The sequence below is a fragment of the Argiope bruennichi genome, chromosome X2 (assembly GCF_947563725.1).
Source record: "Argiope bruennichi chromosome X2, qqArgBrue1.1, whole genome shotgun sequence".
Classification (NCBI taxonomy): domain Eukaryota; kingdom Metazoa; phylum Arthropoda; class Arachnida; order Araneae; family Araneidae; genus Argiope; species Argiope bruennichi.
Window position 1 is genome coordinate 119,175,523 of NC_079163.1, and position 576,716 is coordinate 119,752,238.

General features: G+C 28.2%; 1 protein-coding gene across 2 annotated transcripts; it reads right to left on the reverse strand.

The window, feature by feature from the left end:
* Window positions 1-31,448: 31,448 nt before the first annotated feature.
* Window positions 31,449-320,584, reverse strand: LOC129960940 (uncharacterized). Of its 2 annotated transcripts, none has more exons than XM_056074692.1 (14): window positions 319,341-320,584; window positions 164,349-164,493; window positions 120,556-120,623; window positions 118,485-118,565; window positions 112,383-112,553; window positions 106,438-106,559; window positions 102,964-103,072; window positions 101,201-101,423; window positions 95,161-95,225; window positions 70,786-70,866; window positions 63,392-63,577; window positions 52,789-52,874; window positions 50,075-50,186; window positions 31,449-34,195 (listed from the first exon to the last, which is right to left on the reverse strand). In XM_056074692.1, the coding sequence occupies exons 1-14, from the start codon at window positions 319,444-319,446 to the stop codon at window positions 34,164-34,166; spliced, it is 1,587 nt and encodes a 528-aa protein (XP_055930667.1). In that variant the 5' UTR covers window positions 319,447-320,584; the 3' UTR covers window positions 31,449-34,163. The 2 variants fall into 2 exon arrangements, with proteins under 2 accessions (XP_055930667.1, XP_055930666.1); XM_056074691.1 differs by having other exon boundaries at window positions 31,449-35,929.
* Window positions 320,585-576,716: the final 256,132 nt, after the last annotated feature.

Below are 576,716 nucleotides of genomic sequence, written 5' to 3' on the forward strand. Positions count from 1 at the left end.
AACGTTAATCTTACAAGTTTGATGATGACATAACAAGATAGTCTGACTTTGAGTTTAAAAAATTAAGAAAAAACATTCATTTCTTCCTGGATCAAAATCTAATGATACCTTCTTCAAGCTGTCAGTTGATATGAACTTCATTTTTTATGCGATGAAAAGTCAATTTTTTTTTTCTTTTACAAAAATATAAAATCTTTTTTCATTCAATATTCTTAAATTCCAAGCAATCTTCTTCGTAAAACTGTTTTAGTCTTTAAAAGTTTATTTTCCGGGAATTCACATTAATTTTTATATTTATATAATATATGGTTTAATGCTATTTTATATCTTTAAATGATTATGCATATGTTCAATATGTTGTGCACTTCCTGAACTAGATAATAAGCTACCTGTCCGGTTAAAAATATTCTACAGTTGTTTTAATGCTTCACAATGCGAAAATAAAATAAAATTTCATGTTATTTATCAGTCGAAACTCAATATTTAAAGACTGAATAAAAAGAGAGTTTCGTTTTTCTTTCTAGAACTAGGAACGTTTTCATAAAACTATCTGCAAGAGTTTGAGCAAATTATTTGATAATTTTTTATATAGAAGTTTATTGCTTTATACCTCGTTTTAGAAAAAAAAATCAATTTTTAAAAGGTTTTTGGCATTTAATTGGTATATTTTGGTTTGCATCATTTTTCAAAATGTTCATCCCGAACTAGTCACATATTTTAACACGGCTTTGCTTTAGTGTGGAGAATTTAGTTTTCACGAATATGTCTAAAAATATTGAATTCTAACGTTTTCTGGCAAGTACTGGACATAAAACATTTTGTAATCGTCAAAAAAAAATCTTGTGATTTTCAAGATCATCTTGCATATTAGCTCAAGACATTTTACGATGTTTCCTCCAGACTGTTCAATATTCTGAATGCCAAACAACATCATGAAGACGTCATAACAGTATTGATCGTCATTTGCGCTATTAAAATAACCTTTTTTAAATGTTTTAAATAGTTGTGAAAATGAAATTAATTTTCTTCTGGTAATTATTGTTTTATTAGCATATTTTCAGATAAATTAAGGTACACTAAACTTGGAATTTACAGATTTGGATTCTTAAAACAGAACTACAACACAGAAAGATTTTTTAAGAAAAAATACTTTCAAATTTCCTTTTCTGGGAGAATAAGCATCAAAACGGCGATATTACATATTAGAGTGATAACACTTGAGCTGAAAATAAAAAAGGCACTCATTTTCTACCTTCTTCCCTAAAGAAAATAACCAAATTCTAAAAATAGATTTTTTTAAAAATCCGTTATCGTAATTTTTCTTTAAGATTAAATAAAAAGAATATCTTAAGCTATCATGTTTGAACATGGACAGTTTAATCATTTGAATAAATGTCGTAAGTTTGAGCTTATTATCTCTTCCAGCAAGAAATACCCTCAAGCATTAATGATGGAATCTTTCCTACCACGCTGTAATCTTTTGGGGAAAAACAGAACTGTTTCAAATATTAGAAAAAAAAATTGTATGCTGAAACAGCATAAACGTACTTATTAACTTTGCTTAACGCCATAAATAATAAATTTATTATATTTACTATTCAAGATGTTTTCTTTGATATTTTAATAAGAATCACCTCAATAAATATGTAAATGTATAATCTGCTTTGAAATTCTGGTATTAAAATTTTGGAAATCATCTGCTATAGCAAAACATAAGATACATCTGTTTTCATTATCAAGAATTTGAGATTTCCAATAATTGTTTTGTCACCAATAGACATATTTGAGTATAATTTAGTTTCCGCTCAAAGTATAGATTAAAAAAAGAGATTGTTTCAAAAATTATAAGAAAATATGTATGCTAAGGTGAAGATATTTTCTTTGTTAAATGTCACTGTCAACTTAATTTTTAATATTTCTATTCAAGCTGTTTTCCCCGTTATAATAATGAATTTAACTTCAATAAATGTATAAATATATAATCTGCTTTGAAATTCTATCATTAAAAGCATGAAAATAATCTTTTTTAGTAAAGTACTTAAGCATTCAATACTATATTAAATATACTTGCTTTCAAAATCAAAAAAATCTGAGCTGTTTAAGGATTTTTTTTTAAATAATAGACAATATTTTGATAACATTTAGTTTCAATGCAAAATATAGATTATAAAAAATATTTCATGTTAAAATCATGATTTGTAATTAAAACTCTAAAAATGCTTCAAAATTGTTTGCTTATAAAGCTAATTAGTACAAAATCCCACATTGCGCCACATTCTCCCACATTCATAATCTTTCAAATGCGAATTTTCATGCTGTTGTTTCCAACAAGTGGGAATCAGTCTTACTACTAAAGCAACGTAGTTCACGATTCCTGGATAATTCTTTGAGGAAAATTAGAAGCAATAGGTGAACATCTAAGAAATCCCAGATGTATTCAATAAACCTCTAGAATTGGAGATCTGTCCGCGAAAACAATCTAGTGAACGTTTTCACTTGAAAGATGATCTTCGACTATGAGGGACAATATGGACCCATGTTGTCGTCTATCTGAAAATATTTAATATCCAGTGACACTCTTGAAGACAATAGACAGCAAGATTCCTCACTCCTATATAACTCAGATATAAAACTTTTATCAGGCATATTTTAACATTTTGATATAATACAAACTAAAAAGCGCTAGATCAGACTTTAGAAGAGTAGCATAGTCAACACACATGAGCCAAAGGATCTTCATGGATATTGATTCTAAACATATATTCTCCTTGGAATCAGATGCATATCTTCAGTCTTTCGCGATAGATAGCGCTATGGTACAGAAGGTGTTTGCACTTGGTAGGATCATGTTTGCCATAACCCTCTATATGTGTTGGAAAGAAATAACTTGAAATGCAGAATTATTCAAATATGCCGATGGGGTTTCAGGAACATGACAAATTTCCTATATTCTCTTAGTATTGTACATTAGTTATTCCTGAATTCAAGATTTGAAAACAACTCCTCGCTTTTTAAAGTACTCATTATGTTCGTGAAATTCCTTTAAGTCTTTAATTGTGGAGAATATGAAAATTATTTATAAGGCATAATTTGTCTTTCTATCATTTCATTATAAGCTGCTCTTTTCAATAAATAATGCAGCATCACTTTTAATTAATGCATCATTTTTGAACAATCAACTAAATGAAATTTAACTACAATGAAATCTAAAATCATGGAAACATACCGAAATTTAGAAAATTACTCATTTCTTAATTTCATTGAAAAAGTATTATCATGGGTACAACCATTATAATTTCAAATACAGAAAAAAGTATTTTGTATTACCTTATTGATTTAAAGAAAAAAAGAATTCATAAACTTTGCATATATTTATGATGTTGATTCTGTGCGATATTTAAGTTGCACATCTATGGTGTTAAAGACAAAATGATTTTATAAGAATACCAAACAGTCATCTTTATTAATATCATTTAAGGGGTTAAATTAAATATGAAGCATTCGGCTATTTTGAGCATCATAATATCGCAATCTAAGAGGTGACTTCATTATTTAAAAGAAACATTATATAAAAAAATCATTTAGAAACATGTGTTTAATATATGCGTGGATAATATTATCGTATTTTCGACATTGGACTTATAGGTATGCCACTAATGCAACAAAAAAAGATATATCTGACGACATTTTAAAGTAAATTCATATGATTACAGAACTACAATACAATTTCCGATGAGTAATAAGTATTTGTAAAAACAAAAATGATGTTGTTGGTATTAAGCTGGTATTTAATTAATCATACACTGCAGCCACAGCATACTTGAACTGAAATTTATGTTTGTTTCGTTTATTTTAGCATAAACATGTATTTAATATAAAACAGTAATATTGCAGTCATCGTAATTTATCATCTGTATATGTTTGATAGTATTTTGTAATTGAACATCTGCGAGCCATTTTGAAACAAGTTCTGAAAGAATAAACAACATGAAAAAATAAATATAAAAAAAAGTGTAAATTTGATAATCAAAAATAATAAAACGTTACTTTGTATCTTTCTTTGATTCGTTTGATGCAAAAATTTCGGCAAAGTATTGATTTATAAGAGCTCTCGGTTAAATTCGAAGTAATTGCATAGGAAGTATCTGGTGTTTTTTTGTTTAATAAAACAAGAAAAGCGAAAAATAGTAAAGATGCAGAAAAGGAAAAAAAATATCCATTATTAATTTTATTAAAAATCAAGCACAGAAATAATTAAATTTCTTCTGTTCTTGAAGGAATAATTAAATCAACTTTCAACCTCCAACATGAGGCCTTTTTCTTGTTATTTTGGATGTTCTGTAAGATGCGAATAAAAGTACCTTTAGCTACCGTTAAGTAAAAAGCTTATTTTTTGTTTTACTTTTGAATCATTCGCTAACTTTAAAAAGGAAAGATTCTTATTTATTATTACATATTTGCAAAGTGCGCTATGTAAGTTATTAAACTATGGCTCTTTTATCAGCGCAAACTGAATTAAGCCTCATATGTAAAAGATCAATTTTAAAGACGACTGCATCACGTTATTGCGTCTGATGCTGATATGTTCCTAGAGCTATAAACACACAAAATTTCCGTAATAAAATGGGAGGTTCCACCCAAAACATTTTAACCCCGCTAACGGAGCATAATAACCAACTGTTTCCCTCTTCCAGCGCAGCGAAATTAAAAAATAAAAACTCAACTGAAAGATGAAGCAGTACGAAAATAATTTAATCATCGCGGTTGTTCCTATGCCTGGCCGTCTGGTTGGTACGTAATAAACGGCTCTGTCATCCCATGAAAAATCGCCCCTGTCAAATTCCAACTCTGAATGAAGGTGGGTTAGACTATAATGGTAATGTATAGAACAAACAGAGTTTTGTCACTCAGACAGTTTCCCGGCACTAAAACAGGCCTCTTACGCCTACGCTTAGCCGCTCTCTCACTGTTGATTACAGAATTAAAGTTTCATGTCCCACGATACATGACACCTAGTTGGAGGTCTGGTAGATGGATCCTTCAGCTAAATGAACAGATCGCTCTTTTCATAGCCAACGCTCAAAAGCTGCAGCTTCTTTGTCTTCATTTTGAAAGCGCATTTGCTGACACTAGCTCTTTTACCAATTCGCGTGGCTCAACTTTCATAAACGTAATAGGCGTGAAACATTTACCTCGAAAAGAGGGTTGGTATAATCATTTTCCCACCGCAAAACGTGAACTGAGCAAGTCTAAGAGAGCAAATTACAGGGGGTTGCTGGCGAGTCCAGGAATGAAATTGAAATTCCTTCCTCATTTCATGTTTATCGATCGTTATGTGTGTACTTTTCAAAACTTAAAGCGGAGAGGGAGTGGTGTGGGAGTGTTGAGGTCCCCGCCAAGTGTACAATTATGGGATAAACGTTTGGATATTTTGAAGGGATGCACTTTGAAGAAGACTGTGCATTTTTGGTTTAATAACAGACGTACGATTTGCGAATTAATTTTCTAAAACAGGTGTTGTAACTTCACTGCAGAATATTTAAAAGTAATTGAGGGTTGATCCCGTTGTTTTAAATAACTTAATTGCTATGAGTGTCAATCAATGTAGATTTCAAAAATAGGAATTTACTACAAAGTTAGAGTTTGATGTTTTCAGTATTTAAGAAAATTAAGTATTCCGGATTCATACTATTTAATTATATTGTGGAAGTTTGGGAATGTTTTCCTTTCCAATGATTTGCTAAATAAATTTATTGCAAGTTGTATGTATTATTAATGTAGTAAAAATATATATATATTTTTTTAATTCTTGGACTCTTTAGCCTTTAACTTATATTTTGGCATTAAAAACAATTGGGGATCTTCAAATTGTTTTTTTAAAATAATAAGCAGGGACTCCTAGTATGAAATTAAATTGAACGAAATGAATTAAATAATCGATGCGTGAAAAACGTTTTCTCGTCAAGAGGACAAAAGTATAGATAATTTCAAAACTCTTACACAACAAGAAAATAGTGAAAACTTGATTTTTAAAATTACATCTTTATGAGCATTAAATGAATCTAGTGAAATTAAAAGAAGTGCAAAAATTAACTGAACAACATTCGATGACAAGAAATATCCTTAATAAGTTATTCCAAATATCAACTTTTTTCTACGTAACGAACTCCTATCTTTCACGAACTAATCGCTGATCCTGAAAATAAAAACAAGAAACTCGTTTTATCCATTTTTCTTCCTTTAAATAATCGGTTTATTTTATTTTGGAAGGGCTTGATTGCTTTTATTTATTTGATTAACGTCTCATATGGAATGCCCTAGAATTTTAAAAAACGCATTAATTCGAAAAGAAATAACTTATTTATTCGGAATTATAATAACATTTTAAATCGGCATTTAAATCTTTGAAGTTCCATACTACGCACACTTCAAGATGTGCGTGATATGGAACTTGGATGATTAATCCTTGATTTATGTTCCTTGTTTATTTAATCCCTGATCCTAATATGAACCAGGTGCGTATACACTATGGATATTAAGAAAGTTTAATTACAAACTAAAGATTCTAATTACTAACGCGACTCCCTGGTATAAAGAAAAAAATATTTAATGTAATGAAGTAACATTTTAAATTTAAGAAGAATTAGACGATGAAAATTCACAATCTGTGTAAGTACATTTTCAGAAACTATCAATTTGCTATCAGGGTTTTTTTTTTTTTTTCATTTTCTAAACTGTGACGTACCAGATTTATTTTAAAATAATAGATAGGAATATTTACTATACTATTACAGTGACAACCTTCTTGCAATCAATGTAAACAATAAGGAAATATATCATATTGCTAGTTAACCGATCAAACACACAGAATATCTTAAAATTGCAGGTTATCTATACTTATCATCAATCGCTTATTCTTTATGATCTTCAAAGAATTGTTCAAATACTAGTCAGCTATGTTGTAGGCATTTCAGAAACAACTTTAGATAACTTGGGAACAATTTAAGATGAATATATTGATTGGAATTAGGTATTCTATTTTATTTGTTTGAGATGCGATGTTTACAAGTTTTACAGGATTTCTGTAAATTTCTGTGATTTCTTTGTACAAAACAATCTAAGAATTAATTAGGATATGTAGAATTATTAATATAATAACAATGCTCTGTACATAATATATAATACAAATAAGCAACACCAAAACATCGAAATTGTTAGAAAACCTGGAATTCAACCTACCGAAAGGGCAAGTTTCTATGCCATATTATATTTCATAGAGTTGTGTGGTCAGAAATTCTTCTGAAGTCTTGACCTTTTTATACTAAAAAGACGCCGCGCCTTTTTAAAAATTTACGGCTGATTTTTTTCCCTTTCAAAACTCCCTGTCGGTGGAGAAGAAATGTTTCTGTGCCCCTCGGTGTGAATTTTTATTCAAACCGTTGCAGCCGTTTTTGAAGCATGATCTACTCCGCATTGAAGAACAGCTTGTGGAGAATCGCATTTTAGATTTTTCGAGCAGTTTGGCTTGACCAAAACTATGTCTCTGTCACCTTCCTTTTTCTTTACAGTTTTGGTCGCCATATTGGAAATTTTTCTGTTTTCTAAAGCAGTTCGAAATATATTGAAATATCCGCTTATGTTTAAGATAAAGAACATAGCGGATGAGACAAAAGTGATTTAAATGTTTTGTTTGTAGAATTTAACTCAGAATAAGTTATATTAGTGCTGAGAATCAAAGCAAATGGATTTTCGATGAAACTTCATTACTTTCGAGGTGCACTTTCGAGGATTAAGTGCACAATGCTTTGAAATATATGAATCCAGCCCCTCTTGCATCATGAATGTTAGGAATGGTGCGTCTGAATTATTGAAAGCAATTTTGCAATTCACGTTATTATATAATGCAGTAAAGGAGTTTTACTTTTATATTTAAGTGTTCAATTATATTATTCTATCATATTGCTGAAAGTAGAAGGCAATTATCTTCATTGCAAAAGTATATGAACGTATTCTCAATCTAATTAGTACACTATTGGATCTGTAATGAGGTCTACACAAAGCCCATCTTAATTATCTAAGTGATTCGGTCATTCTGATTACTCAGATTGCTAAGGCAGGGCGAGGATAGCGCTTGGTTTTGGGATTAACCTATTCAGCTTAGGGTAAATATACTTGAGGATTATGGATAGGAGGAGGAAGATAATGGTTCTTTTTTATTGTCTTTATAATCAACATTATTCAAAAACTTGTCGAAACAAAAACAGTACTCTCGAACAATAAAATGCACTACAATCTACTTTACTATTAAAAGTTTTCTTAGGTTTTTTTCCTTTCTTTTTTTCCTATTATAACTCAAGTACGGGCCAGTTCGTATTACATATAATCTAGGAAAATAAAACTGCCTCCATATTTCGATGGAAATTTCCATAATCCGAGATTGAAATCGTCCGGTGTTGTGGGCGTACAGTGAAGCAATCCAACATATTCAATGCAGTACTTAATACAAATACATATCGTAGCAGTAGCGTACACAAGAACATCACTTATATTAAACAGTAGTACTTAAGTAGCAAATCTGTAATAAGCATAAAAGCTAAAACGCTCAGAGGGAACTCAACTATTCTCTTTCATCTTCTCTATTCCTGAATACACGACACGTTGACTAACTCAGTACATACTGGCAACTCAATACACGATGTAATGCTGCTTCAAGACTCGAATTACAATTCAGCTGTCTCCCGGCATTTTATAGTTTCCATGAAAGGGCAAAGAAGGATTTAGAAAGATCGGTTTAACTCTCGTCCTAATTGATACCTAGCCAAAATTCCTACAGATTTTGGAATCTTCTACTTTGCCAACATAGCCGTCTAATTTGTCGCCAAGTCCCCAAATGGTCCTCAAATTTGTCACCAAGGGCAGAGGTCATTGATTCGGTATATGTTTAGCATCCATCAGAGATATGTATAAAACTATTTTTCTTAAGTTGGAACTAACTAAGCTGGGAAGCAGCATTATAAATTCATAACAAATATGGGAGTTGAATCAAGATTCTATCTAAAGTTCTTGAGAAAATTTCATCAACCGAAAATATTATAATTTAATTTTACCATGAGCTTTTAATTTACGGATTTGCTTGTTAATGATAAAATCAACACCACCCAATCGCAAACGTAGCATATAGATAGAAATGGAATAACCTGGAATTAAAGATGCTCTTTTCTAATTTGCTCTATAATTTTCTTTTCTTAAACAAATACAAGAATTTATTACTGTTTTAAAATAACTCTCTGTTTAATAGATCTTACTACACTTTAGAAACGAGTTTCTTTTTTTAATTAAATAGAAAAAAAAATCTGAAAGAAAAAAAAATGAACAGAAAAAATCTTTTCATTTCTCCAATATAAAAATTAAAAAATATATATTTAATTGAAATAAAATGAATATTAAACTTTCAAAAAGAGATAAAAGGTTCTAAAATCTTCTTTTATTCATACAGCGATAAAAATATATTTACCGCCATTTAGTTACAAGATTTTTATTGCTTCTTGTTGGATAAAAATAAATTTTAAACTTACAGATTTTTAAGAAATAAAATAATTTTTTATTGGAATTTTTAGTAATTATCGCTATATAGCGATTTTTCATGCAAGGAAAAAACGTTCGAAAAAAATTAATCCAACTTTATAAAAAAAAGTGTGAAGCAAAAATTATAAGAGTAAGCACAAGAAGATTGAAAACATTTTATCATTCATGAAAAAACTGCATTTTTGGTGTTCAGTACTTCGGAAACATATAGAATTGGATTTTTTAAAAAAATATATATCTTTTATAACATGAGAAAACTTTGAAAAGTATTGAAAAAAATTAAATAACACAAGCAATATATTATCTGAATCAAAATTTTTACCTCTTAAAAAATTAATTACTTGCGATGGAATAAAAAATCTTGAAAGAAACAATTCTATATCGGTATGTTTTATGGTTATTTGAAACGAAATATTTTTCTTTGTCTTAGTTATCTGAATGAAAATTTGAATATATATAATGAAATTTAACATATTTCATTCATATAAAAAAATATTTCAACAGAATACGAATTGAAACAAAACCATCACCATAATCGAATGTGTGAAACAAAATAAGATGTTTTAAAATAGCTGTGCGACCAAGAAATGTAGAACTGTAATCGAAAAATTCTGCGCTTATTTTTATTTGAAATTTAAAACAGAAATACACGTTCGAAATCAATTTCACACAACTCAACGAAACGAATAAAACATAAATGAAAACAATCTGTTCCAGGGACTAAAATTTTGTTTAGTTTCAACAAAAAGTACCGAAATTGGGTGACTTTTCATCAGGTTTTCTATTCTGATGAAGTATTCTGGATGTCATTATACTATTTATAATGTTTATCAATTTTATTCGAAGAATGTTTAATTTCATTAAGTACCAATTATTTATAAATATATGTTGGATATAAAATTGGATAGCTGCAATGAAACATTCGAAATGTTTTTTTTTTCTATTGGGTTTCTTTAACTTAATTATCATTTTAAAAAGGTTTCACTTGAAATTTGGTTTTTAGTAATTTCAAGGAGTTTATAATTTTTTTCATATATATATATATATATATATATGTGTGTGTGTGTGTGTGTGTGTGTGTGTGCGTGTAAGCAATATTTTTGAAGCAGAAAGCAGTTTCGAAGACAGTGAAGAGACAGCACAACATAGAACGACACAAAACAAAATGAGGAAAAGCTGATGAAAATTTTATCCATGTGAATATATACTGTGAGATTTTAATAGGGATTTTCGACACGTGTCAATCACAAGTAAGGGAATCATAAGGATCTTTTAAAAGAATTTGGGTAAGTCAGTAATTTTTTATTCCTTCATTAGGAGTGTGGGTCAAGAATTTCACATATCTTTTGTTGCATTAATTAAATAGAAAAAGTGGAATGGGATCAGGAAATAAGAGAATATTTTAGAATGAAGTTAATAGGAGCTAATTTAAGACAAAACTTTGGACATTAATTAAATTTCAATTAGATTTTAAAATATATATATATATAAAGAGAGAGAGAGAGAGAGAAATAATTATACTTTGTTCTATCACAAGTTTACTATTGATGTCATGTATAAATTTTATTTGAAAAAACTAATCAATTATATATTAGACTAATAGGAATGCTATTATTAGAACTTATTCTTTCGTTTGCCTTGAGAACTCAATTAAAATTAAAATAAAGGTTATAAGCTGAATCCATGAAATAATTAAAATGAAGTCTTATCTAACTGGTAATTAATTTCTTCATATAATCAAAATAATGTTCATTCGTCTTTTCTTAATCATCTACAGACTTATTCACAGCTGCACTCAAGCGCAAGTTTCACCTTCAGCTAAGGACATTTTCTTCATTAGGAATAGACTCCAAGTTTTGTGCTTGCTGCTATTGATTCAATTATACTTTATACCATTTCTCTCTCGCTGTGCCCAAACAGAGGAAATTAATTTCATATTGCCTAAATAAGTCTTCATTATACAATCGTGAACAAACCGGTAAAAAGGCAAAAATAACGAACTGAATGAAGTTGCTTTTAATCACCCAGTTTTATTACACTCATTACAGAAAATACTTTTGCCATTTCACCTGAAGACAATTCCCTTCATTTTCCAACATTCCGCTCCTCGTTTGTTTTTACCGATGTATTCCGAAAATAAAGTGTCTCATAAATGTAAGAAATGGTGAATGGTGAAGAAAGATGGATAAAAAGGACAAAATGAATCCATTTATGCATGCTGGAGAATCCCTAACTGCAGATAGGGTTGTTATTCATGGGAAGTCTTTGAGCTGCTTTATTGGCCTCATTATGACGAATACTCCAGCGTAAGAATGGATAAAACTATGTATCAAAAGAAATTCCTCCTAGGTGCTGTTCTTTCCATTTTAACTAGATCTAGACTCAAAATATTTAAATTATATAATTGTGTAACATTCAGAGAGCAGAAAGAATTAATTTGTCTGGTAAGTTTTATCTGGGGGAGACTTAGAAATGAAATACATATATTTATTTGTTAGATATAATTAATAAAAGTAAAAGAGGAACAACTGAATTTTTATGTTCCTTACAACATATTAAGTAGTGCATAAAATAAAGTTTAAATGAAAATTTCTTCATACAAGAGGTGCTATATTTTTTCTGTTTAAAAAGGTTTTATGTAGATTGAGCAAATTATAATTTATTCACAGCTACATTAAGGCTTCTAAAATAATATAATGATTATTAAATGGTTGCATGATTGCACTTTATAGCGTTGAAATAAAAACAGTCAGAAAAAGGACGTTCTGTAAGAGAATTTTAATTTAATAAATTCAAATGTTTAACAAGAAGAAAAAATATGTAACAGTTCCATGTATTTAGTTATCATATTTTGAATTATAAAACGTTAAAAAAATTTTTATAATAAATAGAGATAATATTAAAAAAAATCCTTCCTTCCTGGAGATTCAATCATAAAATATCAAATGAAAATTTCATTCAGCGCTTAAAACGGTTTGATAAAAATTGACGATATTATTCATATATATTTTTCAAAGAATTTTTAGGTAATTGAAAAACTAGATAATCAGATTATATTTTATAATCCATTTAATAAAGATAAATCATTTATGAAGCTTTTAATATCCATTTGATTACCATATAAGCCTATCTACTTATAATTTGTAGGTTGATCTGTACATTTGCTTACATAGCAAGTTTGATATATCTGAAAATTATTTTTGCAAGCAATAACAAATGTTTTTAACCAGTATTTATTAACTTCATTAACTAACTTAAAAAACAAGAATCATAATTGTAATTATTACATACATATGCCAAATTTATTTGATATGAAATATGTAAATATCTCGATTCTAAATAATTAAATTGCTACTTAAACTCTTCATGCTTTCGTGATGTGAAGAAAATTTTTCTTCTTTAGCTTATGAAGGTATTCATAAACGTCATTATCATCAAATCAATTTTTACAAATATAATATTATAGATAATCAATACATTCATAAAATATGATATAGTGATTAATTTTAGGAATATATTGAATAAGATTATAGAGACAACGAGCATGCTATAATCTTATTGATTTAAAAGCTCATTTAGAAATTCATTGTTGCGATATATGTTTTATTTATTACCTAATTTCACATTCAAAATATTATCTTAGTTAAGGGCATTTTCTTTCCTAAACAGTTTCAAAAAATTTGAGACGACTCTTGAAAAAAAATAAAAAAAAAAATAACTGCATATTTAAATAATTAATGAGAAACGGAAATTCGAAATCTGCTCAGTTTTAATTTGTTATTTTTTAATATTCTAACCTAATCGATTATATGCTATATTTCAATTTGAAAATCATTAAAGTAAAAATATAATAATTAATATAAGTATAATATACCAATTTTAATATAAAATAGAAATGCAGTTTATTAATTCTTTAAATATTTCATTATGAATACATCATTTTAACTATATTCTGAAACAGATCTTTAAAACTGAAGTATTCTTAAACGATAGGTCACGAAAGATAGTTTAAATATTTGTTCAACTTAAAGATCTCCGAATAATTTAAATTTTGCAAAACTTGGGATTGTTGAATAATCTAGATTTACATTTAAAATTAGGCACGGCTTCCCGTTAAAGCTAATTTTATTATTTACTATATTTTTAATTAAATGCATAATTTATCGTAATTAATAACCAATAAAACAAACAAAATGGACTCAAGAGTGTTTCTAAAATCTTGCTATAAATTATTATTAGGATTTTGCTTACACAACAGTAACTAATCCTGAATGCATCCACCTTCTTTTTGATTTCATGTATCATTCCAAAATTTCGACTCATATTTCAAATGAGGGGAAAAACAAAGGATAACAACCTTAGATAAATAAATAAAGAATAATTTAAAAAAAAAACAATCCAAAATGACGCGTAGCTCATTGTTATTTTTTTTAAATGCTCATGATAATAAGTTTTCTCGGAAAATTGTAATATATAAAAATGTGTAAACATATTTCTAATTCTGTCTTTTCATAGAAAGTATGGATTATAAATTTGTTCTGATTTTTAATAATATATTGAACAATACTATCATGTCAAATAAAATGTCTCTATTCAACTTTAAAGCTCTTCGAAAGTGAGAAATTATCCACAAAGATAAAAGCAATCTGAACTTGTTACTCACATCAAAGATTTGAAAAAATAAAAATAAATCGTTTCTCATAAAATGAAATTTTTAATTCCTTCCCTTATTTACCAAAGCACAAATGCTTGTTCTTATAAATAACAATCCGGTAGAAAATAGTATCGTAACTTTTAAATATGATTTTTTTCTTTCATAAAGGATTTAAAGATGAAAAAGAATAAATGTATATGAAAAAGTCACCATATCCACCGAACAACAAAGCATCATAGAAATAGGGTGACATAAAAGTATTGCAATATATATTGCTGTCCGAGGAGTGAGCCTATGTTTATGCGTAGTAAATGTTTCACTGCTTATTGATTTTGACAGGGTGACGTTTGCATGTTAGAATGTTAGGTCTTATTCAAGCAAGGATTTCAGATTTTAAAAAATGCACCCACAGTTGCCCCGGTTTTTGCAATCTTTCTATCTTCATGTTAAGGACGGATTTTTTTTTGTTATATAAATGTCGAAATTAAGCCATGTATTTATATATTAAATTTTTAATAATTGGGAGAATGGTCCTGTTTATCATTTGGTCATTTAATTATCAAGTACTTTCAATACCCTTGAAGAAAAATGTGTAAGTTTTATTATTTGCATGTGATGGCTATAATGTTCAGAAGTTAATAAAAAAAAAAGATTTTTTACGAATTAACACTCGTGGTTTTATTTTAAACAAGATATTTAACAAAATAATGGACGATTTTTTTATTTGACTTTTTTGTTTAGTTTTATTTGTTTCATTATATAAAAGAATGCTGCATTCACATTTTCATCATTGTTTATATGCAATGTGTTAAAACCACTCATATTTCATTAATGTAAATCGATTCTTTAAAACATTTAGGTAGATCCTTAAAATTTAAAATAGATGAATAGATTATGTTTTGATGACTAATAATAAGTCGTTATGATTGATAATATATTATTCCTTGAGCATTCAGTTCCATATTTTTCAGAAGTTATCATCATCGTATACAAATGATTTTTTCCTTTCTATTGTAGTTTGTGGTAAAAATCTGCATAGTAATTTAAAGTATAATTCAAAAGCGAGACGCCAGTCTAATTGATCAATCTATCAATTTTATCATCATTCGATAATTTTATGCTTCAGCAATAATTTATATAAATAAAAATTAATCAATTAATATCCTCGTTTTTAACCTGAACAATTCTCGGTATCAATAAATCTTTGTATTAAATCTTAAGAAAGGCATAATATTCTCTTATCATTTAGAAATTGCATCTTAAAACATCGTAAAATGCATAATTAATGCTTATGAAAATCAATAAATTTTATTTGTGACTATTTTTTATCAATCTGGAACGATTCTGCAAAATACTTCATTTTTGAGTGTGTAAAATTTTTATGTTCTGGAAAATAAAGGAAACAAAAATATATTGAAGTAAATATTTAATAACTTATAGTGTCACAATTGCTTTCAATGAACTCAGATACGTATATAATATTTCCTGATTAGTGAAATTTTCCCCCTCAGTTCTGGACTGTATATGTATCGTCCATTATTAATTGTGTATCTCTGTTCTACAGGAGAGGAAATATGCTTCACATTTACATAAACTCAACTTATTAGATCATTCCCTCACTTTTGAATAGGATTTAGATTAGGGTATCCAGTTGGAAGTTGCAAATCTTCAGCATCATTAATTTTTCATCATTAATTCAGTTCTATTAAACTTTTATTGATGCCTTCCAGATCCCTGCGGTAAAGTAATTCGAATGAGCAAATAAGAGATTGTCAAATAAATAAGTGTATCCCTAATCGGTACAATAAAAGTGTTGCATTGAATTACCTTCACTCCAATAACGAAATGATGAAACGTACCTTCTGTTGAGGGAGGAGATCTGAGCCGTCACCGATGATGTTTATTTTTGAAAGCATCTTTGATAATAATCATTCAATTAAACCCAAAATATATGGTCAGGACAGGAATAACTATTTTACGATTATAGTTATCCATTACTAGTTGAAATTCAAAAGTCAGAAATTAACATTAAGAATACCTAAATATCTCTATTTGAGAAACAAATATATTCAAGTCCAAGCAGCTAAACGAAAAACACAAGAGAAAGCTAAACCCCATTCCATAACGTATAACGTATCCACTTCCTATTAATGTTTTGAGAAATGTTCGCTTTCTCGTCTCAAATTTTGCCAACTATATTCGTACCCTCAGGACTAGATAATTTATATATATATATATATATATTTTTGTCATGGGAGAAAATACCTGCGGAACCATTAGTCATCCCAAGCCAACACTCAGCTTAAAAACTGTAAATACTGTATTTAGTACCTGATCAATAAAAAAGGCTATCAGAAAGCATAGGGCAGAAAGTTTCCATATCGAGTAAATTGCACTGAAAGTGCTTTTCTTGGAAACATTTATGCTAGTCATTCAAATAATATCTGCACTTGTATGGTACAGACTGAAAACTGCATTTCAGTTCTGAATGATAGGGCTTTAGATTTGCAGCTAATGATTTTACTTTCCTATTCTCTTTTAATTTCAGAATGTTGTTGATAAGTCATTTCGATCATACACTATATGATGGAGTTTCTATATAAAGTAAAATAGAGTATTGTTATGTAATAATTAAATTTTCAAAAATACATTTTAAATTTTTTTCTGTCATTTAAACTTTATTGTAAACATTAAGATAAAAATTTCTGTCTTCTATGTTGTTTTTTTATCAATAATAACAGCAATTTTTTACAAGTGATGTATGCTCTATTTTTTTCAAAACCGATAATAATGTTGATTTAGAGCACATATGATAACTATTTAATTTGCGAATATTAATAAACAAAAATTCATAAATACTTAAGTTTCTCGTTTAAATTTATTTGCTGTCGACATCTCTTTACACTTTTCCTAATTCTTTGAATCTTTTCAGAAAAACTTGACATGAAAAAATTCTGCAAAGTATCTAGACAAAAATTATTATCAATCAAACTAATAATTTTTAGATACTAATAATGAATAATAAAATGAAATATCAGACATTTATTATTATACCTATAATAATAAATAAGAATATTCAGCAATTTCTACTTTCAATTTTGATATTGATGCTCTAGTTTCATAATCTAGTATCAGCAATCTTTTTTCATACGAGCTATTTAAAAACGTTTCGGAAAATTAATGCATTTATCAAGTTCAGGAATTCCACTGGCGATCAAAATTCTTAAATATCGTTAGTGATTTAAAAAACAACAACTCTTTCTTTTCTAAAAACTCATTTTTCTTATTCTCTAATGAATTCTATTATTGAAAAGCAGTCATTTTATTATGAATATAAATACAGAGCAGTGCAAAGTAGTTTAAGAAAACAAGAGATCTTTTTACTTGAGAAGTTTTCAGAGTCAGCATTCAAAATGCGAGCAGGTTTTAATCTTGAAACAATTTCTTTGGTATTCAAAGATCCCATCTAAGTGTAAATAAATGGAAATTTAATCATTTCCTCCTGTTGCTCGAGATATTAATCTAAAAGAGTTTTTATGGCTGTTGCTGATATCATCGTGATTGCGCAACATTTTTTCTTTCTTTTTCTGCATTAAGATAGCTGCTCCCAAGAGCTTAGAATTCGCCGTCAAGAGTTTAACCTAGTTTTTCTTCTGTAAAATCTTCATAAAAGTCAGGAAATTGTTACTCTAATCATTTTGTTGCTTACGACCTTTTGTCATTTTAACGTTTGCAGTAGAATATCCTGATATTTACATATGCAAATGTATCATACTCCATTCCTTAAGCGTCTCTAAATCTTATCGATTCTTTTTCTTGTCCAATTTCTTTTGTATTTCTTCGGATATTTTTCTTCTTATCCTTTTTGGTGGCTCTCATCTTCAGTCATAGAATGCCCGACAAAGAAATGAATTTCAAAGCAAACATAGATTTTTCGTGCACGTCTTCCTTCTTAAATCGATTATGATAAGAGCTGGTGTTAGTTGGGTACATTGTTGTTTCTGAAAGGCCATGTCAAGATTGGAATAATGCATATCATTCCTAATCTGAAACGTAAGAAAGCGGATTTCTTCTATGTCCTGCCTGCGCCATATCTTTCGCCTTTTCTTCTATAGCCTACCTGATGGGTTTCCCAACTTACGTAAAAGAGATTAGCATAGTCATTTACATATTCATTTGGCATTCTGACTTCCCGAGGCCAAATGCAAGGAACGAGTCTAATTTGGATCGCGTATTCAAGTAAATGCATATCCTTGAAGATTCTCGCCTCTTACTTTACTGAGAAGTCGAGTGATATTTTGCTGCTCAATCGACAAATTTATTTAGTAAATATGTCAAGTATTATAAAGATAGACTTTGACAGAATTCTGCAAACTGCCCACTTTAGCTAAAGTGAAATGCCGATATAGGATTTAAATACCGAAGATTTGCACATGAAAGAAAATATAAACTTATAAGGAATATAAATAGGTATCTCTCAATTAGGCGCGGCGATCTCTTAGATGACATTCTCGTTTTTCATTTACTACAAAGTTTTATTCTTTAATTTTTTAATCAAATACCTACGAAATATTTTTTTTCGTATAAATTATAAATAATATATTACTATTAAAAAATTTAATGAATAAAAAACCCAGAATTAAGATATATAAATTAACTTTATTTATTATATTACTAAAATTGCGGGTTCATCATGAATACCTAAATAAGTATTAATTAATAAGAAATGACTTTGATACTTAGAAAATAAGCTCACATATAAATGTCGAATATGGAAGAAAAAATTAGAAACATCATAGAAATAAGGAATTAAATAAGAAAATTCTATCTCAGATTCCTTATTTTTACAAGTTATTGCGTTTTAACAACTAGTTTTACGTTTTATATTACTACGTTCTAAACATAAAGAAGAGCCATGGACGAAATATTCGTCAGTACTCTTTTCTTGGTGTTTTGACAGAGATGACATCTCTTTCATTGCACTGAGTTCTTACATGAACAAAGGAGGCCTCTTTCCCGTAATGACTTTTCCAAGCTTGAAGTGATCGAAAATGGCAAGTCAGTGTTCTGGTTTAGACGTTTTTGTCGGTGTTCTATAAGCAAGAAGTGAGTCAATTTACGAAGAAAATATCAAAGGCTTGTTATTGGATTTTTATTACCAGTAAATACAATTTGACTATTTATTTCTATAATGTTGATTATTTTGTAAAAACTATCGTCATGGGTGACTTTCTTTTTTTTCTTGTAATTCAATGTAGAATGCACACATTTTGTCTATGCAATAGACTACTTTATTGATCATATAATAAAATGATATCATTTCAAATTTCTTGTGTTGTATCCGGTCTACTAGTATCATTCTCTGCGAGTGTTGGAGTCAGATTTTAGACAAATATTCCTCATTTCGAAAAAATTAATTGCACTTCCAAAACATATTATTTTTATATTAAATACAGTATAACGTTTTAAATGTATGAACATAATAAAGGACTCTACTACTAATAAAGGAGAATTGGTTTGCGAAAATGTTGCTACACTACTGGACACACCTTTAAATCTTGAACAACGAAATTTCGCACAGATATTCTATGTCGGGTGAAACTGAGTATCGCGATGCTTTTTTTTTCAAAAATTTATTTAATTAAAAACTAAGTGAGATTTCGGTAGTTTTCCGCAAGAACTTTCGAAAATATATATCACAAAAATGAATTGTAATTCATCTTAAAATTCATTAAGTTTTCTTTTCTAATACTTATTTAATTGTCTTGATACTAATTTAGTTTTAAATTAGTGTTGTAGAAATATATTTAGCTTTTAAAGAATTCTAAGTACATTTTAAATTAATACTTTAATTGCCATAAATGAAATCGAAACCATTTTTATGATTGCTTCTAATATTTTACCCAGTTTTATCTTCAATTTTATTTGAAGATTTTCATAATTGAATAGCTTGCTGCTTAAAGCCTGCTTTTAGTAAAATAAGTGAATAATGTAGCAAAAGCAGCCAACGTCTAACTTCAGAAATAAGCAATAAGGATCAATATGTCCGTTTATTTTTTAACACACACACACACATATATATATATATTTCTTTTTATTGAATCAAAGAAACTTTCTTCGATAATCCTCTGACATATTACTTAAATCATGAAATAATTTCTATAATACATACAAAAATTCTCATTTGATTGATTTTTCTTTCGTTCTTCATACTTTTTACGAACTTGCTCCAATCAACAAGAATTTTACTGGATGAGATGAAGTTTAACCTCTTCCAATTTAGAATTAAACTTCAAATTTTAATTAAAATGGCAGGAAATAAAAAAGACATATGCACAATTAACATATTTATGTAAGATTTCTAATACATTACTGGTTACGGGGCTGGCAAAATGTGAAATTTAAAAATACTTCTGAGAAAATAGAAAATCGCATGAAAAGTTTAAAATTAAATTCACTCTTTTGCATATAAAATATTGAATTTAAAATTTACGAAACCAATAATTACACCAAAACAGATGGTTAATAAAGGCGGTTAATAAGAAATAAAATTAGAAAACTCAGTAATGCGATCTTTCAAATTGAATTACTTTTTCAAGCAGGAATGAGAGATTTTATACCGAAAGTTCATTAACCTCACTTCTTAAAAGTAGTACGTAAAGGAAACTAAAAATGTACACAATTGGAGTTGATAATCCAAAAATATACCCAAACTATCTGATTAAACTGAGAGAATTATCCATCTAACAGAGATTTCATTGAATATCCTACTAAAAAATTACCGACACTCTAAAAATTAGAGCATTAAAAAATTTGAATAATGCAATAAAAATTTTAAAAAGTGAAAAATCAATCTAAATTGTAAATTTTTAAATTAATTTTTTTTTTATTATCCAATCTGAAATCTTTTGAAAAATAATCTGTTGGAAATTGTTTGGATTAATGATATTATGTACTGCTCGATGGACGTTGTTTTATACATATGGACAGATAGATTTATAGCGTTTATCAAAGATGATTTTTACTGTTATCCATATCTAAACTAGTCCGTGCAAATCGTAATCTTATCTACAAATTTGAAACTATTTCTCCCTGCTAATTAAGCATAAAGTGATAAATTTGTGCATAAATAAATCAATTGAGTACAGTTTTTTTTAATATTGAAAGCATAATTATTCGAAGGATTAATGTAATTTTTTAAAGATAATATTGCTTCTAGATAGGGAAAAAATTTTGTGTCACTAAAGATGAAAATATTATGTAGAACTAGAATTTCTACATCTAAAAATTCTAGAAAAACAGTCTTTACACAATATTGTGTGCTTCAAATATGCATTTGAAGTTTTACACTTTTTAGCAAATCTTGCATATTTCTTAACGTAATAAATAAATCTAAAATTAGACATGCATATTGAAGATTATTTGAATAGCCTAAAAGTTATATAATAAAATTACTGTCAAAATTTCGGAACAATATCTCAAAAAGAAAAAAAAAATAATTAAACTTAATTTTTAAATTTAGAAGCAGATATTCATTATTTATATGATTTGTGAAGTATTATGCGCATGTCCATCAAAAATTTATAATACTGATAATTGTGGATTTTAAATTAAAGATAAATTTTAAAATGTAGCTTCTTTTCATCTGAAACTGAGACCATTCAGTTTGAATCAAATACACTTTTATGTTCTTTTAAATAGACCACAGTATTTTATTGTTATTTCTTATGAATTAAGAACTGTAATTCTACAGTTTTTTTTTTACTTCCTTTTCTCTTTTACCTTATTTATACAGTAATCGTATTAGGAGCTAACATGTAATTCGAATACAAATACGCATGATGATTTGAATTCGTTGTAAAACAAAGATAATTTATCTAGTTGCATGCCATGAAATTCCGTTTAAAAGAAATTCTTTGATCTTATATTTCATTTTGCTAATATGGAAAAGATATAAAAACTGTTTTATATTAGATTAATAGAAATATTAATCTTTTATAAAAAAGTTCCAAAAATCTGAATGAATACGTCATTATCAAGAACTAGTAACATGTATGAGTTTATAATAAAATCATACTATGTCAGATTTATACTTTGACTAAGATTCCAATGTGATACTCTGTCTTGTACTTATTATACAAAACAAAACATAAATGCTTTTCTCAATTCCTCAAAAAGAACTTTCTTTTAATAATCTTTGGTATCCATTCCTTATTAGCTTTCCATAAAATATTTATCTATCTGTAGTATTTTCATAATCAAATGTGTATTGTTAAAAATAGTAACATTTTATTAATAAGTAACTCAATTAGTTTTTTTTTAGTTTTTTTAATCATTCGTTTGCAATTCATGAATCCCAAATTAATTTGATATTTTCTCACGCATATATTAATTAATCGAGAAAATATATTTATCTAAATGCATGCAATAAATGCCATTTATTTTACCATTAGAACTAATTAGCCTTTTTAGAGAATTCCTCTTAAGTCCCAAGATACGCCTCGTTTCTAACTGAATGCGGATACAAAAGCAATTTATTTTATCCTGATGAATTGAAGCGAAAATAAATAAGACCATATCTATTTCAAGACACTTATAACGATCTAGGCGATCTTTGTTCTGCTATGATAAATTATTCGGTAAATGCAAATTTGCGCATCTTTCCTTTTATCTGAAAGTTGGTGCATTTGAAATTGGATGCCCATATGCGCTCTTTCAGACGCAAATTTACTTTAAAATCATTAGGAAGCCCCGAACGCTTTGCTAGAGTGAGGCTGTCACAGATCAGAATGCTGTTTTGTAATTAATGTAGCACAAAAATACGCGATTACTCGAATTGGAATTTGAGATAAACCTTTTAAATGGAGGATTAAATAAGATCACTATAGACGTAATGAAACCAATGACCCTTAAGTATTCAATTACAGTAGATGCTTAGTTTCATTTTGTTCCAATGCTTAATGTCAGTTAACTGGTTTTGGTTGGATAGTAATTTACAGAAACGTGTTCTCAGAAAGTTTTAACTCAGTCCTTAAGGAATTATTTGAAAATAACACTGTGTTAAAAGAATAGTCTTTATTTGGAACTTACACATATTTCCTTTTAAATTTTATTTGTATATTGAAAGATCAAAAATTCTTTGTTTTATTTTGAATCGTAGAATTTCGACTTGATTAATGCGTGACAAGCATTCATTTCAATTAAAATAATTGAGATAATATATTTAGATGAATCAAAATTAAATGCGCTAACCAACAGGGTAAACAAGAAGCCTGAAATCAATCCAAAATTACATAGGACAGCATAGTTGGAAAATTTAGCCGAATGATCCAGAGGGCGCCTTTCTTCATTTTATTATAGGATTTCAGAGATTTTTATTTTAAAGTTCCGAGTTCAAAAGAAGTTGCAATAGTTTAAAAATGCTAAAACCTTAACCCCGACTCAAAAATCTCCATCGCTGTTGGAGATGTCCACCTAAATGTTCCGTATTTTCAAAAGACATGACCAGTCCCTTCTCTGGCGCTATGAAATCTGCATAGCAGTGAATACCAAAAATTGTCCTCAGTTCTTGTAAAACTGGGTATGTGAATTTAAAGACCAAGAGTAAAGCATCATCAAATAAGGAGTTTCCATCCCCATTAATTAGCCATTCTTACATTTTACCGGACATGGATTCCTATATGATTCTGATTTTTCTTTGTGTTGTTTACCACATCAGATAGATTATATGATGTATTTCTATCTCTGTATATTTTTAAGGAATTAGTAAAGATCGGTTTAAAAGAAAGATCATACACCACACGTAAAAAATTGCTGACAAGCATAAATGTTGTGATTGTTGATAAAGTTATTCTCAGAAGAACATAAATTTTTATCTTGATGTTTACCATAAAGTTTAAATAACAGAAAAAAATTTAAAATAAATTTTTGAAAAAAATTGTTTTGGAAATTTAATTATTACATAACAACACTCTATTCTACCTTACATAGAAACTTTTAAGCTACAAATAATTATTTAAAGTGATTATGTTTATAAGTATCTTTGACTCCAGCAGGTTCAGTTCTTCAAAGGTCGGAAATTTATTTAAATATTACTGTTTTGATTTTAGTTAAATCTATATTGATGATCAAAATGAGCAAATTCATAGTATTTGTAAAATGTTTCCTTTTAAGAAGAACAAGCAGCCAATTGTTTACAACATCTCTAATGTTGCTATGTCAATCAGGACATATACAGTCATTTCGAATATACATTGTATGATCGGAATGACTTATCAACAGTTCTGAAATTAAAAGATGAGTATGAAAGGAAAGCCATCAGCTGCCAAAACTCCTATCTTCAGAACTGAAAGTAAAGTGTTCAGACTGAAACACTAAAGTGCTGATATTATTGAATGATTAGCATAAATGTTTGCAAGAAAAGCATATGCAGTGCGATTTACTCGTTATGGGAATATATCTGCTTATAATAAGTTCTGATAGCCTCTTTTGTTGATCAGGTGCTAAATACAGTGTTTACAGTTTTCAAGGAGAGGGTTGACTTTGGATGAATAATGGTTCTGCAAATAATATTTTCTACCATGAGTAGAAAAAATATAAATTTTTAATGTCGCTGTATTTTTCATACCATAACACGATTTGAGGTTTCTTTCAAAATGGTCTATTATAATATGTATTTAAAAAATTATTTTTATTTCAAAATTAATAATAACATTTTTTCGAATAATATAGCATTTATTAAATTATATTACGAATGCTTTTGAAAAACATGACAGTGGAAACCTTTTTATTGTCATATAGAAATGCAAACAAGCCCAGGCACCATATTATTAAATTAGATGGATAGCGGAGATTAAATCATGTTTTTTTTTGTCCCGGTGAACTAGTAGGGGGAGTTCCACTGAGAATATTCAAGAAAAAGAGACAGAAAGAGAGAGGGAGAGATGAGTGATGTCATGAATAAATCATCTGGAGTGATCTACAGCAGAAAAGGCACTGCTCACAGAAGTAAGCAAATGATTTCTATCGTCCGATTCAAGGAACGAGTGGATTTGCATGAATCTGAAATTGCCTATTTTTTCACCAACATGTGGTTTTATGGTCTACAAAAGCTTATGGGTTAGTGTGATTTTACGTCATGGAAAGTGGTAGTATGCATATGCAGACTTATTATCAGAACGTTATAATGTCTCATATTTTGTGGTGCTATTGAAAATTGTTTCATACCCATAGAGATAGTGCCTAATATATCGAAGATGTTTTTAGAAATTTGCGAAACACTTAGATTACAATGGGTTTGTTCTCGCCACACTTTAATCTCTAAAAATTAAATTCATAAAAGAAATTGAAATAATTCTTATGGGAATTTTGTTTAACCCTTAAAAAATCATAAATTTACATGTTTTATGTTTGTATTCAGTGTTTCGTATTTATATTTATAAATTTGCTGCTTTTCGCGTTCTATTTTTGTAAGTTTTTTACAATTATGTCTTTAATAATAGAAAATCATTGGCTCATATATATTATTTAAAAATTGTTGTCCTTAATTTATAGTACCAGTGCATTTATGAAAAATATATATCAAAATCAAGTATAAAGCTTTAAACAAGACTGTTAAAACGACTCATCTCATTTTATCTGTGATACTAAAATGTCTTTATTGTTGCTGAAATGTTCAAGAATCTATATGAAATAGCAGTTTATAAGGACAATTTACACATATGTTTTAATTATAATTTTCTCGATTAAGTTGAATTAAAAAAAAAGATTGTCCATTTTCACCATTCATGTTACTTAAATACTAAAGATACAATTTTTGAAACTTTAAAACTAAACATGATCTCATCATTTCTTATTTACTTATTGTTATCCTACTCTGAAATATTCGTAAAATCTACACTAATATCCTAATAAATTTGCTGCATCCTTTCGGGATAACAGAGCTTCTTCTAAATAAAAGCAAAGCGTCGGCTCTTTCTATAGAATTGATTCAACAGCTAAAGTTATCTTTGCGTTATAAAGTAAGGAACCCAAAAGCACACTGCATTCTTTACTCAGCTTCGAGCCTTTTTCTCTCTCCGTTTTTTCCCGAAGCAAAATATGCTGAATCTGAGGCTTGGATACATATAATAAGACAGATACAGACAAATCAATGCCTTGATTGACACTACAATTAGAAAGGAATTAGGAGATGATCAGGAAAGATACGGTGATTGAAAAGGGCAAGTTACTGGATTTCATTGCCGGCAGAGAGCAGATACAGTGTCAGCAATTTTTACTGAACAGTAGTAACTGAATCGTTTGGCATAAAGGAATGAAACAAGCAACAGTATTCTGTGACGGAAAGAGCGAACAGATATTTCGAGGACAATTTTATTTGATTTAACATGATTTGATTTTTTTTTTGTATGAACTGTGTTTTTTATTTCAATTAGTTAATTTAAAACATTTAGAACTTAATATTTTGGATTTTGTTTAAAGATAAATGTATTCACAATTTAAGAAACGTTATTTAAAATATATTATATATGAACAATTACAAAAACGAAAATTTAAGGAATATTTCATAATAATTTATTGTTAACTGTTTATTTCACATGTACAATGATTGCTTATTGGAATTCTTACAAAATGAAATAAAATAAGTTTTATAAAATTAAAGATATTCTTGTTAATTAAAAATATATTCAATAAAAATATATTTTATATATCTCGTGTATTTATGTAATTCTAATGATAAATTTATAAGACTGAACTGCCACTCGATAAAATTTATAGTATAAGTAGATAACAGATACAGATAGATAACAGCTTTCATGTGTATTTTACAAGAAAACAAAATATTTATTGATTTATTTTGTGATTGTAATCTTCTTTATTTTTATACATGACTGGAGATAAATAATGGAAACTTTTCATGAGTTATGGTTGCAGTTTAAAGGATTTGAATAATTAGAATCAACGCATCGTCAGAATGCAAATAATCCGAAAATCTTTGAACTATGCTTCAATGATCTTCATAAATGCATTTAATTCAGTTCTTAGTTCATAGTAAACAATTTTGATTATAATAAGTTTAAATACAGGAAAATAATTATAGTATTAGGAATTGAATAAACTTAATTATAATTATAAAACTTAAAATATAATAATTTAACTCTCATAAAGTTTCTTAGCCATAAATATGCTTTCCATGCTGTATAATGCCATAGTAATTTTAATGCGGTTTGAAATTCTTTTCCTTCTTGTGTTTTAGATAAAATTTTTAAAGTATACATGTTTAAACCCTAGATAAATTTTTCGAAAAGATATTACTAATGCATCATAAAATAAAAGTTTGTAAATTATGTTAGAAAGACTAGAATTCATATTTTTAAGATAAGATAAGAAACCACAGAAATACAGGCCTACTTATGTACATAAGTACATGTATTTGTTCTATCCAATTATTAACGATTGAAGAACGGTCTAATAAGTAAATTATTACCTAACCTGGAAACAGAAACAATGAAATGGAAAAAAAAATCAGAACCATTTACGATTAATTATTTATTTTTGCACACAATTATGGTAGTATCTGAATACGTCATTTAAAACTTAAAATTTTAAATTAATTTTTTTCTCTCATTAATTTATTTAATTTTCTTCATATAGAAACAATGAAAAGCAAAACTTTTTTTACGCTTTTATCGACTCTTCTATAACATTTCCGCATAAATAAAAAAATGTATCGTTAATTTATTATTCTTAACACAAGACAAATCAAACTCGGGCATTTTATTTCCTAGCATTCGACAGATTTTATTGTTTAAATAAAATTGATACTAAACCCAACAACAAGCATTCTTTGAAATGACAACCGCCAATTAGAATCCTATGAAAAGAACTTCTTTTCCAGAATTTTTAAACAAATATTTTCGTTGAATCAATTAATAATGAGCTGTCAAAGAGAAGTATTCTTTTAATTGAAGGAATCACTTTGTTGTCAGATTTAGTAGAAATAATATGACAGTTAATTGGAAGCATAATGAGTTTCAAATTTCTTTGGTGATTTCATTTCAAACATAAAAGAATATTCGAACATCAAACATTTTTGAAATTCATTTGTAAAAATTCTCTCGAAAGCTTCCAGAAAGTATTCCCTGGAGCCTTCAAATGAGCGAATGCTTTCATATTTAGTCGAAAATAATATAAAAAATATCCAAAATGGTAACCTTTTAAATTTTTATAGAATAAAAGCAATAAATGCCAGATGGCATTGTAATAAATAAAAGCAGAAATCCCTGAGGATATTTTGAACTGAAAGTGAAGTCAGTGGCAAAAATACTATTCTAAAGCTTTTGATAGAGGCCGTTATGGACTTAAAAAAGAAAGTTTTATTTATTGGAATAGCAGACTGTTTTTTTATTCTTCAGAAAACAATATTCGTGTTGTAAAATGTTGGTTAATATCACGTCCTGAACTAACAGACAATCCCAGGAGTCGTGTTGCTTTTATACTTTATCCAGAAGTGGGATATTTATCTTTCGGAAACTAATTTAAATTTTAAATGCACATTTTATCGAACGTTGGGCTTTTCTTTGGTAATCTTGAATGAAGTAATTGCACACATATTTTATGTATCTCTATGTTCTGTAAGATAGCTGTTTGAAGATTTAAAACGGCTTTTAAGTTATGCAGCTGTAAAGGTTTTTATGTACTTTCTAAATACTAACATCTCTTTCAAGGCAAAGTATTGGATGAATTCAGTCAAAATTAAAAAGAATTTTATACATGAAACATTCCTTTAAAGAAAATAATTGCAAGAAACAGGTTTTCTTTCAATTGCACCGAAAATTGAAACTTTGGAAAACTGCTCTTAGTATATCATATTATATTCTCTATGTAGTACGGTGGCGAACCTTTTGTGTGATATATTATTTTTGAAGAATTTCAGCAATAGAATTTTATTTTATTTATCCATTTTTGAAAACTTGAGAAGAAGTGTTCCAAGTGAAGAAGTGAAGAGAATTTTTCTCAATTTGAAAATATTTCAACATCTATAAGAAATGCGTTTTTCAGCAGTTTCAAAATATCATATTATATATATCTTAAGTATTGTTGCTGATCATGACGGGTTTTATTTATATTAGAAGGTCAGTTGTTTTGGATAAGACAATCATTGATTGTTAAGCTCTGAAAATTAAAATTCTATTCACTTGGTTGTAAATTAATTTCATAAATATTATCGTTAATGCAATTTGGCAACAGAAAAAAATTATTTTCACTTAAATGAAGAAGCGAAAGCTATTAAAAGATGAGGATCAAATCTGATAAACCGACAATAATTTTCAGAACCTTTGGGATGTAATTTTTGGTTCTTTTGTTACTTGAAAGCTCTCATTTTCTTGTATGCACAGTTTATTAGGAAACAAAGGACATTGTATTTAATATGAACAGCTCCTAGTCGTTCAAAAATTTTCATCTATATTTTTATTAGCATGTCTCTTTTCTAAGTTACATAAAATGATATAGAACTAAATAAAAAAAAATTATTCATTTATAAAGGAAGAAAAGCATAATATTCAAAAAAAAATTAATTCTATGTATCTTCGATTTTGGAAATTGCATTTACTAAACATCAAAAGTTTTCTCAAAAACATAAAAATGCTTTAAAAAACAAAATATTATTCCTGATCAAGGATTTGCTAAATGATCTTGCAATATTTTACTGAGAATTCGCTATCTATTTTTTTTTCGCCATAATTCATAAAAAAAAAGAAGTTTCCCATTAGATTTTCAGAGATAGCTTATTAAAAAATGAAATACACTTCTGTGCAGAAACTGATAGTTGAATTTAGATTCTCTTAATTATTAGAGATAACTGTTAGCTTTGGATAAAACATGTTGTTTAATTGAAAACACATCTATAATTTGCATCATAAAGTAATGTTGCAGAAAAGTAAAAACACAAAAGAGTAATGAATCACCTCTCACATTTATTTACAATATTAGATCACCATCTTCCTTCTATAATACGAGTATTTTGATTTTCTTCTAAGAATTCCAGGTAAAAAAAATATTTCATGTGCTTTAAAATTTCAGTATGGATATTATTATGAAACACGATATATATTCAGAAACTTCAGAATTATGAGATACAAAACAATTCTTTCAGAAATGCAGAACTCCAACAGTCTTATTGGAGTATTTTAAACTGTTCACACATGAGTAATTCTATTTTAAAAATAATGATGACTTTGTGATCTACTTCTTTTAAACATAAATATTAGGAGAGGATCTGTAATTTTGTTCAGACTTATTTATTTTTAAATCTAAATTATGAACTTGCACTCGCAGTTTCGGATGGCAATTTTTATATGAAATCTATTGATACAGAATTTGTTCTGACAAACAATTATTCAGAAAATTTTAAAATGTTAATTATTTATTTATAGTACCTTTTCTTGCATTTCATTGATATAGTCTTAGGTTTATTAGGTATTGTTTTAAATATCTAGAATTTCGAGTCTTATCTTTTGCATACCTCTTTTGAGTTTGAGGACAAGGTTGCTTATTACTATGATTAAAACTTAAAATTTCGCATTGATTTCTCTAAAAACAGTAACAATGTTCCCAAGAGCTGTTCAAGCTCTTATTCCAAACTTTTTGCTTTTGGTATCATTCAGCTTTCGTTGGAGAAATGATGTTATAATTAGAATAATCAATTAAAAAATTTAAATACTTAACATAGCGTTTCTTCATACATTACCGAGATAATCGCTTTAGTATTTTAAAAAATATTTGTCTGAATTTCAATATTTGAAAGGTTTCGAGTTCAAAATCTTAACTGCCTGAAGCAATTTAAACATTTCTGTTTGATATAAATCTTCCCACTAATTTCCTGAACTGTCACACATTATGTATTTATTAGAAAAACTTGTTCTTGAATACTTCAACTTCTTTTCTAAATTTACCTAGATCTTGCTCTTGAAAAATACTTCACTCAGTATGCCACATTTATTTAGGTATTTGCTTTTGATTCATGTTTATAAAGGATGTTTTGATGTAAATTCAGAATATTTTTTTGTTTCAATCATATTAAGAAACTGAGAATGGATATAGTTTATAAATTTATATCTAAAAAGTGGAAAGTCTTGTGAAAAAAATAATAAATGACAATAAAACGACAATCAAGTTCATTTTTATTTTTTTATTTCCATTGCAGAAAGTTTCGGGAAACAAAGATACAGAAAACAGTGGATAAACCGAAAAATGTCATATAAGCTATCATAAAGCTAGAAAGAAACCGCCGACATGTACAAGAAAAAATTTGCAGTCATATATATATATTACAGGAAATAATCATCATTAATACACCTAAAGTGTACATTAAACAGTCAGTGCGAAACATGGTAATAACTTTATTACCAATGGACACCTTTGATTATCTTCATGATTTGAGGCATCAGTGGGGTAAAACATCTCACAATATTCAACATCAGTTCTCAAAAACTGCATTCATCATTTTACGATTAAATATGCCTGATTTTTGTTAGAGTTTGCAATGCATTTTAATACCGTTGAAGAAAAAGCATTCAATCATTTACTTTAAAGTAATCCATTTATACAATATTTTCAGTGATTAAAACCCACACTGAAAATTAAAATATCATAAATAAATGTTAAAGTATGTCAGTGGAAACCAAATTAATTGTAACTATGAATTTCAACCAAATTGTATTCTGAATAATGTTTGTGTGGACCCTCTCATTCCTAAGAATATTCGAGTTCAGGTATCTTAGAATACTGAAACGTACGACTTTCTCTATCAAACATAAGAAAAATTCTCTAACGCCTCAAAAATTTCAATGACGAATGGTGTTTTTAAGGGATTCATATACAAAAGATGAACATGTGGCTATTAAGCAAATGTATGTTCGGGTGTTCTTTCAAAATTTTCAGATATTTCCTTGTCCTCCCTAACACATCTGGGCGAGACTCTCTAATGAAGAAAGCACGCATTATGGGTAATTAACTAATCACACTTAACGAAAGGGGGAAGAAATTTCGCAGTGATTTTGTTAAACTTACTGTGATTTGTCGCAGTTTTGTTAAACTGGTGTTTGGGTCTTTTCAGTATTAATATACAGAGAAGTATTAAAAAACCTTAAAAGTAAGTGATATCGCAAGTTTAGAAAAGATAATGAGCCTTTCTTACAATTTGAGATTTGAGCTTTTCTTATTCATTTCTTTATAAAATCTTTTTTATAAAGAAATAAATAAGTAGCAAAACTTAAAAAAAAAAAAAAAAAAAAAAAAAAAAAAAAAGACATGTACCGCTGGAGTTTGGAAAGATATTTCTTTAAGGGCATACTGTTAATTGCTCCCTCATTTTTTTATTTTATAGTTTTATTTATGGTTTTACAATTTACCTCATAATCAGGCATGGATAATAAGATTCCATAGATACCTTATTTATAATGAAATACAAGCATTCGGAATTTCTGAAAGTGTTTTAAAATTTTCCAGGAAATAAGCATACAGCGAAGTGGAAAATTTCAAACATGAAACACAAACTGTTCTATTATTTGATCAGACTAAAATAAGAATATTAATTACGTGTTTAGTATTCTTCCAACTTGGCACTACATATATTTTAATGTGTTAATATAATATAAAAGATACAGTTCAGATAATGTAAAATAGCAGAAAATTGCCATTTTTGGGAACTGATCAATTGAATATTGAAAAGTCGAAGGTAAACCATAACCTATAAACTCCAATACAGGAGTTTCTACTTCAGTTCAAGTCCATCACCATTGGCATGGCAGGTTTTTGAACCTCCTGCCTCTTATGAATCAAATTCTTTCCATAATTTACTTTAAATACAAAAAGCACAGGTCAACACATATAAGGTGAAAACTACAAATATTTTCACATCTAATACATCAATTGAAAATGTTAAATTCTTTGGTAAATAAAGAATAATTTAATTCAAAAAATAATAAAAAATAAGGAATAAATAAATAACTGCATGCCCCTTTTTTCAGAAAAAAAATGTGACATGACATAAATTAATACAAACATTCTAAGTTGATACATTAAATAATTATTGCTTTACAAATGAATTGCGCATGCATTTACACAGCTTAATACGATAATTAAGAATACTGCACTTTGAAATCAAGGTATAAATTAATAATTTAAACTTTATTCTTCGATAGGAAAGAAATACCTAAAAGGTTTTGTGAACAGTGAGATGGACATACTGTACAAAAAAATAAGAAATTAGACATATAAAAGTATACTAGGTACAACTATCTAACATTTTGCTTGGAATTGTTCATTTGTTCTGAGAATATTTGCAGAGGAATATTTACTGTTTTAAATTCACAATGATTATAAAATGTTTAGTTATTCATATATTAATCTTTCTATGAATAAAATTATTATGTGTCTTCGCCTTAAAATAATCATAACTACTGATGCTGCTATTTCAACATGGGGGGGGGCAGGGGGTCTTTATTTTAATGGAAATGAAATATAAATTACTGGAACGACGATAACTTAGCCGTATTTTGCATTAATATATGTAAATTGAGTTCCAGTCGCTTTTTTTTAAAAAACAAAAATCAATTTGTTGCACTTCTTAATGTTTTTTCATTAAGTCTAGGGGAGCAAAACCCTTATATTTTTAACAGTTCATCTTACAAAGTTATCAGAATGAAATACAGCCTTACCATCAGTGAAAACTTAAAAAAATTATTCTAAGGGAAAATGGAAAGTACTTGTTTCATTTATTGAAAATTAACAGCATTGACGAAATAACTGTCATCTACATCTTTTTAATTCACAAAACATTTTAAGCAGGATTAATTGAAAAACCACAGTAAAATTATTTTAACTCACCTAACACAACTTACCAACAGTCAGTTTTGATGACTCAAATAGGCATTTTCAGCATTTTGACCCTGTCTTAAAAACAAAGGTCTATGTTATTCATTTGTTAAAATATTTACCTGACAGTAAGTGACTCGAAGAAAATATTAAATACTTCAAATATATTAAAAATGAATTCATCCTCTAAAAATTATGTATTCATACCAAGCTTCACATTTAGTTCATTTGGCATTTGCAAAAATAACAGAAGATAAAAAAAGAAAAATGCACGACAAATAACCTAATGATTCATAAAAATTATTAAACATCTTGTATTGACTCTCCACAACTGAAATTTTAATTTTTTCATTATTTGAATGAGATTTAATATGCCTAAATCACATTTGCTAATTAATGACTTTTAGTTATGCAGCTAAAAATAATTGCTTTTATATACCTTTGTACATGTGATTAAGATTCATGGTTTTATATATTTCATTCAAGGTTTAAATGCTTGTAAGATATAGTTTATATAGGATATAAATATTTAGAATTATCAAAATATGTCTATTTAACCTGAACTGAAAAGATAAGTTATATTATAAAACATGCAGAAAACACATTCATTTAATCAATTTTTCTTGGAAAATAATGCACCTCAGAGTTTAGCAAAATTCTTTATCAAATTATTTTTGTGTCCCTACTCAAAAACCAAAACGGACTTGTAACAGTTTAGTAGGTTTTGTATCAAAGATATTTTATAGAATTCGATCAGTATTTAAATTACAGGGATTGCATTAGAGAAAGTGAATTTCGGTCTACCATTTGCTGAAATATTTTAGTATCACTTACCTCAAACCATCTGAAGTCGAAAATGAGCAGCAACGGTTATCTGATTTAAATTAAAAAACAAAGAAGATGAACTTACCTTCAGAATTAAAATTCAGTTCGAAGACTTTACTGACTTATAAATGAATAAAATTTGTGCAGTATTCTTAACCAGACATAAATTATTTCAAATTATAAACCTGAATCTATAAATTATTCATTAAAAAGGATCAAATTCATGCACCTTCTAACTATGAATTATTTCCTCATGCGAAATATGTTTTATGACAGAGAAATTAGAATGAGACTGTAACGCAATTACCATAACAATTATAAGACACATAAGTATGACAATTTACAGTTACACTTGAAAATATTGCTGAATAATCATTTCCATAGTTTTCTTAAAAGTTAAATATTCACTTCAAGCTGTAAACAAATTAACACTTCCTCGAGTTTACTTTTGACAATATACTCTGCATTTATATGCATATCTTTGCAAATTTTAACCTGTGCTTTTTGCCTCTTGTCTGCGCTCAGTATCTCTGAGCAGAACATTCAGTTCGAATTAACCGAACGACAAAACTTTTTAAACTTCATTGAAGTTCACAATCAGTAGTAGTATGAAGTCCTGTTCCGATAGTGCTTACAGATGCCTATATATGTCGTGAAAGTTGCACGTGGCTCATAGAGTGCTTATGCGTTGTTAAGCAGTTGTCCTCTTCGGTCTTGCAAGTCCATTAATGGTAGAGCACACGAGTGGGTCTCCACAACGACCCTTTAGAAGAGGTACTAAACACCCCAATTTCGACCCACCCTCTTTACCCCTAAAAGGGGCAGATTTGATGCGCTGATTGGACGACGTAGTGTCACATGACCAGGACAGGCTTGTGGCCGGTCACCGGACTAATAGGATGCTTAGAATTAGGACCGCGGCAGTCAGAAGTAGATCCAGAGTGTGTTTTAGTCTTGACGAACTGTTCAGCAAGTTGTCGCATTCACCTAAAATAAGGATACAGAAAAAGGCCTGCATGAAAACCTATACCTGGTACCTCTTCAGTTTTCCTCTAGATATTTTATGAAATATAACAGTAAGATGTAAAAGAATTAATTTCGAATGTAATCAAAGTATTTTATTTCAAAGTAAATTCGTCAAGTAGTATCAACGAGCCTTCTATTTGCTGATTTTCCCCCCTTCTTTCTTGTTTGAATTAACCCAAATTAACTGAGATTATAATCAAATATTTTCCTTCGTACATGGATAAAACGTATCTTGACTGAAGATCTTTAATGAAAGCACACACTAAAATAAAGAATATATGAAAGATGACAACTATAATTATTATGATTTATTTCTCTTACTAAAACAACTTTAAAATGTACTTAGCTTTTCCCATGACTAATACATGGAAAAATTTTCAAAATAAATAAAATTCTATTTTTTATTTTTATATGAAATGAGAAAAAGATCGACAATGGATGCATTTAAGAAAATAAAGCACTTAAGCAAATAAAGGAATACGAAACGAACGATTTTTATAATTTTTATTAGCCTCCTCAACATCCTCATTAGAATGCAGAGAGAAGACCATACACTCGAATTGTTTATTTTTGTATATCGAACTAAATATTTTGATGCAAATGAGATTAATACGATCAGAAGATAAAAGCTTAATTTAAATATTTTTGCTTAATTTATTAATTTAATTTGTTTTGCTTAGTTAAAGCTCACGTTCCCTCCCCACCCCATTTTTTATTAAGTTTTGAAAAATATATATTCTTCCACCTTATTAAAATTATCTTTTATTTTATTACTGCATTCTTCCGCTGTTTATAACTATACTCATTTGATTGCTTCTTTATTTGTTCTTGAAATACGAAAAAGCCATTTTTCACTTTCAAACGTTTCGAAAAGCAGGATAGAAAAAAAAATGGATAACTTTGGTCTGCCACAAGCCTTGTTACAAGTTCATTTATCTGCACTACCTAAGATACGTTTTTTTAAAGATTCAGAAAGATGAAAATGATCCAGTTAACATGCTACTTACCTTTGAATCATCAATATCAATTTCGAAAAAGAAAATCAATAAACCACAAATACTAATATTTCAACGCATTAGCCGCTCTGCTATTTGATATATTTTCTAGGCACTACCGACTATTTGTTCTTGGCGCTTTCATTTTTCAACTGAGCTGCACTTCAACACATGTGATTAATACCCCAGCTGCAGTTACTGTAAGCAAGTCATTTACTTCCTTGGAACTTGATATGTTTGAAAGTATTTTTCTCTTCTTTAAGTCTGATCAAAAGATAATCTGTTTAGGAGATTATCTAGAAATTAAAATGTGTAAACATTTAAGGATGTCTTAATGTTTTGTAGAATTAAAAATTTACTGCATTATTTAGTGCAAATTACGCAAATAATTCTCCTAATTGAGTGAAATTTTTTTTTAGGAATTTCAATTATTTTCTTCGGTCTTGGTAATAAATTTAATTAGCCTGGTTAGAGACAAATAATGAAAAAATAAAGATGAAAGAAAGAAATAAAAAAGCTTTATAAGATTAAAGCTGTTAATAAATTTAATTATTAGGAATGGGGAGTGTTGATTTTTTTTCAAAATTTTACTGATAATAATGATTACTACAGAAAACACGGGTTCCCCTAAAACGTATTTTTCTGACCAAAAAAAGTATACAAAAAAAAGGGACTCACCTTTTAAAATAAAAGTTAAAGCTCATATAATATGATATAATTATGATGTAATATAATATGGATGTATATATTTATATGCTGCGGTAAATGTGATCAATCTTGTGATTATATATAATTATCGGTGATTTGACATAATCACTAGTTTATTAAATTTACTGAAACATATATATGTTATGAATCGTCGCTGAATTCAAGTATTCTTATTCTTTACTGTCATTAACCTTGTACTGAAAGTAGGTCTCATTCAACACTATTAGTTAAGGATGTGTTTAAAATTTAAGATCTTTCTTTTATTTAAAAGCAAACCTTTTCAGAAAGGAAAGCTGAAACGAGAATCATTATAATAAAGATAAAGTATTAAAATAAATATAAATTATAAATAATAATAACTAAATTAATAATAGTAAAAATAATTATAATAATAAAATTATCCAAATTTCGCTCCATTCTCGAATTCCAAAAATTATTAAAAATGCATTATGCTGGAATTTATGCGTGTATTTACAAGGTGTCTTTTCCAGTCGTAGCCCAATAACAAATTTCTTAATCACTAGATATAGGCATATAGTTTCAATCGAAAAAATTGTTTTAAAAATTATATTTCCTGCTATTTGATTCAATAAAAATACTTTCTTTAAAAAATGACAAAATTTTCCTTTTGGTAGTATTCTCCTCATCTATTAGTTATATTTCTAAAATATTTGAGATACTCCATGTATTTTAAACAGAAAAAAGTATTACACCCTTCTATTATGAAATCTAAATGAGTTACAAAGCTCTTAAACATCACTATTTGAAACGCGAAAAAGAACCGTCAATAAATGAGCGTTACTTCCTCAAGTGGCGTTTAATTGTCCTAAAATATTGAAATTCAAATCGTCATAATTCTGTTAATAGTTTAAGGGTAGAATTTTTGTTGTTTAAAATGCTAAATAAGTCCATTGTATTTTAGCAAATATAACTAATAAATTAAAAAAACAAAAATAACGATAATAAATATATATAAATAAAAATTAAGGCAACGCAACTATTTTCAGAGGTACTTTCACTGGCTCAAATAACTTAAAAATATTTTTTTACGTAATTTAAAGCATTTTTTCGTTTGGAGATATATGTCTATCTCTAATGGTTCAGAAATTAGCTATTGACACAGGATTGGAGTGGACATACTAATAAGATAAAAAAAATTATAAATATTTTCTTTTCAATTTCTGTAGTACATTTAATATTATAAGCATAAAATAAGGAAAAAGTATAACAGAGGAACGTAAAAAATTGCATGATTTTAATAGTAAATTAATCGTATTCTAAATAAAGAGAAGATTGAAGAACAAACATTTATTTTTACTTTTCAGTAATTTATTAATCCTTAGAAAGAGAAACATCCAAATTAATTTTATTAACATTTTTACGTAAGCATAATAGGAATTTAATTATATGCATAGGTAATTTTCTTATAAAGGAAATATTATTTTAAACATTACTTTGATCTTTTTCATTGAAATTACTTAGCTGCAAACTGAATGCTACCTTTTTTATTTTTAATTAACCTTAGAAAAGGAATTTTCTACGATTTATATATTATGAAAGGCATGTTTTGACTTTTACGCAGCTCAACTTATTATAAAATACTTTTTAAAAAAAATAATATTAAATTTAGGACATTTAAAGGACAAAGGGAAATATTCAGATAGAGGAAAATAAATTTTCTAGGAGTCAGTTATTTTGATGAAAAAGAATTTCAAATCCCAGAGCCTGTAAAAAACGCTTACTAAATTTATTTAACTGGAATATTCATATATGCTTGAATGGTAAAGATAATTACTTGCTTATAACTCTTGTTGCACATGATTTCATTTTCTTTTTTAACACTTCTTTCGAATGTCTAATGCTATAAGTAGTTTCATATTTCTTTGCCGCATGGATAAATTCCTATCCTTTCAGCGGAATAAAAATCAAACATAAATAAATTTTCATTTAAGAGAATATATTTTATTTCTTTTTGCAACACTTCATTAATGAAAGTGCGTAAATTTGACAGCAAACATCCATTTCACTCCACACATCTGTGTTGTTTACAGAAGGAAATACTTCTCGCATTGCATCATCGATTAAAGCACAAAATTTTCTTTCTTGCATACTACTAACAAGACAGTAAACATTTATGCGAATGGCTATAAAACAACCGTTTACAAAAGAAGAACAAAACTTAGTTATTTTGTCTCCTTTTCTTTACTTTTTTCGTTTGAAAGCGACATAGATAAAGTGGGGCTATAAGACAGATGTTGCTTTCAGCATATTCTAGAGCTTGCGGAGAGATCCCCCCAAAAAAGAAATAACAGTCGAAAAATGCGATTTTTCATCGTCTTCCTCTAACGCATTCAGTATTCCGTTTTCTTGTCTTGGCATGTTCACCTCAGGAATCGATGGTTTCGGTTCTCCTAGAAGCGTAGAACCCTTGTTTCCCGTTGGAAGAATTCGGAATTACGGCTATTGAGCTGTTTTATTCGCTCTCCCTGAATAGTTCTGGATCGAATATGCTTACCATTAGCTCAAGTCAGGAGATGTGACTGTCACTCAAGTCTTCTTTCAGCGATCTTTCCTGTCTGAAATTACGATAAAGGAAAGGACAAGACTAAGCTCTTATATTTGAATGCTAGTACCACGGAAAGCAGTCTGATGGCTACAGCAGTACTCGGAGTACTAGCGAAGCAACAAAGGAAGATCATGAAAGGCATTACCTTTGATCGAATGGTTTGCTCCCTGTTTATGGCGAGGAATTCTTATTTTTATTTTTAACAATACTCCTTACGTCTTCATAAACGTACCTTTTCCATTTTTGGAGAACATACTTCAAGTAATACTAAAACATCATTATAGATCTTCGATGCACGGACGAGCGTAATACTTAGTAATTTCAAAATGCCTTGGTATTTTTCTTCTTGACTCATATATGCATTTACTTGACATGGAGCGTTTGTAGTTTTCTGATGATACGACTGGATTGGTTTTTGCATTATATTCCATTATTCAAACTAAAACATGTAGTACGTCATCTGACCAAGATGAATGAAGCAGGTTCCTTTCATAATAGTTTTAATCTTCATATTTAAGAAATGCTTGTTTTTATTCAAAATAAATTCGAAAGATGATTAGATAAATTTTATTTTTAAATAATTCTGACATTAAATTGGTGCAATTTGTTTTCAGAAAAAAATAATAGTTCATTGGTTTAAACCTAGGAAAAAATGATTGAAAAGAGCCATATAAACTTATTTGTTTTAATAAACATGTGCCTATAAAAATAAATGATAGATACCCAAAATGTTAAAATAAAATAGAAAAGATTAATCCCCAATTATTCATAAATAATATTAATCAGCTTTATCTGTAAAATAAGCATATTTCAGTGAAAAGAATTAAATGATTTTAAAATAATGAAACCAAAAAAAAAACCGATTCATTGTTATACATTATTCTCAAATAAAAATAATTTCAACCTAATATGTAAAACTGATAAATTTCAACGAAATAGTTTAAATAAATTTTAGCAAGAATTATTGAAATTCCAACAGAAAATGATCCCAAAGATTATAAAGTCTTGGTGCAATCCTGAGCACATTTATTCGAAATAATTTCCCATAGTTCATTCGATTCCTTGATATAATACCTGTAATTAAGATCATTGAAACCCATAGTTATTTCATTTGAATTAATATTAAATAAATTACTTTCATGCAAATACATGCAATTAACTAAATTCCTCCTCAATACTAAACTGTACACATTAAACCAAATAACGAAGTTGTTAATAATCAGTACTTGCACTCATTCAGACAACCCTACTATTCAGCATTAAATTAGAAGCTAAATTGAACTACGATAATGTGTATATTGTTAGCAAAAAAGCCGACGTTTGTTATAAAATTACACTATTTACCAATAAGTTATTGGACAACTATTATAGTAGAGATAAACACCCTTTATTCATATTCAACATTTGGTAGCCTCCATCAGAAGCAATTGCAGCTTTAACCCTGCACGGCATGCTTTCCATAAGTGTTTGAATGATGGACAGTGGTATTTTCTTCCACTGGGCTAGGAGAAGGCATGAAAGTTATTTCACGAATTTTGGACTGTTGCTGCATCCCTTAATTCGGCGATGCAACTCGTTCCAAAGTTTTTTTATAAGATTCAAGTCTGGACTCTAGGCAGGTCAGTCCAATCGGTTCACTCCATTGTCAATCATACCAATCCCTGGTCATCCTGGAAATAATAATGACCAACCCTTAAAATGGCCATAGCGTAGGAAGCACATCGTTGTTTAGAATAGTGGAGTAGGCGTTGGCGTTGATGTTACCATGAATTGGGATCAAGGGACATAGTACATACCACGAGAAACCTCCCCAGACCATAATTCTACCCCGCCAAACATTACTGCAGGCACAATGCATTCTGGCAAAAGGCGTTCTCCATGCATACGTCACATTTAGACTCTGCAATCCGACTGTTAGAGAATGAACCTTGACTCATCACTCCAGATAACCAGTTTCCACTTTTCTATGGTCCAATTTCGACACGCCTTGGACCACCTCAACCTAGCAACGAGGTTGGATTTTGTAATCAAGGTTTTGGGGAGGCAGCACCACCAGGGAAACTAAGCAAATGTGCTTCCTTGCGGATGGTATTTATGGATGGTTGTTGGAATTCCTGGAGTGTGTGGGCTATCGGTTTGGTGCTTTGGACATCTCTTGTCTATCTCTATTTCTTAGTTTCGAGGGTCTGCCGGGTCGAAGCCCATTCCGACAATCACCATTCACCTTCCACTTCTTAATCACAAAAGCTACTGTCAATTTTGGAATGTTTAACTCATTAGATGTGTCCCTTAATAATCAGCCATTTCTATGATATATGACAATCAAGCCTTTCTCGCAGTCAGATAGCTCTGAATTTCATGGCATCCTGCATGCGACTAATTCCAATGCTGTTTCCTACACGTTATTTAAGTACAGAAGTCGTGACGTAGATCACGTCCGCATATATTCTCATTTGAAAGGGTGCCTAATAACGTATTGTTAGATAGTGTATTGATTCCCCACAGTATTTGAATCCTTTTGAAGAAAAACAATTTAATGCTTTCAGGTTTTAAAGTATTTAAATTGAAGTTCATTAAAGATGATTCAACTATCATAAACATACTTTAGTGGACTTTTGTTACTTTTTCTTTTACATGAATTTAATAGAATAGCAGTGTAAGTTTCGTTTCAAAGTTCCAATGATATCTATTCAAGAAACTAATTTTTGCTCTGTTTTCTGGAAAATAACATTTTAATGTTTTCAACTTTCTTTCAGGATCAATCATTGCAAGAAAAGTCTAATTAAATAAAAGTAATGAAAACCCCCAAAAAACAGGTGAAGGCAGAGAAATTTTAATTTCTTGATTTCTAAGAAGCGTAATTGAATTATAAATGGAGAAAGTTGTTTTGTTTAATCGTGTAAACTTCTTATTCCACAGTCTCATTTTCTGAATTCCTGGAGTAAAATATATTTTCTTCTCGTTTCACTGCTCTTGGCTTGCCACAGACAGCACTCTACTAAGATTTTCTAAAGTCTTGACTTTTAAAATGAGTAAAACATGGAAAAGCAGCAAATTGAATTTTTGCATAGAATCGATCTTGTAGATCGAATTTTCCCTAAGGAAGAATCTGGAATGAAAAATGGTCTTATGAACAGTTCAGCGACATTTCTTTGAGCTCGCTTCAGGGCAGAAAACGTTCTGGAACAACGCTGATTAAGAAGTGCGGGGGCAAGTTCTGGAACAACGCTGATTAGCGAGTCTTGGTAGTTTAGAGGAATTTCAGACAACGAGGGGAAAAAAATTCACGCTAACTTCACAAATTATCTCTTCACTTTGAATAATCAGAAAAAAGTTCAGAATTAGGAAGTGTAAAATCGTATTTTTTTCTGCTTCAAGTTTTATAATCGAACATGTATTTAACGGTAAAGTTAATATAAATCGTATTGATCTTTTCCGTCTCTGGCACTTCTTTTTAGATCCTGCTTTCGGAGATTATTAAAAGTTTAGAATAATACTTCGTCCTTCAATTTTTCATCTCTGTTCAGTTTTTTTTAATCTCTGTTTTGTAATTTTTATTTGTGCTTTGGTTCAAATATTCTCAATAAATTATGAAAAAAAAATTATTTCGCTCTAGTAAAATGTTCGAATAATATCGTATGGAATGAATGTAAATACAAGCACACATTTTAAATGGTGAATCCTATAGTAAATACATACCATGAAAAATATTTTTAAATCTTTAATTTTCAAGTATTTCTGCATAATTTTGTAAGCGAAAGATGAGGAGGAAGTAAGAATTTTATTAAAATAATTTACTCTATTATTAAAAAAAATTGTATATCAAGAACTGTATTAATAGTAATAAGATATATATAAAAAAAGAAAAAATGCACAAGTATAGTAAATTTAAGCTCTGCGCATCTGTACTTTACATGTAATACGTATAAATAAATATCACGTATAAGTTGTGTAAATCTTATTTCTTCTAAGTACGAGGTAAGCAGATGTTATAAAATATATACAGTGCAGACAGTACAAAATTGTATTTTATTAAATTATCAAAATAAACCTGAATAGTGAAATTATTCAGATGGGTGTATGTTATATTTGGGATGAGTAAATTAATGCTTTGTATTAGTTTACTGCATTGCTTATACTGCATTGCTTCATTCCATCTGAAGATTAAAATTTAGCTCCGATCAGCAAATATGAGAGTTTCATTCATAAATAATAATTTAAAATAAGATTTATACCATGTTTTTGCATCTAGGTTTCCTTAGTACAAAATCTTCTTGCGAAAACCTGTTTTTTTGTTAAAATATCACTTAGCTAACTGTAATTTTAATTACTGAAAATAAAGTATACAATATATTTCTATTTAAAGAATCACGCAATACCATTCTTTTGCTTAACATTTGCAAATTTACTGGTATGATAATCTAAAAAATAATTCAAATAATTGATAGGGCATTTCAAAAACATGGAAACCTTTAAACATTTTTTTCTAGCGGAAATCATGCTAAATTTTAGATATTAAAATATTTTCTTATTTAAAATATAGTAATTAACTGTTGTATTTTTAAGTATTCAAATATTAAAACATCTCTGAATAATTTGCTTACATATTTAAATATCTAAGCAACTTATTCATAAATTTTAATTTCTTCAAAGATTTTTAGAGTTAAAACAAATTGCTCAAAATCCCAAATAAATTTGGAAATTACACTGTCAAAGGAATTATCTATGTTTAACACTCGGAGGATTACGAACTGAAAATGATTTTGGATAAATTTATATCCTGGATCTTTCAAAGGCAAATTTGTTGAGTTGTGCTTAATTATCTGATATCTTATTTTAAATCCTTAGAATGAGCTATTATTGCAAGGACTTTATAAAAACTATAAACTATATTTCTACATCGTTCTGCTCTAAACATAGAATACTAAATTGATTTAAATTAAACTGCACATCGAAGTTTAAAATGCTAAAAGATTTAAACATGTTGCATGAACAGGCAAAAGCATTGCATAGTAATTTGAAGTAACCACATTTTGCAAATGATTCTAAGTTACTCCGATAAAACTCCCATTTAATAGTTGAACTTGTAATCAGACTACTTAAGCATTTAAAGTATAAAAGGATGAAAGACACGAGATTAAGATAACGAGATTACGTAAATAGGTGTAAAATTAATTCAACTTGAAATCTGCTTCAGCAGTTTCGTTTATCTCGAAAAGCTGTATTTTCGTACAATTAAGTTAATTATATTCCAATTTATCTCAAAGGATTAATAGTAGTAATTACATTTTAATGGTTGTAAAGGTATTCCTGTAATGTAACAACTTAGATTAAAGGCTATTAAATTAAATATATTTAGTTTGAGAAGTTACTTTTAAAATTTCAGTCAGAGCTTAAATTTCAAATCTAAGCGAGCCTCATTCATAGAATATTCAGAGTAAACAATATTATATTGTGAAGTTTAAATTTTTCGCATAATTTATTTGTTACTGGCACGTTTAAAAAATTATAGATTTATTTTTCAACTTAAAAAAAAAATTTAAATATCTCTAAGCATTTTATCGAAAACAAATTCTACTTACTTTTTCCTTAAGGTATATTGATAAATAACAATATTGAGAAATATTTTAAAATTGAAAGATAATATATCGAAATCAATTTTAATTCCCGCATCATTTCTGTAATCGAGGCTCTGTATTTTTGCAAAATTATCACAATTGAATGGCACGGATAAGATAAAATAAAATGGTAAAATAAATATTAGATTGTTAGGAAATAAATATTAAATACTGTTAGAATTATATCAATATATTATATTAACTAATATGATTTTATTAGATATTATTAGTTATTTTAGCATAGAAACTTAATTAACTCTTGTCAAATAAGGTAATTTTCCAGTATATGTTTATCATTGGAGAAGAGGGAAGTTATTTGTTTTGACTGAATTTCTTACGTGAAATCATAGAAAAATAAATGATTAATTAGATGCGCTACAAAATTCAAGGTAGAACTGGAACAAACACTACGAATAATTATGATGAAATAGCAAAATTTTTGTTTATGCTGAGCTGCAGTAGCCTATTACTTTATTTTATAGAAATAAAGAAAAATATTTAATCATAATTTTAATTAATATTTAAATTGTTCAATAGAATTTTTGCTTATCCTACTGAAATTCATATTAATCATCTGAGATTTAACCATTGCCATAAAATAGAGAAACATATTCCTTAGAAAAAGGGAATTTACTGACACTGAAAATCGTAGATCAATGGTAATCCGAATATAAATTAAATCAATAAGAAAAATATAAAAAGAATTATACATCACAATTACTCTTATAAAATTTCCCACACAGAATATCACATCTAGTTTCTGTCATGTACAGAAAATAAAAATATAATTTTTTTAGAGTGATGTATTAGCTTACGCATTTGACAAATTATAAAAACATAAGCATTCTATGCATAATTTTCTTCATTAGAATTTTTTTTAATTTCAAAAATTTACATCTATGAAATGTAATGCATTCAAATTAAAGTAATATGCGTTGAAGACTTTCCCCGAAATTGAATATCGCTGGCAGTTTCTGTATATCAATAAATGTCCAATAACTGATTTACCTAATAATTACTTCAGGACATATAGAATATCATTTAAACAACTTACTTTGATTTGTTTCCCGAAGCACGTATAATTATAATAACCACTTACCTTGATTCCATTGCCGAAATAAAATGTCTTATGGCAGACCGAAGTGATTGATTTAACACTGATTACAATATAGATTAAAATTTAGCGAACGGGGATTTTTGAGTTAAAAAGTCGTAATTAATTTCATTAAAACTTTCAGCTGAACTAACAAAAGACTTTGTCCTCATTTTATTTCCTACTTCCATTAAATTTAAATATCGTTGTATCTAATTTAAATATCGGTACTACGTAGGATTGTTAATAATATCTTATAATTATACAAAAATTATAAGATCACCAAAAGATGACTATAGTTTTAAATAAAAAGTCAATTGTGAAAGTATTTTCCATCAAGTTAAAGTAAACCATTTAATTTAAAGATTATATGAAGAAACAATATCCTGTAAAGCGGAAAAGAAAAATGTATTCTGTCAAAGAAGTAAATACATCATGTTACCATTCACAAGAACATATGAAATAATTTGTTAGTGCTTAGAATTAGCTTTCTCACAGACGATATATCGTGTACATTAAAATAATGAGCATATCTTCTTTAGGCCAAATGGCTTGATCTTAGATTTTGAGATTCCTTTTATCAGTATATATAATTGGAAAATAAATGTGAAATTTAAAGTTTGCTTCCATTAAAAAATGAAATAATCACAAATGTTCATATTTTTATTTATTTATTTATTTTGCTGCTTGAAGCATCAATCGAAGATTTTTTTTTTCAGAATAAAAGAATATAAATTTGCTATTTTAACACGTCTTGCTCCGCACCGTATAATTACCAAATGTTTAAAGTTTTGAAAGTAATTACTTGCTAATGAAGAAAGGGGTTAATTATTAGTTTTATCATGCCTTTTTCTTCAAAAAAAAAAGGAACTCTTATTTTCTTTCGGAGTTCCTTATTTAATACAGATATGAGCAAGTGTAAATGGGAAAGTTTTTGTCAGATAGTAATTCTCCTCCAAAGCGTAGTAATTTTTTTCAACCAAAAAAAAAAGCGATGTTTATACGGATGTCAAAAGTTTGTCAGATTTGGAGAATGCCCCATTTAGTAGAAATAATTAGTTGCATTTTCCTTAAAAGTTAAGGAGAACTAAATCTCACATAAAAGGCCTAGGAATAGAACAACTGTATCTTTACTTGCTTAAATAGAATTAAATGGAACAGAACATAGTTTAATGAGTATGCATTATCCTTTCTGTTTCATATAATGGACTGCTAATTACTTATAAGAATTTATGTAAGAATTTTATATAAAGAAGCAAATTTAATTAATTTTATATAATAGAAATATTAAAATAAATTTAACAAAGCTAATAGTATTAGTTTAAAAACTCCTTAAAATATTTTCAAATTTGTTTACTTAATTCAATAAATGTTATTAATAGATTTTGGTAGCTTCAAGTTAAATACAAATTTAATTTATAATAGTTAAGACACTTCCGTGTTTTATGATAATATGCATATTATGAATTATATTAAAGGCTGCTATTCTCTTAAAGGAATTTTATTAAGGAATCTAATTATAAGACTGTTACACATTTACTTCAATATTTCACTAATTTTATCAACAGCTAAGATTTTATGCAATGTTATAATTGTGGCGTGCCTAATTGTTAATAAGTCAGAGAGAAAAAAATTCAGAATAAATTAGTTTTTAAACATCTATATGGCTTGACGTATTTCAAAACCTTTTTGAAATTTAATTTTAAATTTAAAAAAAAAAATCTTGAATTCATAACAGGAAATTGTGTTTTTTTACTCATTTCGACCTTCCTTGCTTACGCTAATAATGAGCTGTGGGTATACAGCACGTATATCAGGTAATACTCCCAGTGACATTATTAAATAAAGCAATTGTTAAAAGTAGTATTAGCTGCTAAATGCATTTACTGAATTTTTTATGGTTATATATATAAGCTTCACATTTTAAAAACTCATTATAGAACTTAACAACTTTATGAGTTTTCTTTTTACAGAACGAAATTCGATGTCAATATACAGGCTGGAAAGCGAATAAGTTATGCCATCAATTAAATTGCGAACCGTTATAGCAGCAGAGTATTCTTAACAAGAGAAAGCAGATATGCGCTACTCAGTGAATAATTTGCAGCGTCCCTAACGCCAAAATGTAGAATTAAGCTAAATTATTTTGAGACCTATTGGAAATATGGGATTTTTTTTAGAAAACTGTTCAACTTCGCGCATTAAGAAATAACACTTATATGTGCAGGAATAGCATAAATTTATATTTGCAAGATCAAATTAAAATTTGTTCCATTTTCTTCGATTAATATTGATTTCATATCTGAGATTATGTGTGACGTTGCATGATATCCCATGATCAGCATTTTTTTTTTTTTCTGTTAAGAGTGAATTTACTATTATCACTGTGTTGCGAGGTTTTTTTTTTTTTTTTTTTTGCTTATAATTGTAGCTTCATCCGTTTACAAATCAAAATCAAAAGACAATATAATTCAAACACTTACAAAATTTGTATGATTTATCCCTCAGAAAATGAAAGAATTTCATTTTTATGATTATAATAAAAAGAACAATTAGAGAATGTGAAGATAATATTTAATTGAAATTAATTCTCTAGAATATACTATTAAATAAACCCACTTAAAATCATTATGCAAAAAGTTTATAATGTTAAGCATTTAAAAAGATACGAATTAAAAATGCAAGAGCTATAAGAATATAAATTTTTTAATAAAGAATTTATTTTATAATTTACAGAAACCTTATTCTTCAATCCAAGATTTTATCTTTTGTTTAAATTTATTTTGAATTGAAATTGAATAAGCGATAAGATTAAAAAAGAATAAAAACAGAACATCTCTAACCATCATGCTATTTGTTTTAATTGTACTGAAATGATGGATTTCAAACTGCATAATATATAAAAAAAAATAATATAAAGAAAAATAATAAAAGTTGAAAAATTTATCATTATGACCCATATTACATTTAATTTAGTGTTTTAATGATAGACCCTCAAAATGGCTATGGCGAGTTTAAATCATGATTACCTTCACCGTTTAACAACATAAAATTATATATAATTAAGCATTCATAATTATTATAAAAAATATTTTGAAAAATTATAAAGTAAATGCTTTTTTATACCTGCTGATGTAATATTAAAAGTGAGATTCCCAGTAACTCCAGGAACAATTGTCCTCCTGCAAGTGTCAGGAAGGCCTGAAAATTGAGTCATCTTTGGATTCGAATAATATACCTAAAAATAAAGAAAGGAAAAAGAAACGAAATAAGAAAGAATATTAATCTTTTTTTATATTATTTCTGCTCGATGTTGCTCCCGGATGAAAACAATTTATCCATAACATTTGAAAATTGTCATCCTTTGTCCTGCTCTAAAATATGTCTATCAAAAGAATTTATCTAAAAAGTACAGAAATTGTGCTTATTCCGGGTGTTTGATTTATATCTTCTATTTTCTTTATTTTCGTTCTTTTGAAATTTATTTACTAACTATTTAAAACAGATTATAGGGCATTGTTTCGATTTAATTATAGGTTATTGAGATTTTTAAGCATAAAAAAAAACCGTCAAAATAATTCTGAGATGAATATGATAGATTGCACGTTAGTTTATATATATACAAATATAATTTATTGGAATATTTTGCGCATATATATTAAAATAACGAATTCTCCTCTTCTCAAATTGAATTTGAGTAAAAGCAAATCAAATTTTCATTCAATTAATCATGAAATTGTCAAATAAAATTTAATTTTTAAGCGGGGGATAATGTTAAAAAGTTAATGTTAAAATTAAACAACATATAAAGCGCAGAAGGTATAGAATTGAGTATAATAATTATATTAAATCAATAGCATCCAAACATTTCAAAAGTCAGACTAAGTGCAAAAGCTACCAATTTGAAATAAAATAAATAAAGAAATTGCATTGAAATCTCTGTATTAGGATAAGTAATAATCATAAATTCTAAAGCAGTGTTTTAAAATGCAGTTCTAAAGCAAAATATCGATGATTTTTTCGACTGATTTGTCAACATATCAAACTATAACAATAATGAACCATGAGAATTTAGGACACTTATATCCTCCTTTTCTCAAGTACGAAACTTTTGAAATATATAAATAAGTAACATGCATTGATTGATTTTATATTTGATAGATACGATAGCATATTAAATCTTTGAAAAACATTTAATCAAATATTAATTTTTTAGAACTGTACTGTAGCAAAATTAGACCAGGATGGAAATGAATATTTAAATAACACGATTGCACATATTAGGAAAATAAACACGGGAAAATAACAATCTAAAATCGAATAAATAAATAATTTCAATGTTTTCCGAAACTGACTTTTAGATTCTCTCTTTCAAAAAATTCCTCAATCAATAAGAACGTTGCAGTAATTGTTTTGTCTAAACCTCACTTGTTACCATGAAATGCTCTAACATATCCATAAAAAGTATTTTAACTGAAAGCTTCTTTGCGTGTGGTTAGATACTTAGCGATTTCGAAGAGTCAAACCATAACAAACTTTTCGAAAACATCAACAAAATCCCGACAGAGCAGCTGCAGCTGCTTTGGCAGAGTCGTCATACGATCCTTTCGCCTGCAAATGAGTTTATTTAACGCCATTTCTAAGCAAATGTACTGCTAATTCAACACTGCATTTGCATACATCACATAACACGTTCGTTTACAAACATTATCGGAAGAATCTAAGGAAATATGATAGTAAAATACTACGGCAGAAAAGCGCATATCACGCAATTAGAAACTTTCTAACTCTAAATGAATTTCGCGAAGGGTTAGTTTTTTCGTGTTAGGTTCTCAATTTGCATTTTCTTGAGATTCAAAGTTTCTCATTAATGTGCACAATTTCGTTTAATAGGTTATGCTTCCATTTTTTCTCTCTTGGTTGCATATTAATGAGTCATTCAAGATATCTCGAGAGATTCTTCGTCGCTTATTATTTACACAAACCAAGTGATTAGTGCTACTTTTCAAATAAGGTACTCTTGAAATCTAGAATAAATTCCACTGCGATTCTTTGATGGCTGGATCTAATTCTACTTTGAAAATCGTTAACTTTTATTATAAAAATATAAGTTCTCTAGAGAAATTTTGTGCTTAATTTAGTTTATTTTTACTCACTGCTCATCAAAGTTATTTACAAATACATGAGCTTGATGATTTAACATTGCACTTGTTTTAGCGTTTACATATTTATTGCGAATGTTCTTTAGCTTATTCAGCTTATTTCAGTTAAATAATCAAAATAAAATTAAAAGATTTCGATAGATAATATAACAGATTTAAGTTTTAAATTTATAGAATTAATAATAATTAAAAATTTTGTAAAATGAAAAACTATATTTCATAACTGCCTTTAAACAATTCAGATTCTATAATTTACATAAAATGATTTTAAAAAAGAATATATAAGTTATAAAGTTAAAAATAACTGGTGAATAAAAAAAACAGTATTCTGATTTTGAAGCACAGTTGTTTAAAAAAATTATTTGGTAGTATAAAAAAGCCATTCCTTAAAAGGAATAATATTTACCGTTATCTTACAAATTATCAAGATTTTATTCATAGCATACATACTTCAAAAATTTTATTCTGAACATTATATTTAAAAAAATTCTAGCATATTAAGTTTAATATGCCTGTACCTGTGAATTTAAAAGACATTCTTAAATGAATGAATTTAAGAATTTACAATGTAATTTTCTTTCTTAATTTTACGTTTCTTCTTTAAATCTATACGGAATTAGAAACTATATACAAAACAAAATGTGCAAGTTTCACTTTACTATAAAGTAAATTACTTACAAAACAGTATCGAACTTTCGAACCCTTGAGTCCTGCAATGAGGTAGTTCCTGCCGTTTTCTTCCCAAGTTCCTTGACATTGGAAGGCTGAAAAATATACAAATAAAACAGAGAGGACGAGCAATTATTCATTTGTGTTAATAACTTTAAACACGAGATTTTGCATTACCTGAATGTGAAAACTTTTTTCAAAAATTTTATATTTAAACCAGAGAGTAAAATAAATCACGATATTTACTTTTGTGATACATTAAGGAAGCTAACATTTTGATTGTAATATCAACAGGGCAGAAAGCGCAATGAAAATTATAATACTAAAACTTAAAGATTGTTTTCTTCGCAACCTTAGCATATCCTTCAGCAATACGGGACTTTTTTATTTATTACATTTTTTTAACTTCGGATTGTAATTAATTAACAAATTTAGGCTTTTTCCCTGATTTGAAGAGGCGTTTCTATCTCGATTGAGTCTAAATTTAAAAAAAAAAAATTACAACTCTAATAACAGACTGCACAAAGTCATATGCTTAACTGAGGAAACCCATATACACACACTTAGACAAACCGATAGACCGTTAATCTTTTGAAGGATATAATGCTGAATTTGAGATAGAACTTCGATACATGAAATAAAATCATGTAATCTGGCTTTTTGGGTCATCATATGCAAAAAGGACAAACATAATTAAAAAAAAAAAAAATGGACTTTGAGGTTTAAGTATTTTTTTTTTTTTTTTTTTTTTTTTCAGAATCTGAAGTGAAATTTTTTGACGATTGCTGAAAATTCTGTTTGTGCTCATTGTACACAAGAAATTAAAAAAGAAATAATTTCAAAATGAAGACATGTAAAAGAAATCTTTAAATATCTTTTAAAAAATGACAAATTAAAGTTAATTTTTATCAACGTTTACAAAAAAAAATGGAGTAAATAAAATAAGTATACAATTAAGTATGTATTCTAAGCACAGAATTTGTAAAGAGTTGAAAAGTATTTACTAAGTTTAGAGTCCCCCACACGATATTTCGTGTTTAGGAGTCATTTTTTAGATACTGACCGCAATGTTTTACAAGATAAACGGAATGCAATCATACTATTGCCACTCAACAGATGAAAAAATAATTCATCGACTACACATCGATCTCAAAAGATCGAAAATGTAAACAAGTAAAAGACCCTTACCTAATACCTATCATCATGAATGATTATGATTCTACAGCATTGCATATCATAATTTCAGCGGTTCAGAGTAGATTGCAAACAAGCCCATGTTTGCTGATATGGTCAACTGCTGCTTTCAACTGCATGACATATTGGTAGAGTTTCCCATGTTTCTCCTAACATAAGCTTCACAGCACAAGGACAAAGTTGCAAAATACGTCACGGAATGAATGAGCGAATGACATCAATCAGACTAGTCCCATTTCAGCATACAGCATTATTATACTCGGAATAACAATATTTAGATGAATAGCGACAATATGTTCAGTGTAACTAGAGTAATGGAACAGCATTTACTTATTCCGTATATGTAAATATTAGATTTAACATCCACTGATGTAAAAAAAAATAATGCATTTGTTTGCAGTGGTAAGTAGAGTCTTCGTGATATTTTATTTGGGCATGTGCATTAATATTCCTATATTTTACAATTGCATTTTTTACGATGTATTGATTAAGTAAAAAATTATAATCAAAGCGGTAAATTTCCTTTCAAATATAATAACTTGATAGTTTCTAAAATATTATCACATGAATTTATTTCATTCCATTTTCAGGAATTTAATATATTATTTCAAAACTACCCAAATGGTTTAAATAATAGAATAAACGTATTTTGATATTTAATTTAATAGCTGAAATTTGCTTATGCTTCATGAACTTAATGGAGTAGAAATGAACTCATTTATCTGTGTATTTTTACCTTGAATATTATCTGAATCTAATTGAATTGGCGAGTTTTGAGATATACACATAAACAAACAGCATTTCTAAATCAAATTATTAAACTCGTTTGGCAATTACAACATGGTAAGGAAAATTAAACTTTAAAAAATGTAATTTCTGCATTGATTCCCAAAAATAAAATAAATGAAAAGAATATTTTTGAAATTCAGTTGAATGTCAAACATGATCAAAAACAAAGATGCTGCCATTTCTTTCAATATTAATAATTTTTCAATAACCCAAATCGATATGATGTAGAGATAAGGCTCATTTCTATGAATCTTCAGCTCTTTGTTAATCAACACTATAGAAGTGGGAAATCTTAATTTCTGTACTACTCTTTCTAGTTTTATAACTATTTTTGTGTCAGTTTCGGGACTTAAAATATTTCTAGAATACACTGCAAGATTTGAATTTTTTTTATATCTATAGTTTTTTTAACTGATTATTTTTTTACAGAATTAAATTTATATTCTTAATTTAATTCAAAACCTAATTTACCCCATCAAAGAGTGACTTCATGGATGTTAGTTTCATTATTTTTCTTCTATGTCTATTTTCAATGACAAAAAAATTGAGCGATATCAAATGAATTCATGAGCTAAATCTATATTTAATTTACAACAGATGAGTGATTTATTACCTCTTGCCGAATACTGTGTTTAGAACGTTAATACTCAATAGTTGAAAAGATGTAGAAACTATAATCTTTAAAAAGCTACTATTGTGTTTGATATTTAGACATTTTTCTTTTAGATTTTCGTCTTATTAAATCTTTGAAAGTATTCAAAATACGAGGGTGCTCCAAAAGTCTTCGATACATTTAAAAAATAAAATGAAATAATTGGCGCAGTTCATTGCGATCGGCACTTCACTTCTCATTTAGAAACCTCCTGCAAAAGAAACAATGCGTTTTCAAATTTTGTACATAGATGACGTTTTTTAAAATGGATAAAACAGCATAAAAATTCCAATTAAGCTTCCAAAAGCAGCTAAAGGTATTTTATCTTAATCAATCCTTTACCATACTTCAACGAATGCATCTTTGTAGTTCTGACTATAGCGAAACAGCTCTAAATTAATCAACGTGCTCGCTACCGCTGACCGCGCAAGAAACTGGATTATGTGGATTCGCGTCATCATGTCTTGAATGGAGAGGAAGTGTGCATTTTGTATTTGATATAGCTCCACAAGAAAAGTTGAATCTAGAATACGAGGTGGCTATCACAATCTACCATTACCAGCCTTATAGTTTTTAACTATATTTTTTTCTCTGAGTGGAGCGACAATTGGATCCGAGGATGATGACTTCAAGAAGTTACCTGGAATTCTCATTTTTGCGTAACATAAATCATCTAATTATTCTCATAAACCGCATATGTAAACTAAGAATTTAAACAATTAAACTGATATGTGAGATTTTTTTTTGTTACTTTTGTCTTATCGAGGTTCAAAACAACTTTTGGTTAAAACTGTGAACTAATTTTTTTTTATTAAGAGAAAAAGTTTTCAAGAGAAGGAAAACTTTAGGGCACACCACTACTTTTTACACCAATTACATTTTGAAATATGCAAATGATTTTAGGAACACCTTGTACCTCAGTACCATTTACCTCATATTATAAGACTCAAGAGGCTGTACCTTTTAAAAATTGGAAATTTCAATCTCCATCAGATGTTAAATAACAGTCTTTGGGAACAGCAAAAATAAATCAAAGCTTTTAGTTGTTGAATAGTAAAATTAAAGTATTTTTGAAATGAAGGTAAGTTTTTTTGCAACAAGAAATAGCATGCTTTAAAAATAAACTCATGAGCAGTCAAAATTAGTAGGTAATTAAAAGTTTAAGAAGATTAAAAGTTAATTAATTTGTAAGTTATTAAAAGTTAAATTAATAACAAACTATATCTCAAAACATACTATGTATATGCTAAACATGGTTCATATATAATTGCCGTTTAAAGAAATTTCCAGATATTTGTAAATATCCAATATAATGAGTCATATATTTATCTATGTAATTTGCATGATCTTAATTTAATTTCATATGCAAAATAAAACACATATAAGTTCTTCTTAAAGGGCTTGTGAAAAACAGAAGTGATACCAGAAAGCTATCTAATTTTTATTTTTTCTTTATATCTTTCTATTGTAAAAATCTATTATAAGCTTTTGTTTTCTATCATAAAAGCAATGCTAATAAAAACCTGGTATTCTCCATTTCTCTGTTCTGAAAAATCTGATATTTCTTTCTTAAATAACCATTGACAAATACAATAATTTGCTGCAAAAAATATCCATTTGTTTAATTTATTGTTAGATAGATGAAACGTAATTAATTTTCTCAAAATGTTGGTATGTATAAGATCATTTTTTGATAGGTATTTATTAGATTTTCAGAAGAAAAAATTAATAAGTGAGTTAAAATTATTTTGCTCTTAAATTTTTACACTGATTTTTATATTATTTTGTGAAATTGCATTTCTTCTGCTTGTTGATAAAATTGAATCATAATAATGTCAAATGAAAATTAAATATATTTCATGAAGTCTTATTAAATTTAAACTAACATTAAGATAAAGCAGTGCTAAGAAATTTTAGAAAGGTTTTAACGAAAACGAAGCGAAACGTGAAGACTAAATTGAAATCATATTGATAATATTTGTGTAGAAAAGATTTTTTATATCTTTTCACTTTGAGGGATTGCTTGTTACATAATTAGATTAATTTACGACCTTAAATCTTTCGATGTATATAAATTTGTCGAGTTTTCTACAGTCAAATAGCATGCACCGTAAGCTCTGGCTCTAATCAAATAATTTCATTTACTGATATAATAGTGTGAGAAAATTTTACTTAAATTCATTAATATGAAATTAAAATAAAGAACAAGTGTAGAACAAAATTAATTCATTTATTGATTCATTTTCTTGATAATATCAATATAAAAAATAACTTATGCATTCCTTGCAATTTAGATATTTTTTATATAGAATTTAAAAGAACAATCTATACTTATAATAAAGCTCAATGTGTGTGTGTGTGTGTATTGGCCAAATGAGTAAGGCTTGTTTTTCCCCCCATGATAATGAGGCTAGGCTTAACATTTTTCGGCCAATTATTTCAAACGATTCTGTTTATTTTCTTAATGTGTGAAGCATTTAAAATTAAACATTGTTAATTAATCGATCTTTCATATTCATTCTCAAGAACTTTTGAATTAAAATAAAACAGAACAAACGGAATAAAAATTTTCTAATCTGCATAGCGTTATCCCAACTAGCGTAGAAAAATTCGCGCATTTGCGTTACCATAACTGGAGTTGAAAATTCACGCATGCTCATTGTGTTCTGATTGTTGACAACTTTTATCAACGGATGCGGACTTGATTTAAATTATTTTTAGATAAGTTGTATGTTTTTGTAATTAAATTGTATTTATGTTAGTCATATATTTTTTTGTATATGCTTATAGTTTTTACATGGTTTTTTAAGTAGTTTTTTTAAACCTGTTTTCGACTGATTGTTTTAAACGATTCTGTTTATTTTCTTAGTGCTTGATTCATTTAAACTTAAACATTGTTAATTAATCGACCTGTTCATGATAAATCTGAGAAAATTTTGTTGACAAATTCTTGAGATAATACATATATTAAGAAAAATATTCTTTAGTGCCCATAAGGTTTAAATGCTCAGTGTCTCTGTTGTCAGTAATCATATTATAAAAAAGTACTTTGTTTCAGTAAAAAATATTATTATATTAATTGCAGATTAATCATTTCCATTTTAATCTAAAGCATAAATTCTACAGGAGCTAACAGAAAATTAGAGAGATTCATATTATGTTATGACTGAAGACCTTTATAATATTATGAGTGAATTATATGACTATCAAAATTTGAAGTTCTAAAATATTTTGAAGAAGAAGTTATTAAAATAGGAATTACATAAAATATTTAATTATTAAAATTTTAATGAGCATTAAGATTGGCGAACCGGCTGGTCGCCAAAGGCGGCTAATTATTCCATATATGCGTAGCTTTTAATAAGGTAAAAGGGCTTTGATATCGCGAATTAATTTTTCAATCGACCATCTCGATATGTTGAGGTTTACACTAAGTTCTTAATTTGCAATTTTTTTTTTTATCGTAAAAGCCATCACAAAATTTTGCTTTTTACATTCGACAGTATAAAATTGGCTTTAATAAGACAAATAAACTACAATATTGTAAATTAAATGTATACATAGACATCCTCTAGACAAATTTAGCCAGTCAGAAAGCTTTAATTTTTTATGCAATCACATCATAACAAATAACCACCAAAAAATTTGTTATATATCATAAAAATATAAAATCCATTATAATATTTACATCAAAACCCTTTTTGCCTATTTAGGGCTTATTCGCGGCAACGGCGCACATTTTTAAGTATTTGTGTGTGTGTGTGTGTGTGTGTGTGTGTTCAGACAGCCATTTTGATTTCTAAAAATTAAATTACAAAATAAATGCATACAAGTAATTTTTCCAAAAAACATTCTAACAAATTCATGCATATATGATTTATTTTCTTTCATTTAACTGTAATTTAACCGTTTCAAATATTTATGTTAAAATATTTCTTTTAAAAATTGTATAATGAAATGCAGATGAGTTTTTCTAATCACATGATCTTTCTAAAATCCATTTTATAAAATGCCTATCTATTTGTATGCATGATTGTTTTAGTATAAGCGCCACCTGCGAGACCGCATAAAATGAAACTGAGAACAGCATGCTTCCCGCTGCTCGCTTAGGCAAAACACTTTTACCTCTATCTATTAAAGCTTTACTTAGGAGCATTTGGGAGTTTTTAGACACACGCTTTTGCATTTTTGATCTATAAATTTCCACTACAAATTTGTATATGATCCCTATTTTCATCAAAGAAACAGTGTTTTACGTGTTGTAAAAAATAGCATAAGTCAATTTTATTTTTTGTATCATAATTTATTTGGCATTAAAGATATAGTTATGCAGTTTTATTCTAATGATCTTATTGGATGAAAAAAAAATTTCTTATTGACCAAATTTTCTACAGAAATTGCATAAAAATTTAAAAAGTGTCACTTTTTGAAAATCAATTGCAAATTTTTTTTTTATTAACGTAGTTTTATTCTGTTCATTATTTGGAACTATTTTGTAATTTACATAATCCACTTATCTCTAATGGGTAAAGAATTAAACCACACTTCCATCTTTTTGGGACACCCTGTATATATATTAATACTAATATAAGGTGAAAAAGCAAGCATGTGTTAATTAAAGAAAGTTTTTCGGATATAAAGTGTAGGGGCCTACGTTCCTAATAGTTAATACCATTCCTAATACAAGCGTTCAAGAATGTCACATAACGAAGCATGTTCTCAGAGTTTCTATTCTAATGAAAGAAATTGCTGCAGGCATAGTTTAGAAGTCTACAGAGATCCTTTCAAACTAAACTATTCGGTCCTTTCTAGAAGGAATAATCGTAACGGTTTTCTGGATGGAATGATCTGAATGTTGTTCAGGTTTATGAAGAAGTTTTAAGTCTTGTTTTTACAGATTTATTTATTTTAAAAATAATTCTAACATTTGAATGTTTACAGCAGATGGTACAAAATTTTATACAAAAAGATGGAATAATAATTTACAATGGAATTAACATTTTGCAAGAGGACTGATTCATGCCCTGCTGTCATGGATTTTATTGATTATATTAGTACAAAATTTTGTATAATCGGTAAAATAAAAAAAAGTAAAAAAAAAAATAGCATAAGGAATGATATTGAATAATTTTGAATTTAATATTTATTTGCATTTCTAAATTGATTTTAATATAAATTCAAACTATTTTAATCATTTATTTAATTGAATTTAACTTACTTTGAAATTTATTAATAACAAAAATATGAATTTATTTTACTTATGGCATGAATCAAAATCTTTATTGTAAATTAATGTGCATTTTCAATGAAATATTATTCATTTTTCATTTCTTTGTATACTTTTGAAGATTTTTTGATTATATATTTTCATTGTTGCATATTTCGTATACAATAACGTCATAAAATGGTGTAGTAAAATTACAATTTCATTCAAAATGCTAAAATTTCTAAGAATAAAGAGAAAATTGAAAATGACTTATTATTAGAAAAATCATTATTATAAAGTCGACATAACGCTTGTCATCATTATTTGATTTTTGCCGATTAACATTTAAATGCACGTGATGCCACACCCTTTTTTGTAGTATAAAAGGTGAAACAAATTCCAAAATTGAATTGAAGCTCAGAATTTAATGTGCATTATGGAAATGTTTTGGTTAAACAAAACTACATTATGCTTAAACCAAAAGCTCAGTTTCACTAGAATCGTACAAGCGTATCTGACTTAGACGAAACAGCCGATATAAAAATTGATGCTGGAACAAACACAAGAATTTCTGAAATGTACTGTTGATCCAAGTCCCATACTTTCTGACTTTCAAAAATATTTCACGGCTACCATCTTTCAAACAATAGTGCTAAGAAAATCGACTGAAGTTTATGAAAGAGCCATATTTTACTCTCGTAAATAGAAAACAGATATCGTCACAGATGAAAATAAATTCAATCTTGATGCTCTAGTCGATATTCACGCTCTCTTTAAAGAACTTCTCTAACCAAAAAAGGCTCCAGGGAAGTAGTTTCTTCAAAATTCAGTTTACTATGGAATTCGTGAAGAACTGCAATTTGGAAATTTTTCATCTGAGAAATCACGCGCTGTAAGCATATTCAATAAAATAAAAAAGGAAAGATTTTAGCTAGATTTTGTAGTATACTTTCTAACTTTTATAACTAGACTGATAAAAACTAGATATTGTAGCACTATATTGGACTAATAACATATTTCGATAAAAAAAATTATATAAATATATATGACATTATATGTTTTTATTTCTTATCAAAAAGTTTTACTCCATTGAAAATATGTAGAGAATATTAGCAAATGATGCTTCTTGAATTTTTTCTTCATACAAAAATACTAATATTCAAAATTTCTCATCACTGATTAAGAAAATATAATTATTCCACTATGCGTCGAATTTTATTTTGTTATCTTATAACTTTAAATGAGCAATTCTTGTATATATATAAATTTATTTCGTGTATCTCAAAAACGGTTCTAATGATTTGCATAAAATTTTATATTTAGATAAGGTTTTGCTTTTTACGTTTATCTATGTGGGTGTCTTTCCTGAAAAAAAATGCTATTTTACGCAACAAAAGAAAAACATTTTTTTCATAACTAAATTTTCACATGTGGCTATACATGACTCGTGTAAGCGTATTAGAGATGGAACTGTGTTTAGGGCTTCGGACTCTCTTGTGTTTTCCTTATGTTTCATCCCGCATTTGTAATTCAGTTCTATTTCGCTTATAACTTTAAAGGAATCATAAAATAGGATTTTATTTGCAATTTTACAAAAAAAAAAAAAAAAAAAAGAGAGAAAGAGAGAGAGAGAGAGAGAACTGCAGAGCGAAGCTTAGTCTTCCAGGTACTAAGCTATAAAAACCAGACAACCCATAAAAATAAGAGAATATTAAGCCATTGTGCTGCAGTTAATCTGCTAAATTAGAAAACTAACTTTACATAATGTTTTAAAGAAATTGAAAAGCTAATAAACAATTTTTGATTTACAATTGCTTTCTTATGTATATTCAAGCACTGATAAGTTTAATACTTTGGCCTGTTTGTTAAAATTTATGTCTGATAAGCTATGTAAAATATATGTCTGATAATAACCATAAAATTTAGACATAAAGTAATACTAGTTAGCCATTCAAAATATTTATGAAGCTCAAGTTCTTTCTTATTTATATTTAAATGTTCTGCACATTTATTTTAAAATAAAAATTAGTGTTTCATTAAAATAGGTTTTCTCATGTCCCGCAGTATTAGAAATTTAGATGTGTTGTACATTTATGTATTAGTAAATTTCTCAATTTATATTTTTAATACAATAATAAAATAAATTTGACTCTAGCAATAAAATGCTGAATGTTGCTGAAATATTTGAATTTCTAATTGAATAGCCTAGTTTTCCTAACAGATTTTAAGTATTTGAAGAGTAAAATTGCACTTCTTTGCACACTCTTTTGAACTACTTAGAAGACTACTGTGAACATTTCATATTTACTACATTATGAAGTGTTATTCATTTGGTACTTTAACTTGAAAAAAGGTGTTTGAATTTTTAACCTTTATATTTTGTATAATTTTTAGTCTTTATTTAATAGACATTCATATTTTTCATTGAAATCCAATTATTTAAATTATTATTAACACCAAATCATTTTTAAGTTAATAGAATAATTTAATAATTTCAATTTTTTTTAAAAAAAAATACTAAATTTTGTGACCTTTAATGTATCGTTTAACACTGACATATGGAGAAAATTTTTATTTTTTCTCTTTTAGCAGAAATTTTTTTTAAGTAAATGTTTAAATAAAATAGATTTTCTGAAAAATATCCTTATTATATGGCACCATCTATTATAATGCGATGAATAATTTTAAGTATTTCTGAAATATAAACAGAAATATGATGAAAAATATCAAAATATAAAATAAATTTTGAACATTTTTTAATGACTACTTACTCATATGCTCTCGAACAGTTTCACAAGTCGACAAAAATTCCAAAGAATCATGACTTCTGCATCCTACAACTTTGACGGCAGAATCTTGACATTGATCCGATCGAATGTGATTTTTGTTTGACGCTATTCTCAATCCATTGGTTTCAGCCAGTTGTGGACACAGCGCAATCACAGAAGCAGAATGAGCTGCAAAATTCAAAGAGCCGCTGTTAAACTTATTTTAAAATATATATAAACATTGGTTGCTTGCATCGACATTCGTTTGTGTATCATTAGTGTGTAATGGCATTTCGTTACTTTTAACTTGAATAATATTGCGGTTTGCCCTTTCATTTTTAATAAACCCTCTGTCCCCTAATAAGAGTAGCAAATGGTTATTTAAGCGAAAATTATTGGCGAATGCAGCTGTAAGTCTCAAAATTGTGAAGCTTTCGATCAAAATCAATGCTGCATGACATACCTCGTTTTATGAATGAGTATTGAATTTTGAACCTTATTATTGCGAATTATAATTTTCTTTCAATTTCATCCACTCTTCGAAATAACTTTAAAAAAATTTTAGTTTAATATCAACCCATTGCAAAAGTAAGATGAAAAAAAAAAGAGTTTTCAAGAAAAGATAGAGTTACAATTGTCCAGATTTTGATGCATCAGAAGTAAAACAAACAAAAAAAAAGTTGAGAAAAGGGTCAATTACTTTAGCTTCAAAACTATTCAAGTGTAATAAAATGGCCATATCAAGAATATAGAAACTTGCTTACGAAAACGAATGCGTTAAAGTGAATGGTATGCCAATGTTGATTGTTTGAACATACAAATAAATGCTAATAATGTGGATAAAAAACGTGGACAATTTAGATGCATTCCTCTCCATTTTTAAGCATATCTAATCTTGACAGTAAGAATTTTTCATTAATACAATCGAATATAATTATTGTCTGCTGTTATCTTTGTATGATGGCAGCATGAAATACAAAGTAGCGGTTTAATACTTTTAAAAAAATCCTATTAGTAACAACCTTTAATAGTTGAATTCATTGCCTTAGAAAAAGATCATGTATTTTAATAAAATATCTAGACTTGGCGATTGCTAAAATTATATTTTCATTGCTTGCTTGGTTCAAACTCTTTTTTTATGAATAAAGGATAACTAGTTCTAATTATATATAATTGACACATCAATATAATTGACAATCTGACAGTTCTTCATCTGTTCTATGGCATTTGTTATCTTATCTCATCACTAGTCATTTAGCCATTTCAGCAAATCTTCTAATAAAGTCTTCTTAAAATATTTAAGGAGCCAATGAAGCCAATTCATTCATTTAAAAGTTAAAATTAACATCATTCTTTGAATCTAAGAAACATTTCAACTAGGTACTCAAATTGTGTGCTTGGAGACATTTGAATATTAAAGCAAGTGGTGGTAAAAATTATGATTATAAGCTTTCTTGTGGTCATATGAATCCTCCAGTCTATTGAAATATTTATAAATATAAGACAAATCAAAGAAAGAGAAGTTTTATAATACGTTCCTATGAAATTTGTGCATAAATAATAGAAAATATTTTTTAAATAACGGTCTAGGGAAACCTTAATCTTTAACGACGTGGTACAGAAATAGATTTTATTTCTATAGTTTCAGACTGTCTCTCCCATCTTATTTGTAGTATATTCAAAGCAAGTATGTCTGGATAAAGATTTTATTCCAATAGTTGCAAACTGTCTCTTTCGGCTTATACATAAATATTCAAAATAGCATAACTGGATGAGAAAGTTTAGTTACTATTGTTATTTTACGATGAATAATATGAACAAAGATAGTTATTTTCTTCAATATATAGAGGCAGGAATATTGTTATTTGAAATACTTATTTACCAAGACAAAAAATAAGAGCAGTGAAATTTAACACTTTCAACGCTACCGACAAGATATCTCGTCTTTCAGATACTTCCAATTACAGGTTTCTGTCGGTTAAAATTTGTCTCTTATTCCAGTTTAGATAGGTTGAGCTTTCTAATACATATCTGAAGAATACCTTTACTTTTTTCATCACAAATTTAAGCTCCACAGAAACCTGTAATTGGAAATATCTGAAAGACGAGATATCTCGTCGGTAGCGTTGAAAGTGTTAACAAAACTTAATACTTATTAAAATAGGAAAAATATGACACACTGGATCCCACATGCAAAAACAAGTATTTGACTAAGTTTTCATATTATATATTTATTCAGCACAATACTCATATAGTGCATTTATAATAAATGCTTAAAATAATTAATCCGAAAGTTTGACTTAATTGGCGGAAAATTTCCAAGTAACTCAATTATTATAGACATACATAGCAATTACATTATTCCTTCAGTTAATTATAAGTAAAGCTCTAATCAATAACGACGGCAATTTCAGAAGATAAATATATTTTGTAATATTTCTAATTGCAGCCTCAAATAACACTAAAATATAATTAATTAATGCGATTATATTTCAGAAATTGTATATTTTTCTGAAATTGTTGTATAAAAAATAAAACTAGTGTTCAATGAGAGAATTTAGCTTAAAAAACTTTCTGTTTTCCTAATAGTTTAATATGATTCGAATATGACTTCATTCAATATCTAGTTTAGCAAATAAAGTTTTTATGCATTAGTAACTTAAACTATAAAATGAAAGATATATTATGTAGTTTTCATCATATTCAAAGGACGATTGCTAAGCTGTTTTTTTTTTTCACTATTTATACAAGCAACAAAAACAAAAGAGATGGGCCTAACTTCTGGAGATGTGGAACCATATTCCTTAAAGCCCTATCGGAATTTTAAGTTTGACTTTGATCGAAATCATTTCTAGACTGATCTTTTGACTAAGGTAAGCAAAAAGTCAGAGTTACTTGAACTTATTAGACAAATGGCTCTAGAAACAATTTATAGCATTCCATATCCGGCTCTGAAAATGTGCACTGATGGCAGTAAAGGAGATAGTGGCGTTTCTGGTAGTGGCGTACACATAGAGAGTCCTGAAGTAGCTACTGCTGTTTTGATTAGAAATCCTGACAACTGCTCTGTTTTCAGGTCCGAATTTATTACAAGGCTCTTCAATGTATCGACACGTCCAATGAACATGTCTTCAGGGACATTTGGATTTTAACAGACAGTCGTACAGCGCCTTTCTCTTTGGACGAAAGTGGGGCACAAGACTAGCATGAATATCTTAGACCTTATTACCAGGCTCTCTGCAAAGCACTCCGTACACTTTCAGTGGGTCCCGCACATGCTGATTTAAATAGTAATGAAATAGCCGATAACAGCTAAGACAGCTTCAGCTGACATTTTTCATGGTGACCCAACACTAACCTATTTTGAAATCTCCTCTATCAAAAAGATGGAGTCGGTTGCACTTTGGAGATTCCCACCTGCTCACCCTTGGTACTTTGGTAAAAGTCCTGGTTGGTATCACCGTCTGGATATGTCTAGAAAACAGCAAACGGCTCTCTCTCGTTTTTTGAGTAGACACTTTCTAACATGGCCAGATGATCTTTGCTGGATGGCCTTGGTCCAATGCAGATCAAGTCTCCCCTAATCATGTTTAAAGTTTACTAGTTTTGAGATTTTAAGGCATCCGCTTTTGTTTTTAGACTTTTTAAATATTTAGTTTCATGGAGGTGGTATAGCACCTGGTGCAGCTATAGCACCTGGTGCAGCTATACCACCTGGGTTTAGAAACAACAATACAAGCATCAAGGTGACCATGACCCGATAACAGTAGAGTTGATGTTACTGTTGATTTCAAATCGATAAGATTATTGTGGTAATGAAATCTATTCCTACTATTTCGATAATTTTTTAGCATATTACCTTGTTTTAATACGTCAGTGGGTTATTTTTTTTCACAATATTTTATTATGGGTATTAAACGGAAAAATAGATTAAAGCAATAAAAGGGACAAGCATCAGGAATATGTGATGACATGACACAGCACCTAATAAAATCCAATTTATAAAACAATTATTGCTGTCATAAAATTAAAAAAATAACTGTGTTGTTAACTGTTACAAAATAATTGTGTGCCTTTATAGCATGTTTATAAAGATAGGTAAGATGATTTTGTTTAGTAATAACTTCTTTTCTCTATTTGAAATAGATAAAAATGAATGCTATTAATTATAATGCATGGCTCAGTTTATTTTTCATAAACATTGTACCTCCATTTTCTTGACCTTGTTTTCTCGGTAATTTGCTTACCCGATATGGGCAGTCGTATTTATGTTCAATAACTGAAATTCTATTATACGTGATTTGCTAATATATAATTTGCTTTTTAATTCGATTTTAAATAAATTGCTTTTGATTACTTCTGATTTTAACCCTCGTATAAAATTATATAGCTGAATGAAAGAAAATTCATATGAGATAAAAGTATTGAGTTAATTTTATAAACATGCTTAATATAACAATATTTTTAAAAAGAGATATTCACCACTTACTAAATAAGGATAATACAAGAAGAAAACAATAATCATATCGCATATTATTTTTAACACCAATTCATAACACAGAATTTCGCAGGATTAAATCATTCTTTGAGCAACCGTTAAACAAAGCAGCAGAATAAAATAAATAAATATTTCTAATGCCCCATAATTTAGAAATATTAGGAGTTAAGTAGCATGATAAGAGTAAATACGCTTATTAACGCCCAAGAGAATTGACTTTTAGAAACTGAGCGTAACTTAATTAAAACTTCTAATAACTTTCATGTTATTTGAAACCCAGAAATGAACAAACATTCACTCAGGAAAATATATAGTCATAGAATTTACATAACTTAAATAATAGAAACTCGTGTGTTCTTTATTTGACACTGAATGCATTTATTAGCAGAAAACTGAAGAATGCGTACAAATCAAAAGACTAGACATGTGATGAGACGAGAATATCAACAAATAAACGTTGTCTGGGTACACAATAATTGAGCATTAGAAAAGACACTACCAACCGTATATGAGAGAATTTCTTCCGATTTTCAACCTTGGCTATTGAGTCCCGTCATTATGTTAAATTAAATAAATTCAATTCATCTGAAATTAGGATAAATTCCATAAGTATCCTTGCTACAGAGATTTATCAGCCTTCAAGAGATAAGGATATAAAATCATACATTAAAACGTTATTCAAAGCTTCAGTTTCAGTAAAACCATCTCAACCATATAAATATATAAATGTACTGAAGTTATATATATATCATAAATGTTTTATATCTGCGATAATAGTATACTTTGCATTTCAAATTAGATATTGAGAAACTAGTAGATTTAAAGAAATTGAATAATAGTCATAAAATATATGAATACGATTCACATAAACAGAGGTTTTTTTTTTTTTTATTTTTTTATTTTACTTATCAGTTAAGGGCTGTGTTACAAATTTAAAATATAAGGCTTTGAAAGTAATTCGTAGAATGCGAGATTTTAAAAATAAAGAACGCACTATTTCCATTCTGTTTTTAACAAATATCGGATTTCAAACGAATGAATGAGCTTTGAGAATAATATATCATTTTATATTTTATATCATGAATCTTTTCTACGCTAGTTTAAATAATTTACTCATTTATGCACGCTGTATTTTCTTTAAGATAAGTGTGAAAGCCAAAAATTCTCATATAATTCTTTAAATAATTTCTTCTTAATTGCAAAATTAAAAAAAAAATCTTAAATTGATGTTAAAACTTAAGATTTATGGAATTAGTAAAACACTAGTTGTATGAAGAATGCTCGAGTGTTTATTTTTTGGTAATATTTGTACGCATATTTTTAAATTACGCAGAATATTACAAATTGAAATTGCGATGTAAGGAATTGATATATATATAATTTATATCATGCATGAATTATAAGTTTCACACATTGTGCGCGGTGTAACAATTAATTAGAGATGTTTAGAGGTTATTTGAAATGGATATACAGGAAGGAATGTAGCACCATATGCATTTTAACTCAAAAATTATATTTTAACAATAGCATTTCATTTTTAATATTTAATTGAAATTTTAAACTTTTTGCTTTCTACTTGTTGAATTTTCAATTCAGAATTTATGTCTTTCTTTCTTTTCTCAATTTAATTTTAAAAATATGTGTTCAACACTCTTTCTTTGGTAGTTTTGTACCATAGTTATTCTGAAAATGATCGCATATCGCAGCATGTCAATATCGATCTGTCTAATATGTCATCTTATACTGTCCCTTAAATCCGTTAAATTATCCACATCTAGTGAATGCACAAACCGTTAAAAATTTCCTTTCAACCAAAATTTTAAATGAGTAAGATCAAAGGTACTAAATTTGGACAGTTCCCCTTCAAACAACTTTTTTTTTTCTAAAACGCATATTTTGCCGTTTAAAAACAAATGTAAACATTAAAAAGTCCATTAAATGTTAGCTAATCAAGCAAAACATACTTCTTTTTTTTCAGTTCTATGCTTATTTTACTGCACACAGCTAGCAGCACCGACTTTGTTCTTGCCTTAAAAAATGGTAGCAATATTTTTTCATTTGCTTTCTTTTTAAAATTTTTTCCATGGATTAAATACACTATATAAGATATGATATCTTGTGTGCAGTGGTACACTTTTCGAAGCTAACATCTGAATATTTGTTATTTAGTTATGCCCATCCTGTAAATAAAAATTAAAAAAATTCCTTCAGGAACTTTCTCTAATATTATTTATTGATAAGGTAAAATTTTGTATTTATATATTTAAATAGAAATAGTTCACATACTTTTTTATGATGAATAATCACGGAACTTTAACATGCGTTATTCTATTATCTTTCTGGCATTTTTTTTTATTATAACATAACTGTTAAATAATGTTATTAATAAATGGTTACACTTTAATTTATAACTATTTAAAATACGTCTTCATTGAATAGGAATTAGCAATTTAGAGTTTTAGGAAACTTACAGAGTTGAAAATCCAATTTTTTGGTATTAATATTTTCATGTTAAAAATAACTAAAAAAAAAGACACGATTTAAAATCCAGAGAGTAACAATTCTATGTTGGTAATATAGATATTAGATTGTTTTTTTCTCATTTGCAATATCCATTCTCTTGTGGCACTGAACAAATTTCTCTCCAGTTCACAAAAAAGTTTTTCCTTCTTATTTTGAAGCAAAAAATTGTAATATAAAGGAAAAAAGAAATATGAGTATAAGAGTTAACATTCATAAAAGGCGTTTTATCAGTACTTGCCAATGTTTAAGAATAAAGGATGATTGTCTTAGGGAGAAATCCTCATCAATAGAATTTTGACAATGAATAATTATTTTACTAGAATTAATTTACTAGAATGGCTTCAACAGGTTGTTAAAAGTAGTTGAAAATACTTGCCTACTAAAGTGATGTAATCCATTCCACCTGAATCGTACCTTGGGGAAGAGCAGGCATCGTGTGGCCTCCGAGCAAATTCTCCTAAAAAAAAAGGAAATATCAAAATTTTTATTAAGAATGTATAATTAAACATAATTAAAAAAATACAGCATAAAGGTAAGAATTAAGCATATCTACTGCTTAACAGTTAACTGTGGTGACTGTATGTCATTTTGCATATATATATATATATATATATATATATATATATATATATATATATATAAACCAAATAATGAACTAAAATTAAGTGAGTCATATTATAACTCGAAATGAGGTGGAATCCACAGGCATCTCAAATGCTCTTATGAGACGTTGCTTGAATCAAAACTAGAATCAACTTAGCTAGAGTATGTAGCGTCAATAAATTGAGTCGAAAGTTCACTGTTAGATATATATTATCATTCAAATATTTTTAATACAGTTTGTTTCTTTTTTTAAACAAATAGATATAGGTATGTAGCTAAAATAGTTAACAAATTTTGTTTAGTTGATTCAATATTTCTCTCATTTCTAAGAATACGTCGGTTATATATCGGTGATTACATCAGTAATTTTACAAACAAAATTTAAGTTTAAATTAAATAGTTTATTTACTTCCGGTGGATATGCAGAATAATAAAAAATATAAAATATTTTAAATTCTGAAAAGAAGAAATATAATTTTCCTTCTAACTCATGGATTACGGTAAACTTCCTTGCTTGACTGTCACGTAAAAAGTAGCTAAAAGTTTGGTATTAATAAATGAGTATTAATAAATAAAATCAACATATAAGTTTTAAACCCTTTTAGAATGTATGAAAAGATTCTTATGTGTATTCCATTTCACAGTAGATTTCTCAAAAGAATCAAAATATGATTCTAGTTTTTTAAAAAAAGCTTTTCGCTGAAATATGAATAAACAAAGGGGTTAGAGAATATGAGGAACTGAAATGCTTTGTTTCGACCAGACTATTGTAGTTAAATTCCCGAGGCAGATGTTGATTTTAAGAAATTCTTTCGTCAGTGTTCTGTGAATTAATTGAATATTTCTCCTCGGAAACTGGATATCAGAAAATATATCTGATTACATTTATATTCGGTTGCAAAATTTTAATTAATGAAGCTTTACCTTAAAAGCAATTATTTTGGCCTGCAACTATACATGCCGACTTTTCCCTATTTAAAATTTAGAATTGATCAAACATTCACAACTTGGTATGGAGTATATTTAGTACCATATTAGTACCTAAAGAATTATTTGATTATTATTCAGAATCGATAAATTATCAATTTTGTATATTTTTGTAACTTTGAAATAAAACTTTAATGTATAGTCAGATTGACCAGAAAAACATGATTCTTAACGATTATCAGTCGATTGTAAAAAAATAAGATCTAGCCTTTTGTGAAAACTATCGTCACAGAATCTTCACACTGCATATATACACCAATAGATCTAGAAAAACTCTTCCTTATAAATTTTTCAAAACTAACTATCACAGATGGGTAATAACTTTTTTCATGCACGATTTAAAATTTTTTTAAGCCTTCATATATAGTTATGAGAACTCGTCACTTCCTGGATAGTATAGTAATGGTACTGAAGTTGTATTGACGTTTCATCAATGATGAGACAAAACTATTTCGGGAAGGATTGACGCAGAAGCCGGTGACGATCATATTGTAATTGTCACAGTATTCATGATACTATTCGATCCGATCTTCCGATACACTGGATGAGTCAGGCCAGATAAGGCATACTGCTTTATGAATACATGCTGAGAAATTAAAATATGTATTTATTAAGTGCGAAATGTACAGAACATTTCAGATACAGGAATGTTCAAATAAAACTTCATAAAGGTTTGCGACAGAAATTCTATTAATAAAAATAATATGAAATTTTGGCAATAAATATTTCAGATGGTCTATTTTATCAAATAAAAAATGGAACAAGAATTTGGAAATAAACATTAAAATATAATATATAATTACAGAGACACGATTTTTGAGAGAAGTTTGATGATTTAAGAAACACAAGAATAAAATGTTACATGGAATGAGTTCATGTTACATAAAAGGCTAAACACTGTTGCGAAATAATAGCTGATCACCAATTTTTCGTTGAAAAGTTTTTGTACCAAATGTGTAATAACCTGAGTTATGTGAGTTAGTACAACATTTTGAATGATTTTTTTATCCTAAACGTATCGATGTTTTTAAAGTTTTGAGTTCACTTAACTTAACAACGTGCCATAATATAGTTGTCCAATGACGACGTTTAGACTAATTGTTTAAAAGAAACTTTTGCGGAGTTTTCCATTCTTTTCCACTTTCAAGTATATGAAATGTAGAGAAAGTATTGTAATCTCGATTAAAAAATCGAACTCGAGATTTTGACAAATCTCCGTGTTTCAGATCTCCCAGAATTAGAAAACACATTTTTGGCATTATGTCTGTCCGTCTGCGTATGAACACGGTAACTCAAACCCTCTTTCAATTAGAAGGATGAAATTTAGAATATGACCTTTGCACATAATTTGTCAAATTTCCGCGAAATTCATTTAGAGGAAATTTGTATTTCCGGCTGTCTAAATATAAATTATACAAAAGGAAGAGAGCTAGAGGGATAAGATTTGGCACATCTAAATTGTAGAAATCTAAAGTATAGATACCTCTGAAATGTGGAATCACATTCGTCAAGAGGTTGACCATCTATCAGTCTGCAATTTCGCAACCCACGTAAATGCTATAACTTGAAAAAGCAATGACTTAAATATATGAAATTTGATTTGTTATTTTATAACTGCGATTACAATTTTGAATCAAATCTTGATTTCAGTCGTTTGGAAAATGCGCGTCTAAGACACAAATTCAATTATAGGTATTATTAATTATATTTGCTAACATTTATCTGTTGTCCGCCAAGAATTAATCACCTAACAAAAGGGCAAAGATCGTACGGTAGATTCAGTGGAAACGCTTTCACACCAATCGTCAATGTTTCGCAGTTATTGTTTGCCAATACGGTGCAAGGCATTAAAGGACCCTAGGTCCGCAATTTTATGCGGTGAGGAAAGGGATAAATCTTTATTAGTGAGTAGACAGATTGTTTTGGGGAGACACCCCCGCTGCTTAATGGCACGAGTTGTTTTGATACTTTGATCAAGATTGCTGCTGTTGTGTAAAAATAGTTTGAATTTAATGCAAACTTTTGGCCTTGTGATGCTATGTACTGTCGAATATTTGTATTATCTTTTTCTTATTAATTGAGCAGCAAGCACATCATTTGAAATACTTTGTATTCATATTTTTTGTGCCATTTGCCTTAATAGAAATCCTTCCATATACATCTGAGATGGTGCAATTTAATTTTAATAAACCTGTATTCAAGCGTATCTAAGTATATTTTATCTTTTAAATTGGATTAATTGTTGATTATTGATTTAGTTTCAAATTTATTATGCGGCGATTCCCTACACATGTTCCGCATATCAATGTATGGAAATTAGTTTAAAGTACTGAAATGAAGCTAGTCGTTTTTACGAATTAAATTCCGGCAATTTGTAAATTTAGTCATCAAATTTTACTGATTTTTGTTATTTTTCAAGGAACTTAAAGCATTTCGTTAAAAAAAAAAACAATCCAGGATTTTATCATGCTATCATAAATCCATTTTACCATTTTCTGGATTTTCGATTTTAGTAAATTAGTCAGGAAAAAAAGATCCCTGGTATTCCATTACTACAATATAAGAAAGCCATAAATGGTTCAAAATCGACAATACAGGACATAATAAAATACTGGAAAGAAAAGAAGTCAGATAGTAAGAATTACGATTGGTATTGAGCAAATTTGTCTTTTACGAAGTTAAAGAAACTGAACTGCGGTGAAAAACATTCCTAAACGAAAATAAAAATATATCTATTGATCGACACCAAAAGCAAAAACTTTGAACTGTCTTAGAGACGTCTTTGTGTTTTTGTGAAGAAAATAAGACGATAGCAGAAGAAGGAAAAAAAGAGACGAAAAAAACTCGAAACTCGCCCAAATTTTATCTTCCGCAATCTTCCAAACTAGCCAAGTAATTGCATTAGATTATTTCTTAGTACCACGGCGTCCATACATGTGTAAAATCGAATTTCTAATTAGCTTAATGTATTACGTTTGGGAGCGCAAATGTGAAACGACAACCCATAATCGAGATGCGAAACTAAAGATAATCAATGCTTACATGAATTCGCGGTGCTTTGAAACTTCATCATATTTCATTGCCTTTTCTACATTTTAATTTCGCTGTTATTTGCTTTTCATCTTTTTTCACCTTTTGTTTCGCTTTTTCGTTAAAGGACGAGTAACTACGGCGTTCAGATCAAGCGAAGGATTTTTGTTCGTTTTAATTGAATTTCCTTCAAAATACGGGAAATTATTACAGGGATCTCATTATTGATTCTTCCTATAATGAGTAAAAGTAAGGATACCACTGATGATCAAAGTAAGAGTTTGTTTGAACATTTTCCAGACCGACCTTTTGAGATCAAAAAACAAAGTTTTTTCTTTCCTCCTCATTTAGCTCCGGAAGAAATAAAAGATTTTGTGAGGTTTTCGACTTTTCGCTAAGAAGTAAATATTAGAATTTAATGAATACGTACCCATCAAAACAGTGCAAATACTTAATGACATGTGTAAAAAAAGAACTTGTTAGGGGAAATTTCAGATTCGCATAATTAATGGAAATGCTAGGAGTGATTGATAATGCTGTGAATTATTCGACTTGGCATGAAAGTTAACTCCAATTTTCATTAAAAACCGCATGGTATTTTATTCCCTACAAACCACTGACTCAGAATTAATTTAGAAAGGCGGAAGCTTCTGAATGGGAACATTTCCCTTAAAATAAGAAAAGTAAATACAATGAATAATAATAATACGGAATTATTTATAATTTCGGAATTTTCTGGAAATTGCTTTTCTAGACCGTTGGGGAAAATTTCAGTGATATACCTTTCAAAATTTCTTAAAGGAATTTAAATGCTCTTGTTTCTAATTTTACTAATTTATGTACTGAATCAAATTAATATTTTTAATGTATTATTTTTGTCATTTTCCTTTTCCTTAATAAATATTTCAATACATTTCAGGTTGAATATAATATTTCTTAGGTTACATTAAAGATTTTTTAGCATTTTAAAATAAAATATTATTTCATAATTTAAAATATTTTTAAGGGTATAGGATAAAACAATATGCACTTATTCGACCTCTGAGATTTGTTTTCAAAACCAATGTTTTGGTCTATTCATTTGCTTAGACGCTAATTCAATCAGATTTGTCTACCTGATATGTATAAAAATCAAAAAAAAGTCATTATAAAGAGTTAATTTCAAGAAAAAAATGACAACAAATAGTTAACATATTTAAATACTCTTATATTTTAACTGTATTTTGATTTGACTTTTACTCAGTCAAATGTAATCTTTAATTGATAACAAAATAACTTAAAATTAGTTTGGTAATAACTTATGTAAGCTGAAATAATAAAAATATAAAAACATAATATAAATTAGGTACTTACAGTTATTGTAAACATTTCAAAGATATACAATTTATCGTAATTATGACTTTGATCTTGTTTCTCTTGTTCTGCTTTAACCCTTTAAAGGGCCATTTTTTTCTAGTCATATTATGTTAAAATATTTTTAGGCTTGAAATTCGAATAAGAAAAGGGATTCATTTAGCTTATTAGATAAATTTAATTTGATTAATTAATCAATTTGGTTAATTAATAATTAAGTAACAAATCAAGACACATCATTTTGTGTCAGATAAAGAACTGAAGCATCTAAGTTTCTGTCTTTCTAAAAAAAATTGTCTGAACTTATGCCAACCTACATAAATTCATACAAAGATTGATAAATTTGGTGGGAAGCATACTTCCCACATCCCTAGAAAGGGTTAAATATATTAATTCATATTTAGATTATAAAATTCAGCATTAAATTTATTTAAATGATTCATAAAAATTTGTTTCCGCTACAGAATGCTTTATAAAAGAAAGTAATTTAAGGAATTTAAGGAAATTAAGGAATTTAAGGAATTAATTAACCATCTATTCTAGAATTTCAGCCACTACCGCAAAAGCAATCTTTTTATAATTTTTATCCCGACTCTTGTTTAATCACTTCATGACTCATTTCATTAGAAATTACTCTGAAAGTCATACATTGTCCTTTTGTTTGAAAAGTAATACATCTGGATATTTTGATTTAAATTCATGAAATGTCCAAAAGACACGGACTGTCATTATTGACTCGGTTCAACTTACACCACTTTCCAACTTAACATAGCAAAACACCCCAAATATGGAGATGTAAGTTCAGACTTAATTTAGCTGGGTTTCTGAGACTGCTGCACAAATATTCAGACAATAAAATTGAATGTGCCTCGGTATAGAGAGAAAGGGGAAAAACTTTTCAGAATAAAGCAATCTCCTGTAAAGAAAGAAATTGAAAGACTCGATTGAGTATGTGGGCAATTCAGAAAGGGCAATTTCTTTCTTCAAACACAGAAAAAATATTTCATATCAAACCTTTCTTTACCAATAGTTTCAGTAGTGGACCTTACTTTGATAGAATTGGTGGGAACGCGAATTGTGGTGCACCTGTTTCACCTTTCTGCCCCTATAAAGTCACCAATCACAGAAGTTTGACGAATAAAATATCTACGATTGGAATTATTAAATGTAAACATTTTCCGGTGAATATTTTTGATCTTTTATGAAAATGCTTTTGTTCAATGAAACAATAGACGGCGTAATGTATGGATGTAAGAATGTATACGGAAATGTTTATATCGATTGTCTTTGCGTCTGTAAGTATAATTTATTTTCTCGTTTCATTTCTAATAATAGAAAAATCGTATAATAGGAAATAGGTAAATAACTTATGAGTCAGGAATTCAATTGATATTCCAAAAGTTGATTTTTTTTTTTATTGATCCTATTCAAGAATTTTGCACATGACGGACTGAGAGGCAAAGAAATTAATTAGTGCTGTAAACTAATAAAATAAGACAAATATTTATTTAAAAAATCAACTGCCGTCTATTGAATCCCATACGATTCTGTTTTCACTACAGTATCTATTTTGTGTTGGTTACGCTCATAAGGAAGAGTGATTCTATTTATTTTTTATAATGCATATTTAATGATAATATTTCTCTTTGCATTTCATTATGAATATAGGACCGGATTGGACAAATTACAGTTTTGCCATAATTTTCGTTCTTTTCATGAAAAGCTGAATAATAAATATATGCAAAATCTCAAGGACAACTGGACAAGAAAAAAACCAGCCTTATCCTAATTTTGTGCTGCCTTATTCATGGATTCTATATACAACGCAATTAGAAACAAAATATTTCGATAGTAATATTACTGATATTAGGTAGCAAATATTTATTAAAAAAAAACAATTTAATTATTTTTAAATTTATTATGCATAATTATAAACATGATGGAGGCGATTTTGGAGTCAGCAAGCCATGAAGTTATTATATTTGTTTTACTTCTAAAAATTTAACTGATGTTTATATCTAAATGAAATAACATATTTTGATTAGAAATTTATTACAAATTGATAGGAAGAAATTATTTTAACGCTCTTGCATCAAATACCTTCTAATAATTTTGCTTCACGTCGTAAATTTTAAGAGAATACTTACAAATAATTTTATGTTGGCTTCGGAAGAACGAGTGAATAAAAAAAGGGTGTTTTTTTTAATCAGTTACATTAAAATTAATCATTAAATAATTCATTTGAGTAAGGTTACTATAAGCCAATAAATCTCGTGATAATAAGTAGAGTGTAATAAGTTAATTTTAAACTGCAAATGATGCTTCTACCATTTATATGATTACATTTAAGTATCATAAAGGTAGTAGCTTTGACTGTCAGTATTGATATTGATGCACTATTGATAGTGACCTGTTTTTAAATTGAAATCTGTGAATGAATTATAATTTTGGACAGTCATTCCTGTTGAAATCGAATAATTTATTAATAGATTTCAGCTGGGGGATTACGCTAACACTTTTATCATTATTTACATGGCTCTCGTGAAAAATTGAAAAGTAATTATCTCGCAAATTAACTTTTAAAGAGAATACAAATGATCTGTTTGACTAGCTAAACATTGTTTTCAGTAAAACTAAGTGTTTCCTTCAAAAAGTCAGCGCATATCATACATAGAAGGTAGCGACAGACCTTATCTGTTAAAAAACAAGTTTTCGATAGCACTACATTAGTTTTTAGCACGAAGTTGCGATTTTGAGTTGGAAACCGATCAATTTTACACGCAGAAAGCACGTCATGCTCAATTTTTCAGTGGCACACATTCGCCTACCAGCGCCAGGCAACATTTCTTCGTTCAGGCACATTAGAGATAGTCAAATTACGTGATAACACGCAACTCGTATACACGCAAGAAATTCAATTTAGAACTTGAGCATATCGCCTGGTATGCATGGCTATGTAGTTTTTTTTCCCCTTCTTTTTTTCCCTTCTCTTGTTCTTCCTATTTTTATTCTATTCTTCGTCACGGTAGAACGTTAAGTCCTTAATAATGTGCTCTGAAAACCGATGATTCTCCGAAATGGTTTTTTCAAGGGGCGGAGTCTTGTGCCTTTTACGACAAGTTTGGATTTCGGTGAATAAACAGCGTAGGTTCAAGGAACTAATCAATCAATTACCAGATGTGCTAATCAATCAATTACCCTATGTCATGTAGTAAAAGATACGGTTAGTATTTTTCTTCTAGTAAGGAGGGAAGATGAAAAATGATGTAAAAAAAGTAGTTAGGGAAAAATCTATTTAATTTCAGGCCTGTAATACACGATATCGGCAATACTACGGTAGTTATTGCAATCTCGGGCCAGCGAATAAAAAAGAAATACTTTTTTAAACTTCAAAATAACGATTTGTGGTTGTATATTTTAAAAAACAGGCTTCGTGGTAATTAATTATCGTAAATATATGTTTGTACCCCGTCAACGAATTTGATTTAAGAGTTTTCGGTGAAGAAAATTAGTAAATATCTTATCACTTTTAAGTTTTCTTTTTAAAAAAATGCAAATTTATTAAACTTTGCTAACACTGGAAGTAGCATAGACTGGAAAAGGGTTTTTTCTTAAATATTAATGGAAAGCTATATTTAAAAATCCTTTTTTTGCAATTTAAATGAATTATGGATTACCAATAATTATGACTGGATACATAAATTGAAATCCAGATTTAATTTGTATATTGAAAAGTCAAAAATTGCTACAGTATTCTAAGATGAATTATCCTGATTTAATTGCAAAATTTTACCAATATATATTCAAAATTGAAAAGAAGCGCTTTGATCATGAATTTAAAATTGATATTTTGCAAATCACAATAAATAAAAAAAAGTCATTTATTACTGAACAAAAAGTGATTTCTCATGGTTTTGAAAAAGTAATTACCAAATATTCCCTTTCATGGAAGATTTTAATTTTAGAGATTATGATGGCGGTTTTTAATCTTCAGTTTATGGCATAAATTTGTGATGTTTTTAAAAATTTTCTTTTATTGTATATTTTTTATTTATTTCTTTTATTGTGTAAAAGAAAGGTAGAAAGCGTAAACTTATATATATATATTATTTTTTTACGAATATACTGTATTAATACGGTCATTTAAATTATTTTCTAAAAAGCAAGTTCTTTGAAATCCTAAAAGAAGATGCTTTGAAAGTCTAAATTCCATTTTTTTTTTTTTTTGGATTGATATTCTTTTTAAATGTATTTACGGAAACATCTGATAATACCCATTGAAGTTCCATTCTTTTTTTTCCAAAAGACGAAACATTTTCTGTCTCGTGTGGAATATAATTATTTTGAAATCTAGAAAAATAAATCACCTTTAATATTTATCTAATTGTAAATTTTTTATGATTATCCTTCTTATCTTACTGTTTTCTTAGAAACTTTAAGATTACTGCTAATCATAAAAAGCTTTTCGAATAATTATCAGTTTTCTACAGTTTTAATCTTTAAGATAGTCAAACTGTCATCAAGTAGGGTTGAGTATTCCACTTATATTTTTGTGCGAAAGGAATAAATAGTCAGCTTGTAAATATTAAAAAGTAACTGACCAATAAGTACTACTTTCACGATCAGAACTTTTCAACGATATTCAGCATTTAAATCAAATAAAGGTGTAGTTACGAGGAAAATTAGAGGGCTTAGATTACTTTAGAATTGTTTGGCATAATATTTTCTTTTACTGAAAAATAACTCAATAAGGTAAATATATTGTATATAATTATTGTATATTTTAATAAAATATGTAAGAGGAATTATATACAATAAAAAATCTTTTTGTTGATCATATATTGGTGATTTAATTTTTTAAAAATATGCGAATTTTATAGAGGTTATCCTGTTCCCAATATTATTGTTTTAAATAATATATGAATATTAATTTTTAGTAGTAAAATTAATAATAAATAATAAATTTTATAATTCTATTTTTAAATCATGTTGTTTTATGTCATTAATATGTACTTAATTTTCAGTTTTAAATAAAATTATTTTTTTTTACTATCACATGTTTTTTCGCAAATAAAAAGTGCAGACTTTTCCATAGTTAACTACATTATTCTAAGACAATGCCATTCTGATAATTTTAATAAAATGAAGAGTCAAAATCATATGAAAAAAATCTACTTTTAATATACTAACTTTAATTTGAAATCATTTGAACTTACCAAATTATAATTTCCCATTTGTTGATTACATAATAGCATTGAATTCAGCTAATAGCACTGTTTTTAAAATGCAGTAAATTCACAATGTTTATAAGATATCAAATGGACAGACAAAATTAAAAATTAGATTTAAAAATATATGTTATGAATAAAACACCATAGCAAAAATAAATGATACCACTTCACTGATTTATTGAAAATATAACATGCAATACTGAGTGACATTTGTGTAGAAATAACATTGTTATCGCAACCCAAACACCATACAAATAATTCTGTATGAAAATGTAGCGTGTTATTAATGGAGACAGCAAAAAGAAAAGTTCAGGTGGATGAAGATTCTTATCTGGCTAGTAGTTTAGCTCACAATGCGAGCGGCAGAATCAATAAATACATCCAAAACAAAGAATGTCATAGGTATGTATTTAAACTGACAAAGCGGAACCGCATGACAGGTTTTGTCCACTTGCAAAGGTTCACATACATAATTAATAAAACGTCTTGCATAATCATAAGTAGCTGGGGAACAGAGTTCTGAATGTTAAAGTAGAGGGATGATTTGGATAATGCATACTTTTCACATAAAAAGTCATTTCAAAACGTGATAGGTGGAACGAAAGGAATTTTAAATGACGGATAATCAATAAAATTAAACAAATATCTTTGTATCTTATCTAGGTGGGATCAAAGGCCAGACGTGAATGGGGGAAGTAGATTGACTAGAAGAGAATGGTAAATTTTTTCATAGAAAAGGAGAATGGCCATAGCATGTAGCTTCAAATAAAAATAAGAATAAAAAAAGAATAAAATAAGAATTAAAATAGTGAAATGTGATCACATAATAAGACATAGATTTGAACATGGTAAATATTTGCTTTACAAATAAATATAAGATTTACAAGATCTAGAGTTAATAGCAAATTTAATGGTTGGAACACTGCCTAGTGAGTTTTGATTTCGAGAGAGATGGCCAAAAAACTTAAGCTTTCCAAGAAAAAAAAATTACCACCATATAAGAGTTACAAATGTCGAGTTCATTTTCAAATTTACTAGCTTTTAGAGGAGAAAAATAGTAAGTGTTTCCTACAATAAATAGCCAAATTTCATTAAACCCTGTTCCATTGTAAGTATTGAATAATTCTGCAACGAATTCTTTGAATCTATTTAACATATACATTCAATGATACTGAAAACCATTTATAACGCCTTGATATACCAATTGTTATTGAGTACTGGAACTAAATGGCTAGAAACTAAGTAAAGATAAACCGATTTAAATTTTGAAAATAAATGTCGCTTGAGTAGAGTAGATATTTGCACGTGTTTACGATTTTTGAAATTATTTGTTAAACCTTTTTTTATTAAAAAAAATTATATTATTTTTATAATATAGCCTATTTTCATATGTTTATGATTTTTGAAAATAATTATTCCATCTTATTATTTTGTCGTTTCAAAGCATTCAACTTATATTTCAATAAAATTATTTTTAAACTGAACAGCAAAATATTCTGCTCCATGTAAAATTAAAATGCTCCATTAAATTAACATTAAATGCTCTGCTCCATTAAATTAAATCAAGTACAATTGTTTTACTTTGGTTGTTCTATTCTGTGTTTGTGTATCTTATTAAATTATAATTTACAAGCATAGTATCTGGATTCATGATTGTTATGTGGATGCATTAATTGAGGATATAGTTTCAGAAATGAGACACAATACCATTTCATCTAAATTAATATTTAAATCGCAGAGGAATTAAACTAATGTTTGTACTTTACTCATTCAAGTTTTAAAAGCTTATTATATTTAAGAAGTATAAAAATTTCAAATGATTAAGCTTGAATTAAAATGCAAGACAAATAAATTATTTCTATGTTTTCTGAAATGCCAATTTTATCAAGAAGTCCTTCACTTTTTGCTCATTTTTCACGACTCTTCTGTAACACGTAAGATACTTTCTTTGATCATTTTAAAACTTAAGTCTTTACATCATTATCATGTATTAAATGAAAAATTAGGGTTCTCTTTGTTAAATTACTTTGGAAGCATGAACCATTCACTAATTTCAGGACGAATATCGATGATTTTTTATACAATAGAAATATGCACATCATTCTAACAATCCTTCAATAAAGCTTTCTTCTCTTATTTTCCTTAAATCCTCAAATGTAATTTGTTTACGAAATATTTTTTACTTGATGCTCAAACAATGTTTTATTATTCATCAACCTAGTCCTTTTGAAGTGATGCTAAGTAAAATTAGCTTTATCTTTTCATTTGTAAATATAGCTTGATTTAATTAAGTTCAGTGCAAACATTCTTTTCGTAGCTAACCAGGATTATCTCCAAATTAAATCAAAATTACTGGCTTCAGATGATATTTTCATTCAAGTGAAATGAAAATGTAACTATTTTATATTATGGACATTATGCTATTTGGACAACAGTAAATACGATTACAAATATCTCATTTTCTTCTACTAATGCAATATATAACAAAAAATATAAAATAATTCAAGGTAAGAAAAATTCTGTTTTTCCGCTAAAAAAGGAGTTACAGATTTATCGATAAATTAAAAAAATAACAATACTTATTAAAATTATTTTTAAAAACATCACCCTTGTCAAATGAAAAAATAAAATACATAATATGCTAATTTGGATATCACATAAGAATATTGTAAATAATAAAACATAATTTCTCGGTTTTGCAAGTTAAGTAGATGCAAAACAAAACTAAGGCTTTTGAATTTATTTATCTACCAATCGAAGTTTTCTTAGTAGCAAAATTATTCAAAATAATTTATATAGTAATATTTGAAAATCATTTAAAGCGTATCGAAGCAATTTTCAAAAATATATATTTAATCAAAAGAAGAAATAAAGGAAAGTTTTGCAAGAACCTTTTGAATAAAACTAATTTTACATTTCTATAAAACTGAATTTTTTTTTATTATTTAAATTTCAAGAATAAGGTAATAAAATATGGAAAATTTTATTTGTCATTTATGAAACTATTTCATATTTTTTAAGGAAAGCATTGTAAACAGTGATTTAAATCTTAATGAATTTATTTCAGGAAAGCTTTTATTTACATCCTTATGAACTTGTATCAGAAATACATTCGTATATCTTTTTTAATAATATTTAAAATGCTCAAAAATATATTTCCTTCCCTGAAATTTTTTTTTCTGAAATTTATGCAAACTGAAAGAAAAAATGAGGAAAATCAATTCATTCTTCCAAAAATCAAATGAATTGTGATGATAGATCCTTGGATAAATACAGTTCACAGACATCAACAAAGAAAATTTTTAATTATTTTTTGTTGGATTTTGTTACTATTAAATTGTAAATAACCTATACTATTGGATTTTGTTACCATTAAATTGTAAATAACCTATACTGTTGGATTTTTACTACACAGATATTTAAAAAATTATTACGAAAGGAAGTGTCCTTTGATTTATTTACAAGTTTCAAAATAATGAAATATTCTAAACTTACTTATATCCTTGTAATTTTCAGGTTAAATTTACTAATAACATTTAAATATTATTATTTCATTCAACACTTTTGGGAGAACAATAATTTAGACTATCGATAATAGATTTACAACTTCAAAAAGGACATGTAAATGATTGAAAGTTTAAAATTCCCCATCAATTAAAATACGAATCAATCACGATTATAAAGTATATTCTATGTGCTCGATGTAGAAAAGAATGAAAAACAAAATATATAATTGAAAAAAAATTATGAGATACATTGAATGAGCTATTATTTAAACTTTTATTATAGTTTTATAATCGCTACCTTTATTTTATTTTAAATGGTTAATATCAAGATGCCTTTATTATACATAACAATTGATAATTAACAATTTCCATAATTTGTTCCAGGTCGTGAATATCATCATAGTGACTTTTTAATTTACCGTATAATTTATTATTATAAATATTAGGGAATCAGAGAATCAGGTTTTTCTTAAAGGAACTACTGCGTTTTCCTTCTCATAAAATTTCCTAAACAAAATTTAAATAAATAAATCGATTTGCGGAAAAGTGAGTTCTGCAAATATTTAAAATAGTTTATTGTTGTTGAAAATGCATAAGGCTGCCAAATTCCCAAACTCTAACACATTAAGAAATGAATATAATATCAATTGCAAGGGCTCATCTTTATAAACATAAAGAGAATGAAGTTAAAAACTGTGCTCACATTGTTAATGCCTGTAAAATAATACAAATAAAATGTCTTAATTCAAGTATTTTTTAATTGATTAGCTAAAATGCGATATGAAATATAACCCTTTAATTTAATGCGTTTATTTTAAAATTAGTACGTATAGCTTTAATATTCTGTTCATTAATTTCTCCAGAGAAGTTAGTTACCCCAAATGAAAGTAAGTTGGAAGCATTTGGACCGTATTTGCCTCAAGTACTTTAATTACGAAACAAATTAATATTTCTCTTAAGTCTGGTTTTTGGGCCTAATGTAATAGGGGTATTTTATATATATATTACAAAACAAATTAAATCAAATAAATCATAAGGGAATGTAGAATTTTACAATTCTGATTGAACAAGCATAAATTTTCAAAATTAACTTAAGAGTGGAAAAATATAAATGCTGAGCACGTAAACACTAAAGCTGACACATAATGGCAATGATTTTTATTTAATAAATACTTTAAACCAGATTGAATGAAAAAAAAGGCTTTATCTAAAAGAAATTTTAAGCCCTGAAATGAAAATAAAATAACAAAATTTCAAAAGAGTTTAATATTCTAAAAGAGTGCAATTTATTCATAGCAATGCAAGCAGTTTCGAAATGACTCGTTTTGCAATAAACTTGTACTTATTATACTCCATGATTAATTTTTACATATTAATCTAAGTAGATTATTTATAAAATTTCTCTAAAATAAACGATCTTAAGTTTACTCTTATTTTATGTAAATATTATGTACAAAATATAATTAGAATTCATTTATCTTTCAACAATGCATTCTCTATAACAATAATCATAAAACGTTCTTTGAGACTTAATGTAATTAATTTAATTGCTAATATACTTTCATTTAAAAAGAAATACTTTTTATGTTACAGTTTACATTTGATAATTAAGCCCTCAAGATTATAAAAATCATACCATTGTTATATTATTTACTTTAAAATAAATACAGACAACGTAAATATTAATAAAGAGTACATTATATAAGGAATTTAGTGAGTAAAAATTGGACGAGCTAAAATTACTGTTGTTTAAGTAATTTTTTTTTGAAAAACTGTTAAATTTGAAATTACAGTCAGTTCAAAAATCCAGTTCAATTCGACCCATGTATTGAATCTGGTTCCAAGTACCCCTCCTTCCCTACATTAAAGTGATAACTACAGAATTTTTATTCCTGAATAATACAGTACTTATTTTCAATATGCTAATTTTTGGAGAAAAAAAATAAAAAAAGACCGTAATTTTAATATTGACTTTTGCTGTACGACAATTTAAATTCGATGCATTCCATATCATAATTACAACCTACTGCGCATTATAAATAATAGAAAATCAAACAGGAATTTCATAGAGTCTGTGACTTTGGGAAATGTTCATTTCTTTGTTTTTGGAGTGTTAATGTCTTTTTTTTGCAAGTATACCTCCTTAATAGCGTTCATACATATCTTAATATCGCTATATATTTAAAAAACGATTATATAATTACTTTATTTTTTAAAAGAATTGTATTCAGATTCAAGTTTTTTACTGTCCTTGGCTTATGAAACTCTTAATTGGAAAGTGATGTATGAAGATTAAAAACATTAAAGAATGATATGTTAGTTTTGGCAAGAATTGCTCTTGAATAAAGCAGAATTTATTAGTTTTGGAATTTATAAAAACTCATTATATTCAACCTAGAGAATATTAAGTTAAAAAATATTTTATAAATATTATAATTTTGCACGAATTCCATGTCTTAATCTATAATAATTCTTTAATAAAAATTTCAAAGCTAGCCGCCTTTGACTATCAATTAGTTGTTGATTACGATTAATTTCAATTAATTATCCTATGCATAACTTGAAGCGTATGTTTCCTTAGAAATTAGTCTTAATCATCAAACTGTGATAAGGAATAAAGCCAGTTGGCTTTAATAAACTTGTAGCTGTTATGCTTATTATGCACCGAAACCCTCTTCATGGAGTCCAGTTTCGTAATACCACAGTGCCATGAAAAGTAGTAATCTCTCTTCTAATTGTACGTTATCTTTCCCGATGCTATAACTCTATATTTTAATTCCTCATGTAAACTGTACAAATCTTAAACATAATCTTTTCTCTTTAGATATCAAGATTGGAAGAAAATCGCTCTGGTATGCGAAACAATGAAATAGGTTTGAGTTTCATGACAACAATGAAAATATTGTTTAAAATTATGCATAAAAATAACTGAAAGTCAAAATACAGAAAAAAATAACGGGACAATCAATGGCATCGATATTAGGATTTTTTTTAAAATTTAAATCAGTGTGAAATTATTTTTGTGCAATAATGTTTTCTACAATAATTGCGAAAGGAACTCTAAAATATTGTCTGTTTTATTAATCAAAATTCTGAAATAATTTCCAAAAAAATTGCTCTAAGATGAAAATGCTGATTTCTGCAAGATATATTTTTGCAAAATTCGATGCTTCTAGGTCAACTGGTTTGTTCTATAGTGTGGAGACACATATTCTCCTTTATCATTTATTTCCATTTGTATTATCACTTTTGATGTGATAGATATTTGGTATATTATATTTCAAGAGTTTTCACATCGTGAAAGTCCTGCAGTACAGGTTTCGATATTCTCTTAAGTATATCTAAATGATGCTAAAACATGACAGCACAAAAAATAGTTTTAGGAAATTTTCATAAAAAAAATTTCAACTTGAAGACAATTTAAATTTGATGGTCAAAGTTTATGATGATAAACTTGGAGTAATGGTCTAGTCAAACGTATAAATAGCCGTAGGGAAACAGTTAAAGGACGTTATTATGCACAATCAAAAACAATAAGACATTTGAAAAGAGATGCAAGTCTTGCGATAGGAGTATAGGTCCCACATGAGCTCTCAGAACCAAATCGTTAAGTCCAAGTATTTTTGGAAATGTTCTTATCATACAAAACAAGCGAAATCTTATTATTAAGATGAATTGTGATGCTATAGTAGGTGAATTTCTTATGCTAGTATAATATAAAAAATATGAGCGAAAACAAATTATATTTGTATTCAAAAATTAGAAATAAATAAAAAGATATTTCTTTGGACATGGAGAGAAGATGAGTAATATAATATATTTTAAGCGCTTAGAGAATAACCAACCTATCTAACCACAAAAATAGTCATTAAAGACCGCCGACATTACATCCACACTATATATATGCTCATATTACATGAAAAAATGAATGAGAACATAAGGAGAGATGATTTGTATGGAAAAATTTGTGTAGCTGAAAAGATGCTTTTTTGCATACTATGTGAAAATCTGGAACACATTGAGTTATGATGAATTTTTCTAAAGAAATGAAATATTTAATTGTGCAAGTAGGAATTAAAGATGGCTTCCATTACACTGGTAAAAAAATCAATTGATTATCACATGCTGAGATAAATTTCAAACCTTTTTAGAACTCTACAGATTATCCTTTGCTTTATTATTAGATTGTAAAAAAATAAAATGGAACCAAATTTCATAAAGCAATTCATATGAATTATTCATTTCGATTTTTTTAACCTTTATTCGAGTACATACACCATTTGCATATAAACAACAAACATAAAAAAAACACCTGAATTTTGTTAAATTTTAAATGCTAAGAAAACGCGATCAATTAAAGAATATCCCATGAACTAAACGATAATGCAATTATACGTTCATGTTGCAAATGAACCGTAATCACCTATTTTAGAGCACTATCATTTATTCACTGTAAATTTAAAATGCTATATTCATAAAAAAAAAAAAAAAAAAAAAAAATAGCGGCGCGTTTCCATCGCCAGTACAATATAGTAGAGCAATTTAATCATAGTTTTCAGTTATTAAAACGCGACACATATGGGGAATATACGTATGAAACATTGCGTTAATATCCTCTCTTTACGATTTTCTGTTGATATGCAATTCACAAATAGATTCTAGTTGCTCTGCAAATGACCCTGTTCCAGAATATTAGTCGCTGGTAAAGAACCGTGTGTAACGCGTAGCTTCATGAGATCAGATTACGCTAAATCTCTCACCACACTAAATAGATTGATATGGATATTTTCTTTGAAGTGTAAAATTTCTGTAAGGTATTGATTTTCATCTCATAGTAGCTTTATTATTCGGAAAATTATCTTCAACAATTCCCTGTATGACCTCTTAGCAACCAATATACCAATAGCAGAGCTACCAACCAACACCAACAGAAGATGTATTGTTTAAAGAAATAATTAATTTGCATCTTATAAATGCGTAGTAAGTAGTAAACGCGAAAGAAAATTTTCAGAATATATCAATAAAAATGAATACATAGTTAATATATAAATGTTACAAAAGTAAAATGTACTAAAGCACCAATGTTTCGTTGGACCGTTAATCTTTATCAAATGAGTATCAGAATGCAATATTAAGCAAATATTAAAAAAATCGCTTGTTTTGAACTGTTTCTCGTAATAAATTAAAATAATTTTGCACAGACCCTTCACTAGGATCTCTCTTTGTACAGACAATAGTGTGATTTCATTATTGCTCTTGATCATGAATGCTATATCCTCATTTTAACATGATAATGATTCTGGTCTAGTATACTTTCGACTAACAAATTTAACACACTGCTTAGTTGTTATATGCTCGCTTAGAAAGAGTTTTTCAAAATTTTAATTATTAGTAAAAATTTAACTAAAAATTAATCAAAATTTGAGCACTAATAATCACAAAAACAATCTTTATATAACTTTAAATTTAAATAATAGCTTCTGAGTGATATCAATTTTATCTCCGTGTAATTTTGTGTTAATATATGTTCAGAATTAATTTGAAATGTATCTTATAATAAAGGCTTTTTGTTGTTGTGATGGAATTAAAATAAATTTTATAGTTCTTCATCAAATCTTTCACTCTTTTGTTTTCGTTAATGCCAGCGTTGTGATAAAAAAAAAAAAAGTACTTTGGCTATAAATTTTGCACCAGAAATATTACTTTTGGTTTTATTAGCATGGTTATGTTAATGAAGCTGGTATTTTTCCTGTCAATTGCATTAGTTAAAAATAATTACTCGCAAAATATAATGAACGATTCATATAACTCTACAGTGAGGATTCGATAATTTCCATTTCATGTTATTTCACATACTTCCAGGAAAACCGTTTTGTTGTTAAAGAGTTAAGATAAATGAATACAAGACAAATGAATTAAGCTAAAACATTATCATGCTACTTTTTTCGACCTAGAAAATGAAAGCTCTATATTTTGCTTGTTGGTTGCAATGGTCGGATGCTAGAGTCTAAATTTCTTGGCCAGACAGTACGGAAATACAGATCGATTATCAAAAATACGGCGTGAAGGGAGACCTGATACATATTATCTCCTTCGTGAATCCGGTGGGAGTATGAGTGTCTTCTTCATTTTCCACTTCGCAAAATTACGGTGTCTGATCCAAAATAGCTCTCGAAAAGCTTCAAAAAATAATTACTCTGTCTGTTACATGTACTTTAAAGTTAGAGCCGGTTGTATCAAAAATAATGAAGATAAATACTTCTATTTGGTGGTTTAGTTTTACGAGCCCAAAAAAGCTGGGACATATAACACTTTTTAAATGTTTCTAGTTATTTGAGAAACTTGATGGAACAGCCACCATTATCAAGATGGAGTTAAAACCGCTAGCAGATTTTGTGAAATTATTTTTAACACATGATTTGTTTTAACATAGTTTATAAGCATGATTCAGTTTCTTTTAATTAGTTATTCGGTTATTTTTAATATTGCTTTTCGTTGTTATGCAATTTCAATGTCGAAAAGGATTTAATATTCTTTAGTAATAGATTCATTGTACTATTAAGCAGAAAATCGTAAAAGTATTATTACAAAAATATTCTATGCTTTGTTATTTAATTTCGTCTCTATATACGTTTTTTTCAAAGATAGTTAAATATAAATAGCTGCAAATATAATTATATGAATATACTAGCATTCCTTTTTACGTAGGCATCATTGAGGCCATATATTTAGTCCACATTATTTATTATTAGTAATTCACCACTAAAAGTTTTGTTTCTATTTTCATATGTTTGTGTTATTTAAGGTACATTTAAGTTTTTTTATTATTATTTTTTATTTCTCTCTGCTTTCAAAATGGGAATGTTTTAACAGATCCTTTCATAGTAAAAATATCAGGGGATAGATTCGATTTATACTAATAATTCCTTCATGTCATGAGGTTATGCTCATTGGTTTGATTATAGAATTAATTTAATGTAATACTAGAAGCGAGGTAATTTATAAATGGAAGGGAAAATTTAAAAAGGATACAATATGATGTAAAAAAAAGGATAGATGCTCAATGTGAGGCATAACATATGGATATGGATTTGAGTCATAAATCGGTCATCTTTTTAATTATAAATATAAACTGTGAAAGACATTTTTCATGCCATGTTTGAAGTTGATTTTTTTTACTCAAATCTCACTCATTTAAAGAGAACATAAAATTAGGGCTGCAGCCAATTTCTTATTCTGGTTGCAAATCATTCTTGATGTTATATGGCAATTAGAAGGAATATTTATTACCAAATAGGACTGAAAGAAAATTTAAATCATAGATTTAATTATCTATTCGCTAAATAAAATATAACTGAAATTAGCCTTTCATTGAGCTTATTGATACATAAAATTACCAGGAGAAAACTACTATATTAATTCTAGAAATTCATTAAATACGCGTTGAAAATTACTTTATACTCGAACGCATCCCGGATTAGGAATGGTTTTTAAGTATGTAAATTCAGTGCCCATCGGTATAGGTATCATTAGTCAACCATAATGAGCATAAACCACTTTCCGCACCATTAATGCGTTATTTTTCATAAAATATTTCACCCGAGTGTATTGAAGAACATTGTAGCCCATGCCAGAAGAAAATAAGCAGAGTTTCTTTAAAATTGAAATCGATGCCATACATTTTCGTTTTTACTCAGATTAGCGAGACAGCTCCCATATTTCAAAATGCCAGATAGTACCATCGAATGGACCAGTTGACGATCAACGGACGGTTAATCTAAGTATCCTCCTAAATGCTCTAATGATGCTGCAAAATGGCACGCATTAGGCAAATTTTCGAATCAACCAGGAAACTGCTTACACTAACGTGGCAGGGAGTTTATCGACGTCTAGACCGGCTGAAAGTAATTAAGGCCGTTTTGGTAGGTATATATGCATTAGATGAAACTTACCTGTCTGGATTTCAATAATATGGCTCCCTTGCTGAAGAAAAGAATTTTTGGGAAAGAAACCATAAATGGGTTGTAACTCACTTCAAAGCTTTGACTGCTTGTTTTTTTTACTGAATTAGCACACAGCAAAAATTGATAAAACAATAAAAATGCCATTTTTAGGTTTTATGGTATTAATATGCATTATTCTAGAAAAATTTAAAATTGACTGATTAATACCGTTATTTTTATTTTCTCATAAACGGTGTATATAGAAAGTATTGAAATCGTTAAACAATTTTCAGGCATTCCTGAGTTCGACTTTTTTTTTTTTTGACATTTTGTCTCTTTGTTTATCCACTTGTCTGTCATTCTTTCTGTTTGTGAATCGCTTCAAAATCGCTTTCAACTAGATGAATTAAAATTTAGTATAGAGTCTTTATGCTAAATTTGTAGAGTTCCATCATATTTTGAGTGAAATTCATTCAGAGGGAATCTGTTTATCCGGCTGTATCTGACTGTATAAGCTAGCAAGATACTTATAAAATGAGGAGACCCATATAAATCAAATTTAGTACACAGATTACACATCTAATATGTAGATTTCTATCAAATTTGGAACCACATCCGTTAAAGTGTTATCCGTCTGTCTTTCTTTACTTTCACTTTCATGTAAACGTGATAACTCTTAAATGCAATAATTTAAATATATGAAATTTAGTATGTGATTTTGTGACTACAATTGTGGCTGTGAGTCAGTCAAATTTTCGTTTCAATCGGTTGAAAAGAATGATCATTTAAAATACAAATTCTAATGCTAGATTCAAGCATTAGAATTAGTATTTTAATAGATACAAATCTATATTTCGTATCTAAAGATCTATATTTCGTATCTACGGTTTGCTAATGCTATGAAAGGGATTCACGGCCTTTCTTAAGGTCCGGAATTTTACGCGAGAATGGGGAAGTGGATAACACATTTATAGAAAGTATGCAAGAAAGATTTTAGGAGACCGCAACCGCTGGTTTCAAATGGATACTGGATAAATGCATTTTTTCATGTGCAGACTTCTTAAGAAGGCTACACATTACTTAAGACAGGGTTTTGCATAAGAGTATATATTTGCAATAGATAAAAATATTTAAAAGATAAAATCTGGCTTGCAATTTGGAAATTCGAATATGATTTAGATAAAATTGTGAACAATGTCCTTGATCCAAAACACTGTTCACAGTTAGAAATGAATGTGAGGCATCGGCAATAAACAGCGAAGTTCGAGCTTTCAAAAAAACAATGCAAGGGTTCATTATTGGTATATTATACTGCAATAATTTCGAAAAGAAAATACAATAAGAAAATGAGCAGATTTTCTTAAAAATTGATACTATTAGTATTGCTTTGATTTTTTAGAGCGTTTCCATATTTCATAATACAAGATACTGATCCCTCAAAATGGACCAACTGATGATTACCGTATTTAATTGTCTTTTCTAAAAGCTCTAATGATGTATTAAAACAGCAACATTAGGCAAATTTCCGATTCAACCAAAGCAACTGCTTACCGTAAAGAGGTAGGGAGTTAGGGTCATTTTGGTTGTTTCGTATGCATTAGATGGAACTTTATTTTCTGTCGATGAAAAGAGAAAGTTAAGTTAAAATAGATAAAGAAAACCATTTGTTAAATTGTTGCTTCTATGACGCATGCTACGTGAGGAGACTAAAGTGAGTAATTGCTTTTTTATCGTATGAGTAATGGAATGATTAATCAGCGTAATGCTCCACTGTTCTACAATTATTATCTTCCATTCAGTTAATTATTTATAAGTTAAAATAAGTTAAATTGCAATCCGTTTTGTACTTTTCGGTTTCACTAAAAACTACCATATTTCAATTCTGAATCTTAGTACTATTCGAATGGACCAGTTGACTTTCAACGGATTGTTAATCTAAGCATCTTCCTGAATGTTCTAATGATGCTTTAAACGCATTAGGCAAATTTTCGAATCAACTAGTACACTGCTTTCACTAACATAGCAGGGAGTTTATCGATGTCTAGACAGGCTGAAAGTAATTAAAGCCATTTTGGTAGGTATATTAGATATAACTTACCTGTCTGAATTTCAATTATATGCTTCTCTCGCTGATGAAATGTCAAGCAAACAAAGCCGTTTGAGCTGTGAAAAAAAAAGAAGAGCTTATTCAGCTGCTCAATATACATAAAACAAATTCAATTAAACTAGTAATTACAGAAACCATTTTTATCGCTTGTGTGCCATATGTAATTTGATATTAATGAAGTGAGAAGTTGTTGTTTTATTGGACAGATTATCAAAATATGTATTTATTATGATTTTGTCAATTTAAAAAATTTAATATTTCTTAATTATTTAATCATTCTTTCGAAAGGAAAATGAAATTTATTGTTAATAGTTTTATAAGATTGATACAATTATATAAGATTCTAAGCATGAATCAACTGCCATTTGTCCTAAAAAGGAAGAATTTATTCATGTTTGCAATAAGAAAAATACAAAATTAGTTACTTTTGCAATAAAGCAAGCTTTCAGTTCCAATATCACTATGACACCGTGTGTTAGATGAAAAGATTAACATTAATAATTTTTTTATGAAATAGATTATCTAAGAAATTCATTCATTTTAGCCTACCCCTAGTAAATTACGTTATTTCATCCTGTTTAACATTTCTTATTCTGTAGATTAATGTGTATTTTTTGTGCAAAAATAATATAAGAAATAGAAATAAAAATCTTTTAAATATGAATCAACACTAAACACATATTTTTTTAGTGATATGAATGATTTATTTTCTTTAAATTCAAACTGAATTAAAATGACAATAATTAAATCATTTCATTTAATGTTTAAATTGCGTGTACCCTTCTTTATTATTTAGGTATTGAGAATTCAGCAAATAACTCTCTATTTAATGAGCTAATAGGAAGGAAAATGTATCTGCAAAGTTCTGAAACTCTGTAAATCGTGTGATATATTTTGAGAAATTTTGAAAAAAAGGTTATTAAACTAGAAATTCTATTATTTAATGTAAATGTCAAAATTTTATTGCACATTCAATATCAGTAATAAAAGAACTTCTTTCTGCTAGATATTAGAATGTCAAAAAAACGGTCAATAGCTTCATTGAATCGGAGTCCACTCTATCGAGTATTTACTGTATTTATACCCAATTACCTTTCACTTCTATATGTTTATTATCTATTGACCGGCAATCACTTGTTTCTTTATGGGGAAAAAATGCGAAAACTGTTGAAACAATATTAAGTATGAATAAACCTTGACCACAAATGAATTTCATTTTACAACGATTAGAATCTTTAAATACATACAAACTATCGATTTCTGACTCAGGGTGAGAGTAGCTGAAATAAATGGCAGCACTTTTAAATGCAAATTAATTAAAATTCGTGATAATTAAAAGTATCCATTCAAATGTCGAATACTATGCGATGCGTAAAAAGATATGCAATTGTTTCTATATCTAATGCATAACGTGTAATAATATATTTTAGGATTTTGCTATTGTCGCAAATTTGATACCTTTATCCTCTTACTAAGTTGAATTTTTAAGAACTTTAATATGAAAGTAATGTAAGATTTATTAAAATATTTTAAGTACGAAGCGTCGTTGATCACGATGATTGTTCTGTTTCTATAGATACTTAATCGCCTATTACACGACAAACACTGTGCTGAATGACATCACATCTAATTATAATCTGCAAGTCTTGTTGATAAATTCTCGGATTTTCTAACTTAGGAAATTGTTCTTAAAAAATAATATATTCAGAATGTTTCATATATTATCTAAATACAAAAATCAGGAACAATATGTAAAGATTAATGGCTTAAATGTATAGTCAGTATAGTCTAGTTTATTTGAATAACTTCCCTTTAAATCTTTATTTTAGCGGATAAATGCCAGTATGCTGGTGATTACTGTTATTTTTATTGCAAAGCTAGCAAACAAATAAATGTGTTATATAATGACTTTTGAAGTTTCGCACTTCAAATTGCTACTTTTAATTATATATATTCTTAAAATGTTCAAAATAACTGCTCACATAATTCCAATTTTCTTTTACTCTAAATTGGGATAAATCCTTATAAATAATCTACTTTATTGGAAATCCAATTATTTCAATAGAAATTCTTACTTTCGAGAGCATTAAATATTTATCAAATGCTGAAACTAATATCGAGCAAGTATACATATACAATTTCTAGGATTTTAATCATTTTAAAAGGTATTTACATTCAATTGAATTTTCGGGAATGATGCGATTAGAAATCTTTTCTAACTGTCTAACTAAAATATATTTATTTATTTTACTTATTATAAAAAGTTTATATATTTATTATAAAAAGCAATAAGGCTTGGTTTTTAAAAACATCTGATTTCATCAAGAGTTGTATCTTTATTTTACAATCTTAATTTAATTGATATCCAGAAAAAAAAATGAAATACTTTATTGTATTTTTAATTCCAGTGAAAGAGGATTAAAAATGAGAATAAATAATAGTTTTTAAATTGAAAATTATATTACTTAAATTCAAAGAGATGAGCTGAAAATGTTCTTCGTAAAATATTAATTCACATTTTCTATAAACTAGTTGATACGCATATACTCTAAAATTATGAATGCTTCAAATATGATATGATGATAGTCCGATGTGAATGGGTTATTATTTTATACACAAACTTGGCTGACTGTATTTGGTTCAATTGGTTTTGAATTAATGTTGTCTGAATATTCAGGATGTAGGTATTAATATTATACTGTAGGCATAGAACTATTTATATTTCTTTTATTTTGCAATTGAATATCGTGATTAAGATGTTGAACGAAATAAACACTATTGAGAATTAAAGTAACTCGTTTTTTCAAAATTCCAAATTTTACAAGAATTTTAAAAGATTAATTAATTACATAAAGCTTGAGAATTATTTTAATTTAAAATTTGAGAGACAAGTTATGTAATGTGAAATACAGTAAATCGGAAATTGCATTAAAATTGTAGTCATTGGAAAAAAATTTTAAAAGTAAAAAAAAAAAAAAAAAAGTAAAAATGTTTGCCAAATAACTGTTTAGAAAAAACATATTCTTTCGATATTTAATTTTTTGTCACTGTTAAAGCTACAATGCTTTTGCCAGTTCTTAAATGCTTCGCATTTGTCCATTTGGAACCTACTCGTTCTAAAATGTGCGAAAACGATATCGGCCTAAGATATAGCTTCAAAACCAATACTTTATGTTGCTTTTGTAAACTTCTTGCTCGGTAACGAACTAAAAAACATCTTTCTTCAGTTGAGCAATTCAACCATAGTTTTTTTTTTCTTTTCTTTTCTTTTTTTTTTATTTTACTTTAAGTTTCTCCTGAGGCAAAAGATGACAAAGGAGGTATTGTTCTTAGTCCAATTTACAGCGACCCATTCTGTCGAGATAAGACTTGTGTAACAAATCGATCTGTTGCTGTGTAGTTATTTGGGAACTGGAACTGTAATTGATACGTTCAACTACAAGAAATCGATCTCCTTTTCACTTTTCTTTCTTTTCAACTTTGCAGCTGTTTCCAAGGCTAGTGACAGTTGCCCTGAATGGACACTTGTCCTACAAAGCTTGACAATTGGACAGAAGACTTGGGAAATTTCCATTCTTTACCACCCTTTACAAAATTCATTATTAGTCTTCGTCTGACATTTCCACACAGTTTATTTTTCGTATGCTGGTTTTGAAGACAAATGTTTGGAAAACAGGTTGTTCTGTATTATGACAAAAGGTATTCACGTATTCAGAACGGCAATTTGCAATTCGAGACGACAAAAGGGACAATCTATCTTTGGAAAGTAATTCTACTCAGACGAAGACAGTCCAAAGAAATAAAAAGTAAGAAACTTTCGGATTGTATGTGGAAAAAAAAAGGAAAAATGTGTATACAATTTAAGATCTAAATTTCAGTTTGAGAGAAATAGATTTCACTAGATGCAGTGTTTTGTATGATTTGGTTTTTACTTTCCTTGAAGGCCAGAAAAGTAATATTTTTCATTTCAAAATCATAACTTATCTCTCTAATGATAAAATAACAGTTGTTTCAAATCATATCTTATATTCAAAACCTATAAAAGAATAAAATACAATACAGTGTGATATAAACTTTTTCAAGTTAGTATCGCGCAATCGTTTCCAGAGTTGAATAAAATTTAGGTTTGTTTCGAATACTCTAACTGAAAGTTGGAATTTAAAACGCCCATCTCCAAAGCACATCGAGAAATTCCGGACATAGAATACAATACCAACTTAATTCAATTTTACCTTTAACAATTTAATCTGATTTATGAAGGCAATATTTATCCCTACGATACATTTAACAATATAACAACTACTAATATATAGACTGATGTGCAATATTTATATCAAACCACAATTTTTATGAGGACGTGTGTGTTATCGTTTTGGAAGATGTTATAAAAAAATTGCTCTTGTATATTATTGTAATTCCTTGAGATCATATAACGATTCTTAAGCATGTTTTAATCTACGATTTAAAATGGAAAAAAGTGTTATTCTTCTGAACTCGAATGGCAATTCCAGTCTCATCAATTAAATAACTATTTTAACCCTTTAAATTTACTCTTTAAAATTTAACAGACGTCTTTTTTCCTCCTCATTAAATAAAACAGAGAATAAATTTGTTCCAGAAACAAACAAAAAAATAGAAATTATAATAATTATTTTTAAAACAATAATGCAATATAACAGAAATCAACAAAGCAAATTTCTTAAAAAAATAATGAATTTGGTCCATTTAGTTTAAAACATTCGTAATTTTTAGTTTCAGACAGCAGTCAAATTTTTCTATAAAAAAAGTTTTCAATATCGTAAAATTGTTTAATTGCGATTGCACGTTCTGTTTAATTCTATGTGCAGTAAAGAATAAAAATAAATTGTTCCGTTCAAAAAAATCCATTACATTTTGATATATACAGAAAAAAAAATTATCGTTCCAGATTATTTTATCATGTATCGTATAATTTTTCGGTAGATACTGATTATATTTCAAATGAACCTTCGAGGCTGTGGTGACCTATTAATGTCTTGGTTCCTAGACTGGAGGGTTCGAGTATCGAAATCCACCGTCACCAAAGACCCAACATGTATGTGGGGCATGCAGATGATCGTTCACTATGATCGTTACCCAGTAGCTAATTAATGAATCGTTAAAGATATAAAAATACTTACAATTGAAAAATTTTCTAAATGATATAAAGATTTATATTTTATGCTATGAGTGTACGTTGAGTAAGTTAATGAGTATACGACTGAAAAAATTAGAATACGAAACAGTATAATGATTTTATCCAATTCTTCGATTCTAATTATACTTAAAACACAGTCTTACACTTCTTCGTCAAAAATTGATCTAGTTATGAAGATTTGAATTTCGCCAATTAAGGACAATCAACTGTCACCTCAGGCAAGAGCTAATCAATAAACTGCAATTCTTCCCCAAGGTGGGTATTGAACTGATTGGATATCGCCTAAAACAATGATATCCAAAGATTTGTAAATTGGTCGATTTTAATCGCAGAAGTATGGACCATTTCCTCCCTAAATATTCGTGTATCAAAAATATTTTACTAAATTTAATTAATAGGAAAGGGAGATTTTATAAAAACTTATCGATCATAATTGTCGGCATTGTACCAACAATATAAGCTATATAACAATATAAAATATAATTCTTTGTGACATTTAGAGCATTTTTTCCAATTGATATATGATTGTCACCAACATTTTAAAAATTAAGTATTGCGTCATGATTAGAACGAAACCTGTATAAGTGAATCTTTTAATTTTAAAAAAAAAATTTCACATTATAATTTGAATTTGGAAATTACAGAAGTAATATTAAAAAATTGTTTAACAGCGATTATTATTTTGATAAACTTGCATATTTCTGTAATTATTTGTTAAAGTTTTGCTCCAAAAAGATAATAATGCACCTCGCTTCATAAAGTATACCAAATGTTTTATATTGATAAATTTCTGTACAATCTATCTAAGAAGTGAAGACAGTAAGCAAATACATTAATAAAAGTTAATGTACATACCAGCCTTGCATACTGTACGCAACGACTGTCGTAGAATTTGGAGTTGATGAAACTTCATCAGTACAAGTGACCTTTGTCTCCGCATGGCCTGAATGCTGATGAACAATCCTGTAGCTGGTGTTTCGGTGGCTGAAATAGTAGCTCATGCGCCCATCGAGCGTATGCCAATGATGCGTCGAAGTTACCCATGATGGGAACTGGCAGCCAGATGTCGGATGTTTAGCTAATTTTTAAAGAAAATAGTGGCGTTAATTTTACTACATAAATTGTTAATATTCTTTTAATTCTTTAAGAAAGATTTATTATTTTGGTATTCTAAACTGTATAAAATGGAAACAAGGCATAGAGTGATAAAATTTAAATAATCGAAGTGAGTTTTTATTTCACTTGAGGCCCCATTTATAATTAATTTAAAGCTTAATTCAACGCCTGATACAGCTCTTAGTAAGTTTTTCAAAGTTTTATATATAATTAAAATGTAGCTTACTAAACAGTTTCACACTGAATAGTTGATGAATGAAGATAACAATATCAATCTACGTTTTAATCGTTTTTGCATTATTTTATAAAGTGACACCAGAAGGCCAAAATATTTACGAGATTTCTGATAAATAGGAAATTAAATACACTAATTAATCCTAATTAAGCCACCTTTGCACATTTTCAGTCGAAGAAAGTTACATAGGCATTTATAATTAATTTAAACCTAAATACAACGTAAATCATTTTCTTTCGAGGATATTTCTCCAGCATAGGTTCGCATATTTTTAAATCAGAAAAATGATGCTTCCAAATTAAATTTAATTCCTGATGGGATATAACAACTAATCTTTATTTATTTCGTTATAAAATTGCCGTATTTAAAAGGACACAGTTAATAATTTGTAACTGAATAATCTGAAAGACAAAACACCAATTTCTGTTTAATTTTTATTTGATATATATAAAAGATGTCTTTAAATTAATCGGAAACGTATAATTTTAAGAAAAAAAGTATTTTATCCTTTAATTATCTTTACTTCGCTTTGTTTCAATGAAAAACAATTCAGTAACTTAAAATAAATCAAATGGAAGACATTTGCGATTTAAAGCAACGTTCAGATCTTACAAATTAAAAGTGGTGAGAAAGAGAGTTATCATTTCATCTCAAGACTCACTTCTGACTGAAAATTTCATCGTGATGTACTCTTAAAGTTCTTTTATCCAATAAAATTATGCTTATCTTTTCACTAATAAATTGTTGAAAGGGATGGGGAAAGAACGAAAGAGAAGTTGATAAAGGCTTTTCTCTCTCTTTGCTTTTGCTTAACGGTGCAAAGTAGACACGATTTAAATGAATTTTTCTCATTGTTTCTGTTAGATAATTAGGTTGAAAGAGCAACCATTCGATACCTTAAGGCATATTTCATTGTCGTAAATATGAACTTACGCAACCAAACTCAAATCTCTTTTTGGAATCTGCTGATATACTTATTTCTACGTAATAATAACAAAAAATCAAAAGTTCGTACTTATAACCTTTTCTGATACCTTTTTTATAACTGAATAAATCCTGAGTAATGGTTCTGCAAGCAAGTTTTTGTTACTATGTGGCGTTTAGGTATCACTGAATTATCGATATTTCTCTAACCTGATTTTTGTGAGAAGTTATTCATTATGTGACGCTTTTTAATTAATTTTTATAACCCATTTACTGACGATTATCTGTATTAAAATGAAAGAAAATGTTTGAAGGAGAAAGAATTGAGAAAAAAAAATCTTACTTTTTGTTAGCTTCATAATTCTGGAGCCATCTCGAGGAGAAACTAGTCCATCGCATGTTGGATCAGCTGATTGTGAAATGTCGAAAGTGTCCTTATCCTTTTCATATACCTAGAGATAAAAGAAGCAGAAAAAAAATTAATCGAATGAGATGTTGAAAAGGTAATTTCTTATGTGAATCTCGCTTCATTGAAACAAAGAGATTCTGAACTTTTTGTGTAAGCTTTAAAAATGCTTTGAACTTTTTTCCAAATTTGGTATTCATAAGGAAAAAAAATATATTTTTCAGATTTCTAAATACTGATACATGAAAAAATTGTATTGAATAAATTTTAAGATACCGTTATTTGCTTGTATAAAGGAATAATGAATAATAAGGAATAATGAATGAATAATAATGAAAATCCTTTTTGTTTAATTTTCTTAGTGATTTTCTTTTCTAATTTAAATGAATAATATAAGAATAAAAATCTTGTCAGTAATAATGAAGCAGTTATCAAGCAAATTTAAAAGCTCCGATAAGGGTTAGGTCTAATTAATTATCTTTATGAGTTTTCTTTAAAATGCAACTATATTCATAATTAAATGAAATATCCATTTTAAAAGTCGCGAATTATTCGAATAAATGAATTTTAAAGCAATAAACGGTATTTGATAGTGGAAAAAGACTTTAAAAAGTATTCAGAAATAAAATGAGTTTCAAATTATTAAATGGATTAATTCGCTATCAGCAGTTAGAAATTATTTTCTATCCCATAATTTAAAAGAAATAAACGTAAAATAAATTCTCTTCCTAATTCATTTATATCATTTGAATTTTCAATTTAAGATTTGGAATTAAATATCAAATAGCTATTATAAATTGAAAAGTTATAACGCTAGAAAATTCATATCACTTTCAGAAATCTGAAATTCATTTCTGTTGCCAATCTCTCTTTTTTTACAAACTGTTTGTTAAGAAAGAAAGCGACCCAAAATTTGATAGAAATGAATATTATTCGAGCCGAATTTTTCGACATTTTGGTTTACCATTAAATTTTCGAATACATTTTGAATATTGCAACAATAATATTAAACATTTAAGTAAAGTACTATGAAGGAATTGTTTTATTTAAAAAAAAGAGTTTCTTTCTAATTTTTCTAATTCTGCATGTGAACAACGCAGTCAACAGTATGATCAAAGGCAAAATTGAATATAAAAACACAGTTAATTTTTTTAGATATGTTGCTAATTTTTCCTCAATAATATATGCATATCTTTCGGTCTAGGAAAATAATTATTACCCTTTCTAAAGATAGTTAAATGCACTAAGAAGAAATTAATTGCATTCAAAAAATATTTGTTGTGAAACTAATTAAAGCTTAAAATTACTGCACATATTATATCGAACTGAAAAAGAAGCCCATAGAATTTTGTGCAAAATAGGATAATCTGAGACAAAGGTTTTTTTATTCGAGATTTTCTTATTTTAGCCCGAAAATAACACTGGAGAGAAATTGCAAAATCATTCAACGTCGCTGTACAATAAGATCTCTGTTAAAAACTTAAAGAATATTTTAAGCTCTTCCAAAATATATATACAGTTTCTGTTTTGTTTTTAAATGCTTTATTGCTGCAAAGTATTATTTCCTTCTTTTCAATATTTGTTACGAAAACAACAATTCCTTTATTTTCATTTAAGCAATTGGAATTTACGAGGAATGACAAGTACCTCATTCTTTAATATTCGAAAACTATATTGACCGTAACTGCATATTCTTTACATGGCAATGGCGTGTTTGCCTGCCTTCTTACTTCCAGAAGATCGAGGGGTTGGATGATGTCTCAAAGAATAAGTTGAAGCATCTGATATATTCAAGGAAGTAATTGAATGCTGAGGGTGCTCAAGCTGTAAAGATGTTCTTAGACGGCCTGCGGTTGAGTTTTATGACTTCCGGAACTTAAGTACCGGCGTTTAAACCCCTTGTTCACCGTCAACAGCGGTATATAAAATGTAATGTGAATCCTACCAGCATCTTCAGCAGAACATTTTTTTATTCCTCAACCTCTTTTAGGATGAAGTTCAAGTCTTATGTATTCAGAAATTTTGTTATCAAAATTTTCATTGCGCAGTAAGATGCAAGGCGTTTTGTTTCAGGGTTAAGAGTCCCTATAGAGGCAACTTAAAGAGGTACACGCCAGAAAATGTTTGTAGTAGAGACATTTTCAAATGTCTATGAAACAAAATGTTTATTGACAAAATCTAGAAATAGCTCTTGCACTGCAAGTTAAGATATCTCTGCAAAAAAATTGGCAATATTAGTCTGATTAGGAGTATAAAATTCAGTGTTTTTGAATGTATATAATATAAACTACCCTGCCTGATATTTTTAGACATTTGAAACAATTCAATCAATTATTTAAAAACTCCTTAAATTACCGTTTTCCAAAAAATGGACCTTTTGAGCGAATTGATTCATTAGAGGCAGACATATACTATGAGACAGAAAAACTATTGAAGTCAGATTAGTGAGTGTTACCTAAATTGATCATAGAAGACTCTATTTACTGTTTATGGTATCAACGAAAGCGTCCAGGTTGAAAAACAATACAAGGGAATTTATTGAGTTCGCTAGTGCATCGGGCTGCACAAAGTGTGCTTTTTGAAGTAAACAACAACAAAAAAAATAATAAATGACGTCCAGACAATATTTGTTTATATTCCTGACGAACTTTAAAAATGTAATTTACGAGATTTCTGAAATAACATATTCAAATTTTGCATAAAAAGAATGGAAACATTCCGTTTAAGAATTGATGAGAAGTTTAAAATTTTTATAAATTTAAAGCGAAAGTTAAATGCAGAAAATTTGCATCGTTTTTTCAGACTAAAAGAGGTAGTTTCTTGATTCTGTAGAATAATATATTTATTATTATAATTCTAAATGCTTCGACACTGAATAGCTATGATATTTTCTTCAATAACAAGAAAAAAATTTTTTTTGATATGTTAATATCCAGATACGGGTGTTTTGCAAACATTTAACAATATACTATATTTAAAGTTATTTTTTCATTCATTTGTGCGTAGTTATTGCACAAAGTTACGAACTATTTGCATTAGGTACTAAGAATTTTTCTAGAAATAATAAATTGGAAAAACTTAATAAAAATTTTGTATGAGACAAATTTGTGTATGTCAATAAAAGAAATTTTAATGAAAAAAATTTAGCTCTTTCCCAGAATCGCCAAAATAGCGACTACACCGAAAACTTAGTAAGATTAAAAATATTAGGGCAGATAATAAAAAAAAAATCTAATGTAGTGGTTCTGTTGAAATCTGTTATTCTCTATGTTTAATGATATTTTTTACGTAATCCCTTTTAAGTTAATGGTACATAATTGCTACAAAAATGCAAATATTTAGCTCTACACAAAGAACAGTGACTCTTAAACCATTTATAGAGACAGTAATAAAAATTAAGTAGGAACTTACGAAACATCTGTAGTAATTTTCGTCTCCATGTGGAACGGCGTAACTTTTTCTCGGTTTCATTTTGCCTACTAAGTAATGGGCGGAACCTTCTTTCCATGTAGCGAGGCATGTCAATTCTTCCTCTGCAAAAGAATTATTTGGCAATGAAAGTATTGTCTTCTGTGTATATTGCTACTAAAGAAATGAAATCTACGAGCAGGCTAATATATCATCATTTGCATAAATTAACTAAGCAGAAAGGGAGCCAAATGATATCTTTTTAAACACACATATTCCATCTTAAAGCTGTTGGTGATAATGAATACATAGACTATGTCAGATAATTGAGTGTATATATGAAATAGGATGTATATATTGAAAAAAAATACACATAAAATCTGTAACTTCTTTAAAAATTCATTAAATTATGTCCCGTAATCTAGAATCAGACATACTTAGCAATAGGCAGCGTTTCCACAATTTTTAGTTAAATACAGTTAAGTAAGTTTTTTAACTGACTTGAAGGTGAATTTTGTCACTACGATGAGAAATTTGACAAATTATAAGTGCTCACAAAAAACTGTATTTCTTCTGTTTTTTGTTTTTTCTAAAATTTAAATTGAACAATAGAAACCACTGAAAAACATAGACATCATATGACTGTGTTGCATTAAGTGCAAAAACAAAATCTGTGAGATGGTATTAAGAACTAGATTAATTATTTAAAATAATTTGCTGATGAATTTTTCGTCGATCATTTAAATATTAGATTTGCATGAATATTTCGTAAGTATATATAGATGAAAGCTACGCAAATCATTTCGAAAGCAGAACAGAAAAATGATTTTTAATAAGGATTACTCGAAGCCACATACTAATTCTTTTTCCTTTTTTAAGATTCCTATAAAAATTCACTTTCCATTCAAGGAAGTTATTATATATTTGTCAATTTTGTCGTCAAATTTTGAAAGCATTCAAATATATTAGAATAAGGATTAAATAAATTCTTTTGACAATATTCCAAATAAAATTATTCAAATAAATTTCCATTTTAATCATATGACGCAGTGAATAATAATTTGAAATGATAATGCAATTTATTTTTCCCATATAACAAAGCAATAGATACTAAAAGAAGAATATGAAAATGTATGTAGAATAGTAACAATATGTTTTGCATTATTTGAAATTAGTTATACAGATGCTAATAAGATTTAAAAGAAATGACCTGCTGACTTAATGATGAATTACTTTGATTAACGAACAATTCAATAACGAATGAGGTCTTTCTTTCTTTCGCCACAGAATATCCCCGAACTTGGAATCTCTAGGATTCCCTGTCGGTTGAAAGGATATACGTGGGAGTATTTATTAAGATAAAAGAAATACACATAAAAAGACAAAAAAATCGAAATACACAAAAAAAGACATAAATATCAATATACACATAAAAAGGCATAAAATATCGTCAATACACATAAAAAGTAACTATATACAATATTATAATGATGAGGGAGGTGTTCGGTGGGGAGTATGAGCAGATGAAATCTATTGAAGGTAATATATTCTGGAGGTGTTCGGTGGGGAGTATGAGCAGAAGAAATCTATTGAAGGTAATATATTCTGGAGAAGAGCTTGGTTGAGAAATGAAACGAAGATTTTATACTGGGCTTGGGTCTGGAGAAATCAATTCCTCGTTCTCTTGTAGGAACCGCACAAGATTTCTAATTTTAACCTTGGACATCTTGTTTCTCATAACGTTGGTCCACCAGATATTTTCTAGGTCGTGGATGGGTTTTTTGAGATGAAAAGATGTGGTGAGAGGGCAACTAGTGGCATAATGAAGGGGATCGCCTACTTCGCCGCAGCCACATTGATCAGATCCTTTAATATGGAATCTCTTGAAATATGAAGGGAAAGGGCCATGGCCAGTTGCAAAGATAATATCAAGCCTATTCCAAGATGATGGGTTAAAGGACACTTTTGAGATGATTTGATGTATGTTTCTGACAGTTGAGCCATTATCCCATTCTTCTTGCCATCGCTGTAGGCTCAATTCATTTACAATACTTTTCAGATGGCTTCTAGGAGCTGGGTATTGAACGGGCGTACCTGCAGAAATGGCCTGTTTGGCTAAGGAATCTGCAACCTCGTTTCCGTTGTGGCCTACATGTGCTTTAACCCATCCTAACTTAATAGAAGGTTGGGGGAGCAGAATGGCTTGAATTTCCTGAACAATTGGGCTTGAGGTGGAGAATGAACTGATCGCTTTTAAGCTGGACTCGCTATCACTCCATATTTTAGCGTTATGATCGTATTTGCTAGCCCATTTACATGCTTCCTTAATGGCCAGCAGCTCTGCCTGAAAGACAGAATTATTTTCGTTCAGTTTGCCGAGCCACTGATGAGTAATTTGTCCGTTTTGGAATACGCAGTAGGCAAAGCCGGTTTTCCCTTCGATTTTGGACCCATCTGTAAAAATATCCGTCTTGTTTGTAGGTTGGAATTCTTGTTTGAGGGAAATTATGTCCTCAAGAAGAAAGTTTGAGGGGAAGATTTTTGTGTGAGAGCATTTCATCTCGAAGTTCTCAGGATGGAATGTTATGTTCTGAAAATGGCTAGGTAATTGAAGACGACTTACTCTTACATAGGTTGCTTCTGCTTGCGCTTTGATGTGAAGTGGAAGAATTCCTTCTATAACTTGCAGTGCTGCCGTGGATGTTGTTCGGAATGCTCCAGAAATACTCAGGAGAAATTTTCTGTGTATTGAGATTAGGATTCTTTGTTGTCGGGATAAGAGAGGATAGGCCCAAGTTGATGCTCCATGTAGGATCATTCTCTCGGCAACGGTGAAGTAGAGATGACGCCTGAATTCTTTTTTCAGACCCCATGTGGAACCAGCAATTCTGCAGAAATTTTGGTATAAGAGAATCGCCTTCGTTTTGGTGTTAAGGAGGTGAGGAATCCAGTTTAGCTTATTGTCGATAGTAACACCGAGATATTTTAAACATTGTTGCCTTTTTATTGTTACGTTATTCCATTTAATTGTTGGGCCATTGACTAATTTGCTTATCAAGATATTACATGATTTTTCTACGGAGATTTGAAGGTGATGCTTGTCGGTCCAGCGCTTGAAGATTAAGAGAGCATCCTGGGCGGCTGATTTCAATTTTGCTCTTGTTGATTCGGCTACTACAAAAACAAAGTCGTCTGCAAATGCCTGGAGGTGAATGTTAGGTGGCCATTTTTCAGAAAGAATTTCGTTTGCTACAAGATTCCAAAAAACTGGTCCAGAACAGGATCCTTGCGCGCAGCCTTTCTGCTGTGACCAGGCGACAGTATCTTGAGATGTTTGAAGAAGGACTTCTCTATTTTCTAGGACATCTTTAAGTGTTTCTGTAGTTTTTGAATTGAATTTAAGTTTATCGAGGCTATTGCGGATGGAAGAGAATTGCAGATTATCGAAAACTCTTTGGATGTCTAAAGAAATTACCAGAATGTGTTCGTTTTGCTGTTTGAAATTATGGATTTTTTCTGTTAATTGCTGTATTGCGTGGTCTGTGGATTTTCCATCCCTAAAACCAAATTGGTTTGGGTGGAACAAGTCATTTACTCTGAGGTGATGATTAAGTCTCTGCAAAAGGAGTTTCTCAAGGGTTTTGCCAATGGTGGGAAGAAGAGAGATGGGGCGATAAGAACTGATGTCTGTTTTGTTCTTACCCTTCTTGTGAAACAGTATTATCATTCCTTTTTTGAGTGGAGTAGGGAAGCATTGCAGTTGGAGGCACTTATTGAAGAAGGCGTGGAGAATATCCGGGAAGTTCTTGTTAATTTCTTTCAATATTATATTGTCTATGGAGTCAAAACCTGGTGCTTTTTTAGGCGGAGCTTTACGAAGGATTTGTTTTATTTCGTGTTTTGAAAATGGTGGTTCCGGAATGAAAGGTGAGGTCGAGAAACGAATGAGGTCGAGAAAGATCTTATTTTGCTGTGGCGGGCAAATTTTTGAATAATGAACGGAGAGCAACAAGCAGAGCAAACATGGAAAAAAATATGCCGTTCATCAAATACTGAGTTTAATATTTTTAGACCTACATGTTACTATTATCTTTTATAGCCTTGGAGAATAATGAAACAAGCAAAATTAGAATTTCAAAAGACGAAGCACAGCTGCAAACTCTCGAAGCGACCAAATGATATAACAGAAAACGACAAACAAACGGAACAATATCAAAAATGAGAAGTACGAACTTTTACGTAAGTACTTTTACTTTCAGGAAAAAGTGATCACTGTTGTGAACATTTTGCCCGATACATACTTCATCTCTGTTCTTTGTATTTTCTTAATGTCTTCCTTAATGTAATTTTAAAAAAAATTTAAAAAATGGATATATAAAAAAATTAAATGTATAGAACTGAGTACAGAAAAAGAAAACAAAGCAATGTATTTTTGTATCATTTTGATTATATATGAATAAAAAATGTAAGAAATTACATGAAGTTTTTAATATTTTTAAGATTCTAGAAAGGATTAATTGACTTTCTGTAAAACGATGAAGATATATCGATATTTTGGTTGATGAATATCAGAAATACATTCTTTAACTGACTATGAACTGTATCTGTAACAATTTGCAGTTCTTATGAAGGAATAACAAATTTATTAAAAAAAGATCAATCGAAATATCAAAGATTTAGGTAAAAAATAAAAATAAAACGCTTTGCGTACAAAAGTCATTTCACAATATATGGTTGGACATTTTTAGCAAAAGAATCTTTTTATTACGTTATAATTGTTTTATTACAGCTAACAAGCTCGATACATAAAGAAGACAGCGATATGTGTTGCTACTTTAAATAATTTTACTTTACTGAACATACCTTCTCTCTATTTTTGCATACATTTTTACCATCACATACAGTTAACTTTTCTAAACTTTCTCTCAATAGAACACCTCTTTTGGTGTGAATTGATTTGCCTTTTAATCAATAATTTTTTTTCTACCAAAAGTGTTCATATAGCAATGGAAATATAAAATAAAGTATCTGATATTTTTTATGTTAATAATTTTTTAATGCCATTAATTAAATTTCATAACTTAAACAGTCCAGATATAGAGTAATACTTGACTAAAATTGAATAGAGTAAATAAAATTTCTTACAGCTGCAAATACAATGAAGTCAATTCGCTTAGCTTCCTAGTCATATTATATTTCAGAAGAATTACATTGATGAGCTTGATATAATTTGCTATTTCTTTTAGCAACAATAGTAACAGATAATTATATTCTTCTGTTATGCTAAATCTGTATCACATGGATTTCATTTCTTTATTGGGCAAAAATAAAATTGTATAATATAATAATTTTTATAAGTTGTCATACTGCTTGTAAATTGCATCATACATGTTGAAAAAATCATTCAAAAATCTCAACGTATAAGACTCATGTATCTATAATACCAAGAAAGTTGCCAAATTTATCAGGTAGTTACTTTTTGGACAGCAAATACTTACCATGAAAGAATGTTTTTAAATTTTAATTATATTATTATATTAGTTAAAAATTAATCAAAATTTTAGATATTCGGATTATATTGTTACATAATTTTATTTCCACGCCATTTACAATATGAACAATTAGAGTTGCAATCAGATTCATAGTGTTGAAATTGAAGTTTCGTAATTTTTTTTTCTCCTGAACTCAATAAATTTTTTAAACTACTTTAAGTAGAATTTAGAACGCTATTTTCCATTGTTTTAATAAATAGATTTAGATCTACGCATTAACGTTATATAATGGATACGTCTGAAAGTCATATCTCGTCTTCATACTGTCTTTAATTTAGAAATCCTGACTTATTGGTCAGGCATATGATCTTTACTCATAACTCACATATAAATACAAAAATGTCATCCATGGCTTTTGAATTCACAATCCGTTTAATAATGACATTCTGTACTCACCGCTGCTTTCTGTGCCAATAACATCCGCACAAGCTTGGAATCTGAAGAGCAGTTGGGAGTCATCAGTGCATGTGTCGATGGTTGATGGAGGGTGCCTGCATTCCCCTTGACCACGACTGTAATTGAAGGTGAAAGGTCCTTTGAAAGGGCAGGGCACAGGCGACGAATGCACTGAAATAATTGATACGTACGGAATGAGAGCGTGAAATTCAATGGAGCATACCCTCTCTCCTTTACTCATTGCATCCAACTCCTCTCCAAAGGGACAGAAATTCAAGAATTACACATATGTTACGAGGAGGGCTGGAATCATTCTAAGCAAATATTGGAATGTTATAATCGATATCGACAGTTACAACTGATAATATGACCTTTGAGATTCTTTCTTTTCTATAAATCAAAATGAGTTATGTGACTATCTATACTGAAAAGGAAATAAAACATGGCCAGTAAATCAAAGATATTACTTTTGTTGATGCAGCATCTGTATGTGAGAATTTAAATTTGCTGAAATATAAAATATTTCTAGTTTCATAATACACTGACTTTAAAATGCTTAACAGCAACCTGGAATTCTTTCAAGCAAGCATTTCTCCGATTTGTATTATGTTAGAAAAGGTGTGAAATAAACAGCATATGAGATAATTTTATAGATACAATCTTATCTCGATTATTTTTCATACCACCATGTAAAGAATTATTCGTCAAAACAAATCAATAATCAATTTATAAAGCTTTATGTTGAGAAGGGAATATATATTAAATTATAAGCAATATTTGGCACTAGAGAAGCATATTAAAGCTAGAAACTCCATACATAATGATTCGCATAGTATTTGTTCACAAATAGTGATGAGGGAATAAGCAACAAATATATAACAAAGGCAACGTTAAACAATAAATATAGAACAAAATCATATTATATATTGGTAATATTTTCATTTCAAATAATTTCGAAATATCTCATTCGTAAAAATTAATAAATAAAACGCAGTATAGTATTTTACATAAATAACTAAGTTGAATAAATAATGACTTAGTAAAAAACCCCACCAAAATATAATAAAAAAATAAATATATTATAGTATATGAGATATAATCTATGTTTTAAAAAATCCTTAAAAAATTGGTAATGATTAAAATTAAATTTTAATTATTAACAATTGTTTAAATTCAATGATAAAATATGTCACATAAGAATTTTAGAGAAAAAAAATATTTAATTCGTTCTACTAAATATTTTTATTTAACCACGTCTGAATGAAGGGTTTATGCAGATACTTTGACCTTCATACTAAAATACAAATAAATGCATTACATAATAAATTTGTTCGTTATATTGATACGTCCGTTATAGTGATATTTATATATTTAGATGTATAATGTAAAATAAATTAATGAAATGTCATATACTATATTATTTTACATCAAATTCTGATATGGAATAAGTAATCCCATTTGTGCTTATTTATTAATTAAAAATATTAAATATTAGCATTAAGATTATAAGATTTAATGGATACATTTATTCTAGAAAATTCATTCATCATCTATTCAAATTGAAAAAGAAAAAAAAATGTTTTATCAAAATTATTAGCAAGCAATCTATGAATTGTTGTATTGAGACACGACTGACTGAAAGTCTTTTAAAGGATATTTTGACCTTCGCGTGCGTGAATCGAACCAATATTTGGCCTCTTTCATATACCATGAAATCTTTAACCCGCACATTTAGAGACATCTTATAAAAAATGCTCACTTATGCATCAATCTTTCTAAACTACGTGAAATATCCTTCAAAATCGACCCCCCCCCCAAATAAAAAAGAAGCAAACAAGAAAATGTGTCCTTTTTATTATTTCCCCATTTGATTGACATCCGCCACACTGACAGCTTTTGCAGTCAGGACATGAGTAACAGGGCCATGTGTCATAAAATTGTTCTGCAAACATTCTTCATCCTAAAACCTTGGTAATGGGCGTTTCTCGTGCAAAGTTATCATTAATATCGACCACGAGGATATTTCGATTTTTCTCTGAGTAATTTCCCTAGAGATCTGCTATACCTATTTCATATCAAAAGTTATGCGCGCTACTGTGCTTGCATATCATATTTTTCGCCCTATCATACATTCTTAGAACGATACTCCTTTCTCCCAGCTTTATCCTAATAATTATGCAGCAAGGAACAGTTCCATTCCCTTTTTTAACAATATTTCCCAACATCACTATTTGATCCTTTTTTTTTTGTAACTATTATTATTACTGCCTTTCAACGCACATACTGTGCACTACCTTCTAACGGTAATGTTACCCAGTGGTGACATAACAGAGGGTTTAGAAAATTGGAACACAAATGTTAATAAAATAAAGAAAAGCATCTCAAAAAAATAATCGTCCCCAGATGGCTGTTTCAAAATTTCTAACGAATTAAGCTTCTCTCTAGTCCCCTTTTTTTCTTTACATTCTTTTTATCATCTAGTTGTTAGCTTCAATTTCCTGGCCACATATGTTTATTTCATGTAGGAAAAGTTATGGGGAATTTTTTTTCAATAGAATTTTATGACTTTTAAGTGAATCGCATTTTAAAAACTATCGCTGAATTAAAATGACTTCCTGGAAATTCAAAGAATAAATCTTTTTGTTTGAAATGTGCATCGAAACAGTCTGTTATGATATTGCTCATAGGGTTTTTTTAAGGAGGATTACATTTCTTTTTATTGTTGCAAAGCACGAAGTGGAATCATATATTATGCGGAGTAAGTAATTGAAATGAACATAATCTTTTCAGTAGAGATTTTTCTGAAATTGAGAATGATCTCATAGAGTGGATTTGGTTAAATTAAATACAGTTTCGAATGCAAAATAAATCCGGCCATGCATTCTAATTACCATTTCGAATCAAAGCAAGTTTTTGAGGTAATAATCTTGATTAAATTACAACTTCGTGAAATGAAAATTTATTTTTCATTCTTGCAAAATTTTAATCAAAATTATATGAACTCTACGTGTTTTTAGTTTCAAGTAGCATTTCAGAAAAAAAGCAAATGAAAGGAATCCTTTTTTTATTTAATTTGCATCCCTTGAAAACCAATTTTACCTTATGTGGAATAATTTAAATAAAATTCCTTCAATAATTATTGGATTGGAAAAGAAATCCAAATAGAGAGAAGAATTCATTTCATTAAGTTTTAATTTTTTAGATAGTTATTCATTGTTTTTCCAAAATAAAATTCGAATTATACGAAGTAGTTTCGTTTTAAAACATCTAAAGAACGATGGTCTTTGTAAGGAATGCATACGTTTTCTTTTACTTAATGAAAGAATAAATATCTTCACACATTTTAATAATTGAAAAATTGAGTTTAATTTTTTTTTCATTTCAAATTATTAAACTTTATAGTTTTCATTCACAAATACTTTACAGATTAATCCTTAAACATCTGGTATTGTGTAAAAATATTACTTTATTTGTTTTTTTTTAATTCATTCGTCTTCCAATATAATTGTTTTGAATTAAATTTTAAGTCTTTTTAATCATATCATGTTGCTCTATTTAATAGAAAAGAAATTTTCTAAGAAAGAAAATTCAATATTGCTATTGTAGATATTTATTAAATATTTGCCAAAGGCGATGGAGAATTACATGTTAAACTGTTTTTCATAAAGTTTTTATTTTTTTAGACAATTCTCTATTATTTCTCTAAAATAAAATTCAAATTACACTTAGTTGTTCCATTTACAAATATTTTATAAAAATTCGAAAGAATGTTGCTCTATGTGAGAAATAAATACCTTTCATTTTATTTGGTAAAAGAATATTTTCTTTCACGCATTTCAGTAATTGGGAAACATAGCTTAAATGATTTTTTTTTAAATTCAATTTACATACAGTTTTCAGTTTTTTATTAATAACTAGTTTGAAAACAAATTCTTGAAACACATGCCTTTGTGCAAAAATATTTACTGCGATGCAAAAATTATTTTATTATTTTTTTCCTCTATTTTCAATTAATCTCTCTTTTAATATGATTGTTTTGAATTAAAGTTTAAATCTTTTTAATTATATGCTGCTGGTCTGTTTCACAGTAAAGGGATTTTTCTAAAAATATAATTATACCATTTTTAATATTATATCTTTTCATTTAATAATTGCTAAAAACAAAGGAGATATATATATATTTAAAATTATCTTGGTATCTCTAATAGTATTGTGATTAACTGTTTAAACAGGTAAAAAATGAAAACAATTCAGATACCATAAGAATTTTTAAACTGTAAGATAATTTTTAAGCTTTCTTAAATTCTTTGAAGATATCCGTGTAAAATTTGAATATTTTTTATTCAAATATTTTCAAAGCAGCGCTCAAGAATTGCTGAAAATTTATCCATGAATGAATTCCAGGTTTCTGAAAAATCTGGCTTACTTATATTAGACAAAAATTAATTTAAATAATTGTTCCGAAGAAATTACATTTTTAGTCTGAAGTATCTTACACACATATATATATATATAATATGTAATATTAACTGTTTTCCCCAGAAAATTTAATCTTGAAATTAAAAAAAAAAGAGAATTTTTTATATATATTTTTAAATGTAATTATTTTTTGTAAAAGAAATTAATGTATTTTTCTCCTTATAAAGTGTAATTTATTTATTTTTCTGTAGATTTGTTAACAGAACATTTCAAATTAAAGCATTATTTAGGAGTAAAGGGAACTGAGCAAATAAAATAGGAAAATTATGGTTCATTCAGAAACAAAGAATGTAAAAAAAAATTAAAGTAAACAAATTTATTATCTTGAAAGGATTGCTTATTTGTATAGAAAAATTTATTGATGCGATCAGATATAATTCTACTGCTCCTCAAATACCGTTCAACTATTTGTACTTTGATTTTCATGGTTAGAAAATAAACGTTATTGTGATACGTAAAATAACATTATTATACATTGAATTCACTCAATATTAATTCATTAATAATTCTATAGAATACCTCATATTATTAGTAAGAAACCGTTCAAATTAAGGCTTAATTTGTCACAGATAAATATAACATTTTTCTACGAATCTAGCATCCCTTTATATTCTCTAATATTTTTATTTGAATATTAAGTTATACCGAAAGTTCAGGCTTTAGCATGTTTTAATTATCTTGACCTTGGCTTCTTGAATAGTTTCCAGCAGAAATGTCATTTGAATCCCAATTACGATATCATTTTTTTATATTTTGCCTATCCTATTAAGATATCATTTTTTTTATATTTTGCAACAGGTTTTTTTTTTTTTTTTTTTTTTCACTTTCAATCACTTCTAGTTTGTAAAAAAAATTGTAGTCTTAAAATGTCTAAATAATTTTAGGTGGTAACATTTAAGTTTACCACTTACTAATCATAAATATCTTTAAAAAATAACATTTTAGATTTTTTCAAAGCCTCTTGGATCCATTTCAAATTGATCAGGAATCGGAAAAAATAAATTAAATATTATAAAATATAGTAATATAATTTTATGATCCTAGTGAATGCTATTCAATTAGGATTATATGCGTGATGTTATCAAGCTGAATAAACTTAAAAAACTTTAGACATTAATCTGAATTTCTTGATTATATATATACATTACATACAATTATCGTCGTCGAAATATCATCAGTTACATTTTTAAATTGAGATTTCGTAACTACTGCTCTCTAAACGAATCAGCCAAGTGGAAGATAATGTATTTTGTTAGAAAATAATCACTGGCAACAGTTTTATGCAAATATTAGTATGTAGTATAATGTTTCTAAAATGCTAATCAAAACTGAACCAATGTTTATAATTGAATACTTTATTAATTATAAATGCTTAATTTATAATGGATATTTTAATAATTAATTGAAAGATACGTAATGATCAATGATAGTTGATGTCATTCATTTATGTGTAACCGGGGCTTATTCACTTATTGATAAAGAGAGTAAAAATTTGAAAAACAAGTAGAATTCAATCAAAATAATGAAATACTCGCCAAGAAAGGATTTATAGTATACACGTATATGTAAGTTACTGATAATCAAATATTTAAAAATGTAGCTGTCTGTCATAAAGAAACCTACCTTTAAACATTGTGTGCAGATGGTTATCGACTGTTAAACTACTGCATGCTTCTTCCAAAGTCCGGTGTTCATCACAGTAAGCTGAAAGAAACACATATTCAAAAACGTTCCATGACTTTTCAATCATAAATAAAAATGACTTATTTGGTTTAATTAAAATTCATATTTTGTATAAAATAATCGGGGATTATTATATTTAAGATGAAAGTGCACGTAGATAATCTCGAAATCATGGTACAAACTTTAAGAGCTGGTTTAGTGCAGAACACTATAACAATCATTTATTGTATGGGAATTTATGGTGACAAGTGACACGGGGAAGGGTTAATACAGGAAATAAGATATGAAAGAAAAGACGAAACATTCATGGACTGCATTTTTCACAAATGCAATGTCTACAATTACTGTTTAAGATTGCGTCCGCCAACAGCGACACACGCTTGATAGCGCAAACTAATTTGCGTATATATTCAAAGATGTCAGGTATTTCACATACACATGAAGAAATTGCGAATATTCGAGCAATGAGATTCTCACTTGAGTCATATGGATTCGCATACTCAAGACTATTTGGATGTGCCCTTAAAAAGAATTTGAGGTTGTGTAAATCGAGAGATCGTGGTGGCGAATTTACTCTTTCACCACGCTCAATTTATTGCCCCAAGACTATCTATTCTCTTTTCATTCCATTAACTCCATGTATTTTTCCTTTCATCTCTTATTTCCTGTATTTGAGCCTCACTGCATCACTTGCACCCATATATTCCTTTTCAATAAATGACAGTTTCGTTCACCAGCCCTTAAAGTTCGCACCATGAATTCGGGGTCATCCTCTCTATATATAGATTCAAATATTTAAAATAATTTTGAATTATTATGTTTTAATTAGAGTCTCCTAAAAACAGAGGACAAAAGCAATCAATTTTGTCCTTAAATCAAATCATTTTTAATATAGAAAAAAATTGAAAAATAAAATCTGATAAAAGCATTTCTATTACAATGGCATACTCCACTTTTCCTAAAATGTTGCCAACGTCTTAAGTTTATGTTATAAATATGTTGTAAAGAAGCTGGATGACTAAGCGACAAAATGAATTCATCAAAAATCAAAATAATAAGTAAGGATGGGACAAAACATGCTTTGAAATCTTCTTCAGGAACAAAGCTATTCAAATTCCTTGGCACGTACTAGCACGGACATGAAATGAATAATTTAAGGCATCCATACGTGTGTGATGCAAAGTTTCGACATAATATTTTATAAATTTAGCTGTTACTCTAAGGTGTGATGCCTTATCAAATTTTTTGAAGAAGTCTGATAAAAGTGACGTAACTCAATATCAGCGCGTGCTGTTTGTATGTAAAAGTAACGTCGTTGTTGAATTTTTGAACATGAATTTCTGATTAGGGTTTGTTTTTGAGATAAAAAGAAATCTATAGAGGTTATTATCCATTTCTTGGCACGTAAAATTTTCCTACCAAAAAGTAATGTTTCAATGAACTTTGTTTAATTGATAAATATGAAATAAGTTAAATTGAGTTCAGTAAGACAAGGTAAATTCCTTTTTAAATAATTCTCTGACAGAAATCAACAAAGTATAATTTTTAATACTTGAGTTATCATGTATATAGTGTATGGAAAATTATTGACATTCGCTGTATAAGGCAAAATACATTCTAGTTTAAATAATTCGCTGATATGATTTAATAAAACAAATTTTTTGTGTAATGTACTTGACGTTAAATTGTTCGTTAGTTGTTCAGAAAAATAACTTAACTAATTTGCATTTATTAATCCATAAAATAAAGCAGTTGAAATTTGTATTAAATATATTGTTATTAATTATTTGTCACTTAATGATTACATTAATATTCCAATACTTTCTTAGTAATATTTGAATTGGATTTAATTTGTTTTAAAATAAAGTCAATTTTTCTATTCTTTTAGTACATCTAAGATAAAAGTTTTAAAGAAATGCGTGAACACTTTCTCGAAAATGACCCTAAAGCAAAAAAATCAATTTTAAATATATTCATATTCCAAATGAAAGAAAAATCTTTTCAAACTTACTTTCTCTATATTGCAGCACATTTGGATGCTTCTCATGTATTATAATACAGCGGAAACATTTCTCTTTGCTGAAATGAAACAAATAGTTTTGTAAGAAATTTTTAAGAAGTACATTAATACACAATTTTAAAATTTTGCATGGATTTGCAAAGTCAGCTATATTGCAACTCATTTAACGAAAAAAGCTTTTTTTTGGTGATAGATTTTGAGAAAAAAATAAATAATTTATTTAATTATATTCTTCAATGTTTTTCAGAAAATTTAAGCACACTGTTGAATTTTAAATGTGTTTATTTTAAATAAATTGAGCTACTATTGAGATTTTTTCAATTAGTTTTGTCGATATATCCTTACAGAGGTAAAATCTAAAGGCAAGAGAAAACGTTTATGTTAACAATTAGCATCGGCATTTATATAAAATAAGTAATATCAATATTTCTCATCATACCAATTATTTAAGACTCCATATTTAGTAACGGATATTTTTACTCATGACAGATGATCTTTATCTGATTTTTGAATGACATACATTTTACAATGAAAGGTTGGTGTGTCGCTACAAATCTATTCCATAAACTTTTAATTTAATTTAATGTGTGTTTATGCATTCTTTAAAAAATTCCCAAAAACATTTGATCATTTAACAATTTCTTTATTTACACTTCTTTAATAAAATCTGGGCTGGAATTTTCATCCAAGATCTTCCGTTAAATTTTAAATAATATTAAGCAAAAGTTTTAATATTGCATTTTCAGCAAAATTCTAAGTTCGTTTCCCCTTTTTAAAAGAATTTTAATTTTGATCCAGTTTATAATTAGAATAATATAGATAACTTTAAAAGCAAAATATTTCATGCCATTAACAGAGAAAATAGATTCCTAATTTCGGGGAATAATTGGATATTTTTTTCCGCCATTGGCAAAATTTAATTTTAATTAGAACTAGTTATAATTATAAGTATAATAGTTTTATTACTTTAGTTTCTCCAATCAACTTATATTCTCATATTTTGGTGTTAAAAAACTAATAGTTTTTAAAAGATTTTGTTAAAATGGCTTATATTTTAAATTTATTTTTTAAATAGCAAACACAATATTTTAGATGAAAATGGATTACAACTAAAATTTAATATTCTCATTAATTTAATATTTTAAATTAAAGATGATGAGACTTAATTCTATGCTCAATTATCAATTTTATTTCTTACTCAGAAAAATCCTCAATATCTGAAAATTAGATAAACTCTTTCATAATTAAGAAACAAAATTTAAATGTGAATTTTTTTCTGAATAATAGAAATCAGATATTTTCTGCAGATGCAGCTTTCCCAAAGTATTTTTTTTTACTTTGAGATCAGATAAACTAGGTGCATGTGTTACAAAGTAAGTTCTAATTTTTTAAAATTAAATCTAACTGAAGATGTTCTTAATATATAAATTTCTTTCCTGTTATGCTTCAAGAAAAACTTTTATGAGATTGAATAATTAGGATAACTGCTTATTTTTTTCTATAATAAATTATATTCACCTGGGAGAGAATTAATGAAAAAATTTTAGATTTATATTTTATTCATTCGTTACTTATTTTTTAAAAAAAGAACATTTCCAAAATCGAGGTTGGCAGAAACAATTTTATTTTCAATACTTAGACTTATTTCACAGAAAATGTCGATTAAATTATATTAGAAAAGAATAATTTTTCTTGAATTTGAAAGCCTCTCCAAATATGTTAATAAATCTGATGAATTCTTTTTTATTTAAAATTCATTACTTAATTTTTAAAATTATTATTTTAACTAACATTTTTCAAACATTCTTCTTCATAAATCATAGAACTTCTTGAAATAGTATCTGTCATGATATATGAATCAAGTTTTACTTATATTTCTAAAAGAAGCGGCAGCTTTTTCAGCTTATTGAATAATTGCAAGATTTATTCGGTTTAACTTAGTTCATTTTAATCACTCCCATTTCATGTAGAAATCCTTAGATACAATATTTTAACGTTGTTTTTATTTCCCGATCGTCAATAATCTAACCATACGACTGGCGCAGTTTAGCCAAGGTTGGCTCTTGCGCCACTAAAACTCACAACCACCACCACCCATTTCATGTAGAGATTAAATATATTTAAATATTTTCATAAAATTAATATTTTTGTTACGCCACAACAGCCTGTCTCATTCAGTTTTTCCTAATTGAAAAACTGCATATAATATATCTAAAAAATTAAAAATGTGTAGGAGAAATTTTTTCCTAATTCAAAAAACTAACAAACTGGGTAACCATTTTTCCTTTCTGAGAAGATTAAGAAAGATCTCTGTAAGTGTAAGTATTAAAAATTAATTAAAATCAGAATCTTCCTTGCTTCATTGAAACCACAAGGTCTTAAGGAAATTTGATTAATTTTACAAGATTTCTATGATATATAAAAACTATAAACTATATACTTTTGCATTATTAAATATCAGCTGAATTATTATTGAATTTCTAAATTACAAATATTGTGCATTATATTTTTGCTTTTAATGATTTTATTTAATAACTTGACAGTTCATTTCAATAAATATACATTGAAGTTTTTGCTATCTTTATTTTAGCATCACGGAAATGAAAAAGAAATACGAATTTATTTATATCGTTTAGAATACATCTTAGAATTGAACTTAAATAGTGATTTTAATCTGCCAAAAGTTAATTAAATTTTAGCCAACGCTTCACATTTGAAGAAAATATATGTTTGCACAAGAATCTGGTAGACATTTCTGGTTACTAAAAGTTTACCCTTTTTCTTATATTTACGACTCTTGAGATTTAAATTCTTATAAAGAAAAATAAATTGTAACCTTTATAAAAAACTATGATACTTAAATAAGGTTACGATAAGTATTCTTAAACGAAACTAAAATTTCTATTAAAAATAGGAAGTTTATTGCTTTAGATTATAGAAGATGCCCATTTTAATCGGAAAAATGTTTAAATAGTCTTAAATATTTAAATGCTTTTAAATTTATTTAATTTTGCTTGAATCAATAAAGATACTGCTGCAAAATTATAGTCTAAATGTATGCATTCCACCTAGTTTATTTTTCATATTTAATATAAAAATCTTGGCATACTAACATTTTAAATAAAAAAAGTCCCATTCCTTTGAGGCTAAGACTAGTCGAATCATAAACTTTTATTTCAAAAGTTTAAACAAATTAACGGTAATCCTTCTCGATGTGGCCATTGAAATTTTATAAAATAATGATAACCAGATTTTCATGCTTTAGTCAAATTTAGCCGCGAAAGAGTGGTATTTAATTGTTTAAAATTTTAGAATCTCAAAAGTTTTTACTATGCATGACCAAATTAGACCGAAGTTTAAACAACGCTATTTTTTCAACAGTACTTCTATTTACTCAAATTATATAAAATGCAATATTTTGCATCATTAAACACAATTTTCCACTCGGATGCACGAAATTATTTCTAATAAATTACAAAACAACTGTTGGGACATGATTCAATTAAATAACTTGATTACAAATATTGAAATTACATAATGCTTTCTAGGTTTAATTTAGCATTAGTTTGCATGATGTGTTAATTGCTTTTAAAATGATAAATAAACCAACAATTTGTAGTTATACTAGATTATCTAATGCTTTTAAATTTCTTATGAAATCACAAATTTTCTCAAACGCTTTAGCTTTATCTTGATCTAAAACAAAGTTTTCCTTATTTTAAAATACAGATTATAATGTTGATGTATTTAGTTGGTGTTAAACTTTTTTCTTCGGCCAATTTTATTTGATCACAAATAATTAGGAATGATTCCTACAAATGAAGGAAAGAAAAATGCAGTTTGGTAATGTTTGAGTACTTCCTTTCCAGGTTTAAATTCACAGGTTTATAGCATTTTTTAAAATTTAATTTGCTCTTTATAACAAGAAGAGTTGTTTTAAATATGTTGCATAATATTAATAATAAATTGCATTATTTTAATATCTTCGAGATATCGTCAAAATAACATTATTTGACAAAGAATTTTCTGTAATTATTGAGAATTAAATGTTTTGTTTATTATTATTCACTTATTTAATATTTCCCAATCGATAATTTTAAATATTTTATAATGAAAAATATTTCTGACTATTTTAATGCAATGTCATGCGACTATTTTAAATAATAGATTCAATCCAATGAGTTATCAGTTAAAACGGCTTCCTTGTAAGCTGTTTCTTTTGTTCAAAATTTGTTAGTTTATATCTTCAGCTATGTTTCATACATTTTGCCAAAAATCTCTTAATAACTTGAAAGCATAAAGGGCAGAAAAAAAAACTTCCGTTTTCAGGAAATTGTTAATGAGTCGCTAACAATATGTTAAATAGCCTTTTAACCTAAAATTCTTTATACGAATTTTTTAAAAAATTGCCATTTCTACGAATAAAATATGAAAAATTAGAGACAAATGAAAAATGTATAATTTTTCAATCTCTTGTTTTATAGACCATGGATCTGTAAAATATTCTTTATTGTGCATCTTATATTGATATAAAAATTTTTGAATATACACATTATCAATGTTTTATTTTTCAAATTTAGAACATATGCTGGATTTTCATTCCAGTTATGATTTCATAAAAACTAGCCTTATATCTTCTAAAATTACAGAGGAGGAAATGCTTAATTTCTCTGAGTAAACGCAGGTCTTTTTAAATTCCCGTTTCATTATATCTTGAATGTTCGAAAGTGTTTCCCATTAAGCAGTTAATATTTGTAAACAAATTGTTAACATGAGGACTTTACAATCCTTCTCTGTTATTTTTTTTATTGGCAGTTTAAGACAGAAGTATCAGGAGATATAAAACCCCTTGAGAATACTTTTGAAACATAAACCAAAACAGTGAAAAAATATTTTTAAACAACATGCTATCTCTTTAACTTTATATATTTCAGCAGTATTTAAAATAAATGTACAAATTAAGACAAACTGTGCTGAATCAAGTATTGTAATAATCCAAAAATAAGTAGTCAGGCATTTATACAATCGCATCTCTTTGTTTAATTCTGAATTTCTAACAATTTTAGATTGTGTTAGATTTTTTCCTGGAAGCCTGAATTTTAAAATCTTTGTTTTTTATTTTTAAGAAGTGTTTGGTTTCAAGTGTCAATATATGCACTGACTTTGTAGAAAACTGAAACTGCAACTAGTTATCAGTTTTTGTATCCCATTGACCTGAGACACTTGTCTTGGTTAATTCTAAGTAATTTAAATTCTATTCAGAATAATCCGTACCTTATTCGCAGTTATTTAGCAGAACTTCAATGGAAGGGACTCTCGAAATCCCTTATTCCCTATATAAAATAACAGTATAATCCCAAGAGATCCATTTGGTTTCAAAAGCTTTCTAAAAATGCTATTCCCTATTCATGCACTAAAGGAAATTTTGATTTAAATCTATGCTAAATTTCAATAATAATTAGGTTGATTTAAGTTATGTGTTCTAGGTAAATATTACATTGAATAGCTTTGAATGGAATGAAAGTTATGATGGGAATGTTAAGAATTTAATATTTCAAATCAAATTTAAAAAATCATGGAAAATGCTAGAAAATATTATTATTCATGGAAAATGCTAGAAAATATTATCATTCATGGAAAATATTATTATTTTATAAAACTTATACAGCATGTCAAAATCATCTTTTACAAATATTTCTTTAAATATTTGTTGCTTCATAACTTAAAACCAGTCAGATTATTATTTAGATGTCTTCTGCCGAAGAATATTAAAAATTTTACTTTCAGTCGAATGATAGCCATTTACCTCGAAAGACTTGAAGCACATCCCTGTTTTCATATGTTCCAAAGAAAAGATCATGAAATATACTGAATTGATGTACATTAATTACCGAATGGCTGGGTTCGGTATATTATACGAGAAATTGAAGGTGCCGAGGACGATTAGCTTCTAGCACATTTTGGAAGGTCAGACATTGCCAGCTTTTACGTTATGAATCGAGAAAATTTCTCGGAGAAAGAATTTAAAAAGAAACGTTAATGCAAGGAGAGAGCGTGATATTCAGAAACGGGTGAATGGGGTAGGGGAAACCCCATCTCTGTCTATTGCACCGTGAAATGAAAAATTTCAGCTCCCCTTCCCACGTTTCATCTTTAACGCTCAGCGCTCTGCTAACGGATTACTTGGATAATTCCTGTTTGTGTATCACTGAAGAATCTCAGCTATTGAAAAATACAGCCTTGCAATCCGTATGAAGTTGTTATCTCACCCCTTAGGCAAACAGAATAAGTAGAAGAGTACTTCAGTATGAAGGGAAATAAAAGATGAAGCGTTTCTGCTCTTTTTTTAATTTCTCTTCGGGCGAAATTGAGACACAAGCTTTCATACAGGAAGTAAACCGCCATCTGGAGTCCGGTGTTCTCGAAAATCCTGCAATACGTTCTCGCAGTGGAAGAGAAAGGAACATGTTTCATAAAAACGAGTGAAAAGTCGATATTAAGACAAAAGAATTGGAGCTTTTTTTTCATATTTTTGATAAAAAGAGGAGTGACATTTTTTTTCCAAAAATTTGTCATATAATTTATTCCCTGAAGGAAAATATTCAGTTATAAATAAAATAAAATAAACTTGTCTACAATCCATTATTATGATGAAAATCGAAACTGCACCAATCTTGACAGAAGCCTTTTGTAAACTCTGGTAATAAAATTCTGCACCTGTTGTTAAATAGAAGATATATATCACTTCAGATAAAAATATATCACAAATGCTGTGACAGAATTTCATTAAATACCGATTGATTGTAATTCGTCGCAAAAAGAAAAATCTTGCATTCATAAAGAAAAATTTAATGATTTCAATGAGATAAAAAAAATTGTCAATTACTTCACCCCAATTTTTTCTTCTTAACAGAATGGAATGTTGCATGCATTCCCTTTTAAAAAGAAATTATATTATTGCTTTGTTCATTTTAAGATGATAAAGAATTATATGATATTTATTAATCAAAGTCTCTGTAGCTTCTGAAAGCACGAAATTAAAATTTGTTTTCCCGTACATACAAGTAAATTATAACTTATTTAAATATGCATATTATATATTTACAAAACAACAGACTTGTTTTTTTGTATATATTTTAAGCACTTGGAAATTCATTCGAACTTGTATCAGACAATGTTTATTTAGCAATAGAATCATGAATAATAGACGAGCTTTGCATTGTACCTCTGCTGTGTTCCATTTGCCAGTCTGAATATGTTTCCAATAAGTGATTAATTTTTATTTTATTTTATTTATTTATTTTTTTACTTGAGGAAAGATATTGTCTAATTACAAATTAAATAAACATTATGTAAAAAATAGTCAGATTAATTAAAGCTGATTAGAGTTTGAGTTTTTCGAATTCTTTGTTTATTTCTCAAATGTCAAAGGCATTGTCTTTTTTGTAGAATTTTGTAGAGCAGAACTCAAAAAAGTACTTTAATGTGCTTGGCTGTACGCATACAATCTCTCATTATTTTTAGCTATAAGAATGCAGTGAAATATGAATACAAATTCATACAAATTTATCATTGTAATGAACAATTAATTTTAGGCATACGATAAAATTTTGCTACGCGTCTAATTGGTAAGTAAATATTTATTAGAAGCTAAAATTAATTTTGAAATAAATTAATTATTAAAACTACTTAAAATGAATTTTAATAACAAATAAAATTTTCTTTATTAAAGAAATGTATCTTAATTTAAGCAGTAAATCTAATTTTTATAATAGGATTACGAATTTTTTAGATACAGTAGCAGATATATTTTATTATCTCGCTACTAATCTATACTCTATTCTTGCATGTAGATTTGCAAGACTTTGTTGTTCAAACAAGATACATTTCATTTTATACAGTTATTTTTCGAAAATTCGAAATTTGCTCATCATTCGGAATTGAAGAGCTTACTGTTCTTCTGATAGTTTCAATTATATATATATATATATATATATAATGTTTGTTTGTTTCTTATGGCACTTGCCACGGACAAGCCCGCTGTTACGAAGACAGCAATTTAAGCCTGAGGGGGACGTCTCTTATTTTTTATAGCAGCGCCAACTAGGGCCAAGAGTACGACTTTGCCACTCACGCATCATTCATTCGCTTGCACAACAGGAGGGCACATTCACACATCTCACAGATAGAACAACAGAAGAACAACCATGCCCAAACCGGGACTCGAACCCGGGACGCCCAGATCACGGGGAAAACGCGCTACCCCTATGCCAGGACGCCGGCATATATTATGTATATGTGTGAGTCATTAATTATTATACATGAAGTATTTATATCCATTTATTCTTAAACATTCGAAATAATTTATATTTAGAGGGAAATGGCCATATAAATTGAAAAAAAAGTGAAATTTAATTACAATTAATGCCAAATTTTAAGCGTTTTTATTTTTTCTTGAGCATTTTGATCGAAAGAACTTATTTCAGAAATTATTAAACTTTGTTTTTAGAGATGAAAACTTGTTGCTTCTAAAGAATCACACCAAGAAATTCCATTCATTTGAGTAAAATTATAGTAGGAAATTAATTATGTTACTAAATAATTCATAAAGTGGCTTTGTAAAAAAATTGCAACTATCTCTATTTTAGAATAAGAATGAAGAATTTACTCAATAATACAAAAATGATAAAGGTTCTTTTAAAAAATTAACATTTAGAAGTAGAGCAAAGCATAGGAATTAATTCATCAATTATCTAAATGTTCTCTTTTGAAGCAGCTGTTCGGATATTATTTCAGAGGGAATGTAGTGAATCACACATAGAATCACATTTAGACAATAAGAACAGCTGTTAAAATGACAAGCATTTCTTAAAATTCCACCCGCACTAACAACAAGATGTTAAACAATCATTGCTTCCCAAATCTACTATTCTCTTTGACAAGCCATTGACCACTGTGACTAGAATAATGTTTATGAAAAAACGAAAGAAATGTTGCATTCTGATTCTTTTGCTACTTATTAAATACATTAAAGAAATTCCTTTAAAACAATGAATCATAAAGTTGTATTGATTACTTGCAACTTTGATTCAACGAAAACAATATTTTCATCCTTGAAGGTAAATTCCTTTCAAATATTCCATTTGAATGAATCGGTTATTTCGTTTACGTTTGCTTGACCCTTATCTTTCAAATCAACCTTAAAGAACAAAAGTAATCGAACAAACGCGTATCTACCTTTAGTCTCGTCTTTCTCGTCCTTAACACCATTTGAATTTTCCAACAAGGGCAGACAAGCATCATAATAAATACTATCGTCGCATGGGCGATAACAACGACCTACCGTTAATGAGGAAATGCGAAAGTCACACAAATGCGACAGTCATCACGATCCGCTAAGTCACGAATTCTGATATTTCACCTGTCGCAGTCGCATATTATTGGTAAATCAATACTAGTAACAGTTGTGACCCGTTCCATCGTGATAGGTACCGTCAGCAATCGCTAAGCCTTTTTGTAGTTGGAATCATCAATTTAATCCTCATTACCCATACTCGCAGACTCTCAGTTTGGATTCAGGAGAAATGGCGAGCACCATTAAAATGTAGCCTTCCTATTAATGATTACTCATTTCTCGTTCAAAGTCGCTTCTTTCCTATTTGCCTTCCGGTATCGGCCTCTGCGTAATGATGCGGGTGTTCACGCGAGAATCTGTTTATTTCGGGAAGATGGATACTGTATGTGTTTAGAGTTAATGACCACCGATATCACTCTCCCCCTCTGAATGTAAAATGAGTGACTTCGCCGTAAGTTGGAGTTTATAAGAGATATTTCTACAGGAAGACATCAAATATGCTGGACCTAGTAATTGGGTAAAGGGTAACGAATATGCGTTTGAATAGTAACGAATATGCGAGAGTGTGAATATTTGTTGCGAATTATGAGCTTAATTGTTAAAAAAAATCATAGAGATGACTCAATCTCTATGCTGTCAGATTTCACCAAATTGAGAATTTGTTATTCATTTTTTATTCTTAGTAGAAGCTATGTCAGATTCATTCTACACTGTATATTGTTTTAAAGAAATGACAAGACAAAAATATGCTGGATTTTAAAAAAAATGACGATGGAAACTTTTCAATTTTTTTAAATACATTTCCATTCCATTCTCGACCCATTGACTCGGATTGAAAGCGATGAAATTCATATTCTACTTCAATTACCTAACAAATAAATATTGGTTAATATAAGATGAATATACTTAAAAATTAATTTTATCGAGAATTAAATATGACTATTTTTAAAAATTAAATATTTTACCCCTACTTAAATACATTTAGAATGCAATGCTTATTTTACAACTTAATGCATTTTGCTTCATTATGCTTAAATTAATCCCAGTACTGTAAAAAAATAGCTTAAACTGTAGGCTCAAAACAAGTTTCTATTACATTTGATAAAAAATAATGTTTCTCATATTAATAATTTGAATCTTAAATAACCCAAAAAATTAGGATTCAACTAAAATTTTCAGGAAATCGTTTAAGTAGAAACTATCGAGAATTGAAGATAACATTTTGAAATCAATTCAAAAATCAGAATTTTTTTCGCTGTAATGAACTTATGTAATTGCATATCAATAAATATATTTTTTAGAGCCTAAATTACCCCAAATGCCTACTTTTAAGAATTCAATATCCTGTATGAAATGGACATTCTATTTCACAATCATAGAATGTAAGAAATACAAAACTGCCGGCCATGGTTTTGTATATTAAGAAGTCTCTTATATGCTTAAATTTGATAAACTAGTGCATATTCCAGCATTTGTGTTATTATTAAGTTAGGGTAGTTTGAATTTTCTCTTCCACCTAGCGATACAGAGGATTATTGGCTGAAGTCCAGAACCAAACCAGATGGAAAGACAAGCAGACATTTCATTGTAGAGGAAAACTGCTATCCCTGGAGTCCTCTCCAAGGAAAACTGTCTAACATTGCTGAGACACGGGGGAGAGAATATTTGAACATATCCGATCTGCCTATTGCGCACAACGGCGGTTGCTAAGGCATTTGTCAGCCTACTATTTTAAATGCCAATGGAATCTTAATGGTAGAAAAAAAGTGTTTTCTCTAACATTGATATCTATCTGCGAGATTAAACAAAAATTACAGAATATGTGCGACAGAAATAACTGAAACGAAAATGTGGGGCGTTCCCATCAAGAAAATGATTATAAATGTATTTTATTGCTACAATACCTTAGGGACTGCATGCTGTGATCTGAAATTTCTTCCCATTTAATACATCTACCGATCAATCAAAAGTATTTTAAATGCGCGTACTTGAAAATACCGTAATATTAAATCAGAAATATTCATTGTTTATTCAGACACGGTATTCTGTAAATGTAGGAAGATTTGAAATATAAGATTCTAATTAAAAATATGAGCAAATAATTGAAAAACAAATTTCTTTAAGCCAAAAGATTTGTATTCTATTACAATAAATATCTTTAGCAAAAGAAGTGGACAATTAGCATTAACGAATTAAAATTATTTGATTAAATAATTGAATGCTTTCAAAAGTTTAGAAAATTCATTTTAAGATTACTTAGTGGCTGCATGTTTTGAATCCTATTTTTTCTATATGATGAATCATCACAAAATCAAAAGTATTTCAAATATAAAGAGATTGAATCTGGGTAAGCATAAAATCAAAAATATTCATTATTTATTTACACTCCTCATATGTAAACATAAAAATTATCGAACATTTTCGAAATGTTTGAAAATTTATTTAAAGAGAAATGAAAGCAGAAACAATAAATCAGCTTGTGAGTGATGAAACTAAATCAATATTTAGTTCGATTAAAATTATTTTTATTTACTGTGGTTAAAAATAATTAATGAGAACTCTTACTTATTTTGAAGGAATTAAATGTATTTGAAAAAAAAACAAAAACAAGCTAAGCGTATAATTAATTATAGAGCAAAATGGGAAAGCTAAATTTGCTTATCTTCTAAAATTATACTAAATAATGTTTACAATAATGATAAAGCGTAAAATAGTTCTAATTTTTGTTAAAATTATATTTCTTAAATATGTGAATTTTTTTTTTTCATTTCAGAAAATGTTATTTAAGCGATTAAGAAAGAAATTATAAATACTTCATCAACTTAAAATGTTACAACTCTAATACAAATTTTTCATAAAAGGATTTTAAAAGAGACAATATATATTCTTATTTTATCTTTTTGCGAAGAATGTTTTCTCAAACAGTTTTCTATAAAAAGTAAAATATGTTTCGAGAAATTCAATCGCTAACTTTTATTTTGTACAACCCTGTTAAATCCTTTTTTCAACTTTTCAACTGAAACGACGATCAACTTGAATACGCTTGTTTTATCAAAAAAAAAAAACTTCTGTGTATTAAAATTGCTAAAAACAGATTGAGATTACAATTTAAATAGAAGCGGAGAACTGTTAGTAAAAATTAACAAGACGGGTATCACAATAACTATATATTTACTTTTCTGACCTTAACAGTTCACTCTTACGTAATTTATTTTTTATTACCAATAAAGCTGTCTATTTATAATCATACCGCTAACAAATTAAAAAAAAAAGAAAACCGAACTTTTTTTACTAAACTTTTATCGAATATTTCATTAACCCCTTTTTATTTGCTAGAATTAAAGGATAATAAAAACAATCATGAAATTATCAAATATTTATATAGAAAAATCAAAACAGATTTTAAGCTGTTTTCTCAGTGCTGCTAATGCATGCTAAATACAACCGAAGCAAACTTTTCTTTTTCTAAATAATAAATAAAAAGCTATCAGTAATTTGAACATTTTTATTGCTGATTTGTTTTTAGTCCTCTGTAATTAAATAGGAGTCATATATAATGACATAGCTCGAGTCGTTTTGAAAGAAGGCAGGCGTACGACATTTTTAAACACTTCCGTATCACTTTAAATGCGTTTTTCTCCTATGAACGTTCATGCGCTTAAAAAGGACGTAATTGCTTACCTTTGAGTCGGAGAAATAGTTTGAGCAATTAAATTCATGTTTTTATGTTGAGGAATTAGAATACTTTTATGTCTGAGCAATGAAACGGAAATGTCACTAAAATGGAATTACTTCCTAAAGATGGAACTTTTTGTTCTGTCGTCCTAAATTTTTGTCGGTGTAAGCTTTTTAATTAAGACTTCCGAAAAGAGAGCGCCGTGTTATGAGAGGTATCGAATCGAAATCTCTTTTATTCTGAGACGCCGAGGTAATTAAAATCGTTAAGCAAACGAAATTAGCTTATTTTTACTATTGTTAATTTATTCTTGGTGCTTGGAAACTGTTTAGAAAACTAGTTCAGAAAAAAACAGCAAGCAGTTTGATTCTATTAGTTAAAGAGTTTACTTTCTAACTTTAATTCATTTTTTTACTGATATATGCAAATGCATTAATTCAAATCATCGGGACAAAAAAGCTTCATCAAAACTTAAGAGATTTTCCTTTGAGAAGAAAACAATATTTGAATCTCACAGTCCTTAATAAATTTAAATTATGTTTCTCTAAGACTGTAAAGGCTTCATTTTTGAACAATCCATCAATTAACTTGATTACTTTTATGCAGTATTTTTGTTTATATTTAAGTTATTTGGTTAATGGCAGTGAAGAGTTTGAAATCTTTGTATCTTTTCATTTCAAAGGTTTGGTTATTTAAAATCAAGTTAGCTTAGAAACTATAATCCAAGATAATATATTATTGAATATGAATTAAAAAAAGCATTTATTTAGATGGGTGTAATTCTTAAAGTCACTATAATTGAAATTATTAACACATCTACATGAGTTGCAAATTTGTAGCAATTAATTGCGGCAACATTTTCTATTATATTATACCACAACAGGGATATCACAGTTTTAATTAAAATATGTATCCTCATTTAATATAAAAATGTCATTTATTCTTATATTGTAGAATTTTTAAATTTAACACTATACCCCATATTATTTTTCTACTATGCATGTAATAGCCTTCATTCAGATTTCATAGTAACGATACTCCTATTTTCAAGCATGCCGGCATAAGTCAATGAAATCATTTCATATGAAGAAATCAAATTATCCTTTTTTTATCGCTTGAACAAAATATAAACAATATTTAAAATGTAGAACTGTTATTACATTACTGAATTCTGAAATTGCTTAGATACTAAAGATCTTGAAGTAAATAAGTGACACTCTAACTTGAAGAATAATTTCAAGGTAATTTTATTTAAAATCATAGCTTCTAAGTATGTTTTATTGTGCTATAATGCTGATTCTTTATTGTAAATATTTGCATCTTATTTAATATCATTTTAAGATCAATATTTTTTAAAGATGTATGAATCATTTAAAAAGGTTTTTAATAGCGAACACTTTTAATTTCATGTAAATGATTTTACCTGCCAGAGACTTTAAAGATCAATACAAAATAGCTTGATAAATATTTGTTAAATCTAAGAATATGATTTTAAAAAACATGATTAAAGCCACTAGAGCAATATCGACCTCTTTTCTTAAGAGCCTTTGCTTTACTAAGGGGGCGTACCTTTGTGCACTGGTTGGAGTATAGAGAGTATCAGTAGGTAGGTATTGTTAAGCCAAATAAACATAGGCGAAGATTAAAAAAAAACACACACACACACAAAAAAAAAAAGACTACATATTCACAGATATCTAATACACATTTTCCCCTAATTGCTTTAACTCTCTTACTTTTTTCTAACCCAACCCGGCCATCACAAGTTATATACTTTTGGGCCGCTTTCTTTTCCAAATGAGGAATTCAGAATGTAAAGCGAGAAAACTCTTAGTGAGTTTTACATCTTACACCCCTCCTTTGAAATAAAAGCGCCCCCAAAGCAACCCATTAATATAGATTTTTCATGACCGTGTTAGTAGAGAAAGGACTAATAGTTCCCACTGGCATTGAAAGAAATAGTTTTTATCAAGTCGCACATGCAAATGCATGGAACGCTGTGTGGCGCATTCTGTATAACAATCTGGCTATTATGAGCAGTCATAAAATTATCCCTCCTGCTCTGTAATCCGCTATACTGGAAGAATTAGCCCTTAAAATTGTCATTTTTTAAATAACGGTATATTAAAATATTTTTGGGATTGAAATTAATGTCAGAAAAAGGATTTACTAAAAACTTATTAAGTTATTATTATTTTACTCGAAGAAAACGGTGTCATGCTCTTGAGCCTCAGCCAGCGCAACAGTAAAATCAATGTACAATTCAAAAACTTGACTTTAATGTGGACTTAAATATAAATACGGTATAATTTGATCTGCATTAGTAAAACAACTGAATGCAGGTTTTCGAAGCCTTAATGTAGCATATATAAATGACCAATGGGGAAATATTATGCTCTACCGAATACTGGGGCTATATTTGTTCAACATCCGCTGTATTTGAAGGAAACAATTTTCTTTCCAGATCATAGATGATTTTACGAAAGATACAGCCTTAGATTAAGCCTCATATTTGATTTTGACATATTTGACCTTTTGCAACTGTGGCATTTTCATATTGTCGTGAAAGCTTGTATATCATAACAGTTGTATCCAAAATTAAGAAATAAACAAGGTATTCCCAGGTTTGAGAATAATGCTGTTTATTTCTTAAATTTTGAACAAAAATTTTACTATTCACCAATTTTTAAGAGAATATGAAAATGCAGCCACTGCGGCAGAGCCGATTTCAAAAGGTTAAGCATTATTTCATGAGTTTATTTAAATGTTTTGTGCGTTATTAAAAATAAAAATGTGTTACTCGTTTTACTTTTCGTTAGTATCATTTATCTATGTAATGTCTAATATTATTACAGCATAGACAATAAAGTTTTGCGTCGTTAAATAAGGGCAGAGTTGGATTAAATAGGATGACGCATGGAGTACCCAACCTCTCCCGAATGATCCACAAAAGTAACTTCTGCGCAGGGGTTTAAGTAGCGTATTAATATTCTGTCAGTGAGGCCAATTTTACTAGAGACTGCTAATATTAAAACTCGAGTTTGACAAGATTTCAATGATGCATACTCTAGTTGAATAATCAAGCACTTGAACGATGCGCAGTAAGTTTTACTCTCTAATTGAAATTAAACTTAAGACTGCAGAGCCATGGGGATTTAGAAAACGTGTACAGATTTGTAGCTGGAATAAGGGAGGATATTAAAACGAAACGAGTAATGAGTGCTACACTTGATACAATGGAAAAACATAAATGTACATGCATTTTCCAATGCAAATTTTAGTATTTGATGTCAAATAAACTTTTTTTTTGGGGGGGGGGGTAAAATTAAAATAATTGTCAGTCAATAATTTATAGTTTTCATATAATTTATTATAAAATGACTTATATATGATCTTTATAAATAATTATTCTTAAAGTTCAATACAATCAGCACACCTAAAGATGCGGCATTCTTTATAAATGCAAAATTATCATTCTAAAAATTAAAAAGAATTCACGTGCTTAATTTCGGCTTATATCTACTACTATATTGAAAAAATGCCAAAGATAAATAAATAATTAATTTTCTGTCATTTATTATACTAACACAATTTAAAATAGCATTAGAAATAAATAGAAAGAGCTGTGAAAATATTAAAACCCTTTATTTTTTTTATTTCTTTAATTGGAAGCTAATTTTATTCAATCAGTTTTACCATAATTTTCGGCAAAGAAATAGAAATAATCGTTTATGAAACTTACATCTCATCAATATAGTTATTATAAAATAGATGAAATATATTTTGCTTGAAATATAACTCACCGGAGTGGGTTTAAAGATTAGGTTTTAAGAAATTTTAATGGTCCTTTTTTAATAGATTGAATATATTGTACGCAACCTTTTAAAACAGTAACTTATTTAAGATGTTCAAGATTTTATAAAATCTATTTATTAAAATAAATTTCACATTTTATTGTCTAAAATTTTTTTTAAAAAAATTAGAAATTGCATCATTTTATTGTTATTGGAACAAGTCATGATATATTTTAATATGCTTAACTATTTCTATTGCTTCAAGTTTTCTAGTATCTATCTATACGTTAATCTAACAATTTCATAATCGTCACTGTTGTAATTTTTCATTTAAAAATATCTTTTTAAGTGAATATTTATTCGGTTATTCAAGATTTGAAATCTTCTCTTTGTTTTGTGAGTCTTTGTAAAATGCAGTTATTTATAAAGAAACAAATTTTAGATAGGTAGCATCTGTGTGTGCATATATTATACAAATGTAATAGTTATTCAAACTTTCTCTAACTATACGCTTTAAAGCAAAATCTTTCATAAATGATTTATCTCATGTAGGTCTTTATGATAACCGATGACATTTGTACAAATGATCAGTCAAGCAATTCATCAATTATGTCATGAAGACAAAGATAAATTACTACCTCCATTAATTTTTCGTTTTATTATCAGCTTTACAACATTCATTCTACAAGTTTTTAAATTAATTCACTACTCAAACGTCATTTTTCGTGAATTTTTACGAATCCCTCTTTTCCACCATTAAAATCGTTTTAAACAGGAAAAATAAAAAGAGCAAAAATTATCGTTTTAAATAAATGAATGTAAGATAATAAATTATGTGTTTGCCTAATACTAATTAAAAAACTTTTAACGACGAATTTTTTTCTTAAAGATTTTCTTTCTTTTTTTTTGAAACCGGGGTAATTAAACTACTTAATAAATTTACTGAAAATTAAATGGTCCTCTATATTCTAAATTCAGTGTTTCATAAAATTTAACACTACGACTTCAATAAGTCTTCTATTTCCATTAATTAAACTTACTTATTTTACTAAGTGCTGAGTGCGACGGCAAATGGTCCTTTCATTTATTATGCAAATGCTACACTTTGTGGGTAGCTGACTCTTTAAAAAGATAATGCGCTGTTACAATGTATTTTAATGCATTAAAATTCATTCCACTTATGATGTATATTTAATGCATTACATTTCTAAAAGTAAAAATAAAAGAAATCGTAAGTTGAGGCATTTCTGAGTGAGAGAAATATTTCATTAATATAACAAGATAACCTTTCATGTTAGTTTCTGCAATCAAACCATTTTGCACGTATTTGTTGATCATTCATTCACTTGGTAAACCGCATTTAGCAGCAAAGTTTAAAAAAAAATCCACTGATCTAAATAATTTATCTTCCCCCTAAAGGAGATAGATAATGCAAAAATATAAAATTCTTTACTTCTTCTGATCTATCCGAAGCTGCATTACTTCTTTATGGTGTTCAGGAAATAAACGAACGCAACCTCAAAAGGGTTTGCTTATATATAATGAGTCTGTTGTTATAACGTTGTGTTTCTAACATAGTCTAGTTTTCTTCTCTGAATCATTTAAACATTCCTTTTCAAAAATACCATTTATCATGGAAGTGGTTTATGAATTTTTGCTTTTATTTTGCAAGTTCCTTTGAGCATTCTGTTCTAATAGTTTGCGTTTTAAGTAATGTTATGTATTCATAAATGCATGACTCTCTTTAATGTTTCGAAACAAATTTCGTAAGATACTCTAAGTTTTCGGCTCCATTTAAAGTACTTTAAAATTCTTAGTTTACATTTTTTTCTTTGGTCGAATGCATCCGGTTTTAGAGCATTCATCTGCATGCACAATGAAATCATACATTGTGCTTTTGGGTACCCTGAATACATAAATTATGAGATAAAGAAGTAAAGAGGTTGTTCTAATTCATACTCGTGAATTGATTCCCACTCAGTATGCATTATGGATCTGTTTTTATTTTACTTAATTATTCCTTCTCACACAAATCTAAGTGAAAGTCTGTATAATGAAAAATAAAGATCATCTAAATAAGAAAATGAACAGTCAGATTGAAAATGAGAATTATGCCTTGGGAAAGAAATTTATTTTATACTAAATTCAATCAAGAATGAATTTGATAAAGAAATATTCAAGTAATAAAATGTGTTATTCTTGATATATAATTGCACATATATTTACTCTCTATTGGTTGAATTTCTTTATCATGGATTCGATGAATAATCTTATTATTTATTAACATAAGCATAAAAGAAAATTGCTCCGTGTTTTGACAAAAATAAACTATTGAACTCAGTATGAAGAAAATTTCAGCACTTTTTCCCAGATATTTCGTCTAATTCAAAAATATGCTCAGAATTAATTTAAAATCTGAATTAAACTCACTTCATTTAGAAAGAAAATGTGCTTTCATTAGAAATATGTATTTTTTAAAAATCCGTGAGTTTTCAAAGACTGTTTATCAGTATCACAGAAAAAATAAAGTTAGATAATTTCATAAGATTTTTGCCTCTTCGAAAAGTATGTTATTTTCAAAATAAGGGTCACCATTTTGTTTAACATCCATCTAAGCAATTATTCATTTCCTCATTTTCAAGTACGTCATATTTGACTCGTCATTTCATTGAATGTCCCGACTTTCCTATGCTTTTCTGAGTTGAAGTAAATTAAAAATTTCATATGAAGGCAATCCATTTCTGATTGCACAAAAACAATAATAATAGATCTTACACTTAGTATTAGGCTATGGTATCTGACAAGCAATGCAACTGGCTGAAACTATTATTATTGCAAATCAATAAGAAATAATTCGGCTGATAATACTTACCTTTTTTTTCATTTGATTTTTAATAGAATAGATAAAGAGATAAAGGTCATTCACTTAATTAACATAGTGACTGTAGTATAATACCATATTTCTTACCTTAATCATATTTGCTAATAGATATAGAATGTCCCATGAAACATTCAAAGATTGTATAGTAAAAATATTGAATAATTAATTGCGGAAATAATGGCTTATACATAAATGTAGATAGGAGAGAGTTTTAAAAAATCTTAACTAGATCTTCTTGTCAACGTCAAGAAGAATTGACTTTAACAATATTTCTAAATTAATCTTGCTTCTAAGTTAAAGAAATCTAAATACTCTAACATATATCAGATATAAATTTTTAAGGAAAAATATGGAAGATTAATTTAATTATTTTTGTGAAGTGTTACGATATGCTGTTTGATCTAACAAGGAGGTAAAATTGGATTTTTTCCAGATTTTTTGCCATTACTATAGCATAAGTATGTTACATTTATTGGTCTTGGGTGAGGAAAGCGAAAACAGAAAACACAAGAAATTCATCAATATATTACATTTGATCAAATGAAGAATAATGTAGAAAAGTTTCTTTTTTGAACAGAAATGGTCTTTAAAAGTTTTCTTCGCATGAATTAAAACTACTTTCATAGTATGTAATTTGGGATGATGTTAAAAGTCAAAAATATGAAAAGTATGATTAAAAATATGATAGTATGCATTTTTTTAGAAACTCATGGTAGTTTTATTAAAAACTAATACTAGTAAAATGCGAAAATCTTCACATTTATGCAATATGTTTTATTCTTTTAAGTAATATAGGGAACACTTCTATTCTTTTGATATGCAACAAATTTACTAGACAATCTAGAGAACTCCAAAAGGCAAATATTATTTGACACAATATACAATGCCCTGTTTTTTATAGAAACTTTTAGTAATGAGTTGTTTTCCGGTTCACTGTACAGAAATCTATGAAAAAAGTAGGCTCATATAAAATACAATTTTGAGTACCTGCCTCCCCCCCCCCTTTTTTTTTCATAGCGTATTTAGACATCCGATCCGTTACTTTATAGAAATTTTATAAAATGCACAGCATTTTTTAATTTTTTTCTCTATGTTAATTTTTTATATTAACGCTTTATATTATTAATTATATTATATTAATTTTTATATTATTATGGTTTTTATATTAATATTAATATAAAAACCATGGTGAGGTATGCTTCCAAAAGTATTTGCTTTATTTCTAAGAATAATGTTTCTTCAAATGGCAGTTTTAAGCTTTGAATGCAGGAGTGAAAATACTAAGCAATAAGTTAATTGCTTAGTTTCCTTCAATTAAGTTCCAGAATAAAGTCGCATATTTAATTCGGCTTATTCATACTTGAATTTCCTCTAGAGTTAGTCTTTGTATTTCCTTTGATTTGATTAAATTGCATAAATCCTAAACACTTGGCAATACATGATTCGTAGTTAAAAGTATCAAAGATATGAGTACATGAAGCATGGTTGAATAATCAACTTTAAGAGATATATATTATTAAATGAATAAACAGAAGCTTAGTCCAAACATATATTAAATGTTTAAGTAAAGCATTTGTTCCTGATAATCAATCGAACATCACGAACAGTATTCTTTATATTGAACTCTAAAGCGCAAGATATCCATTGTTAGGTTATCGAGATTTATATATGCCTGAAAATTTATCTCCAAAATCATTTGTAATTAATCTTCAAACTTATTTACCTTTACATTTAAAAGAGTAAAATATTTATAAACTCTTATAATTTACTCTGTGTTAATATGTTTTGGGAAGTTTAATTCTGCAGATAGAGTTAATATGTATCAATATGTAATAGCACACATTAAATATGTAACAACTTAATCGAAATCAACCAGTTGAAGGCTGTTTAAAGTCAGATAATCAAAATGCATTGTATTGATTGCATCGAGCGAGTTTCTTATTTAATTGATTCTGCTCTCTTTGTGATTGTTTAAGCATGAGAACGACTGAAATTTTCATATTCTGGAAGTTTATGCAATTTCTCATGATTGGAATTTTTAACTCATATTTAGCGTTTCAAAGTTACAAAGTCAGCTCAAATAAAACCTTCGCCTTAACTTAGCTAAATTAGATAGATAAAATTAAATTTCCTCGATTAAAATTTAAGAACAAAATACTTTTACAAGTTGTCAATCTGCTTATTAAAATAATTTTAATTAGAATTAAGATTCTTCTACATTTGTATTAAATTGTATCTGCTATTTTTTTAAACTATTTTTCAGTTTATTCACTCACCTATAAACATACATTATATTAAATTGTATCTGCTATTTTTTAAAACTATTTTTCCGTTTATTCACTCACCTATAAACCTATTTAAAGTTTTCTTTTGTTTAATTTTATTAAAGCTTTGTTTTATAGTTAAATGAAATTCTCCAACAATAAATGAAATGTAATGAAAGGATTCCGAATGACTAAAGTCTGTGTAACCTTTGTCTAATGTTTGTATTCTTCAATTCAGTTTCGAAAATTTATTTCAATTTTCTGAGATTTAATTATACGTTATCCTAAATATAACAAAGTCTTATATTCCTTTTATATGGTTTGAAGTAAATTTAAAGGAAAGGTTCAACTAATAAAATAATAAAAATTACAAAAATTATTCAAAAATTATGTGACAAAATGTTGCTGTATTTATGCACTGTCTTTTCCAAAAACTATAACTATAAAAACAGAATGAAATTATATAAAGCATTTCACGGAATGCTTTTCTTTTCTTTTCTAAATGTAATATATATTTTTCAATTCTGTTCCAAAATAGAACAGGAATTTCAACTATATATATATTGAGCCGAAAAAATAGTATATATATATATATATATATATATATATATATATATATATATATATAGTAAAATGGTGAGAAGAAATATCTTACAAATAAAAAAATTAACCAATGGATTTCTCTGTGGGCTGGAATTTTCTTTTATGATTGTGGATTGGAAAAGCGATGTTTCACCCTGAAGACTGAAGTGATTTCATACAGAAAGAACACCAGACAAAGCGGCAATATCGCAACAAATAACGACATTTCTGGCATCTCTAACCCATAAAAGCGAATCTGATGTTATCCCTGCTTACCTCACGTACAGAATCCAGCTCGAAAAAAATTTGTCAACGTCAATTTTAAAACAAAAGTATGAGGAAGAGACGAATAGCACAGAGAAAAAAAATGTACCAGAGACAGCAAACAAAAACATGTCGTAAAAAAGAGGGCGGGCACCTGTAACGACATTGTCATGTTTTTTATTGTCTCTAATGGCCATAAAGATACGATTCCTAAGTCCAAGTAATTCTTAAACTCCTTTGAGTTTTTATTGCGGGACATTGGGGGCAAGTTCTTCCGCTATCTTAATGGTTACATCGAGTAAATATGGAACTTAGGGAGGGAGCCCTTTTTGAATGAGAGAATACATTCGAAGCCACATGTCAAAAAAATTGGACGCATTCCAAGCCAGTGGGAAGCAATTCCATCGATTGCATATTCCTTACCCAAAAACGAGATCTGCCACAGAATTTGGGATTCCACTCGTGTCTTGTGGCCTGTTCTCCTTCAGGAAGAAGCCTTATCAACATTTTCCCTTGCTCTTTTGGCCCAACTTTATTTTTTTTTTCTTTTGGGGGAAACCTCTTCCCGTCCTTCAAAACGGTTCAATTACATTTCCCTTCACACCAAAGTCATAAACTGACACATTTTTGGCAACACTCGAACCTTGCTTCTCGTTTTCATCCGAAAGAAAATAAAACGAGGAAGAGAAAAAATGAGAGGAGCCCCCGTGTGTTAAGAACTTCAAGCTTAAGTGTATTTCTAGCTATTTTATTTATTTATTCATTCTGGAGTTACTCTTCAGCGAGCGCCGGGGTTGTCAGATTTTTATTGACGCCTCCCTTTTGTGCAAAAAATCCATCCAACAGTTGTGGTTGCAAATGGCGAACAAGACCTACAAAAGTTCGACTAGAGACTTTCCCAAGAAAGCCAATATTTTTGTATACCGGAAAAGAGAAACATTTTAGTCTCGACAAACAACTACAATAAAAAAACAAGCCAGAAGAAATAGAGTGAATCTTTACTGACGTTATTTCTTGAGCTGTAAAGTCGAATTTCCAACCGCAGTGAATGTTTTACAAACACTTTAATGTGTCAGAAATTTCGACTATTCAGTCCGTTGTAAGGAACAAAAGAAATGGAATATCGCGGATTGGTGTGCAAATAAAATACACTGTATATAATTTAAGCTTAGTTAAAAACAAAAATTGTTGTTTTGTTCTGAAAAATGTTTATTTAATTATCATGATGCTTCGGATAAATCTTTTTATGGAAAAAAAATGTTAATTGCTTTTATATCTTTTTATTTGAATTATATACCTATCTGACAGGTATTTCAAGCGTAAGAATTATTCTGTAAAATTTTTTGTAGAAAGAAATTCAATATGCTTTATAATATTTCGGGTTTTTTTTCCTACATTGATTAAAAAAGTTTCCTTCGAGGCATATGTTTAGATTTTTGTTTGCCAGTGAATCTGCTGATTGTGATAAAATTAACTTCCAAATGAAAATAAAAATAATATGACCCTTTTTAAAAATTCACTGAAATCGCAAGCATTTAGGAAATATTATAGCGTAATTGTTTTAAACATATTGATTGTTCGAGCGCAAAATATGAGGAAAATTTATTTATTCACACTTTGATTCATTATTCGCAATTTTAAAAAAAAATGTTTTTTTTATAAATCTGTCTAATTGAATCAGACAGAATTAACTGGCAATCGAAATGAGTTTAATTTTGTATTCTAAATGAAAAGATACATATTTAATTTCTTTATAAGATACTGGATATTAAAGAATAAATTTTTGATAAAAACATTTAAATAAAGGAAATTTCGGCAGTCGCGAAAAATTATTTGTAAATATAGTCAAATATAATCTTTTATCATTGATTAGACTCTTATGATTATTTGTTTATTTAAAGCTCCTCTGACTCAGATTCTTATTTTATAATGCAGCCGAACAGCTGATGCCCAATTGAAAATTTTAATTTATTCCGAATTAATAAATCTCCATCTGTACCATTTTAAAAGCTAAAAAATAATTAATGACCCAAAAGCTGTTATTTTTTGTTACCCTTAATTCATTTGAATTAAATATTAATTCTTCCTCATTATTAAAAGAAAGGAAGCGTCATCACTTTAGACAGACGAAATAAAAAGGGCCATTTTTCTGCTGATTGTGCGCCCAGTAACTATACCAGCCTTGTCTTTTGATTAAATTTTCTTTTCCAAAGCAGATGAAATTCATTTTCATATGCCAGATGGATCTCGGTCTCTTTTAATTTCTTTAAAAATAATATTGCTCAATAATGTCATCTGCTGTCACGTTCAATTTGATATAAGCCGGAGTTAATAAAAAAGAACCGAAACTGCTTCCAAAACAAATATAAATTACTTTTTTAATAGGATGAGTTTCACCTTCAGATGAATCTCAAATTTTCTATACAATGAATATCAAAGCCACACAGGCATCTGAAATTCTTAATTAACATGCGAAGAATGGAGTAGTATAGAACGCAAATTCTCTCATATGCAGATGGAATCAAATAAAGGAATGTGAAACTAGATTCCATTTCATTTACTGTAACAGGAAATTATTTGGTAAAATAATCATAGATAATACAGAATATCTTTGCATTTTCATAAAAAACGTTTTCATTTTTATAGCATCTAATGCAATGCATTATTGTACTTAATTAGTAATTTTACTGAACATTTAAAGAAATAATTGTCGAAGTATTATAAAATTCAAATGTCATTCATTTGCCTTATTAAAGTATGTATCAAAAGATGAAACATTTAAAAAAAAATTAACATTATAAGCATTTTCCCTACAGTGCTAATTATATAATACTTAAAAGCATATTATATTATTAATAATACATAATTCTTAAAAACTACATATCTCTGGATTTAAGCAACATGTTTGGCATATTTATTTTCATTTAGATATATTGGTGAGCAACAAATTCACGTCTAATACAGCTCTTTGACAAACTTTTAGAACATGAAAGAATTATGATAATACAAAATTGCTCTGTATTCCAAATACTAACATAATAAAGAAGATAAACAGTTCTAATAAACTGTTCACACCAATTATTTGCTGCCTTTTTTTCTCATCTTAGTAACTTTGGAAAAGTTATATTATAAATGTCTTGACACAAATTTTGAATTCGACTATAGTATAATTAATTTTGCAGAAGGGGATTAATTCTTTGCTGTATATAGATATAATTTAGCAGAATAGTAGATTTATCATTTATAAATACTGGCAAGAGAGGCTCGAATATAGCTGGTGAAATATAGTAATTCTATCATTTTTAGTTTATTAATTGAATCAAGGTATTTTTAATTTCGTGCCTAATATTTAAATCCATATACAGCATTCTAATGTAACTAATAAAAATGTTTTCGAAATACTGTTTGAGAAATAAATATTTCTTCACGGGGGGCGGAGGGGGTCGTCGCATAACTCTTTTTGCAGAAACAATATTTTATTTCCTCGTTTTAAGAATGCAGTAGGTTGAGTGATCTTCCCACTAGAGCGGAAATTAATTAGATTTCTTAGTGCATTCTTTATTTTGAAATTATGTGCATTTAAATTACATAATTTAAATTTCAAGGTGATGCGTTTATCTTTAAATGCAAATTCAAAAAATCTTTAAAAAACGCTATTCGAATCCAAGATAAATATTCCATTACAATCTCATCAATGCTAGTTTTATTTCTTATGGTTGAATAGAGGTAAAAATTTAATCACCAATCTTTTTTTTTTAAATATATATTTTAAAATTTCTATCATATAAATAAAATTATATTAAATTTGCCCCTTCTTTAAGCAAGAGCAAATCTTAAAATAATGTTCATACGCTTTCCACATTTCAGTCCCTCATATTTTTGTAGAAGATTTAATGTCCCGATTTACATCGCATTAGCGTTGAATAAACAAACAAAAAAATATATGATGAAAATGTATCTAGTTGTGATTAGTGTTTTATCATTGTGGTTATGACTTTTCAATAGGTTTACTCGAAAAAATACAAAACTAAAAATAAAAAAATAAAGTATTTTTTGTATTTATATTGTAAAATTGAATTAATTTTAATCATGAAAGCCAAAGCATCCCCGGAGTCTATGCATTTCAATCTGTCATCATAAAAGATATCATCAACAGAGAATGCCATTGCTTTCCAGAAGAATAGAGTGTATGTATATCATTTTTACGAGTAATAATAATCTAAAAATAAAAATCTCTTACAAGAAATAATAACGCTTTTAGTTATAAAAAAAGTCAATTTAGAAGCAGTTACTTTACGAAATACTGTAAGTTGGTTAAGAGAAATAAAACTCAATCGAGCCCGCCTCGTGGAGTGACATCATTGGCAAAGAGCAATATCTCCTGGCGAGTTGGCAGAGAAGGCGTCGTCTAGTAGACTGTAAATGTCGCTTTCTCATAATGCACTCATGACGTGTGACCCCTAGACGGCGAAACCAGCTCCTTAACGACTTGCCGTAAACTTCCTGGAGATCGAGGGAATTCAAGGAGAGAAAGAAAAAAACTCGAGCATCCGGTGATAAGAGTGGAAGATGAAACTTGAGGAGTGAACCTGGAGATATGATCCGAGTCCCATCAAAGCTACTGAAACAACCTTCTATCCGGGATCATCTATAAAGGGAGTACTTTTCAGTTTCCCTCTCCCACTTTTTCGAGGTTCTAAGATCACCGAAACCAGGAATTATCTAGCGTAGTGGGAACGTTTCCCCGAACGCGTGTTTCGAGAAGGCTGGCAAGACTCCCGATTTTTTATGGTTTTTTTAAGCGTTTTATCGGTTTGATTTTTGTATTCTTGGCTTATGGGTACAGTAAAAATCATTTATGGCTCACAAGGAGATGAATAATTCATTTTTTTAAAGGATCTAAGCGAGACTTTATAAGGTCCAGCCAAGAAAAAATGTAGTAAAGAAGAAGCGACGAAGAAGTGTGAAAATGTTGTGCAAGGGATTAATAAAGATTTCACGTCTTTCTTTTTCGCATGTATTGCAAATTCAATCAAAGTCCACTTAAACTTAACTTAAAGAGTAGTTAAATTACGAACAAGCTGATGTAAGTTTCTGTCATCAAATCATTGATATGCACGCACAATCTAATTTTGAAATTGATAAAAATCATTTTGATTAGAAGCTTTTTGCAAAGTAAATGCTGAAATTAAACTATGTTTCCAAATTTTATTTTTCATCAAAGTTTTCAAACATTTTAAATAAAGTTAAAAAATGAGTGCATTTTATATTGATTAAAATGCATCTTGTTTCTAACTCAAATGCATGAAAGATTGAAAATTGCCCTTGAAATTTTTCTTTGGTAATTAATTTAACTATCGATTTTCCCCATGAAGTAACTGAGAGAATCAGCGTTTCACATGATTTAGGATTTTATTCTATAATATTTATTAACAAGTTATAAAAAATACAGAATTATATTATAATATATCCCTGCCTGCAAAAATACCTGGGGTGGATTGAAAGATCAGGCTGCCACAACAATAAATCAAGCGCTGAGAAAACCTCAAAACAGCCTTTATTACCGTGCATACGGCATCCGTGAAGGGGTAGGCCTCAACATCGACATGGATGTAACTCACCCCAACTACATTATCATTCCGCCCGAGGAAGCGAGAACCTGTTTATTTATACAGAAAATTCTCATACTCATATATAAAGTGCCCAGAAAGTGAGATTCTCTTAAGGATAATCACAAAAGGTTGCACTGTCCGCCTGTCGATATTCGGAAAAATTGAATGAATGGAACGCCGCGACAACTAAGGAGGGAGGACTATGGTTGAGTACTATGTGTCCTTACCGGTCATGGAAAAATCCCTCCCGAAGGAGGTATATCTCGTTCATTCGTAGGAAGCAAGCCCTACACCATTTCTGTATTATTCACGAGGGTGACCAGAACTAACCATCATGTTGGGAGCTTCTCAGTTCCATTCTTAAGGCACCCTCGGGGGGGGGGGTGAAGACTCCTCTTAATATTAAATAAAACGGAAGAAACTCACTTCAAGCGGTAATGGAACGATAGTCTTGGTTGATAATAAAAAAAACCCAAGATATTTATATTTTAAAATCAAAGATAAAGCTTCTGAGATTATGAAACTGATAATCGTGGGACATTTTTTCGAAATACAGTCACTTCTATATTATAAAAAAGAAGAGAAAGACCCATATTTTGAAATTTAATTCATATTTTAAGATCTATGATACATATTAGAAAAATGAGTCCTATTTTCTTCCCTTAATCGCTTTTGAATATTACTATTTTTAATACTGGAGCGTCCTTTATTTTATAAGATTCTATACATTTTAAATTAATTTAATTTACTCTGAGTCACAGCGATTAGATAACTCAGATATGGAGTTGTTGCCTTATAAGTAAACATGTTTTCGTTTTCCTGGTGGGCATAACAAATGATGAGTTTGATTGTCAACGGTCTAATTAAGTTAGAATTAAACATATGGGCCATGCTGTAATGAGGCTGTTTTGCGTCTCTCCGAGAGACAGATTAGTTGTTGCGGCGGCCGATCTTTCACTTACCCATTAGCAGCTATAGGTAATTTGTTTGTCGTAGTCTCTATTCTACAGTCATCTTAGAATAATTGAAGAAAATGATAAGAATTTTAAGCCATAATATCCTGTTAAATTCCTTTTGGAATAATCTAATTATACTTAAAAATGAAATTGCACATTTAGTTTAGAGATTAATTATTAAAGGAACAATGCCCATCATCAATAAAAATTATTTGTTCTTTGGTAATTTATTTAAATAATGAGTATATCGGACATTTTAGAAAAAAAAAGTATATCTGATACATCATCTTTTAAAAAATAGTCTAATACTTAACACTGCAAAATAAAGACTATTTCGTAAACAAGTGGAACTTGTTATCTCATCCGATTCTTTTTCAGCAAAATATACGAAAAATACGACAGCCAAAAAACATCCTTTACAAATATTAGTCTTCTACTCCGTCAAGTAACATGAAGTACTTTAAATAACAGTTTTACAACACACTGAAGTAGTCGACAACAAAATCAAATTCCGACGCTTAAATTTCGCCATTTATCAATAATGTTTTCATAAAATGCGTTCTTGCAGTCGATATTGTGCCATTTTTCACCCACAACACCAGCGGTAGAAGTGCTGACATGCCTAAGTTTCTTTTTCTTCCTTTTTTCTTCCTCTTACTTCTTCTGATATCGGCACTTCGATATTAGGGTAGAACGTCGGAAACTTGTCCGATGTGTTGTTAAGCGTGATCTAAAGGCAAAAAGGGTAAAGAAAAGAGTAAAGAAGAACCAATAGCAGCCAAGAGAATAATGACTATGCGGAGAGAATAAGAAAATTTTCTCTTCCTGGATCGTTCAATATCTGGATTTTGTTGAAAATGTTTTATGGATCGAAATCCGAATTATGTCCTAACCTGTCAGCTACTACGATTATTGTTACGGTACCAGCATCTCCCCCCTCTTTTCTTCCGTAAAATCGTAAAATATGAGTCGATGGATTTTTATATTCAGCCACGATGTCTCGAGAATTGTGTTCCAAAAACAAATTTTAGCAGTTTGCTAGAAACATCGAATTAGCTGCAAGATAAAAACAAGGTTTACAAAATATTTCCAACCTCGTGACTTTTGTTCATTTAAAAAATTGTTCTGACCACTGTTTTGAGTGATTCCTTTTTATTATAACTGTTAGGTTTTTACGCAGAGTTACCGATAATTTATTTAAACTTTAGAGTTCACGGTCATTTCGGGGCAACGCTATAGCTATTTTTGTCCACACCTCGTAATTTTGAATCATGGTCATATGAAGATGATACCCGAGCTGATAACAGAATATTTTAACTAAGGCCTCAGGTGTCCCTATTTATGATTATTCTTTCTGAACATTAAGCAATTGATTTTAAAAAATTGAGTCTACTGAAAAGTATTTTCTTTAAAAACTTAGGTGACTTTTTATAAATTCTTTCTACTTGTATTTGATAGCCACTTTGGTGTCATGGCAGTTCTAATAATGAAGCAAAAAGTTTCTTGTTTCAAAATTCAGTTCCTTAGAAGATGTCCATATACAGACTTGATGAAAATTATATCTGTGTAGAATCAAACGTCATAGAGATGGTGTGGCAAGTACATTTGGAGGCTACAGGCTGACTAACGGTTCTTCCCTGTCTCGCGGCAACTGTTCCAAAATTTCAAGATCTAACCCAAAATGGCCTTTGTGTAGTTTCTGAATGTTTTTAATCTAAATTACTTCAACTAATACAGATAAAAAAATCATAAAAAATAGGCGATACTAATAAAGAGCATAGTATAACTCAATTTATAATTAAAATTGAACATAAAATCCTATAAATTAATAAACATTAGAGAGTGTTAAAAACTTGTTTCAATAATCGGAATACTTATGAAAATAATAAATATTTTTAAATGATCTTGCTCTCACATGTACTCTTCCAAAATATTAATATAAAGGAGCTAATAAAACACAAACATTCAGAAAAATCTCTATTTAAATAAAGTTTGAACAAAAGTAACAGTTTTAAATCGAAACGCAAGTAAAAAAATAATGTTTGTCAACTCCCATTTAAAAGATTATGCAATTTGATGAATGCTTTTTCTTCAAATGTTTCTTCTCCAACAATTTTTTTCTTATAGAGAGCTTTTAACATTTGTTATGAAGAAAATTTGATAATGATTGTTTTCTGAAAAAGTAATTACTTTTCCTTAGCTAATTTATTTTCTTAAAAAATAGAATTGTATTTATTTCATTTCACTCAACGTTCAAAGATGTTTTTCCTTTGCTTTTAGGGATACTTTTTTTACTAGTACGCTTTAAAAGTAATTAATGAGATTTAAAAAAATAGAAGGTTAAAAAAATATCATAAGAAATCCGTGTTATGTGCCTTTAATATGAAAATAAGATTTTTCTGAAAAGCAAAATATTCGTGAAAAAAATCCTTTTTCCGCATGAAAGGCTGCAATCCAGGATAATGTCTTTATTCATGGTAGTAAGATATCGCATTCCTAGTAAAATGACTAATCCAAGGTTTTATTTATGTTTGAAAAACATTGATAACAGTTTTCATTTAATCACCATGTACTATGTTGTTTTGGGGTCTGCTCTCTGGAATTATTTCTGCAATCCCCAGAAGCGTTTTGTTTATTGGTTTGTTTTCATTCGACGAAGTTTTCTTGTAATGAAAGAGATTGTATTTTTCTTCCCCGCAAATTTTAATAAAAATATTTTTCAAAACTTGCCTAGCGGCATAATGGCAAAGAAATGGTAGGTTCTACAACGATAAATCCTCCTTTCGCGAAAATATATTTATTGCGACCATAATATATTAGATTTTCTATTAAATTTTCGAGATTTCTTTTCCAGGAAAGAAAAAATAAGAGCAACCTTTTTGCATTTCATGCTCCAGTTTTTATATTTTTAAAACAGAAATATGCATCGCACCCATCAGCAAAAAGTATTTCTTTCTCCGTCAGAGAACACCAAAAGATACTTGAAAAATGGTTCCGGAATTCTTTGATTTATAAAAGTCGGGTCAATTCCTCACAGTAATCTTCAATAAATGTTATTGTCTTACATTCCCAAGAAATATCCTGAATTATATTTGAAATTAAACTTGAGGATCTCTTAAATTATGATGTTGTCCTTTTTCAGGCAAGTATGATATCTTTCATACCGATGCAAATGAGTTTAAAGGAAGGGTTTTTTAGATGCGAGTCATTACTCATAATGTCTCTTATCATTAAGCCTCAACCGGTAAAATGTATTTCAGAAGATTAGCTTTACTTTTCCATTCCAATAAAAATTAGAAACCCAAATAGCAAAATTTAAAATTAATTTTTATCAACGCATGATTATTTTCAGAAACATATGAAATTCTAAAACATTTTATTCAAAAACTATGTTTCTAACATATAAAAATAAATCTGAAAACTTTTTTTCGATATCATGGGTATTTGTTCTTATTATTATTATGAAATGAAGCTATACAGTTTTGGTGAATTTTGTTTTGTTGTTTAAATTATGTTTACGTCATTAGAATGAATGTATTTAAAATATTTCTTCCTTTAAATATAAACCATTAATATGCGATATTTTCATCCCTATCATTAGCATTATTACTATTAGTAACAAGAAGTACTAATAGTACTAATTTGCTCTGTTTTTCCACTTTGATGTAATGCAAATTAAAGAATGATGTTGCGGTGAGTTCTGCTTGTAAGCTCTTGGTTTAGAAAATAGATTATTTCGAATTTAAAAGAATATTTCACATAAAACTAATGTGTGTGATCTGATGTACAGTAAATCTACCTATATATCAAGCACCTTCCGGCTGATATGGCTTCGTATATTTGAAGATTAGATGTCATTTCAAAGGTCGTCCTCTCCATCTGACCGCCGCTCACCTCAAAATTATCAAATCTGTCATTTAATTGTCCTCGTATTAATTCTAACAGGATTTTAATCTAACTAAGCAAAATCATATTAAAAGTACAAATTTGCATATATATATATATATATATATATATATATATATATATATATATATATTATAAATTTAAAGAACTCAAAATGCCCAAGTATCTAAAATATACCCGATAGATTATTTGAAATTATCTTTAAGAAATACTTATATACTTAATCCTTAAAAATGACATGAATGAAAATTAGCTTTGCAAAAGGAAATCAAATACTGAGATATCCGTAAAGGTAATTTAATGAGATAGCTCAGCTTTAAAAATCCTGAAACTAATGAAAATAAAGGAAGTTCTTCCTATTTAGATAAAAATAAATGTTGATAGATATTTCATAGTTTAGAGAGCGAGTTATTAATATATACTAATTCAGTTTCAAAAACAGAATACTGATATGACATTTAACATTTATATTTTCAATTAAATAAATTAATTAAACAAGCCCTAACACTGTTGTGATATGAAATTTGCAAAATTTTTTTAAGTGTATAGTAACACGGGAAACAGAGAACAAAATTTAAAAATATTCACAAATTTTCATTATGATCCTTGAAATAATTTTGATCAAACTTTAAAACAAATATTTTTAATCCCTTTCGATTCCTTTGGAAATCCCTGAAGCTACTTCTCAAAACCATTAATTAGTGGCAGATAGAGGAATGCTAATAAATGTAAGTCTAGAAAAATGAATGAAACTATCGCAATCTGAAATGTTATAACTTACAATTGAGATATATTTACAGCAATATTGGAAATAAGAAGAATGAGAAACAGTAATTGCATTATCTTTCTCGAAGAACTTTTAGGAAAATACTGTAAAGAAACAAAAAGTTATCCATGTTGTCTTTCATTTATCTGTCTAAAGCAGGTCCCAAAGAAAACGTCCTACTGTTAGGTATAATTAACAAATGTTAGATAAATGAATGTTAATAAATACGGTAATCTAGCAAAGCAAGTAGAATTTATATGACCTAATTACTTCGACTTTCACCTGTAGTAAGTTTTACGGTAATACTGGAATACAAAAAAACCAGGAAAGAATCATTGTCTATACCAGAATTATCTTCCTTGAAATGCTTTTAGGAAATTATTATTACCAAACCAAATTTACTCAATCTGTTTTTATCCCCTTTATCAAAAGCAGGTCCCAACTAAAATGTCCCGTGCACCTATTCGGGATAAAGTTCTTGGAAAGTTTAATTAAAATCCGCCAAATCTCCAGGTATTCCTTGGGGATTAACGCAATTTATGCGATTCATCTGCAAAGAAAGTTGGAAGGTAATCAGTTTACTGATTTTGACGTTTTCTTCCGACCGAGGTCTCCCATTCCGAACAAACTGAAATATTTTCATCAAAGTCTTACATTCGCATTAGTATCGATTTAAAGGTAAGCCTAGCATAATAATTTCGTTTTCTGTTGTCATCCGAACTGAACGTCGCATTCTTTCCACTGTAATAGAGACGTTCTTCTGCTGAAATATTTTAGCCGGGATGTCCTTTTTGCTTCTTTCAATGCGTATTTACGCAGCATTAAACAAGAGAGATATTTTTAAGGCGGCTCTTTGAAGCGTTATTGATAAGAAAGAATTACATATTGCTGTAGGTGACCTCGCAGGCATTAGTTGCTTTCTTTAAGTAAAAATGAGAGCTTTTCTTTTTTTTGGTATGGTTGGTTTCCTCCGATACAAGAGCTAACTCATTTCTCCGAGATGAATAATTTCTACAGCGATGATGCATATTTGGCAAGAGTTTTACCAGGGGGAAAAAAGAGGATATAAATTTGGATGAATTTCGCATGACTGCTGGTCTGGCTGCGATGTCAGAATACGGGTTTAATCTAGCGAGAAGACGAAGGCAATTGTAGATGCAATTAGCTGTTTCCCTTTATTGACCATCTAACGGAATCAAGCTACAAATGAAATTTCCCTTTATTGCCCAAAAGCATTTGCTCGTTTAAGTTTAATTATAATGTAATAATCATGTATGAAAAGGAAATGTTCACAATTATTTATGAAGAAGTTAATTAGTTTTTTCATAATGGAAGTAATAAAGCACATGCTGACTCGCAAGCATGTAGTCTCGTTGCTGCTACAAACATGAATTTTATTAATAAATTAGCTGCACGTTATTAGTAGATGAGTTCCAAACAGAGCATTTTCTATCATTATTTGCATTTATTTATAAGAAAAAATAAATTTATATTAAATATAATATATGTCAATATTACTTTCAGTTCTTTGAAACATGAAGCGAAATGCTTCCTAAATATTTTTTTCTTTATTACTTATTTACGACTTTTACAAAATTTAATATATTTTAGTTCTACGCAAGATATTTTTTAAGTACTAACCATAATTTTGCCCTTGCATAACTTTAAATTTTACGAGAATAAATAACTAAATGAATCATCTATTTGACTTTTCCAGATGATTTTTATTACATTTTAGTGAACAAATATTCAAAGAAGCAAAAATGTGTGAAAACTCTTGAAATTTTGTAGTAAATACATTATAGATAGGACAAATTTTCCCTTTCAATATTTTTTCTTTTGGATTTTAATTTTTATATTAAGAAACATTTTCTATTTATAACAGACAGTATACTTCATTTTCCAACATACTCTTATAAAGTTAATTAAATACAAGCAACTTCTAACTTATGAACATATGCTATAGTAGTGTCAAGGCTATCATGATGTGCTGAGAACATATTATCAGAAAAGTCATTATCAAAAAAAATCGAATAACCAAACGAAAAACTGTCATACTACTCATAATAATTTCGATAATTGAACGGTTGATGAACATGAAGTGGGAATTTTATTTATTGAAATATTTGCAGATGCTTCATTTATATCCGACAGCTTTACATATTTTTTATGGTAAATACATCTTAAAAATATTTCCTTTTACCCATACGAGTAAACATCAGTAATTTAATAAATAACACGGATCATAAGGATGTGTTTATTTTGCATATTACTTGTTCTGATATTTTTCTGATACCTTTTAAATACCTTGTATAATAAATTCTAAAATCTTGAGAATAAAATCTATACTTGGTATTCGGTTTCTATTACGGAAAAGTAACTTCTAATTCTAATTTCAGCTTGTTAAGCCTAGTAAGGACTAATCATATGGATGTGGAGTGAGCCTCCCGCCAAAAGAAAGCTCCGGTCAAATATTATTTCTGTTACTTCTCGATCATTTATTAATTAATGCTGCTATTATAATTGTCTGAGACTTTTGTAAAAATATTATTGAAACTGGAATCAATTAACATAATTGATTGAATATTAAAAGGTGAAAAGTGATTGCAATTTACAATAATGCACCGTAATAATTTTTGAGCCGACGTCTTGGCATAGGGGTAGCGCGTCTTCCCCTTGATCTGGGCGTCCTGGGTTCGAATCCCGGTTCGGGCATGGTTGTTCTTCATCTATTCTATCTGTGAGATGTGTGAATGTGCCCCCCCCCGCTCTAAAACGGGGCTGTGCAAGCAAATGTGATGCGTGAGTACCTAAGATGTACTCTTGGCCCTAGTTGGAGCCACTGAAAAAACAAGAGACGCACCCTCGGCTTAAAATCACTGATTTCGTCAGAGAGCTTGTCCATAGCAAGAGCCATTAGGAAAAAAAAAAAAACCAATAATTTTTGATCAAAAAACAAATTTGTATTATTCATTTTGTATTTCGCAGAAGAAATGATATGGAAAAACAGTTATATTTTTGTAACACATTAATATACTTCTTGGAGAGAAAAAGGCATTTTTTTTCACTAAAATGAATGGTATTAAATCTGCGCTAACATTCCTAATAACGAAATTAACATATTTGTACAACACTTGAAATGAATGTAACATTCCCTATTATGTAACCTCATTTCATTTCTTTTAAACGTGGTGGATAACATTTTTCATTATTTGCTTTGACGTAAAATAATGAAAAAGCCAGTGGTCACGCAGACGGGCAAAGTTATCGATTAATAGCTAAATGACTGTTTTAATCGAAACTCTTTCTTTGTACTCCTTGAAGAAATTCTTAGTCAAAAAAGTAAAATTTTCTGAGAAATCCAGTTTGAGGGGGAAAAAACGTAGTTAGGAAGCAAAAGAAAATCAAATTAAAAACTGTTCTTTATAAAGAAAACAAGCGATCCAGTTAATGTAAAGACCAAAAATAAAGACAAATACTGGAAGATTGCTTATTTAATTACAGTAAAATGCTCAATTTAATTGAATAAGTTTTAAAACTAGGAAAAGCGATGACAGTTTTTGGTAAATGCACGTTTCGCGCAGAATGTATAACTCTCCACTGAAAGCTGCGGGAAAAAAAAAAAAAAAAGAATATGGAACGTCGAAACGAAAATAGCAAGCTCTGCTGATGAAATTTAATCTGGCAGATTTTTAATTAAAATTCTACTCGGAAGAAATAAAATACCTGGTGCGATGAAATTTTTATGAACTAGAATAAAGAAATGTTAAATGAATTATGATTACAGAAAAAAAGATCACTTTCAAAAACTGATTTTATTTTTCACTTTATCAAAATCAGCATTTCACAAGGCTCACGATTACAATTTTTTAAATCTGAAAATGCGGAATATTAAACTTTGAGAGAGAAATAACTAATTTTTTAGGTTGCATTAACAATATGCACTTATAAGCCGAGACGTGTTTCTCACATATCTTATAATAATTTCGTTAATTTTTAACGTAGTTAGGAAACTTTTTTTTTTTTGCTGCTCATCTTTTGAATCGAAATGTATGATTCGTAAGAAATTGCTGGATTTATATATTGGTGTAATTGGCCAAAAAGTAATTTTTAATGAAAAATTATAAAAGAGAGGAATGGAAATTACAATGTAAAAAATGCCAATTCATTATAGATATATTAAAGAACTATTCAAGTGTTTGTTGGGAATATTTACTCAGCAATATTTAAGAATTTAGTTTATTAATTAGACCAAATTGATTTATCTGCGTAATAAAAACTTTTAATTTAGTATTTCAAGTATCTGAAAGAAAAAAGAGTGAGTATAAATTGTTTTCCACAATACAAAATGATAATTCATTTCCGATTAACCGCATTTTATATTTCATAAATCAGCTTAGAAATGTTTCCTTTGGCTTCATATTGCTTCCATGACTTCCTGTTATTCGTGATTTTAAAGCAGCTAGTTAAAAGAAAGAACTTTAATTTTTGATGCTTATTCATCAAGTTTTAGATAATAATCACAACTGCGTCAGTGAATTTATTTCTAATCTCTTAAAAATACAGAAACTAAATGTTATTGTATTTTTCTCCACTCTATGTACACTAACTGCAAATGTTTACGATATTTTACGCTCCCAAATAATGTTCCTAAATATATTTGAAGAAATAGTTAGATCCATTGACGGATATTGGAAATCGAATATTTCTTGAAAATCATGAAGACCCAATTTTTCTATTCTAACTATAATAAATCGCCAAAAGTTTTCGCTTAGTTGATATATTCTTTAAACCAATAAAAATGGGTTCTTTCTTGAAAATTAAGGCATTTCTATGAAACAGAAATATTTAAAAACATAATTTTTCAAAGGTATTTCCGTTTAAGGAAAGCCGCTATTAGAGTACATTGCATTGTTAACCCTTATTCATATCGACCCAAAAAGTAATTCAGATGAAATAAAAATTTTACTAGCAAAATCTTAACATTAAAATATTGATTCAACCTGTTCCGTTTTATATATATATATATATATATATATATATATATATATATATATATATATATATATATATATATATATATATATATATATATATATATATATATATATATATATATATATATTCATAACATGAAATCCACGATCGTTTTAGCAAGTTTTTTCTAATGTTTCACCATATTTACACCGAATTGAAATTTCTGAGTTATGAGATTTTCTGTATTAAATAAAAATAATTTATTCACAAACCGAAATTCTTTCAAGGTGTTAAAATTTTCGGAAATTGTTTGTGGACCGCAAGCTGAAATATCACAATAGAACGCTCAACAAACATGAAGTTACGCAGAAACCAAGTACGAAGGAGATTTAATAATTTCAGGCGAGGATGCATATTGAGCAACCAATTTAAAGTAGTGCCATAAGATAAGGCCTTAGCTAAATAATAGATTTTCTTAAAGTTTTGCATAGATTATTTTGTTCATACATTTCTAATATATCAACAGTGTAATACCATATGTTGATTAATAAAATAACTAAGCTAAATGGGCAAAGTATTATTTCATTAAAATCTACATATTGCAACAATTCATTTTTTTCCCACTGCCTTGCCAGTTGCCACTAAATAATTGAAATTTTAAATTTTATGAAGAATGTAAAAGATCATCTGACCACTGAAAGCGTTAAATCTTGCAATGGGCTGAGCATAACTATTGTTATCTCACAGGTAATGTTTATCATCTAAAATGTTCAAACTATGCATTTTTATATAGCAGGAATAAGTTCAAGTCATTCAATCTAAACTCACTAAAACGCAAAAAAACATTGAAATGATTTTTATATAACTAAAAGCTATGATGTAATCCTCAGAAACATGAAATTCAATATCTTAGAAATCTAATGAAAATGAAAACATTATTTCATTTCTTTACGTTCATTTTACGTTAGATTAAACTCACATAAATCAGCATGATATACATGTCATTTTTGTATAATTCATAATTCATCAGAAAATATGTGCAATACTGTAATTCTATAGGACTAAATAAAATGAAACATTTACGTTTAAAATCTTTCATTTTGTTAGATTTTAAATCTAAATTTGGCTTATTTAAAGACAATAGGAATAGCATCCATTGAGCTCTATTTCCAAAATAAGGGCTAAAGGAAAAAATGTTGTTATTAAAAATTAAATATATTCATTACTTACTAAAAACATAGATTTTATACTTGCCGTTTGTAAAGAAAAGTCATAGGACAGAAGATAACAAATGTAATGTGATTCATAAGCATTATATATTCAATTCCGGCAGTTCATAAGTTAATTAATATTTAAAACATAATAATCTACAGAAAATTACAATAAATAGATCTACAAAATTGAAGAAATTATATGAATTATTTTGTATTAATGATTAATTGTAATAACTTCTTATTTGTCTTAAAACTCAATCGTAATTACATTAAATATAAAGTAATAACTGTTTTCTTTCACAATACAATAATTATTAATTAATAGCAACAAAAAATTAATTGAAGCGCAATATTATAAATTACAATTGAATGTAACCTCTTGAGTTAATTGATGAATAAGAAAAGGGTATTTTTTCACTTAATTGAAAAGTAGAAGAATACTTAAAACATATATGTTTTTCTGAACCTCCATTTTGGAAACCCATATGTGTTCCCCTTTTTATGATAATGAAATTCATATTTCTGAGCAATAATTATATATTAATCATATTAGTTTGGCTATTATTTATTAAATTATTTTAATACGTATTATAAAAATAAATAATTTCGAAAGTGAAATAATTAATTAAGTATAAAAACAATTCCAATTGAATTAGATCTTCTATGTTACTCAGAATTTGCAGAATACGGTTTATAATATTCATGAAATCTATGTTTCTTTAAATTAAAAATTAAAACTCCAGAAACTTATTTCTTCAATCTAAAATTCTTAAAAACTCGTAATACAGCATTTCATTCCTAGAAAATATGAATCATATCAATGAAAGTATAGAAATTCGAAAATGAGTCGAATTAAGCAGACTCAAGCTAGATTATAAATTGATTAACTTCAATCAAATGAAAATAAAAACGAATAAATAACTGAACTTCATATCAATGATCCCAAAATCTACGGTAAAGAATTTTCCTTTCCTCCTGCAAAAGATATGACTCAAATTAGGAAACTGAAAAGTGGAATGAATTTGAAGAAAGGAAAAGAGGGAATGCAAGTGAGTTTAAGGAAAAAGAGTCGCAGTTGAAGCACATTATGAAAGAAAGACATGAACCTCTGAATGGAAATTGAATAATCAATGAAAGTAGAGCATGAGGGATAAATTAGTGGCTTAGAAGTTCCACATGCGGGGTGTATCGCAGTTTAAGAAAATGGAAGGGGGTGCAGCAGAGTTTTCTAAATGATGCCAAGCGGGGAAAAAATCATAAGAATATCTAAGTGGGGAATTTGGGGATAAAATAAATTCTCGTTTTGGGAGAGGGGGAGGCCTGAGAAGTATGTCTCGATCTACTTATTTGTATTGGGGGATATTCCTCGCCTGAATGTAGGATACTTAAGTAGTGCATAGACATTTTTGGAAAAATGTGCTTCGATTTGTGAGGATAGGATATCCTTAGAAGAGGTTATGCAGAAAATGAATTTCTTAGTAGATGATCATATTATAGGAGTGTTTGCATTTGGTAATCTTTTTAAGCAAGGTTTATAGGTTTGGACAGACAGAAAGAAGAAACTTTTCACAGTTATCTTCGAAGGCTCCATTTACTTAGCTGGCTAAGTGGCACACTTTTATGTGTATCGAGAACATGACTGTTTTAGAGATTTCGCTATAATTTATACTAAAGATCCAAAATTCTGACAAAACGATATAGTATATAAAAAATATCCCAAAAGCTGAAATTATTATTATTTTTAAATAAGTTGTAGTAGGGAAATATTTCTTATAGAAATTATTTATTCTTATAAAAGCAGCCCTACTGTTAATTTCTGAAAAGCTGTTTTTAAATATATTGATAAATACACATTTTTACAAAGGTTTACATTTTTTCAATTAAAAAACGACATATCTCATTTGACAAGCAGAGAAAATTTATGCATGTATTCTCAATCAGGCAAGATTTGCAAGACATTGCTTCATTCCTTTTGTATGCAGTATTTGAGATACCTTTATTAGTACATTCATAGATGGTTCTCATTTTTAATTAAGCATTACTCAATGCATTTTAAAGGTGCTGGTATATAGTTTTCAATAATGAAGTAGTTGCAGAAAAACTTTGTTTGCACAAGGGAACTGTATAAAAATTTTTAAAAATAAATATTAGGACTATTTTTTTTAACATTAGTTAAACTTATTTAGATCACTTTCATTTACATTGCGTATTTATCACCAATATGCATATAGTTAAAGGGTGTTTCATCTGTTTGGAATATTTTTTAAAGAGTGAATGCACTAAATACATTTTTGAATAGCATGATTTTAGGAACCATTAAAATGAAAAAATTTTGCACATGCATGATCTTTATGCTCAACGATTCTTAGTGTTTTAAAAATATCATTCATGAAATAGATGACAGAATTTATTTGAGTATATTCGAAAACACTCTTTCCACAGATTAGTTTAATAATGAATTGGGCAAAAATATAAATTAGTCTGAATGCCATATAATCAGTGTAATTTTAGGTCTTCCATAAAAAAAAGATAATCAACTGTTCGATTATAATTCTTAAATTCCAAAGATATTGGAGAATCAATAGAGAATTAACAAATATGCGGCTTAGAATAATTAAAAGTAAATATTGTTAAGTTTTAAATATAAATTAATGTTTGTTTTTATATTTAAAAAAAAACAACGGTAAACTGGTTTTATTTTGAGAATAATAAGTTTATCAATTATTTATTAAGTAAAATCCCAAGCATATTGCAGTGCACTATGCATTAAAAATGTTGCAGAGCAGAAAATTTGTTATCAACCGAAACAATTTAAGCAAAGTAAAAATGTAAATCCTTATCGTTAAGGTGCAAAAGATTATATGTAGGCGGTATTGAGAAAAATGAATATTTTTGTTTCTGTAAATCCAATTATCATCACATACCGTGCAGATATCTACCCACAGGTTTCATTGTTAAGAATATAGAAAAATAAATCATGAAGAAATATTTGGAAATAATTAGTTGGAGTTAGTTTATAGATTAACAGGTATTACTTTAAGCTAAATGTTTTCGGCTTTGTATGAAAATTAGAAGAACCATGCATCTAAAACAAAAGAACTATCTATCTAGAATAGAAGAAACTTTATCATAATATAAATCCAATTTATTTCTTATTTGCAGTAAATTTAATTGCAAAATGAAATGAAATCATTCTAAACTAATAGAGATAACATATATACAAATATAAAGAAAAGTGAAGTGTTAAGGGGAATATATATATATATATATATATATATATATATATATATATATATATATATATATATATATATACAGGGTAGTTATAGTTAAAGTTCCATTTTGAAATGGTCATAGAGGCAAAAATATCGGCGGATCAATTGTTATCAAACTTTATTGCATACATTCATTTTCATAAATTGTATTTTATGAGCAAAGTTTATTTCTTCTATCAAATTTGTCGCCCTATCTAGAGCATAGAGGCTAATATCCATGCAATCAATTCTAGCTAATTGAATGAAAATTAGATTCGCTTACCTATCTTCGATAAGAAACATATTTTGATTAGAATCTATACACGTCCCTTTAATGGAGAATGTGCTGCCATCTATACGGATGGCGGATTGCCAACCTTTCTGGAACCAGAGTCCGGTTAATTTGCTGGGGAAATGGCAAACTGGAGCTGCAAATAAAAGATACATAAACCATTATCGTCTTTTCAATTGGCTCCCCACATATCTTAATCAGCACAATAAACTACAAAAGATCATACTTTATCTGCACTTTATAAATGGACCATCTCGAACATTAGAAGCATACGAATGATTTCTCTAATAAATCAACACGCTAAATTCATAATGAACATTAATTGCGAGTTGCAAACTAGACATAAATCTTTCTTACTCAGGCTTAATGGAACAAAGTGATGTTGATACTTATTGAAAACACCCTTATGACACTACTTAAATAATGGCGTTCAAATTATTTTTGGCAACAAGGACATCTTACAAAATCTTTGGAAAAAGTTTATTCAATTCAATCTATGATAATATTTACTCGTTCCTTTTTTTAGTTTCTGTTAATTTAGAAATGATTATTCTTTATCGTTAATAATAGAAGATGATAATTAATGTTAAATATAACTGAATTAATTTTAGGTTTAAATATAACTGAAAATTATTACATATAACATGTTCACATCTGAATTTTTTATGTCTGTTTTATATTCAGTTTTTTTATTGTTTTGTTAAGAACTAAATATTTATATTTGTCTTCATAACTTATGGCATAAAAAGCTATTTTGGTAAGTATACTTACTTAAATTATTCATTTCATAAATTTCTTTCATCACAAAAAAATTGGAACAGTTCCATAGTTTTTCCACAATAGACCTCTTCTTGTCTTTATATCAAAGTTTTAATATTCATGACTCAGAAAGCACCTTGTTTGACTCTTTTTCCTCAGAAGATTAACTTTTATGCTGTTCTAAGGATTATAGTAGATTTCAAGCTCAGCGGTAATTTATTAAAAGTTCAGTTGCCAACGCTCACCATTCCTTTGTTCACAAAAAAGAAATTACATGAAGCATCGAAATTCATTTGGCAACATCTTGTTATGAAATGTTATAAATTTGCCCATTTATGACTTCTAGGAAATTAGCACAGAAAATAAATGGAATTACATTGTTAAATAAATGAATCAGTCAAAATAGAGGCCTGTATAGTATATGGTGTTAAATTTCAAATGATGTGGTTTTATATTTTAAAAATTATTATTTTCATCTCTTATTTAACACACAATATAACTTAGGACTATGTGCCAAAATGTTTTAGCCACAAATTATTTAATATCTCCTATACAATTATAAAGACTATCATTCCTAGCCGATTGCAGAAAATTTCTATTATAATTCAATTTGTTGAAGCTTTTTGCTTGGGAATATAATTATGAAAGCCAGAATTGGCAATAAAAATATTACTCATAACACTGCTTGTGAACTGGAAATTTTAAATACATAGTTGAAAAGATATTTAAAAGTCCATTTTATGGATTTCTTTAAAATTCTTATTTTCCTTATTTTCTCCATCTATTAGGAAGACATATTATTAAAAAAAATTCATCGACATATTATTAAAAAAAAAACTTAAAGGCAATGATTTAATGCTACGAAATAAATAACACAAATAATACAAGTGTCTATTATATAAATGTCTAAATTTTACTAAACACACTAGCAATACTGGAATTTAATCTTTTAATAGCTTCAATAATCTTCATCCTGATATAGGTAAGGAATTTATTCATTTTCTACCTCTTAAAAACCAATTCAAAAGTTATTTCAAAATTAATTTTTGTTTTAAAATGAGAGAGAGATAAACTCTATGCAGACTCATTTTAAGACAGGTTAATCTTTATTCGGTTGATAATAAGATGATAACCAGTTGGGATGTTGGGAATCAACAATTTCAATTTAAAGACAAGGAACACGCGAAACATAAATATCACATATCCTTTCAGAACGTTCAATTTTCATAATAAAAATGGCATTACAATACTATTTCGGTATCTACTGTAAAACCGGCAATGAAAAATAAAGATTTTTTTTTTTTTTTTTTTTTTTTTTTTTTTAATATTCCTTAGACAAAAGTTGGGAAAGGGCAATAAAAGCACCGATCAGTTAAATGTAAGAAGGTAGGGAGCAACCACTACAGCTTCATTGGATTCGCTTTCGAGGCAACGTCGAGGATGTTCTTAAATTACCCTCATAAATTACATTTACCTTAAGTCGTTGCTTGATTTTCCATTTTTTCGGTTTCTTTACTACCCTCTCGTGAGCCATTTATGCTCCTTTTGCGAATGATTTCGACTGGAAATTAATCTGAACATCGCTTATCACGTGTCGCCACTACTTCTTTGTCTTACAGCGATAAGTGTGGGTAGAGAGGGTAAATTAAACCAACCGACCAGACAAACGGTATTTGCGAAGTTTCTGCGACTCGTAAAGGGACACGGGTCTTAAAGAAGCAGATGGTATCGCAAACATCTACCAAAAGCAACGATTTTTATTGTTTTCTTCAAGTAGCCCTTCGCTTGTGCACGAATTCTCACTCAAGAAGTGTTTCCTTCATAGGTGGCCGGAAATATCCCTATTACATTTTTTATGGGCAGTTTGATAAATATTTAGCACAATTAGAGTAAATAAAACCAAAATAACTTCGAGTTGATCGATATCTCACAATCAACTGCCAAGTATGAAAAAGTAAATGACTAGCTAAGATTTACTTTTCAAAAATAACTTATATTTTCATGCTGCCAGTATGTAATGAATCATGGTGTATTTTCTGAACTACTACAAAAATGTCAGCAGGACACTACATATCAACAATTCAATTTTTTGCTATACATTAGGACGAAGCATCTAATCAATATGACATTTTTTTCGGGATTCTTTTTAATAAAGCTATTCCTTTGTAAAGCTGAATCTCATTGTTTGTTTCAAATTTGATTTTTACAAAATCAAGCAACTTTTTTCAAATTTAATTGTAAAAATATTACAATTTTACAATGGAAAAATATCCAGAAGTTTTATAGGATGCTTTTAGAGATATTAATTTCAATGTTTTCAGCATGTCAGCCATTTAGAGGTTTATACATCTTATTCTTTTCTTTAGTAAAGCCATTATAAAACTATCTTTAAAATATCTCAAGGAATTGCTTTCCTCAGTATTTCTTAAAACTTAATAAGAAGGTTAAAAATACGAAAGGATATTTTATTTAAATGAACTGAAATGAAAAAAGATAATAACATAAAATTTATGATTTTATTAACTTGCATTTCACGAATACTTCTGTTTTTGTATGAAGAAGTTTCTAATTTTATTAAATTTAATAATAATAATATTGAAAATTTGCATTTTTTCGCTTATCTATTCCAATGTGATGCGATTGTTTTGAATCCTAATTTGCATTTCTTAGGAATATAAGGAGCATTTCTATGCAGCGCAGTAACTATAAGAAAAATATTTCTTCTATTCAAAATGGAATATTAAATAAATTATTTTACCATCGGAAATTCATATTATCATATCTTATTATTCAAATAAATAAAATAAATAAATTCCGCTTCCTTAGGCATAATAATCTCTTGGTAAATACGGGTTTTTTAATCATTTGTCTTCAGATAAATATTAAAAATTTTATTATAATCATCAAATTTCATTAATCTTAATCTAAATAGTGATTTCATTCAAAAATAAACATTATACATTGCAAAATTTCGTAAATAAAGCGAAAGAAATTCATTGCTTTGCAAACAGCAAAATACATTGTATATTGTTTATATATATCGAAATATATAAGAGCGAAGTATAAATAAAATTTAAATATAAAAGAGCAAATAATTTTGCTAACTGTGATACGCTATCTGGATAGAAATAAGCATTGGGAAGGAAATATTGAATTAATTATCAAATAGAAAAACAATTATTTATTATAGTAATTTGTGCCAGCAGTTTTAACTGTTGTTTGAACTGAAATCGTAAATATCGCTTCATGTAGTAATTGTAATTCAGAAAGAAGCAAAACTCTAAGACATCAACCACTGTTCTTAAATATGATAATGTGAAAGTTTCAAGTATTAAATTATGATGCCTCATCAGTTTTATTTTAAATGTATGCTGCATCATGTCAAATTACAGAGTTCTTCTAAATGATCCATTTCAATGATAAAACAGATTTGAAGAGTAAAATTTTATGATGATATGTATGTTCAAATTTGCAAATATTTAATGCATTCATATTTCAGATATTGTGAGGAATTATTATAAAAAAGAAAGTCTCATAATTGACTGTTGAAATGTTTTCTTAACCCATGGGATATGACTAATATCAACAGTTTTAGAAAGCTTTTAAGGTAATAATAGATTTTAGGCTAATAAGATATAAAATTTTAATTTTAGTTCTCTGTGATTTTTAAAATCCGCAAAGTTTGTTTAGTATTTAAACAAAAAGTCCGTTTGTTTTTTCTCTTGGATTATAAATATAATCACTCATGTCACCTATTTCGTGGATTACTGAATTATTAAAATAAGAAAAAGGTTATTCTAATTTCGATACGCAAGACAATACTTGGGGACAAATATCATGAATTAAATTTTGCAGTTTTAAATAATTTCAATAGTATTCCAGACATATATGATAAAATTAATCTTGTATTTCGTATTTTCTTATCAAGTAGCAATTGATGGTGCCTTATAGAATCAGTAATAAGTTGTTTTTTTTTTAAAAATTTGAAATGGATTATTAGGATTATTAGTACACTCAAAACATTAATAGTATTCAATAATTTTTAACTCTAACCATTTATATAAATTACAAAAAATAGGTGTTTACAGAGTGAATGCTTCATCGTAATTAACTCTTTAAAAGATAAACGATATTGAATAAAATGAGAAATAGTCTTTAGAAAATAATTCCTTTTTAAAATCACTTATCATTTAACAAAATAAAAAGATGCGTGAAATAACTATGTTGGCTTACTTTTATAAAAAAAAAATATGTAATGTGTTTTTATTACATTTTTGTATGATAAACTACCTCTTTCTTATTTTTGAATAATTTTTTAACAAATAATTGGCCACGAAAGATTATGGATAATCGAGATTTTATTTTACTTTCGATTAAATTAATTATTTTTATGAAGCAGATTATTTTTACCTTCTTATTCATATATCTGTATTTTAAGCGTATTCATTAAATTATTAAGTAAAAATCATTTTAATCTATAGCTGAGTTTATATATCAATAAACATCTAATTCTTTTTAGTGCAAATGTTTGGGATATACATAGAAACATGTTTTCTATGTACTTTCGGTCTAAAATATTTTTCATTCCACGTAAAACATCACATGGTAATTTTCTTGAGATGAAAAATTTCTTCCTTAAATGAAAATCATAATAAACAAAAACAGAGTTCCCTGTAAATAACAAATTATTGAATTTTTCCAAATTCCTCAACAATTAAACATTATAAATTTGCCAGAATGTAAATAAAATTTTTAAAAACTAAACAGCGCGAAAAATCATATGAAACTATTCATTAGAAAAATGACATCACATTAAAATATCATGTAACAAATTAATTTTCTGTTACTGGAAAAGAGATATTTTCATTTAGAAATGAAAAATACGTTTTCTGTGAAACCAAATAACCTTTTATTCACCAGAATTGCATAAATGTTTCCCAATTGAATTATTTAATTCATCCTTTTTGTTACTTTGTCAGAGAAAACTAATTATTTAGTAAGAGTTACATTTTTATCATGGCAACAATTATTCATTTTTAACATAATTGTTTTCAGATATTTAGTTACCTTGATTTAATGACATTACTTACATGCACAATTTAAACAGAACCTCTGTCGAAAAATTAATGCATAGGTCTATACATACATTGTTAAAAATTTCACTCATAAAATATTTTTTTTTTAATTTTTTAATATTATTCAACATACACCGAACGAAGTGAAATTATACATTTTATTTCCTTATATATATGTAAAGAGAGAGAGAGAGAGAGAGTTTTAATATAGTATATCTAACTCAATATGGATTAAAATTATCTTCGGAATCACTGATAATTAATTCATGGTGCAAAATCAGCATTTTTTATTAAGCTGATTTAGCTGATTTTTATTATGCTGTTTTTAAAATGCATTCTTGTTAATAAGAAAAATAGCATTTAAGGATAGTATGTTTTTATTTATTTATTAATTTTATTTTCCAAGTCAACCGAACTTACCCAAAGGGTGTTCAGTTGGCGCGAGTCAGCAGCTAAGGAAAACACTTGAAAAAGTATCATAGATTATATTTAGATGGGAGGAAATACAAATTCAAGCTTCAAAATAATCTCCCTTTCCCATTATCATAACTTGCCTGATTTTTTAGTATAACTGTACCTCCTTTATTATATAATTTTGAATCCTATTTTCACTCCTTCCTTATATCAAAAGTTTTAAAACTTTGTTCATTTAAGTATTTATGATGGTAATACATTTATTTAGTATTTTAAAGGCTTAATTATCAGTTAGTCCCCTAATTTAATTAAATTTGCGTGGGCACCCTGTATTTACATTCGCTGTGAATTTCAGAAGAATTATTTTCAAGATTCCATTATATTTATATTATTAAATTATAAATTGAAAAATAGAAAGTGGATAGTAATTGAATAACTAAAATCAATATATTTATTGTGAGATCGATTATAATTATTTATTTCTTATCTTTTTGAATTTTTTGAAGCAATTGATAAAAGTCGCGAAACACATGTATTTGTCTGATTAACTGGTGAAATGATTCAACTAGTCTCGTAGCTCAGATTCAGCTATTTGTAGAACTGTTGCAATCTGCTTTTTGTGAAAGTAACAAAATAAAGACGAAGTAATATCCCATTTGCGGGACATTTATAACCAATTCTATTTGGAACGAACTAACCGCACTGCCTTTCTTGCTTAGCGGAAGAGACGAGATTTCGCTGTTCCGAGCGAGTTGGTGTTTTCTCCACAAGGGAAAAACAATGCTAGTCTTTCGCTTTTCTTCTCTTTTTTTTCCTGTAAAAATACGAGTGAGAAGTTAGCATCTCCCGAATGCAATCAAAAGTAACAGCTCCTCAGAGTACGTGTTTTGAGCGGACTAAACACTTTTGATGCTGCTTGCATCTCACTCTTATCATCATGCCGATCACGTAAAGAACAAAACACCCGAACAACAACAAACGCAATTGATAAATAAAATGAAAACAGCCCACAGTGCAAGAGGATGCAGATTTAATCAAAGGAACTCATATTGATTTTACAATTTGAAGTGGATGAGGTTAATAAAATCGCAAAATTGACTCATTTGAGCTTTGGTCCCCACTAGGCTGTTTTCAAGCCAAGTAAAGTGGATCGTCTACAGGAGGCAAGAGAAATGGAAGGGAGTTCGGCGAAAATTAGAGGACATTTGTATTCGAATCAAGAGTTTGTTGCAGTTTAACTCAAATATTTTTTTTTCCATAAAAGAATTTTAATCACCGTTTTTTAAATGGAAAAATTATAATAGCTATATCTTTACGTAAATTGTGCAGGTTTTGCTTTAAGCAATTTTTTTCTTGATTATCCAAAGTGGTCTCATTCCGTTAAAATTCATAGCATAGGGCATTTTTCTAAACATGAATTCAAATGTTGAGTGACACATAAGAAAAATGCCAAATAGATAGTAACTTTGTCAATTTTATTGAAAAAAAATTTATGAACATTTTAAGATGTAAATTAAAAAAAAACTAAATAAGGAATCTTTGAACAATAAAACAAATAAATTTAACTGTAAATTAAAAGCTTGTTGTTTTGATGTTTACTTGATTAAAGTTCTAATATGTATTTGGTCTATGATTGAGGCTTCATGATAAAATAACATTATTAGAAAATATTTAAAGAGGGATTATTTTGGGATCTGGTATGAAACTACAATTTACTTTTCTTAAAAAAAGGGAATTTAGTACAAATATTTATTTGTTAAAAATAAATCTTTTTCTTAACAGTGACAAAAATAACAATGCAAATTCAGATCGTTCTATGAAATTGCATTTTCATATAAAATAATACAGATTATTATTTTTATTTTCGGAATTCTATTATATTTAAATGGAATTAAAAATAACTTTAATTTTTATTTTCTTTGTAAATTGTACAGAATGTAGGATTTTGTAATTTCATCACAAATATTTTGGAAAGTTAGAATTGTTACTTTAAATATCTTTGATCTTAAATGCTGTTTTTTTATGAGTATTGTAATAGTCCTTCATTTCAGTGAGAATCACTCAATACGTTGGATTGAAATTCAAATTATGGTTCTATATGTTATGAACAAATTATGATTCCATATGTTATGTGCAAAATCTATATGTTTAAAATAATTGGTAAGGCCAAGGAATCTGCGTCCCAATCAGTCTGGTCAGACTTCCCCAATTCTTTTTTCGTAGGCAATTCCACTAATTCCAGAAGCCCCATCAAGTAATGCCCATCCTCGCCACCAACCTCTAATGAAGAAAGGAATATCAAAACATTACTTCAGTTCCTTGGCGGACGCGGGGAGCCTGTCAGTGTCTCCTTACATATATTTTCCAATTTGCTATTCCATATGAACGCTTATGACATCTTAATGCATCATGAAAGCTCACATATCCATCTCCCTTTATTTTCGAGGATATCGTAAAATAAAACCTTCACATAAACCCACATTAACCTCAAAAATTTGATATCGCTGCTTTGAAAGATAACTAAAAAAATCAATACATATTCATCGTACAAGTATAATTAAAAATAGTACAAAATAGGACAGCACGTAACAGAAAACTTACTTCTTACAACGTTACCGAATGAGAAAGCTAATCTTTTTTGCCATATCAAAATTTTGCAAGTTAAATTTTTACAAACCATTTTATCATTTCAAAATTTATGGAAAGACTAGATACATCATCTCAAACTACTGTATGTGATACAAGATTTTTTAACTGTGTCACGTCACAAACTGTCATATGTCACAAATATCTAATTGTTGCATTAAAATAACATATTCTTTCTTAGGTACTGTTCTTGGCATAAGACATTATGATACAACAGCAGCGAGAAGGCATATTGCTTTAAAATTTTAATTTGGTGATATGAAGCATATGATATATACAAAAGCATTTTTTTAATATTATTGAAATATAATTAAAATTCAAAAAGGAATCTATTATCCGTATGCTTCAACATTCCAAATATATTCAACATCTATAGATATCAGATCTCAAATTCTCTGTAATAATAGAAACCGCATGCCGTCTGTTATTTCAAACTTCAAGAAAGTGTAAGCTCAAATTTAAAATTCGCTGGGTTAAAGAAGATGCGGGCAATCAGAAGGTATTGAAAGTGTAGACCAAAAATTCAAATGTGAGAAATATAGCTTCGCTTTCTGTGGAAAACTAAATACGCTTCAGTTCTGGATGAACAAATGCACGAAAATTGAGAAAATCACATGAATATAAATGAATAGTGGTCTTAAATCATCTCCAGTGGAATAAATACAAAAAATACAGACCAAGAAATCAGGTCAGATGAAGAAATATTGAAAACATGGTGCATATATCATAGAAAGGGATATATTTATATAATTTTTTTTCTTCTACTATAGAAGTTACATTGTTCCTTCTCCAGTTCTGGAACCCGGAGGCACTTTCATCTATGTATATTTTGACTCATTTATCTTTTTTTTTCGCTGTATTTGTTTTAAAAAGAAAGGGACTTAGTATTCACTGTGCAGAGAAAAGAAAGCACTTTTTTGCAAAACGGCTCTGTTGTCCTAATCCTCCATTGCGATACAAAAATAAAATAGAAGCTCAAGAAATGCCGGAATAGAAAAAGTTGGAAAAAAATAATACTTTTTCTTAGCGTGCTGAAATATTCATCGCTCTCAACTGCTTCAAGACATCCCGTGGTTTCCAAAGATTGTTGGAAATCTTTTTTTCTACGTTTTTATCTTATACTTTGGCCTCAATCGAAGGACGGCCTAGGGTTTCTGTGCATTAAATGAGTTGAATCCACTGTAGGATAGCTTTAAATCAAGTTAATGTCGCTTTCTAAAAAGGCAAAAGTTCCTGTTTTTAAAAAAAGACAGAAAATAAATCATTATTTTTTTAATACTTGTAAAAGTTTTTTTTTCTCTTTCTTTTCTCCCTTTCAAAAGAATATTTACTAAATCAATGTGCTTGCACCTGATGAAAAAGAACCCTAGATTGAATTTTCTAATGTCACGGACACTGTAGCAGAATTTGTTTGAACTCTAAGTAGATTATTTTCTTGAATGGGATTTTTTTATTTTTCGTTTTTGACATTATAGATATTTCCTGGAGGAACTCTTTTCCTTTGTATCCTTAACTACCTTTTACATTTTGCTCTGCTTTTTTAAAAAAGATTAAATAAACGGTTTCTGGCCAAATATCATAATCTTTTATCATGTTATAGAAATATTAATCGCATTTTCCATAAATATAAATGTTAGAAATGGGATAAGATGCTTCTTTTATAATCTTTTGTTAGAACCTCTGATATATCGCTATAAATTTTTAAATCAAACAATTGATTCTGATTGAGAGTTTTATATGTCAATCTTTAAAAAATATACATATTTGATATATATTTTTCAATATTGGAAGTTTGAAAGCTTTTACTTTGTATCTGAAAATTATGGAATCGGGCAAATAATTGAAATAACAAACATCTCATATATTTTAATGAATATATTTTAACATATTATTTTTGAAATTTTATGCGTATTTTTTTGCCTGATGGAAAATAAATGAAATAGACTCTATGAGCTTCAAAAGGTTTAATATTGTGCATTTTTTTAACATTTAATGTACTTAGGTTTTTAGTGAAAATGGTCATTAAAAGTATTTTGTATCTAATGAAATAAGATGATGTTAAGTCATCGAATGCGATAACGAATAAAACATTTATACCGAAATTTTAACACTATTTTACCAGAGAAGTCCACTATACTATTTTAGATTTTAATTTGCAGAAATATTTCTTAAATAGATTTTTTTTTAAAATTTAGTTGCATTTAAATAGTAGATACATTTTTACGAAATATTTAGATGCATATTTTTTCTCACAATTTCTTTGTTCCATAATCCTAGATAGTTGAGGGACAAAATTGTTTTAATTATGGTGAAATAAGGAGCAAATAAACTTTAATTTTTGTTTAAATCTTCAAAAAATGAAAAAAGAGTGAAAAATAGCTAAAAATTCTCAGATTATGTAAAATTATCAATCGAGTTTTCACAAGAATTTATTATTCTTTAATTCATTCGTGCATTTTGATATAATTTATATTTATATTCATTTAGAATTTTTCTTGTGAATAATTAAATGATGAAGTTTAAAATATATTTACTTTAAAAATCTGAACTGTAATATATTATAAAGCAAGTAATTACTAAAGAAAAAAATAAAACTTTTCACACCTAAATTTATTAAAATTAATTCGGAGACTGTTTTCTAAGATATATACAACTGAACAGTATCAAAGTGCTGAACTTTCTACCTTCCTTTTTTGCACTCTGATTAACATATTGTCTGCACAGAAAATCTTCTTGGAAAAAATTATTTTTTATATCAGCATTTATGACATTTCGATTCGATTTTATTCTTTGTGGATTAAATATTTCCAAATATTTGATTGACAACTTCCATTTTACACATAAGAGAACTGAAGGAAGTAATTAGTGTTGCTGAATCACAGGATTAGAACTATAGGTAAAATTATGTTTTCCCGTTTCATTTACAGACAAATCTCCCTCAATTAAAGATGATGGATATGCATCGTGATTATTTTACATTTTGAAAATGCCCGAAGTTAAAGGCCTAAATGTACGAAAGCATTTTTCTGCAATGATGTTTTCTGCTTTGGCAATAATTTCATCCATACAGCGTTATTTAATTACTTGGTTGAAAAGAATAATGAATGAAAAGTTTTCCGTTGCAAACTTTAAAGCATTTTCTTAAAAGCGTAATTTTTAATTTCTGTAAAAGGGTCTTAATGAGTTGTTCTTTTCCAGCTAATTAGTGAGTCATTAGTATACGATCAGGATATTGTTAAATGACCCTATATATATATTTCTAAGAAACATAATTTTGAAATTTAGAGAGTAGATACTACTTTGTAAAAGTTATGCGAGTTTTTATTTTTTAAATGACTTTATTCGTGAATTTGAGATCGAATTGATGAAATTGGTTTCCTAATTGTTTACAGCAAATATGATAGTGAATATATACAAGACATCTTTTAATAAGTATTATGCAAGAGCTATATAAAAATACAACTGATAAAATTTGAATGATAATGTGTATTTCTTTCATCTACAAAATTAATTAAAATATCATATTCTGTATGTACTTTGTATATTATAACAAAGAAGAAAAAATAAATTTCCAAAAATTTCCTCTAGGCAATGCTATTATTTCCATCTCGAACACATTAATTTCCAAGGGGCTCACCCATACCTCTTCGTAAACCATATATAGGGATCGCTGAATGGTCTCGGAAGTAGTTTTCGAAACAGACTCTTAAATGTTTTGTTCCAATAAATGGATACTTCTGTATGAAATAGCAATGAAAATATGTTTATTTTTCATAGTATAGTTTTAGCTTTGGTATCAATGTGTTAAAGTGAAACTAAAAAATGATGGCTGTAGTCAAATGACTTTTTAATAATTAAATACTACAAAATGCAAATGCTACAAAGCAATTATTTATTAATACGAGAATATCATTTATTAAATAAAACTAAAATTAAATTATTCGTTTCAATTATAAAATTAATTTAATATGAAATAAAAAAAATTCTAAATCCAAAAAGAATATGAAATTGTTTTTAAGAAAAAAGAATTTCATATAATTCAATAATGTTTACTATTATATGTGTTTATTCATTTATTATGGACTATAATATAAGAAAATCGGCGTTGTTTGTACAACCAAACAGACAATTCATTGCTTATTACCTAGTTTTTTTTTTTTCATGAATACTGTTAAAACCTAAAAATGAGATCAAAGAATTTAATTAACAGATAAAATTGGATTGTTAAAAAGTTAATAATTTAATCATTGCCACACAACGCATTTTTATAATAGTCTGGAATGCCCGAAAAAATTTTAATGAATTAAAATACTTCCAAAAATTAGTTTTACAGAAAACTAGAATAAGATATATACGTAAATTTTAAATGTAAATAATTGATAAAAGATAGAAATAGATAAAAACTAGAATGAAAGTTAATAATTTAAGAATTGCCGCGCAATGCATTTTCATAATAGTCTAGAATGCTCGAAAACATTTTAATGAGGTAAGAAGCTTCCAAAAATTTATTTTATAGAAAACTAGAAAATGACCTATTTGCAAATTTTAGATTCAAATTATTGTTTTTTTCATAACAAATCAATTATTTGCAATAAGATATGTAAAAAAATTTACATTTTAAAACTATCCTTTTAATTTTTAATTAACCCTTTCTAAGGGCCGTGGGAAGTATGCTTCCCACCAAATTTATAAATATTTGTATGAAATTATGTAGGTTGGCATAAGTTCTGACATTTTTTTTTACAAAAACAGAAACTTAGATGCTTTAGGTCTTTATCTTACACAAAATGAAGTGTCTTGATTTTTAATTAATTAATCAAATTAAATTTATCTAATAAGTTAAATGAAACCGTTTTCTTATTCTAATTTCAAGCCTAAAATATTTAAACATAATATGACTAGAAAAAAATGGTCCTTTAAAGGGTTAACTGAGTTAATTATATATTTAAAGAATATTTATGGAAATCTTCAGTTATTTTCTTTTAAACTTTCATAACAACAAAATAAAAAATTCATGAAATTTATCTTTATCTAGTCCATTAATTGAATAGTAAATTGCAGACACACGCAAATTAAACTTATCTAATTATCATTATCGAAATTCTACTCTTTCCTACATATAGTTATCATTCCGGATGATATTCCTGTAATTCTTTTACATGTAAATATTTAGAATTACTTCGTAAATCTCCAGACATGATTAAATAGCGATAACTCAACTATAACCGAATACAGCTAAAATTATTTTAAATTATTACTCTTGAGGAAAATTTTATAGTATCATCCATTATCGCCCTTTCTTAAAAAAGCATTTAAATATTGAAAAGGAATTGAACAGTAACTAAAATATTATTGAAAAGTTGAAACTCTTTCCATTCATATATCTATGACAGTCTACCTCTACGTGATATACGATTTGCTTTCCAATTCATGCAACTGTCATAACGTTACAGAGAATACCTTTATATCATGTCTAAAATCTCATTGAAAGAAGTCAGATGATATTTCTATGCATGACACAGAATGTGAAGGGGAAGAGGAGAAAAAGGAGAAAAAGAAAAAAAAAAAAAAAAAAAAAAAAAAAAAAAAGAAGAGAAAAAGTTGGAAAATAGAAAATCCATATATGAAAAAAATGGAAGCTCCGTCTTTATCAGTCCGTTCTCTTCATTCACAGCACCTTCCAAAACCTTATTGATTTTCCTCTCTAAAACAGCAACGTCGTTTTAAGAAAAGTGGGGGATAAAAAGCCTCCAAACCCAGCTCTAAATAAAATATTAGGCTTTTTCTTCCTTGTCCTTTCCAGTTTGTGAAGACTTGATCATCGGGGAGAGACTCCTAAACCTAATTGATTATCCAAACCCACAAATATCCATCGATAGCATAAACTCATTGGCGAGCTTGCAGCTTCGTCAATCAGCAAGAAAAACCGACCCACTGAAAAATTGTTAGAAAATGATGTTTCGTGCCAAGTTGAATTTATTTTAGTTTCTCTTCCCCATTGTGGTAAACAATCGAAGAGGGATAGCTTCGTGGTTGATGGCATAGCACACAAAAGGAAAGCATTTTGTATTTTAGGATACGAATCTTTAAATGATTATGTATAGATAAAACAAGCAATTCTTAGATTAATCTGGTTATCGGTTTTAAATTGATTTTAGGGGATGGTAAGAATATATTATATAATTACAATTAACTTAACTAAAAGAATTTAACATATTTTTAGAAGAAAATATTTAAAAGAAGATATTTTTTTTCAAATAATCACTAAAGTGTTAATATGCGCTTGGCATTCATTTTTATTCATTTAATATGATAAATGATGGTTAAGAAGTAATTGCTGAATAACCCTTATTCGGACCAAAATCCTATTTTTATAAATTGCGAACTTACCAGAAAATGGGTGATATATTTGTTTGCTTTTTAATTATTCTTATTCGCATTAGTTTTTTAATATATTCTAGTAAATGTTATTTATGACTTCTTTAACCCTACATAATTAAAATTATGAAATTGTCTTTTAATTTCAAGGATTATAATTTTGGGGATTATACCTACAAAAATTCATATCAAACTATATTATCTACTTGACAAAATCTAATATTTTTAAGCAATAAATGGGGATAAACATATTTTCTAAATGTGGCATATTTTCTAAAATGATGTACAAAATATTTCAAAATAGCAAACAGCATTTCTTCTGATTACTAAAAGGTAGTACTAGGATTAGTATTTATTTTGGAATTATTATTTTTTTAATATTTTTAGAATCAGAATTTAGTTTGTTATGTAGCTTTTTGATGCTTAAACATTGGTTGATGTTTCATTTTCTCGTCAATTTACTATTGTTACAAATCCTGAGATTCATAACATAATACATATTGAATAGCGTTCAAATAGAATGTATTTTTAAATTTAATTCAATTTGAAATAAACCTTTTTTAAAATAATAAGTGTTGGACTCTATAATACTTTTGTCGAAAAATCAGCAAAATATTCTGCTTTTTTTTAATCGTCTTCAATAAAACATTAATAGCTCACCATTATGAAAGGATCCTGTCGATTAAACATCTTAACATTTTGGAACTTTTGAACATAATTTTTATTTCAAATCAATAATAAAATCTAGTTTCTTTTAAAAACAATATTTATTATGGTAAGTTATCTTTTAAATAAAAATGTGAGTAAATCATGAAATTAAAAAATATTAAGAACGGCTCTGTTTCATCTAGTTATTTATTCCTGCAAAAAGAAACCGCTCAGAAAAACTTCTTCAATTTTCTTGTTCATCCAGAGTACTTTTTGGAATAAATAAGCAACTTTTGTTACTTTCCGATTTTTTTCTTCTTAAACATAACTTCTTTATTTTGAAAGGAAATTATAATATCCCACGGAATCGTTAAGATTTTCTTAAATGGCCTCTGAACATCATTTATGCTTGTGAATGAGTTTTCCTTTCCCGTTAAACTCATTTCTGGCTGAAAGTTATTCTGAAATGTTTTGAAATTCTTTTTTTCTGATGGTGAAAAATTATTAGTTTTTTTAGCTTCATTTATCATTTTATGAAGAAAATATTACTTTCCAACCTATTTATACAGAATAATATATCATTTTTATAGCAAATGTTTTATTTTAAGTATTCCATTCCAAACATCATTATGGATCAAAATAATTTTTTGACTCAAAACTTCTATTATGCAGTGAAAAATTACTTTGGCAAACATTCATTTATGTTCTGTACTTTAAAATAACATAATTAATGAATCGGTTGAATTTCAAAAGGAAATTAATTGCTAATTCTTGTCATAGAAGCAGTGAATGCAAAGCTCGAACAGTTAACATTTTTATTTAAAACTGAGCATTCAAAAAAGCAATGAAAATTTGGCTTCCGTTAACTGTTTCACCATCGCGGCACCTCTCAAATGCTAGTAGGCATATTAGACCTTAAATTCACTTTTAAGTCATATTCGATATATACATGAAATGAATGGAAAGTGAAAACTTTGTGCTGTGTATAGCTCATTTCTAGAGTTTTCCGGAAACAGATTATTGGAGTAGAGATAAGATCATGCAATGTATGAGAATGAGTTCTTGCTCATCAGATGGCTCTATGATACAAAACTTTTAAAAAATAACTGCGGATTCCTGGGAGGTATTCCTAATATATCGCATCGTTTCTCTGTGAAACAATAATTGAAGGAATGCAAGTACACGGGATATCCCCCTGGTGAATGGAGTCAACATTAGTTATCTCAAGAAAATTCTAAAAAATATAGCACAGTTAATGCTTTAGATTGCATGTGTTTACAGGACAACCACCACATCAGTCTTGAATTGGATAATGGTTATTCCAACTGCACACTTAGAGTTCAAAAGTAAAGTAAACGGCATTGCACTCTGCAAACTTAAACTTCCTCTTTTTTAAAATGGCATACACATCAAAACAACTGAAATTGAAGAAACGCTATTGGTTGGTCAACGCATTTATCAAAACATTTGAATATAATTAGAACATTCTTTGAAGACTGAGGAAACATCCACAATGAACTTCGAATTTATATCGATAGGCCGAATATAAAGAAAGGAGTAAGAACAGGCTTCTAAATTATGAACTCCCAGCGACATTGCTCATACATTGACTACAAGGATCTCTTTTAAAAACACAATCTTTTAGACAGAAATTCTAGCTTTTCACAAAACAGTGGAACCCACCTTAATTCTCCCAACATAACAACCAATTATTTCAGTAGATAACCAATCCAGCATCTATGCAGCAGCCAATTAAAAAAACACAATACTTTTACCCTGGAAATCTTTTAATTACTCTTTTTTCCCTCCCATCAGAATGCTGTGCATTAAATATTGTAGGCTACAATGGAAATAAAAAAAATCATTCAGACTGGCTACAGACACAGTAGAAATTGAAAATTTATCTGAAACAGCATTCAAATTGGCAAAATATTTCTTAAAACGAATCATATATCATAGTAAGATGACTGCCTAACAAATGTCTCCGGATGATGGAAATAATGGGAGGCTTATTCGTAACATCATTCCTAAGTAAACGGACGACCAATCGACTGGCAAGTTTGGTTTTTAACTGAACATGGACCTTTTCCATCGTATCTCTATGGATTCAGCTTTGTCGAAACGATACTTTATTTTCATGGGGTAATAAATGAAATAAGCATCTCCGACCAGTATGCCACAAAATGTTTTCTCACAACTTCATATCACTTGGTATCACCCAACGAACAATATGAACCATTTGGTTTTGTAAGGTAGCCAATAATACAAGATCGAGAAGGAGATTTACGGTATACTAAATATACTCCAAAACAAACCTACTTGCTGTCCATACTAGATTTAATTATATGCAACTGCTTCACTCATTTATCTCGCAAAGCGGAGTGCAGTGTTTGCCACCCAGTACCAAAATTTCAGCCAGTTTTCTCTTCACTGCAGCATCTTAAATGACCATCTCTCATTATCACCACACTCTTTCTTTTGCTGTAGGGGAAATTAAAATCAGTGTATCGTCAAAAGTTTACCTTGCATCTCCATCGATTCGTCAATCCATTATCCTTCAGAGAAGAATTAAGAATAGCCTTAGTTCACTTACCGAACAATATTTCAAAATGAATTGTAAATTCCCCTGATTCAAATCGAATTTCAAAACTGATCTTTTTGAACTCTCTGTGAATCATGTCTTTCTCACGTGGTATTAAACTCCTGAATTAGCCTCTTATCCTGCTTTTTCACTTACGGTTTTTTGCCACCAAAATGTTATAGCTCCAGTATTATTTTCACTTTTCTTTTTTTGTGTGTGTGTGTGAATAAATTTATGTTTAAACGCTTTCATCCTTTTTTCTCATTTATTTCTCTAATTAATTAATTATATTCTTTTATATTTTTTTTTTCCTTTCTTAAAGTTTTTTCTCTTAAGTTTTTTTTTTATACTTTTTAAATTTTTTTTTTCTAATCATCTTAACCATTATTGTGATTTTTGTTGTCATAAATCTTTTTAACAAATCTCAGAGGACTTCCTTTTCTTTTAAATTTATAGCAAATTATTCACTTATCTGTGAAAATAATTCCTGAATCAAATCACAGTTTATTGCACGCTTAATTTAAGCTTTATGAATTAAACGAATATGGATCTAATTCCTTAATTCTATAAATACTTTATTTTCTTTTTCCACTTTTTATAATATTTCGTTTTGAGAATAGCATTTATTCTCAATTTACAGTTTGCAGGCTATTTGTTTTTATTTTATGATTGTTTTTGCAATGTGCATTTGTGTAATGTAGTCTCTCATAGTTATTATTATCAATTACGTATCATCTCTTAGATATGTAGCTCAAAAAAGCAGTCCAGCTTAATGGATTCACCATCTTCATTCTTCTTTAAATTTCTTGTGTTAAATACTTGCATTTCGTCGTTGGTAATCTGGCGAGGTCATTACCCTCAGGAGGTATGATTTGTCTTCCTCTTCATGTTCACAACATTGCTTAAACAAACGAAACGGTTGTAGTTGCTGGGCATGGAGTGGTGTTATCATTCGTCATATGCTACCTTGTGTTGTTTTTCTTTCGCTCCTGCACATACAGAGGCAATGATGCATTAAGGAACCAATTAAAAACGTACATTTTCAGATCCAACCATTCCATTAAAATGACAGAAAATATTCGCTGATTTGTTCTAATTATCTCAGTATATAATCTCGGCTAATTATCTCATAATAGTCAATCTGTCGTAAAATTTGTGCAATTGGTCCGATTCTGGTAACGTCCTAACAATAAACGCATAAACATATTATTAAAAAAGTAAATCATAAATAATTACTGATTCTGTATCTTGAAGTTGATTCTGTGTCTTCAGTCCCCTCTTGACAATAAGAAAGGACTGAATCTTTACATCTTGCTACATTTATATTCCAAAGAAAATACAAAATAAAAATACAATTTCTATTGAAAAAAAATTGATTAAGTTTCACTTTTATTTGTAATGAAAAATTAAAACAAAATGAAAGATTAAAACAAAGAACAGTAAATAAAAATTCAATAGAATTTCCTTGAGTTTCAAATTACCATTTATTTTGGACATTCAAATTTAAACAATAGTGGGAAAAAGAATTTTTAAAAGGAATTTACAGCATTTTTTACGTCCTGTAAAAATCACAGTTCACACAGAGAAGAAAAAATCAACTAACTATCAGTTCCACTTTTCTCTTTATTATACCACATCCATTGGCAATAGCTTAGATGACTTTTGAACAGGTAAATTAAATCTCCTAGCTATACCCATAACCCTCTCTATTATCTATAATTTATTTTCTTAACTCGATCTTCCAGACTGGAATCTCAGCCGGAATTACAAAGGTCTTAGGAGTAATGGGAAAGATTGGACACAATGACGGAAACTCTGAGGTCGTATCTTGAAGGTTGAACTTTTGTTTTAGACACTTTTTTTATTTCCGTTTCTTGGCTACAAATCCTTGGATCTAAGTTTCGGCAAAGAATTTCAGGAAAACATTATTATTGTGTAGTGGTATCAAATATCATTTTATACCAATTTCCTTCATGATTTAGAGATAAGAAGTAATGAGGTAACGTAAGTAAAGTTAACGCACTTTGCTATTTAATTCGAACTTTCTCTGTTTCTTCCATCTATTCAAAAACTAATGCAAATTTCTGTGAGAAATGGCTTTATCTTTAAACAGCAATTTTTGTGTGCGAAATAACAGGATATTTATTTTCTTATGAATATAATAATGTGATATAATAGATCTAAATTTTCCGCATTTCTTTCGTTTATTGGTACTTAATTTTCTGATTATTTAATATCTTGAAAAAATGCTTTTTTGATATATTGATTAATGACATTGTCAATATTCTGCAACTTTTATTTTTAAAATCGCATGAAAAATCTTTGATTGATCTGGTTACCTCAAAAGTTTAAAATTCCATAAATATAGAAATTTAATCATGAATTATTAATATATCGATTTATAAAATTGAGAACTACTCCAATTTTCGTACAATGCGTATTTTAAATGTTGTTTATAACACATCACTTAAAAATTAAAATACAAACCTTCCTTTTGTGAGTGCAATTTTTTTCATTGACATACTAAGGTATTATACAACTTTTATTCTCTTCATAATCATTTTCTAGCATTGCTCTTCCACTAGAAATAAACAGATTTTAGTATATTTAATTCAATTTGATTATTGTCGCCTTTATAATTTATTCAGTTTTTGCACCATTCAATCCTATTTTGTAGCTTCAAATCTAAGAAATCAGATTAAATGAATTGCATCACAAACATGCGTCATTATTGTCTTATTTCTCTCTAAAACAAAGCATGTGTCTCTTGTAGTCTGATAACACCAAATTGATTCTCAGTTAAACCTATTATTTCGTTTGTGTCATTATTTTTTTTTCTGCATTAAAGATTTCATCAAATTTCCATTGTATTCCTGTAAGCCTTTTTGCATATTAAATTCATGTCAGCAGTTTTCAGTACTTTTCACTAAAGACTAAGAAGACTTGTTTTGTGCTTACGTGCATGGGGTGGTGAAACAATTCAACATTTGAAAACCTTTTAATCCTTTTTTTTCATAAATACAATTCATTGGAGTTTCTTAATTATTTTCTTCCTTTTAAAATCAAATTACGGTAATCATCTTTAGTATTACTATGAAATCGTTTTTAATATTTAAAATCATCGATTTAAAATGATTTCTTGCATTTGAACTGAAGTAGAGCTCATTTCATACATTTTTACATTGATATATATGGAATTTTTCAATTAGAACTGAGTTCATAATCGCATTTTTATGCATCAAGATTTTTGTTTTCTAAAATTCAAAAGAAAACTACAGTTCCAGAATCTGGGGGAAAAAATGCCAATTTTTCTATCATTTATTTTTTGACTTTCCCATTTGAACAAAATTTGGAACCTTATTTTATTGACATTCGCTAAATGATTCTTGCTACGAAATGACAATAAAATTGTTATAAACCATGCAATTTGCATTTATCACAAAACGAAAATATTATCACAACAAAATATTTCAATTTCACTTCTTGCTTTAGAAAACCAGAAAGTGATTTGCCCCGATATGTTAACTAAAAACCTCTTGTTCATTCTATAAACATGGGCAGGAATTCTCCTTTATGCGCGAATTCAGAAGAACTGAAAGAACATCCCCAAAATGAAATCCTTATATTCCAGCGGTATACAAACTATTTCAGGATGCAGTCTAAATCAGCCATGTAGAAAAAGCACTTGGAAAACATTGCTGAATACTTATTTTTCGGTTGCACGAGGAACATTGGAGGAGAAAGAAGAAATTTGGTTTCCAGAGGTCTAACAGAACGTCCCTAAAGGCGCCAACACTGGCGGCCATTTCTTTTTTATTTTTTCACTATTCTCCTATTCTATTTTTTTCCCTGGCTAACACATTCGCCAATTCTTTCGGGTAAAAATAAAATTTTCCTTTTTTTCAACAAAAGGAATAAGAGACAACTTGCATCCTGGCTGCAAATTTCAATACTTGGTAAATTTGATTTTCCTCTTCAGATCTTTCTTTCTTTTTTTGCCTACGAAATCAGCCTGAACCAGTAGTGGTTCATGATTACATACATGCATATATTCCCTTTACCTAGCAGCTTATTTCTTTTATTCACTTTCGTCTGCGCACTGACTCGTAAAAATACGATTCTAATGTACATTCACTATATCATATGTATTTTACTATTTTTAAAATATTATTATGTTTTTGCAGTTTTAAAAATAATTTCGGTATGAGTTATAATAAGGATAAAAAAAACCCTAAAAATAATTCACTTACTCGTTTTAAATACGTCTTTCTATTAACATATGCTTATTATTTTGTTAATTTTAATTTTTGGCTTTTTAAAAAAGAAAATTGGAACATTTCTTTTACTCTTTGCGTTTATCTCTTAAATGGCTAATTGTTAACAACTAATCTAAGAATCTTTTTGACTATTGTTACTTTAATATTTTTTAGGGAAAAATCTTAAAAATCATACTTTCTTTCAAATATGATTGACGTCTAAAAAATTGTCTGTTGCTTGTAGGTACCCTTGATGTTTAGTTGAGAAAACTAAATTGTTATCAGTGATAAACATGGACTTAAATATAGGACATATTAAGCAATAACATTTATCCAACTTTGCAGAATAAAATAGGGTACATGGGGTACCATAGTACAAGCAAAACGAAAACGACATGTGATCATACATGACAAATTTTATTTTTGTTTGTCAAAATCACTCGTTGTTCCGTGTATGCCAAGCAAATACAATAAATATTTTCATTACATATCCTATTGATAATAACAAGCATTAGAGCTTCAATCTTTTCTCATAATATTTTAGAAGACAAAACTGGGTATGTTATTCAAAGGCTGAGATTTGCATTTAAGAGATAAAACGGATAACACTGGATTACATTATATTGAAACGTATAGTTGCTATTTAACTTTTCTATAAAATTTCATGGCGATTTTTTATCATTGACGCATTCCACTGGAGTGCGAGTCTCGACTATACCTAGATCCCCTTTATTCGGCCAAGATTTAGAACCACGAGAGCAGATCCAAATTCTCCCTCCGCAAAATTTTTAAACGAATAATATATTTTACAAAACTATGCAATCTGACTTGCTAATAAACTCCCCACTAACAGACCTGTTCAAACTTAGGTTCAACTATAAGTTTATTTGAATCATAATTTTAAAAATATCCCGTTATTAAATCATGAAAATTTATTCCAAGGCTGTAAAGCAATGTTTAAATTTCAACACTGTTTCTGTTACTAAGAATCACTAAATAAACATAATGCTAATGGCTGAATCTAATAAGTCCTGATTATTTCAAACATAGATGTTAACCAGTAAATATTTGAAAATTCTCTTATAGCAAACAAATGGCAATGCTTTATTTACCGCACTTAAATGATAGAAAATTTAAAGGATTATTATAGTTAGCTATCTTTTAATTATTAAGGAATACAGGAAGGAAATTATCTCAAAATACATTAAGAGACAATATCTTTTAGGGAACATGACAGACAAATATATAATTGTCAAGATAAAGTTGTTAATAAATTGTTAAAACGGACACAAATTTGCACAACAAATTTCACTTGAATAGCGAAAGAAAATTTGATCAATTTTTAAAGAATTCAGGTAAAGGAAAAAGTGTTTCTCAAATATCCAAAAAATTACTCAATACATCATAAAAAAATTTTTAGATTTTTTTTTTCCTTTTTGTGTGCATGAATGCATTGAGTTCAAACATTTAACCGTTTCCTGCAGAAGATTAATATATAAAAAAAGAAATGAAAAAAAGATGCGTGACGGAGTGTACCTACAATTATTTTAATAGTATTTTCTATTATTTTTATACATTAACTAGATTATAATTTTAATTAAAATATTTTTCAGGCAAGTTTTCAGTATTATTCCTTTATTCACTTCAATACATTCTAAAATCCATTAAAATTCTATTAAAACATGCGTTATGTTCTATGACAAATTTCAGTGAGAAAAACAGTTTTCCATTTTTTTTCATCGGTTTACCGGCTATCCTCGGAGTAAAGTTTGCAAGATTCTATAAAAAACTACGTGATTTTCTTCTTTACAGCTGAAGATATCATTTAATATATCATTTATGTAAGTAAAAAATTATTAAAACACGATTAGTCAAATATATGAAATGCAAGTTATACTGAAATATAAACAATTTAATAATTCAAAACTTCAATAATCCATCGAGGTTCTCTACTAGATTTCATGTTACATTTAATATAAGCGGTTCTTTTAAATCAAAATGAACAAATCCTTCTTATAAGACACTATTTTTCAAAGTTTCTATAGTTCGAAGATTGTAAGATGTTAGGGAGATATTATTATGTGTTTTTGTAAAACAGAATACAGTGATCAATGTCTTGTGAAAAAATATAATCATTTCATTTGAATACAAATGCCTAAGAAATACAAAAAAAGATCAAATTCTTTAAATGGAAAACAAAAATTATAATATTTCTTATTTAAAATATATTTTAGTAAGAAATGCTTAATAAATGAGCAAATTTTTAGAGATAAAATGCAAATTATTAATTTTTATGCTTTATAATTTATTTAAAAAATAGAATTTTATATATTTTTTAAAAATTATATAATATTCTGAGTTAATTTAAATCAATAAAAATAATAAATTAAAAATATAATGTTGAATGCATATTATATTTTTAATGCATAAAATTTGAATGCATAAAAATTTCTTTCAGAATAGTATAAAACTTTTTATGTTTATATATAAAACGCATGATTTTTAGGAATAGGTCAGTGGCCTGGTCTTGCTAACAACAAATAAGTTGTACGTATGATCCTTAAGACATTGATTATTTTTTTCTTATAGTTAATAAATGGAACATTTAATATGAATTATTGAACATTTTGTCGATAAATATGCCTTGATAGTCGCGTCTGGGTGTTTTCCTGTTTGTGACAATCGAGAAGGAGTGAATTTAAAAGTAATCTAACTCTTTACAAAAAAAAAAAAAAAAAAAAATCCAGAATCCTAAAATTGAATTTTCTATCGCTTTTGACGCATTGTTGAGTATGGCAATTAAATTGAATTTTCTATTACCACTCGTATTCTTTATTTTAATTAGCGGCAAGTTTGCTGGAATTAATGACGGCTTGCAGGAATTAATCGTTATTATTGGGAGACGAAAGGAAAAATCTTTGAATGATCAAGATAAATTTGCAAGGATTACGCTAAGCGGATAGCGCTAATTGATATTCGTAATTAATTATTGGTCATCTCTTATGGGGAAACCTTTCAAATTTTTTTTATGATTTAAAATCTATTTATCCAGTATAAAATATATCTGTACAAAATGTTATTAATTCTTTTGCCTTTTTCATAAGGGGTCTTACTGTACTAATTTAATAAACTGTATCAAAACAATCAAACATTCCATGTGGCTTTAACAATTGACATTTATTGATTCTTTTTTTAAATGTTGCAGATTATTGTAATTCTTAATTGAATTCAAAAAATAATGCTGAATAATTATTTTTGCTCATTTTCAATTTAAAACAAAGCTAAGCCGTCGATTTTACCATAAATAATGATATAGTTATAAAAAGTAATATTATATGATCTCTTAATATTTCTAAAGTCAAAGGAATTCGAATTAAAGACATGCTGTTTAAAATAATCTTAAAATCCATTTATACAATATAAAGGTATCATTGCATTCCATACATGCTTGCCAAATATAATGCCTTCCACATTTTAGGCTCTCAACAATACTGACTTATTAAAGCATAGCAAAACATTGAAGAAACTATTTAATGTCCTTATTCTGGTGCATTTATAAATCATGTTGTGATTCCCTTAAGGAATCAAAAACATTAACTTGATTTACACTAAACGATTAAGCTAATAATTTTGTATTTATCTGTTTTCTAGAGTGAAAATATCAAAGAGACACAATTTAAATATAAAAATTTTTGGAAATCGGAACCGAAAATCTAATGAATTATTAATGTACTCATCATGTTGATCTTAAAATTCAAGCGATTTTTTAAAATATTTTACATTTCATCGATCAAATATGCATTTACCAATGTTTTCTGAAAGGTTATTTAAATAAATGTCTTTGTAGATATTAAGGTTTTCCCTCCATACTTTATTAAAAATTTTAGATCACACTGAAAAAAGTTCTTTCTTGTGTCATATTGAAATGTGTTTATAAAACACTTTTGAAATAGTAGACAATATATCCATATCATAAGTTGAACTGACGATTTTGTATTTCATCTTTTTTTTATAATTTAGATATCAATAATATTTATTTTTAACATAAATGCAGCCAATCATGAACAAAATTAAAATGCTTTAATGTATTTCAGCAAAATTTTAAATATACGTATTAAAAATATGCATTATAACAATATAATGAAAACATTTTCTTGATTTTGAACTCTTCGATTTCAAAAAAAGTAAGTACAATTTTTTTTCAAACGAAGCTTTGTAGTGTCTGCTGCATGTTCCATTACTATTTCTCAATTTTGGAAGGTATGTTCAAAGTAATTTTTTTCACCGTTACTTAACCTAATTATAGAGATAATAGTGCTGGAATGCCATACCAATTCGGCATATGCACATTCATTTTTTTTTAATAAACATTTTATTCTGTATCTAGAAAGACATTTCTATTGTCCATCACGCAGTAATGTTCATTCATTTCTAGTATTTGTCATAAAACATTTAATAAAAATGTATAATGTCTTCATTCAACCGCAATATTCCGTTTAAAAGTGTATGCATTTATTCAGTAGATTTAACTGTCACTTTATTTGCAAATTAAGATACAGAAATCGATATGCTTATGTATATTATATTACGACTTCTATAAACGTTACTGTTTTCTAAATCAGCTTTAAGTCACTCCTTTTTAAACGTGCAGATAAAAAGCAGCTTTTCAAGTAAAATATTTTTTTACGAACGCTCAGGGGAACGAAACCGAATACTATAATAAAATTCTTGCGAAAGTTATTTAAAAACCAGCATATATGTTTCGATCCCCTGATATTTGATTCGTTTCATTCAAAACATGAAGATTAAAATCACTTTCCCAAAAAATAACGTAATCTCTCCAACAGCAGAAGTAATGTATCCAGGATTTCACCACTACCTTTAGAGATTAGGTTGCAAGGGAAATACGTTTATGATACTTAACTTTCCAGGTAAACAGTGGATATTATTTACAATTGCAGCCTTTTGTGGATTTGAGAGAATGCCCAGGCGAATAAAAGAATTTAAAATATTTCTTTTCTGGACTCCCTGGAGTTCCAAAACGCATGAATAAGATCGAAAAAAAAATACTTGAATTTGAGTCCTGACAGAGCAGAAGTCTATACAATGTCGTGATAGAACACCATTCCAGTCAAGCCTGATTCTGGAAGAAAGATTTTATTCATAACGGATCGAGAAAGGGATAGTTTAAGAAACAGGATATTTTTTATATTTCGTGGCCAACTTGCAATGCAGTATTTTATTCAATACTCGGCGTTTCTGTGCTTTACTTTGCCGAGATCTATAACTTTTAGTTTGCAGGAAAGTTATTTTTAAAAACTGTAACTAAAAAGGAAAATTGCGTATGGAATATAAATTATTTGTCAAAGTTCTTTTTGCCGAACATTATCGGAATATATGTTAGCATTTCAACTTCTGCTTGAATTTCTGTATAAACACTTGAAATTTAAAGCAACTATGCTTTTAGTACTTACATTTAATTTCTTCCAATTGAAAGATTACTAATTACTTTTATATCTATTCAGAGTGTATAAGAACGATAACTTCCATTTTTATCAATGTTTGAGCCTAAGTAATTGCTTGATTTAAAAACTCATACATTTTAACTGAAAATAATTTATTTTATAAAGAATTTCTGAATTTTTTTCTTCTATCTTATCATTCTCATTATTTTATGTTTATGTGAAATATTTCATATTTAGTATGGAAGTAAATAAATGTATATTTTTGATAGCAATAAATATTTGAAATTTCATTTAATAACGACTAATTTTTCCATTGATGAATTAAAACTTGATTAGAAATAGAATTCAAGCATTTCATATTTTAACACTATAATTTAGACATGTTTCTAATGATTCTTGTATATAAATTAGAATCAGTATCCCACACACCTTGCAATAATTTTAAAGACGAAGATAAAAGAATTTTTTGTACGTACTTCACAAATGTAAATATATTATGGAGTATGTCTTAACACTAATTTAAACACAATGAAACACCAATGAGTATGAGTAGCATATTCCAAATGGCGTTCTACACGATAGTTTGAAACTTGCCTGCTACAGGAATATAGCAATGAAGAAAAGGTATTTAAAATTAATTACCAAAAATTGCATTTTGAAAATAGCTCATAACATCCATAGTTTATAAAATAATTGAGTTTCCTCTGCTGCAATATAATCCTAATTTACTTCCAAAGTTTCAGTTGTAGGAGTTCAATAGAATTTTCTAATATTATTCAACGTTTTTAATAGTTAAAATTAAATAATTGACAGCTAAATATTTCATTTCATCCCATTTTCGTATTACAACAGGGATGCTTTTAAAGCAATTGAAAGAAAAGTATTTCCCCATACATAGCTTACATAATACATTCATAAACCGAAATTTTTAATACTAAATTTGATAGCATGCTTTGTTTCATTTGATAGCATATGAGAACTCACTTCTTTAAACAGCTAATCAAAGGTAGCGAGAAATGACATCACATTATGAACATAAGTTTAAACTCTATTTATACAATGAAAACAGACATTATATTTATGGAAGAAAGGTGCTTTGGCAGGCAATATACTTTTTGTACGCATCCGAGCTCCAATTCATAGGCGCTTCCTCGAAGCATCCTAAGCTTCTCCAGAGACATATCCTTCTGTCAGACTGAACAAATCTTTGCAAAATCATGTTCCGGAAACAATAAAAAGAAGGATTACTTACTATAAGGTCTTATTTTAAGAGGTATCCTAAGCTGTAAAGAATGGTTTTCCGTCTAATAAAATATACTGTCGAGGATTGGAGCCGCGGCGCGCACAAATCCATAGTCGTAAAAATGGAAAGCATGAAAGGTTGAAGTAGCGATATTGACGGAAGAATTGAGGCAATCTGCCACATTTACGGTGAAAATATCAGCCGTGGTAGACGATAATTTTGCTGTTAAGGCCACTTACGGCTCAGTCATCAAAGATGTCTTTTTAGTGCTTAAAAGAATTGGGACAGCTGTCACGATTTGCGCTCACGGATCTTTCGATATATATAAGGTCACTAACGGAAATGGCTTTCGTAATTTACAGGGTTTATTTGGGTGGAAATAAACGCGATGCGTCATATAAGGCAAGTGGACTGCTTCGTGTACGGAAATGTCTTCTCCGAAATTAGCAGGCTTAATTTAGATAACAATGAAATTATATCGCCATCAACATTTTTAAATTCTCGGCCCGTTAATGTAGTAAATTTTTTCGAAATTTCAAATTTAGCTACCACTTGGTAAAAATTGATATCCACTTCGCCATTATTGAATAAAATATAAATACTAATTTTGTTTGGTGCTCTTAACAATCTTTGCTTTAATAAAATTTTATTTTACTGACAATTAATACATGGTATTAAATAATTATTTTTACTTCAAAAACCAGATTGTGTAACAAAATAATTTTTGGCAAAAATTTCATGTCTTTTGTTCAAAAGTAAATCCTGAAACGCTATTTCTATCATTTAGTGAGTTACATAGTGTAAAATTGATTTAAGTCACTTTTGTTTAAAGTAAATATTTTGTTCACTTGAGTTAAACTTACTCTACTTTACTTACTTACTTTACTACTACTCAAGCTTTACTTTGACTTGTTGCTTTAACATTCGTTGAAAAATTGGCATCCTATTATATTTTAAGGTAATATTTGCTGTTAAACTATTAATAGTTGACTTTTACATCTGAAAAATTAGACCCCATTTGAAGATTTTTATCCTCCAAAATTCCGCTAATCTTAACCAAGATTATGCAATTCTGAATTGCTATTTCTATTCAGTTACAGTTACATTTGTAGAAACTGATAAGAGAAATTGATAAATGTAAAATTGATTCCTGGAGTTATATGTGACTCTCATCAATAAATGCATCATATATGTCTTAGAATTATTTTCTAGTTTTATTTCTACTAGACTTCAAAAAGAAATTACAGAAATAGTAAATTATTTCTTCTATTCTTAAACGGCTGATATGATTCATTTGCTTGATATTTGAATTTTTCATTTTATTTTATTAACTCTATTTCTTTTCAATCATCTAAAGTTTAAAAAATGTCGAAATTCAGAAAAAAAATTGCAACAAGCATATCCTGAATTTCTAGGACTTGATTCTCTTATATTCATTTGAATTTTTAATTAGAAATTCCAGTAAATGTTTATTTAGATTTATCTATTAAAATTATCAGAGTATTCAATTTACTTAAAAAAATTATTTCATAAAATTAATACATTCTGTTGAATTGCCCTCTTTTGTAACGGAATAGTTTCTGCTTGTAATTCATTTAGGTTAAACTATACTTTAAATATACTTTCTAAGCTAAGATACTCACAATGTTTGGCATCATATTTATCCTACATTCAGTAACTTTCTTCCATCTTTTTATATGATTGCCATTATGTTCACTCATAAGTTATGCTTAACATTATCAATAATTTCATATTATTTGAAACTGAGAAAAGTAACCTGAAGAAATCAAATTGGAATTAAGTTTCAAATTTTATTAATAATTCCTATAATTCAAACTATTAGCATATAAAATAACAGAGAAACCAAATTCTAAATAACCACATTGTGATATGTATATTAAAATAATGTCACTTTCTAGCAATTGCTGTATTTCTAAAATTCAAATTTAATTCCCTCATTTAGATGCATTTTTAAAATTATTTCAGTAGTAAATAATTTATTTTCTTAATGATCCTCTTCGTACATAGAAGAAAATTTCTTTAAAACGTATAGAAATGAAGCGAAAGAACATATTTATTATATCTAAACTCATAAAAACGGAGTAAACACTCGGTGGATAAAAAAATGAAATCTATCACTATTAACTTAAAGCATCAACACGTTATGTTAACATAATAAGGTAATATTTTTCCTGCATTACTTGCGAAGGCGAATAATTTTTCTGTCATTTCTAGTGTTCCATTTTTTTTTCATGTCCCCGAACGTGACATCCGCCAGTGTAGTCTGATGAAATTAATTGCATTCCGATAACGACTTGTACGCGTGACTAATGCACTTAGTATTCAGGACATGGTTTTTAATCAGAAGATTTAGGACATGAGTTTTATTACTCTGATGGGATGTTTGTGTTCAGTGACATTTCTGGCTGATTGCATTCGATGGTGCACACAGTAATAGCTTTTTTTTCTTGCAAATTTAGGATATTTTCAGAAAGTTCTCCTTTTTTTCCAGTTTTTTCCACTTACTAAATTTTCTGCTGAAAAACAACTTAATATTTTTTTCTTAACTGTATGTTCGGATGTAATTAGCAACATACAAATATATAAGAAAGTTTAGTTGAGTATCGTTCTTAAAATGAAATTATATGAATCCGCTTAACTTTTAAAATTGCTTTGTTTTGGTTCTTATCAGAAAGTCAGAACAGCAGAATCATGAATGCTAAAAAAAACAAATAACAATTGTCTTTATCAAGACATGAAATTTTCATAATAATAATAATAATAAATAAGTGAAAATGAATGTTTGCTGAATCATCAATACATTTTGTTTTTCTTTAAACAAATTTCAAATGAATACCAATTCAAAAAGAGTATGTTATTTATAAAGTACACAATTCATTGAAACTTGCAGAATTAGGCGAATGAGCTGAAATTTCATCTAACTGTTAAGATGTCGTTTTTCCTCTAACGAAGTAAATAAATTATATTTTAAATAAATTAAAATGTAAAATGAAATAATTATTGAATAAAATACATTCAGTTAAAAATGTTTATAATAAAATAAGCATAAAAAACACAACAAATTATTCCTTGTGTTTGTAATTTCGTTGAAATAAGTAAGTTTTCATAGATACACTAAGAAAGTCTTTCAAGAATATGTTTTAATAACATCGAAATCAATTTCTATCAAAGTATATTTTCAAAAACAATAATATTATAGATGTTTAAATATGCATTGTATTTTGGATTAAATTTTTTTCAAAAAATTTAATTGCAGTAACTTAAAATTAAACCGTGCGAATGGCAACAAATTTAGTGAAAAAGTCTCTTCTTTTCTAAGAAATTTGAAGTAAAGAGCACTCAATTTATTTTTATGGTCATACCAATTCCGACTAGCTTGTCAAATTTTCGAAGATATGAACTGCCAATACACAAAATGCAAATTAGTTAGCTAGAATATGTCAAGATATGATCTTTTGCTTCTTTAGTAAAAGAATAAAAAATGCACAAGGCAGCATTTTCTTGAAGTGTATAAAAATGCAAAATTTTTCTCTTGAAAGACTTTTAAAGATATTGCAGGAAAGATAAAAATTATAATAAACTGAGAAAGATGCTCTCAAAAAAAAATATAACTTTTCAAAAAGGGAACCTTATCTTCTTTAGCTTAGTTCATACCTCAATTAAGAAGTTAGTAAAAGAAATAATTTTTTTTCCTTAAAGAAATGTCTGTTAATGTTAGTGATATCCATCATTAATTTAATGAAAGTGATGAAAAAAATTAAATCTTCTGTCACTTTTCTAAATTTGTCTTTTTCCATGCAATAGAAATTGAAAACAATAATCTAACAGAAGAAGTAATTTTCAATGTAAATAAGAATCATTTACCATTGAATCATCGATTCGAATCGAATTAATGACTTTATTTCTTTTAATCAGGATTATAAAAACTCAAATGTTTCAAATGTTAACACTTATTTTTCAAATTCATGATCGTTTGCATTGTTAATCCATAATTTGTTTAATTCAAATGAAGTTAATGAATAGAATTTTTATAGTTATTATAATCGTGGAAAAATAATTGTTTTTTTAAAACTAATGTTTAAGTGAAAACAGTTATGATGAATTTAAAATCAACTTTTATGTACTTTATGAACACGCATGCGAAAATATATAATATTCATATTTATGCATTCGACCGCTTTCCAAATAGCATAAATGAAATATATAATAATTAAGATAAATTTTACAGTTTTATTGTTTTTTTGGGGTCAATCAGTGAGTAATACGGTGAATGAAAATTTTTATGTGTATTACTCTAAAAGATTTGAAACAGATAATTATTTTGTTTTTCTCCTGTACATAAGTTAAACAAAAAGAACGAAAGAAAAAATGCGAATAGTAAAAAGAATATGTCAAAATATAATACACCCTTATTTTCCAGACAAAGCATTCAAGAGATACAACTTGCAATTTTTGGTGTTGTTTGCCAATTTAAAAATGTAATATTTGAAAATATGACAAGTAAAACTGTATACACTATCTAAAAAAGATGCATCCAACTAATTCAACAATCCAAAGCCTTTTATCCAAATTTCTTTTAGCTCTGAGCACGTTCTTTGAGAATAATTGCAAACTTCAGAAACTATTCAAATTTACCGCACGCTTCATTTAATACAAAGAGAAAAAGCTATTATATTGATTATTTGAGTTAAAACATGAATACCCTGAATGCAACGATATTTTACCTGCGGATATTTATTCAACTAAAAGTCTTTAAAACAAAATATTATAAACAATTTTTAATTAAAAGCTAGGAATATATTACTAGGAATTAAAATACATATAAAAATAAACATTGGTCTTTCTTCTTCATTTTAGGGGTTGTTTTGTTAAAATAAATTTAATATAAAATTTCATAAATTGCGTTTCAAAATGTTCGCATTAATTTTCGCCTTTGTACTTACATCACATTTTTTAATAACTAAAGTATCGAGTTAAAGTATTAAGAATATTTAATTAAGTAGCGAGAATATTTAAGTATCGAGAAATTTAATTCCATTGTTAAATGGTGTCTAATAGTTTTTCTTCATACATTTTATAAAAAAATAATTTATAATTTATAGAAGATATATTTCACTTATTCAAAATGTATTAAATAAAAACCAATTATGATCATGTAAAAACCAATTTCATCTCATTTTTTCCTTGATTATCGAATTGTAAGGACTAGAAATGAGGGAAAGAAAATCACAGTCGTAGTTTCTAATCCGCATGATTTTTGCTTAATCGGTAACATTCCAACGAAAAGTAATTACATTAATCCTAGAAACCGCAGAATTACATTAAAAAAAAAGAAAAATTCTCGAAAAAGAGCTGATCGGAGCGAATACGCATGCCTTTGCCGGAATTCGTAATTAAGACTTAAATGATCTTGTCAATGATAGCTTCTTGGTTGTGGGTATAATTTGAGATAAGGACAAGCGTTCTTAAAGACAAACCACCCTCTTATCTTTCAAGGCCAATTACTCGCCATTTCACGTAATGTCCCACAACGAGTAATTTCAGTACTATTTCCATTTTAGCCTAAAGGGAGTCATTAGCATTATTTTAGCGCCTTATTATAGCAGTCAGTTGGCAATCGCTGACAGTATCAAGTAGTTTTGCTTTTAACATGACATTATTTCGTTGCTTCTATAACTTTTGAATTCCTTCATTTAATTGCTATATTTCATAAAATGGGCCACATTATCATTGAAGCATTAAGAAAAAAAAATAATATGTATATAAAAGTATAATTAAGTTGACTCTTTAAAAGACTTTAAAGAAACTGAAATGAATATTGAATTTTTTCAACACATAACTGCTCGAATGCTTTAATATACCATTACCCAAAACTAAGAAACACTCTACAGTTGCTCCCTTATTGTGCAATATTTCAAGTATTAAATAATATTGCAAAAAAAAAAAAAAAAAAAAAAATATTTGCCCTGTTAGGGTACTTCCATGTTCCGTAGTAAACATCTATTATCTGTCAACAATATTCAATAAGTATGAGGATGTTTTCAGACAAACTTAATGAAAAATAATAATTTATTTTAATTTTTAAATATTAAATTGCCTTGTTCACTATTTTTATATCAATTCTAATTAGTCTGGATTCAGTAATAAATAATATTTTTCCCATCAAAATTTGATCATTTTAAAGATTCCTATAAACAAATTTATCCAAATAGATTGCTTAATTAGTTCAAAAGATTGGGAATTTGGATTGTTTACATCCATTCTCATCCATATCATTTTATATAAAAGAAAACAAAGCTCTGATTGAATGAATCTTTTGAAATTATATTTTTCAGAAAATTTTCTTAAATTGTATATCGAAAATTCATTTAAATATATAGATGTATAGAAAAATAATACATCTTTATCAAAATAGTAAGGTAGTTATTTGAAACAATATTAAAATTTCATTATAATTATCATACATATTATTGGAATTAAACAAATATGTAATAAGAGTAATTTCTCAAATTTAAACTGCTCCGAAACATTTCCTAGATTTCCTTGAAATTTTTAGTTGCAAATTCTACAGAGCCTTAAAACAACGTTGCTAAGCTAAATTAGAGAATATTTCAATTCATTTGAGCAGAACAGCACAAATATACACCATCTAAACAAACGAAGATGGAGATTTTCATCAGATATTTTGATTATTAAAGGAACATAGCTTACAATGAAAAAAATTAATTTGCCAAATTCTTTTATACTTTTTACTTTAAAAAATTATCAGAAAAAAAAATTTATAAATGACAAAGCTAGAAAATTTCTATAACCATAAAATTGTTGGAATTTCATAATTTTGAAATCAGGAATAATAACTCTTTTGATCAAATATATCTGTATGAATTTAAATAAATCTTCATAAATACCTTCGAAAAACTTTGCTTCTGTGTTTAGATATATAATATTAAAAAACTGGATAACATGCTTTTGTGCAAATATACATAAGAAATTTTTTTCCGTGTATTGATTTTATTACCTTTCGTAAGTAAATAACTTGCAAAAATATTTGAAAATGTATTCAGCAGAAACGGAAATGTATTTAATATGAGAACAACACTAAGAATATAAATTTGGCACTAAATAAAAAAATAAATAAAACAGAACCAGAATTATTTATGTAAATTTTCGTATGAGAAAATTTGAAAGCTGTGAAAGAAAACTAAAGAAAAATGTTGATGAAAAAATAGACCAACTTTCTTCAATAAAGTTGTACTATGTCAAACAAAGCGACTTGCTTTATTCAACAGCCGAATTTAAAGAAAAAGGGCAGCTAAAGGAAATTTCCTAGAATTCAAAATATAGTATTTAAGTAATAATGGAAGTTTGCCTTGATAAATCTGAATTTTGCGATCGTATAAATGCTCTTAAATAAATACAGAACTTGTTTAAAAAATTTAAAAAATACATGAATCAAGATGTAAAAATAGTCAAGCGATGTATAAAGAATTGTTTTTTAAGATTTGTGCAACAATAATATTACATTCGCCATTTTGGAAAATCAACAAATTCTTATCTCATGGAAAATTAGTTTATTTTCAGACATTAAGATAGTATCAAATGTTGAATGTTGTCAGATGTTTATATAAATCCAGAAAATGTTTCAGAAACATTTGCAAATGTTTTCTAGCATATATATTTTTTCCTTCTTACTTTGAATTACACAAAGAGATTTGTATTAGTAAAATTTAGTATCAATAAGCACACAAAACAATTCGCATGATGCCAGATTCACATGGTAAATTTTAATTGGACATGTCATATAATATTTAATTCACGCTTTCTTGCTCTGTACCAAGAGTATCTCCTTTTTATTTTTTGCTAGTTGATACAATAAGATCCAAAATTTAATTGATAGGTCTCATTAAAGTTGTATGAGTTGCTCATTAGTCTCCTTTCATAACGAAGGCATTATTAATTATGGTACTTCTAACAAATTAGACCATTAATTCAGTCTTTTCAAATATGATCATGTGTCTACTCAAAAACACATCGTGTTCTTCAAATGGAGAACTTAAACATAATCAGATAGGTCAATTTATTTACGCAATGATTCTACATTGCATGAAAATTGTAAAGTAATTGGTAACCCTATCTTCTGAAAAAGGAATACCCTTCGGCTATTTAACCCTTAACTCCTACAGAAACTAAGCCGTAAGATAAGAAAATAGCTTCGTTAATTTTCCGTTACCTTAAAGATAATCTCTATTAAAAGTCAGGAAGTATTGTCGATCAATTATAACAGAACCATTGTAATTTGAGAAGCGGATGCTGAACTACGTTTTTAAATATCAGAATCAGCAGATACTCAACTGCAAAAGCAAAACTAATCAATATATTAAAACGAAAGCAATGAATACGAAGCAAAAATTTCGAAAGGTGTTCCTGGAGCTTCTTTGTAAATTGAAATTTTAAGGAAAATTCGTATTAAATTTCCTATTTTTTCTTGCACTGCATAACAATTGTAGAGGTGGAGTAACACAAACTTGCATTTTATTTGAATTGAAATAATTGCTATTTAAAACGAAAACTTTTGCTTGATGTAAAAGGAATATATTGATTACAAATATCTATTTAAATTTACTTTATAATACCAACTCTCTATTTGAGTAATTAAGGATGAATAAATATTCTAATAGTGTGATGAATTTTGTGTGCAGAGCTTTCAGTTCCTGATGATCCACATTATAATTAGTTTTATTATTATTCTGGTGATGCTACATTTGAAGATGACATCTATCAAAGAGTAAATTATAAAATGTGATAAATTATTTGCTGTTTTTTTTAAGAAAATAAGTCACCAAATTTTAATTACAAGTCAGCTTTGAAGTGTTTTCGGTGGTCTCTCTTCAAAGATGATTTAATTCTAAAAGTTGTAAATATCTGCAAGTTTCTATTTAACGAAATCGCGTCATTCCACTAAAAAAAATCAGTATGAAGAAATACATTGAATAGATATTTTAACTTATGAAAAGAAGAAAAAGTCTGCACTTCTGCTTGTTACAAGATTAATATAGAGGTCATATTTTACATTGAACTTTTTATACTTTAATAAAGATTGAAGTATATCACATCTAGAGACTGTAGTCTTCTTTGTATTGTCAAAACGACGGTTAGTATTTTTTTTAGCTAAGCTTATTTTAATAATCTTTTCATTATCATCTTTATCAATCACTATATTGTGTTCATTACTTTTTTTCACACTATCAATAGTTCATTAGTGTTAAAAGTTAGATAGCTCCATACAAAATCACGAAACAAGGCGAAAATGAATAACAAAAAACCACGCAATTCTGTAAAAAATTTTTTAAAAAATGAGTCTGAAAATTTTTTTCTAAATAGATATAATATTTCTTGACATAGAGAGTAAATAGCCTGCAAATGTCGTCAAGATTCTGCAGAAAATTTCCTTAAAGATAAATTCTTTGAATGGAAACTATATAATATATTTAACATTATCTATAATAATATAAGGGAAAATCTTATTTAAATGCCTTTTTAATTACAAGTACATTTTAGTCAAACCTTTATTTACAGAAATTCAATTTCAGTCTACAAGTAATACTTGGTTTATTAGTTGCACCGAATTTATTTGATGTATTTATAAACCTCTTAAGTTACTAATTTGAAGTTTAAAATTTAATTTCATGTGGAAAGCATCGAAATAAAACTATTAATTTTTTCACATTTTTATTAATGAATAATACAGCAAGTTCATACATTTAACACAAAAAATTAATGCACTAGCCATGTTTTAAAATTTTGAATTCTTTGCGGAATAAAAAAAAAAATGTCAATTATTTTTTTTTTAATTTTTAACCACTTAAAAGCTAATGAAAAATTGCCTGATCTTAGCGGAAGATATATAATAAATAGTATTTACTATAACTATTATTCGTTGAAATCTATGCTTAAAATAATTATTAAGATGTATTATTCATTTTTTTTTTTTTTTTTGCTTAAAGTTTAAAATTAGTTTGGAGCTATTGCTCTCCTACTTTAAATAGTTTGATAACTAAATAGTGATAACTTTTCCATTAAATAATCACCTAATTACGCTGAAAATGGATAAAGAGGAATTGTAAACAATTTTACCACCTACTTTCATTCACTTGAAGTTCGTTTAAAAGAAAATGCACTAGCCATGTTTGTTTTAAAATTCTTTTAAACACTGTAGGAATTAATGATGACTCAATCATTCTCGCCTCGCGTAATGACCTACATGTAATCAAAATAAATAAAACTCCCCATTATTCACTACAAATCACTTCGCATTTCCCAATCAATTTTTTCATTCTACCTAATGTCTGAAGAACAAAAGCCGTGGTGCTCTTTGAATTATAACAGCACAGAAAAAAACTTCAATCACTCTGAGGACTGAATCAAAAGAAGGGGAAGGGGGTTCCAAGGTGAGGGTTGATTTCGAGAGTTCGGTAGTGGGGAGGATCCATCTGCATTACGAATGAGTCATTCCACCTCCCACCTGAATTCTAAAGCGCGGCGATAACAATGCTTCAAAAAACAATGGACAGAAAGAAATCCATAGAAGGGCGAGTATGGTAAAAAGCCATTTTCTGTCGGTCAATTATTTTGTCTCTTTCTGGGGATACTTCTTAGCAGTAGGAAATGGTAATGGTGTCAAAGAGGGAAATTTGATCTAGTGACAGTTTGAACAACTACAGTCCATAGTCCCTTTTATTCGGGGAATTGACTCCAAGTAAGCGTCTTGTTTCTGACATAGAGAGCAGATTCCCGGAGGGTTTGCGCAGGGTGTTTGATCCTGGAGGTCCATTCACTTGACAGAAACACCTGTGGGACTGGAGGGAGTTCGCACAACCCCCGGGGTACACTCTCCTCACCTGAGATATTATTCTATTTATCAGTACTATCTGGAATTATTTCGATTAGAGTTGCTGGCTAAATTGCTGCGTCACTCAATATCAATTAGCAAGGAGGAAAATTATCGAACACGCTATGGCGTGAGCAGATTCGACTGCGGTTGCTTATTTTTCATCTGTTTGGACGAGGATGTTAAATTTTGTCGGAAATGTATATATAAATCGATTGTTTGAGTAAATGTCTAAGAGCGGAAGGAACAATGCTAGGATTAGAATAAACATTGACTTTCGTTTGATTAAATCAGTTTATGGTGGTCATTGTTATAGGTTATGTATTGATGATTTTCTGTATGTTTCACTTGTTAGCAGACAGCAACGCATTTAGTATCGAAAATCAGTTCCCTTTAGTTATTTATTCTGTAATAAGCGACATAGCTCTCTGCTATTTATTATTATTACTGCTATTTATATAATTTTGGGAACTTTATCCTTTCTAGAAATAGGGAGTTTGTTATAGATTTACTTGACAAAAATTTAGCCTAAAATAAGAAATTTTTAAATGAAGATTTTTACTAATTTTTTGTTGTTTCTTGAAATGATTTCTCATGAAATTTAAAGTTTTTAAATAATATTTTTATATACGTTTGAGACGTTATTTTGTTAATTTTAAGTTAAAATGTTACTTTATTATTACTATGAGATATCCATAGAAGTTTTTAATTGCTTAAATTGTATATTTCCTGAAGGGAATTTGCATCGTTCTGGAAACAACATGAAACGTGTTTTCAGTTTTCAAATTTCGTTTAAAAAAGAATTTTTATAATTATTCTCAAAAATATAATCACAATTCGATGCACAGAAGAATATATCCACTATATTTCAGATACAATACATTTGCGGTAAATTTAGCACTCTATTTCCCATTTTTTTGAACTTTACTTATAGATCTTTTGGTTATTATAAATAAATTGGTAGAGTATGAAACATTCCTAACGAAATATCATTTTATATTTACATTATTATTCTGCATTCTTCATGAAAGTCAAAAAATAGTGTAATTGAAATATAAACCTCATCAATATATATATATACTTTGAAAACTACATCTTTCAAAATTTGTAAAATGTTATAAATAATGGTTTAACTCAAATGAATTGAAATTTGGGTCAATAATAGTTTTGATAGGAAAACTGAATTATTCGTAGTTATAGAATTATTTCAGAATATTGCACTGAAGACTTCGATTAATCTGTAAGAAAGCCCAGCTTTTATGGCTCATATGTAACTTATGCTCAGAGCTCTAGATTATTGACTGATACCTCTTGATCTGACAGCTGAAGTACATCGCTTGCATCTGGCTTTCTATTAGGTATCGACGGATCGGCAAATAAGGGAAAGTAAATGTTTGCTTGATAGTGAAGAGTCATTGTATGTAGCACTTCGGCTCTTAATGTTGACTTCCGCTATGTTTTCTCTAAGTTCTCATACGAAGACGATCAAACAAAACTGCAGAGGTAATTCCATAAATTGAGAATAGTACCCGCCGGCTGTCAGTTTAAAAGATGAACTTGATTTCGAATCATTTGTTTTATAATTCTTATCATAAAAACTTCCTGATATAATTATTCATATATTTAAAAAGAAATTCTTTTTTTAAAATAGAACTTCGCTCTATAAATTTCTTTCCTTCCTTTACTTTAAAGTTATAGTTATTCATATACCAAGAAAATATTCTATTTTTTCCTCCTTTTTTCTTTTAGAATAAGTTCCCTTTTTTAAAAAAATTGTTAATTTCTTTTTGCCTTTATTATTTTAAATATATTTTAGCTCGTAGCAAAATATAACATCAATAAATTTATTAAAAACAGTTTTTACAAACACACATTTATAAATGAAATATATAAAAAAATATTTTTATTTTAGTAATTTTTTTGGTTTATTATTATAAAGATTACTGCATCTTGAAATCAATACTCTTTCTAAATCCTTTTCAGGTAACGTCACTGGATCGAAATTACAACTTAAATTCAATTGATCGGTTAACTGATAGCAAAGTTTTTAAAATATTAAATATTGAAAAAGTGTATTCTCATCAAGACCGCATAAGTTTACAAAATTTCAATATATTAAGAAATATTGTAAAAGGTCATTTAATATCATTTAATTTCATTTAATATTTTTTAAATACTTAATAGAAATACCTATCATAATTCAAAAATTATGAGTGTTTAAATGCACATGAATTATATTTTGAATTAAACACAGAAAATGGAATTTAACTTATACAGAATGTAAAAACAAGTGTAATATGTTAATTTTTATTTATCTTTAAACGCAAGCTGACAAAAGATATAAAAGTAAGGCAATCATAAAATATTCAAATGCATTTTTTGTAGTCTTTAATCTTAGCACTTAAAAAACAGTAATAATAGCGCATATACAATTCTTTGGAAAATGCTCGGCTTCACAAAATGCTTAGCATATATATTGGAATTATCGAAAATAATAACAAAATGTTAAAAATTTAATATATGTCCACATTATTCCTGAAAGCTATTTTTCAACTAAATTATATTTATTTTTGATATCTACTATACTTTAAAAATTTCAGAAAAAAGTTTATATTGACTGTTTCTAAGGTCTTTATTTAATATTTTCAATCAGATTTATATAAAATTCAAAGATAAAGTTGTACAAATCGAACACGAATGCAAAGAATACGATATCAATAGAATCATTTGATTGGATCTCACGGTCGTATTAAGCAAAACTGTCATGTTGCTTAATATCTAAATGCATGTTATTTTGTGAAATCACGTCCTTTTTATTCCTGCAAGAAACGAAGTCAAATTTCTAATTTGCATTGACGTGCGGCAAGTGAGAATAAAATAAAATCATTAACACACAATTGAATTAACACTTTAAAGAGTCATTTTTTTTAGTAAAATTATATTAAAATATCTTAGGGATTGAGATGGACTTAAGAAATAAATTCACTTAGTTTATGCAATCAATTAAATTAAATTTGGTAAATAATTCATTTAATTAATTATTAATTAACAAATACAAATAGATCATTATCATTTGAGACGAGAAATATAAAAAAATTGAAAGTCTTTGTTTTTAATTTAGTCTTTGTTTCATCAATAAAGTCTTTTCGTTACTAGGTGTTGATGCAATATTATCTCAGAATATGAATAACAATAAATTAATTTAACATTTTTTTATTAAAACCAGAAAATAACATCAAACTTTTTATTAATAGTTTTTGTGATTTCTGAAGTTTTTAAGAGACAGAAACTCTAATAAAATTGCTTATCACGAATATTGAAAATCTGATGGATTTGGTGTTTTTTCTCATAACCTTATAATTGATTTACGTGTATTTAGTACATTAACAAGATTTTTTTCGTGAATATAGCTCAATCGAGAAATTTTTTTGTAAAGTATGCAAGAAATTATATAATTTTAAAGTTACATAAATTTACTGAAGTTACTAAAATTAAAATAGTACTTTCGGAGAAATTCGGGATTTTGTCGTATATTATATCTTATACAAATAGATAGTATCTACAAAATTCAGATAAAAATTGTAGTTCTGTTTTCTTCAACTCAATAGTTTTTTTAACTGAATTTTATGCTTCTAAAATTATTTGAAAACATTCTTGTAAATAACATTTGTATACAAAGAGCTTTACATACGCGCAACATAAGCTCCCGAAAAATGAATGAATAGAATATTTCTCTGAAATAATATTTCCCTTTTGAAGAATTTTACTTTTCTGATCACATTCAAAGCTTCAAAAGTAACACAATTTCTATTGAGCTCTTTCGCTGTGACTGCAGTCTTTATCCTTAACAATTTCTTCATACGATTCTATCCATCAATGTACAACTCTATTCTAGTGCTTATTTCTTTGGTTTCTTTTTTTATCTTGTGTACCCATCGGATTGAGGTCACCTAATTCAAACCTCAGCTAGCCTGAAGCTTTGTCAGACGACGGCGTCAATTCAACATGACAAGAGGCCAAAAATGTCAACTACCCTGCGGAAATAAGGACTGTCTTCTATTAAAGAGAGTGTATCAAAAAAGATGAAGTTATTTCATCTTAGAATATAGTTCAGCTGCTTTTTGCCTTTTATTTTATTCCCATTTCAAGACTAAATGTTAGCTTTCTTGAAGATTACCAAAATAGGCGATACATTTGCCGCGTTCTTGGTGAAATTTGACTATTTTTACGACTTCAATAAAACTTCTTAAATATTTCTGATAAATGAATCAAAAATTCAATTTCAAAACGTTTCCAGTGAATTTTATGTACAGAAATAGAAGTGTCATTATTGGAAAAAATATCTTTACTGATAGTTTTTCCAATGAGGTTAACGTAAGTTATTTTCAACATGCACAGTTGATAAATTTTATCAAAAAGAATAAGTAAGATGTAATTCAGAGTGAGTGCCGATTTAAAATTACTTACTTCGAACGTAATAGATGATTGGGTATATACCAATTTCATAAATCTATATCTTAATTCTGTCTAAATAGTATATTTTTTTTAAATTATTTTTTTATTCAGTCAAAATTCCTTAGAAAATTTTGAAACATTTATTGTTTTACGTTCAGTGATCAATGGAGGACTGATATTTTTGAGTGTATTTTTCTTCAATATTATCATGATAAATTTATTTAAGGTTTTAAAATTTTGATAAAATTGATGCAGAATTAATAAGATTTCTAAATGATAATTTTATTAATTCACTTAAATATTTTTATCTGTAGGAAAATATAACAGTTGCCCATGATTCAGTTGTGAGATTAACATTCCATTTTCAAATTTCATGAAGAAATTTTGGGATGTGACTGGAAATTTCGAAATATGGTCATATGTATTGCGCAGCCTACCTTTATAATTTGTTGAGAGTTCTAAGTATTTACATATATTTTATGAGTTCTATGTATAAAAATATTGTTTGTATTTCATAAGGAAAGAGCATTGCATATTTTTCATAAAATCATTTATGCTTAATAATATGAGAATAGTGAGAAAAGTGAGACTTTAGATAGGTATTTTTTTAAATGAGCAAAATCATAGTTTCAAAAAAATTATTTACAAAACATTAAACAATTAGTAAGCACTTCTTAATTTGTTACTAGATATAATTCCCCAATTTTCGGAATGATGGGAATTTTAAATGGAGAATGCAGCAAGGTATTTAAAAAAATGCATAATTAGCATTAAAAAATAATGCAAATAAGAAAAAGCAGCTGAATTCAAAAGGCTTTTAAATATGTGCAGAATCTTGTATAATTGCTTTAGAACGCATCTTCTGCTTCAGTTGAACCAGGATAATAGGGCAAATTCCTTTTGAATTCAAGAAAAATGCTTCCATACAAGAAACAATCATTCCAAAATATATATATTTCATTTCTAGTTTTATTTCAAGTTGAGGAAAAATTGTTTCTCTGCATTACTGTTTTGCCCAAGAACGACTCGTAACATTGATATTCTTTTTTTCCCTTTCGCATTTGTAAAACAAGTGAACAAAAAACTTTTTTTTTCTCAGAAGATTGAAGCGAAGAATTTTGAATTTCAGAATCTTGTACCCTTCTGAGTATTTTCCCATAAATAAATCCTAAACATTCCGCAGTGTAGCAAAGCGTTTACTGTACTGCTTAAAGAAATATGAACGAAAGGGAAAAAATAAAAATATGAGAAAAATAAACACACATGGCAAAATGAAATTGAGTCGGATTTCATATTTTATTTCTAACGTTTATAAAAGGTTTTTGTATTATTTACTTTTCAAATTTACCTCATATTTCATGAATAAAAGGTCTGGCAAAAATGTTGCGAACAGTTAATGCAATTACGAGAAAAGAAGTACGAAACGGTCAAGACATTTACGGAGAAAAAAATCTGAAAATGATATCTAAGCACATGTTTTATTCTAAAAAAATTGTAAGAATTTAAATTTTATAATTTTAAAATGTGATAAGAATCATTTGAAAACCATTAAAAAACGTTTTTGTTCTAAGGAAAATATAAATGCGTCAATCAAAAGAGAGAAACCATTATCCAATGGAGCTCGTCTAGTTTGAAATTGAAGGAAAAATAAGAAGAAAAAAATGGATTTATATAAATATTGGAATTATAAAGAAATTATATTTAAAAAAGAGTATGTAAAGAGGAAAATATAATTTTAAAGTTTTTAAAATAAAAACTGTTATCAGTTTTGATAAATAAATTCATAATAACTGCGTTTTTGTAAAAGAAAATAGTTTTAATACATCAACAAATAATTGTAATAAATAAGTAATGTACAGAATTTTAATGCAGCAGTTATTGAATAAAACGACAAAATAAACAATTCATGTCAACTGTTTTCAAAGTGTATTTAAAATAGGGAAAAAAATCTATATTGCAGTTTTAGTATTGTCACATAAAATCAAGCAGAAAATGGAAACAAAGTAAGAATATATTAACAAACGCAATCAACTCAGAAGTAAAAACGTTTCTGTTTTGACTTTAAAGTAAATTAAATCAATTCAAAGTAAATATGATAATTAAATACTCTAAAATCATGTTAATAGATGATATAAGAGATAAAAAATATCTAACTGCAGGCGAAATCGAACTAAATATTTTAGAATTGACATAACTCTGCTGTAAAGTCTGAATAGTAAATTTTAAAAACATATATACTTTTTAAAACGTAATATTTAGTCTTATATACTAGTAAAGCAGCCCATATTTGAAAAGAGAGCAAAAGAAGCGATTTATTTTTGGAGAAATGTATAATAATTTAAATTATGGTATTTTAAATTAAGTTATGAAAAGCTAGCTTTTGTGACAAAAAAATGGAAATCGTTCTTGCTGTTGTCTTTGTTTTATGTATATATATGTAAAATTATTTTATATTTGTATTTGAATCAGAGAAAGTATGAAATAAGGGAGGTGAGGATGTTGAGGAAAGAGTTTGTGTCAGCTAAAAAAAATAAATATTAAATTTTAGTTTAATATTGTCCAATTTAATTCACGATTCATATCAAATTTATTTTTATGGAAAGTATTGCTTCCTTGCATACATCGGTCTAAAGACAACAGTTTTTTAGAATGCCAGATTAATGAAAATAAAAATTCTTTACTAAAAAACTCTCGAATAAAATATATGAATCGTGAATTAATAATAAAATAGTTAAATATATAAATAAAAATATTATGTGATTTTTTATTTAAATGCCTCTTTATTGTAATATTTAAAAGAGAGTTAATGAACCTCATAATATCAAGTATATCTTTGTATTTTAACAGAGCTGTAATTATATGGCAACAAATTTTATGTATTATCTTTAACAAAATTTATTATATGGCAACATTTTATGTATTATCTTTAACTGGATTTTGATTTCTGATTTAAAATTAAAATTTTGAATTAACAAAGGTTATCCTTGGAAGGTATCTGATAATCCTTGGAAGAATAAAAACACAATTGAGAACCTAAGTATGACGCAAACTTAAATGATTTATAACAAAGCCTTTAAACGTTTTCTTCCAGCTGTCAGATTTTAATCTACATAATACATGCTAGTCATAGATCAGCAGCATTACATGCAAATTAAAACTTCCATACAAGGCAACTCTTTGAAATCTGAAAAATTTATTCCAATGCATTTTTAAAAATCGAAATGTAAATTTATTCACTGCCAACTTTCAATAAACAACTACTCACTAGATTTATTATAAAGTGCATGCAAAAATCGAGTAGTTATGCTCCTTTTTCTGTTTCTGAGCCGGCTTACCAAGATTATAAGTTATCGTAATTCATGAAAACAAGATACCTTTTAAAAACCGAACATGACAGAGGGCTTGTAGAACGTGAGTAGAGTGAAGTTTTGATTCTTTTAAAAATGTTGAATTCTTTTCTGGCATTCTTAAGAAATGCTGTCAAAATCATACAGCCTAACTAATTTCTCTTTTTCAAAGAATAACGCTCAAATTGGCATTTCGTTAAGGCACAACCCATTTGTTCTAGCTTGTCTTGAAAAGACTATCGAATTTTTCGGGTTCAGAATTATTCCCTTTGCTTTTGAGCCTGACATCGTGTTCTAAAACAACATTGTCTTTGCTTTTGTTTTCTCCAAACGTTAGTGATTAACTTTCTCTTTCTAGAGAAATGGAGTGTCAACAACGTAAGGAAATGTATATATGGAAAAATGAAATCGGTACAGTTTAAAACTGCTCCAGATATTTAACGAAATTAAAATGCCTGTGTCAACATTCCTGGTTTAAAACGCATTGGAATAGGTAACGCTTGAGCCTCGTCGAGTATATTAATCAGAGTTTAGAGGCTGGAAATGTTTTAATGACACTTATTTTGAAGAATTAAAAATAATCGCGTATATTTTTATTTTTAGAAGGTGCAATGTTTTATAATTAAATAGAATAATCTATTAGAATTTTAAATGTCTTGTTAAATTTAATGCTGATTATATTGTATTGAGATTTTACTGTTTTCATAAAATATTTAGTATTAATTTATTAGTTTTTTTATCATCTAGATATTAATTTAACTAAGAATCATAAAAATCACTTATTAAAACTGTTTCAGTTCAAAATAGATCATGCACCTCAATATTGCATTTAAAACCTAAATCCATTGTATTTTATCCCATTTTTTGAATTATAATGCAATAAAAAAGAAATATATTCTGAGTTGATACATCATTAGCATTTTTTAATTAACGTAACTATTTTTTTCTTTTTACACAGTTTTACACAAATTGGATTATTTGAATTTACGTAAAAAATTAGCATTCACACATATTCGTAATTTCAATTTGTATATTCATATTTTTCACTCATTTCTTCATGTGCAGCTGTTCTGAATATTTACTGATGCGTATTTCTGATGACAATTCAATATTAAAAAAAAAAAATCTAAATCGTCTGTTAATCGATTTATTTTAATTATCTGTTGATTCTACATAAACGACATGATGTGATAGAGAGTGAAATACTGATAATAGGATTCCATTCCGAAATTAATTTCAATTAATGCTGAATAGTAGAGATTTCAAAGTTGAAAATGTTAAAATCTTAAAAACAGATTTTTATTAGTGCATTGAAAAGAAGACAATATGGACGTCTAAACAGAATTGTACAGAAGTAAGGCGTTTAAGCAACAGTAAAAGGAACTAAGCCACAATAAATATAAATAAATATATAATTTCGGTTTTCTTAAGAAATTGCATCATATAAATGTGATAGAAATTTCATTTTCATTAGAGTATTTTTTGAGTGTCCTATATTATTTCAATTTTAGCTCAGTACGATATGTACTTAGTACTTAGTGTGTTTGATAACGAAAATATTTTCCAGTTTTAAATTGTGTTATAAAAGTGTAATAAAACTTTAAAAAAACCCTTCATTTTTAATTAATTAATTATTAATTTTTCTTATTTTTTTAAAATTTTAATCTTTCTACTATTAATAAATATATTTTTTATATAAATGGGTTATATAAAAAATAACTTAAATATATAACATATATTAAGGGTTATATAAAATAAACTTTTAAAATAAAACTGCGATTGGTAAGAATTTTAGATCCCCTGAAATAAATGAATTGGTAAACAAAGTTTAGTAACAAAATATTTTTCATTATATAATCGTTTCACATTTTTTGGGCACCATATTAAAACTTTTGTGTTTTGCATTTTTATTTCAGATTTAACCGGAAGGAATGCTCTATTTTTTAATGATTTTTAAATGGAAATTAATGAAACAACAGATAAATTTCCTCTTTTTATAAACCTTCACATCACATACATTTTCACATTTCTAACAGGCTGCTATTAAAACTAATCGCTTCCAAGTAAAATATAACAAAATCTATTTGAAATTTCAGCATGCTAAATAAGCCAGAATATTTTATAAAACACTTTTCCAAAACATTAGTCCCTTATCTTTTCAAAATTCTTTTGATTTACATTTACCATCAACTACAATGAAATATTGTTCATCAAATTACAGCACATAAGATTTCTTCTTTGCTGAGAAATATGATTTTGCCTCACTGCTTTTGAATTTTGTATTAAGCCATCATTCATGGTAGATTTTTTTTTGCCTTAATGATTCCAAGGAAGCATAATTTATCAGAGTTATCTTTTTTTTTTTTTTTTTTTTTTTACGTTAGTGGTATCATTATTCTGAATTTTCTCCTTCAAGATTCAGTGATATAATACCTTCGGATCCTGCCAAGATTTTTCACATTTCAAGGTAGAAAGAGGAAATGAAATCATGCATTTCTGTATTCTTAAATGATGCATTGGAAATATTACTCGTGAATTATATAATAAAACAGCATTTAGTTTCAGACACTGAAATTTCCTTTTTCGGATATTTAACTGCAATAACGTTATGTGGAATCTTATGAGTTTTGAGATAATTAATTTAACTACACTATCAAATTTGTAAGTATTCGTAATGTATTTTAGCAAATGATATCAGTCATTACAGCTAAATTACTTGAAATCAGTATCTATTGAAGGATGTATTTGATGTTTTCTTATATTTAACTGTACATTATTTTACAGTGTGCTGGAACTTTCCGTACACTATGGATTCCAATATTAAATTGATTCAGCGCATTTGGCGTATATCATGCGAGTATACTTTTGCATTCATGTCATTTTTTTTTAGCTTTTATTCATAATGGCATTTATAAATTGAATGTGAAAAGTAATCTTCTAAATCTATTATTATAATGTCGAGTATCAATTTTGTAACAAATGAAACGGTTTTTAATGTGTTATTGTTTTAGAAAAAATTATAAGTAATAATAAAAAAAGAAGATTTTGATATTAAAACTAATGAATAGACAACATTTATTTATAACTGCCTTTATTGAATGGAAGTACTTTCAAGCGTTCGATGAAAAACTAGTATCAGGAAGTGAAATTTATTCTATAGTGGATTAAAATTCAATGTATAGATAGCAAATCGTTGCAATCAATATGTGATTAATTATTTTTAATCAAAATGTATCGGTGAAATAATCCGATTATCTATTCCGGTCTTTTCCTGTCCTGGCTATTTTAGAATAGACCATTTATTCTGGTCTTTTACCTATTTTTTAGGTATTTTTAGAGCAATGGATTTACCATTTAATTTCAAATAATATCATTTCAGCTCGAAATTACTACAAGAATGATTCGGAATAAGTAAGATATTCGCTTTTCAAGATTATCTTCTTGTTGATTTTGATTTATTTAAATGAAACACTCCTAGCAAAGATGCTTTTACTTTATAATTTGCATTATTTTTATCTGTATGTATGTAGCTTTAATATGTAAAAAATACAACAACACGTTTAAACATGAATAATATATACAGTGTTATAAATGCTATCAGATAAAATTCTATAATAAGAGAATGCATAAGTAAAACATAAATTTTATATTTTATCCTACGTAAGTATTCACGACAATCCTTTTATTTCGAATGGCAAGACAAATATAAAACCCTTACACGAAAACAAGATAGAAGATAGATAGAAACAAATCAATGTCATTTTCTTAAACCTTCAATAAAGTAACCTTAAATCACCCTAACATCAATAAAGTTCCGACTAGAAACAACCACAAAGTGATTCACATTGATGGAGGTAAGCTTCATTCCTAGGTTCATACATATTACAAAAATTTACCAAAACATTTCGTATGTATATCCATACGATGGATGGTATCTCTGAAGTAGTCATAATCTACCAAGAAGAGGATCAGGATTACAGCCATATAGGAACACAGATAACATTTAGAAAATATTCAAATTTCACCTCTTTATTTAAATTGTTTCCTTCAAATATATTTAAAATCGCCATACAAGATCTGTATTATATATAGTTTCACATAATGGAAAAGATTGTTGCAGCCTCGAGACTGAAAGACTAAGGTTTCTATCTAGTAATAAATTCTACACGTTAATTTCTAAGAACATATAACGATCTACGGAAGCATAGCACGTTTCTCTTTTAAGGCCAACAATCACAGCAAATCTTGACTTCCAAAGACTTCATCTAAAGTATAAGGTCATTCATCATAAGTATAGGGTCTACATCATAAGTATTATAAGTAGGTTATAAGTATAAGATCTACATCATAAGTATTATAACAAGGCTTTAAGTATAAAGTCTACATCATAAGTATAAGGTCATAAAAATTGTTTCAAAATGATTCACATGATCTTCTTTCGAAAACCGTTATATATTTTTCTTCGAAAGTATGAAAGGAAAAGAGTCTGGAAAAAATCCTGAATACTCAAAAAATGAGTCATACTTATAAAAAGTATTTACTTATCGCATTTTGATAATAGTTACCAACATATTTATCTACTTTATCCAAATATTTTTTGCATCACAATAACTGAATTTTTTTTAATACTGAAATATAAATGGGATTCTCATCCCATTCATCCAACAAAGATATTACAAGAATGAATCTAGGTGATGTTCATAGAGTAACAATTTCGATAATCGATAATCTTTGCCCTACTCTATAACATATGTCTTATCTTAGTATATGTCTTATTTCGCTTTTTAGAAGGGCTATCACTTTTGTTTCAATGCACAGAACATTTTATTTTTATGTGAGAATAAAATACGAGTTTCTAATATCTAGCCGAAAATAATCTCTATTTTAATGACAATTAAGCATGCTTCTGCCAGAGTAAAGATCAATTGCTACACTTCTAACAAAAATTGGTAAAAAAAAAAAGCAAGTATAAACTTAAGCTTTAAAAACAATATTAAAAACAATTAAATGTTGCTTTTATGGAACTTTATTAGCTATATATATCTTGCTTAAACTTATCTCTCACTTATATTAAGTATTGTAAACAGTTGATGCTTTGTTAAATATTTGAAAAACTAGTAGGAGAGAATCTGTGTGCCAAAATCTTTAAAGTTTTTGAATCTCTTATACTTATTTAGGCATATCGGTAATTTTATATGGTCGAAGAAACAAACCAGATTTCCCTGCAGATCCAGAAGAATCGACAGATATTGGTATCGTCTTGACACTAAACCGTGAAATTGTAAACATGTGGAACTATAAAGTAGGTGGATATACATCGATATTGGGAATTTCTCGTCCACAACTTCCCGATAATAGTGCTAGAGTTCCTAAGGCTTCGTGGTTTTATAATCAAATTACTACGAGCCTTTTCACAGGAGCTGAGAATGAAAGAGACAATTCTGTCTAATCAGATTGGGACTTGGATTAATAAATTCAATTATTAGTTCCAGAACAACCAACTCGATTTTAGAAAAGCACCAGTTATTGAATTATTCCGCTTCGACTCTTTTATTGTCACTTCTCCTTTTGGGATGGATATGCGAAAGGCAGCTTTAACGCTTCTTTACATTCCAAATGGGTGAGATTTGTCGACGAATTGAAAAATAATATCCGACTTGACTTCATTTAGAATTCAATTCTAAAAAGAAGCGTGGATAATTCCTGACTATAAGAGGTTGTTAGAAAGAGTTTTTTGACAAAAATTAATCATAATAAGAGGGGAATTAAGAATCTATCAACTGATTTCATAGCCAGCTATGTATATTTAAATTTATATTGTTTTAAATTGTTTCGTTGATTGCTACAAATAACTCTTCTTCACTTATATTTATTTTATTTAGATTTTAAATGGAAGTGGATTCATTTTTTACTAGTAAATAAAAAGTATAATAAACAGAGTAAGTATTGACAATACATAATTTAATTAATAAAATAATATGCATTATTTATGAGTATTTCGAATAATTAATTTACCTGAATCTTATTCTAAAGTCTGAATGTTTTAAAATAATTGAAAACATTAAACTTTTGAGCTAAGCTTGATTTAGTTTTAGTCAATATTTTTTTTTAATATAAAAGAAATAAAATGTTGGAAAGGAATGTAGATTATGAAATGATTAGTAAAGAGTATTTGAGTCAATCCGTCTATCTGCAGTTTATTTTACCTCTATCGACACTAAAATGATTAAGAAAGTTTGTAAATTAATTAGAAATTTAATTTTTTTTTGAAAAAAGGGTTATTCATTTTTCATATGTCTCATAAATAGTTTGAATACAGAACATTTCACACATCAATAAAATTCTTTAAATAAAGGGTTCAGTTTCATATATATATATATATGTGTGTGTGTGTGTGTGTGTGTGTGTGTGTGTGTGTGTGTGTGTGTGTGTGTGTGTGTGTGTGTGTGTGTGTGTGTGTGTGTGTGTGTGTGTGTGTGTGTGTGTGATTTTTAAAAGGTGTTTAAACAATTATGTTTATATGTTATTAATGAAATTTCAATGCATGTATTAATCAATCTTATATCCCTTTTATAACTATCTTTTAATGTAATTTTTATATAAGGATACTTTTTATATTAACACCGTAAATATTTTTTTAAATCTGAAAATAGTATATTTTTATTTTTATAAGTTTTGTACAAATAAATAAGGTGGTTATTAAATCTGAACGAAAGTATGATTTGCTGAATCAATGTGCACCAAAATCTTGCCTAATCTACAATCAACTACACTTTCAGAAATTTTAAATTAGATTATTCTTTTATACCTATACAATCCTTTTAATGTTTTCAGTATCATTTAAATGTAAAATTTTCCCTCTTGCGAGATGAAATTATCTATACAAAATTCAATAAGAAACATTCAGCATTTTGAATTTGAATTAGCTTAAAGCAAATCGCACACATCAGGACTTCAATTTAAAGAGTTGCTTCGAAATGCATTTTTTAATATTCATTTAATAATGTATATTTTTAGAATTCCTAATTACATAAATTAGGTGTATTCGTTTAAGCTTCATTTCTTCTTCTTATGCTTGAAATAGGGGATTCCAAATTCGATTGTCAGAATAAAAGCTAAAACATTCATAACACATTTTACATTAGGTGCTTCGACCATGAAATAAAAACTTTTGGTACTTTTATTAAAAAAGAGCTTATTAAAAGTTATAATTATATTTATAAACACATAACGGAATATGTGTGAAATGCAGCTAATCCTAATGATAAATGATTGTATTATAAATATAAAGGCAAAGTATAAAAGATGATGTAAATATAGATATCTCTGGATATCCAATGTCTAGAAAACCTACCAGCCCGCTATCTATTCGCATATTTACTCAACCAAAATCTATTATGCGACCCATTCAACCAGAATATATAATCTTATGATCTTGTTTTGTTTCAGAAAGTACAAACCTAAGGGATTTCTTTTGAGCTATACTTGCACATTATCAGTTTTTTGAGTGCGCTCTTTCAAGAGGAGACTCTTTAGATTTAAAAGGAGAACAAAACATGACTAATATGAAAAACATGTGTTGCGATATATTTATAAAAGTCATTTTAACTGCTTCACCAAGTAGAAAAATCCGTTTATTATAGATATGATTCAATTTAAACAATTTTGCTTTTTTAAGCTCCAAATATGCACAAAAATATTTGTGTCTCTGTCAAAAATAGCCCGATTACATAGCTGTCAGAATGAAAGCAAATTTAACTTGATAAATGCCTTATTATAAAATTTATTATATTGATATAGATTTTCGGTTAAAACGTAAAGCCTCATATGTTACTAACCAACCATTTATGAATTTATTATATTTAATTTAATTTATGTGCATATATCTGAAGTTTCAATTTAAAATCAATATTAAAAAAATCAGAAAATGTATTAATATGGATAATTGGAACTTTTTAATGATTTTACTTTATCCTTTATGGAATATTGTGGAGATTATTTATTGCTTATTATTGTGAAAGAGACTCTTGAAATATCAATATTCTTTGAAGAAGTGAAAAGACTTGCTGGAAATTCATTCATTAGCTTAGAAAATATAACCAGTACCAACTTTTGTATGATAGATCCGTTTTCCTTTAGCTGTTTAGAAGTAAGTATAGAATTCTTTATAAAATGCTTTATTATGACACTCTTCGCTTTTGTGTGCAAATATTTTCAAATATATTATTTTTTGTTTTCAATAACTCTTCTCTATTGTAAATCACAGTTTATTGTCTTTCAGGTAAACAAAATACTCTCTATTTAAATGACACAAAATTATCGCATGGGTAGAAAAGGCACTTTTTTATATCGTACTGTAAAAAAGGGGAGCCCGCATCCATTTTCACCAAAAGAGTCTTGACAGGCCCCAGTAAGCACCAGAACGTCTTCATTCATTTAGCCTTCTATATAAGAAAAATAGTGTCTTACTTGATGGACGAGCCAATATTTTATCCAGCAAGGGCGATTCATCCACGCGCAAAATAGCTGCAATCAAATGAATTGAAATCATTCACGAGCTGATATGGATAGAAAAACATCACTCGGGGATAATTATAGACAAAGATAGGATTGCAAGATACCCTCTTTCCTGTTTTGACAAAGAACTCCTGAAACCACACCCCTCTCCGCTAGTAATGTCAGTCATCGAGGAAGAAGGATCACCAAAATCTGGATTTTCAGCTGCCAGGTCAAAGACGGGCATTGATTGTCTAGGCAATCAATAGCGGGTTTTGAAAGGAAGCATTTGTTAAAGAACAGTAAAGAGCTTTTTAATTTTCATAATAGCCGAGTACATTGTTTCCGTTTCACTAGCTTTTCTTTAACTTTCGACATTAGTAATGAACGTTCGGTATGCGTTTAAGAATCTTTCAAAGCCAGCTGGAACGATCGGGGTAATGATGCGTTCGTAAGTTACATTTCCCCAACTTACTGTCGCGATTTTGTAGCTGGCGAGATTCTTGTTAGAACTGATGGCTTTGAAATAGATGAAGGTTAGGATTTCTTTTTCGTGTTTTCTTGAAGGCTGGTGACGGTTTCCGCGAAAGAAACGAATATTTAACGCATTCCGAACACTGTTTCGGTGGTAATTATCGTGTATCAGATCAAATGAGACAGTTTTTATCTTGAAAGTTGAATTTATCGTTAAATTATTTTTGTCTTTGAATTTAAATATTTTTAAACTGAAGAAACTTTTATTCTAGAGAAATTTTTAAGTCCCATGACAAAATAAATATTTAAAATGTTATGAGTTTAATTGGAAATCTGAAGCATGGAGCTTGACTGATGATTAATTTAAATAGATGTATGTGTCTTCAGAATCCATCAACGATAGAAGTTTATTTAATATACACTTCTAGAATTTTTCAATTAAATTCCGACTAAGGTTTTTAAAGCCCTGAAATTTAATTAAGTAATAAAATGGGAGTATGGAAACGTTATTAATTAGCTTTTTAAATAATAACTGAGTTCAATTTTAGATTTAAATTGCTTTACATGCAGATTCAGCTGAAATCTTTTACACATTTTTTCAAATTTTATAAGTATATTTGTAAGATAATTATAAAATAATTTCATTAAAATCCCTAACTGATGCCGTCTAAAATGTTATATCAATAACCGAATACATTTTCTATTCGTATTTTTTATTTTTAATATCACATATATTTAAAAATAAATTACGCAAAATAAAACAAAATAGAAAACTAACGTATAAAATTTCTAAGAAAAAAAAAATATATAAAATTTGCAAAAATTTCACTATTTTGTAAATTTTTCCCTATTACCGAAATCTTAACAAAATTGCCAATTTATCTACTACGCTACATTTTGATAATTCGTTGTTATTTTAAAAAATTTTATCGAAAGTTGATAAATTGATAAAGAAAATTCTCATTCTTAACTTGGAGCAGCTAATCTAAGAGAGAAACAAATAATTATATGTAGTTAGTGCATCTTTATTAATATTAGGATTTTTATAAGTTACTTAAAAAAGCTTATATGTAATTATTCTTAATACATTTATCCTGGTAGGACATCCTCTAATATTTGCGAAAGGACAATCCCATAGCAATATTGTAAGTAATATACGAATAAATAAAATAACTAGTCATTTGATGAAAGGATCGCTATATAAAAAAAACATGATAAAATGGGGATAGCGTGATTTACTCACAATAAATATATTACTCGCAGTGCAATATCTCAGTATGATTGACAGTCTGTTTAGGGGGAGTAGTCTCCTTCGTTGTGATTATCAACGAAATGCATCAGCGGTGGTATCTGATTGCTGGACTTAGCAATCGTCTCGCGTCCACGGACCAAAAACTTTTTCTTCTCTTCTTCCAACGTCATTCTTTTGTTCACTATCATCCTCTTTTCTCCGATGGCCCCTTTTTGTTCCATAACATTCCAGGAATATTTCCTAAGTAATTTTAAGCACCTTGGACTATGATTGAATTCCCCATTAACTACATCACACAAGCAGCACAGATACTGGAAGATTTTTTTTTTCGATGAGCTCATGGTTTCTTCATCCACTAAAAAAGCTACTGATTAAACGTTAAAATAGAAATCTTTGAATTGCAGTTCTTTGTGGAGTGAAGAATCGGTTTCTTTTTTTTTATGCAATCCATTAATATTTTAGTTAAATGTAATAAGATCATTTAAATATTTATAGGCAAATGAAAAATCTTTATGAACAATGATCACTATCAAATAGATAATAAAATTATCTTTAAATAAGATTTAAGCGTAGAAGGAAATTTTTAATCCTGATACGATCATCTACATTAATCTAAACAGGAACAATAATGATATTTTAGCTTCTTCATTGCTCATCTCAAATAGATTAATTGTAAACTCTTACATTTCTCTTTTATATCTTTTAAATTGTGATCGATTAAAACTTATCTCTTCTTCCATTAATTTAGCACAATTAGTTTGAATCGCAACTGATTCAAGGATTTTTTCTTGACTTTATTAACAATATACGTATTGATCTCCATTAATATGATTACCTTGGGATAATTGTAAAGCTTTGTAAAGTTTGCTTATATAGATTTATGCATGCCTAATATTAAATAACCAGGAGTGAAAATGCAGTTTCTTAATTTTAGATCGGAACAAAAAAATAATTATTTCGTTTCAAGGATCCAAACTATGATTTTTCAAAAATGAAAATGTAAATAAAAGCAATAGCTGCAGCTTTAATTAGTCTAACCTTATCAATATTGAAGTGCTCTAAATACCCGTTCAATAAAGTGAGAGCTGAGACGCTTGGATATCGTTGCGAAATTTCCTCCCCCTTCTGTTCAGCGTAATTGATTAAATATATGAAGATCGTGCTTTGTTCGTTATAGATGCTCGCCCAAATGTGCTTTGGAGATAGGGAGAGTTTTGAAACCTCTCAAAGGATGTTCGAAAGTATATTTGCTTAGTAGTCGTCAACTAATCGCAGTCTTCTTTTGAATATCAAACCCTTAAGAACACGAGCTATCGCTGGGTTTTGAATGGGATGGGGTATTTTTCTTATCTTTGAACCTGAAACTCTGGCATTCTAGTATTCTGATGTGCCTTAACGCAAACGATTTTAGGAATTACTTGATTTAATTATAATAACTTAGGAGAATAAAATAAAAATTATGTGAGTGAGTTATACGCAAACACTTTTGAGTATTCTGTTTTTGTTCTTGTTTTTTTTGTATGCTTTGAAGTAATTTTTTTTAATGAGCTCACATAAAGAATGTTAATAATTACAACTGATTTTTGAGTTTTCAATGGAAAGTTATATGGCAATGATTGTTATTAAATATCTCAGTACCTTAAGACTGTTGTTTATAATAATGTCCTTAATTCCAATGATCACTTAATTCAACTAAAGATACCTTGTACAGGAGAGTTATTTTTTAAACACTTTATTCGTGTTTTATAACTTTTTTTTCATTGAATGATTAAGAGTCCTTTCTCAATAATTATATTAATTGCTAATTTGAATTTGTCAATTTAAGAAATAACGTAATTTCGATGTATAGTTGTTTGACATACTTCAGATGTAATTGCATCCACATAACAAAATTCATTTGATCGATTAGTCAAAAAATGTTGAACTAATGAGATTCTTACGCTCATGAAAACAAATTGCAGTGTTTTAAGGGATTTTACAGATCACGATATCAAATTCACAATTGTACATTTTATTAAAATAGGGATGTAATGGTTCGTTCAATAATTTCAGACCCAGTAAGAATAACTAAAGTTGACTAGCAGTCATATTTTTTATTATCCATTCAAAGCCGTTAGAATTTGAAATAAATTTACATTAAAAAAAATAAGAATTTTGTTACATATCATAACCATGAAAATAACAATCGTATATTTGATTTCTTTATTTTATTAAAACAATCATCACAATTTTGTCATAGCTAATCTTTATAAATCTGTATTTTTTATTAGCTTTCTCGAATACTAGTACAGATAAAGAAATTCTTGAAAAAAATTATAAAATTACTGCAAAAATTAGCTTTTCAAGATTTTTTGAAATTTACAAAAAACAATAAAGAATACTTTTGCAAGGGGTACGCTCTGCTGCACTTTCTTTAAAATAGTCACCCTCTTGGGTGTATTGCCTGTTAAGTAAACAATAGGAAAATCAATATCGCTCCCTTAGATTAGAAGTCTCATCTTCGGTCACGTGAGGCCCGTGCATGGAAGCTCTAAATGGTCGGGCCGTCTACCAGCGTGACCAGACTTCCATGTGTCAGCCGCCCATGGCTATATGGAAACTCTCTGTTTGATGAGGATTGATTCGCTAGCTCATATGGAGTGCGCATCTGGAAAGACGATAAAAGCGATGGATTGCATTCATCGGGGAAGAAGTTGCCGGATCTTTTTACATCGATGAATGAGAAAGGTAACAGGCGAGGGGCACTTTAATACTTTATTGGCGGTAACAAATAGGGAGGAATAAATCAAAGGGAAAATAGAAAATAAGCTTGATGTTCAATTTAAATTACATGTAATAATATAGTGTTTATATTGCGATGACTTTAAACATTTCTGAATTAAGTTTAAAACGTAAATCAAAATTTAAAAAAAAGTTGATAAGAGAATTTACTTTTTTAAAAAAGGCAATCAGTTTAAATATATAGATAAATAAAAAAATCTAACTTATCTTTAATATCAGAAATATTCTGGGTTATAAATGTAATACCTTAAAAACTTATAGAAATATCTGTAGTTTTTTTTAATTATTATTATTATTATTATTACTATCTTCACACAGAAATACAGGGTAGAGTGCAAATCGCTTCTCTATTCTTCATAATTAAAACTCATGGCCATCTTTAAAATCAGGAACAATATTGATTTAATATTTTAAAATATCTACAGAACTATTAATATTTTTTGGCATTTTTTTTTTTTTTTTTGCAAGCTATAGTATAAATTCTTCCTCTGTTTTTCGTAACTAAATTTCATAATCACCCAACTAATGTTTTTATTGTTTACTAATTTACTAAAGAAATGAAATTCCTTTCAGTCTCGTCTTATTCCATTAAATTCTTAATTCATTTCCGTGAAAATAATATTTATACGCTGATTTTAGAAAACTGATTTTCAAAAGTGCTTTCCAAAAAATAATGTCTTAACAAAATTCGGAAGTAAAAATTCGAATATTATATTCCTGCAAATATCAACTTCAATCTTAATGAAAATACATTCACACTCTATATTTTCCTAGAAATCTCTTAGAAATAACAATGATGTGATATGCACAATATAACAACTAGTTTTTATACAGTTTATTTTTCTTAATTTGTTTCATATTTGTGAAGATGACATTTAGCAATTGATTTTTTTTAATTATTAGAAAGACTGAAAGTTATTTAGTTAGTTTTTGTCATATAGCTATAAAATATTTATAGTTTAGAAATTTTGCACATTCTGTAAAATGCATATTGTTTTAATATTTTTAGAGCTTGATTATTAGTTAATATATTAACTTCATTTAATTTTATTCTGAAGTGATGGCACCATCTGCCAAAGATTTTCGGAAAAAAATTAATTTAAAATTGTACAATATTTATATTAATGAACAAAAATTTATAGACTAGAAATTTAAATAAAATTAAAAATTAATTAAAAATATAAATAACAATTAAATTGTTCTGTACTGATAAACGTGTATTTTAGAAAAATTGGTTTTATTAATTTTTTTTTTCTTCACGGAAGACTCTCTAATCGCTTTTTATTTGGAATTTAAGATTTGATGATTCTTAAATATGTATTAAAAGATTTCCCTTTGTAACAAACTTTTAAGAATAAATACTGTTTCAAAAGGTTGTTTCTTGAAGCGTTTTCTAAGAGCATGATTACAGAATGCATGACAATCCAAATGCAGAAATAAATTAGCAAATTTTTCTATACTTACTATACGCAGAGATATAAATACTGAACCAACGAAACGAAGCAAACGTTAGCTATTGCATGTTTAAAAAAAAAGAACTGAGCAATTTGAAAACCAAAATTTATACTCATACTATACTTAATGAAAAGTCAAAATGCCAATTCAGGATATCCTTGTTTCAATTTTTACAATATTTCCCAGGGAATAGAGTTCCATGGAAAATAATCTAGAATTCTACAATGAAGAAGGGCGAAAATCCTATATCACTTCTGAGATCTAAAAATGAATATCAGATAAAATATTCAGTGATGATTTCCAGAAAAAGGATTGTTTTTCGTCCTTGGTTTTATATCAATGTTCTTTACTAATCATTTTTAGAATTTTTAACTAGGAATGAATATTTTTAGGATTTTTAGTTTTTAGATAAAAAAATGAATACCAAAGAGAAAATTTTAATCACCATCTGTCTGTAAAATGATCTTCAAATATTCGATTGCATGTTATAAACTTCCTGGAAATATGTGAGCTAAAACTCCAACTTAAATTCAAAATAAAATAAAAATGTTTCAAACTTTTCATTTTAGAAATGCTAACATGAAATACATTGTTAAAACTGAAAATATTTTCTAAATTATTACATAAATTGTATATATTTATTTCTTGACATCTACTGTAAATAAATTATTCTAAGCGATTCAACTTTTTTTAAAAAACTTTATAATTAACAGATCAGACTTAATAATTATTTTTATTTCAAAAACTCCAGTTATTCCATCACTTTATTTCAGTAAATGATATTTATTGGTGAAAGAAGAATAAATGACTTTCTGACTGGTTCTTTACCGAAAGCAACTATTTACTTTTTGGAAACTGATAAATCTTAATGGAGCAAAAAAAAAATGTGTTATTTTAAACAGTTGAATTTATCGCTAAATTTTTTTATATAAAATCTGATGTATTACCTCGACTAAAGAGCTTCAACAGTGAACAATAATCGAAAAGATAGAATTTTAGAATGACGGAAATCAATTGATATTTTAAATTCGCTGAAGAAATCTTTTCAAAATTTAAATCCATCATTGTTAAACATATTTAAGAAATATTGAAAATAAGTTTGGAGTTAGAAACACACGACTTTTCCTCTTCTTTTTAAATTAAACTAAACTTGGCTTTCAACTTTTCTGCAATCTTAATAACAAAGACAGAAAATTTAAAGAAAAAGTTTTGCTTTAAACGATGCATGTGATTGAAATTATAATCCTTGTTCGTTATTGCAAGAATGGGAGATAAAAGTAAGAGGAAAAAGAGATATTCAAGATATTTTGAGTACTATGAATCAAGTAAATGACTGTTACATTTAGAATTTTTATTTCTGCCTTTTTTTGCTTCCCACCTTTCTGATGAACTGGTTCAACGGGACTATTGGTTTAAAATAGTTAATTTCAATTATATCCCTTATGTATAATTTGGCGTTTATTGTTAGTTAAAATAACAGATGTGAGAAATTTTTATACATATATATATTATTATTATAGCTATAAAAACATATCTTTCTGAAGCAAATCTAGGGATATTTTGAAATGGATTTCACGTTTTCGAAACATCGTCAGATATCGAAGACGGCATCTTAACCAGCTTCTTACCACTCCAAAATATCCCACTTCACCTGTAAGAGGATATTTTACTTTTGAAGGAAAATTAAAAGTTCACAAAACACATATACATACTGGAGGCGTGGTGGAATCAGAATAAAAAAAGAAATTGTTGTTTTCTATTCGAAAAAAAAATTAATTCTTTCTATTTCAGAAGAAAATAAATATGCCAAAGAAAACCACACCAAAAATATCACAAAGACCGTATGAGAGATTTATACTTGCACTTTAAAAAGAAATTTTTACTAGATTCTAGTAATATATGGGATGGGGATAAAGCTCACCCAAAGGATTAGAACTTTTCAAATTTAATTAAAGTATTCTATAATAGTTAATAATAATTTATTATAAATTATAATCAATAAAGCAAACGAATAGATGACAAAAGTGACTTCAGAGATGAACAAAGCCATTTATCACTGAAAGTAAATGATTATTGTTGATAGGAATCAACTGACAGAACCTTTTCTTATCTAATAGAAGTAAATTTTGAAGGATAAGGAAAAGAGAATAATAAATAAATCAACATTAATAATTATTAATAAGTAAGGCAGAAAAATGATAAAAGCAATTCCAAATTCGGTACCTTAAGTACCAAAAATGTAAACCGCACCAAAGATTAGCGTATAATGCAGAAAAAGGAAAATGACTGAAAGATCCAGACTGCTTAAAAATTTGTTTTCAATATAATATAGAGAATACAAATGGAATAACAATTAGCTGCAATAGAGAAGAGAAAGGGAGAATCTTCTCATATTTCCAGAAAAGGATTTAATGTTAAAATTCCAAAAATATTCATGAGTGATATATTTTATTTGAGTCTTTTATATTTAAAGATTCGAGTTCATTAATTCTGCCTTCCTGAAATTTACATTTATTGTGTGTGTTCTAATTAAAATTGATTTGAGATACGGATTAAATACGCTATTCCAATTAGATTTAAAGAAATCATGGGAAAGAAAATAAATGAAACGCGAAAATAAGTTCACCAAATATTGAATTTTTTTATGTGCGTCGAATTAGTCAAGATCTTTAGTTAAAATGTGGAATTTCTTGTACTTTAGCTTCTCGTGAAATACCTAAAATTTAAATGTATTCATTTTGTCTTAGTGTTGAGCATATTTACTTGCAAAAAATATAATTTTAATAATTAATTTTTAATACAATTTGAGGGATATATATATGATTATGATCATAAAAATAAAAAAAAATAATTCCTGAAATTATTATTGCAGGTAATCACTAACCGGGTCATGGCAATACTTGTTTTACCAAGATAAAAATATTCAAGATACATTGTCAGGAACAATTATTTCAGTTTGATTATAACTAGAAAGTGAACTATTAAAATATACATTAAATGAATGTAGAAAGATTTCGTTTAAATGATATCAAACTAAAAACGATTTATTAGTTTTGCCTCAAATCAAATCTAGAAAATCTATTGCATGATTTTAAATTATGGAATTTCATTGATAGTTTCACTCTATATGCTGTTTCACTTTGGTTACTTATTGTAACTACAACCACAAACTGGCTACTGCAACACACGGAAGAACTGGAATGACCAGAACGCTTTAACAGCAACATTGGCGGGAACTCCGGTTGAGTCTAAAGGGCTACGGTTCAGCCCTTCCCTAAGGAAGTACGTCCCGTCATCGATGGGAAGAGCCCATCAAAGATTTCCCTTTCCGTGTACTCACCTGGGTGGCGAGAACCAAACACCATGCCGGAAGCGTCTCATCCTCAATTACGAGGTGCCCCCCTTGGTAGGGTTACTATTTTAAATAAAGCAATATTATATTTTTGTAATTCTAATCACATACTGTAGAAAAATCCTTCTATATTTCTGCTATTTGCTCTTTCCTTACTACAATTTTGCTTCCTTTCTTGAAAATTTATCTTTATCTTTTTTTTTTCTGTCTCAACCGATTTTCTATAAAGAAAAATAACGGTTCATAATGTTTTTTGTTACTCTTTTTATTTGAGGGCTATTCTTTATCTCTGTTCTCTTCTTTCGGGCCAATTCCTTAATTGTTCTTTTCCTTCATATATAATCATGTTATCTTCCAAAAACGGTTGTATTAAATAATGTTGCGTAGCTTTTAATAAGTCCAATGCAATAAAAAAATAACTTTTCTAATGTCTGTGGCTATTGAAAATGATAGCACGCGAACAGCTGTTTTGAGTATTATTATGTCATTTACACTGCTCCGACATGATTCTTGTATTTTTAAAAATAATTAGTAGATTTAAAGAGAATTTAGCTTTTTTTTATTGACAAGAAAGAGTATTGGAACATAAATATAGTATTTAAATAGTTCGGAATAAATATTCTATAGAATTTAAAAATAATCAGCATATTTTATTAGAATTTCTATTTTGAATGTAAGTTGCAGTAAGTGAAAAATTATACTTACCTAATTGTGCCATTTAAAGACGCTTGAAAATGGTTCGTATGTATTAAAAAATATTTATTAATTTCAATAACATTAACGTTGAAATATATGTGAAAGATATTCTCTTTAATAGAATATTATTTTTATTGCGATATTTTTTTTTTTAATTTCAAGAAGTACTTAATATATCCTAAGGAAGTTTTAAATGACATATTTTTGTCCTTTACATTGATTTTTCCGCTCTTACTCTATTTACTTGCGTCATTAACTTCAGAAATCGGTTACATTTACACTACAGATAAAATATGGTAAAAATATCTTGGATATTTAAAAATAGTTTTATCAAATTTATTTAGAGAGCTACGACAGATAGACGTCATTTTTTAATTATGAAGAGAATAAGTGTTTCTCCAAAACATCTGCAATAATCAGATTTTTATTATTGCAATCAAGTAGGAATTAATCACTCTGCTTTGAAACTTCGGAAGTAAGGAGTTGCAAATAAAATAATTGTTGATCGCTATTTCGTCTATGCATATATTTAAATAAATACATATTTTTATGATTAAGAAGGCATGAGAAAAAACATTATGGCTACTACTATCGACTTTTCAACTATTTTTTAATCTTTTAAACTGGTTGAGAGTAACATGTCGGACGGACAACATATATATATAATTACATTAGATTTATGATTTTTCCCAATTCCCAAAAGTTATTTTAAGAAAATTAAAACAATATTCTTTCAACTTTAAAAAAAAAACAATTTTTTATCAACTTTGAAGAGCATCAGAATATGTAAGAGTGTCTTCGGTTCATATAAAATATTGGGATCACATTAAAGTAGACAACATATGCTAATCACAAAAAGAAATTGATATATTGATATAATAATAATTTAGTAAGATTCTCGAATTTTAATCAAACTTTCCATTTTCTTTTTGGAAAATATCTGCAGTTTTCTTTATGATAAGTTTCTTATGCAGTTTCTTTTGGATTCACTTATGTTGATGCAAAAGCTATGATAGTTTGTTGTGTAAAAAAAAAAGAAAAATCACATCCTGACCTTATCGAGGCTAACCTCTGAAAGAAACAAAAATCAAAAAACTGTTCCCAGACGGCATGGAACCTATTTATCAATAGATAAACAATGGTCTACTTGGAGAAAGCTCAGGAATCAGCGGAAACAAAATAATCTTACTCTTCAAATATATTGCTTACTTTAAAGTTTTAGAAAACGAAAATCGATTCAAGCATTGTTTATAAATTGAAAAGCAGAGGTCAGACTCATTTTATATGAGTATATATTTTGAACGACTCATCGGGCAAAACTGTGGAATTTGGATAACTTGTACATTTTTAACCAGGTGTAAAAAGGAAACCATTTTTTTATCAGGAAAAATGGTTTATCAGGAAAAATATTTTTTCAGTTTATCAAATTTCAAAATAGTGTAATTAGCGTTATAAAATTGCATTCTAAAGAATGAAATTCAGCACAAACAATAGTGTCATCTCACAGGAAAGGCAACTGGGCCCCAAATTCTAAATTATTTAAACAACTTCTAAATTCTTTAAATATTATTAAAATAATTTTGACTCTTAGAGCCACCTAAGAAAATGATGTAATCAAATAATTATATAATCATTTTATTAGAAAAAGAATTATGTAAAAATTTATAAGATTTACATAAAACATTTTTTTTTTCCTTTAAGACACTATACCTGTCTACTCTTGGCGATGGTTCTGACTAGGCAATTCTTCCCTATATGAGAACAAGGAACTAATAATTTAAAATTGTGACATTATTCATCAAAAATTTCGAATTGGATTCATTGTAATGAATAGCTTTTTGCTGAATGATAAAGAAGATTAAGCTTAAAAAATACATTAATGGAGCACTATAAAAAAGTTATGCCAAAAGAAATGGTCAAAGACATCCGTAAGTAACAAGAAAGAAACCTGTCGATGATTACTTATTAATTTACAAATCCTCTCCCGGCAGTCTCAAAGAATTAATCTTTCTTACCCAAAATTTTCATTTTAACTAGATCCGTTATTAATGAAATACCCTGGAAGAAAACAATACACAAGGGTATTGATCTCATTTCTGACAGAAAATGAAGTGTCTGCAATGCAGATAATGAGATAAGTTATTGGTAAAAATCGAGAAACATTAGCAATTGGAAAGGAAATTCGTTACTGACAAAGTTTACATAAGAGAATATTAGAAATAAAGCAGAGGAGTGAGAAAAATGAATAATGAGAAATTTTCCGTTTTTAGTTAATAATATATTATACCGGACAAATTATTTTAGATAGACTTCATAAAATAACACTATAAAACTTGAATCTATTAGTTGAAACCATCCATATATGATATTAAAGATAGAAGAATAAATTATTTTAACTATTTATTCTGCTATAATTTTTTTAGTTGACTGGATTACGATTTCTCTGACTGAAATTCTTGCATAAACATTAAATATTCATCATATACATCCTTTTTTAAAGGCAAAACCTATTAAAAATTAAGAAATGGTTTTCAGTTTCTTTTGTATATAAATGCAACAAATGGAAAAACTACTTTTGCTAGTTAGTTAGATAAATACTTGCACACAAATTAAAAACTTTTTATTATTTAATACTTAAGCATACTTTAAAATTAAGGCTTTTTCAAAAAAAAAACAACATATTTTTGCTTTATTAAAAATGAACGTTTTTACATTACTTATTCATAATAACAAATAATCAGTTAAATGAATGAATTTGAACATGTTTCAAATTAAATATTGAAAACTTTTGCTGTATAAATTGTCCATATCTTTATTTTTATTTGAAATAAATTATTTAATGTTCAATGTCAGCCAAATGAACAAGAACTTATTTTCAAATTAAAGGAAAAAGACATGACGCAATAGAATTCATATTCAGGAAAATTAATGAGTTTATTAATCTTTCTCATCATGCTAAAATTTACATAGATATGCTTAGATTATAATGATGAAATAATTTGATCCCTGGTAAATACTTGAAAATGACTGTGTGTGTAAATCTAAGTACAAAGTTATTTATTAAGAACTCAAACCATTGCTTCCACCATATATATAGCATTTCATTCAAATATCGTGTAATTATTAATTCTCTTGGAAACTCATAACTCTACTTTAACAGTCGAAAAAACACTTGTAAACAAAAATATATTTATTTTACATATTTCCTTTACAAGTAATATTTAGTTAATACTTTATAAGTAATCAACCATCAACTTTATAAGTAATATTTAATTAACTTTTAACTTTAAAAGAAAAAAAATTATGTGGAACCTGCAATATGAAAGATTATTTTTCGGTTGATCTTTCGTTTCTTTTGTGTGAGCAGTCCATCTCATCGATCCCTATCCCTTTGTAGACACACCTATGTTTGCACAACAGCTCAGCCCTTTAATTTGTTTAAATAGGTTTTAATTTTCACTTTTAAATCCAGTATAACCTTCACCGCTTCTCATTTGAACTCAGATTGACTTTCGGAAGCGCCATTTGTTTACTGTGCAAATATTTGAGCGCAGAAGAATTGAGAAACAGGTTGTTAAAAGTACGCCCGTCCATTTTTATACCTTAATCAATTCGTTTGATTTTTCATTCCCTTTACGTCACTGGCCCTCCCGAATTATTTGATCGTAAGGCAAACTCACTTACTCAACAAACGCAATTCTTTTTCTCGGTTGAGAAACAAGCGAAATCTGTAAATTAGATTTAAATCAATTGGCTTCCCTTGGAACACACAAAGCGATTGTGCTCTAATGTGGAACCGTTTTTCTAATTCTGTTTGCTATCAACTCAAATCGCATTCCGATTCAACCTATCCATTGCTTTTACATGTAACCCTTTTCTCCAATCGATCGATCTCTAACTTCAGACGGAGGCTATTATTGTATTTATTCCGAGAGAAATCTTTCCTCCTTAAGCAATTCTATTTATCGCTGGCAAGGGAGGTTAATTTTTCTTCGCTGATCTGTTGAAGGAAATGTGCTATGATTTATGTGCACTGGGGGAGAAAATGTTTTCAACATTCATTCAGACCTATATCTCGGTCCAAATATATATTGACTTTGGGGAATAGTCAGGGATTATTCAAGTTATTAACAATGCGCTAACTTTGCTCTTTCCTATATATCTTACTAAAATGACAACAATCTTTGTAAGAAAACTCTGAAATAAATTATTTAAAAAGCAGATTTACTGAAAAAAGCTATAAATGTCTTATTTTTATGTCCTGGTACAGGTTTATATATATATATATATATATATATATATATATATATATATATATATATATATATATATACACATAAAGATCCCCCTGGAGGCACCTCGTAATTCAGGATGAGTTGTTGAAACCAATCGGCATTGTAGTTGGTTCTCGCGACCATGGTGGGTACAAAAAAAGATGGTAGTCGGCTCCTCTTTTCGATGACGGGACGTACTTCCCAAGAGAAGGATTGCATTATGTCCGACGATGACCCTTAGGATTCAATCACAGATCTCGGCAGTGTTGCTATTATTGCGGTTCGGCCGCTCAGATTTTTCCGTGTTTCTTCGGGCAGATCGGAGTAGTCGTGTTTAGGTTAAAGTCGTCTATTTTTAAGTTCCAAATGAAATGATTATGGAATTATAGTCTGTGCTGGTATTATTAATGGTTGACCATTTCAAATTTTTTGAATTCCATCAGTTATTTATAATTAGTATACATCATTAATACATCTCTCAATATTTGGTCCTTTTTATACATGCACTTCGTTGAATAGAAAACTGTTGGTTAGGTTATTATAAGGACTATTTTTGTTTTATGCAATATATCTTACAAATAAAGATAAAATGAAGTTTATAAACTCTTGACGATAAAATAGGTATGAAAGGTGCAAAAAGAAAAATTTCCCATCAGATTAAGTGTATCTACCTTTAAAATTATAAAATAATATATTGAGAGTAATATAATATAGAATTATATATAGAATATATAAAGATTCAATTTCAGTTATAATGTAGTATAGAATTTAATTATTGTGCAAGTTCATATAACATAAATATTTTGTTGAAGATTAGTGAAGTTATACTGCGGCATTAACTTAATAAAACGGTCAGGTTTTGATACATTTTTTTATATCATTGGAATTTTTCGTAAGATAACATAATTCAGTGATGATATATTCATACTGCATGTAAGTTCCGTGTAGGATGGCGTGTATTTAAGGACTGAATAGAAGCAAATAATTAAATTATAATATTTCATATAAATCCTTCTTTGGATATATCAATTGAATAAATTTATATGACTTAACCACATTTTTCTGATTTTTTTTAATCAGTGATACTATAATTGATTAAAAAATATATATCACTATGTAGAGGTAATTTCAAATAAATGTAATGAAAAGAATAAAACCAAATACAACATGCAGATTAAGGAAGATATGCAAATATGAATCCTCAAAGAAGTTATGAGAAATCGCCGATGCAATATCTCGTAAACAGAAAGTTCAGCACAATATATGCAATGCCCATGCGTCAGGGAATTTTCATAGCGATTAATTAAAAAAAAGAATATTTGTAGGAGGTTTCCTATTGTATTTCATTCATTTCTATATGTGCATTTTTTATCATTTGCAAATGAATTAAATTTTATAAAACTCATTTTTCGTCCTTTCATGGTGACTCAAAATTTTCCCTTCAGAATCAAGATCTCTTTCTTTGCTGATTCTTTACACTATTTTTTATGAGATCATTTTCTCATGGTGTTTTCAGTATGCCGTTCCCCGGATGCATATGAAATTTGGTTTTATTCCGTTCATTAGTTTTAGATGCGGATGCCTCCAAACACTGAATGTTATTTTATAGTTACTCTATATTTTATTATTTATTAAATTTACTCCTTTCATAACTACATTTACATGTGAAATTATATCTTTTCTAACATTGAAAAAAATTTCTTAAAATTAATCCCTGAAACAATTTTATGAACACTGAGAACATAATGAAAAATGAAATTTAATTCTTCATAAATTTGATTTTACTCAGAAAGATAAAAATAAGGAAACTTAACATTATTCTTATTTCTCAAGTATGCACAGCTACTCATTTTAAGTAAAAGAATGTTTAGCTTATGAAATATAGCAGCAAAATAAAGACTTTGTGCAGAAGATAAAACATGAAGTAGATAAACTTGAGCTTAAGACAGTCTAATTATGAATTCATTTTCGTAATTTCCGCGCAAGTTTTCAGGTCTCTGTAGTAATTTGTTTCTAAACCAAGCCTTTATGGTCCCTTAAAAACAGTTTAATTAACTTTATTCTTTCAGAGAGCACGTCCATCTTTTCTCTTAATTGTTTAAAAACTGCTCTCCAGTTACATTCTGTAATACAATAAAGACGGTTTCTAGCAAATTAATGTAGAGGACCCTTGGAATACAACGCCATCCAGTTCAGAGTATTACACTGTTTTACGTAAATATACTTTTGTGCTCATTTGATGAACTTAAAATGTGACCTGATAACAAAAGAAAAGGAGGTTTCATAAGAACATTTTTATAAATATCGCATTTACGGTTTATGCCTTTCATTTATCAAACATTAATTCACTTTTTGAGCAGCTAAGCATTTTTACCATCAAAACTCTAATCATGTTTGTAGAAATTTATGTTACGTCTCTTTAATGAGAAATAACTTAATTAGCTATCATAACGCTGTGATGTACGCACTTCCCATAAAAGACTTGCAAGAGACATTCAAAACTACTTGGGCGAAGTCATCTAACAGAAATAAGATGTATTGGGCCTCACTTATGAAAATACCACTCGACGAATTGCAACTATATTTAGTGAACATAGTTTTCCTAATATATAGTTTTGTTTTTGAAATTTGCATTATGAAAATTAGTTCACGGCAGCTGAGAGAAAGAGGATTGAAAATGGCATGTACTGCTGATAGATTACATATCGCATCTGTAGCCTATTTAAGAAACCGTAAAACAGAAGAAGCAGATCATTCCGAAATAATTTTCATCGCATTTATCGAATTGTTTCTCCAGTAAAGAGTTCCAAGTAACTGCTGTTTAATTTCGGTCAATCTATATTTTAAGTTTCAATTTTACTGCATACGCATTTAGAAAGCGTGGAATCGTGCTGCTCTGATAATTTCGAAATTATCTAAATCATTGTTTTTAAAATTAAAAAACTGTTTGAAGTTTCATAGAGTTGTCCTAGAGTCATGAAATTCTTCAAAATGCTTTCTTTCTGTAATTATTTCTGTAATTTGTGAAACTCGTTTTTTAAATTCAAAAATTTCTGATTTCTTAATAAATAATACGTGTCGTTTTAAAAAGTGTCTTATATTTCAGAATAAGTCGTAAACGATTCATAAAAACTGAAAATTATTAGTTGATAAATTTCTTGAAATAAAGAAAGCTTTCATCAGTCATAAATCATCACATTCTTTAAATATGACTTAAAGTACTTCTGCAAAGTGAAAGTCTAAGTCGAGTGATTGATTGCTGTAAAGTGAATAAGTGATTTGAAACTTTTAAATTGCAATCATTTTTCCCAAATCTGTGATCCTTCAAGTGAAAAGTCCTCCAGTCACAAAAGCACAATCAGAGAAGAAACAAAAAGTAAAATATTTGTTGTTGAGAAAATCAACCCCCTGAGACGTCACTTTTAATTTCAAATCGTTTGACAGTTATTTACGATGTTTCGCTCATATTATTTGACTAATTGCTATGATCTTCATTTTAAGTATTCGAACGGTTTGCTTACTCGGTTTGGAGTTTAAAATAATTATTACACCTAATACGAATTAAATAAATTTGATATATCTCAATTTCCCAACAATACAGTACTTGATGTATAAATAGAACTGATTTTTTTTTTAATTTATCAGTTCTCTTATTATTTGTATCCTGCTATTTTATTATTTTATTGAACATTTACTTTTGAATGAAGAATCCGGTCATTTAAGTATGAATGCAATCATAAAATATAGGAATAGCTTGATAACATCACTTTTTTTAAATTTGAACATTAGCATGAAAAAAAGAATATTTTACTTATATGCAAATCCATTAACGTATTGATTATAAGATGGTTTAATAAATATCCTACTTAAATAAGGATTAACAACAATTATTAACCCTGAAACAGGATAATTCTTTTACAATTCATTTACTTAATATGCACTTTAGTTGTTATAATGGCTACTAATATTTAATAATAATGTAGTAACATTCATGTCAGAGGTTTAATCATTTTTAATATTTTCATATATAATTATTTTTTTTACAGTTATTAACTAATTATGAGCAAAAAACAATACATAAGAAAAGAAAATTGTAACGAATGTGGTGGCAATCAAATATATTATAACTCAAATTATTATTATAAGATCAAAGTGAATTATTCTGTAATCTCATAGTTAAACGGCACAATCATCTGTTATTATTCTTTTCTTGTAATGCTTACAAAGTTTATAGTTTATATATGGGTTAAAAGCTAGCTGTAAGTAAAACTAAACAAATATACCCAACGGAAAGAAATATCATACTTATGAAGGAATTATATCACTATAATATAAAAACTATGCTGATATACATATAATTTTTTTTCGTAGAGTAAATGATTTTGCAACGGAAACACAGTAAGCATTATGCACAGTAAGGCTTTCAGAAACCAAAATTTAATCTTTCAACTCGATTTGAAAAAGAGCACTTAATTTACACAGCATGAATGTATATTTCCCTTTCTAGGTTTTTCAACAAACGACGACAGTGATTGATTTCCCCAAACTCCCCCTCCCGAAAAAAAAATCCGGCATTCCGAATCGTAGTCATAAGCATGAACTAAACCTATAAAGTATTGAAAATATATCATTCTGAGTTGAGTTTTTTTAGTATCAGTAGTTTCATGGAGCTTTTCTAGAGAGAAAAATGTGTGTGATATTTTCAAATGATCATCGATTTATGACTCCAAACCAAAACTCTACAGCTCCCCACATTCCGCACTGAGGGTATTGCACCTCGACTTCAACGCTCAAAACGTGTAAAGGGAAAATAAAGCTAAGAAGGGGAATTTTTGAGAATAGGAGCAAAGTGCTCTCTAAGCTAGTTCAGGGCGCTACGAACAAAACCACGGTGAAGTTCATATGCAGATTTTTTTCTCCTTTAGTGATTTATTTGGATTTTTTTTAACCTTTTTTCCTCCTTTGCCACTTACGATTGAAGTAGTTCAGAAATTGATTTTTTTTCTCTTCATTCAAGTCGTCTCATTCACCTTTCTCCTCTCTGAACACTCCAAAAGCACTTTTTAAGAATCTGAGAATATATCATTTCGTCCGACAGGAATAAAAAGGACGAGAAATATAGAAAATAAAATAATAAAAAAAAGCCTCTTCGTAGCAATGAGGGGAAAAGTACACTCCTCCCCCCCTAACTTACCTGTGAAAGCGAAAATAGAAAATGAAATCACGATGCAATGCAAAAGGAAAAGAAGCTTCAAGATTCTTTTTTTTAAACTCGCCGAAATGTAAAAGAAATTGAATGGTTAAAAGAGAGGAGGGCTGTTCTTATTGATGTCTCATTGAAAGAAACTTAACTTTGAAGAAAAAACTATCATCATTCTATGAGCATTCAAAATTATTATTGACGTACAACTATAATTTTAACTGAATAAGAGGATTTAGTTTAGGGTTTTCTTTTTTAACGTTGTGATTTTACTTTTTAATGATGTCCAAAGAAGAATAAGTTTAAATCTTATTCATTCGAATCAAATGCTTTTCGAAAACGATTTTCGTCATATTATAATATTCTAATGAATTTTCGATTAAAATATTGTATGAATAATGTACTTATACCAAGATTGAGTTAATACCCCGGTTTGTTGTACTAGGCACAGATTGATGTTGCTTCTCGATTGTACCTGATTTAAAGGTAGACGATTCTTTTAACATCTGAATGAAACCGGGTATTTAGGTAGAGATTGATATTGATATTTTATTTGCCTGATCTTTTCTACATGATACAGCTGGTAAAGTTTTTTTTTTTTTTTTTTTTTTTTTTTTTACCATTGCAATGAAACTAGGTACTCTTTGAGTATCGGTTCACATCTTTCCATCCAGATTGGTAGCTAATGCTGATGCGAGTTTTATTCGAAATTCGAAGTTTGCTTCATCTAAAAAGATAATAATGAAGCTGTACTAGTGGTTTTTATCCTGATTGTGATTGACGTAGATAAGAAGAGGAAAGGAAAAGCTTTGCTGATATAGTCAGTGTATAAGAAAGTTGAGATTGTTTAGTGGTATGTGAAAATTGATATAGTATAAGGCTATTGAAAACGAATGAGGTTGAGGAAATAATCTATCGTTATCAGTTGAATTCAAATATTCATGCTGAGCACTTGATATTTCAGTCTGTATCAGTTTTGCGTGACTAATATAAAGTATCAGGTTGTCACAATATCATCCATTTCTAATTTAGAATGAACTTTAAATTGTTAATTTTAGAAGTCTTAATCATTCGCGTTCTTAAGACTTGGATAAAATTATTTTATTATTTGTAGATCGTGGTGGCTGCTAAGAGATATAACTTTAATATTTCCGTAAATGCCGCGATTCCCGGAGGGTTATGATTCGGACTCAGTACCAGAGGATAACGGGTCCAAGAGTGTCAAATATCAAAAGCCCATGTGGAGGTTAAATATCAAAAGCCCATGAGATGGTTCAATATCAAAAGTCCATGAGATGGTTCAATATCAAAAGTCCATGAGATGGTTCAATATCAAAAGTCCATGAGATGGTTCAATATCAAAAGTCCATGAGATGGTTCAATATCAAAAGCCCATGAGATGGTTCAATATCAAAAGCCCATGAGATGGTTCAATATCAAAAGTCCATGAGATGGTTCAATATCAAAAGTCCATGAGATGGTTCAATATCAAAAGTCCATGAGATGGTTCAATATCAAAAGCCCATGAGATGGTTCAATATCAAAAGTCCATGAGATGGTTCAATATCAAAAGCCCATGAGATGGTTCAATATCAAAAGCCCATGAGATGGTTCAATATCAAAAGTCCATGAGATGGTTCAATATCAAAAGTCCATGCAATGGTTCAATATCAAAAGTCCATGAGATGGTTCAATATCAAAAGTCCATGCAATGGTTCAATATCAAAAGTCCATATATATCAAAAGACCAATATGAGAAATTTTGGTAAGTACGATTTCTGAACCATGTATCATCCTCTTCATATGACCACTGTTTAAAGATACTTTTAAAAGTTACCTTATAAATGGACACTTCTACAACATAAAATGATATAACATCTTCCAAATAATCCTAAGAAAATAAATTAATATAAACTAGGATATTTTGTAACCAAAATCATTAAATCAGGAAAAATGGAGAATTTGTTATCATTCATATCAAAAATCTATGTTGGAATGCCATGTACAAATAGAAAAGAATTAATATTACTATAGATTATAATCACATTGTGAATACCCCACACCAATCTTTAGCATCTTGTATTATGTTGTGATATCTTTTCCTGTTACCTCAAAATTATACAAAGGATTTCTAAATTAGATAGGTGTATTTTGTTTTATATGTATCTATAGAGCATAAATTAAATTCGTTTCATAGAAATGTCATAAGCTCATTTAAAAAAGGATTAAATTTCTGCAGTTAACAGAAACGTAGTTATAATGTTGAATAAAAAAAATCTACTAGATTATTCTATATTTCAAATGCCCTGAAACCAAGAAATGGGTTGCATTTCTCATTTTATCCTGCTTAAAATAACATACTTGATTTGATTAATAATTTGTTATAAATCATTTGATAGATATGTATCAATTATGAGCTGGAATATGTTTGAAGAGTATGAAAGGTTCCATGTATAGTTCCAAATACATGAATATTTGATTTATTATAACATCAATAAATAATGGCCTCATGGAATATTTACGACATTAATTGAATTCGTTAATTACTTAATGTCTCTGAGTGCTTCCACTCTATTGCCGCGCAGTTGCAAAAAAAACCTCAGTATTTCAAATTTTATGAGGTATCTATCATTTCTGTGTAAACTCAAAACTCATTTGCACTTAGTGGTATCACGGATTTTCACTGAACAATTATCATGACAAATCTAATAGCAATTGTTAGAAATATATATAAATGATATAAATAATGGTATGTTTTTATGAAATGACAGGATAATAACCATTTCGAAGCATAACTAAGTTAAATTCAGTCAATTAAACACGCGGACTATTGACTTATGTATAAAGATGTACATTTGTGGAAACAAATGGTTCTAAATAATACTAATAATGGTATAAAAATACGTAATCACTAAATATCATGTTATCAATTTCAATACCATCATTGTGTGTATGTAATTAATAAAATATTAATATTCTTTAGATAAATAAATTAATAAATTATATTGTATTATAAATAATTTAAATCTGATATAATTTACTACTTTATTATTTAATATACAGAATAGAATATCTAAAGTTTTATTTAAATACAAAATAATGCTATGTTTAATGCAAAGGTTCTTATTTAACTTCCTGATACGGGATGATTTTAACATAATCACTGTTACTAATAAAAATATTGAAAATAAGACATATTGACATTTGTGTAAAAATACATTTTGTAGACTTCAATACAGTTCTTATATTATTTTATCAGTTATTACTTATGTTATTTATTATTACTTATACAGTTCTTATTTACTTATATATCATTATCTTAGATACTTATATTACTTGTGTTCATATATAGATGATGATATTTTGAATACAGACTAATGAAAATTGGTTAATTGTCTCAACACACACCTTTTATTTAGAATAATTTTTAGATAATGCCTAAAAATTTTACAGATTCTATAATCACAGAATACAGCTAAAGTAAAACAAAAATCATCTGAATATGTTTCGGATTGTACATCAACTAGATTCTTTTCCAAGATTGCATTTAATAGCATTGAGATTGCAATGATTGTGAATTATTGATTTTTAAAGATATTTAATGTAAACATTTTTCCTTTCTATTCTTGCTTTTTTGATAATGATTTGCCTAAGAATCCTGAAAGCTTTTGAAATTAAATCTTATTTAGTTCAAAACTTTGATAATTTTATTCACTGCATCTGAAATTGATTTTTGCACGCTTCATGCATGACACGTTTATTATCAATAGAGTGATGAATTTTAAAAGTATTTGTGTGAAGATAAAAAGTTTAATCGTAATTTAAAAAATCATGAAGAAGGATTTCCGTTTCTCTCATCATATCTTTCAATAACAAAGACTTGAATGAGATATATCGAATTAATGTCTGCATGATTATACACAGTTAACTATCAGCTATGTTGCGGTGTGAAGTTTAATTTTGAGTTCACTGAAGTATAAAATTTATTTACATCAAGATTAAATGCACTTCCTCTCATAACTCTGATACTATGTAAATATCGATTTATTCCAAAGTGATTTAAATGACTTTATGAAGCGTTTAAATATCAAAGACGTGTGTATGAAAATATTATGTGCCTTTCTCAGAAACTGAGAAGTTCTCACTTTCTGCTCTAATAAATTAGTCAAAAATCAAAAGAAAAAGAAAATAGAATTTCAGAGAATTGAGCAAAATTATTATTTGATTTAAAAATAAGTGAAGGATGAAAGAGACTCGTGGAAGCAATATTTATTTGCCTAAGAACTGTACTAAAGCAAGCACATCGCGTGCTTATTCAAGCGTCAATAAGTTTTACTTAGAATATTTTTATGAGTTGCAGTGATTGTGTCACAAGACGTTGCGTGATGAAGTTCAATAAGAACATTTGCACTAAAAGTGGCGTTCCATTATAAGTAAATAAATCTTTGGATTTTCTGTTCCAAAAAGTTAGATATATTAATAAATTATCACTTGATCACGCAAAATGTCAAATGGTCTGATTTCTGTATGTCTTTTCTGAAAAAGCTTTACATGAGATACTTTTTTGTACTCTCTGGCAAATCTTTAAACTGTCAAATAAATGAAAATTCCATTTTCAGCATTCACGGTAACGGAATATCAGCTTTGAGCCTTTACGCAGCTTTAAGGCTTTTAGATAATAAGTTTTTATTATTTCTCCTGGCTCAGTTGCTAATGAGGGTTCAAAACAGTTCAAAGGAATTTTCGCAAATCTCTCGTAATAATAAGAAGGAATTTGATTTGTGAAATTAGCTTAAGATAATATAAAATGAAAATAATGCTTTTCTCCTGTTATTTAAGTATAAGAAAGTGGTTTAACTTTTGTCATAGATTAAAAAGTTCGGTTAACACAAAATACAGTTAATAGCCATTTAAAATTAAAACTCTAATTTTAAAGCTTTTAAACCATTCATAAGCCATCACTTTTTGAAAATATTTCTTAAAGGTGAATAAACTTCAGAGAAAAATTAATTCATGAAGAACTTTTAATTTGGTAATAAGGAACCGCTTTATTAAAAAAAAATATGAAATTAAGTTCAGCATTCAAACTTTATTTTGATAACATTAATTGATATTTTGTGGTAAATATTTTGTGAAGGTAAGGAGGTTTTCTTTAAAAATTGTTTCTAGATATAAACAGGTGCTTAAAATGTCTTTAAGGTCAGCAATCTTTTATTGTTTGCTTTTACGAAACATGAAAGAAAAACTCTTGCTTCATCGACTGATGAACATCCATGAAGTTATGACTATTGCTAGAAAGTTATTTCAAAATGTTACAGGTTTCTTCATTCTCAAACGAAATTATAACATTTAAATCTTACAATTTTGTAAATACATTTTGTATCGTTTCTAAATGTATTGATATATGTAACTAAAAAGTATTAGCATTCATGTAAGGTACGAACTTCATTTTATAGAAGATGAAATTATTAATTAGGTAATTATTATCATTAGGTAATTTTTTTATCAAGATAAATCATAAGAGTAGAAGTTATTTTCCCTTCTTTGCAATTCTTTTTGCATGAATTAAAATCTGATTGGATTACAATACCTCTTTTTTTATTTTTTATCTATTTTGCGTCTAAAAGTTATACTGATTATCATTGTGTACTTAGTAGAATAAAAGAAAAGGACTGAAATTAATCATTAACTACTAATACAACAAATATTATACATACTTTAATAAAATAATGCGCTTAATGATAACACGTATTTCTGTTGTAACAATTTCATGCTAAATTTGGAGCCATAAATTTAAATAAAATAGTAATAGATTTACTAAACATTGTTATTTTTATTAAATGCATTTAATTAGTTTTTTAAGGTATCAATTAATTTTGCTTTTTATAATGAAAGATAATTGATAACAAAACGCTAAATGCGTCTCAAATAAAATCCCTCATTAAAACTTTATTCACAATATTCATGGATTCCTTCTTTTGAACCATCAGAATTTTTCATCCACAGTTCTTAATTTTAATAAATGAGGAATTCAAATAAAACATCAGTACTTTAAGTGCGCAGCTAAAAATTAGTTAAATACCATTTTTTCTATAGCATTAATGATGAAAAGAAATAAATTCCTTTGCATATTTTTTCCAAAATTTATCTTTAAGTAAAATATTGAAGAATAAGTTTCAAGAGACATAAATGTTCTTAGATTATATTCTGACGGAAATGGAAAAATAAATTAAGAGAACTGTATAAATGTAAGATATTAATAACCGTTTCTTTAAGCTAAAATTTAATTTAAATTATAATTTTTTTTTTCAATTACAGGAACATAATGGTGGGGAAAATTCTACCTTTCTGAAAGAATAATTCGTGTCCTGAATGCAAACGTTTTTATCCCCAAACGTTGCGTGCCAGGCATTTAATTTCAGAGAAATATTTAAATATTTTTACGCAGTGGAAATAAAGGAATATCATAAACTCAAATATTATAATTCTTTTGAAAACGTTTACACATATTACTGAGGCCCTCAGTTAATTAATTTTACTTCTCAGGAAATGAAATTAATGCACTTCCGAAAAAGACAAAGAAAGACGGGGAAGGGTCAGAAATAACGCCCCTTGAATACGGAAGCATAACCCTAGCAATTTACCAAACTCGCATTTTCTTGAAGGGGAATTTAATTTTGGGAAAGAACTGAATTGAAAAATTACAGGATTCATTTACTTTACTTACTCTCTAAGAAGAATTAAATTTTCTAGTTCTAGAATTTTGTAGTTAAATTTTTGCACTATCAAAATTTTTGTAATTATTAGTATTGCACACTTTAAAACAAAACAACATCAGATGTTTATTAGTATCGAACTTTCCATTCTAATATAATATTTTTTGGATATGCAAATTATTAAATAGATTTATCATTTGACACGAGACAATTAGGACCAAATTTGTCAGCATGATTATTGGTTAGATGAAGAACCTAAACTGTAATTTATATTAAAAATGTCACTTCACGCCAATGTTAAGATGTTTGATGATCGATTTAATTAGAGACAGTCATATACTTTTTGGATCTGTGATTGATTGAGGATTGCATCTGCAACTCACCTTTTTTCAAAAAGGAGTAAGAACATTCCTCTGCAATTAACAATAATTCAAATTGCCAGTATAGGAAACTCGACGCTGATTTACTTACCAGTTGCAGAATTTTCTAAATTTGTATTTCAGTTTCCGTATTCAATAGGTCAAATTACTTTTAAAGTGGTTAGCTATTTATATGCAATGCTAAAATCAATAATTCATTATATTCGCTCAATTAATTTTGATTTGAGTGATCGTGAACATTATGGGTAGGAAAAATCACATCACAAAACAAAATTAATTTTTTTTAGATTAATTAAATAAGATTTTTAAAGATTTTTTTCAAAACTCTCTTGTTAATAATTGCGCCCAATAGTTTTATATTACCCTATATTTAGCCAATTTTTAATCATTTACATATCTGTATTTCAATATTTATAATTATAACAGTTTTTTATTAATCATGATGTGCAAACTAATACTGCTGTTTGAAATACCATCTAGTTTATTTAATTCAATCTGTTTAACTAATTAATTGATGTTAGCTTAGTTCTTCTAAATATTTGGAACTTCTAAAAATTTACAGAAATTTTTCAATTCTAAATGACGAAAAAAGCAGTTAAAATTCTCTGTGTAATTCTGACAAGTATCCATCGTCATCTTGCAATTAGTACAAAAGTAATTACTAATTGCAAGTGATATTTTAAATTTTTAGACTGTGTAAGAGGATGTAAAATTGATTACCTTATGATTAAAATTATTTTTAAAGCGTAATATACAATGAAAATATTACCCCCTTTTTTTAATCTTATTTTGCAAAATAAATCATCAACATTAAAGTTTAATTTTTATATAGTAAAATGAACGTTAATCAACTCAATGCTTTAAAACCTCATTTTATTCATAAATAATTAGAATTTCGTTATTCATAAATCAGAGTGTAGCGAGCTTGCTATATTATGTAGAATATTTTATTCTTAAAAAAGCATGAACCATTTCATATACAAACATTTGAATAAAATCAAAGGACACGTAGCAAAAAATATATAACATGCTGATTAACACCGACTACACAAACACGGGCTAAAACTTGAATAAAAACTCGCTCCATTTTCAATTGTCTTCCCAATGCCCAATTATTTAGAGTTGAAGTCTCTGTCATCATGTACGCATTTTATCGTTGATGCATTTTGTTGAGCAGTTGAGTGCTTACACCAACTGTGGAAACATACTAATCTATTTGCCAATGAAGTTATAAAGTGGAAGCATTACTTATATTTGTATGTACGACGTTGCTATAGCAATTCTTCTGTCGAAAGTATGGCTATTGACAATGATTTGACCGCATGGCGCCAGCTTTATTACAGTCATTGTGTCTTGTTAGTAGGTCGTTGTCATAGGGATCACTTGAATATAGAAATAAAGACCCACCTGAAGTCAAAATTAGGGAAGTAATTGAAAACGACACGATATTGTTTCGCTTTTTGGTTTTATGGTTGTCAATATAGAATAAATGTGTTAAATAACTAAGTATGTTGCATGTCATTATATTTTTAAATAGACTCATGTGCTTAATATAAATGATTTCAACCGATTTTTGTGCTTCATTTATGATTTGAAACATGAAGATTCTTTAATAAATGTTTCTATAAAGATTTCTCAAAAATATGAAATTGGCATAACTGAATATATGCAAGATATTCATTGTATTAATAGGAAAGTATAAAACTGTAAATAATTCTTGAAATTCTTATTGTCTGAAATTACCAATAGTTAGTGAATCATTGAAAAAAAAATTTTTTCAATAAATAACTAGTGATTTTTGCTCAATATATATTGCCATCAGCACCAATAACAGCGCTGTATTAAATGTATGATTTTCAAAAATAATACTTGGTCTCCTCCATTTCTAAGGCAATTGACGATCTTTGCATATATTGAGACATTGAACTGTTTCTGAGTAAAATGAGCAAATCATTTGTATGAAATATTTTCAACAGAAACCCATTCAACCAACTATTACGCCACTATTAATGGCATTTCATTATTGTCGAACATTTTGCAGGGCTTATTTTGCATTATCTACCAATAGAAGCAATTTTCTTAATTTTTACAGAAATATACGTTTACACAAAAAATGCAATTCTTACTTATCGACACTATAACAATCTGTTTAAAAAGTTTAAATATTTTATGTCTGTTTTGAATGTCAAAAATATTATGAGATATTTTTATAACTTCTTCTCTCCTTTCTATTCTTTTAAATTACAAGGAAACATAATAATTAATTATTAGTCATATTGGTTGTATAGTTATACTAATGAAGCATCCCAGCAACATTTTTCATATTCCATTATTGAAGAGAATAGATCTTTCTGATTTGTGTAATTATAATATTTTAACTAAACGACGCAGCACTCCAACTCATTGAGATTCTGAGGGAATTACTAGCAATAATTATTAGTTCAGTAGTTATATAGTTATACTAATGAAGCATCCCCATAACATTTTTCATATTCATTATTGCAGAGAATAGATCTTTCTGATTGGTGTAATCCTAATATTTTAACTATACAAAGGAACACTCCAACTCACAGAGATTCTAAGGAAAAGGGTTTTTTAATAGTTAATGTATGAAGAAATTATCCTTTACCAGGATCTCAATGATGATTTACAATGTCTCGTAACAAATGACATGAAGGCTGAAATATTTCTTCCTCATTCCGGGTCATTGAGTTTATTAATAACTTCGGGCCCATTGTCCGAAAGAGCTCGAAACTCGAGTTTGTCATTTTTCTATATTACAGGATCCCTTTACCTTTTTTTCTTTCCACATTTAAGCTCAAATTTGTCCCGAAGTATGCCCATTATAAAATAAAGGAATGATTCCTTCTGCGTGTGTGTGGTCATTCTGTGCTTTGCTCTTCATTTTACTTTGTGACGTTTTTTCGCCTTTTTCTTGGCGAAATGTTGGAAATATATCCTACTTTATCACTGACTTTCTGGACAGAAAAGAAAGGGAAAAAACTTAGCTCAATAACCCCCACATGCCTCTCTTTTGGTTCGATTTTTTTTTTATCCTTTATGTCGGCTTTGATATAAAGAAACACTTATCATTTTTCCTCACACTTTTCCACAGTATGTCAGAAAATTCTTCCTTAAATTTACTCAAGGCTCTCTATTGTCTTCATTGTTATTTCATTCTAACATGCCATTGCATGCCCTGGAATCAAATTTTATTTTATAAGGCGTACAAAACATGCATATGATTCACAATAAGATACTCGTAAGCCTATTATATTTACAAATTACTTTTAACAAAATTGAATTTCAACGAATAATACATTTGTTAACTTTTTTTTTGATTTTTGGAACTAAAAGATGAAGAAAAACATCTTTTTATTTTCCCAGCGGCTTTCGAAACCTCTTTTTAGGCGGAATGGTTTCATGTAATATCTTTTCTCGTTTTCAGACCTGTTTTGATATCAAAAAGAGTACTCATTTTTCTACGCAGTTTTTCACGGTATGACAAAAAAAAAAAAAAAAAAAAAAAAATCCTGAAATTTAACTCAGGGTTTATATTTTCTCTCTATTCCTATTCCAATTCAGCATACTTTAGAGCAAAATATTAACCAGGAAAGAACATACATTTAATGCGTTAATAGTTACTTTCAAACATATTTACAATTCATGTTTAACTAAATTAAATTCCAATAAATAATACATTCATTAATTTAGATATATATTTTTTTTGTATTCTCAAAAAAAAAATCTAAATAATGAAGAAAATATATTTTTATTTCACTAGAAATATCAGAAATGGCTTTTTAGGAGGAATGAAAATTTTCTTCTAATTTCTTTTCTCATTTCATTAGCATACATTCTCCTTTTCTTAGTGATTATAGCTCCTTATTATCGCAATCCATTTGCAAGACGAATAGCAAACGAAAAAACTCGAGAATTTTATTGACACAGTAATAAAACAGCTGAATGAAAACATTGAACACAGCATACAATCACACGGCTGGTGAGCAAATACGGAAAAAAAGTTTTTTTTTATCTCGTGGTAATTGGTTTATGCTCAAATAATGTTTTCTGCTAGTAATTTAGCTATCCCATTCCTGTTTAAACAATGGCTTATAAAAGAATTATTCAGAGAACAAGAAAGACTCAGTCTTTGAAACTAATAAAAAGAACACAAATGCATTTTTTATAAACCTCAGAATCCTGTCTTTATTACGACCAGTTGTGATGGAAATATTAACTTTTTCAATACTGTTATATTTTTCGAAATGCATAAGAATTTTCAGATAATAGGCATAATTAAATAGTACTCAATCTTGAATATTAGTTTAAAATATCGATTAGAGTTGGGCCAAAACTTTAAAAGCAGAGCAGCTAGTATTTTTAACATTTATTTTTTTTATATTCATAATTAATCGCCTTAAGCAACAAGCTGGTTCGTCGGAAATATTGGTTATATTTGATTCCAGGTAAATCATTTAGATATAGCTTCGAGTCCATAATCACGCTAACTTGTTTAACATTAAGGCCGTGTGTATTTAATTGTCTTATTTAAGTTCTATTTTTTGTGCGCACGAGCCTTTCCTCATTGCGACGGTCCCATAACATCATAAAGCTATTAAAACACGAATATACAGTTCATCAGTTTTATAAATCTCGGGATATTGTAATTTCTTTTTTTTCTCTGGTAAACTAGAATCCCTCTTCTTTAGCCCTGAACATTGAAAAAAAAACTATGCGAATAAATATTCGATGAAATGATAAAAATGGTTTGAGTTTCAGAGAAACTAAGCAATTTGTCGACGGATATTCGATAAAATTTTTAAAAAATGGTATAATTGAGGAAAAATTTGCATGATTATTAATTATGCACTTATCAAGAAAAAGACAATCTTTTAAAGTATGAAACAGTGTAGAATCCACTTTTGTAAGTACTATTTTTGGACGCTATCTTTTAATCAAAATTATAATTAAAATTTAAAAAAATATATGATCGAGATGCACATTCCCATCCTGCAAAGTATATATGTATCAAATTTGGTAGCTATAGGTGAGACAATCTGACAATCTGGCTTGTAGAGAGCCAAAAACACACACACACATTCATCTTTATTATTAGTAGATGTGTGTGTGTGTGTGTGTGACAGAGAGAGAGAGAGTGTAAAAGAAGAGATTTATCTCTAATGGTTAAAATAAATAAACATGAATCTTTTTTGACTTCTTAAAACGCATACTTGTAATTAAATATTGAATGATTCATTTAGCTTATATTACTCCAATTCATGTGTTTTATCTCTATAAATCAATAAGAAATTGTAAATGTAAAACTTGACCTCTCAACATACCTATCCTACTTTACAACTGGGATTTTTACCTAAAACTTGATCCGATGGTACTTGCATTAAGCTGACTTTTAAAGCATACAAAGTCGACATATATTATCTGGTTTATTATATATATATAATATCCGAAATATATTATCTTGTATATAGTTAGTTATACTATTAAAATAGATCTTTAATAGTTTTTAAAAAAGAAACAAATGTATATATAGATAAATTAGCTTGTATTTGCTTGATAGATAAAGGCTTGTCAGCTAGTTTAAAAGTGAAATACATTGTTTATATCTTCAATAAAAAAATGCAAGTTTTTAGTTCAAAGAAATTAAATATGATTGAATTTAGTATGAAAATTTAATAACTACTCTTACCTGAATCATTTTTGGCAATGCGAATTCTAATAAAAAATTATGGGTTGAAATAAAATTTTGTTGTTTCATTGCACGTGTGTAATTTGTCAAATATTTTTTATAATCTTTGAAATTTCAAATTTCAGTTTAATTCCACTTATGTATATGCGCAATAAAAAATTCTTAATCCTAAATATGCAAAGATATTCTGTATTTTGCATGTCTATTCATTATAAAGTAATAAGATATGTTAAAAAATGTATAAGAAATTTATTTACCCCCTATTTTCATTTTTTAGTCATCCGTTTTCAGAACACAATTTTTTATTTACTTTTGCTTGACCAACCCAATACGATCATTTACGTATTTGCATATATAAAATTTGATTCATGATAATTGTAAAGATTTCATTATTTAAAATCGCTAATTAAATACCAAAGAGGACTAAAAAATATATTATGATACATTTCTAAACATGACCTCAATAAAAAGCAGCACATTTTTTTTTCAAATTTAAATTTTTCTTGTAGCAATATTCACTTTTTACCAACTAATTAATTTTAGAAAATTCCTAGGAAATCTGTGTATTAGCCTCTGTTACTTAAAATTTCCACTTTCTATAAAAACTGCCATTTGATTGATCTCCTTGCATAGCTAACTACTTTCCAGTGCTTCTCATTCTGGAGGCACTCGAAGTATATAATTTATTCTGACGTATGTGATCTAAAATGCAAAAATTCCAAAACAAAAAAAGAAGTTTGAGTATATCGAACAGGTAACTTGTGTCTTCTTTTATTTTTTAGATTACTTTCCTTTGCATTAAAGACAAGGTCTATAAATATACAACTTAACAGCACTACACCAAAGAGTGGCTCATGTTTTTATTCATGGGAAATTCTCTTGGCATGAAAGACACTGATATACTGTGAAAGTGCTAGAGAACCCTAAAGGGTAAAATGAATTCATGTCAAGTAAAGGAAGGTTCTGAGAGCCTTAGAAATATAAAAATGGACTATCAGGAAAATAGATAAGATATTGTTTAAAATATATTGGGATATTATTGGGATATTATTAGATTCTTATAATAAAGAATATATTTTTTATTATATGATGCATGAAATCCGCTTCCAAAATATTGAACGAAGAGGAAAGTAGCATTGAAAGAAAGAAATTTTTATTTCTGTTATAGTATGATACATTTTTTTCTGCTAAAGTATTATATTATTTTTATAAATTTACAGTATAGTGAAAGAAATGTTCACGCATGCGCCAGATGAGAATTTGTATAAATTTGTCTATGAATATAAAAGCTAATATTGAAAAATTCCAACGGCAACATAGTATTTGGTATAAAAGTATTTCTTTAAAACTTCGAAAAATTTAAAATAATAATTTTTGTAGTGATGGGGCATTGTAAAGTTATTCAACTTTTAAAAATGAAATGGAGACATTATGCAATAAATAAGAAATTTAAAGCTATGATAAGCTCCTATAACTAGGAATGTTCTTTACGAGAAATAAAATATAACACAATTTAAAATTCCGACTTTGCCACTTTGCTTCAAAATTGATTTAAATATCTAGAACCTATCACATATTTACAGAAATCCAAGTTACATTTGATCGTTTTACCAAAATTACCATTTATACAATTTTCTGCTTCTGTTTCTAATATGCATTTCAATCATGTCGATGTGTTTCCTATTTCTCACTATTTATTACAGTTATTTAGTTATTTACCTATAGGCATAAAATGAGAATTTTCTAGTATACTTGAATTTGATTTCTTCAGACTCAGACTTCAACAACAGACTTGTGTGACAGATGGAGTAGGCGTAGTAAGTATTCCTGTTTTTTATGCGATATCAATATACACAATATCTTGTCTGACAAACAACTGCATTGCTAAGAATGAAATATCGTTCTTCCCTAGTCTGCCCTGTGAGTTATATTTGTGCATAATATATATATATGTATATATATGAAAGGATTGAATTCTGATACAAAGAGTTCATATATCAACTCCAGAATTAACTTTCTTTATTGATACAAGGAAAAGTTTTGCTTCGCTTTTATAATATTAGTCGCTTTTTATTTTATCTACCAGGAAAATGAATTAAACTAGGCTGAAAATTTTTGTGTGACTTATTTTAATTTCGGTGCAACCAATAACTTTATTTCAAGAAAATAATATGTACAATGTTCTCCTTGAATTGCATATATGATTGAAAAAAATTGCACGGTTTTGTTCATGAGAACATTTTGAAAGGCTTCTAAACAATATTAGCAATATTAGTATTAGCGCCGAAGGAAATCCAGTATTAAATACCAAACCTGTTTTCTATGGTAGATTGTGAAAATGAGGGAATAAGAGGGATATTTAAAAATTATTTTATACAAATTTATTCAGCTTAAGATTCAAATTTAATTCAAATTAGAAAGCATGATTCAGTATTAAATAATTTTTATTAAGAAATATAAAAGAAATTACAAATTTTAGAGTAATGTTTCAAAATCCGAATAAACATATATATTAGAAATACTTCGGAGCTTAACGATATAAGATTTTAACATTTTGTTCAGCTGATTTCTTTTAATTCTTTTTTCATATTTTTCAAATTTCTAGACTTATTAATAATTATTTTTAATCGTAGTTTTCTGAAGAAAAGTTCAACATGAATTACGTTTAAATCAGGTAACGATATGCTACTTAATGAATACATTTATTTAGGGTGCATTATTTCACCGAAAAAGTTTCAAAATCAAAGTTAGATTCTATTTTTTCCTAGCTCTTTTCTTCAATAAAAGGAAAAATATTTTCCTCTAATTATTGTTCTTCCTATTTTTATACAACAAACTTCTGAATTATTTTTTTCTTAATAAACGTTTATTTTAAAAAAGTGGTGCAACCTCCAACGCATCTTCTCGAAAGTATCAATTTATTTGAAATAGCATTTCTCAAACAAATTGCTATTTTTTAAGCATAACGAGCTACAAAACTGCCTTTATTACGTTGTGTTCGGATGCTTTATTTTTACTGCATGTGTTTAGAAGCAATGGATTTCAAGGAAAAAATGGTGGTTAAGACAAAAGAATTACTTTTTTTTCTCGTTCATTTTTTGTTACTTTTCTGGAAAGTTTAAAGCTTGTCCTAAAAACGTATTTGACTGGGAAAATAATCGTTGAACGGTTGAGACTCAACTTATAAAAAAAGAAAGTCGGGGGGCTGAAATTGACTGCCGCTATTAATTACAAGGTTTTCCTTTATATTCTTTTGTAATTTAATCAAGACCATGTTTTTACGTGTCATTAAAAGTGATAAATTTCTGAAAATGCAGTTTTACGGCTAAGACACCACAGTACTCGTACGAAGCTGCCCAATAATGCATAATAAATGACGCATTTTTTTCTCTCTTTTCCGTTGTAAGTAATTTCTTCACAAGTAAAGCGATTTGGTCGACATATGTTTAAGAAAATACAAAGCCACAGCGTGATATTAAAATTTATTTCGATAAAAAAGTGAACAATAAAGATTGAGGTTGATTTTTTCAGAAAGTCAACTCACTTTGACACATTTAATGATTAAGAAACAATAATTAAAGTATAAACTCTTCATTTTAATCACTTATCTTATTATGAAATAAAATCCATGAAAGCGTTTTAAAGCACTTATTAAATACATATTTTCAGAAGGAAAACGAAAGAATGCATACCAAGATAAAGTTTGGATTAAAAAGTCCACAGATCACTATAATAGAAAAAGAATGACAAGAGAAAACACAACAAAACATTCACTATAGTACTCAAAACCGTAGTTTTTGTTAATGAGTAAAATTAAGTTTTCTTTCAAACAAATAATGAATAAGCCTTTATTTTTTGCTTAAAGTTATGAACAAAATTAATCTTATCTTGCGTATACTATTTTTTCATTGAAAGTTTTAGAATATTTGTTTTTCTATTTATTGGTATTATTCTTTTAATGAATAAATGCAGAAGAATATTTTTCTCACACTTATCACTAAAACTGTTCATCCTATATAATCTTGTTTATTTTCAATTAATAATTAAAGTTCTTGCAGTACATTTACTAAAAATGGTACTGCAAATGTATTGACATGTCATATGTAAAATTTAACCACAGTAAATTTAATAAATAACATGAAATTTTAATAAGGCGAATAAACAACAATAAAAGCAAAACCTAACAGCATTCATGTAAAAACCATAACACTTCTTTTAGGAAAACAATTGTTGATAAAGATAAATGAAATAAATAAGAAATTGGAGGTTTAGCTGAAAATGATAAACTGGAAAAGTCACTGCAAGGAAGCATATATTCTTTCTAGAAATATGCTTTAAATGAAGTAAAATAATTAAATTTTGTATTGTTAGAGTGCAAAGTTGAAAAGTTAAGAAATCTAAATTTTTATACAGATCCTCAGTCCTATTAGTCTCATTTAGAGAAATATACTTAACACAGCAAAATTAACAAAACACCAACAAAAAATTCTCTTCTACGATGGAAACTAACCGAGTTTTAAGCTTTATACATATCACAATTTTAATTAGTCAACAACCGTATTGTGAACAGTTTTAAGTAGATAGAAAAAACGGTTGGGATGGCAGTTCTAATGTCAAATTTCTGTTGTAATATTCGGAAACATCAACATTTTATTAGTTCCTAATTAATCATAAAATTTTGAGAAGTATATATACTACTTGCTGCCATTAACTGTAATTATTTGAGCGAAACTGGATTTGATCGGTATTAAACGAATAAATATATTTGAATCTTCCCTAGTAAATATGCTTACCATAAAAATTTAAACAGCTTGTTGTCATTTTTTTGTATAAAATAGTTGAATTTTTAAGAAGTGAAAATTAAGGCTCAAGAGAACTACATCTAAATTCTATTTTCCATTTAATTAACGGCTACATGAAGATTGCATTTATTATATTTTAAATTTAATTCTTAAATATATTTTTAAATCAAATTGATAGCATCTTATACATTTGTTTGTTGAGAAAAATTAAATAATTTAAACCTAGAAACTTTAAATATATTAAAATGAAGTGAAAGTATGCTCTCTACTCATTAAAGGAAAATTCTCAAATTAGAAATGCTCGAATCCGAAGAAAATTATTTCCAGCAAATATTGTGGTATAGGATTATAATTTCAATCGAGTAATTGTGCTCGAGATTATATATTTATTATCATTTTTTATTACATAGTTTATTTACTGTACAAGCTGTTATTTTTCATTTAATTTTTTGCGAATAATCAGAATATCCGTTTTGCATTTTTCTGTTCTATATTTAAAACAAAAAAAAATAATTACAATAATGTGTTTAATGTTATCCTAATGCTTTATTTTTCTAAAAATTACTAATTATTCTCTTAAATAAATTTACATACTAACACTGCTTACTTATGATAGTTATTAATTTTTCAATTTTGTTCATAAAACATTGAAACTTTTATGGCTTAAAATTTTAGTGGGTCACGATTTCTCACTCTGAAAATGACTAATGGGATAGGGAAACTGCAAAAAAATTTAGATTTCTGATTTTTTTAGCTATTATATTTATTTACTCTAAAAGCATAAAACATAACTATTTTCTTTATTTATAGCAACTGCCCAACTGTAAATATATGGCAATATTTAACTACTTCGAAATGAATTATTGGGCTATCTTTATGTGGACACTGTGTATAAAGAACTGATTCGTTAATTAGAGCATAGTTGTTGCATATATGATATTTCAGTTAATCAAGCTTTTTCCCAAAATTTGACATAGAACTACAATTGTAGTCACAAAATAACATGCGAAATTTCAGTTATTTATATCGTTAAGATTTTGAATATTCACGCATGAAAAAATACAGACCACAGATGATCAGCTCCTTGTAAATTTGATGCTTATCTAAATTATAGACGTTAAATCTATTCACGAAATTTTATCCATCTAGCTTCCTTCAATTTGTAGTTATCAAGTTAAGTTATATTCGAACTTCATATTCGAAAAAATAAAAACACGATGCTCTGAAACCAATCCTCTTTTTCATCTTTGATAGCAATATCTATCAAAATGTGAAGCTGTAATTGATTTTGACTGTAGCACACCCTGTTTGCAAATGAAATCTGGTGGAAACGCTTTTTCCATCTAAGAAAGTGTCTTCAAGGCATTTTGGGATTACTGCTTCAAAGAACCATTATAATTACTCTATGTAAAATATTATCATAAGTGATGGAAAACTAAATCGGCGAATTCGTTAACCCCTTCAGAACTAGTATCCATTTTACTAAACATCAACTTTGAACAGTTGCTCTTTATTTAATAACATGAAATTGCATGTTATTTTTAGTTGATACCCTTTCTTCATATTATCATCATCCTTGTATTTAAGACTGGCAATTGATTCATTTATTTACTTTTATGGGATCCTGAAAGCTGTTCGCCAAAAGTATTTCTCTTTTTTAAATATATTATTAGTATTTAATCTTTTATTTGTCATTTCAAATGCTTGTATTGAAGCTGACTTGTATTGAAGCTGAACTTATAACATATTACTGTTTAGTAATAAGTTATTACATAAAGAAAATTTTGCGCTCTGATTTCTCATTTTCTTTATCAAAAATATTTCAATGAAAGCGCATATTCGCTATACTAGGTTTCTAAATTGAAAGAAAAGTCTAAAAGTGATATTTTTAATTTGTTAAACGAGATGATGCAGAAAAGAAGAGCACAAATTTATAGAAAGATATCATAGCAAAAATTTATAAATTTATGGATAGGATGTATGGATTCTGGATCATTTTTCTTCATATAATGCGTGGTTAGTTTTTAACATTCGAAAGATATATAGTTTCTTTATGTTTTTATTTTTTACTCATATATTTATTCATTTTTATTCATTTACTTGATTTATCCAATTAAAACCCAGCACGATTTAGGGCAGATGATACCTTCATAAATGATGGAATCATCAACATTCACTAACGGCAACTTTTATCTTTTTCTAGCAACAAGTGCTTTATTTTTCGACGAGAGATTTTATCCGAATAGGCAGACGTTCAATAAAGTATCAAAGAATGAATAGAGTTAAGGCAGGATGGAGCTCACTTCATTTTAAAGTGCGCGTGAGAACCTATTTTGCAACACTACACAACAACGCGGATGCTATTGTGTCCGTAAATTTCCAATCTGTTTCTCTCAGCATCCTTTCGTAAAGCCATCATGAAGAAGCCGAGTACAGAAACACCTGCGTCGCTACAATCGGTGTGGCTATTGTATTTTTGTCAACATGGAACAAATTTTAGAATTTATGGTAGCCATTTGATTCTATCATCACTCAGAAAATTAACAATTTTTTTTCCTCTGATGTATACATCGAAATTTAACAAAGATCCTTTGATATCTGCGCCTTTCCTTTATTATATTAAATAATAGGCTTTATAAAAGTTTTCGCTTTTTACTAATAACTTCTGACTCTCTCGTGAAAGACATTTATCTGAGAATTATTGATAATGGAAAGCGTATCCCAAATAGTTGTTATCATTATACTTATTTTAGATTTTGATTGAAATGCTGATATAATGTCCATTGTTAAGGAACACGAACAATTCATTTTATGGTTTATACTCGCATATATGTTACTGAGAGTTAAAAATTCGTTACAAATACATTACTAAAAAGCCATGTTGTTAATTACTACGAAAGATCCGTATATTTGATTATAGTTCTAAAAAATGATCATTGAGCCATGAATCGATCATTGAGCAAATGCAAGTAATTACAACCATGATTAGCTCTTTAACTCTAATCAGTTTCACGGGACAATAACTGCGAACTAATAAAGGATTATTATCATTCGATAATTGAATAAATTCTTTCCAAGACTGAAGCCAGTTATGCCTACCAAGAACCAGAAGATTGCAACAAATATATTCCTCGGCCCCCGTAATCAACTGCAGAACACCACAGCTGCTCATTATACGAATATAAGACGAGAGATTAAAGACTCGCAGAAAATTGGATCTCCACTGTTGTACAGATTGTTATGGCGCTCATCTAAAGCTAATTAAAAACCGATGTTTCCATAACCTTTCCAGGATAAAGAGACATCCATCTCTGCCTCTTAAACTTAAGAAGACAGACGCTCAACTGCAACGAAGGAGAGCGTTCTGTGAACTTGATTTATTTAATACTTTACATCTCTGGAGAGAAAGCTCTACTAATTAGTTCCACGCTTGGGGACAAAGATGGCGGACATGCAAATGAGCTAACTTTCTTGCAGAAGCTTCTATGAAATTCGTCAAATGCCTTGCTGCGGGTTTGGCCTTTGCGGATCGCGCATATACTCGCAATTATTGGTTCCATTGATCATAAAACGCGAAGGTGTGAGAAGGCATAGAATGATGAATAATTACTTTCAATATTCGCTTCACGAGATAAATAGACATTCCTCTACGGTATTAGAAAGTAAAAAAAAAGTTCATTTTACACTGGACGTCGTCCAGTTTGTGGGATGCAAATTTTCATTAATCATTCATTAATCACTCGAGGCTGAATAATTATCCTTCAAATTATTTTCCGGTGATGTAGCTGTCGCGGTGAATTGCTTCGACTTTTCCAAGAATTGTCCTCGATTCAGGTTTAGATTTGTTGAAATGGATGATCTATGATAGTCAGAGAAGTTATTTGCTTTAAGAGTACCGTTTTTTGATTGAAAAATATTGAATTTCAGATCTTGGTTGCAATTATACTTGCCATAAGTATTAAAATAAAATAATTTAAATTTTTTTTATCAATTTCTCATCATTTCTATCTTTTTCTTATTATTTTATATCTATCTATTCATAATAATTTTCTATTTTGGAACAACACTTTCTATTCATTTCGACTTTTGTAAATTCTACCTGCAAATTTATGAGTGGGCCCATTCAGACTTAATCTATAATAATTACGATGGAAATTAAATGTACATATTTGCTGCACTATTCTCATTTCATCGAGTTATTATTATATTTGCATTACAAGACTTTTATCATTGGGGACATCCGGAAAAAATGAATAAGTATTCTATTCTATACCCTGAAATAATATTCATGCATGATATTATATTTATCAACACATCATACGGATAAACTCTTAGAAATAAAGTTACATAAGTTAGAATGATATATAATTATAGAAGATTATCTATAAAGAAAGATTAAAGTAAAATTAATTATGAGAATGAAAGTGATAGTAATTAATTTGAATTAATAAACTGTACTGCATGTGATGAAATTTATATGCCTTGTTAAAAACAAAATTATTAATATTAGATATTTTATGTTTTTTTCATACTTCATCAAAAATGTTTTGAGTAATCCAGCAATATTAATTTCATTTTGAGAAACAATGATTAATAGATCACATTCCTCGTGAAGTACAGTTTTTGTAATGATAAAGTTATCTGAATCCTGTGTCATATTTTTGGTTTTTCACTCGGTTGGAAAAATATAACTCTAAAGTACATTCGGTTGTCTTGTACGCTTGTATTAACGCGAATAATTGTCAAAGATCGATCGCTAACACGATTTTTCGTAACTATTGTTCACCATTGACATGCGGTAAATATTACACAAATACATTTATTAAAGAGTATAAAAGGAGGCTTAGGGCAGACCATTGTCGCTGATTTAAATACGAAAATATTTTTCGATATAAAATAAACAGACAAAATAATGATACAAAATAAAGGCCAAGACCAAATGATGTTTAAAATAAATTAGAATGGAGACGTAATGCTGTTTTTGCATTTTCTAAATTCTGATCATAATCTTAACCATGATACGGTTGCTCTTAAACTGCGTATGTAAAAAAACAATATGAGCACGCTTAAAACTGCTTGCTTAGAAAAAATAATTTTATTCACATTGATTATTAAAACATTTATCATCAGTTTTGTAATATTAAACTAAGAGTTACTATTTTTGACGATATAAACATTTCTGAGACCCATTAATAACATGATTTAAACAAAACAACATGACTTTAACAACGCATATTAAAAATCTTTTCCCAAAGGATTTTATCTCCAAAAACAAAACCAACGTGAGATATCCGATTAATCCAAAAAAAATCCACCATAGTTAATCAAAATTCTTTAAATGCAATGCAAATTTTAGCAGATAATTATTTATAACCATTTCAGAAAAAATGCACGTGTTATTTTCGATTTGCTTCTTCACCATTTGAAAATCCTATCCTATCACTCGTGTCACGCGAACTTGCAACTTATTTAATGGTTTTTATATAATCTTTAATAGTGTTTTAAAAGCTCGATTTATTGATTATGCAATTAGCAAGTTATAACTGTAAACCATGAGCCACCTTACGACTCGAATACTCTCTTTTTCTCCTCTAGCTCTCTTTCTCTCTCTCTCCCAGGTTTCGTTTCGCTATAATTTATTCCGGATTTTTCTCCACGCAAAGTATCATTTAAAACGGGGAGCATCAAAAACGGGAATAAATAAATTTAAAGAAAAAAAGACAATTTTCCGAGATTTTCTCTTCCTTTTCCCTATTCCCCATTCTTCGTTGTTTTAAAGAGGCATACGGGGGCTACCTGCAGTACAATTTCAGTATGAATATTTTATTTTTATCCAAGAAACCATTTATCACTGTCAAAGTTCAAAACGTAAAAAAAAAAGGCAAAAAAAAAAAAAAAAAAAAAAAAAAAAAAACAGGACTCGTAATTTTTTGAGGGTAAATTCAGAGGAACTTAGCAAGTGGTATGCTTTTTATGATCGATTTTACCATTACTAAAGGATAGAGTGTGGGGGATGAATGAAAAAAAAAAGGAAAACTTCGAGAATAAAAAGGCGTCAAACGTAACTATCAGAAGATTTTAAAGTTTCGCGATTCCATGTGGAAATATTATGTTTCCTACTTCTCTCCTTCCTTTTTACTACTGAAGTAGAACACGGATTTATTTGGAGAAATTCTTGTCACTGATACCATTCACAGCTTGTAGAATTTCTGTAAAAATAATTTCTTAGGGACATTCAGATCGCGTAGTTGAAAATATTATGTTAACTTTCGAACTCTGGAGGAATTTTAGTTGCTCTTTTTTACTAGAAAATATTTTTTCTGAAGGAAATATGCCATAAACCTCAATAGAGTCCATTACAATCTTAACAGTTAAGCCCGGATTTGAGATTTTATTGATTACAGATTTTTTTAATATTTTTGATCGAAGAAGTTGAGCGGATTAAATTATTTTCATTTTCCAGTTTGTAGCTGCTGGTTCTTGCATTTCACGTGAATCAGTTCAAATAATAGCTAATATAAATAATGCTTTCTTTTTTGTTTCCTTTTGTATGAGATTTTATTAGTGTCTAGAAAAAAAATGTAGTTGTTAGCTTAGATGGATTATTTTTTTTTTCATGTTTATATTTTTGCTTCACTATTATTCAAAATTATAGAAGTTTTCTTGGAAAATTCTGACAGTATTAATTCGTTCCTCCTTTGATCTTTAACGTACAATGACGAATTATTCTTCGTTTCTGTATCATTATGCTGCGGCATGGAAAAAAATACAGCTCTGTGGTCAATTATAAACCAATTCCACTGGTATTATTTGTATAAAAACAGTTAAAGCCATTGGTTGAACTTTCTAATGATAGTCTGGTTTATAAATTTGAAAACAAGGCAGCGTCTACAACAAATGAATACGGCTCTTAATTACAAGATTTCTTTTCTTCAGTCTTTTCCCAAGAATTAAAATGGGAGCTAAGTTGGGTAAAACAGTTAAAACAGCAAATTTTTAATTGTTATGTCCTTTACATGTCAGCCAAACAAAATGAAGCAGAACTGCACATTCCGATTATTAACTGATTTACAATTAAATATCTTGTTGAATTAAAACCTATTCGGCAAAGTTACGAATCATTATCCAAAAGAAAACTTTATTTACATATCAGTCGTTTATAGTCGAGCATCGACAGAATATACAATACCCATTTCTCATACATTTGAAAATTTTAAAGATTCGCAACTTGATGCGTATTAGAATTTCTCAGATAAAATAACATTCATAAAGAGAAATTTAAAAACGAATTCAATTATTAAAATAAATGTATTATTAGTTATCTTTTATTTATTATTATTATTTATCTCTGAGTTGATACATTGTCATCTTTTATTCAAAACTAATATTATTTTAGTCTAGTTTTGTACCTATTTTATTAAAATTTGGAGAGTTATTTATTCCAGAACATGAAATATATATATAAAAAAGTTCTTTATGCTTAAATTCTCATTTTCATTAATATCTTCGTTTTGTAAAAAAGAAGAAAGTGCAACGTCGGAAATACATTCATAATACAAATATCGTTTAATAAGTTTTTAATTTAATTTCTGTGGCAAATGATAAATTTGTTTTGTGTGGCCTTAATACTATGCATTTGTTAAATTATTAAAACCAGAAATAATTTTCACATTTTTATCTGAATCAAGAAACCTAAAGTGATTGAATTAAAATGCAAAGTTTTACTATAAATCAAACCTTTTAAGTAACACATATAATTATCTTACAAAGTGATTAAAATGATAATAAAAAGTTTAGAATTTTATATCTATTTCTATCCTTTAAAGAATGAATTTAAAATTGAGTTTGACTATGGTCTTAGAAAACGACAATAAGCAGAAATAAATTTTATATTTTTTCCCATCAAAAATTGTCAAAAAAGAAATTTAATATCATTTTGCTTCTGAAATTATAATTCAGGCAAGTTTTCGCTACAGAAATGAGAATTTTTAATTATTAAGATACATTTAATTGTGTGTTTCTAAAATTGAATTTTACATGCATCATAACATTTTACAATCAAGTTGTACTTACGATATTCATTTTGTAATCATCTACCACAAGAGAAATGAAAGAATTATGGAATAAAGTCAGTAAATTTAGCCCTTTTTAGGAAAACCAGCCTTAGAGCAAAGCAAATAATGCAGGAACAACTAGCAATCGATGACCTTAATGTAGCAAAATTATATTTCCCCAAGTAAACCGAAAGATAGACAAAAAAACTCCGAACCATTCAATAGAGAGGGGAATGATGCTTGGCTTTCGGGTGGCTTGTTAGAAGTTGTAAAGAGAGCAAATTTTATGTAAAAGTGTTACAATGATATGAACCAAATGAATAAAGGAGGACACATTGTGTTTGCATCTGCTTAATTTTGTCACAAAAATATAAAGCGAAATAAAAATAAAGTTAGTTGTTTATGTTATGTGCTATTTATTTGACTTAGCTAGTTTGCTTTATATTTTCGCTTCATTTCTTTTGTATTAACCTCGTCACTTAGTGACTATTACAATGAAATTTTGAACACTACAAACTATGCTTCTTAATTTGAATATAAAACGAAATCATCAAATTTTGAATGCTGCTTGATACCATTAATATACAAAAATTAATGCCTAAATTCACTTTTCTAATAAACTGTCAAAATAATAATAAATTTCGATCATAAAAAAACTTGAATTGTAGCATATTTTAATGAATACATTTAAATTTAAAGAGATTGTTACCATTTAAGTGTTCATTTTGTTACATAACGATTTTAACATGCATATTGGTTTTAAAGTAATTAATATATGAAACCGAATCAGAAAATTTTTTAAGTATCAAAAAATAATAGATACAACATATTAACTAAATGAAATAGGTTATATATAATATTTTCAATATAATGTCTATATAATGAGGCATCATAATGGAGACAAATTAGACAAATCAAATGAAAATGTTAAATACTGTGGCGTAAATATTAATATTCTACTACACATTTTTAAACGTAATTAAAATTCATACGATGTTTAACAGACTGTAGTAAAATCTAGTGTTTATTACACTTTACCAGTAAACTGCTTTAACCATATTCAGCGTGACTGAATGAGAAATTACGTTATGTGAAATAACCCTCTCTTATATCTATGATTCATCACTAATGATACATGTCCCGTGCAATTAAAGAGCGAGAAAATAGCACCCTTCCCCTTTTAAGGTACGGAAAAGCCAGACTCTAATCTTGATATTTGAACCCCAATCTTTAGCCAATACGTGAGATTCTTTGTGTAAACGTTTACATAATGTCTTCCTTAGTTTAACGACCATTTTGAAATTCCCGGACCATTCCATTAAATTCATGTTATGTCGTAATTTATCCCATACTGCCCCGCAAAGGACCGAATCTTTGAGGTGTGAATTTACGTTGTCCTTTACTCAGCAAATGACTTCAGCACAACGACCCGCATTATGTTTACAAAGCGACGATCGCGTATTGCACATGTCATCAAAATTTCATTACCTTTAATTTCAAGAACTGTAACTTTCTCTACATTGGAGGGTGCGTGTGGATTCCCTCTCCCCTCATCCCATCCTCTTGTGGACGGATGGAGTTCATTATTCGGTCTAAGATATTTCAATGCAGAAAATACGTCTCTTGTCGTCATAGCAACGAAGACGGACGTGACCCTGGGGCCCTTTCATTACTATAACGAAGTGATAACGAGGAAGGCAAACTTCACATAAAACTCTCCCAGCCAATCATCACTGTTTGCAAGTGACGCCGAAGGTCGTATAGGACCATCTGAAGCAAAACAGAGTTTGCCTGAGCCGTATTTATCCTGTTCTGAAATGTAGACAGACGAAACGTGTTGTGTAGACGGTGAAGACTGCGCGCAGTAGACCATTCATTTATTAAACTTCATTTGGAAGAATAGCTAGATATATCATTAACAATGTCCTCAACTGACAGGTTCGTTGACATATATCGGCAAACAGAATATTCACCTATTTGGGCCATAAGAAAGACTTTGGGATGTTTTTACTCCTTTTTTATATAGTTTTTTCTGGCATTTGTAGCTTGAAATCTTATTCTTGGTTAAGGGACAGTTCCTGTCTCAAATTTTCTAGAGAAAATATATGCGTGAAATATTTCAAAGATATAATTCCACTGAACTGTAAAAATTATCCATTTATTGGAATTAATTTTTTTTATAAAAAATGACAGCCAATGCAGATTTCTTTTCTTTTGGATGTTGGCGTTTTTTTATTTTCAAGATTATCTGATATATTTAATAAATATATCATTTCACAGCCTTATGAGCTCCAATAAAGAATAAAAGGGATCAATTAAAATAAAAAGAAAAAGCTACTTACTAACAGCTCAAAAGTACCCCCTCCCCATCGACTTTGTTATTTATTTCTATAATAATGATATTTATAAGATTCATTGCTGAGTGATAAATTCTGGTAAGTATTTAGAACCATTTTCTTTTGGATCCAAAATATGCTAAAAATCTACAATTTCAATGTTTTAGCCACATACCGAATTTCATTTATATAGCCTTTTATGTTTCCCAGTTATCGAGTTCACATGCACAAGAATAGACAGAGCTCACAAGCAAATAAACATTGATTTGATTTGCATCAAACTTTGTCATAGGCTACCAAATCTGTTGGTAAAATCCTAAGCACAAATTAGGACACTGAATTTTCACTTTCTCGTGTGCAAAGTAGAAACAAAAATTTGAAATCGTCAACAATTTTGAACTCATATTTTGGCTGATTACCAAGATTTAGACCTACTTAAACCAAAAAACACATTTTTGGTATTATATCTGACTTTCTGTGAACATCACAAGACAAAAATATTTGAGTTAAACTGCTGAAATTCGGTATACGAAATTAAGAAAAAATCTTTTGATTTCTATCAAATTTTGAGCGAAATCCACTCACAGCAAATCTGTCTATCTGATTGTTCGAATACAATTGAACTCTACAACTACAAAACGTAAAGAACAAGGTCGATGAAATTTAGTGCGCATGTTTAGCATCTTAAATAGAGATACCAGTCAAATTTTGAAACGAATCCATCAAACGGTTAACCGCTTATTGGTCTGAACGTGCACATGCATCTAAACGCGATAACTGAAGGACTCAATGACTAAAATCAATGAAATTTGGTATGTCATCTTGCTACAAAAACTGTGGATAAATGTTGAATTTTGATATCAATCGGCAGCAAAAGCTGACCAAAATATGTATTATCTTGATGTATTCAATAAAAATGCAGGATTCAGGCCGAAGATCTATATTACATAACTATCGTTCACCACTGCAAGGTATTCGTGGCCTTACACGAAATTCTCATTTTTATGCGGAGAAAGGGATATAAGGCTTTTCATGGAGAGTATGTGGGAAAGTTCCAAGGAGACCAGTCCCGTTGGCTCAGTTAGTATTCATATGTATACAGAAATGATCCTTCAAATTTTCCATAGACTGATTCTATCCAAAATTCGATAGAAATTTACAATTTTGGATCTACTATCGCCCATTTAGTTTCATTTGTCTAATTTATTACATTTTTGGGTTAATTACTGGATTACCGAAAAGGAGGTATATTTCAAAAAATATTTTCTGAACCGATATTCATTAAAATCTCACAGTCTAATATTTTGACTACAGAAATATTTGATCTTTGTATAATTCCCTCACGAGTAAACAAAACACAAAAAAATTATTAGGCTCATTTGCAAATGATGCCATTCTTAAAACAAATGTTTATTTATTAATTTTTTATTATTATTTTTTTCAAGTGCAAAGAGCAATATTGAGCAAATCCGGCTTTAGTTTCCTAATCGGTACTGTACCGTGACGAGGGAAAGCATAACATATAAATATTCAAACTTGTTACATCAACTGCGTTTTCTTAAAAATCATTTATCCGAACCATCTGTCTCAATGAATGTAATGGAAGCCTTCGGTTTACGTAATGGAACCGGAGGAATGAAAATTTCGGAGACGATCCGATTTTTTCTTGAAGTGAACTTTCTTCATGTTTTCCTTCTTAGAGCACTAACCATTTCTTTAAGAGAGTACCACATCAGATGATGACAATGGATTGCGAGAAACAAGTAACTGCAAATTTTTCTTCCTGGCAATTTTTGTTTCTACTCCCCACTCCCTGAATGGATTTGATACGCTTTCTTCCTTGTTTTTAATACGTGGCACACCAAGGCGTCACGCTCTCTTAGCCACGTAGTATTCCTTACTTTTCTTAGTGCTAGGGTAGTTTTTGGAAACACTTTTCGAAAGAGCTTATCTTAAAGATTGGTTATAGGCGCTTCAAGCAATGTCGACAAGAGAAATCATGGAATGCTAAGCTTCTCCTCACATATTCTTCTTTATTCATCTCAGTATTTTTTTTTTCTTCTATCATCCGTCTTCTTCTTTTGATAGGTTTCGAAAAGAAACATGTCTGATTTGCACGTAAAGAGGAAATGGAATAAAGAAATCGGATTTTTATTCCTGGAATTCGTTTTCGTCGAAAGTTCTCATTTTCGCTCGAAGAAGCTAAGGTGAGGTAACGAATGTACTTAGTATACGAAGGCTTACCGTGCTTTTTCTTTTCAAATTTTAACAGACTGCGAGTTTTGAGTTTTCTACAACGAGCTTCTATCACAAGTTTTGTATGGATTTTATTACATTTCATTATTTTTTTCTCTTACTTTCAGTGTTTGCTTAAAGGAAATCGCAAAATAGTACAATAAGAGAAAGCAGTATATCGGAAATACGCAAATAGAAGGCATTTTCTTGTAAAGTAATATTTTGGAAGATATGATAAATTTAAATGAGATACAAAGAATCATTTGGGGAAATGCATCAGTTAAAAAGGATATCATCTCAAGCCTTAAAGTATTTTCTCCTTTTAATATTTTGTAAAGGAAATCAAATTATGGTATAAAAAATGATCATGGGAAAATAAATAATATTTTGTACTGTTTCCTTTTCTCATCATTTCCTTAAATACTTTTTTGACAAAAAAAATATATATATTATTTTTAATGATGGAATTTGATTGATTACACAATAAAATGTATTGTGAAAATATGAAAGATGAATTTAAATTAATAGCGTCAATCGATATCATTCTAAACTTTATATAAATTCAGAAAGAATCAGCTTTTGCATTTTCCATTTTCATAATTTGCATTGTAGCAATGAAAATTATTGATGTAAATTACGTTTAATAATGCATTGTTACAATTTTTAAAATTAGAAAAAATCATGTGCAATTACGAAACTGGTATTATTGAGTTAATATTTTTTTTTTTGATTTTAAGATACAGTAAAACTAATTTTTGGACAATAATTCTTATTTTAATTATCTAAGAAAAAAGTCAAAATTATTTTTAAAAATTAATGAATAAAAATGAATAATTAAATTCCAGTTTTAATTAATAAACTTTGAAATTAAAAAAATTTTCCGAAGTGTCTTTACGAGGCATACTTTTTATCTTCTAAAGTTGGCTTGTGCTAAAATTTGTTTGAGCTAGATCTAGTGATCTTTCATTGTACTGGCAAAGAGCACATAGAGATAGAGATCACTGAGATGCTTTTCTACATCTTTTATGATTTCGTTTTGACTATTTTTTCGCGGAGTGTATTTTCTTTAACCAAAATTATTCATGGACATCAACTCAATTCTATTTAATCATCTTCAATAAATAACCAATATAATATGCCGGCTTTTGGCTGAGTGATTAAATGACTATTCCAATACAATAAGAATTGTTTGTTAAACGGATCAAGCGCAACTGCAAAAAATCTGTTTGTATACTTAAAGTCCCTAGTTATTACATTTCATTTAACTTCCTGAACTTATACAATCTTACAAACATGGCTTTAAATTAAAGAAACCAATAATTCTGATATGCACTGAAGGCTGAGTTACCTTTTTTGAAGATTGGGGATTATAGACTTGGTCTCTTCGACGATGATGGCGGGGTTGGTCCAAACCTCTTGTAGAAAGTGCAGCTGGAAAAGCAATAGGCGGTGTATGTTCTGAAGATTCTGAATCAAAATCCTTGTCCTCCAAGCACAAACTCGAAAAGAAAAGATTGAGGGCACAAGGAAGAAAGAAAAAAAGAAGGACTAGAAAGGAATCTTATGTCGTAGTGCAATGAAACTTTTTCCTCCGTACAAAAAGCGGACTAAAGAAAAATACAAAAAATTGAAAAAAAAAAAATAAGAAATAAAAGTACTATTATCTACGGATTCAGTAAAAAGAATTCTGAAAACAGATAGAATAAAGAATCAGGAGCAAAAAATTTATAAAAATGTAAATAAAAAGTAAAAATAGTAGTAAGTTTCCAAAGATATCCTGGAAAACTTATGAGAAAATATCCAAGGAAAAAACTCAGCTTGCCGACAAATTTATCGTGTCAACAAAACACAACAAGTAGATTTTCAACTAGACTGGATTTAATCATTCCTTTCAAAGAAATGCTTCTAAACATAAAAAAAAATGTCCTTAAGATTAAAGCATCACGTTTATTTTCATAGAAGTATATTACGTCGTAGTGAAAGACATGTCCATTTTAATGTAAACGCTTTATATGAGAAATAAAAAACATGGTAACAAATATTAAAATAACGTGTTGATGCTTATATGAAAAGCTCATCAAGAAAAATTGTTTTCGCTTACTCACTCAGAGACATTTCTCTCTTTAAATGATTTCTAATGAAATCTCTGACAAAGAAAATTGTAAACGCTTTAGAGAATGGAAATCATTTACAGTCGAAATGTTCCGTTTACGTTCGAGTTATAAATTAAAATTTTAAAGCTAAATTAAGTAAATGTTACTTATTTATAGAAAACCCTTAAATAAATTATAGTCGAAAGTTTGAAGAGAAAGGGTTTCCCTTTTCAGAATCATTAACAATAGCGAAAATTTATCTCTATTTCATTTTTTGCATTACTTACTTTCGGAAACACATTTTATTTATTTGCGATAAATGTAACCGTTATATAAAAGGCATTGTTTAATACTTGCAACAAATGTAAATATTCGATTTAATTCAAATGATTCGGTGCCTTCTTTTTATTCTTTAAATGTAAATAAAATAAAATTACTTCCAAAAGTATAAATAATCAGAATTAAGCAATTAATTATTCACAGCAAATCATTCTTTTGTTATCGCATTTATATCGTTGAGTAAGATCGACAAAGAATTCATCTTTTCTGTTAAAGGTATTGTAATAATGACATCGGAGTTTCAAAATTTGTCTTAATTTATAAACTTGAATGCATCGATTATATAGGAATTTACGAGTTTTGAATTTTGTATTTTTATACAAATACTTTAGCTAATCAGACCTCAATTTTGAAAATCAGAACATGATAGTCTAGAGGTAATATTTTAAATTCGGAATCGAAATCTTCCAACTAGGAAATCTGATTTCACCAAAGATCCTATGTCGAGCATAAAACCCTGACACATGTTAATGCCCAAAATCAAACGTCCTGCAATTGGTATGGTGTGGAAATATTTAGAGGAATTGTTTTTCAGTAGTCATCATCATCATCTAACCAGGGCTTAAAATTACAAGGTCCATTGCCAAAAAGGTTTAATTTCAACCATTTCAGTAATATGACTATAGAATCTTGAGATTAAGTAATTGATAAATATTTAAAAGCTTGGTTTTTATTCTAAAAGTTACAGAATAACAGCTAATTTCTTCAGTCCTCTAACATAATTTCTCTCGCAAATTACTATTGATTTCATACACATGAATTTTCAGTGTACGCAACTCTAAGATTTCCAAACGCAAAATTCTTAAAATTTTCACTCAAAAAATGTCTGTATTCTGCTGCTTATTAAATGATTATATGAAATATCACGATGACCTTTAAAATTATAAAATAATTAATATATTTCCCCCTAAGGATTCTTTTAATATGTTAAAACAATAAATTCCCATTATATGTGGGACTGTTAACATAGAAATAATACATTCTCTTCGTTTTTATTCCGTTAAAACGAACAAATTCATGTTTAATTCATTATACAGAGATCAACCCTAAAAATTTAATTAGCAAACTCATCACAATGCAGTTTTGTAGTTTGATTATCAAGTTAATTTAGCTCATCCATGAAATTATTCATGGATTTGTGATTTTGCATCATTACGCCAGAAGAAAACTCACAAATTAATTTAAATACACTAATACAATCATTTCTCTATTTCTCGTTTCTAATTTTTCAGTGCTGTTCTGTTTCATCGGTGCATAAAATAATTCAATCAATTAAAATAGACTTGCAAAGGTATTTCTGTCAAATCTCCATTTTTCATTCTTCCACATACTTCACAAGAAGTTAAAAAAATATCTTTTTAGTCTTAAAAATGTAAAATTATTTTTATCATTTTCTTTCGCGATCCAAATGACTGGCTGAAAAAGAAGCGAAAAGCAAACCTATAAATTAAAGCTTCTCATACAAAATGAAATCCTTCATCTGATGTGAGATCCATCAGAAATAATAATAACAAAAACAGCTGCTGAAACAATGCAATTACAAAGCTAATGCTAGCGTTAAGGATAGAAAGTACGTCGTTTTATAAAAACACTTTACATCCTGGCCATTTTTCTTTTGCTTACAACTTTCTTTTTCCAATCGTTATTTTTAAATCAGGGTGAGAGATGGAGAAAAAAAAGCTGATATTTTAATGCACACAGAGAAGCTATTCAAGCTCTCTGGCGTTATTAAGGCTATTAGAAATATTGATTTTTTTTAGTGTTTAGAGACTTAGTGTAACCTTAGATCTCCTTTCTGAAAATTCGATAATTCATCTGCTGCTTTGAAACAGGATAAGTGTTTAAATATGTTAAACTGCGTTTTGAAAGTAGTCTTCCTTTTAAAAAATGCTGGAACCTTCATGATGATGCTTTAAGAATCATTAAAAAGTGAGTTCCCTAAAAACTGTAGTTTCAGTGTTAGCAGAGGCAATTATTGATAATGTAATGCAAACTTGGACCTTGAGTTATGAATATCGAGCGGGAGAGCTTTAATGATTGCTCAGATTCCTAGTTAAAACGTTAGACGTTATGCTTTTTACAGAAAGAATACGTATTTTTTTTTATTTCGTTTCACTCTTTTTTTTCTCCTTCTTTTCGAGAATAAACTAACATCTCTGTAAGAATAATTTAAAAATCAACAACGATTGATTTTTCATTGTAAATGTTATGTTTATTTTAATTTTGTTAAACATTTAAAGTTGAAAGTATAAAGATTGATATAATTTTGTTTGTTAAACATGGTAGTGCATGTGATAATATTTATTAATTAATCATTAACTTTTAAAAAATAAAACACATATCTTAATAAGTTTCTAGTTAAAATGTAAGACGTCATACTATTTACAGAAAGAATATTTTTAGATTTGCTTCCCCCCCTCCCTTTTTTTTCCTCGAAAATAAATTATCGTCGTTGTGGCACTAAGTTAAAAATTGGAAAGCATTTTTTCAATTGCAAATATTCAGTTTAATTTTGGTGAAAATTTTATATTAATTTGAAGCATAAAGACTGATATATTTTAATAACTTTTATCAGTTAATAATTTACTTTAACGAATACCAGTAATTTCTATAAATATATTTAATGGTAATTTGATTAAGTTTAAAATATTGAAAAGAAAAATGCCTTTTTAAATTCTAAATGATTTTTTCTGTTGAAGGATTAGTAGTATTATATTTTAAATCTATAAAATAGAGAACCGAAATAATTACCGAAAATTCTTTAAATAGAATGGAAAAAATGAATAATAATTATCTCACAGTGAATTTTAGCAAATTATTAATGATACTAGTTAAATGATGGTGTAAATATGAATGAAAAAACTTTAGGTGATTATACATTTGTTAATATGTATTTAAGAGTAAGAGATTAGTATATTATAATTCAATTATTAATATATTTATCTCTTAAATATTCGTGCTTGTACTTATCAAGTACAATTGTATTTGATAAGTACTTGAATATAATGATTTTACTTGAATATAACGATAATTCTTTTATTTTAAGTTCTAAATTTTTGTATTTAAAATATGTAAGGAGTTTTTTAAAGCAAATCGACAATAAATAAAATAAACAATGCAAGCAAATATTTAAGCAAATTTGCATTTAAACTGATTTAAACATTTTTGTCTTAATTTCATATATATGTTTTATGCTTAAAAATGTTATATAATATTAAATTTACCTCCTACCTTTCAAATGTCTACATAATATAATTAATTTGCCCGAATTATCAATACTAAAAATAATCTTTTGAGTCATCAATAACATAATTATGTGTCTTTACTAACAATAACCACATCTGTCATTTTTTCATACAACACTTATAAGCTAAATTTAAATTAGAAGTATATCTCAAATATTTCATTCTTATTTCACTTTAATAAGGACAGGATATAGAGTACTTGAAAAATTTCCAGCTTTCAGATAAAAATTGTATTAGTTTTTACAATTTATTTAAGTATAAAGGCATTGAAAGAAAATCTAAGAAAAAATCTTGCCCTTTCCAAATAAAAGCACGCATCTCAATACTTCTGAATATATGGTTTTAAAGTCTATGAATAAATTATTAGATTTAATGAGTACGAACTAAAAAAATTAGTTAAGACCAAATATACAATTAAAGAAAACAAATAGCATATTTATAAGATCTATACAATTTATTTGGGAACATATTTTTTCTTACCAAATGAATTTTTTCATCGGCAGTCAAAAATAAATGAAATTGAATCTAAAAGCAAATGAATTATTACACTTCACAGAAAGCTTAGCTGAAGAATTATGAAAACTTTAATATTATTTTACTTTCATTATATTACAGTGTCTAAATTTCTGGCACCCTTTTTAAACTGAAATATTATTGCCTTAATTGACCTTTCATTAAAAAAATGAGATATCATTGCCTTAATTGACTTTTCATTAAAAAAAAGACCAAAAATAAAATTAGAATGAAAAATTAATGGATGAATTGTAATGTGAGCTTTTTAATTAGAAAAAGTTTTTTAATAATATATTATTTACAGAATAGACACTGTGAAACAATTATTATTTAGATATTCTTTTGATCCGGCTGAAGAGTAAAGTCTTCAAAAATTCATTCCGTAACATTTCTTTTATTCTCAAGTTTGTTATTATGTTGAGGATTCGATAAATAGAGCTTTAACTCTATTACTGTTGAAAATCTTTCAACAGTAAGTACGCTATAATATATTTTGAACTTCAGTATAATAGTCCATCTACGGTTTAGAAATTAAAACACAACATGGCTGAAAAATGCGAATGTATAAAAAATAGTTAGGATCTCTGAACTCTGTCTCTTAGCTACCATCTTTCAAATATGTACTTTTAAAACATATTTTGAGATGTAGTAAGCTTATCCGCTTCATATTTTCACTATTTTCTTCTGAGCGAAATGTTAATGTCAGCCAACTTTTCCTGAAAATCCTCCAGCAAGATAACCTGCCCAATATATTGGAGCTAAATAAAATGTCTATCTCATGTGCTGTCTATGTCTTCCAAAATGTTAAATGAGTAGAATATTATACATTTTCATATATCATGAGATCTTGGCCCATAGATAAAGTAGGATTTAAAACCACCTTTCAACAACATCTAGTATAAAATATTAAAATAATAAAAAAATCAACAAAGAGGAATTTTATTCGAGTTATCGTAACAAGAAATTTATCTGTCTCATGAACAATACTGCGGAAACGGAAATTCTGATATAATCAATTATACACTGAAATTCTAAGCTCTTTACCTAAGTAAATTCACTCCGAGGCAAGCAAGTAAAAAATTCTTAATTCCCTAATTAATATTCAAGTCAGGTATAGCGAAAAAGAGAATCATCGTTGCTTACAAAACCCTGAAACAAAGCAATTTCTGAATATGATAACTAAAGAATATAAAATAGCCCAACATCTAACATTTATTCATTAATACATCCACTCCATGGTTAATAATGCGACGGAGAAATGAACAAATGTTTCAAATTCCGTAAACACAACAGAATCAGCAAATGCGTAAAATTCCAAGCTGAGTACCCATTATCTCCCTATTTCTATTATTGCTAGCGAATAGTAGCTAACTGCAAAATTTTTACAACACCTGAAAACAGTCTTAGCTGCGGAATTCTTAATGCTCCAGTTTTCGTTTTGTGTTCTGAGTTACGAGTGGAAAAGACAGGTTAATTAACTTGGGAATGGAAGAAAGCAAGATCTTGACTCTAAAGGAAGACGTGCTTTGCTTTGGATAATACCTCGGTTAAATCGCTGCGAGTTTACTCAAGAATGATAAATCTGGCTTAAACAGGATTTTCTCACATAATGCTTGGGTTTAGAGTACTCGTCCCTATTTCACTTTGGTAAAATATTAAATATTCTTAAAAGAAAATATGAAGGAATAAAACATTTGTAGGCACAGGCGCATTGCTTTTTCTACCCTCTGCCCTCCCCCCCCCTCTTTTTTACTTTTTGACGAATTTACAATTTCCAGAATTCCTTATGGCTACAAAATATATTGGGGGGGGGAGCAGCATGTCTCTCCGTCTGTCTGGGATTAAGATAATTTTAAAACACTTTTAATTAAGCGATTGAAACATGATAGATTAAATTTACACCAAATGTGTAGATTTCTATAAAATTTTCCATCAAGGTCCGTCTATCCGGACTATTCGAATAAAAATGAATTTATTGACTGCAAAGTTTTTCAGATCTAGATGTATAAAATTTGGTAAACAGGAAAATGTACATTGTACATTCTTATAAAAGTTTAGGCAGAATATGCATCGATTCTTTTTTCTGCATGTAAATACAAAAACGCAATGGCTTAAATAAATGGAACGGCATATTTGATCTTGTGACTACAAATGTAGATCAACGCGAAATTTTGGCTTCAATCGGTATATTGTATATATTTATATATTCTGAAAATATTCCTTTTTTGTATTGAAAACTGATAAATACGGAAATAGCACAGTTGAACGGGCGAAATATACAAAGTGTATCTTAGGTGATATTTTTAACGGTATTTGGGTACATATTCAAATACACTATATAAAAAATTAGATTAGTTTTATTTGTAACTTAAGAGACATTGGCTAATATTTGATATCTAAAAATTTTAATTTCTTCATTATGCTTGGACCAAGAAAAACATATTATACCAAAATATGTTCAACATATTATAAAAAGAAATTATATTAGTATTATTTGCATCTTACAAAACACTAAGATTTGACATCAAAAAATCATAATTTCGGCATTATTTTTGGATCACGAAGAAGTGTAGATAAAAAGCATTTTATTGAAGGCTCTGAAATTTACTTGCATATATTTGCCATTTATATCTGACATCATACTTCAAAATAATTTCATTCTAAAATCATATTTGATATCTTTAAATTGTGTATTTTGGTTTCTAATTTTATAGTGAAGGCTTCGTATTATTATTATAGTTAATCTTTATTTCACTTTTATCAGTCTTCATTTATTTCATTATATCTAATTCCTATTGTTTCGGTTATTTTACTTCGTAATCTTGTAAATGATGTCAGTGAATATTATTAGTGTTAGGGTCTATGGCTTTAATAATTTTACAGACAATTGTGCAGACTAAGTTAGCGGTCTTCAATGTTGCTAAAATTCTTCTACGATATTTCGAGAATAGAAATATGTCGAGCAATATATCCCAAGTAAGTATATCTCCCTAAGAATGTAATTTACTTCATAGCAAATTTCTTGTACACTCTTTAGAAGAACAGAAGGTGTGACACTTAAAAATTTAGCAGAAAATTTTTTTGACATCATTGACTCACGAAAGACGAGTTTTAGATGATTTTAATTTTGAGTTTTTAAACAAAGTTATGAAAAGAATATGATAAAATCATAAAATATTTAGAGTATGAGTTGATAGATAATGGTCTCAAAATATTACATCATGTTTCTATAAATATCTCTAACCACTAATAGGCTTAAATTTAGAATTTGAGTCTGATCATAACTGCTGATATGGATTTTTTTAAAAATTTATTTTAACCTTTAAAATGAATGCCTATTTTTGCAGGTAAGCGCACCGTAATTTTTTAAAAATTACTTTCACCTCTTATGTCATAAGAATTTACTGAAACCATATACAGCATTATAAAATTGCGCATAGTTAAAAATGTTTATATTATATATATATATATATATATATAAATTACATTTATCTGTTAAATAACATAAAAAAAGCTAACTCCAAATATTTTAATAGACAAAAATTCCTATGAAAATGAATTTTTCCATGACGAATCGTCATTATATGAGACACCAAACGAGGTATGAACTCCAATCAAGATTCTTATGATGTTATTTAAGCCCCTTTTATATGAATGATAGTTAAAAATGTTATGCTTTATATGATGAGTTAGTACTGGTATTTTAATAGGCAGAAAATCCCATCAAAACGAATCTTCCATAACGAATCGTTTTCATGTGAGACCAAACGAGGTAAGAACTTCAATCAAGATTTTTACGATGCTACTTAAGCCCCTTTTTCAAGTAGCTATTTCCCCTTTACTTCTAAGTGAACACCCCTACCTTAATTTCGCTTTCAGAGCCATCTGTTATTGATCCAAAGAATTGATGAGAGGTGAAATACAATTTTGTGGCGAGGGGATGAAACAGAAAGGGGTGGGTGACGGGTATACCAAGCAGGAGATATAGCGTCATCAAAAACAGAAAAGGTTCCTGACAGAGTTGCCCCCTCCTGAGTACAGTCCCGCCACCTAGCTTGAAAATTATGAGCAATCCATGACTTCGGTGATCATTGACAGATCCGATCGTTCATCTGCTGCTTCATAATCAATTTTGATAATGGAACTTGTTCAAAGTTTGCCCACTGTTTGAGTTTTTGATTAAGTGTAAGATGACTAAATGTAGTTGTGCATCGTTAAGTTGATAATGAGAAGAACACGTTGAAGGAAATGCTGTAGAAAATGAACTCACGCATTAGTTGAATAGTTTATTTGTAGCCTTTCATGTAAATGGGTTATTTCAAATTAATAAAGATCTGTTATTACTTAGAATCAAGCTGTTAAAATTAGTTATACATCATTAGAGATTTTATAACGGAATAAAAGCATGTGTAGAAATAGAAAGAATATATTTCTCAATCATACCAACTTTAACCTTATTTTCATCAGTTAAAATGTCAGATTCTTTACTTTTCCAGCATATTATTAAATGGCACATTCTGTGTTTAGATTGTTTAGAATGCATTATGTTATTGATTCAATTAGGGGCTTATGAAACACTTAAATTGAGTATGAATTCTCCTCAAATTTTTAATGTGTTATAATACCTTCGGATAATTTAATTTTTATATATAAATTTAAAAATAGGATATAAAAAGTAAAGAATACATAGTTAATGATGTATGCATTCAAAAATAATTAATCCTATATTAGTGAATTTATGGCATATAAATGTAAAGTGGAAGAAGATGTTTTATAAGAATCCCATATAATGACACAAAAATATATTTAATGAGTTATTGCAGGTTTTAATTTGTTTAAAAGTCATTGTATGATGATAACCGTTATAAAGTTCCACGAGAAATTACTGAATAAACAAATAATCCGATTGTATTGAGAATGCTTTATTAAAGTAAAAATATTCACGATTTTGAAATAAAAATATTGATACATTATGATGTGTAGATTTCGTAGCTTAAACTGTTGCATTTACGTACATTTCATAAGACAAAATACCATTGTCCCGCAGGCTCAAAATAAAATGCTTAGTATAAAAAAAATCATGTTCTGCATTCAAAATAAGAGGTTTTACTTAGATAAACAGTTACGAATGAAATTGTTTTATAAATCATCTGAAAACAGGGTGAAATTCATTTAATAAGCGAATGAAAGATTTTAATATTAGCAAAAAATATTATTTAAAGTATATAACTTTCACAATTGCTCTTTTAGCATATCCTGAAATAGATTGTGGGACAAGATATAAAAAAAAAATACTGAAATAAAGAGTATTATTAATTCGAGAAATACTTGAGTGCTTCATCGTATCTACCACTTCAACGTTTAATAGGATACCAAAAAATCAAAGGAAACTGTAATTAATGTTTTATTTCTTATATTGCTATATTTTCCTTGAGGAATGATTCTTTCTTTCCAAAAGGCTTCCTCAAACCATTATTGCCTGCCATCGAAATGGGATTTCTTGATCTTCGACTATAAAACTGCTGTTCTACAGCATAACTTTCTTTTTTAACGGAGGCCTGCAGCCTTTCTTTGTCTACGAAACATCAGCTTTGCCAACAAGAGTGCCTTTTGTTTCAACATTACAGAGAAAATTATGCTCTTTCTTTATCCCTTTTATCACTGTTTTCATTACTTTTCTTTTTTGAACTTTTTTCTTTTGTCAAAATATTTTTGCAAACTCTAGTTTAGCTTCTTATATTAGTGTTACGATTTTCTCGGATTTTTGTTCTTGCCCTTTTATGACAAAAGTTTTACTAAACTCAATTTTTCGAACAGACAGAAACTTGTTTTGAGATATGAAAAAATATTACAATATTAATCTCAGGCGTATTGGATTGTTTTTCAATTTCCTATTTTATAAAAACGGCTGAAACTTTGCAAATTTCTAAATCACAACTTGTAACAACTGCATCGTGTAAAGTTTTGAGATAACATTTAATGACATTTCTATTTAAGCTTATGGGCTTATTAACAAAGTACCAATTTTTTTTTAATGAATTTTAAAACGTGAGGCAAGTTTAAAATTCAATTATTATTAATTCAAAAGTTGGCTTTAAAAGATTAGATTAACTTTTAATAAATATATGAACTGCGTAAAAAATATATTAATAAAATTATGTATTAAAATGTGTTTGTGACTTCTCATAAAATTCTGTATTTAATTTATTGATTTATGCTCATATGAATTTTAGTTACCTAGTCTCTAAAATTAATTTGTTTATAAAGTAATTTTTTTTTCTAATGCTTTAACTTTACCGGGTTTTTTTTCAAATCAACAATTTAGGAATAATTAATAACATTGATGCAGTAAATTGTAATAAAATCTCATTTTGAAAAGCGTATCACTTTTTTTTTGTAAAAATTGCATTTACACAAATAAGAACAACTATCTTAATTAGAACAGCAATTTCATTTTTTTGCAATTTTTGTTCATATTAGAAATTCAATTAATGTATTAAAACATATAAAGATGGTTGTTTTTCTTCCAAAATATTAAATTATTTTTATTAATCCATTGTGTAAAATATTATAAAAATTAGATGACACAATAAGTATGTTTTTATTTAACTTATTCCCAGAAAGATAAAACTTCCACTATTTTCTAAAGTAGAATATGATTTAAAAATGCCATTGATTTAATAAAAAAAATCTTACTGAAGGATTAAAATGGAGGAAAAAACGAGTAGAAACTTTTTTATAGGAGAAACTGTCATCTCTTTATTAAATGCAAAAAGTCACAATGATAAATTGCATTTTCTGAATGAATTAACGTTTTCAAAAGATTATTTTTTATTTGAATTAATTATTGATCTGTAAGAATTAAACAGATGCTTGGAAAGGAATTTAATATATGTTTCTCACGTTCAAGTATTATTAACAAAATTAGGATAAATAATGGGTCTATGACTAGGTATGGTAGATATATGACTACATTTCACACGAATTTTCTGAAAAATGTTGTAAAATACTATATCTTTGAATATGAGCATAATTCTAAAATAATGGTTGATGGGCAAGGGGATTGATTAAGATGTATTATTCTGAAGTCTTCGATTTTAGAAGGCTATTTTTATCAAATGATTTGTCCAAAATCTTGCAGATAACTCAAGAAGTATAATAGAAATTCTTAATAAATATGACATATTTCTTTCCAGTTTTTATATATAAATTCTCTATATTCTTTTTTTTCGTAGATGTATTATTAAGGACTCATTTGTACCAGACATTCTAGCGAAGATAAAGAAGTGCCGTGAAATAGTTAAATCAGAAAGAAATAGATGGCGCAAAGTGGATGGGATCGCTGACTTCTCCACAAGAGAAAAAATCATCTTCTAATAAGCTGAAACGGTGAAAAAAAGAAGGAAAGGACCATGTCCTGTGACAAACAGACAATATCCTACTATTTAAATTTGAAGTTACTTTTATGAATATATATGTGTTTTCACTGACCTATTTATGTTATGCATCTATCCTCCCAAACATGACTCTCTTATCTTAAAATCATATCTCTGTTATCTCTTCTTCTTTTTAAAAATAGATTGATGCGTTATTCCTGCATTCTGTTTCTAAAGTATTTGATGGAAAAACACTTTTACAATGAGTTAGAGTGCATTATTTTTATTGGTTTTCTTAATATTCATATTGCTCAAAATTAATTACGAATTTTTTGTTACATATTTCTAATCAGAAGTTCCAATATTTGCCATTTTCTGGCATTTTATTCTTTAAACGTATTACAAACGTAACAATTTAACTGTAAAATGTATCAAAATATTTGAGTGAACGAAGTTAATATCAGTATCACTGTTCACTATTAAATTAAAACATGTATATTCATTTAAATGAAGAAACAAAACATTTTGTTTATGTCAGTCCACTTAAAAATATTCTAATAAAAATATGCATAAATAAACAAATAAGTTATATAATCAGATATTAAGAACCTCTAAAAATTTTAATGTAAATTTTGAAAAATATGATCTGATCAGAAATTACTTTAAATACAAAAATCGTTCATTTTCTAATGTGAAACTAAGATTGTTCATAATGTTCGAGAAAAAATAATTCTTCGTGTACTCTTGAAATCAAGTTCAGCTTGCATAAAGGTAATGAAGAAAACGATTACCTGTATAAAATATCAATCGTTTTCATGAGAACTATTTGACGGAATAATATATAAATTTTCAATGCCTACATTAATCTCTTAAAATAAATCTGGATATTTTGTACTGACAAAAAGAATGTTTTGCTTGGAAAGCATATTATTAGAGATTATCTATTTTACCTGAGCGGAAAAGAAATGATTCGAATTTGCGCCATTCATTGTAAAAACAGAGACAGTAGTAATAATCAAAACTTTCCATCCCCTATACTATGGTCTGATCCTTTTAAAGGAACTCAACTAGCATTTGTGTCATTTTCACCCGTAAATACATTTAAATTTTTCGTACTTATATTTCCCTGACAACAAATGGTATCTCAGGCAACCGAATTTCTTAATATTTAATTTAAATATCATCTTTACAATAAATTATTTTATTCATTTCCCAAACGATTTTCAAATAGATTTAACACAAAAAATGTACTCAATCTATTTACTTTATAAAAAGAATAAAAGAATATAAAGAATTTCCATATATGTAATTCAAAGAATTCTAATACATTAGAATCAGTGACAACCTATTATTATTTCCTTTTCTGAGGAATTACAACCATTATCTAGGATTAATACGAAGTTCTTTGATAAGATATCATTACGTTATTTCAATCCAGTCTTTACTGCACTTTCTTGAATTTAGGTATGAAATTACGGGTTTAGTGACGGACTCATAGGTTTTCTATTCAACAGAAAGAAAGAAAATTCCTCCACAAAAGTGAGTCCAAACTGCCTTTCAGATTTCTGAGGAAACTAACTCAGTTCTAAGCTTTCATTAGAAATAATTCCTGTCTTTTTACTTCCCACGTAAGTGAATTACATTTATTATATTTCTAAGCTTACCTCTCTCTCGAATTCTCAGCATTTCTTTCGCTTTTGAGAGTCGATTATCACTCACTTTGGTCATCATCAAAAAAATGTGTTCTGAGAGTTAGAAAAGGGAAAAATTTCTTCTTGAACAAGCAGCAAAAGCATTGCACTAAATGGACTTCTTTTTTTTTCTTGTAAAAGGCCTTGGAAGCGGGGAGCCAGGGTGGAAAAGAAGTAAGGAATTTGTACTTTTCATGTAACTCAGCCCTTTCGTACAAATGGATAATCAAAAGTTTTCCTGTCTCAGGATTGGCAGCTTGGCCACTTTCGTCTGTTATTCTAACTCAGGAATTCTGAGTGTTTCCCCCTAATTAAGTAAATTAGAAACATGATTTAATAGAGTTATTTGATGCTCTTTCGTCTAATTTTAGTTATTTGATTGTTGTTTCCTCTCAAATTAAATAGAGGACTTATTTAAATTCAGGAAACGTTTCCATATATTTAGAAATAAATGACATATCATAACTTTTTGAAAATAGGTCTTTTGATTTTGAACTAGAAAAATTTGAACCAGAAATCTGAAATTGAAATCAGAAAGAATGTTTCAATGAATTTTGGTAAAAGAATTATATATTGCTAATTTATTTTTGGTTTACTAGCTGCAAGAGACTGGCAGAAGCATTAGTCGCCAAGTTTTTAATACTTCGGCAACTATAATCAGGTTCTGTTGAACTGACGGATGTTACATAAGAATTACGTAATATCAGACGAGCCAATTTCGATAAATTAGGGGACAGTCATAGATCAACATTTGCTCAATTTGGCTTCAACAATAGAAGACTAGATTCAAAAATACCATTGATGAAATGATGGAAAACTCATAAATGTTCCATATAATAGTATTTATTACAGTCCTAATATTTTTCATCGATCACTCTCCGTTTCACACTTTTCTTCCTTACCGCAAATGTATTTCTGTATCTGAGACCGAAGACCTATGCATTTCACTTTTAATTGAAAGCAATATTTATTTTGTGGAATATATTACTTTCAGCGCATATCAAATTTTTAAAAAAATTAATGAGAGGTTTACTTTAATATTTAAAACTTTACCCTAATAAATAGTCAAAACCTTTATCAGCAATAAAGACATTGCAGAATATATTTAATTTTTAAAAATTACAAATGCATACTCTTGAAAGTATATTGAAAAGATTTATTAAGGAAATTCTATTACATTCATAATTTCTTTATTGAAATATTTTTTGACTCTAAAAATTACATATCTAGAATAAGATCTTGGATATAAATAATGAAATACAGCTGCCTTTCATATTCAATAATTTTCCTGCCTTAAATTACTATTTAGTTTAATCTCTTATTAATAATCATTAATTTTTAAATGATAAAAAAATATGTCTAATACTATTTAGCAAAACAACTCTGCATCTGAAAATTTGTTCGTCAGATATAATTATTTCAAACACATGAATTTCATTTATTTCTTTATTTTTCTTGTAACTAAGAATTACGTTAAGCTTTACAAGTTGACCTTTTATTTACCACAATGTACCATCAATTATGCATCAAATTTTCATTTTTATTTTTGCATCATTGGCAAAATTTTGATGTAGGATAACATCAGGAAAAAAATGATTAATTAAAATAATTTAATTAATGCAATTAATATTTAATTTTTTTCCATTTTCTGTCTGTCAGTTATTTACTGCTTACTGTTGGGGTTAGCTTTAGAGTTTTTTTTTTCTTAATACCTTCAGAAAGAATAACCATAGTCTTGTCAGAAAGAATAGTCATAATATCAGCACGATTTAAACGGCAATTTCAAATACAGTCCGAATATAAAGGGTTAAATAATGTACAATTTTAATCTCTTTCTACACGAATACCTCATTTATATTTATTTCCTATATATGTATATCAGAGATACGTTATTTGATTCGCATATTTCTAATAACCTTCGTGTTATGATATATTTTGCAATTTATTCAAATTTCTTACAATTCTGAAAATCTTTTTTGAGATTGCAGTCTATATATAGATAATCCATTTCCATCTGTATGAGATGAATCTGGGTTTGGTATATCTTAGCATCTAATAAAATCCAACCGGAATATGAAATCCACAGACACTGGTAGCATACATATTTCAATACAGGCTTCACTATGTATTACAGCTCAAGCCCAATCCACCGTGAACAACCAGCCTAACATGGTTCATATTAAACAAGCCTTACCCTTCTCACGAAATCTGAAATAAGAATAGGAGCCTTTTCAAATAACAGCAGGCGGAGCAAAGCGCAATCTTTCACCTTAAACCAAAGCCTGAAGTAACTGGTGTAGGAAGATATATCTGTATAATCTAAAAGGGACAGAGAATAAAGAAAAAGATCCAGTCGCTAAGTCAAGTATACAGTCAACGTTTGTTTAAGCTCACTACCTGAAAACGGAAATCTAAGGCCTAGGGAGGGGAGGGGGTGTAAGAGGCAGTATGATATCAAGGGGGAAGGAGGTCATGGATTCGAATATAGTCTTGCGGAAATAAAAGAAAATCGATTGTCTTCGCAAACGATAAAAAAAGGGGCAGAAAATAAGTAAAAAGAAAAATTGGAGGGTTTTGAGGTTCGGTAATATTTTTTCCTTGTTCTTAGTTCCTTCATTTTAATTAAAGGCTGTACATCGTCTATTTTTACATCTGTCGAGCAAAATATCTTAATTGTTAATACGCTTATACTTGTATAAGAAAAAAAATTTAGGAATATATATATATATATATATATATTATATATATATATATATATATATATTACTGTATTTCATTCCCATTGATATTCATAATTAGAAAAAGAGTATTCATTATATAGAGTACATTTATATCAATAATAATTAACCCTTGATACGAATTCTACAACTTCCTAATGTGACGACGCATCCTATTTTTACTTGTTATTTCAATCTATACAAAAAATAAAAGATACCTGAGGTACTTTATCCCTTAAATTAATCGCCATTTTTATTTTATTGCAGATTCAAATAGTATATCATTTTTTGTAATATTCAACTTATTAAACCTCCGATGTATCAGATAAATACATAAACACAAAAGGGAAAACAATCTAAGGAACCTGGATTAAATTAAAAATTCCTTCGCATCAATAGTGGATTATGTGCGGGCCGTATACATTTTTAAAGAATAATCCTATAAAACACACACAAATTCAACTGTAAGAAAATATGTTGAAACATGGAATCTATTGAATTAAAAATTGAACCTTTTTCTACTTTTTTCAACCATAATTTGTGCATGGTAAGTCAATTCTGTGAATATTTTAATTAATCAAATTTTTCCTAGGCATTCCAAATAAAAGGTCCGCGGCTTTCCTATTTTGTGAAACTTTTATGCATAAACACACTTAATATAGTCTTTATTTGTATACGTAATCAAAAAGTGAATATAAACAGTTGGAAAAAGATTACAAAATTTATTTTCCTCTTAAAGGAGCCTCCTCGGTACATTCTATACAAAATAGTTTCGTTTAGAAGAAATTTAAAATGAAGAAATTGAATGCATGCAAAATTATTCAGTTTTTATTTATTTTAATAAAGAATAAAAAAATGCGTTACCTTTGCCATTTAATTTTTGCCAGTAATAAATGAATTATCTGCATTTTAAGCCCATATGTTCTAAGCATTTTAATCATAGCATGTTTTTATCAGAAATTTCGAAAAATAAAGATTCTTTTATTATTTCTTGTACCACAAGGTTTTAGAAATCTGTACAAAAATCTTGTAATTATTCGAAATAAATGTCTCTGTTTAAAATGTTGTGAGGGAATATAGAGTAAATATGCATAAGGAAAACAATAGTTAGTGCTTATTAAAATGTTTAATGCTTTGGATTCTAGAATAAGCTTGTAATCACAGAGAAACTATTAATTATTCGATACAAACCATGCTTGTTCTTGCTAAATTTTTTTGTTAATTAATATTGTTTACGAATGCTTGTGATGCGTTGTCTATATTCTTTATTATAAATTTTTAAAAACTTCCTTATTAAGAGTTACTTGGAGTATTTATTAATGATATTTTTAATTTTTACTTAAATGAGGATTATGAACTAATTTATTTCATAATCTCAAATAATATTTTTATTTACATTAAGAAAGAAAATATTTCGCTTATCATTTATAGGTCATTATATAACTGTAACTAAAAAATAACTTTTATTCACAATTATTTGTTAAATCTTATTGATTCCCATAGTATCAACAAAAAAAATGAGAAATTTCTGTAACTTTCTTACCTATTATCGCATCTGCACATAACTTATATTGATAGAATTGGCTCAAGAGGACTTAATTGTTTAGACAGATACGCTGATTAACTGGTTTAATTAACGTAGTTAATTAATTAGTATCTAGAAATTTTCCAATTATACCAACCAATTTTTATCGCTTAACCGACTGCTCGTCATATAAATAGCCACCAAAAAACGTTTTGTAAGATTTTGATGAAAATTTCAAGAGTTATAAAATTTTGGAAAAAAAAACCCGAATCCAATGTTAAATTAATCGCAAAATCTTTTGGCCTTATATCGGATATTACAATATATTTCTCAAATTTTAAAGTACTTTTCCTGTCATACTAATAAGGGCCTGTGCTTTAGACTGAATTCCATTTGTAGATGGCCTCGTTTTAGAAATTTGGTATATGAATACCAAAAGTGTTGCCCATCAAAACTGATATTGAATATTCGTTTTTAAGATACTTTTTCTCGATTCTGATGCAAATATTGACCTTTTCATCTCAATTATATTCACTTTTATATCTTTCCTGAGCCTGATTCAGCAGTCTACTCTAATTGAATCTCTCATTTTATATTGCTAAATAATTGTTCTTCATTCTTTCTTGGTAATTTTATTATGTGTGATTATCAATCGCAATATCAATGTCATTCTCATTAAAGCTAGATAATAAATCACTTGTTCTCATCGCATAAACTTATTGCATGAAAACAACTAAAATAAAGTAACTGCATTGCAGATGATTAATGTTACTGAAAATATTCAAAACGGCAATTAATATTTTAGTTACTTTTCAGTAATAAAAACACATATTTTTGACATTAATCAGTTAAAAAGAAAATTTAGTACATGATTACAGATTTAGTTCCAAAACTGCTTACGAAATTTTATTGACCCAGCCTGTTGCATGTTTGAGCAATCACGTTTGAATACTCAGGAATCGACAGACCAACAGGTAGTCAACCATTTGATAAAGCTAATCTATATTTTGTTACAGATCTTTAATGATTTCATACTGGATATTCAAACAAAATAGCTTTCTATATTTTAATTTATTCAAAATCTGAACTCGCTTTATTTTTGAGTTTCCATTTTCAAATGAAATTTAAAAAAATATTATTTTGAAAGATGAATTGCTTCATCACCATAAATATTCCCCTGTGTAGATATTTTAACTAGATGACATCAACGAAATTTTTCCCTGAATCAACCTTTATTAATTTAATTTTAAATCCTAAGCTTATTTTTACACTATTGATTTATTTAAATTAAAGTATAATTTGAATTTGAATAAATATTCGTGAAATCTGTTTCAAACCAAAGTGCAATATCTTTATTTTAAAAAAAGCACTTCTGAGCTTAATGAATTTCCTGATTAACAATCGCTTCGACATGGAAATAAAATTTACTCCTTTATTAAAAGGTTGATAAATTCATTTGCTTAAAATGCCATTATGCTAACTAGTATTTTTTTATCAATGAAATAACATTTCACTAAAAAAGAATGGAACCAATGCATTTTGTTCACAATAAAACATTCTAGGTGAGACTGAAATATTTAGGGCTGGATCAACCATAGAAGAGGTTTCGAAAACATTTCGAAAATTAATTAAATGCTTAAATTTCCAAAAAATCATATATTTGTTGGAAATTTAAAATTCAGGCTTTTGCTTAAAATCAGTCTGAGTCACGTTTGACTAATGTGTTACAATCTCAGAGAAATTAAATGAAATATGCATTTTTTACTTTTAGCAATCTGAGATTTATTTAATATGCAGCCCTTAGGGGGTTAGTTCTTTTTAGGAGGTATGTTAAACAAACAAAATTATTTATAACTTAAGAACTGCTGCAATTTTGGAACGAAATTTTATGCATATATATACTTATAAAAGGCATACCAGATCGAATTATTGAAAAATCTCGATTTTCGTAATGGGAAAATTCCGAAATACTAATTGATTAATTATATTGATTATTTCGGCTAATCATCAATCTAAATAAACCTGTCTTGAGTAATTTCCATCGGCACTATTTTGTGGAGATAAAATAATAAATAAAAAACTACAGAGGTATCCCATTATTTTAGTTGACGATTAGACATTCTGGTTTTTTTTTCCTTACTTTCTATCTAGCGATTCAAGCACTAACGGTTAAAACCAAGAAATTCATAATTATCTTTCTTTAAGCATATGTGTCTGTTTCAGCTACACATTTACTGATTAATTCAGTATTCTTTATAATTTTTTTAAAAATATTTCATTTCAGTAAATCAGAATATATTTACATTTGATTCATTAAACATTTCGAAATAATAATTCAACGCATTTTAATTACTACAAATAACATTGACAACCATGCTTTAATTTAGATTAAGAATACATGAGTGTGAGGAATTAAAATTTACTTCCAATATAAATAAGTTAATTAATTTCTTGGAAAAAAATCATAAAATATCAGTCTTAGATGCTTATGTAGTCCAATATTTTTTTGATTGTAACTAATTTAAGAACTGAATTCTCAGAAATTAAGAAGACCTACTAATTGATACATAAGACTAAATAAAAAAAACATGATTTGAAATCACTAAAGAAAAATCTTAAGAACTATTTTAATGAATCTTATGAAATAGCCAAATCAAAAATTTTCCATATTTCATGATCCATCTTTTGATGATCCGAACTTTATTCCAAAAATACAATTATTTACGTGATCAAAAAAATTATTTGAAACAAACTAAAGTAATAAGAGCATCGAATGAAGCACAAAATAAATGAATATAAAAGATTAAAATTTGGGATATAAGATTTATTGGTTAACTCTTTTTGTAGGTTCAGTATTGTCTGGATTAGATAAATACTTTTCTCGGAATGCATCAAATTAATGCCACTGATAAAAATAGGAATATTAATACGTCAAAATTAATTTAGTATTCCATTGAAATTCATTATTTTTTTATTACATGCTTTCTTATTATAAATATATTACAAACTACAATAGTTTAAATTATTATCAACCTTTACTGCTTCAGCAATATGCATTATTTTCGGTGCATTATCTTCTTTAAATTTGCTGTTGTTGTTACTTATGGCACTTGACAATCCGGCGGACAGATTTATCAACGATTTAAGCCGAGTGAGCGTCTCTTGTTTTTTCAGTAGCGCCAACTAGGGCCAAGAGTGCGACTTAGCTACTTCATGCGTCACGTTTGCTTGCACAACCCCTTTTTACGGGGGGGGGGGCACATTCACACACCTCACAGATGAACACTGAAAAAAAAACAGCCATGGACGCCCATATCACGGGGAAGACGCACTACCCCTATGCCAGGACGCCGGCTCTTCAAATTTAAATGCAAGATAAGAGAAAAGCTGACTTAACAATCAATTCATATTTTTTTCACTTCTTTTCAATGATTTTTCGTATTTTATTAGTATTTACAAAACTTCCAAAATTTAGATTTAGATTTAAAATAAATTTTAAAGCTTTGTTTCTTTCATACTGTTTATATTGATTTGTTTTGAATTATCTCATTGTTTATAATAATTTTTTATCTACTGCAAAATTTTATCTCAATTTTATAATTGAATTTAAATTATCGGAAATAAAATTTAATAATTTAGTTTCACTTCTTTGTCTTAATTTGTTGGGAATAAATTTAGAATTATGTATAATTTAAAAAAAAAAAACTCTTATATTTATTATATGAGCTAAATTTGTTTTTATTGTCCCTTGATCCTACAAGACTGATTCGGACGATCAATTGCATAACATGTAATGGTGAGGAATGCTCTTATAAAAGCCTTAACTGGGTCTTCTTTCTAAGAATTCTGTATAATGTTAATTCGATGATGTAGAATAGTATATTGTTAATAAATTGAGTAGTGGTTAGAGCTTCTGACACCCATGTATTTTTATCGTTTTCTCGTGCGAATTGCAATATTAAGCGGCTTGAAACTATTTCCAGAACTGAATTCCTCCATTCTAGTTGTTGATATTATTAATTTTGTTAGAATATTCATTACATATCCTTTCAACAGCTTTAAGAGATGTCCTTTCTTTTAAGTTTAATTTTATGAATTCGATATAAGCTTAACCCTGTTTAGCCATATTACATTTCTTGATTTTAATAATAAATAAATTTTAAAATATAAATATAGTTTGCTTAATTAAACTTCAACAGATGACTTATGTTTCGATTTCGGAAACAAACCAAACAACAGAGCATCCGTTACAAAGTTTTAAAGAGAAAATTCTTCTAATTGACAAATTATGATCGTAGTACTGTGACTGAAATATCATCTATAATAATGACTTATTTGAAACCTAATAAGCTATCTGAATTCCAAATTAGTCTTCGCTTCATCAAGGATATCGGATACATGCTTGATCAATTTCTACAGACGCACTCCCATGGAAATGGGAAGTGCGCTGTGCATCTTTAATGATGAGGGTATAGAATACATAGGTCGCTACAGTTTAAATTTGATGAATAACCGTGGACAATTGTTGTATCATTAACATCAAGGATAGCCGGAAATTAAGTATGGGCTATGAATTCAATATTACGTGAGAATTAATTGTTTTATCTTACCCGGAAAGCACAAAGTGTTTCCCGGTATTTCAAAGGATGTGAATTCTAAATATTAATTTAAAGTAACAAAAAAGGTAGTAAAATTTAAAAGAAACAATTTTTGTAAAAAAAGAACATTTTTAAAAAGATTTCTTTTCTTCCGCGGTCTATGTCCTAAAGTGCACATTACATTTGCTGGAGTTTAAACATTAAATCAAGGATTTGATACAGTAAGGACATTGTATCATTATTTAGAATAATCAGATTTTTGTTTAATCCAAATTCAATTTAGAAAGTAAATTTTAGCTAATATTACTTTTATAATAAATAAAATGCCATCATTTCTGCAGTTTTATAAGCTTGATACATCATTTACTGTTTGGTGTTTAGTAGTGTGAATCTCAAAACGGTATTTAAGAATACGCAAAATATCATGAAGAAATGAAACTTTGAGCAAGCTGAATGTAAATAAATTGCAATTATAAACATAATTTTAAATATAATAAGTAAAAATAAATTATGAACAAATGTCTTTTTTTATGCTGTATCTGTACATCTTATAATTGCATTTCCGGCCTTGAAATCTTAATCTAACTTCATTTGCTGAGCAAAAGTGCCCTTATGAATTTAATACATTTAAGATTTTAAAAGGAAATCATTGGTACATTCTATTGATAATAAAATATTTTTCTAGCGACATTATTAAATACCGTCTCGCTAAATAATGTTTTGAAAAAAATTAAATGCTTAAAATATATTGCGAGAAGGACTTTCAAATTTTTAAAACGTTTGCTGTTTTATAATCATAAGATTGTTCTTCATAGACAATATTTCTGTAATACTCTCTTATCATTGATTACAAATATTTAAATGAACAAATGTAGTTTATAAAATATGTCTAGTTCATTTTCCATCTTTTTAAAGAATTATTTAGAATCCTTATTAGATTTTTTTCTTAATGTCCATAATATTTTAAAATACCTTTCACGGTCATAGTTTTTATTGTAATATACCATAGTCAATAAAATATTTTGCGTTTATTAACATTTCAAAATAGTTCTACCATTTTTTGATAAATAACTTCTGCGGTTATTCACTTCGTTCATTAATTTGTTTTTGACCAGCTATCGCTTATTTCCACGTCTATCGATTATTTAATTCTAAACGCAGTTTCCAAAGTAGCACATAGTGTTGTAAAATAGTATGCGATATTATATTATTCAATATAATACAATATTGCTACTATTCTTTTAATCACGCAATATTGTTCAATACGCGTGTACTACTAAGGTTAGAAACAAGGACTGATACACAACTTTCTATCAAGTTTAAAAATTTTGGATAAAGACCACTGTTGGGTATATGGAGCAAATTTTAAAAATATCGACTCGAATTATTTATTTTTAAAATGTCTAAGGCGTTAGATTTAAATGGTTCTTACTTCTTTAAAGGATATCAATAAAGGATGCTTACACTCTTTTTCAATTTAACTGTAGGTATTTTAGTAATCTTGAATATATGTTGCTTCAACTGAACTTATGTCAACATGCAATGCAAATATAGGACAGTACTACTTCACTATTTACATTTACCTCAGGAAATTTACATTTCAAACCGAACGAAATATGCATACTAATCCTACTAAATTCCTTCTGCAAAGATCCGAAACTTTTTTTCAGGGATGTAGTGGTAAATATTCAAATGCTAGAAGTTGTTGGACGAAAAACGCAATATTCTTAAAAGAGAGTCACTCTGTTTCTTAAAGTTGTTGGTGTCAGACCTCTCGGTTGGATCCAATTTTAGATTATGAAATAATCTGTTTATTTGAGGTAGAAATTCAAAGAACTAATACCGATAGCTGTTAGCTGTAGATAAGCATAGCACTGAATCAACATTCTGTGTATTTATTTATTCGGAATAGTTGTGGTGTGAAGAAACACGTTCGTTATTATTGCAAAGCTCAACAGAAAACTTCCTTACATGCGTAAAATTTAAAATATATCGATAAAAGCAGGAAAAACCGTTTGAAAAGCAAAGTTATTTTCATAAGGTTCTAACTTTAAAAATAAATTCATAGAAATACTATACGTGAATTTAGAACAAATGCAATAATGCTTGCTTTTAAATTTTCGTATTATTTAAATTGTCTATAATAAGAAACCAATAAAAATTTCTATTGTATCAGAAACAAATAAATAGTTCTCAGTAATTGTGTGAAAGAAAATTTCCGTGATTTTTATGAGGAGTCACATTTTTTATTCGCAAATTTACTGTTGTTTATGCCATTTATGTCCAAGCGTAAAATAAAATATACAAAAACTAGAAATAAGTGGAAATCAATTATTGGCATTTAAAATTACCAAATGGTCGTATTAATATTATATTTGATGTTATAAAAGGAATTTGTTTATTTTTTATTTAACATTCACACATTTACCAAAAAGTGTGTAATGCCATCCAAAAAGGATATATAATTTGATAACGTCTTTCTAAACCATTCCGAAAAAATTACACCAATAAAACTGTTTCATAGAATGCTTGTGTATATATATTGATACACACCTGATAATATACATATGTATACTAAATAAGAAAATTGATTAAAAGCGAGTGCATGACAACCACTTGTCTTACATCTTTCCACTTCAAGTTTCAGCTTCTAACGCAAATTGAACATTTATATATGATATCCGGTAAAACCGCATTCTTTTGCTCCGAATCAACAATAAAACATTTGACTCAAAAGTTCATATCATTTATTGATCTTACAGAAAGAAAATGATTAATGGCTAAAAATTATTTTTTGTGTTATTTATATTCTACATTTTCGTTTTAAATTTGTAGTTCATTATTGTGAATATAATGGTATCTTTATCCGTTTTTATGAATTTTTTCTCAAATTTATTACTAAGCCACACCGCGAGTTTGGAATGAATGTTTAATTAAATTTATCAATAAAATAAGTTCTGAAAATGTTTAACTATTGTACAGCCTTCGAAAATTCATAAGTACATAAAAATGAAGAGATTTAGAACAGTAGGAATGAAAGAAAGTTGATTACGAAATTCTGCCTTTATAAACACGAAGCAAGTAAAAGGTACATTTCATTTAATTGACGTTTTAAAAGTATAACCTGCAAAATATGCACCCTGATTTTTCTCCTTAACTCTTTCAAGATAAAAATTCTTTCTTTTAATAGGAAATACGTCAGCGTGAACTTAGTTTTCTTTAATTATTAATTAATTTCTTTAATTATTATCATTTTGTATTCTTAATTATTTAATACTAAATAAATTTATTTTAAGTTTTAAGAATTTATAATTTTTTTTAGTTAATATTAATTAAAGGATGAACTATTGTGTAAAAAAAAAATTTTGCTTTAAGGACGTGATAATCAAAACATATTAACCCAGGCGTCTGGCTTCTTGCACCCTCATGGTAATACAAATTTAATCGCTTGAAGCTAAAAGGTTTAAGGGATAATCTATTAAGCCTTATATCTTGAAAGGAAGCGTCACATTAATTAACGGAAAGATTTCCATGTCTTCCTGGGAGTAAACTCATCTCTTCAAGCTCAAAGTCCTCTCGAATTAAGAAAATTCTTCTCGCTTTCGGAGGGAAAAAATTTTTCAGTTATGGTAGAAGGTCGATTAGTCTCGTAAAAAATAACCAGGATAAACAAAAGAAGTTTTTATAACTGTAGCTATGGACAAAGTCTTAAGCTCCATTTGTTTAAAACTCTCTTAATAGTAATGACTTAACTTTTTCAACAACAAAAAATTATAATAAGTTGTTGTTTTGCTTTCATAAAACTTCCATTCATTCAAAAAAATTACAATAATAAATGGGCCAATGTGTATTTAAAAAAAAAAAACTTAACTGCATAGATTTATTATTATTGATAAATGAGGGTGCTTAATTTCTAATATTCATATATTTTTTTCGGCAGAAAGACTCCAGATATAAACAATAAACCAAAGAAAATCAAATTAGTTATAGAGTTTTTCCTTCAAGTTTTTAATTTTATTTTCAAAAACATATGAATTACAAAACAATGATTTAAATTATAAGAAGAAAATTTAAAATCTTATCTAAAACAATGACATCTGACAAAAGATACAGATTTGTTATTAACAGATAATTTCCAGTCGAAAAACTTTAGACACCAAAGAGAAGATAGAGCTCAGAATTTAACTTATTAATTCAACTCTTTAAAATTCCCAATTTACAAGCGTCATTGCTTAAACAAATGAAACACTTGTTCGAAATCAGTAGCCTTAAACTGACTTATTCAAGTGATCAAGTCACGCAAATAGACTGATATTTTGCACGATCCTTGTAATTAGAATCTAAAATAATTAAGCTCTAATTGAATTTCCATCAAAGCCTTTTCACAAGAAATTTCGGAAATTGGGTTTGATCAATCGAGAAGGAAAATCGGTTAGCCTTAACTTTATTTCCACTAAAAGTCACAGAAAGAGATGTTACCATTAGATCAGTTTAATTCATTTCAGGCACAGGAATGCTTAAAGTGGATAAAATTTTATACAATTAATACGATGGATTTACTGCCTCACGATCCATTTGAGTCAACACCTGAACTCATTATTCGTTCTTAGACAAATATTTTAGAACTCACAACGCAAAAGGTGCCTATGATTAACATCGTACAATAGGCAATTTATTAATTTTTAAGAATGTACGTCTTATTGTACATATTTTAAATAACGTAAATATTATGTCTTATATTATTTGAGTTAATTGAGTAAATTATGCTGCTGAAAAAATTACTGAAAAGTTTACGATGTTCTATTTTTTAATCAGTCTCTTGTCCTGGTGACTCTTAGTAAGTAAGTATTTGTAAATTTATATATTAGTATAATTGAATTCGGGAATATTTAGTAAATTATTTCTTGCACACTATTATTTCAAACGATGGTTTTTTTTCCACTTTTATGAGATCAAAACTAACAGAATTCTGAAGATTTATATATCATAATTTTAGATAAAATATTTCAACAGTAGCCTCTATGAAGATCACCCATCAACGGACTCCGCTTTCTCGAGGAGACCGTTGATTAGCTCAAAACAATGAAGTTCAAAGCTCTATGATTGTACAAGAAGATAATTTCTTTTTTTGAAAATATTAATGAATGTTAGCAAATATTTTATTGGTCATCAATAATAGAACCTATGTACTGTACACAAATTTAGACTTGATAATTTCTTAGGAATTCAATTGTTGACTCAAGAAATATAAAATGTAATTTCTTACTCTATTTAAAATATTACCCTAACTGGAAGCATATGCTTATATCTAATAGTTTAATAATTAGTTATCCAGTAACAATTAGACTGTACACACTGTATATTTTTTGGTTGAATTCGTAAAATTTCAACTGAAAACTGTATTTTTCCTATTTCAACAAATTATTCTGCCTATTTATTATTATTTTTTAATTTAGAAAATCTTAAAAATAGCAGAAATTTTCTTTTCTCTCTAACCGTATTTCAAAATTTCTTAAGCTGCTGCTATTTCATAATTCAGAAACAGTTGTAAATACATTAGTAAAGCCCGACTCTTCAACAGAAACGCCATCCCATTTTAATTCAAGACATAACATACTATGAAAAATTATCCGTATTTACTTTTTGAATTTATTAGATGAACATCTTGACTTTAAAAAGCTGGCGCACATTCAAAATTCTTTAAACAGTGGAAAAATTTTATCTGTAGCTGATAAAACTACATTTTTAAATATTAGACATCAAACTTGAATTTATTAGATAAATACCTTGACTTTAAAACGTTGGAAAAAAGCTGGCGCAAGTTCAAAATTCTCTAAAAAGCGGAAAATATCTTCTGTAGCTGATAAATCTACATTTTTAAATACTAGACATTAAATTACCGTTCCGAAAACATAAAAATAAAATACATTTATCGTAGTATGATCTTAGAAGCTAGCAATTTGCAAATGATAAAAACAGATTTTTTCAATCAGTCACAAGCAGTTAGCTTTTTTTTTTCTTTATATGAACCCCTTTGACAAATTTAACCAACTGTTCACTTTTTTGACACTATGGCCGAATGTTTCATTAAAAGTTATTTATTTAGTTCTTTTGGGTTTTTAAAGTTTTCATGCACAAAACAGCTCTTCATTTCTGTGAATGAAGAGAAATGAACAAATTATATATTACGAATAAGGTTTTATTTTTAACGTTAAATTACTTTCTCTGATTTCTTCACACAAAACAAAGGCAATAACTGTGTAGAAAGATATTCTTTACTATCTTGAAACATCTTTTTATTTAATATAGTCCATTTTTATTCATTTCATATGAGCAAGCGCACAAAATTCAAGACAATGAAATAAAGAATTTAATGTAAGGCATTTTACAGGCAAACAGGATAAGGTACGGACAAACACTATCTGCCAGTTATCACTCGTATCAGGTATTATTATGCAATTGAGACAGAATGATCTTGCAATATGAAATTTGAAATCATTGATCTAGGAAGCTAATTAGGAGGAATGTTCTAAAGATCAGAGAAGATGTTCTTCAAGCTAATTAAAAGTCTCAATTAAATTTTAACAAAAAAAAAACAGTAAATGATAGCGGTATATAGTTCATTTTTAAATCATTAAGTAATGTGTATCTGTAAGAAAATTCTCCAGGATGCATATTATGAATTACATTTATTCAAAAATTAACTTCAAAGTCTACTTAAATAAGAAGATTTTTTTTATCATTTAAAGCTTCGGATGCGCAAATTATTATTTATTAACTAAGTAATAGGCTTATTTTGAAATTTTATTTTCTTCCATTCGTTATGAACACAATTTAAATTCTGAAATAAAGATATAGAAGAAAAAAATCCTAAATATCATTTTAGAATTATTTGATAAGTTGAAATCATTTCAGAATTTTAAAATAAATTAGCAGTTATCCTTAATACGCTTTATATCTTCCTAATTTATAATAAGTTCTTAATTCGATAACTACAGTACATTTTGAGACTCAGAGATAAAACTGAGTATTTCTCAATGCTTAGAGAAAGAATATTTTGTTTTGATTTTAAAAAAATAATAAAATATTTCAAATTATGTTTTTTCTGTTGCTCAACTCATTTACATTTTAGAAACTATCGCTTTGCAAAAGCATAAGTCATAGACTCAATTTATGTTCCAAATCTTTTATATTTTAAAGAATCGACTCAGCAATTTGCATAAATATATAGAAATTAATACTAGAATTAAAGTAGGTTCATTAAACTTACACCGATAGTTCATATCAATGATTTATATTAATAATATCATTAACGTTAAAATAGAAGCTCAACTAATACTGATATAAATTTAACTAAAAATTATAATATGATCTTACAACTTGTAGTGAATAGGAAATAGTAACATTTATTTAAGATATTATTTCCATTGCAATTTAATTCAATTATCAGACATTAGATCTTATCTTAAGAAAAATGGTCATCATTATTTCTAGAAACGCTGATGTTTGATCCAAATAATGAATGAAATATGATGGAATGCTTCTCGATTTCAATTTCGAATACTTATAATATAAGAATGAATAATCCTAACACTGAATATGTCAATGCACGTTAATTATCTTAAAGAAATAGTTCTGGATCCTTACATTATTTTATTTTTGCATCACTTTAAAACAAAAAAAAATCTTGATTTCTCTTGATAGTGAAGCAAAATAAATATTATTAATTACTTCTATTAATACATCAAACAACAAAACGTCCTTTAGGAAATAGAATCATATTTACTAGTTACATAAGGAAGGGAGAAATGCAGTATTACTGTTTTCATAGAAATACTAGAAATCCATCTGAACCTAATCACACTCGATCCGCATCCAGGTATCTATAGAGATACGAAGGGTATTCATCAATTGCAGAGTTTCTTTCCTTTAGCTCTTCAAAACAAATAGAAGAGTAATTGCTAAAGCAACATGAGAGCAAGCTTCAATTTCAGTTATTATTTATGAAAACGAAAGCTAGCCGTACGTAACAAATATGTTTATCCGTCTGCTTCCTCTTGAAACCACAGAAATACACATTTCCTGAAAGCTTTACGAAAGCTTCTGATATGAAAGGCACTTCAATCGATAGTATTCGTATAGAGCATTTCCTGCCATCAGGTTTTTCGAAAGAGAAATTGCAGTGAAAAGGATGCTATATAATAGAGCTATGAGGGTGCTTTAAGAAATTCGACTTTTATTTTGTCCTCTTTCTGAACATCTCTTCATAACTGTCATGAAGTGAACTAGAGCTCAACATACAGAATATAGAGGTGCTCGACTTACAAAACCGAATAGTGTTCTTCTATAAGAGTTACGTAAGCAAAAATATTAATTCTCTGTTCCGAATATGTATCGCCATTTGTACTTATAAAATATGGTGATATACTCTTTAGGGAGGTATATTTATTTCGATGGTCATGGCTGGTTTTAGTTTCCTCAATCTCCATTGAAGCACGTAAAGCAAGAATTTCCTTTATTTGAAACTTCATTGAATAAATAGAAAGTTAGAATTAGAATTATTCACTATTATTCATGCAGACAAGTGCGAAAATCACTGAGTGAATTAGCGTATTCTTCTTTCAACGAATTCTTCCTATTTAATCTGGAAACGCATCGACAGATAATTGTCTAGCAGGGATTCGTAAGATTTAAATAGATGAAAGCAGCTTCCTTTTATATCCCTAATAAGAATAAGATGTAATTTCTCGTTACTTTTATGAAAGAAATTATCTTTTTAAATAATTTGAATTAATTAATTCAATCACTTATATGTCATCAAACTTTGCATTCCATTTACGAGAGTGATGATGAATTTCAATTATAATATTAATTATTTAAAAATATTTATTATTGCGATCTTTAATCCCATTAAGTCACAGGAATTATGGCTTAAAAATCTAAATTTATTTATTTAAACATTTCTTTTTTATATTCTTCATTAGTGCTGATTAGGTGTAATAAAGAAATATCAAAAACTTTAAACATTACGAAAAACTAGGAAACTTTTCGAATAAACATATAAATATTCTTATAAACATATTTGTTTATTTTATACAATAAATTTGAATAGAAATTTTTCCAAATGCCTTTCTAATTCCCCATTCTATTTCAAATCCCCACATTCTTGCATTCCGCTTAAAGGATGGGCTCTTAATAACTTTTTAACTTCCAGAAAGCTTAACTTGATTCTCTGCTTAGAAAGCAAACTGATACAATTTGATAAAACAAATTTAATAAAATCGGAAAATAAGCAAAAAATTATAAATCTACTTTTGATAACTCAAAATGTAAAAAAAGAGCAGATGTTAATTGTTGAGCAGTATTTTAATTTCAAAAGTACTACTCAACAAACAATTAGCATAACAGTATTAAGGAGCTAACAGAATAAATTATGTTCACATTGGCTTTCTTGAAATAATTTTAATGGATAGTTTACACCCAAAAATATATAAGTAGTCAAAAGCGCTTACCTTTTACATAACAATAGTTTGTATATAATAAAAACATCTAATTAATCTAAATATGCATGAAAATGTTATTAAATAAAAAATTTCATTACATTCATAAGAATTTTTTTAATAAAATAAAAAAAATATGAATGCTTGTTATACTCAATATTCCGCTTCTATTCTAAACTCAATAACGAAGTTATTAAGTTTATGAATATTTAATAATATATTAAAGTTATGAATATCTAATCATATATTAAATTTAGCTATTTTCTTCCCAAACTAGTCAAAACACTTATAAATGAAATTGATCATTACATTTTTATATCCCCGTACAGTAAAATAAATGGAACTTAGAATTGAATCCCCTAAAGAAGTATCCATTCTGTTTCCATTTTTCATTGCTTAAGCTTAACAAAACATGTGCACCAATTTATCAAAAATGTGAGCTTAAAAAGTTTTCCTTATAAATGTTCTTCAATATCACGAAATGTGAAGCTTTTAACTGTTTAGCGCAAAGCGGCATCGTTCGTGAGATGTTTGGCGCTTTAGACGATATGATACATCACTCAAACGAGGAAGCGTTCCTATGAGGATTAAAAATCAAAATTATTCTTTCTAAAATTGATACATTCATAAGTTGTCTGCAAAGCATCATTATAGTTTACAACTGAATTTTAAGCCAACAGTTTTGTAATTTTTTTTATTACTATTTTACCCTTGTGTTTACGGAAATGGTAAATGAATTGTTAAATTCATTAATTTTAATAAGAATTTTTTTAAAAAAATACAAAGTTGATGCATGACTAAATTTTTATAGAATGTGAAACAACTGTAATTTAGATCAACAAATTGATAAATCCTATATATCATATATATTACAAACATAGACAATAATTATAGAGTATAAAACCTTATGATCAACAAAATAACCATAATCTTTTACAGAATCAAAATATAAATCTGCATATCCCTATCCCCTGCTTTAGATTCAATTATACTAATATGCTGCTTTCTTGCAACTCTAGGGATATTTCAGGAAATTTTGAACCGTGATTAGATGATGAGGACGACACATGAGCTCCCATTTTCCTTTCCTCACCTCCGCAAATATCAACAGGGGATATCTGATACTAACGGATTTAACGTACATAAAGTCTACTCATGCAGAGAAATCGGGTTTTGATCTCGAAACCTTCTGGTTCTGAACCTCAGGTTTTATCACCAGATTACCACGATCCTTCGCTCTTCAGTAAGTATACAAGGTAGAAAACATATAATTTAATTGTGCTTTAAGTAGTAGTCATTTAATTTGTGAACAGATATATTACAGCAACATCTCTGGTGTTTATGAATAAGAGTGAGAGCATGCGCTACACAGTGAGATAACTCACAGTGCTTCGGGTGGTGCGAAGCGGAACTCAGCTTCCTATCTCTATTTATGGAAAGATATGTCAGTTAGAAAAATGTTTGACGTTATCTATTTAGCAGAAAATGAGATTGTAAGCAAGAATACTCCAAATTAAGAGTAAACAGCCAACATTCGTTGCAGAGAAATACTCCCTGTGTAAAGCATTCATCCCTGCCCGAGCAATGATGTAAATTGAATAGATAGCATTCACACTTTTCGTTTTCAGCTTAGGCTATTCAGGCACGTGTTGCATCATTTTCATACTAAGTCGACGACGCTAAGCAACATTCTAATTGTCTTTACATTCATATCTCCAATAGTTTTCGAGATAGGATCGCTAAGTGCCCCATTTAGTCACTAGGGGTGCAACAATTATTCGTATTAAGTACCACTCACTCCCTTTCCTACGTTATAATCGCTTTTATAATTACAGCTACTTCCATTCACAAAATAAGTGACTCCATAATTTATGTTCTTTCCATCCAATTTTAATTTATTTGAATATTTTTTCCTCGAAAGAAAGCTACTCACATTGAAATTTTATAAATATAAATTATATAAATTTATATAAACGTGAAATATATAGAGATAAAAAAATATTTTAAAATACTATGTGATATACCTTAAAATATATTATCAGCTGAAAGTCTCAAATGTGAAATTTAAATAATTGCGCATAAAATTTATAGATTTTTAAATCATATTATTCAAATGTCAGTCTAAGTGATATTTACTGTTCTTTTAATTTTAATTATGGTCAAATATGTTTGCTATTAAAGATTGTTTTGTAGAATTTGTAAACAAATAATTTCATTTTAAATTAAGGAAATTCTTTCATTGGAATCTGTGATTTCTAATTATTTTTAAAAATTAATTAATATTTTATTGTATGCCAAAAAGTTTAACAAACAGTACATTTTTAATAACTAAAATATAAATTTATAATTGAATAGTCCTGGTGGTTGTACCTATATCAATATTTTATACCATACGCATATTTAATTCAATAGATTAATTTAGTTACAAGTGATGGCATAAAAGTTTTATCAAGACTTCTAATTGAAGGATATCAGTATGATTAACCTTTAAAATGTGGAATAATTCTTATTTCAGGATAGTTTATTATTAAACATCAGTTTCGCATAGTAATGAATGTAATTTGACTTTTATAATTGCATCAAATACTATTTTTATATTCATACCTGCTTTAATATTTTTTTATTTTTTATTTTTCTTCAAAAAAAATTATTTTATCATTTTATTTAATTTTCTTCGAATAGTATACTCAAAAGGAATTTCCAATCGAGATCGATTTAAAATGTATATTGCACATCGAATATTTTCATTTAACTCAATGCACCCACATTAATTTAATATTAATTTTTCTAAAGGGAGTAGGGAATACTACTCTCTCTCTCTCTCTTTCTGAAAGAGATTGTTTCACACTCATATGTCGAAAAATGTGATTAAATATTTATATCTTGGTTGTATTTATATAAACAACTTCTTTATTATTTTCATTGAGTGCTATTTTAAATGCTCGTTTTTTGTCATTTTAAGTAATCGGTGTGCAATATCTTTGCGCATTATTTTTTTTAAGGAATAAAGAATTTCCAACGCATAAAAATACATTTAGAACTTATATGGAATGGAGAAAATGTAAGCTCTAACGAAGAATTCAGATTTGAATGTATGCATATTTGTAGGAATTAAAAGGATTGTCTATTTGCCTTTAAAAGGACCGCCTTTAAAATATTTATTCAAAATTAAATACGGACATTATTTTTAAAATATTGTTACAAAATCTATTAATATTAATAGTACATTAATGGATTTTTACTTTTCGAATGGATGCATTTTTTAATGGGTTTTTCTATTTTAGGAATATATGCATAGTAATTAATGGAACGTAAAGCCACAAAATTTCGCAGTAAAATTTAAAATGAAAAAAAATCTTTATTTCATCCTTACTCCTAAAAAATGAAATTAGAATAAATTATCTTAAAGATTTAAAGAAGGTAACTAGTTAAATAATAATGTTATATAGGAAAAATTACATATAAATAGTTTTTATAAATAGTAATAATTTTTGTATAAACCGAATGTAGCCATCAAGAAATATTTAGAACAAAATTTTAACAAATTGAGATTTTATATCTGCTATTTCCATTTTTGTAAAAGGAAAATTCCGTACACGTAGAAATTACAGGCTTGTGCCAGAAATTAGTATTTCCATTTTTCTCTGTCAGCTAACATGTTGATACAGAGTAATAATTAATGAAGGAATGGAAAGAAATTATGAAATGACTCAATTTTGCTATATCTTTCATTGCTAATTAAAAATCGATAAAGAAAATCATGCAATGTAGATTTTTTTTGAAAATCTTCCATTCACTACAAGAAAAAATTACACCTACAATAATTTCTAAATGTTTTCTACCTTTTTAATAAAATTATTTACCCTAATATTGTTCATAAATCTCATGTTCTTTGTAAAATATACATAGCAAAAAGTTTCTGTTTTCAAAAAATTTATAAAATCAAACATTAAAGACGCATTCATGTTTCATTTATTTGTTTACATATTAAAAACTTTTCGATTGCAACCTCCTTACAACTGGCAGTAAGTAGCCTCCAAAATCCGATTTAAAAACTATTGGGTTTGGTGCTATAGATCCTTGGACTTCCAACCAGAAAATTCAGCTGGAAACAGACTTTTTTCCACACACTCTACCCCTCGACCTACGTTTGAGCTATCGTAATGTCACCATATCTTTTTAAAGGACGCAGAAAAAAGAAAGGAAAAACTGTGGAAAAACCTCAAAAAATGAGAGAGAGAAAAAATCCAAAATGTTGATCCTTTCTTCTCACTTTAAAACTCTTTTTCTTGGGAAATGTCTTTGTTTTAACTCGAAATCGATCCATACGGTTCATTTTCTTTACCTTATATCCCCCTTAGAACTTTCTTTTCCATATTACTTTGCCGACAGAGAAGGCAGACATTTTTTTAAGGCTAGTAACTGTTCAAATGCAATTATAGGATTTCTGAGGCAGCCTCTGTGTCGCGTATGTTTTCTGCGATGCATAGGAACCGAAAAATGAAACTCGGTATCCTAATTATATCTGTCTTAAAAAAAGGTAGGGTAGGTCACTGTATAGAGGCCAATTGTAAATAGGGGACCCAGAAATGCCTATTTATTTTATTTGCGATACTTTGAAAGCATTTTGGTTTTAAGCTTTCAATTAACTTACAATTGTTGTGTATTTCAACTGATTCAAAATAAAATCAGATTTCATTTAAATTTTAGAATATTATTATAACAATCCTAATTAATTATTTTCTACAAGTTTAATATTATGGTGCTTAAAACTTTAAACAACATGTTACATTATAGTTTAAAAATCCTCAATTCTATAATTAAATATTATTCAGAATGAATCCAAATTTTGTTTCACTCTTTCTTTTGAAATTGCTTTTAAATTTGAATCTTTATTTATTTTTCATATTCGAAATGCTAAAACAAATTCTCTCGAAATTAACCCATAATTAAATGCGTTGTGATTTTATCAGTATTTGCTGCATAAAACCGCGGATGAGGTGAATAAAAATAAAATAAAAAGTATCTGATATAGGAAAAAAGGACCCCCGAACACTTGCATTACCTAGCATGCATCTAGCATTGCAAGACGTTAGCTCCTGTCTAGCCACAGCAGCCCTTTAACCCGCAGTAGCTCAGTGGAAGAGTTTCAGCTTCTGCAGCGGACAGTTCCAGGTTCGAAGCCTGATTCTAACGAAGAATCACCGCGCACGCGGACCTGAGCCTTTCTAAATGCGTCGAGGCCAACCGTTTTCTTGTTGGTGTGAGGCGGAAGTTAGGGGAGGAAGAATCAGCTTAGATGCCATCCTCGTCAGCCGATCGCGGTTTAAAGTCTCTTCCAAAATAGATCTGATCTTTCTTTAAAACAGGACGTTAATGTTATAAAACTGAGCCAATCCTAGAGAAATTAATACAGCCTTGGTTTTAAACGCAGACCGTAAACTACATCTCGTAAGAATATCGTTAATAGTTGTAGTTTTTGGAACACAATAAACAAAACGATGTTTCTGCCTTGTCCTACCGGTTGAAAAATTATACTTACTTAATTTGCTTAGATATATTCCGATAAACAATAATTATACTATTTATGGCATGAAGAAATTGTCAATATTGCAATACTTACTGATAAGATAGTTTATTTATCTAAACGGAACAAAAAGTGCTGAATTAGAAATATATAAGTTTTGACTCTTTTAAAAGCGATTGTGATATTATCAGCGATTTATTCTTTTCAATTTCATGAATTTGTTCATGTTATAAATTTCAATTAGATTTAAGATTTAAAGTGTTGGCAGATTGAAAAAAAAATATCGACTTTTCTTCTCTTTCAGACGCAGGTAAATTTTTAAATAATTAATTTAGATAATTTTAGAGATTTTATTATCACATTAAAAAAAAGAATTGTTGAACATTAAAATAAGAATGAATAAAAAAAATAAACTGGAGATTAATTTCTGAGTGGTTAAAAAAAATATCAAATTTCATCTTTCATTCATATGTGTAGAATAGCCTACTTGTATTGTATGATATTGTTAGTTGTAAATGAAAATTAATGTGAATTATCGAAATGCTTAGAGAAAATTAAAAAAAAGAGAATTTTAAAGATTACTATACATAAATAATATATCAATATTATAAAAATTATCAGAAATAAAAGTAGATTTATTTATTCCTCACCATGTAAACGATAATGCAGAAATCAAGATTTTAAAGCTCGAAATATAAATTTCATTTTTTTAAGAATCTTTAAAAAGGTGAGTTTTTTTTATCATTTCTATACACACAATTTATATTCAAAAACAAGATTATCAAGGAATTGTGTTTTAACATGAACTGTTTCAAACATTCCAAAGCTCTAAATTGCCTTATTATTCATGTATTAAATAATATATAATGGTTGAAACAATAAATTATTATTGTAAACTGCAAAAATATTAAGATTTCATTTTTGCATTCGGATTGGATATTATTTTTTGTGGTTCCTTAAGGAAATTCAAGTTAAGGAACATAGATGGTAGATATTTTTTAATAATGATAAGTAATTAATGATATTTATAATTACTTTAAAATTAATAATAATGAGCATATAGGATGTAAAAGTGTTTAACATTTTGTGCATGTAATTCATATTTACAAAATTAATTTATTATTAAAAATTAACCTGTGTTTGGGGGGGGACATCAGTTTTTTTAATTCTTTGATTATTACGAATAATAAAACGAATAATATTATATAATTCTTGAATAATTTTGTTTACTTTTGAATCAATTTTAACATGATCATAATATCTGAAGGCATTAAATTTATTTCATATCCACCAAGTGAATTATTTCATATTTTTCTATTTCTATGAAGAGCACCGATAGCGAATCATTTAAATAGTATTCAAACTATTCATTTAAATAATTATTCTATTTAAATGTATATAAACATAAATACACCATTCTATATAATAATGAATTCTATATGTATTTATAATTATCTAAGATTATCAAATACAAATACAAATTACCGCTATGCATATTCGAATATAATTCTTATTAAGCACTGACGGATTACATTGAAAATATATAAATTTATAAAATTAAACAGATAGTTTATTTAGATGTGACCATTTTTAACTTTCTATGAAAATTAATCAGCAAGTTTTTGAGTTTCGAGATTTTAACAACTCTAAACGAAAAACGTGTCATATTAAAAATATTTTTAATAAAAATGATCGAAAACGCTGCTTTTCTTTAATTTACTCCTCCATATTTCAAAGAATTTTTTATCCATCAAACCATCTACTCACAGCTGATTTACCAAATCCATTTCTTAACCTTATATTTGCTTTGTAAAAGTTCAAATAGAAAGAATTTCCAATTTAACAGTAGCAAATATTTAAAAACAAATTTCGGTATGATTTTTAAAGACATTTTCGTTATTTCCATCAGACATAAGAAAAACTAATAGCAAAAAAATAATATTCTCTACCCAACTTTTTTAACAGTTATTAAACTTTAAATCGTTGCCGGACAATTCAACGTACGAAGTACTTTCTGCTTGAACGACATATGATTCATTTTTATCTGTCTTTGAAACCCTCCATCAATACCTTCTGATTTCTGTCGCATACACCCTCAAGAGATCTGTCTCTTCCACTATACACCCAATCTCTATGATTACTGGACGCGTAATTTAAGAGATGGGTAATATATCATCGGATTTTCTAAAGGAGTTTTATAAATTATCGGAGGTAAATACATGCTTTACAGTCTCTCATTTACTGCTTTAAATGTGGCTGTAGCTTAGTTTCACAACCATTAAGATATCTGTTAAAGCCCCAACAAGTCTCTAATTATACTCATAAAGCTGTATGTGTATTGGTAATAGTATGATAATTGATTGTTTCTATCTATATACAAAATCTAACTTTGCAGTTCATTACTCTCACAGAAACTCAAAGCATTAAAGAAGTAAAAGAGTATCCAAATAAATTTTTATACTTTTTTATAAATATTTGGTACAAATTTCATATCTAATGATAGAGATGGATGCGTATGTGTGTTGGCACTTTATTGGCAAGACCAATGGACCATTAGCTAACAAATTTAGAACATATTTCAGAGGATAAAAATATGCAACTTGGAGTGATTTTTTAAAATTCCAAAGATAAATTTATCAATTAATAATCAAGCAAATTTTTGACGTCTTTTACAGTAATTTCTGAAAATATACTTTCACTAAAACGACTTGCAACCTCATCTTGGTATTCAAGAAATTATATTTATGATGATACCAATTTTTCAGCACATTTTTTTTTTGCAATATTTTTCTAAAAAAATACTTTTAATTTATATATTTGATGTGAAACTCAAATCGTTTTCATTGTTGCTGTTAACATTTCTTAAAGGCTTTTTGATCAAAATAGATGCATAGATCGTTTTATTTTGCAATGTTGAATAGCTTTCAGTATAAGTCATGCTTTTAATAAAAATGTTAAAATCTCCTTACAATTTAACTTCAAAATCGAACAATAACAAAATAATTTTAGTATGGCCCTCCTTAAATATTGCTATTCTTCTTCGATATAGTTGGATTTAGAAAGATATAGACATAAAATTAGGAAAACAGCAGCAGGACGGTGTAACGCTTTTAAGATGGAGTTTGTTATAGGTATATCGAAGTTTAAATTTATTTTGCTCAGAAAGCCATAAAAACCAAATTACATAAAATAATGGATTGAAAATTTTAACTACCGTTCACCTCTTTGAATCAATTGATCGTTAAAAGCAGTTAGTTAAAAAGCAACTAAAACCTCATTATTTGAAGATTTAATGTTTCCGTGTGATATCAACTCCTCTGTTGGTATAGATGAAGATATGAAAATATCCTTAATGTCAAAACATGAAAATGTTGAAACAAATGGAAGAGCTAGGAGAACATGAGGTTATAATAGAAAAAAATGAGATGACTAACTGACTGTCCATGCGATATGAAACAGTAATGTGAACGAATGTGAATACACCCTATTCCCCCTTCGAGGTCAAAAGGACATGTCCAATCTTTACAAAAGCTCATCACAAGAATGTGTCTCCTCTGTAACAAGTTGTGGGGTGAATATTGTATAGATACTGGCTTTCCTTTATGCTTTTAGTGGTTTTCCTGAGAGCTGATTTCTGATGCAAGCTACATATCTCAAAAAGGCATGAATTTTTATCTGTTGTAAAATAGACAAAGTACGCCATTTAATATTCATATACCAGGTTTATATTCAATCCTTTTAGGAATTTATATTTTGATGACTATAAAAAAGTAATTTAAATAATTGACATATAAAATATAGAGTTTAAAATTTCAACTGTGAAAATATGATGATATTTTTTTAACACAAAAACGAATGGCAGCCATATCTGAAAATGGAAATAACTGTTTAGGATTATTTTTCTCCCTAATTATTCATATGGAATACTGAATTTATCTCTTTCAGTGCCAAGTACCATTTTCAATTTTTAGATCACATACCTAAAACTCATATCCAAAATGTATAATTATCTTTACAAGAAGAATCTTGAAAGCAAACTTCATCTGCAGGCTTTAATGCTGACGATTTTAATGGATATTTTATAAATTGATGCTCTAAGAAAATAAATTTAATCTGTAATAGCGAATGCACTGATAACCATGAAAGACACGGATTTCTTGATCAGAAGAATATCATAAAAGCTGGCTTCCAAATTCATACTTATCTTAAGATATTTAACGTTGAATCAGAGGTGTTTCTTGGGGAGGGAGCAAATCTTAATTCGTTTCACTAATTACAAAAATATATTTCAATTTTAAAACTCCATTTATAAATATTACATTCTAGTATAAATTATTTAGATTCATATTCATAATGTCGAAGTACTAACTATCAAATTCTTTACGTTTTTAATCGATAAACTTCAAACTGTAATCCCAATCACATCATTCAATCGAAAATAAACTATTTCCTTTAAAGACAGAAAAATAATGCGAAGTTAATTATTTCACACTAAGTTAAATATAACTGTGTTAAGAAAAGAAAGCATTTTTTATGGTAGAGAATCCAATGCATAATCTTATATTGCCACGTATTTCTAAGTCTGTTAGTATTATAGTAATCGCATATTAAAATAACTCAGCTTTTCCATTTAAAAAAAATCTAACAAAACAATTTTCAACTAATTTTATTTTCTTTAATCGAAACCATTTCTGAAAAAAGATAAATTAATTTTGAATAGAAGTTTTTATAAATAATTTTACTCATTTTAGGCTGCTAAAACTATTGAAATTAAGAAATTTCCATAACATTGTTTTTTAGTTATATATAAACTCATTCAATAAAAAAATAGCATTCCTTTTCTCTCAAGATGAAAAAATGAAGCAAGCACGATTCCATCTGTTTTATTCTTGGACGAAATCTTTCAAATTATTCACGCTTTAACTAAATTTGTAATTTCTGAATAAAGCATTTTTAAATTATTCTGTCCGAAGAATGTTTATTAAATTTTCATTGCGAATGTCTCTATCAAATTTTTCTTGAAAGCCATGAACATTTTCATTCTTTGAAAGGAGTTTCAAGTCTGAAAATAATAAGAATACGTGCATTTCCTTAATTGAAAGCATTTCAAATATCATTATCGATAAACATTATCAGAAAATATTGAAAATAGTTTTTTTGTATAAAATATGGATAAAAATCTAATTAATTTAAATATTTAAAAGTTTTCTACTCAAATGTAACTAAGTTTTAAATGTTAATTTAATACGAATTAATGGTTAATATATTCCTGAAATAATAGTTAATATAATCCTGAAATAATAGTTAATCGCGTAACAAAAACCTTCCTGGTATCTTGAAAAATGTCTCCTGACGCGTTCACATTATTTTACAAAGCGAAGAATTTAATAAAAATCACTTTCACCGTCCCCACATATTGAAAGGAACAAACCACCGGACTCTAATGTACCTGAACATCAAAAAGACATTGTAATGGTTTCTTAACGATTTTGATACTTAATCCGTCCAAAAAGTTATCTTGCCGAAACAAACAAAATAAAAATAAATTTTCACCTACAACTTCCGAGGAACTAGAAAACATGAACAAACGTTTTTAAAACATGCTAATTTATATTAATCTGCACTATTTTTTGCCAAATTTATTATTACATAACATTTTGCAAATCCTTGAGATAGGTGCCCTTGTATTTAGACCAAACACTTGATAAATTGATTCAAAAATAGTTCAGAGAACTGATCTAATTCATTCAAAAAATAAAATGATTCGTTTAAAATGAATTAATTAATTTTGAATTTAAAGGGGGAAAATCTGATAGTTGCTCAGATATTCAATTTTTTTATGTTAACTCTAATGAAAGTCTGTGATGTAAAAGTTTTGAATCGCAATACAGACGATGATTAAAGTTCACAGTGGATTATATTAGAAGCATTGTATTAAATAGTTATATTATGCTGATTTATATCTACTGAGGAACTGAAGATTTGCTTCTGGAAATAACTAATTGTAAGCATCTTCTTCAGACATTTTCCGAGAAACATGAACTTATTGTTTCATAAAACTGTGTTTAATTCAACTGAATGTATCGAAGTCAGAGCAATAAACTTATCTTCCACCCATACTTTTGATATTTTGAGAAGAGAATTGACAACGTATTTGATAAAGGTTTCCCATAATACCTTCAACAAAATTGCATGAATTTCTTTTTGAAACAAATTTCAAATGATGGGTTAAAATTCAGTAACAGATGCCATTGCTATTTCTTTAAAATTCTCAAAAAATTATTAACGATTATTAGTTTCATCTGATCGAATTAGAGTTAAATATATAATAATCCAATCTTGATAATCGAGAATAAAATTATTAAGATCAATATGTTTGAAAAATTCACTTGTCTAAGATATCTAAATGAATACGGTTTGAGCGTAAAGTATCCCTAGTGCTGATCACTGATCTCATGAGATCAATACATTAACCAGTATCTAGATGTTACCGATACAACGCAAATTAACGGCCAGCATACACGCACGTTGCATCTGCTAACATGGGAATTAGCCTCTCCTTATTCATGACGCATTCCGATGATCCCCTTTCGTCCTCACGAAGCTCAGATATTTTCCTTATTTAAATCCTGTATTGTAGAGCAGAGATATGAAATTTGGTTGACCCCATCAACTAACACCAAAAGAGATTCCTCTGCAAACTCAAATTATTTTCTATGTAATGTGTCTCGATCACTATCAGTCAGTCCGGAAACCTCAAAGACTGTAATTATCTTGATACCCTCGATATTAAAACCTCAAATTGCCATAACTCTATTGTTCGAGTGGGAGTGTGGGGATTTGAGGGTTGGATGGGGGTGGTCCTAAGTGATTGGGTGCCCCCTAAAACGATTCCCGACAGCCAAAATATTACGGCTCAGCATTCTTTGTGTTAAGTGCACGCGGCTATTAATCCGATCAGGTGAAAGCTGAATCACCAAAGCTGTTTCCTGGTTCCACATCTGAAGAGTGATTTCGGATGGAGGAAAGAGGGAGGAAAGAGGCAGGTGTTTCCAGAAAGGCTCTGAAGAATTCATTTTTATTAGAAAAATATGTCTACAGATCGCGGCTCTAAAGTCATGATTTCCAACTTTTTACTTATTGGTAAATTTGGCTTGAATATTCAGAATATCATGATGAAATTAATCTGAATAAATGGATTTATCTCATTTTTGTTGGATTATGGAAAAAAAATTATTTTAAATTAAGATTTCGATGCGAGAAAGTATGTCTTTATATTGAGAAAAATTTCAAAAATAATTTTATTCTTAAGTGTATATTAAAATTAATTTATAACAAAAAAATCTAATGAATAGCGTCCAAGAAAAATATGAATTGCTATAAAGAAAACTTCCGTAAAATATACATTTTAAAATATCACACAAAACTTACAATTAGAAATGAATCTCACATGTTGAATTTCATTGCCCTGAAAGCAATTTAGGAGCCTCTAGTCTGAATGTTATCATTTATTTCTCGTCCGAAGGAAGCAATTAACAGTCTGTTTATTACATTAAACATCACGCAAATGAAAATACTTTCAAAGTTTGAAGAAAGAAAGATTTTAAAAAAAATTAAAAATATTTTTGTTTCAATACGTTTCTTAAAAATAATACTTCAATCACTTTTAACTCATGCATAGGCTTCGTGAAAGCATAAATCCTGCGTTTTAAAATATATTTTCCAAAATTATTATTATATGAGCATACATTAAGTAGACCACTTAAGTAATAAAAGAATTACAATTAATTTATTACTAAAAAGCATGATACATGCGCATATCGAAATTCTAATTACAATGTTAATTATTAGAAGCTAGTCGCTGGGTAGCTGGGAACATTGATTGTGTTTAGTTATTAGTCTCTAATATATAAATTAACACTCAAGGTCTCATAAAAATGAGATTTTAAATATCAAATTGTGATATACATTAAAATCTTGGTAACCCTCTTAATAGAATCAAGACCCATGATGCAATGATACAATTAAAATGTAGTTCTAGGGCTCATTTATCTTTTAACTTTTCCCACACCTTTATTTCTCTGTGTTTATTCCTCATATTAGCTACACAGATGATAGATAGTATCAACCTTCCTCTGCCTTTAGCAATACAAAAGCAAACCCAAATATCGAATAGTTAAAATCAAGTGTCATTCGTAATTAACTAACATTTTAAAAAGATAACTCCGAAGTGCATATTACCATCCCCCCAAAATATATCTTTCTACCTTTGCCTTTAATAAAAGAAGGAAATCATGCGATTATATATTTAATAAAAAAGTGAAAACGATTTGAATTTCAATACAAAAATGAACAAATATACTGCTGAAAAATTATACAAAAAATAATTTTTAAAGATTGTCAAGATTATGAAAAAGAATTTCAATACATATAAATTAATATCATGAAAAAGACAATTTTGGAAATTTTAAAATAATTCGGCTACGATAATAATTATGGAATTTATTGCTGAAAATTTCAGAATTCAGGTGTAATTTGCAATTAACTAATATTTTAAGAAAATTACTTCAAAGTATGAATTACCATCCTCTGAAGTATACATGTACCAAATTTCGCAGCTCTAGGTAAAACGGTCTGTCAGGTAGGGCGTCAACACACACACACTGTCATTTATTATTTGAAGAGATAAGTTCCTAACTTTAAATAGGCTTGGAGTACAGCATGAATAATTTTATTTACAAAAGACATGCAAGCATAAAATATTTATACTGTTCAGGATACTTTTAAACTCTACAATCCAAAAAATTTCTTATTTCTTACTTCGTGTTATGAAATACGATATCTCATTAAAAATATAAATAAGTCATGAAGCTTCCATATAAATAGGATATAATGTTAAAATTCTGGTCCACAAATCGAAAATAAAATTATACTGAAAATCTAGTTATTTTTCTAAAAACGTTTCATAGCTTAAAAATCATCTGAAAAATAATAACTGCGACTTCCGGAAATTGACTCAGAATGAAGAAATGTTTCTACCTATTTCATTGGTAGAAAATCATTTTGTGTTTAATACTGCTTTGGAACATCAATAATAAAAGGTTTATAAATAACTTAATAATGAAGGTTTATAAATAACTTAAAAGTCTAATTAACGCATTAAGAGAAAAACAAGTCATACAGTTTCCCAATGTTTCAGCATGGTAACTGAGCAATTGTGAGAACCTTTGAAGCATAGCATATTAAGACCAAAATAAGATTTTACGTTAAAAAGATGCATTGCCTTATTTTGTAAATAAACAAACAATTAAAATTGATAATTAACAAAATATATCATTGGTGTGAACGGGTGTGAATTTTTATGCGAAACTTGATTAAGTTTTGAAGTGATTCATAAAAAAATATATGGAAACTAAACTGAAAGGAACAAATTATCGACATGAATCGCTAAAGATTTTAAACAAGCATACCTGCAAAAGGAAATGTCCACAACAGCAATACCCAAAGAAGTGTGCTTCTGTGAAATCCACGACACCAGTACCGATTCCGGCACCTCAATTTGGAGTCGGTCATCATATTTGACTTTTAGTTCAAAATGTTAATTCAGTCAAAGTTCGAAAGAAATTTAGTTTGAAAGGGAATTGTGCATCTTTTTTTTCTTCAACAATAAAAAGCAGCACGATAAAAATGTCCAACTTTAAATACGTACACTCTTTACTACTGCCTGATAGAAATTTATATAAATAACAGGATATGGTACAAATATTTTCGCCCACAATAATACAACGATAAACACTAATCTTTATGCCTACGAATTTCAGTCACATCAATAACACCAAACAGAGTATTATATAGTTTTTGGCACTTTTCGATATAGTTTGAAAAGCAGTTTAGTCTAAATAAACAGATGACAAGATTCTTTCATTTATAAAATTTTCAAATATATCGTCGTTATTTCTCTCAGTTGGATAAAAAAAATGTATCTAATTTAAACATTTCATTTGTTTTTATCTCCCACTGATGATAAAGATAACACAAATACTTGTATTAAAATGGAGAGGGGCAACAATGAAACTGTCCCATCAAAATTTACTGTCTCTGTAAACACAAAAAACACTTTTTTTCACTCCTATACAACAATGTAAAAGTGCATTAAACACAGATCTAAACACACATTTGTTTGTTTGTTTTTCGTTCAAATATATAAATATTTACAATCGATTAATATTCCTGTGGCATCCAAAATACAAGTATTAGTCATTTCTCAAATTCAAAAATATCATCTGGATCATATTTGTCCTCTCATGCTTTCGCACGCGCTTTTGAAGTAATTTCAAAAATACCAAAACTCCGCTCCGCATCTATGAAATATATGTCTATAGGATGCAATCAACCACCGGAAAAAATCAAATAGCTATAAAACGTGTCTTCTTTATGCAATCCAAAATAAAGTTCTCTCTCTTTTTACTCTTCGCAAACTCCGCGAAGAGTCCGCTCGAGAAAGTTTATAAACTTTTCCGTAGGACAACTGCGCCTTTTCCCCGATCAACTTCTTAAGAGCAGCGGTTACCACTAACCACAACAAAAAGCGAACCACACTTGAGGGACCGCGCCGTTCGGAAAGTCTCGCGCTCCTCAATCTATGTGCATAACTGGTAAAGCATCAATGTCAGTTAGCAATGAGCATTGCCAATACAGTGCGTTTGTTGTGAAACCTTCCTGGCTGGACTACTCGGCTATCTGAGTTCGCGAATGGGGTTTTTATAGTAGCGTGGTGTGGGTGAGGCAAACAATTCTACTCCTTTGCGCAGGTCTGTATCGATCTAGATTCGAGCAGTCGATCCTTGTGTGTGGACACTTCAGGGAGAACCCCCCATTCACTTAGTCCCTTTTCCTCACCAGCCCACAATCACTCGCCTACCCTAGGCTGGCGCGCAACTTTCCGCCAAGCCGAACTCATTAAAAACGCATCCGACCCGCTCGGAAAAGAATAGCTTGGCGCTTTAGTTCCGCGTGAATTCACCGAAACTTACCGCTACGGGTCAGCTAAACACCCGCTATGGAAATTTATTCTGCGTCTGCTTCCATGTCATATTAACGAAGGAAAAACTCCAGCGTTTTCTTTTGCAGAGCAAATTTTTTTAAAAAATAAACAAAAAGTTTCAAATTCTTGCATGAGCATATGATAATTGAAACTTTTCAGAGAAGATATTTTCTCCTAAGTTAATGAAATAAAAAGCATTAAATGACTGCTTTAATGAATTGTCTTATATATTATTCATTCATATAATTTTAAATTATTTTTAAATTGGCGAAAATATCACTTTCTTTAAAAATTGCTGTTATTCCAGTATGTTCAGTTGTTTTTAATGTATCGAATTTGACCATAGGGATCAACCGAACTCAGGGGTGCAAATCTATGTTCATTCAGGATTCATGTTATGGTATAGAAAGAATAAAAGAACCCTGCAGTTTTTAACACCTAATATTTTTGAGATGGGAAATTCAGAATATTTTTCTATGTTAGTACATACACAGAAGTAGTAGAAACTTAAAAAGTTATGATTTACAAATAAATATAAGTGATTTATTTGATTAAATTTATGAACAAAATTTCTTTTTTTTAATTTAATTTATCTTTTTAATTCAATACGATTGCATCGAAATTTACTTTTTGTGTCAACCAAACACACGGAAGGAAAATTTATTACATTCAGTTTTCAAGTTATTAAATAGGAAAAACTTTAAACAACTTTAAAAGGCTAAAATGTGGTCAAATTTTCTATTCAAACTCTTAACATGAACTTTTAACAACGGATATTTTTTTTCTCTAAGTCACTTAATTCAATGTGATCTCGTTTGATTTATAAAATTAATTTTGTTCCGATATTACTTTTTTATTTGATCGGAGGAAAACTTACTTTTTCAAAAGTAGTTTTAATTAGTTTGAGTACCTTCATTTTTTAGTTTCGTGAGAGCGCATCAAGTTTTAACCCTTTATCTGAATAAAACAGACGATATGAATATTTCTTTTACTTCCACTTTACGTGTAAGAATACAGAAAAAAATTTTAAGAGACTCGGACTTACAATACAAAACTGGCAATGCCTTTAGCTGTGGTTCCTCGAGCTTTAATTAATTTTTAAATATACTTCAAAAATGGAGTAAAGGTAGACGAATTTATTAATTTTTTTTTCTTTTTAGCTATATAGCAGCTAATATTAACGCACAAAAATTATATTTAAACATCGCAATACAAGTGAGTTAAAATCAATTAAATACATCAACGAAAAATTTTGTTGTAAAATATACTATAAACATTTTTTTAAAACATTAAAATTAGTGAGATTCAGGAAATAAATTTGTTTTCCTTAAAAAGCTTAATTTTAATTTTAAAGGGATGTCAAAATAGTTTGTGTTATAATACTTTCCAAAGTTAGTGAGAAAATGCCTTGAATCAATGATTATTTTTTATTAAAACTTAATTACATAAAACTTTGAAAAGTCTTTCTTTATTGAGTTCTTCGGAAAAAGAAGTAACTCCATGCCAGATTTGGTAGTTCTAGAACCAACAGTCTGCCAGTTGAAACTTAGGAGATTTTTTTTCCATCATACAAACCGCATGAAAAAAATTGATAGCGATTGGTAAAAGTATTATGTAAAAATAGAGGGTATGTCAAGATTAGGATTCAAGGTTTTAATATTGTAATAATCTAGCCCTTGCAATAATATACAGCTTGTAACTTTAAACTTAATTCTTTTATGTAAATACAAATTAATTTATTCCGTGTATTTCGAAAACAGTCCTAACGATTTGAATCAAATTTTATACTAGATAAGGTTTCGTTTTTTAAGTTTATCTTTATCAGTGTCTTTCCTTAAAAAGCACTATTTTACACACACACAGTTTTTATAACTATCTATTAGAATAAGTATATTCAACTTCAGCTCCGAAGTGAGGCCTGTGCCGTATTGTAGTCAGAACAACCTCGGGTCGAGTCTTGCTTTTTGCTTTATTTTTTACTTATTTATTTTTATATTATTTTTTTTATTTAATTTATTTTTATTTTACTTTTATCTATTTTTATATTATTTTTTTTATTTAATTTATTTTGATTTATTTTTATTTTATTTTTATCTATTTTTATATTATTTTTTTATTTAATTTATTTTTATTTTATTTTTATTAATTTTAATTTTATTTATTTTACTGAATACTTTTACTTTTTATGTATATCTATATAGGTGTCTTTCCTGAAAAATAAATTGTGATTTTACGCAAAAAAAAAAGTTTTTTATAACTAACTATTAGAGATTTTTTTTTGTACTCTCATGCTGACAATGCCATATAGTGCCCATCTCGCATCCAATTTCACCATGGTAAAAATGAGTGTAAGTTCAAAAATGTAACTAATGATAGATGAACTGTAAAATGAATACTATAACATAGCAGATTTTTTGAAGTAGCATGATAAACTAAGTGCATTCATGATTTTTATTTTATTTAAATAACCAGTTTATATGAAGGTAAGATTGAAAAATATTCATATGTAATTCGTATCGAAATAGTTTCTCTGAAAAAAACACAATTTTACAAAAGAATAGATATATAAATAAAAACTACCGAGCGAGCTGGTCTTCCAGTTATTCCTTTTTTAGTTTAAAATGCATTTTTGGTATTAATAAATAAGAATAGTTTTGTGATTTTTTTCATTTGATTCACAATCATATCAGAATATTTTTTTTAATAAGAACGATTTTATTTGCTTGATACTAGTTCCAAGCAGGTACTTGCCACATCTTTACATTTTCGAGTAAGGATTTTTTTTATTCCTCACATTTTTCAAAATCGAAAAAAAATTGAATGGAGAATGGAGAAAAATTTTACTTCAAATTAAGAATCCTTCACCATCAAACAATCACTGCGAGATAAATATTTGGCCAAGAACAACTTTTCTTCTAAATCAATTGCATACTCTGACTGTAATTCGCTTAAATTATAAACATATCAGAGACATGAAAAATCGTTATTTCCATATTTATATTTACAAGACATTAAATTACGTAGATTTTTATCTGCAGAATTTGGTACTGTAGCTCAAGCCTTTGATCTCCCCATGTAGTAAACTTCATCATAAATTAACATTTCGAAATAGGCCAGGTCCCTCTCCCTCCAGAGATTTCACATCCATTAAAACAGATGTTTCGTTTTGTTCTCATTAGGCTTTAAATGTATTACTGGATGTTAATTCTAAACTCTACAGAAATGGATGAATCAGAGATTGCAGGCTTGCTTTTGAAACTAGAAAGCTTCTCTTACTTTATTTAAAAGTGAGAGTTTCTGCTTTTCCGTTAACATATTATTTTTATTGATTGGTAGCGTCTTTTGGCTTCTGTTTTTAGCTGCCAAAATAATGAAGTTTCTATTTACGTCAGAAAATATTTTCCAATGATTTGCTTTCAAGCAAACTGTAATCTTGTACTGTAAAAATTGGGTTTATTTAATAATGTTAAAATGTGAACGTATCCTTACAGATGATCATATTTTGCGATTTTTAAATAAAAAAAGAATAAATGGAGAGATATCTTGTTGCTTTGCTCGTGCATCACATTAAATATTTAAATGAGTAAGTTTAAAAAACCATCAATAGGTTTTAAAGGTATAATTCCTTTGGACACTCTTAAGTATCTCAGAATCTTTAAAACTCATATGTAAAATTCAGTAGCAATAAATGCCCAAATGAGGTAGCGTCACTTAAGTAAGAAATAAATTCAATGGTAAAAGGAATAAAAAACAAAAATATTAAAAGATGCACTTATGTATCTATGGCTGAAGGAGTGATACGGAGGTCGGCCGTCTAAAGATAGTGAAATATAAATACTTAAGTAATTGATTTTAACTCAGATAAGAAAAAAATAAGATAACATCAAAAATTTTAAAATGCATTGCTTATTATTTATAATCAGTATAATGTATTTTTTTAATATTAATGATGAAGAATGGCACTAAAATTGCAAGGAAAATTGGAAAGCCAGGTAGAAATACTTAAAAAGGTAGATTTTGTAACAGATATTTTACAATGCAATGACATTAATTATTAAACGTTGTTTCATTAAAAGAAATAATTAGTTCTTTACCTGCTTTTCTTATTTTCAGTCATACCAGCAAGTATACATGCCATTTCAGTACAAATATTGCAATGATAATATCTCTCTCTTGTTTTAGTGCACTTTGCCAATTCTTGTCTGTTTTCTACATATTTTAGAATATTTTAACACTAAACTTGAGATGTAACATCGGAAAAACTATTCATGAACAGTTACATATTTAACAAAATCTAAAGCGCTGCAAATGTTGGGAACTTACATTTAGCAAATTTGAAAATTCACCTGTCAATTAAAAATTGCATTCAAATAAAGTAAATTCATGATATTACCCAGCTTAGTTCAATTATATGAATGTCCCAGTTTAAAAGAACGCTAGGGCTATTTTGGGGCAGATTTCTTAATTTTGAACTGCGGTCTGATGACACCTGAGCTGGCATCCCATCTCCAAACTTCCGCATCACGCCAGCGGGAAGACATTTGTCCCCAACGGATTTAACTTGCACCAGATCCAGGTACAATCAGACCAGGGATCGAACCTGAAATCATCCGCTCTCGAAGACGAGACCTTACCACCATGTCACAGAACTCGAAGTATGTACACTATTGTAAATATATTTAGTATCATCATATGTGTAATACTGTAGACTCCAAAACTAAGCAAACCTCTACATTCTTTTCTATTAGTCTGTTGTTTATTTTATTTTTATTTTTTCTTGAAATTATTTGTTCTATTTCTCTTGATCTTTGTTTCCTATATAATCTTTACTAGTCTCATCTTTAGTATTTCTGAATGGTTGTTATTTGAAGGAATGTTCATTTTTATTCTTTTCTACCTTTCCTCTAATATGGCTTTTACTATATATATTGAAATGAATGGTTTAGATTCTTTAAAATTTGTGATTGTTAATGTGTTTCTAATAAACATTTAAAAACAGAGAAATATTCATTTATGTCTCGCACTTAAATAAATAGGAGAATACCTTTTAGTGTATATATATATATATATATATATATATATATATATATATATATATATATATATATATATACATATATATATATATGAGGATTCCAATAAGCTTCTTCTTGGCCTTGTTTTGTTAAATTTTGAACACTTTCAGCTACAATCACAAAAGGGGTGTCTAGATATAGAAAATCTGTCCCACTTTTTTTAATTACAACATTCAAAGCCTCCTTACAATGAAATCAGGAAATGGCATACTAGTTTAAAAAAAACTATATGAGATGTAATAAATTCTAATTCTTGAACATAATCAGTTGACAATCGATAATTACCATGTGCATATAAAAGTTAAGAAAAATAAAATTAATTTGTATGTTTGCGATTTCTAATGTCGTTAAGTATTGACGTGCACCAATAAAGAGATAATACCAATTTCTTCTCTTGATCGGAAGTCGCCGGGTGTGAGAGAGTATTTCTTGGAACTCAGAAATGGTGATGCAATCGTCACTTATGAATGGGTTATGTATCCTACGGTAGAGCGAGATACAGATACAGATGTGGCTATTTTGTAATGATTTTAATATTTATGACTCCATTCGTGGTGGCAAATTATTGCAATGCACCTGAAGGCTGAGTGGTAGACAGGGATGATTTCTTTATGAATAGTGAATTCTAGAAAATGCAGTGTTTCTTTATTCACCCAATTCGATATTTTGAACGAGACAGAAAAATCTATTGTTTGCTCTTTAAACAAATGCCTCACACTAAATATGGAAAGTTGATGTCAAATATACTAGGATTCAGTAGCGTTTTGCAGTGTCTGTCGACATCTGCTAAAAAGTTTGGAATCATAATTAAACACCCAACATATTATCTTTTAAAATCTAATTAAGGCACACATTTCTTTAAAATATGATTTTACCTTCCAAAAAAAGCTAAAGAAATGTAATTTTTTTAAAGATTAATTTAACGACACTTTATTAATATGTTATCTACAATCATCTTTATTCGAAAGAAATATAAAGAAAGTACTTTTAAAGATAAATTAATTTCTGTTACGTCGATGATAGAAACAAAGAACTAAGTTTTAGACCATAAAAATACTTTAAGAAACACGATTCTGGTAAATGGTATGCCAATAATAAATTCATTCTATACCCGATGAGGATCTTTTTTTTTAATAAAAAGCTGCTTCAGATCGGCTTTTCAGATGGAAAACGGTCAGAAATAGAAAATTGATCGTTGCTGTCATGGTTCCTTAAAATGGAAAAAAGCAAAACTTTCAAGGAATCGTACTTAAATGATATTGATAAACTTCATCAATATCTGTCGAGCTTCATCGGATGACATGACGACATTTTATAAGACAGTAAAGTATTTAACTCTGTCGCTTTAAATATGCTTCGACACAAATTTCGAATGAAGCATTGCTGAAGTTGTAGATTTTTGAAGTGGAATGAGACGATTTTTTACAATCTCAAAGTTGTAAAAGATATTATCAAGATCTATTAGACTTTTGTTATCAAAATAAAAAAATTTACATATTTTATTTATTCCTAATTTATACACAGAAAAACTTTTAGAAAAAGATTAATGAAAAAAGAATTCAGCGAGAACATAACAAGTAACCACGTTTAATAAAGGCATTAAATTTACATTCATAGTAATATTAATGCTGATGTAAAAAGATAAATTTGTTTTTAGCAGCTCGGAATTTGACGAAATAGAAGATTCTTTTCGGTATTTTGTGCATTGAATTAGACGAATGAGAAAGGAATTTTATGATTCATAATTTCAAAACTGTGCAGAATTGTTGCAACGTGGATGGGTTGAGACATGTGTGATTTAGACAATTTTTAAAAGCATTTTATAATAATTTAGGGGTATCTAAGATTCTAAATGAAGTAAAAGCATTTATGACATGAAAGATCTACTGCTATCCTAAAATATCATAATTGGTATATCAATAGACCTTAAAAGCTTATTCACAGAAATATTTTTAACCTTAATTTTTTAAAAAATAAAAAATTTCTCGAAATTCGGCCAAGGCTTCCAATTTAAGATTTTGGGAACAACCACCTGTGCAGCTTAAACCATAGATATACATTCAATGAATAAGGCAGAAATTAACCCTTTTTAATTCTTATTTGAGTTTTTTATTAAATTAAACCATCTCATACATTAAAGATGAGACCTTGAAAAAATAGATTTCAAAAGATCTTAAAATCTAAGCGAATCAATTGCATTTCTTTTTTCTATACAAATAAAACGTCATATAAATTTGTCTACTAACTTACAATGCTCAATCAGAAGAAATAACTTAAAATAAACGTCTTTTGAATATTTGATTGCACGTTAATTATTTTAATCTTGTCGTAAGTTCAAAATTAACTGAGCTTACAATCAAGATTTCTGGAATATCACTTTAATCATTATAGATATTTTTAGCCTTTGTAAGTATGAAATCTATTTTCTAGAAATAAAAATATTGGTTTTTATGGTTCTATCACATTAGAGAGTGAACCAGCACATTCTATTAACACATTTTTATAAATGTGTTAATAAAAATTTATACATGGATTAGAATTTCTATCTATAACTTGGTGCAAAAGTTCGACATTTTTTTCAACAAAAATCAGTGTCCTTATCTTATATTTTCCAAATAATGCTTCCCAACTTGTCAAAATTCTTAAATCTATACTACACAATGTGACGGGTATATTAAAGATTAATTTTACTTGTCTTTTTTAAATGTCAGAAGAGATCAACGATGACTGTTCTTTACAAAAAGAATACAAAATATTTTTAGATAAACTTACCAATATATTCATTAACTGCGAAAAAAAATAATATACAATTTATCTTTTTGAATGCTAATGATAATTAACGAATGCCCCAAAAGGGCTCCCTTTATTTTCATATGATGGAATTAAATAATATTTAATTTAACTTACAGATAGTCTGACTTCTGAGTGACATCTGTCTATGATAAAATACTGGCTTACAAATGTGTCTAATAAAAAATGACTCCCTATGATTGAGAAAAGAGGCTTCATTTGCAAATTTGCAATCCTCATAGAGGCGATTTCTTCTTTTAGTAATGCTAGAAATATAATTATTATTGTAAAGACAATGTTCTCTTATCACTGGGAAGATCATTAGAAGGTCTATGATTTGAACGGATGAGTGCCTATTAATATGCAAAATTTGAAATTATGAAATAGGACAGGCATTCTATGGATTTAGGTACATTTAACGTCCTGAAGACATAAATCATCGCTATACAGTTGCACTTGAAGAAAACAAGAGAAGGGGAAAATAATACTTTTAAAATAGAAGGATCACCTGTTCGCAACGAAGTGTGGAGCAAATTCTGAATATATATATATATATTACCCATCTATCAAGAATCCCCCCTCCTTTATTCCTTTACTACTTTTTTGCTTACAGATCGAATTAGTACTTTCCCTTTCAATAGAACGAAACTTTTAAAAAAGATTAATAAATAAAAAATTTAGCGAGAACAAAATAAGTAAACATGTTTGCATAAAGAAATTAAATTTACATAGCAATAATACGATGATGTGAAAAAATAAATTTGTTTTTATCAGCTCGGAATTTGATGAAATTGAAGTAAATAAAAATGTGCAAAGAAAGGGAAACAGAGCTCCTGGTGGATATTATGGGTTTCTTTCCTTCTAAAATTCATTACATAACTCTTGCAATAAGACCGACAGCTCGTGAAATAATGTATTAAAATATATGATCAACCAGCACAAGGGTTTTTCCTCTTCTCTAATACAAACTTTTTCCAAAATTATTTTTAAATATATTTGTTTGAGGACCATTTACTATTTGTACACATATTCAATAATTTTAAAAATAATAATACATCGTGATAATTTAGAGAAACAATTAAAAACTTACATCGTAACATTTAAAAGTGTTGCCCTTTAGCCCTTTATAGCAGTAACAGATTTAACATGAGTTATGGTCTAAAAATGTCACACGTAAAAGTTTTAAACGATATAGATATGTGCTTAATGTTTAGAAGAGGAATTAGATGAGGAATCCGTATTATTGAGAAAACATATTTATAAACAAGTGCTATAAACCATATGTGTATGAAGAATATAACAATATGAACTTTTACAAATTTATTGTGTCTGTAAATGTAAACAATTTATATGGATTTTCTATGACCATTAATCAATCATTTTCTGACTTTTAGTGGTTAAATCTCTCTCTCTCTCTCTCTCTATATATATATATATATATATATATATATATATATATATATATAGTGAAAACATCACTTTATTATAGGTGAATACAGATTCATTCTCTTTAAAAATTAAGTATAATGACTTGAAAGATACTATGGCAAACAAACCACCTCTACTTTTTTAAACTATGATAAAAATCATGAACTACATAATAAATTAAATAAAAATTAATTAGTTTCTTTAAAGGGAAAACAAATGAATATAATTTAAGGAATTTTGTAGTTTGATGTTGAAAATGTATTCATACACTTTCGCTGCTAGTTGCAAAAAGAATGCTAAGAGAATAAAAAGATCTAAATTTTTTTTTTAAATAAACTGTATGCAAATGTTTTAAAAATATGTTAGATGAAAGGCAATGTCAACATGAGATTTTAAACTGAAAGCATGAAATCAGCACAAATGTTGTGAATATATATATATATATATATATATATATATATATATATATATATATATATATATATATATATATATATATATATATATATATTTGTATTTCATACTGACACCATTCTTTGTCAGCCGATGATGATAAAATTGTTGAAGACAATTAATTGTAAAGGAATTTTGTATCAAGGAAATTTGCAATAAATTTTGTTGTTTGTATGTCAAGTTTGTTTCGTTCGTTTATTTTGAAAGAATTTGTTTTTATGTTTGTTCAATGAATATTCTTTTTTCCTCTTAATATGCTTATTTTTAATTCTGGGATAAAATTTAAGGCAAGAATTATTTAGCAGTGAATAAATTTAGATATTAATATCTTTTTAATGATTTTTATAATACATTTTGTATGAAGAAAAATTTGAATAGATGTTTTTTTTTATATGTCAAGTTTGTTTCGTTTGTTTTCTTTGAAATAATTTGCTTTTGCTTATTGCAAAAAAAAGGGTGTTCAATGAAAACCCTTTTTTTTTCTCCTCTTAATATGCTTATTTTTATTTCTAAGCTAAATTTCAAGCAAGAATTATTCATTTGTAAATAAGTTTAATTTTAAATTTCTTTTATTGATTTTTATACTTTCTTTTACTTATTTCAAAACTTTTTTTGGTGTATAGCGAATTCAAAATTAGGATAAAATAACATTCTTAATTAGTCTAAGCAATTATACATAAATGACATTTCTAATTATTAAAAATTTCTTCTTATTTTTTTTTTCCTTATTTTTAGGAAAACTACCCGAATCTAAGAAAAATATACACAAATCACAAAATAAACCTGAATTCAATGCTTTAGCTTCTGACAAACTAGAAATGAAATTTGAGGAACTACTTTTTTTTAATCGAGATATTGACCTTTAAATTGACTTGTTGAGAAATTATTCTCTTTAAAATAAAAGTTAAATTACTTGACATAATGCTCATCATATATTTAAGTGGTCATATATAAAAATGGTTACGCGTTCACCAGGGTAAATGATGGAATGTTAACGACTTCTGTATTTGCATTGTTAATACTAAGAATATGTGATTATTATTTATTATCATAAATTCCAAAATGTCTCATAGTAAGAAAGAAAGGTCTCATAGTAAGCTCAATAAATTCGAAACAGGCTCCTTTTATATGCATGAAGCTCCTAAAACCTTTTTACGTATTCTCTGCCATATATCTACGACCAATTTTTTTTTTTTTTGAAATTTTAATTTCCCACTCAAATCGTTTTGTATTCATATAAATATAATAAGAACGCTATTGCTATAAAATGATCCCGAAAAAATAAATATTAATATAAAATTTCGAATACATATATGAAAATTATCATTCTCTGTTTTAAAAAAAATATCTGAACAGACGCTTCGTGTTAAGAAAAGTTTAATCAAAACAGATCGTTCCTTATCATGTATGAAATTCCCGACCCTTCTTTCCACCGTATCGTCGGAGATCTTTTTCTCGTACTTCATCCGAATATTCATAGTTTTACGGCCCCGTTTCCTTCCCTTGCTCAGCAGGTGGCTTGATAGAAAATGCCACCCCAGAGAAATCTCGATTCGGCCATAAAAAGCCGATTCCGGTACGTGAGCCGGCCTCCTTAGAATTAGAATGCAACCGAGTTCCTAACAGGAAATAAGAAAGGGCAACAGAGTGCAATAAAATATCTGCCTGCATAAACCTTCTCGTTACACAAAGTGACCAAAGTGATAGCCTCTTACGCTCTAACACAATTATTTCACAATTTTGAATCGTTAGGAATGGTTTGGGACTGCTTATGGAAATTTCCAGGCTCCGAAAGGAATATTTTGTACTTTGTTTACGATTCATGTGTTAAATGAAAGAATATGAGAATTACTTTAAAAATAAATATAACTTATGTGTCCGAAATTAAATAATTAATTTATTAAATAAAGGTTTATTTTAATTAATTATTAAAATAAACATTTTGTAAATTTGAATTCAAATGTATTGGTTATTTGTAATATGAATAGAAAAATATAAGAAAAATTATAAAAGAAGAAATTAATAAATGAGAGAAATTTCAAAACATATTTTACCGTCATTAATAAGCATGCTAGTTTCTTAAGGTAAAAAAAAAAAAAAAAACATAAATAGGACGAGATCCAATTAGCGTTGGTTATCATTTAATCTCTTTATTTCGAAATTTCTTCCAATCTACGTCTTAAAGTGAACTTCGTTATTTAAATGTGATTTTTTTCTGGGTTTCACAAATTAAAATTTTATGAAATGAATATTATAATGACAATATATCTCGTCACATTCAAACAACACGCTTCATAGAATTAAATTTTAACTGAGTATTTCATATTTTTTCTCAATAAGATATGTATTACTTATTACGTAAGTTTCCAATGTAACTAAAAAAATAAAGAAAATAATTGTGTCCTCACGTCTTTTTCTCTTCAAAAAGAAAGTTATCGTAATTTTCAGTTGTACTAAATATTCTAAGCTTTGGTCTCTTGCTTTATTCGCTTTTTATTCGGATTGTGCATCAAAGCAACAATCGAGGGATTACACAAAGGGAGTAACTCTTCTTTAATCATTGCTTAATTTATATATATGTAAAAAGATTTTTTTAAACAAAAAAAATGAGAAGTTTGGAAAAAGCATTAAGAATTCGCTTCTTGAAAAATCTCTCATTATATTCTCAATCAGTTTTTGCAAGTTAGATCTTCTCAACGATTGCCGTAAGTAAACTAACTCGCTGGAGTATTCTACTTTCGATCTTGGCATATATTACCTCTATATGACATGATTTATCACCATTGAATAAAAAACGTAATGTGCATTTTGGACGTCTTCTTGTCCGAATTAAGGAGTTCGAAATTGATACAAATCTGAATTGTGATGACAAGACCTAAAATCAAATTTCATTTATCTCATTATTTACTTATTTTGAGATACCGCGATCGGATGGTAGAACTACAACTAGTATTTATATTTTACATAATATATCTCAGTAAATTCTCTGGTTAATAACTAAGAAGAGGGATTATTTATGGTACTAAATAACATTGTAACATCCTTACTGCAATGCATATACGAAATCGACTCAATGGATTTTATCCAAATTTAGATATAGACTTAATGATAAAACCATAGAATCCATCTAACTAATTAAATATTATATTTGTCATATTCACTTACTCAGAATTGGATAGATTTCCCGTTAACTGTTTGGTTTTGATATTGAGAGAAATCTTTGATTTTATCATAAGGGCCGAATAGCAAATTTCATTCTTTTAACTTTTTGTGTTTCAAAGTTATCCTGATCAAAGACAAACAGGGATATCAGCAGGTAAAATAATTCTGAAAGTTATCTGACTAAGGAAATAAAAATGTGGAGATTCATTAAGATATCGAAGTCTTTTTTTCAGACAGCATTTTTTCCTTTTACATTCTTTATATACGATTCATTAATAATGTATATTTATGATGTATTCCACTCTTATTTGCTATTTTAATTTTTATTTCTAATTTTAAGGTTTCGAATATTCCATTAGAAAAAAGCTGAAGTTATCTTTCATTCTGAAAGAAGTAAATAGCGATGAAATCATTAGTAATGAGGGTTCACAATTCACAAATTTATATTCGAATCTCATAAAATGTACGGAAAATGTAAATGAAAAATAGTGAAATAGAACCATGTTTTATACACAAACAGGTAAACATTTTCTGCGCTCTCACTCAGCAATTAAAATTGCGAAACTGTCATTGAAATAATGGACATTTATTGTTATTCTGACATGATTAACATAATAAAATTGAATGAACATTTTAAAGTTAGCGCTCCAGTACCAAGCAACGAATTACTTACAATATTTTTAAGATACTTAGATATTAATTTAAACTGTTTGAATTGTTCTACCTATTGGGTGAAACCAATATTATTTTCCGTAAAAATTTATATAAAAGCAATCTAATTATAAAATATATTTTAATTAAATGTGTTACAGACGTATTTTATAAATTAACAAGAAATACAAAAATACAGAACGATTCAAAAGTCAATATACGGTATATTGGAGAAAGTAAGAAACAGAAAATGAAGCCAAAATCACCCAGACCAGCATGGCCAAGAACACCAACCGTAAGAAGTAGAGAGAACTATTTACCAGTGCTGTAGTTGGATTTCAGCGTTAATCATTTGAAATTCTGTCTGAATACAAAGAACATGATACATTTTACAAACACATGACTATGGACATGCTGATCTCGATGCAGCATTCTCCAATGCATTTCCGCGAAATGTTGAGCCTTTTTGAAGGCGTTTGCCAATGTCTTGTGTTGTCTTTGTGATTAGTGCATAGCTCAAAATAATAAACTCTTTGAGCAATTCTTATGAAACTTAATATATGTATGTATTATCAAAGAGTAGAGCTTAGGAAATTGAAGAGTTTTTTTTTTTTTTTTTTTTTTTGGCGTTTTATTCCTGTAAATTTGTGTGTACTCTAGATCATCTTAGCAACATTTATCTTCTTAATTTGCTTTGTTATTGTGGCTTGTTTTGTGAATTATACCTCTAATAACAATATGGAGACTGCAGTTTGATTCACTCCAAAGTATAGCAGAGAACCATAGGAATCTATTCAAAAACATTTAATTTAATTGTTATGAATCATACGCCTGGTTTTAAGACGAAAACACTTTAGGAAAGAAAATCAAATGTATAATTCAAGTTGATGAATTAGGAAAAATTATTATAGATAATAGTAAATAATTAAATAGAAACATTATGAGTAATTAACATGCAAACACGCAAGGAAAGCATTCATCTAAAATCAAAAGCACCTAATATAAAAATTTAATAGTCTTCCAAAAGGATAAATAGACATTCGAACAGAATGGAATAGCACTGATCTCTAATTTTTTCTTCGAAATAACATTTGTTTCCAAAAACATTACATTATATTAAAAATAAATTTTACACGATTTTAATTAGAGAAAGAATGTCAAATGCAATTATAAAGAAGGCTGTGCTATGCAAAACAAATACGAGTGCGTGTGCAGCCCGAAATGAAAAATGCCTTTCCACCATGTAATTAAAAATAAATAACATTTTTAATTAATTTTTATGCGAAAATTACTCTCTAAAAATGTAGACATATTTCTGAAAGATGGCATAAACTCCCTTTTGAGGGAATTTCTACTAAATTATTAAATAGCAAAGAACATTCATATGCATATTATTATTAATATTATTCAACTTAGTGCTCCAAAATACTGTATACTGGCTTAAAGAATTGTGTTCTATTCATAGAATGCGCAACTCATAGTCTTATATTTTCATTTGTCTCCATAAATTCTTTTTTTTTTATTCAGAAAAGCAAATTTATTTTTTCCTTGGAAAAAGGCCTTCTAATGAAATTATTAACAGAAGGTAATTGGAATTAGAAACAGAAAACTATTTATAAAATACAAAAGGAAAATTTGCATTTACTTTTCTGTATAGAGAAAGTTAAGCACAGATAAAGTCATGAACTACAAAAATTGCTAAAGTGTAATAAACACGAGCTAAGATATAAATCATTGAAACCGCGAAGATATTAGCTAATAAAATGAAGAAAATTTAGTAATTTAGGTGCATATCTTTATTGCCTATCATTCAATACCAGAAACATAATCTCGATATTAGAAGTTGTTTTCTCAAGATCCTCTTTTAAAAACGCTTCGTAAAATAGTTGCCAGCAAAAAAATAATCTAAATTTTATACAATATTGTTTGTGGATACCTTGAACAATATTTCGATGATTATCCATTTATTCCTTTTTTATGTTCATTAATTTTCGTTTCGTATATGCACATATTTCGTTTCGTATTGCACATATTTTAATATGTGCAATTATACGTAGCATGTAGAATAGTTTTTGTGCGTTTAAATTTATATTTGTACTCATCATATACTTTTTTTCTTTTACATTTTTTTTATTGTTGCATTTCATATGTGATATTTATTGCTTTTTATGTATAAAAATTAAAAGTTTCTCCACATCTGCCCAACAGCTTAAAAATCGTCATTTCTGATTCTAGAAGTGAGATGAAGTTGTGTTCCGTGTTTGGTAGCAGATCTCTCTCAGTTTTAACACTAATGTTTGTAGAAACACATGATAATACGCTATTTAACTTCCTATCCCTTGCATCCCATTTAGGCTCAACTTGGGAAAAAATCGATCCTTTTCAAAGAAAAAGAATTGCCAATCTTGCATTATGATTTCAGGTCATCAATAAGCATGATATGAATATTGGCATTAACCTATTGGTATAATGTCTCATTCAACTCTTAAAAAATTATAATATTTGGGATTCTATGATTTCAATCAAATTGATGATTTTTTCAAAATTATAAGAATTTTAATAAATTAAATCATAAACTGGTAGTTACTGAACTTCAATTCAGGAAAATCAATTGGAGATAGTAATGATTTTATAGAACATTCAATAGTTAAAAAATGATGTCATTCTGTTCAGGGTCCCACCTTCTTTGGATGAGTATTGGTATGCCTATTCCGAAGTACCTCACGGTTTTTATTCCTTCTGAAAGAGCATAGAGTTTGTTGAAAGGCCACCTTTAACTCGCAGTGTATTTGTCCTTTTCTAATTTTCAAAATGGATGAGTCTTATATTGCTTCAGTTTCGCCTTTTATCATTCTGATAGTAGTAACAAATAAGGTTATATTGATCACGTGTCTTACATCTGATCATATCATTCTCTATCTGATTGATAACTTCAAATGGTGGCCACTTATCATACGCAGAGTGGCTGAGGGGGTTTTCTTACAAATGTGTCTCAAATTCTATGAAATTCAAGTTCATTCAGAATTATTCAAATTCTATGAATTTTGACTCAAAATCATCTACTTAAATTTGCCAATTCTTTCACTATCTACACAATTGAAAATTACGATGTCGAAAAACAAAAATATAAAGCAAAGGAAATTATAGAAACAAACATCAGACTACGAAATATCGCTACTGCAGCAGTCAGTGAAATCACTTGTAGCCTTTTCTTATATTTTGTTAAAGCTTCAGAAATTGTTATTCTCAGCGAGCTCAAAAAGTGACAGATTTTTTTTCCGTTTAGACGCTCTTATAAATATATTTTTTTGCTTATATCTCTGCATAAAGCCTTCTGTTTGCCCTTTCTTTATGAAGAAGACATCATTGTAGTAGCATTTTTGGCAAAAGCGCCTTTACGGAATGTCAAGAAATGTCTTTGTTTAGTCCAGCATAAGCCCTTCCAACATTTTTCAGTTTCACCAAATATGTTCTTCATTTTTCTAAAGGTAGGCTAGTGTATTATTATTCAATATTCCCAAATCTTTTTTTTTCCTGACAAATTTGATTTCAACTTTAAACAAAAGTGTAATTGTTTAAACCGTATAACAACATTTTCAATTTCTTATGAAATTTGTATTACCAAATTTAGTTCTATTTCGATATCTGTGTTTTCTTAATTAATGCTCATAACATACTTTTGACATTTGAAATTCGTCGGCGTTGGAAAAGAATTTTTCTTTGGAAACTTAGTATTGTCAGTTCAATGAAACACCAACATCATATGACTTAATAAAAGATCTTATCATCAAACATCTAACTGCACGCTGTCTAAGATGTGTAGTGAAATAATATTTCAAACAGTGCATAAAGAAGCGCAACAGATTTTCAAATTAAACTCAGAGACATATATGAAAATCTTAACTTTCATTTGACTTCAATGTCTCCATAGATTCAAAAGATATATTTAATAGAAATTTAAAATATAAAAATTAATTGAACAATTTGTTAAAGGTTATAAAAATATTCATAAGACCAATCATCATCAGTATTCAGCTTGATATGTCCACTTTGATCATTTAGAAACTTTATAAAGAAACAAGTCCTTTTTACGATACATTATAGACTTCTACAAACGCCAAGGGAAACAATAGCTAGAGGAAGAGAAGTGAATTAAGTAAAATAAAAGAAATGTACCAAACAACATATATGGCACAGGTTTAGTTGAATACAAATTTATTATAGCACAACGGTGTAATTTCATGAATGAAACATGCAAACATGCGAATAGCTATGGGCGTCATATCCATTCAGCATTTACTTCAAATCCTCCAAAGGTTTATTGTTGAAGCCACGTTCTATTTGCCATTATATTTGTCATTCTACATGCGACCTGCAATGTTTTGATTCATTCGACTGTGCAATTAATGCTATAGAGAATTGGTTTCTTTTTAATCTGTATCCTTGATGTAGAGTATCGTTTACCTTTACTTTAACTTGAAAGACCTCATTGCAGCGATCGCTATTGCATTCACAAAATCATGTCATTTTATAAATTTCTTCCATTATTCCTTCTATATATTTCAATTACCCTTAAATCTTACTAAAAATACCTTGGAACAATCTATATATCGATATGTAATATTCATATTGCCTTACGAATGCTTACAATCTATTAACTTAGAATGGAATATATTTTAAAATGTTGTATATCAATATCAACAATATCTTAAATTACTTAATTATATTATTGGAATCACATCATTTTTAAAATACTATTAGTACGGATTCAATTGATCTGCGTCAATTAAACCATGCTACTTTCTTTTTTTAAAACCGCCGAGAATTAAGGACATTGCATCACGATACAATTTTTCCTAGGTATCAGATGGCATTTGAAAAGAGTCACTTCATTTCACCCCACTGCCTGCTTTCATACCAAATCTTGTAAATAATATGAATCTTAGAATATACGAGGAAAAATAAGCAGACATAAAAGAGGTCGACAGAACAAAAGAATAATTTTTATTTATATAATATCTTTCTGTGGGTAGAAGAATATATTTACTAACTTAAAAAATAATTCATGTTTCCTTGATATTTTAATAAATATAAAAGGAAAATAAATTTTGCACGCTCATTGTAAGGTCAGGAAAGAGGAAATCATTTTTCTACACATTTTTAATCAGTCAATTTTTTAAACAATTTGAAATAATTTTTTTTCTGAAATAACGATTTTGAGATAAAGTTCGTAAGCACTAAATAAATGGAATCTTACGCCCTTCAAGACATTTCACTTTTCCGAGATAAAATTTTATATCAAACGTTAAAATTTGATAGAAAAATAGTATTGTATAAATCCAGACATTAGATTCTGAATGTCAATTGAAATGCTTTGGCAGTAAAATTTCATTTATATTTATATTCATTTACATATAGCCTTCTATTAGTATTATATTCAATCCTGTTTGTATTATAAATACTAAGCCTTTCTTCTTGCCACATTATTATGCTGTATGTCCCAAAGATAGTTTATAAAGTTAAAGAACTTGTCAAGCATAAAGAAACAAATTTATTTTACACTGAAAAATGGATTTGCAAATACAGAGACAGACTTGTAAAAGTGAAGTATTCAAAAAAAGAAAAGAATACATCATATAAAATATACAACATATATTTCATAGAATATAAATTTAGAAAAAATACTACAGAGTTGCATGTACAGCAACAAAGGAAGCGTGCACAGCTTCAGGCAGAAAGTCCTTTGAACACTTGCTTTAACCCTTTGCACTCCGATGTTCACTCTTACTCACCATTCAAAACAGCGCATCATTTTGACGTTTTATTTATTTATTTTTCAATTTTGATTTTTAAAAACGCCTACAAAATGGTAAAAAGATGTAGATTAATTTTTCAACGAAATTCGACTTTAAACAATTATGCATATTTATTTTTCAGAGCAATGAACAAATCTTTGTATTAGGTGAATAATTATGCATCGAATTACTTTTCCAAATGCAAAAGGTTAAATTCTTCAAATATTTGTTTGTGATGCTGCTTCCTATGTGCAATTTTATATGTCATGTTTCATTTGCTTGTTTTATTTTTATTCATGCCAAATTGTATTGTGTACTGTTGTAAATGTACATTCTTGTAATTCGCATTTTTTTTCCGTGTACATCCTTCTTTTTTGCTCTATTCGGAGATATAGAGTATTTTGCAGAGTTGCGTCTTTGATTTTTAGAGAACATTTTATATAATACAACTGAGTTGCTTTTATGAGCTTCACCTGCCTTCAAGTTTGCAAAAATCTTTTGGGATAATTTGTACTTTTTGTTGCTGACCGATTTCAATAGAATTCAGCAGTTTAATTAGAGGAACGGGGAAATGTATCACAATATATATAATTATTTTGATATTTCGTCATCTTCATTTTTTAGTTCTAATGTACAACAATTTTGTTATTACTGACAATTGCTTAAATAGTAATACATTGACTGGATTTAAAAAGGGGTTTAAGGCGATGAATCATTCACAAGGGAATTGTTTCGAAGATAAATTCATATACACATGAGTTTCTATTTGAAATAATAAAAGACAAATTAATGATTTACATATTTAATCATTCTTTTTGTCTCTTATGTTACATCCATTTCAAGAGAATACACAGGGATTTATAGAGAACCCTTTTCTTTCCCTCAGACTTTTATGAAGATCGATGAAAATTTCTTGAATAATGCGCATTCCGTGATATGAAATAATCTTCCTTTATGAAATAGTTTCTTGTGAAAAACAGAGTATATTCATTTAGAATACATGCAAGATTTAGTACATTCATTTAGAGTACATTTAAATTACATAATTCTGGCAAAGACATTTTAATTTAATTTTCGTAGAGAATTTATTAAATTCCTGATAATAATTCCATTAAATCTTCAGTTAAAACAGCCTTTGAACTTATGTCAACAAAATATATAACCTTTTCAAAGCGTTTTCTCTAAATTGGTGGAAAATTCAATGTTAAGGGTAAGCATAAAGGATTATCTATGTTTCACAATGAATCTGTATGCAAGAAATCTAGATCAAAGAGGGATTTAAAATTTCACTCTAAAAATAAATAATTCGTGACATGGATGGAGAAATGTGATTGAACAGAAATGATAGAACAGGAATTTCCTTACCAAGACATAATTCATTAATAATTAAGCTTAAGATTTAAAATATCAGATGATTCTTCTGTTAGAGGAGCGATGCACTACATAGGGAAAAAACACTGGATTGAGAAATAGCTGACAAATGTTCAATCTTTCCGCAATTACCTCAATATATTTTCGTAATCAGTCAAAGAGTGCTTAAATATTTGAAAATTTTTAGGCTGGTACCCCGACGAAATTCATTTTACTATACAAAGTGTTATTTCACCAACGGCGGTACTATCTGGTGGTACAAACACTAAAAATTATACAGTAAAAATATTCCATGACACAATGGGGGTTTTATCTTCATATCTCCGTAAAGACATAATCTTTTTTCTTGTTCATTTCTTAATAATTTATTTTAAAATTTGTTCTGGATTTTTGATTCATGCTGCAATCATACTTTATTTGTTATTTTTAAATTTTGCAATGAAAACAAGATTTAGTTTGATACTTTTATATTTTTACCTTATTTCGAATAAAAATAATACGCCTTTCTTGCGACTTTCTCAAAATCTTCTTTCTTTACCATAAAGAAGTAATTTTCCCTAGAAACCCAATGAGATGATTATTTCAAACGCATTTTCGTTTTTATGTTACTGAATTTTATAGCGCACTGAATTATGCAACATTACGATTTCTCCAATTTCTATGCAACTTCTTTCTTGATTAAAAAAGTTTATGACAATCTGCGGCTTCTCTGGGAAGTATTTTTCATTTTAAATCTTACAAGTGGCTAGGATGAAGAGAATTTATTCCAAAATTAGCGTGTTTGTTGGTTGGTTATCAAAATTCTTTGCTCTTATTTTAACATGAGATATCAGGGAGTACAAACTTTTACAACTTAACCTTTCTTTGAAAGATACTTAGCTTCTGTGTCTATTTTCTCTTTTAAAACGAATCTACTTTTTAAGAAATCCCGGCATTGGTGTTAAAATATTTATGTATTTTTTTATGGAACCCCCCAAAATTTACTGCTTTATTTATTTATTTTGCTGTTTACACTTTTATTAGAGATTATATTTTAGCAAGACTTAAAAGACAAAATAATATATTCGCATTATTTTCCAAAGATTAATCTAAAGTGACTATTGTCTTCTTTTTTCAATACTATATTTGCAGAACCAGTCAGTTTGATGGGCTCTATAATTCTGGTATTAAATATATCAGAAAACTCGAACATTTTGTATTGGGAATATATATTGATTTTTAAGCATACACTGAAACGTTTATTTATCTTAATCTTTATTCCTTATAAGACCACAAATGTTGAGTCTGTATGCAGCATACCTATGTTTCTGGATATCCGCCAATTTGATGGGCTCACTATATGCGAAGTCTTTTATTCTAAAAAGCACTGTGATACCTTTATGAAATTGATAATTATAAAACTTTAAATTTCTAATTCGTAGCGCAACACAACTGTGCAATTTAACGAAATATAAATGCAAATCTAAATCCTTTCATAAATAGTGTTAGTTAGTGCCACATTTTTTGTAAATTTTGTTCATAAACGCTACCTGCATGCCCAATACCTTGGTCTACTACTACCTGTTTTATTTTGCAGTGCCAAGTCAAATTCATAGTCTTATTATGGTTGTATAACATGAAACTGTGATAAAAAAAATCTTGTTTATTAACAGTATTTTAGTTAAAAAATAAAAGGAAGTAAAATTATCGACTTACTTTACCCGTTACTCAATATACTTTCTTCTGCAAAATGACGGGTTTTAATAAAAGTTGGTGTACAACCAATCCAGTAAACGTAGTGTTATAATATTATATTTTTTCCTTGATAAAAAAAAACTTTATTTACTTTACTTTAAATATTATTTTAATGTAATTATGACAATTCAGTTGCATTTTACGATTCTTCCTATTGATCTAATTGAACCGAAATTCTACATAATCCATTACATAATAAATATCTTCTACCTAGCCTTTTATATGCTTTATTTATCGCTTACACATATATGCATACCAACAAACAAATAACCAGTAAACGGATATGATCTAAAAATTTGATTGAGATAAACAGTTATTCCATAAGCCAAATTTCATTCGCTTAGCTTGTTGCTTTGTGATATAGTACCCACGTGCAATCGGACGGACAAACAGACAGACTTTTATAGACGTATTATATTTTTGCTCAAAATCGAATGAAATCTGCCATTTCTGAGAAAATTCTAGCTCTTAAATTTCTTTCTTCCAACACTGCTTTCATGAGTTGTCGAATTGAAAGAAACACAGACATATATCATTTCAAAATTAAGTTCGAGAAAAATTGTGCTAGTTTGAAACTGAGTGAAGTTATATCACATGAAGGTTCATCAAAATTTCAAGGCCAAATTTTTAACAATTTCAAAACTCTCTCTTTGTACACATTATATATGAAAAAGTTAATATATATATATATATATATATATATATATATATATATATATATATATATATATATATATATATATATATATATATATATATATATATGCGTTTAATTGAGTATCAAACTATTAACAAAATTGCTAACATGAAATGTTTAAATTTTGCATTAGTGACTAATGAAAAAGTATTTATTAAACGTCTTCATAAAAATGTATTGCTTTAAATTTTCTCATTCATTTATTATTCTGTTTTCTTCGATTTAGAAAATTATTCATGAAGTTTCGGATGCAAAAAATGTCTTCATTAAATTAAAAACAGATTCATCAAAAACACCGAAAAGAAGCAATATTCATTTCTGCCTTAAAATTAAGTAAAAAAAGCATCGAGATGCTTTCAATTGATAGTAAAGTTGAACAAATATAGAGACTGCAGTTTACACAAAGCTTTATCAGTAGCATATGTCTGTATATATAAAGTTCTAATGCTTAGAATAATTAATGGTGCACGATATTTGCCCTCACATTTCGAATTTGATGAGATAGCTAAGGAGAAAAAATGTGAAGTATCTACCATTTTTTAAAAAATTGTTACCTAGTTACATGTTCCTATAAACATGAAAAATTTAAAAATCAGTATAACATGAAAAAAAAAGAACTCCTATTCTCCTTTACACTAATATGTTTGCGCATTTGCAGAAATGGTTTCAAGTCAATTGCCCATCAAATTTACTTTAAAATATTTTTTACTAAATTATTGAGAATACGTTCTTATCAATGTTTTTTCCAGTTACACGAGTTCGAATAAGCTATTTTTCCTCATAAGTGCGTCTTCTCTGAAATTAGAATTTCCCTAGAAAAAAGTTTTTAATAACTGTAAAATCAGTCTTTCTTAAGGCAATACAAAATCTCATCTTTCCTGACTAATTTTCTCATTCTCAGTTAGCTTAGTATAGTAACATTAAAAATATTAACTTCCCATTTAAAGGTAAAACAAGAGCTATATTTGAATGAACCTTCTGAATTTCAACGGAGCACATATGATAACAAAACCTAAAGTCCCCCATCTCCAAACTTCCTAGACACACCAGAGAGAGGATATTTGATTCGCTACGCCTGAATTAATGTATGAAAAATGACGATGCCCCAAGCCATCGCAAATTTTCCTTATTTCTCTGAGATGCTCCAACAAGATAAATATATATTGAAAATCTTTGTTAAAATAGAATTTCGAATATGGAACTTCCAGTTCATGAAACATAGACGTTAGCACCATTGATTAGTCAGTGAAATAATTGATGCAATACGAATGATTCTACAGCGAATGATTTGGTATGAAATAACTAACACAAATTTCAGTTTTTTTGCATATTTCAAAATACAAAATATACGAAAAGATTGTTTATGACCTATTATATCGTAAGTTTCTCTCATTTTAAAATATATGATAAGCATTTGGACGGGGGGGATCATGAAAATGAACCAGACTGACACTATTCGCATTTTTATCAATCGAGAAAACCCATCATAATTTCTTCTAAAAATTATAGGTTCAAATAAACACGATATATCTGGAAAGAGATATTATACTTAAAATTAATCTCAAAATAAAAATACATTATGAAAATCTTCAAGTGTATTCGCTTTAAAAGTAATTTCCATATAAGAAATTTATTTATATATACTATTTTCTTGATTTTTCTTAGCAATATTTTGATTTTTAACTGCCTTGTGTGTATCTGTGTGCTTCTGAAATAAGAAAAATAATTTGATTATATAATGCAAACTGCAGACATATGAAACACGAAGCAATATTATATCATTTTCAATATTTAAATTTATCAAAGTAACTTAACAAGTTTTTTGGAGGTAAGCAAATGCAAATATAATTTCGAATTTAATTTAAGAAAAATTACAGTGGAAATTATTAATTATAGTAAAGTATTCATTAAATTAAATTATAGTAAAATATTCATTAAATTAAATTATAGTAAAATATTCATTAAATTAAATTATAGTAAAATATTCATTAAATTAAATTATAGTAAAGTATTCATTGAAATTCACTTTTCAAAAATAAAGCAAAATTCTAATTCTTAAAAATATGCAATCAACTTTCATAAGTCTGTTTATTAATGTATAGCTTTTATTCTATAAACAAAGAAGAGAATTTCCTTTTTGAGCCTTCCTTATTGCAGTTTAATTTAAGAGAAATTTTAGTTCTTTTGAATCATCCTGCATGTATCTCTTTAAACGAGATAATTACATATAATACAATGTTTATCAATCAGTATAAACACTTCAAGCATCTACGCACCGATCTATTCTCAAGTAGAAATGTTTTTAAAATGATGAGTGCCATTTGATGCATTAAGGAGTTGTGACTCATGAAAATGTTTTAAATTTAATAACAATTTATATGTTCCATTTACTACATAAAGAATTCACAACGAATAAATAATTATATTAAGAGTCAACAAAGATAAATGGATTCCTTTTCTTAGATACTACAAAATGCTAGTTCTTAAAAATGAATTACCAATTATCTTTCATTGCCTTATTTATGTAGGAATTGAGCTTCGAAAATAAGGAGAGGGCAGAAATTTACTGAGTTTCTTATTTTTATCTTTCCTATTTCAACGTCATTCAGTAGAAACATCGGCTGTTTTGAAACATCCTGCATATACCTCTTCAAAGGTATTAAGCATATCTAGATCATGAAGAAAGAGTTAATTAAACCCTAGCTCAGAAAGAATTAATTAAGAGCCTCAGACCAAATAAAAACGCAATAAATACCAAAATTTAGGAAACAATGATCATTGTGCAAAACATTATCAACTAGAAAATAATTTTTGTGTCCAAAACATTAAATTGTTGAAAAAAAATTTGTAGAAATTGATAGTTATATAAGTATTGCGATGAGTGACCTGAAGAATGGAGTAAGTGTAATAATTATCATCGAGTCATTATCATTTTGTCAGCAGTCTAGTTTTGTTATGTGTTCACTACACAATGCCGTCCTGACAGTTCAGAAAACAGCTGTGCTGAAAAATAATAATAATAATAATAATATATCAAAAGATTGCTAATTTGAAAAGCTATGTTACCAATAAGTATCCTAAGAGTTTTGATTTCAAAGCTAAATAGGAATTTTGCTGCATTTTAGAAGTATTAAATAACCTGTATGTGATATAAATTCCTTGTAATTTCATCAATATAAAATTTTGTAAACGCTGAAGGATGATTCAGCAGATAAAAACACCCCATCCCCCCTCACACACACACGCACACCTCTATTTTATCTCACTCCGCTTGATATTACCTAGTCCAAAAATGAATATCAGATAAGGTGTACAATAGATAATCTACAAGCATCTTTTTTTAAATTGATCTTTGAGCAAAAGAAAATGAACGTTGACTCAATCAAATCTCTTTCTACCCGAACTGCAAGAATCGAAGCCATACCTCATAAATGGTCAATGAGAGATTTAGAAAAAGAAGAAGATAAAAGAAAAGCGAACACTGAATGGAAGAGAAGAAAGAAGGAATCGGTTTGTTGCGCTCTTAGTCGGAACTGGTCTGATCGTAGCTCTAACGCCTTTGAATTGAAATTGTTGCTATCACCTTCAAACTATCAATCAGTAGTGTGAGGCCTTTCATGAGCTACAAACAAACCAGCCAGACCTGCTTTTCACTTGCTAACTGTTTCATTTTTATTCAAGTTCATCTTTATTTTCAAATATTTTTTTCCCTTTTCGCTGATCATATTACTTACAGAGAGAAGAAGTAAACTATGAGTATAGAGCTCTCAGAGTTAGAAAAAAAGGAAATACAATTTAAAAAATAGTAATTTCAGAAGGTGCAAGCGCGTTTATGGACGCACCGCTATAGATATTGTATTGAAAAATGTTGTTTGGTATAATCACACTGCATAGTAAAAATATTAATGGTATTAGAAAAATGTGAGTATAAAATTTTTTTACCTGGATTAAAGAAAAAAATGGATAAGAAAAACTGAAAATGAAGATGAAGTAAATACAAGTCCACAGGAAGACACAAAAAAAAATGGCCGGAAAGTTATTTGCCGCCCTCTGGTATATTTTGCAATCTGGAAATTATTGCGCTTTTCATTTCAATTTTTAATTTACTCTCATATAGAGATATTTAAAAAGAAATCATTATTCCTTAAAATCATATGTCGTTTATAAGCAATTAACAGCAAATTAGTAAGTATAAAAAATATTGGCAAAAATGAGAATTGATTCTTTTGTTCTTCCACGCAGTATGTTAGCTTTTCAAAATCTAGAAGTTAAAGCTCATACTTCGAAAACAAGGACATACTACTGTCTTTCTAGAGTTTTCCTTTTGGAGCCTTCCTTACTGCACTGCGATTCAATAGAAACGCAATTTTCAGCCAGGATCTTAACTTTAACAAAAGACATTACAATACGAAATAATGAGTCCTTTTTTTCCCCATCCAGCTTTCTTTTCTTTCCACAAGAGTCCTGCAATGAAAGAAAAAGGACTACGGAAATTGAGGTTTTGTTGGAGCTTCATTCCATTATTTCGAGTTGGCCCGTCCTCCCACTCTCCAACTAGTTTTCGAGTTCAGCAAATGTGGGAAGTTTTTGATTGCAGGGGATATTTTTTCGGAAGTAATTGGAAATAATCACATTCAAAATGCAAATTCGAGAATCTTCTTAAGCTAATAGCCGAAATAACACATGGACAAGACTGAACTACCAACATTTCTTTAGTGTATTCAACTATTACTCGAGTTTTTTGTTTATCTAATGAAAAATTGATGTAAAATTACTTTTTCAGGTATCTCAAGCCATTCTTTCAGTGAAAGTTTCAAATTTCAGTGATTAAGATGCGTTATCAGAAAAAGAAAATAAAAAGATAGAAACATTTGAGAGCTTTTTTTTTATTTTTTAGAGCTTTTTTTATTCTATTTCGTATTTTTAATTTAAGCTTCTCCAATCCGAATTTATTTGAAATGCTAAATTATTTCTTTATCTAAATATTTTATTCAATATACAAACAAGTAGATATTTGGAAATTTTAATATTTTTTTAACTTACAAAAGGGGGGGGGGATAACAAACATTTACAAATGAAAATTTAATTATTGGCGCATTTAAAATTTCCTACAAAATGTATTATTTCATTCTGTTTTGCTGAAAAAACATCAAACCAGATTATCGGATGCTTATGAAAAACATTAAACAATTTTTTTATTGTTATAAAACACAGGAAATCATTTAAAGGAATTCTGGCATAAAAAAAAAGAAAAAAGAAAAAGAACCCACCATATATATTCTAATACATGCAAATCTATTCTAGTTTTATTGAAGTCCCGTTTTTGAAAAAAAAAAAAAAAAAAAAACCTCGTGAGCAATTTTTGGTTTTTTGAACCTGTATATAGATATCGAACCTTAGAACCATAATTAGATGAAGAAAATGACCCCTTTGTATCTACTCTCCAAACTAATGCATCATATTATCGGAAAAACATTTAACTCTAATTTTGGATTTACACCAGGTCTATATAAACGGTGAATTTTTGGTGGAATAGGGTTTCGAGCATGGAGCCCTCCATCCTGTAGACTTCACCACCATACCTTCACGGTCTGCCAAGAATTTAATAAATATTGAGAAATGCATTTAATCTTTATTTCAAAATTACTTTAAGTACGAAGGAATGTTTCTTTATTAATTTCCTCAAATCTTTCATATATTAAATTTAGATTAACAATTACAATAAAATACAATATTTATATCTTTTAATGGCATATGCTTATAGATTTTTCACATATATTCTTGAATAAAGCAATTTTTCACTCAGATATTTTTTTTTGCAAATCCTTCCTGAATTTATTTATTGGAAAATTATCCATTGTATCAGCTGTTAAGCTCTAATTTAAAAATTGAGAAAGATTCCTTTTATGATGTAATTTTTTTCAGAATTAAGGCTACAAAGTGCCTTAAAAATGACAAAATTAACAAGTTTTTGAATTTTTTGATGGCCTATATGGTTGGAAAACTTGATTTTAAATTTAAGATTAAATATTTAAATAGTTTTAAAGGTACAGAAGTTTTCTGGATTTTGTGGGTCTGAAAATCTGACAGTCGAAAGGTTGTGGTTTGTTTCGTTTTCATTTTATAGCATTCATACATTTTTAAACTTACGTATTTAAAAATATTTTGTATAAATTAATACTTTAGGTGCAATAATTATCAGCTTTCACTAATTAAATCGTTTCTGCTAATTCATACTTTCTTTTTAGTTCTCATTAGTACCTAACTAACATCCATTAAAATGATTTTTTGAAGACATCATTTGTTTTTACATAAAATTTGCTTTTAATGAAAAATTTGATATTTAATTTTTTTAATCACTCTTCTGTAGAGGAAATACCACGACCGAAACATTTTCGAGCTATTAAGACACCTGATGTTTTGAAGAGATAGCAGATCAATGGAAACATTAATACTGAAAGTCAACCCCCCTCCCCATAGATGGTGTAAGAATTTCAAAATACAAGTCTTTTGAATTTGGATATATTTGAAGATATCCTATTTGCATGAAAGAATATTGTTGTGAATATTGAAAATGAAATCAATAAATCAAACAAACTAAACTAAGGCTATATAAACCTGAGAAGAAAATAGACGGTTTTATGTATAAAGCTGGTTATTTTTTATTTTGATTCGTATTATTATTACCACATTTTTATAAATATATTGAGTCCGAAACAAATAGCATTTCTTGTCATAACCGTAGTAATTAGTATTGTGCAAAAAACAAGATTTTGAATAAAAAGGATTTAATTCAATATATTCAATCAAAGTGAATTAAAATAAGTGTTTGTGTGCATTATTAATTTTGTAAATAACATATTAAAAATTCATAGCTCTACAATCATTATTAGTTTTTGTTTTGTACCTTTACTGAATTTTACTTTTTATTAATAGAAGAATTTTTCATTCCTTAAGGCTTTTTTTTCTGTTCAAGATAGAACCCTGAATTTTTTGTAGATGCCTTCAACTATATGTACGATGAAAATCAGTACGGATCGAGATCTGAGAATATAATATCAAATATCATATATCAAAATTGAAATATTCTCATTCTTGATTTTAATTATTTAACAGATTCTAGATGGGAGTCAGTGGTGCACTTGTCAAAGCAGTATTCTCTGAAAAATATTTCCAGTTTTGATGTGAAATGCTATATACACATAACATGTATCTTATAAAATACACCCCAAAACATATTTTATAAATCCTAAATCCTAAAGCGAACAATACCATCTTTTAAGTTATTCAATTAAAATACAAAGCACTTTAATTATTTATAGTTTAAAAGAACGTTCAAATATTCAAGATGCGAGTTCTTGTCGAATCAATATTGCAGTGACAGAATATTTCTAGTACATATATGCGTAAGGTAAGTGGAATGATATATATTCGCAACATAAATCATATAAAATACATCTCTGAAATAAATATTTTTCAGACGGATTGCAGATTTGAAACATTAAAGCTAGAAAAATCTAAAGAAAGATAAATAGGAGAGCTTTTAACTTTGTTGTGGTAAGATCCTATCCTCCGAGGAAAACCGTCTTTAAAGTGAATGATAAACTTACGGCTGGTCACTAGTAGCCCGGCGATTTCCTGATGAATTATTTATCTCTAGATACACTCGAGAATACATCGTGTCGAATGTATGCAGTTAATTAAATCAGAGAAGTTTCCTCCACTTAATCGTATAAGGCTATGTTGCTTATAAATTAATCCAGATGAACTCTACCATGGTTTATTATACTAACTATTGAGTTTTATTCAAAGATAGGGGTTTTCACATTGAGGTTATTATTTAGGAAAAAGAAATATATTGAAGCAGTGTATTTTAGAAAATAGTTTTTAGTAAGAATAGTGCATTGTTTCTATTCTATGTATTTATTATATCACACTCGACTATCTAGAAATGGTTTTAAACTGAACGAGGGTTAAAAATTTTTAAAAGAACATTATTTGGACTTTTTGATAGAATAGAAAGTAAAAATAATATTATTTTCAGATGTAATTATTCTAAAGGAAATCTTGTATCAAAAATAAAACACGAAGAAAGCGCAGCATCAAACAAATACACTTTTTAAGATATAATTATTTTATGAATATTTTTTCAGCAGTTCATTTTTCGAACGAAACAACTTAAAATACAATTCTTTTACATCATTTAAGCATTTTTCCAGTTGGAATCGTATGCTTATCTTTGGCGGTTTAGAAATTAGTTATCCACAATAATAATGCTATGTATATTAATCATTAAGAAATTTTCTTAATTGTGAGAAAAGTTTCTTTGTTATATTTTTAGCTGTTTGATTAAAAGTGTTTTAGTTTTTCTAAGATATACTGTAAGAAGTCACTGGTATCTAATTTTAAATATATGGAAACTAATTTATTTCTGTTTTGTTCCGATTTGAAGAATTTTAACTCAAAATAAAATATCTTCAATGCTGTTTTATAACTGTTTTATTTTATCTCTTTCTAAAGTTCTTGAAAAAAGTGATAATAAAATAAAATTTTAATAAAAAATTCTTAGTTAAAATATTACTTCAAAATAAAATACATCTATGATATCGAGTAATGGTAATGTATAAACAGGAAAAGTTAATATATGCTTTTCTATACACGAGTAATTGCGTTAAATCTTCTAAAGATGTCGTTAACAAATATAAAAATTCGGAAAGTATTAAACTTCCAAAAATTTCATAAATCATAAAATTATTTTTGCACTGTTTAGTTTCCATTTATTTAAAATCCGTATAGTAATTAAGTATCAAAGTTTTTTTGTTAATAAAACTTGTTACGTACGCCGTAAAACCGCAAATTCTTAAAGAAAAAAGGTTCAACTAACACCTTCGACACAAATTTTATTTATTTGATTTTGACTTAATTTTTCTATAAGAATGTCTTTGGAAGGATTAAAATCTGTATAGTGAGCCTTCCTCTTTTTTGAAGGCAATTTTTGTAAGAAATAATTAATAATCTTTTTTTGAAACGTGATTATATGACATTTATTGATTCCCGCCTTATTGAAGCTGAGAATAGTTAAATAATAAATGAAGAAAAATGTTTATTTTAATACTTTTTAGAATTTTTCAATGCAATAACAGTAATTATTTTTTTAATAGGATGAAATTTTCAATTATATATTTTTATACATACTCGGTTTATTAACTATAATTATACGTTATATATTTTTATTTATATTATATATTTATATATATACTTTTATTTATATTTACATTATATATTTATACATATTATTATAATAATTATATATTTTTATACTCACTCCATTTATTATTTCATTAATTAACGTATTTCTTAATGTGATAAAATTTTCATTTATACATTTTTAAATTGATGAAAGTTTTCAAATACAAATCAGAGTAATACTTTTTATCCAACCACAATCAGCAGTAAACGATATAAGTAATAAATAAATCAAAATTTCCAATGAGACCATTATATCCCTGCTTAAATTTAATAATAGATATTTGATTATAACTCACGATTTCAATCGTAGAAAACAAAAGCTTCGTATTTTCAACCACCTGAAGGAAGAGAAAAATTCAAATAAATTATTATTATTATTTTATTTTTTGCTCTGTGAGCCAAGATATTACTTCATTTAGCACAGAGTGGGAGTCATACTATTCTATTTGAAAAATATCTGTTATAAAAGGAAACAAAATATATTGTGTGAATTACATCATTTAATATTTTCAAAATAATTGGAGTGCAAAATTAGTATATTAGATTATCATCAACTTTTTAAAAAGTAATCATAAATTTAAATCTTGAAATTGTATCTATATTACTTACAGACAGTTTTTTGTTTAACATATATTTTATCCAAAACAGGACACCTCATCTGTTGAAATAAAATGTTTTATCTGATACCATTTTTACAAAACAAAAAAAAACTTTAATATATTGATAAAAAATTTAAATGTTACCATCCAGATTGATTTAGAAAATTTCCGTCGACATTTTATGAATTTGAATAGTTTCTCCTTTTAAAATTCCTTTAATTATATATAATATTTGAAACGAATCTTAATAATGTTCCCTATTGGCATATAATTCTGTTTAAAATTTTCAAACAAAGCACAATGAAATTTCTTTATTGGGCGTTGAGTGCTATTTCCATTATTCGATTTAATTCAAATCACAAAATTACCAAAAACAGCAACAGCTCTCTAAAAAAAATATCAAAGCTGTTTTATTTCCTCAGCACTTTACAAGAAATGTTTCCCGTTTTATGCAAGCGACAATTTAGAGATGCAGCTGAAAATAATGCAAGAGAGGCATTTCAAGTCTACAGATTTTTTGAAAAAAAAAACAAAAAAACAAAAAAAAAAAAACAATGGAGAAAAAGAGAAAGTGAAATCATATTCAACCAATACACGTCTTTTCTATCAGCCTTACAGAACAACGGTACGCTTCTAGTATATTTATATGTACATGAATATATATATGTGTGTGTGTGTTTGCATATAAAACTTTTTTCTTATTTTATCTCTATACAAGTTCTTTATTACAACGCCCTTCGGCAGTCTACTGACCCGAACAGTATGGATCCATGACAAAATCCCCGTTTTACCATCCGACATCCTCTGCGTCTCCTTTTCTTCAGTACAGGCAGAGGATTTAGAGATTTCCAATAGCGACAAACGCCGGTTGCGGATCTTTGTGTTCCTGTTTCACTTGAACCCATCTACATCTAAAATTATTTTGCGTCCAATAAAAACACCGTATGGATTTCTTTTTCCGGTTTGTTCGTTTCCTTTGGACATTCCGCATTGTGTACCCGGTCTCTTTATTGCAAAAAAAAAAAAAAAAAGGTAGGAGCGAATAAATATTTAGTATGAATGGAGCAATTACTCTTCGAAACGGAATAGCCATAAGACTTTGCAATGGCTATTGATGATTTATTATGTATTTGTAAAAATTGATAAGAATGAAAAATATATGACAAATGGTAATCAATTACTTGTGCGTCTAAAATAGAAACCAATTGTTATAATATCATGAAGCTAAGGTACTAGCGTTGTTGTATATTTATCCCTATGCTAGTTCTAATCAATCTATACTCCAATGGATTTATCTAGTTATAAATCTCCGATTAAGGTATTGAAGTAAATTTCCCAATTATAAACAGTATTTCAGAATGGAACATGTTACTTTAAGTGAGAGCATTCATTCAGTTTATGAGTGTGTTCAATTAACTATTCGAATTAGATAATATAGTTAGAGTCTCACAACTTAAAGTAAAAAATGCTCTATGTTTACAATACAACTTTTGTTTTACAAAAGATTTGTAATGGAGAATCTCTTTTCGTTTATCATATCTATCTAAATCCATTAATCAGGATATAAGATAATACATCTGTTGATCAGAGTGACCTTGAAAACATCTGGTCGGAAAAGACTGGGCATATATGGAGTATAGGCTGCTTTTCGGAAAATTTGCTCTCGCTTGGAAAACGTCCAATATCCAGCTCATGTGACTTATCAAATTCATATATATGCACATTATATCAGTGGAGAGTTTCAGTACAGAAATAAATGCATATAGATGCAATACAATAAATATATTAAATCCTTATAATAAGTTTATCAGTAATCAGTCGTAATTTAAAAACACTACAAGACAGTGTTTTAGCATAATTCAAATTGTTTAATCCATAAATTTAAACTGAAACTAATAATAAAATTAAAACACGAGTTAATGTAATGTAGAATAAAATTATCATTCCAATGCTACTTTTCGCTCAATTAAAAATTCAATATTCAATGTGCATAGGGTCTACAAAACAATTTATCTATTAAGGTATAAATTCGTAATATTATTGATATAAATATTAATCGTAATATAAATTTAAATTGTTGACATATTAACAAAAAGTATGTTTTCAAAAATATTATGAAAAACACACATTTTATATTTATAGAAGAAATAGAAGATTGATTCAAAAAAAATATTTTAGGAATACTTTACTAAAAATTTGATGAATACTTCACAAATACTTTTATGTATTAATATTAATTTGCAATCATTCCAATCCCTAATTACCAAACGCTCTATACATTTTTAACAAAATAGCAATTTTGAAATCTTACGCATAAATGAAATATTTTTATATACTAAAAAGTAATATAGCAAAATAAATAACAATGAAGTTTCTAAATATGAATATATCGTATTCAGTGTCATAAAAATATATATAATAAAAAATTGGATAAAATATATGTTTGAAAAGGAGATTTCATTGATATTTTCTAGGATTGAAAATACCTAGTCACAATTGTATGAAAAAAATGTTTTCATTTCCTTACAATAAATAAAACAATTGTATTTTTTCAATAAAAATATCACAAAAGTCTTTTATACTTATCTCTAAATTTTGAAAATAAACATCATCAACTAAGTATAAACAGAAATATACTAGTTTCTAATGACAATTGAAAAGAAAACCATGCATGAACTCAAAAAATGACATATCTTCTGTTCATTAAAATCATGTACTATACTTATAAAGCCTGCTCACAGGAAAACTGTTTTTTTATAAAAGAAAACGGGATTCTTACAACAAAAAAGACGCAGATTTCTGCTATCTGTAAATGCTGTGATAGTGAGGCTTGTATATGAAATCGTATACAATAATGAATGCCGATTTCAAAGGAAGGAAAAACTAAAACTTCCACTTAATACACAAGAATGATTTCGTTTCAGGTAAAAGCAGCTTTTTCAGGTACACTTCTCCATATTTTCTCCTATCCTTTGAAATATGGCAAATAACAGTGAAAGGACATCGACAAACAGCTTATTTTCATAGCATCGGAATACGAGTTAAAAATGCTAATAAAAACGAAAGGAAACTAACATCAATTGATTTGAAAGCGAAGCGAGTGAAACCTTTCCATGTCCACTGTTGAAAACGAATCTCAATAAATTCAACGATAAAAAAAGCCAAATGAAAGAGCTTAAAAAATGACGAAATAAATAATATCACGGCAATTGCTTAAACGGGAGGACATGATGTACCCTTAGGGAACAAGAAACGGATAAGATATTCTAATTCTTAGAATAATTTTAATCCTTCTTCATTCAATATCTACTGCTGTGAATCTAAAAGAGCCAAAGGCTTTTTGTTTACTTCAACGCAAAGATTGGGACTCGTCTCATTTCTTAAATCCTATTTCTTGATTACATTCCAAAAGACAGACTTAAAGATTTGCAGCGATTTGTTTTAATTATTATTTTTATCCCCTTTCTTTTTCTTAGAAATAAAAATCGAAAGCCGCCTTTTCCTTTCTTTATTTTCTCATCCTTTCGTTTTCTCCTCTTTTAGGAAATGTTCGCTTTCGTGTGCAAAGAATTTCGCCCGCATTTGAAAAGTAGATATTGCGTAAAGCGAAAATTGAGACAAATCGTTGCATCTAGCGTGAGAATTTTGATTCTGCTCAAAAAGCATTGTAGATTTATTTAAGCGAAAGGAAACTTCTTTCTTTCCTTCTCCCACAAAGAGTATGATTTTGTAGCACTAAATATGCATGAGGTGTCTATGTCTGTAAAGGAAAAAGATGATTTTAGTGCGTGAACGGAAAGATTATTTTAATATATGTTAGACAGAAAAAATCTTACATTTCGATGTTTATTCTTTAACTATGTGCTTGCTCAGATGCTCCTTCGAGAATTTTATGAGGTTATAAGCCAAAAGAAATAAATTTGATTTAATACCAATAATCTGAGATGGGACCTCTGTGTCCTCGTTGACGACTGCAGGGGTAAATCATCTTCTGTTTTCTTAGTATTCAATAAAAAAGTTAATTTCAGCATTTTAAAGAAGTTGAAGAATTCTAGCTAAAAGTGGGTTGCATGTGTATATGCTCTTTCTCATTTTTATAAATGATTAGTAAGTGTGCCCGACATTTCTCAGGATTAATATCCTTTCGTATGCAATATTTTTAACGTATAAACTATTATTAAAGATTATTACGACATACGAAGTCCCTTTCAAGAAATATGTAAAAAATAAAAGAGAAATATTAAGAAAAGAGTGGTTACAGTAGTTCAAATTCTTAAAGTTACAAAGGAGTACCTTTAAATTTACTTATTTCAAAATCATCAAATTTAAATTTCTAAAGAATTAAAAACAATTGAAAAAAAATTGCTCAAAAATTAAATGGATATAGTTTGAAGAGAAAAAAAATATGTAACTTTAAGATGATGCATTATTTTTGTCGAAATACCTACCTCCGAAGATTCTGCGGAAAAAACGTCGCTGTTGTCGTTGAAAATCTCGAATATATATATATATATATATATAACAGGAATTTAAAAACTAGTGATAGAGTTATTCAAAGGAAACATTAATTTTAAACTAATTTTAATACGACAAAACGTGAATGACAAACATGGAACGACAAAAAGTGAAATAATTATTACAAAAAGATTAGAACTGTTATTATTACAAGAACTGTTTAAAGTGGTGCTCGCTTGCTCCTTATAAAAACTTTTTTTGGAACTCGCTCGAAGATACCAAGTATGCTTTTGATATCTGCCTCAGCGATGGCAATACGCGCTATGAGGTTTTCCATTGTGTCCATAGACTCAGTATAAACGAGTGATTATAAGTAATAAGTAAAAAAAGTAAACGTGCTATAGTAAAAAGGCAAATAAATTGTGGTCCTGCCCAAATGAAGGCCAAACATTGGGTTCTGCGCTTCCACCTCACGGGCATGTAACATCGAAATGATTATGCACCTAGCGGGAAAATATGCAGGATCACCAGAATGCTTGTTTCACTGTAATGTGACCGGCAGACATTGAAACATACCCGGGAAGACGTGTTGCAGATAAAAAGGGTACTTTACTCCATTCAGGCGTTCTGATTGCTGTTATGACATCTAGAGATAGATCTGGATTGGATAACAATTGCATTGGCATAAACCTCACATGAAATTTCCACAATACACTGGCATAAGGATTACCCATCACCAACATGTATGCATATATGTGTTTACAATGCCTTCTGGACTCAGGATTTTCACTCGTTCAATGTGATCTTTCAATTACAAAACAACCTGTATACATATATAACCATATTGACTTTTATTTATATTAAGATTGCAGGGGGGTTGAGATGCGATTTATTCTTGATAGTTGTGAAATATCTTATATATTTAAAAAAGTAATGTATCAAGTTAAAATGGATTAAAACATGTTGAGAAGTAAGAATTAGATGAAAGACGAAAAAATGAGCAAGTAGTAAATGCGCTTTAAATATGTAAAATATGAATTGTTAAAATGAAACAAGTAAATACATATTAGAGTCATCTATTTATAAGCTAATTTTTTCTCTTGGTGGTTGAATATTTGAAAAATTGGAATAAAATCAAATATATATGTTAAAAAATAATAAATCTGTATCCAATGATTAATTTTTCTGGAAATTAAATTTATAATTTCCAGAAACTTTCAACTGAATTCGAATGAATAGCTTAAAAGCTTCCTGTTAAATACTTATTATTCCTTTAATTAACCCATAATTCTCCAAAAATCTTATTATTTCTCTTTTACTGAAACGAAAAATTAATGTGAAAATTTTGATGATATATGAAAAATAATTCGAGTGTAATTTTTAAATCAGAATTAATTTTTTTATTCCAAAAATTATTTTTATAAAGTGTTTGTAACTTATTTAGCAGCTAGCTCAACAATTATGAGCAGCAACCATAACTAGAAATCCAACTTCATAGGTAGAAATAAATGAAAACCTATCATCTCCAGAAAGATGAAATGGCAAATAACGGATTTACAGTAACTTGTTCAATTGCTAAATAAAGGATTTAATCGGACCAATTTCTCCATTAAGCTTCTTTTCCATCGTAGCAATTAACAAGATGGAATTTCTACTTCGTTCACTTTCTCTCCCACTCAATCATTTAAATTCCCTTTCGCTTTATTTGAAGTGAACCGAAACTAGAGATGAAAAGTGCTCTAAACTTGAGCGCAAGATTAAGACAGCGTCCTTTGAGAAAGCTGAATTTCTGACATTTCTCGCCGCTCTTAATTTAATTTCTCGAAATTAACACTATCATTAACTGCTTCACGGACACCAGATAGAGTTAAAGAATGACACAGACGACCGTCAACGCGTACATTCGTCTCTTTAAAAGCACCCATCTCTCTTAATTACAGTTTAATCCGGGCAGAAGCAGATATTTTATGAATAGTGTCTTTTTAAACCTACAAGAAACGGAAGCGCATTCAAGTAAGGAAAAGGCACTGAATGGAAGTTCAAGAATCTCATTATTTTCACGATTCCAATTATCTTAATAAGTCTACCAATGACAAGAACTTAGTTCTTAAATTTCATTGTAGTCTTAAGTCAGGAATTTGAATAATTTAGAATTTCTAAAGCTTGATAATCAGCTATGGTTTAGTTTTAAAAGCTTCAAAAATGTTTAGTGGCAGCTCTTCAACAGATCTTTTATTAGATTTTTTTCATCAATGCAAATTCTTAGGTTTTTCTGGTATTGAAAGGTGAAAATCCTGGGATGATTCTTCAAGAATAAGAAAACAATGTCAAATTAGATTTAATACGCATTTTGTTTGTCTATTTCGATATTCAAAGAAGAAATAATTCTGTCAAGACATAAAAATTGGTTAAGTTTTTACCTGCAATTTTCTATGATATAGGAAATAAACTGAATAATTGTTTTGAAAATTCCATTTTACTTATGATTTAATTCTATTTTTTCCTCTAAGAATTATTTTAATACAGAATTACCTTTTTCCTCTAAAAAGATTTTTTGGGGCAAATAATTTAGAATGAACTTGGTGCAAGTTACTATAATATATATAATTTTTTAAATATAAGATATAATTTTAGCGCATTCCAGAAAGCGAATATTTTTTTTTTTTTGAAACATGAAGCAAAACAACTAATGTGTCATTTCTGTATATTTATAAAGAAATATTTTATGTCATGAATTAGTAAAATCTTGCAAATGAAAAATTACTGTTCACATGTATGAAAATTAAAAATTTTTCTATTAAGTAAGTTATAACACTTTTTCAAATAATTGCCTCTTTGTGAATAATAAAATTCTGAAGTCAAAAGTTTGAAAATAGAAAAGTTAAAAATGCTAAAAGTACTCAAGATTGGTACATGTCATTTCTCAAAATTATCTCGCAATCCGTAATGAACTATTTGGATTTACCGTACACTCATCAAAAGGATATCCCATATCGATTTTATTTATTTATTTTTATTTTAATCAAATATTTTTTTTATTCTACAGAAATAATTCTATCCGATTCATAGATTATAATTCATATAAACTTTGATGCATAACTTACAGAAGTATTTTCATTTCTGCAGCAATAAAAATAGATTCTCCTATTTGCAGGTACAGTTCTTAGGAACAGAATTTAAACGGTTCCAAGAGGCAGATTATTCATGTAATATATCAAACACAGGCTGGAATTTTTTTTTTTTTTGAAATTACAAAAACACTACCCATGCGTGCTTGTAACTAAGTTTCTAATATAAATTATTTTGAAGCTATGCAATTATATAATTTCATTATATTTCTTGCACAGTTTATTTGGTTTCGATGCGTATTGTTTCAATTCATTCTTGTTTTAATTACCATTATGAAAACGAATAAGCCGTAAATAAACAATAAATAACAAGATAAAAACGCATAAAATATCTTTCGTTTTCAATGTAATATCATAGAACGGATAAATTAATTATAGCAACCAGTGCACGCTCAAGTATCTAAATATGATCAGTTTTGCTTTCCCTAGAGACACGAAATAAAGACACAGAATAAACACGAAATTAATCATAAATTATTTCTTATAGAATAGAAACATATTCTTATAATAGAGGTACTCTCGACGATCCTACAATGTACTAAAAAGACCTGAAGAATTAGAATGCAATTTTAAATAAATGCTACATACTGTCACATGGAAATGAGACATCAAATCAAACAACCAAATTACCCTGTCACTTCTGCTTCGGTTTGAAGCAAGGAATATAATTAAAAAATACGATCCGTCTCTTTAATGTTTAATAAATTAATAATTTTATTGTCATTATACTTGAGCTACCACACTAACACAAATGTTCATCTCTAAAAGCAAAGAAATTGAGAGTTGACACGTTTGTCATTTCACAGGTTGAAGCCCTTTGAACCCATTTATCATTGATAGTGTATCTGTATAGTTCAATCTGAAATAGGGAATGAGATATTTATTTTTTAAAGAATTTGCATATAATGCGTATTTATAATCAAATGTCTTGCATAGAATCTATTTAATTTGAAGGCATTGCTTTTTTAATTACCATTTTGAAATCAAATAAGTAATGTAAAAAGCTTTAATTATTCTGAAAATGTCCAGTTTAATGTCTGCATTTTCAAAATGCCTACAACAGATTGATTAGTTGTAATAATAAGGCTTTTATTTCATTTAATATTAAGAATAACACAAGATATTCTAAAATATGGGTAATTTTTATATCTTTCGAGACAATACTTGTATGTCTACATGAAATAAAAATAAAATGGTAAACCTTTGAAAAATCACAGATTCTTTCTCTGTCATTACATGAAATAGACAGATCCAGAAAAAGGGCTAACGAAGAATTTGAAATAAAATAATAGTTTTAAAAAAAATGTCACTTATTTTTTATAGAAAGGATACACCAAAACGTAATATTTCTACTTGTATTTGAAAGGAGCAAATGTCATAATTACAAATCATGAATATGAATTATCTACTCAATGCTTCCCAAAGGCAATAAATTATTAATTTCTATGTCAGTCTCTCTGAGTTTCCTCTGAAACATAGATGCTCATCTCTAGAAGCAAAGGGATCGAGGGATGCCACGTTTGTCATTTTACAAGTTGGAGTCCTTTACATTCTCTGATGATTGATAGGATATCAGGATACTTCTATCTTCGACAGGAGCTGAAATATCCTTTTTAAATGAAGTTACAAACATACTGCATGAGTTAGAAGTGGTAGCTCTTAACGCATGTAAATGCCGGGGCATCGAAATTCCAAATAATTAATTGCCATCTCAAGTTCGGGAAATTGAGGTTAGTTCGGAACACACAGAGTTGAAGGAAAATCAAAATTAATTACCCTCCAAATGAATGTGGGCTATCTTCGTGAACTAGAGAAATCTTAATTCATTCACTAGTTTATATGAGAGCGACGTGGAAAGTATCAGGATAAATCTTCCACGGAAGATTTCAAATGAAGAGAAAGGGGATTTACACAATTCCATCTGCCAAAATTGTGTTCCGTTGAAAGGCAATTTATTCTTCTTTGTTGGAGGCAATGGGTTTTAATGCAAACTTTATTAGTGGGTAGCTAAGCCATTTAAAGATTAAGAATATATTCAAGAATTAATCACGATTTATATCCCGTAGGATTTCCATCTGCCGTAATCCAAGATGTTTTGAATAGATATGAAATGGAACCCAGGTGATGAATCTCACAAATATCGTGCCTCGGGAGTATAATGGATTCAGTTATTCCAGTTAACTCAACTCTAATTAGAATTATGCGAATACAAAAGTCTTATTTATTTGGAAACTCTGTGTCTAAAATAGAACGGTTGAATTTTTGAACAGGATTCGCCTTTAATTGTCTTTTCTCAATTGTATTCTTGTGGCTGATTATTCTAGAAAAGGTGTAAATGAAATTTTAGAATCTCTTCTATCGAGGAAAAAGGCATTTATTTTATTTTCAAATATAAAAGTGTTTTTATTAAATTGAAACAGATGGTGATATGCATCATGAAGTATGCATATATAGATGATATATGCATTATTCAATTGAACAGAACATTTATTCAGACATTCATATCTGAGAAAATTGATACACTTTTTTATAACGAAATTTTTCTTGAACAACTTAATATTCTAAAATGGAAAATTTTAGACTTCAGAATTTTTGTTAAATTGACATTCTTTTTTTCACAAGTAATATTTTTATTCATTTTTCTAGGATTAGTAATAGGTTAAAGCAATCAATATCTTAAAATAGTTTTATTATGTTTCATTACATCTTAAATGTCTTCAAAAGGCATATCATTCTGTAATTCGATTAATTTATCAGTAGAAAGGAATGTTTTACCAAATATTATATTGCTAAAAATAAGTACAAAAAAATTAATCTACACTAAAAGCATAATAATTCAATAATATTGTTTTTAAACTATTCTGCAGAAACCTGGAATATTTAATGTAATGATGAATGAAATAAAAAAAATGTATGCTCATGTATTTTTTAATCGAATTTCCGATATTTGATAAAAATCATCTCTAAATATGATTTATCTTGCCGATTACTTGCCTATAAAGATAAATTTTCTATATAACTTTGAAGGTAACCATACAATTGTTATTGTTTTTTCATAGTTGTGTATTTCTAGCAGGGAGACCTTGCTTTCTGAAAATATAAATCTGAATCTAGTGAACCTTTGTCAATTATTGAAATCGTCTTCAGTAGGGGTACGTTGAATAATTAACAACGGCATGTCAGGGATTGTAACAGCTGGTCTGACAGGTTGCTCCATTTCCCCTTTCTGAATGGGCTCAAAGTCGTCTATTGCTTTCTTAATGCAGAATCGAATCCTATTACGAATCCTAGATTTTCTTTCCTTTTCAACCGGCCAGTCGAATAATTCATCGATTTAGTTGTCCACTTTCCGGTAACTCTCTGACATGACTTCTTGCGAACCTTTTAAAGTGCTTGCCAATGTCGTAATTTCACCCACAAACATCAGAACAACGGTGTTTGAAAGATGCTTTAGCCCATTGGATGTTTTGTTTTTAAAGACTTTTTTTCCATTATTGTTTGCGTACGCTTTCATGCAATCAAGTTATGCTGCACTATAGATTCTGCTTCGGAAGTTTTTTAAATATTAACATATACTTTATTTATCTAACTGAAATTTATTTCTCACCAAATTATTTTCTCTGGGTTATGCTAGTATATTTTTCTCCATATAAGCAAAAAGAGCATATTTAAGAAATCTTTTTATGGAGATGACAGTTATCTTTAAATGAAAAAATTTTATCTGTTGACTTCAGAAACAGAACAGAGTTATCGAACTCTTTGTACTATTTCTTCCGCAAAGACAAGCAAATTATTTTAATTTTAAATATCCTAGAAAATTCTCTGGATTTTAAAATAATTCAAGAAATAAACAACTTTAAAATTTAGCAGGATTTTACTTTTCTATTTACTACCTTTATTTATTTATTTATTTTTTGGAAACTGAAATAAAAATAAGTGTTACTTACTGAGCAGCAAAAATCATCAGAGTTGACTTGAAAAGTAAACACTTATATCACTTATCATTAGTAAATTTTTCATGAAACTTCAATTAATTTTTTTTGTAATAATTAATAGTATTGAGATTAAATTATTGGTATATTTTTGGAGCAGAAACAATGCTGACAGTCATGGAATTTTAATATATTAGTATAAAAAGTAAAAATATTATTTCTGGTGTTCATTGTGCAGTATTTCAAAACAAACAAATTTTTTATAATTTCACTTAAGTGAGAAAGATAACCAAAATAACCATATAACAGCTATTTACCTAACAAATATCATTTCACTGCTTTCTACTTATGAATAAAGGTTTCTCAATAAAGTCGTTCTTCATTTGTTTTTACCGTCACAAAATTTATCATCGAATGAGTACTTTTTCCTGGAAGTCGAGAGTATAATTTAGTTATCAAATGGAAATTTGTTTTTAAAAAGTCATTGAAAATTTTTTGTCGTAAACACATAAATAGATATCCCATTTCCGTAGGAAAAATCCCATATGTTGTTTCATCTATAAAATTCCATGTTCATTCCACGCATTCTTGCTTGAAGCTGAAAAAAACAACTTCTATAAAAACGATATTTTATTTATTTTCTTGTTAACCTTCTATTGGTAGTAAATGAAAGAGCTTTTACCTGAGTGTAGGGATATATAAATAATTATAAGAAATATTATTATGAAAATGTTTGGAAAATGCTATTATTTAAGTTCATGATTGTACGTAAGGCAATTAATTTTGATATTTTTTATTACACTTTTTTCACAAACCATAATCATGTACGCTGATTAAAACGGTACTGATTTTCTAATTATTGGATTTTAGTACGGCTTTCTTTTAACCTTTTGTTTTAAATCTTTCGAAAACAGCTTCTATGTAATCTTAAATTTTGGCAAAATGGCAAAAATGTATTGCATTTGTCAAACTCGAGCATCGAGCTAAGAATATGATTCTCAGAAGTTTAATATTCTGTTTCAGATCTTGTTTACAATTTTTTTATTTTATCTGCTTTTCAATAAAAATATCATAGATTTCAATAAATCGTTTATATTATCGAGCGTGAAAGCGAAGCATTTTAAAAGCATTTCAGGGAGCCAAAATGTTTCGGCTCTACAAACGAAAAGTTCCACGAATTTAGAGAAACTTTCAGCAATAAACCAATACAAAATTTTTACGTTTGAGAAAACGTGAATATGAATATGATAGGAATTCGGAAAATTTAGGAGAAACCACTTCAAATGCTTTTCAATATAGTTTTTTAATTTCTGTCATTTTTTCGAAAAATATATTTTGTACCTTAAAACCTTCTATGTTCTTAATAAATTTTAAGCGTGTTTATTTTCAAATCAAATTATGAAACCCTTCGAAGTGTAAATAGGATTAAGAGCGTTTCCTGGAAACACTTTCAATCCTCTAGAGTTAAAAATATATTCTAACGTGTTGTCAAAAAAAAAATATTTTTTTTCAGCAAATAATGCGTTGTCAGCATAATTTGAAGTTTGGCAGTCTTTTCTTGATATTTGAGTTTTCAAATCAGTTTTGCTTAAACAATATAAAAAAAGGTCTTAAAAGCACAAATTGAATAAATATATTTAATTATTTCTCTTGTTTCGAATTTTTAAAATCAAAAAGAAAAACATCTCAACTTTTTGGAAGCTTTTAACCTGAAAAAAAAAATAATGTATGTGTTTTTTTTTTTAATGATTCCGAATAAAACTGTAAAATGGAACAGACATCATGGAGATGTTATTTTTGATATTATTGCAACAATAAGAGTTGTTTTTTTAAAATAATTAACGCAAAAATGAAACTTGATTTAAACAAAGTATAATAAAATACGGATGGCTGAAAATTGTTATTCTTTCAAAGTACGTTTTACAGAAATAGAAAAGCAGTGGCAGTTGCATCCTTTTTTCCTTTCTTTCGAGAGCAACCTCGCTACAAATGACTAAATGCATGATAAAGAAAGATTTTTCCCACTAATATAATCTATATTATATGTTACAGAAGTCGTTTCAGTATTTTTTTTATTTTTTTATTTTCCCCATCATTCAAAAAGTATGGTATCCACTATTTAAAAAAAAAAAAAAAAACCACGAAATTTAAATTATTGCGAAGAAAATCGTAAATTGTGTAATTAAGAAAGGTATTTTTGATATTACTTTAATCGTAGAAATTTTTAATATAAAAATTATGTGTGCCTAATTTGAATAACTTGTGAAGGCTCGTTCAAAATTTTCTGCACTTTCAAATCTCCCCAAATCCCAATTAAAATATTTATTAAGTGTTGCAAAGTTATCATCTTTCTAATATTTTAGGTATCCGTTAAGCATAAAATTAGATTTCTATGAATGCTCCTAATTAAATCTGAAGGTAATAATTTATCAAAATAATAATTTAATTTATTTTCCGGTCGTATAAGGACATTATCCTTATTTATAGCATGCATGTTTCTTTTCCCTGTTACCATTGTGCACAAATATTCTCACAGGTGAAAGAATATCTAAATTTTGAATTACTTGGAAAATGATGGGGAATATATTTCTACCAAACATACTTCTGAGGAATTTAAATAATACTTTCATCCCGAAAAATTATTTGTTAACAGTCGGGTTCGAATTGAAAACCAACCATCAAAGGAACTCCCTTCGACTTTCTCGTATGCATAATAGTGTTAAACTTCGTAATTTTGTAAAGATAATCAAAAATGCATTTTGAAGAAATATCTGTTCCGTTGGCCAATTTGATAAAGTCTTAGATACGTATTTACACTTTCACTGGTTATATAAAAATTCCCATATGCAGCTAACTGCAATTTGGTATCGTTGTAATCATATATACAATAGCAGAAATGGAAATAGCAGAAATGGATAAACAACATGATGACTGATTTTGTCCCAAATTAAATAGGGATCTACAATTCTAATGATAAAATTATATGCCAAATATATTCTATAAAGCTCATTACCTTTTTAATTATGTTATCAGCTAATGAGATATCAACCAGTAAAGAAAAAGATCAGCGGGAGTGATTTTCTAGAAATTTTTTAAATAATTTCTAATAAATTTACTTGCGATTATAAATCACATGCCATTGACGAAAAATAATCCCGAAAGAGTCTATCAGAGTGTGATCTTTTGGCAATCTTTTGGCAATTAGAAATTAAGCGATGGAATGCGATTAATGCACAATCATTAGAAAATCGAATGCATATTTTAGATGTTTTAATTACGCCCGATTAAAACCAAAATTCCGGAGATAATTACTATTGTAAGTACAAACTCACATACCAAGTTACATACATTTAAGTCATTGCGTTTTTAAGAAGCTATTGGGTTTCTATTTTAATGAAAGAACTGACCGACATACAGTCAATCCCTTGACAATTTAGTTTCAAATTAGATACATACCTACACTTTAGATATTAAATCTTTGCATCGAATTTTATCCATTAAGCCATCTCTTTTCATTTTGTAAATATCATGTGAACTTATATCCGGACAACCGGACAGGATTTCGTTTAAAAATTAATTTGACAAATTTGCAGTGAGGCCGTATACCAAATTTTAGCCATATAGCTGAAAGCATTTTTGAGTTACCGTATGCGCAGACAAGCATATCGGTCCAAAAGCATATTTTTTTAACACAGTGAGGTCTGAGAAGTGGAAGTTCGTCAAAATTTGAATTGGAATTTTTTTTACCACTGCAATTGCTAACGAGAAAGTAAAATTGTTTCATTCTCGTGATCGAATTTTATTATTACAATTTTCTTTTTACATACTTTGTATGCGAAAAAAGCAAAATACTTAATCAGCAGTTTTTATTTATTACATTTTTAATGTGTAGTAAATTCTAAATATATAAAAACTATTTGAATATATATTTCCTTAAATAAAAACGAAATTTTTTTTAAAACTAAATCAGTATTTTAAGGCATACATTATTATTATTATTTACACATACTTTTAAAATATAACAAATTAACTCTTCCAACTTTTGGACTGTTTGTTTTCAAGACTGAAACGGGATCTTTATCATAACGCCGGGCTAATGGCGCAATTCTTCAAAAATTTACTTTGCCATTGAATAAAAAGAAGCGCCTCTACTCAACTGTATTCTCAAAGCAAATAGTTTGGAAGTAAGTTTTTCGGTGGCATGAGTTAAGGTGCAGAAGAAGAAAGCCTCATTTCCTAAGAACTCTTGGAGAGAGTTTTAAACTTATATCTTCTAACGATCTTTAAGCTAGTGGAAACTTCTTTGATATTAGCATTAAAAGAAAAAGGCGAAACTAATGATTCTTTACATTAAAAGCATTGTATATTGCCGTTATAGGAAACCAGAAAGATCACCAACATTTTTACTGGTAGTTCATATACTTTTACACTTTTGGATAATTAAATTCTGCTATTTGACGCTTGTTTATACCACATAGAGTACAAAAAGAGCAATATCCGAAAGCAAAAAAAGTAATCTCTATTCGAGTTTTTTATCGCTTGTCTCTTTTGCACGTTGCATAAATATATTGTTTGACCTACTTTGATATGCAGGAGAACAAACATTAGTTGGATAATTTCATAACAATAATTGTAAAAATATAAAAAAACAGAGTACCAAGGTAATAATACATTAGTAATGTTGTATCTTATATAGTATCTGAATAACTATGTCAGGAGACTTTCTATAATTTTTCATCTCAAAATACTTTTTTTTTTGTTAATAGCAGTCAAATGATTCCCAAACATTGAGAGAGAGAAAGATTACTTTTTCGCGATAGAACGCTAACTAGAAATCAAATACTGTTTTTATCATTATCAAGTAAATATTCATTATTTTTATTCAATCAAATTATATGTGCCATAAAATATTTTAAATCCCAGCGCACTGTTAGACAAAAGAAAAAGATTTAATTTAACAGAAAGAATGTTAAACATCTTAAATATTTTGCTTTAATAACTATAATTTATAATTACAATTACTATTGCTGTAACGTTAAAAGTAGGTAATTGAATTTCATTGTTTAAAGGCATTGTATTTTAATATAATACCTTTTAAAAAGCAAAACAACTTTTAACTTTTTTTTATTGGTAAATATCACTTTAAAAATAGCTCATAACGATGATGGAATAGCTCATAGTGATGAATGGAATAGTAAAAATTCTTCTCAGGAGGAATCAAGTTTCTAAAAAACGTATTTTTAATTTTTGTGACCGATTTCGAACAAAAACGTGTACAGATCTGTAAAAAAAACAAAAATACAGAGCTTATAGAAATTCGAGTATATGACCTTCAGAAAAATACTGCAAATACAAAATTGTTGAATTTTAGAAAGAGAAATATTTTCCAGAATAATAATGTTATTTATTCGACTTAAGTTGCCTTTTCTGCTGAGAAAAATTTGCCTTCTAGATGTACACATAAAAAATAAACTGACAGGAGGAGGGAACAAGGTTGAAAATTGAATTCGGGATGAGATTTAGTACAATAAAAATTATACATTTAAAATGTTCATTCACGAAAATATTAAAGAGCAATAGCCAGTAAGAGTGTCAATTTGAGAAAATACCTTTTAACTTTTAGCATAGCTTATATACTAGCAATGTAGCCCCGTTGCCGAGATGTGAAATGTATAAATCCGATTTCGGTCCTCGGCTAGTACTTTTTTTTTCTAATTCTTTTCAAATTAATTTCACAATTTACAATCAGTTTTAATTAATATTTTTTTAAATATTTTTAATGCTGAAAAAAAAATTTTCACCTAATTCTTGGTTTATATTTTAACTTTGGAAGAAAACTAATTAGAAGTATGATTGCATTTTTTTAATATTCAGAATTACTTAAATTAAATTAACGATTTAAAGATGGTTTCAATTAATATGATACTAATTTTTATATGGAAAAATAAATGTTTTCTCTTAATATCTAACTATAATTATCTTTTTTTAAAAATTAAGGCTATTAACGCGTTTTTCTTTAAAAAAATATTTAAATCAAATTACAGACAGTTCTAATTAATATGTAATTCTTTTATCACTCAAAAATAGATGTTCTCAAAATAAATTTCTTTCGAAAATAAATATTCATTCACTTAATACTTGAATTATAATTTTATTTTTAAGCTGGGAAAATAATTATAAATATAACTTAAATGAAGATAAATGTTAATTAAATTACTGATATCACAAAAATATTTCATTTATTTTTTATTACATACAAGAGACAGAATGGTAATTATCGTAAAAACATTTCAAACAAGATATATTTTAACATCTTGCACAATTCATAATTAATGATTATGCACAAGAGAAACCTTAAAGGAATGGATTAAAAAACAAATTTAATTTACCTTCAAAAAATATTTGTTTTTCTTCGGTAAACCTGGAAGCGCACAAAGCATATCGTATGTTTCTAAAAATTTTTAACCATCTGCCTGTGCATTCCATAACTTAACTTCTGTTTCTACTTTTTCTTTTCGGTTGTTATCATTTAGAAGGTTTGTCGATACAATTTTATTTATTTCAGCTGCTGTGTTTAATTCCCGATATAAATCTGGCTTCGTTGAGTTATAAAAATAATTTTTCATTATTAAAATTCAAAAATTTAAAACTTTTAATGATTTTAAGAGGAAAAATAAGATAATTGGAATTATTTTATGATTAAAATTATCTTTAATTATTTTAACACTTGAAAATGAAATTTTAATTACAGCTCAAGAACTATACACATAAGCATAATTATTTTTATTTCAAAAAATAATTTATAACTTTTGTATTCAAAGAAAATACATTTATTTTTTCCATACAAAAATTAACATCACATTTATTGAAACCATCGAAACCATCTTTAAATTGTTAATTTAATTTAATTAAATTCCGAATATTTAAAAAACCGCATTCATATTTATAATAATTTTTCTTCTAAAATTAAATTGTAATCGAAGAATTAGTAGATAAATATTTATTTTTGCATAAAAAAATGCACAACACATTAATTAAAACTGTTTTAATTATAAAATTAATTTGAAATAATTTAGAAAAATAAATAAATAAAAGAAGCAAAATAGGAGCTATCCCAGGACAGAACTCAAGCATCGTGAACACTACGCCAACGCCTTATCCGATAAACTGTTCGCGGCTCTGCAACGGCGACGCATTATTTGTATATAAGCTATGCTAAAAGTTTGAGGGCCATTTTCTCGAATTTGACTGGTTATTGTGCTTTAATATTTTCGTGAGTAAACATTCTAAATGTATACTTCCATAATACTAAATCTCATTTTAAACTCAATTTTCAACCCCTTGCCCTCCCCTTGTGAGTGTAGAATGAAGAATAATAGCATTGTCATGGAAAATACATATGTTTAAGTTTCTTCTTGTAATAATCGAATGTTTCATCCACTGAGCAAGCTATTTATGCTATTAAAAGTAACAAATCAGTCAGGATAACTAATCAGTATTATATAATAAAGCGTTCTATGCATTTAAGAATTAATCTTAGAAATTCAACTTTCCTCAATGGCAATATTTGATTCAAATTATAACCATTTAGCTTTACATTTGTTACTGTTATAGATGCTTTATATCGGCTCACCTACATTTAAATTATGCAAATAGTTTTTCTGTCTATTAATATGTTTTATGATGTTAAAGAACGATGCAAAATGAGAAAACTTATGGGATTTACTTTATTTTATATATGTTTCATCTACCTTATGTGACTTTTATTTATTTGTTTATCACTCATTCAGATATGAAAATGGCGGATAAAGAAAACAAATTATATTTAGTGATAAAACAAGACTTAGTATTATTCTTCAATTGAAGATCACCGAATTAATATAAAAGGAATGCCAAAGTAAAAATCCAAAGTAAAATTTAGCCAAATGCCAAAATAATGCCAAAGTAAAATTTAGTATTGGTCTCGTATTTTCTAACAGAGTATAATAAAAAGGTAACATTACGTTAGTTGTAATTTTTGTAACTCCCATGCAATAAGCTTGCATAAATGTAACATTATAAAATTAATTTGCAGTATATAAAAATTATTATTTTCTTTACATGAAAAATGTTAATATTAAACCTTTTAATATGTACTTCTAACATGCATGTTTTTGAAGATTGTAAATTCATAAAAATAAAAACGTTTATCAATATTGCTCAGAAAACTAAAATTAAAAGTATTTAAAATAGATGTTTCAAAAGAAGCAATAATTGTTATTAATAAAATGAAAACTTTATCTGGGAGATATGAAATACTAAGCAAATTAAAACTATACAATGCCATATATTAGAAAAAGAATACATTATGATTTCATTCAAAATTACGAAAGTGCTTAATAATATAAAATAAAAGTAAAACCCTCTTTAAGAACGCTATTATATGTATAATAAAAAGGAAAAATTTCGAGTAAAAGATCAAAGAGTCAAAACAAAAATTGCAAAAACGTGAGGCACATATAAAAAAAAACTTTAGATAAATTGGAGTCTTAATCACATTCATTTTGATCTTTATATAATGAAAGTTCCTTCTTGTGATATTAATTGTGGGTTTACAAACTTCTCCTATTGCTTACTACGCCTTGTATTTAAAAAACAATTTTTAATACATTGAAAAAAAAAGCATTTTCTGAAAGTATTTTTATTGGTTATTATCTCATTTTTTTATTTTTATTTCTTATGATATTCATAGTTGCTTTGAAAAAAATATGTCAAACATTTGAAACTTATTCGTGAATCGAAAGATGTACTGATTACACTATACCAAATCGAACGATTTTCGTCAAACTTGCATCATACATTCTAATCACTTACATAAAATTTCGAGGTGATGTTACCCCATTTTTTGTCATTCTATATTTCAAAAAATAAAAAATCTGATCTATAAATAAGCTATATATTTATTATTCTGCTAGAATTTAGCACATTCTATTTCACATTAATAATATTTTTCCACTATGGGTAATTTTTTTTTAAATTCCTGTCTTTCATAATATTCTTAATTTCATATCTTCTTTCTTCTCTCTATAACATAATATTTTTATCAAAAAAATGGATACCAAAACAAAACTACAAAAACAGAAGATAGAAATATTTTAAATAAATTTAAATGTTGATCTTATTTAAAATGAACTTCGTCCTTCAATGAATAATCGAGAATTTTTAAGAGAGTCTTAATTTTTTTATAATATCCCTTCGTTTTCTATAAAAAAAATAATGTTTAATACCTTTTACTACATTGGAATAATGGGTAAAGATTTTTTATCATTTTCTTCTTTTTATTTTTTAATATATTTCTGAGTTCATGGACATAAGGATTATTGGATCTAAAAAGTAGTATTCCTTAAATTAATTTCTATATAGTTCTAAAATCAAGTTTCAGATAATCAATAATTCCATTTTAAATTAAGAATCGTACAATCTTTTATTGGGAACCAACATTTGTACAAAGTTTCAGAACTTCACAAAAGAAGAAAAATCGATTACAAATTTCTATTCTTAAGAACATGAAACAGGCGATATAATACAAAACGTACAAAATAAATAAATAGTATATATTATATGTTTTTGTGTTCATTAGGTGTTCTAACGTCTCTAAGAAATTTCATTTCCATGTTGCATCATGATTATATTTTTACATAATTGTCTTTAAGCATCAAAATGTGCTTTTATCATTTTTAAAAGTTAAATCAGCCAAGGAAATCTTTTAATTAATCATTAGAAAATTTTACTTGAGATTACACAAATCCATTTATAAGATCCTAACTACTCCATATTATAGCAAAATATCTTAAAAGTCCCATTATAAAGTTTGACTAACAATGTATTTTATCTACAAGAATAGCAGAGCAATTTGTTACCCTATTTAAAGTCATTGATTTATGGCATTTTGGACATTTCCAAGACAGATAAAAATGAAGATAGACAAATAATGAAGAAGACATCGATAACTTGTAACAAGTACATGAAAAAGATAGGCTCTCTTTGTTGGCTTCAAGAATTATCGATGTTGTTCATTGTTGGGAGGTGAGATATCTTAGACGTAATTGTTGTTTATGGCATTGCAGAAACAGTCGTTTCTGAGAGGAAACTGAAAAATGTTCTATGTAACAAAAGTATTCACCCAAATGCAATTCTTGATTTTATCAAGCTTTCTTTATAAGAATTATTAATAGTTTTTAAATCGATGCAATATTAAATTTTTGATAAACCTTCATTAAGTAGCAAAAATATACAGCAGATGAAATTATAATTTAAAAAATCATATATAATGAAATATTTATAAATGAATTCCATAAACAAACTGAAAAAGTATGTATTTTTAAGTAAATAACAAATTAATAAATCACAAGTAAAAACCGTATATTTATGTATATATATATATATATATATATATATATATATATATATATATATATATATATATATATATATATATATATATATATATATATATATATATATATATATATATATATATATATATATATATATATATATATAATGTATAATCATCAAATTTTATTTCAGATTAATGTGATACAATAATACGCATATATTATAAAAGAAACTTGTAAAAATAATTCATATAATTGAAAACAAAACCAATGGCAGCTTAAATAAAATGCAAGAAATATATTTTCTTCTAAACCTTCGAAGTAAACGATATGAGCAGCGATGTGTCATGAATTTCATATGCAATACAATAACCAGTTTTTATACTTTGATTCTTTAAAAATATATTTAAAAAAGTTTTTTTAACCAAGTTTTGCTAGAGTATTATTTTTTTCTTTACTCTTTAGCTTTCAATCCATTATTCCTTATTGTAAATATTACGGAATATAATATTAAATGTTTCCTCAAATTGACTATCAACTTGCTTCACTTTTTTGGAACGAAAATTTTATTAAATTATTCATTTTCCAGACAGCTAAATTCGGAAATAAGGAGATAGTATAGTGTCTTCAAAAACACGCATAAGTACAAAATTTCAAAAATTAACACAAGTAGGGTGTGAATAGGAAGAAAGTAAAAAGTAACTACAAAATCCTATCTTCGCAAAAATGGAACTAATCAAGTTAAATATAAATGTGCAATAATAAACAAAACAACCTAAATATTTCTGTGACAATAATCTTTTGATTGCACCTTAAAATATGTGTATAGACTTTCGTATTTTAACTGATATTGAAGCATTTCAAAATATTCGATATAATTCTTCAGATTTAAAATTCCCTTGATCCATGATTCAATTTTAGCATTTACATTTCAAGTCCAGAAATAGTGTAAAAATAATAATTCTCATATTATTTGCAAATTTGAAGCACAAAGAAACTAATTCCATCACACTATACAGAAATTAAAAAGATAAGAAGATTCTTTTTCAAGCTAAGTATATTAAAATAGCTTTAAGAATAATTTAATATATTTGAATTTATACTATGATATGACTTTAAATAAATTTTTAATTAAAGTTTTCCAGATCTGGAGATGAAAATTAATGTAATGTAATTCATTTCACTTAAAATAAATACAAAAATATTGTACGTAAAAGAAATTATTTGATATTAGGCTTAATACGCAAATATATTTAATTTAAAACAAATAAAGGACATTCGATTAAGCGGAAATATTATTATACTCCTACTTACAAAAAGGATGAAGCAGGAAATTAGAATAAAATTAATTAATTCTTAAATTTAAACTGGAAGAACCTTAAATTCATTTATTTAATATAAAACAAGGAAATTAAATTTTTATTCACCAAATTCATTATTATTTTGATTTTCATTCCAACTGATAATACTTTTTATTATTAAGTTCAGTATTTCTAGAATCGGTACCGTCATAATGAATTTTTCACATTTCAATACATTTTGAGCTGAAAACGCCAGGGGGTCTTCGGTTTTGATAATTAAACGGCGTTGCAGCATCGGTATCCTGTTGCTTAATGAGAAGGCTGATAAATGTGGGCCTAAATTTTACTGACAGATTTAATTTCATTACGAAGATGTAGGACAATGTCACATCCTTATTTCTCTGCAGATTTAGAGGACGATGCTGAATATGGATCTTGCTCGAGGTTCTAGAGATAATGAGGACGACGGTTTTAATTAATCAATATAGCATCTTTAATAGAGTTGGCAAAAAGTTATTTCATTAAAATAAATTGTGTTCCTTTCTCATTAAGTGCAAAATATATACTTCTGGAAAATATTGCTAATTAGTGTGCTTTGCAGACAAACCCATATGTGTTGAGTTCATTCTGTTGCATTGATAATAATCTTTTGTTATATTTAAGAAATATGCATTTTTAGAATTATTGCTTAGAGAAGCTTATTTTGCTTTTTAGAAGAGATATTCAGAAAATATTCAAGAAACGTATTGAACAAATGGATTAGCTATGCGCTTTGAATTCCTAGTATTCAAATAATGATTATCGTTTGTTAAAAATTTCTTGTATATATATATATATATATATATATATATATATATATATATATATATATATATATATATATATATATATGTATATATATATATATATATATTGTAATGTAAAATTGCTAACAAACACATACACATTTGCTTACCAACTCTTTAAATGTGATTAAATAACTGAAGCCAGACGATCAAACCCATAATCTTCTTCCTCTAATTTATGTTTTCCATACGATTCTCACTAAGTCACAAGTCAGTTTAGGACTTTAATGCAACTTTAATGATTTTTAATCAACATGTTAAAGCCAAAGAATCAGAAGGAAAGGGATGAAGGAACTGTTTAATTTAAATTTATTTGCATAGGCAATTTTTATTGATACAAATTATAAACTATTTTTAATACATTTAATGATTTTGTTACTTTCTAAATATCTATTTATACTATTAAGTTTAAGAGTCCTCAAATTTGAAAATGATGATTTGTCTACTCTTTTATTTGATTTTTATAGTGTTCTTTGGAGTATTAATATTTTTAGTGTATTTTTTACTATTCGTTGTCCTTTGCGCATTTCCTGGTTGCAGAACTTCTACGCAACGATATTATCATGACTCTGCTGACCCATAAATTAATTTTGAACATCAACATGTTAAAGTCAAAGAATCAGAAGGAAAGGGATGAAGGAACTGTCTAATTTAAATTTATTTGCATAGGCAATTTTTATTGATACAAATTATAAACTATTTTTAATACATTTAATGATTTTGTTACTTTCTAAATATCTATTTATACTATTAACAACGTTGCAAATTATAACAATGGTTATAATATATATAATTATAATGGTGCAATGTTATAACGTTGGTTGCAGAACTTCTACGCAACGATATTATCATGACTCTGCTGACCCATAAATTAATTTTGAATATCTAAAATGGATAAGGCTTTTGTTGTAATAAAATCGGTTAAAATGAATTTTAATAACTTTCACTACGAAAGATAAATATCATAGAATTAAATTTGTAAACTATTCTAACTAGAAGAAAAGTAAATTTTACAGATTAGTCATTAGTCATGTAAAAGACAAAATTAGTTTCTATTTAAGAGTTTTAAATTGTTGAATGATCGAATAAATTCCTTTTAATATAATATGCTTTTAATAGAAACTTTTAATCCACCGACAAATATGCTACTCATCTGCCATTTAAATACGTAATAAGTTTTGAAGAGCATGTTTCTTGACATTTTTGAAAAATCACAAGAAACAATTTATTGTGAATTTAAAAGCAATGAGTTTTAAACCCGTTTTTTCAAACTAACAAATAAATAAAAAAAAGGCAAAAATAATAACATTTTTATAAGAGTTGTTCTTATCTTCCATTTGTAAACAATAGCGACCTGTTAAGAAAGCAAAGTGTAAAAAATTCGGTTCCATCAAATGTATTAAACAATATAAATGCCAAGAGAATAATGCAAAAAACAAGGATATATACACTTACTAGAATGACAAAAGAAATTGTAACTGATTCTTTTGAAGGAAAAACCTTTTAAAGAGTCCCTTAAAATAGAAAGCATTTCGTCGAAGCTACCGTAGACAAAGAATACACTTGGTTGAAGTATCAATTCTCTGTTAACTTTGTCTTGATTTTTAGTCTGACATGGTTCCAAAATGTGATACCTAAGAGCGAGCATTTTAGTCCTTTTTGCAACGTTGTAATTGGATTTCTTTCTTTTATTTTCCCCTCTTTATAAAACGTAGGCCAATGTTACTGAGCAGCAAAATGTGAAAACGAGTCTCGGCAAAATAACAGAAGCATTACTTAAATTTTATAAAACTTTATTGTCTTTTATTTTGATCTTGAAACGTAATCTGCTTAGTTTTCTTAAGATAAATACGTCTCAAACATTTTAAAATCTCTCTTTTTGAAGTTAATAATTTACTTCCTCCTATATACATAGCTTAAACGGAGCTTTTATTGGATATTGCTTCAATTTTAAAATGCTTTTTTTAGCATTATTTGCACTTTTTAAAGAAGTTCTGAATGAAAAGAACTTTTCCATACACAGAAGCATATATTCATAGTTCATTTGTTTTTGTTTTTAAGATAATTTTTAGAAGGCTGAATCTTATAGTTCAAAATCTGAAACAACACAACTGTCTTTAATTAGTATTAATTAGCTCTCAAGGTATTTTCATCATTAATTGCTTAATGATGCACAATATATTTATGTATATACACAATATACTTGTGTATGAGTACCCAGCGTTTTTCTCAAACATTACATTATCATGCATTATTATAAGAATGTTAATATCTCATTTTTAAAAAAACCACTTATTTAAATAGCTTAATTTGTGTATTGTTTCAGAGCATTGTATATTTTTTTTAAATTTTCAATTAATAGCACTTGGTAACTTTAAAATATTATATCTATATTTCAAAAGTGATGGAAAAAAATTAAGGCGATTATTCTAAATTATTTTTTAAAACTAATATTTTTGAATCGATTCTTTATGGTTATAACTTTCATAGCTGTTTTTAGACTATTGAAGAAGGTCCTTTTTAAGGTTAATAAATATAAAATAAAGCTTGCAAAAATAAATGAGTTAAGCGAGTAATAAATAAAGTAAGTAAATAACTTAAGAAGCATTGAATGAAATTTTAAGAGCAATAGCTGACTTCATGCATGTAAATCATGTATAAAGAAAGAAAGCTGTAATTTTATTGTTAACAATATGCACAGAAACACGTTATATGTAAAAAATAAACTTTTGTGAAATCAAATATGGGGAAAATTTTTAGAATTTTGTAGAAGAAACAAAGCAAGAGGAGGAACAGGCCCTAATTTACATAAAATGCTAATAAAAAAAGATATATATATATATATATATATATATATATATATATATAAGAAATTTTTCTGATTTGAAGATTTCATCATCATTCATTTCATAAAAATTTTGAAAATAGATATTCAAAAGTCTCCTCATTAATCTTTTATTTAATGTTTAAGAAATCTGCTATGCTCAGAAATTTATCTACAAGCATTGAAAATAATTAAAAATGCAGGATAATACGCGCTTAGTCTGATAATTATTACGCGCTTTTACTTAACTCATTTAACCTTTTTAGAAGTATCTTTATGTTATTTTGTTAACTACCATTTAACTTGATTTATTCCATATTTATTAAATTGAAATTTCATAATCAGTCAATTCTTGAAGCGCTGGAGTTCTGAATTTTTGAATTATTGTCTCTATGAAAATACACGCTATTGAAATATTTTCAGAACTAAATTCCAGTTAATCTGTTATTTTAGCTTAATTTTAATTTCATAAGTGTGACGCCCCCTGGTTGTGAATTTCATAAACAAATTGATTTCCAGATTCCGTAGCATATATAATAACAGGTCATAGAGATTAAGCACGAAGTCTTTCCTAGATAATGATGCTTTATTATAAAATAACCGTTGAAGATGGTAAAATAAAAGCTTTTTTTCCTATTTCCGAAGTTCTTTCTTATGACTAAACAATCAGTGTAGTTTATACATATATGTAAGTGTGAAGGAATTTTAGTGAAATTGGATTGAGAATAAAACTGATTTGATTACACGAAATGGAATCAGTCATTTCTGTTTAAGGAGATTTGAAATATTGTTATGAGTGTTTACCGAACCATTTCAAAATAATCAAGCATCGAAGGTTGGGCACCAGCTGTTGCGTCTAGTGTTACATAACAAAAGTTACATCAAGTTATGGTGAAAACCAAAATCGCACCTTGACGTTTTTCGAGATACAAAGGGAGCAAGTACACTTTTAAATTCGCTATGTTAATTGTTCTGATTATAAATTTAATTAAGGATTATACAATTACAAACAGAAGCGTTTGCATAAGTATAATAGTTTCAGCGCAAACAATTTTTATAGTCACCGCAAGGCATTTTGTCCACTCTGTATATTAAAAACTAAAAAGAAGATAAATAAAATAAAAGAATTTTTACTTTTCAGACACTAATAAATAAAAGAGTTTTAAAAAGATGATTTCATCCAATTTATTTTTCGCTCATGGATAATAAAAAAAATTATCTATCTCAGTACATTAGCCCTGAGCAAGACTCAAATTTCCTTTAGAACTATGATTACGTGGCAAATTTCTCCAGCAAGCCTTTCTATTCCAAATGAAATGACAAGCGGGGTTGTCCTCACAAGCAGTTGCTTGGCCAGCGGCCCAATTTCCCTAGTCCCGCCACATATTACTTTGAAGCAAGATTTCAATTACATATCTTCTCGAGATCCTTTGATTTGATCGGAGAAATCAGGTGTACCTAATACCTTTGTATCTTCAAAAGCGGTTGATCCCTGCGTTGGCAAGGGCGTGGTTAAAAGGACGCGAATGACTGATGGCCAGGATTCTGACACCTAATTATCGTTATCCAGAGGTTGGGAGTGAAGCGTGTTATTCAGTTAGGTTCGCGGGGAGAGATTCCTCACAAAACATAATTGAAACAGACCTTGTGTGAAGTTGGTGACGGGTTAAGTGCTCATTCAGACAGCACAACCAGGTGCTGCGAGCCCTGCGAAAAGCTCCTTTATAGTCAATTGCTTGCAACCTTCCTAGAGAGCTTAGCATTAATTATCTTATATGTTCCACACCAACCCTTTTATATGTCTTCATTCGATATTAAATCCTTACAAAGACTCCTTCATTAATTTGGAGCATTTCTTTCTGTTATAAAATCAAATTTCTTTATCATTAAATGTTATATAGACAATAAAAGCGTTTCGCATTAATTATGAGGGATTACAAGCTCAGTGCTTGATTATTTAATACCATATTAATTAAACCTAAATAGGACACATGTGGACGTATCATATAATATTTAGTTTAATTATTGGCATAAAAGCGTGAAGAAGGTATTTAAACTTATTGCAGTTATATTGGAGTACACAAATCTACGATAAAAAGATTGCCTTGGTAATAACAAGATCTTTTATAGATTTTTGTTAGCTAATAATTGGAAAAATAATCAAAAAAACTCCAGCATATGCTTGTTTTATCACAAGTTATAAATCACTTACGTACGAATTTTATGTATTTTGTGAGCAGCATAATATTATTTCTGTGAACTTATTGAGTAGATTTATAGATATTAAATAACAAATTATTTTATAAAAATCCTACTCAAGGAAGAATCAACTATTATTCATCTAATATTTCTATCTAAAATCACAAGCTATCTGAAAACACTCTAGTAAAATCAGAGAAAATTAGTTAAAACTGAATCTTTATCTTATTGGATACTCCACCCTCCTTCTATCATTTCCCTTCTTTCCTACTTTACCATCATTATCGATTTTTAGTTAATTTTAATGGAATCCTCTAAAAATCCTGAAAAAATAATTTATAAAGTTTTGTATCCGGAGCAGAAATGTGGAATTTGAGCTGACTTTAAAGCAAAATCTATGTCCTTTCTGCAGATCGATTTTAAGAAAATTTTATTTTTTTTCTTTGTAAATGGTGCAGTTTTTTAAAAATTTGTATTGGCCAATAAGGAAGACATTAATGATAATAAACAAAATATACAAACCGAAAGTTTATTTAAAAGTTATGGTAGGTCATTTCCAAATACTTCCATCGCCTCATATAAAATAGGGCCTTATTGAAGAATTTGTTAAGGCTTCAAATGAAGGAAAATACCTTAAATACTTTTATGAACTATTCATGCTGGAAAAACCGGAAGGAAAGGGCAGTTGTATGACTTGATCTTTGAAAATTTATGAAAAATCATAATTACTAAACTAAAAATAGATAGAACTAATAAAAAACTAAAAATAGAAAGTCTTCCAAATTATTAGTAACTAGCATTCTTGCAAAACAAGGAGATCCAAATTACATAACTATTTTAGAAAAAATAAATTATTAAATGTCAAAGATATAATATTGTGATGTGATATGGCTTTAGAGACTTTTTTCTCCATTCTCGCCTAAAGTATTACCCTAAAAAATTAAGCACGGTAAACGAGGAGAATGGTGAGAGATTACTACCTCGAAGACTATAGGAAATAACAAGGAAGGAGCATCAGGATGATAGTTGACTATTGCTGAATGTTGGAAGAAAAAAATCCCCATTCCTGAAAAGATCTCCGTCATTTTCATCAGAAAGAAAACAGAAAAAGAAATTATCGAAAAAGAGAATTGCTAGTGTAAAATTTAGAAACCTTTTTCATAAGATTGTTTCTCATCTAAATCCTTGACAGAGATAGTGTATACAGGTGTTCACTCTAATCGTGATTCAATGACTAATTTTTAATCTGTTACAGATTAGTACATGCTTTCAATTGAAAAATTATTGAAATGGAGAACTAAATAGTATTTTAAGTTGTTTGAATCTGTAATCCTGAAGATATTACATAATCTAATACTTTATGCAATTACCTGAACGTTTGATCATGTTTATTATAAAGCAAATTAACACATAGAATTAAAAATGTCCCATTGCTACTCAGTAATAACTTTTAAATCATATAGAGATGGTAAAAAAATTATTTCATGAAAAAATTATCAGCTTTCAAAAAATGAAATTCTAGGACAAAAGTAAAAATGTCATTGCAATTTTCTTATTACTTTAAATATTCAACAGAAAAGAATATAACAGATATTCGGTGGGTGCTCAAAAAATAATAGGAAAATAATACAACTTGCGCAGAAAGTAACATATTGAAAAGCTCTAAATCATTTAATTAAAAAAGAATGAACTAAAATCTAAAACAATATTTTAATGATTATTTTTATAAATGTAACATAAAAATTATTTTAATATAATATTTAATCAAAATGATTTCCTTCTGATGAAAAACAGAAGCTCACCAGTGAATCAAATTCTTATTTCTCTTGCCTTCTCTGCTAAATTTTTTTGCTACATACTAACATGCCACTGTAATACAATTTAACAAATCTGATCAACTCGCAAGTTATATTTCGAATACTTCAATATTTAAGTAACCTCAAAGGAATTAATCAAATAGACTTAAGTCTAGCTATCGCCGGAAGTTATTTTGAACGAACTCCATATCCAATAACATTATTTCCAAAGGTCACAGAAGTACGTGGGTGAAAAGATTTGAGCTAAAACCCCATCATGCAGAAACCACATCCTTGATCAATCCTACGGAGAAAGAGACTCTTCTAACTAATTAGATAATGGTTCAGATAAAATAACCGAATATTTAGCAGACGTTAATTCATAATCGAAGAATAATGGCTCAATTAAAAGACTCGTTCATTTTCCTCTCCAAACATTCAATCCGTATTCGATGATTATTTGGTCATTACTAAGAGGATTCAAAACTGTGTGATTATTGTTTACCTTTAAATTTTATCTCGTAGGTATTTTCTCATTAAAAGATAAGTTTGTATAGGATTGCTTATAAATTAAATATTCTTCCAGGCTTTTAAATGGAATATATTTATTTAAATGCAATTTTAATATCTGAAATATAACAAATATTGTAACTCCAGTAGATTTCCTTACGATTCCGAGTTATTCTTATTAACAATCTTTAGTTTATTTCGCCTTCATTTAGTTTATTTCGCCTTCATTAAATATTTATTTATTTTTTTTATTTTTTAAAGATTTGTTTGTCTACGAAAGACAGGATAACGTCAAACAGGTTATAGTCTCTTGCATATTATTTTCTTTCTCAGTAATGAAAATCTTTACAAAAATACGTATCATAAACATACATTTATTAGTATACTAAACATGCGTTTATCATTTCAATTATTTTCTGCTCTTTAATTTTTTTTATTATAAATACTTAACATAAAAATACGTTGTAATCGGAATATAATTATATTAATCGTTTACTAGTAATTCAACTCTGAAAATTTTTAAATACTGTATTGTCTTTCAGAACAAACAGTTATAAAGGTTCAACATTCTACCACATCAGTAAGAGAGTAAAACTCGGTTACAAAATATTATCTTTACAAATATTAATCATATAAATTTAAATAAAAGTTAATCACATTTTTCTTAAAATCAAAATGTTTAAATTTTTATCAAAATATTTTTAATAATGATATAATTTAGTATAATGAAATGAATTTATGAATTTTGTAATTACTGTGAAAACAAATCTAGTTCCGCTGATCAATTTTTTCATCTGTTATCTATTTGAGTTTAAAAAGCATTAAATCTTAAATATTTGAGACAAATTCACTCGTTTAAGAAATATTTTCAAACGCTTTGGATGAATGTTTTTATTCTTACAAATATTTTTTCTTTAAAAATAATTAATAATATTTATTTGCATTCCAAATCAAATTTGTTTATAAAAAATATGTCAGAATGACGAATTGAAAGCGTAGGATTATATAACGTATTTACTAAAAAGTTGTAAATATTATGAGAAAAAATAAAAAAATTATCAGCGAATACGAAATCTCAAGAAACCATTAAATTCGAGAGATAGAATAACCAAAAACAGCCCTATCGATTAAAGCTTTCGAAATTAATAATCATAAATACAGTTTTCTTTAACTCAATTATTGAATTCTGTTTAAGATTTGTTTAGAAAGTAAGTCAAGTGATTTTCAGTGACAAATTATGTTGCTAAACTAAAATCTAAATTACCAGAATTTTATTAAAACGTTCCATATTTCAATCTTTCAAATAATCCTAATTTGTTTCATACTTCCATATGTAATTAAAATTAAATCGAAGTTTTGATTTAAATAACTCCTTCTTTTTTCACTCTTACTTGAAAATGCATTGTTATGATAAACTATTCTCCAGCAAATGACTCTCATTGAGCCTTCGTCTAAAATTTTCTTCTCGTATAAATAAATATCTGCACATTCCAAAAAGAAAAATTCTGTAAGTTGTTGGAGCGAAAATGAACCATATCTTTCATTTGTTCTCAATTTTTTTTCTAAAATCCCATTGTATAGCATAAAACACTTAAAAATTAATTTCGTTATTGTTTTTCCTTCAAGATTTTTATTCAAACACTTAAGCATATAAGAAAAATAAAAGCCTATAAATATTTAAGTGAAAAAGGTTAAAACCAAGTAAATATCTGAGAACTTTGATGTTCGTAAATTGTTAATGTAAATAGATACACCTAACTAGTGCTTTTAAAGACCTAGCCAATTTTTAACGTTTCATGCCCAAGGGTAAGAATTTCTTAAGATTTTAGACAGTAATATTACAGCTTGAATTCAATGTGTAATTTTAATAGTGAATTGATCAGAGAAAAGGTTATAAATGAGATACTATATATAATATAAAATTTGAAATTTTTTACTAAAAAATGGGGCCTTATTATCATCCCATTATTTGTAAAACTGTCCCAGGGACAATAAGCATTAGTGTGCACTTACTTTGTCCTAGATTAATTGGATATATATTTTTTATCTAATTCTGTCTTTAATTACTTATTTTCCTTATATTGAATACATAAGAAAAGATTTGTAATCGTAATTGTTTTATAAATTAGGAAAAAAATTATAATTGATGAATATAGAATATATATATATAAGAAAAAGGTAAATAGAAAAATTTGATTCTTTTTTCCTTGATTTAGTCTTCCGTAACTTCAATTAAATGTCCACATGTATTTGTTAATTCATTTGTTTCATAACTTGTTTATTAATTCGAATAATACATAACTGAAAAAAAACGAAAAGTAAATTTAGAAAATGTTTTTGGTTAACAAAATTTTATTACCAATTAGCCACAGAGAATCGTGAAATGTTAATTGATATTTATTCCCATGAAGAACTTTTGGAGACGAATTTTTTAATTGCCAATTAAAGTGATGCGTACATTGGATTTACCAAATGGAAAGTGTTAATATAACATCGAAAAACACGATTTTATCCATATACAAATATAGAATTAAAAATAGATAAAGCATTTATCAAATAATTAAATCAAAATCGTAATCTAAAATGATATGATAGAAAATAACCAAATACGAAGAAAAAAAAATGTAAAAATTATGCACTCCAAAACTCTTATACTATATCATAAACATTAAACAATTTACTTACTTTATAAAACTAATGGAAACTATAGAGAAGGAATATAATTCCCCGGCAGCAAAACTTGCCTTTATACATGCATTGACGCAATATATGAATATGCAATACGTATCACATCATCATTACAGTTAATCATGCAGATGTATTTACTAATTATTCTTTTAATTTTCACCAGTTATTGAATTATTTTCTTGCTTTGCTTTATTTCATATATTTAATCTTAAGGAACCAAAACTTTTTGGAATGAATTTTAAGATTGAAAGAAAAAAAAATGAAAAGACTTATATTAGAACTGCCATTGTTTCATACATTACTAACAATTATTATGCTATATGTAATTAAAGAGAAATCTTCTTTTATACTTTCACCAAGAAATCAATTTTAATCATATTCCTCAAGCCCTTTCTGAGTTGTAAAAATCAAAACTTTCCCTGAAAGGGAATGCAAATTTTCAATAAGAGTGATATATTAAAATATACAGTCTTTGAAATAGGAATAAATATTAATATAGTAAAGCTTTAAAGCTCATACCATCAAACATTTTTAATTCAGGATTTTTTAAAAACTCAAAACTAAATGCTTGCATTCTCAGATTTACCATAAACAAATCGATAAGTTTGAGATATGCATTGTTACTATGACATTTCGACGTGTTTTTGGCAACTATATTTGCTTCATTTTCAAAGATGACGAAGGTTACTTCTAACATGAAAAATGATTCCTCTAAGACATATTTCTTATCCCTGCCTTAAATAATGCACAACCTATCCCATAAGTAATTTAAACTCCTCTTTTTCGGTGGCGCATGTGAAGCTAAAAGCGCGTGTACTGCTCCACGTTATTAATCCAACCCCTCACCCCAGTTCGTGCATTGTAAATTATGCAATGTCCGTGTTCTATCCACAATAGCAGGTTGTCACAGGTCGTTAGTATTCAGTTCATGTTCAATGGAGGAGAGTGAATATTTGGTGTCGGCTTAGTTCCCTGTTCTACAGTCTTGACAACGGATGATTTTATGGGACTTTTTCGACTTCTCTCATTCTTTTGTACTTTTGTAGGGAACGCCCAACTTTTTATTGGTAAATAAAGTGACTCCCGTTTTAGAAATGGGTTGCAAAAGACTGAAAAGATTAAGTGGGCTTTCCCCTTTTTTTTTTCCGAGTAACATGTACGAGTGTTGTTTAGGAAATGGTGGAGTTCTCTCAGTGCAATATTTTAGTGGAATATTTAACTTCATAGTATTTTTATCCACAGTGAAGTGAGTATGTTTGAATGGCAAGGAGTTGCATTCAGCATTTATTCAACTCTACCAAAAATATGGCTACTTCTCTTGATTTAGAGCTTGAGAAAATGCAGAATTTATTCAATGAATTATTAATAATTCTTTTTTATGAAATTATGAACTGAATAAATAAAACACTCCTTAACAGAAATTTGAATGCAGTACATTTGATATTTTCCTTTGCACAATTAGAATTATTCATCTTTAATAAACTCAACTCAGTGTCTTTTTTTTTCTTTAACTATCTTTAATTACTTTATATGCAGACAGTACATTTTCAACCCTTATGAAATTGATAAACTTTAATTTCAGGACAAATGTGAATTTTAAATTTTGTAATATAGCGTATCGGAAATAACCATTTGAGAATTATAATGACAAAAGTTCAAAACAAACAATATTTGAGTTAAAACGAACAAATGACACCTAAATGATTTTTTTTATTGTTATTATTGTCATTAAAGAATTTTCTATTATTATAAGGCGATTCATAATCTATCAATATAAATATTATGGAATGCAAAAATATTATTTTTCAAATTTACCGCCAGATGACGCTACTTGACTGGAATCAAAATTTAATATATTTAAAGGCTTATCTGATAATAAAATTATAAAAATATTGAAATATTGTATAGAATCAGGAACACACAACAGTGCAAAATTCATAATTGGCCTATGAAATTAGCTGAAAACAATTACAGAATCTCATATTTATAAGTAAATATTTAAATTGTGAATATTATCAAGTAAAGTATAGCCTGAAGGGTTACAATTCAATTTACAGTTTTACAGTTTAATCTTTAATTTTAGATCATTATTCACAAAAATAATACACATTTAAGACACAATATATCCAAGGAGAACAAATGCAATTACATTTGAAATTATATATCCAAATATTTCAATGTGAATTTACTTTAAATTATTCTTTCTGACTTAGTTAAGAAGTCGAGTTCGTGTTCTTTTCACAATTTCACGACTTCGTTATAATTTAAAGGAAAGTCGGGAAATCATTTTTAACCTGCAGACAAGAAATTGGACGGAAGATATTTATTATTTATGATTTATTTATTTATAACAGTAATTTCACAACCCTGATTAATAGCTAGCTGACACGAAACCCCTTCTAGTTTTATTTTATGAAAGAACGTAGTAGCAGTTTTTCATCCTTTATTCAGGTAGCTTAAATAATCCTGAACCGTTCATTTCTCACCGATCTAAGGTGGAGGAAAGATTTATATATTCTCGTAGATTACACTCTCCACACAGAAGGGCGTGAATTTCAGAATTTAATTTTTCCGCACTTAAACTTTGCTGAGGCGAAATTAAATGAAGTTTATACGAAGGTGGAATTTCTAGATGTTCCATCTTTTTAAGATAGAAGCCCGTCAAATCAAAAGATATGGGAAAAGGATTTAATCCAGGGGAAGCTCATGCAATAACAGGTTCAGAGCTCTGAAATTTGAAGGTTTACATTAGTTCGTTTATTAAATCCTTGGTCTGTGAATAAGTGGTGCTGCAACTGGTGAATTTTACATGAGCAAGTACTTTATTGAATATTGTACCTTAATATTTCGTCGATGATAAAAGAAATAATAAATACTCAGCATAATTTTCAATAAATTTAGGTATTAAAAGTTACATTAATTGATTTGAAGTTATTTCGATTAAATTTATTTTTAAATTTGAACTAAGTTTATTAAAAATTATAAATTTAGCATAATATTCCTTATAATATAATTAAAATTTCTCAGTATAATATATATCCTTAATTAGCATAGATACATGAAAGACTGTTTGATAGATATGTATGATACTTTTAAATGCAATGAACTTAAATACTTATTAAATAGAAATGCATTTTATTTGTTGCATCTATAGAAATGCATTGTATCTATAACATATATAGAAAACCATTATTTTTATCCTCCTAAATGTCTATTTTTAATCCAATTAAAGTGCACATGCAATTCCTTTTTATTGATTTTTTTATTTCACAAACAGCAAAAAAGTAGAAGATTTCTTATTCCACAAGAAAAGAAATATATACCAAACTTTATTAAAATACATTAGCCATTGAACGCTAATTAAGTGAAAAAAAATTCATTATTTTTTTTTCTTCTCTACTTTGACACATTATCATACATAAATTCACTGCATTATTACAGTATTTCATTAAAACTGAAAAGCTCGAAATTATTCCTTAATTATTAAAATTTTCGAATATATACATTTATATTCACTTTCATAATACACGTATAATTAAAGGTATTGATTTTTGAACACCTAATTTAAAACCTTTTCTTATAATATTATGATTTCATTGCTTTTCAGGTGCCTAACATTTCCCATTAAAACAAATGTAAAATGTGGAAAAAAATTTAAAATCTTATTTTGTGATAATATTTTGTTACTCAGTTTTAAACATAATTTGTCCTATGTTTGTTAAAATATTACTTTTGAAATAGATTTTTCACATATTTATTAACGTTTTAAAATTTTGTTTATCGGCTCATCAGTTAATTTAATTAAATTTTGATTCTATTCACATTGTGTCTTCTTCTTGTATATTTTGAGAACGAAATGATTTAAATATTCCGTAATATTATAATAATGATTTATAAATTAAAAATAAATATCTAAAATAATTAAATTAAAAATAACTGTACGTTTTAGTGAACTAATATAAGTAAATTTCAAAAACTGATTTAAGTAAAATTATATTTCTAAGAATTTATACATGTCCATGTTGTTGCGAAGTCTGTAAGTAAAATTTCTTCTGCATGAACAAAAAGAATAAAGAGAAGTTGTCATTGAATGAAGATAGCTAATAAGCAGCTGCAGGGAACACAACCATCTTAAGATTACAACGGATCGTTTGAGACTGTATCGATAAACAAAAATCTGACTTTGATTAAAAGTCCTATTTATTTATGCCTTCTCAACGTCACTGAGGCTTCAGAAAACAAATCTGAACTAGCAATCTGTGTTTACAACGTTGCCTTAATCACAAACAGGAGTTCAAAGGTTCCAGATATTTTTCACTATTCTGATGCAGTGAAAAGTAATCTGCATTTGAAAAGAACAATTAGCAATTTAAAGAAAAGTAATTTTTTCCTCAGTTGTAATTTACTTTTATTGTTTTATAAATAAAAACTATTAAGTACTGTGCAGGACATTTTATTTCAGTCGAAATAACGATCCTTCCTTTTGTCTGTAATCATAAACAAGAATTCAAAAGGATCAAAATACCTATCCTTAATTTGATGTAGTAAAAAGCAATCTACAAGTATAAAGACTCATTATCATTCTGAATGTAAATTAGTTTTGCCTTCAATGCTCTTTACTTTTATTGTGCTGCATAAAAAAGCTAATAAATATAAATATAGTAAATCTTGCTCCATTTCAAATCTTTTAAGCTTCGACAGCGTAAACAATATGCAAATAAAGAAGTGCTAAAAACAATGAAAAGGCAAAAGAAAATATCGAAATCAAAAACTTATGTTTCTTTTTGAAGATTTATAGAGACAGCAATCGAAACTTTTATTTTTTATCAAAACCATATCTTTACAAAATTTATAATGATAATTTTATTCATATGCAGTTATTTTCACACAACCGGAAAAAAATAGTGAAATGAATAGGCTACAAAATTTTGCAAATAAATTTTACTATTTACAAGGTTAAAATTCTAAATTCTATACTGCAATTGGATTAAAATAGAAAATTATTATCAAACAATAAACGTATATTTTTCATTTATGTTATGAATAACTCATTATAAATATTAAAAGAATAAAATGTCTTATCGAACAACAATAGAAATTTATTATGCCTATCGTATTCACATCAATATGGCGTTATATCAATTATTTTTTTATTTTACTTCTCCAAATTAAAAGTTTTATTCAGCCAACTTATAAAAGCATATGAACATAAAAACTATATTTTTACTTTAAAGCGCTATTATAAAATACCTCTTTCGCGCTTATTGTCATTATTTTTAGATAATATAAATCTATTGTTTGCCAAAGGTTTATAAAACCCATAGCGCTTTTGCGTTAGGATGGGTTTGATTCGGCAAAATAGGGGTGAGAGAAAAAATTAAAGGAAGATATGTTTAAATTTAACAATAAAATAGATTCCAGAAATGCTCACATCCGTGTCTCACCCTTTAGTGATATAGAATCGTCGAAAAGTGGTCACCTCAGGATACTGAAAAAAAAAAAAAAAAAAAAAAAAAAAAAACAGTACATATATATTTCTTAAATTGAACATAGTCAGCGTGGCCTAATAGAATGCTGCTCAAATATCTTAACGACATTATAAGAACATGCCGATATTTAAAGGACAAGCTTCTTAGTCACTGTACTAACTATTCAAATAAGTTGAAAACATATGCAGTAACATATTCAAAAGAAACATGCATATTCTGAAAACTATTTTTAAATTATGATGATATGTATAAAAAGTAAATTCTATCAAAAATGATATTTTAAAATATTGAAGAAAACTCTTGTAACATAAAGTAATCAAATGGTTCATTCTTTATTTTACCTTCATTCAAATAACGTTAAAAATACTTCTGGTATAAATTCCTTATTTCAAAAGCTTAAAAGAAGTTAAAAAATTTATATGCAAGATAAATAAGAAATACATTGTATCAATATTAAAAATTCATAAACTAGTTTTTAAAAAGTCGAAATATTTTATAAAGACAAAACTCAAAATTTAAATTTTGTTTTACAAAACTGAAGTATTCTGTTTCAAATGAAGTTGATTTTGAACAAATATTTCTACTAAAACTAATGAAATTTTCCCCTGTGAACATACGCCTTCAACACTGAAAAATTATTCTTATTATTTTATGTTTGTTTCTTGTGTTGATCGATTAAACCATCCTACATAAGTTGAAAGATAAATTGAAGTGATATAGCCCAGTTGTATATACGAAATTTTAAATCATTCCTCAAGATACGCCTTTTTCTGCTTTGAATCCGTATAACGCAGTGAGAAGTATTAAGCCAAGATTATTTCCTTTCTAAATGTCTTAGTACTCATATACTAAATACTTTTATTAGTTCCATTTCATAGAAATTAACAATAAAATATTTCGGAAGTTCTTAATTCAAAATTCTATAAAAAAAATACAATTTGTGTATTTTTTTTTTTTCATTTTCAAATTCTAAGAAATTTTAAATACTCGTTGGGGATAAAATTACAAAAAGCAATGACAAAAACTGGAGTAGAATTTGGCTGCTACCACCTGGTTGCACAATTCACACCATGGATAGAGGTTCACTGGTGCGAAAAATAATTTCATAAAATATGCAAACATGATTCACATTAAATCCATTAAGGATCAAACTACATCTTGCTGATGCAGCGCAGTCAGGAGAGGGAAGTGTAGGCTCAGGTGTCATCCTCCTCTGCTGATGTTAGACCAAAATAGGCTTCGTATAGTTTCATTAAATAAATGACATATTTCCAACTAAAAATAAACCCTAACATTTATTTTATTCAGTGTTTTTTCATTAATTTTCATATGAAATCTGAAAACTTAGTAAGCTAAAGCTCATTAGTTTTCATATGAAATTTGAAACTTAGTAAGCTAAAGCTCATTATTTTTCATATGAAGTCTAAAAACTTTTTAAGCTAAAGCGAAGTATTCATTTACAGCAGTATCATCAAATAAAGAATTCATCATGCACGTTAAATTATTTTTATTTGAAATGTTAGTGTTATTTTATAAATAATTAATTAATTCCTCTTAAGTATTCATAATTATATGCGGAGCCACAATAATTGGATAGGATTCATTTTTTTTTCATGTTTTACATCCTTTTATATCAGCCGGTTAATCAGTAAATCATCTTATATCATTGACCCATTCCATCTTTATTTTTATCCCTTCTAATTTCATTTTTTCCTTGAAATCATTATCGTTTTAGTGCCTCTTCATCACAACCGATTAAAACCATCCACAAAATAGAACTCAGATTAAAAATAATCCATTTGAGATCTCGTTCATTTGAGAAACGTTAATTATTTCTTAAACTCCCCATAGTAATCCCTATAAAGAAAGCAATTTTACACGGAATCATTTATTCAAAAAAAAAACTGTCCATCTAAAAGTCACTCAGCCTATTTAATACGCTCTTTGTTAATTGAATCACCCTCTAATGCTTCTTTAAAACTTTTGGTTGTATTCCGAGTGAGCGATTTTTTTCTTAAAAGTCTTCCAAACAGACGTGCTTCTGATGCCAAAGGAGAGTGTAATTAAAAGATAAAATGTGAGAACTTTTCGAATGATCTCAACTTAATGAAAGGATGAACTTCACTTTAGGATTCCCCATTTTGTCTCACAGGACTTTGATTTGAAGAGATAGTACTTTAGTACATGGTATAATCAAGACGACACCGAAATAAATCTCCAAATTACCTAACCCATTGAAATTAATTAACTTCCATTCAACTGAAATTTTGGTATTCCTTTTTCTTTGGGAATTCAAAATCGTAAGCCCACGGGGCTTGCTTCTGATGATACTAGAATTGGAATAACTTTTTCATATTAGAACGATACTAAAGAAATATTCTTAATATGAAAACCAAATGTTAAGATCTAAGATGCAATATTTTTGTTAAGAGTTTACTATATTGTTTCTCAATGTCATTCTGAGAATAATTGGGCGAATATTTATACATTGAAAAGCAAAAAAATATTTTCAGCCATGTCAATATTGGTATGCTGATAAGGTCTTAGGCTCGGAGAGCTTTCTAAACCGATTTTAAGAAAATATACGCCTTGCATGTAGTCCTGATACTAAGCATCTATTCATTAGTGCAGAGTGGAAGTTAAGCGATGGACTGCCAGTTTATATACCAACTTCATCATCTACCCGCGGTTTAAATGCATCTTTCCTTCTTAAACTAGCGCTCACGTTTCTTAAAAACGAAACATTATTATAATAAAACTAAACCAGACTAATAATAATAAATAACCAATACAAATAATAAAGATGAATGTGTGTGTCTTGGCGCTCTACAGACCAGACTGTTTGAACTGCAGCTATCGAATTTGACCTATACTTTGGTGGGTGGAATGGGCATATCGAAGCAATGTTTTTGAAATTTAATTAGAATTTTAAATAATTTAAAATTAAGCTGAAATTTCATGCTTCCCTGCGAGTGTTTCAGAAAATATTACTGCACAGAAATAAATTTCAAACACCACTTTTAAAAATTAAAAAAAAAGGCCTTTATAATAATACTAGTTTAATAATCATGTAAAATTTGCTAAATCATATAATTTTTTTAAAAAAATATTTTTTGTTTGATTTCCTACAATAGATTATCTTACTGCCCTAAATTTCAAACCGTTTTCATCAAATACTTAATAGTGTGATTTTCTCCCATTTTTAAAACTAAAAAAAGAAGATTTTATTTAATAGCTCTGTAGTTTATGCGACAAATAAAAAAGTAAAATTAAAATATCTCGAAATTCTAAAGATAGATGAACCGAATATTTCCGTTTTTAAAAGCGCTATGACGTTATAGGACTGTTTTCCATTAGAATGTTTCACGTACACGATAAATAAAACTTTAAAAAGGCAATGAAAAAGACAACGCTTTTATGTCAGACAATCTGACGGAATCATGAACATGGAGTTATAAAAACGATTAATGTGAAATCAAATACAACCAATATTCCAGCTGGTCACCTGAGGCGATCAGTCTAAAATGTAATGTAGAAATAATGTGTCATTATCCTTACGTCTGTCTCACAAAACTCATATGACGTGGTAAACAGAAGCGGATTAAAGTTAACAAACGTTTCATTGAGGCCCATGCCTAAGTCAATTATGCTATTTTCGCTATTTCATGGAAGATATTTATAAAGATATATAAACTAAGTAAAAGAATGGATAATTACCAATTCTTAATATAATATTTTTTTATAGGATTCAAAATAACTATACAAATATTATCATTTCCAGTGCTTTATAGTATTTTTCCGACAGAAGAATACAATTTGTAAAGGAGTGTAATAAAGTAAATATTTGCACACTTTCATGTTGAAGAATATTCCATTTATGCGACACCGTGCAACATTTTCTCAAGTTGCAACACGTATGCGATGGATATACAATTTTAATATCCACAAGAAATGTGTAACAATATTCATGAATAATGATTTAATATATTCCGGAGAAAACCAGTTATTAGTTACTTATTAATTTTATCAAGTAATACTCAGCTATAAATGGCTACTCTATTCTAATAGTTAACCCATATTTATAGACTGCTTACGAAAATATAAGAAGAAAATTCAATTTATTCAAAAGCACGTCTAGACATGCTTTTGAATAAATTGGAAAGCATGCCTATATTTTGTAATCCCAATTTCATTAATAAATAGAACCTTAAAACACAAATTGAAGCAGACTTCATTATCGACTTCTAGTAGCTTCGTATCACTTTGGAACAACTCTCTGCTAAATATTTTTCTATTTTTGATTAATGCAAGAGGATGATTCCTATTTATAAGAGATATCTTAAAGTTAAGGGAATTTGTGGGAATAGTGTATTGTATTTTTATGAAATTAGTTTTTTTTTCTTTCCTCTTTAAGCCATGCTTTCCAAAATAACTTTGCTTAATTTCTTAGTTTACTAGCTAATTACTTTATGAATGTATAAAATAATGATATAAGAAATTAATAAAGTATTATTCATTTACACTAATATCAATCACTAATGAACAATAATTTAATAAATATCAAGAATATCTTCTCATTAACAGTTTTCTTAAAGCTCGCAATGCGCAATAACTTCATTCTAAATATTTTCTTGATGAATGCAGGACAATTTTGAAACTCCTTAACACATCCGTTCAAAAAACAATTTGTTGCTTTAACGAATAGAGATATCCGATGAAAATAAGACTGAAATTAATCAAAGTTTGTTTGTTTGTTTTTTAATTTTCCAAAAATCTAATCTATTTAACTGCAAAAAAGTTTTCGCAAAATATTCACTCTTTAATAAAAATGGCCAGTTTAAAATTCATTTCAAATAAAAGGACAATGTCGTATAATAAGAATTAATTGATATTTTAATAAAAATTGCTCTAAAATACATTTATCTCATTAATTAGCATTCTTTGTTGAGAACTCTATTACAACAAGATTAAGAAAAATACTGTTCAATTTCTTCAGACAACTTCTATTCAATTGCACAAAATCTTACACCTATTCATTCAATAAGAAAAAAAAATCCCATTTAGAATATATCAAATATTAAATGACAGTATCGCATAGCACCGAGCAATTCACATTTTTATTATAGAAGTTTCTACACAATGCTTATCACAATTTAATTATCATTCTTTGTTAGGAATTAATGTACTGAGATTAAGAATGTAAATCACACAAAACATACCGAAAAAATAAAACACATTCTTTTTGTCTCATTAATAAAGGTTATTACACAGTGTCACTATACAAAGAATGAGTACGTGAAAATTTTTCCTCAAAATTCACTTCCCGTTATTAATCTCTTTATTCGCTTGATAGTACAGCATAATAAATACTCTCAATGCATTGTCATTCATCAGTAATTTTTAAATATCTCTTCTTGTCAAAAAGAGAAAAAAACTAGTTTCCTACAACAAAAGTACTTTGTGTCTCATGATACGTTAGACAGACCTCAGGTTCCGTTAATAATTAACAAGACTACGTTTTTAGGAATGGGTGTGGAACTGGATTTATTTAAACCATTTTTATGAGAATTTCTTTTTAGCCTTAAACGACAATAAAGAGAAGTTGCAAAATCTGTCACGCATTTTTTTTTTTTTTTTTACTTTACTCCCACTTCCTCTCATACGTGAAGCCGATTTTTATTGATTGAATTACGAGTAAGCTCAGTCATTCACGTTTCATATTTTATTTAATAGAACGTTTCACATTTCTCCATGGCATGTGAAGGCGTGTTATTTTCTCAAAGTCTTTTAAAATTTATTCGTGTGTAAATGAAAGCGAGAGCTGAAAAGCATATCGTTTTGTTCACGGAGGGTATTTTACTCCTTTTGTGGAGCATTTTTAAATTCCTTTCATTCTCTGTTCATCTGCTTGAAATATTACATTACAATTAAAAACAATTACACATTGTCGCGGTGACGATCGTCAAAACATTTTAGCTGTTAATTCCAAAATAACAATAAGAGCTAATGGATTGCTAAAAGAATCCAAATTTTTAGAATGAAATCTTTAAATGTTTAACAATGTAAAAATAATTGTTTGAGATTTCTTTTGGTGATTTTTCTTTATTCTTTTTTTTAACCTTGGTATATTTTTGATACTTTAAGAATTTTAAATTAAAAATTGAAATAGTATTAACGCAAGACTGGTTTAAACTCAACATTTTTCACAATGCTAACAGATGGGTTAGTTGGAAATATTCTTTATTTTTAATATCTATTTGCAATAGAAGAGATTTTCGATTTTTTATTACAAAAATTTTAAATTTCTTATTATTAAAACACAATAATATAACCCAATAAAGTGAGAGCTCAAAAATTGTGGCTATTTTTTTCCTAATATAGACCTATTTAAATTCCACATGCTTACAAATACTCAAAAGAGTAATATAATTAAAAAATGAAAAATTGCATCTTTTTTTTTTTTTTTTTCAAAGAAAATGGTTTATTTGTTACCGAATGCACTTCGAATAAATTTAGCAGTTTATATGTTTAAAATAATAATAAAGATATTTTTCTTATTTTTTTATTCTTTTAAGAATAAATTGTTTTTAAACATTGAAATGCTCCAGCAGTAATGCTTTATGCCTCAGGCATATATAATTATAACAGTTCCGAAATATAACCGATAGGAGCACCCCAGGAAGCCCAGTTTGTTATTCAATAGTGTCCAACGTTATATTATACTAGAGAGTTATACCCTATGGTTGCACCCCCCCCCCCAAGTATCACGCTGTGACTCTTGGTACAACTATATGATTCAAACTCGCATCATTTAATCGTGATATAGTAATGATTCTCTGCTAGAAATTAGAAGTTATAAATACATTCATTATTAAAAATAATAAATTTAAGTTAATTCAAAATGCATGAGTTGCCAACATTAATTTTTCATCAATTGCTAAAAATTAAAACATCAAATTCTAAAATTATTCTAGTAGCAGAAAAATGTATATGTAAATGTTAGAAAGCAAAAATACATAATTCTAAAATATTTAAAAATAAAAATTGAATTTGCTTCGTTTTCTGTGTTTTCGATAAACTGTATTTCACCAAAATTGGTTGGCAAATTGTTAATGACATTGAAAAAAGATGATCGTTTAAGATGGTTAGTATTAATTATTGTCCCTTAGGTTACGAGTTTAAACCCCGCCGGCCGAAGATTCCCCGCGTGCTTGGTGGCTGACGCGCGTTAAATCTGTTGTGGTCACAAAGTCCTCCATGTCGAGAGTAATGCCACTGGGGGTACTGGGTGATCGTTCTCTGATTCAGGTCTAAATTACGATCTGTGGATGAGTGAATGAAATGCGTGAATGATGTCTGCCCCGTAAAAAGGGTCGTGACGTGTGTGTAGCTAAGTCATTCTCTTGGCCCTAGATGGCGCTACTATAGAAACAAGAGGCGCTCGTCCTCAGGCTTAAATCGGCTGTCTTCGAACAGCGGGCTTGTCCATGGCAAGTGCCATAAGAAACAACAACAGTATTAATGAATTGATACTAATAAATTTAATTAATTGGTCCATGTCAATCAATTTTGACAAATTATATCTTATTACTAAAAAGTAATATTATTTTAACGATACTATGTTATTTTTACCATATTATTTTAAATTACACGAGAAATCATATAAGATTATTCTTGGTAGTTAACTTCAACGAACCGAATTAATTGGTGATGTTCTTTTTGGTTCGGAAATTTCACTCAGTGCACAAAAGTGGTGTCGACATCTGTTTCGTTCTTTCAAACTGGATGTTCTTATGAATGATTCTTCAGCATTTTCATTTCTCGTTTTCGTTTATTTGGACTTATAATCAAAAGTAGCTCATACTTATTTTCTCGTATAACCCAATTCCAAAAAAAAAAAAAAGCATAGCTGAAGATTTTCCGCATGTAAACAATTCAAACGTGTGAGCTGTTGTCAAATGACGATCAATAAATTCGGCCTGATTTTGAGTCAAATTAAGTGTTTTATATATAGATAGATATATCATTCAATATATAACAATATTATAAAGGGTGTGCCAAAATTAACTCAAGCTTTGAATTTGCCACCATTCGTACAGTACAGTTTTGGCAACCCTATTAAAAAAACCATTAGATAGCTGATAGTTTAGGGTTAGTAAAGATGGGGCGTTATTCAATACAACAATGAGTTTTTATTGTTGAACAATATTTCGAAAATAATGAAAGTCTGGCGGTCATAGTTAGAAAATTTGAGACTTTTCCTCATAGATCGTGTTATTTAACATAATTGGATTTCTTTTTATGGGGTTATTGGGAATCAAAGGTCTATGTAATGAAGTAGAAAATTCAAAGCTACATCAACGAAATTCAGCCACATTTATACAAAATGGTCATGGAAAATTTCGACAAAAGAATGCGTACGTGCCAGCAAAGCCGTGGAGGTCATTTGCCCTATGTGTTATTCCATATATAATCATATCCTGTGTACTTTATAATTCAATAAAAATATAACAATTTAAAGAAATAACTGTGTTTTTTATTTAATTTAAATCTTGCATTAACAAGTTGCTCTATAGTTTAATGCTTTCTTTTTACTAACCATAAACTATCAGCCGTCAAATGGTTTTTTTAATAGGGCTGCCAAAACTTTACTTCACGAATGTTGGCAAATTCAAATATTGCGTTAATTTTGGGACACCCTTTAAAAAGTTGCGAATATTGCTTAATATTATACAATGTGTGTGTGTGTGTGTGTGTGTGTGTGTGTGTGTGTGTGTGTGTGTGTGTGTGTGTGTGTGTGTGTGGGTGTGGGTGTGTGTTATTTAAAATTAAGCATGAAACAGATTCACAACAATGATTTCGTTTAAATTTTGATTTTATATATCGCGTAATTAAAATCTCAGGTTCCATTTCGTCATTTGTTAGCAATAATATAAATATTAGCATATAATGGCTTAGAAAAACAATCTCAAACATTCTTCCTTTCTTAGAATTAATATTGATAGTTAAGTTATCTCTTTTCCGGAATCTCTTGAGAATTTATATATTTCATGTATTAAATGAAATAGTTTGAGCCTGTATCCTAATGTATTATTATTTTAGTCATTTTCCTTTGCTTTTATTTAAATCTTCTCTTTCAGTTTGTTTTCGTCGCGTATTACTTTACATAATTTACTTTTATAAAGATTGTTACTGCAGAAACTACCATTTTAAGATGAATGATATCTTCGTTAAAGGTAAAACTAATTTACCAAATTACTTCTATTTACATTTCCCACGATTTCTTATCATATAATCTCTTCCTATTTTCAATCACCATTTTTAATCATCGGCCTCTAGGGAACCCAACCTAGTAATTACAATCAGTAGTGTTTCCAGTTTTGTTGTGCATCGCAGGACTTCGGTTTGCCCATGAGAAATTTTTCCATTAATATTGAATGAACCAGGTCAGTTCGTCGACAAATGAAACTATTCCATTCAAAACTTTTCATAATTACAGTGATTTTCTGGATGCTTCCCATACAATTATCCTTCTAGCCGAGGATATCTTTTGAAAAATGCAAATTCCTTCTTTTGTAGAGGCCGCAAGCGACTCAGCTAAAGTGTTTAACTTATGCATTTCCCTTGAGTATCAAAGTTATGAATTAAACATTTTGCTGGATTTTAACAGACAACACGCATTAATGAAAAATAAGAAATATAGATTTTCTGCAATTGATTCAACTGTGGCAAGAGCAACATCTGGACGAGTTTTACCGAAGTTAAATTTTCTGAGCCATTGTTTGCTTTTAATATTCTTACTCCGGAATTAAAAATATTTCTAAGCCTGAAAAATACACTCTGTGACTGACATGAATGTTCAATTAAGCATGGTAGATTTTTGAAATTTCTATGGTTTTGAATTTATGGTATGCATTTTATTATATGGCATGTATACTTTTACAATTTTATATATCATTGTTATACACGTTTTATCGTTGTTATTGTTATCTTTATATCAGTTTGAAATCTTTTTTATTAATTCTTATTTAGAAGCTTTCCTTAAACAGATTTTTAAATAAATTTTTATCAGCAACTGCAAACAAAGAAACATTTAGAAACTAGAAATTATTTTCTAAACAAAGAAATTATAAAAATGCCATAATATTATGTTAGAGCCTCGAAGTGGGTCACATCTACCTTATACTGACTTAACTCTTCGCAATTTTTTAATTATCGCTTTCTCAGACAGATAATGCATAATCTTATTTCAGAAATTTATTATAAAGGAATGATATAAAATATAAAGATTTATCAAAATCTAAACTAAAATTCTTGATTGCTGCAGCATTTTCGCTTTGTATATCTTTTATATAAGGAAATAAAAATGCGCTTAAAAATATTATAGTTTGCATGGTATAGCTTTTAATAATAGCTTTAAAAAAATCAACTTTCCATTTGAAAATTACACGAAGGTTGAGGAACTAAGGCGATTTTACACATTATTAAAAGATCAATATGGCCCCTGTTTATAATTCCTCCCAATTCAGAGACCAGTTAAACCAATGAAATTATTTTCAACAGTAGATCAGAAATAGAGTGCATAAGGGTAGTACACACACAAAAAAATCATGCTCGTCTCAGCACTAAAACATTGAACTATCAGCATGAATTCGATAATCTGCAAGATAGCCAATCTCGATTTCAACATTCTAAAAAATTGTCTGCATCGATTTTTCAAAAAATCTAATGATAAAAATGAGCTAATATTTTCTACAACTGTGTGTAAATCGTTATTTAAACATAAAGAATTAATGGAAACTATTAAGTGATATTAACATAACATAAGTAATATAATCGTTTTATTCAGGATAAACTTTGTCAAAAATCACAAAAAGATATAATTTTTTCATATTACTTTACTATCTAATTCAGCAACTTTCTTTGATAGAAAAAAAATAGAGCTTTATAGTAAAGTAAAACAGCATATATAAGCAGTTTTTCTAATAAAAAAATGACTACAAAAATTCCTATCTTGTAGTCTTGAATATATAATTTATTTACAAATATCCTGACATATGGCAATCATTTTTTAGCGAATTCACCAAGATGGCACCATTATTATGGATTTAAAATTCCTTATATTAATCCATTAACTAATGTATGATTATCAAGAACACGTATAATTATTAAATTTTGAAACTCTAGTATTTGAGAAAACGAGTGAAAAATTCATCATAAAATTCTATCTTTGCAAACTTTAAAACATGTCAAGAAAATGAATGTGTTGAATTTTTTTTAATTTGTGCCCAAACTATCCAATTAAATACAAAATTAATGTAGCCCTTACTTACTTAAATTACTTAAAACTTACTAAAATTATTTTCATAGTTATTAAAATTATTTATTAATCCCTTAATTGTCGCGCCCATGCATCATACCAGAACTGAATTATCAGTTTTCAAACTCATAATCTGAAATTAAATAATTCAAAGACGCTATCAGTCGACTTAAAAACTGTAATAAATCCAATAAAAACTTAAATATTCAGGGAATTGTTTTTATTGAACCAGTAAGACAACACTTTCTTGAAATGGAAGATGTTTTCCAATTAGATTCAATTAACAAAAAAAGAATCGGATTAAAGAAACTAAATCTTTATTTTTAAAGATGGATTTTTTAAAAATTCATTTATACGTCAATGATGCAATTTTTTATAGCTATTTTCAGAATTCAGAACTCTGAGGGATTATCAAAAAATCTTAGTCATTATATAAGAATTTCAAATTACAATAGCTGGCAGAGATTCTTTTTTTTTTCCTAGGCTCAAAAATAATTTTTGATTTATTTCACTGTCAATGATATCCAAATTATTTACTCTTGTACCACTGGGGTTTCTCAGTAATTTTTGCCTTGAATAATTGGATATTCCTTTGTTTTTCTAGACATCATGTTAATTGATGTGAATGTGTAACAAAACTTACTGATAAAACCTATACACAAGACAAAGTGCACACCACTTATGTTCCTTTATCCTTTTGTTCACGAAAGTATTTTGTCTTGCTGAGTTTACAGAGCACTTCTATTGATTGTTTACCTCAGTTTCAGTTGAGCACGCAATCTAAGTGAACGCCACAATTCTCACAATGGCGTGATCACTCCAGAGATAATGTTTACAGAAAATATTTCTTCTTGAGCTTTTCCGAGATGCTCCGCTGAATTGCTAAAGAGGGGAAAAAATTGGTTACATCTTATGTATTTTTTAATTCTGCAAACATCCCCGCATTTATGACGGAGATAAGATAGAAATAGTAAACATATCTGAATGGCAAATATTTTCCATCTAATTACATTTCTTGCTCATTTTGTGAATTTTTCCAATTGTAGGTTGGTGTTAATAGTTATGATATATACAAAAAAGTTTTTTTCATGAATAAAATTATACATATTAAGCCAATTCAAGTGAGGTGTTAATGGCACGCAAACATGAGAATAAGAATTGCCTGAAAATTTCATGCCAGCTTCTATTCATTGCAAAAAATGAACTAAACTAATTTTAGAGATTTAATAGACATAGGCAATAGTTAAACTTTGTTATATATATAATTGTAATTTTATTAAAACAACGAAAGTATGATCTGAAATTTATTTTCTGATCTTCTATAAATTTAGCAACGTAATTACTCCATTTTCCATTTCAAGTCTTTCAATATATATATATATATATATATCAGGGAGATTTTTTTAAAAAATATGTTCATATTTCACTAATTTGCATTATTTTTTATTGCAAATTGTTTAAGGTAGATATATCACATATATCTTGAGAGAAATTCTTTAAATATTAAACCATTACTCAGTTTATTGCAGAATTTTAATTTTAATGAAAACACAATAATCCCATTATCTTGGAGATTTAAAATATATGTTAAAAAAAATTTGTTTTCTTATTAAGATGTTTTTCAAATGTAGACTCCAGCCATTTCGAAAATGAATAAATGAATGATCAAACAAAAACTGAAAAAACTTAAAATTTTGAGCTCATTTATTCATGAATACACGCTGTTGTATGCTTGAAACATGAAAACAGAGAGATTCTTAAGATTCTTGAAAATTTTATTTAAAAATATGTTAAAATACTTTTAATATATATAAGGAATTTTAAAATTTTATTTAATATATTTTTAATTTTAAATTGATACTTTCAGCTTAGTAATTTCATTAATATAAAACATAGATTACATTGTAAGGCAAATGAATGCACTTAAATAGAATCTCTATTTTTTTAAATCGAAAACTAACTTATTGTAAGAAATTTTTGGAAAATGTAACTATTGATATGTTAATTAGAATAACAAAAAACATAATATTCATTTTTTTAAATGCCAAATACCCTATGCGTGTATAAACTCGCTTCAGTTTTTCTCACCATGAAGTTCGCCAGTCCTTGAAAACGTCTAGACTTTCAATGTTGGCGATATGCCCACATTTTCTTTGTAAAAAATGGTTATTCGTCTATTTTTCAGAAACTGAAAACATATATTACTAAGATATTTTATGGAAAAAAGACCCTGGACGATGTTTTATAATACATCGAAAGAACATGAAAAACTCTCGTATTAATTAAAAGAATTACTAATTATTAAAATTATCTAAAACTTAAAGTCAGAAAATTTTTCTTTTTCAATTGAACTTGGGAAAGATTTAACAATGAAATTAATTATAGCTCTAATGTACTTCTTAAGGCATTCGAGTAAGTCTTTTATTTTAAATAATTATATTTAAGGCAACATTTTTTGTATTATCATATTTATGCAAATCATATTATATCGCACAAAAATATGTTATATTTATTCATTTACTTAAATATTTGAGAAAATTTTGAATTGTTTGTCCCAAATTTTTTCAAATACCTTCAGTTAAAAAGAAATTACTGAGATTGTATTGTTTCAGTAAATATAATCATTGATGTATTGGTTTGAGATTGAAAAAAAAACCCTCAGAAATAACTCAAAATTCTTGTAAAGTACAGAGGTTTCACTGCCAAAATTACATATTTTTTGTAGATTTTTGTGTAGAGCTTAAAAGGTGCATAACTTTACAATGGTTCATCATCTTACATTTTGGTTAATTTTCTAGGCGTTGTTATAAACAAAAAGTACGTCAATTTTAGGATTGATATTTTTTATGGTATTTTAGCAATCGTATTTGAAAAAAAAAATTGGAAATTCTTGTTTAATTTCCAATAAAATGAAAACACATGTCTTTATTTAATTTTTTTTATATTGATAGGTTATTCACTCTTCTTGATGAATTCATTTCATTTTTTATTTTTATTTTCAGTTCTGAGAACTGAAAATTTAAAAAAAAAATTAATTATTTTATATTTCTTGCATTCTAATAAGTATGTATTCTGACCTGTAAGCAACAATGCCAGCAGATTTCTATATTTTTAGAATCTTTTATATTAAAAATGCATTTACTAACCTGAAGGTACTGTTGCTAATTAATATTTATCATAAGCAAGATTTTAATGTTTCCTGTTATTTATTGTCTGAAATTAAAACATGAAGGAAAATCAGGATACTTTAGTGATTTAGTATTTCCTAATCTTGCAACAAAGTTATTAAATACAAAGAAATTCCTTCTGAAAATATTATACTATAAATACAAAGAATATTATACTAGCAATACTATAAATACAAAGAAATTCCTGCTGAAAATATTATCTAGTACAGGGTAAAAGAAATATCTAGTATAGGGTAAAAGAAATGAAATAGGAAACGACAATTGCTTTTAAATAATCTAGATAAATATAATGAAAAAAGCTGACTTATAGTATTGCTAACTCTTCCCATTTTCAACTATTAAAATATATTAAAATGTATTTAATTTCATTTATAAGTTTCTTAAGACATAAAATAAAAATTTCTGTTACAGAGTAAAAGAATAAGCTTTCAGAAAAAGCATTAAAAAATTGTGAGTTTCGCTTAAAAATGAGGTTTTAATGCAAGCGGGTGCCTTAAAGGGATAAAATGCTTTAATAATAAATTATTACAGCATATTACAGGTAAGGAAGACCATTGACATAATATAAAAGAAAATAAATAAATAATAAAAATTCAAGAACTCGTGTACTAAAATGTATAAAATATTTTTATATCAAAACTGGGGACGAGAATAGGATTGTTAAAGGGAAAAACGCTAAAAGAAATACTCTAAGGAAATTAGAATTTTAATAGCATTTATATTATATATTAATGTGTAATGAAAGTTTAGGAGTTTCTTTCGCATGATATTCACTATTACTTGAAAACATATCTTTTACTACATAAATAAACGCTCGTTTAACCCTTAGACTTCAGATTGTTAATGGAATGGATTTAAAATTTGAACAGGACATGTATGTCCCGTTAGCATTCAAATGGTTAAAAACCATTATATTTTGCATTTTATATTGTTTAACATATTTACTAATCCGCCATTATAAACATCACTGAAAGTTAAAATTAATATTTTTTTTAAATTCTTTAATGGATGACCCAATTCATATAAAATAAAATATCGATTATAATCTATGAAATAACTGAAAATATTAAAATATTGTATTCCTATCGAGATTTTATAAACTTAATAAAATTTTCCCTCTCTAATCCATCCAGAAGTGAGGGAAAATTAGAAAAATTTCCATCTTTTCAAAGATAAGATAAGTGTAGTTAAATAAAAGCATGCAAAAAAATGCTGATTGCCTGAACATGCCATTTAAATAAGATCTTAATATTTTCAATTACATACGATAATTGATCTTATCTTAGTAAAATATGATTTTTGTGATAATTTTAAGTAGTTCAAATGTTATTCTTTTGGAATAACAAGTAAAAAAAGAATGAAAGCTTCCTGAGCTTCTGGATTTCCTTCAGTGAATTTCTCTCAGTTACAGATTTTTTCATCAATTTCTGATTGAATCTTCAATTTTTAACGAAATCTAAGAAACTCTCAACTCAAAAAAGCAAAAACAATAAAATAAAACTCTAAGGCAAGCAACCCGATAAGTATTTTTTTTTTTTTTTTTTTTTACAATCTTAAAAAATAAGCTTCCTCTGTAGAAGTATTTTCATTTTCTTTTTCTTTTCATGAAATCCCTCTGGTAAGTAATTTTATGCCGTAAAAGCATCGAAGAAAACTCTTATTCCAACAATGAACACAGTTTTACGGGAAATGTTCATTAACTTTCCGTGGCCTCTTCTTTGTTCAGTTACTTCTTTCGAGAAATCGACACCAGCTAATATTGTGACTGAAGATCTCTGAGCGAGTATCGAATTACGAGGCTCTAGGACGACCACTGAAGTACCACAGCTTGTCAATCTGGGTAAGCCGATGAACTATTGACACATTTCAGGACGTGGAGATTTCAGACAAATCACGTCAATGATTTTCTTTCTCGGACGTCGACACAGTTTCATGATCACCTTTAGATTAAGCTCGAAATGCGGCATGGTTATTTAGGGGAATGAAAACGTCGACAAAGAATGAGCTTAAATGGATTTATTTTATGACTAATTTTCCATCCTTACAATGCATATCATTATTTCGTAAGTTCTGTTGAAAGCATCAAAAATGTATATTGACAAAAACTGAAAAGACAAAACTGAATAATTACACAAAGTGAGATGAAGAGTGACACACATATAAGTAAATCTACGATAATAATTACTGAAGTCGAGAAGGAAATTGGTAAGTTGACTGATAAATTTTCCTTAATAAGAATATTTTAATAATCAACATAGCTTGAAAAGTAATGAGACCTGTATAAGGATAACTTTCAATGCAAATAAAGTACTAAATATTAACAATCATAAGTGCTGAAAAGAAAAATAATACATTTATCAATAAATTCATTCGATTCATTGATGAGAAAGCATATAATATTAACAATTACCCAAACTGTAAAAGAAAGAGATACACGTATAGATAAATAATCGTAAATGAAAAATATCAAATTTATAATTATAGTAACCAAAAGGGAAAATCTTAAATGCATAAAATGTTCAAAAACGTAGAAAAAAAAATATCTTCAAGGTTCTAAAATAATTTGGAATCCATTTCAAAAGGTCATTTTTGTACTGATGACAGACTCTTTTCACTCAGTAAATCACTTTGAATAGTAATTATGTCTTTTAGACGCACAAATATGTAATATTTATGAATATTTTGTTTTATATTAAAGCAAAATACAAGTGAAATAGAAATGAACTAATAACCCAACCTTTGTGTTACATTCAAAACAGTTTTTTAAGCATGATGAGTGTTATATATTAATTTTAGTACGAAATCTGATAAATGGGAGGAGGGGAAAAAAAACATAATAATTTCCCGAAGAAATTACATTGAAATATTAGTGGAAATGACAAAAAAGTTGAAATTCGACATTAATAAATTAGTTACATTACCCAAAATAATCCTTAAAATCAGCCGAAAAATCAGAAGCTGAAATAAGATTTAAGTAATAAGCTAAAGTATTTTAAAAACTTATTGTTTTGAATAGGTCCATTACTGCTTTAATAAATTAATTTGATTCCATACCAACTCTAGTTCCTTATATTCTCTCACTATATATCAGTATTATAATATTCATAACGCTCCATATAATTCAGTTACACGTAATCTAGCATAATAGAGAGCTTATATGCCTCTCAGTGACACAGTTAGTCCCCTACGGCTATTTATCACCATCAAGTCCTGTACGGAACCAGTTGGAAACCTTACCTCTATCAACATAATTAATTTATAATTTGTGTCTACATATCTTCCAATAATCATATTTTGAAATCATTTCTATGCTATGCAATTTCATAAGGAAAGAAGCAGTATGTAGTTAAAAATTCAATGATTTAAGAAAAAGTGAAATTAATACCATTTTGATTATATCATTATCACTTATAGGAACAATGAACCGACAACAATGACATAATTGAGTAATTCCATCATTCATTCTGAGCCATTTTCCTTAATTATACCCTGTTGGGTTGCCACGAATCCAAAGGGAGTATCTCTGCTTCATGAGGTTAATTAACTACAAGTGGTTTCGACCGATTTTTTTTTTAATACAGCAGTTTAAACATTAATGTTTGTCAAATGATTAATGAAGATGAAGCGAATACAAGAGACATGTCTTCATGCATATTAATATATTAATAATCATGTACATATTTTGATAAATGTGATGGACTCTGTCGAAATTCTTTTCGGAATATCCGCCCTAGTTCATTTCAAAGTGAATTACAATGTTCTTTTTCATCATATTCTGTTTTACTTTTAATATTTTATTGCATATAGGATATGCTGAATATAAGAAAAGTAATTTGAAAATCGAGATGAAAGTCATTTCTTTTCATTATCACAACTTGGGACAGTTAACGAGCAGATAATCTTTTATAATAATATAATGTTAGTTATATGAAATGATTTTAATCTCACATCATTCTACAATTGCATAAAACAGCCGCTATAAATAGTGAAAAGAATTTTCTTTTACAAAATTTCATTCCAAATGATCAATTTTTTAATAAAAACAGGACCATACATTGAAATGCTTCATCGATATTTTTAGAAATTTTGGAATGTAAATTTCCTTTTTTTTTTTTTTAATCTCATTCTAAAGTTATGACTTCAGCTGTAATGGAACTTTTAATTTATCATCCATATTTCTTAAAATAGTTAAAAACATGAATTATAAGCATTTCTAAGTAAATAAATGTTTTTACTACGCATTACTATTATTTGTAGTCTAAATATTGCACTTACAAATTGCTAGTGAAACTAAACAAACAATTCTTTCTGAGTAAGTCAGTCTTTGAAATATAATTCACGGTTGTGATATTTATTCTGGGAATGCTTTATATTAAAAATGAAAGCTATTTTTTATTATAACAATACTTTTTTGAAAAAAATCTGTTCCTTATAAAATTCGAGTAATTTTTTCCAGTGGAAATAAATTTTCTGAAACATTAGGGTGATCAATATTTAAGCACGATCAAAAACAATATCAACGTCCTGTGACTCATTTTGATAATCACTTCCAAAGAAACGCCAATCACTAAATAATATCTCAAAATGATCTATCGTTTCATGCAAAAATAAAAATGAAAAAAAAAAATCTGTTGGCAAGAAATTTCAAAATTTTCCTCTGTAATAACAACGATGCGTGTGTAAGGTGCTATACCAACACAGAGAAGCTTTATTTAACATTTTCATTTCTCTTTGCGGCGGGGAGTGCGGGAGTCGGGCAGTGGAGCGCTTTGGGAGTGTTTAAACACTGCCCTATCCCCCCGAGGGTGTTGGGGAGGAAAAATCTTAATATAGCTTTTTACGCCCTATAGTTGACAGAACTGACTCATTTGCCTTGCGGAAGCGTAGAAACACAATAAGAGAGAGATTGAATTGATGCTAAATGCCTCTGTTTGTTTTCAAGGGGTTCTGACTTCGAAAAGATTTTTACATTTCTAAGCCTCAGTTTCTGAAGAAAAAAAGTACACTGAACTTTTTTGAAATTAATATTTTAAAGAATCTAAGCCTTCTGTTTCTTAGCATTGTGTGCTATATTTCATAAATTAATTTTTGCAGTAATTTATTTTTAATTAAGGTATTTGGTAAGCTGAGTTTGAAGAAATTTTTGCCCCTTTTTTTGTTGTATTGATTAAAATGTGACATTAAATAAAAACTAATCCTATGTTTTGCAGGTATAGTTTTTGAAACTATGCTTTGAACTGAGCACATGTTATTCAAATTTGTTTGTTTCAAAACATGTTATTGGATATTTCTGAATTTCTGAAGGACGAAATCTGTATTGTTTCCTTTCCTTAACTTTCAACATAATAGTGAAGACCTCGACACAATCCGTCAAAAATGATTCACTTAATATTATTATGCAAAAAAGTTAAAGAGTCTATAATACTTTTTTGTTACACAATGTTAAATAATAATATCAATATTATTTTTATTTGCTTTAAAAAACTAACGGTTGGGAGAGTTATAAGAAACTTTGTTAAGGATCTTTTATTGGAGGAACGATTAAAAATTAATTTAAATTTGATATTATGTTGTTTGTTTATGTAAACAAAAGAATCCATGTTCTGAGAATTAATGGTTTCCAAATATTAAAAACTTCTCATTTAATGAACTGTACTTCTTTGTATAACAAAGTAATATATTATATAAATTGCATTTTATAAAATTAAGTGTAAAATAAAATTTATCAAAGACATTTTCCTTTTAGATTATTATATTTAATTTGATTTGTTTCATAGCATTATGCATTCGATTTTTCACTCTTGGAATAATAGTATTTTGAAATCTTTCTTAGTTGTGAATCCCATGTAATAAAAAAAATTACTTTAATATTTTATAAGCTTAATTATCAGTTATTTGATTAATATCATTTTTACCACGGTGTTTTGTTATCTATTTCGACCAAAATAGCACTTTTTGATATCTTTGTGTTTCAATTTCTAGAGCTCTTTGTGTTCCCATTTCCATACATTTTATAATGTATTCCATAATATTATTGTTAAATAGTAAATAAAATGTGGTGCTTACTCTGCCCGTCATAGTTTTTTATTTGGCATACCCAGTTGGCCCACATATATTTTTGAAAGTGATTTGAGGAAGTGGTCTGCTAGAAGAAGAATTTGTTTCCGTCTTTTTTCCAAATTGTTCCATGAATAGCAATTTTGATATTTTACTGCTCATTTCTTTCTTCACTATTGTCTTCAGCATCTGTCGACCATCGCATTCACTTTCATCTCCTACTAGCATTGAAATGATCTTCATCTGCATTAGTGCTTAAAGAGCAATTTTCATAATCGCTATCAAATTCGTGGTCACTTTCGAAAGAATCATTCAATTCATCTTCACTTTCAGAGAATTCCTCATTCACGTTATTTATTTGTTGAAATATTTCCTTCTTTGTTGAAATTCATTACATCTTTAAAATTATAAACAAAAAATATATAAAAGGTTAAGTCATTTACATTTTTTCGAAATAAAGTAGAATTTAAAAATTACCAGTACTGTAAACAGTTTTATTACTTACTTACCGTAATACTAATTTCAACAACGTGTTTTTCCAATTTTCACGAATAAAAATAGAATTCACGTATACCGAACTCAATATCAGAAGAACTGGTCAATAGAAGAACGTATTATTCATTTTTTTTCTTTTTGAACTAGTCACTGGAATGATCTACACTAAAATGCAACATGACGGAAAATAAGCTAATAACAAAAATATTCAGCAATTCCTACATTTTCCGTTACTACTGAAAGCGAAATTCTCTAATATGATTATAATTGATATGATTCTGAAAAATGGAGTTAAAATTTATATATAAAGCGGTTTAAAATAATTGACTGTTATGAAATCCTTAAAGAGTCAAAGGACTCTTCATTGAAGAAATAGTTATACAATATACGCATTTTTAGATTCAAAATCATCTGAAGGAAAATAATATCTCTGAATTAATTTAACTATTGCACGAAAGGTTAAAAAAATGAGTTGCGGGAAAATCATTAAACTTGGAAAAAAATTTTAAATTAAGGAAAATAATTTTAAGTTAAAAGTTGTTGAAGGTCTTTTGACACTTCTTGGTAGAAATACGTTGATTGAATTATTTTTTTTCCATAAAGGTAGTGCCATCTGCTAATGAATTTTCCAAAAAAAACCCCGGATTTAAGAATTATATAATAATTAAAATAATAAATTATAAATTAAATACTACTTAAAATTAAATAATATACATTTAAGTACACTAATAAAGGGCATTTTAAAACCTGTTTTTCATTTATTTATATAGTATTCTTATTATAATAATTTCGACTTATCATCCATTTAGGAATTTGAATGATGTTAAAGCTTTGTAGAGATGATATAAAATAGTTAAATGTGATCAGCAGCAATTTTATTCATTTTACAAGGAATCAGGTGTATTATTGTATAAAAAACCATTTTTCATCCTTCAGTTGTATATTCTATGCTACACCTAACAAACTTATTATTTACATATCTTACAAAGCTTTAAACTTCCAGAAATTATTTCAAAGAACTGAACATCACACACACAAATAAAAAAACGGGTCATCCCATCAGAGTTATTATCTTACATGCATACTATCTCTAATTATCTTTGTCCCCGATTTTCAACAATTACCTCTAATTAACGTTCCAGATTTGTTTCTATCATTTCAAATTCCTTACCTGCCTCTCCTGAAACTCCAGTTCTCTCTCGGGTTGGTTAAAAGTAATCGTCAAGGTATTTCGAAAATAAGCTCTAGCTGATAACTTAATTGATGAATAAAATTTTCTCGCACTCACGCCGTAGTACTCCTGATACTTAACTAGAGAATAAATTACGCATACAGAAGCAATGGGGAGGGTAAGCAATGGAGTAAAAAATAAAGACCCTACAAAGTTCAATGATATAGATCTTTTTATCTTGTCCCACCTAATCCTCAGCAAAGCTATTGCTCAGCTAGAAAACAAACGCTGTGTAAATGATGAGCTGCTTTTTATTTTTAGAGCCTTCTTCTCCGGGACGCAATAATTAACGGTCCCACTTAGCATGATCAAAATTACGAAACAAGGGTGTTATTTATTAGTCGCCAGCGTCCATTATGAGCATTAATTCGACCATTTGTAATCATCCTACGAGAAGGTAAAGCTCTGTGGAAAAGCGGATTGGTGTCTTATTTGGATGGCCAACTTAGATAGAAAAGCGAGGCACGCCAGATGTTGGAAAAGAGTTGCTTTTTGGATTTAATCTTTTATTCATGAGAATTTCATACAGAGCAAGATGTTATTAAAAATGCCATCAGTGTAATTGCAAGGAAGTTTTTCTTGTGAGACGATTGTTCATCACAATCTCGGAATCTTGATTTCATTTCTCCTTCTGCACTTTCCGTGGATTTTTTTTCTGTCTCTTCTAGTTTTTGTATACAAATTGCCCCCTTTTTTCCCCTTTCCTTTTTTGAGTTTTTCTTCCTTAAATAACTGATTTTTTGAGCTTTTCTTGTATAGTAGAATGAAAATAAATAGAGTTTCTGCGTTGCGAAAATTCGCGATTGCAAACAAAATCTTCGGAAAGAAATTTCATCCGATTAGCTCCGTATCGGTCCATACGATAATTTCAATCATCTTACTAACATAGTTTGTTTTCGGTTTAAACTCTATTATTTGAGGCTCTAATTATTGAAATTTTGTCTACCTTATTTCTTTCCTTATTTAATGTTTTATTAAATATCTTATTATTCTTAAAACAGCCTTATTTTATTCTTTATAAAATCTCTACATCTGATTGTTTTGTATCCCTTAATAAAATATTTGCTATCAAATAGCTCAAACATGTAGACTGTTATTCAATCTTAATAATGCTCTTTAGATTCTATATATTAAAATTTAGTTCATTTAAATTTTCCTCACTTATATTTTATAAAACTACCATCTCCTTTTATAACAACTTTTATTGTCCCTGTTTCAAATAAGATTCTGGTTCGTCGTTACTTCATAAGATATTTATAACGAAAGTTTTTCAATTTAGATCTTGCTATTCATCACTAAAAATACTTAAAATTATTTTATCTTCTTCTCTTTTCATTATTTATTTGATAAACCTCTCCTGATAATTTACAACATATTGTTTCGCAATATGCTGTTCTTTTATTTAAACTCATTTACTTAATATTTTTCTAGGACTTGAAACTGCACAAAAAGCAGCAACAATGAAATTCATTGAAATGAAACATTTAATGTCTTCTTTTTTGCATTCTTTCTATGCTTTATTTATATGGATCAGTATTAAATTAGTCGGTAAAATATTAGGTTGGACACCAGCAATAATGTCTAAGAAAATAACAATTATGATTTTCTAATAAAAATTATAATTATTTTGTAATAAAAATATTAAATTCAAGAAATTGAATTTAATATTTCTAGTATGTAAGCACAATTCCAAATTTAAAAATTATGAATTTTTCTCAGACTTTAAACTTTAATCTACTTATGTTATTCCCATTCGCTATTTGCATAAAAAAGTGTTCTATGAAGCACTTTATTTAAGCAACAAAGAAAACACATGTCATTAAACATACAGCCTTGAAAACTTCATTTTTGTTATATACAAAATCTTTTTAAAATACGAACGTAAGATATTAAGATGGAAAATTTTGATGAATCAACTAAAAATGAGCAAATATATATTTAAAGAAATTTAGAAGAGAAAAAACGATTTTCTTAATCTGATGTATTTGGATGGTGGGAGGTCTTTAAAATTTAATATGGAATAATTAACTTGACATTTCTATTTGTTTTAATTTTTTGCATTCAAACATAGTGCTTTAATAATATCAATTAAGGCATATCTGAATACTTTAATCAAAACAGTATCGTATTAAATGAAATCGTATCCAAGAATTTCAATTATATACTTATAGTTTCGCTTTTAATCCCTAAATAACAAGCTGCATAACATAATGCATTCGCAAAATAATCGATTCAAGGTTTTCACTAAAGCAACATTAATTAGGAATAACATCCTTAAAGAAAGACAGGCACGTGATTCTGTAAAACTTTCATTTACATCTATGTTTTGTTCTGTTTTAAATTATATTTTTTAACATTTAATGAGGTTAAAAATAAATCTAACTCAATGAAAGATTTGGAAGAATTATTCCCATGGCTTGTGAGATGTCAATGTGAAGAGATAGCAACACATAAAATTTTTTATTTTAGTTGCTTTTCGAAATAATTTACGGTATTAAGTGCTCTACAAGCAGAGATTTGGACAATTAAAAGTGTTATTATTTTTAATAAATTTATTCCTTTTAATATAATTTATTCCTTTAACAACATAGCAGCTGAAATTTTAACTAACAATTTTTAAATTCCTGAGTGAAATGGCTATTCCACTAGACAAAAATTTCGTTTAGTTTTCTACTACTCAAGAAATTTAGTTACTATGAAAATCGATGAAAATTTAATTGCAATGCAATGTCTCAATTTTCAAGGAATTAGTTCTGAATAGTTAAAAATTATTAAATTTTGCCTCATTTCATAATGAAATATTACTTGTTGTTTACTACATCGTTTTTGTGATTGAATCCTTTCCAATGCTTTATTTCAATTATTATTAAATTAAATAAATAATAAATGAACTTAAATATTTTCAAAATGTGAATAGTTTATTTCTATTCCTTAGTAAGTAATATTCGACAGAAATATAATTCAAGAAACTAAAGAAATTTATCAAAGTGTAAAAGCTATCTCTGTCTTTGTACAAAAATTGCACTTATATGGTAAAGATAAGTCAACAATCTGCCTCTTTAGCAGTCTAAGTGGTTAAGGTTCAGCAGTTTTACACCATGGGACACGACTTTAAATTCTCAAGAATGTTTGGGTATTCTAAATGAACAGCGACTCCATAAAAGGAGGTGGATTCACCTTTGATGGTCGGGTAACGTTATAAAAAAGTTTTCTTGCTTTCTGTGTATTTGCCTTTCAATGATATTTTTGTAAGCTGGAGTTCATTTGTCTGTCTGCGAATGTCATTAGTATTTCGTTTTGCGTTTATATCAAAATCATACGAAACACAGATCTACATAATGACATATAATGCAATTATGCTGATTCTGAAATAAAACTTCACTGGGTGTTCGAAACATTAGAAAAGCTGCGTTAACAACGCCAAACATAAGCAATTTTTCATAAAATTGTGCAGCGAAAGTAAAAAGAAATGTTACATGAGATATTATACCTAAAATACTGGAGCTACTTTCATTTATGGTCAGTGCTCAAGAGACTGAAAACAGGCTTTAAAAGCCTCTACCTTTTTATAGGTAAAAACTGAGTCTTGAAATTTTTGATGGATACATTTCCGGTTTCTGTGAGTGGATATTTTATTGAATATAAATAATAAACATCAATTATCTGAAGAACTAAAATAATTGACCAAAATCAATCCTATGAAGCACGATAGTTGAATTTCACCTTTTTGTAATTCATCATTTGTCGGCTATAATTCTAAGAATAGAACCGGTTTCTAAAAAGTGCAGTACAAACCTAGAGCTGCAAGTGTGGCATATGACAACTACTGGCAGTGACCTGCGAGGAGCCTCGGTGGTACAACCCGCATCGGTTATTTTCTTGTCGATGTTGTTGGAAGGCTTATAACCTAATCAGCTGTGCACAGAAGTCGTTTCAAAGGAGGGATGTATATACAATTAAATATGTAAGATTACAAATATTATTAAATCTAATATTCAGTGATATTATCAAATTAAGTTTCTTTTTCAATCAATCTTAAAATTTATATTAAGTTAAGGGAAATTAATTTCAGAATAAAGAGATGAGAATCTCAAGAATCCAAAGAGAATCGCATAATATTTTTCAACAGTTATGAAACATAAAAACAACATGTATTGAAAAATGAAAAGATATTATGATTGATTAATTTAAGATGAGATTATTAAAAATTTTCAATATAATTCACGTATTGTGTTTTATTTTTGATAAAACTTAATAAAATCCACACAAATATGACAACAAACACATTCTATTTTTTACTATACCGCTTTCATCTAAAGAATGTAGAAATGGCTTCCACAATTGGATATTTTTCACTTTTTTGACAAAATTAATAAGATTTAATGTGACATAAATTGTTTTAATGAGGAAATCACGAGAAAGATTCAAGATGTTAAATTTTAAATTTTTTGTGCCATATGTTTAATCAATATTTCTGAATTTTTTAAAACAGTATAATGCACTTGAATAATACATAAGAATTTCGATAGTTTTTAAGTAAATACTTCTTTAAAAATTCAAATTTTCTATTGATTCCTTATAGAATATGAAAAATAAATATCCCAAGTAATAATTCTTCAGTTATCTTATTCTAATTCTATAATTCTTCAACAAAGATAAGATGCATTAATATTTTCTATGAAGGTTCTATTATTTACAAATTTCTGTAGTTTAAAAAAAAAATACAAACAGAAATAATAAGTTATAAAATTTAAAAAAACTATTCGTTTAATATCTTGATTTGCTAATAATTGAACATCCTAAAATTTCTGCAAAATTTTTGTATTTGCCAAGAAAAACAATATTTTCCTTAGGTTTCATGGGAATTTTAATTAATAAACTACATTTTTTAGTTAGAAGGTGGCCTTTATTACTTTATTTCCTAACATCTGAAAGTTATTGTACATTTTTACAGAATGATCAATATTGACAAAATAACAAAATTTTATTTAAAGTCCTGTAAAAAAACTACCAGTTACACTTGTGTGAGTAATTATTAAAAAATTTCGTCAAAATCGTTGTAGAAGTCTGAATTGAAGAGAAAACTCAAGTCTCAAAACTTGCTGAAGTGAATCAGTGATAACTGATCAAATAACTAATATTTAGCGAAACAAATTCATTAACATATTTCTTAGATGTTGAAAATATTCTATAATTAACTACTTTATATCCGTTACTTTATCTATTACAATGTATTATTACTTTTATTTACTACAGTAGTTTTCTTCTTTGTTTCAGATCTCGCAATCAAATTAACTTCCACAGTAAATAACAATGGTATCTAACACTAATATTAGATGAAATTAATTAAGAAATTTAAAAAAATTCTGGATTCTGTTTAAAATTTATTCTTCTTATACTTCAGTCATGAAGATATATCATAAATAAGTCAATTGTTAAAGCTTTTAAGAAAGAAACCAGATACAAGTTTCAAAAATTCAATCGACTGACCACTATTACTGTTGCTACACTAGTACTCAGGCTAAATGGCAAAAAGTTTGAATGCCAAAAATAATTGTATTAGTAAAAAAGTTCAGAATGTATATTACCTTATTATGAATCAGTAAACAATGTGTCCTGAAATTCAACATTTCAGTCCTTTGACATTTACCATAAGGATATATTTAGTTAAAAAATAAAATAAAAATAATTCAAAATTCAAAATAGTTTAATCATTGATATGGAAAACTCTACACTACTCAATAGAATGAAAATTAGTATACCAAAGTGTCAGATATCAAACCAAATTCATTGTGAAGAAAATGACACAAAAAGTAAGCTTCTAAAATTAAGTTTGTAAATAAAATTAGTAACCTAAAATATAGTGTTTTTAATGATTTATTATTAAAATAATTGAAAATGTTAATTAATACAATCTTTTGTAATCCAACTTGCTATTTGGATCCAAGTAGAAACCAGCATGTTTGAAGAATGGCTTCATAATTAATTTTACACATTCTTTAAGCTTTTACTGAATGCAGAATTTGAATATTTGATGATCACAAAACTTTAATAAATATTACCTTCATAACTCATTATATATTTTCACAATTTGAAAAATTGGTTGGAGAAGAATATATAATATATTATGCATGCATTTTGGGCCATACAATTAGCGCCAGTTTCAGAACTAACTAAAAACAACATCTATGCAAATCTTTTATAATATATTCTACAATATACTTCGGCCCGCCTAATTTAAGTTTCGTGACATCTTTCAACAGGAAATGCATTCTTAGTCGATGTAAATTTAATCAGAAAGGAAGTTACATATTGAGCCAGAATTCCGATGTAGACAAAGACTCCTTCGGGAGAATTTCATTGCTACTAAGGTTAATGGAGATGCAGCAAGGCTTTAAAACATCATATAGGTGAGCCGCACTTCGAATAAATATGTTCAGCAGAGTTCACTAATAGGTGCTCTTAGATACAAATCTTATAAACATGCAAACTGTTTGTCGCTTAAGATTTGCGAAGCGAGCTTTGACACTCGAATCAATGAACCACCGACAAATTGGAAATGTAAAGAAACTGCAAAGGGTGGGTTGTTGAGTTATATGAAATAAAGTCAAATAAATGCTTCCTAAAATTCAACTAAATAAAATATGCAGAAGTTGAGTATGTCTATTTGAAATATTTATACGATAAAGCTACTCAAGTAAAGTAATAAGAATGTTCTTATAATGCTGACAGAGAAAAAAATGGTTGATGTTATAGTTAAGACGTATTTTTGACTAAGCGCATTGTGAATGCTATTCCCTAGATGCAAAGATATAGAATGTCTTAAATTTGCAGGTAAGTGACAAACATAAAATAAAAGATTTTTTTTTTTTTTTTTTGCAAATTTATAAGAAAGAAAGAAAGTTTTTCTTAATCTTCCTTGAATAAATTTATTTATTATTTATATATGTGTGCATGCACAAAGAATTTTTATATTTATCCATATCATGCTAAATTTATTTAGTTTTGAGCAGTTATAGTTTATTTGTTGACTAGAAAGTAACTATATATTTTTAGGCATTGCCCGCATAACATTTTCATGAAAGGCACTTTTTTAAATATATAATATTTAAATGAATTCGCATGAATCATATATTATTTATTCTTAGAGACAAAGTCTCGAAATATAATTTACAAAACAAAATACATTTTGATACCTACTTGCGTATTCCTCATAAAAATAGTTCCTTATATACATTTACAGTTTGATGAAAATAAGGATGAAGCTGGAATGTTCACAAAAATACATACTTCATTTGTTTGAAATAGCCGAGTTTAAAAAATTAATCTATATTCTTCTCATATTTGCCAGATGTGCATAATTTACATTATGCAATCTTATAAAGAGAATAAGAATAAATGATTTATTTCCAAAAAATAGTTCAAATGATACTGGGATTTAAAACATTTTAAATCTGCATTGTTGGTAATCAAAGATTCATTTCTCAAGTTTCAAAGCATAGGAAAGAAAAGTCTGTTTGTTACAATTTCCATTATGACAGAAAAAAGTATTTATATGTAAATAAATTTTTTTCTCTCATAAAACTTTAATTGTACTAATTTTTAATATGAATTCAGCTTCAATATTTTAACATGTAGATCCATCATTTACATAAAAAAAATCTGCTTATTAATTTTTAGAATTGAGTCACGTAATACAGAGACTTACAATTTATAAAATATAATATCAAGATAATCACATGATGAATTCATTATTTTCCAAAATTAATTGAGCACCACCAATCTTATTAATATTTTAGAAATAATTTCTACTGCAGCTGAAGATTTATTTCCCCTGTTATCATATAAACTATTTAAAACTTTTGCCCATATAATTTACTTTTATATAAGAGAATAATATTTAAATACATATAATTTTAATTCTGCTTAAGTTACAGTTACTACAAATTTTCAGTTTGATATAATCAGAACTAGGAATTAAATTTGAAATACCGTATTTACTTAAAGTCATTTTATAAGTTCATTCAAGAATAAATTTGTTCATTTGAATCAAATCAGAACTTGGAACGTTATTAAACGTTCTTCCTCAGATAAAATTTAATTTGCCATACAATGAAACAGAGAAAATACTAGTCTAAGTTTATAATTTAATTCTTATAATCATACATCAATAAACACTTAATGCACAGACACTGAAATCCACAGTTCAGAGACATTAGTTCATTTTTTAAAATACGCATATTATAAAAATAGATTCATTAGCGCAATAACTAATATAAGCCGTAAAAGTTCATTTTAAAACGGATTTACAAAATTTTGGGTTTCTAAAATTTAGTTCAGTGCAATCAACACTGTAATTCTTTTGAAACTGGCCCGGTCCTCAACGTTTTTAAATTTCTATATTTGCAAGTAAGCAACAAAGTGACCCATATAATATAATTTATTTCTGTAAGAAGAGAAAGATTTCAAGATTCACTATTTTAATCCTGACGTAAAAATGCTTTCTTTAAAGGAAAACGATGATTAATGAGACACAGCATTACTTATCTTCAAATAAAATCTTTAAATACTATTTTCTAACTAAGTTTGTTTAATGCAAAGATAAAATTCTGCCTTTTATTTGTTCTTTACTTTTTGATATACTAGATTTTTGAATTTTTACACGTTTCTTTGTTTTTAATGATAATAAACTATTTTAATAAATTATTAAACATCATAGAATTTTTATTTCATACCAGTAGGGACCATCCCATACAAAATTTAAAAAAGAAATAATTTCAAGTCCCCAAAACTTTTATAATGAAGAATAATAAATTGAAAACTAAGAGGCTGAAATTTATTTTAAGAAATTCGACTTTCTAATAAAAGTGTTTTTCTAAAAAAGAGCTTATTAAATGTATTCAAAAATTAATCGTTTAGCAATATTATGGTTGAAACACTCCAATCGATAATTATCTACGAAATCCTTACAAGTGTCAAAAATAATTTTAAACAAAGCAAGAAATAAAAAAATTTTAACACTGCTTGCCTCTTCATCTAAAGATTAATTTCGCATGTTGTCAGACATGATCGAAATGCAACGACTCAAACCAGTTTTGCAGTGCCTCTATTTCGATAAAACGGCAGATGCGAAAAAAGAAGGGAAATCAAACAAATGAAGCTTCTAAGAAGACGAATATCTTTATTTTGAAGTAGTAAAAAAAGAAGCATAAATTGTAGCATGAGTTGATGAGAGTGCCCGGATAAAGCTCTTGCGGTAAAGCTAAGATTTATGACCTTATTTTTCATCCTTAATTTTATACTTCTTAGTTGGTTTCTTTGTTTCGGCACCTTCTGTTATCATCCGAAAGAGGATTCAGCGCTGAGTAATGCCCCGCGAGATGGGAACTCGATGATATTTAACCGCCAATGATTTAAAGCTAATTATCAGCGTTAAGGAAAAAGCCCGTGTCAGCGAAGAAGGATTTTCGGATCATTCATTATCATTGATCAAAGGTGTTATTTCGTTTGATGTTCTAGATTAGGAGCAAACTTTATTTCTGCCACACATGTAAAAAGGAATGCAATCTTGGACTCGTTTCAGTTCCTCTGGGAATGAGTCTTTTTGCTCAAGAGAATACCAGTTCTGCTTTTGAGAGAGTCAAGAATATTTGGATGTTTTTAATGTTGTGGTCTAATTTAAATGTTCATTAAATGATATTTAAATCAATTATCAGCATGAAAGCTCGACAGCGATCATCCATTATCAATGATAGAAGGGCGTTAATTTACTCGTTACTCTAGATCAAAGGCTTCTAATCTGTAATGCATTTTTACTTGAGGTACGACGGACTATTCAGGGGAGGCAAACGTTGCGTTCTTTATGCACAAAACACAAGGGATTAAAGCGAAATAAATAAATACAATTCTTTCTCTAACTTGTAGAATGTAAAAGTTATATTTTCTCCAAGTTTAACTCTATGAACTCAATTTTAAGCCAATAGAAACCGATATCAATTTTAAGCCGGCAAAAAATCAATCTTGAGCCAATAGAATATATAATATATTTTATGGAAAAGAAATTGTGGGGGAAAATACTTATTTTAGGAGCATTTTATGTACAACTGTTGCTAAACGCTTGACATTCTTGATTGTTTATTTTGTTTTTACTAATAAAATACAATAAAATTATTGCATATTTTTCAATAAGAATTGAATATTACAATATTCCTTAAATTTTTCATTAGTCTGGTGGTTAAACTTAGCTTAAATTTCATTAATTTTCGCTTATATTTCTAATAATATGAAGACATTGAGTTTAGAATAGATAAGATTTGATTTAGTTTGTTCATATTAGCATGAAACCTTACTTTAGTTATTGTCACTTACAATTTTTTTTAGACTACGGATAATCTCTATTCTTCAAAACATGTTCAAATGACTAAATTTTTATAGTTCGATTAATCACATCTGCCGATAATGGGTATAAAAAATGTTTCAACAAAAATTCTAATGTTGCTAAAAACTGGAAAACACTTGTCGTTTTACCATAAAAATCGTGAATAATATTTAAAAGGAATTTAAATAGAAAATAATTAAATTATCTCAATTTTTAACTCTTTTCTTGAGTTTTAATACCCATGTAATTGTCTGACATTTCAGTTTCTCAATGAATTCCGATCAAAGTGGCAATATATTTCTATAATGTATAACTAATCAGAAGGGATCATTGAAGTTCCATTTTATATTTTTAAGCAGACCGTAAAATACTAATAATACTAATCATTATATATATATATATATATATATATATATATATATATTAGCAGCTGCACCGAAAAGAACTTTTGAAATTTTAAATTTCTTCCCAGGAGGCATAATTTGTACAAGAAACAAACGATCATAACGATCATAAAAGAAGCTCCAGTCTACATCTCGACACAAAAGAAAGAGAGACAGAATTTTTCCCTTCAATGAGATTTTGATAGGGATTTCATTGACATGTGTAAACTTAGAAAAGGGAATATTAAGTATTGTCATAAGAATGTTGTAAGCATTAGGGATTTTTATCTTTCCACTTGCAGCGTGAGAGAATGCTGAAGTCCTCAATTTTTTAGAGCAAGTGTTAACCCGTATTAGACCACGGTCCTATTTATAGCACAGTTGAATTAAATGTGAATAAAATTAAAGAAACGATTAAAATCTACATAAAACCTTTCGTAAATTATTATAAATACACTGAATTTAATAAATTATTGTGAAATGGAATTTTAAAAATAATTAAAAGAAATTGTTTTAAATTCACTCCAAAAAGAATGTCAAAGTTTTAACCCCTTAAATAGTATTATTTTTCTTAAACATATATAGTTTTAGTAGATCATCAGTGTTATTCAAAACATTAAAAAAATGTATATTTTTTTTCCATGAAAGAAATAAATATTACGGGCTTTTGACATGTGTTTTCCAGCTGTCCCATAAATAGGACAACGGTCCGATACCCACCATTTTTTCAATTGCCCATACTTCTAGATCGCATTCCTTAAATTCAGGGAGCAATGTATGTTTTTATCTTTACATGCTAGGGGACAGGGATCAACAGAATATCGGAATGTTCCTTGGTATCAATCCGCTTTGTCAAACAGGTTCTTTTGTGTATGCTATGCACATACGCTTGTGAAACTTGTTTTTAGTGTTTTCTTGTCTTTCCATTAGTTCAGTTGCTGCTTTATTTTATAGTTGCGAGTTTTCTGACCCTTTTTGTTGTTGTCAAATGACCAAGAAATTTCTAACAACGGATGAAGTTCTTGAATATATGAATTCTTTATCCAATGAAGAATTTGATGATACTGAAATGACAATTCCACTGGAACCAGATGCGGTCAGTGACAAAGAAGAAGTAAATGATTCATTCACAAATTGTAATATAGATAAACCCTGTGGCGATCGTGAAATCCTAGATACTGCTGGAACTATACAAGTATCACATTTTTGTGAAGAAATTAGGTTTGATACAAAACCACCTAAATGGAAAAAAATTTGAACACTTCACTTTCACCATGTTCTTATTCTTCTCAAAATCATCAACAGATAAAATATCATATTGCAGATAAGATATTAGGAAAAACTACCGTTGAACTTTTTCACATGATGGCTAATAATATGATATCACATACAGAATAGAGACTAATCGATTTGCAGCGCAGGCAAAAGATCCTCCTTTTGAAGTCAACGAAAGTGACATCAAAGAGTTTATAGGCATTCTGTTTTACAGTGCTAATCACATTTTATCACGTAAAAAAATGTATTGGGAAAATGCTCCGAACACTGGCACCACCTCAATGAATAGAGCTATGTCCAGCAAACAATTCGTGACATAAAAAATACCTACATGACAATTCGGCCATAAACAACGAGGATCATTATTACAAAATTCGTCCACTTTCCGAAAAACTTAATATTGCACTTTTGCGGTTTTGGCAAACGCGGTTTAAGATTTACATGAAAAATAAACCTGTGAAATTTGGATACAAGTTATAGATGTTGACTTCTTATAATAGATATCCCTTCATTATTATTCCTTATCAAGGTGCTCAAGAAAAGTTTATGGAGCCACTTTGTTGCATAATCTTTGCTCTCTGTTGTGAACAATCCTAAGTTTCACAGGATATATATGGATAACTTTTTTACTTTACATAGATAACGATAACATTTCTCAGGTCAGTAACAAAAAGTTACCTCGGTTCAGCAAGTCCGAGAAATAACGTTAGATAAAGAGGTATGTTGCAGAATAATAAAGAACTTCGTCGTCAGTATAATGTGACGTCTTTAATATAGTAGATAGTATAGTTCGTAAATTGCGAGCATTTATTTGTAAGAAACTTAGATGGTCGTCAAAGACGATGTTAATTAAAATCTTGCTAGAAAAAAAAAACCTAGTGTACAGTTTAAGTTAGTTTACAATTTTAAGAATGCATAATGTTGGACTATGTAGAGATTTTTTTTTTCGGATTTCCATTTATAAAATTTTTTTGTAAGGTAAGTCAAATTTTGTAATTTTTAATAGTGTATTGAACCATTGTCCTACTTATAGGACAGTCTGTATTTTTCAAAATATTTAAAAAAAAATTATTATATGTATAAGTCTATATTATTGATCATGTCTTTAAAAATTTACATTTTTCCTATGTTTGTTTTTATGAATGGTCCAATATGGGTTAAAAATATTTCAATAAAAAGTGGTAATAGAAACAGGAAATTAGAGAAAATTTTAGAATGAAGCTAATATGGGCTAAATTGAGATAAAAATTAGGAAATTATATATATATATATATATATAATATTTTTTACCGGCAAGTGTGACATGGTTCTGCGGTGTCAATAATCTGTATAAAAGTAGCAGTATCTGAAATTCTTCTGCCTGTATAGTCACTGTATTCAGCTATTTTTCATTAACTACGATTTTAGCGGCAATGACGTTAATTAATTTTATCAAATCGATCTTTAGTTTGTCAAACTCTTTTACTAAAAAATAACAATGCATCTGCAAGGTTGAAGAAGCTTTGGCGCAACCCTTTATATTGGTTTATAAAGGGTTTGCGCCAAAGCTTTCTTCTTATTAAAAAAAAAAACTGTTCATAAAACCTGGTTTTAACTAGTTTCGGTTTTTAAAGATACTGGTATTTTTGCAGTGACACCTGGATGCTGCTGCATATCATCAGAAACGCTGAGAGTGAAAGAAATTGTGACTATAATTGATGAACATGAACAGTAAATGCACGTTATTGTATCAATGCACATGCGCTATAATTAATTCACATTTTCTCTGAAAAAAATCCCTGCAGGAATTTTTTTACAATAAATATTTTATTTGTAGAGGTGTGCCTTTACCTCCTGCCCCACCGGCCAAAATATTAGGTTTTTCTGCGGAAATCGAAACCACATATTCAGGGGAGTGGACAAAATTTGGCAGACATCCAGCTGGGAATTTTTGCGTAGTTGATTTCTAATTCTGCATTTTCCTTATAGAAATTATACGACTTTAATTACAGTTGATTTTAATTTTTTTTAACGCGTAGTTACGCAAAGATCGAACCCAGAAGGCAGAGAGGGAAAAGGTGCATATGAATATATGCGTATAATTTACTACTCCCCAAGTTTAAAAGACGAAGAAGAAGTCGATTATCTTACGATCAAATGTAAGAATAAATTCTATCCTAGTTGTCGTTTTGAGGGAAAATGGTCCAAATTTACTTTATACTTCAAGAAAACCTCGCCCTGCCAATAAACGATTCTTCCAAAGTAAGCATTTGGTCTACCTTTTTTTAATTCTTACAATCTAATTATACAATTGGATTCAGTTTTGCCTAGTCACTGAAGTTATATTAGAAATGTTTTCAAGTTCAAACCTGAAAAAGAAAGGAAAATTTTAATTTTAGTAGTAATAAAAGAAATCGCGACTGTACTGTTATAATTTAACATTTAATTTACAAGAAAGCGGGGAATTAACTTAATCACAAAGAAACGACAGTTTTTATAAATTTACTTTAAATCAACCCGGTAATAAGACTTATACAAAAAATTGCCATAAATAACACAAGTAATCATTTAATTAATTATTATTTATCAATTAATCATATCTGATTAAAGTCTTAGAGAGAGAAATTTCCTGATTAGTTTCTTAAGAAGAGTATAATATTACCAGAAAAAAATTTCCTCTCAAATAATTTCATTACTTTGAGCAGCACTTAATTTAATATAAAACTTTGAAGCTTTCAGATTGTACATGGAATTGAAAGTTTGAAAAGTGTCTGTGCATTCATAAAATATTCAAACTTCCTTTGTATACAAAAACAAACAGTATATTCACAACCCGGCATACATTTACGAAATGAATGGCTCACGTGTGTCTACTAAATTTACGCTTTTGATTATTGAAAATGAAACTATATACAGAGTTAACTGGTTTTTTCTTGAGCAGAATATTCTTATAACTATGAACAGCTGATCGACTTATCATATTAGAGTAGATATTATTAAAGAAAATGTAAATTCTGTTTATTCCTAGAAGAATTTAAGGAAAATATGTACGAATTGTAATCAGAAATGTGGATCAGTTCTTTTTATTTTTCTTGTAATATTTACGTAGCAATTTTAATTATTTAAATATCTATTGTAAGGAGAAAAATAAAAACACTTATTTGCATATAGCAAGACTGCTCCACTATAAATCAAGATCAATCAATATTTTGTAATTTAGACATTATGAAGGGCAAAAATTTCTTTATTTTCCATTGGAAAATTTTTGAACAATTCACATCTTGCGGCATCCCATTGGATACTTTTTTACTGTTTATATTCTTATATATATTTGATTTTATTTCTTTCCAGTAGAGATAAAATTCCACATTTTATAATTTATAGCTTGTAAAAGCCATTTTCTTTACTTACAGTTACCACAGAGTATATTATGAATATTATAGCTCAGAATAATTAAATTAAAAAGTGGACAAAATTCTATGACATAATTTTTTTAAATATTAAATTAAAAGGGCTCATATGCAATACGCAATAGAATTTTATTGATTTCATAAATTAAAAAGTGTTTTCTATAAACAGAAAGTAAAGCTATAGCTTTTTCGGGAGCAGAAACAACAGTTAAAGACGCAGTTTTTATTCAAAGAAATTTAATAATAATAACAGCACTGAAAATTTGTGTAATGCGTCCAATAAAAATTAATGATATTCTAATTCATGCCATAAAATGTTAAACTAAGATCATATTCATGAAAATATTTTGACATTTACAAAGAAGTGTTAGTTAAACAGCAAATGATTACATAAAAATAAAAATTTTGAAACTTAAACCGTGCTTTAATCAATGCACTAAAAAGTACAAAATAATATTTTATCGAACATTTGGAAATTAAATAAAAAAAAAAAAACCAAAAAAGTGCTGATATAAATACTCTCCGTAAGCCGAAATTCTATGATATTCATTATGTCTTAATCTACAGGTCCTGTTTAGACATCTTCTTTCTTAAAATATTCATTAAATTACTTATCGCAATATTTTCTGCCCTCAAATTTCAGTGATTTTTTATTTCTCTTGCAGATTTTTATTTTTTTTTAAATTTAGTATATTAATAAGGTGTTCTTTTTGAGAATATTTTTATCCGTATAATATTCTATTTTAAATATTTTACAAGGATTTGTAGTAAAAATATTATAGAATTTTGCATTTTTTTTCTTCGATTTTAGAACTAAATACCACTACACTTATGAAATAAGAATTCACATAATTTAATCGAACTCCTAAAAGCAATGTCATCGAACATACAACTGTACAAAACTTTGCAGCTTTAGTAAGACAGGAAGTGATTCAAAAATTGGTTGGAAAGGCGTTCATTTTATATTCTCAGCAAGTTTATAACAAGAGTTTTTGAAATATGGTCAAATGACAAGAGTAATTTAATGTTATGTTATATTTAAGGTATTCGTTACGATAATATTCTTTTGAAATCAACCGAGTGAAATTAATTAAATTCGCTTCCCAATGTTAGTTATTCGACCAAAATTAAATCACTACGTGGAAAATAATGAAAAAAAAAATTGTTTTAAAAATATTTTGGTTTTGTTATTATGTGCAATTTAGTGTTTCAAATTTTCCTTTTTTACAATTATTATTTTATCTTGTAACTGGAGTTTCTCGTAAATTACCAGACGGGTGCCTTGCTATGAAATCAAATTCAGGTTAAAATTAAGTGATTCATTGATGAAAAAGCTTTGAAAAAATTTGATTTTAATGAATTAGATTTGATTAAATCTGAAAATATATGAAACATTTTGTTGTCATCGATACCGCACTATTGCATTTATAAAATTTCAAAATCATATCAAAAACTTACTGAGCAACTGATTTCAAGTTTCAGTATTTAAAAACAAGAAAAGTTCTGGTTAAATTATGTTAGGATTAAGTATCAATTTATGCAGGAGGATTTTTCATATAGTCATATTTTCTGAGAAAATTTTATGTACATAGATATAGTCGATTTTTACCAATAATGATAGATTTATTTAAAATTTTTAAACTACTTCTATTCCTCAACCTTTATACACGCTTTAAGTCTACTTTGTTAAAGTTTTCTCTCACATTGCATTCTTATTTCTTGTAAAAATTAAGATTTATTATCTTCTGCAGTGAAATAAGAGGCATTTCTTGCGAATAATGAGTCAGTACAAAGTTTGCTCTGTGAAGTGAACACCCCTTTCATGTAATCAACTTGGTAAAAATTTCTTAATGGTTTGCCTTTACCAGAAAATTCAGAAACTAGGATTGGCAAACAAATTAGAGGCAGGTACAGCAAATTCTAAACAAGATCTTTCTTTGCTTTCCAAAGAATGTTTTCAAACCAGGATACAATATGCTCTTGGATGCAGCATTTCAAAAATGTTTAGCCTTACTAACACCAATTGTAAGTTGAAAATGCTGAATAACAGGTGTTTCTTCAAGTAATTGCGGCGCAATTTATATCAAGGAAAATTTTGAAGGAGAAATTATTTATTCGGAAACTGGCGTAAGAAAAGTATTTTCTGTTCGTATTTTAAACAGATTATATTTTTAAAAAATAAATTAGATTTTCTGGCCAGGTAATTTTGATTAAAAAGCAGCTGATCTTTTAAAGCAATATGTAATAGTAGTGCTTTGGGGGAGGAGGATCATTGTATGCTTAGCAAAGTTAATCTATAGTTAGTTACATATCAAAATAATTTTAAATATCATTGGAATATTTCTCCTACTGACGAGAAATATTCCGTGAAAATCTTTCCAGATTCATTCATTTTGAAAAATAAAGTTGAAGGCATTATTTTACGCGTCTCATCAGTTTTAAATTCTTTCTGTTTATAGTTCTTCGTTTTAAATGTACTTTTCTCCCAAACGTAATTTTTGTTCTTAAATTCTTTTGTCGCTCATACCTAACAGATTTATCAACGTTCTCCGAGTAATGCGTCCAACAAGATCAAAATTTGTAAATTGTAAAATTTGTAAGCATCCGGCTAATGTGCTGTTCAACAAACACCTAAACCTTTGTATCTATTGATTCTTGGTTGTTTTTCTTTTAGTGATGTTTCTCTTCTAGTTTGATCACCTTTCTATTCCGATTCAATTTGAATTTGGGATAAAATATAATCTCATTTGGGAAGAAAAGGGCATTTTTTTACTCTATTTACGATGCAGTATATAGAGAGTGTTATATTTTATTTATGTGTACGCACTAAATTCGTTCCCTAATAAAACATAAAGGCAACATTCAACTTTTTTAATCTCCATTTAACATTGATTTATGATTTTATTTCTTCCCTACGGTTAAAGCATACTGTACATTCGTAATGTTTGTGAAATATATGCATGCACATACTTTTATCAATCTGTGATTTTTTTAAATTTATTTTACTAGCTTGAAATTGTGCATCTTTTCCTTTATTACGGTTTAATTTCGGTATTTTATTTTGTTTTGTATTCGTTTTTATCATTTTGCTTTTACTTTTCTGTATTTTAAATATGGTTCAATTAATTAAAAGAATTTTCAAAGCTGCATCAAACATTAGGGCAGTTAACATAATAGGAAACTAATTTTTCAGATTTCTGTCGTTTTCTTTGATAGAAATTATCGTATGAGATGGAAAATAGGTCTATAACTTATGTGAGTGCATATTAAAGCTATGGAGGACTGAATGAACAGAGCATTTTCCCAAATTGATTTATTAATTAACCAGTATTAATTACAGCAACGTTCATAAGAACCCCGGTATGTTTCTAATTATTCCAAGGACTAATGGATAATTGGAAACACTTGATTGGACTTCTGATCACAGTAAAGAATTGGTTTGAAGAAAATATATTTAAAATTATAAGAACTTACTGATTATTATCTCAAGATTTTTATCCAGCCGTTACCAACTACAACAAAATGCGATTTTTCAAATCCTTTTCAATAAAAACGTATTATATTTCATGCAATATTAAATACAAACTATTATAACTATTTAATATCTTCAATTTGGAAAGATTCATAACTATTCTATCCCCAATTATGTTGGAAAAGTTCGGAAATAAACTTTACAAAAACAAAAATGACTGAATTTTATGGGATACAAGGAGGGATATCTAAGAATTAAAAACACATTTAAAAAGACTAAGGATTAACAGCTTAGTTTAGTAGTAGAAAGTACAGCTTTTACTTCATGTAAAACGTTCAGTTTCCTATCGAATTCATTTTTTTCTAATATTTACGCTGCAGAAGAAGTCTGCTTAAACGATATGATATGACAGAATATCTTAATCTGTCATTACGCCTCTGCCTCTGTCGTCAAACTGTCAGGAAGCACAAAAGCAAATTTTGATTTAGTCAAAATGGTACTCTTCAAAACTGTCGCATTTATTTGACTATCATTAACTCCTCCTATATCTCAAACTTACAAATAATAATTCTACATCCTGATACCTTCAAGATAATCAAAAGATAATCAATCAATCTCTCTCTATATATATATTTGTTGAAAGGTCGTCCATGGATGATTCAAGATAAGTTACTTCCTTTATCGCCATTGCCTCCATTTCTTGTTGAAAAGAATCAAAATCGCCATTTTCAGATACCTCCCTCAGCAACACGTTTTTTTCCCCCCATTTCTTCATCAGTTTTTTTTTTTTTTTTTTTTTTTTTCGTTTTCTTACTTACTTGACTTCAAACAGTGTCAGTTCTTTATTAATAACTTTCATTCATTTAGGTAATGTGTATGTTAATCCCCTAGGAGATTTGATGAAAATAGCTTTTGTTAATACCATAAAATAAGGAACATCACTGATGGAATGCATTTTTAAATTTAATAAACCTTCCTGTTATGTAATATATTTCTCCAAATGTATGAAAAACACAGGTTTTTATTGCTATAAAAACCTGTTTGTGGCTTTGGGGTAACTGTTTCTAATTACCCCACAATGAGTAATATCAAGAGAAACTGAAAACACTACATTGTTCTTCAAGGGAAAGCAAAAAATGAAAACTGAATCTCGTTCATCATTCTAATATCCCAGAGATCTGAAAAATATATATTTGCAATTTACCGTGCAAATAATCAATGTAGGCAATTAATAATGACAGTTAGAAAAGCTTTGCTTTCACTTTTTTCAGCACAGCTGCATTTAAAGTAAACAAAGGATCGAAAATAACACTGAAGAAAACTTGAAGGTGTTCTTCATTTCCCTCTAGAGTGCCTTAAAAAAGATATCCGATTTTCAAAGGCTTCGCTGATTCATACTGCTCTCGCCATTTCCAATTACTCCTTGTTCGTAATTACACTTCAAAAATAGTTTATTAAATTCAATCATTTTGCCAATAATAACTTCTATTCAATGAAATTATTTTAATGTATTTAATTTAAATTCATTTGAGTCGATACATTGTTACTATAGTTAATACCAAATAAAATAAAAATAATAGATTTTATTTTGTTTTGATTTTATCAGAGGCTTATCAAAATCATAAGAAAGTGTAAATCACATACAATAATTGTCTATTCCAAAATTTCAAGAAGTGCAACACGTTTCCCTCAAATTTAAAACAGGTCAATAATTACATCGTAAAAACAAGAAAAAAGCATTTCAAAATATTCATAGCTTCTACAAACAGGAGAAAAATAGTTAAAAATCTTTTTTATATATCTGAATATGTATTTAATCTAAGTTTTATTCACTTTAACGACAGAAAAAATTAAAATCTTAATAACATTTACTAAAGGAATAATTTTTTTAACAATATAAATTTACATTTTATATTGTCTTTCTATAACTGTGAATTACATGATCGATGAAATCAAATAAAACACAGAATAAAAATTCTGAGCCCTACCTTCTTAAGTAATTTACATTTTTGCTTTGGCAAAAAAAAAATTAATTTTATTTGACTTTGATTTCAAAAAATATTCTAAAATCTTGAATATTCCTTTACAATCTGACATAAACATTGTTTTCATTTTCATCTTTTTCATTATAAAAGATTTTTTATAAATTCATAACATTTATAAGCAATTCATATATAAAAATTTTCTTAACATTTATAAATTGCTTCCAATTTTACCTTTATTAATTACATTTAATTTTGATAACTATTAATTATTGCATTACATTTATTAATTACGTTTATTTATTTAAATTATTATTAATTTTATTAAAATTATTTTGTTAATTTCTCTTCAAAGATCGATAATCACCTTATTTAATTTCCTCTTGATTCTCCACTGGAAAGCAATTTTCAAAAGAATTTATTAAATTTTTCCTTTGCATTTTCTTACTTTCTATGAGATAAATAAGAAATCATTAGTAACCAGTTCCCTTTTGAATCAAACAGTTGAATTAAAACAGTTTTATGAAAGGTATGTTCCCTTAAGTATATGATTACTAAATGAAAGTTATTCTCATAAATTTTATATCTACTAATTACTAATTAAAAATTATATTTTCTAATTCTAATTAATTTGACATGGGAACAATGGCTTTCTTCTGAATTAAAAAATATTGATTCATTAAATGGTTACTGATATATTTTTATGGAATGTGGGCAATATCTTTAATTTTATTAGTCATTAATCATTAATTGCATTCTAATTTAAGCCGTTGAAGCGCAATTATTTGATAAGCAAAGAAATAAAAGAATTCAAATGTAAGTTCCACTCTTAGCAATTATATGCATATAATAACAACATCTAGCTTGAAAAGAATTACTTTATTCTGAATCAAATAGTTTTGATGTTCATTAACTAAATGGTTAACCACATATTTTTATGAACTACGCGTAACAGCACATCACGTTAAGAATAAAGGACAAATCACCCACCATTGTGATTTCACAATCCAAAAAGTAGGCGTTGAATCATTCGTATGCAAATGTAAGGGTGAAATATAGGTCTTAGGGCTATAACAACATGCCGTGTGTTCACCCGACAAATAAATTATTCTTCCTGTAGCTATCTTTCACCCATTGTTTTCTTTCTTTTTTTTCTCTCTTTCTCTTTGGAAGATAATAAATTGCGTGCCGCTTTGGCTCCCTCCTCCAGTACATATGTAGGGGCTTGTATAATTGCAGTCTTTTTCTTTCTTAGCTTTATCCTAGCTTTATGACTTTTGGTAGTTTGGGAGAGTTCAGAGATTTGGCTCTGTTTTTTGTGGTAACTTAGTAACCGAAAGACCTGCTCTTTATATTATACATGTATATGTACATATTAACTTGTTTTCATGAGCTCAGTGGATGATAATAAAAAATGGGAGCCACCCGCCCACTATAGCTCATCGTCTGAGCTTAAGTGAAATGCGACAGGAAAACTAAAAGTGCTACAAAATTTAATTGCCGGCAATTTCAGCGTGGATAAAAATGCGTTATACCAATTTGAAGATTATTTTCTCCCTCATGTTACATATTCTGGAGGCACGCAGTTAACCGTTTTATGCGCGTCTCACCCATTTGAAGCGAATGACGGAGTCGAGCTGGTTTTTATGTCGGCGCTAAAAGAGATATTAAAAAAAGCGTCAGCTGTGATAATACTGAAATATGATTAACTCATCTAGATTATAACTATAAATGCAATTCCTCGTCACGATATCAGCGACAGATACATGAAACGAAGTGGTTGGAAGGAAAAATTCTAACACAGGAAAATTATTTTTCTTCAGCGCACATCTATAAAAAATAACTTTAAGTTTAATAAGGTTTACAAATTAGCGGTTTATCTTCTCTATTTTGTGATAACATTATTTTAAATGGCCATAAAAAATTTTGATGATTTGTTTACCCTAGGGGCAGTTCCCCCCCCCCCTCAAATGAGATTATACTTTTTTCATATAAAACAAGTTTCAGGGGTTTTTAATACTACATAATCTTATTTGATATATGCATCTTAAAAAAAGATATTGAATCAGCAAATCCAACTAAATCTAATCAGCAAATCCAACTAATTTTATTCGATTGTTGTAGTAGTGTAGCTTAAAAGCAAACTTCGATGTTTGAATTTTGTTTCATATAAAAAGTTTCCATTTACAAAAATTACGAGACTTTTTAACATTTCTTTGAAGAAGCATATTAACGAAAATAATATAAAAAATGACTTGAAATGAATGAAAAAGAAAATATTATTGATAATGATAAACTTTAAAATTTAAATTACGGAACAGGAGCATTTCCTAAATAAGAATTTTTAATTTTTTTTAATAAAATATTTCTACCATGAGCTATGTTCTTAAAGATCCTAGAGGATGAATTTGATAAATGAATATTTATGATCTTATATGGCGATCATAAATATTCAAGTGAGTAATTTAGATGAGTGCTGTACGCATGTAGTTGACGAGTTTATTATCTTAGTGAAGTTCAAAAGCACAGAATTGATTTTCTATAGATATTGTATTACTTCAAAAAAGAATGCTTATCTAGTATATCAAACCAATTCAAATCATTCTCGTTTTCACTACGAATAAATTTTAATTTACACGTGTTTTATTTATGATTTAATTTTGCAGGGTTTCTATCATTTATCCTTATTTTTATCTGATCGATTCACTTGTGGTAAAGCAATCATATTTATTTTCGATTATTCCAGTTATTTTTTAGGTTTTCTATTTAGAAGGTTCTCCTCATTAAAGATAGATTCGATAGTTTTAAAAATTATTTTTCTTAATAGTGTAAAATGAATGTAAATGATATAAATAAATTGTACTAAATTTGTATTGAACCATTGTACATAAATCAATTGTTAGAAAAAATTGTTTTTTATTTCATTAAATTTAAAAATTTTGAGATTATAAATGTAATTGCAAAAATTTATTATTTTTCATCCCAATTTTTACTATGGTACAACTATCTACATAATTTTTATATCATTTAAACGCAGATAGATTTTATATTCCGTATTCACACAAGCAGAGTAAATATTTCATACACATTGACAGATAGATAATTTTGCAAGGTATAAATTACTAAGCATAAATCCACTGTTGTCATCAAAAAGAACTGATTGGAATAATACAAATGCTTCTTTCTTATCTCATTCATCCTTGAAGCCATTCGAATTTTTCCCATTATTTCGATACTTTAAATTCAATTTATTCATATGAATATATGTAAAGGAAATGTAATTTCTTTTTAGAATCTATTTCGTTTATTTATTTATTAATATGATTCGTAAAATACTTTTCTTGGATTATATTTCTGATAACTCCTAAACTATAGAACCTATAATCACAAAACTCAAAGTATGACAACTTTAAAAGAAATTGCATCTAATTATATAGTAATTATATTGGAATTCTTTTCAGTAATTAACACAAAACTGTTTTTTATGTTAAAATTATTTCTGGATTCATGTATCATGTTTCTAGGAGAAAATATTTTCCAAATATACAGGGTGTTTATAAAGTCCCGGACCCATTTTGATGTTTAATAACTCATAAAATAATAAAGATATAAACACACTTATGGCATTTATTGATGGAATAACTCATATATTTTCCTTTTCAGGTTTGAATATTTTTACTTTTGTAAATATCGTCTGCGCGTGTGGTTAATTTCCTATAATTTCATTTTCCAGTCTAAATATCTGTACTTTTCTAAATATTGTCTGCTTATTAATTGCATTTTTCTCTCTTTTGTTTTTGTCAACTATTGCAATGTTATGTTTACTTTTGATGTGTTTGTTCTATGTAGTACTTTTGTATGTGATGTTTTATTCGAGCGGATATTAAGGAGAATGCATACACCACAAGAGAAAGCACAGATTTTATGGTGGTTCATAGAAATGAAATCGATAGTGCAAGCACAGAGAAATTTCAGAAGATTTTACCAAAAAGATCCTCCATCCAAAAACAGCACCTTGCGGTGGAAAAAGAATTTTCTAGAAATTGGAAGTATCGAAGATAAGAAACGTTCCAGACGTCCTTGCACAAGTGATTTTGATATTGAGCGTGTCAGAGAGACATTTTTACACAATCCTAGAATATCTGTGAGATCAGCGGCAACAGAATTGGATATGCCAATTTCGACGGTGTACAAGGTTATTAAGAAAAAATTAAGACTGCATGCATACAAAGTTCAAATTGTTCAAGTTTTGGAACCGAACGATAGACCTAGGAGGATGGCCTTTGCAACAGATATGCTAAGGAGGATAGAAGATGCTGCTGATTTTCTGAAGAGCATAATGTTCTCCGATGAAGCATCCTTTCATGTTTCTGGCATTGTTAATCGCCATAAAGTGCGCAAATGGCTCTGTGAATGCCGACATGCTTGTCGCTACCTGGCGTGAAATTGACTATCGACTTGATATTCTCCGTGCGACGAAGGGGGCACACGTGGAAGTTCATTGACAAGGGTCATGAAACTTTTTGAGTCTATTTAACCATTTATGTTATTAATTTAAATCTATCTTTATTATTTTATGAGTTATTAAACATCAAAATGGGTCCGGGACTTTATAAACACCCTGTATTATAATTGCCATGTCGATATGTTACCGCTAATCTAATATGCAGAAATCAGTTAATCTGCGGATTAGCTAGCTAATCTGCACATTAATTAGGGTAATCCATTAAAGTGCGAAAAATTGTTTCATTTCCCAAATTACCTAGATAATCTGCTCATTACCTACTAAACATTAGTGAAAGTGAAAATATGATCTGTGCTGGAAAAACAGCTACGCACTATGTAAGCTTAAATTAAATGTTTATATATATATATATATATATATATATATATATATATATATATATATATATATATATATATATAAAGAAAAAAGATAATACAATCAAATAAGCAACAAATTATTTGATAGAATCAATAATCAATCAATTGAAAAACTTCAATGCAAAGAATCAAATGGTTTAAAATATTATTGCAATTAAGGGAATTAGCATAACTTTATTTATTTATTTTTCGATATCTAAAGAATCACGTTGATACAATCAAGCAAACAACAACAAATTAGTTGATAGAATCAATCAACAATCAGTTGAAAAACTGTAGTATAAAGAATGAAATGGGTTAACATATTATTACAAATAAAGAAATGAATTTGCGAATCATATGATAAACGAAACCAAAAAAAAATGATACACTTTAACTAGTTAAAATGCGGAAAAACTCTTGAATCCGCACTTTAACGGAGTAAATCAGTTAATCTGCAGATTGTATAGGTAATCTGCACATTAACGGCTTTTGAGCTTTAGTGGTAACAAATGCATTATCTGAAACGGAAATCCATAATAGTTAATACCTTAATTAACCGATGATTTGCCTAGTCTAAAATTAATATGATAATAAGAAATATCTTAAAACTGTTACCGATACAAAATGCTTCAGACTTGGTTTATATGTTTGAAAATAGAAATATTTTTGTTCAGTGAATACTATGTATAATTTTTACGTAAGAAGATGAATTCAAAAGAAGCCTTACGAATTTTGTTGCTAAAATTAGCGATAATTTACCATTTCAAAAATTTTCCAAATAAAAATCAAGAACCAGTGCTTAGGAACCCCATAACAATTCCCTTCTGATGAAGAACGATTTTATATGCTGTTTTTCATCGCTTTAATTTAACTTAAAAGCAAAATGCTGACACGTTTTTCCTAGACACAATTCAAGAATTCAATTAAGTTAATTTTAGTAATTACATTTAAGAAAAGCGTCTTTCTTTAAAAGTTAATTTTTCTAATTTTATAACACAAGCAGCTTTATTCCCATTTGACAAATATGTTCTGCTCTGAAAACGTACTTTTAATCCTTAGCATCAAAGTTAAAAACCACAATTTAACAAATCCTGCGTATAATTACATATTTTAATTTTGAAACATTATCCGGCCTAATCATTTAACTTCAGCATTAACCTTGACTTCTAGAATGTAACATGAATAGCTGATCGAAAGCAGAACAATTATTTGGAGCCTATGAATATTCTCTAATAAATCTTTCCAACCTCTTTCTATTTAATACGTAGCAGCCATTTTCAAATAGAACGTTCTACTACCTTAGTATTTAATTTCAAAAACTTTTCCACGAATGGAATTTTTTTTATTTATTTTTTTTTATTTAATAGCTTTCCGACTAACAGCTTTATATGACATCATAATTAAAATCCTCTTCAATGTAACGTGGCATTTAAATGACGTCGCTTCACTTCGCTTCTGAAGAAGTATTTGAATAAAAAAATATCGTTCTGACCTCACGCGTTTATAATTATTAGTCGTAATTAAATACTTCTTTTTCCGAAAGAAAAAAAACCCCTTCAAGTGAAAATAAATTCTTGCCCGCTTTATCGCTTCTTTCCCTGCTTAAAGAGTTCTAGAAGTTTTCTCAACAAGAAATTAAAGTGATTCATATCAGGCAAAAAAATTGTTCTTAATCTTCAAGGTTTGTGTAAGGATTTTTTAAATCGGCAAAATGATAGGGATTGATGAAATTTGAAGAGACAAACTTAAAATTTCTTCATATCTTGTTCTTATTCTAATGAGTATTATTTATACAACCATTTTCACAATTTTATTCCTACGTAAGGAATGCTACTTTTAAATAAAGTGATTTCAAACTAAGCGAGAACGAAGAAAAGCTATATTTAGGTATTAGGTGAATCAAAGATTTGTTTATTTTAAAGATGATTTTTTTATTTGCTTTACCATTTATATGAAGAAACTGAGAAATTATTCTAATAATTGTAGAGTAACAGATTTTTAGTTCATTGTACATTCATTATTAACTTCCATCCAGTTCTCAAATCTCTAATTATGAACTTATTATGCATAAAGATTTAATGCACACACACAGAGATATATATAGTTTATATTTGTTTATATTTATTGTAAACCTACTAAAATCTATGTAGAGCCCGTTCTGGTTGACCCAATGCCTTAAAACGTGTTTTATGCGCAATGTGGAACTTTGGGAAAAAAAACCTGCTAAAAATAGTAGTTTAAATTTTTATCACTAGATAGCGATTTTCATGCTATATAGAATGGTCGGTAAGCAAATTATGAACTTTTAAAAATGCCAGCAATCAGTACTAAAAAATCATTCTTCCCCATGACTTTAGAGATGGGAGATCGAGCTTTACTGATCACGTCGTTTTTATCAGTAAAGCAATGGTTTAGTAAATGTTTAACCCCTTAACTGTTTTGCCAAAATGCCATACGTGCATCGATTTATCGAATTTTGATAGTTGTAAGCAAAAAATAAACCATTCATAATGATTATAATTCAATATTAAAATTACTTCGATTACATAGATAAGTCAAGTATTCAATGGATTTCCATTTGAATCAAAATATTCCCGAAATAGAAGGTGTCATCTTATTAGATAGTAGAGAAAATAAAACAATTAAAAGGTTAATGATTAATCAGTAATCAGTTATGGTCGACTCTTGATAGGACTGAATATCGATAGAATATCGATTCTTGAAAAGACTGTGAAGAGTGCCTGAGTAAAAGAATGGATTGAAGAAAATGATTACTCGTTTCGTCCGTGAAAACGAAAACCAGTCTTTTTATCACAGAGACCCTTCTAGGAGGAATTTGTATTTTTATATTATTACTACTTGGTTGTGGGTCTTTGACGTCCTTGGAAAGTTGATGAATAGTTGTGCATGAGTACGAATACGTAGCAAAATGATGTCGATTGAATTAAACATTGAAAGTAAAATGTTTGAATAATTATTTCATGTTGATTAATACATATTTATCATCATACTATAAAGCTGAATTTTCTCATTATTTCTCCAATTTCGTTTAGTGAAAACTTTTTTTAACAATATTTTCTATATTTTTTCAGCAATAAGTTGGGAGAACGATTAGGAATGTTTTATGCAACTCAATAAATTAGGCAGGTGAAACTTGGTCTTAGACTAATAATATAAACTTAGAAATATAAATATTTTTCTTTCATGGTTAAATAATTTATTAGTCTAAGACCGAAATGTCTATATAATAAACTTCTCAAATGTTTTCTGTGAAGAAAGATGTTAAAAATATAACTCGAAATACATTGTGTAGAGTTTAGAAAACAATTTTTGGAGATTTTATTGTATTTTCCGGGTATAACTTTGAATAAGTAGAAAATCAAACATTATAGAATAAAATTGTATGGTAAAAAAACAGGTTCGATTTATTTTCCCGTAGTTTTTCCCTTTGAAATTCAAAAGAAAGATCAAAGAAAACTCTATCTATTATTTCTCTGAAAAATAACCCAAATATAATGCAATACTCCTACAAAGGGGATTCTACAGACACATCCTGCATTCTACAGACATATTTCTGACAAAATCTTGGACACTTGAGCACGACTCGGTGCAATAAATAAGGTCCGTCCCAATTCAATGGACCTATAATTACAAACGGGAAAAAGTAGCTGGAAAAAGCAAAATTTGTTTGTTATTCTGTTTTCTGCCCCATGCGTGGCCAATTAAGTTGTACTGAGTCAGCTCTTGTTGTGACACAAATATTTCTTTTCAACCTCTTTCTCCACGGAAAATGGCAGAGAAAGGGAGAATTTTGATTATTTTTGTACAGCGTTTACAATTCTGAGAAAATACAGCATTTGTCAAAAAGTTGTACATATAGATGAATAAGATAATTAATTTTGAAAATTTTTTGTATGTATTGTTTCTTCTTTTAATAATGAATGCTTTTAAAATTTTTCTTCTGAAAAAAATCTATTTTTAAGCTAAATTATCTAAATGCATCTCTTAAACTGCTTTATAAGTTTTTTTAGGATTTGTAATGAGTGTAAAATTTTAATTCTTCACAAATATGTTTTATCTGAAATAAAGGTACATTTGACATAAATAATTTATATTTAAAATCATATGTATAATTTCGAAGTACTCCTATTTGAAAAGCCATTATTTGCATGGTCTTTTGTGCCACTTTTAAATATGAAGATGCTCCCTGCAATAGCAATGCGTGAACTTCCTTAAAAAATATCAGAAAATCAATATGAAAATTTCTGAGAGGTGATAATAGGCATCAAGAGGATTAAAAATCACCATACAACATAGGGTCCCAAACGACGTTTAGTAGGTGAAAATCACAAAAATATAGGGAGTCCGAGAATCGTTGGAAACGTAAAAAAAATCATAAAAAAATAACAATTGATGTTTCAACTATGAATTCTTTTTAAGAGAAAGTATATTTTTAAAAGATTTTTTTCATGTAGGTAACATGCCGATTTGATGATCCAGGGGGTCGTAAATTACTGAAAACGAAAAAGTGGTTTAGAACCCTTATCTGACAAAATATTAAAATTTAAAGAAAAATAAAAGCTTGAAAATGTAAGGAATTTTGTACTCTTTAATTTGATATAAACGTGTCGTGTGAAAATTGAGGAGTTTTTAAGATATTCAAGAAAAATTAAAATGGGCACCAGAAACATCGCTGCTATATCGGTACTGATGCTTGCAGAAGGTTTTATCAAATTCGAAAGATAAATTCAGCTCAAAGATAGTAGGTATTAAGGAGATGAAAAATTAACAGAAAACATAGGGTCACAGGTGACGTTTATTCACTGAAATCGCAAAAACAGATGTCGAAAAGAAAATGAGCCTGGCGAGGAGAATGACCCTATGAATGCGAGGATTAGGAACAAGTTAGTCGAGAAAAAGAAAGCCTTCTCGTATGTAAATTTGGTCATTAGAAAATTCTCATATTACTATCTCATCGAAAGTACAACTCAAGTTTAACATTAATATTTGGGCGGAGTCATCTATTCGTACTTCTGCCCGAAAGCTTCATTGTCGCCTTGGTTTTCTTACAGCACTTCTTCCTCCAAATTTACTGCAGGGAATACCGACAATTGCACGTTTGAACATTTTAGTTGCATTCATGAAATCTGACATGTAGTTTGCGAATGAAGGTTAACGATCATCAATGAATACTTGCTAGCTGCTTTTATTTTCCTCGAAGGCATGGAAAATTTACATATGAGGAGGCTTCTTCTCGACTACCTTGTTCCTAATCCTCGCATTCATAGGGCCATTCTCTTCACCAGGCTCATTGATTTCTCGACGTTTGTTTTTGAGATTTTCGCCGAATAAATGTTACTTGCGACTCTATGTTTTATGGTAATTTTTCATCTCCTTAATGCCTACTATTCCAGATATGAATTTATCTTTCGAATTTGACAACACCCTCTACAAACATCGGCACCGATGTTGCAGCGATGTTTTTGTGACCACTTTAGTCTTTTGTGAATATATTAAACACTCATCAAGTTTCACACTACATGCTTATATCAAATTAAAGAGTATAAAACTCTTTAAATTTTCATGTTTTTATTTTTCTTCAAATTTTAAAATTGTGGCAGATAAGGGTTCTAAACTACTTTTTCGTTTTCAGTAATTTAATCCCTCTTGGTTCCTCAAATCAACATGTTACTGACATGAAAAAAAAAAAAAAAAAAAAAAAAAAAACTTCTAAGAATGTACTTTTACTTAAAAAATTCATAGCTCAAACATCATTTTTTAAAATTATTTTTTACAGTTTCCAACGATTCTCGTACTCCCTATATCTTTGCAATTTTCACCTACTAAATGCCGTTTGGGACCGTAGGTTGTATGGTAATTCTCATTCATCTTGTAATATTAAAAGGACTTATACTAATAAATTACATTCCATTGAAATAGTTCTGAAAGAAATCATAGTAACAGAATGCCTCAAGTATGAATGTAGTGCTTCAAATAAGGTGATATAATAGACAGAAACTATGAGTTTACGGAAAGACAAAGCAACATCAAAAATTTAAAATAAAATACATACTAACCCTCTCATTCCTAAGAATATTCGAGTTAAATACTATAGAATAGTGAAATTCATATGTTCCAACATCAAAAAGTATATAAATTCCCTTCCTCCCCTCGACCAGACCAACCATGTTCTTGGTTGATATACAAAAAAGGACCTCACTTAACTGATGGCTATTAAGCAAAGGTGTGGCCGTATAGGATTTGAATTTCTGAGAAAACTTCCATTTCCCATAAACGCATCTAGTCGAACGTCTCTCATGAAGAAAGTACTCACATCGAGTATTCATTTAATCAAGCAAGGGGGAAGAATTTCGTAGTGATATCCAGGAATCTCGGACGCGCGCCGTAGTTTCGTTGAACTGATGGTTCGGGATATTCAGTGTTGATAGATTTAAGTTACTTTTAGGTAGAGGAGTAATACGTGTTTCTTCTTTTATCGGACATCAACATTTCCTAGTATATGTCATACAAATGAGACTTCACAATATCTGTACTTTTCAGCATCTCTCCCTTCAAGCAAATTTAAGAGATTGATTTTAATTAGATATTTGAGCAAACCCAACTAAAAGCTGATTTATTTGTAAATTAGTATTTAGTTTCACAATTTGATAGAATATTATAATGCTTACAAGGTTATTCTATATGTCGAATACATAAATTATGTACTAGGTACATTGCCTAAAGTGCTTTTTTGTTATGACATAAACATCGTTATTATATTAGTAGCAGAATCATAAAATATGCATAATGTAATTTAATTTGGTTTCATTTCCTTTAAAAATAACCGCTGCAAATGAATAAAACGTTTCTTTCCAATTTCCTACAAATAAAATATAAGTAGCTTCTCTGCTCAGAATATAATATTTCAAGCAAAAGAAGCCCTTCAATTTCAATATTTCACGATTCTCTCTCTGGTGCACAAGTTATTATTGCAGTTCTAGAGTAACATCGAAAATAAACATTATATTGAAGAATATAAAGGATATGTAGAGTAGGAAATTCCGTTAAAAAGTCAGTTTTACGAAATGATTTGATATCCCTAAAATGCACGTAAAAAATGATTATTTCTCTACTGATTTATTTTAAATTATATTTTAATAAAAATAGTTAGAAATAAACTAATTTTATATTAAGATTTATTAATTCTTTCTATTGTTGTCTTGATTTGGATTAAGATTTTAATATTATATATATATTTATAAATACAAATGAATGAAGTAAGAAAAGTTCTCTAAAAAAAATAAATGATTTATTTGTGATGTTCTAATTTTGTTATTAAATAAGCTTTCTTCGTTGCTTTTTTTTCTCGATTCCTACGTTTACTTTAACTTTGCATCATCTTTCTTATAGTCACATATCTTATAATTACAATAAAAACTTCATGTTTTCCATTCGTTAATGATCATGAAATTAAAAATATTATATGCAATATTTCGTGTCGCCTCAAACTTCAAATACTATTCTAGAAAAAAATAGTGGTTTGTCAGATCATAAACTAGCAATTCTACTAAAACTTTTATAAAAATTAGCAATTTTTTAAAAAAGAAAAGGGTTTTTTACTCATAAATAGCTTAAAAATTTTAATTTCAAAACCAGAATCGAAGGTAGTTTCATTTCAAAGGTATTAAATAGTCAGTTTATTACATAAATTCTGACTAGCTCTCTTAGTATAAAATTATGTGAATATTAAAATGGTGATTCAACAGATAAAAGCATCAACCCCCCCCCCCACTGCAAGCACACTCCCACTTTCATCTTTTTCTAGTCAGTTCGTTAATGTTCGTTCAAAAAAGGGATATCAAATAAGATGTGCAGTAAATAATGATCTACAATTTTCATTGTTTTTACCTGTAATAATTATTATAAATTGATCCTTTCAAAGAATTTTTTTTTTATCTGACCAACATCTAAATATTTTAATTTTTTTTTAAGTGTGACCTCACACAGAAGAAAAGGAATGCGATATGTTCCTATCGAACCAACGAGATTTGAAACTGAAACTAATAAACAGCCAGAAGGGAAAGCAAAATTTAAAAAAATACTGAAAGAACAAAGGCAAACTTTAATGAAAGTGAGAAAAATAAAGAAAAAAATCGGCATTCTACCAAATGGGTCTGGTTAAACTGCAGCTCTAGTGCCTTTAAATTCAGAGAAAGAAAGAGCTGACTTGAATTTTAGATAAATCATTCAGCGGCGGGCGACTTGGGTACCTTCATGGGCTATTCGTTGAGCAGATCTAAACTGAATTTATCTTTTTTGTTATTTAATTTCTTGTCTTACTTTTTACGTTCTTACTAGTTTTTCGATTTTCGTTGATCACCAAACTTCAAGAAAGTAAAAATATGCAAAACGTATTGAATTATGAGATTGGAAGCGTAATCGCTTGATAAAAGAATAATGTAATGAAATGCAATTTTAAACTCATTTCGAGAAGTGCTACAGAAGTAATAGATGTTTTCCTATAAGTAATAGATGATCTCAAATCTCATACTTATATAAAATCTCATAATTACAAATAATACTTACAAATCTCATACTTACATTTTCATTTGATGTACGGAAAGCATCTTTTAATTAAATAAGTATATCTTATATTGAATATATTTTCCTAAGCGATTATTGTAAATTTAGATTTATACGATTTAAATCATTCCTCCATATATGTCCAGATTCTAAATTGAATATTACATCGCCATTTTCTATTATAAATACGAGTGCTCACAACCTTTAAAGGAAATTGCGAGATTAGTAAATGGAATTTGATGCTTGAGTCGTTAGTTATGCGGTAGGCGATGGAAAAGGCCAGAATATATCCTAGCTACTCATCCCAAAACGCATATAATACATGGCTGAGTATTAATCACCTCATGCAACAGCTTTCGTCTTCTATTAAGGCAAGATTCAGAGAAACTGCGATATCTATGCAAACATGAAAGGTAACCGATAGCTATAACTCAGCATTCAAGAAGGCACTTTATCTATCGTTGAATAAATAATAGGAATGATGGTGAATTAAAGTTTTCATGTGAAACTAATTAAATTATTGATCGTCTTTTGAGGGATTATGATGCTTCGCTAAATTAGATTATTTGGGATAATTTATAAAGGTTTAATAAATCATCATTAAAGATGTTACATTTTATAATGAGTAATAAAAATATTTTATTTGCATGTGAAGCAGCAGTAATGGAAGATTTTAAATGAATTTAATGATTTTAAATGATAATAAATTCAAATTTTGAAGAAAAATATTCATAAACATTTATATTTTGATTTTACAAAAACGAAAAAATTATTTATGCAAGAAAGCTGGAAATATTTCACAATGTTTATTTTCTATAGGTGTCCTTTTATGTTTACAAAAAAGTGAAACACACTGTCTTCATTGTCACTTAAACACTGATGTGTTTCTTCAGTTAATTGAAATTCAAAATTCAGAGAACCAATATACTGTCATATCAGCGATATACCATTTTAGGATACCCTAATTTTATCAATAATCAAAACTTAATAAGATGAAACATTTCATTAAATAATATTTGACCAAAATTATTTATATATTGTACAACAAGTTGAAAAATTAAAGCATTTGAAAAATAAAAGTTGCATGATTTATGTATCATTAAATAAAATAATATAAATTCAATTATCAGTTATGAAGAAAAATGATTTTGTATTACACAAAAGGTTACTTAAACTAATTTGAATATTAAAATATATGAAAAGACTTATAAAAGTAAAAAGACAACACAAGGTATCTTTTTTTTGAAGTAAAGATATTTTATTTATAAAGCGAAGTTCTGCATTCATTGCTCTTTCCTTAAAAGAAGTTCATTATTTTTATGTGAAATTTTTGATATGAAGTTGATCCTTATTCACAGTTTGGCTTTCAGCTTTAAAATAGGCTCTCGAAAAGCATCACTGCTGCAATTCTCCTTTAAAGAACTCGTGGACTGGTGAAATAAAATAAAATCTTGAGTCCTATTTCTAATCTCGGGAGAAAAAGACGGGATCAATTTAATTCTGCTCATTTTGAACAAATGCATTGCGTTTTTCTATTTTACTAACATTCGCAATCCTCCTTAAATGCTGTTTGCCCTAATAATCATAGTTGGCTGTCTAAGACACACTTTATTAGATTCTTTTAAACTACTTTTTGTTGTAATAGAGAATCCTTTGGTATTTTAAAGGACAATATAAAACGACACTCCATGATATATAGACAAAATAAAAATACCGCATGTTAAAAGGCATGATTTTGCACTTTATTATAAATTTAAAGAAGAAAATATATGGATCATTTATTTAAATTCGCCAAAAAGAGCCAATGAAGGAAAAACTTCGGTGCAATCTATAATTGAAAAGGATAATGAAAGAATATTTTATGTTCTTGTAGCACACATATTTATTTGTAAAGGAATAATCCGAATAATTGCTCTGTAATATAACAAATTAATTCGTCATAATTCAATGTTATGAATAACATGTTTAGCCTTGATTACGTAAATCGTCTGGACACTTCGCGGGCTGCTAAAAATATTTTAATAGCGTCAATATACCTAATTATTTAAGAAAAAATCTGAATTATAAAAAACTTCTTCTTTAAGAAGTTTACGAATTTTGATGACATTAAAAAGTCATTAATTGCAGAGAAATATTACAATAAACTGATATGGAAATTATAAGCTCTTCTATCCGTACTCTTTATAATATTTTTCTTAGCATTTCCCCGTTTAATTTGCATATACTTTTGTCAACACATATGTTATTAAATTTACCATTTATGATGAATTTTCATAATCATGTTCTCTTAATTATTGCTTCAATTCTGCAGACATTATTTATTCATTTGAATTTATTTCTTTATCTATCTGTATATATTAATTCTAAATGTAATTTAAGATTAATGATTATTGAACCACCTTTCTATTTGGCAGAACACTTAATTGAATCTATTAAAATTTAATATAAATAAGAAAATGATGTTCAGAGTTATTTTTTTTATTTTTCTTGGGGAAAAACAATAACTTCAAATCTTTACCTACATTAATTTAACTATTCTATTAAAATGAGTTATTAAATTAATCCACCATACCTCAGTGTTATAAAACAACCAGATTTGATTCAGTAAATTGATTAAATGTTTGTAAGTTCACATTTAAATATTTTTATGCTATAATTAACACGAAAATTTTTAAAAGGTTTACTTTCTTTTCTATTTATTTTCAGTGTTAACTTTATATTCAAACTACCGTCAAATTCTCTGGTTAAATGACAAATTATAACATGAAATTCCTTCAAAAACGCGAAGATTTTTATATTTAATTAAATTAATTATAAATTAATTATAAAAGCTAAATGCTTTGTATATATTTATATGGCCGATCGAAAGCTTGACTTCATTAAGTGTAGCTAAAGAGCTTCTTTGTCCTAAAGAGCCTAAGAATTATTTTTAAACATAAACTTTCCTTTCATTCCGGTAAAAATCTGATATCAACTGCAAAATCTAAAAAAAAAAAAAAATCACAGAAGAGTTTCTTAATAACAGTTTATTTGTACTTTCTCATGCTATCGAGACTTACAATTTAACAAACGATGACTTTCTAAACTAATTCTATAAAATTCCCAGTAATACTTTTTTTTCATCTTTAATGAAATTGCATTGTATTACTACGTTGTTTAACAAAGACTAACACCCATTTAAAAAAGTTTTTATTCTTACCTGCTTTAGGAACGATATAAAATATCTCTATATTGGACGAGTTTGACTAAATCCGACAAACAAAAGAGATGAACGAAGATGCCATGAGGAACATAAAGCTCATACAGTTTGCAAGTTAAGACGAATAAAATAAATATGCTATGAATCGCAAAAAAATCCTAATAAATTTTTTTTGCACGAAAAGCCTATAAGGTGACATCATTTTCATTAGAATAACTCGGTTTAAAGCTAAGCTAGAAGGGCTGAAACCTTCTCATAGTGAAAAATCAAATTGTAAAAAATTTTAATATTGAATACTATGAATACCGATCTACTACAATCTGTGATATCTACCAAACATTTGTTAATACTGTCAATTTTTGATTCAACGTACAATAAATATGAGTGTTCCAGTTTAGAAGAAATTTAGTCTTTTGTTTGCAACACACACTGGAAAAAAAATAACGCATGACCCTTTTCGTTCCTGATTTTAATTTCCTGTCCTTCTGAAGCTTGTTGTTTCAGTTAGTGTCAATAAAAAAAAATATTAAAGCCAAATAAGAAAAGCGGCAATTTCATTAAGTTCTAAACACCATTGGAAAAACCGATAGACAGCATTATATCCTAAAATCATGTTGGTATATTTGCATATATTCCATTAATCCGCCATTTAATTTCCAAAATTTTCGTCGAGTGTACGTTTCGATGAACGCTTTTCTATATTACCCTTTTTCGTTTGGCAGATTAGGTCAAACTCATTCTGTTTACTATACTTTTCGTGCTGTATATATCCGTTGAGGTAACAGTCTTCTTTCAATATTCTTGATTAAAACGAAATTCTATTGAATATTTTTACAATTTTAAACTGAAAATCAGCAAGTGACCATTCTTAAAAAAGTATCATTAAGTCACCTTAATGTCCTTCGTGACATAGTCATTCATGCCTAGTACATAGCAGATGCTTCATTTGTTTCCAATTGGAAAAATTCAGCCACATCTCAACTGACAAAAATTCTCCAGTTTAAATGAACAGTCTCAAAAGACAAACACCATTACAAAATTAGTAGCTTTTATTTATCCAGCAAAACATTTTATGCCATCCCTCTATTTCGAAACAGCTATTGACCGTTATTTATAAACTTTTAAACAAAATCTGAGCAATCAGAAAAGCAATTTGGCTTCAAGATATATCATAATATAGACAAAAAGCCATAATTTGAAAATTATGCATCCAAGATATCTTTCAATATTCTGATTTCCTCAGAAAAATGTATTTGGCAAAGACTCCAAATTATTGTGGTGGCTTCTTTAAATATGGGGAATAGGACATCCATTTCCAATTCCTGACAGAATTACCATGAAAATTTATATCGGGCTTCAAACAATTGCACAAAGCATCTCACTCGTTAAGGTTTATTTAGATATCTTTTGGTATCATGCCAAAAGAGAGTAACTCCGAAAAAGGCAATCTGTAATGAGGATGTGAAATGAGAAAAAATCATGCTATTAAACTTGCATTTATTCTTCAGTGAAACAGAAATGAGTGAAAAGATAATTTTATTACCAGAAGCTTTCATTAAGTTGAAAGTTTCAGATGCTATGTTCGGTTGTTGTTTTTTTTCCCACTTTTTAATGAATCAATTTTTTTGAATCTTCAGCTGCCTTTTAATTATTTAGGTAGCTTTAAAAAATTCAGTTCGTAAAGCATTTAACTGGACTTTTTTTAGTATTGCTGCTGTAATAATATTCCTATTTTTATTTCAAACTTCTCAGTTCTCAGTAGAATGAATTTCTGAAGTACACTTTTGACATTTCATGTCACAGCATTAAAATCTAGTCCGTTAGGGATTTTGAAGAAATGGCAAGAAAAAAGAATTCAATACTAATTTAATTTGCTTTTTCTTGATATCACTGCTTTAAATTGTCTTGCGTTAGCTCTTAAAAGCCTAAGCGAAGAATGCAACTTTTAAAACGCTGTATTCAAAATGTTTACATGATAGGTTAGGTGTAAAGAAAGTCCGACATTTAATCAGTATCATATATCAATCGCATCAGTATATAAAGTAATCAATTTCAAGTTTTCACAAGTTTCTTAGATTCTTGAGACATGCTTTTTTTCATTCGAATTAGTGAAGTTATTTTAATTATACCATCCCGAAATTAATTAAAAGTTAAAATGTGACAATTTTACAGCTTATAGAATAATAAGGAGGAGTTATAGGATTTAGAAATTTAAATTAGTTAAATATTGTGATAGATTTTAAGTTGAGCTATTTTTCCATCAACATGATGAATACAACACACTATTCTATTCATCACCAAATTATAATTAAACACACAACGAGGTGGTTCGATTTTTAAAAGTTCATACCACTGAATCTTTTCACATTTTAAAACAAATCTCTGTCGGCAGCTTTCAATGTACAGCTGATTATCAGTTGCTCTTAAAATCTATTAGATACCCTGATTTCATAAATAATATTTATGTCATTTCTTTCATTTATTTTTATCAACAACAAATATTTTTATTTATTTAGCAGAATGACTCTGAGCTATTACAACATGCTAAGGTTAGCATAAATCTCTTAAACTGGGCTTACAATCATTCATATTCTGCACTCTGCCATAGAACCTGTAATACCAGCGTACATTTTGCAATTTATTAGTGAATTCTTAATAAGTCATATCATCAAAAGACAGTATTTCCATAATTTATATTCGTTGAAGAATATTTGAAGGCATTTTGTTGGAAATGAAAGGTGCCTTGTTTTTTCAGAACAATGATTAAGAACTCAAAGACAAAAAAACACCTTTATAAAAGGTTACATTTGTAGGATTCGGACAAAAATGACGTTTAACGTAAGACTGATTGTTTTTCTTTGCTTTTCTCATGATGTAGGAGTAACCAGTAGATCATGGCGAATGATCTTTTCTTTTCCCGTAAAAGATGACCATAATAACAAAGAAATATTGTTGCTCGTTCAAGAATTCTTCTTATTTATTTCAATAGGTGATTAATATTTTCCTGCACTCAACAAAATAATAAAACTATATTCCATTAAATGTAGGTTTAGGTTTGTAGCCAGGATCCTTCTAAGAAGAGTGTTGATGTCAAATATCTTTCAAATCCATATAGCAAGACGCGAGAATTATTTTCATTTAAATGTCTAATGTCACTTCCGTTATTTTACAAGGTATAATTCCTGCATTCTGTAACAACATGTATAATACTTAGATAGAAATTACTTAACATTCATTTATCCAGTTTTTGATACAGAAGGGTTCTAAAAAATATGTAGAAAATCTAAAAATAAGTAAAAATGGTCACAATAAACGAATGTTAAAACTGAATGTATAATGAATGTATAAAGCTGAATGTATAAGAATACATTAGCAGATTCAAGACTCGAATTAAACAAAAACAGTTAATAATTAAAAAATATTTTTATCACAATTGTAAGTTTTAAACTTATATGACTAAAATAAATAATATATATTAAAATTTCTTTTTAACTGGTTTATCTAACTAAAATTTTTAAAATTTGAACTATTCGTTAAAATTTTTAAGATGGATTAATTTATTCACTAACCACCAGATGCATTATAAGATATCACTTTGAATTCTATAGCTATATCTCTTTCAGCAATACTAAAATATTTTTACTACAAGCATATTGTATATGAACCAATGTATTGTCAATTAGATATAAAATTTGAATCCGCAATTATGTATTACTAAATCAATTTCTTATATAAATATTCATAGGGCATAATAATTATACAAAATCATTACCAAATTTATTTGTTCAATACAATTAGCATTAATAGTTATTTTTGGAGCTTATATTTAACACGACTCTTATTATATTCATAAAGATGGAAATTCGCAATCAATATTTTGCTTACTTTCTGAAGTACTAACAGTTTGAAATTTTTTTTTATCCATATGAATTATCGATTAAAAAGGCCTCATTCCTTTAAAAATAATTTTAGAGAATAATTTTCATCTAATCTAATTCATTAAATAAATTTTGATTTTTTTACAAATGAATTCAAGAATTTGTATTGAATTCAATAAAAATAGATTAATACTTATTAGAATCAATTGTAAACTAGAGACTAAAAATCATCAGAAGAAAATAAGCAAAATGTAATTAAAATAAAAATTCAACTTTATAATAGGTACATAAATCAAAATGTTTTCCAAAAACGTTTTTAATAAATCTATTTAAAACAGAATGTGAAATGAGAAACTATTAAATCCTCATATAATTTTCAACTTCAATAATTAGTGAAAGCAAAGTAAAATACAGGTTCATACACATCAATTAAATTATTAGATTGCATCATAAAACTATTTAGCAAAATTAAATAGTGTGATGAAAAATCCTTATGTAATGTTTCATATCTTTCAACTCATTTAACTTGCCTGCATAGAGCTACACTGTTTAATTTTGTGAATTAATCTGTAGAAAGTTTTAGAAAATATATTCTGGCAGAACAAAGAGCTGTTCAACACCATATTTAATTAATTAAACATTTTTCATTAATTTCTTAAATGAATTCGAATCAATTGATAAAATTTCCGCATCATATAACCCATGTGCTAACCATAAGAAAAAGTTTTATTTCGCCTGAAACCATTCAAAGACATTCCCTCCCTAATGGTCTCTATAAATTAGTAGTCGGCTTTCAGTCAAGGAATATTTTATTGGCTCTAAAGTCAAATAACATCAGTCTCTTTCTGATATCCTTAGGTAAAATCATCATTAAATTCGCATTAAAGTTAACTGCAGCGGCTTTAATCTGGAAATTTAGTACAAACTTAGGAGACTCCAGTGTGTACAGCTTTCAACAATCAGCAAATATATGTTTGTTCAAATTCAGGCGTAAAACTGCTTATGAAATGAAACAGTCAATTAAATGGACGATTGACTAATAAATCATTAAATAAATAAGAGCAAAATGATCAAAATTTAATTACCAAAATAAAGTGTGAAAAATACAAACACATCATTCACCGCTAACAAAACAAACTTATGAGTGAAATAAGCACTCTATTAAATCTTATTTCCAGGTATTCTTATTAATAATTAATAGGTACTGTCATAAAATTATAATTCACAAAAAGTAGGGAATCTTATCCATTCTATTGTATCAGTTGATGGGATTGTTAAAGGTTTTTTTGAAAGGATTACATCTCATAAACTCTATGCAGATTTATGAAGCTAAAGTCCGTCAAAAATGTATCCGAACAATTGCTAATACTCGTAAGCTATGTAAGTTAAATTCAAAGAAAAAACTATTTTTCAATTTTGGAAAATATCCTCTTTAAAAATATACAAATTGTACTGTCAGCAAGACATCTACATATTCACTTTATATAATCTTCATATTCTCCAGTTGCACCCCCTGATTTTTCTGATTTTAAATAACTTTACATAATGAGAAATCTTCAGACATAAAATTTAAGACTAATCGGTTCAAAATAACATGAAATATATGAGAAAAAAGATTTATATGTAGTTTTAATAAATACAAAAGTAGCAAATAGGTAATTTTATTAAAGCTTTTATTCGTCGGGAATATAGTAACTTTAAGTATTAATAATGTATCAATAAATTAATCTGAACAAAATAATCAAAATTTAAATATGAAAAAAGTAGGAAAAATACAAGCACATCATTCACCACTAACAAACGAACTTACTTGAAGAATAAACACCTTCATTAATTCTTATTTCTATGCATTCTGATCGATAACTGATAGGTACCATCATAAGATTATAATGCTATGTATTATTCACTAATAGTACGGAATATTATTTATTTTATTGGATTAGTTTATCAAAATTTTATGTGCTTTTGAAAAGTCATTTTTTTTTTTTTTTTTTTTTGTAAATTTTATAATTCATTGTTAAAATTGTCTAAAATCATATCATTCAAGATCGCTATATCTAATTGAAGAGCGAAAAATTTTCAGTGGAAGGCTGTTTGTATAAATAATATGTCTTCAGTTAATACTGTATTAAATTAAGAACAGTTTATAGAAACATACTTTTTATTAATATACTAGGTTAGCAGTATTTTTTTATTATATTTATCTTCTGCATTTTCATCCTGAGATTAACAATTTTGAAACTCACTGCCATGTGGAACAAAATCACAAAATTTTGCTTGATTAGTGATTAATTGATAATGATGTTCTAAACATATTAAAATAGCGTATTGTAATCAAAAATAATACGCTCATAAATTTACAAAACTTCAGAGCATTTGAAGATAATGCAAAATAGATTATAGGATTTCATCTTTACAGATAGGAAATATGGTAAGTTAAGCAGAAGTGTTTAAAAATAGCTTGGCATACATACAGGTAGATATAGATATAGGTGGATTTACAAGATATAATTTCTATGAAAAACTGTAATGACGTCGCTTCTTCAGAAGATAAAAATTATTTTACGAAATACATGCGGATATTCCTCATTGCGAATGTTGTAATTGGCAATAATTACAAGTCTACCCGCTGTTTAAGTTAACATGCAGTTCAATACTATTAGGTATGTATTTGAGTTTGAATCTAACATTGAGACTTTAAAGAAGCTTTAATCTAGTTGATGTTTGTTACTATGAAATTCCGTTAGCTTTTTCTGATGTCAAAATTTTCTTAAAAAGGAATTTTCTGTCATGTTTTATTTGTTCTTTCTGATCTTCTTATCTACTAGTTCTGATCAGAAAGAAAAGTTACCGACTAAATCAATAGCTAGGGGCATAGATACGGTTTACAGGTTCACCTTGTAGGAATCTGCTTCCTTTACCACTCAAATCACTTTGCAATAAGTCCTCTTTTTTTTCCTTTCTTTCTTTTTTTCGCCTGAGATGAATTCGATGAGTCAGTTCGCCGGATTAAATAAAGAAACCAAGCAAGACCGTAGAAGTCATTTTAAAAGCATGGGGACAAGAGTGGTTTCTGGTGCGTTACTTTGATGTGGAAGAAAGAAACGACTCCAACCATGGGAAGAATAACGGTTCTGTAAATAAAGAGATTGGGTGAAAGGACCCGAATGAAGAAAAAAACGACCAAAGCACCGATTTGGAAACCGCGGTCAATACCGCGTTGAGCTTACGGCTTATTTCTTTTTCCTGTCAAAATCGAGCAGGAACTTTTTTTTTCCTTTGACTTCTCTGTTACCGTGAAAAACGTAAATTTTAATCCCAAAGGGAGAGCCTTTTGTGGTTTATTCATACTACCCAATAGTTGGAGTTAGAAATCAACAAAAAAAATGGAGCGAAAGCTCTAATCTTAATTTATTTAATGGTAATGTTCGGTAAATCAATTTTTATTGAGTTAGGTCAGACTAGCGAAACAGCCTGCGGAAAACAACAGCGAGAAAAAATGAAAACAAATAAATAGACTGAACACGATTGTGAAAAAAACTAACAGTTTTAAAAGGTTATGTTGAATATCCGTTGGAAAAGTATTGTGAAAAAATAACACCACAATAGTTGTTATTAAATAGGAAACTCCAGGAATTAATTTAGAAAATTCCTTAAGGGAGTTTGGGGTTAATTACTGTAAACAATGACGTAGGAGACCGCAGACGTATCATCGATAAGTGTAATTAAGTTAGCATCATTTTTATTACTCAAAAAACTTATTCCCATTGCATTTTCACGGTATTAAAGAAGGAGTTTTCAGCCTTATCAAGCCATAATGGTTTATTTCTTTGTTTTTAATAATCTAAAGGCAATGCTCTAATCAAAAAGTTTATCACTTTTAATAACCCATAAAAACACTTTTTCATAGACTTCGAAATATTTGGTTATGTTGCGTAAAATAACACTGTCCTAAAATCTCACTCCTGATATCCAATTAAGAAATTCTTGAAGGCAAATACTTAAACATTTTTAAAACATTTGCAATTTTCGTAGGAGAAAATGCTATCAATTAATTAGAAGAGAAAGCCATGTTTAGCTCTTTTGTAGATGCAGAAGAACAAAATTTGTTCCGTCAGCATTTCCGTCTTTTTATTAAGGCCTTTTCTGACTTGAATATTTTGAAATTCGAAAATGTAATCAAAAGGACAAATTTCTTAATATATTATCGTTTCAGTAATATATTCTATAACTGTATTTGTAAATAAATGTTGATTTTTATAATTTCAAATCGAAGTTACATTCAAAGTTTAATCAATTTGTCGAAATTCGCATCAGAAATGAATTGGAGTATAATATGTAATATAACCAATAATGTGATATCTCTTCTTCATAAAGTGTTAGCTTAGTTTTAAAAGGACTGATATCTAAAACAGGTTTTAGAAATCACATATATAACCTACATCTGATCTACATTAGCTATGATTTCGAAGAAAAAGCTGGTGATCTGTCAACGATGACAAATCTTTGTGAATGGCTTTTATAAGCATTTCAAACCAGGCAAATACGTTCATTCATTTTGTTGAGAAGGAAAAAACAAAGACTATGCTTCTGATTTAAATAAATAAAAAAGATAATAACAAATTATCAAGTAGACAATAGACTTCTTTAATAGAAAGAATTCCGCTAAAGAGTAATAAGGTCGTTATATGGCCACGTCAAAAAAAATTCCTCACCTTATTTAAAATTGACTTACATAATTTTGGAGATATTTTTATAAAATTTTAACCTTTGACAATCAAATTTGGCAGTTAATATTCAAACAGCACATTTGCTGATATTTCCATTTTTCAGATATTTTAACATGCCTTGTGACAAGGATTCATTCATTTAACAAACTTTACAATGAATAACAAATTAAAGTCATGCATGTTAAGGCTCAAAAAGTGCCATTCTTAATACTTTAAACAAAATATTGAGTGGAAACGGTACCTTCTTAGCATTTTCTAATATTTAAGAAAAAGTTCTGATGGTACAGTAAATGAACATTCAAATAAAATCAAAGTTACTTTAATCGTTTCTAGAGCACAAATTCTAAATTTTTTTCAATTCCCTACTGCATTTTAGAATATGAACATTTTTACTTCTTTCTTCACAGCCTTTTTAATTGCAAATTTATAGAAATGTATAATAGAAACTACGCAAACCTGTCCAAAGATTTCGACATACATTTAACAGTTCATTTAATATTAACTCTAAATTGCTATATATTGTGAAAATGAATACATTGAGCTGTGTCACATTTTGTATCTTACATATAAAAAAGAACTAAATAGTTGAAGGCTTACAGAATGGACAAATTTATCGAATACATTATAGTAAATATATATGCAGCATATGAAAACTCAAGCTAAAACATAAAAAAAAACTTAGAATTTTAAAACGTTAAATTTAAAATTAAAAAACTTAAGATGGTTAAAGAGATATTAAAAGTTGTTCGTTGCGAATATATTTAATTTCTTATTGTAATTAAAAATCTAACTAAGCTCTAAAATATTAGAGGTACGATTTTGAAATTTTAATTTAATAAATAGATTGGTCAGATCAACGAATTAGACTAATAAATTAAAAATCGATATCTAAAACAATTTTTTAAGTACTACGTCACCGTAAATTAAAAATAAAATGCCCTTACTTTCCTGAAATCTGAAATACACCGTGGTCATACTTTTAAATCTCCAATTGGAAAAAAAAATCACCACTTACAACACGAGAGTCGCTACATATAATCTTAGACTGAGATTAGTTGAAGGGTACTAGATACGTAAACATCGGGCGAACAAATCTTATCAACTGATTCTAACTTTTTTTCTTTTAGGATAGAATCTTTTATCTGCCCTATTACTATTTAATAGTGTCATTCAAACCTAGGCGACACATAGACTACAAGCTAATTGCACTGAATCCTTTATACTTGAACTTAGCTAAGTCCTCTGAGAACTGTCATTAACCCAGAGCAGATTTATCCATGATCGTTACCATCTAATTATTTTTAATAATTTAAAGCTTGAATGTGTGACCTAAGTAATTTATTTTGGATAGGGAATAAATGTCATCCGTGTTATGAGAAAATTTCCTCCGAAGATATTGGGATATGGATAGAAGTTCTTTTGGTTAAGAATTCATTTATGTCCCAAAATATTTAAATGATGTTGCCAACTCTATGAGCTAGGAGAAAGGTTTAGGTTCTTTTTTTAAATGTCATCCAATTTAAACTTTGTTAGATTTAGATTGATTCCTCCCTTGTCTTTTCACACAAACTGTTTTTATTCAAACGAAATGTCCTGTAAAACTAAGGCTTATTATTTATGACTTTAAATTTATTTTTTACAAAAAAATCAACATTTTTTTAGGAAAATTGGTAAAAAATGGTAAAACCTTGTTAGTCGATATTTAATACAAGGATTTAGTTTATGCAGCTTAATCCTTCATGCATATTTATGAATCTACAGTTCATCCAAAAGGTATCCGGTTAATTGTTGTTACTCGTAATCTATGTAAGTTAAATTCAAAGAAAAAACTGTCATTCGGTTTGTGAAAACGTCCTCTTTAAAAATATGTAAATTGCATTGGCATCAAGGGACGCCTACATATTCACATTTATATAATCTTCAAATTCTCCAATTGCAGCTCCTAATTTTTTTCTGAATTTTTAATAACTTTACATCATAAGAAATCCTCAAGCATAAAATTTTAGACAAATTGGCTCAAAATAACAGCATATATGAGAGAAAAAAATTTAGAGGTTGTTTTAATGCATACAAACGTAGCAAATGGGTCATTTTATGGATACTTTTCTTTATAAAAGTTTTTTTTTATTTCCATCGTTAATATAGTAACTTTGCTCTAAGAAAATGCAATGTTTATTTTAATGTTCTCCGTTATTAATAATAAAACAAGACTAAATATAAATTCGAAAATGCAGTTTGTATGTCTATATTTAATTGAGGATAGATAAATATTGTTTTCTGAACATAAAATAATCGAAAGTTTAAATTTAAATTTCTTAGAGCAGCTGACGAATAAAAGTCAAATGCTTATTTTCTGAAAACGTCCTTCATAATTGAAATCTAAATATCTAAATATCATTATGCTGTTGATTTTTATTTTGACGCTTCTATCAAGTGATACTTTAAATCCTTATTAAAAATTATATATATATATATATATATATATATATATATATATATATATATATATATATATATATGCCAGAAAGCTTATAAAATAAAAAAAATAGTTACTGAAACCTTTATAAATGTTTGCTTGATTTTTTTAAGCTATTTTGTAAAAAAATCTAGTGATATTGCATTAGCTATGCATGGGAAGTTGCTATTGTGTTTTGTTGAAAATAATGTTTTATTTATTCATGCGTTTACGGCAATGTAAATTTTGTACGAGTAATTGACGCATAATTTTGTCACCGAGTTTTTGTCATTAATTAAATATCTGTCAAGCTATTTCTACAACTGCAATAGGCTTCCATTTATCTCAAGCGAAATTTCATTTGAGATTAATCTGAGTAAAATCTGTTACATGCTTCGATTTTTCCCTTTATCTTAGCACTTATTTCTTTAAAAATATATCATAAACTAAGCACCGATGAAAAATTGTTTATGTTCCATTTTAATGATTTATTTTTATTATTGCCAAAGGATCCATTTGAAAATTTGAGATATACACAAAAATTGAAAAAAATTTGCTATTCTCAAATATTTTGGTTATTTGTACTTAAAAATAATTTTACAGAAAGGAATGAATTTAGGAATAGTGAGCTTTAAGGTGGTGTTTCTATGATTGGTATGTATACAATTTTTGCCAGTTTCTATACAAAAATTTTTAACTGGTAAATTTGAAAATTAATTAAAATATAAAATATACATTCATATTTTTTATATTTTAAAAAATTTTGTCTTTCCAATTAAATATTTAAGCAAATAAGAAGATTTATTTTCAAAGAATTGTTGTATCTTGAAATATGCTAAATAGACGGGAACTCTCATTTAACTTTAAGAACTCTCAATTGCTTATCAGAAATGGATAAATTTTGGAATATTGAGTTACTCTGTTGCTCAAAATTACGAAATGTAATATGCAATTGAGCTATTTTAACATGAAAAATTCAAGCATGTATTCAAAAGTGTGCTTTGCTATTTGGAAAAAAAAATTGAGTTTGAGAGCAAGAGAGTTTTTGTGTTTGAGTTATTGAGACGACTCTATACATAAAGAAATATTTTATACACTTAATGAAAACATATTTCTAAAGCAACAGGCATTTGCTATTTTATTTTGTGGTAATTAGTTTCTGAATAATGAGAAAAGTCCATATATTTTTAACCATATGTACTTCTTACAAATCTGTCATTATTACTTTTTGCATCAATGATTAATAAATACCAACAAAGATACTACAAGCGCTATTAGAATTGAGAACGAACTCATTAAGCTGATAAATAACTTTTTTCAAAGAAATTCTGAAAAGCGAACAAAGCATTATATGTAACCCAATGGGAATTCGACTGCAACTAAACAGTTCTCATTTAACAAGAGGCGACATTTAATTATTTTTGTGATATATTTCTTACGCAATTAATGGAAAATGATTGACTTGGAATAAAATGAGTATATCGCTTATGAGTCACTTAAGCTTATACACAACGTTTAGTCTGCAATCTTCCATACAGTGGGGTTCCCTCTTCAAGAAAAATAAAACCTTACATTAGAGTCAGTGTCTGAAATTTTCAAGATTTTCACATAATGTATAATATACTAAGGGCTTTATGTATTTAAATATTTTTTGAGTTCAGATTTTGGGTTGTGTGAAAGGTATTCAGTTTGTATGTCTATTTTAAAATGCAATTAGTACAGATTTTAAATATGCATTTTTTGCAAAGGAAAAACATTGTTAAGACATTTTTAATAACGTTACGCAAAAAAATTAAAAACTTTGTTACTAATAAAAGTAATAACCTATCATTAATTTTAATGTTTTAATGTAAGTTCAAAAAATCATCTATCATTAAGTGTTAATATTTGATTTTAAGAGGTTTATGTGCATGTTTCATTTATTTACTTACAAATAGAAATATTTATATTTTTCATATATCGTGTTTACTATTTCTTCTCCAAGTAATAAAGTATTATCCTTTTTTTTAATAATACAAATTTACATCGAAGATTTATGACTATCAAATTTAATTAAAAAGCTCATTTTTAGCTTTATATCTCCCTTCAAATCTTTTGGTTATTGTTTACAAATCCCAAAAATATCCAAAAATTATAAGAAATTTTCATTCATATAAAATATCCATTCATGTTATCTTTAACATTTAGACGGCCATTAAAAAAAGTGTCCTTAACATAAAGTTACATATCCCGCTTTAAAATGAAAGTCAAATTTTTGCAAGCAAAAGCATTTCCATAAAAAATAAATTTAATTTCGATTCTTTAGGTAATAATAAAACAGCGCAATAGCCGCGGTGTTAATGAACATCAATAAAAACATAGAATAAGAATAATACGAATTTCCCCAAAACTCTCCGTATATGAGGAAGCTGTGATTTATTACGGAGAAAAGAACAGAGAATCCTCTTCATTCCCTATCTCAGATTTTCTCTCTTTCTGATACTTTGTTATTATTGTTAGATTTCGCCCTTTCTAGACACTGAGCCTCTTTCTAAGCTGGAAATAAAGAATGAAGAAGAATGCAAAAATAAAAGTAAGGAATGAAGAAAAAATATTGAAAAATAGAAAATGGAAAAGACTTATATCGAAATAATAAAAAAAAGAGAAAAGGCCGATGCTTTTGAATGTCTTCGTATTTACGTTACATCCTCATTTGCGTAATGGCGCATGTCGAAAATTACGGGGAATTTGTCATTTTTGATTGCAGAGCAGTCTGACATAGGATTCATCTCATTTCTTTAGCAGGGAAGCAAACTAGATTTTTTCAGTATGAGTGAAGGATTCCTCATAACCGTTGGCCCTTCGATGTATTCCCAATAGATTCAGAACGGTAGAAACGATTATTATACTTTCGATTTTTTTCATCGTTCTTTTTATTATTGCCATTATACGGTCGTTCTCAAGACAATCGCCTTTCTTATTCGCTCTCTTCATTTTATTTTTTTCTTTCTGAAAAATACAAATCCGATAATGCATCTCCAACTACTTTATCATAATTCGGTATTCGTTTTGCGTGAAACGAAGCTTGAATGGCCCCTACTGCTTGTTTTGTTTGTGGAGATAAACTAAACGTTCAGATATTCTTGTACCGCATTTCCATCTTTGTCACGCCAGTAAAGCAATTTCGGTTGTGTATCCAACGTCTTAATAACAACCTAATAATACAGAGAAGAAATTCGTTTTGAACTGTAAAAAGAAATTGGAATGGTAATTTATCAACTTCGCCATTAAAAACGAGTAAATTTATCTTGGTTTTTAAAGGATTTAAAGAACAAACATTAATGTATATTCATAGCAAAATATGAATAATTTATTAAGTAATTGGTATAATTCCATGAATTTACACATATTGAAAAAATAAACATGATAAATGTGATTATTTTAAAATGATACGAAATAATTTAAAACAAACTCTTTCCCGCCGAGAAAGCTATTTTGGTTATATAAGTAACGTCTTAATGAACATATAAGATATTCGTTTTCTTTTTAAAAAATAAAGAAAAATGATTTAGGAACTTCTACGACAAAAGCCAATAAACTTCTTGTAATTGATTTAGGGAATAAACATTAATCAACGTTTCCTGAAAAAATAAAAATAGTTTATTTTTAAATTACTAAAATGATTTTATTACCTTCAAAGCATTTAATGAGTAAAACTGATTATATTTTTTTATAATATGAGTGTGCGTGAATGCTAATGTGAGGTTTGTTATTACTAAGTATCTGCTGCAATTATCAAGTCAAATAGATTACAGAATGAATAAAAAAAGAACTCAGAATTTGAAATAGCAAATATCATCTCAATTTATAAATATGAACTTTTATTTAATAATTTTGCAAATTGAATTCGAATGATTTTTTAAATATGTAAAGTCAGCTAATAGATGCTTTTTCAGATGATGAGATTATGATTATGAGATCAATATTTCTTACTTCTTAATATTACTCAACTGAAGATCTCAGTATTATTCGAATTTTTATCAAATATTAAATTTCTATTACTAGTAAAATCTATTACATAATTTAGATAACAAAAATCTTTTTATACATATTTTCTTACGATAGTATTCTTTAAAATGGCTTATCCACAAAAATTAAAGAAATATTTTTTTTTTCTTTCTTTCTTTTTTTTATGCATATATATTCTCTTTCGCTGCTTTGAAAATTTAAAAACCATACTTCCAAAGTAGTTTATGTCATTTAATCATTGAATTAAATACTTCCAAAAAAAGCAAGGATTAAAAATCTATGGACCCTTTTCAATGATAAGTGAAACATCTATCTAGAATCATCCGGCATGCTTTTAAACAATCCCTATGAATCCCTATCCACTATGGCAGAAAGTATGAAGAACAAATATTTAATTCATGCAATAAGAACTTAAATATTGCAACTCTTTGTGAATTGTTAAATTTCATGACTACTTCCAAACTCATTACTCTGAGATATTTTAAAGAAAAATTCTTTTCCACTTATTCTATTAATAAGCTTTAATTTACTGCAAACACTCCAAAAGTTCATCAACCGCCATCTTCTCAATTTATTCCTGGGCACGCATCATCCTTCTATCAATCCCCCCCCCCATCTTTCCGTGAGTTCGTTTCAAATTTTGCGATTCCGCTAATTAAATGAATCACTGCGCTTACTCGAGCACCAAAAGTAATATCCCCACTGCCACCACAAAATTTAAGAATGAATATAGATATCCCACAATTGCGGAATACTAAGTAGCAAAGTGTGACGCTTTAAGGAAGAATCTTACTTATCCATTTTGTTTCTCAGTTGAAAAGAAACCACCTCTAAAAGTAAAAGAAAAGAAGAAGAGAGAAAAGGCAGCAGCAAGATCTTCACATAATGGATCTACGTGATAAGAATGTGTCTTCCCCCCTTGCTTGTAATTGAAGTTTGTAATCCGATAATGACCCATGCTGAGCAGAAGCTTTTAAGCAGTGCCACACTCGAGCAAAAGGGTGGCATTAGAGGTGTCTCCATCCCTATTGGTTATGGACATGCAGCTCTGCATGGCTTGGCACGCTCTGCAAACAACCATGCTATTCGCCGGAGTAATTATCTATGCGATCTCTTCCACGGAGCGTTAATGCTGTTTTAAAAGCAGTCACGTGAAAGGACTGAATTGAAGTAAAATTTACATACATTTTAACCTAAATAAACTCTAATCGAAATGTTCCTCCTATTGGTTTCGTCTACTGTCGTGCGCAAGAGGGAGATGACTAATTAAGAAATTAATCCGGGGAAAGGCAGTCCTCCTCAAGTTTTACTTTCTCTCCAAGAGATTCGAAGAGAGCCATTGATCCGAGGATTTCGTACCCCCCCTCCCCCCCACACACCTTCTTTCTTTCGGCGAGTGCCTTTTACAGGGAAATATTCATAAAGGATACAAAAGATTATTTTATTTATTATTTCTTTTTGTTTAAATAACGAAAAAGCCTAAAAATCATTGGAGTTTTAAGTTGGAATATTAAAACTGTTTTTCTGAGTATTGAATTAAGATTCTTACCAGGAACGAAAACATAATTTAAAATTTGCAATGTAACAACAATATCAAATTAAGATAAATGATTATTATCAATAAAGATTTCATATAGAAAATAAAATACAGTTCTATTTTTTTTTGTTTGTAATAAAGATTAATCTGAGGATTGATGTGAGGACTCCTTCTCCTTCCTCACTTTCGGTGAGTATCTTTTAAAAGGAAATTTTCATATAGGATATAGAAGATTATTTTACTTATTACTTCTTTTTGTTTAAATAAATGAACATTTTAAAAGGGATCGGACATTTAAGTTTTCGATTAAAGCGCCTTTCTTAGAATCAAGTTAAAATTCTAAGGAGGAAAAATAAAGGCAAATTTAAAATTAAAAATGTTACCAGGGCAATATCCAATTTTTAAAAACGTTTCCATGGAGAATATAAAATAGAGTTCCATTAATTTTTTTTTATATTATAAAGATTAAACTGAGGATTAATACCAGGACTTAACCCTCCCCCACCATCTCTTTCCTTTCTTCTTTAAGTATCCCTTAAGATGAAATGTTCATAAAGAATACAAAAGATTATTCTATTCGTCCATTCTTTGAGTTTAAATGACGTAATTCCTTAAAATTATCGAAGATTTATAAATGAAAGCATTATTTTTTAATATTGAGTTAAATTCTTATCAGGGAAGAGATGAGAGAATTTAAATCTAGCAATGAGATCAGGACTCTATCATATGAAGAAAAGAAAGTTTTCATAAAACAGTGTCTGTTGTTTGTATATTATAGTTGCAAAATTAAATAAAATCCAAAATGTAATTAAAGCATTGAATGGTTGTTAAAATTGCTTTCTGCGCAACGACAGAAGATTCTTAAACAAATGAACAGTATACTAGTTTTTTATTAGTAGAATGATAAAAGATACAGTAGAAAAACAAAAGAGACCAAAATAATCCTTAGAGAATATCCTAACTGAAATAACTTTCTATCAAAAATTTGGATAAAGCAAAAGTTTCAGGTGAAAATAGAATTATTCTAAATAAATTAAAATTGTAATCACATTTATAAAACATCTTAATTTCTATGTAATGAAGATTTGAAATCTTTTTCTTTAGTCATAGTATTCATTTCCTTCATCCCTCCTTCATTGTACTTTTATACCATTATTTTATTATTTTCTGCGCCTTGCACTTCTATGATTATTATTATTATTTTTTTTTTTTTTTTTTGGTTTCCAGAATTTTTATTATTTTCTTTTTAAACATCGACAAAAGAATTTTATACCTATTATTTTCTACTTCTTCAGTCCATAATAAATTCACCGTTTAATAATCATTAACGTTAATACAGTTTCTTTCTCGAGCCATCTGGTGGTAGAAGAAAGAATTTTACTTTTATAAAATACTAAAGATCTACCCGGAAATAAAGAGCTGGCCAATCTTCCATCGCAACAATGTACACAAACCGCCTAACCGTAATGTGACTTTTATTTGCGTCCATGTTTTAAATAATTATATTGTTCTTTTCATTCTAATCATGGTATAATATCTATTTTCGAACCGTTAAATATAGACACGAGGTTCCATTTGGAAAATAAGTAAAAAATTATATTTTACGTTGTCTGAGTCAATAATGTACTGCTGAAAAATTACCAAATCTAAGTTTTTATACGATCTACTGATTCTATTAGGTACCATTAGTAAAATATTCTTAGCATGCAAACATTTGAAACAAATAAGTTCAATAATTTTTCGATCAAAAGCCTTGAATATCACTTTTTATAGACAATTTTAGATATTTTCAACGGCTGCCTCCTTGGAGAAATTTTAATAAAGAATAATAGCTGTTATTGTCTGATACAAAATTTGAATAAAATTGTCCTCTATTAATATAATATATATCTGTCTAGATTTCTTAATATAAGTATTCTAGATGTATCTAGAATATATGCATTAATGATCTCGTATTACCATGCTCATATTCAGTTATAAATTTGGGTAAATTCAGTTAAAATTACTGATTCCCAATAAGTTATTTAATTCCATGGTTTCCAAGGCTTATCTTTGGCTAGGAATTTTGAAAAGTAAAACTAGAGAATTTTAGAGTGACATTGCCCTGAAGTTTTGTGCTATGGTCATGTTAGATCTTGTCTGGAACGTTGTAGCAATATTTGTTATACTAATTACAACATCAAAATTCAAATTATCGAGCGATTATTCAAACCAATTTCTTGCAGTATTTGCTTTACAAGTAAAATTGATTTTACATTCATGATATTTCTTCATCTTATCAACGTGATATGTTTAATTTGCCTAGTTTGTGTTTTATACGAAATGCTTTTTGTTTCCTTTTCTTATATAAGGTTATCAATAATTCGATCGATTGTACTGATATATTGATCTGTATGGTTTCGCTGTATCTGTAAGATATTTAAGGAGGCATAGGTATTTTTCCAAATGTTTATTCTAAACTTAGTTATATTAAAAGGTTCACGTTGTATAAATTTTACAAGTCTTTTAACAGGATCTTTGGAGGTATTGTCATTCATCATTTCCTAACGTTTTTAAAGCCACTTATTCTCAACTTTTATCTACGTGATCTTACTTCATTTTTATTGAGTTAACGATATTATTTTTTAATATTTGTCTTCACATTATTTTTAATCATACGTATTGCTATGTCTATGTTTGCTATGTCTATGCTGGTATTATGCTTGGGGGGTGTTTTAATTTTTGACCCTTGCTAGGCAATTGCATTTTATTTTTGTACGGTTTTGAACTTTGTAATTCTGTGTTCTCTACTGTTACGTTTTTATACGTGTTTTAATTTGCTTTGTGGCTTGTATTCTCTGTAAATGAAATCATCTCTGTAATGTGCTTACCTGAAATAAATAAATATTTATATTTAATTATCTTATATCCTTATTTTAATTATCCATGCATTTTTGCATCGAAAATATTATATCACCATTCTGTCAAGGGAAATTTGTAATAGCATGAGATTCTGTCAAAAGTACTCTAAATAAAAAAGATTTATAGTCACAATTATAAATTTTTTTAATTTATATGAATATTCGGGAATTATTCATTGCGCATCAATTTTTTAAATAATATTTTCAATTTTCAATGAAAAGAAAATTATTGCTTTTTATCATACATATAAAAGAGTACAGAAAATATTTTATTCATGACAAAACATTTTAAATCACTGTATTTCTACTTCTTATTCTTTAACATATTTCACAAGCCATGATTCTGAGTGCTATGGAACATGAATATTATTTATTAAATATAAATAATAAAATATTCTCAAATATAAATATTATTTTTCAAATCATATCACATATTTAACTCTATACAGATCTACCAGCAGGAAATTAATATTTAGTTAAATTATTGTATTAATTGATAGTTCAGAATATTAAAATTATTAAAATACTTTACAGACATAGAGGATAAATAACTTTACAAAGCTTCAGGATTCTAGTTCATGAAAGTAAATGAAAAATGGATAGCAAATTCTTTCTTAGCAAACATGATGCAGTTTAAGTTAAGTAAAAGCGTTTAATACTAAAGAATTAGTAATTGGGAAATTTTGGGCTAAGTAATTTGTTCAATGAAATATCATATATCTTGAAATATCTTTCTCATATCTTATATAATAAGTGTGAAAACTATAGCTGAATTCTGCTCAGATGGTTAGGACATGCTGAGCATATGCACATAGCCACAATAACTTTTATTTATATTAAGATTAAAGATTTATATTAATATTTTCTTTTAAGGTAGTTCATACATAATGATTTATACTCCTACTAAGCTATATAAAGCTTTGTTAGGATATTTTCTATGGAAAAATATCATTTTTGCATTACGCATATATACCGCTTTATTGCATTTCCAATTATTATTCGGCAATCTTATAATTAAAGATGCATTGTAATCTTGAAGAGTTTACAAGCTCAAACCCTTTCATTCAATGAAATTAGTATATTTATGTCTCTTTATTGAATCTATAAGTAACTTGATAATAGAAATCTTAATTTAGAGTCATGTGCATGTTTTAGCATGAATCTTAATCCCTCGACAAGTTGTTTTTACTGTACCTTTATGGAATCATCAAATCTTTCAGTAATAAAAAAATATCCACAAAGGATTTCATTTCATAGCATTCCATCATATTAAAAATATCTATAAAATGTATTGTCTCTATTGTTTCCAAATCAACATGCAATTTAAATATATTTAAATTGCATTTTTGGTTTTATAATGTATCATTTTTAAATGAAAAATAATCCATACTAAAAAAAAACAATTAATCTTAAACTCGGACTAACATACTTCGTTCAGAACGGTTTTCCGTTGAAAGTGTGCTTTTTAAATGTTTTCTTCGCTATTTTAATGAGGAATCCTCAATTTATTCTTACATTTAATGAGATTTTGATTTACTAGGATGCTGCTGAAATGTTTGAAATATCTTGTGCTCTTATAAACACGAAATAATAGAGATTTGTTTGAGATTCGTTGGTAGAAAGATATGTCATTAAAATTTTTAAACAATTAATCGATTTTTTGTAAAGGAAAATTCTTTATAAAATAAGATATCCATAGGCACATTTTCTGAGTTTATCTTTTGATTCAACTTCTTTTCGGACTTTGGAAAATGATTTTTAAAAGTATTAATAATTTTTAATGCAATTCTAGTTAGAGTTCTGTAATAAAAAACAATCTAGTAGGCATTTGGTGGACGACTTGAAGGTTCGTGACTTAATCCTTATTTCGCGCATCCCCAGAGCAAAATAGATTTCTCAAACTACTCAGATATGAAAATTAGTTAAAAACAGAAAAACAACTGAATTATAAGTTTTCAATGCATAAGCGTATAATAATGATAGAATTACACAGTCACTCTGATAGGAAAACAAGAGATAGAATTTCATCGGAGCATTACTATGGCTTCAGAATTATCAAAAAGTATTACCTATTTAACGTATTAGTTTTCAAAACACAATACTTCTTTGGGATATAGTAGTCTAGCAGCACAGTCTCAGTTTCGATGGCAGATGGAATGTAGATTCGAAATATAATTCCCATAATCAATGTGTAGTGTGTTTAAACACGCTGGACGTTTGATCTATCAGAGCAAATATAGTGTGCTTTTATATCGTGAGGATTCTGGTGAGCAGGAGGCTAACAAAATATTATATTTTTCAACATTAAATCTATTAAATATATGAGATTTTCTTATTCTTGAGTGGCATTTAATATGACACTGAACAATGCAAATTGCCAGAAATGTCTGGAGTTTCAATGACCCCTGGGAGTATTGGCTGTTACTACTTCTAGAAATATCTAATTGATATGAACTAAGATACTGTCGCCAAACCAGAATTTTGGACTATAATCTGCCAAATGTGGTTTTCAACAAAATTTAATTTGCAACTTCTCCAAATGGAAACGTAATGCTTCTCAAACGAAACTTTGTTCGCCGCCCAATCCAAGTTGGCATATTTTCGTGAATGTTTTTAAATTAGGCGAACGCTTCTCAAGTTCACCTACAAAATCTGGAATTAAATTTTAAGTTTAATCAATGATAGTAAATAATAGAGTATCAATTAATCTACTTTAGCATGGTAAACTTCTAATAGATTTGCTATAAACTATGGTTCCTGCTTTCTACAAGATGCATGTCATTTTTTAAAGTTAAATTTTCTTTTGTTAGTTTGCTTCTTTTGTTTGTGTTTTGTTTCATGTTACGCAAATACATTTCTTCGGATGTATTTGCGTAACATGATACAAAATAAATTTTTAAAATAGGTCTCTAAGCCTTTATTACAGAGTTAATAACTGTAACTTAATACATAAAGGTCTTGATTTTTTCCATAGCCATGCTATTCCACATTATTTTATCATAGACATTATTAATAGTTCTATTTAGTTAACCATATAAAATATACAATTAACCATATCAAATATCCAATTTAATAGCAACCTTATAGCTATTCTCTCATTCTCTCAGCCTGTAATTGCATGCATATATATATATATATATATATATATATATATATATATATATATATATATATATATCCTTTTACCACCTTAAAAATATAATAATATACGATCATCCGTTATGAACTGCTCGTATATATATATATATATATATAAGCATTTAAATATTCCTTTTCCTTTTTTGTTGTTAAAAATCATTAATATTTTCAAAATGAAAACATGGCATTTAAAGATTTATTTCAAATATTCAATAATTCTGGAATTCTGGAACTCAAATTGTATATATTGAAAAGAAAAAGAATTATAATATTAATTTCTAATGAATGCTATTTATAATTATTGAAAAGATAAATTAATATTATATTGAAAAGTAATATTAATTTTCTGTAACTGTTTCGTTGCTGTGATATTGAGCAAACACTTTATTTCTGCAATATTTAAAAAGTATCAATGGTTGTTTAAGTTTTATTGACACAGGAGCTATTTTTGTCAGTAATCCGTCAAGCTTAACATGATGAACAGTTGATGAAATTGAAGTTGATGTAGCATAAAAAGTGTTAAAATTCTAAAAATAATTTAATTGAATCTAATTGAAATATCCTAAGCATCATTCAGTTCTTATCACAAATAGATTTAAAATAATATTATAAAAAGGTTTCAGAAAAGAGAAGTATTTCAGAGAAATGAAGGATAATTATAAATGAGAAGTATCTTTTTAATTTTAAAGTTTAATTTGCAGTATAAAATAAAATGAATAAAAACCTATTTGTTGATGAAAATATCACAAAATAATACTTGATACGTCTTTAAAAGAATTCCATGTTTTTGAGATAATTAAGTTGTGCGGATAACCGACCAAGATGTGGAAATCCATTGATCTTTAAATGCAAATCGTTAAATATTTTGAATATTTAATGATAATTATAAGACACAAAGAATAAAATCGATCACATTTAATGCAAAAGTAATAATACATAGTGAGAGGAAAAACATATCTATCAAAGCTTCACGATGCTCAAATAATTAAAATATTTTTCGTTTTACACAAGCTGGATGAATACATGTTGAAAAACAATTATCGAACCTAGTGAAGTAAAATTTTATGCACAAAATTTGAATGAAAATTCGTGTCATAGAGTTAGAAGAAATCTTCATACTTGATGAATATATATACAGGCTGCTTTATAAATTTGCAAAAAAATTTAAATCTCGTTTAAAAAAAAAAGAGAAACTTTTCTTTAAATGTGCGTTTTTTCCTAAATGTGATCAACGAAAAATCGATTATTTTCCACCGATATTTAAAGTATATATATAAAAGATATATATAAAGTATAAAGTAAGTAGCAAAATTTAAAGTATATTTACTATCTATATATAACACTTTAAATATGCACACAAAAAACTTTCAATTCATCTATATATTTTGCCATAAAACGAATTTTTTAATAATCCAAATTCTAAAAAAATTCAAACACAGTTTTCTCTGTAAGCACATAGGGTTTTCGACAATGCAGTCTCTAACATAATACTCATTATTCGATCATTAATTCCATACTGTATTTTAAAGACCGAAAAACTTACAACTTAATTAAAAATTTCCTCCACTATTTCTGTCAGCTAAAATCTCAGTCAGTTTTTTTTATGACACACTAATCTTTTCAATTAAAACTTGTACAACTTAATTATAGATGTGACAAAGTGAATAACTTTGTTTCTTCTGTTAGTAATAAGACTCCGTTTTTAAGTGAAGCACTCGAACGAATAATGTCATTATCAGTTGAGAATTGGTTCTTTCGATGTTCGTAGACTTACTAATTTGGACAGAGCTATATTGTATAATAAACTGTCAGGGATAAAAGGTTATTAAAGAACATAATTCAGCTAAATTGCATCAGTAAGAGTCTAATGATAATTAAAAAAAAAACTATGGCTGTTGAAGAATGGAACGCATTTCTGTAGCAATAAAACCCAAATTGCAGGCAAAAAAAGGCAAAGTTAGGGGGAAAAAATAGCCTGGAGTCTGTTTGCCTAAGAAAGCAGATTAAATAAAAATTAATTAACGCGAAAGGCAACTGAAGTCTTTTTTCACTCGTTGTGAGCGAGAAAAATTGCACTAATCTTTAATTAAATATAGTTTATGACGGCGTAAACAATGCTGGATAGGCTTTTCACGCTAGATTTGAATGGCTACGCATGGAAAGAAAATTGCTTTTTTAGAACAATGCCCACAAAAACATAAAGAAAGATCCCTCTTTAAAAAAAATTAAAGACTTGAATTTCTTCAAAAGACGCCTAAAACTGTCTCCCCCTAACAATAAGTAGTATAAGACTTCTGTGTTCTCGCCTTACCACCGGTGAACACTAAAAAAATTAATATTCTCAAATATCATTAATTTGAGTGCAGTAGAAATATTTGTTTTTGCACCTTTTATGAAGATGTGATTTGTGAAGTGATTTATTATCAAGTCTACTTTGCAAGAAGTGCTGCAGTTTAAATTTGCATTAAGTATCGTTAAACAACGCCTGGCAACTTCTCATCTTTTGTAGTCATCCATGTTTGCATCATTTACTTTAATTTTAGACGCCTGTTTTCAAAGTTTAAAATGAGCATATAGAGTTTTCCACAAAAAATTCCTCAAAATAATCTTGATTTATTATTAAAATAATAGATAAGATCATCTAATCAAAATTATTGTTAATGTTTATTTAATTAAGAAACATCTGGACATTACAAATTCACCGTTGCTATTACTGTTCGTCATTATTTGTTTTTCAATATAAAAACAAATGTCAGCTTCTGTTAATTTGCTTTCAAATAAAAATAAATTATGATTACTTTCAGTGATCTTTATTTTACGATTACGCTTATTTATAAATCCTATCACTTAATTAAAAAACACAAATGTCTTTTTCTATAAACTGTGAAACCGAGATAAAAATGGTAGTCTTACTTTAAATATTCATCAAATTACAATCAAAGGAACGAATTTGCATCAATTTGAAACCTAATTTTTGTAAAAGTTGTCTAAATTATTAGCAATGCTTATCATTATTGTACTGGTATTAATGAGAATATTTTAACACATTGTTGACTAAAATAGAAAAAACTATACATTTAGATACAAATAAGCACTGATCAATTAATAATTATGCTAAAGCGATACGATTAAAAAAATTTATCCTTTAAAAAGTATCTCATAGTATCAGTGTTTAAAATCCTTCTTAATTATTTTAATTGATATTTTGTAACAGTATTTCTAGAACTTATCTTTTTATTTGCCTTTAAATAAATGTAATGTATTTAAGAAATTATATTTAATTTTAATTAATAGCAAATTTAGTGTTGTACCTTTTAGGAAAAAAATTATAAATCAGTATAATCTAAAAAATAAATATAAAAGTAAGTTAAAACACGAAATAAAAATAAAATTTATTGAGCGTAGTCGTTTCAAATAATTTTCAGCTAAGTAGCTTTGTTATGTAATAAAAATAATTCCCTCTCATAGAAATAAAAAAATAGTAACGCTAATAACGTAGCAAATGAAAAAAATTATCTTCTGTAAATTTCTTTTTGTATTTTACAAAATTACAGTAATTTTTTGTGGATTATCATTGTTTCCTCAGAATAACAATTATTAAGTGTAGTTACGTATAAAAAATAAGATTATTTCAAGCGTTTTGGAAAAATGCTAGCTATTAAAATAAACAATTGTCATGCCATCTACAAGGGGAAAATAAATGAAATTAATTGCATGAAGCACTCATGTTAGTGCTGAGCGATTTTCTTTAATATTGGTAAATAGTAACAGGAGAAATATTCCATGAGAGTAAAGCAAAGATCTCTTAGTTTTGAGAGGCAGAGATATGTATGAGTAATAACATGATCTAACAACAATTCCTTAAGAATAGGGCATCGGATAGCGTTTGCAGCTGAATCTCATCTTTCTCGCAGTCCAAAGGCGTTGCAGACTTTGAAAGTAAAGCATTTAAGTGGGTGCCGGTAATATTTCAAGGGCTTGAGTATTCGAAGTTACAGCTTCCCATTCGTCAGTATAATGTGTTTACGATTCGGGGTTTTCGTGTCCATTATCGTTACGAGGCGCCTCAGGTGGCACAGCTGGGGTTTGCCGTGAGGCCTCTCTCTGTCAGCTCCGCATCGAGGTATTTGATCAGAAAGAAAGACTACAATAAGATGAAAGGAATCTCCAAGGTTTTTTTCGTCAAAACGGTGTCAATAAGAGAAAAGAGGCTCTGAAAGAAGAAATGGACGGTCCCTTTTGTTCTAGGTCATCAGGACCAAAAGAAAATGCTGATGTTCCCAGCTAGAGCTGATGTCTTGAAATCGAACCGGTTTGTTCTGGGGAGAGGAAATCGCATCTGGTGATCTATCTTTTTTAGGTTTAGGTTGCTTCTTCTTCGATTTTCGAACACATTTTCCGCAGTTCTTCTGATTGGTGGGCCTATATTTAAAAGAAGAAAAAGGCGGGAAAATATGGAAGAGAAATTGGAAACTTACAAATCACCCTGAACAAGAAGTGATTCTTTCTCTTTTTTTATTCTTCTCCGATAACTTAAAAAAAAACACAGTCTGTTGAACGAACAATAGGAAATACAACTTTTTCATTCATGCAACTTTTCTTTTCAGCCTACGCAGATTACTCCTTGCAAACAGTTGGAAAAAATTGTCCCGGCTGCAGTAGAAATCAACATTGAAAGTAGTTGTCGGTAGACTAGATTTGTTTCTAGAGATTTAGAAGATAAGTTTCTCTGGAACTCATTTTAGCTTAGGACAATGCTTTGCAGTCTGAAATACTCTTTCTGTTTCAAACATTTGAATTTGAATGGAATTCTTTCTCTCTGTTGTGAACATTGTTACAAAATTAATATTGGTTTTTGCACATTTTAAGATTTGTATATTTAAATATTTTTCAATATTAAACTTTTGAAAATATTTTAATAAATTTTTTAAAGTTTTAAAATTTTAAAACATACATAAAAATCAGTATTCTTCAACTATTACTTTTCTTCAGATTGTATATAAAATACTACATAATATCTGACATAACTTCAGTAATGTTAATTTTTACTATACTCTATTGTTCCTACAGAACAAAGAAATACTTTAAAAGACATAAAAATTTATTTTTAAGTATGATTTTTCTCAGAGAAAATAAATCGCCTAGTTTTACTTAACAAAATATCAAGGCTCAAAACATATTATATTGACTTAATCATTTAAAACGCTTACAATTAAGCAACTGATGCCACATTTTATTTATACCCAGACAATTTATATTTAAAATTCTGCCCCATTAGAGGTTACTTTTATTGCGACAACTCTCAATGATTATTTCGTTTTGAATCATTTATTTTTGTTAAATATTTAAAGGAAACTTCGGCTAGTCTCAATTATCCACGACTTTACAAAATGCTTTTATTTTAATTATCTTAAGACTGATGGTGAAATTTTAAAAGATACTTCAAACTGTAAAAGTCCCATGCTTCTTACATTTAATTTTCTCTTATTTTTGACACCCGAGGAGCACCTCAAAATGAGGATGAGATGCTTCCGGTATGGTGGTTGGATCTCGCCACCCTGGAGGGTACAGAAAAAGGTGGGAGATTTCGCTCCTCCTTTGGGAAGGGTTGTACCGTGGCCGGTGATGGTCCTTAGGACTCAACTACAGTTCCCGCCAACGTTGCTGTTGCGGCGGTCAGGTCATTCAATTTTCTTTATCCGTGTGCCTCGGGTGGATCAAAGAGTCAGCGATATGACTTCCCTTATTTTTGTCAACCTATTTTTGACAGTAACTTAAAATTTGGCAGTAAAAATCATATGTAAAATGGCACAAAACTAGTTACAACTAAGTTAAGCGATGAATAAGCACAAGACCGAGATACATGTAGGGCATTTAATATACATCAATGTTATGAAACAAAAAGCGAAGATCAGGATATAAAGCATTGTACAAGCCATCTGAAAATCAGTATACTAGTATGTGAAGAGCTGTAATTTTGATTTGAAAGCTTTTTGTCTTTGATTCTTTTCAGCAATATGTACTGATTACTAAGGATGATGCTTAATATCAACTTCACATTTCAGAAAGTGAATTTTAAATCTGGAACCGAACAGCATCAAGGGAATTCACTCCACAAATCCATCTGAGGCCCCCACATCTCCAAAATAAAGAAAAATCTCAGATATACAATATTTAACGTTTTGATCAGTTGCTGACCTAATAGTTCCAGTGTAGGGTCTGCACGGGAATATCTTTTCAAATTCTAAAAATCAAATTGATTCTACGGAAAAAACGTATTAAATCATGGCAAAAAATTTAGTATCTGATAGGTAATAAAAGTTTAAAGAAAATTAATTATAAAATTTTAATAAAAAAAATTTACAAGTAAATGCTAATCCTCCTAAATTCATAAGACAATTCAACAGTTCCAAAAAGCGATTAATCTTAGAGCAAGAATCAAATTGAATTCATGTTCATACGAAATAATCACAGTAGTGGCATTCCCATGTGATGGTAAACAATCTTAATATTTATGAAACATCATTATACAAAGATATATTAATTTGTCCAATATCTAAAACTCTACACATATAACTCTTTAAAACATCATATTAGACAAACAAAACCCTGTAATCTTCTTTGATTGGTGCGATCTCTGTAATTGAAAAGAAATATGATGAATTTTATTTGACTTTAGTAGATGTGATTTGAATTCAGTAGCTCAAGAAATGAAAGTAAACTAGAAATGTGATGGTTTCTTATAAAAAATGCTTAGGTTGAAGTCATATTAGATTATTTGGAAATGTGTTCTTATTCCAGTATTAAACAGGGCACAGTTCTTGGCATCTAGTAGAGAAGAGCCAACTTCCAAGACAGATTCTACTTTAATTTGGAACCAATGCATGCTCCTGAATCAAAATCAGGAAGATTTCCAATCTGTGAAGACTGATGGTTCGACAAATATATGGACCAATTCAAGAGATAAATAGTCATGAGTATCTCTCAATGTTTTTTTGTGGAGCCGTATGAAATGACGAAATTGGCGCGATTGTCGACCTTAACAGATAATATTATCAATTTTCATCCATTAAAAATGAAATCGAATTTTAAGAGAAAGAAGGAGGGACTTCTCAACAACAACAAAAAAAACTACAATTTAGAGCTGCATACGTATTCCGATTTTAAACAGGGCATAGTGACTTAACAGAAGGGTCTTGTCATCCGAAACAATCGATCCTTATCTCAGGATCCAGTTCTAGAGTAGATTTAAGAAGTACGTGAATCTAATACCTGTGTGTGTGTGTGTGTGTGTGTGTGTGTGTGTGTGTGTGTGTGTGTGTGTGTGTGTGTGTGTGTGTGTGTGTGTGTGTGTGTGTGTGTGTGTGTGTATTATTCTCAATGTGATAAATTGGTTATTATCAAGAATAATCGTGGTTAGTGTGAAAAGTAATCTGTTTTATTAATACTAACTGAATTTTCCTTAATTCAGAAAAAGAAGAAACAAAATAAAATATTTCGAATCTAACAAGCATTAAAAAGGTATCGTCACAGACGTTATTGCAAAGTAATCAATCACACGCTGAACCCATTATCCTAACACAGAAGCACAACTATTTTATCTAATAAGATAAGCACAACTATCAGTCCCTCAGCGGAAGAAACCGATGAACATTGCATCTCAATAAACAAATAAAAGAATCAAAACCGGTGGAAATTTTCGCAATCAGGTGCAGCAAAGCAATTATTTTGAAAAGCTTTGAAAAGGAAAGGCAGAAACAACGTACTTGCGGTACAACTTGCTCTCGAGAGTCGAGTACACTCATTATTTATGCAACCAATGCAAATGTGTGTCTTTCGAACTATTTCACACACTTATAAAATGTGGTACATTTTACACTTATATACTTTATGCCAGGATGAAAACAAGGTATGCATTTTATATGTACATCACTTTTTTTTCCGTACTCAGCAGTCTGATTTTAACTTTGAACATGAAAATTAAATATATTTCATGTTCAAAGCATGTGGATATACTTTGAGAATACTAATTGTGGATATATTAATGGGAATATATGTCTTGGGGATCAGACTTCATTACCTAATGGCCAAATAAATCCTTCCTTTATATGGATCATTGTAGAAAGAAATCTTTTTAATGGGATTTAAAATTGTAACCTTGCAAATGTCAGATCGAAAGGGGTGAAATCTACCTTTGGAATGAGATTGCAGGAAATTAGATCTAATCAACGACGATTGTAGAGAAATAAGCATTAAAAGATCATAACAAATGTGAATTACTTATTTATTATTAAATTACATGAATATTTTTGGTGTAAAGCTCATATACTAAAATTTATCTGCACAGTTTGTAGTGATTTGTTGAGGCATTCACATTCACATAAATACACAAATTGGCAGATAGTTGTCGTATTTGATTCAAGATTTGATACGAATTTACTGTTCTAGTAATAAAACCATTTTTGAATCTTATCTATATGGCTTGTTGCAGTTTCGAAAATTCAACAAAATCACATAAAAATATAGACTTTCATTCGGTCTTAGTTTGAATTTTATTCAAACTCAGATCAAAATCCCGAATTTTTATTGAAAGACATCGCATCGAATCTAGTCTACATAGCTTGCTGCGTTTTCATATTATCTGGTAGAAATAGATATAGAGACATATTTTCAAAAATCATTTTTGAGAGATTAGATAGATAAAAGATGTGGAAACCCATCTGGAAGTTGAATGTTTTGATGATTATATTTCTTTCCCTTTATATATATCACATACGAGAAAGTAAAAATAGTATGAATTATTTAAATAGAATATTATAAAAATGAAGCATTACTTGTCACACACTGAAAAAGATAAATATTTAAATTTCTATCAAAATAATGTTTTTAAAAGTATTCTCGTGAAAATGACTGCTTCAAAAATTAGAATCATTAGGACTAAAATGAAGGAAGGATATATTTAATGATTTATTAATAAAGCTACTACAATGAATTACTATTACGGAATAATGTCTGTTAACTCATTTACCGTGCTATAGCAGATTAAAACTTAAGATTCATTATTCATTTATACGTAATCTGATTACACTATCCGTATCAAGTTGAAAGTAGCGAACACCGTTATGTTCTGGATTGTAAAACTTCAGACTCCTTATTAAATCAAAATGCAGAAATTATTTTAAAGGCCTAAGGAGAATGTTCTCTATTTCCTTCAAAATATGAGGTCCAGTTTCAGAAAACTAACGATGGTAACTTCGAGAATTTGTAGGTTGTTAAATGATATCTGCTCCAGTGATTTAGCAAACGAGGAAAATTATAATTTTGATCTCCATTCTCCTTCACTCTAGTTACAGCCAGAAATTAGAACAAGGACTGTTGAGCGAGGCAGAAATTTAATCTAGATCAATAATACATTCATCTTTATTTAAAATTTGATTATTATATGAATACATTTCTCAGAAATGCTTAATTTTAATTAAAATGTACTGATAATGACTATTTTTTCTTTGGATACAATAAATAGTTTCCATATGCAACGCTTTGTTTATATACAAGGCTTTATTTTCTAAGCAAGTGTTATTTTAAAATTATAAAAGTGTTTTAATTGTTAAAAAGAATTCTTTTCAAAAGAATTTTGCGTAATGAACATTTCCGTGCAAACTGACATTTTTATCTTTGAGAATGAATTATTGAATATAATTTTAGATATTTAAACGTCAGTTGACATAAGATGAATAAAAAATATTATTCATTTCACTTATAGAATTAACATATAATTTGAATTTTACATTTTTAAATCGGAGTTATAATACAGAATTTCAGATTTCTTTCGTTTCATAACTATATATAATTTACAAACAACTTGAATTAAGAGAAAATCGAGTAAAGAATATATCTACGAAATGACTTTATGTTCGTCAAACGAGAACTTATGTGGCTACAGATCGAAAAAACTAATATTTAAATAATTATATTTTACTGTTACCTGTTTACATTACCTCAAAAGACTTAAAAAATATCTAGCAATAGCAAAGAAATGCAGAATAAATTCAATTGATGGATACATAAAACGAGAAATCTAAACGAAAAATAAAATCAAAGTAAAGAAAAATAAGTTTGAAAATATGTGTAAACAAGTTGACCGCCAAAATTTGACAGCTGCATTTATAGCCATTTTGTGTTCGACATAGCTGATCTTTGTTATGTGAATTTTCGTAAAACAATTACATAGATTCTATTTAAGAAATGACAGTATTATGGGATATAACTACTGTGAGTGGTCTCACTGGAACTTTCTCGCGTACTTTCTAATAAAAGCCTTATTCCCCTTCGTCCGTTTAAAACTGTGGATCTTGGATACGGCCACGAATTCCCTTTAGGGCACTGACAAACAATAGTTGCGAAATGTAGGTATTTGGTGTGAATCTTTCATTTTTTCTGTCTATATCGTGCGAATTCATATTTTGGAAATATTTTATCTGTCAATTAGCACTAAAATTTGACAGCCAATTTACCTAGCTCTTCGCATTTTGTAATTATCCAGTTCACTTGTGCACGAGCAGCCAAATAGACAGACTTTCAAACAAATTTTGAATTGATTTCATTCAAAATTTGCTTGAAATCTAAAACTTTGGTCATAATTCAATATACCCAAATTCACTCATCTATCATGAAACGTTTCTAAGCTATCATGTTTACAGACTTTCAGACAGACAGATATAATGACAAATATATGTTTTTTGGACGTAAGAAGGCCTGAAACGTGGAAATTCGTACAAATCTCGAATTCGAGTATTTTTGACAATTACATCACTTCCTCTGTATTTCATATACGAGAAAGCAAAAAGATAAATGTCTGAAACAGAACTCGTCATTTCATGCATAGTAATTTCTTGCATGACTCTCTGCAATGCTAAATTATATTTCTGTTTGTTTATTGAGGGGGCGATTTCAAAAAGAATTAAGCAAATTACTATGAAAATCTGTGATAAACCAATTACTTGTTAAAGAATATTTTGGGGTAAAATGCATCGTCTTTAAACGAATTCTTCTCGTTAATATATCACGCATTTTACGAGGTCTGCCAAAGGGAGACAGATTTTTTTAATTAGAATGTTTAATCGCGCTGCTACTCTGCCAATTGTTATATCAACTGGTTTGTGTAAAATATTGCTTAACCCATCAGCACAATTACGGGGTCTTTTTGACCACATCCTTTCTCTTTTGTTTATAAATTCTAGGAATTTTTTAAAAAGTATACTTGTTGCTTCCTATATCTTCATGGATGAGCTAGAAGAAGATTAGAACAGAAATCAGTGAAATAATGTACCTCATTTTTTACAAGAGGGTTGGGGTCAAATTGACCCCTGCTTGTGCTGGAATTTCCGACTCTTATGTATGTATGCCAGTTAGCAAAACATATTCAGAGATCTTCTCGTAAGTCTTCTTACTTATAGACAGAATGATCATAGCTCAGATTCGTCATATTTTTATGAAATTTTTGAAAGTGGTTATGATATAGACCTGAAACAAAACGCAGATCTCGAATACTCCAGAAAATCTGTCCGAATTCTTTCCTACTCGTAAAGAATGTAACAAAACATTATATAAAATGCATTCTTTTATAATATGAATAATTTATTTTGAAATTTGGTTTAACAATTCACTTTATTCTGAATGAGAAATAATAAAAATATTTTTGGAGTATGTGTATAAAAATGAAAGACAAAAAATATGAATTTCCAAAGTAGTATGCTTAAGCTTCTTTTTCTAAAAATTAAAAAGAATTAAATTTCTAAAAATATTTCCTCATTAATAATTACTCTTAGCTGTTATTGATTTATTTAAAAGCGTGTTTTCTTTGGGAAGATGCTAGGTGCGTATAAAATCTTTTATCTTATAAATAAAAAAAAACATAAAAAATAGAAATATTTATCATAAAGATAAACTTTAAAATGTCAGCATGCTTTTGCTACGTGATTTCCATTAAGATTTAGAAGATTTAACGGTATTCCCATCATTCTCTGGATTTGACAAGTTGAATTATTCTGGGGGAAAGGTGAATGATTTGAGTTACATCAATGGAAAGAACGTTTTTCTGTATACCTCTTGAGAAGGAAACGGTTTTTAACCTACGCAATAAATTTATAATTTACATAAAAACTATTTTCCATTTTTCAATAACTTTTACCTTTTTTGCCTATATTCATATAAAGTGATAAAATCTGGAAAAAAAATACATATCAACTTTTCCTAAAGATACATATAGTCAATTAAATTAGCAAAAATGTGTCTGAAGATGTCTCATTTCAAGGACAATGGCAAGTTTGGCATGATTAGTTATAGTTTTGAGAAATTAGGGACACTAATAAATAATTCTAAAATTCGGCATTGTTCTTTGATTGGTAAAAGTTTTTTTCTAAAAAGCAAAGCCAAAAGCTAAATAGTTTTAGAAATGCATTAATATATAAAAAAAGACAATCGATTATCTTTTACAAAATTTAAATTTCTTCCAATATTACATTTTATTTTCATAAACTTCTATTTTTTATATTCATCAATTTTGAATATTTTATTTGGATGTTTATGAGCATGAAATTTGTTAAGTTTTTGAATCTTCTCTTCTTATAGTAAAAAATAAATAAATAATGAATTTATTCAATGAAATTCCAAGTACATTTAGAAAGAAATCCTTGGTATGCATTCGACATAAATGTAGGAATTTTTGTGAATTTTGACATTATAAATATGAGAATTTACAGTTATGATACAAAAACGACGAACGAGTCAGATGCATGTAAATTCTACTTTTCCTAATTTGGGAAAAAACGATGACACATTTTTCACAATTTTTCATATCGATATTGTGTATCAAAAACATAAAAGAGAAGATATTATTGATTTAAACGTAATTTTATTGAGTTTCATTCCTTGTTTCGTTTTATAAAAGAATATGAAATTCAAAGCGTAGAGATATCTTATTTTAAGAAATGTAGTATATTTTATTATATACTTCATTTTCGTATTTTATCATATAGCATTCCAAGATATTTCAAGGATAAAATGTAAAATTTTCCATTTAATCAACCTTACTCTCTAAGCCTTATAGTTTTTACGCTGAAATCCATATAAAGTTTCATAACAAGCATGGAATACAAATTCAAAGTGAAATTTAATAGAGACCAAGGTATAAAAATACAAAATTCACAAAATGTCAATTTACCTGAATAACTGAAGAAAATATTTCTGAATTAATCGAAATAAAATGTACCGTTCTACGGACTTTCGAATAAATTTCAGCAGCAGTGTAATTTTAACAGAGAAACAGACGAATATCTCATTGATAATTGCATTAATCAATGTCAATTAATTCGAGTAATCACTCCTCATTGTGAGATTAGATTAGTCATCTGGCTTTGGCCTTATCAAATAATTAGATTTTCGAGTAAGATAAATTCAAACTGCATAGCAATTTTGCAATTCAGTATCACAATCTCTATATTGTATTAGAATGTAGCCTTTATTTTGTTTAAAATGAGTAGCATTTATTTCCAAATATTAATAGTAAAATTATCTATTTTTTCTTGTATGCTTACAAAATGTATTTATAAATGAATAAATGTCTAACATTCTGTAAATTGATGCAATTGATATATCCAATAAAATTTTGTCATAAGTTGCAGATGCTTGTGTGTTATGCATATTGATTTGGAACATCATTGCATTTTTCATTATAGATTTCCGGTTTTGAAAAGATAATGGTACACATTTTAAGTAATTTTTCAATTCCATATTTTCGTTTAAAATTCCTCGACGGCATTGAAGCAATGCTTTTTCACAAATGCATACCAATGAATCCTGGTAATCTTAAATATAAAAATTTCGATTTGTTAAGATCTCCATTATTTTTCGAAACACGCGTTATTGTGTTTTTTTCGGAAACTCTTCGCAGAAAGAGTTGCAGCTGATCCGCTATCTTTTTCTGAAACCGAGTTCTATGAAGAATTTTAAATACGATTGTTGCGTGAGCTTTATAACAGCGAGTTCGAAAACTACACGGAAATCTTCTGTTTCAGTTTTCGAGGGAAAAGGAAAAAGAATAAAATAAATAAAAAGCGTAGAGGATGGAATCCTTTATTTTCTCGGCCTTCTAAAGAATATCTTTCCAGAGGGCGCTGTTGTATTTCTAACTGAGCTTCAACCTCAAGTAGTGCTTTGTACGTAAGCTCTAGTCTAACTCATCCGCAGCATTGAAGGACCAAATATGGTGCACTTACACAGCCAGAAAAAAAACTTTATACGTCCAGGCTGCATCCTTTATGTCCGTGTGCTTGCAATAAAACCAATGCCAAGTTTTTGTCTCGAGAAAGAAAATGTATGCTAGACTCGAAACGTAATCTACAAGATGCAAAAAACGAAATAAATAAATAAAAACATTTCGTTTGTGAAAAACCCCAGAACAAAGTAAGACACATTTCTTTTCTTGAATCTTTACCATAAATAATATGGATGGGGACTGGGCTCTATTTCTTGTGAATTAAGCATGACATCGATCATTTCTTGTCTGGAATATCTTGAGCTGTGTGTGTGTGCGCGCGCGTGTGTGTGCGTGTGCGCCCGCGCGACTGTGTGTGCAAAAAAATTGCATGTAGTTTTTTTTTTTTTTTAAATTAGAAAAATGTCGAATGATTTCATAAATTCTGAGTAAATTGGGTTTTTTTCTTATTTAATTTCGCTGTGTGTATGCGGTTTTGAATTTGAGGCTTATATGTACTTTTTAAATAAATTGCAATCAAACCTGACTTTTATGTAAATTTTTAATGTAATTTAAAGAGAAAACTGAGAAAAAAATATTATAGTAGAAAAGAAATTGAAAAAAAAATTCTGTATTACGCGCGCTATTAATCTCTCCCATTGAACCAAAACGATGTGCCAACAAATTCTTTCCTGAAAATAATTAAGCTGGGAATATTTTTTCATGCTCTCTGTGTCCTACTTTCTACCTATCTAATAGGTTCGCTGCACTGTTGCTGTGACATTGTTGTGCACTGCAAAAATGTTGACAAAAGTTAAAAATTGGACTTTTACCTTGAATTTAAGAATTAAAATTGTTAAAGAACTCTACGACTGTTTCTTGAAAGAATACTGAGCATGCTTGTGTGTGTGTGTAATTCAAACTTATTTCATTTCATTTCAATTATATTATTTAATTCCGTGACATTAAAAAAATGAATAGCATCTGTCATGCACATTATGATAAAAATCAAAAATTTGATTTCAATTTCCTTTATACTACGATCATGTTTCTTTTTTCTCTTTTTAAATTTATAATAAAAAATATGTATACACATTTTTCTACTAATTTCTTATCCAATCGGCCATGGTTTTTGTGATAATTTATATAACAAAAAAAAATGCAAAAAAAAGTTGAAAAAACCTTGGATTTTCTTTAAAAAGTAAAAATTATCGTTACGTGTAAAAAGAATTCCAATAATTTCCTAATTTATATATCTTTAATGCTCAATAGCATTTCACATATTAAATTGCTTAATTTCAATAATCGCGTTCAATATTACACCTGGCCCCATTTGAAAGTATAGGGAATTGATGCTGGGGTAGCATAATTCCACACAGTTACTGTGCCTGTCAGGGAGGAGAGAACCAGCCACCATATAGGACGCTTCTTATCCCAATATCTGGGATGCACTCCGTTGGTAGACTTTTCTTCAATAATAAAGTTCAATTTTTAAGTGTTTTTTTTTATCAATGATTATCATTAATGTTTCTCCTTCCATTTTAGACTGTAGGCATTTTTGCTTTCCTATTATATATAATTTCAAAATTAAGCAGTTTAAACGGAAGAAAAAAGAATACACTCTCGATTTCAGAGTGTTTTTTCTTCTAATCACAGTAGATTTATTATTTTTTGGTGGACAAATTATCTTCTGAGAAGTTGAATCCTTATTCATTTTTTTTTTATTTTCATTCCTATTAGTGGAATTTCAATGTATCGTATAAAATTCATAGTTTCTAATTACTTTATCAATGGTAAAATTAATCTAACAACCTAAACGTTTTTTAACTGCAAAATAACATTCCGATATTATTGTTGTTTTTCTTGATTAAAATATCTAAAAATTATTTATCGATTATACTGACTCAGATCCCGACGAATAAGAATTATTCAAAACAGAAAAGGTAGAATCTTGGGTGGAAATGTAAAGTTGAAAAATAACGAGAATTCAAAAATGTTCTGAACTCTCATTATACTATATTTAAAAATCTAAACAAGTAATAAGAATTTAATATATATCAATAGAAGCAGGAAACTAATTCATGCAAGTGTTACGAAACAGGCATAATCTTAGAAATTGATATGAATGCAACTTTTCTACCAATCGACAAATTTTCAAAAACACATATCCATACCCCCAATCTTCTTATTGAGATAAAAAATGAAAAATAACAGGAATTAAGAATAATTTTCGAAGTGAATGAACCTTTTTTTTCGTATCTTAGCATTTGAAAGGACAGTAAAAATCAAAAATTCAATAAAATTAATATTTAAAAATTATAGAAAAATGTAATGTCTTCAAAAAGACTGCCAGCAACTCTGATGCAACATTTAAATCTTCAATAAATATTGTAATTGCTCAAATAGTTTCAAAATTAGTTAACTAAAACATGTGCGCGCGTTCACTAAAAAATAGCACCATCATATAAAATAGAATATAACATTACGAGAATTCAGTTACTGCAGGTAAGGAGTGACCATGCATCCAAACCCCCGAAATTAAGGGGAAAAAACATTTTAAACACTTACAAATTAAGAAGTATATATTTTTGCGCTTAAATCATGTTTTGCAAATAATAAATTGACATAATTTTAAGAAGAACTAAGAGAGACCGAGAAGGAGAGAGAGTTAAATATACTTTTGGTACTATAAACTAATGAATAACCGGCTTGAATCTATTTGAAAAGCGTTTGAGAAAGCTAGTTGATATAAGTAGTTTAAATGTTAAGAAATAAATTTTTGAATTGTCAAAATTTTTATATGCCAAAATTTGTATAGAAATTTCTCAGTAAATTTTCCAGTTCCCGAATTAGAGAATAAGTAATCTATTCCATTTGGAATATTCTGCTGTTTATTTAATGCTTCATAATGCGAAACAAAAGGAAAATTTCATGTTATTTATCAGTCGATCCCCAACTTTTTTAGCACGTATAAAAATTAAGTTCATTTTTCAGTTGCGGAATTCGGTAATATATTTCTTAAGCTATCTGCATAATTTTAATCAAACCAGTTGATAAACCTCAAAACTGAAAGATTTTTTTTTTCTTTACATATTTTTTCAAAGAAAAACACTTTTCTCCAATATTTAAATAACCTTTATCATTTAAATGGTATATTTTCGTTTCATAGAAGTTTTTCAATCTGTTTTATGCAAAAATTCAAAAAAATAACCATATTAAACGTTTTTCAAAAATTTTATCGCTAGCACATTCACACACCTTAAAAAATAGAAGTTTTAGATGATAAATTGTGTCAATGGTCAAAAAAAGCAGCTGCTTAAAAAAAAATCCCAATTGAAATTCAATAAATGATTTTATGAATTTAAATAAATTTTATAAAAAACTGAGAGATATAAATAATTAAAGAATGTAAGAAACAATTTAATCATAGCAATATTCTAATTTGACTGTAAAACTTGGAGAGGGAAATGTGACTAAGACTAATTACTTTCCGGCTTAAACAGTCAATAGGTAAAAAACAAAGCTTTACAGTGAAATGTATATACGCTGTGACTAAAATTTGAATATGCTTTGGTGAAATGTTCAGAAAAAAAATCTATTCATCTATAGATAATTTTCCATAAAAATACCTGATAGGCATTAAGTTATGAATTCATTTCATGAAATAATAAGTAATGTTTATTAATGTTACAAAAGAAACATTAATAAAATATTTCACATGTCATATAAAAAAGGATAATTTTGAACACAAACTTTCAACAAAAAGGCTTGTAAGATTTTGGAAATTATTATATATATATTGAATAGAAAATGACGATAATTAAATATGTGTAGAGTCTGAGAAAGTAGAATTGTGGAAAATGCATAGCAATATCTTCCGTGTTTATAATGTATAAAATACTTTTAGCTATTATTTAGAAAGCAACCAGAACAAAATTGAGAAACCATCATAATATTCGATAAGTATTTGTATAAAACTGCTTCATATTACGTCTTTAAAATGCAATAAAATTTTCACTAATTTTTTTTGTTGCAAATACCTTAAAATGGTCGACATTTAATCATAAAAGACAAAAATAAAATGTTAGAATTGAATATGAACCTCTTTCAGTTACTAGTTAATATAGAAATATTAAATTTTTGGCTTTCACTTTTGCACTCTGAACTTACTCAGTTTTAAGAAGGAATGTAAAACTTTTTTCTTGGTACTTTATGTTTGCTCTCCGCCACTTTAAGTCGCCCTTAACTGTATGATCTTTCATTAATACTAACAAGGACAGCTGACTTTTTAAAACGTTTTAACAATATAGTTAACTAGTTTTTTTGTTTGTTTGTTTGTTTGTTTGTTTGATTCAACCAACACGAGGACTTACGACTAAATAATGACTTCACGTACTGTCATATTAGATTAAAAGAGCCTTAAAAATTTTCAGCGGTATTCATTTCCTTTTTTTTTTTTTTTTTTTTTTTTTGTATTTTTGAAAATTAAAGAATAGAAAAGAAACTTTTATTTCAGATAATACATTCTGAAATCTTAATGTTCAAATATGTTTCACAATCCAAATATAACTGGACAGTTGTCGTTAAATAGAGTGCATCCAACGGTGGAATCAATGTTAATTACAATTAAGTTCCCAAACATAAAATATACGATATGGAAATAACACACTTCTAGGGGGATGCTTTTAATCCGGCAGTTTTGATTGTAAAAACATGGAAATTATCAGTTTTGTCAATGAAAAATTCTTGTCTGTGGAAATCATTTTAACAAGCCACTCAAAAATTGTTCAGAATTTAGGTATCGAATATTATGGATACGTTAAAACAGTCACTCTTTTACAGTTGCTTAAAATATTTATTATTAAGTGAACACTAAACGTACTTAAGTTTTCTTTTACTGTATTATTTTCTGTTTAATAATGAATCCTGCAAGCAATTTTGCTTTGCTTAATAATGTATAATGTTTTTCTATCTCCTATTTTCTACTTCCGAATTTGAGTGTTTATTCTGGATACGTTTCTGTGCGTCACTCTTTCATAATTGCTTAAAAGATTTATTATTAGGGAACACAAACCGTATTACTGTTCGCTTAGTAAGGAATTTGCAAAGTAAATCTACTTCATTTCATAATTAATACCGTTTTTCAATCTGCCTTTGGAAATAAGTTTCTTTAAATTTAATTAGTTACTGAACTGCATGAAAATTGAGAAAGAATTTTTCAATAATGTGAAGAAATTTCATTCCCTAATCCATATTAAAAAAAAACTGCATTTTAGAGCTAATACATCACATAAAAAGAATTTGAATATCTTTTTGCTTATTGCATTATTTATTTCATAAAAATGCAAATATTTATAATTAATTCAGCGATAAATTTTAACCTCGAATGGTTGCATCGATTTTCTTTCCTTATTTCCCATCCGAACCTTTATCTTCACCTACATTTTTTTCTTAAACTTTATTTCAGAATGGTATCAATAAACGAATATTCTATTTTCCTATAACTCAACTCTTAATTAATCGATTCAAAAAAGATAATTTCAAAATTTTTCTTTTTTAAAATTATTAAATTAAAGCCCACTCTTATTCCACAGTTGTCTTGAATATTTCTCACAATTTTTTGAAAAAATAATATCGATTTGCATTCCCAAATTCCTCCTTTTTCCTAATCATTAAAAGTAAACGGTGGAACCATTTATAGAAGGAGAAAACGAAGGCTCTGTGTGGAAGGCAGCCTAATGTTTTGTCTCCTATCACCTGTCCTCATTCAAAGAATAGATGCTCCACAAATAAATGAGATTGCAATTGGAAACATTTGCGAACCCTGGAAGACTCCTATTCTTAACATAACTACCCGTTTCGAGAAGGAGCTTGGATTAGTAAATGTAGGACTTCGGTAGTTAGGCGCGCAGTTGAACAGCTTGGAGCATTCTCCCTCTTGCTGTACCATCATCACCATAAATCACTACGTTAAGCTATCGGTTTGAAATCTCTGCCCTTTAGGGGTTAGGGGGAATTATTAGGGAGGGTGGAAGTAAGCAAATGAGGGCGAGGGTGTACCAGTTGGAAAGCTTGCTCGCCATAAAGACTTTTTTTTTTTTTTTTACTTTTTCTCTTTATTTATTTATTTTTTCTTTTCTTTTGCCGAGTTCGAGGAAGGATTCTTCCTATTCGTTTATCTCTTTAAACATCTTTTTTGCCTTTTTTCTTCTTCCTTTTCGTTTTACGTTTTCTTACCATGAGTAGGAGAAAATAGCCGAATGAGAAATATTTATTTATTTGAATTATTATTTGGGATCTTGGACAGAGAGGCTTCGATCTCTTTTTCTTATTTGTCTGGACCCTTTTTAATCTTAATCAATAGCGAAAGATGGATAATAGCTTAATCGCGCATTCATTTTATCACGAGGGCTGTTTCCCCATCTGCTTCGGTAACGTTTATGGACAATCATTCAGACTTAAAAAGCAACTCCTGCTGCAATGAAAGGGATGAAAAATTAGAAAAAGAAGAGTTATGAAAATGTTCCCCCATTTCTAATTATAGAATTCTTTGTTTCTTGCTCTGCTAGTCGCTAATCATTTTTATTTTTACATACACGTTGCTAAAGATTTTTTACACGATTATGTTATTATTTTAAGTAAATTTTGCTTGTAAAGATCATGCGTTGTACTGAAGAAAAAAAAATGAGTATTTTTTTATATATATATATAAATGTTAAAAGCAAGAGCATTTAATTATTTTTATTTCAAAATATCAAATATTTATTATTGATTCAGATGTTTCATACGGAACGAAAAATTGTAAATTCTGTATTTGAATATTTGCATATAATTATAATCTACAGTTTAAATTTCACTTTTAAGAATCTCCCAATATGGTTAATTTTTCTTCTATATTTAAACTAAAAGAACAATAGATGTTTTCACCTTAACAAATCTATAAACTTTCATATTTAGTTATCTTTTCTACGATGCAGGAATATTTGTAAATAATGATTAATTTCTGAAATAAATAATAATATAAATTTTTATATGGTTCATCATTTTCAATGTTTTGTTAATAATGAAATCTTCATTATCATAGCATATCCTTTGATGACACTTTAGAGGTAGTTAACATGCACTAAATAGGTAGTTAAAATAATTTGTGTTGAAGTTAAATAAATTGTAACATATTTTACAGGTTTCTTCAAATAAATGAATTTTGATAAGAATGCAGTTGGTCACATGAAAAAAAAACTAATATCTCATTGGAAAGGGGGCAGACTGGTGGTTTCAAGGCCTACGAAATATACAAACTTCATAAAAGAATTATATATATACTTAAAGAAAAGAAGATAAGAAAAATACTATCAGACTCTCGCAAATAGTTCTAATCCGAATAATAATCAAATCCTTATATTGTTTTTATCTTTTGATTTCCATAAGGTTTTTAGAGCTATAACTGTCTTTAAATAATCACTCCATGAAATTAAAAATATTATAGCTTTCTCAATAATTGTTTATAAGATTTCTAATATCAGTAAGAACATTTTAATTTTCAGTTTGTTAAAAAAATTCCAGGAAGATGTGAAGTTACTTTCTAATCTGTAATCATCATCATAATCATAAACTGTATGTTTCATAATTGCTTCCAAGAGAATCTGAAAAAACAACGTCCTGTAAAGAAGAAATGCTGAAAAGTCCGAGTGGACATTCTTCTTCATATGAATCTTGTTACTACAAAACAGCATCTACATATTTTATTCGCAAAACAGCAGGCAATGCATATATTTTAAGTAGCGAATACACATAAATTTTAGGTTGGAACTTTAGTTATAAACTTGCTGATAATATTCTGAGTAAATTATCATTAATTTATTAAACACTTATTGATATACCCGGCGTTATTCGGTAATAAAATGCTCTGATGTATAATATAGTTAACATAAAACTACATTTATATAAAATAATATGGAAAATTCTTTTATCATCTGTTTTTAATTAGAATGAGATTATCAATTGAAACAGGCGACTTTTAAAAATTACTGACAGCTAATTGTCTCCATAATTTATCAGTATTTGCTATGTTATTACTACGAATCGTGCTCTTTAATCTTACTTTGAAGCATAGTTGAATCACTACTTTAAGACCAAGAAAAGTGTTGCGAAAAGGCGTATTGAAGTGAAAGAGAATTAAAAAAAAATAATAGTAGAATAGTTCAAAGTGTGAAAAAGACCAAACTGTTGTTGATTTCTAAGTAATCGAACATTTTATTAATTTTTGTGCTTCGCGGAAAACTGCAATCATTTTAAAAATATTGTAACATTTACAATCTGACAAGAAAGTTCATTTCATGTACATTGAACAGCACAAATAGATTCGGCCTTTTTTTTCCATCTATTTTTTAAAGCTTCAGATTGGTCAGATGCTTTCAATCTCTAAAATAGAAAAGAAAGAAAGGCCGTAAACACTTTTGTAGAAAAATAAGTTGCTTCCGAAAGAAATTTGTAATACTTGGCATTCAACCGTGAAATTTCTGGAGACGCTCGTGGCACATTTTACGGTCTTTGTTAGCCTTCTACGAAAACTCTTTGTTGTCGACGACTTCAGTAGTATAAAAAGATGTTAAGGAATTTCTTTTTGATGGGCAAAGAGTTAGTCATTATTTTCGAGCCGAGAAATTTTTATAAACTCCCTCAATTCAAGTCACTAATGTTTGGAAAATTCTAACATACATTCGTGACGTGAACTTGATGAGTTTTCATTGAGTTTATGGATTAGAAACTTTATGGCTTTCCAATCTTTTTCAAGAATTTTATGTGACAAAATAAGGTATTTTTGATTTCCAAATAACTGCGATTAGTAAGCTTGTAAAAACAAGTGCGCAAACAGTGCGTTATCGATATAACATTAACTATGAAAAGTGATTTCTATAGAAGCACTATTCGTTATTTGGGAATTCGATATAACAAAAGAAAATATTAGGAATTTTCAAATGGCTGAAATTTACAAATCTGTAAACTATTGCATAAGCATTATATTATCACCTAAATATTAATACTACTGGCGATTTTACAAAAAACTTTAGTCATAATCTAGTAAAAGCTCTTGAAATTAATTATAATCTCGGATAATTTTTCAAATAAAGGAAGAAACAGTTTTCAGCAATACATGTTATAGTAATGTAATATATCAAAATATCTAGCATGCACCGATGACTTGTACACAACTGGTTTGCAGTGAGTTTACGGAATGTCATAACTTTTCAGGAGTTTGTTGCTCAAATTAAAATCATTTTCATTTCGAAATGAATGCGACTTAAAAACTATTAAATAGCGTTGCATAATTATTGCATCATCACTGTAATATTACTACAAAGTCTTATTTCAATTAAATCAATATTTGATAAACGTTTTTGGCATTCATTGTAATCTCGAATACTTTTTCAAGAGACTAATTTTTTTTAACCATTGTTGTAGAATGGAGTACATAATTTATGTCTAAATACGCAAATTTTAAATTTTTATTCCTTATTTAAGAAATTAGTTTGATATTCTAGAAAAAATATTACGATGTACATCGTAACGAAATGATTCCATTAATTTGCATTTATGAAATGTTTTGCAATTACACATCTATAATTATGAATCTAGAATTATGTATTATTTTATTTCCAAATAATAATTCTTTTATGTTGAGTGATTTTCGTTTACTCTGCTAAAAATAATGCATGTTGAAAAACGAAAAAAAGCCCTTCATAAATATGAATTACCTGCAAAATACATTTACAGATTAATAGGAGAATGAGAGACAAATTTCCAATAATGAAAGAAATATAGGAGGATAAATGAAAGAAATCTTTAGTTAACTCATCATTCATAGTGGCATAAAATTCGAAGATACAATGCCGTGTATACTGATGTCTTGATAAAGTTTCTCTAAATCATCACTGGGAAACAGCAAAGTTTTCAACATTCAGAATAATTGTCATATGAACTAATACATTGAAACAATAAACACAGACAAATATGTTTAATTATATGCAATTTCTTTCTTTTTCCTTCCCTATATATATATATATATATATATATATATATATATATATATATATATATATATATATATATATATATATATATATATATATATATATATATATATATATAATTCGACACATATTATATCCACTCTTCCTTGGTGCAAATTTCCAACCTTGCGATTAAAATATAGTTTCAAAACTTGCTTATAATATCATCTATTATATGAGGTTTTGTACTAACTGTACAAAACCTCATGTAGAATTTTTAAAAAAAAAATGCTCAAACATACGTTTCACTGCCTTGCATAGTCATTTCGCTCATTCCAAGCACATTCGTGACAGAGTATTAGTCTGGTAAATTATTCGAAGCAATTATTATTCTTGAAAGAATGATCGGGTAATCCGTTTGCCACTGTTGCATATTTTTAATTCATAGGCAATTTTTTTTAATTCATTGGCAAATTTTTAATTTAAACTAGATTATAAGGGACTATACCCTCTGTTTATATTTCAAAGCTTAGAGATTAGGTTTCTACTCAGATTGCATAATTACTTTTGGAATCACTATTAAAATCGAGAGATCTGTTATCAGTAATTCTCATTTAAGTCCGGAAATGGGACCTTAATCCAATAAATGAAATAAAAGTAATTATCCAAGATGGTAAATCATTCAGAATCCTCTAGAAACGGGGTTCGAATTCAATCATCCTACCTTCTATCACATTAAGAAATTAGAATTATTGTTAAACAGTGATTAGAAAACTCTACGAACAAATCTATGTGACGATCAAACAGACTCATAGTGAAGATTCAAGAAAATCTACTAAGAAGTTTGTGAACTCAAATATTCATTGTCTAACAATTATTCAGAATAATCTTACCTATCCTCGAAAGCTCTCACGTAGTTACAAAATACATTCTCTAACAAATGAAACTTAACAACTTCTTCGGTAATAAATTACTTCTCCATTTTCACGGCATCTGTATGGAGATGTTTAATTCAAATTAATCAAACTTCCTAGAACAATAAAATGTGAATGGTGTAAACTTTTACCTTGCATCTTATTTCGAAATTAAACTTATTGTGAAATAAGAATTAAAAAATATCTACGAATAGATAAACCTAAAGAAATCAACAGTACTCATCATGGTGTGGGGAGAAAATCTTCAGAGAAATTTGCCAACTCAAGTATCAACTTCGTCATCTAACCACAACTCAAAATTATTTTATCCCTCCTCAGTAGCTCGCATATAACTCTAAAATGAGGCGCTATCTAACAAATCAAACCAAATAAATGAAGCATTTCAGTGTTGGGTGATTCATTCGCCGTTCTCACAGAATTTGTATACAGATTTTTAATTGAGATTTTGCTTTGCAGGGATCTCTCATTCCTTGAATGACGGAAACAATCTGACCTTGTATCTTATTTCGAAGTGAGCTTGATGGAGAAGCAATGAGTGAAAAGGCTGTACTCCCCAGTGATTGAGGATGCCGATTTCAGTCTCCCTTGCACTGTGGTGAAGCACTACAGGATAACAAGTCATTTAGATGTCGCATTACCCTGGTTGCATCGCTAAGAGAAACGAAACCTCCAGGGTAATGAGGACAATAGCTGTAACGAAATTGAGCGGAATTCCTATGCAAGTGTTGAATGGGCGCCTTCTCCATTAAGGTTGTTATTTACAGGAGAGAATTTATTAAGTTACAATTGTTGTCGAAATGAATGAGAAATTTCCTGTACTGTCTCTACAGGAAGCATTTATTTGAAAGCAGAGAGGAATATCACCGTTTCGATTAAAGATAGTTGTTGTTTTAAACAAGCCTAAGGTGTAATTTGGAATAAGTATCGAGTTTAAATTAAGTTTCTAAGACAAGTGTGTAATTGCAAAAATGGCAGTCGGGAAAAGGAGGATTCCTTTTCAGTTAATTTCTTTAGTTTCCTCGAACAAACTCAATACAAATCGTGCATTCGACTGAAAAGCATGAATTGTTCCTTGGGCTTCAAAGGGAAGTAACAGAATTCTATTCAGTTTTTAATCTTGTTATAGCAGTAAATGGTGTAGAAACATTTTCCATTCATCAGAATGTTCTTCATTATTATATTATGATTCTTCAAATGAATTTCTCTTGATTGTCCGCCATTCATAACTAAATACAAATATATTTTGTTTATTAGATATGCTGAACTATGGTTATTCTCTAGAAATGAATCTGAGTACATGTCATTGATATAAAAATGTATTAAAATAAACTGAAGATATCGATGCATCTTTCAGTTTTTATTTTTACCAAAAGTGAGATATTAAACAAAGTGTAGATATAGACCTCATGAAAAATATTACTTAAAATATTTGGAAAAACAAATCATGTTTAAACTCCTTAAAATAATAAAAACAAGTCTTTCGAACACTGAGTTATTAAATCAAAAACTTGACCTTTTACACAGTTTTAGTGTTAAAACTACCCACCTAACTTCATATGTCTAGATTGTTGCATATCTGAACAATCTCATTTGAACACTCAGGAATCGACATTCTGTTTAACAGAATTGGCTCCAAAATTTATTGTAGATCTTAGAATATTATGATAAAACTTTATACAGAATTTCACTCATCTAGTCTTTTATGAACTATTGTGTTGGTATATACGTGGTCAAATACTCATGCATGTTGTCTTTTCTTATTTAGATTCAATCCAAGAACCGTTATGAAGTTTCAGTGAATTCATTGAGTGAAGTCAAATTAATCGATGATTAGAATGCTTTGTTTCCTATACTTCATATACGAGAAAATAAAAAAAAATAATAATCACTGAATTCTAGCGAAGTAAAGAAAATCGAATTCCGGCGATGAATTGTTTCATCACCATATCAACCGCGTGCAGCTATTTCAATCCAATGACGTAAAGTGAATTTTCTTCTGGAAATTAATCTTTATTTCTATATTTCAAAATCCTAAATTTACTTATTCTATTTATCTGTTTAAAATATTGTTACAATGTATTTAAAACCAAACATTTAGTAACTTTATTATAAACAAAAAATTCCTCTTATCTTAATGGAGTTCCTTGCAATTAAAAATTTCATCATCTGAAAATAAACTTTCCTTCATTAAATAAAGATCGATAAATTTATTAATTTAAAATGTCATTAAGCTAATTAATTTCATAAAGATAAAGTAAAATTTCACTTAAAACATTGGAGCCAAAGCCTTTCAATCAAATAAAAATTTCTAAGAGCAATTTAAATTTCTGTGGCAGAATCAAGTACAGATATGGATTTTAAAATATTTTGGAAAATGCTGGAAATGAAATGCTTAAATTTTCATTAAAAATTGCATATTTGATGTAATTCTAATATTCTCTGTTAATTAGATTCTTTCATGTAATTTTTGTCTATTAAAGCTACTTGTTCATGATTATTGCCAAAAAAAGATTTGGATAGTTAAAAACAAAAATTATTATTTTAACGTTAACGAAGAACAATTAATAATTCTTCTTACTCTCAAATTTCTTTCAGGGCCACAAACATTCGTATTAATTTAGATTGTCATTTAAAATTTAAAAAAAACATGATAACAAATGATGCTTAATATTATCAAAAACCCTTTAAATAATGCACAAATAATATTTTTTTATTATTTTATTCATAAAAACACGTGCATGTATTTTTCAATTTTTAAAAATCAGTACTTTTGTTAATGAGTTAATAAAACGAATGACGTAATACATTAATTGTCATATTTCGTAGCTCATCAGGATTTAAATTTGGACAATGGTCGAAATATTCACAAAATTTTCATTCTTTAAAAAATTTACTTATCAGAAAACAATTTGCAAATAAATGGATGAAAACGTTTTTCAACTCTTAGATGTGAATATTACTGTATGTAATGATGTAGAATAAAGATGTTAAGAGATGCAAAAATTTCCTATATCAATTATATTAATTTTAGATCGTAAAATATTGCATGCTTTAAATTGCTAGACAGAAAAAATGAATTAATTATCAGGAAATGATTTCTGTTTTAACTATTTCTATTTTCACAAGTTTCAAAAATGAAACAATTTTCTTCTGTCTCAAAAAATAAAATGAAACTTCCAAATATTAAACTTTTTACTAGTATCAGAATAAAAACATAAAAAAATTTCATAATCATATTTACTAATAATGCTTTGAAAAATATAATAATCCTTTATAATCATCAATGCTTTTCATAAATATACGTTCAGAAATAGTAATGTTAAATGTGAACAATGCATCTCAAACATGCTCTTGGTGATCACGGCAAGTCAAAACAAACTCAATGTTTTGAAATAAATTGAGCTTTTTGCAACTGCAGAAACATATGAGCTGTTAAATATCATCTTAATTATTGAATGGAAGAACGTTAATGAATATAGCAAGTCATTGGTAACAATAAACCATTTGTATAGTTATCGTTTCGGCTTTAGATTTTCCGAAACACTTCAAAAGTCCAGCTGTTTAGTGCATAATGATTAATGATCTCCTTTCACTAACTATAATGTATGCAGTCATTACAGAGATTTGTACGCTTTCGGAATCATTTGTCTTTTCACGGTCAAATTACTCGAAGTGACGACGCAGAATTTCTTATACGTCAGCAATTCACGAAATATGGCTTTTTTTTTAACTTTCGCAGTCACGTATGATTGCTTATGTAAGTGCAGAATCATTATGGGAAACATTTTAGGAAGTGCTGATGTATAATGTCGCTTTCATTTTTCTTAAGGGCCAGTTTTAATTACATTCCACAAAGTAGAGCGATTTTCTTAAGAAATAAACTCTCGCCAGTGTCTCTACGACAAAAATAAAAGATTCGAAAGGGTCGTTTTAAAATGTTCTTTGACGCTGGAGACTTTTTAAATAAGAAATAAATTTAAAAAGCCGAAACTTTAAATATAAACATTTGCCAGTCTTGACTAAAATTATTAATTCTTAAAAAAGAAACATTCATAAAGAAATATTCATCTAAGCTTTGCACAATTTAATTAAATAAAAATGTACTTATAATTAAACAAAAATTTTTCTTGTTAAGAAGAATGTTGAGCATATTTAACTTAGAATCGCTGAATTGCATTTCCATATCTAAAAGCAAGCAATAATATTGCTTAAGTATACCCAATGGAATAAAGATTGTACGATGCAATCAATAACTATTTCAGTGCATTTTCTTAAGAATTTGGCATCATTTTGTAGTATTTTTAAACTAAACCCCTATATTAACCAATTTTTATTCAATTAATATCTCGACCATAAAATTAATTGGTTCACTTGGATCCTAAATTAAGTGAAATTTGTTTAAGAAACTTTTGCTTAAAAGATTCGAAATTGCGTATTGAAATTATATGTGAAATAAATATAATATTCAAAAGGTCACCCAGTTTTTTTTTATTTGGGATTTTTATAAAATTCCGTGGTATCCTTTTATGCCACAGCGAAATTTAAGTACAGCCATTAGTGAGTTTCTCTTCAAATAATTCCTTGGTTATTTCATCTATTGGCACAGTTTCACTTTAATTCAAAAAAAGCGAACTAGGACTTTTTTGGGAGCTTTTCGGGATCTATTTCAGGGTGGAGCTCTTTCAAGACACCTGCAGATATAACCTTCAAATTAGAGTATGTGATATGGCTTAATGGCAGCTGAATACAGAAGACCAAATATTCAGTTCCATTAAAACCGCAGAATTTTTTCTCCAATTGAACACACAAAGACATATATTATAGATGTCAGTTTTTGATATAAAATTCTTATCTCTTTGTGTAAAAGTTTATTTTTATAATCAAGTAGTATTTTTTTAATAAAACAGGTGAAAAATAAAAATCTTAAAATTTTATCGCATTTTCAATTCAATTATATTTAAAAATTATTTTATATCTATTAAGAAACTCAGTACTATAGTTCTATAAATTCAAAATAACAACCTAAAATTTCAAGATTCTAATAAGTTAAAAAAAATTTAAAAATTTTGTACTTTGAAACTTAGTAGTTTTGAAAAAAATCCACGAGTTTTAATAAGAAGGACATAACATCAGTAAATTATAGCTGAACTCAAGTATCCATTTCATAAGAAATCTATTCTTGTGTAAACACAATTGCTATTAAATACGTATTTATACATGGACAAATTTAAACTATTCCTTTTCAACATAAAAAAAGCTAGTGGCAGTTAACACAACTATAACATTTTCGATATCTAGTTCTCAATTATTAATACATTTAAAAAATTCAACAATGATGATTCATTTCTTCATTTCTTTAGTACCAGGTATAAACTGATTATAACGATTAGTGAAAAAATAGCGGGTACTGCATTATACGATTTAACTGCTTAGTTAAATACATTTAGAATGATCCTTTTAGTATTTTTTTTCTTTTTTGTAAATATAAGTAAATATATTTATTTTGGTAAAAGGAATTTTGTTAAATAATTATTACCCAAATAGAGTTATATAAAAATAAAGTTCGCTCAGTTGCAATTGTTTTGGGTTCCTTTCCTTTTCTAAATATTTTCTTTGTGCTGTTACTAGCAATCTGTTAGCAATCTCGCACATAGCAAACAACCACCCTTCTAACTGAGATATAGAGAAGTCAGTTCTAAGCAGTACAGAGTCAAGAGATTATTCAAAGAGAATTTGTCATCAAGTCAGCAATCAGGGCACTCCGTAATTAAAGTCTTCTCAAAGATTTTCGCGGCAAGTCAGCAACCACCGAAGTTCAATAGTTGGCACCGTATTGACTAAACGACAGTAGATCAGCCGACCAGATGAGTCATCAATAATTTCCCTCCACCCTAATGTAAAATAACCCTCGTGTCGTTTCGAAGCGGGACGTCAGCCTTTCATATTCACGCATTTTATTAGCATAGTGGTGCATATGATTCACATACATTCTTCAAATAAATTTTTTCTGTTTCACCTTCATTAAAATATCCATTTTTTCAATGCAGATTATGAGTATAAATAATTATATTTGCATTAACAGATTCTTGCATTCCTATGTTTTCACTATGTAGAAAAGTATGTTTTTTTTTAACTTAATATTCTTAATCTTTAAACAATTTTTTTTTCAACTTAAAATTTCGTTTTTGTGTTAATTCTTGAGAGAATTACATTAATTTGTATCTTTATATATTTTACGTTTTATTGATATTTACATTTTTAAATGCTATTATCTTCTTGACTTTTGTAAAATCTTCTAAAGCCCCATAAATTAAAATCCAATTCATGTTATTCAAATTTCTTCATTATGTTGGTATAATTATTTCACAATATGTTCTTTAGATCCTGAACTGCAGAATAAGCAATCTGTTGGTTTACAAAAATTTCTTAGTTCTTAAATAATGTTAAAATTGAAAATGTCTTGCTATTTACTAGTAGATCCCTTGTTTTTAAAATCTGGATGGAAATACAGATTATTCCTTCATTCAAGAACTAAAAATATGAAAGGTAATAATAATGCATGTAGTACATTTTTATCTACAAAATTCATTTGTTAAATTGCTAAATTCATATTTTTATACTGTATATCTCTGATTATCCAAAAAGAATATTTTTCCAAATTTTCAAAACACGTTTGCTTTTAATTGATATATTTTTGTTCCATGCTTGTCTTTTCTATTTTATGCAAAAATTTAAAAAATATAAATATTTTATAATATTTTCCAAAACATTTCCACCCAAATGAAGTCACGTACTTTAATAATGGAAAATTGTTATTAAATTTATAATATGTTTTTCTTCAAATTTTAAAGCTCTATAACCTCCAAATTTTATCATTTGCTATTGCATTGACCAAGCATAGTGATAAGATCAACAAGAACAATCGTCAATAATCCTCCTACTGACTAATGCATATAATTAACAGACTGATGCCTATAATTAACATTAGTTATATCTGAGAATTTCTCAAATAATCAGCTGCATCGAAACTAAAATATTTCTCTTTTAGCTGCAAGCATGAATGTGAAGAATTATATATGCTTGTAATAGATTCTTGCTATCTTATCTTTCTTAACCTTTCACATAAAATACATTGTATTGAATTATTGATTTTTTTAATCTAAATCTGTCATTAAAGCAAGTAATGATTTAACTGAAAGAACAAAAAATCACTTTAAAACGCTTACTATGTATAAATTCTTATATGGATTTAAATTGCAATATATATCCTAATTATCTGAATCAGGTGAATTGAAAATTTAAATAAATATGTAAAAAGGTTGAAAATGAAAGTTTGTTATTGCATTAATGTAGAAAAACAGTTAACTATTAAAGAATGATGTTAATAAAATTTAGGCAAATAATATATAAATAAAAAACAATTATTTTTGCGTCTTTCTTCGGTTCCACAACTTTTAATAGTTTGATTTAGCATTTTAAATTATAGAAGTTAATAATATATAGAGACAATATAAGAATTTTATTTTTAATATAGTTTTTACTATGATTTATTATGTGTTGTATCCTGCAGAGCTCATACCAACATTTTAATTCATATATAACCTGCTATTCACATTTACGTTTTACATCATAACAATAGGACAGAGTATTCTTTAACATTTTAAATATTTGAAGAGCCGGCGTCCTGGCATAGGGGTAGCGCGTCTTCCCCGTGATCTGGGCGTCCCGGGTTCGAGTCCTGGTTTGGGCATGGTTGTTCTTCTGTTGTTCTATCTGTGAGATGTGTGAATGTGCCCTCCTGTAAAAAGGGGTTGTGCAAGCGAATGAGTGATGCGTGAGTAGCAAAGTCGTACTCTTGGTCCTAGTTGGCGCTGCTATAAAAAATAAGAGACGTCCCCCTCAGGCTTAAATCACTGTCTTCGTAACAGCGGGCTTGTCAGTGGCAAGTGCCATAAGAAACAAACAAACAAATATTTGAAGCGATTCGTATTGTGTCTTATCAGGACACTTAAAGAATCTCGTTTTTCATTTTTATTATAAATTAATTTTTAAATGTCTTATAAATTGCTGACACAAGCTAGTTCGCAGAGTATATTATTGTGTTTAATTTAAATAAATCTCTTATACACAGCTTTGTGTTTAGGATTCTTTCAACAAAATATTTTTAAATATCGAATTGTAACAATCATTATAGAATGTATGTTATTTAATGATATATTAATAACCTTATACAAATTCTGTCTACTATATATTTATCATTTGTACATGTCAATTGCTGTCCATTATCATGGAATCATATTAAAAACGTAACGATCCGATTTCTGTTATCTTCTAATTTTTGTTGTACTATAACTTCAATTCCTTATTCTTCATTTAAACTACACAGGTTCGAAATAGAGTCCTTCGGCCATAGCTTTCAGAAATGGTAGAAATTCGCACAATGAAATATTTGATGAAACGGTTTGAATTTCATTGAAATAGTAAAATCTATTGTTGAATGCTACTCAAAAAATACTTTTAAAAATTAACAAAATTTAGGAAAAGGTTTCATGCCAAATAAATTGGTATAATAAAAAAGAATTTTTTAAAAAATTTTTAAAATAGTGCAAAAATCAATATTATGCCATCAGTATTAGTGTGAAAAAAGGCCAGAATATAGTTTAATTTTTAATTGATTGAAATTTTAATTATTAAATTCAATTAAAGAATTTAATTTTTTAAAAAAAATCACTCTGAGGGGCACGTTTTTTCCCTCCAAAATGTATTAGTGCCAAATTTGGCAGTTTTAGCCAAGATCTAGATAGTCTGTCAGGTAAAACGTCAACAGTCAGACAAACACACCCGCATATATTCATCTTTATTATGAGCAGAGAATAAATTAATTCAGATCACTATTAAGAAATCTTCAAAAAAAAGCATAAATTCCCTCAATACATAGAAAGCTAAATTCGGATCATTCACCTTTGCATAATCATTCTTCTCAGTGAATTCGGAATATATAAAGAACAATTGCGAAGATTACAATACGTTGAAAAGGCATTTTATAGATGTTTCATTCTATGTAAAACTGCATCATTACTACACCATTTGTGATATCTATTGTAATTTTACTTGAAACGATTTCCATATTGTATCAATATAAATGAACTCAATATTATGAAATATTAAGCAATCAATAAAGAAGAACACGGACTTTCGTTCAGAGCGTTTTTATTTCTGTTTCTTCGCTAGCAGATCATTTTTTAGTCGTAAATAGTACTTTCCGTATACTATTTGACATAGATATATCTGTCATTTTATCCTAAGGATGCAAATCTCGGTGAGACATAAGATTTGACAAATACTCTTTCGACTATGGGTGACAGATAAAAGCGACGTCGTTATATTGTCATTTCGAACATCGTTCATCAAAACGTCAAGTTACATAGAGAGTATTTCTCCCGAGCTTTTAAGAAGATAAAACGTCGCCCTTCTTAATTTCGCTGCACTCGCTGTTTCTTCTTAGACTCGAGATAGGCATAGAAAAGTTGCAATACTTGATATATTTCAATTCTTGCGAATATTTCTCAGTTCCTTTTCTGCTGTTTCTTATTTTACTATCCCATTTAAAAATTCGAAATCTCTCGAATCATTAATACGATTTATATAAGAATGATTTATTCCATTTTTAAATACAGTTATGTTCCAATGTTCTTTTCATAATTCTTACATTATTCATGATGACAATTAACAAAATAAAATAAGTCTTCTTTTCTTAAATAATTTCTGCTAAGATTATTCCATTTATAATTCTTGCGATAATTATTTGATTGAAGCTCATCTTAATTTCAATACACTCAGCATTTCCTCTGAAGCTCAGGATGGTTATAGAAATATTGTAATATTTTTTTCCATTTCATTTCTTGTGAATATATCGTATTTTACTTCATTTGCTTTTCGCTATTCTTATTTTATTTTCTATTTATAATTTCAAATTTCCCAAAATTATGATGCAATTTATATAAATTGATTTGTTTTATTTTCATGAGTGGAATTATATTTTAATTATGTAATCCCACTCATGATAATTGGAGTTCATTTGGTAACTCTTCGATTATTGATGATGGCAATCAATAAAATAGTTATTATTTTGTTCTATAATTTCTTCTGAAACGATTCCGCTTAAAATTTATAATAGAAATATCTGATTCAAATTCATCTTAATCCTGCTGCTCCCAACATTTCACCTACACATAGGGTAGCTTTAAAAACTTACAATACTCTTATATGCAAGTTCGTTCTATGTCGTTTTCATTATTTTTATTAAATATAATGCCAAAATTCAACAGATCATGGGAATATTAAATGTTTCGCGAAAATTCTTGTTTTACTTGCAGTTATATTCATATTTTAATGTTTTTATTACCCTTAAATTTTGTATTAAAACAATCAATGTAACAAAATAAAGATTAGATTATTAAGCATTTGCAGCTCATATTATTTTGCCGTGTTTCTCTCTATATACTTATAGTCTCTATATACTTATAATTTTTTTTATTATTCTACGCATGATTATAAATTTTTCCAGATCATGCGAAGATGTCATGAATTCACCTTAAAATTTGTTGTTTTAATTTTAAAAAGACATTCAGATTTGAATTTCTATTATTTTATCTATAATTTAATGCTTCTTACGTAACGCATACATTGTTGTTGATAGAAATTAATACAATGAAACAAAGGCAATTTTTCATAGCAATTTAAAGTTAAAATAATTCTATTTGTAATTTCAGTCATAATTATTAAAATCAAAAGAACATTTGATACTCCTAATAACAACAGTTTCATCCTGAGTAGCATTCATTTTTCATTGTCTTTTCCATAACTACCCCTTGATTACTTATAGTAATCAGTAGCTTGTAACTAAAGTGAATTAAATCATTAGTTGCAACTGAGCTTTTGTACAATATAATATTCACCGAAATTTTCGTGAATATTGATAAAATATACCTTTTAGTTATTTAGAGAAAACTCCTGAATATATCTACTTATTTTTTTTACATGCATATAAAATGAAGCTTATATTTTTTTGAGTTAGAGAAATCACAGAATTCAAAGAAAAAAATGATGCATACTATTAAAATTTTATGAAACAATAAATGAATGAGAAAGCTAATGCCATTGTTATGTTTTAAATGTTTTTGGAAAAAATTATTAGTGATTTTTTTAGTGCTTATACACCCATTTTAAATGAAGAGAAAGTGAGGGTAATATTGATAAAATCTACTTATCTCCTCTTAACTAAATGAATGTTAATTTTTTCTTACATTTGGAAACTTGGTACATAAACCTATAACTTTTAGTGACGTAACAAATTAAATTTGAGTAATATATTTTAAGGAATAATCGAATTAATTTGAATTAAATTTGAGTTTTTTTTTCTATAGTAGCAAAATTATTTGATAATTTTGTGAATACTCGATGACATTCCTACTTACAAGTAATAACAAAGTGACTTTGACAAAAAAAACTCAAGTATTATCTAATTAGTAAGTTTATTAATTTCAAAATAAAGATTTTCAAAAATTCATAAAATATAAAAACCAATAAATTTGATGGAAATATATATTTTTTTCATAGAATGCACGTACCTTATAGTAGATCTTAAAATCTTTCATTTTTGAAGCATCATTATTCGGAACTTTAAAACATAAGAGAATTATTTAAATGTAAGTATAATTGACCATTTTCGTTTTACAATTAGGAAAACTAAGAAAATTTTGGATTTATTAGGTAGCAAGATGATCGTTAATGATTTAAATCATAACCCTACATTAATTAAAAAATCTTAAATTAAGACTATGTACAAATTTAACGATTACCTACTAAAAGAATGAATGCTAAAATATTAAATATTTTTCACTTACGTTTTAACTCAAATGAAAATAAAATTTTTAATTGATAGACACTCTGTGCAATTAACATTATTTGATGATGGAAATTTATTTCATATTCACCAAATCAAAAGTAAATATCAGGCTCACCACATCAAAGGCGAATTTCAAATTCACTTCATGAAAGTAATTTTTTTTTTTTTTTTTTTTTTTGCATATGAAAAGCTACAAGGGCATTATGATTTATTTGACCTTAAAATCAAATGTTATCCATTCAGACATCAATAGTCAAGCATACACACAGGGTCATCATCGTCAATCAAGAATAAAAGAAAGCAAATAACGAATGCCGGCGCTTTTTTTTAATTGACTTCCAAAAAAGAGGCTCACCTTATTTCACATGAGCACAAGTACACATTGCCACTATTTAATTCACATCTCCTAGATATATTGATCCTTTTCCGTTTCTATAACAACACATTCACCAATTTCCCTTATTATTTCATTACATTAATCAAATGTAAAAAAGATCAAAGTTGTGAAATCACTTGATGTCACTCTCTTTCCTTCGTCGGATTTTTATGTAATTGTATTCACTGACTTTCTCTTGCAAGCGTGCAAAGGATTTCAAAATTTAATGGCGAATTTCACTTAACACATATCAGATGGATATGAATTGATTCCATTATACCGAAATAGACTAAAACAAATTAAAAGGCCAATACATACCGTTAGAATTGAAGCAATGGCATTCGTTCCTTTATTTTAGCACATAATTATTTTTCATTCAATTCTTATTATCCAAATTTAGAACATAATTTATCATATTATTATTACACGGATAATTTTGTAGTTTTTTTTTAATTATATGTACTAGAATTATTCTCTTTTCCTTCATATTTCATATAGAATATTTTTTAACAATATATACCTAGAAATAGATTGGATTAAATATTAGCCACGTGAGCTAGAAATTGAGGGGTGGTTTGGTGTTCAAATGTTATGTTTGTATTAATTTATACTAAAAAAATCCATGTCCATGTATGTCCAATTTACTTTTACCATGTAAAAGACTGATTTATGATTATATACCAAATAATTTACTCAACCAAATGAATAATTCAAATGAAATCTTGAATCTGTTTTCAAAGGCTTACAACATCCTTAGATTATTACAAATGCTTTTCAAACTTCTGTATTATTAAAATATTTATTCTCATATTTCAACCAAAAAATGAAACCTAGTTCTGAATTAATTCATTGTGAATATCCCGTAAATGAACGCCAGTGAATCATAACACTCTGCCTGCATTTCCATTTCTGATTAGTAGAGAGCCGTGAAAATTAGACTAATATGTGAAGCCCTTTGTTCTGTAATCTTCCCTTAATCATCTCCTGGTACCTGTTATCACGTCTTCAATGATTAATGCACAAATAATCAGGAAGTTAGTTATTTATAGTCCACAAAACTCCTTTCATATATATCTGGCCTTTGGAAACATTAAGGGTTTTACGTAGTTGAATTTAAATTGATTAGGAAGGCGTCTTCGTCTAGAGCTGCCATAATTCTGATAGAGATATTTTCTTAACTGCTCTGCTTTGTCACTGAAGTTATGGGGGAGAGGTTGCTCTGGGAGAATAATGAAGTTCAAACAAATGATAAGATTACATCCTCCCCCATATGGTATATTAACGGGTAATTTGTTGCAGCGTAAGAATTTAAATGAGTGATTCATTAGGTAATCCCTTGAATGAAGGAGGAAGAAGGTCAGAAATTGTTGGCAGTTAACAATCCGCGCTTAATTCCAATGAATCGTCATTCGCAACTCAAAATATTTGAATAAAAAGATTTATTTTAAGAATTTGCAAAATCCTATTTAATGTAATGTGCCGCATTAAATTTAACCGCAACGCAGTTGAATAGATTGTTTATTAGATCCAACTAAATCTTGAATCTGCATCCTATAGCTTTTCATCCTTTTGAGGTCTACGATATTAATAACCTTTAATCCGCATAGTTTGTACGTTATGTGAGTTGCACTAATTGATATAGGTATCTGCAGTAATGCTGATGGGTTTAAGTATATGTTTGGAAATTATTTGACGATTTTGGTTTTAAAATAAAAGAAAAAAACTTCTATAAATGAGCAAAGATACATTTACCATACATCTCTTCATTGACATTAACCAGGAGTCAATTATTTAAGATTGTAAAATAAATCATGAAAATTTTGGTTTGTATTTGTTGTTCATAATAAACTAACTGTATGCGATTAAATTTATTTAATATGTACGCTTTTTGAATATGTAAATTATTTCATCCGATATAGATTTAAAATTTTGGAGAACTGAATACTATAGGTTGATGCTGCTATTTCTATATTGTGATATTATTCCTTTACTTCCCTTTTAAAACACCAGTGATGATGTAAGAAACTAAGAGAACTGTTTACCAATCATAGGCCACCTTCGGATGACACCTCGAGTACGTAAATGAGAAGTCGCCGAATAAGAAAGTGAGTTTTCGCTTCACCTAGGGATATATTAGTGCTGATGGAATTGTGTTGGCTCCATTTACGATAAAAAGTATGTCTCCTACTAGAGAGATGAATGCTGGGATCGGTGATGGCGATTAGATAACAGGCCGCAATCCTATGTTATTATATAGCAGCACCTTCCTTATCCAGTCCTATAGGATCGGTGCAATTCTCTTTTATGGCTATTAATCACCGCATGAGTATCCTATGTTTCCTTTTAAACTAAAAGTCATCTAACTCAATGGTAAACTGAAGCTTATTTTGACTCCAATGAGCTGAACCTTTTTTTTAACTTAAAATTTACAAATAACGATTATTTAGCATAAAAATGAATTATTCCCACTTAGCGCCATTTTTATCTAACCAATCATGAAATAAAAAGATTTTAGAATTTTTTGTATTTATTTTTATATACTTTCGTATTATTTAGAAAACTAGAGAACAAATCAAACTAATGGCATTCAAAGCATGGGACATCAAATTTCTTTCTTTCTTAATTTTTATTTTAATTTATAATAATTGAAATTCATATAAGATAAAAATATATTTCTGCTTATTTGCACATTTATAAAAATAATTCTGCTTATGAAAATAATTTTTGATGTATTTACAAGATAAGAGAAAATCAGATATATTCGTTATCGGGGATAAAAAAAAATTCAAAATTTTTCTTACTTTTGTTAAGTGGTGTGGCTTATTAAGCGACGGTATTTATAATAAAATTGCCCTTGTGATATTTGAACATAACAAGTTATCACAAACTCCAATTATTAATTGTCTTTACAGCATATCTTCTGCATTTATTTCTATTGCTGGGCAGCAGACTCGTATTCAGTTTTCCAAAACTCTAACTTCGTAATCTCATACGAAAGGTGTTTATTTCCTTAACAAAAGGCATCATACATGATTTCATCAGTTTTATCTGGAAAATTTTTATCATTCTTTCTCTCTTTCAAATTTCTCTCACTCCCAGGATATACACACATTCATGTCACCGTGTATTGAACACGCGATATCTATTTCCAGTCTTAAGACTGTACCATAACGATAATAAACATGAAAAACCATCATTACACGATTCGACTCAGTTCCAAGAAAACCGATGAAAGAAATGATTAACTGGCAATTCTTAACTGGTCAATAATCGAAAATTTGATAAACAATTTTTTTTAAAATTCTTATAACAGTTTGAATCAATATATAATTTCTTATACAGAAATCAAATTATTCTTATACAGAACTAAATAAAAATATTGATAGAAATAGTAAGAAAGCTTTTAAATTTTATAGAAAAAATACATTCTATCAGGTTTATTATATGAACAACTTTATTTAATTTTACTTCTTTCATATTTTTAAATGTACAAATTTGAAATTGATTTTTTAAACGTACAAAGTTGAAATTGATTTTCATTCAGTTTCTTAAGGGCTAAATTTCTGAACTTCCGTACAGCTGTGTTTTCCCGATAGCAAACATTATAATATATGCAGGACTGAATTTTCAAATAAACGATAAGTTTTGGTGAAATTTTGATTCCATACAAGCGACGATATCTTGTAGTGAAATGAAGAAATAATTAGTTGCAAGACTTCATGATAATTGTGAAATGATAAATTGTGAAAGAAATTTAAGATCAAACGGTAGAGAGTAAATTTACTGAGTAGAAATTTTAAAAAAATACACTTTAATAATTTACTGAAAGCTCGGAAATAATTTAAAAAGCGGTTTGGCTCTAAAAATAAAACAGTAAGGAAATTAATCCAAAAGTTGCATAATAAGGAATTAAAAACTTTAAACCTGTAAAAATGTAATTATAATTGTAATTAAAATCCCAAATCACTTACAATACTACCCCGACCATTTTACATTTTTACGATTCCTATTTTCTAGTTTAAAGTTCTGTTAAGAAAATTTTTAGTCTATTTTTAACTAAATAGCTTTTTTTTCCTTTTTACTTTTCATTTATTGTTATTAGTGTTTTTTTTTTCCTTAAGCAATTGTCTTTACCATAAGTACATAAAGTATTCCTTATTGCTATAGAATCAATTTTCTTTTAATAGATGCTTTAACTTAAACATTTTCATTCAAAACTAAATGATTATTTTCAATAACCGTTATTTCTGTGCTCTGAGGCGTAGTATAACCCATTTTTAAAATTCATTTTGTAAAGTTGAAAATGGAGCTTGTTTCAGTATCATTTCTAATGTGTCGAAATGTTTATAAACTGGTATAAAGAAGTAGGATGGCAGTAAAACAGGTCATGAAAATTCTCCTCACGCTAGAATTCCTTGAAACTTGAGTGATTATGGTACGTATTGTTATATACTTTGAAATTTCTTGCAACGAAAAGAAAAAGTTTATTATAGGTAGTGTGCTGTGAAATATGGAACAATGAATGATGACGGAGGTTTCTTGGCAAATGTCCATGCCCTTGCTCAGAAAACCGATTCAGAAAGGTCTCGGCTAAAGAAATAAATCTGTTAATTCATTGAGATATAATACAACGTTGGCACATTATAAAAAATTAAATAAATAACTAAAATTTATTCTAACATGTTTTATGCGAAGATTATTTCTTAAAATTTCCCAAAGAATTTCAAATCTAATTGATGAAAATTGCAATTAATAACCAGGAAAGTGGCCTCCCAAAAGCTTTCTCATGAGTACTCTAATAAATATAATTCTGTTTTATTAAGGACAAGCCATTGGTGAATAATAGTTATAAAAGAACTTACTAGCGTGCAATCTCGCGATTAATCACTGGGATTCGATGTATAATACATAATACGCATTAATACATAAGAACCAGAAAAGCAAATGTATTTTTACGCCTTTTTACCGAACGATTCAAGCTGAAATTTAATACAGAATTACGTAGACACACAATCACGTACCAAATTTCATATATTTAGTTCATTGCATTTTTGAGTCATTGTGTTTGCATGCAGACCGACAAACGGTCAACCTTTCAAAGAATTTGTTTCCAAATTTGATAGGTATCTACACTTTAGATGTTAAATCTGTGTCGAAAATTGTATGCCTATCTCTCTTTGTTTTGTAGTTAACTCATATTTTGTCAGCTGAACAGACAAATTTCCTCTGAATGTATTTCGTTCAAAATTCGAGAGAGTCTATAAATGTGGTATAAAAACCATACATAAAATTTTATCTCTCAAGCTCAACGCGTTTTTATCTGCCGTATTTACAGATTGGGCACACATAATGCCAAATATGCGGTTTTCGAACTATAAGAGGTTTGAAAAACGAGTTTTCTTAAAATCTCAAATTCGACTTTTTGAGCGTTTACAATAAAGTCTCACTGTATATTTCATATTCAAGAAAGTAGAAATGTCAAAAAATCTGCTGATACTTTTTATCCGAAATTAATTACAATATTTCCCATCTTATATGGAATAAAAATTTTAAATTGATTAAAGGATATGTAGTTCTGAAAATGTTAACATTTTCCATTTCCATCAGAAAACATAGAATTCTACAAAGTTTTGGAAATTTAATACCCCAGGCAATGAGTGAAATACCAAGTAATATTTGCATTTTTACAAAAACGAAAAAGTCAAATAAAAGCATACAAAAATACAATGAATTAATATTACAAAACCGAAGAGAATTCTAGAACACAAAGTTAAATAATGCGAGTAGTCTCCCTAATTAGCACGCATGTTCTCCGATAAAAATTTGACCCCCTCCCTCCCCCAGAATAAAATTGTGGGCCCTTCAGTAAGGCTGCGTATGCCATTGGCTAACAATAGTTACGAAATAAATATCTTTGGCGTGAATCTAGCATTTTTATTGGATCTATCATACCAATATGTTATTTTGGATGCCTATTTTCGACCGTTTAACACCAAAATTTGACATAAAACTACAATTGTAGCAACAAGATCACTTACTAAATTTCATTTATTAAGTCGTTGCGTTTTTGATTTATAACGTTTTCTTGCTTGTGAATGCACAAATCTATAGACTGTCAACCCCTTGACAGATTTGGTTCCAAATTTGATATATATCTATACTTTAAATATTAAATCTGTGAACAAAATTTTATTTATCTAGTTCTTTACATTTTTCAGGTGCCAGGTTCACTTGCACTCGAACAGCCAGAAATACATATTTCATCTGAATGCATTTCGCTGAACATTTGATAAAAATCTACAATTTGGGTCGGAAGTCCATATATCAAATTTCCCGACTTTGATACTTTCATTTCAAAGCTATCTAGAGTGTTTATTATGTTCATAAATAGACAGCCATCATGCTAAAAAGTGTTTCTCGAACTTGGAGGTTTGAAAAATGGCGATTCGTCAAAATTTCCGAGTTCAAATTTGTGTAGATTTGTGTCTCGTGTGCTTCTCGTTGCTTGTGTCTCGTTTCATGCGAGTTATGGATATCCCGTATTTCTCTTCCAGCCTTTATACGCTAGTATGTGAATCTTATGCAGGAAGACTTATAATGTTTTTCTAGGTAATAGCTATACAAAGAATACATGCTATTAAATTATAATTATCTCCGTGTTCAGAATGACTAGTCATCTTTTAGTATTATTAGTAAGCTTATAAGCCGTACAAGCTTATATCTTTTAGGATAACAATCTCATTGTAGTGTACTATTCTTTGTGATAAAAATTCAGAGAAGAACGGGTAATACAAATCTTTTACATAATTAAAAAAATACGCAATGAAGTTGAAATAATTGCTTTCTCTTTCATTTTAATCCTAATAGCAAAACATGCAGAATTTAAGAGTATTTGTTCCAAAAAAAGGAGGAAAATTAACCCTACTAGTTAGAAAAGCTTTCAGTAAAATTTACAACCTCCCACGGGTATCCGATATAAACTCTATTAATATCTGCCTTGCTACTGTAAGCGTTAAGGGAAAGCCTTTTTCATTTATATACTTGGACGTTTATGTACATGTTCTCTAACCACATAAATCACACTTCCTCATGTTAGTTGTTGTAAGCTAAGCTTTCTTTCGAGCAAACATAGGTCATTGTCACAGGTATCGCGTGAGTTATCAGCTCTGTCCCTGTGCCTTTCTTTCACATGTTAGAGATTTGAATCTTCCAAGTACTACAAAACAGTAGTACTCGTTAAGTAATATAAAATTAAATTCACCGCAAAGTAAAGCACTCGACATGAAAATTAATATTTTAACAATCATGATCTGAAGTAACATATAACTTTGTGATCAAAACATAGCTTGGCTAAGGAACAGAAGTGGAAGGAAGAATGATATGGGTTTTTATCCTCTGTCTGCTATTTTAACGTGCTATGCGTTACAGTTCGATTGCCTTGTAGAGGTTTTCTTGCTTTTCTTCCAAGAAAAAGACTCACAGAGACCAATTTTTCTTTAAAGTCCTTCAAGAAGTCAATATACTATTCTCGTATTTATTATACTTAAATTAGACTTAAGACTCGCATATTGCCAGGATACTCCAAGATATCTCTCAAAGAAAAAGACAGATGTTGACCAGTTTCCCCTTAAAGATATTCATAAAAAATAACTTTCCCTCTTGTAACTTAGGTGTTCCAAACTCATTTTAACTAACTGAAGACGCTACACTTTATCTTTTTTATCAATTCTTGACTCGTGAATTTAGCTAAATGTGCAAGACGAAATTCGATTTAAAGTGTAGTTACCACATTGTAATTATAGCAACCAAAACAGTTACAAACACTATTGTAAAAGTGATATTCTAAGTTTGCAAATAGATAAGAATTTAGTCAACAACTAATAAAAACAACACTTGAAAGCAAAATTTCAATTTTATCTCAATTAACATCGCAGAATTTTTCAGTTTGAAATGAGAAAAAAAAAAACACGAAAGATTCCGGCCTGTGAAACTTTTACATAGTATACTTTGAAGACAACTAATTAAGTAAAAGGAATTTCTCTCGCTTCTATAGATAAATAAAAATGTCCAACAGATTTAATTGAAAAATTCCTCAAGTTGAGAAACATAAAAATCTAGCAGCAGTGTTAATAACAAGGACTTTTTGTACCTTCTCTTGTTTCTTCGTCTTGCTAAGTGAATACACCTTATTACAACACTTTATTAAAAGCACCATTGCTACGCTTAATTAAAAATAAATGTTTAAAAAATTCAGATCACAACGTTTTGCTGTTTTATTCTGGAATGGAATAACAAGACTGATAAATGTGTAAGTGTAAAAACATAAATACTTTTGTAAATTAAAATAATTTTTTAATACTCGAAAATTAACTTCAAGAAATTAGTCCAATGCGATTTTGTTTGGTATTTAATCGATTTTACATTAAGGCAATATGCAGTGACGTGCATTTGAGAATAGGTTTTTTTTTAAATACGTAATTTGTTATATTAAGGGGATGTAAATATATAAAAAATAATTTATTTAAAGAACAAAAATTGCTGAAAGTAATGATGATGTCGTGTCCGCGTTACCACGGAAAGGGGGTGCAGTAACTTCTGAGGGTAAAGACCCCTGAGCACCAGAGGGCAGAAGTCTGGCTTCTAGCTCATACGAAGACGAAACTCTCACATTCGCTTGCACGACCTCTTTTTACAGAGGGGCACATTCACACACCTCACAGATAGAACACAGATGAAGAACAACCATGCCCGAACCGGGATTCGAACCCGGGGGGGCCCATATCACGGGGAAGATGCTCTATCCCTATGCAAGGACGCCGGCACTGAAAGTATAAAACTTTTATTTGCAACTTCCTGCATTCATACCTGCAATGATATGAAAATGTCTTTTGCTTAAAAATTCTTCAAAGTCATCTAGAAAGCTAAAATATAAAAATGAAACTTTAACTTAAATAGTGATATTTTTAGCAATATTTTATTACGTAATTTCCAAGCATTAGAAACTTAGAAAAAGTAAAATTATTAAAAAAACTTGCAAGTATACAAGTTAAAGCTATAAATAATGCTACAAAAATCATCAAGCACACTTAAACGATGCATGTAATAAGAAACTACAGCACTTTTCAGAAAAAAAGTTTCTAGATAGTGTGAGTATATATCTTACAGTTTGTCACAAATAGAAAAGTACAAGGTCATGCAAGTAAGAAAACAATATTTAAAAAAAAATCTATTACTATATAACACAAAATGCTACAAAAAAAAAAACAGAAGACCACGGCATTACTGAAAAATTCTTTTTCTGGGAAGAAAATATTTAGAATCCACAAAAAGTAAATAATCTTTTATAAATCACCTCAGTTGAGAGGCAGTATACATGCAAATCATAGTTATATTTTTTAGAGAAATAGGCTCTTCAGGAATTTAATGATTTTAATAGCATAATAAGGAAAACAATTTTATCTTATCCTATTAAATGTCATTTGTCTAAAAAAGGAATTCAAAAAAAATCTCTTATCGATATAAGCCCATCATTTCAACAAGAATGAAAAGGAAAATCAATGCATTAAAGCATTCGTTATCGAACTCCGGGGCTTGAATTTTGAAATCATGTTTCGATAAAGATCTTTAGCCTTTTTTAAAAAATAATCTAGAAAAGTGTTCATATTTAAATAGATCTCTTTTATTGCTTTTTAAAATATCAGAAATAATTTTTGAAAAAATTGTTCTTTAAATGTATTTGTTTGAAATCGCATGATATTCATTCAGAGAAAAGATAGCGTGATATTCATACAGAAAAAAGTAATACGATCGATCATCCTTACTCATCGATATAAATCATTTAAAAATTGTTTGTGCATTCTAGAAATCCAAATTTACCAATGTATTTACATATAAATTTGTTCACAAACACTATTTAACAAGGAAATTTTTAGTAAAGTTTTAGCAAAACTAAACAATTAATTAATTTTTAATCATTAAAAATTATAATTTCAATGAATATAAAAAATTATTTTATCTTCAATATTAGATATTTCCATTCGTTTGATTTATTTTTCTCAGTTTTTCCATTACCGATATTTAGTTAAATTTTGAATCGATCATAAAAAAATTATTAACTCTTTACACTCAGATGTCACCTCTCAGTCGTCACTTAATACAGGGAATTATTCTGACAGTTTGTTTATTTATTTTTTAATTTTGATTGTTAAAATTATCTACAGAATGGTAAGAAGATATAAATTAAGTTTTCGGGGAAATTCAACTTGAAATAATTATATATATATATATATATATATATATATATAGAGAGAGAGAGAGAGAGAGAGAGAGAAAGATTTCACAGCAATAAACAAGTCCTTATATTAGATGAATAATTACGCATCGACCTAATTTTCCCGAGTACAAAAGGTTAATACTTATGAAAAAAATTTGTTTTTCAAGCACTGATTTATCTAACTACTGATAGATTTTTCGAGAAACTGCAAATTTTTTAAATTGTTTGGTGCAGTTGATCTCTTTTTAATTGCAAATAAAGCTACAAATAATATGAGAATTTCATGCATCCTAATGCTTTATGCAATATATTTTAGTTCTTAAAATATTGCATATATTTTTTTAGAAATAAGTTTTATTTATGAGACATCACTAATAATAAATACATTTTTCACATATAGCATTTGCAATACAAATTTTTCAAATTGCGCTGAGTTGGGATCCCTGGAATCCTTGTTATAATTTAAGTACTTCGAATTAGCTCTGCTAAAAGTACTTCAGATTTTACTCAGAAATTCGCAAACATTAAAAAAATTAGTATACAGTATTTGTGATAATTAATTAATTAGTTAATTCTATATTAATAACCAGCAGGAGTGATCTCTCCAAAACTTTCTCGCATATTGTCTAACAAAGATGTTATCCCCTGCCCCCCCCCGCATAAAATTGTAGACCTTGGGTAAGGCTGCTATTCCCTTTCATAGGATTGATAAATAATAGTTTCGAAATATAGATCTTTAACATGAGTTTAACGTTTTTACTGAATCTGGCATGCGATCTTTGACATGAGTTTAACGTTTTTACTGAATCTGGCATGCGATCTTTGACATGAGTTTAGCGTTTTTACTGAATCTGGCATGTGATCTTTGACATGAGTTTAACGTTTTTACTGAATCTGGCATGCGATCTTTGACATGAGTTTAGCGTTTTTACTGAATCTGGCATGCGATTTTTGACATGAGTTTAGCGTTTTTACTGAATCTGGCATGCGATCTTTGGCAGTTAATTACATGCGGATAATACATAAGCATCAGAAATTAGAATTTTTATTTTGGAGGTCTTTTTAAATTTGACACGGAGTTACAGTTGTAGTCATAAGATAGTATACCCAATTTCTTTACTTTTATGAATTATTGCGTTACAAGAAAGCAACAATGCAGATAGACAGAGGGTCCATCCTTTTTCATATTTCCTTCAAAATTTGATAAGAATATATATTTACAATGCTAAATCTTTGAAAAATTTTTTATTTCTCTCACTCTTTACGTTTTGTAATTATCGAGTTCACTTCTACTTTAACAGCCAGACGAACAGAATTCCTTTTAAAGGATTCCATTCAAAATTTGGTAGAAATCAACAAATATGATGTGAAGTCAAGGTATCGAATCGCATTCGTGTAGCTTAAATCGATTTTTAGTCATTGTATTCACAAACGAATAAATAGGCAGATAAATATAATTCCAAAAATATAATTTTCGAACTCAGAGAGGTCTGAAACGTGGAGATTCGCCAAAACCTCGAGTTCGAAATTTTTGATGATTACAATATTTTCACTTTTTGTATTTCATATATAAGAACGTGTGCTTCCATAGAAAAACCATTGATATCAGTAATAGATAACACTATATTATATTTACCAAAATAATTAAAATATGTTGAACAGAGCTTAATGCAAATATATAAAAAATATTTTCATCCGAAAACTCCCGGTACATCATTTCGAATACAAAAATCATTTACTATTCCAGGAAAGGCGTGCTAAAAATGCACTTTGTCGCATCGAGACAATCCAGCTCAAGAATAACCTAAAGCCCATCAAAAACGATGTATGGCTCCAGAAACTCCATCCGTCATCTACCACATTAAAATTAGTAGCTGGCATAACAACACAATTATCCTCGCTTCAACTCGTTCACGAAATGCTACTCAGCGTTCATTTCCCACATAAAGACCCCCCTGAACGCTACTTCTGGAATGACAACTAGGAAATGAGGGAGACCATTTACAAAACCGAGTGCCTGCCCTGGCGATAGCTGACGGAATTTGCTCGCACAGCAATTTTTGCTAAGATTGGCTGCCCCCCCCCTCGTCCATGCAAATTACAAATACAAACGTGCAACAATTCTAGGCATCTTTAGTGAAGTTCCCCGTCCAAATCGTCGAATGAAATCCAAAGCGAATTATTCGAGTTCTCTGCCCTGGCTCGTAGGGTAAGAGAGAAGATGAGAAGAATTCAGTTGCCTGCTTCCATGAGTTACTCATCCACTGGGATATTCACTTTCCCTCCCCCTCTCTCAAAAAATACTTGCATGTTTACCATGTCTGTGTGCTCTTGAGATAACAAAAGTGTGTAAGAAAAATCTAGGAGAAAAAAAAAGTCATAAATAATTTAATATTTTTGGTTCAGTGAAAATTCCATTGAGTATTTGGTTGAATAATGTTTTTTTTTTCCTTTTTATTCCAACTAGAAGATTATTCTAGAAATCTTTTCGAACACTGAATGTTGGAGAAAAAGGAGGGATTTTTTTCGTCTGTCAAATTATTCGACATAAAAATTATTTATTCGAAAACATGCAAGATCAAGTTAAGTAAAGGATAATTCAGAACAAACTTCAGTTTTGTAAAATTTCAGTTAACACGATATTAGTAATAGGGGATGCGATTTCAATTTTTTAAGGAGTATTCAAAAGTTTTATTAAATTATAATTCAGCAAAACATTATGTCATTTTTAATTTTATCATTTCTTTTTTTTTTGTTTTTTTACTTTAAGTTAAAAAAAAATATTCCAAGGTATCTGGAAATAAATTTAATGAAAATCCACATAATACAACTTTTGTGACTATACAATATGTGTATAATTTTTTTAACTTAGTATTCAGTATTTCGCTGATTATGAATATTGGTTTTGTTAATTAGAAATCTTGTTTACCATAACATTTAAAACAATACACTTTTAATGACGCTAGCCGAGTATTCCTGATAAATAATATAAGAAATTCAGAGATTGAATGGAGCGTAATGAAACAAAAATATATTCTGAAATATCAAACTTCATCCACACTACTGATAATACAGCTTTTATGAAAATTTCAAAAATTTTTAATCATTCTATTTGGTCTGATATTTAATATATGAACTTTTAAACTAGTTTTAAAATTGTAATTGTGTGATTAAAATAAAAATACCTTTCTGAACATCCCAACTTGATCTGACAACAGACCTTTTATGAAAATTTCATAAAAGGTCTAAAGGAAAATTTCATTTTAGAAATGTCTGTTTGTTGTTTAAATACGTTACCCATGTGTTTGTTTTTCAGTAAGCATTAGTATGTTGATGCATGAGTAAAATCTATTTCAAAGCTTTTTATAATAAGCATGAGTTCAAAAAAATCTTCATTCTTTTAATCCCAAAAAAAAATAAATTTTTTATTATTTTGTTCTCAAATGAAAACGCTTTATACTTATTAGATCGAACGCTTTGATCAGCCTCTGAAACAAAATCTTTCAAAGAAAGAAGGACTATTCAGAAAATATGTTTGTCATTCCAATACTTTTTTCTTTCAGTTTTCAGTGAAAGCTAACCTCTTTAGAAAAGACGATGGTATTTCGAAGATGTAGTTTGCATCAAATATTAAAATATAACCTTGCAATGCATTTGAATGAAAATATTCTGACTCTTAAGCCTTCTTCGGAAAAGCTGAGGTAAAAAAATTCAGAGTTTTATAAATATTTCATTTTTATGATTGCTGTGGGTGTGGTAAGAAGAAGCTGAAGATTGGGAGTTTCGCGTATTTGAATAAATGAAGCGCCGAATTCTTTCCAAGCTTTTAAAGGACATCTGTCCTCTATCTTTAGGATTTCTTTATTGCTTTGAATATTGCTGAAACAACAAAGCGCAGCGTTTTTAGGTTTATCCCACGTGACTGAAAAATTTATTTATAACCAATTTAAATAACTATCAGATGTATTTGTTTTGCACAAACACGATCAACTGTTTGCTATAAGAAATTCGGCTTCTCCTTACGATTAAAGATTTTGTTTGTTTCAAAAAAAATTTAAAGAAGGGCATTGGAAAATTATACAATATTATTGAAAAATTACTAATTTGTTAAAGAAAAGTCTTTATTACGGTAAAAAGTTTAAGAAAATATTATCTTTAAGAAAATGAATTTGATTCACCACTTGGGCAAAGTTTATACATAGTTCTCATTATTATAAGTGCCATATACATTTTAGGTTTCTTCAGGGGGTTTTTTTATTTGAGACTAGATTTTTTAAAATTTAAGAGTTAAAAGAAATGAGAAATGATAAGGAATTTTAAATGCGTCACATTGCATTATTAACTATTTTATTTCACACACACATTTTTTAACTAAATTTTGTTAACTTGTTGCATACCTCACACTTATAATTCAAAATTGAAATATAGATGTAAAAAAGCATTAAAAGCATATTCAATCTAAGCATATCTAAAATGATAAATAGCTTATAAAATACCGTTTTGCAATGAGTTTATAGAATCTGAATAAATTACTCACATTCTAGTAAATTTAAAATTCTTTTAGTTTTACATGTAATAGTTGGATCTAATATGATCAATATTTTTTCAAGATTTAATAGCACAGTAACTGCATTAGTATTTAAGCGTAAAGTTTTCACATGTTAATGCAAAATGAAGGAGTGTTAGAGAGGCAGAAAACTTTATTTTCATATTTGAAAAGAACCTTTTCAAACAATATTATAAATATTCGAGAATTGTAATGTGTATCAGCACCTTATTATATGTTCCAATTTATACTATAAATGCTGCCAAATCCGGAAGAAACTTGCCCTTAATTTTTGAGATAACATTATGTTATCATCGAATTGGTTTCTTTAATAGTTTTTTATTCCCGAATACCTTATACAAAGAAACTTGGAACAAATTTCTTTTATCAGTACGTTGGATTCATTATATTATAGTTATACTGACAGGTAGTTGTTATAGTTATACAGTTGCCTTTGTTGTTAATATTATCAGATGTTCCTAATCCATTTTTTTTATCTTGTCTAATGAAGGCAAGGTAGACCTTTCTTATTTATTTCCTTTAAAGAAAAATTCCTTCAAAATGCAGCTTCGTGTATTAATAGCATACTTTTAGATTGTGTCACCTATTAATGTATAAGAGAGAAAATAACCATCCAATTCCAAAAATAAGTAAATAAAATACCAAACCGCAAACTTTTAAAATATTAAGTTGTCCCTGCTGGTCATCGGATAAACAACAAGGGAAATAATGTACCAATCTTCCAACCCGACGGTCATAGTTTCATGTGTTTATATTTATATAGTATTTTTATAATTTCAAATCAAATGAACAATGAAGAAATATTTTTATTCAAATATTAATGATTATTACCCATAAAATAACTGTTCAGCAATAGGATAGATGAATTATAAATAAGATTTAATTTTTAATCGTTAAATAATTATAAAAACGAATTCAGTGATGATAATTAATAACCGTTATTATAATTAAATTTTTGTTCATTGGCCTAAAATGATTGCAAAACTTTTTTCTAACTTTAAGAACCCCATATGTAACAAACAGCACTTGTTGTTTTATAGATAAGAATAGTCTTCTTCCTAATATATGAAATTTGCTTCCTAACATATTTATTAATCATTAAATGAATTCTTTTCTGTGAACACACGCAAACATCATTCATCAACTGCGCAATATGTCAAAATACTTTTTCAACGATTCTCTAATAATTATATATATTATTATAGTTTTTGTAAGTAATTAAAAGTTAATAAATGAAAAGTAATTATTAAAATTTGCGAGTAAAAAGAAAAAACCCACAAGAATTTTTTTTTTTTTGATAAAAGTAAATGTAGACATTATTTATCGAAATTAAAGTTTTAAAATCATTGTTCTGTTTAAAAATTAAATTTTGGTTCATATATCATCCGAATGAGAGGTTATTTAATGGATAATAATGATGAAAATTACGTGTTGATTCTTTAATTAATTTGAAATAACTAACTTAATTTAATAATGAAAAATACTTATTCAAGATTCGAACTCTGACTACTTGGGTGGTACAGTCTCACCCATGCTATTTCGCCGCTGACCAACAGTGACGGTTTATTAGTATATGGACGATATCAAATGTTTGAAGGTTATTTTCTTATCATCGGTTGGCAACTGCGCTTTCAGATAATACTAAAAGGATAAAGCCATAAAGATTACTTTTAAAATACCATGTCTTATCCCTAATTATTTTTTGCTACCCTTCATACCCCTCTTCATATACGATTAAAAGATTTAAAAAATCAACTCAGCAATTCATAATTTGCTTGATATAGTAATGCTAATATTATATCTACTATATTTGACATCAATAGACTTTGAATTGCCAACAATATTTAAGTGAAATCTACTGAATTTGAATTGGGGAAAACACTTTTTATCTTATACCAAAATCTTATACCAAGACAAAAATGTTAAATCGCACGCAATTTTGAGGTCACATCTATTGGATTTAAAATATTGAGAAAAACCAAACCTTTTACCTTATTGTGTTTTAAAATTCTAAGAAACGCCGTTGCTTGTAAAAACATATTAATCCTATGAAAAAAATAATTTATGTAAAAAATTATTATTATTTAAAAGAAACAAAGTTCTTTATGCTTAAAAAGTGATTATTTAATTGCATCTTTTAAATAAATATAATCCATTTAATTTATTTTTCATAAAATAGGAAAAATATTCTGTTTATTAGCGTATAAAAAATGAAAATCAATGGTGCATTTTTTTCTCTAGAAATTAAAAATTGCTCCATTTGTTTCTTTTCTTAACCTTCTCTTTCTTTTCAAAATGGCAATTCAAAGAATTAAAAGAATCACTTTGTGTTATTTTTCTTATCATTCAGTAAAGAAATTAATTGTATCTCATTGTATCTTTTCAGCAATAATGGAATAACATTTTTTTGTTTTTTGTTTTTGCATATTAATTTAAATAATAACTGACATTTTTTTCCTTCCAAATAAAAGCAATATTGTGTTTTGCAAGAATTAAACAATTAATCCTGCTTTTCTTATTAAAAGTACGTTTTCTTCTGATATTTCTTATACAACTATTTTAAATTTGATAAGGTAATAAATTAAATCAATTTCGGTACTCATTTTTTATTGCTGGAAAAAAACTGCTAAAATAACCATCTGCCATTTCAAATTATGTTACGATAGAAACTTTACTGCTTTTTGCATTCATATTTCTTACAGGTAACTTTGTTCCTATTTAGCATTTATTATCTTAATCAAATAGAGAGCTCTCTTTTCATATCTTGTCAGCAAATGCTTACATTTTTTTAAGTAACGCATATCAAATATGCAAAGATAAAGCATTATAAACATAAAAATTTCAATCCAATATGTTAATAAAACAGTATTCAATCTAATATGTTAATACGTTTTAGTTTTCCTTTAGTCCGAAAAAATCTTTTTTGAATAAAGTCTGTTTGCCTAACTGTAAGCACAGCTAAAAGACGCAACAGATTCAAAAGATAAAATTTCGTACATGGTCTCTATGCCTAAATATCTCGTTTCTGTTAGCTTTTAGTAGAAATTCGTCAGCAGGAAACTCTGTTTTACTATTTGTCCATCTGCATGTGAAGACAGATTTCACAATTTGGATTGAATGGATGAAACATGATAAATAATTTTATCACTAAATTTGTTAATCAAATTTTGGATCAAATCCTTCAGTGCATTTCTTGTCCGTTCGTCTGTTCGTTTTTCAAACGATGAAAGCTATATCATAAAAGTGCTACAAACTAAATCAGTGAATTTTGGAGTATACCATACCAAAATTGTAGGTTTGTGTTGAATAACATTTGCAAACATTTTAAATGCATTCAAAAGTCATTTCAAGTTCAATTGAAACAAACGAAGGGAATGCGAATTAATTTTTTTTTTTTTTTTTTTTTGAAAATTGCAATCAATGGTACTGTATTGTTTATATTTTATAAAAGCAGTTTATTTAAAAAAATTTGTTAAAAAATTATAATAAAACTACGAAGGAAATTCAAACGATTATTTTGAATTCTCATATTGCTAAATAATAAAAGCTTTTCCACAATATTTGATGATTTTCCAACACTTTTTTTGGTATTTTTAATTAGCACTCCTCGATTTCTGATTTTTTAAATATCGCACCAATAAACCAACACATAATGAGAATTTTAGAGCATTATATTTCTTGGTTTATGCAGAGTTATCTGAACACGATGGCATTTCTTTTCTAGAATCCATTGAGAAATTTAGCGCCACAAATCCTTATTTAGAAATCTAAATCTCTTTTTGGATTCAAAATATACCGAATCTTTTTACAAATGCTCTTCAAGATTTCATAATTTTTATGTAAAAATTTTTTGAGTAGAATATTTTTTAATTTCTATATCTTTATTATAAAAGGTATTATTTACTGCTTTATTGTCGTAACATATGCCAACTGTATTTAAATCAAAGATAAATTACAACTGAAAATTTTATTTGTAAGAATTTGTAAGTTTGCCATTCATTCGGGGGCGTTTACTATAGTAGCTTATGATTTGGTGCAGCAATCAGGAGACGACGAGACTCAAAGAAACCTCAGCTCGCTTCGGAGTTTTACCAAGATCAGGATATTTGATTTGTGGTCAGATTTAACATATATATACCAACCTATATGGGATATTTACTTTTACCAAAGTCGGACTTTTGATTGACAATCAAATATAACTTCAGCATGCAGTTAAAATTTATATCCACATATATAAGAATACTTATGTTTACCATGGACAAGAGGTTTAAAGAGGAAACAGACAGTAAAAATGTATGCAATAATAATAGTTTAAAACACAGATTTTTTTATCAGGGTATTTAAAAATAGAAATTCTTATATTTAATTATTCTCTAACTTTCAGTTTTTAATTTATATTCATTATTATTCATGAAATCCATTTTTTTTTTTCGAATTCCAAACACCCGCAGTCACCTGATTACAAGATTCTACCTTCAAGAAAAAGAAAAAGGGTAAATTTAAAAGTGTATTAAATTTAATAAAAATAGCTTTTAAAAGAACATGTTTACAACATGCAAAAAATAGAATTTATTTATTTTAATTCCGTATGTGTGTGTGTGTGTGTCATCAATTATTTTTGGTTGATGGTACCACGGTCATAAAAATAAAACTTACAGACTAATTGATAATTAAATCTTGAAAATATTAAAATAGTATAAAGACTTGGGGAATACGTAAATGTACAAAATTTCAGAGCTCTATCTTTTACAGAAAGTAGTAAAAAATCGATTACAAAATTTCATCGTTACAAGCATGAAAATTAAATAAAAAAAGTCCAGCATATAGGAGATCCTATCGAGAGAAAATACCAATTTAAAATCATTTTTAAAAATGCCTGATTATTTTTAAAGCTCATTCGTCTTTTCATAAATACTGCAATTAGAAATGATTCGAAATTTATTTCGATTCTTTCAAGAAAATATTGAAATGATATTTCAAACATTGAGAATCTTTTAACTTTTATATTTTTGAAGAAGCTCTTTTCATTGCGTTGCTGAAGGAGAAAGATCTTATAATTTTAAAGAGTCTTCCATTTTAGATAATCGATGCAAGTTTCCCACTTCTATATCGTGTAATTGAAATCAATTGGCACAAATAAATTACAGAAAAGTTTATTCTTTATAATTTGATACAAGATTCTGCAGAAATATCTTGCCCAGAATATCTGGAATTTATTTCCATCGATACAACGTATTGAAAATACAAACAGGCTGCTGATGTCATGAGCAATTAGCAGACTTTAAAATTTTTAGAATGCTAAGTATAAAAAAATGATGCAAAAAAGATTATATTAGCATTTTATTAATAAATTATTCATACAGCTACATTAGCATTTGGGTGATTTTATTGTCATCATTTTATAATACAAAGAGCTATTTTTTTTATCTTTGAGGGGCCAACCATTTTTTATCGTATTTGCAAGTTTGACATCTGTTTCCACAAGCTCAGTTTTGAATGGTAAGGAAATGTAGGAAGTATACATGGGATAGTTTTTTTCTTGTTACAGAGTTTTATTTAACTTGATCTTGTTTACTGCTTCTAAAAATACAATTTCGTATTTCTATTCATTTCCTTATATGATAGAATTTCGAATTTTTCTACATTTGGATGTTTTCAATAACAATATGCTCTTTGTTTTCAATAACATATGCTCTTTTAATGTTTTCAGACTTAATTATCAGTTGATCAATTAATTTACCATACGATACATAATTTCCGTAATTTATAGCACATAATTATAAATCAAAGACTGTAAATCAAAAAATAATTACTAAAAATGCCTGCATTTCATTACACTAACATAGTTTCAAAAAATATTTTCTTTTGAAAAACTTATTTTATTTTACTTTCCTGTCAAATTCAATCTCAATGTATTAGTACTTTGTGAAAATTATTGACGAATGCATCTCCAGGACATTTGATCAAGCAATATAATATTTGATACAATTTAATCTCTTTATATCGTTTGATACAGTTTGAAAAAGATTAATTATATTAAGAAAAAATCCTTCTGATCCTTGTAATTGTCGGATAACTAAACAGATTGTTCGAGAATTATATTATTGATTATAACATGCCAGTTAACATTCAATAAGAGAGAAAACTTTTGAAGATTTTTACATTTACTAGACATCGATTTTAAAAGAATTTTCTGTCAGGAAGTATGAAGCATGAACACTTCATCTGTTAATTTTAAACGATCATGACACTGCAAATGCAATAAAAAAAAATGTTGATTAAAAATTCGAATCCCAAATTTTGGTCATTAAATTGAATATAATAAAGTACATAACTTAATAATTAAGATCTGTAATTCTTATCTTGTCAAATTTTCCGAATCATCCGTAGTGTATAACCAGTAAAAGTGGTTTCGCCAAAAACTTTCTTCGTTCTCTCCAATAAAAGTCTTGCCCCTTTTCCCACGCATGAAATTAGATAGCAGTGGCGAAAAATGTATTTTTTGTACTCATGGAGATCTGAAACAAAGAGATAAGTCCAAATCTTGAATTGGAATTGTTTAACCATTACAATATCTCCTCTCTACTTCGTATACAAGAAAGTAAAAATATATAAATGTTACATATGACCATTTTTAATAGAGTGGCCTTGAAATAACAAAGAATGCATAGAGTGGCCATAAAATTTAAAACTAAATTTTGAAATAATTACTCAATGAAATATAATTAAATTTGGTTTACTTTACCACTCTGAGTGTAAGCAGTGCAAACTCATTGAACCACTGTATTAATGAAACAAAAGCAAAATGTGTAGAAAAAAAAATTTGTTTTCATGTATTATTTTTGGCTAATCGATTTGGACAGCTTTGTTTACAGCGCCATTATCATTTTTTTTTTTGTATGAATGAAAAAATCTTAGGGTTGTAATATGTACCTTGCATATATCAGAATAAATATATAATATGTATAAACGAGTAAATTATCTATTTAAAAGAAATCCTTTTTCTCCCGATAATCAATTTTAAACCACAAAATAGTTTATCTATTCAATATTGTCTAAGACTATAATTTTCTCATAGACCCATACATTACAAAATTCTCTCTTTAATTCCTACGCAAACATAAATCTCATTTACCATTATTTTTCTATTATATTAGATAAACATCTCACAAATTTCCTTTTCGTCTTGAAGATTCAGTCAAAAAGTTCACAAATGCTGCAAAATGAACAGCAAGAAATATGACAATATCCAAAATTACTCTTAAATATTCCAAAATGTTCTAGAATTTTTTTAAACCTTCTGAAATGTTACTGGATTATAGAAAATATGCTTCAATATTTATAATGATAAATTCCATATTCACAAGAAATAATTTTTCTCTCTATAGTCAAAGTATGTATTCAGTGTTATCCTGAGCCATAATTTCTCCATAGATCCATCAATTTCTTGTTTTAAAGATTCTCTTAGATTTTCCACTCAAACCTAAATCTCCATTAGGAGTTTATTCGGTAAACATTTCAATAATTCTAAGTTTGTCTCAAAGTTCCAATTAAACAGCTCTCTAACATTGTAAAACGTACAAGAAAAATGAAATTCAAAAATACTCTTGAATATTCCCAAATTTTCAAAAAATTTTTGAAAACTTTTAGAATATCTCTGAGTAATAGAGAGTGTTCTTCAATGTACAGAATGATATATATTTAAAAATTTTATAATCTTATGCAATATTCTTGATTCCCTGATATATAATAACCAAGAATAAACCAAACTAACTAGAACTAAAATAATAATAGCTGAAATAATCATTTTTTTTTAAATTCGGCTAATTTTCAAAATGTGATATTATTTGAAAATATTCTAGAGTATTTCTAAATTCTTCAAACCTTTAATTTTTTTTAATAATATTTTAAGATTATCGTCTCTTTCTCAGAGATTTCAGTAGGGTTGTTTGACATTTACAGAAATTTTGCTCAGTGAGTAAATAATAATTTGCCTATGTTTATTGAAGTCAGTCCTGTTGTTTAGGAGGAGATACGAAACAAACACACAATTAGTGACTTTTATTTGTAAAATTATGATTTTATCCTGTAATAAACGCTGGTGGATAATTCAAACACAAACAGAAATTTCTTTAAATCAATTTGGTTTAATATTTACAAAAATTCCGATGAAATTGGTAATTTGATATTAATAATAAACAAACTCATTCAACTCTTCATGAATTTAACTTCCGAAATACTTTAATCACCAATTATTTTGAGGCAGAAAGAATCAACTTTAAAAATCTGAAAATCAACTATACCATTTTGTGAGATTTGAATTTTTGCAATCTTTCTAATCATCTTTAAACTTTTCAGGCCTTGGGCGATATTAATAACATAGGCAACCCACAAGTGTACAATTCATCTTCAAGTTCAAACCACGGAATAAACTTTTGGTTCCTCTTTCTTCGCATTTAATTCATCAAAAAAAATTTCGTATTTGCCTTCTATTCGTTTGAAATATCGCCACATTTATGAGCATTTTTCTAAACCAGCTTTTCGGCTGAAATATGAAGAAAATAAATTCCCAGAACTCTGAAGAGTCAACCAAGAAACAACTTCCCCGAAAAGGAGTTATTAAATTGTTAAGTAGAGAGCGAACAATTAGGAAACTGTTACATCTTTAAACATATTACATTTTGAAAAATTAGCATTTAATTACAAATTGAAAGGTTTTCTGTTTCTTTCCGCATTAATTTAATTAAAACCGGAAACTCAAAATTCTCAAGTTAGTAATTAAAGCCCATTTTTCCAACTTTTTATATCTTTTCGCTACCAATTTCGGAAATTAACTTATTCTTTTTCCAAAAATTAATGGCTCGCAACCCTCACATTAATAACTTCAGTATCATGAATATATGAGAAAGGATCTCCCAACGCGCAAGCAACTACCATTCGAACACTGCTTCAGAATAATTCAATTGTTTTCGCCTTCAGATACGTGAAAGCGGTGATTATTTTACATCATTAAACATTCTGGATTATTTCTCCGTATAAAATCAATGCTTCGGGTGGTACGAGCTCTACTTATTGGCATCTTAACTTACTGAAGGAATAGATAATGAACTGATTAATAGAGCTAACCTAATGACTAAAAGACAGAAGGAACACGTTGAATAATGATGAAAGCATCTTTGGTATTAATTCCAAAATAATTACTTCTAATTAACAAAAATACGAACTATCAATTCAAAGCTACTACCCATATTAGACAATATGACACGTAATCTGTGGTGTGCGAAAAATTAACGATTCAGTACTTGAGTGGTTTTATCTTCTAGCGTAGATTTTAGTAGCAGAGAAATATGTCATCCATTTAAAAGAGAAACAAATGAAAAATGTTTAAAATAGAAGAGAAAATAGGTCAAATATTACTATCCGCGATATTTTGTATGAATTATGTTATTGTGAATTATAAATTAAAATATGAAATATACGTGTACTTTTAACAATTACTACATACATTGAAAACTGAAATCAGCATAATATATAATTATTCTCTATGTTTTATATCAAAACAAATTATCATGTAATTTATAAGATGACATAAAATATTAAACAATATCGCTCATAAAGTGTGATTTGCATAAAGTTAAATGTATTCCTACCAGAGTGGTTTTATTTTCATTGTAGTTCATATTAATTGGCATATCATGCAATAAAAAGATAAACAAGTTTAAAATTTTAGAATAATAGATCAAATACATGGACCATCAAAATTCTGTGTAATTCTGTACGAATTATGTTTCGGAAACAAGAATAGAAACTACGATAAGAAATCTATCTGCACTATTAAAATACATTTACAATAAATTTTAAAATTCCTTTCAACAAAGAAGAAGGCAAAGGAAGAGTAGGCACGAATAGTTAATTTGAGAAAATTGATTCAAAATTGGATAATTTTTAAGATAATGTATTATAACTTGAAGAAAAAATAGTTGAAAATACTTATAAAAATATTTTTGAAGACTATTTTCATTAAATTTATTGTTAAAGGTAATATTGCACAGACAAAGCATGCAATCGATTTTAATCAGAATTCTTAGGAATTATAATTTTCCAATTATAAATTCTAACTTTAGTTCTTTTCGTGTATAATTTCAAATACAAATTTCACTAAATTATAGAAAATGAACATTAAAAAAGCACAAAAGCATTGTGTTACTATACAAATTTAATTCAAATGCCACAGGAAAAGTCTTAGAAGTAATAGTGTCTTCGAAAACGGAAACATTTTATTTCAACCACAAATCACTTAAAGCTAATTAGAGAACAAAGGAATAACTAGAAAAGACAGGAGTATTAAGACGAAAGGCAAAAGAGAATATGTAATCGAATGGTTTGCTAAACTGAAACTTAAAAGCTGAGGTTTGCTTATCTCGCGAGCTTTGAAACCGGAGGGAGTTTTCTGACTCGCTTTTCCCAAATAAGTTTTCCTTTGACTTATTAATAAATGATCAGATCTTACTCAGATGGGACAGGCAGCAATCAAAGCTAATTTCTTCTTCATTCAATTGTCAAGTTCATTTAAAATGTTTAAAGTTTATACAAGCATTGACATAGGTGCATCTATTTAGTGTGTATATATATTGTATATATTGTATATATAATATATATTATATATATATATATATATATATATATATAATGTTCCAAAAAATGCAATAAAGCTAAACTGCTAGCTAAACTTTTTAAAAATTAAAAGCAGCATTTAATAACAAACGAATAAACATAATATATAACAAATTAAAAACAGCTCTTTATAAAAATATTCATATCAGTAAGTTAAATATATGAAAGTGCATGGCTGTTCCAAGAAGAAATATAATTATTAAAAAGTAAACTAGTTGAGAATAGGGCTCGAAGTATGATATGTACAAATTTGGGTTAAAAGAATAAAATAAATATTGCTATAACTGAAAAAAACTAAAAATAAAGGAGGATAAAAGTCTAATTTATAAGGGAAATAAAATAACTGATAGAATATATAATTAATTTTTGAAATCAGAATTTTATTACTGTACTGCAAAATAGTATTTTTATTTAATTTATTCTTTATTGTTCTTTTCAATCTTTTTACTTTATAATTCAATCATAAAAATACTATGAAAAATATGAAAATCATTTTTTTCTTTTTCATTACCAGATGGCATCACTCCAATAAAATAAATTTTTCTTTGAATTAATCAATAAATTGATCATTAATTCTGAAAATAATAAAATGGTAAATCATCGGGGAAAACATACGCTATACCTTCTATAAAATTTCGAAATTCAAGATCATGAGGAATTGAGGTAAAAATATAATACAAAATTACATCTCTACGAATATGAAACAGCTCAAATAAACTAAAAGTAAGTGAAAAATTAAAAATGTCAATCAATTCTTTATGCACATCTTCGAACAGAAAGTTTGAAATAAAAGAGAGAGTTTAATTAGCAAAAATATCAAAGGAAAGCAAAATAAAAACAAAGTTAAAAAAATATAAAACGAGATCGAGGTTCTTAATTTGATAACTTAAATATAAGCCACTGTACTTCTTTTTGGTGTAATTATTTAGTAATATAAACGTTATATATATTTTTTTACATAGCTATGTTTTTAAAAGCAGGCATATGTTTTATACAAGCATAAATAAAGCAAACATATAGCAAGTATACGTTTTTAAAATAGCAATTTTTAAAAACATGTACGCAGTTATGTGGAATTAATAACATTTTAATGTAATTAATAATCTTTTATATTGTCTTTCGACGCATGGTGTAGGGATTATTATTTCTTTTCATAAAAATAAATTAAAAATGTTTGCTAAACAAAATTTATTTTATCAGATCATTTTATTTTTAAAATTCAAATTAACTAATAACAATGACGAAAGGAGATAGCCAACTGAACCCTTCAGCCAAAATTTCGAACATTAATGGAATGAATTAAGGTAAGTGGATAAATAATACGTAAGAATGTTTAAAAAAATAAAAGAGAAATAAAAAACATTTAAGTGTAGTAAAAATATATTTTTTTCCAAAAAAAAAATTATTATTGTAATAAAATCTCGAGCCTCTATCTAAAATGCATTTTAGTAAGAGAAGTTTAGTATAAAGATGCGAAAATGCTATTTAATGCAAGCCTCTATTTATATACATAAAAGACTTTCCCTTTATCAACGAAAAATATATATGCTTTTATAATTTGCATCTGCAGTATGTAGAGTAATTGATGGAGAAGAATACATCATAATTTTGTTGTTTCATGTACAAAAATCGTTATCATCAGTTTCATAAAGTACATACAAAAGGTATTATTATTTTAGAATTGTCTTCTTTCTTTTGAAATTTTCTATACTAATAAAATTTCAAATAAGCTTACATAGAAATATATCTATGTTGCAGCTACTATTTTTACTTCAAAGTTTCTAATATCGCTTTCATTTTTCTGAATTATATTGACTCATTTGCCTAAAAAATATGAAAATAAAATTCGATTGTTCACTCCACCCTTGGTTCTTTTCCGCGACACACAAAAAGGCATAGAATTTACTGAGGTAAGTCCTAAAAATTTCGTTTTTTTAGAACTTCAGTATCAATCATCTGACTAAACAGAAATCTAGAACAAAATACGGAAGAACCGTTACTATATATAGATGACTAACAGTTCATTGCTCTCAAAAAGGTATCAATACCATAAATTTGCTAAAAAATTCCCATGCATAAAGTCCCAATTGTAATCCAATATTTTTATTATCTTTTTAAAAATATTTCAAAAAGCAAGCAAATACAGATAGGGGGGAGACAACTCTATATTTCTTATTTGATAGAACAAAACGAAATAAGATCAACCCGGTTAAGCAAAATCCATTAAAGCCTCTTGTTACAACAAAATAGGAAAGACTAAGTATTTTGTTGTGCTGAAATTAGTAAATAGACAAAAAAAAAAGTAAGAATGGTGAACTAAGTTCTGAAACAACATTTAAAAGATAACAAAAGGTAAAATAAGTAGGTAAGTGACATGGAGTAAAAAAAGAAGTTACGTTAAAATCTGGTGAAAACAAATTTTAGTTCCAAAAAAGTTATCACTTTTCTCCTGAAGAAAAATCTGAAAGGTTTACCTAAAAGCCGTTCTCGTGGGAGAAAAGAGTTTTCACAGCAGAAGTTGCACAAATGCAATTTGAAGCGAACCCATAAAGGTAGACATCAGAGGCTCTCCCTGTATCAAATCAAGAACATCGCTGCTTAATTAGCAGCTGTAGTATGTAGAGCAATGTATTACAGGAGGAAAGAATGTCATCATTTCACTGTTTCGTTAATTAACTTAACAGATATTGTGTGGATGCTGACCAGGTGTTTGTCGACAGTTTCTCTCTAGAAATACACTCCCGGGAGGGAAAAAAAATCGATTGGAGTAAGGTTGGAACTTTTTGTACAACTTTCTTCTTTGCGTTAAGTGACAACTTAGATGCGTCTTCTAAAGAGAAGATGAAGAAGCCTTTTTCTTCGCCTAATTTGTTATGTTAAGTATTGTTATTTGAAGAAAGGAAAGAGGTGTTTTGTATATCTTGATTATAAGTTCGTTTCCGAGCAGCGGTGTTTTGGATAGAGTCGTTTATCATTAATGAGTAAATGCTCGTTAATCAAATGAGGTACCATTCAATAATTAACCATTTTTTATGTTTTTAATGAAGTAATTTGCGGGTAATTTTCTAAAAAAAGTATTGTTTTTTTGTTGTTGTTGTTAATTTGTAAGATAAATTGTAACGTAATTAAATGTTGGTTCGGGAAAATAAATGAATGCTAAATTTATTTAAATTTTACTGGAAATTTATCTGAATTTATTAAATAGAAACTTATACCATTTAACTGAATATTTAGTGCATTGCAAAAGATATGAGGAGAGAATAATTTTTTATATTTATATAACACATTTCTGCGAGTGATGTTTTGAATTAATTAATAGAAATTTGTTTGTTGATGATTTAAAGAAATTCAACATCGCTTTATCATTTTTGTATTACTTATATAAATATATGAAGTGTTCTGTGGATCTTTATAATGAGTTCGTTTCCCAAACAGCGGTTTTGGAAAGGCTCGTTCATCATTAACGAGTAAATGCTCATTAATCAAATAAGGTGTCATTCGATAATGATTTTTTTTTTAATTTTTCCCAAGGCAGACCAGAAAAAAATTAATGCTCATTTTTCTTACTGATGAAAATTTGTAAAGTAATTAAATGTTAGATAGGAAATAAACAGCGGTCATTTGATTAAAAATTTTTTATTACATATCTGAATTTATTAAACATGCCAAAATACAATTTAGTCAGACATTTAGCATGTTACAAAAGGTAAAAATAATGTTAATTACCGTATATAAAAATGTACAGCTTTTGATGATGTATTTTTTTTATAAAAAAACGCAGCCGTTTTATAAGATAAAAAAATAGCGTATCTTCTCCTGTCCCGAAAAATTTGAAGGTAATATAATTCTTCTTGATTGTATGTCTTTATTCAGCTGTAATTAGAGCACACAGTACTAGAAAGTAATCGAACTAGCCAAGGATAAAGATAGATAACCACCGAAAGTCAGGGAGATCATACCTTTCAATGATTTGGAAAGAAAAGAAACATTTTCCAACTTCTTTAAAAAAAATCTTTTTAAGAATATGTTTGAAATTTCGTCTGCACTCTAATCAGAAGATATCAAAATGAAAGCTAATGCAAAAAGCGAATTGTTGCCTAATGGTGATTATAAAATCAACATCATTCCAGTTCATTCACGAAATACTGACTTTCAACAAACAACAGCTTTTCTGACAGAAGAAGAACTAGTATTTGATATTTAAAACTAACGTTTATGGTTATACAGCGATGTTTAACAAAAGGAAACAATACAATCTTTCATACAATTTTTAATCTCATTATAATTATATAACATTTAGTGAAAATAGTTATTATTAGTAAAAATTATCACTCTTTTAATCAGTATTCTTCATACATTTGTGGAATCTTGATTGATACTGAATTGTGCTGACTTACAATAACATATTCTGAGATAATATAATAATATTTTATTTGTTCCATTTCTTCTTTCCATGACATCATGAATATTCTCTTAGATCGGAGAATTTCTCATGAGAGAAGTATTTGCTTTTCTATTTATAGAGAAGAATAGAGAAATATATTCCAGGATATTACCATTTTTCTCTGTGACTCCTATAGAGAAATATTCCAAAATGTGACATTTCTGTTGACTTAATGCAGAAGCTTTCTAGCAATTTCTTAATAACGTAAATATTATAATAAAAGATGAAATAAGAATAGTCAGAAAATCTAAATCTAAATATTATATTAGTTGAAAAATAGAAACTGTCCTTAATACATTTATTCGACATTCCTTAAGCTCAAACAAATGGCAACACACGTCTTCGGTTTATCAGATTACATTGTTCCCAAGGCAATAAAACAATATCCTTCCAGAGAGGTATGTTATTTGATCAACGCTTTTTAATCTCATAAGTTATATTACATTTTAGAAACCTGAAATGTGATTCGTCTATAAAGATACAAGAGTTAACGTGTTCAACAGTTTGAAAACTAATAAGAAACAAAATTTTTCCATAGCATTCTAAACTTCTTATTACAGGTAGATAATAATATATGTGATTGAATATGCTATACAATTTCTCTTTTCCTCTTATTATTGATCCCCCTTCTAAATATGTAAAATATAAACAAAGATGATTTAAGTTTTCATGTATTTATAACATTTGTATGTCTTATAATGTAAAGCAATCTTAGCCTTTAAATTTTTCGATCTTACTCGTCGAAATCCTAATTACTGTTGGGAATCTGATTTTGTTTCCGTTTAGTCCTCAGCGTTCTGAAAACAAATATCAATAAAAATAAATGGAGTTCTTTGATTTTTTGTTCTTATGAAAGCTATAGAGTTCAATATAAACTTACATTTTACTAATCTATATGCAAATAAATTTTTACAGAAAGGTAAAAGTGATGTTAACTCTGAGATGATTGAAAAAGATAATAAGATTACGAGAAACATCTCTAATTAATCAACAAAAATGCATCTAAAATCATTTACAGTTTAGTTTGTTTAGTTTAGGTTAGTTAAATTAACATCCTGCTTTGATAGCAGGATTATTTTGTGACGGTCCTCATGTTTCTGAACCATGGTCAGATGACATCGATGACACTTGGACCAGCACCTCCGTCCAAACTTTCACACCAATGGGTGGGCATTTGGCCCAAAACTCCAGATTTAGCGTGCATCAGGACCGCATACATGACGGAGTTTTAGTGGAATCGGGTCTCTAACATGAAACCCTACGACTACCAGAATATCAGATTAGGATACCAGAATCAATTATATTGATTATCTCGTATTTGTATTTAATGAATGGGATTTGTATTTAATGAAATTTTCCAATATTCCATATATTATTCCATACCCAATATTCCAATAAAATTCCATATATTTGGATGAAATTAAATGTTCATTTATTAATTTTTGTTAAAGGTTGAGAAACAATGTTTTTTTCTAATTATATTGAATAATTGATAAATCAATATGATAATTATTTATAACTTTATGTAGTTTGATAAAAAAATTACTGAAATAATTATTTATAACTTTATGTAGTTGTATTAAAAATAATTATTATAAAAAATTATTTATTATCTTTTTATGGCTGTTATCAAATCAAGTTTTGCATTAGAAAATTATAATCATTCGCTGATTGACATAAATACCCAAAGCTGTCACAACAAATAACTGGGATGACTGTTTGATCGTATATTTATTCCTCTGGCCTGCATCTATTTTCGCTTTCTTCGCCTCTTTGGCAGTTTACTTTCAGCTCTGCCATTTATAACTGGTGAAGAACATCGCGTGCAGGATCAGAATTCACATCATTAAACCCGCAGATCTCAACGTGCCAATGGATGGGAATTTATCGCCAAAATATGCGTCGTTTCCGCCAACAATGTTATAAAAAAAAAAAAGGCAAAGCCAAATCCCCCAGGCAGGCTTTTGCCAATGGAGGAAAAATTTCTCGCCAGGTCGGCTGGTTTGAAAATTATTTTTACAGCTCGGCCAGGCAGAGGTCATTTTTCGCCATCGTAATAGACTTTTAGGGATCATGGAAACAATTCTGAGCTGGGGAGAATCTATTTCATTGACGAGTCGAACGGCTGACTTCCTAAAGGAAGGCAGCTTTACGGCGACCCATTTCCAGCGTCTGTTTCACAGAAATAAATGCATGTTTTATGTTAAACGAAGGACTGTTCGACTTCTTCATTGTGTTGTCTTTTACCGCGGGTGAGCCAGTTTGACAATGCTGGCTTTGGCAACGCTCCTTATGTGATTCAAAACATTCATCAAATATGTATCAAATGCCTTTTCTTTTCTTCCAAAAAGTTCTCTTAGGGAGGGAGGGGGAGATTTCGTTTTTTTTTCAACCAAAAACAATAGCTGAGAGGGGAAGGGAAGGAGTTGAAGAAAACAAAATAAAGTACTAAGGGTGTCCATAAATATGAAGCACCGAGTCAGAAACATCAGTAAAACGTTAACATGAAAAGTAAAACACAAATAAAAAGAAAATGGCTATTTGCTCAATCCTCCTGAACTTATTTTTTTTTCTCACCCCATAAATCTATCTTTGGAAAGGGCCTCTGCCTTAACTCTTTCGCATCAACTAAATCCAGATAGACGCTTCAATCCAGGAAGTAAATGCGCGCGTTTTATGTCATATGCGCAGTTTATGGATAGGCCACACTTTCAACTTCTGCCTCTTAAGACCACACATTCATCAAAGTATTTTAAAGGCCCGCTCTGCGAATTACACTTTTTAAAAGAAGAGGCTTTTCGCTCCTCCCAACGATAGGAAGTTAATAATGCCGGAGGTAAAAATGTCTAACTAAAACTTGTCGTAGGCACTCCGCACGTCATGAGTCCTGACTCCTAGGTGATTAAATTTGGTAAAAATGTGGTGGAAAGTTTGTACGCTACAGTTCATTGTGTCACAAATGCTTTGCCACTCACGGGTCTGAAATTCACGAAATTGCATTACTTAACTTCGAGATAAACGCTAAAAGCAGTTTGAAAGAGCCCCCGAATAGAGTTTTTTCTGTAGAGAGGAAAGAAAGCTACCATACTTTTATCCAGGAAACGCGTTTTGTTGTAAATTGTTGCAAAGCTGTTTTATTCCAAATATATTTAAATATAGAAATAGCGTTTTTTTATATGAGAAAAGTTTTTCCAAATATACTAAATATTTCAAAATGGCTCATAGTAATCGCATTTTTTAAATGAAACTACATGAAAATCGTAAATATATTACAAATGTAATGTTCAAATTTCCATGCTGAATATTTATTAGAAAAACGCACTATACAAATGCCATCTCTTTTAAGCAAAGAAACTAAATATATTTTTTCTAGAAAAATAGTCTTCTTTTCATTTTTAGATGCTATTTAAGAGATAAAAAACACCCTGATAAATTAAATTTTAATATAATCTGATTCATATATTTTTTTTCTCATTTTAATAATCATTCCTTCTTAAATACTTGAAAAATTTCATTCAATTAGCTATTTTCAAACATATTTATTTAAATTAAAGGAGATTGTTTATTTGAATTAAAAACTTTTTCATTGGTTCTATAAACATTATTTTAAGAAAATGTTCTTTTTTTAATTTCATAACGTCTAATTCTCTTTATATGAATTTCGTTCTATCTGCCAATTATTTATTAAAAAATAATTTAATAATTATAAATACTCAGTTTAAAAATCTTAAATATTTTTATATATTTTCACGCATGGTAAATTTTGAAATTGTCGAATGCTTTTAACTTATTTTCTTAAAAGAAAAAACATAAAAATGAAATTTAAAAAATAATTTGATAATTTTTCAAAAAAAAAATCAACTTATAATGCTAAATAAAGCCACATTACCTTTTTAGGCAAAATCCCGTTGTTGTTCTAGGTATGACACAATCCGTTTTCCTTTTGAAAATTTGATTAAAATTTGATTGAAATTACTTTTTATTCTTATGAAACAAGCAGTTTCAAATAAATTTTCTACATCGATAGGGGAAATGTGGATATATGCTCACAAATAAAGAGCAACAAGCAGATATTTTTATTTTCTCTTAAAGTATTTATCCATTTTTAGAAACATAAATTCAGACATGTTTCAAACTCATAACCCAAACACAAACACGCTATATTAAGGACAACTCGGATAAGATTACATACTCTGATTCTCTTTTATTTTAATTAAATTACAAAAATAGCAATTTAACTTTCTTAATAATCACATGACAGTTCATTTTAATTAAATCATGAACCAAAATAAACGGGAGTATGTAATTATATGACGAATTAATCTTTGCAAATAAATGAAAAAAGTGTAAACATTGTTAAGTTACAGAAACGAAAATGTTGCGTAATGACAAAAGTGCTTGATCAGAGCGCAAAGATGTCGCTTGAAGCCTCTTTATGCGTCTTTTGAATTTCTTAGGTATTTTTCTACCACTGGGTACTTCTCATATTAAACTTATTATAAAACTCGTTTAAAATTTTCTTTTGACTATATTGCCCATTTGGTTTAAAGTATTGTTCGAATTCCTTTGAACACTTACATCATTTACAACTTCAAATCTCCAATTTTTTTTCTAGGCATTTTTATCTATTTCAGAAGAGTTTATTCATACCATACACAATATCTCCAACATCCGGCGTTTGACATTTAATGCTTTTAGCACACAACCTGCGAAATAAAGATATGGGAAAATTTTCATAGCCCAACACAAATTGAAATATGGTCTTAAGATTTTACAAAAATGAATTTTTGCTTTTTTTTATTAATATTCCAATGAAATTCATTATTTAATCTTTAATTAATACCTCATTTATATTAAATAAAAATAAGAAAATCTTAAAATAAACTCTGAACACATATTTGCACCATATCTTACAAACCTAAAATTATTGCTCTTTCTTTTTTAAATATTCCAAAGTAGCCTTCTTTCCAAATCAAAAAAGAACAAGTAAATAAAGTATCTATAGTATTGGAAGAAAGGATGAAAGGAAAAAAACGAAATAACTCCTTGAACTTCCTATCTCACTCGGGTTCACAACTAATGGTGTCTCCCTTGTCACTTCCTTTAGTTAATCTCCATTAGTTTCCCAGTTTTTCTTTGTCCTTTGCACCTTTTTTCCAACGGTAATTTCATTCCAGGTCATTCCCTTTCCAGCACACACTCGCGATCCGGATTATTTGACGACACTCTTCTTCTTTTCGCTTCCAGTTCAATTACCACATGAAAATATATCGTGTTCAGAAAGGTCTAAATAACATATATTCATATTCAACATAACACCCCCAGTTTTGAATTTCAGTCTTATTTTTCTTATTTAAATTTCTGGGTATTGATTTAAAATACTTTACAAATTTTTTTCTAATTTCCATTGATGAATATTAGATTTTGTAGCATTTTAAGTAAGCTGAATAATGTTCTTTTCCAGATTTAATTAGTTTCAAATTCAGTGCTATAAATGGTGATTTTTTTTATTTCCATTTGGAAGGCGCATTTGGCAAAGGACTCTTGGTAAAAGTAAGAAGGGACATTATTTTGTCAAAATCATCTCGAAAAATCGAAGATTATCTTTTTAAGAGGGTCCTGCATTCTTCGGGAAACTGGCCCAGGATTGTGTTTCACTCTGAAAATTGCTAAGAAGTTATCTATCAGTTGAACTCCCTACACATGCAATTAGCTGTCCAAGCCCCCATCGGACATCACCACTGAATAATCGAACCATTTTTCGAATAAAATTGGCTAAGAGTATATGACCAGAGAATAAAATTCAATATCTTCTGCCCCAATTCCTGTTTTCAACCACGCACTACTATCTCACTTTTAAATAAAGTATAAGTAGGAGCTAGAAGTAGCGCTATAAGTAATGTCAGTTATGAATAGGAATGAAAAAATTTTAACACGTGTTTTCATTTTTGTTAAGTTTCAAATTTTTACAAACCTTTATCGAGAAGAAATTGGCAAGTAATTTTTGCAAAAGTTATGAATTTTATTGAATTATATATTATATGTCTGCGAAAAGCTGACTTCTAAAGTTAAATAAGTTTATATTCGAAAATTTATGAAAAGGATTCTATGATTTATTCTCAAATTAATACATTCTCATTATCCGAATTTGAATTTAAATTTTAATACAGTTTAGCTTCATTACGCTCTTTCACTTTTACAGAAAGAAAATTATTTCAAATCATTTCGCAGGCATTCACTATACTGTAAACGGTTTCCACATCGATTAAGTTTTTATAATAACAGGAAATACTCACAAGTTTAAAATAAATCAATTCTTGTTCAGAAACAGCATTTGCAGCATTTATTTTGCTTATATGGTAATGCGTGTATGGTAAACAAGGTATCCAGTTTAATAGTGTACGAATAGCTAATTTCTTAACCTTTGGCAAATGGGAAAAAATTCGTCAATAAAAAGTTTATACTTCATATGGTTTGAATCAATAAATTGGTTCTAACATATTACGATTGTCTTATAGTCCACGTTCCTATTAGTCATGTTCAGTAAAATATTCTGGAAAAACCAACATTTTAAACAAAACACGTTTCACTCTTCTGCGGCAAAATGAACAAAATTATGAAGCTTTGGATTTTATTAATTTAAATCAATCATGGATCGTTTCGAGGAAATGCCATGGAATAACTGACGGACTTTCTTTGATGGATTGTCAGTCTTGTCAAAGAATTATGCTCGCAGCAAATAGCAGGATATCAATAAGCTTAGAAATATGCTTATACAAATCCCATATGCTTGACATCCCATATCCAAATGGAACAGGAAAGAAAATGATAATAACAAGATTGATAGGACTGCTCAGTTAAAAAACGAGTACAGATTTTAGGGCCAATCGATTCTAACGTGAAGCGAAATCCAATTTTGATGCTAGAAATATGTATCGATTGGCTACTAAAATATATTACGTGAGGTAAATAGTTCTTTCAAATTGCTGTAAATGTATGCGATAAATAATAAATTCAAATATTTCGCTAAATTTTTTTAAAACAAAAAATACTTTTTCAACTATGCTCTTTATTTAAACTCATTACTACCCAAATTAATCTTATACTGTTTGACTTTTTAGCGTAAAATTTTCCTCTCATATTAATAGTTTCCGATTTAAAGACATTAAATCAATATTTCGACTTCCACCCGCTTTCCTACCCTTATCTGGTAATGTTTACTGGTAAAAACTAAGAAGCCTGTTCAGCAGAACCCACATCTACGTCTTGAAACAATAAAATTGCTGTTATATATTTTTTCCAGTTTTTGATAATTTCCATGCCAATTCAAAAAGAGCAAAAAAATTCTTTGAATCGTCAAATGAATCACGATTTAGGAAAGCTGATGATACTGAAATATTTCATTTTGTTATAACTTTTATTTTAATATTAACTATTTTGGGCAAACAGTTGGTTTGCCGAAATTATTGGTTTCCAAAAGGTTCCCAAAAGCTAAACAGTTTGTGTAACTTGGGTTTTATCGATTTCCTCGCCAAAATATTTTTTAACTTGAAAATTTGTTATGCATATATCTTATGCTAATTGAAAAGCCGTATACCATTCTGTTTATTGTGTTATGTATTTTCCATAATTTTCTGTCTATGTCTGCATACATCAATTATATTTTTAAAAACAGAGCAACAGTGTTTAAAAATGTAAGTACTTAAAAACAAAATTTTCACTATAAAATTCACTAGTTAAATTTTGAAGTTAATTAAACTTAATTCTAAGTAGAACGAAATTTCAAAGTTTTTATTGAAAGCATATCTTATATTGAAACCCACTCAACATTGGAGAAAAGCCGATTTTTCATATTTTGATCATGGACAATGGAAGAAAGCATCTGGTGGAAATATTAATAACATTAATAGAAATTATTTCAGTTTCACTTCAATAGCATATGAAATGTGTAATTGTTAAATATGAATAATTATTACTATTTAAAATATTTTTAAAAAGTAATTAAAAATAGGAAAAATTACACGACATAAAAACTAATATCACTTAAAATTTTTTTAAATTTTAATATGAAGTAAAAATAATGTTTCAGTTGCAATTATTTTGAAGTTATTGAAGGAAAATATAAAAATTTCGTTTAATTACAAATTAAATAAAATCCTGGTTAAAATTTGGAAAAAAATCACTGTGTGGTATACATTCTCTTCATACAAAGTACATATGTGAAAAATGTCATGCTCTAGATCAAACATCCCAACATATAGAGCGTGAACACACCCACATTCATCTTTATTAGAAGTAGATATGCTTGTACTCTTACGTATAAAAACTGCATACTGTTCTTTCAAACAGCCGTTTCCTTTACTCCTTGCCTCTAAATTAAAATTCTTCTGAATTTATATGTTAGATCAGATCCCCGATCTTTTGTGCCACCTATCTCGTATCTTCGGGGTATAACTGAATTGTAATTCAGAACATCCCCCGAAACAGGAATAAAAAGGGAATATGATGGGAAGATAAAATGGGAAACCTCTCGTACCTAAATCGTTTTGTTAGCTATATCATCGACTGTCCGAAAACATGGCCTTGACTTTTCAATCCATCTTGTTCTTTCGGTGTTACAATTCAATCTAGTGTGTCGGGAGGGGGTGTATGCTATGTAAACCTTTACACACTCTAAGTGACATGATCGGTCTCACTCCTCGCACGGAGCTGTTGTTAGATCAGCAAATACCTTTTCTGCAAGCTATGTTTGTTTCATCGATTCGTCTTTGACAAACAGAACCAAAGTAACTAGCCTTAAAGAAGAAATATAACGAAGGATATTGCATCTGCTAGGCAATGAAAACGAAAATCTATAGAAAAGCGGCTGGAAACTGCATCGACGCCGGTTCTTATTGGGAAGTCTTTTAGTTTTGTTCTTTGCCTTCCGCTGGGCTAGATTTTATTGCAAGGGAATTTGTTTAAGTGATATATTTGCATCGAAATACGGTTAATATAGTTTGTTCTAATGAAACTAGAGAAAAGGAATTCTTATTGTTTAGTTTACTTTTTAAAATTGTATAAAAAAATAGTGAATTCAAATTCCATGGGAAAATAAATTTTAAAAGTAAACGTCTACAGAATTTTTTAATTATATATTTCTGTATAAATTAATGCTTAATTATGAGTAAGAATTAAGTATAATCTTTAAATATAAATTTGAGTACATCCTATAAGTTTTTAATAGCAGTTTCAAAATATCAGCAAGTAAATGAGTGTGAAGAACCGCGATCGTGACTGGAAAATCACAGACTCGAGACTTGATTCCATGCAAGAGGCACTTTGCAAATAGGCCTCGCGTAGAATAAGTCCGAATTAAGTTAAGTTTTTCCAACTGGAATGGTTTGGAAACTAGTAGAGGGTGCATTAACTCAGACATAATCCTTGTCATCTAACCACGATTCAAAATTAAGAGGTTTCTTCCAAGTTAGATTCCAAGCTACTTTTAAACATGAATGAAAGCAACAAAAAATAAAATACTATGATAAAAACTGAAACAACAGTATTCTTTAACTAATTAAAAATATTTATTAATTAGTAAATTATATTGGAAGTTTTTCATTTTCAAAACAAGAATAGGTTTCCCCAACACTTTCTTATACATTCTCCTATAAATATACTTGCATATTATTAACCACATGGAATTGACGAACAATAGTTATAAAGTAATCTAATAGCGGGTGATCTTTAGCGATTTGGGGGGGGGACGATTAATCACTGGGATGCGGTAATACACAAATACCAGAAAACCGAAAATGTATATTTCATATATTTTTACCGACCGATTGAAGCTCAAATTTGATGCAGAGCTAGATTTAAAATCCACATACCACAGACAAAATCACATACACATAGCTCATTGCATGTGTGAATTATCGCGTCTAGATGTTTGTGAAAATATAGAAACTTTAGACAACCCTTTGACAGATGTGGTTCAAAATTTGATAGCGATCAATACTTCAGACTAAATTTTGTTTACACAAATTGTTACACATATAAATTATTCCGCTAAGAAACATGCAAAGCGACCGACAGAAGGTCAACTTCTTGATAAATTCCGCTCAAAATTTAATACATATCTACACTTTGGATGTTAAACCCGTGCATTAAGTTTTGTCTATCTAACCCTCTCTTAGTTTTGTGGTTATCTCGTTTACATCGTTTGTCGCACTGACACCCGGATCGACAAACTTCCTCTAAATGTGGATTTCATTCAAAATTTCAAACACCTATAACTCGGTGTAAAGACCATGTACCAACTTTTCATCAGTAGAGATCAAAGTTTTTGAATGATCATGTTTCTGCACAGACAGACTGACAGATAATAATAGAAATAAAACTGCAGCTTTCAAAATATCTAATTCTAATTTTTTGACAATTGCAATTCTTACTCTTCGTATACGAGAAAGTAAAAATCAGAAGCCAAAGAGTTAATTTGAAGAAAAACATCAAAGTCATTTCTTAAGCGAAAGTCTCCTTTCCGTGAACGCAGTATAGTCAAGGTCTCTTTAGTTAAGCAAGTAATCGTGTTGAAATCTTCAGGTTGGCACTTGTTCCATAGCAGATTTTGAACTAGCAAGATTAGAGCCTCTGGACTGAAAAAGCAGGGCGGTCGATAAAAAAGCAGGGTAAGCTTGGGCAGCTCGATTTTAAAAAAATGCTGTTAGCATAGTTTCCAATTGAACAGATTTGTATAAAATGCAAATAATATGAATATCAGGGTAATATTAATGCTTTATCGCGTACAGTTAGTCGCAGCCCCGTCAGTTTCATTTCATTCACTTATTAACCCTTATTCACTTATTAACCCTTATTCAGTTATTAACCCTTATCGTGGCAAGATTGCTTTTTTGAAGAAAAGCAAAAAAAAAATGTATATAGGTATGTATATATAAAAATGTGTAAGAACAAACATTTAGGCAAGTGTATTTTATAATAAACATACATATTTAGGGGTACAAACATAAAAATAAAATAAACTTACCTTAGATAAACCTAAGCGGCACATCTTGACGGTTATTTTTCACAACTGATTTAAAATTATGACATATAAACTACTATTTTTATTTTTGAAGTATAAAAAAACGTCTAGAAATGTCATGTGTTTAATAAAACTAAGTTAAAAATTATTTTATAGTGGTAGTATATTTTTATAAAGTTGTATGTATGGTATACTATACAAAATGAACATAAGGGTTAAATCCATCACCATATGTTAAGAAATCATATATTATGTGTTTCTTCCTTAAAATATGATAAAACATGATTTTATACATTTACACATTTTCATTAAAGCATATCAATCAAAAATTAAAAATACACTTTTCAAAATATTAAGCGTTTTAATCAAAACACTCACCTTGTTTGACTCTATTGTTTTAAAAAAGCAGAACTATAAAACAGCGCAGAGATCATTTAAACAGGATTTAAAACCCTTTTGAGATTTTTTTTATTATTTTACTAAGTTTGTGATTATATCCATCTAAATTTTGTATCTAAAGATGTATTTAATTTGTAGCAGTTCTAAATTCCTACAATCATGTTTATGAAAAAAATGGAAATTTTAAGCCAGGAAAATATTTAATTGCCAATTTTCAGGTGATATTTTTATTTTCTTACATTTTATATTATATTCTATATTTAGGCTGAAATGCTTAATCTCCAAACTCAGATTTTAAACGCAAAATATTTTCATATATTCCTTTCAGTTAAGGTTTTCTGGTTAAAAAGCCTCCTAGAGCTGTTTGACTGAAGAGAAACATAAGCAAGACGTTTAAAAAATGTTATTAGCCTTATTGCCAAATAAACAAAAAATTTAAAATACAAATATTTTGAATAATATAATGTAGAACTTGTTTCGTCAAGTTGGTGGATTTGTTATTGTATTCATAAGCCCTGAGAGTTCGCTTAAAACATATTATGTGCAAAAGTGTATTCTACGCGATTTTGAATTAAAATAGATAAATGATAAAATATGCATTTATTCGAATAAAATTAAGCACTAACCTAAAATAGATCGTTAATATATTGATAAAATTTTAAAAATGTGAATTATATTAACTAATTTATTAAAGTAGGGACCTCATAATGCGGACTGCTTTGGGACACAAACTACCTAAATCCGGGATTGCTTATCATATAAGGAAATCAAAACTTTCAAAATAATAAAGAATTGAAGAAATATTTATTAAAAATATCAAAATTCTTGAAAATACCGCATTAAGAATAGATGAGGAAGTAATGAATAATAGAAAAAGTAATAAATAAAGAAAAGTAAATTATAAAACAGGTACATGGAAGAGTTCTCACTAATTCGATAAATATTCTTTTGTGAATGACTATATTTTCATCCAATTCAATTAGAAGCATTTTTTTTAATGATTCACAAGCAACGTGCAACATGTTCACGCATTTTATCTCGAAATCCAAAACCTTCTTTTAAAACAATTATAACGTAAAGGTAAAAGCATTCCTAAACTCGACTTTTACCAAATTGAATCCTTAAAAAGAGGCTGAATCTCTATCCAAATGAAATCAATAGAAGCTCGGCCGAAGTTTTGCTCAAAAAGGAGCCCGTGGCCTAGGTTTAGTTTATCACAACCATTATGGCGCCCCAATTTCTGGCCTGGGTCAGAACACGGGCAATCAATGCGCCAGGCACGTTTTACTTTTATGGCTAACTGTTACACCTTGCCTTGAGTGATTTTGAGTAAGCGTATCTAATTCGGGTTGTTTTATTTTTCTCCCATTTTCGACTACCTTACCGAACTTTCACAGGTAATACATAAACTAAGCTAAACGAAAGAAGGGATTAAAGTGAAAAGTTCTACTTTACGTGCTTCCACTTGTCAGCAAACCGCTAACACTAAATACATTTCACCTCAGCTTTAGACTAAACAAAAGCGGCGGAACTCACCGAGGCCGAAAGGAAAAGTCAAGGATATTTAATCACTTCCAGACTGGAACTTCTTTAACAACTTCAATGCATGTTTCTGTTATTTTATATGTAATAAAATACGTATCTCATATATTCATATCTTGTTTCACATCGCCACACAATAATTATGATTAAATTTGTAGATAATGTATCAATTATGGTAAATGAAAGGAGGAATGCACGAAGAGCGGTAGAAACATAGGGATAAGATATCGGTTTCAGGACAGGAAAGATCCAATTTAAGACCCCCTCTAATGAAGTTTTTATGAATATTTGGACCAGATATAGATGAAATTTAACTTCGAGAGTAAAACTTCGTCCAGTTGATGTGGCGTAGAAATTTTGAGAGAGCACGCCCAGGTGTCATCGTTTTCTTCTGATCACTGATCGTAACTGTTTATTCTATCTCCAAATATCCCTCTGCTTGTTAATATTGGTAAACAAATTTTAAAAATCGTGCAGTGCTGCATAAATTGTATGAAATATTCGTAGATGAAATTATCAAAATAAGAATGCTTTAAATAAAAACCAAATTATTCTTTAATTTTATATTTTAAATTTTCAAATGTCTAATCGAAATGAAACACAATTAAAAACAAAACTCTAGTAATGTATCTCCTTAAGCATGAAGTCATTTATGATGTTCATTGCAGTATTGATTCCTGCATGGGTGCCGTCCTAATCAGTTATCAATGGTTCAAAATTACAAGTCCGTCGGGTAATATATATTGTGTTCCTTCAAAAAGGAACGTTAAATTCTCTAAACTTAATTAATCTGTACATGTCAGCAAATTTCTAATTTTAAATACATTTCACCTCAGCTTTAGACAAAGCTAAAGCGGCAGAACTCGGTCCAAGCCGTAGCTGGAAACAGAGTACATTTAATCACTTCTAGACTGATAAAGCGAACTTCTTTAACGACTTCAAAGGATGTTTCTGGTATTTTATAAGCTATAAAATACGCATTTCGTATATCCATATCTTTATTACGGCGTCACATACTGATCTTGATGAGATTCGTCTTTGTTCCTGGAGAGTTTAAAGACAGGTGCTACATTCCAGGCTCAGTCTATGCTACCCACATTATCATGTTGGAAGTATTTCTCACAGGAATTTTAAGACGCATAACTGATACCCATAAAAATTCCTTTGTTTAGAACTTTATAACAAGGGATGAAACATAACGATGAATATCCATTAAATTTCATATTCTTTCAGAACTTATGATAAAGCGTGACTCTAAAAAGTGGCTTATTTTTCTTCAAATTAACGGTAACTGAAGCTACTTAGCCGAAGAGTAGATAACTCTTGCATGAGACAGGCAGATATATTTAGGCTTCGCCCTTACACTATTAAGTTTATCACAGCTATCAAACTGTTCATAAACAGAGAATGACTTACTAATTTTTAGATCAGGCAACCATTTATTATATATGTAAATTAGGCTCTAAATATGCAATTAGTTAATTGGTCTAGTTAAGTTAATACATTAATTGTTAATATTATTTAATGATACCGTAATAAAGTGTATCAATAATTTCTTAATTATGACAATGCGGCTTTTAGTAGTTTAATTCTTTAATAAGATGTGTCGCGAAATAGAAATCTTTTTTCCAAATTAAATAAATGTAAAGCATATTCATTTATATGGTTTTAAGCATAATTTATAAATATTTAATGCAAAGCCAAGTCTGTCTACTTACATAATGTGTGCATGTTAATTCATGAACAAGAGAAAGTCTCCTTTCGAAGCGATGTTTATCAGACATTAATTAACTCTGGTGAATAATGTAAAAATAATGAATGTATTCAACTTTATTAAATATCTTTCCTTAATTAACTCTCTTTATTTAAGCTTTCTAATATGAAGTAGTGAAGAACATTGAAATATATCTATATTTAAAGAAACTTTTAATTACATATAAAGATGAATAAATGCAACCAAGGAAGATTTTGTTTATCAGTAATCAGATAATTAAACGCGCTTCATAAACAATATAGACATTACTATTAATATGAAAATATAAAATCTAGTTATTAGCAAATTAATTAAGATACTCATTTATAGTTAGAGATAATTAGTAATTTAATACGTTTTATTTCTTGAAATTCACAATAGTTGATCAGCCTTTCCTTTTAGTAACTTGCGTTATTGTCCTATGTCTTCTCATCACGTGATATGAATTAAAAATAATTTAAGATAACTTATTCAAAATGCTTTCAAATACGCAATGTATGATGAGTAATATTTTATTTATCTCTACAATATGCTCTATTACAAAATCCTTCTTTTACAATATTGCAAGATTATGTATGCAATCATTGTGAAGATTAACTTGAATGACTTTGATTTTCTAAATTCTGAATTTAGAATTTAAAAAAAAATCCTTTCTTTTCCCTTACAGCTGAAACTGATTTTAAATTCACAGATATATGCTCACAAAATTGCAGGCGCTTTTTGTAATGAGAAAACTTTTTAAATGATTTTTCCTTGAACAATAAATTCATTTTCTTGTATTAGCAATTCTAAGCAGCATAACATTGATCTGTATTAGCTTTCATAGTATAAAAAAGAAAAGGCGTGCATTTCATACTCACGTCGTTCTACTCCAGTTCTGATCCCCAATTGAAATTAGTTTTATTAATTAATAATCTTTGCTCTCAAAATATAAAAATGAGTCAAAAATAAAAGACTCATTTATTGTTAAGTTTTTCTGCAATTAATTTATTAAAACATTAAAAACATCAGATAATGTTCCAATAATTTCAGCTTTCTTTATTAGAAACATCTGTGATATTAAGATTTATCTCATTATTTACTTTGTGAAAAGGAAAAAGATGTAATATTTAATTAAAATGAATAAAAATCCCCTTAAGCTTTAAAAGATGCTTTGGCTCGTCATATATTTTTCTAGCATCTCAACATACAGAAAAATGTTAGCATACACTTTCGAAATACATCATTATTTATCATTAGATATACAAATTTCGAATAAAAACAATCTCCAATTATTAATTTCAAGCGTCGCACCGATTTCGAAATTGGTTTACTCAGACCCAATGAAGAAAGGAAAAAAACACAACTTTCCTTATTCTCCTGCTGGAACAGAAAATAAAAAAGGCAAATATATTCCTTAATTGAGACGGTTTCGAACAAATTTAGGAAAGAGGTAGCCATTTACACACACTTCTTTAAGCAATCCATTTCAAAATCTAATCTTGAGATTCCCCGAAGAAAAACCAAGAAAAAAGAATGACTCGCGCGAGTGGGCTTAGGTTTGTAAGCCCACGCTCTTTATTGCATTAATCTTTCGATTCCCAATGCTAAGCAGTCACTCGAAATATTGCCTTGCGCTCAACTAACTAACAAGTATTTTAGTTAAATGAATATTTTCCTCCAAGGATTTATTTTGAATCGGCTCACTCACTTCCCATATTGAAAAGAAGACAAGAAATTGGAATTTCAATAAGCGTTTTCCCCCTTCTATTTAAACATCCCAAGATAAATAAATAAAAACGCTAAATTAACTCCCATTTATAATGAGGTGAAGCCCATTTACTGTAAAGCCCTTCAAAAACAAAGGAGAGCACAGAATACAGGCTCGAGCTTACGACTCCTGACCAAGGATGGGAAAAAGGAGGGGGAAAAAACTCTGTTTCGTGATTTTTCGTGAATCGAGCGTGATCTGGATGAGAGAAATGGAAAGTAAAAGGTTGCTTATTTTTTAACGCTACAATAAACCTAAATGCATTTCAGTGTTCTGCTCGTTAAAATCAAGTGCAGTTTATTCCAAGTCGAGGCAGCTATTCAGTACGTTCCTTATTCTTCGGTTGATCGATATTACGAAGCTTTTGCCCTCCTCTCCTTCCTTTTTCTTAAAAAACTCTAAGCCTTTTAAATTTTCTCTATACCCCATTGTTACTGTCTTCCTGCTGCAACTGTACCCAGTTATTATTAATCTCTATGATAACGGAAAAGGGTTCCGAGAAACAGCTGGTTGCATAGACTGGAATGAATCAACATCAAACCTCCCCATTATGCCGTTTCTTTGTTATGCTTGGCATAAATTATTCCGTTGCTTTTGAAGTCCAAAGGAATTTCATATAGAAGTAGCTAAGTAAATTTCTAATAAATGATGAAAGAAATTAAATCTGAGAGCAAAGAGTGTTTATTTTGTTTAATCAATCAATAAAAGCAACAGCGACGTTGTGTTTGGTATATATTGATAAAAAAACAGTTATTTAGAAGAAGAGAAATCTACAGGAGTTCTGGATTTAACATCTTAAGGCTTACATTCACGAGGAAAGCTTCTAAAAATGATACGTACGCTTATATTTTCTGACTGTTATAAGCTGACGTAATTCTTCGCGGCTTCAAATTAACGATATAGTAAAACCATTTTAGTATAACTTTGTTTTATCAGATTCGTTGCAATTTATTTCTAGATTTGAAAACACAGTACAGCTTTGCAGATATTCGGTAATCATCGCCATCTTTGAATTTTTCAAACATCATTCTTTTCTTTTCTGAGCTCAAATAAAAACAGTTATATTCCTTTTTTTTCTGGAGACGGAGATACCAAAAAGAACCTTCTTATATCGGGAACTTAAGATTTTGGTCTAGAATAGAGTAAGCCCCATTCGGAAAGGAGAGAGTATAATATAAAGTATATGGATAGAGGGACTTTTTCCCAGATTATCTGCGGAAGAGAAAGTACACCAGTACATCTGACATCAACAATGTAAAAGATTATATATGTGCAAATGCACTATTATCATTAAGGGAAAGCGATTCACATTGAACAATATATCTTGAGAGCCAAATCCCACCAGAGAAATAGAATCTCCACTCTTTTTCTATAAAATATCTCTCTTATTTTCAACCTCTACAAAGGTCAAAGACTACAGCAGAACTGCTCAAAACGTAAACCATTACCATTTAGACTTTAAAAAAAATATTTAAAAAATGAGATAAAACTACCAGATTGACTACTGTCAAAATCACGAAGTTCGACATCCCTGAACACTTCGCAAAAGAAAATTTTACCTAAGAAAAAAATAACTGAGGTTATGTCATCTCTTCTCCTACTTTAGGCAGCATCTGCTTGTGGCAGCTCCTCTTCAGAAGACTGTCGAGTTAAACAGAAAAAAGAAGGAGATTTCCATGGTACATATTTTATTGAAGTTTTTTTGATCAATGTAGAACTTCACCTATTCCAGTCAGTGATCCAAAGCTAAATGAAAAAAAAAAAAAAAAACGCAAGAAACTCCTCTGGACTGAACGCGAAGAAGACAGCTTTTTCATCTGAAAGGTTGGAACAATTTACAGCTCGTCAAGGGATATCAACCGATGCCATTGGTAATGAATCAATAGCTGTTCCAACTGAGTCTGGGATCAAATGGAAGAAAAGTTGACTACTCAAAGTAGAGAGTTATGAATTGGTAAGAATGTACAGTAGCGTTTCTCAACCTTTCAGTATTCGTGACCCAGTTTTCAATCATAATTTTCATCTCGCAACTCTCCCCCCCCCCGCTTACAATAATAAGTATACAACAGTAATGTATATTGAGTATTTTGTATTCTGTTTTTAAATTATTTTTTACTAACTGCCAATAAAAGTGTAAAAGCGAGCCAACATTGGCGATAAACCACATCTGGTATTTTGCAAAGCGGGCAGTAAATAGATGAAGTGAATGAAAGCGGGAAAAATTTAAATATTATATTTGAAATGAAAGCCAAATAGGGAGATAACGTTAAAAGAATATGAAAGTAGAAAAATTCTTTAATGAAAGTTAACATAGACGGGGTGAGCTAAATTTAGAAACTGGGAATACATTTTTTCGAATAATAAAAGAAATAAAACAGAAGCATGACTGAACAAAAGAGAAAAAAAATAAGTAATGTTTGTGGAAGAGAATCCACACAATCGATGCCGTCTCGAGCATGCGCAGATGTTTTCTCATAGGAAGAAGGAAAATGTTTGATAACGCAAATTTCAATTCCAACCAGTCTCATTCGATTCGATCCTTCTATCACTATTGAATATATCGCGAATGCGTATGTTATATATGTTTTATATTGCAATTCACCATATTAAATATTTACGGCAGAAGATTTATGCAGACTCATGGATAAATTTTTAAGCGTAAGTAAGCGGGCATTAGACGACAGTCAAGCATCAACAAGTACACAGACGAGCGTGGTTCCGAAAATAAAATCCAGAAAATATTCTCAAGAATGCTTAAATTTTGGATTTACCAGTACTGAAGTAAATGAAGAAGAAAAGCCCCTGTGTATCATTTGCTCAAAAATGTTGGCTGTAGGCAGCATGAAACCTATACGACATTTGGAAACGCTTTATAGTGAGTACGTCAACAAACCCAGAGAATTCTTCGAATTAAAATTAAAATCATATAAAAAGCAAAAATCATTTTTTAAAGAAATTTTGTTTGTGAATAAAAAAGTTTTAAATGAATCTTTCAAAGTTTAATATAAAATAGCCAGATGTAAAAAACCTCACACCATTGGTGAAGAACTTATTTTGCCAGCAGCAATTGAGATTGTAGAAACTATGTTTGGAGATAATTTTTCAAAACAATTGAAGCCCGTACCTGTTTCAAATGATATTGTTGCTCGTCGAATTGGTGATATAGCTGAAGATGTACAGTGTCAGCTTTTTTCGAAGTTGCGTGACAAATTGTTTTGAATACAGCTTGATGAAGCAACAGATAGTAATAAAGATGCTCATTTAATTGCCTATGTTCAATTTTGTGATAATATGTCAGTAGTAGAAGAACTACTTTTCTGCAAACCAATAGAACTCAAAACAACGGCCCTCGCATTATTTGCTATTTTAAATAATTTTATGAACTAAGCAAACATAGAATGGAAAAATTGCGTCGGAATATGCACCGATGATGCTCGTTTAATGTCCGGAAAAATCCAAGGTATACAAGCACTTGTAAAACAAAAATCGTCTTAGTGCGTCTGGACACATTGCATGATCCACAGAGAAGTTTTGGCTTCGAAAGAAATGAGTCCTCGTCTGAATATTGTGTTAACTACAGTTGTAACCGTAGTAAATTATATAAAAATGAGACCCCCTGAAATCGAGAATCTTTTCCGCACTTTGTAAAGACAAGGGTTCTGTACATTCAGCTTTACTATTTTATTACGAGGCAAAATGGTTATCACGTGGGAAATTTTTGAAACGTGTTTATGATTTAAGAAAAGAAATCGCCATTTTCCTAGAAGAAGAAAACATACCGGAGGCCGAGAATTTTCGCGATGGTTTATTTGTGATGAAATTGAGCTACTTGGTCGACATATTCGAGAAATTAAATAACTTGAATCTTCAGCTCCGAGGACCAAAATACACATATGTTGGATACAAGTGATAAAGTTAATGTTTTTTGTGGAAAATTGGAATTGTGGAGCAGAAATTTACAGCAAAGAAATCTAACAATGTTTGAAAATGTGGATGATTGTACTAACAAGGCTGAAGAAGAACATGTAAAAGTTGTTTCTGCAACCACTGAAAATCATTTAGCCATGCTGGCAAAGAATTTTAAAAAGTATTTTCTTGCTGACGACAAACTGATGGCAAGTTACGAGTGAGTTAGGAATCCATTTCCTAAGACTCCTGAAGGGCTCTTAGAAGAAGGAAGAAAAATTCAGACTTCACGACAAGTGGCGAAACTAGAAGACAATTTAGTAATAAATCACTATTTGAATTTTGGGCAGGAGTAGGGGATGATTTTAATTGCAATAAAAACAAGGGCATTTCGCATTCCATTACATTTGCCAATAGCCATTACATAAAATGGCTATTTCTAATATTAAGCCTTCCTTTGAAAAACTTTGCTCTGCAAGACAGGCCCCAGGAAGTCACTAATAATTATTAAATTTGTTTTAATTTAGTATGTTTTGATTAAGTAAGTTTTGATTTAGATAGTTATTTTACTTTAATAAGTTATTAAATATGTCGAAATGTATTTTGTTTTCTATGTGTATATGTGCTTTCCTTTCAGTCAGTTAATCAATTTTTTTTAAAATAATATTATCTCTTGGATATTCTCGCGCCCCCCTAGGGGGGCGCGCCCCACAGGTTGAGAATCACTGATGTACAGTGTTGATGAAAAAGATCTTCCCTATCACTACACGCTTGAAGAACTTTGCGTTTTATGGGTACTAGTGCAGTGGAGGTATAAAAAGTACAGATTTACTGACAATTTTGTTATAAGCAAAAGATGATGGATAGAAAAATGCTTAGCAGAAAATGTAAAAAAGCAAATACTTTTGGAATGCAAATTCCTCTTCATTAATTTTTGGAGCTAGAAAGAAGGTCTGGATTACGATGGCCATTTATACAGGCTGTTTATTGGATAATCGTATTTAAAATCAAAGCCGTAGAATCTTACTTTTTATGAATGTGTGCAAGGTAATACCTGCAAGAAATTCAGTTTTTATAAACCTTGAAGTTGTGCTTTTCCCTACAAACTTCACGCTTTTCACAATGGTTTGGCTTCAGTGGAACCCAGTACTTAAACTTGTGCTACAGGAAATGTTCTGTTGTTTTTGGACTCTGAAATATCAGTGGCGAAAAATCATAAACTAAATAAATATTACAGAGGATAAAAGTTATCTCTGTATCTTGGAATCTGGTTAAAACAAAATCATTAAATTCTGTTTTCGAAATCCAGACTTTTAGGGCAGATTCTCAATATGGTCTTTAAGAAGATAATTAAACTGGCGATGAATCAGTTTTAATGAATTAATATGATGATTGAGAAGCCGATAAAAGAATCACATTAAAAAATCAGATGGATGGGAACATTGAAAGGAATTTATACTGTTGAAGATAAAGCAATTTGCGATGTGAATATAATGCGAACAGCTAATTACACGGTTTCAGAATTAGGATTCTTCATCGAATGAAGATGAAGAGAATAAAAGAAGATAAAGAAATAATTCCCCCAAATTTTCAAGATATATTTTAAAAAAATTTCTCTCGGCAAGCTGGAAGGAAAAAGTAGATTCCTTTATACCTAAGTTACTATCTGGCAACATAGATTGTTGATGTTAGAAAAAGTCAAAATTAGGGCTTGAAAATCACTTTTCAACCACTAACTTCTCAGATATTGCAGCTATCGAAAACCTTTAAATACAACAGTTGTTCGTCTTAATGAAGAGCTAATTTGGCTAATTAAATTTATTTTTCTATCTTCAATATTAAATAAGTTATAGAGAAATGAAAATGTCAACCTCCACCATTTCCACCCTCTTTGAGTTAGATAATCAATTTACAAACTCGTCTGAGATTTTAACATTTCTAACAACATATTCCAAACCAGTTAAAATCCAAACAAAAATTTAACTGGTTTGGAATATATTGCTAGAAATATATATATATATATATATATATATATATATATATATATATATATACAGAGAGAGAAATTTTTCCGATGTCTTGTTATGAGAACCACTGCAATAAGTAGTCTTCCTATAGAAATCTACCTAATATACAAAAATTTAATAAATTCTACGTATGGCTTGATGGCGAAAGAAAACAAAATTTTAATATGCTTATTAAGGACTAAAAATGGTAAACTGTGTAAGTGCCCATAGAGAAAATGTTGGGAAATAGCAAAAAATTAAATGTAGGAAAGTTCACGGTAGCAACCTCTTTACATGTTGTTTTAAGTAACTTAGAAGGCTACTAAACACTTTTCACATTTATCTTACTACAAAACCATGTTCATTTGATATTTCAACGTGAAAAAAAAAGAGAAATGAAATGTTTTATTTATTTCGTTCTTTAGTTTTCATTTGTATTCCCATTTATTTAATTAAAATTTAACAGCAAATAGCATGGCAGTCAAAACAAACACAGCCTTTTTCAAAATAATATTTTAATTTCAACATTTTTCTTTCAAATTTTCCTAAACTGATAGAAATATCAGGAAATTTTATCACAGTAAATTAATAAATTTTAATTTATATCTTTTATTATAAGTTTATATGAAAAATCTGAACAAATCCAATAACAAAAACTACATTTTATTTCTTTTTAAGTTTTGTGTGAAAAATATCTGGGAAGAATAAATATATATGGAAGATTGCTCCAGAATGGTTATTAATTATCATTTATTAATTATTTAAATTAATTGAATTACTTGAAAGTAAAAATTTAAAATTATTTTAAAATAATTAAATCGTTTGATATTTTAAGCATTATAATATGCTAATGTGATTGTTAAATCTATACAAATATACTCTATCAGTATATGTTTCTACTCAAATGAAAAATTTAGAACATTTAGAGCCATGATTAGAAAGAATGTCGTTTCGAAACTGTCCTTTCGAAGATGTCATAGTATTTTTGCCGAAACATAAATAAATGAACGTTTCATTGTGACGGCGTCCTGGCATAGAGGCAGTACGTCTTCCCCGTAAACTGGGCATCCTGGGATTGAGTCCCGATGCGGGCATGACTTTTCTTCTTCTGTATTCTATCTGTGAGGTGTGTCGATATGTCCCCCTGAGGCGCTACTGAAGAAACAAGAAGCGCTCACTCGGCTTAAATCGCTGACAGATATGTCGGGCTTGTAAATGCCATAAGCAACAACAACAACAACGTTTCATTTTAAAAAGTTATTGAAAAAGAGTGTGATTTCAACTATATGTTATTAAAATGGTTTCAAAAGTTATTGCTTGATTTTTTGTAGTTTTTTAACGTTTTAATTCCCCTTATTTAACTCATATAAACGTTCCGAAATATAAACATTAAATTCAAATAATAATTTACAAAAATTAATGTTTTTTATGTTTTGAAAAATGCATTAAATATTTTATACATAACACTTATTGAAGCATGACAGTGTTATCGGAAAAAGGTAATTTGAAAAAAGATTAAAGTGTACATATAAAAGTAAAATAATGAAGTCAGCAATCCAAAATTGCATAGTCAAGAGGAAGATAAAATACAAGCACCAAAATGTAGAACTTATGACAGAATGCCTTATCTGAAAAAAGAATTTGAGAAAATTCGTTTTCATCCGAGAAAATAGTATAACAGATTTTTCTTATAGAAATATTTCGCAAATAAAAATAAAAATATGATATTCCGTAATCGCACTAAAAATTTGAAACTGAGAAATTCTGTTAAAAATCTCAAAAATTTCTATGAGATAAGCAGAAAAAAAGCAAATAAAAGAAAGCTTTTAAAAGATTAACACAAAACAACAAATAACAACAAGAGCTGGTAAAACAACTTAAGCCTTCATCCAAGCTTAGAAATTAAAGCATGGAATTAATAGTTATAAATAGAGTGAACCGATTGCCCTTAAAGAAAGATAGAAAAATCATAAATATACATCATTTGATAAAATTCTTATTTTAGCTTTGAAGTGAAATTATAAGTCGTCAAAGATAACAAAAAGAAATGTTCCATTTCTCTTATCTTCTCTTAAAATTTAACTAAATAATACCATCTCCAGTAATAAGAAGTAAAGAAAGGGATCTCTCAGACAGGAAAAAGTATATCATAAAGAGATAATACATAAAAAATAATACAAAAATGTATTTAATCGTTATTCCTTTCATGATAGTGAACTTTATGAAACAGCCGGAAAAAATAAACTATGACATAAAAAATGTTTTTATATATGACATTTTCTAAATACATTAATGAAATCTCTTTTGCAAAAGAATTTTTCTGAAAATAATGCGCATAAATATTATCTGGTTAAATAGTACTTAATAATACAATAAGCAAAAATAATAATATAGAAACGAAAAGTAAAATAATGTAGAATAATAGTTTATAATCAGTTCTGTATTCTTTTGAGTAAATGATCTCTAGAAAAGAATTTTTATGTACTTTAATTTCTGTCATTTTTAATGTAATGATATTTTATAATCATTTTCGTATACTTATGATTAAAGACATCACGAATTTGAATTTTTTTCTTTTTAAAAATTCAATTGTTGATTTATTTAAAAATCATTGTCTGAAATATAATTCTCTATTTATGCTTTAAAAGTTGGGTCTTAGTTCTAGTGCCTTTTATCTTATTTTTCTAATACAATGTCAGTTAGAGTCTGATTAAAAAATATGGAAAAACTATTTCATGTTTTATGCAGTAAAATGCCTTTTACAAATGAAGCCAATTAAAATAGAATTTTCATTTACTTACTAGCACTTCTCACTAATACGAGCTAGTAAATTGTAAGATTTTTTTTCTCTATAATTTTATTCTAGCCCTTGAATCACTGATATGAAAAAAACTGAAATGTCATTCAAAAGCTGTAACAATTGTCATTTCATAGTCTTAAACTATGGAAATGATCGCAGTTTCAACTTTTGGAAAAAAATTATAGAAAACTACGCAGAGGATTTATAGCGTAAGTTCCTCCCTTAGACGTTCTCAAATGCATTCAAACCTTCGGTGTAATTCTTATTTTTTTAGCTTAAATTTAAGTTTTGTGTTTGAAAATGAGCAAATATTCAGAAGAAAAATGCCTTGTATACTTATTTGTTCTTTGTCGATTTTCTAGACTCTTAGCTTTTAAAGAAAATGTATGTGTAGCTCTTGTTAAGACTTTCCAAAATTAGGTAAAAGCTTCATTTTTCATTGTGACGTACCACATTTATTATCAGTGGCTTCTTTATTTTTCTAAACATGCAAGATCATCCAAGATTGGAGAAATCTAACAAAGCATTTCCTTTAATAATTTGAAAGACTTTGCTGGTGAACATTTAATTGTCTATCTTGAAATAGCAGTCATAATTGGGGAAAAGATCCGCCACTGACAAATAGAGTTTTAATCTTCAAATCATTTATGGCTTGTAATTTGATATCCGTTCTGCAATCAGTGATGGCTTTGGAGATCAGATAATTTTCCTAGGTACATTGAACATTAAATAATTTTTAAGCTAAGACTATTAGATTTTCATGTCATTTAATTATTTTCATCTATACCTCGAAGCATAGTGAAAAGGGAATTTACTCAAACTAAGTTGTCTTTATTTTATAAGACGAATAAGGTATTATTTTAAATTATAAAATTTATAAAAATATAGAAATTGATAGCAATGTATACTCCGTAATATTAACTCCAGATGCCGAATAGTTAAAGGTTAGTTGATATCCGTAGTTACGTTTTTCGTGTGCATATATATGTCAAATGAACTGACTTCATTCTTATGAGATGAAAAAAATTATTTTAGTAATTTTTAGATGACTGCCGGATTACGCGCCTGCGGGTTAGAGATAATATGTAATTGTACCAAACCATCTATCTCATTAGATGATTCCTTCTGTACTATAGTTAAGAGAGCAAAGAAAGGCCCTAATATCAGGTGTGAGTCATGGCTGCAAACGCGTTAAATTATTTACAAAAGAGACCGTTTTACAATTGTTTTCTGATTCAAGAAAAGTTCGTTTCTTGTTTCTCAAAAATTTCTCATGATATCAGCAGTATACTTGCCATAAGCAAATAAAACGAAAGTGTTGAAACTTTAATTTTTGTTCAATGTTAGATTATGATTTAAAATTTTTCATAATAGTTTTTGGTTGTGCTGTCTTTCTTTTCTGTTTTAAACTCTCTTTCTGGTCACTACTCTAAAATCATTTTTAAAGCAAAGCAAAAATTTTGATCACATTGCGTAAAAAGATTCTTTTCAATCAAATAAAAATTTTTTTTTAGCAGCGGATTGCATTTGTTTTATTTTATTTATATAAATTTTTAAAAATATATTTCCGATATATATAATCTAAGCAGAAAGAGATTATCCATGCTAGCTATTTTTCTTCTAGTGCTTGCAATTTTTGTACCATAGCTCTTTTTAATGACTTCTGATTTAATTGCTCTGATGTTGTCTTGATTCTATATCATGAGCTTTAGAGCAAACTCTACTCAATATTGAACCTAGAACGATGGTAGAGAGATAAAACTATATATCAGACGTTAGTTGTTGAACATATTAAATGCCTATAACCACCAGTAATATATAGAGACTATGAAGAATGACCGAGATTTGATCCCGAAATCTTCATATCATAAAAATGCTATTTATTCAGCCCTTGGTCTCAATCTTTTAATCTAAGAATTTATTTAATAATTGAATCATATTATATATATTATTTGGATACTTATTTTTATTTCTTCCCATAAATGAATGTGAAAAGCACATGAGACACAAAGTCAGTTGTAAATTATTTTTTATCTTGTAAATCAATTTCCGCTTTAACATGTTTGCAGATAAAAAATACTAAAAATTCTGCTATTATATACACAAATATTGTATAAGAGGTTAAAACACCCAAAATACCTTAAGAGGTAAATTTTTTGATTATATTCACTTCACATAATGTAACCGAATGCTTCATCATTTCAAAAGAAACCGAAGTTTTAACTTTGAGAATATAGTGATATTTTCAATTTTTTTTCTGTATACAATGAAAATTCTCTTTTAAAAGCATCATTATTCACAAATAAACATATGTTTCAAATATTGTATGTCCTTCACAGAAAACATGATTTACGTTTTATGCCACAACATTTTTTTTTTTTTTTTGCTTTTTATCTCACCAGAATAGAAAAGAAGCCCCATTAACTCAGTAGAGAGTCTACGGTTCGGCGCAAGGCTCGAAACCCGATTCTTCAAACGATCTGTAGTGTATGCAGACCTGAGGAACGCTAGATCCGATACAAGGGTCAAATGACCTTTCTCTGGCGTGATGTGTAAACTTGGAGAGAATGATGGCATCTCAGATACCGTCCTCGTCATTTCCTAGGAGCTCAAATTTGCAAGGTGTGTTCCACAATAGTTTCCGCTTTGTGTCTAACAGGGACGTAAATATAACTAAACTAAACTTTAAATAGTAGTAAAAACTTTTCCAATTTATAGATTCATGTATTTAAATATTTTACGAATTTCGATATTCTTATCCGTTAAATTTTTACTTTTGTGAAAAGAAAATTTTCGAGTCAAAAATGTTTTCCTAGAACCTAGAATGAAAACTATTTAAGGATAAATTTAGTAAAAATCTTTTTAAGAATTCAATTTTGTTGACATGACAAAATGCAGTATTTTATTTAAATTGTTTTTACCTTTTTGTTCGTAATTTGCAATTGATCATAAATATAATGAAATATTGTTACTGATTTTTCTCCTATTCACTAGCAGGTGACGACACTCAGGATGAATTATAAATTTAATTAAACTAGTCATTTAACTTATGATTAACTTCTGAAAATATCAAAATATTGCATAACCATTGGGAACAAATAAATGAATAAAACTCCAAAATTCTGCCATTTCAAGAAGTTAATATAAATTCTAATAAAATATTCCATCTTCATAAACATGAAAGAAGTCGAGTTAAACAAAAATACGTTTTAAATGTATTTAATAATAGTTGTACAATCATACATAGAATAGGATATCATCCATTTGCAGTTCATATCTTTAGAAACTCTTCTTCCATGAACATAGGATATTGATGGTTTTTCAAATGAACATTTTACTTTTAATTCTGGCTTAACGGTAGTCTTAATAATAGACTTTTCTTCACATTACAGGTCTTTCTGCATTCGGAACTGGGTAAATTTCTCTTTGAGAGGTAACACTAGTCAAAGTATAAATATTCCTTAGTAGCTCAACAAATAAACTGCCTGCAGAGGGAATTTGATGCTCATAAGCAAAGCGGAAGTAACCGATTGGCAGTTAACACGCCCGGATTGAAATGGATTAAGGCAAGACAAACTTGGTGTCAATCCGCTTTAATTATAATACCTACCTTCTCTGTTCTGCTCTTCTCTAATTAATCTAGCACAAGACTACAATTTTAAAGGCTTTATTGATAAAGGCTCCATATAAGTATTGATGCGTTTGATTTAAAAGCACGCTGTGAGTAATCACAAATTTAGATAGAATTTAATTGTTTCTTTTATTTATTTTGATTTCTGACTTCATTTCAAATCTAATCAGGAATAGTACTTCAATAAGACTTGAGTTTTGCACCTGTTTAGGGTTGAAACTGAATCAATTTGAAATGAGGAGAAATACTTTATATTCTGGTAATAATTTTTATATGTCTCTCGTCACGCATACTTGACTGAAAAGCAATACTTTAAAATCAAAGTTATCCACATAATTCAAGAGAAATTTGTGGCGTGACTTGTAAATAGATTTTAAATGCTTTATATTTCTTATTAGATAACTTCATTTAATTTGATTTATTTCATGTTTTGTGTCATGTTGGAATTGGCTGAAGATGGAATTTTAAAATCGATTTTTAAAATGCATTAGAGTACCATTTAAGAATAATTCAAGCAGATTGTTAATTAAATATTGTTTCCTACTTTGCTTACTACTTAGAATTTCATAATTTAAGTTTTTTGAATTGGATATCTATATATTCTATATAGCATAGATCGAAACAAACGGATTTTAACTGAATACCTTGAAATATTCTGAACAAATTCAAAAAATTTAGAAAAAAATCATCTTATCTAATATTTTCAATCACATCAGTTTTCAAAAGAAAATATATATCTCTGTTTACCAGTCACAACAGCAATACACTGGTTAAAAAGTTGGTGATTTATAAAATAAAATACAATTATAAAATCGTCACCATCAGTTCTTAATCCAATTTCAAAAATGAAGAAATTGTTTAAAGCTATATAGCAGTCATATTTCATTGTCTTTGTAGGAAATCATGTACCACTTTATAACAGAAAATGCCACAATATAATCAGAAACATTAATTCTTAGTCATGTCACCAAAAAGGAAGAAGTTTATTTTATTATGAAGTTAGGTTCCGATTTCTTTGAAAGGTTCATAGTGGTAAGAAAAATTTCTGACAGAATCACATAATTTTCAATAATGGAATAGATGTCTGATATAGAAGTCTCAAGAAATCCATCACAACATTCAGAAAAATTCTACATTCTAAAATATGAAGCGAATAAATTATTTACAAGTGCATAGAGGTGATAATTTATTATTTTTGTATGATACCGTCTACTATTTCCTTTGCATTATTATAATGTTCCAAGGAAATAAATTTTTCAAATAATCTTCTTACATGCATATTCCAACTAGATTTCTTGTTTGCAATAGTTTTCAAAAGAATTCTAGTATCATGTATGAGATGGGAAAATCGATTTGTAACTGTACAAGAGCAATACTTCAACATGTTTATATCATACTGACTAACTTGATATTTCTTTTGATTTTTTATAGTGGTGTGAAGATCTTTACAAAGGAATAATAAAATGTCCAATAATTTAACAACACAGGTCTTATCTGAATTCATGCTCAAAAATATTTGGAACAATTCTAGATCCCATAAAAATATTATATGATGGTGTTTCCTGAAGAAGAATATTTCAATTCTTCAGGCCAAGATTGAATGAGTAGAACTTTCAAAAACTTTCTAGATGCAATTCGCTTAAATTGCAATATAAATTTCAAAAATAGAAAAGAAGAAACAATTCTCACCAACCTGGAAACTCAACTACTTCTAGAGAGATACATTTGAAGTGTAATTTGTATTCTAGGGGTCAGAGTATGCATTCGTTTCGAAGGGGAAACCCGTGCGTGGCTCTCGCAATTTGTGTCAAACAAGTTTTGTTCTGAGTTTCCTCCATTCCAAATTACATGTTTGACTGTGATTCACAGACGCAGTTAATGTCTGACATGAAAAGGATTACCATTGAGTTCTCACAATGCGCAGGATCTCCTTCAAAGCATTCGAAACGAGAAAATGGTACGACAAACTAAATAACTTGGGAAAGATTCTTTGACAAGACCACACTATATCAGCTCAGATAAAGAGTTGTTTCCATAGCTTCTTGTCTCATTGTAAATATTCTTTTGCACAAAAGCTTATTCTTTCTTGCTCATTAACAAAGATCCATAAATCATTACTTAGTGGCTTGTATATGTATTAACTCATCTTTGCTTGCAAGTGTTGTTATTAATTTTTTTTATATATCCGGGGACATCTATAATATTGCATGAATGAGATTAATATATTTATATTTAATATATTAGTTAACTGCTTTAGAATTTAATGAATAGTGAATTGTCTATTATTATTTTTATCCTTTTGGTGAGTGACAATTTTTATATACAATTAAGAATTTTTGACAGGCTACATATATCTCAAAATTACGTATGTAGCAAAACCTTTTCTAATGCCAGTTTTTTCTTTAGTTATTCACCTAATTAGGAATAAGAAATATAATGTTTGAATATGCATAAACTTAAAATTTCGATCTAAATTCTGCATTTCTATGCCCAATCGTGATTTTTAGCTAAAAATTTTACAGTGATTTAATTTACAGTTGAAAAAAATTATCGTGATTTTTAGAATAAAAAATGATCGAATAAATTCTGTAATATTACATCTTTAATTTTGTAATAACAAACGTAAAAGTCACATAATAACAAAATATGAGCACAGTAATCAAAAAGTTTTATGAATTGAGAAAAATTTTAAAAGTATAATAATTTACTTAATCTTATATTTCTAAATATTACGCAAGAAATATAATTTACATGCTTCTTGTAAGTGCTACTTTTCGGATTGTAGGAGTCCTTGCTTTAAGTCAATAAAATTTAGAAACATCTTGTTTGCAAGAAAGTGAATAACATGTTTTCCCATGTAACGTCAACTGAAAGACTGTCGGCGGATTAAAAATGTTTAAAGTAAAATACAGCGCTATTCAGAATCGGATGCCGTTTTTCAAAACATCAGACGGTGAATTGAAATTCATAAATAACAAAACGGTTTTTAGAAAAAATTGTAAAATTCCAAGAACCTCTTTCGTATTTTTTTTCTCTTCCAGGAAGTAAAATAATCTTCATAAATATCTAACTCCGGCTTATACAGAGAACCTGCAAGGAAACTTTAAATGTTTTCGTTTTACCGCCTTGTGAATATTTGAAGGGAAAACATCACTGAATAAGTCTTGTATAATGATATAAATTTTGCCTCATAATAGTAATGGATGTAGCTATGTTTCGAATAATTTGTTAACTGCTTGACAAGATATTAAAAACGCATCTATTATTAGATATAAACAAGGCAAAAGATATTCTGTTCATAAGATATCTTCTACATCGATGAAAGGTATCTTGTCTCGAGATGGAATAATTTTTTTTTATTATTTTATTAAAAAATTAAATAGAAAGAAAATTGGGGGGAAAAATTGAACAGTATATCAAATCCTCAAACAAACTGAATAATTTTATGGTATTGTAGCCTGATATTTTCAACATTTGAGCTTATAACCATAGCGACAACATGAAAAAATTGCCATATGAATGTTCATAAAAGCTGTATCTGTTTTTTACATAAACTTATTCATCTATGAAACCTATTCTACATTAAAAATATATATCAGATTTTATCCATAAATTCAAACGAAATTTCCACAAATGAAATTGCCTGAAATAAATTCCCACTGGCTATCTTCCCTATTTTCTCTTTGCATTAATAGAACACCCTTTTATTTACGAGTTATTTAAACATCTTATATTAGAAGTACATTTTATTTATAGGCTCTTCATTCTGTTATTGAGAGATAGAACCTTAACTTTCCCACAACGTCAAAACATTCCCAACCACAGACATTCCGTAAACTAATATTCCTGAACAGTCCAGACAAACACTTCTACAAAGCGAACGTTAACAGAAACGTTATTTCTCTATACGGAAAACCACCTCGAGCATTGTCTAATTCTTACACGTCCCTATACAAAGCTTTAGCTCAGTAAATCTTGGTGGCCATAAAAAATAGGGAACAGACAGTTTCCCACACATCAACTCTTCCGGAAGTTTCCGAAGCGAGGAAAAATCCCGACTACGCCCTAACTCCATTCCTGGGAGGACGAACCTTCGAATAACAAACTTCCTACAAGCAACCCTGTCCTCCGCCGGTCCAAGGAAAAGAAAAAAGAAAACAAAGTGAGAGTGTTTGTGTGGGGGAGTGGGAGCGAAGACACTTTTAGAGGAGGGGCAGGAGCTCTGAGACACATAGCATGTGACAGTCTGATATATGGTGATGACGGCTGTGCGAGAAATGCCTGGAGTAAAGGATGTTAGGATTGCTCCACTAGATGGATGCCCCCTTGTCCCCTGACATGGAATGGCAACAGAAAAAGGATTATCTAAAAATTATTCCTACATATAATGATCTGTTTATGAATAGTCAGCAAATAAAACGCCCTACTTGATGGACGTAATGTCTTTATTATACACAGAGCCAGTTAGTTAACGAGGAAAGGCGTTAGCAGATATGAAGTAATATATGTCTAAGTTCTGTACAGCGCTAAAGGCATAATTAAC

Excerpts from the sequence above, each read along its gene's own strand:
- LOC129960940 (XM_056074691.1), bottom strand. The coding sequence starts at position 319,446 with ATGATGACCGACTCCAAATTGAGGTGCCGGAATCGGTACTGGTGTCGT. Across the intron at positions 112,554-118,484 it reads TCTGCACACAATGTTTAAAG|TGCATTCGTCGCCTGTGCCC; the intron begins GTAGGTTTCTTT and ends CAATTATTTCAG. Across the intron at positions 35,930-50,074 it reads TTTTAATATTACATCAGCAG|GTGAATGCGACAACTTGCTG; the intron begins GTATAAAAAAGC and ends TCCTTATTTTAG.